General features: G+C 36.1%; 2 protein-coding genes and 1 long non-coding RNA gene across 11 annotated transcripts in view; 1 reads left to right on the top strand and 2 right to left on the bottom strand.

Moving 5' to 3' along the window:
- Window positions 1-7,841: 7,841 nt before the first annotated feature.
- Window positions 7,842-264,644, bottom strand: LOC145690656 (uncharacterized). 4 transcript variants are annotated; one of them, XR_014132253.1, is made up of 22 exons: window positions 264,600-264,644; window positions 157,540-157,727; window positions 128,528-128,676; window positions 82,364-82,545; window positions 79,324-79,447; window positions 76,644-76,828; window positions 74,502-74,655; window positions 72,262-72,410; window positions 71,178-71,342; window positions 58,695-58,930; window positions 50,852-53,589; window positions 46,979-47,030; window positions 44,565-44,695; window positions 36,787-36,900; window positions 34,423-34,596; window positions 29,909-30,073; window positions 27,740-27,913; window positions 26,592-26,747; window positions 23,638-23,760; window positions 20,650-20,742; window positions 16,205-16,371; window positions 11,652-11,787 (listed from the first exon to the last, which is right to left on the bottom strand). XR_014132253.1 is itself a non-coding variant. In XM_081765766.1 (21 exons), the coding sequence occupies exons 3-21, from the start codon at window positions 128,669-128,671 to the stop codon at window positions 11,650-11,652; spliced, it is 5,394 nt and encodes a 1,797-aa protein (XP_081621892.1). In that variant the 5' UTR covers window positions 128,672-128,676; window positions 157,540-157,727; window positions 264,600-264,643; the 3' UTR covers window positions 7,842-11,649. The 4 variants fall into 4 exon arrangements, 3 of the variants coding, with proteins under 3 accessions (XP_081621892.1, XP_081621890.1, XP_081621891.1); XM_081765766.1 differs by lacking the exon at window positions 16,205-16,371 and having other exon boundaries at window positions 7,842-11,787; window positions 34,423-34,593; window positions 264,600-264,643; XM_081765764.1 differs by lacking the exon at window positions 16,205-16,371 and having other exon boundaries at window positions 7,842-11,787; window positions 264,600-264,642.
- On the top strand, window positions 95,730-115,236 carry LOC145690657 (uncharacterized). The gene is made up of 3 exons (XR_014132254.1): window positions 95,730-95,924; window positions 107,977-108,177; window positions 114,938-115,236. It is a non-coding gene; the product is annotated as an uncharacterized LOC145690657 (long non-coding RNA).
- Window positions 264,645-392,156: 127,512 nt separating the features above from the next.
- Window positions 392,157-576,716, bottom strand: part of LOC145690658 (uncharacterized) — a 208,449-nt gene continuing 23,889 nt past the window's right edge. The window contains exons 1-16 of one of the 6 annotated variants that reach the window (XM_081765770.1): window positions 502,439-502,724; window positions 495,810-496,002; window positions 486,428-486,474; window positions 468,519-468,567; window positions 464,980-466,375; window positions 459,437-460,305; window positions 443,464-443,580; window positions 439,898-441,931; window positions 432,641-432,700; window positions 425,937-426,098; window positions 421,949-422,056; window positions 419,544-420,221; window positions 414,953-415,185; window positions 408,347-408,590; window positions 406,920-407,028; window positions 392,157-399,220 (exon numbers count right to left, since the gene is read on the bottom strand). In XM_081765770.1, the coding sequence (XP_081621896.1) occupies window positions 398,274-399,220; window positions 406,920-407,028; window positions 408,347-408,590; window positions 414,953-415,185; window positions 419,544-420,221; window positions 421,949-422,056; window positions 425,937-426,098; window positions 432,641-432,700; window positions 439,898-441,931; window positions 443,464-443,580; window positions 459,437-460,305; window positions 464,980-466,375; window positions 468,519-468,567; window positions 486,428-486,465 (7,044 nt within the window). In that variant the 5' untranslated portion in view covers window positions 486,466-486,474; window positions 495,810-496,002; window positions 502,439-502,724 and the 3' untranslated portion in view covers window positions 392,157-398,273. Of the gene's footprint in view, window positions 399,221-406,919; window positions 407,029-408,346; window positions 408,591-414,952; window positions 415,186-419,543; window positions 420,222-421,948; window positions 422,057-425,936; window positions 426,099-432,640; window positions 432,701-439,897; window positions 441,932-443,463; window positions 443,581-459,436; window positions 460,306-464,979; window positions 466,376-468,518; window positions 468,568-483,792; window positions 483,895-486,427; window positions 486,475-495,809; window positions 496,003-502,007; window positions 502,246-502,438; window positions 502,725-576,716 lie in introns of those variants that run through there. The other 5 variants (XM_081765768.1, XM_081765769.1, XM_081765773.1 and 2 more) reach the window with 5 other exon arrangements.

Consider the following 576,716-nt stretch of genomic DNA (forward strand, 5'->3'; position numbering starts at 1 on the left):
GAAATGAATGATAATGGTACAATGAAGAAAGTGGGAGGAAACGAAAGCACTCCCACACTTGTGCTGTTTGCTCACCACGAAGTCCAGGGACTCCACGCAGAACGCACATAAACTATTTTACATAAAGATTCTCAATTTTAAAGATGGTTCTCATTATAAATAAAATGAATCTTTCAGTTTTACGTCTCACGATTATACTGTGTACCTAAAGGAGATGGTAGTGATGAGAATGAATAAAACGATGGAATGATGAAAGTAGGAGGAAACGGGAGAACCCCAAGGAAACCCAAGCATGCGGTGTTTGTCCACCATAAAGTTCTCATCATGTTTTTGTATATTTATTTTTAATACTAATTCAAGTTACTTGCTGAAGGAGTTTCCAAAAAATAAAATTTCAAGTTGCTATCTGTTTTCGTGAAGAAAAAAAAATCGTTTGGGAGTCCAGATTTAAAACAAGTAAAAACCTCGCTCTATGTACAGCAAAATTAATTCAGGTTTTGGTTTATTTTCTGCTAGTTTCTAATACTGAAATTACAAGGAAATGTGACTTTTCTTTGTTTCTTGAAATTTCCAACCCTTTTAGACACAAAGATAAGTTGACATCTATAAAAAAGATAGGTCGGTTTTTGAATCGCAAGTTATACCTAAAAAACAGTAGAATGTTTTTAAGTCTTGTTGCTTTTTCCGTGCTAATTTCGATAGGTTTCATAAATTATTCGTTACTTTTCGCTCCAAGGAAGGTAACCGGACATATGTGTGTGTTTTGTGGACACTGGAATAGCAGCGAAGCAATTAACAAATCGCGTGAAGCAGATAGTTAAATCATTGTAGTCTATTTCTAGTTATATTTCCATCGTTTTTTAAATCGTTCTAGATTAAAAATATAAACAATGTATCAAATTTGCGACTTAAAATTACTGTAACTTCCTGTATTGTAGCTCCTTTGGTTATTTATAACGAAATTTTCATACGCATATTGCAACATTATCCTTCAATTTCCACTTCAGACTATGACAAAAATGTAGAGAAAATTATCCAGACCTGAAGGAAATTTATAACGATTTTTTTATTTATTTATTTAGTTTTTGTAACCAAAAGTGTACAATTTTTGTAGCAGCTTTGAGCACTGCCTTCTATGTGAGATATGTGATTGAAAGTTTCACAGAACATTCCTCTTACTAAATGGAATGAACATGGGGTGCCTTGGTCTCTATCTTGAACTTTAATTTTTGCGATTACAAAGTGAACTACCTTAATGACCCCCCCCCCCCCAAAAAAAAGGAAAACGACTATATTATTAACAGTAGTAGTTCCATGAAATAATTAACCTGCATATTCACCCACTTAATCATATGTTTAAAAGAAGTCTCATTTTAGAGAACAAATTAGAAAAACCCAATCACGTGGTAAAACATATTGATTACGCATATTTTTGGCAATTTTTTACCCACGAAAGGGGACAAAAAAAAAAAAAAAAAAACAACCAACCACATGTAAAGAAACGTATTCAGGTCCTAAAGAACATTTACCAATTTTTATTCTTTGACAATTCTCAAATTTAAGAGGCACCCTTCCCAAAATATAAGAGGGAGTATCAACGAGGTAATGTATTATAAAAGAGAATGTGCTCGTTGTATTCATCCATATAACCATATCATACAACCACATCATCGAACTTCCCAAATTTGAATTTTTTGGCTTTTTTTATTTTTTTAACCCATAGGAGGGAACGAATGGACCTCCCCAACTAGATAGGTTTTATTTACCTTTATTTTAAGTATTTTACTCATTTTGTCACCTTCCCTTCACTATACCACTATATTTATTTGTAGTTGACAGTAAGAGACTGTAGTATAAAAACATTCCCTGAAGGTTTCAATACAGCTGACAGAAGGGAACTGATATGTGAGTCATGCCAAAACAGCTTGTTTCTGCTGCCACGACGAAAGCAGTGCATTTATGCATTGTTTGAAGCTCTTTATCTCCGAAACGAAGAAAAAAAAATTCTGAAGGTATGCACTATACTAAAGCCTAGTTCTACATGATGTAGTCCATTAAGTTAAAACTTTTGGTGAGAGATTAAATATCCATTATCGCTCAATGGGAGCATGTTGCTATTCCAACGAGCAAAACTTGGATGTACGAAATCATTGTAAACACGGTTCAAAGTACACCCTCCATTCCAAAAGAAACCGAACGTTTTAAAAAAACAAAAAAGCAATGTACATTTTGGAACAAATCATTTTTATTAATCAATGTATTCCCCTTCTGCATCGATACACATATCTGCACGCTCCAACAAGTTGTCAAACGACTTCTCCATGTCCTTTATTGGAATGGTCTTTAGGACGGCGGTCGTCGCCTTCTCAATGGCATTAATCGATGCGTGCCACTTTCCTTTCATCGCCAAATGCAGTTTCGGGAACAGATAGAAATCGCACGGAGCGAGATCTGGTGAATAGGGCGGATGATGCAACCGAATAATGTGATTTTTGACCAAAAATTCAGTTACAAGTCGCGAACGATGTGATGGTGCATTATCGTCCAAAAGAGTCCAACTGCCGATTTCGCGATATTCGGGCCGAATACGACGAATTCTGGCCAGCAAACGCTTCATGACGCCCAAGTAAAACTCTCCAGTGACTGTCTGGCCGGGCTGAACAAATTCTTTGTGGATAATTCCTTTTGAATCGTAAAAACAAATCAGCATCACCTTAACTTTTGACTTCACCAAGCGACTTTTTTTTTTTTTTTTTTTTTTTTTTTTTTTTTTTGGGGTGTTCCTTCATCCGGCGCTCTCCATTCAGCACTTTGCCGCTTTGTTTCGGGCTCATATTCAAAACACCACGTCTCGTCACCAGTTACAATCGATTTCAAGAAGTTGCGATCCTACCGAGCACTTTTAACGATGTCTTTGCAATGCGCAATTCGATCAACTTTTTGGCCTTCGGTGAGTTTGTGTGGTACAAACCGCGAATTAACCTTCTTAAGGCCCAAAACTTCGGTCAAAATGCGGTATGCGGTTGTTAGAGGAATGCCTAATTCCATTTCAATAACTTTCACCGACGATTTTTTGTTATGTTTGATGAATTCACGCACTTTTTCGATGTTTTCTTCCGATAATCCGGTTCTGGGACGGCCTGATCTTTCGTCATCATCCAGCGTCTCTCTACCCGATTTGAATCGCCTGAACCACTCGTAAACTTGAGTACGGGATAGACACTCATCACCATATGCATTTTGTAGCATTTGGTGCGTTTCACTAAAAGTTTTACCCAGTTTAACACAAAACTCAATTGCAGCTCGTTGTTTGAAACTCATTTTCCGACCGATGTACACAACACACTGACAGTTGAAACGCAATAACTTTGTTGTCATGCATCCAAATGTCATGACATTTATACCAGTTGTCAATGAGGGACTACGCCATCTACCGGTAAAATATTACAACAGATGGCACTAGTGGTACTATTTGTTTTCAAAAGTTCGGTTTCTTTTGGAATGGAGGGTGTATGGTACATTTGGCTTGTAAAACGTTAACGTATCAACAAACTATCAAAAGACTACAAAACCTGAGAAACTTGTTTCCCTTTCAAACTTGTCACTGCATTGTCTGCGTAAGTCTGTATCTTTAAAACAAAACTAACATCCTAACCTCACCTTCCACATTTATTTTTTTTTTAAAGGCTATGCTATACGTCAGCGTTTCCCAACCTTTTTCAACTTGCGGCACACTACGGGTATAACTTGAATTCTCGCGGCACACTCATAGATATTATTATTATTATTATTATTTGCAAATATAAAATACCATGATATTCTTTTTCTGTGATTACTGATCTCCTCACAGAGATGAAAGCTCGATCATTGGTTTTCCCCTATGCTAATTCATTAAGCTTATTTTTTATTCTAATTTTAAAATAGAAAACAATTGCAATGAAATATAGGACTCAGATTTTTAAAAATACGCTTTCTTTTTCGAAAACTGTATCCAACCTTTCACTAAGAACGAAGATCACTAAATAACGAACGATCAAACAAATGTATTGTACTTTAACTTTGCTGTTTTAACCAAAACCGGTGTATATTATTGCAATCTCACAGTTTGCGATGCGTCGAAGTCAAAACACACCTGTTGAACAAAATGTTGTTCTATCATTCACGTGCGAATGAGTGTTGTACGAACGTTCACTTGACGCCTACCGTACAAGTGCTTCCAATTCTCGGTGTTAGTATGACTCTCAATTGAAGCATAACATAGCAGCTAACTGTGAAAATGTGTACGAGCCGAAATACTGTCTGCTACACAGTTATAGATGTAGAATAATATATTACAATTACAGTAATTTTTCCATAGTAGAAATTCATAGTTTTGTGAAATACAAAAACAAAAATTTTCCTGTGTCTTGCAATTTGGTTGCTACAGAATTAATAATTTTGTTTCGATTTCCTCGCGGCACACCAGCGGTCCATTCACGGCACACCGGTTGGGAAACGCTGCTATACGTGTTAGTCTTTTTCTCTATCCATCTTAAGAATTATAATTAGTAGTGGCATTAACTTTTATTTTCCACTTAAATTCGATTTTATTTTTATATCCGAATTCAGTGTTATTTTTCGTTTTATTATCTGTGGCTATACAAAAAATACTTTTAGCTAAGCATTAACACAGGTATTCGACCAACAGGTACGAACTTCATCACGATCTTTACATGTATTATGAGGGAAATGTGGATAATGCTTCCTACGAAATCACTTTAAACTTTTCACTTACACAGAATATACTCGTATTATTTTGTGACGTTCACTTACAAAGATGAAAGTATTATATTCCTTCCTCCATCTACAACTACATAAAAACACAATCATAGATTATATTTTCTCTCTCTCACACACAAACACACACACACAATTATATATATATATACAAAATACTAAATTATTTGTTATTAATAGATGACCAGGTTTTTGTGTGTTTCACCTCGTTAAACATACAGTTTCGCTCCTGTTCTTACTTCTCAGACATTTGTTAATGGTTCTACATATTGTACTGACTATTATGCTCCGAGAAAAATCAGTCTAAGTTCGCGGCAGGTAATACTACTGCTTGAATAGTATAAGCAGCGAACTCTTTTGAGTACAATTTCAAATGCACACAGATTTTGTACAAGGTGCACATGTTTTTGTTCTCAAACGACTCCTTTACAATGTCTTTTTAAAGAAAAATAGACTTTCATTAGCTCTTGAGGTGAGATTCTCTCTACCTCCCTTACATTTCTCAGTCGATAAAGCATTTCTGGTATTGTCATTTTACCGAATGGTCAGGGAATTGAATGTACGATAGTTGAAACGTTTCTTTACAAGGGTCTGTTTCCACAATAGTCAGTTCCTGTAGTAACAACGCAGCTGTATGTTTCAAGCTGTCCAGATCTTCTTGGGATACTAGATTTTAGGAGAATAATGATATTTCGCAATCTGATTCGTGTCTTGTGTAAAATTCGTTGTTATTCTGACAAATTCCCCATATTCCCGATTCAAACACAGAAAAGAGAGGAAAAAAACTCAATGTTTCTAGAGATATTCGTAAGATTTATTTTGCTCTCCGCAACTTTTCGTTGCTATCACTGAAACGAAAAGTTCAGGTCTCTAATAATTATATATATCATCTGTAATATTTCTCTGATTGCAGTCCACCTGTCGACAAATTTTATGCTTTAAACAAGAGTACTTCTGATACACGGCAACAAGTTCTCATGCCAAAATAATAGATTTACAATAGATACTCAAACTTCTGAGCGGTATAGTACACTAAACCAGTCCAAATGGCGACCCACGAATAAAAATGAAGAAGTGTATGATTTGTTCCTATTTTTAACTCCATGTGTAATAGGAAGAGCGTAGCTGGCCATCATAATATACATGACTCGATACTAGACTTTTAACTATAAATGTTTTCTTTAATCTTTTGGTTACGGAGCCCATTCTACAAAATAATGCCGTTGGCATTGAAGCAATTTTTAGAAACACGCAGATTTTGTAGTTACTTTCGTATGTTCGTAGCTCCTGTCCTAGTTAGCCTTGGCACATGGAACACGAAGCAGGATACCCAAAATAGAACAAAGATACAGAAAATTGATGACTGACACACATTCAGCGACCGTTGCCTTAGGGAAATGAGGAGTGGAAGGCCCCCAAAGCATTTCTTAAAAAACTGATTTACGTGCCATCTTTCTAAGCTGGGCTTCATAATAATAGAAATCCAAATCAATACATTGGACTACATATTTTGGCGTTAAATTATCTAGGCGTCAGACTTATAATTCCAGTTACTATAGCGACCTGGCGCCCAGGACCTTTAGAGCTCTGCCTTCAAGTAGGATTCTTATTTTGTCCTATCTCGCAAAGTTATACATTGACAATTACTTTCCTGATTTCCCATTGCCTGTAGTAAATAACCCCCTTCCCCCACCAAAATGACACTCCTAAGACTTATATTAAACTACTTTAAAGTCATATATACTGATGAAAGGAGGAAACAACCCTTTTTTTTTTTTTTTTTACACACACCAAATCCTCTATAGATGCGAATTCTAACGCAAAAAGTGAAACACTAGATCGAGACCTGAACACGGGACCTCCGGCATACCATGCCATTAACCATTTCCCCACCCAGTCCGCTTCCCAGATCAGCCACTCATTCCCTCACCGGAAGATCGGTGCTCTCATCTCAGACCACGCTGCTAGTACTACAGACTCGTGCTATGATTGGACAATCCTGTATCCTTATACCAAGCACCTTATGGCGGTTGTGATTTTATGAGAGGAGAAAACAACCGATTTTATTTTAAATCCTCTATATGTGCGAATTCCCAGGCTATTCTGGAAAGTGGACTGGGTGGCGTAGTGGTTAATGCATTGGCACGGTATGCCGGAGGTCTCGGGTTCGAGTCTCGGTTCAGTCACTCACTTTTTCACTCTTTGCGTTAGAATTCGCACCTATAGAGGACTTGGTGTAAAATAAAAAATAAAAAAAATCGGCTGTTTCCTCCTTTCATTAGTATATATGAAATCATAAGGTGTTCGGTATAAGGACACATGATTGTCCAATCACAGCAGAGGGCTATGGTACAACCCACGTGGTCCGAGATGAGAGCACCGACCTCGAAAGTGAGAGGCTGTTTTGGGAAGCGGACGACTGGGTGGCGTAGTGGTTAACACATCGACACGGTATGACGGAGGTCCCGGATTCGAGGCCCGGTCCAGTCAGTTACTTTTTCACTCTTTGCGTTACTTTAAACCCTTCCATTCAAAAGTAGGTAACTCGGAGCCGTTTGACACGTTCTAAAGTTGAATATTGTACAGGTGCGAAAGCTTGGAAGTGGGTTGTGGGTGGGAGATTGGAAGAAGAGAGTATCCCACTTCATAAGAACACCATAATAGTTACCATGGACACTGTTGGAGCGTTGAACAACGCGTTTTCTGTGTTCGTACTTATTGCAAAACAAAGTCAGTTAATAAAAGTGCAACGATTGTACAGACAAAATACTTCTTTCTTAGCTGACATTGCTCCCAAGGTCTATTGTATGTGTTACAGTGTTCATATGAAATGGCATTCTACGCACTTCACATACCCCACCCATAACCCACTCCAAGTTTTCGCGCCTGCGCAATATTCAATTTTCAAATGTGTCAGTTGGCTGAGCGCCATTTTGTAGCAGGGGAAGAAAGTAGAGATCTTTCTAGGCTTAAATATAAGCGTTTTCTACATTCTTGTGGTTACTTTCTATAAAGTAGCGTCTTTAGTAGTTACAAAAGTTATCACAAATAAAGGAACCAGTATATTGATATAACTGTAATGTATTATTTTGTTTATAATCAGATGAGTTGACAGACAGACAAGTCACAACAAAATGTAAAATAATTCTATATAGTTTTTCTTCTGTTTTCCCTTACTTCTTTCTTTAAAAAAGAAAATATACTGAAAATTTTCTGATAAAACCTATGCTCTACATATAAACATGACTAATGATATATCTTAAACCAATCTCTTTCTCTTTGTTACATTCCTTTATAATCCATACCATACAATAGTTAATAATTCTTATCAGTTTCCTATTCCTTAAATCAATCTTCAAAATATCTACAATTAACCGTACTATTACATCAAAGCAGATAACGACATATCATAAACCTAACATACACATACAAAGTATTCTGGTTTTAATTTGTAACAACTGCTGAGTGTCCCTATAACACAATGTTAGTAATAAACCAACAGAAGCAGCTGAACTTTTTTGTACGCCAAATATTTAATAAAATTACTGAATTTTATGATTTGAATTTACTGTATTTAAATGCATTCCATTTTTATGTTAATCAATTACATTATTTTGAATCAAAATCATAACCGAAAGTAACTTAATTCAGAAGTGAAATAGTAATACTGTCGCTCGTGTATCATTAACCATATGTGACGAAAACATAAGGATAAAATCGGTGGTATCTTCGAAACGATTGATGCAATGATATTTTAACAAATATGAACATCGTTAACGAACTTGTTCCCCAAACTGTCAACAATAATTAACCTATTTCATGATTATGTTTCACTTCCTTAATAATAATAATCCATATAAAGCTTGAAACAGGCCAAAATAGAGTCCACTCAAGTTAATTTTAGAGTCAATAAATAAATAAATAAACAAAACACTAATGCTTTATAATAGTTCTGTACATAAAGGACTTTTGTTTTATAACTATCCACTGCTTTTCGTAGACTTGTCTTAGAAGGTATCAGACTGAGAGAAGAAAAGAAGGTACCAGAAAATTGTCACATAGCCGCCGCTATACATACTTGTAATTATAATATTGATATGAAATTATAAATGCACGATGTATATTGTCTTCACCAGTTGTATACCAAGAAGCAAAATAAACAATGTTTCTTTAAAGTACTTGTTGACCCATACATTTTAAAATAATTTTACAGATCATAAAATTAATATTACAGTTAGAGTTGCTTTGAGTTACGGTTACAGTATAACTTAAAAACATTTCTTTTTGTCTTCCTTAGATGTCTTCCCTTAATTGATTTTTCTTTTCGTTAATCTTCACATTATTCCTTGACTCTGTTTACTTGTGATGGAAATTGAAGGCAAACATTACATACGGAGAATATTGTAACTTTATTACACAAATTGCTAGTATTTTTAACACTTGTCTGCAAAATATTCTTCAGTTTTTTAATCTTGGGCGCAGGAATGCTCAAAAATGAACATCCCAATGCATTGACTAGGGTATTAATAATCCGATCTCAATAGTAAACGATCAATAATCTCATCGTCGGAAAGTTAGAAAACAACCAATGGGAATTCAATTAATATGTAAGCGTGGAAGAATGTAAATAGTTAGTCTTCACTAACACCTATTTCGATGACTGTACTATTCCAGCGACTGAAGGAATATATAAATACCGAAGCTAACGAAACATTTAAAACAGAAGGTCCTGCAACGTATATCTATGTAGCTAGAAAATACGAAAAATCCCAAATATCAAACAACCTAGAAAACAGCCCGTAAATTTATTCATTTCCCATCTCTCATGCCCCTCCCCAACACCAGTGAGGATGTTACCCGAATAATGAATTCAGCTCCTCATATCTACAATGCACTCACTGCCTCGCTTAAATAAATGTGCCACTCATCTTTACCTCGTTAGTTCAGTACATATTTTCTACTGTACACTAATACAGCAGGGATGAATGAGTCAATTCTGTATCTCTGAATGTTTAATAGATGCTAATATATTAAATCAGTTTTTACACATTATTAAATCTGATGTTGATACTTATTCGGCAATAGAATAAATAAATAAATAAATTTACAAAACGTGAGATTATCAGAGTGATCGCATATGCCTGAAGTTTTTCCATGCTTGCATATAGTCAGCTTCAAAGAAAAGTAATTCTTAAAACAATTCCTGAATCCACATAAAAAAAAATGCTTTTTATATTTCCAACAATAATTTGAAGGCATATATTTGTATTTAAGTACTACAGAAGTATTATCCAACTGGGTTCTCGACACACGGAAAACACTGATTAGAAAACTGCACTAGTAGATTTACATGCTGCTTCTTTTGTGTTTACTACTGTCATTCGTGTATAAATAGACACTCAAGCAATCCATACAAAAAGTTTATCAATGCACATCCCCAATTTTTTCATTGAAATTCGGTTTGGAAGCTACTTTATCTTGAAAATTCAACATATGTTGAAATGAAAATTTAAAAACTTCGAAGAAATAATTTATGTATTTGTGACAAACATGTTTATGTTATGCATATGTGCAATGGGATGGGACAAATAGCTTCTCTATGGTTCAGTACAAATTCAATAGTTCGAAATTGTTCGACTTCGTTCAAACCTTTCCAGTTGCCACTTACTTAACCTCCATTTGAACTAAAACATTCATATATACATATACACGAAAGACTGGATATTCACTCTTAGAAACTTTATCCTCCATAAAGAATCGTTATTAAGGTTTTGAACTGAAACCTTTATAAATATTTATAAATCTGGGGAAAGAAACAACTCAGTCTAATTGCAAACATGCGCAACTCAATCGATAATAAATGTTCATGCACTCAATACAAAGAATTCATAGATGAACAAATCTGGATCTTAAACAATATACATATCCAATATTTAAAACAGAAATATAAAAGGTATACAAGACACACAATAAAAATAAAGATATCATAAACACATCCTTACGAAGATACACTTGTATTCTTTTATTAAAAAAATGGCCGTCCATTAATATATGCTGAACTCATGGTACATCTGGTCCGATTTAAGGCTACTGTTGTGCTAAAAATTCAGCATATATAGACGGTATGATTATTTTTTTAACAGAAGAATACATGCCAAAATGTCTCTTCTTATCCTTTACGCACTTCCCTTCCGAAGAAACAATTCGTAATACAGAAATTGTACTGTACATAAAAAAAATGACACTCGAATGATAAGTCGATTAAGAAAACTACTTATGGTTGTGTGAAATAATGAAATGCCATTTTGAACTACTTTTAAATGTTTACACACCGCAAGAAAAGCACAATGAAGAACAATATTGCAGCTTATTTTTCTTAAGCTATGTACAATTATCGGCACGATGAAGCACATGAATACATGACCCACAGTTCACAAAGGGAATGTTGACCAACATTTTCTAATTGTAATAATTATCTTGCGGCAATAATGAAAAATACATTTCACTAGAACACAATCGCGAAATGACTTCATTTAAGTGCTGTGATTTACAAATAAATTTGTACTATAATAAATGTACTTGTGACACGTTCATTATGTCACCAAGTTCTTAGTTCAATACGCTGTGTATTAACCACACTATAGAGGCAGTGTCAATATAATAAATGTACAATCACTTATTCATTATCTCACACACATACTCACACACACATCTAGATGCACCAATGTTACCACTCAGACAGCAGTATTTATATATGTATTTATTCTGTTTTGGAACAGATGCATTAAGAGGGAAAAGGTATAATCTAGATTTTATGAATACATAATTTCACTGCACTCAAACGCGCACACACAACGGACACAGAGAAGCTCTCTACAGACGAACTCGATCCCCTGATGGCATCACGAATTCTGAATTATTATATCGTGGGTTCGACTTATGCTGCCGCTTTGACGGAAGTTTCTCTGTGTCCAATAAGAAGTCCTTGTGGCGCATCGGCGTACAAGTGGACTAAAAAGAAAGGAAAAAAGAGTACTTTAATCAAGCTGTTACATTAGTAGAACAGTCCGTCTCATTTCACATTAAAATTTTACCTGCTTTTCTGAAAACTATGCCTTATAAAATATGAGACATTCCTTCAGTCTCAAGGGTAGTCACAAACTAAATTTTCATAGAATATTATACTCGTTAGAAAGGAATTTACCTACAAAATCAACCTTCGCTCTCGTACGAAAGAAACCCTTTGGATCTTAAATGAATTTAATTCTCACTTTCCTCTGCCGCCCCTCCGCCCTCCCCAAAAAAACTGCTAACCGTAAAGCTTCCTTTATGATAATACGATAATATCAAATTACTTTTTGTGGCTTGTGACTATCTCGTCAGACACACCATCTCATGTAAACAGAAGAAAGACGGTACGTACAACTTGTCATTACTGAAAGTTTTGTTACCATGTCATGACACATTAAATGCAAACAGCCTTCATGGCAACCTTAACATACCTTTAGCACTAAACAGATTACACCTATATCATAAACGAACACAGACATGTGCCACCATATCAGATATTCTCTACCGATGTTTCTTCAGTCAAATTAGATATTAGTCTTAATAGGATTTTTCAGTTACAGGAGTCTCAGTTTCAGTTGTCTTATGTCAGGAGTTTCAGTTGTCTTATGTCTTCAAATCTAGGAGGACTACAGTAAAATCGAGTAGAAGAGGCTACGATTTATCTCTGACGAATTAAGTACGGAAGTTATTTCCGATCTAGGATGATGACTTTGCACAACTGTGGCAAGCGGGAAAAGAACGAAGCTGCCATTCGTGTGGGTACAACGAACCGTTGACTGTGGGTGACAGATGTGGTAATTGTGTATTGTAAAGAATGCCAACAAAACTCTGTGTATATTGGGAAGTTATGGAACAGCTGTTTCTAATGTAAACTATAGTTATAGCACCATTAGAAAATTGTATAAGGAGCACGGATTTACTGTATCCAAAGGTGATATCTCACGGTTCATAAAATAGGGGATAAGATACGGCGAGGGATGATTCCTATTGGGTAGAAACAGGGTAATCCCTGTCGTCTCGTCTCGAACAGCCAGCTACAATTTGGAAAGTCAGAACTCTTGTCACCGGCGAGAATTCAGCCCCATACAGAGTTTTGAACCGGCTACAAACATCACTGAAAGCAGTGCACACCGTAATTCGCCACAATTTGAGTTTGGGAAAGCAACACAAGGAGCATGTTCAGAAACTCTTACGAAAACACACTCAGGACTGTCGCAAACTTTACGAGGGGCACCTGTTGGGTGAAAAACAGATGTTACAATGGATGAAGAATGTTTATCTTGACGTTTGTCACAAATTACGTGCAACTTGTTATCGTTCAAAAGTGTGACGGAATTTCAAAGATGGTTCGCTGAATGTAAGGAAAGTACAAAGGCCAAAAATACAAAAGTTAGTACAGAATATTATCAGGATAAAGTTCTGACACCCATTTATCACAACGACATTTCCCTTTTCTACGGGAGGGACCAGAATTGTGTGTGGGTGTATCAAGACAAAGCATAAGTCACATTTCTCGCTCAACCCGTCTCTTCCTCCACATATAGCAGGGAAAAAAAAAAAGTATTCGTACTATTCCGCTCACAGATATTCCAATGAAGTCATCTAATGCCTTACCGATGGATTCCTGCATCTTCTGCCTACTTAAATTAGCCTTCTCTCATAATATACCTTGCTATTGATGAAATCTGAATACCTGTTACGAGAAGAAGTTACGAATCGACATGCCAAAACTTCGTGTCAACATGGTAGTCTCCTACAATGGAAATTTCGCTCTCGGGCAACTGTCAAGACGCAGGGCGACCACTACCATATAACATTATCAATGGAGGCGATATGGCTTGAGGTAGGTGCTGTTTGAATTCGTAAGCTTTTGTCGGAAACAATCTTTGAAGTATGATTGGAGGTTCGATTGTTGCGAGAAGTTTCAATAATAGCGATTCCCGCTATATAATGTGTTACATACTTAATGAAATTTTAGAACAACATTTGGTCCCTTTATTACTATCGCCATTTATGTCATGTCATGTCTTTATATTTCTTTATATCGTGCGAAATTAGAAAGAATAACAGATCTTCCGGATATAGGCTAATGGATGAACTTGCTGCTATGCTACTGTTTCGTCTAACACGTACAGAGGGGTTCAACTTAACTAAAAACTAACTCTATGACCTATGGAACCCGGACGTTCAATGCCGCGTTCACAAAAACTCTCCACTGACTTCTATCCTTAGCCAATTGGATCCAGTTTCTACTTTGTAATCCTATCTCTGCGAGATCCATCTTAATATTGACCTCCCCATCTGCGCCTAGGTCTTCCTAATGGTCGTTTTCCGATTGGTCTTCCAGTCAAGACTTTGAAAGCGTTTCTACTTTCTTCCATTCTAGCTACATGACCTGCCCATCTAAGCCTCCTAGACTTGATGACCCTAACAATGTTGGGTAAACCGTATAAAATTATGTAGTTCCTCGTTATGAAGTTTCCGCCATTCCCCATTCTCGTTCCTCTTGGGTCCGAATATTCATCTCAGGATCTTGTTCTCAAATACTTTCAGTCTATGTTCTTCCCTCAGAGTAAGCGACCATGTTTTGCAACCATACAGAACAACAGGCATGATTACCGTTTTGTATATTTTAAGCTTCAAATTCCTCGACAGAATTCGCGACAACAAGAGATTTTGAACCGAATAGTAACACGAATTCCCTGCTTTTAGCCGACATTAAGGGGTTCGACTTAGCTTTATTTATTCCGACCACGCAAATGTTACAACGGTACATTTGGCGAAGGACTCACACTTCTTTATTTATTTATTTATTTATTTTTTTTTTTCTAATACTACAAAAACTCACCTACTTCTGTCTTAGGTGAGATCCAAAACACAATTAACATCAAATTTACTTTAATGAGTAAACTGAATGAAAGCCATATATGAAAATAAAGTTTGGAAGTCTCATGTAAAACGACCAGTCGAATTGGGATGCTATCAAAACATACATGTAAACACACTGTTTTTTGTGTTCTCAAAATAAAAGTAGGGGCAGTAGTGGATCAGTAGTAGAGCGCTCCCTTTTCGTGTATGGGATTCCTGGTTCGAACAAAGTTCTCGCCAAGTGAGCTTTGTGGTGCACAAACACCGTGTGCATGAGTTTTCTCCGGAGTTTTCAGCTTCCTTCCACTTTCTTCTTTATACTACTATCATCAAACTAACCATCACTATCTCCCTTAGCCACGGTACATAATCGTGGGACTTTAATCTGCAAGTATAATCTCCTCTTATGTATTCATTATGTCAATCTCTTGGGATACGCCATTCTAAAAATGATTTAGAATGCATTTCCAAAATCACATACATGCAGGGATGCTAATGCTGTTTATTTCTGACTAATTTTCAGGAATGTTCGTATATCTGTGTTACCTGCACCGATACATTATTCTAGTTGTCTATGAAAAGTGCTCTGAAAATTGTTAGTCCAAATTATCAGTATAAGATAAATAATAAATGAATATAGTCATCATTTCATTTAAGTTTTATACATTTATTCGCTGAGATTTTCGAAACGTCTTTGATTTTCGAACACAAGCTACTTGCAACTGAATAGTTAATAATTACATGCTTAAAATTGTAATAACTTCCAGTGCGAAGAGATCATGCAATATAAACAGAAAATAATATAAAAAAGTAGACATGCCTCAGATTCTAAATATTCTTAAAATTAACAACACAAGACATCTCAAAAGAGTGTAACTACAATGCTGCGACAGACACACACAAACTCTCCCCCAATCTTCCTCCCGAACTACTTACTACCTCTTGTTTATCTACGTTATATAAATTAGCAAGCGTTCTGTATGACAAATATTTTCGCCAATCAATTATGCTGCCGCAGTGACAGACTTATCGAATTTCAAAGTATCGTTAACAAACAGTTCCGACGAAAAATTATCAGTTAAGTGCATGTACTAAAACCCTTCCGCAGCTCACTATATTCAGGGCCTTTTCAATAAACCGTCAGCGTATTTTTCATTATGGACAACAAAATACTTAATAGAAAAACCAACAGCAAACCATGCAATAAATTGCTCATAATGAGCTAAAGAAACGCATGAACAAAACAAACCAACTGGATTAAAAGTACATATTTGGAAGGCGTTTCTGAAGAAGCATCAACGCATTCACTGACAAGGTACTATAACATTCACAGGATAGGACAATACTTGTAACTGAGGAGCATAGTCACCAATATACTGTAACAACTGAAAGGAAACAAAAGGAAGAAAATGACAGCCAAACGAGAGCCCATGAATGATAACTATATATTTAAAAGCACACTGAAGGAATAGAATTTAAGAGAACTAACCAGAAAGGCAAGACTCGAAAGTATTCCTGCTCACAAGTTGTAGTTGCTCAAACCTCCGAGTCGACTATTACAACATATATACACATGTACACGACAAGCAAGGATTCTTGTTAAGTCTGGCCTACTCTCACGCGGGAAAGATCACAGACATTCATACTACGACGAACCTGGAATCATAGATACAAATAACACGTAATTGACCACTAAGACCTCTGTAATTCCTTTAACCAGTTACAGGACTGAAATACCAAAGAAGAAAGAAAGAAAAAAAAGTCAGATCCATTATATACAATACTCCGAAAGCAAATTCCATATAAATTAACTGAAGCATTCACTGCTTATAAGCATACAACAATTCATGGACATTACAGCGACTATCCCTACATGTCTACCTACCTACACATTGATTCAAAAAATTTTCAAATACCATGTTTGAAGATACATACTCTCCTTTTGTTTCACTGAAATCCCACATACAGTTTTCACCTGATTTCGATTGCACGAAAGCTCCACATTATGATCTTATCCGCTGATATTCCATGTAGCTTTAACTTCAATCATTTACAAGCTATACCGAAAAGCCACCGCTATGCGAAGTCTTACTTATTATTTTTTCAGTGTTAAAACTTTCATTTGACTTTAACAATGTTATTCGTTTGTAATTTATATTTATTGTAGAAACAAGAACGATCTATGCTTGATGTATTGCTTTTCATTCTGATACGTTAATGGTATAAGAGTGTTATTAAAATTAAAAAAAATAAAATAAAATAAATCTTTCAGTTTAACGTCCCACGTTATGCCCTTTAGGCTAAGGGAGACGGATGATCAAAGCAAGTGAATTATGGAAAAGTTGGTGGAATCAACTTGTGGGAAGAAACGAGAGTACTCTGAAAAAACCCAAGGACAGTATGTTGTTCACCACAAACTTCTTGGACGGGAATCGAACCAGGGACCCCACGCACCAGAGGTAAATGCTCTACCACTGAGCCACCGCCTTATAGGGCATTATTAAAATATACTATAACATTAAATTAAAATGTTGAAGCAGTTACTAACTTAAAATCTAAAAGCTGGGTAGACTGAGACATCTACCATCAAAAAGTTTCATGTTTCATTTTTTTTTTCAATACCGGAACGTGATTTCTGGCGAGTTTATGTACTTCAAATTTCAAATTAACCTATAAATATATAAAAGAAATTAAGATTAGACTACAACGCATAGTCGTCAATCGCTAACTATATTTTTTTTTTTTTATTCCAGATATTATTCACGCTGACCTTTCAGAGCCCAGCAGACAGATATAAGAATGTGAGTAGTAGACCAGCAACTACGATGAGTGATAATCAAAAATGTAATTAATGTTTGATTTTTTTTTTTTTTTTTTTTTTTTTTTAATTCTCAGATTTTGTTTGGATGTAGAATTCCTAACTGAAGTCCGATTTTCATGTGGTTTGTGGCAAATGATCAAGGAAAGATGGGAGATTTATGAAACTATATTCACTGGTTTAAATTCATCCGGGATAATATCGGCCACGCCTCAAGAAAAACAACAAATATTCGCCACTGTACCTTACAACTGGAATGAGGTGCGATGCGGTGTGGGGATTTGAGTTTTCTTCATTACATAGCAACCTCGCCAAGGTCAATAAGAAACAGGAAACTGGGCCGTTGTATTGAGAATTGTGCTGTACAGTTCTGTGCTTCTGTGTGAATATAATCAGGGCACAATGAGAATAGTGTACTCTTTGGAGCTACATGAGTTAATCGTGAGAAGTTTTAGAACAGAATTTGTTGCTGCTACGAAAAGGGCATTCAGAAACAAATTTGTCTCACGTTCTGCCCTAGACAGGAACATAATATGGTGGCTAGTGAATAAATTGAAAGAAACAGAACAGCTTTTGAGTGAAACAGGGACATCGGACCTGCAAGCTGGTGTTGTGAAGATGTCAGTTATCGACTCCTTAGGTAGCCAGAGAAATCTCTCGGTCGTTTGTCGCAAGAAACCGGCAAGAAACCGGCTACAGATATTTGACATGTGATTTATGGGTGTTAACACTAACACTTAATTTGTATTCTGCAGTTTCGCTTCAAAAATCCAAAACTTCATTCCAATTGTAAGGTACACTGGCGAATATTTGTTGTTTTTCTTGAGGCGTGTTTGATAATACCCCGGATGAATTTAAAACAGTAAACATAGTCACATAAATCTCCCGTCCTTTCTTGATCATTTGCCACAAACCGCTTAAAAATCGGACTTCAGTTACAAATTCTATACTCAAATGAAATCTGTGAGTTTTAAAAATATCACCCTGTATATGTAAGTAGTGGATATATATCCATAACGTAACGTGCCATTTATTCTAGAAATTGAATACATAATCATTCCTTAAATATTGTCATTGTTACCCTCTGTTATTTATATATCAACGAAATAGCACCTCACTGTCTCCAGACTGGCGTATCTAATTTAAAAATGGTGTCCTTTCAGTTATATTTGCAGTTTCAACAGATCGAAATCGTAGGGGCTCATGTCGATGTTTGAATACCTCTCACTTACATTGTTCAAGTAATCTCCTTACAGGAGTTGACTGTGACAGCAGGCACTCATGAAGAACAGACGCGCGTGTGTTAAAAAAGCTTGGTACAGAATGAGCCATCGTCCGACATGGGAACGAAGCGTTTTAAGAGACCCACACAATATTATTCTTTCCTTTTGCCATGCACTCATTTACTTCTATGCATGTTTCTTACTCTTTGAAATTATCACCTTATGGCGGTCTAATTTCACACCACTATTTGACAGGTCCACATTCGTTCCTCTACATGCACTGCATTAGAAACACTAAGTGTATTGAACAGCTATGTTTTTCAATAAGCGTGTGAGTAAGAGCAACCCTGCCGTCTGTTCACAGCAGCATGGCGACAATGTTACTTGCATTTTCTTTCCATTCCTCGTGTTACGTATGCACTTCTAGCCAAAAGTGTACTTTTAATTACTGGGATCTAAAGTATGAATTGATGGAAAAATTACAGACATCTCTACGCCACAAGTTGCTTTTATTTTCACACGCGGCAGTGACGAAAAATGATTCTAAACCCAATATGGCAGTAGAAGAAAAAAATAATCTTTCTCAGCACGTCATTAATAAGGTGACCTTCGGTGAATATATATATAGGGTGTAACAAAAAAAAAAAAAAAAAAAAAAAAAAAAAAAAAAAGGCACGGCAAAATTTCAAGGGTAGATTCCTTATGGGTAGACAAGCAAAAAAGTACATATGGCCATATGCCGGGAAATGTATCGTTACACAGTTACGGCCATTGAGCAGCCTGATAATTTGAATTAGTCACATTTTGGTCGCCCATCAATGTGACAAAATTTAAATCTCAATACCTCAGCCCCTAATTAAGCTAGAAAGATAATTTCTGTATAAGTATGTCCCTGAAGGACGAAGCTTTCTGCCGATATGCACTTTGTGTATGTGCGGGATACCACAGCGGGGGACGGGGGAGAATAAAGTACGTGCTTTTTTTGTTATTTTATCAGGATTTTGATAATGGCATTCCTTCTTCTTTGGGTGTACACTCATAAAAATTGGAATATGAAGCAATTAAGTAGTCCACTATATGGTAATAGACTGTATGTGTACTTGTTGCTTATATGGGGGAGGAGGAGAGGGCAAAATTGGCCAATTTTTTGAGTCTCAATTTGAAAATTACATTTATTTTCAGTGCGGCTCCATTTAAGACTTCTACGCAACAAGTACACATACAGGATATTACCATATAGTGGACTACTTCATTACTTCACATACCAATTATACCAATTTTTATGAGTGTACTCCCAAGGAGCAATTTTCACACTGTCAGGTGGCTCAATGACCTTAACTCCGTAACGATGCATTTTCCGACATAAGGTCATGTGACTATGCTTTTTTGCTTGTCTACCCATAAGGAATCCATCCCTGAAATTTTGCCGTACCTTTTTGTTACACCCTTATATATATATATATATATATATATATATATATATATATATATATATATATATATAATACCTAATGATGGAGTAAGCCCCCCTTCATAATTTGACACGGAATACATGGAATGACCCTTCTACATACAATAGAAGCCATATTTCTATCAACAATGTGTATATGTACTCGAACAAACCGTGTCAATGTGAAGAGAACATTACATTAACACTAAATTTGTCCTTTCTTTTAAATTTATATAATAAAACATACGAACATTTTTTTAAATCATACTTAAAATAATAGTTTCAAAGATAAAAATTTATTTCATAGCACTGATTTACTTGATACACGAGAAGTGACTATCAATGAAACAAGAGCTACACCAGACTATTCTCGAAGCATATTAGCGAAGATACTCCTGAAACATATTATTGCAATTCTACTAGTAGCAAACATTTTGACATACCAGCTTCCGTTTAATTCTTTTCGGTAGGTCTTCGTCTATGCTGTATATTGCTTCCCGCTTCAAGCACAGTTCCGACGAGTCTTCAAAGTGTACCTGTTGAAAGAAATAAAAAAAAAGAAATAATAAAGATTTCCACGTCACACTTTTGTAATTAACTCTACTTATATTTTTAAAACCATTATAAGTGATCAATCTTTAATACATGAAAGTAATATACAGGATGTCAGACTTGGAACGAGCTTAGCGGAGCACGGCAGTGATAGAGCGCTTACCTCTAGTGTGGGGTCCCTGGTTCGATCCCCGGCCAAGTTTGTGGTGGACAACATCGTGTCCGTGAGTTTCCTCAAGGTATTCCCGTTTCTTCCCACTTTCTCATTCCACCAATTCTTCCATTATTATTAACTTTGCTTTAAATATTGTCTCCCTTAGGATAAATGGCATAATCGTAGGATGTTTAAACTGAAAGATTTTATTTCATTTGAAACGATTCAAATGAACTAAATGAAATGAAAGGAAATCTTTTAGTTTTAAGTCCCACAGTTGTGTCGCAGGCTAAAAGACACCAATGAGAATGAGGATGAATGAAACGGAAGAATCCCAAGAAAACCTTGCACACTGTTTTTATCCACCACAAAGCCCACTTGGCGCGAGCTGGTATCGAATCAGAGAACTTACGCAGCAAAAGTAAGCGTCCTACCACTGAGCCAACGCAAGCCCCCCAAAATACTCATATTAATATAATAAACACGCAAGCACTTTGTTAGGTGATAGATAGTAAATTAGATAGAACTTTATCTATTTTATCTATTATAAATTTGAAATAGGTGATGAACAATAAGGACTCATTTATTTCTTATAGTTCTAGGTGGTGAATAGTAAAATGAGAACTAATGTTGAAAAAGGTGATGGTATGCAGAACTGGGATCCATCATTGCAGTTCAACGACAGTTCCGTACAGATTATCACAGACTCTCGCAATGCCAAGTCAATCAAGATGTGGAAAACAGTTTCTAGAAATAGGATATGTAGCTAAGAAGCACAGTGGTGACCAATTACGCATATTAGAGGAAAACGTTCAACGGATTCCAGATGTATTTGCAAGAAGTCTTAAAAAAATTAGTTCGTGAGGCGTCATGTTAGCTTGCTCTCCCAAAATCCAGAGTTCACGATGTGCTTTACAAACATCAAGCTTTATACATAAAAACTGTTAAGTTTTACATGAGTTAAAATTCGACGACAAACCAAAATGAAACATCTGCAGTACATTCATGACTGCATCAAGATTCACAACAGCCTTTCAGCCAAACTTCTCTTTTCTAATAAGGCAACATTTCAGCTACGCAATACGGTCCATGGACACAACGTGCGAATTCGGGGTAATGAACAGCCTCGAGAGAGGTCGTTAAGTATCAACCGAAGGTCAAGGTTGTGGTGTGTGAAATCATTGGGCCATTTTCCTTTCCAACACTTTTATTATATATCTTGATACGTTACTTTGTTCCTTCATGACACTCAAATCTATTTTTGCAGCATGATGGAGTAACTTCACACTAGCATTTGGTAATTCGGAACGCACTGAATGAGGAACTCCTACAAAAATGCACTGAAAGACGTGGTCCATGGGCCAACATGGGCGCCCAAACAAAATTTTCTAGTGGGGGGCATCTCCCTGGTTGGTACGATTGATACTTTTTAATTTGTATTAAAATGTCTTAAGAAATTTTATACATTTTTGTGAGCCAGGAAGGAGGGGGTGCCCATGCTGGCTACTCCGGCTGTCTAACATTACTTTCCTGGATTTCTTCCTGTGATGGTATGTTAAAGACATGGTCTATGAAATAAAAGCGACAACTGTGGAACAGCATCGTGAGAGAATTGTGCTGTTGAGACAGTTACGTCACAAACACTGCAGGCCACTTAGAAACTGAGTTTCGCCTAGATATCCTCCATGCCACTCGTGGGGCGCACACAGAAAATTACTGACTGCACAGACAACAAGCCTGTATGTATTGTTGTATGAATCTATTTAATACATTAAATACCTGCGGTATTAGTGTCAGATAAAATTAGAATTTCAATACGGATACTGTGTATTATGCTATTACAACTGGAAAATGTAAGAAGTTCAGGAATCTTTTAGTCACATACGGAACAAGGACAAATCTACCCCACAAATTCCATCTTAAGAACAAACCTATCCATGACTTTCTACAGATTTTTCTTTTCTCCTTTCACGTTATAAAATCAATACAACTATTTCACTACTACTATGAATTTATAGATCAGAAATGAAGATCATATACATGAGGCAATGAGAAAAAATAGAAACCTACCACAAATTCGTCCTCCTCTATCTTTCTCACAATTTTTTTCTTTCTTCTTTTCTACTCTGAATAGCAACTCATTACTGAACGACAACCTTCATGCACTTTCTTATTATTTTAAAGTGTATGGCTCTTAATTAATAACTACTCAACTGCAGTTCTGACTTTATTTTCACACGGCCTCGCTGATATTCTTTCGTTCAACTACAATGACAGACCCCATCCATTTTTCTCAATTTTATTTCATTTCTTCTTTTCTATGCCTGATGACGAAACTTTAACGACTGAAAATCTCACTTTTTTAAAACAAAATATATATTCAGTAATTCTTTTGTTTCGTATGTACAACTATATGTACGAAAGAGAGAAATGAGCGGGCATTGAGAAAAATATTTATTACAAAACTATGTAACAGAAGAAGCAAGGCAGGGGAAGAGAAATGTTAAAAGAGCTGAGTAATGTTACGTCTGGCAATGACTACATGCATCACGTAATGGTGGTGTCAGTGGAGATACAGTACATAAAAATTCATGGGACGAGTTGATCTGAAACAGTACACAGAATAATTACTAGATAGAAGGTGAATGGATTGGGATTTAATAAAACTGAGTGAAAAATGAGATATGAAGAGCAAAAAATAGAAATATAAAGTAAGAGCACTTACCGTGTACATCATTCTGCAGTTGGTGCCTTTGAATATTCCCTGGTATTCTTTTCCATCCGTCCAAAGAACCTTCACGTCAGCTCCCTCAGGAGGAGGGCCACCATCTTTCTCAAAATTATAATTCTGAAAACAAGGAAAACGTAAACTAAGAAAATATGAAAGTCACTGCATTGGCATAGCATACAAAAATCATCTGAACACCAAGATTAATAGTCCACACTTACAAGAGACATTTAATCTCCTTTCTACAAATAATTTGTACAGAGCGACGTTCCCAACTGATTTTTAGGTAGTGTATTCGTAATATTAGGTGTGTGGGTCAACGTTAGAAGGAGACAAGTAACAATACATATACACAATCTGCTAGTTACCAGTGTATATTTTTTTACATACACAGTACATAAATATTTGTTTTAAATCCAGCATCAATTATTATTAGGAATGGACAATATATTTCTTAGCGCCATAAAACTTCGAACTTTGCTTTCCTCAATTTTCTTGGAAACTACACACAAAGATTTACACTCACGCATGTCATTTTGTTCAGTTTAATGAAATCTATCGATGTATGTCTCATCTTTCGCCTATTATTATTATTATACGCTAATAGTACTAAAGAATTAAATTAAGCTGTAAAGATGAACTTCCTGCATGTTGTCTCCTCGTAGCAACTGACTAACATCAGTGCTTCATATTCGCATGTTGCTAGGTCCAACTGCCTCTGAGGATGCTTGCCTCGAATATAAAACGAGTGCTGGCTCAGATCCTGCGTGAACCCTTTTAAATTTTTAGTGCCTATTTTTAGGTACTAGGGTAGTGTCTTCATTAGTCGATTTAAAAATATATATATAAATAAAGCTTCTTTTTTTTTTTTTTTTTTTTCTTTTCATTCAAGTATGGAGGCATTGTGGAACACGCTACGTATGGTTTCAAGCCTTTCTGCGTCGAGACATAGGGTGTAATGACGTCATAACTTGAAACAAAGCAATTTTTTAAAGCCTATTTTTTATTTTTTGGAGGGCTTACTTTTGCACCTAGAAGACTGAAATTTTGCACACATTCAGTGCACCCCTTAGTATTTTTAAGATTTTTTTAATCTCTGCGATAAAACGGAGGTCTACAAGGGAAAAACAAATTTAAAAAGGGATATTTTTAACAAAAAATCCCTTTTTCGCGACTTTTCCGCCTTAGATACATGATGGAGACAGGTGAATGGTACCGTTTGAAAGGCTGTTCTATTCTGAAGAGAATGATGTATGAACCATGATCCTAGGATAGATAGGAATGTCTTAGGAAATTCTTATATTACATCCGGGTCTTTTTGAGTAATCTGGGGCATTGTGGGGCTCACTGATAAATTTTTCCCGTCCGTACTATTTAAGGTAGAAGCTTGAAACTTTGTACACATATTTAATCAAAAGAAACACTGACCAAAGCTTAAAACACACTTTATTTTAAATTATAATAACGGTTTCGGATATCTAACATATCCTTCTTCAGACAATATCGAAAATAAATGAAAATACAGACATATATATAGTCATTGTTATGTTAAGATCATAAGATATAATCATAAGACATAAGATAACAATGACTATATATATGTCTGTATTTTGATTTATTTTTGATATTGTCTGAAGAAGGATATGTTAGATATCCGAAACAGTTATTATAATTTAACATAAAGTATGTTTTAAGCTTTGGTCAGTGTTTCTTTTGATAAAATAATCAATCCAAAGCCATGGATAGTCTTACATATATTTAGTACAACCCTTACTGTTATTTAGTTAATTTTGAGATCTGAGCGTTAACACAGAGTGGGGGTTAAGAGGAGCTTAAAACTTGGAAGAAAAAAAAAATCAGAAAAAATTCCGATTTCTCTCAAGATTGCCAGCCATAGGGACATGATAGAGAAAATGTAAATGGTACCGTTTGAAAGGCTGTTTTATTCTGAAGAGAATAAGGTAAGAACCATGATCCTAGGATAACTAAGGTTGATGCTGTAGCTGCTTGATTGGAAGTCTATAATTCACCTTTAAAAAAAGTAAAAATTTAAAAGGGTTAAGTAACGGATTCAGTCGTATATACCTTGGTGCTCAAAAGAGAAGTTAACCTTCAAGCAATTTAACATCTGTGTTTATGTACCAACAATCCTCCACTTAAGTGAATAAGATCGTTTCAGGGTTCTTTGTGTAAGTCGAGGCACAGCATACCCTACGGATTTACTTACGCTGAATTTACATAACCCGGAAACATTAGTGCTGAAAGCATCTGAAAAATGACTCAACCCATGGTGGTAATTCGACTGAAACAAAATTAGAGCTTTGAATTTATTATTATTTAATACATTTTCTGTAACTTCACCGACACTGCAGTTCCTAATTAAGTATACACTTAGGATATGACCACATACCTGTTCAGATATATTCGACAGACTTATATTATTGGACATGCAACATTTTCAACACCTCTCTGATGTAAGTAACATGACCGAATACTTATCAAATTGTCACTCATTTCGATATTCATCTGGTGCGATAAGAGAACGAACATATATTAAGCTTTAGTTTCCATATTACACTTGCGGAAGTATAATGCTTACTTTATTTTATTTCTTTATGATTTTTATGTTTGGTGTCTACGGTTCTACCCTATATGCTAAAGGAAACTATGAAACACTTGTACCACCAGATGGATTCGTACACGTGGGAAAGGTCTTGCGGTAGCCGACTATTTTCAATTTTAAGTTATAGTAACTGGCAAAAAAGAAAATTTATTATTCACCTTTCTCATGGACCTGACTCAAATTTCCACAATGATTAGTGATAAATGCTTTCGTTGAGATAATCTAAAACAAACATTATGGACAACTTGCACCCTAACAAACGAGTAAGTGTTTCAACGAAGCACATTTTTATACACTCGCTATAATAGAATCAAAAGGAAATACTAACCACAACATCTTCTGGATAAAGATCATCGCTGAAGGATCCATCATCAAATACAACCCAATAGAAGAGTTTCTTCTCCATTACAACAACAGTTCCCTTATAAAATCTTCCGTTCTTGTGCTTTGCCCACACTTGCTGGCCCATGAAAACAGGTGGCACCTGGAATGAAGACAATGTCATTTTAAGTAATTTTATACATCATCTTAAAATTTCTTTCAGTTTTAAATGCCAGATTTATCCGAGATACAGCAAATGAAAATTCCAAAAACGCGCCTAAAAATACAACTACTTAATTTATTGCACATGTATCAACTAATGCAGACTAACTGAACGGTATTCTGTCTTCGAATTTTCTTTTCACTATGTTTATTGACAACATCAACTTAAATTGGTGGCATAATTTTCTACAAATTTCTCCTTTTGTTCGGTATACTCCATAAATAAGACTGCTTTTTCTAAATTACAAGGCCTGGATAAAATGCAGTGGTAACATGGTTATAATTTGTACCTGGCTGTTACAGCCCTGTAATGTAATAGCCTCACTTTCTGCCGCAAGTATAGAAGGCGTCACACACCGTCAACATGTCAATCTCTGTCGATGTCCCTCAAGGACCCCCATGTGGCACGTCAATGGTTCCTTCATTTTGGCAAAAATGTCGTCATGAACTCCCTAAAAACATTCTTGTACACTGGGCCCACATTTGCCACATTCCTCTTGATCCACGCATGTTGTTCGTTTTTCGAAAACATTGTCATGGCGCTTCCACTTTCCTCCTCTATTTCACGGCACTGCTGTTTTTAATTGAATAACACACAGTCATTACCACTCGCCAAACTTCACTGCCTTACATTCCCTTCCCTTATTTGTTACGGAACTCTTGTCGTGCTGTGACAGACTTTTGACATGAGAAGTGTTGCCCCTATTTCTTATTCAGCTTATGTACAAATTCTGTGTAGAAACACAGAAAAGAGGGCATGTAACTGTATTTCAAATCATAATCGAGAAGTATTTACAGGAATGGCTGATTAAATAAATAACATAATACTCACCATTGCAAAGTATAAGAGTAATATATAATACAGGTGTATATCATGGAATGCTTAATTATAACTTTCACTTAATTGATACATCTTTCTACGTTAATACTTACCCTATCTTGCCTATCTGTATGCTCTGTACATGTCATATAGATAGTCTGCGAACACAAACTGGCCTCAAACACAATACCGGACAGAAGACCACAAGTTGGGTGGAATACACTTTCACACTTCTCAACACAACACTTCACGCATGTGCCTTCTAATCTCTGACAGAACCGGCATTCCTGCGAAAATAATATGAATTAAATCTATATATTGTTCATTGCATTTGCATAATATTGGCATGGACAATAACATTAAAAGCAATTATTACTCATATTATTATGTAACAATGCTACTGTACATAATCTGGATATCGTATATAAAATTCTGCAATATTAAAAAAAATATTTCTTGTCAGATAAACAGCGTTAAAATTAAAGAATCTCTCTCTCTCTCTCTCTCTCTCTCTCTCTCTATATATATATATATATATATATATATATATATATATATATATATATATATATATATATGATAGATAGATATAAAACTGGGATTATATAAACCACATCCTAACAAGTCTAGGATCATCAAGTCTAGGAGGTTCAGGCAGGTAAGTCATGTAGCCAGAATGGAAGAAAGCAGAAGCGCTTTCAAAATTTTATCTGGGAATCAAACCGCAAAAGGGCTATTAAGACGACAAGCGCAAATGGAAGGACAATATTAAGATGGACGACGCAAAAATAGGAATATAAAGTAGAAATCCGTCCAACTGGCTGAGGGCAAAAGTATATGGGGAGCTTTGGTGAATGTACCGTTGATCTTTCGTGATGCATAGACAACGGAAGGGTCCAATATAGTAATTTGATGAAATTTGCATCTACTCAATCAACTTTTAAAACAGACGGACCTCACGCAGTAGCTAAATGGTTATCCGTCTTGCATTTTGACATGGATGATCTCAATCGATACTTGATGTATTTCCCTTAAGATGTAAATTCTTCCATACATTCAGTGTTAGAAACAATGTTATGTTACAAAACAATCAACAAATAAAAGCAGTTCCTGCGTAACTAAATAATGTGCAAAATACAGGAAAACAAACAGAGCTGCGAAATATGATGGAAAGTTTGATTAAGTCTTTCTTGCAATAACATTTCGTAATTGATAGGCTCATACACTCCGTGGATGCAACAGTGAAATGGATGGATTGATTTACTGATTTCTCCTAATTGGTAACAACTTGTTAGTTCTCGCTGCAGACGGATGAAATATCAGTCCAATATAGAAGCTCTGAAACCTTGTCACGACATTAAGCTGAATTTGTTTTATTATCACTTGCTATCCTGCCAAATCGATGTTTTCCACTCTAGCTGTAATCGGCCACTACTCTGAACCTGTGCGTACAACCTTCCTTGCATTCTCATACTAAAATCATTTCCGCCTCTCTGCCTTTGAGAACGATAGTAAAACGCCCGGAGTTTGTAACAGTCCAAAAGATAGATCCAGTCTTACAAACGCCCGCACAAACTTTTAATGATCGTGCGTTACATGACGTTTGTGGAAACGTTTACACTTCCTTGTCTCCACCTAGCAATATATCTTTCCTATAAACGATGAAATATGGCTTTAGGGAAAACTTTTGCACCAATGATTTGGCACTAACACACTATTTACAGTTGATTTCTGTGTTGGTGGGTTTGGCTGGTTGGTTAGACTTACTTTCCTCACAACGGCAGATGAGTACTTCGTGCTCATCCTCTTGAAGACCCATTCTTTTAGGAGGATGTTCTTTCATTGCTATTGCTACATTCTTAATTCCTTTATCGCAAAGGCTGAAGTCTTATGTTGTATTGTTTCCTTGTTCGACTGTAGGAATAATGAATGTAAGGAAGAGTAAAATAGGGCCCTCCCAGAGGCCATAATTTTCTGCGACATTGCACGGACTTGATAGGCAAATTGATTAACTATGTTCCTAAGGTCTGTGTGATTTCGTGAAACAACAACCTCCGATGATTTCCTTTCAGCATTTGTGTCAAAGGCAATCACAAAATGATATCGTAACCATGAAGACACTTTCTGTAGTCGGTTAAGTTATATTACACAAAACAACAACATTCAACGTAATAACTTGGAAGATACTAATTTACGTAAATAGTTGATATCAGCTGGCTATTCCGAATGAACAAAATGTACTATTATTAACAAGAAACAAAATAACTCTCTCTCATGCTTACCATGTTATTTTGTTGAGCAAGATCTGGAGAAATGGCAATTGGCTGCTTGCTACTACTATCTTTAAACGAGGCTTCAGGAACCAGGAGAGCACACAGGAGATGGACCCAACGACCATCGGCCGTCTGTTTCATAGGTCCTCCACGTAATGGACACAAACAACAACCCTAAAGTAACAAACAATACAATTTAGATATTATGATTAAATTGGAGAGTCTCGGCACTAAACAATGTTCATAAGTACACAAAAGAAACATTCAGACAATACATTTTTGATTCAAACATCAACCAAGAGCAAATTACATTTTACTTATGGCATATTCAATGTGTGTCTTGTTGCAATTTAGTGATCAATTGTCGCTAGAAATTTAAGACCAAAATGTAAAAAGTAAATAAAAGAAACTAATTAGGTTTTTTGCTTTTCATATTATAGCATTTTACTTCTTACACTCCTTGATTTAATCATGTTCTCATCAATAAAATTTCCCTTTGAATTACGAACAACCATTCAAACTTCATGCATATATTAAAAATACATTGCTTTCCAATAAAATTCGACGAGTGAAAAATTTACAACTGGACTTCGAATACAGCCCAGACTCGCATTTGCCATATAGTGTATAATACTACTCAGGCCGCAGCCTGATCACACAAGTCTTTACTTAGAAAGACGGTGTTTCGCTACTCAGACACACATATGCATTGTACCGCAACCTCTGTTTGGACAACCCAGTGTCAACCGTCATAGGTATTCGATAATATAGACCAGTGATGATCAATTTATAACGCAACGCGAGCCAGGACAAAATAAGAACCATATCTGGGGGTCCTCCCCCCTACTGCTGCTGCACCAGTTCGCTGAATGTGAGAAAGTCATACATTTTCTAAATTTTTGTTTCCTTCTGGAAATCCTGCTCTTTGTTTCAAGTGTGTAGGTCAATTAAGGTTTAAGTTACAAGCACCTCAAAGTAGATATACAGAACCTACATTTTTGGATGAAAAGATCCAATATATATCAGTCAAAAATTTCCTTGTAGGCTTTACATCTGAGGAACTACATGTAGTGTAGCCAAACCTACACTTAACTCAGTATGATGTGCTTATTCCGTAAAAAAAATACGAAAACACGATTTAGGGGCCATTCAAGAATTTTGTGGACCCTGATCCAAAAACTAATTCTTGCCCATGATCGAAAACTAATAATAATAATAATAATAATAATAATAATAATAATAATAATAATAATAATAATAATAATAATAATAATAAAATAAATAAATAAATAAATAAATAAAACAAATAAAAATCTTGTTCTAAAAATTGGCTCGCTAACAACGGCCCTACCTTGCAGAATGTACTTGTTAACCGAAAGATTAAATATAAATAATGTTCACAATTATTCTCATGGAATTATATAAAAAAGGAAATCATGTACTTTTTTCATTTTTATTTGCAGGCTGCCATTTCGCTATTACTGACATAAATCAATTTGACTTAGCATGGCGTCAAAAATCAAAATATTTGGCTAGGTAGTGTAGTGGTTATCGTACACACACGATAAGCAGGAGACCTGTGTTCGATTTACGGTTCAGCGGGGGTTCTCTTCTTTCAAATTCATTAAATTTGTATCTATAGAGGATTATGGTGTGAAAAAAAGTCTCCTTTGACAATCATATAATACCTTTTAATAATTAAAGGCCTATATTAAAAATTGATTTGCTTTTTTCATAGTTTTCATTCAAAGTAGACACAAATTTCAAGCATGTAAATTCTTAATTTGAATACACAACCATCAAACTTTTCCTCTCAATAAAACTTTAATTTCTTCGCTTGAAACTTGTCTAAAGAATGAACCACCATACAGAGGTTGATCAGTCTACATTTGGCCAATTTCGACTTACCTAAAAATTTAGAAGAATCCATGGCGCCAGGTCCGTAAGTGCTCGATGTGTTTCCCTTGGTTCCTAACAATAGCCCGACAGCGTAATTTCTACTGTAATAGGCTTCTCTGAAGAACTGGGAGGGGAATCTTGTCCCATTCCCTTTGCACAGCTTTCCAAAGTCCTTCCACAGTTGTCACACGCCGTTTTCCCAAAGCCCGTTTCAGCAATCCAAATCCACAATAATCCATAGGAGTTGCATCTGGAGATTTAACAGGTACCTCATTGAAAGGTATCACCTGTATACCACCTGCCTCCTCCATTTCCCTGTAGAATGCGAGGAACGATCGTGAGGTACGTAATGAGGCCTTGTCCATGTGAATGCGCACCAGATTAGCGTAATTTCCGTACATTGTTGGAATCTCATGCTCGTAGATCGGCCGCATGATTTGCTCCTGAAAATACTGCGAATTTATTTTGCAGTCCTTCGCCACCCTACGAATCTTCAGTTTACCTCGGTAACAGTAGCCAGTAACGACCATGAACCCTTTTGGGAAGGATTCTTTACAGACACGGACCCACCTTCTGAAGTTCTTGGCGCCTTTCTCTCGGTACATGATGGCTCTCGGTTTGCTGCAGTCGGAAAGGTAAATCCATGCTTCATCGAGCGTTACGACGTACATTCACCTTTGTTTTGCCAGATGCCGTTCGTACAGCTTGCAGGCGTTACACTTTCGTTCCTTTTGGTGGGCATCCGTGAGATGGCCGCGAGCTTTCGTGACTTTTTCCAGCTTGAGTTGATGGTGTAACGTCCAGCTCAGTCCCCAAAGACACGTCAAGACGATTAGCCATATACCTTTGTGTTGGCAGATTTTCTTGCATTGCCATTTTGCGAGGTTTCCTCTGCATGGTGGAGGTGGCCTTGCTGCATTCCCGCTTCCTAGGCAACTTCGTTGGTGATCCAAATGGTGGAGCTTCGTTGCCCTTATATTTTTAATAACGTTTTTTATTCCACTTAAACTGATGTTGCAACCATTCTTCTTGCACTGTTTTCTAATAACAGAAACACTAAAGTGGGCGTCATAAAGAGCCGCAACATAGCCTTTCCAAAACCGTCTTAGTTTGGGCGGAATTTTGGTCACAGAGCGGAAACAAAATTTAACACAACATTCACAACAATGGTCCTGTTTTGTGCGTTATTGTCGTCCACGCGGAAAAACAACTCCGTTCCCAGGAAGGCAGTGCATAACACTGCAGGACGCCACGAGCCAGGTCGGGTGAGTCCATTCTGCCCGGGAGGGGGAAGGAACGAAATCGGCCAAACGTAGGCTGAACAATCTCTGTAAATACGATGTAAATGCATGACTATACTTTGCTCCACGACCACTTATTTCCGTGATTAGTTTACTCAATTACAATTTTCATCACATAACTGTTCACTGGATTTACTTCTTTAATTAAAGTTTGTTCCAAATACATTCAATATTCAAATCACTAAGATCTAGAATTATTTCAAATTGAATTACCATCTAGAGTTATTTTCATCATGGCTTTCTCCTGTTTTCTGTGTAGAAGCTTTTACTGGAAACTGTTTTAAGATCGTGTCATCTTTGACTTATGGCACTAATGAGACTAATGAGGCACTAATTTCATCTTCCAGAAAATAGTACATATTATATGCACTTCCCCTGAATACTTTATCAAATAGTAAGAAATAAGAAAAAGGAAGGAAGAAAAATAAAAGAACAGAAATGAAACTTCTAGTTTAACGTCTCACTGATATCCTTTAGGATAAAGGAGACGGATGATTAATGAAGGCGAGTGACGATGAAGAACTGATACAATGAAAATGCGGGAGGAAATGGGAGAACCCGGGAAAACCCAAAGACATCATTTGTTCACCACAAACTCATGTGGCTGGGAAGCGAACCACCATGTCTTTGCAGCAGAGGTAAGCGATCTATCACTGAACCTCAGTGTCATAGATCGCTAAAAACAAATGGAAACTATTAAAAAATATGCCATAGCTCGAGACCGCAGATTAGGTAAAAGAACGCGATGGTTATTTTGTGCCTACATTCCATTAATGGGCCAGTGGATACAGGATGTGTACCAGTTCCCAGTTATTGGTTTATGCGCTTCACGGCGAATTCTATCTCCGCCCTTGTTCCACATCCAGTGGTACAGTAACAGAATCTATGCTCCAACTAACTACCGACTTTGATCCGATATTTCGTTCTCGAGTTCAGACTTTTTGTTTTATCGTTACGACCAACTTTCGGCAAACTAAGCACCGAAATGATGCATTTGTGCACCTATGTTGGTCTATAACCTTAGCTCCATGTCTTCATGTAAGTGTTCGTTTCGTGAAATTCTTTGAAGTTGTTTCCGAACGCACTCTATATTTCGAAGTGAAGAAAAAAGAAAAAAGTATAAAATTAATTTCAACATTTTTACATAAAAAATATTTAAAAAATAAATAAATAAGAAGTTAAGTGAAATAAGAATAAGAAGTTAATAAGAAGGAAGATAAACAGTTTAACCAGGCAAGGATAACAGTAGTCGTACAGAAAAGAGGGGATGGTTCGCAGATATGATAGTTTTACCATTTCTTTCTGATATACTGAAAAGCTTACCTCGCTCTGAAGGTTAGTGCTGCAATTATCACATTTCCAGGGTGACTTCTCTGTATTCACTGTGACTCCGTAACATGTCGTGTGCACACAGAGACCACAGTCGGAACATGTGACTAGTGTTGACTCATTCAAATTGCCCTCCTCGTCCACGCCATTGCTTTTACTGTTACTCTGCTAAATACACAAATAATCAATAAATTAATATTTAAAAAATAAACTGAATAACAAAACATTCAAATGGTTGTATTACATTTTTTTATTATTTATATTCTAATCTTAGATGTTCATTAATTTATATAACCCCTTTTAGCTCGACTGTCACAGCAGTCCCGGTGAGACCTGCACAAACGTTTCTATTTACATGGGTCTTGTTTCGGGGCTACAACCGCGATATTTCTTACATTGTAAGCTTCTGCAATTTAATAGAAATTCGAGGAACTAATTACTATTAGTCTTCGTTCACGCAGTTTTTTGCTTTCTTTTCTTTTTTCTTCGTTCTCTCTATTCTTCCTTACCGGAGGTCTCTAGGTCATATAACAATGAAGATGGAGAACGTTAGAAACATTCTCTAAGACGTTTTACATAGAATGAAGAAGAATGGCTAAATAACCAACAAGACTTCATTTACGTCAATGAGAAGAGCAATACCAAAGACCGTGCTGTTCGCAGTAATAGGAAGGTGAAATGAGGAAGGAGGGAAACTATGCTTTATTGCAAGACATATACTAAGAAGTCAGGATTGCATCCACGAAAATGTTTCGAGAAATACCACTCTCTGAAGAGATACAAAAAAAACACTGAAATACAGATTCAGAACAACCATCTGTAAGATAAATCATTATAATAATGTGTTAATTTTGTATGTGTTGGTGTTAATTTCTTGTAAGACAGAATTAAAACACGTGTTCAGTTGCTATTTCTGACAGAAAGAAAACATATCTGAGTCCACAGAGCAGAAAACGTGGAAATAATGAAGTGAAAAGAGTGAAGGGAGACGTTTCTTTAAGTGTCTGAACTTGCTACTTCTATTCTGATATTAAAGTTTCAGTATATTTGTGTAGTTATTCTTTCTTTCTTAGAAAAGTAGAACATGAAAAGTACAGTGTGGTCCGGAAGTGGGCATACCCCTAATTGATGTTTTCTGACGGTTTTAGGTTTTATCCGCATTTGTTTGGTAACATTGCTATCCATATTCATTTGTTTTTTTGTTTGGTAGCAGTTATTTGCAGTGAAGTTGGAGTATCAGACGCTTCCTGGCCGCTGGACTGGAAGAGGTTGTGCATCTTCACCAACTCCCTTTGCCTGGCCTCCAGAAAGTCCCGATCTGACGACACCAGAGAATGCTCTCTGGGGATTCATAAAGCAACAACTAAGAAACACTCGATATCATACAACGAAGGAATTACGAGCTGCTGTGGAACACGCCTTCATCCTCATGATTCCGGAGTATTTCCGCAAAACATCTGTGAGAACTTGGAGCAGAATTCAGCTGTTATGACATGGATGGTGATCATGACTCTTAAGACTTCAAAGTAATTGTGTACCGACATTCTACCATAACTAACACTATACTATTGAAACTAAAGGGGGGGTACACCCACTTCCGGACCACTCTGTGCATACATTCGGATTCCTCATATTAAGTTTCGATACATTTTAGAGTTTATCAGCTTAAAGAATTTGCAATATAATTAACATATTCATTAGTATTGAAAATACAAATTAGAAACCAGAAGTATCTAATTCTCGAAACTCATTAAGAACCTTACATATTACCAACGAAATATCTGTATTGGCGTAAATATAGTATTACTTTGAAAATAATACTATTTCATTATTTTCTTCATGATGTTAATGTAGAAATATACCCAACGCATAAAACATTACAAAGCTTTGAAAATATTATGTAATGAAAAATTTAACAATTTAAAGCTCTTTTACAGTAGAAATAGATGTCGATCTTTGCTCCACTTTCTTCTTCTAGTGGTTATGGGAAGTATACTCACATTCATTTGAATAACCCATGGAACCATAGTAAAAACATATTTCAATTAAAAATTTCAAGCGTCAGTCAAATCAAACCATAACATGACGTACTATCATCGGCTAATTCCTATTTACATCTGACCTTGACGAGTCTCATAACGGCCAACTGATACAGATAGTATAGTATTGCATAGTATGAACTAAAACTTTCCTTTTAAAGTGTAAAGAGCTATACTATGATTATGATGTAAGTGTGGCGTTTACGAAACTGTTTCTATATTAAATATAATACTATACACGTAACTGAAATATTCTCTTTCCACAAGAACTCACGCGGAAATAAATATCTTTAAATATCTTACACACAAAATTACAAACCTTCGGCTCCTTCCTAAACCATTGATCGCTCAGTGTTGCTCTACTACTCCCTGGTTTTGAGACACTTCGTGACGACCTCCACAACAGATATTTCATCTCAGATCTTGTTAATCTCTATAAGTAAATAAAATAAGAATCATGTTACTTATTTGTGGATTAGTACAAATTGATGAAAGCCTTTTTACTTGCATGTTGCGTTGATTTTTGAATCGATTTTGGTTTTCGTCCATCCATTTTCCTGTGAACATTTATAGAGGTTCAGCTTTATTCTACACGTAAGCGTGACTTCTACATCTTCTGTTATATTTTGAACCTAAATGAAATGAAATGAAATCTTTCAGTCAGCCCCATGATTATACTTCTTAGGCTAAGGGAAATGGATTATTTAGGCAAGTGAGAAAAAACTTGGACACGATACTGTCCACCACAGACTTACTTGGCCGGGGATTGAACCAGAGACCCCACGCATCAGGGGTAAGCGCTCTACCACTGAGCCACCACGTCCCCCGACTTTGAACCTAACATTTATATTATAGATTTATTACGAAAATACGGAAAATCGTTACTAAATGAAATTACAAGAAAAATGTGCTTGTAATTTTATTTATTATATCCAATGTTGCCAGGTACCTTATTCTTATGACGTATAAGTCTAATAGATACAATCACTAAACTTGTTAATTGAGTTAGGCTCGTTTCGTTGCACATCAGCTATTGTGTAATAACAGTTGTGTGTGTGTGTTCGTACTAGCGATTAAACAGTGTAACGACACTATGACCGATGTGCAATCAAACAATGCCTAGCAGTTTTGTTAAGTTAAGCCCATAACTAACAAATTTAACTCATCAAACTTAGTGATCGTGTGCAGTCTCTCTATGTCAGGCTTTCCAATGCTAATGAATATATATATATATTATATATAGGAAATCACGCCGAAAAAATATAGGAGGTTTCGTGAAGCTGTGAAAAAGGAACATTTTAATTATTCAATAGATACAAATAAAAATCACATAGAAATTACACCAATTGTTATATGAACATACTGTTCCGACAATACATCCCGTAGCAGTACATTCTACTCTAAATGTAATTAAATGGGTAATTGTCTCGTAAAACAACTATCTGAAATGTAAAATAAAATCTAAAATGTTAAGAACCTGCAGCTGGCCCTTATAAGCTACGATTTGACTATGTGTACATATTCTACAATTATTTGCCTACAGTTAGTGCAAGGAATTTTCGTACACCTAAATGAATTATTTATAAGTCTTTCAAAATCACTACTCCACAGAACTTTTTAATGAATATGACGGAACTAGTTTATTTTTTGTTCCATTTTGTAGGTATGAATACTTTTTGCGCTAACTGTACATTGTTTGGTGTAATTATCTTTAGACAATAAGCAGGAAAGGACGAAATACAGAAGAGTCTCCATTCAACTACCCTATTATGGCCACAAAAGGCCCTCCAACCATTTACACCTTATTTCATTATGTTATTTTCACAAGTGGAAGTAGCAATGCCACAAAAATATAGGAGCATTAGAAAGCCTGCTATGTATAAAAGAAGTAGTCCTAATTGACTGAGCAACGCCCAGGCCAAACCCCTTGAAATTGGTACCACTAAGGGAGGATTTTTGAAAATTGAACAAGGCAAGGAAAGGAAGGAAATTATTATACAGGGTGTCCGAGAAGTCCTTCCCTGACTACAGAAATTGATAACTCAGGCTAGAAATAAGATAGAAATATGAAACTGGTGTTGAATTGTTTACAAACTATAACCGTTTTTGTCTGTGTTAGGTTTGTTCTGTTTTACCAAGTCTCAATTTTTTTTTAGGTTTCTAGTACGTAAGTAAGAAGCCCAAGAAGCCATGCCAACCAACCAGGAGAAGGCACAGTGTGTCCTGTGGTACCATGAGACACGATCACCAACCACGGTGCAGAGACAGTTCCAGACAACATTTGGGAGGACTCCACCTGATGTCAAGAGCATTAAAGCCTGGTATGAGAAGTTCAAGAACACAGGGTCGGTTGCTGACCTTCCGAGGTCTGGTCGACCAAGAACCTCAGCAGACACGGTGGAGGCTGTGCGGCAGTCTTTTCTGAGAAGTCCTAAGAAATCGGTGCGCAGGGCCTCACGTGAATTACAGATGCCTATCCATGACATTTTACACAAACGTTTATTATTTCGTGCTTACAAAGTGCAACTCGTTCAGGCCTTGTTGCCCGACGACGGTACACGTCGATATGACTTTGCGGTCGAAATGCTATCACGTATTGAGGACGATAATGGTTATCTCAGACGAATTGCCTTTTCCGATTCCGATTCCGATTAGACTTCTTTTTATGGGGTTATGTCAAGGATGAGGTCTACCGAACACGTGTACCAGATCTTGAAACCCTGCAGCAACGAATAACCACAGTCGTTGCATCGATCCCTCCAGTGATGTTGGCTAATGTGTGGATGGAAATTGAATATCGCCTAGATGTGCTACCAAGGGTGCTCATGTGGAAGTGTACTGATGTGACCAAAACTTTTATAGTTTGTAAACAATTCAACACCAGTTTCATATTTCTATCTTATTTCTAGCCTGAGTTATCAATTTCTGTAATCAGGGAAGGACTTCTCGGACACCCTGTAGTAAAATGTCCATATCTCCGAATCTCTGAAGGGTAGAGGAAAAGACATTTTGATAAATGAACTTCCCATGTAACTCCATCCATTACGACTCTGCAAATTATTACATAAATAACTATTCTTTCTGACCGGAGCTTAATACAGTTATTTATGAAAACTAAAACCTGACAGTGTCTGAGGAAGACAACGTTAAATTGTTGAAACTGTAACATTTGATTTTAGTATTAATAAATAACTGTATTAGCTCTGATCAAAATTCCTATTCTTGATCAAAAATAGCTATTTATGAACTTCCCACTTAAAATAATTAGACACATGTCTCACCGTTTTGACATTTACCTTAGAAATGAAGAAGAAAAAAAAAAGGGAAGAAAATAGATGGAGTTACAATTGTTATAACAGAATGACTATACCTCGAAATACTTACGGTTAGAGACATGAAATTTAGTATTTCGACTTTTCATTTAAAATAACTACAGACGTGTTTCAGCGTTTTTCAACAATTCCCCTACAAACAAACAAAAAGTGACTATTGCAATTAAGATCTCAAAACTCCTTAAGGTTAGACATATGAAATTCGGTATTTAAATCTTTCAAATGCTAAAATAAAAGGTACGAGGCTGCAGGCAGCACACATGCCAGGGTCTGGAAGCGAAGTCCCCAGCTAGCTGAAGGCTAGTACTCTTGGATCATGAAATAAGATACGTGGCAACATTGGATATACGAGAAATAAGATGACGAAGCACATTTTCCATGTAATCGTAGTGATCATTTATCAATAATTTTCAGCCTTTTCATAATAGATCTACAATAGAAATCCTACGTTCACATTAAAACAGATGATGATGTAAACGATACACTTGCCTGAGGAATTCAGCTGAATTTATGAAGATATCCAAAGGAAAATAGGTGGACGAAGTATCAGGATCAATTAAGAAACAACGCACCATAAAGATATAAATATTTCGTTATGTGTACAAGTTGCACGAGGAATAAGAGACAGGGAGTGGGTACGTTGTATGTATTTGCATCCGTCAATGTTTAAACTTCAGTAACAAGTTTACCATGAAAGAAAATATAAAATAGAAAACGTAAACACAATGATAAAAACACTAGCATAACAGTAACATAGTAGGATATCATTATTCTTTTGCTGGGGCTACAACGAAGGGGTAAAGAAAGGCCGAAGTTAGCATGAAAGATAAGTCAAGTACTTGTCGGGATTATCAATTGATCTGGAAACGAAAACATCATTTGGTGGCCATAGAGAGGACAAATATACATGAGGAAGCAAGAAACGAGTTATGTATAAACACGAGGACAATCACAATGCGGATAGAACACAGAGGCAATGAAGAAATATAAAAACTTGAGCGATCACTCGGTGGCCATATCAGAGCAGTGTTGGGATACGGTAAAGTCAGTTCGAAGCTGAGCATGATAAGCAGAAGCAAATACTGAATACTTTGTTTAACTGCACAGCCCGCACAAAAAGGTGGGTCCTCGCCACGAAGCAGAAATTCATGTGTTAAGTATGAATGTCTAATGCGAAATCGAATTAAAACTCGTTTCTCCTATCAAGGAAATCTTGGGCTAACGGTCCAGACATCAAGTACAAATTTCAGTACATGTAATTTATTGCTGACATTCTGGTCCATTCGAGCTACCTGCACTGATACAACTAAGCAGTGAATAGCGAACGTAGATCCACGCTGGGTAGGAGATGAAGCTCTCATCCTTTATAAAAATCAACTTTCGCTGCACGGTCTGTATTTTCATTATCAGACGTGCTAACATAGCTCGGAACCCAGCGGAGTTGTACCTCATATCCCTGTACTAATAATCTATGACATGATAGGAGGATTTGCTGGACGAAAGGATGTTCACTTTACACAACAAGGAGACTATTCAGTGCACTTTGAGTGTCACAACAGATTTTGTGTATATGACACCAGTGACATAGTAACGCAAGTTTGTAAAATTGCGTACGATGATGGAGTGTTCAGTTGGAGTAAACTGGCGATCCATAAAAATGCATCCATAGTCCAACTTTGAGTGGATTACGATATGATAGTCGTTGAAGGTCAATGCGATCAGCACTCCAAGAAAAATGGAACAACACTTCAAGAATATTGAATGTTCTTACTCTTAGACAGTGATATTTTATTTTAGAGAAAGTAAATCCTGTGATCGCTGACCAACATGAAAGCCTGTTCAGAGTGAGCTGTAACCGTCTAATAGCAACACGGAGATAACATGAACGGCAATACATTGCCAGGTCATCCACATACAACATTCCATGACCAGGAGCTGATACCTGTGTCATAGCACCATAACTTGCATAAACCAACTGGTTAAGGCAATTGGACTATAACTGGAGCTGGACTTAGCCGATTTCCCAGGTTTCAGCCTAGGAATATACACTTCACACCAGGCAGCAGGAAATGATCCTTCAATTTAGATTCAATTATAGAGGTCTACAAGATGATGATCGCCAGTGATAAGATTACTGCGAAGCATAGCACTCAGTATGGAGTATAGCTTAGTGCCATTTTTTTTTTTTTTTTCCCCTAGTGAAAGCAGTGTAAGCTCAGCAACAGTATAGACAGGTTCTAATCCTCATTATTTAGTGACGTACTATGTAAGGGTCTACGTTCTGCTCGTGCTTTAATTTGCAGGAAGTCAAGCGAATAATGAGCCTAACGAGAAACTGCAGCAAAATTCACTGACAATCCGCATCTGGACTGCGATTAATTTGTTTTGCAGAAGGACCGCAGAAAAGTCGACGAAAGTTCCTGCAGACAATGAACTTAGGACAAAGCAGCAGTCACTGAAATCTCTTTACTTAAACTGGAGACATAGTCGAGGCAACTAGGTTTCTCTTGTTTAATCACGTACGTGCTCTGACACGATCACTGCTTGCACAACAAGATCACATGTCTGAGTGCTTATATCAACAGGCTGCAAGCCGTGTGAACGAGTTGATTTCATAGCAGATGAAAAGGTACAGGCAAAAGTATGAGCCGGTTCGACGCCGCGGGAGAAGTACACTGTATTAGACGATGTGCTGCGTCAGAACAATTGCCACAGAGGGCAGCGGCATTGCACGATCTAGATGAGTGGCCGAAACGCTGGCATTTAAAACAGTGCAAAAGGAAGAGGAATGTACGCTCTTACCTTTAAGCAATAATATGCTACATTATTGCTTAGGCTACTTACAGCAATATCGTGCTACATATGGCACTAATATGTTACATAATATGCGTAAGATTGACAGGTAGTCTGGGATGCCAAATGTAATGATGAATGAATCTATCGATTGTAGCATGTCACCGTCGCGTGTGAGATTCACTTGATTTCCACAATATGCTGCTCAAATATATGATCTTGATTTCTGCTTCCTACAAGCTTCTAAGGTCTGAACAAGTAATCTCGCCTTTGCTGATATTCAGTTCCATGTGCTTCAACTTTTATTGGGACTGTGTCCAAGATGCTGCATTTGAGCAATAACTTTGATTATTTGCCATTTGTAGTCTGTGTAAGAAGAGTTCCATTTCTACGTTTGTGAACATGCCCTTATGAAAAATTTCCAGTGGCAATATGTTGCAATTGTCTAAGTAGAATAAAAGGTTAAAGTTTATTCAAACTGTCATCAGTTTCTTCTGTTGCATCTTTAACAACCAAATATTGTGGAGCACGTTTCACAACCTTTTCCTTGTTTGCTTTCACTAATTGTTTATTTGTATCTCATCCTTTTAAAGGGGCTGGTGCTGAGTCATATTGTTAAAGTGACAATCATTTTCTCCACTACTTCATCATTCTGGAGGACCAACGAGGCGGGCAGGTACTATCTATCACAACCTTTGTCAGGGAGCTACGTGATGACTCCAGATCCTATGTGCGACGAACAAGCACCACTTCTATCCCCGATTAATAGGTACTTCTACGGAGACCACCGTTCCATTGGCTCATGGTAGAAGCCAGGTTTCTTTGGAAGTCCAACATGACGTATTCCTAGCTTTCCCTTTGAGGGTATTACTATATCTAGTACGGCTAGGCGCCAACAAGCTTCATTCCGCTGTTATAAGATCCCAGGAGCACCAAAATCAGATCCAAAAACCACAGCCTGATCAAAATAATTTAAAAAATGGAAATCCGACCCATAAACCAAATTGTAGACTATAAACAGTTACCAGAAAAATAGAGGATTCATCCGGTGCTATCTAAATTGTAATCAATTGTCAGAGCAAGGTCTCAACAGAAAATCCGACCGGCTTCATCCAAGGCATCATACAGTACAGTAATATCATCCCCTTGCGGCAGATTAGCGATCGAGATCATCCGGAACACGGGGTTTACGATATTGGTGATAACATCCCCAACCTGGAGTATAAGGGCGTTTCCTACTGACCTGAAGAAATTTATTTCCCTGATCTTTGGCAGGAAATTTCCTGACTTAGGTGTCAGATGATGTTCATATATAAATAAGGAATAAATAACGGTGAATATTTATATATGAGAATATGTATTCATTAGAGACAAATAGTAATCAATTCCTCGTACGTACATTCCACTTACCTCCCATAAAAATCTGAGCAACGTCCCATACTGTGATCATTAACGGTTGGCTAAGCAGAAATTGGTGTATAATTAATGTTAGAAAAAATATATTTTATAAAATTTCCCTGACTTTCCCTGATTTCCAGTCTTTCCCTGAATTACCCTGAGCTGCACCATTTTTCCTGACCAGTAGGAACCCTGCAGGGATTACCGGTATTGCAGTTCCAAAGAACTGTGCGATAGGGTCGCCACATCCCTAACGCTGTGAAGTGTGTATTAAAGAAAGAAAAAAAAAGTAACATTTTACTATAAAATTAGTCTTATGTCACTTCAAGTGTGGCATCGCATAAATTAACTAGTACATTGTACATCTTAGCATACAGAATATCTATGACACCACCGAGGGCAAACCTTACGAAGTAATTCTGAACATTTTTCTTCTTTACAAAAAATTAAAACACTTAAAAATATTAATCAGAAATTTCTCCATTACTTTTACATTTATATACTGAAAATGGAGTTGGAAACCTTGAATCATTTACAACTGTTATATATAGATCTTAAAGTAAGTCCACCTCACCTTCCTTGTGGAGAACACCATGCAAAGCGAACAATATGGCTCCTCTTGGCTGCAGAAATTGTTGAACAATTTTTCCTGCTTCATATTCCTGTCTTCGTGAGCCCACAAGCCTTGGAATACAGGTTTATCACCTTAAAAATGAAAAGGGTCACACTTAGAAAAACTTAAATGATATAAATGACAAAATACAGAAACACATACAACTTTCACATGTGCGAATTATAAAATATTATATATAGAGTGTCCGAAAAAGATTGTACCACTTTTTTAAATTGTCTTTCTGGGTGTCCAGTGTATAGAGAGAGGTGTCAGTGACAAGGATTGCAATTAGATACTAAGTTTTGATTAATATACCCGTCGTTCCCAAGACCACATTTTTTTCAAGATGGTGACTACACAACAACGGAGGCATTTTATGCTGCAGAATACGCAAAGACAATGCCCGATATCACTGTTCAACGTAACTTTTGACGACAGTCTAGGATCGATACACTTAACAAGAACTCCATTAAGCGCTGGCATAAGCAACTCATAGAGATAGGTTTCCTATGAAAATTCAAAAATACCAGCAGTCCTTCGCATTCGAAGGAGACAATGGATAGAATTTGGTAATCCTTCCAACGCAGCCCTACAGAGTCAGTTCAGAAAGCGGGTCGAGAGTTAGCACTGCCCCACTCAAAAGTCCGGGATGTTCTTCGTAAGCGTTTGAAATTCAAAGCTCACAAGCTGCAATTTGTGCAGGTACTCACTGAAGACAGCGCGATTTTTTTTTTTTCCTGTCTTTAGTGTATGCATAAAATGAAAATGAAATCTTTCAGTTTAACGTCTTACGATTATACCCTTTAGGCTACGGGAGACCATGATTAAAGCAAATGAATGATGGAGAAAGTGGGAGGAACCGGGAGTACACCGAGAAAAACCACGGACAAGATGTACACCACAAACTTACTTGGCTGGGGCTCGAACCAGGGACCTTATGCATCAAAGGTAAGCGCTCTTGCACTGAGCCACCGTCTCTATTTCAGAGAAACAGGGAGCAAAAAAGCATTAACTAGAATTGTACTAAGAAATTACTAGTTGCAATATATTTATCACGTAGAATACCTCCTCTACATAAATGGAATTATAAAATCACGTAAAACACAATGGGCCTTATACAGAGTCGTTCTGATGCGTGATTAGTACCGTCCTAAAGAGTGCGACTAACATATACTAAAGGCCTGACTACTGCAGGAAACATGATTGTAATCATACGTCAAAACGACTCTGCATAAAGCCTAATGTATCTTCCTACTGATCAGCCTCTAGTGTACGAAGTTCCGGGTTCAATTCTCGGTGAGACAGCTTTGAAATCTGTATGCATTACGGTGGTTCAAATTCCACCTTGTTTCATATAATCTCGATGCTGAATAGTGATCCTAAACTACAACAAATAAACAAATACAGTTTGCTATTTAACAGACTCTAATCTTCCTTGTAATAGACCAAGTGTGGACAAACCTTGCCCGTGGCCCAGTAAGATATTCAGAATGGTCCCACAGAACCTAAAGCACTACCATTTTCATTTTAACATTTATTAACAGGAATACTGTTTCATACAGTGTTACAACTTTCCCAGTATCTTTCTTCTCTTCTCTTTAACTTACTTATTATTTGTATCATGTAAATAGTATTTGAGTGAGAGAAGTAATAATAGATTAATTGTAAAGTCACGTGACTACACGACGCATACCTTTCGAGAACTGGTCGTTTCAGGAAGAGGGTGGAAAGTGTAAGTGAGATAATGGTGAAACAGCAATAAGGCAGTATTTTAATGGTACACATTTGAAGCACTAAACTCGAGATTTAACATGCACGTCTATTATTTACTTTTTATTCTGTGCTGAGACTTGCGATTACATTACCAATTAACTATTTATACGTACAAGTATTGTGTCCATGTTGAAACTCATTCTCATTGCTTTTAATTGGCATAAAGTGTCCCCCCCCCCCCAAAAAAAAAAGTGATGTAGCATTAAGGCATTCAACAAAGAATAGAAGAACGATTTCTCTTTACAATGAGAAAGTCACACAAATTATTTTGTCTGATCTGTAATTCCTGGATGTTTTAGTATTATTTCCTATTTATTGATATTTTCATTTTACAGTTTTCCTGATATAAACGATAAAGTGGTGATTTTATTCAATTAAAACTGAAAATACCCAGTAAAAGTTCAATGTTACTTAAAAAAATAATAATAATAAAAAAAACTATTACCTACGATATTACCTTATTTTTAAACTAACAAAACTCGTAAATGTGGATTTTTTTTTTTTTTTTTTTTTTAAAGTGGCCCTTCGTGTAATTTCAAACAGTAAAAAATTGGCCCCACAACACAGAAATTAAGGAAGTTTTATCACTGATAAATACGTACCATTGAATTCCTCTCCAGTTTCATCAGAATTCTCATTCATGTCATAGTCTCCCTGAAATAAAGACCTCATGTATATATATCTGCATATAATGTGATTGGAATAAAACATCTTGTTAAAGTTTAAAAAACCTACTCTACTTATAAAAAGTGCGAAAGACTGCATTATTCATTTCATAGAAAGTGCATGTTTTCATTAATTTCCTTCTGATAAAAGAATGTAACTGGCAACAGCTCCTACCTTTGTACGTATTTTGACTAAGTAATACCTTTGACGTATTTAAGTAGTTAGCGTTACATGGATTACTATACTTCTCTACTGGAAAGAGAATAAAAACCTCTCTCATTGTATGTAAAAGCATATAACTTGAACGTTAAATAATCAAATCGTAGAAGAATCTCGCACTTGATTAACTGCTTACTGATTAGAATACAACTTTCTTATGTTTACTAGTATCATTATTATTCTGCGATAGTAATATTCACTTATCATATCGTATTTTATCAGCACTGAATCTTATGTTTAACGTAATATTTCTACTACAGATAGTGCTTTACACTACTGGCAGATAACACCTTTTATATATATATATATATAAATAATGTTTTTGAGTCAGATCATGTAGCACCCAAACGTCGAGCTTCTTTTCATAGCCAGCTTTCTTCAAATAATTTAAAACTGTTTGGTGATGGATTTTTACGTCATTGGCGATGTCATGAATGCTTACATGTCAGTCTTGCTCGAAGTTTGCCAGAATATCATCAGCTTTTGCTATGACTGGTCACTCACTGCGAGAAGCATTTTAAACATCGAAATTTCCAGAAGAAAAGTGATTGAATCATCTTTAGGCTGTTGCTTTTGATTATGTATCTTGCCCATAAACAGCTCAAATTTCCTCACGAGACTGGACAGCATTTGCGCCTTATCGAAATATAATTGTAAAATGTAGCGTTGTTTTGCGGATAGTTCACTCACATTCACGGTGCAATACTTTACGTTTGTTTACAAGAATTTCTTCATCTATTAGCTTCAACTATCAGCTGTCGAATAACATTAAGCCTGACCCACTGCGACTCCCATATCCTGAGATTTGGGACACCAAAGCCATCCTGTGCGCAAAAGGCTCACTACCTTTTAGATTACCTGATATTAAAACTTTTCAAATCTTTAAATTCTACCTACTAAAATATGTATTTTTTTAAAAAAAAAAAGTAATTTCACAATATTTTGAGCCTAATTTTTCATTTTTTTCCTGTAGAACTCCTTACTAGTTTTGATGCAATCACTTTTCAGAGCAAATTAAATTATTTCTAGTTTACTAAATTGCAATAGAAATAGATTTGGTCTCCCGATACTTAAATATTCAATCTTTTACTTCTTAGCTATTTACCGGTATTATTCGTTTCATCAGTTATTATCAGTTTTCGGTTCGTATATCTCTATTCTAATCATGAACAGTAGGAAGCAATTAATTATTGAATTTATTTGCAAAATTATGCTGTTTTGTTAGTAAATGGGTTGAAATCCTCACAATGTACACAACCATGCTACACATCTATCCACTCATCATGCGACAATTTTAAGAATTCTTGTTATTCTCATGCTGTCTGAGTAGAAAATAAATAAGATAATAAACATGACTTATTCACAGGTCTTTTCCATACGTTGAAACTTTGTACATATTTATAGAAGACTCGGAATGTGAGCGCTCAATACAACAATTACAAAAACTGATACGTTATAGGTGGTGCATAAGTATATTAATGTCAACCTTTGAAAGAAATTTTGGAGAAAATCTAACACTTTCTGTTACAGAAATAAAGAGACGTTATTATAATGTAAGTCAGTTACATGAAGTTGTTGAACCTGCTCTGAAACTTACACTGGAAATTTCTATAAATTATGCATGAAAATACTTATATTGGACTCTCCGTTTCATTCTTGCTTTCCCTGAGGAGGCAGACCGATCTGCATTAACGCACTAAAGCTGAAAATTTTCCACTTTACGAACTAGGGTATTATCAGGAACTTAGGAAAAACACGCTTTTTATTATTTACTCAAGTAATATGGCAAATAAAACTTTTTCACATACTGTCACATGATAACTAGGACATGAGTCACTTAAAGTAAGTGTATCAGCAGACAGTATGGCTAAATTCTTCCTTTGGATGAAACTCATGCAATTGTTTAGAATACGTTCCATATTAAATAAATTTGACAAAGTAATTGCCATCACAATTTGATCAAGAAAAGAGAACTATAAACCACTAGAAATAATTGGACCAATTAGCGTTGCTTTGGCTTGTCAATACTGGATTATTTCGAGTGACCTCGGTTTACAGATATTGGACTGAATTGTTTGCTTATTTAGTTGGATTTCGCGGTTATTGCAATCACACTATAATTGAGTCACTTGGCTTCGGCGCTGTTTGAAAGCTAAGAACATGCGATAAAAGATAGATGACATTCTCAACCTTTATTTCTTTACAATTACCCCCTGAAAACAAATTGTTTTACTTAAAAATTCCAGAACGGAATTGAAAATGACAATAAACCCTAACAACTTAATTGCAACTGACTGCAGAACGAGAAAATCAGTATTAATAAATAAGTGTTAATTTCAATGCATTCATGATATGCTCCACGCTGATGGGTCAAATAAAATGTACTTACGAATTCAATGGATTGATGTACGCTGTTGAATAGTTATACTATCAATGTGCTGGCCAATTCCATGCAATAATAAAAATTACTATTTCTGTATTTATCGAATGCAATGATGAATACGTTTATTATACAGGGTGTAACAAAAAGGTACGGCAAAATTTCAGAGGTGGATTCGTTATGGGTAGACAAGCCAAAAACATATGGCCATATGTCGGGAAATGCATCGTTACAGAGTTACGGCCACTGAGCCGCCTGATGGTGTGAAATAGTCACATTCTGGAGCGCTCCTTAATGTGACTCAATTTAAACCTCAATAACTCAGCCCCTAATTAAGCTAGGAAGATAATTTTGGTAGCAATGTGTTTCTGAAGGATGAAGCTTTCTGCCGATATGCAATTTATGAGTGTACCCCCAAGAAAGAAGGAATATCATCCCCAAAATCTTGATGCAAAAACAAAAAGCACGTTATTACCCTCCCCCGTCCGCCGTGGTACCCCCACATACATAACATACATATTGGCGGAAAGCGTCGTCTTTCAGGAATACATAAATACTAAGATTATCTTCCTCGCTTAATTAGGGGCTGAGTTATTGAGGTTTAAATTGAGTCACATTAAGGAGTGACAAGAAGGTGACTATTTTACACCCGCGTCAGGCGGCTCAATGGCCGTAACTCTGTAACGATGCATTTCCCGACATATGGTCATATGAACTTTTTTTCTTGTCTACCCATAAGGAATCCACCCCTGAAATTTAGCCTACCTTTTTGTTACACTATATTATATATATATATATATATATATATATATATATATATATATATATATATATATATATATATATATACCACCCCTTTCCAAAAACAGGGAGAGTAAACATGGACATCCACTTTCATTTTCTAACTCTTTTTTACTATGGAGCTCTTTCGTGGCTAAGCAGTTAGCGCACGCGCCTTTGGCGTGGAAGACCCGGGTTCGATTCCCGGAGGAGTTCATGTGGTTCGGATTCCACGTTTATCAGTAGGTCCCGTCCCATATAGCTTCGCTGCTGAAAAGGAAAGTTAAAATCAACTCAATTCTTTTTCACTATGATTGCATTGTCAACAATTCCTTTCTTCCCCATACTTATGATGAAATTTTGTCACAGAATCTTCGTGCTTCCAATACCTCCCTTTCCTAAGAAGAACTCTATATAACGAAAAACTTACCTCTTTTCCATTTTCCAGCGACGTTTTCTGTGATGACTTCGATATGATGCCATTGGTAGTTGCTTTCGTAGAGACCATTTCATGCTTCCCTTTCTGAGACAAAGATGTTAAACAGACTTGGGCTCCAAAATCACTCTTCGATGTTTTCGACATACAATAATCAATGATGTCCCGAAGTTCGTACTGAACACCTTTCTCTACCAATTGTCGCTTCTGTGGTTTAACTCCGTTTTCAACAGGCGATTTCGTTTGAGGTTCTGAGTTAGAATTATCACTATTTGCAGCTGATATTGCATCTCCTCCCACAGCTTTCTCATTTGTGCTATCGACAGCCATTGGCTCGGTTTCCTGTGACGATGAATCATTTGTATTGGCATCCATGCTATTCGCTGACTCTGGCCTACTATTACTCGTTTCCATGCATTCTACAGGTTCTGTTTTAATTTCGTTTTCTGTCAATAACTTCTCCGTATTACTGCCACTATTCTTGGAAGCCTCTTCATCCTTCTTACTACTACTACTACTGCTACTAGTAGTAGTATCATCATCATCATCATCATCTAAAACAATTGTCTCAATTTCTGATGGATCCTTCTTTTTAGGCATGATCCTCGGAGGTTTGGCCTCTATAGTCATTCTCAACATCTTCGGTCCTTTCCCGGGCTTGTCTCCTGAGCCAGACTTCTCTGCCAACTTACTATGCCACTGCAGGGATTCTTGCACAATATTTTGCAGAGCGGCAGTATCAATTCCCTTCGGGGCATCAGTGATAATTTTACTTTTTCCACTACTCACATCAGCAACAACTTGAATGCAATACCGTTTGCCATCCAGTGAAGGTAAAAGAGGCTGCTGTTTCTGCTGATCTGACAAGTTCTGTGGTACCGGTATTGTAAAAACAAAACTTGATCGTTTATTTCCTGTTACATTTTCTCCTTTGGTACGACTTGGATTCACAGTACTTTGGTTATTTGAATCTTTCGTAGGCTCCATAGGTTTATTTTCGTCTGATTGACCAACAGGAGATACTTTTCCTGTAGAATTATTTGAAACGCACGTGGACTTTTCTCCTTCACTAGCTTTATTTGAGGATGTTGCTGGAACAGAATCTGGACTATTATTAACGGTGGACTGGGTCTTGGTAATTGATTCTTCGTTTTTAACAGGTGATTCTGTGTTACTTATGGGTTTCTCTGCAGCTGTACTTTCAGGATTATTGCTTTTCAGTGAAACGTTTGTTACAGAGTTCTTCAATAACAACGATTTCTTCCTAATTGTGCTTAATGGTGATCTGTGAATTCTGTTCGCTTCTGGTTTTGGTAAAGGTACCACAAAATTCTCAGGCGACTTCGAGACTGGCGAAGTAGACGAAGTATCTGGAACTACGGGACTACTGGTTTGACCACTGTCAGTTGACTTATTAGGTGTTTGCTCTCCAGTTTCTTCCTCCTCTTTAGAAAGTTTTTTCGTCTCCTCCTTCGAAGAATCCTTTGGCGACTCCTCTATTTCTTTTTTCGAAGATTCCTCTGCTTCTTCCTTTGAAGACTTCTTTGTTTTCTTGTTCTTTGAAAACTCATCCTTCGAGGATCTCCTTGTCTTCTTTTTCTTCGAAGACTGCTTAGTTTCTTCCTTCGAGGACTCCTTTGTTTCTTCCTTCGCAGACTCTTCCACTTCTTTCTTCGAAGACTCTTCCACTTCCTTCTTCGAAGACTCTTCCACTTCCTTCTTCGAAGACTCTTCCACTTCCTTCTTCGAAGACTCTTCCACTTCCTTCTTCGAAGACTCTTCCACTTCCTTCTTCGAAGACTCTTCCACTTCCTTCTTCGAAGACTCTTCCACTTTCTTCTTCGAAGACTCTTCCACTTCTTCCTTCGAAGATTTCCTTTTCTTCTTCTTCGCAGGCTCCTTTGTCTCTTCGTTTGCGGATTTCTCTTTTACCTCTTGGGCAGCTTCTTTCGCTTTGTCTTCTGTTTCACTACTATTCATCTGTTGTGTACTCACCTGCTCCTCTGTATCATCTTTTCTATCTGGACATGCATCTTTTTCGGTTTTAATATCTTCAACTTGAACAGGTAACTCACACGTACCAACCTCTTTACCATCAGTCTCACTATTAACAGGAAGATCAGGCTCTGTTTTGATCTGTATGGGTTCTGTCTTCATTTGCACCTTGTCAGTTCCTTGCAGAACATTCGACAACCTATCCGAAGCAAATTTGCGAAAATCGGCCACCTTCTCTGGGGTGTCCAAATCAGCATTACTTTTCACAAACTCAAAATAAGCCTCTAGGTATTCTTTGGCTTCCTGGGTCCACGGGATGGTCTTCACTATTTTCTTCGTTGCAACGTCCATTATAAATCCAGTTTGAGATGCATCTGAATTACCATCCTCTTTCTTTGGACCAAGAACAAGCACAAGAGTCTGGTTACTCCCACTACTATAGTTTCGTATTCTCCTTCCACCTTTGCTTTTCCTCCCTTTGGACGAAGAACCATCTGGTATGTAGAGGTCATCGCTTGACTCTTCCAGTGGGTCCTTTACACCTCTCTCTGCTTTTACAGTCTCCTCTGTTTTCACTGCACTAACGTTGGGGTCTTCTGGTTCGGATTTCACTTTCTTCTTCCTGCCACCGCCTTCATCACCCGCGCTGCTATCAGTGTTCAATGTTCTCTTACGTCTTTGTTTCTTTCTCTTATTTAGACCGTAGCCATCGTCACAGATTGTCGCCTCTTCAACTTCTGTAAGAAAGAAAGCAAATAAAGAAAAATAAGATACAAATATTTATTGTTTCTCTTTCTTTAATTTCATAACATAACATAACATATACAAATGTATCCTTAACACTCAACCTCTTCCTAAATATTTGTAATTGTCATTGCACTTCAGTTTGTTTCTCATATAAACAATATTATCCCACACAAAACATTCTACAGGGATGGGCTCTGACCTGGCACGAATTTAATGGAATCCAATGAATGAAAAATGATTATCTGCATTGAGAACCGAATCCAGATCTCCGGCTTATAGTGCCGGTGCTCTAACGACTAAGCTGCAAGATCTATTTTCTGACCTGTCATATATTCATTCTTAAACACCGTGCCATGTACAGTCAAATTTATTATTTAGTCCGTTTATTACATAATAGTATAAGCTGAAGTGAGAGGGAAGCCCTGGATGAGTCGGAATTCAATATTCTTTATCTCATCTGTCCGTAAGTACATGTGTACCACGAGACGGTTGACACAATCAAGTACGAAGGCAAAACCTGCTTAGTTGTGGGTTCACGCCCCAATTTAAGAACAGATATTTACTATTAATTACAATTTGTTCATCATAAGGTACAAATCACAATCATGAAACGTTAGAATTTAGAAATAAATATGGACTACTCGCTAAATTAAACAATTAGGAATATATCTAACTTAATATTTAGCACTAAACTCTTTCGAACTCAAAAACACATAAGCATAACTTCCAAATTAAATTTACTACACATCTTAAAATAATTTTCTTAGCTGTTTATCATCATAGTTCAATCTGAGTAAGATTTTAAAAAAAAAAGTCCCACGAATATATCCTTTTAGACCAAAGGAGACGGGTCACTAATGAATGTGAACGATTATAAGAGAATTGTTTGACTGAGAAAATGGAAATCCGAAGAAAACTCACGAGACAGTTGTCTACCACAAACTCATATGGGCTTGGATTGAACCAGGAACACCTTGCAAAGCTCTACCACTGAGCCACCGTGTCCCCCCGGAATTTCTCCAAGGTATCGCTACTGAATTAAAAGAAACTGCAACACGTGAGAGGTGAGAGTCAGGTAGCCACAGATTATTTTGATACGAAAGTTTAAACGAACAAGTGTGACGAGCGGAAACGATTGTTTTATTCAAATACTGAAGTGTCGTGTAATAGACGGAGATTTCAAGATCCGTAACAAGATGTTTACGAAAGTGGAACGATATGCGTGGGTCAAAATTGAAGTAGCATAGTCTAAGGTTTTAAGGTCTGTGTAAAGCATGTGGTGACGAAGTGCTACCGTATCGAACAGTAGTACGATGGATAAAATGTTTCGGAAAGATAGGGATACAGTTCATGACGATCTCAAATTGACAAACTACAAAATTCAGCTCGTTTCTTTCTTGTGTGAGGTGGATCGGCGATGAATTGCACGAGTTATCAAGGAAGCGAAGCGTGGTAGAAACACCAAGGTGCGAAAAATGACAAAGCAATGCAATTGCAAAGTATTTCTTGCACTACTACTAGAAGTAAAAACTTCTTTGGACGAACTGTCACTATGGATGAAATCTGCGATCGCTCCTATGAAATATGCCTGAAGCATCAATTCAATGAGTGGAAGCATTCTGGACCTCCTCACTCAAAGACAGTATATCCTCCGAAGGGTGGCAATCTGAAAGTTATGTTCATTGTGGCATACGACATCTATAAGGTAATCCTGCACCACTTTGGATGTCACGGGAGAGACGGATAATATACTCTGCAATTTCTTGCATCATCATCTTCGTCCCGCACTCAGGAGAAAGCAACAGCACTTGCTGACGACGCCCTTCATCCTGCATGACAATACCTGGTGTCATACGACTTGAGCGGCGAAAGATCTCCTGTGTAGCTAGAGATGAGAAGTACTGGAACATTCATCGTAATTCCCGATATAAGTCGGTTCTATTACGATCTCTCTGCTAAGATGAAAGAAGGATTACGGTACACAGGAATACACCATCAATGCCATACAGTAGTCTCTGTGAAACACCAACAAAGATGACGTGTTGACTGTGTGACGCTTTCCATGTATGTACCAGAAAGTTCTAAGACATGGCGAGTGATTACATTGATTTTAGATGTACAGAGTGTTCGGAACGGGACTGACGGTTTTTAGAAGTGTATAGTTTTAATATGGTCAGAGATACAGAAGAAAAAAAAGAAAAAAAAAACATGCATTTAAAGAAGAACTCAAAGTTTATTTGGTCTTACAAGTCATTCTAACTCAGTGTAACTCCACGTCAGCTCCATTTGTAACTCTTACAATATCTAGCCTGAAATCTCTCTCCACGAATTCTGTAACATCTGAGGTGTTACTGAAGCAATCGCATTCCTAATACGGTTCTTCAGTTCATCAAGGTTACGCATCTGTTACACCCAGGGGTAACACCAGGACAGCGTCGAGGCCACTTAATTGGCCCATCACAGTCTAACCAATGGCCAGGAAATTCAGTATCAAAGTATTCCCTCACTTACAGGCTCCAATGTGGCGGGGCACCATCCAATTGTAATACCACTTGAGGTTGCAAATGTTGTAACCGGGGATAGCAGTGTTAAAGCATATCTAAGAACACATTTCCTGTTATGGTTTGCTCTATGAAAAAGGAGCCTATAACTGTGTTAAAGCATATCAAACATTCAATTTGGGACTGTCTCGAGAATGTTCTATGTACGCATGCGGATTCTGATCCCCATATCCTAACATTGTGTCTGTTAACACAGCCAGAGAAGTGAAAAGTTACCTCATCAGAGAAAACAATGTTCAATAGGAAATGATGGTCATAATGAATCCTATCCAGAATTTCAGTAGCAAATGCTGCTCTCTGTGGCTTATCGTTGGGCTTAATTTCTTGCAACAATTGAGCCTTATACGCGTGCAAACGTAATCGTTTGTGTACCACATTGTGCACTGTTGACTTTGGAATTGCCAATTGCCTGCTCGCTGCGCGAATTGAATTCCTCGGGTTACGTGAGAAACACACACTAATTGCATCCACATTTACTTCTGACACATGCGATTTACCATCGCTATGTTGTTTCATTACACTCCTCGTTGATAAAAATTGATCCACGCCTGGATACTGTTGCGTGATGGAGGATCCTTGTGGTAAACACGTCGGAAGTTTCGTTGAACTTGAACAACACTTTTTGTCTCTGCAAACCACCACACACATTGCGCCTTTCCGACTGCCAGCGCCATTTCTGTTTATCAGCGATACTAGCGCCGTCACCGGTAGTTGTTCAAGTATGACAGTTTGCTGAACAAAACTTTTTGAGTTTTCCTTCAATATGAATGTCTTTCTTTCTTCTGTATCTCTGACCATATTAAACCTATACACTTTTAAAACACCGTCAGTTCCATTCCGGACACCCTGTATTGTAAAAAATCAATGTAACTGATATTTGATCTGCCAATAAATCCAGGTACGAATTACAGCAATGTTGCAACTAGATTTTATGCAGCCCTTGTAGAAAATATAAAACGAAGTCTTTGGGAATTTACATCGTGTCTGTTTACTCTGTTCTTTATTTTAATAGAAAATAGGAAAAGGCTGAAATTTTTACCATTTCTAATTTGTTTTGGCGACGATTTCAGAAAGAAAGAAAAACAATCTTATCGCATCACATAAGATCTGATCACAAAATCTGCCCTTGTCTATCACTTTCTTCTTTCTTAAGAAATATGAACAATCCTACAATTACAATTCTTAAATTACATTAGGAAACCTACAGAAATAGAAAAATACATGCAGTTTATTTATATATCACTTATTTGTTGGAACTGAATATTTCATAAAATCTGTGTTTAACACTAAACATTGGTAGACATTCCTTCAGCAATACACCCTATTCTTTGAAGTCGATAAAAATTAGAAGACAAGACACACTGTAGTGTGTTCAATGCTATCCTACTGGGAATCGAACTAGGGGCCCAATGCAATAAAGGTACGCATTCTAGTCACTACAGCCCAATGCAATAATGGTACACATTCTAGTCGACTACACTACAGAAGAGGGTTAAGGTTCTCCAATTAACGAATTAACATATATGATGCTTACAAAGAGGAAAACATTTCAATACACGATTTTCCACAGAAAAGTGTTTAATATACTCTTCCAATACGCTTCGGACGATAAAATCGCTGCATGTAAGTATGACATTGATAGGACACTATTCAGTGAATCCTCTAAGCCTCAAACGAGTGCTAACCCATTTTGGCAGTTATTATGCACCCATTCCTGTTAGTCATCTCGTGTGTGGAAGTGAAAAAAAGAAAGAAAGCTATAGAATCTATGTGTAATCCTTATAAATTGAGATTGGAACAGAATGGATATAGAAAGATAACGCATAATATATTTTTTTTATTATTCTGGGAAACAAGCACGTTACATCAAGTATTCTTATGTCGTATGCGGATGACATTGAAACGACAGGGGATGTACGTATGGATAACTACAGCTTCATTTCAGCCTCGATAAATATATATATAAGGTGGTTAACTCTACTGAAACTCTAGTTGATGAAGCTTGCAGACATTAAAGCAGCAGCAGCAATAATAATAATAATAATAATAATAATAATAATAATAATAATAATAATACTGCTAGGTGGCATACATAAAATTCAAGGATGCGTATTTACTCTGATACCCATTATTTATACTATTCATGACTTCAGTTGACCCCACAGCTGTCAAAATGCTTAACTTCAATACTGCGAGGATTTACCGACAACTGTACCCAGTTGTCAGCTCAAAAGTACAGCAATAGTTGCTTATCTCGTCACGCTCAAAACACAGCAATAATCGCCTGTCTTTTTATTAAAATTGAAAACATAAAAATGAAATTTAAAACTAATAAAAAAGCTCTCGTAAGAGTAGTTCAATAAATTTTACTCCTTAATTTTAATAAATCCAAAACAGGGGGTGGATTACCATGTGTCTGAACGTGACTATCTTCAAAGCTGTTTCGTGCACAGAATATCCAGAACAATCGTTGATGCTATCGGTATTATTATTTTCGTTTTTTCTAAAGGTTATTCTTTCTCTGGTGATCTTACCCATTTCTCCAGCCTTCAACCAAATATCTTCGAGAACTTCCAATTGTTCCTCATCTGGCATCTCCTCCATCTCATCCATTTCCATTTCATCCAATACTCGTTTGACTTCAGGCGGAATCTCCTTTACAACCTTCTCTGATTTTATGTCATCTATCTCTCCTTTGTCTTTGTGGATTGGATGGCGCTTAGGCTTCTTCTTCGGAATTTCAAAATACATCTCAGGAATAGAATCGTTACTAAAATTAGAAAAAAAAAAAAAATACAACATTATTGAGAAAGAATAGTCAGAACATTTAATAAATAATTAAGTGTCATTATTCGTTACACTTTCTTAAAACTGCAAGGTGTGATGTTCGGATTGCTGATTTAGTACATCTTTGTTTTGTGACCACGTGTGGCGGATACTTTCGAACAACGTGGGCGATCGAGTTCGCACAAAACTTGATAAAACCGCTACAGAAACTCATAACTGGTTAAACAAGTCTACAGTAAGTCTGTTCTTTCGTATGTGCAGTTACGAGGTGGACGAAGAAGTTTAATGGGTTTAGGAAGCAGTGGACGATGACGCCCGCTCTGGACGGCCACCAACAAGCTGAAATAATGAAAATGTGACTCGTATGCGTGAGTTGCTGAATGCTACCGTCGAATGAGTGTTCAGCTGCTAACTGACACACTGGACGTTCCAAAAACCGTTGTGCATAACATCATTACGGAAGAACTGAACATGCGAAAGATGTGCAATAAGCTGGTTCCCAAATTGTTGACAGACGAGCAAAAGACCAATCGTAAAAGTGAGCTGAAGGATCGCGAGTAAACTGAAGAAACATATGGAAATTGAACCGGATTATTTGAACAACATTATTACCGGTGATGAAACGTTGAATTTCAATAGACCCAGAGATGAAGCACCGGACACCAAACAGCACACCCTGGTGTCCCAGAAATAAAAGGCAAGGTTGAGCAGATCCAAATTGAAGACAATGTTCATTGTCCTTCGATGCTAAGGGTGTGGTTCACAAGGAGTTTGTATTTCAAGGAAAGACCGTTACCGCTGTCTAGTACGTGGGTGTTTTGAAAAGACTGCGAAAAGGATCAGTATAATGAATATAATTATTACTCTTATTGCTAAAGCGTAATTGCAGAGCAGCTATATTGCACTGGCAACAATTAAAAATGGAAGACTAAATGTAAATCCCTGACGACTTCCAATGTTATCATAGCAGCACTTGCATGTAAGGACTTATATAATACTACCTTAAATAAAGAATATCAACAATTTACAAATTATTCAATGTGACGAGAACGCTACATGTCATCTAACTTCGTTTAGTAAGTGATTGCCACTCACTAATTTATGCACGAATGAGTGAAGTAGCTTAAACATAATTCCATTTTTACTTTCAACTGTTAATTCACTGTTAACGTTCCTCCCTACGTTTCCAACCACTTCTCTGAATTTCAGTGAATAACATAGAAACAAAACTATGAATATCAAAACTATGAAGTGAGCTAGATAGTATCTAGAAAATACTACTCAAAAAGCTAGTAACTGTTTTCAAGATCTTTCTTTCTATAGGCTACAAATTTGGGTGCCCAGCTATGTGGCCATAATTATCGGGTACTCATATTTTTGAAAAATATGGAAGTTTTCACCAAAGTTACTGTGTTGTTTGCTGCTGCTGTACGAATAATACGAAGAAGAAGAAATAAGAAATGATGAGCGTAGTGAAAACAAAACAAAAAAACTTCGTCAGGATGACCAGTCATGGGATTCGAACTGAAACGTCCTGGTTGCGGTGCAACAATGCTAATTTAATTCCCTCTAAATCAGTTTAAAACTCTTTTGTTGGAACGGCTACTTACAAAGAAATGAAACATAAAAATTAGATCTATACAAGCGTAGTTTTGCTTGTTGAATCAAGGAAGTTAGAAGCTAATTTGCAGAAAAAAGGTTGAGGGTTTTCAGAAATATGCTGATAAAAATACTTGATCCAACAGATGATAAAGAAGCAGAAATAGAAGGAAGTTCACTAATATCACAGGATATTTAACGATGGGTGTGATGCATTGCTCGCGTTAAGAAATACGCGCGAAGAAAATGAGGTTCTAGTTGGGAAACCAGTGGGAAAGAGATCTTTCAATAGATTCTGGAGCAGATAACATAAAATTGTATTAGCTTAAAATTATGTAGGAAGCTACGTAACTGTTAACCATTGTATCGTATCTTCGAAATGAAACTTCTAGTTTAACGTCCCACAGTCCGCCCTTTAGACTAAAGGAGATAAATGATTAATGAAAGTGAATGGTAATGAAATAACTGGTGGAGTGATAATGTGGAAGGAAACGGGAGAACCACGAGAAAGTCCATAGCCACGATGTGTCTCCTACAAACTCCCTTGGCCTAAGATCGAGCCAGGGACACCTAGCACTGTGGCTGAGCGTATGAATCTTCCGAGTTTAAGGCCCTCCACACACCAGTGACAAAACAATTGAGCAACTACTTTTGTTTCTACAGTCAGCTACTTCACGGAGACAAAGAACAATTTTGTTGCCATACTCTGGCACACTGGTGACAACAGAAAAGGTGCTGGGCATTTGAGATCATAATTTGGCAGGATATTGGACATAGTACAATGGATTTCCAAGAACGTGCTATTGTTTGTTAATATTAAATTTGAGAAAGAAAGAAACGGGTGCATTATATATACATAATGAGACATTGCTGAAGGGAAAATTTTACACAATATACAGTGTTTACGATCCGTCGAAGTTTTTTAACTGCTACAGAATGAATGTGATCACCTTTGAACTGTTGTCTCCAGTAGCACCAGTAACAACAACAAAAAGAAAATTTCAGATTAGCTGTACCACCTGAAGAAAGACTAACATTGATATTAAGGTAAGCATTTATTATCTATATGTATTAGATGAATTTACCTGTAAAATAAATCAGTAGTCAGATCACCTGATGACATTTAACAGGCACACATGGACATGAATATTCCCAGTTTCCATGTAAGTAGCTTAAACCATGTAACTGCAATTGGATTTCTAGTTTGGCACTTTTAGTACATTTTACATTTAAAACTATCCGTAATTCTATCTACTGCGATATTTACACGAATCTAATGCGCATCAATGATAGGGTAAATTTACACAATAGGTTTGCGAATAAACTATCAAAAACAATGCGCGACCTCTTCAGAAAATATGATTCTACACTTGCACGAACTGAATATAGCGTACGCAGTAAAAGAGAAGTCCTCTTTCAACCTGAACATGTGAACTTTTTCGATGTGTAGTAGACGAAAATTCATTAAGTAACAAAAACTCAGAAAATTAGATCAAACAGAGTGACGAAATTTTATCTACATTTCATGGTCCGTACGCACCGAAAAAGTTATTTCTCTCTGTTCTGATGTTTACTAGTCTTGACGCCACACCGTTCAACGTATCGAGATCACATCCTGAACTTAAAGTTTTCATACAATTCTCCAGGGGTTTGCGAATTTTCTTCTCTTCCCATCCTCCCCCCGCAGAAAATAAAAATAATAGTAAAACTCCCCGCAAAAAATAAAAATAATAGTAAAGGTTTGAGACAAGTCCAGAAAGGATAGTTAATTCTTGGAGGGAAGTGAGGTCACGGGCAATTTTCTCAAGAACGATTCAGGCAATTTTGTCTGTATTTCATAAACAAATGTATCATTAAGAAACTTACATTACAATCTGGTTACTTTTGAGGATGGGTTTTTCCTGGTCGATATTCTCAAAAACGACAAGTAATTTTGTTCGTATTTCATAAATAAATATTCCATCGAGAAACGTATAACCGTAAGTGCACGAGCTTCTGTATATGAGGCATTTTGATACTCGAAGTATGAATTCAATATGATGAGCGGAGGGTTGAAGGATCAGTGGTAGTGTTCACTTGTGGTGATAGAAGCCCTTAGTTCGATTCCGACATGAGTTTGTGGTGGACATCATAATAGTTTTTCTCGTTTTTCCTCACGTTCTCATTCCACCAAAACCACCATGATCAATCACGCTAATAAATCATCCATATCATTTGGTCTAAAAGGCACAGTTGTGGAACATAAAACTGAAAAAATACATTTAATTTTTTTTCAATATCAAGAGTGGGTATTTTAGATGGGAATTTTTTAGGAATTCCAGTGAATTACCACTCGTGACAACAAGTTTTCAGAGTGGAAGCTAACGAGTTGTAAATCTTTCAGATGTATCATGATAGTTTTAGCTTTTAACAGACAAAAAAAAAAAAAAAAAAAAAAAAAAAAAAAAAAAAAAAGGACTGTATTTATGAAATATATTAAAATATATTATTTTCTGTATAGAATTATGAAACTATTCTTGATCTCTCCCTTAAAGGAAGCGTGCTCAATATCTTTTAGAAGTTGAAAGATCTTATCAGTCTCCAGTATTCCAGCGTGCCCTTGATTTCACCGAATAAAATCTCCAATGTGTACAACAACAAAAATCGGTATTGACTATTTAGGAAATAACACATCAGTAATCATGTCTTTTTTTAAAGGTTAACTACGTTTCTACTACAGAACAAACATAAAATACCGTGGAAATCGCATATACTACAACAACAAAACACATTTTCCTATAATCCTGTTCTTTACTTACTGTGAAATTATGAAACCATGCATTTCTATTTCACGAACATACCTTAAATACTGTAATTTTTGTGTATTCATTTATGTACTTACGTTTCGTTTTACTGACAGCAAATATCAATATTGAGCTTAAAACGTACTTTTTTATAATGTCTACATACGAATAAGAAGTGATGCATCTCTTCTCACTGCACAAAAAATGAGCACTCATTGCAACCATACACACACACAGCAGAACTTCTTCCCCGTCCATTCAAGGTCATGACTACACTTCCCCTCTTGCACCAGTGAATTCTCTCTCTGTCGTCTGCTACGGACATCAATGCTTTATATTGATGTAATTACTTGTGCGCCGCCATAAAATGATGTTCATGCCAATTGTTAATTGTTTTACTATTATCTAACAATTGAAAGATGATATTACAGAAAAGTATGTAAATACGCGAAATGTCAACTGTTTGAATTAGCAACTGGACGAAGAAGAGGGGAGAAAGGAAATTGCAGATAATTCTTAACACATTAAGATTTTTTTCATCCAAAGTAATATTAATTGTGTATTTATGTTTTAACAAATGCATGCAATGTTCCTTTTAAAATGTCTTTTGTTCAAAATACATTAACCTAATAGAAAAGTTAAATTAAAAAAAAAAAAAAAAAAAAAAACGAGACGTTTCTGGCCCAATCAGACAATCAATCAATCAAGTATATTTTTTTTTCGAAAGCGTGTACTGAAAGAAGTTATTAAAAAAATAATTGGTTCGGCTTTCATCGACAATGTCATCCTTGTATTTGCCGATGAAGCATATTAATTGGTTCTAACAATGTTCTTACGAATCAGCCCGCTACTCGCTACGCAATACTTTGAATATTCAACTGACGCATATTTTTATAACGTTTCCAAAAGCATCTTTTACGGGTGTTATTAATAACTCAAACTTATGACTATTTCTATAGTGTGTTTGGGAAGCAAAACATGAGGACTAACAGCTCCGATCTCAGCTTCCTAGAAATAGGTAAATTATCAGTGAAGGTCTCCCAAAGAACGAGGGTACTCAAACTCTTCCTAAATGTTCCTTAAACTTTTAACTAAACATTCTTAACAACTAGAAGTTTAAATAGATGCTTCTATAAATCAAATTTCGACGATTTTACCCCATGTTGTGCAGAAATTAAGAAACAAGTATGAGCATTCACGTTGTCTTTCGACATGTATCAGAAATGTACTGCAAAATGTTACTTTTTTTTTTCTTCAAAGTTAATGACATTGAACAGTCATACACTGTGGGTGTCTTGCATTACTACTGTGTTGGGTGATGGTAGTACGTGTGACCAAACGTTAGTGGTGCAAAATAAGGTGTGTGTTTGGTTTTCGAAGACGACAAATTGTAGCTGAGCCACTGCGTGGAACAACTGTCTCCAAGACTGCCAGCGTGTTAGGTGGATCAAAAGTACCAGTGTTCAAGGTGATCAGTCACATACGGCTCATGGCAATAAATTAAAGAAAATGAATACTGGACGGAAACTAAGCCTAGGTGAGATGGATAATCGAACAATGAAGAGGTTTTTTATAAAGAATCATAAGAATTAATGCGGCACAAATCACCACAGAACTCAAGTAACACTTGAAATGATCAGTCCGATTAGGGCTGCACAATCTCAACATCCGAGGCCCGGTTGCGATTTCGACACTTTCGATCACTGCTTCTGACACTTCTGATCACGGTAGCGCGTAAATGGTGCTGTTGAAAACAAAACGACCCACCGATGATTCGAATATAGAAATATGGTTCGATGAGTCATCTTTCTCCTTGTCTGCAACGAGCTGCGTTTGATTATGGCAGACAGCGAAGGCAAATATGATCCAATTACCTACTTCCTACCGTTGAAGATGAGAGGCTTTGAGCTGGTGTAGGCAGCAATTCCATGGTATTCGTCTGTCCTATCTAGGGGTGGACAGTTTCTGAAAACGTAAACCGCGGTTTCGGTTTGCCACTTAAACCAGTTTGGAACGGTTAACCGAAATCGAACCGAACCGAACCATTCTCAAATCGAACCGAACCGTACCGAATCTTTCAGAACTGTCGGTGTCCAAATGGGGCTGAATTTAATCTTTAACTCACTCGTAACATACGACCAGTTAGCAGATTTGTGTATAATAAAAGAATAAAATAGCAAAGAGCCTGAAAGTAGATAAAAATATCACACAACTAGATACCACGTATGCACAAAAAAAAAAAAAAAAAAAAAAAAAAATCCTGGCAGTACAAGTATTTGGAGAAATGATTCCAATAAATTACTTCAAATTAGAAGCATTTCATATGTCAACGGAATATAAAAAAATCACTGGTAGTGATCAGTCTTTGAAAAAGATGAAATTCGTTGGGTTAAGTCCTGACCTGTTAAGCCCCTATTCTACAACTGCTTCAAATTCGAAAATGTTATTATTCCCCTTGTTTACCTTCACTTTTAATATTCCTGCTCAAATAGCAGCTTGCATGTGTGTCTTCATTTCTCTCATTTTTCATACTTTCATTCTCACCGTCGTGATTAACATTATAAGAAAAGCGTGATAACTAACCAGACTCATCATCATCAAAACGCCGAACACACATTTCAGACTTTGACGGTTTCTGATTTTGAAAACGCTCCTACGTACAATATAAGTCAATACTCGGCACCTTGTATATCACATCGTTATTAATAAATCATGTATATAATAACTTTCTGTAAGTAATAAGTAAAAACTGCTTGTGAGTCTTACGGAAACGTTTGGATTGCGACCGTAGCGAGCAAGAAAGTTTTTAACAAATCTATTTCTTTGCAAACCGACAACAATATTGATTTAATAGGGCGCCAATACTTTTACGGGGCACCACATCGTTTACTCATTTTCAACATTTCTTTTTTCTTATTGCTTGTTCGGAGTCTTCTGCTACCAGCCCCTCCCCCCCCCCCCCCGGAGCTACGGCTCTAGGTGTGGTATCTTCTCCGTCATGATGTAGGTTTTGTACATTTGCTAATCGGTACACACAAATATCATTCTCTGACAGAACATTTGCACTAAGTTGCAATCTCGCTATCTTTGATTCTGGACAGTAAACACAATGGTGAAGAAACATCTACCATTTCCGACTTCAATTTCACTTTACTTCATCACCATACGGCCAACGACTGTGATTATGGAGGAGTGCACACGTGAGGAATTGGCAGACATTGATCTGGCATACGGGAATGCGGACGGTAATGGCCGTGTGGCACAACGGCTATACAGACAACAGTTTCCTAATCTTAAAATTCCATACCACGCAACTTTCTCCAGTGTAGATCGAAGATTACAAAAAACAGGATTGCTGGAAGCACACAGGCCCAATGCTGGACGAAACAGAACCGTATGGACTGTGGCTTTTGAGGAGGGAATTATTGCTTGAGATCAGAGAAAACCGTCCACCAGCACACGGGTAGCAGCTGCTGAAATTAACACTCATCATCGGCAGGTTTGGAACATGCCTCACGAAAATCAGATGTACTCTTTCCAAGTTCAAAGGATGCATGCATTACACGCCATCCACGTAGGCGGGAGTTTGTCCAGTGGCTACGCGAACCATGCTAATATATCCCGCTTCATGACTTGTATTCTCTTCACAGATAAAGCTATGTTTTCCCATGATGGAGTGATGAACACACACTCAACATTTGTGGTCTTAAGCAAACCCATATGGAATGTCAACTCGTGCCCATCAGGAATGGTGTTCTGTGAATGTGTGAGCATGAATCGTTGATAATTCTCACATCAGATCGTACCTACTACCACAATGCCTGACCGGGTGGGAGTATCGGATATTTTTGAAAGAGATTCTGCCTGAACTACTAGAGACTGTGCCACTGGGTGTTCATCGAAACATGTAGTTTATGCACAAGGGTGCTCCAGCACATTTGCTGGAAATTGTCGCAACGCATCCTTTCCGAACAAATGGACGGCAGAGAAGGACCTGTATCTTGGCCACCTCGCTCATTCAACTTCACCACTTAATTTCTTTTTCTGGGGTCATATGAAACAACTCATCTACGCGACGCCTGTGCAATCAGAGGAGGATTTGGTTGCTCGAATTATTGCTGCAGCGTGGAGCATTCAGGAAACGCCAGGCATGTTTCAGCGCGTTCGCAGCGTCGGTCCCTTCGCCGCCGCTGTAACCTTTGCACTGAAGTGGAGGGTCTAAACTTTAAACAAATTTTGCAGTGTCTGTTTTGACAACCATCCTCTTTCCATGTAAACAAAGACTCCTCTCTGTACCTTGCTTCCTACAACTAATCTTCTGTATGCAATCCCGTTATACGATTTGGAACCAGAAATATCGGCCCCTGTTACAGTACGTACAAATATCGTGAATGGAAGTAATATTTTGTTTCACATCCGTCAGTTTAGAACATTGAGAAAAAACGTATTGTAGTCGCATTTGTGTGATGTACTGATCGAAATGAATGTGCTAAAAGTGATGTGTATTATTATTATTATTATTATTATTATTATTATTATTATTATTATTATTATTATTACGCGTTCTTTATTTGCCTGTAGTTCTTGTTCAATTACTGTAGTTTTAAAGGTAGATGCGTTCTCAAAAGCGTTGCGACATCATTAATATCAGCAATCGGAATTTCTTTATTTTCTGTTACCTATCGGCTTGTGCCGAACGTATTTTTACATTCTAGTGATGTAAAGTTTCCAGTGAAGTCCTGTACAACGACTTACAAAGAGTGAAAAAGTGGCTTGAGTGGACCGGGATTCGAACCCGGGATCTCTGGCATACCGTGCCGATGCGTTAACCACTACGCCACCCAGACCACTTCCCAGAACAGCCAAACACACTGAATACAGAGAGCACCGACTGCAGGAGTGAGAGAGTGAAAAAGTGGCTGTTCTGGGAAGCGGACTGAGTGGCGTAGTGGTTAACGCATCTGCAAAGTATGCCAGAGGTCCCGGGTTCGAATCCCGTCCAGTCAAGCCACTTTTTCACTCTTTGTAAGTTGTTTAATTCGCACCTACAGAGGATTGTGTTGTGTAAAATAAATCGGCTGTTTCCTCCTTTCATTAATATATCTTGTACAGCGGGGGACACTTCTAAATGGTACAGCCATATGGAGATTTACGGCTAAGATGTACCATTTAGAAGTGTCCCCCGCTGTACAACGACTTTACTAGTACTTTTTGAGGAGGTATGAAATCACACACAGTAATTTTTACTTCATCCGCCATCTTTTATCTGCGTGTATGAGTATTGACGTGCCACGTAGTATTATTTCCAGGCAGTGAATGTCCTTCACATGTTTTTTGTCTACTCAATTTACGTCATAAAATGTCAGGGAATCCCTAACGTCCTTTGGGGAATCCCCTGCGCCGCCATTGCACAAATCTGAAAACTGCAAAATTGGATAGAGCAGGTTAGAATCCTTTGTCGATATGCCGCATCACGTCTACGATCAGTAGTTTGTGCAATAATTAACTCTTAAAGTTTGTTTTCCCAAGCTTTCGGCAGCCTTTAACACGTAAACGACATGCTTTTCGCCCTATGTGTACTGGAACTTTTTTTGTTTGTTTTGCTCTCAGGAATCACCCCTCTGTTTTTGTATAACGAATTTAGCGCCATACTGTGTAACGTCATCAGAAACAATTTGACCACAATAACGCGACAAAAGTAACTGTTCTCAAAAACAGCACAAATTTTCTTGGCTACCTGATAATATTGCAGCACGATATATTCCACGTAAATCATGCCCCCCCCCCCCTAGTCATTTCAAGATGAGTTTAATGTTTCATTCTAAACGTAGCTTCTTCTGGAATAGCATCCACCCTTCAAATAACTGCCCCCCTTCCATGGTATCTCCTAAATCCGCCCATGCCGTAAAGTTGTCTTCCAACTGATAGTAAGAGTTTTATTCCAAAATCCAAAGCATCAGTAAAAGTACCCATACAAGTACTACCGCCCAATTGTTTCAGTAATATCGAAATAATTTTAATCTGAATAAAGTTATACCAAAAAAAATAACATTCAGCCTTATTATAATGTCTGGGTGGATGGTTGCTAATAATGCAAACTGCATTTCTGTCGATTTAAAATATTGAACTGAAACCGAACTAAACAGTCCTCAAAAACGGCCCAACAGTTCTTAAACCGAACCGAACCATTCTACAAACCGAACTGAACAGTTTACAAACCGAACCGGGCTGGTTTGAAGTCCAAAACGATTGATTCGGTTTAAAGTACAAACCGAACCGAAACCGGTTCTTGGAACACCCATAGTCCTATCATTACTTAAAGAAAAAGAAGAAAGAAAGAGAGAAACAAAGAGAAGAAATTACTGCCAGTGATCATGTGGGCATTTTAGGTGATCAGGTGCAACTTACGCTACATCATTCTTAACAGAATGACAATACATAGTCAAACTTATTCAGGCGTAAGTATGTGTGTATTTTTCACAATATAATACATATACATACATATTTCAAGTAGAAATTAAGCACTTAGGTAGGAAGCAAATAGTAAAAGCAACTATAGGACACCAAAAAATAAATAGATAAATAAATAAAATAAAATAAAAATTACGTTTTCTTCAAGATTACACTTTAATTACTCTTTATGGTATTTCTCTGTTCTTGCTTTTACTATTTACTTATTACTTACTTCCCTCTAGAAACTGTATTCACATTGATTGTAAATGTGTTTTGAGTAAATATTTTGTATTGACCGTTGAGAAGTCTGTTTTCTGACTTGACCAAAAAAAGCTCCTAAGATTCTATAACCTTAATGCTAAGTACATATATAAGTTATGTTCACAGCGGTAGGCAGTGCGAAACTAACTCATCATATCACTGAAACATTAAGCTACTTGACATCTTTCTATATGATCCTCATATTGACAATAACATGAAGTTACGTTAGGCGTACGGTTGTACCCTATACCGGCTAAAGAAGATGAGCGATTAATGAAACTGAATGATTATAAATGAACTGACGGAATAAGAACGTAAAAGGAAAGCGGATACGATGTTGTGTACAAGGAACTCCTACGCGTAACATTGACCACAAGACAGAACTGAACATACGATGAAATTACTTCAACTAATATAAAGTATTTAGAGCTATTGAAATATATCAAGAAAACAATTCGCTATTCTGCTATTCCATAACAACCGATGTATCACGAATTCAAGAGTGTACTCTTTTTTTAGGATCATATCACGCGCAAACGAACAAACCTTATGTATATTTTAACTTATTAATGGTAACTCTGTCATGTGCTTCTTAAAATGTACTTCCATATATTTTAAGTATTTCGTGCTATTTTAAAATTTCCTACTTACTTACCTACAATTTAACCTTAAAAGTTAGCTTTAGTAAAAAGACAAATTCTACGCATAAAATTAGTTTTTATGTCAGATATAGTGATCAAGTACAAGATTTAACAACGTTAGTGACATTTAGAGTAAAAACTGTTTCAGTTCTTAACAACGGTAAGAGCTTAGGTTACAAGTTATTAAGACATGACACATGCAAACGCAACAGAGGGATTAAAAGATACCTCTTAGGTAACACTGAAATAATAGCTTGAAGTCAATTTAAAATTGACGACAAATCAACGATTAGAAATATATACATGATTGTATGTATGACAAGAGAATAATAGAAAGCAGTTTCTCCTATAAACCCATCACCAGAAAATGGACACCAGCACAAATATTCATGCCTTATACTTCCTTCACAAATGAATCACAAGCATGCACAAAGGGGAAGGTTAAAGCACCATGAAGGTCTTGTTATATGACAAAAATATTTTCACAACTCACTTTTTGTTGACCAATATATCCCTTTCCGTGGGTGGTGGTGCGGCTGACTGTCTGCTCGGGTCTTCAGGATGTGGACCAATATCCTTTCCCTGCAGCCACAGTTCGTATCGCTCTGGTTGAAAACGTTTAACAAATGTATCCATACTTATCTTTACTGTGTCCTTCCTGCAAAATAACATGAAATGAATCAGTTAATGTAACTGCTAATTTATAAAATTAAGTTGGCTTGCTGTAACTGACACAAGGTCCACTTCAACCTGATTCGACACTAAAATAACATTTGTTTTATTTCTTTAATATCATGATAACAAGGATAGTAAAACAAATATACAAAGGAGAATAGCAATTGATGGACGATATAATCTTTCGTCAAGGGAAGATCTGGGGAACTAAATATAGAAAAACATTCTGAATTTGTAGCAACTGACCTCATGTGATGGCAGAACACTTATAATGATAATGATGACTGCAGTTTCTGTGTTCTTACTAAATAGGGTAATAATATCCACCAAGAAAGTGGAAGTTCCTGCAAGTCAAAACTTTTACAGCTTATTTTATGGTTTTCTATCTGATAGTAATCATATTGTACTCAGAGATTACTGTATTATAATCTTCGTTATTGTTACTCCATTTCTCACTTCCATGAGATACTGGACAGCAATCAATAAAACTATGTTTCTCTTAATCCACTTTAAAACAAACTCATCAGTTTTGCTCCAGTTTCTCTTGAAGAGATACCATCCTTCTCTAACAGCTTTAGAAAACTGTACCGATACTAATCTATTTGATCTAGAGTTACTGACAAAGTAACCATGTGCGGAGGAGCTACGCATTTTTGGTCCCGCATGCATATTAGATTGGCAAAGTTCAGTCATATTCAGATATTCCATAAGCAGATGCAGCTATATTTCACAAATTTTAACAAGAATCGATCTTTCTCTGACAATTATCGCTCTATCTGAATTTTTTCTCTTTATATAAAGATTAATTTTAAAATATTATTATTAATTTAAAAAATACCACTTTGTTATTAGAGTTATAAGCCATACACTGCAAAGCAGAGTAAAAGAGAACATGTACTTACCTGCAAGAACACTGGGTTGCTCTCTTTCCATATTCCACCCACCGTGGACATGCAAAATTGGTTGACTCTGCGCAGTTAAAACCATGATTGAAGCCCGCATGATAACCATATGGGAAGGTGATCATAATTTCTCCCTTCTCTTGAGTTATCTGCAATATTGAAAAGTATTTTAAAATGCATCGAACTGTTTCGACATTATTTAAAGAAGAAATGAAACTTTTTTTTCTATTATACATTAGCCAGATTTCTGGATGCTCTGATCCGATTATTATGCTTGTACTCTTTCCCTGTAACCACACATGCCACTACAAGAAGGTTTTTTTTTTTTTTTTCTTTCTTCAATATCGCATTTTTGAACATCAAATCTCTTGATTTGTTACATTTTAAAGTTGTAAAAATATATTATTGAAAATTTACGTCTTAGTATGACAATTGGTGGTTTTGAAATGTTGTTTGTGCTTTATTATTATTATTATTATTATTATTATTATTATTATTATGTTCTCTAATTCTAATAAACCGGTACCTTCAATTGAAGGATGCCGGATAGAAAGGATGAAATAAATAAAGGCTTGTTTTGGAACATTGCTTTATAACCTTTCTTCATAAAGTGAACTCCACAAAAATTTCCTCTATTAGTTATTACTGTTCTAGTTGTACTCTTTGAAGGGGAAATTCCACACAATTTACCTATATGCAAGTACCGGGTTGCTGCCACAAATCATCAATTTGAATAATAATAATAATAATAATAATAATAATAATAATAATAATAATAATAATAATAATAATAATAATAATAATAATAAATAGCGAGCGAGAGAGAGAGAGAGAAAGAAAGAGAGACTGACTCGATAAACACCCCCCGAAACGCCTCATTATTCCTCATATACTACCAAATAATCTGAGAATTCCTTTCAACAATGACATCGCTGTCTGCACTAATATTATTTAACCCTCGCACTAGCTAGGTATTTTTTGTGACGCAGACATTTTGTACCCAACTTGTTAAGATTAAAGTGTATCTCGCAGAAGAAACAAATTAAAAACCCTCACAAAAATCTACAGGGACTGAAGTGAACAGTACACGGGATAAGACTAAGAGTTATTTATTATAATTCTATCTAGGAGCAATACTTCTAAATGTCAGTCACATCTCCTACCAACTTAAAATAGCTTCGTAGGGGCTGCGGTAGCTCAGTGGTAGAGCGTTCACCTCTGGTGCTTGGGGTCCCGGGTTCGATCCCAGCCCCCGCCAAGTGAGCTTTGTGGAGGACAAACACCGTGTGCGTGGGTTTTCTCGGGGTTCTCCCGTTTCCTCCCACTTTCTTCATTTCACCATTTCATTCATTACTCATCATCACCGCCTCCTTTAGTCTAACCGGCATAACCGTGGGACGTAAAATTCAAAGATTTCATTTCATTTTCATTTTTACAATAACTTCGCATATTTTGGCCCACCAACTTAAAATAACAAATTTATGAGACACACTAACGTTCAATTTGCATCACCGTAAGGTATATGATTTAACTGAACATGTTGATCTTTTTTTTTTTTCTTTTTTTTTTTCAATTTTAAAGAAATGATTGGAAGAATAATTACAGAAAAAAATACTATGGTGGGTAGTAGTGCGACGGTTACTAGTTTAAGCATCAGGCTATTGTTTCTCACTAAATATTCCACCTGTTTCTTACATTTATCTTTAGAATGACCAAATAAACTAGGCAAGCAAGTACGCATACGAAACTGTACTCAAATTCACCCATTCATTGAAACGGGGTGAAAGTATTTTTTTGTGGCGACTTTTATGAATTCCCATTATCACTCAATGTTTTCATTCCTCATACCTGGAAGTGTCATTATACAAATACTAAAGGATGAAAAATGAACTTCATTAAAATTCGTCTGCACTCAAAAGGACAAATGTAAGTGCTTATTCACGTGATGTGCATTGCTCCCCCCGCCCCAAAACAAAGTCCTAAATACGCCATTGTGTTCAGCGTATGTCCTATAGAACTCAAGTAAGTAAATAAATAAATAAAATAGAAAAAGCTCTGAAGTAAGAGGTGATTGTAGTATGATGCTTCTGTCCTACATATAAAGCTGATCGCATTCTCTTCCCTTATACGCGAGAATACGCATTATGTTTCTGTCTTCCAAAATAAAACTTTTATGTCCATTTCTGCCAACCAAAATAAGAATGACAGCGTAATCACAAGAAACATCTTAAAACAATTACCTTATTATACGGAATGGAATACTGTTTCAAAATCTGAGGTGAGATCAGTGTCATTTTATGCCTCAAGAAAGCTTGACATGCTTGGTAGCTTCCTGGGAAAAAGCCATTAGCCAATCGTTCTAAGCGTCTTCCATGCTCTGGAGGTATGGCATACCTGAAGGAAGAAAATACGTTAATTGTTGTTGGATATTAACTACATGTTTTTTCTTAACTTCTTCCATCAATTCTTAGAAACTAGTACGTCTGAAGCCCTCCATCCTTTTGGAATGTGAGTAAAACATTATAACGTGTCAGTGAGTTAAAGGAAAAATCCTTAATTCCAATGAACTTACTATACATGCTTCTAACTGAATTCAATCATCAATGACAAGTGATTGTATATTAATTGTTTATATAAATACAAGCAAAAAATATTTATTAGTACTAGATTTTTTCATGGTTTCTTTGTTAGTTACGTAAGTGTTGAATTATTACAAATATTTTCTCGTGCGAATTTTGAAGATAAATCCACATTTAGTTGTTCATTTATATACATATTTATTTCCTTTCCTCTTTCTAACAAGTTACAAGTTGATTTTTGTGTTTCTCACATTCAGTCGTTCAAAAACTATGGCTTCGTCATCTATGATTCAAATGTCACCATCTCCAAATTATTACTACAAGTAAACTTAAACCTATTACGCAAAAATAGCTTTTTTCTACTAGATAAAAGGTTCAGCATGTTTTATGCCTGAGAGAAAGAAATATGCGAAGAAACATTCGGCCTGCACTAAAAGATGTCACCATAGAACTCTCCCGAAGTTTTAACTTTGAAATCGCTCCAGAAATATTATATACAGTATATCTATTTACTATAATAAATATAGACCTTTCTTAATATACAGCTGCAATGCAATAAAAATATTGGCATACAGCAGGCTTCAAATATACATCGAAAAGTAATAAGTCGTGAAGACATCCAATGGAAACACGGTCTTACGGATCAGAGTAGAGAAAAAGAGCGTAAATAGACTTATTATTTCAAATATTTGGGAAGTTCTTCCTATTAATCCACTAAAGAGATCACACAAAGAACTGCCGTAGTCAAAGCGAGATTTAACAAGAAAAGAGCACTTCTAACTGACAGACTTAATATTGGATGTCATGGATCGGAAGAAATTGGTCAAATGCCATTTATGGAATATTCGATTTATGGTTCAGAGACTTGAATATTACGAAAGTTAGGGGAGAAATACTTAGAGAGCTTCGAAATGTAGTGCTCGAGGAAGATAGAGCCGATAAAATGGACGGAGAAAGTAACGACCGAAAATGTTTAAAACAGGTAGGAGAAAAGAGGACGCTCTTAAGTAGCATCCTCGTAGGAAGGCAACTGGACTGAACATACCTCACGAAGAAATTATCTTCTTCATAATGCCATAAACGAAAAGAGGGAAAGAAACTCTGAAGAGTACCAAAAAAAAAAAAAAAAAAAAAACTAATCGATGATTTAAAAATCAGAAGAAAATACTGGTAGTTAAAAGAAGATCGAGAAATGTGGAAGAAACATTTTCTGACTCGAATCTAAGAGGTGAGGGGAAGAAAATTTGTGTGTTACATAATTCCATTGAAGATTTGCACTTTAATACACATTATTGCTATCGTTTGATTGTATAGTTTAAGAAAGGGCAGTACAAAGAAGATTTGCACTTTAATACACATTATTGCTATCGTTTGATAGTATAGTTTAAGAAAGGGCAGTACAAAGAACTTAATCAAAATTACTGTATCTAACATACAAACCTTATCCCACAACCTGAGCTACACTGTGCGTTCAAACTAGTAAAACATGTAACTACAGGGGGATGGTACAAAAAAATGCTCCAAGAAAAGATAAGGACAACAAACGCTTTTAATATTCTATAGTAAATCTGACTGTGATTATGTACTTCACAATAAACAGTGAACCAAAAGAAATGAGCATTAGCTTTGTATAAGCTAGAATTTACCTTTAACATACTGGCAAGTAACAATAATTTCGCTTGTTCAATGATTACAAAGGCATTTTTTGGTACTTTGTATTAATTCGAATTATTTAGGAATCTCAAAAACAAAATAACGTGATGCCGCTATCCATGAGATTCCTGCTTCGATAATCCTACTTACCAAGTCTTTGGTGCTCCAAAGTGCAAATAGTTTATACTATACAAATCCATGTCTTCCGTATGCCATGCAAACGTAGTCTTCCACATTCCGAAGTACAAGTAAGCAGTATTTACACCATCTATACTGATTCCGTAGTCTTCATTTACATAGTCCAATATTGTGCCTAAATGGTTAATATTCCATTCCTACAAGTAAACGACCAATTACTCGTTTATATTCATTATTCAGAATTAGTTTTATTTTCTAATAAATACATCCATCTATAACAACGGAAACAATTAATTCAATGAAACAAATCTTTTTTAAAGGCAAATATAGATGACCATGAAACCGAACAATATCAATTTTTCAAAGGTTCATTTCGTCAACTTATTTCGTATCTCACAATAACTTAAATTATTTAATTAACCCGTGAAATCTTATTACTTCATGCAGAAAAACCCAGTTAGCTTTCCTAAGCAATTCTAACTTTTGGTGGTACTTTAATGTGTTCTAAACTCGGTAGCTTTCTGCTGTATATACAGGGTGTTACAAAAGTCCAGTGGTTCTCAATCATTATGGACTGACGACATACTTCATTGAATGCCCACGACATCGTGACACACTTGTTTAATTTTTTATTAATAATAATATAAATTATACGAATGTAAGCCTTTAAGTTTCTATAAAGGAGTAATTATGTAGTTCTGGAGATTGTTGCTATCGCTGGCCTATCCTTTAACTCTATCTCAAACTGATTTCAACTAATTATTAAATAATTCATGATTTTTAAATTCTAAAATTTCGCTATACATCCAATGGGGCAGAGCGACTTTGGTATGTCGCGACACATCGGTTAGGAACCACTGTCATAGGGAGTAGTAATTGGTTGCAGATTTAGAATACAGATAACTAAATAAACAGATTATATAGCCACACTACAGCGTCTGTTTTAGGTAGAAGCACTGCCGTAAAAGAAAGAAAGAAAGAAAAAAAAAAAAAGCGAACTGTTTTTCCACGCTATCATACTAACCATGTTATGCTATGCACAAGTTTACATGCTCGTATCGACATCTGCAAGGTTCAAAAGGGACGTTCATTTAAATATTTGTTGCTGTAATGCTTTTTATGTCTAAAACGAAGATAGCTATATTCTACTTATTCAACTATATTTATATGTATTCTAAATCTGCAATTTTTCACTATTCCCTACGAGAACGGACTTCTGGGGAACTATTTTAGTAGCAATCCATACTAATAAAAACATTCTATATACGAATACATTCTGTCTTTTATCATATGATTTATTCTGAAAAGAATATATCCGTGGAATCGAGTACTGGTACATTCGACTTCGTTGTTAGAAGAGGAATGTTCTCTTGGTTTCATGCATGTGGCAATTCTTGATCATTGACAAAACTTGGGAACAATATTCAGAGTTAGTTAGCCAACCTTAGTAGACAACACTAGAAGCTTGCTCGTCTTTATGCCGATCGTATCTTGTTCACAGCAGTGCCATTTTGATTTAAGAGCTCGTTATAGTACAATATATAAGAAATGGCATTCTATTCGAGTTTTACTTGCAAATCAGTGAAATGAACTGCAATAAAAATCTCCTAATGGATAGATTAACCTGATTACAGTTTGTAATCGATATCTGATATTACAATGGCGCCATTGATACTTGTGCTCTCCAAAAAATACTCTACTAATAAATGTTGTAAATTTCATTCATGGCACAAACTGGTAACGCTCCTTCAAATTTTACGTATTTCAAAGGCTAAATAAAGTAAAGTAACATCCACGCATAGGAAACAGAATATTCCATCTTATGAAATACCACTCAGCTCAACGAATAATAATGACCGGAAGGCATTATTAGCAGAAACTGTCTCGGTATACGGCAATACATATATACACATCCTTGGTATTACCACTTCTAACGTTTTTGTTTTACGCCTACCAGATGATCCAGCGAACATTACAGTTCCTTTACTATTAAGCCAAGTAGCAGCTGGTGCTTCATTAAGGCGAAGAGTTGCCGTACTAACACGTCAAACAAGAAAAACCATGCCCGATATAAATGAAAATCTGAAAATTAGGTTTAAAAGAAGGCTTGTTTCTCTCTTGACACTAGTACATCCTTCACATTTAAATTAGCCAGTAACTTTAGAATGTATTTATTTTTTTATTTTTGTATAAACGAATAATATCACGTTTTATAACAAGCTTCGTAATTTTCGGACTAAATCTTACTTGCAGTGCAGTAACTTCGGGCCGAATTGTGTTTTCTCTGTGGCTTTCACCATTCACCTTAACACCTTTAATTAGTACTGATAAACGCGTTATTTTTCATAATGCGTTACTATTTTCCGTGTTCGCCCACTTAACTGAGATATGAAAGACGCTCGCAACATTAGAAAAATTTAGAAACTTTTCCTTAAGCGATTATAAATCTGTAACAAAATTCCTACAAATTCCATCTTATACAATAAATTTCATCACCAACTGCCATATATTTTATCTGTAATTACGAATACTTTACGTGAGAATAAAACATACTTAGCATTTTGTTTTCCCGATAACATTGCCAATTATTGGTTTCACGGACTGACTTCAGAAAACATTATGGTATGGATGTAGATTCAAAGTTCCAGCTATCAACACAAAACCGTTGGTGGACTGAACACACTATACCTACCGTCACATCCTCGTCTGTCAAAGAACCAGAAACATCTGCTCCATAGATTGGGGCGACATACGTAATATTCTTCCAATATTTTCTCTCAAGGTCTTCATAATCAAAATGGCGAGGAGTATTATACCTGAAAAATAAGAAGCGTACACTATATTCATACTACTGCACAGACACGTGATAGTATTTTTAAATACGACACACACGTTAAACATTTTACATGCTGATTCCCAAAGGGAGTAAATTTGATTATGTTCAAACATTAAGCTGCAGATCCATGTCTTACATTTGCCTTTGAGCTGAAAGCAGAAGATAAATTTTAGCCACACAATCAATTCTTGAGAAAGATTTCTGCACATCCGTTCTAGCGGCTGGCTATATTAATTAACATATTTAACAACTATACACAATTTTCAATATTAATCTTAATTTTATTTTTTCTCATTACGTAAAACTCGAATGTAGTCATTTTGTTCATTACAAACAGTATCATTGTTTCACCCCAAGTTCAAGATTCAAAAGTGAAGATTTTCAAGTGTTCCGACAGGTAAAACTTACATAAAGTAATTAATAACTAGTGAAATGAAATTTCTCTTTTATTTCCCACGATTATGCCCTGTATGCTAAACGAGACGGATTTATTAATGAAAGAGAATGATTACAAAAGAATTGGTAGAATGAGAATGTGGGAGAAAACAACCTAGTGTAAATACACAGTCACGATGTTGTCCACCACAAACTCTCTGACCAGGATCGAATATAGATCTCCCACACCACTGACATGAATTAATCATTATTGCTGCTATTGAAATCCTAATTGTACTTATTCAGTCCTACATCAACTGAAAGAGTAAACATTACAAGTAAAACAAGATATTATCTGTAACTTCGAAAATCGTGATTCCCATGCAGACCAATAATATTCCTTCCCTCCTGTACGGAAGCTACAGCTTCAAACTCTAGTACCATAAATCATACGAACTGAGATTTCAAAATTCTTTTTCAGATGTTTTTAGTGCACAGATTAACTCTTACGGATTCAATAATTGCTCATGTTATTCCTAAACGATAGGTTATATCGACTAATAGTACTGGTAACTGAAAGTTCCTTCAGTTGTGAATAAAACGATGCATTATTTGTTTTCCTGCAGCAGGCACTCAAGTAGAAATCGACATAAACATGAAACGACATTAAATAATTTATTAAACGAATTCTAATAAAAATCGGTCTATTTGAAGTTTACAATGTAAATGTGGCCTCCCATACGGAACATAGAATTTAACCAATTCTCCTGACAGAAATCTACTTTCTAACGTTTCACTACGTAAATCAATGTGTTTAATTTCAGATTATTTCATTAATTTAGTGTTTTTTTTTTAATCCCATATTCTTCCTTTCAGACAAAATAAGACAATGAGAAACGAATGACTATGAAATAAACGTAGTTAATACCAATATCTTGAGCGGGATTCAAACCCTTAACAGATGGGTATTGCAATCGCAAGCCTCATGCCTCACAGCGTTCCATCATTATCAGATGAAAGTTTTCAGGTTATATAGTTATCTATAACATGGAATATATTAACCCATTCTAGGCAACTGATATTATTTGTATTGGGAACAAATGCTCCACCACACAAACCTAAAGTTAGGTGTTTTAAAAGAGTTCCTCTTTCATACTACCTGTGTAAATTTAACCAAATATGAAATGAGTTGCAAATATGGAAAAATGTATATGTCGAAGTACATTAATCACTGACGTAGTCAGAAAAACATCACTGGAGGGAAGGGGGAGTAATAACTGCCATATCCAAGAAAAGCGCCCGCACATAAACACACGCATGCATACATCATATATCGACTCCCAGATGAAATTATTTCCGGCTTTCTGCACCGGAAATTCTAGTGCCCCCACTGACAACAGAACCACGGACCACGCATACGAAGTCGCATACGTTAATAATTTGGTTAAGCAGGAGCTCCGTAATGTTAACACTTCCTTTCTAATGCTTTCTATTCGAACTTACAAATGATAAATGCTTATACATATATGTATGTCACAGAAAGAATTCAAAAAGATGAATTATTCAATATGTAACTAATTTGATGAAATTTTACGTAAGTTTAAAAAGAGAGCGTCTGGGAAGACGCCTTTTTTTTTTTTATGATGGTTTGCTTTTAGTGATAGATTATAAAGCATGTTATAACATCGAAGATCACAAGTGGAACATACTGTATGTAAGTAGAATTCATTTCTTCGGTATCACTGTACTAAAGCGGCATGAATCGGGTCACTACCGCATGTCTATGCACTGACATTAATTGATACCATACTCATTATTCCCTTATGCTGAAAACTAATCTTTAATTGATATTACTGCACTTTACATATGTAAGCGGTAAGAGTTTCTTTTACTTCTCACTTATTTTAAAAAGGGGCCGCGGTGGCTCAGTGGTAGAGCGTTCACCTCTGGTGCTTGGGGTCCCGGGTTCGATCCCAGCCCCCGCCAAGTGAACTTTGTGGTGGACAAACACCGTGTGCGTGGGTTTTCTCGGGGTTCTCCCGTTTCCTCCCACTTTCTTCATTCCACCATTTCATTCATTACTCATCATCACCGTCTCCTTTAGCCTAACCGGCATAACCGTGGGACGTAAAACTTAAAGATTTCATTTTTTTTCACTTATTTTAAAAAATATGAACAAAAACAGTTTAAAGGTTCAAATATTTCTCACGTCAAAACTATAGAAAAACCAATAAAGAGTTAACAGGATGTTAACCACATTTTTTTAACTTCTCATTTTTTCAACTTCACTGTATTATCAGGTCAAATGTCCCACGAAGCATTTTACGTTGACCGTTATCTCTTAGAAAATACTAGAAAACATGTAAAACATCTTCACTTAACTCTACAAACAAAGATCGAACGTCAGGCAGATATTTTAAAGGTCTTTAAATTCTCTGACGACACCTGTCCCATTAACAGCTCCCAATAAATTGATATTGTTAAAATATTTCACATAAAAAATTAAAGATATGACTCTTACCTATCACTTTCTGCAAGTGTCTTATATTCTTGCACTGTCATTGCTTTCTTCTGAATGTTAATTTGTTGATACAATCCTTGTTTTCCAGTCACTACTTGGCAGATCGGAGCTGGAATCACTATGTCGATATTCTCTATATCATAACCAGATTTTCGAGGTTTCCACTCTGGAGGCGGAATTACCTACAACGAAAATTGAATTTTAAAAATATCTTCATTGTATAGAAAATTTGTAAATTAGTTCTCACGGAAAGCCTGAAAACCATTTTTTTTAATGTTGCAGATTTATTTATTTATTTATTTATTTATTGAACGTGTGACGAAAGTTCGCTCCAAAAACCATACCATTGGCTTCAACAACGGAAATAAAAAGCCACCACAAAACTATTATTATTATTATTATTATTATTATTATTATTATTATTATTATAATAATAATAATAATAATAATAATAATAATAATAATAATAATAATAATAATAATAATAATAATAATAATAATAATAATAATAATAATACACATTCAAAATAGTATGGTCTTTGAGCGAACTTTCCTTGCATTTTCAAAACGTAGGAAACGCAAATAAAATTTTCCTTTTAAACCTGCAACAATTGTACAGTCACCGGGAAAATATGTACTTTTTAGTCCCTACCTGAGAACTTATTTACGAATTTTAGTAGTTGAAGTGTCATCTTAATGAAAAAGAAAAATTAGTTTTAGAAATGATAAAACACAATTTAAAACGCTAGTACATACATTTACTGGCGACAACATATAATCTATCAAATACTTTGTTTCCTGGAAAACACATTTTTGGTTTATCTAATTTACCACAACTATAGTGCAATATGACTCATTATACACAATTTTTTTTTAATGCACAACAGTTTTCAGATTTTATTAGTAAGGTTTGTCGATAAAAATCTAATTTTCTGGTTCCTATAATACACAGCTGTTCATATCCTAGCAGGTGGTTTAAAAAACACTGAACTTCTAGAGGCCAAATTTGAGAATACATTTATTGTGATTTGAGAAGAACATTATGAAACCATATATGCAGCATTTTGTTTGATAACCTTCTATCAATTTTATTTTTTTTTTCTATCAATTTTATTTATTTTTTTTCAACTTCATAATCTTGTCGCTATAGAACTTCTGTAGTTTCTGGTATTTAAAAAAATAAATTTTAAAAAAAGGTTTTCACAGGGCGGTTTCAAAATTAACCTGACACCATTCAGGGAGTTCTGCAGAGATCGAAAAAAAAAAAAAATTGATGGTCTGCCGGTGCCAAGTCCGAGCTATACAGTGGGTGCATTGAAAACTCCCAGGCAAGTTGTCTCAATTCCTGATGTGTCATCAAAGATATATGAGGTGTTGTCAGCGTGGTATATCACAAACTTTCTGTTGACTAGTTCCATCTGTTTCTTTTCTATTATTAGCTGCACTTGCGCTAACTGTCGACACTCCGCAGTAGCAGCTTCTGATGCACGACTCTCTTCCTATCTCATAAAATGCACAGCATACCCTTTTAGGCATTAGTTTGAGCCTTTTCACAGACTGAGGAGCTGCTTCTCGCTTCAACCACATTTTTTTCACACTTGTGTCGTAAATTATCCAGTTTTCATCACTCATGATCAACATCTTTAAAACGGGTCGAATTCGTTACGTTTCAATAGAGATTCACAGGATATTCGATCATATAAACGATTATGTGGCATCTAAACCGTTTAATAGTCGATGTTTAGATCATTGGCGATGTCATGATCGCTTACATGTCCATTACTCATATCTGCCAAAATATCATCGACTTTTGCTGTGGTTGATCGTCCACTTCAAGGCGCATAGCGGACACTGAAATTTTCACAACAAAAGCGACTAAATCATCTTTTGGCTGCTGCCTTTCATAACGTATTCTTCCCATACAGCAGTAATTTCTTCGTGCGCCTGAGATGCAATTACGCCTTTAAAGGAATGAAGTTCTAAAATGTAGCGCAGTTTTGCAGGAAGTTCACTTACTTTCACGATGCAATACCTTACATCTCATTACAATAACTATTTTTGCACATCCAAGTTTTAACTGTCAACTATCAAATGATGTTAGGCACGATCCATTGCGACTCTCATACCCTGACACTTTGGGCACTAATGCCTTCTCGTGCACAGAAAACCTCAATACTTTTAAACTACATATTATAGTTACTTTAGGATATTCAAAAAAAATGACTAATAATTGTCAAAAATTTATTATCACGTCGGGGGCAAAGTGGCTCAGCGGCAGAGCGCTTACCTCTAGTGCGTGAGGTCCCTGGTTTGATCCCCAGCCAAGTTAGCTTGTGGTGGACAACACTGTGTCCGTGGGCTTCCTCGGGGTACTCCCGTCTCCTTCCACTTACCCATACCACTAATTCTTTCATCATCGTTCACTCGTTGTGATCGTCGTCTCCCTTAGAAAAAAGATCATAATCGTGGGACGTGAAACTGAAAGATATTATCGCGTCTATCAGAAGTGTCCCCTTGTGGCCAAGTAGCTTACGCGCGGATTTGTATGTGTTTATGTACTCCCACTTTGTACATGAAGAGGCTGAACACTGCAAAAGTTTAATGATATACTGAAGTTGGTTCAATGTTGCTACACTTTGATTTTTGGGTTTACTTATGTTCAACTCCTTTCCTCTAAAAGAAAAATTTTTAAAAAGTGAAGACACGAATTATTTGAGTGCACTTTGGCTCTGACCTATTTATACATAAGTAGATACCAAAGATACTTCCGATTTCAATAAATGCCTCTCGTGGGGTTTGTATGACTCCCCTCAAAAAAGTACGGCATTTCGATGTATTTTATCAATAGTAAACATTATCAAAACGAAACAATATTTAGGATTTTTCTTTGATTGCAACTGCATAACAATAACAACAACTACAAACAATTACAAAAGAAACATTCATAAACTTATATATATGCTTCCTTTCGGAATTATAGGCTGCCGAAAATATGAAAAAATGAACTTTATAGGTCCATAGCTCCAAAACTATGGGACGTACAGTAGTCGGGTCAAGACTTCACTTAGGAACTAATATGTGCCCTATCCAAAAATACATGTTTCAGAATCCTAAGGTACACACGAAGCAGTTTTTATAGAGGAAGTTTGGCTACGGGCATATAATTTGAAGTACTCTCCAACTACCTCTATAAAAATTGTTGCGGAAGTACCACAGGATTCTGAAACTTGGATATTTGGATAGGGCACATACTAGTTCCTAAGTGAAGTCTTGATCCGACTACGTTAGGTCCCATAGTTTTGGAGCTATGGACTTTTCAAGTTCATTTTTTCATGTTTTCGGCAGCCTGTAACTCCGAATGGAAGCATTTGTGCACCCAGGGTGGTCTATATTTTTTTGTCTTATTTTGGTGCAAGGAATCACCTCCCAAACGTTGTTGTTGTTGTTGTTGTTTTAAAACACCTTGTATATAAGTTGCTTTTGTAGTATAATCTCTTTGAGTAACGAATGGGGAATTTAGGTCTGACTATAATGCAACTAATATACGGGAGTGAAACGTGATAGCCCACAAATGTGTCTTCACCAACACTTTACGAACATTTTTCCTTTTTTAGTTTAAACCAGTTAGTTTATTTTTGAAGAAAAAAAAAACAGCTGGTTTAAACCAGCCAACCCTGGTTACCCGCATCGAGAAACGGCGACTCTCTACCGATGAATATTGTTTTCCCACAACTGACGCTCCGAATACGCACTAGGGGCAGCGGAAATGCAAGGTACGCCTTTTATATTTTACCAGGAATCGAAGTATCTCCACGTACCTTGTTATTGCCTAGGGATTTGCAATTATTTGGATAACTATAGGATAACAAAAAAGACGGGTTTTATTTCAGATATTCTGTGTACCATATTTACCATTTTACTTTGTTTTGATTTTTCTTTGGTGATGTAAGATGAATTTTGTTCCAGTTTAGTTTCTTCATTTATAGGCATATACACATTATTCCAAAAAGGTTAAGCGCATTGGTTATGGCTGTTTTGAGGCAAAAACTTTCTCCCAAAAGCTTTCTAAGTTCAACTTCGAGTATCTTCGGGAACAGTAAACCAAAGATGACACGTTCGAGCCCCTAAACCAACTTCCACAATAGGGAGAAATTGTGCAGATGAGTTTTTCTTCTTTTAAGTATAATAAGACATGCTGAAATGTTATTGAGTGTAAAAAATAAATAAATAAATAAATAAAAATAAACATTATTTGAAATACTTACTGATACAATACTTCAAAACTATGTATACACGTGAGTACATGCTGGCTTCGTCATTTGTTTCCATACGCAAGAACATTTCCAATGGAAGAAAAGAGTGAAAATTTTCAAATGAAAAGATATGTCAAATTGGATGGTATTCGAAAATTCGTACAAGAAACATGAATAATGACGTAGCTTTTCTGTATAAAGAAAATTCACGATTGCATTTGTTAACTAGTAAATTAAATAGAATTCATCCTAACAAAAATTTATCAAGGAACAAATACAATAAATACAACTGATAAACTTATGCCTTTACTGCACAATGTATACATCACATCCGCACACTCATCAATTAACAAAATATATGGGAAAACTATCTTCTACGTGTTATAAGGTTTTCTTCGTTGGAATCAGATTTAAGGCAAGTGATCAATTATTTATTGGGATCTGTAGTCTGAATGGATAGCCTATATCCATTTTACTAAACAATTAGGTTAAGAAAATTAACAAATTGAAGTCCTTGAAATATCTGTTGAACTACCTGTACTCCTCAGATTGACAACTGCAGTGGGAAGCTTTTTCTCATAGTACCAGTACGGTATATGTACAACATTAACCACAATCGCGTTCTCCCAGAAATCTTGGGCAAAATCATTACACAATTTCAGGGTCTTCACTATGCTCATATCCACTTTTCTGCATTCTAGACAGTAACTTAAGGCCACACAAAGTGCTACTAAATAAACTACAATTTCCAAATCCTTTCTTATAGACCACAAATTTGAGTGTGCAATTATGTCATAAATGTTGGACACTCAAATTTCTCCACTACACAAAAGGTCTTTAAGACAACTAACTAATAATGCACATAATAGCATTTTGCTGATATTTTCTGGCTCACTTTCTAAATTTTTCATCCTTTCCAACGTCCGTAAGTTATTCACTACAATACAAAACACACAATATCGTAGACTCAATAACTATATTTAGTGCCAAGAATGAAACCCAAACATTATGAAAATCTGATTATTCTTCTAAAACAACCAAAGTTTAACGTAGATAACGATTGCTTAAATAAGGAATGGGAGATTATGATTTTAGAAAACATATAGTACTGCCCCAATTATAATAAAGACTAACAGGAGTTGGGGCTTATTCTTCCAAACAGAATAAAACATAAATTGGTCATTTAGCGTCAATAGATAAGAGAATTTATCTTCGTTGCTCTCCCCCAATGAGTACATTCATTCGTACTAGTTTGGTTTTATTTCTCTTACTCCTATTAATATTCCATTAAGCAGCCTCCCAGGGAGAGTCGCAAAGTTAGAAATGTAAAAAATATTAGAGTCAGAACTTGAACTAGATTAGATTTTATTTTACAATGTTTGAGAGAGAAGCTGAGTAAGAAATAATTTGGTAAAGTTTTTGAAAAGTGGACATATAAATAACAGAAGCCAACAGTAAAATATTTATTTGCAAACTGCTATCTCGTTGATTCGTAGCAATAGAACAGTGACTGACGTTAGACACATAAACAGTGACTGACGTTAGACATACACGACCAGACTCGGTCCTTCTGAAGGTTCGTTATGCACCACTGACTTGAATCTTTTGAATACGTGTAAGGATTTATATAAGGAAACTTACTCTTACATTTTTTTTTTTTTTTTAATTTTATTTATTTTTATCTTCTCAGTACAGTTTGACATTAAAAAATCAGTCAACTTGCGACCTGATCCGAGTGTCGGATTTTGGATGATTATATGTACTGTAAATATTTATGACTCATCAATTAACAAAATATATGGGAAAACTATCTTCATATACAGTTCATTGAAGAAAATTCGGCAAATAATCTAGAAAATTACAAGAGATGGGCACGAAAGCCCATTAGCAGCTGCAAGCAAGACCAAACGACTGACTGTCGACTACAGTGCCATCGAAAACAGACCATTAAAAAAAGAAAATAAAGCGCGTCAACGCGGTAAATCCGAAAATGCACTCAGAAATCCATGCCGGAAATAGGAAGGAACCAGATTATAACCAGATTTTTGGATGTCAAATCTGTATGTAGAAATCCGTATCATATAACGAAATTAAAATTCTATTCTTAGTTAAATCTTTGCCTGAATTTTACTGAAAATCACTGTACATTTTAAGTGAGTTATATGGTACGGGATGGGATAGTTATCATGAAATGGGATGCTTATGCCCTTAAAGAGGCCAGAAACCTATTGGAATAACAGCAATTTATTTATATACCAGCAAAATTTGGTTCAGAATATTTTCAATGAAAAGAAACTTGAAAAGCAGACATAAAAAGATACAGAAATACACCTTGTTTCAAAAAAATATATACGTATTTCGAATGCATATTTTTATTAAACTTTAAGACATACGAATATGAAATTTTACACACATATTTACGAACCTCTTAAGTTCAAATTACAGATGTTCAATATGTCCTCCATCAGCGACACGAACAATATCACATCGATACTCAAATTCCTCCCATACTCGGGCAAGCATGTCCTGCGTCACTGATGTTATGGCAGTACGGATCCGGTTCTTCAACTTTTCCAGGTTCTGTGGGAGTGGTTTTACATAAACATTGTCTTTAACGAAATCCCACAGGAAGAAGTCACAGGGTGCCAAATCCGGTGACCGTGGAGGCCAGCTGAGACATACTAAGTCGCCAGCTTCTTGACGACCAATGCAACGGTTCGGTAAAGTTTCATTCAGATATTCACACACTTGGCGACTCCAGTGAGGGGGTGCCCCGTCTTGTTGAAAAATGAAGTTGTCTTCGTGCAGCCTCGGAAACAACCAGTTTTGTAACATAGCGAGATACTGCTGACTGTTAACCGTGTTTCCATTAAAGAAGAATGGGCCGTAAACAGATGATCGGGATATCGCACAAAACACATTGACTTTGGGCGAATCTCGTACATGTTCAATGACTGTATGTGCGTTCTGTAGGCCCCAAATTCGAACATTTTGTTTGTTTACCTGACCACTAACACGGAAAGTCGCTATCACTGAACACGATGCGTTGTGCAAAAGTGTTATTATCAATAGCATTGTTATCATTGTCAACAGCATCCAGAATCTCGTTACAAAATTCCACACTGCGTTTGTCATCAGGACGCAGAGCTTGTAACAGCTGTAACTTGTACGGCTTCATAACCAACCGACGTCTCAAAACACGCAAAATTGTTGTTGTTGGCACTTTTAACTCCCGACTGGCACAACGAGTTGATTTTTGAAGGACTACGTTGGAAAGCAGTTTGAATTAGTGCAATATTTTCTTCCGAAACACGAGGGTGGCCAGGACTCTTTCCTTTACATACACATCCTGTATCTACAAACTGTCGATACCATCTGCGAATGTTCCACCCATTCGGAGGATCAATTTGGTACCTCAACCTGAAACGTCTTTGCACTGTAATCACGGAATTGCACTTCGCAAACTCGAGAACACAAAATGATTTTTGCTGCGGAGTAGCCATTTTAAACATATGACGGTTACCAAGAAAAACAGAAGACAACTGACATCTAGCGGCTATTAATATAAACTAGACTATGTATTCGTTTCTCCAATAGCCGAGCCGAGGTGCAGCGATCGATAGTTTGGACAAAATAATTCTTCGTAATACGTATATTCTTTTTGAAACATGGTGTAGTAAGGCTATGATGATATGGTCTAGTAATCTGTAAAATATCACTCCGTTTAGTAAGGTCGATAATAAATGTTTGCACAGGAAATGAGAACGGATCTAACATTAAGAATAATATATGATAATCTTAAAAAAAAAAAAAAAAAAAATGGTTGCAATAGGCATGTTTCAGATTCTTTGGATTGGAATAAGTGAGTTTCGTTTCACAGTGTGAAACTACGATGGACTTCAAAACTATGCGAATTCAAACCACTGATTACAATAGAAGTTCAGATAGAACCTGTTCCTCGGACGCTAAATTCATATTTAAACAAACTACTGTTAGCTACCTCTTATGTTGCTCTATCGATATTAAGACCGAAAATACTAACCGGTTCACTTCTGGTTGCAACGGAGAAGAAACATTCTTGTGGTACTGAATCCATATTAAAAAAAAAAAAAAAAAAAAAAAAAAAAAAAAAAAAACTGAAAAAACTTTTTAAAAAAACTCTGTAGCTATTTCCGTTTTGAAATGAAACTAGGAATGCAATATATATACCCGATTGCAATGGTACATCGGATTTTTGATTTCGACCTATGTTGTCACTCAGCACGACATACTCTATCAGCGTGCTAAGTTTGGTTGAGATCGGCCAAACGGTCTAGGAGTAAGCGTTTTTCGGTGATTATTCCTCGATGCTACATCGGATTTTTGATTTCGACCTATGTTGTCACTCAGCACGAAATACTCTATCAGCGTGCTAAGTTTGGTTGAGATCGGCCAAACGGTCTAGGAAGAGTTCGCGGATAACCAAACGGCTAACCCGAGTATAAGACCTTCGCTTCGCTCAGCTCAATGAAGTATTTAAGTTTTACGTCCCACGCTTATGCCGGCTAGGCTAAAGAAGACTGTGATGATAAGAAATGAATGAAATGGTGAAATGAAGAAAGTGGGAGGAAACGGGAGAACCCCAAGGAAGCGCACGCACACGGTGTTTGTCCATCACGAAGTTCACTTGGTGCGAAATGGGATCCAACCAGTGACCCCATGTACCAGAGGTGAACGCTCTACCACTGAGCCACCGCGGTCCCCTGTAACTATTTCCGTATCCAATGTGTAATCAATTTGTAACCGGACATCGTCATTTTCAATACTTCAGGTTTGCACACAGATAAAAGTCAAGACAAAAATCATTCTTGGGACGCTGAATATATCAAGAAACGGCTTTTCGATATATCTCAACCGTTTTCGATCTTATGCAAATAAGAATTGAAACAGGAAGTAATTTTTAACTACTTCTAGTTTTGATAGAGCGTTGCAGGTGATAATGGTATTTTGTCTTGAGAGACTAATCGACTACAGAAAACTGTTTATCGCTATCTACTATAGTTTCGGTTCTATAGTGATTTCAACCGGAAACGGATTTTCATTATTGCCGGTTTGAATTCAAGGTTTACGGAGAAAATGGAACCTATTCTTTACACATTGAATCGATTGCAAAAAACAGCTTCTCGATATTTTTTACTATTTTTGTAGTATGAAAATCAGAAAGTACTAGTAAATTTCAACCACATCCGGTTTCGATAGTGTATTACGGGAGGTGCTGATATGTTCTCTTGAGACGCTGAATCGATTTCAAAAAACCGCTCCTATATATCTTATCCTTCTTGCTCTGACACCGTCAACAGACGGGGGACGCGATGCCTCAGTGGTAGAACGTTCACCTCTGGTGCTTGGAATCCCTGGTTCGATCCCAGCTCGCGCCGTGTGGACTTTGTGGTGGACAAACACCGTGCTCGTGGGTTTTTACCGGGGTTCTCTCGTTTCCTCCCACTTTCTTCATCCCACCATTTCATTCATCTCATTATCACCGTCTCCTTTAGCCTCCGGGGGACGTAAAACTTGATTTCATTTCACTGTCAACAGACGGTCTGACAGACATTCTACAAGATTTTCGATGCTTGTACATAGTTTCCAAGTCGAATAAATAAATAAACAAATACAAAATAATAAAACTTGCAACCATTTTGAATTGAGGGAACGTAACTATTTCATTTTGAACTTGTTTTCTACTATAAATTAGCTGAAAAACATTTGCAAAATACTTTCGCACAAGACAAACATGCCTGCTTTCGGTGCATGTTCCCAGGTCCATACCCAGTGAGGGCTAAAAAGATATGGGAGAAAACTGAGTAGTGGTTCGAATACCAATATCAGCAATATATCCCATCCATCATTCATAATCTAGATGCATAGCAAATATATAAAACACTTAAATCGAAGCGAGCTTCTATCCAGGGAGGTTTTTAGAATTGAAAGATGTCGGTTAATTTCCCCACCCCCAAGTTTGAGATATACATATTCTAATCAACAGTAGAGATTTAAGTTAATTTTAATGATAAAAATGTACGAAAACTAAGAATTTTTGCTCAAAAAGTAAGAGTAAAAATAATTACTGTTTTACTTCTTTCTATTTGTACATATGCTTAACACTTGGACTCTTGTTTTAATAAACATGAGATAATTGTATAATTTGCATAATGATTATTAATTGTTATGTTTTCCCAGAGGTTATCAACGCAGTTTTCATTGCGGGAAACGTTTCTTCACGAACTTCCTCAAAAAATCACACACACACACAAAACAACCTTCTGTAAATATTTTCGTAAGTAATTTACGAAACACTATAGGTTATTAATGAAACATTAATTTTTGAAATATGAAGAAAATCGACTGAGTCGTTTACGAGAAAAAAGTCTCGAAAGACACTCATCCTCACAAGTAAACTACTCCTTGTGGATTGTTTGATGAGAAATGACTTATTCCGTATTGTCAGGTTATTGGAATATTTAATTATAGAACATGAACAAAATCGACTGAGAAATTTTCTAAAAAAACTGCCTGATAAAATTCCCCCTCGAAAGTAAACTAACCCATGTAGCTTTTTTCAGGACAAATGAGTTCATATTGCCGAGTTATTAATAACACATTTACTGTACTGATGAAGTACGAAGGGAATCGAGTACCCAGGTTGAGAAAATCGATCGAAGAAAAACTCATCCCCAAAAATAAACTACCCCTTCTGAATTTCTTCATGCAAAATTAGTTACGCATATTATCAGGTTGATAATAAAATATTCTATTTATTAAATATGAACAAAAACGTTCAAGTCGTTTCTGAGAAAACAGTTCAAAAAGAATTCACTCAGGAGTCAACTCTCTCTTCTGGACTTTTCCCAAAGAAATGAAAGACCATAGTATATGATATTTAATGAAATATTGATGAATGAAAAATAAACAAAATCGTTAGAGTCGTTTTCGAGAAAATCGCAATTTTTTATTTCCAGCCTTCAGCTACCCTAATTTTTGAGGTCAGAAAGGAAATTTAAAAGAAAAGTAGAGACTCTTATTTAATTCGTAAGTTTAAAATTCGGTGTGGATATGTTGAACGGTATCGCCTCCAGGTAAGTAAACACGTTTACACTGGGACGAACGAACAGGACAGACATATTTAAAACTCAATTTTTCAGCAAGTAGAAGCCATGAAACGTGTAAATCCTCCGAGGTCTCGAATTTAATTTTATTTCACGATAACCATACTTTCTATTCTCCTATCGTCACTCAAAAATAAAACTGAAGAAGCCTGTGTATATTTCCGTTGAGATAACGAATCATTCATATTAACTGAGTTTCATATTTATCAAGTATACGGGAGTGAATTCACCCCAACTTGGAAGTTCAGCGGATATCAAGCATATCAAGCAACATGATTACTTCCGATTAACTTACCGTGGAACTTGCCGGATATCAAGCATATCAAGCAACATGATTACTTCCGATTAACTTACCGTGGAACTTGCATGTTAAACTAATGAACACTCACTAAAATACTCTGCGTTCGCTTCCAGTATGTAGGTATCACTAACCCGCAACTAATCGTGAAGGAAGTATGAGATACGTAACTTAAAGACGACAAAACTAGTAAACACTCGTATCAATAGTTGCAGTAGTGATCTGAACTTGTTTTCAAATTAAGATTGAAACGCAAAATTAATTCTAACTTCCAATATATAATTTTAATCCCCTCTTCTCTGGATTTCGGTTCTAGTTCTGTGTAAATTGAAATGAGTAACGCTTGACATTGGTACATGCGAATGTATTAAATTGTAGGGAATTCAAGTCAATAAATGACATGAAACGAAAGGAAGGATAACCCTATATTAGTGTACACTGTAAAAGTTTTCTTTCCTACGATAGAGCATTTCGTTCCAAAAATGAGATCCTAAATTGTTACCTCTTATTACCTGTATTACCAGTACAAAATAATCTTAATCAACTATCTAAAATTACATCATACACCAAACATCGAAAAAGAATGTATTCATACGCTAAAGTAAAGATATAAAAAAATAATTGAAAATATTAATAAAACAGGAAATACGTAAGAATTCTATTAAAAGTTTTGAAAAAACAAATAAAGAGTTCAACTTAATGTTTAATTGTAATTTATATTTACTAAATCTTTTCATTTCCTTATAGCGTACACTAAAATCGAAAGATTGAACTATTTGATCATTTACCAATGAGTACTAACTGAGTCAATTTCGTGAACAAGATGTTACAACAGTATGCTCACAGAAATAAAGAATATAGTTTATTTATCAAATATTCGAAGTTGTATATTTATTTACTTAGTTTAACACGATTATTGCCGATAGCATATGTTTAGTTCCTTTGTAAAGTTTTATTATGTTCTTTTTTTATATTTCGAAAAAGAATCGTAAGAAACCTATACCAAAATCACTAAAACCTTTCTCCAGTTATTCAGTTATTTTTCTTTTAAAAGAAAAAAATAAGCGAGACAGAACTTCTGGTACTAGTACCTGACGAAAATATTAAACAAGTAAAGAAATAAATAGTTAAAAGTTCTTTATAAATATTTTATTAATTGTTAAAATAATCAGTAAGGACCCTAACAGATACAGGCCTACATATTCATACCTAGAGAAGAACAAAAAAACTTTAACAGGAAAGATTAAAAGAAAAAAGAAAAATAATCTAGATTATTTTAAGTTTAGTGATTAAGACGTTAACTATGAACGAGGACTGATAAAGGATTTAAAAGTAACTTTTCTAAACCTTTGTAAGAAAGGAAAAAAAAAAAGTAATGTGTAAGATAAAATAAAAATATATACACAAAAAAGAAAGAAAAACGAATATTCTACGAAATGAATTCAAAGTAGGTATTCTTTCTTTCATTGTTGCTAAAACTTCCAGTTACAACGCGCCAACAATGTACAGATTGTCCTCCCAATACAACCCCACTAACAGCAAAGATTGTGAATGTAGCTCTATAGGATCAAGTTTATTGCGCTACGCTTCTGCCAACTGGCGGAGAACACGAGAAACAGGCTGCCTTCCGCGTCAGTAAATGTCCTTCTTCCCCGCGCGGGCCCCACTTTCCCGCGCTCACGTTATCACACACCGCGACCGAAGGAAACGCCTCAGCAAGCCAGCCCCAGTTGTGGCGTCAGTTGAGTTGAATGCCTTGTTCGCTGTGGAGTGGCTTTGCTACGAGTTCCTGCTTTCTTTCTCAACACGGCAGCATATTCACATCACAAGCATCTTCCCACTGCCATTTTCTCTACATACACGAGGTAAGTTCTTTTCTTATCATTTCTCGACCTTTTGTAATAACGTGGGGGTTACTTTAAAAAGTGTTATGGCGGATATAATACGCCTGCGCAAAATACTTGGAGCACAAAATGGCTTCTCTACACACTTTCTTCCGATGACCGTCGCCATTAATTCCATTCTTGCCGTACTTCTATTATTTTCGTTAAAAAGTAATGAAAGCTTTTCTCTAGTGTTCTTTTTTTTTAAAAAAAAAAAAAACTATATACGTATTTTATATTACATATTCAGTAATATATTTTTTTCTACGCTTTCGCTTGAAATGAGCAAATGATTTCTATCGTGCACTGTTTGCTAAGGTGAACTATTTAGGAAGACAGGCCTACCAACCATGGACCGTATATGATAAAACTGTGCCCTATGTAACTTGCTTCAATATAATTCCCCGAATTTCATTCTTCTGTCTGCTCTCATGTTTCCACTGAAATCACCTATTGCAGCAATGGCGCAATACAACACCCTAGCAGCAGTAACAAACGGTAATCATCATTTTCACAGTAAAAATCTAAATCATGCCTCACAAAAACCAATAACTCAATAACCTTGACAATTTTGCTTTATGAAATTGAATATGCTTTAAGATATTATTACCAATGGCTTGCAAGAAACACGAAACTGTTCTGCTTTTCTTTAAAAAAAAAAAAAAAAAAAAAAAAATGTGAAGTATTCCTAACGATCAAAATATGAGTTCATTTTCCGATCCAAATTTTCCACAGAGCACAACACTTACGGGATGTGCATTTTAAAATGCTATTTGTTGTGAAATATGTCGACGCCATATAAACAAATTTCTCAAGAGAATTTTAGGACAACTTTTAATAGTTTATAGTACGGAGAAATTCCATATCCAAACTGGAAATTTAAATTTTCCGTTTTAGAATTATTCAAAAAATAAAATTAAAAAAAAAAAAGAGTGAAAAAGCTGCAGCTAAAAACAAAGCTCTGTCTTGTTTGTCCGATGCCTATTTGGCTTCCATAGTGGAAAGTTCACTTTACTGCCAAACTGCTACTCTTCCCCTACGGGTAACAAATGGACGAAGCCACTTCGCGACTGCTGGTGATGGAGTAAAACCAAGTGGCAGCGACATTCCTTGTTGGACGGAACGTTACTGAGCTAGAACTATTAAAAATATATGCCGCAGCATGGAAATACATACTGAAACTTAAAAGCACATATTAAGAGTGAAAAGTATACTACAATACGCAAATTTTAGTAAGCTGAGGTAGGAAACAACAAATGTTAACCCTCAGAAACTGATTTTTTTTTATTATTCCTCGAAAAATTATTTCTAAAACTTGTAAACCAGCATTCAGCAAGTACACGGCACAAGTTGCTAAATATACAGAGATGGTAATACTACTCAAGAATCCTCGGAAAACATTTTAAAAAGTAATTTCAACTAGAATTTTATCCAACGTATTTTGCATGCAGGGCACAGTTTACAGTTAAGCAGAAAATACTGTGTATTCTACAGAAAGAAAAAATATTTTCGGTAATATTTCAACCTTCCATTCAGACTTGATCAGAAAAAGGCTCAAGAGAACAGTTACCTTATGGCCTCTTTTAAACTTTGAAAGCAAAATGTGGTTATTTATTGATATTGGGACCATAATTTTGAAGCAACCTCAATTATCAAATCTTTCGAAGCAAGAAATCTCACGAAGAAGTCGAAATGTCTTGGTCATTTTTGAACTCAGACGCACTCGTATATACTACGACGTAAAATACTACATTAAGGCGACAATCGATATTGAGAGTTAGTAAAGGATTAATATAATGAAATACCCACGTACTTGAGATAATCCATAAAAAATATTCTTGGTAAACTTGATACATCAACATGTTCATTGGCTACTCTATAAAATACTTTTTTTCCTTTTTAAAATAAATAGTAGCAAAGTATATGCTGGCAACCGATGATGAGAAAACAAAGAAAATGGAACAAAATTTCTATTTACACCGAACACTGCTTTACGAATAGTATAACTTGAGGATGAAATGACTAAGACATAAAGCTAGATGCAACATACTTCAGATAAAAAGGCAATGCACAGAAATAAATGAAATCATGTGCCATATAGTGTAATAGAAGTTTGATTCACTTTCCTTTATCGATCAATTGATGATTACCTCAAAACATCTATATCTAAAAGTAACTTTTGGATTATTTGGAGATATTTGCAGTATAACAAATGAATATTTTGGTGTTTATTCCCAAACTTCTTTTTAAGGATTATTGCCTATTCATAATCCTGATTACTTTAACCTCATAATTCTTTACTTTATAATAATAATAATAATAATAATAATAATAATAATAATAAAAGCAGCAGCAGCCTATGCACCAGAGAGAACTGAGCGGAAATTTTCGAATCACTTTCTTTATATAAAAAACTGACAATAATAACGTTTTTGTATAAAATGTTCAAACTGCCGCGATTGCTATTCAATATTGATTATGGTAAAATTATTTACTGCTAATTATTTTTATTTTCTCCCAAAATTTTTAGGTAATTTTACACTAAATCTCATTATATCCGGAATCGAGTTCCAAAATCTACAGCAACAATGCACATCATCATACAACATTAATTTCATCGTCATTCAACACACAGAAATAATTGTGGAGCTTAAATACTCCGAAAGAAGTGCTTTCATTCACTGCTGTCAATCAGAACATGCTACTTACACATCAACAATTCACCATTAGCTACGTCATCAGTTAGTATACAAATTTTCAAACACTAGATTTATTCCCCGTTAAATTAGCGCCAATTTTTAATAATTAAAAGAAAAGGAATATTTGTAATATGAACGTTAAAACTAAAACGAAGTGAATATTATAACACGGCAATTTCGTTTACGCTATTTTTCTGTGGTTATTATTCTATTTTTCTAACCACATTACCACAAAATCCTGTCGTATTTTACACTAGTTCCGAGTTCTACAACACTATATTCAGATTTTAATTGATTGCTCAATATAGCACATGAACTACTTTTCAACACAAAAATATCACATGACTATCTATTACCGTAATGTCATTCAAAGTAAAATCCTCTTCATTTTTGAAATTAGTTTTCGAAAGACTGTAAAAGGTAATATTAAAACAGTGTCCTAGAAAGTGAACAGTATTATGAAATACAGTGGCAGAAATTTTCAGCTGAGTATGATGTGAAAACAAAATGTCCGCAAAACGTTTTAATATGCAGCAGTTTTAATATGCAGTGTAACTCATTCAGCTCAGTTAGGTACGATGATTTTGTGTTTAGTCTCTGAAAAATTGTACTTGGAATATTACATTTGTTCCTTTCACGAAATTAGTAAATGGTTTCATAAAACTGGATCAAATTTGTATACTGTGCTTTTTCTGCTATAATAGCTCGTCCGTTAGGACCTTCAAAACTATAGTTCTTAACATGTATCAAGAAGCACGCGTCTCTGAAGTACTTTTAACGAGATTATCCTTCCAAGTCTGAACTGCTCATAGTTTTTCCGTAAGTTTACTGGCACCTTTCGAAATAGTCCTTCTAGATATTGTGGTTATCTACCCATCATTCTTCGGTACACTTAAGAAACAGCTTATAAACCAACATCTCTATTTGTGAGGGAATGCTTTTATTTCGAAATTTTGCAACTATCTCAGTTCTTGTTTCTTTTATCGTGTAGGAGGAAAAAATCTTTCATTTACTACATTATAAATGAGTAATATTCATGGCTCTTACGTTCTCGTGTGCGTCCTTACCATAGGATAGTGGCGTCATATTAGGGCAGCCAGACCAGGCAGCTCTGAATGACATAGATCAATCACGATAGTTTGAAAATTGCTAATAGCAAGTCGGAAATGAGTAAATAACTGTAATTTTTATTATTGTGCTCGCACCGAAGTTGTTGGAACATCATACGCAGTTCGTGCTCTGTTCCAGACACATCCACAATACACTTTCATCTCCCCCCCTTACACTACTTTAATCACACTATAATATCAAACGTATACTTTTTCGCTGTGTCATATTATTTTAATAACTAACTTATGAACATTTTCAAAATAGCATTTCTGACATTATATATACAGGGTGGAACATTTGTCCTGAAACGACTTTTTAACTTTTAAATTAATGCTTAAAAACGCTTACGTTTTGTGCCATGTAAATATCAACAGGGAAAACACTGTTTAAGTATACTTTTGTATCACCAGACTAGCAGCTGCCGATCCAACATAAAGTATTTTTTCAAATGGCACTGTGTTCCGATTTTGCATTTCAAATTTAATATTAAACGAAAACAAACAATACTAGATTATAGTTGTTCAGTGTTGCCGCCAAAGGACACTACACTGTCAAAACCATTGAAAACCAACCGAATTTGGTTAGCTTTACAACAGTAAAAGCACGAGTAAGACGAATAGGGCAATGTACATCCAAAATACCTTCATGTCGATACTATGGTCAGGATAAGCGGTAATTTGATTGAATAGGAACAAAGTTACAAGGGATTAAAAATTTTACTTTTTTCAAATTTTTTTAGGTAATATATATCTAACTCGTAGATGGTTTTCAATAAACATAAAGATCATACTGGCATTTACAGGAATGTAACATACCAAACCGTTTTTATGATATGACGAACACCAAACCGTTCTTGAGATATGACGAACATTGCAGAAGTTTGTACCACTGTTCAAAATTATGTAAATAAAACTACAAAATATTATTGCTGTCATGTTACAAAAGCAAAAGAAAACAATCACCATTTTTAAAAATTTCCACAAATGTATCATTTTAACCAGTATAACAATCTTTGTCCATGTTTTTCACATCTCTGGAACCGATTGAAAAATCAAGTTGCTGTAAACGGCATTATGATCTTTAAGTCTATTAAAAACTGTGTGATAGGAAGTAATACTTCTCTAAGCAACTGATGCATGGACCCGGTAGGAGAACAATAAAATTCCATTTCACAATCATTCATCTTCAGTGTTCATCCCTCTCCTTTAGCTTCAAGGATAACCGTATGACGTTTCACTGATTCATTTAAGTACTGTTTCGAAATGAAGCTCTTTGAATAAGTTCAAATTTTCAATTCCTCATAACTTTGTTCCGGTTTATTCGAACTACATATCACGATTATAGTATTAGACTACGGTACTTCGAATGTGCATTGCCCTATCTACCACACTTGCACTATTACTGTTCTGAAAACCTTCAAAATTAGGATATTTCTGATATTCTAGTGCTCTTAGTTTACAGAACTGAATAACTAGTGTGTTACAGTTTTTTTTTTTTATATACAAAGCATATAATAAATAATTTGGCAAAGTGTCATTTGAAAAAACAACTTATGATGGGTTGGCAACTCTATTAATCTGGTGGTTTTGCAGAGTATATTAAACTGTTCAGCTGGTATTTGTATTCTGCAAAGTGTCAGCGTTTTCGTTTGCAAAGGCATTCCAAGATAAATGGTCCACCCTCTATATTAGTGGGCCAATTATTATTATTTTAATTATGGGTAATGCGGTAAAGGAATCATTGGTGGCACTAAGTTCACACAAAAAGAATAATCTCTGAATAAGTATAATTAAGGTGACCTTCTAAATTAGTTTATATATATATCGCTTCATTCCGTATAATAGGCAAAAACAAAGTTTTGTTTCGATATGCTATCGGTTTCTTCCTTTAGTCTGTTTATGTCCTTGCCACCACTTACTTCTTTTATTCTGTTCGATGCGTAGATGTGACATTTTTAGTTGACTTCGCGCAGCACGCCTCATTTACAAGTGGTGGAGTATCTGGAACGGGGTGGAGCAGAGAGTTTGAATAAAACCAGTCAGGCGGGGTATTTTCCCTGCGCTCCGTCAGTAAGACTGCAACATTTGCTCTGTGTGGACGTGAACACTTATATCTCGTGTGATACGGCGCTTTTGTGTACTGTTAACCGATAAACGTTTTGTGCGTTGTAATTAAGACAATTTTACGACTGGCTAGTGCAAAGAGCCACTGCCGTGTAAAGAGCGCATTTTAACATTATTTTAGCGAGATGTGGCACATATTTCTAAGTCACATGCAACGGATGGCATTTAAGTTCCTACCTCCTTGCTAGCAACGCACCGTGGACAACCTGGGCGAGTACTTTGAGGGCTGTCAAACACTGTATACTTGTACTGTGTTCTTGCCACATCAATGTGATGATATCACACGTCACTCCTGTGTCTGTGCTTCGTATGTGTTGTTCATGTTATAATGAAACTCCGTTGTCCTGTGTTTCGCTCTTCCGTACGAGAGCTAATTATATCCATACTTCATGTGGTGTCAACATTCAAAAATTCGAACTACATACTTTCAAATGCATATATTCGGTCCTTCGTATTGTACTCAGCAGTGTTTCCATCCAGGTACATTTCCGGGAGTCCTCCCTCCTCCTCTGAGCTAAAGGGAATTGCGATTACGTATTATTCTTATGTAGGTCACGTTCTTTAGTAAGTGTCCCAGTGCAGCCCTCTCATATTTTGATTGTGCCTCTAGGCCAAACTTGTACTTAGTTCACTAGAAAAAGTACTTGGCGTAACTTTCGAACAAACTCTTGTGCACCTACTTATAAACATGCATATTACTCTAGCATGAATCTACAATGTACAAAAAATATAATTCAGAAGCACTATTGTGGACATTTAGGACGAAAAGAAAGAAAAAAAACTATGCATGTATATGATGTTATTCTTTCGAAGCTATTTACCCAAACTTTTAAACTAAGTGGGTCGTTCAAGGAAAAAGGTTTTCCTATTTTGTTTTGGAGAAACTACGAGCCCATTAATTGACATGAAAGTAGTAATGTGTTCTTTCGTCTTTCTTCTACATTTACAATGCAATGTTCGTGAGGGCTACCACGCGTGTGCGGCGCGTGATTAGCATGAATCACGCAGTGAGAAACGTGCCCTGGCCATAAAGACTAACAAATCATGAGGAAAAACATATGTTGACGGTGTGAAAAAAAGACATTCCTTCTATGATGCAATATAATTGGGCAAATGGCCTTGTTCCTACCGACATCCACAGGAAGCTGGTTGTGTTTATGGAGATTGTAATATCAGTGCAAATGATGCGGTGGTGGTGCTTTATATATATATATATATATATATATATATATATATATATATATATATATATAAACGATAAACAAACAAGTAAACTCACTGAACAATATTCAAAACACATATGGCCTGTTGCCTGGATTCTCTGACCCGGTACCACCATGAAGGGAACAACTTTCTCTGTGGTATTGTGACTCAGGATTAGAACTTCGTTTATCACTACACTCCAGAATTCACGCAAACATCGATGTATGGAAACATCCCACGTATCCTGTGAGGAAGAAGTTCAAGGTTTAAGCATCTGAAGGTACGGCTCTTATGACTGTGTTTTGGGATTCCACGGGAATAGTGCTCACAGAGTTTCTGAAGAAAAGGGGAACAGTCAATGGTGCAGGTTATTGTCAAACATTAGACAAAGTGATAAAACATAATTCGCCGGAAACGTCCTAAACTCCTTTCTACTAGTGTCATTCTTCTAGATGACGATGCTCGTCCCCATTCGGTTGTAATACGATAGGCTAAACTTCGAGGAAAGAAATGGGACAAGTTACCTCTATCTCCCCTACAGCTCGGACTTGGCCCCGAGTTACTTTTACTTGTTTCCTCAACTGAAGTCCGGCTGAATGGTCAACGTTTCCAGAATGATTTGCAGGTTCAGATAGGTATGAAAAGTATTCCAAGCTCTCTCGATCCCGACTTTTTGCAGCTGAGTTTCAAAAACTCGTGCAACGATGATTGGACAAACGCTTGTGCCCCTTGGACATTATGTTAAAAAGTCAGAAAAGACCACGCTACTTGGTACAACTCAACTTCTGTCTGTACCAAAAGTTGTATTTGTTTGTAAAAAATAAAGTTTTGGCTACATAAGGATTTTTTCCTTCAACTATCCAGTATTTTGAAAGAAAACCGTATAGTGGTGCTAATGACATTTAAAATAACAGAAGTTAAGATTCTCATCGGACTATCTACTTCCAAATGAAATTCAGCATACTTTTTTAAACGTCAATGTGTACTTGTGTGTTTGAGAACGGTCATTTTTTAATCGTTTGCTCAGAACACAATACAACACAGAAGAAACCAAAACTTGAATTATTTAAGCTGTGTAATACGGATGGTAGAAATATCTGTATGGATAGAAAAACGAAAGTTTATCAAGCACGTACCACAGAATTCTTATAACAATAAACTCGCGATTATTCGCGGAACTGGGTAGTACCGCAACCACGGATAATTCGCAAAATGGCTGAAAAAGGACACAAGACAGCACAAAGATACTTCTGATATTTTAAAAAATAGAATCTAAACATACAATTATGACTTAATAAACAAGTTTTCTGTACTTACAAGTTTCTTGGTTTATTTTCACAAACAATAACGGTCTACTGTTCTCTTTTTGTCTGTGTTAAAACATTTCTTCTTTATTCGTGATTTTTTTTTTTTTTAACAATATTTTGGCACAAACAATGCATCGTCTTGTTTCCTCCAGATATGAGAAAGAGGCGTATAAGGGAAGGAGGAGAGGTAGTGCCAATGTCCTTGGTTGATTCACTTCCATTCACCCTTCACTGGTTGTCGCTCTAAACTTCTACACCTGCCGATCATGACTCACATTCTTTCAACACGTGTGCTTCCATTTCCCTATATTCTTTGTCCTTATTTACAGTATTGTATATTTTGCTATAACGTTTAATTGTATGCCTAATTCTGTAACTTATTCTACGGTTGTTGATTTTTCTTTTAATGCCGTAATTTGTTGTCGCAAAAATAAATAAGATAAAAAGGAAAACCGTGGATAATCGAAATTCACTTTACATTAAAATATGAAACAAGCAACAAAACGTAGGTCTTTAGCGGTTTAGACTAACGCAACTACTTCAAGGTATAAATCAGGCATTAGCAAATTATGCTAGGCGAAGTCCCACAGAAATAGTATAGCCAATTTTCTTTCTCCTGTAATTTAAATGTATACGAATAAGTAGAACATGGGGTGATAAAGTGAAGGGGGAGATTGAGAATTCGGATTAAGATGGCAGGTAACCAAGAACTAAATACGAGCAACTTTACGTAATATTGATTTGCGTACATGGATTAATTTATCGACATAATGCTATGGTATCAACAAAACAGGATCAGAGCAGGTGTGTAAACATTTAGCGTATTTTGAAAATGATGGGGCTCTAATCGTGATGAATAACAATTTGCAAATGTAAGTTAGTAGTGCTTCTGCTTACGCTCTTTCTTTTGTGAGCCTTGTACAGTACCCTGCAAATATGCATACCTCTCCTTTCAATGTTGTTTCGTCAACAATCTCCGAACACACGTACAAATTTAAGAAGCATACGAAATGTGTCTTTAAATAGCTGGACTGATGCTACAAAATCTTCTATTGGTTATTTTGTATAACATTATACCCTTCAAAGTATCTCCTGCACGATCACCAGACCGTTTCATCAGAATGTTTCATTGCTGGAAGCAATGTTGCCCGTCGTTTTCGGAAACCATGTTCGTGACACCCGTCACTTCTCTTTTTACAACTTCTTCAGTCTCAAATTTATTTCCTTTCTTTGTCCTGACTTCATCTTAGGAAATAAAAAATGTACGGAGCAAAATCCGGCTAATAGGGCGGATAATCTAACAGGGATCCCATATTTGACAAAACTAGTCTTCACTGACAGTACCATGTGAGCAGGGGCATGATCTTGGTGCAGGATCCATGACTTTTTCGTCCACAAATCAGTTGTTTTCTTACTCGCTCAAGAAGGGCTGTCAGCACATTAACATACCTAATCCTAAGAACATCAAATTCTTTTTTTTTTTTTTTTTAATAAATAAAAAAGCGATCGTCATTGCTTTGAATTTCGATGTGCTCATCTGAACTTTCAAATGGAGTGGGGAGCTCGGGCTCTTCTAATACATTGACTGGCGTTTGGTTTTAGAAAATGAAATGAAATCTTCGAGTTTTACGTCCCATGGTTATGCCGAGTAGGCTAAAGAAGACGGTGATGACGAGAAATGAATGAAATGGTGGAATGAAGAAAGTGGGAGTAAACACACACACGGTATTTGTCCATCACAAAGTTCACTTGGCGCAAGCTGGGATCGCGTTTGGTTTTGGAACTGTACGTACGTGGAAAACTAAAATTCGTCACAGGTTATCACTCTAAGAAAATAAGGTCTCTTTCGATATTTGTCAAAATGTTAGCACATTTTGTATATATATATATATATATATATATATATATATATATATATATATATATATATATATATATATATATATCAGATTTTTTGGCACCATTTTGGTTTGAGTTACTTTCTTCATGTTGAATTTTGTACGGTCGTCTGTGATCACTTCTCGTTCCTCTTTAAACCATTTGAATTACTCAAAAACTTGGATACGTAATAAACAGTCATCTCCATACACTACCTTTAGCAAACTAAAAGGGATGTCGCGGATTTTCCCAGTTTAAAAAGGAACTTCACAATAATACATTTTAGCACTACGCATTTCCCCCTTCGTGCGAAGGCCACAGAGGAACTTAGCGGCTTGCATCCTGGGCAATCACTCATTCGATGGACAGGGCATCATGGTATACACTCATGAATCTATTGACTTTCACGCACTTGCTGTTCACCAATAGCAAAATCAGTTTGCTTCTTTTTCTAGCCACACTTTGCTTAATAGTTTTACGTTTCTCGCTACGTAAAGCTGATAAGATGTTACCGCCCTTTCCATCGTATGTTGTACAGATTTTCTCTTATATGGAAGTTTGAAATTTACAAGTTAGACGATATATCAGTAATTTTATCAAATATTTAGTTTTCACTGTTCCCTTATTAATGTTTCATTTCTTTCATCACATAGGTAAATCCATAGAGATCCTTGCCTATTTCACCAATGGGCCTAAACGAAACAAAATTTGGTACAGAACTTCCTCACAGCTATATAGTTACAGTAGGTTATATGGTGGGTGGAAGACCCAAGTCTGCGTTCCGGTAGGAGCTCATATGGTGCGGATTCCACTTATGTTCTAGTGCTGAATGGGACACTTACTCTAACTTCAATTAAAAAAAAAAAAATAAAATAAATTGTTGCACAGGGTTGGTTACTGAAATACGAAACCTTAATCTCTTGAAATTGATTTTAGGGTGTTAAAATGGTAAAAATTAGGTGCGTATCAGGTCGAAATAAACTTAAGAAATTGTGTAAGTTGCGTTTCTTCTTACTTCTGACATGGGAAGTTTTAGACGCAAGGTAACACCGGGAGATGGACGAACGGGGGAGTCGATTGTTGTCAACATTTGGGTGCTTTTGGGGTTGCAAGGAAGGGAAACTGAACCTTTCAGTTTCTATAACTATATATGAGGGAAAAAGTCTCTACTATAAATTTGCTAAGCAATCGAACATGTATGTAACTGTGGTAAGGTAGAAATAAGTAAAAAATGCAGACACATTATGTACATTTTCTCAAAATACTTTAAGTCAAAAACCTCATCGTCGAGCTTTAGACACCCTACTCCCGGTACTACTATGTCTTTTTATCATTAATACTCACTCATGTTCCCACATTCCCCCCTTAAGTTACGAAATAAATTCCCTAGCGTTAAGAATCTGCTTCGTTTTTAACATTTTAAAAATAATTAAAACAATAAAAAAAAATGGCTTAATAGGTTCACTTTTATGTCGTAGTATCAATTTGTGTTAAGCTTATCAATAATGAAGCAATATCTATATTCCAAAAATACATATTTAGTAGTGTGAACATTAAACAGAAGATCAAAGATTTATATTAATCAACTGTGTACAATTTATAATTTATATATTCAGTCAGTATTCACGTCGGAGCCTAATTTCCAGATATTGTAAAGCAAGGTATTACACATATTAATTAACATTAATGAAGTTTCGTACATGTTACATTGCAGAAGTACAGGATCTGACTGAATGCAGATGGAGTCACGAAGATACTCAAGAACAAACAGAAACTTGATGTACTGGACTTTTCGCCTCTTATACCTGCCAGTTCCTGTTCCCTGAACACATGCATTCTGGTGATTTACTTCCCTACATGGAAACTGAAGGTTCTGTGCTTTAGATGAGATGTGTTAGCGGTCGCCTTGCTCTAAGTAAGTAGTTTTCCATTATTTTACTATTGAACTGAAGGAGGGGGGCGTTTTACGACTCCGAATTTCCACAAATTACACAAGCCAAGAGAAAGAAAATATGGGAGCTTACATTTCCACTACGTGAAATAATGTATTGGTCATAGTTCATGCATCACAGAAAATAACTCGAATGTTTCACTCTTTCTCATACTTGTTACTAGAGATGCAAAAACTAAAAAAATAAGTTTGTTTTTTTTCGGCTTCTGGGAAATTTTAAGCTTTATTAAATATTTCAGTTTTAGTAGATATATAACAGTGCATTCCACCCTTCTTTACCCATTATATAACACACACAATTATTATGGAGAAAAAAAAATTAAGAATCAGAGAAAATCGGTCACTAGACAGGAAAGAAAAGCGTAAATCCGTGGACGCAGACAGTTTTCTGGTTCCCATAAATTGTTTGCAGCGCTCTTACCTTAACGTTCAATGACAAAATGTTTTAGTAAGAAGTTTAAGCGTGTTAACAATTACTGTTTTGAAAATGATTTCGATTACCAAAAACAAAATTATCATTTAAAATTTAGAGGAGAGGCGTCTAGTATCAAAAGCCGCCAAATCCATTTTTTATCGAAATTGAGTTCTATATCACTTGCTCGTTCTATATCACTTTCATCTAAAGGAATTCCATGGAAACAGAATTTTGTTTAAATGCTTAATATTTGACACTAAAAAATGCTTAATATGGGACTGTACGCTTGTATATGGCGCTTCACTGCACGTTTTGCGAGATTACTCGAAACTAACCGAAATGGATGTGATGGATTTTGATACTAGACGCCTCGCATACTTCCTGCTAGTACAGTGGCTAGCGCATGCACCTTGGCACACGTGATTCTAAGTTTGATTCCCGGTGGGAGGGCAAAAAGAAAAAAAAATGAAGGGACCTCTGCAGTAACAAGGTAAATGAAAAATGGAGGTTTTGAGTTAGAAAGCTTATAAACTTAAGTGCAACGTGTTAATTAAAAGTATATACAAATATGGAGGAAAGTGTTATTGGTCTGTGCCTTGAAGCATTAAATGGAGAAAACCGAAAATGGGGAATAATACATAATGAAGATGGAGAAGTAAGCATGTACTTTGTTATTGAATATCCTAAAGTAGTGATGAAAAAAAAAGGACAGTAAGAACACATAACGACTTGTGTGACAACATTTATAGTGCAACACACGAGGATACAAAATATACAATAATCCGAATGTTGTAGGCAACAAAATCCGGAAACGGCACTGTCGTGAGCCTTGTTTAAAATCCCAAATCGGATACGTCCATTTCAGTTACAAAAACATCAGCATGGTTCAGAATGTTCTTGTGAAACTGCTGCTTGGCACAGAGCTTTCACAGCCTTCTTCTTTGAATCCTTTATTCCCGGTTTGGCTGGCTTCTTGAGGGAGGTCAGAATGATGTCCAGTAATTGTCCCTGCGCCGAATAAGCTTTTTCTCCTACACCGCTATACATTCCCGAAACTGACACAGATTCATATGAGGGCTTTTTCACGTTCTTTACGGGAGTTTTCACCCTTCCTCCTCGCCCGATTTTCTGGTAAATCCGAAAACCGGGTTTGTCGGTAGCTCTTCCATCGAGAATTAAATGTACAACATATTGTGTCAAGTGCTCATTTAAGCCTAGCACACTACAAATACCTTTTAAAAAATGACGAAATTATCATTTTGAAATTTACAATTATAAAATAATAATAATAATAATAATAAGACTCGTGACTAATTGCTTTTTTCTAGATATAGGCTTTGTGGCATACTACTCCCTTAAACAGTTGGATGCCTGAATGTCTCATATTTTTTAATGGGTCTTCAACATTCAGATTCTTCGAAAATCAACGATGTTCACCCTGAAATATCTCAAAAAGGACACACACATATATAAAAAAAATCTCAAATTCTCGAATCTTCACTAAATAATCATTATTACCGTAGTAACATCTAGTTAAAATTCTATCACCGAGACTAGTTTCTGAGTTGCGTTATTTATTCGTGGCAATGCGTAAGTTATACAGTTCCCACTTCAAGCAAGAACACAAACAACTGTTAATCCTTCTCTTTTTATCTTCTTGAACATTTCATTGCTAAAAAAAGTTGACTGATTTCTGTATATTTTTCGCTGATACTGAAAATTCAACCTACAGCAGATGTGAATTCTATTGGTGATAGTTTCCTTAGCACTTTACTAATTAGCACTCAAACTTGTCATCTTTAGAGATTTGGATAAGTTTTGAACTCATGTCGATGAAAAAAAAGTGAGTAAAAAGATTGTTCTTTTCCTCAGTTGTTCCTTCACTTTTCCCGAGACACCAGTTCTTGTCGTAAATGCAAGCTACGATATCTTGTAGTTTCAGTGACAACACATTTAGTTCTGGAATTGCTGTAGTGCTGCAATCAATAGACTGTCTTGAGTATGAACATACATAACATCTGATTTTTGTTTGAGTTGAAGGTACCTATGAAATGACCTTGTCTGTGGAATTTGCTTGCAAAAATTAAATCTCCTCTATAATGGCATGCTATTTTATTGCATCTCTTCTAATGGTACATAAATAAACCGAATGGATTGCGAACTAGTTCCAATAGAAAGACAGCCGATTGGGCGCAGTTTGGCAGCGCCGACCTTTTCTTTTTTTATTCTTTTGTATTTTGTTTAAACAGTAAGCTAAATAGGACTTCCTATTAATAAAATGGTCTCGAGTACTTCATAAATTACATCTGATCAAAAACTATGTAAGACAAAACAGCGTTTATTTTGGATAATTATTTCCATCACACCATGATTTAACAATTAGTCTGTTCCAGTAACATATTATTACAATTGAACTGAACTATATGTTTCAATGCCTGATATACATAGTTTGGTTGCAGAATGAACTACCGATTTAGCTGTACCTTCGTTGCTAATAAGCCGAATCTCGCTACAAACTCAAAAGCTAGTTAGGTCTCAGTGATCAAAATTTAATTAACTACCTGTGACTACGGAAGTAACAATGGTTTTGCGAAATTTCAGACTTTTCAAGTGTGTTCCTGTTGATATATTTCAGATTGAACATAGGCGATTTTCGGAAAATTGCAATGTAAGAAAAGAGACTAAGGTATCCAATTTTTTTTAAAGGAAGTAATAATATACCACAAAACCTATAATTAAAAAAAAACTAACCGTGAGTCTTACTTCTTTATTTTTTTATATATATATTATAAAAATGATAATTTGCATTTTGCAAATTTTCAGGAAATTTTTGAAGATATTTGTAATCTAGTAAGCTTTAAATCTTCACTGTTGAACATTGAAATCTCTTTCAAGTGTTTTTGTTTGAAATAACTATCCTCAAAAGTAGCAGAGCTATAGTGTTTACCGCAAACCTTTGTAAAATACAAAATAAACTTACGCGCCTATGCACAGTGGTTGCTAAAGAAGAAACTGAACATTGAAAAATTAATGAATATTTATTTTCAATTATCTCAACAAAGTACAACTTTTTTGTACAAAAATTAAAAAATAATCACAACTGGGTAATTTGATATGAATTTATCCCATTAAAAAGAGAGTAACGATGGAAAGCGTAACGAAACGGAAACATGGCCACGATGTTGCTCATCGCCTCAGGTTTAATTGCGCTAGAGATGACAGTTCTACCATGAATGCCGTCCGCATCCGCTAAAAAATCTCGTAGCAAATCACGATTACCTGAATTCGCTTTAAAAATAAATGAATATATTCAGCTTGAACTCTAATACTGACTACAATTAGCAGCGGTCCAGGATTCATAATTTCTTCAAGGAGAAGATACACATGTCCATGTGTCATTCTATCCGTTTTCAGTACCATCAAGACTCTGATATCATCCAACAATTCAGCACCACAAATTTTTACTTACTTGCCTACACGTTGCTTAATTCTCTCGAGTTCATTGTTCGAATACTTAATTTTATTTCGAAGAAGATTGTATCAATCGACCTATTGTATGAATTCAAGGATAAGAACTGGCAAATAAAAATCTCGATGAACGAAAAAAAATGAAATGGAATTTTTGAGTTTTACGTCCCACAGTTATGCTGGATAGGCTAAAGGAGACGGTGATGATGAGAAATGAATGAAATGGTGCAATGAAGAAAGTGGGACGAAACGGGAGAACCCCGAGAAAACCCTCGCACACGGTGTTTGTCCACCACAAAGTTCACTTGGCGCGAACTGGGATCGAACCATGGACCCCATGCACAAGAGGTGAACGCTCTACCACTGAGCCACCGCGGCCCCTCGATGAACGAAAAAAAAATTCAGCACTGAAGCTATATGAGACGTGAACTTATAGCAGAAAATGGACAATGAAGTGTGGCTTGTTGCGTAATACATGCAGTCACGCGTTATTCTGATGGAAAATCAGCTCCATTGAGGAACTGCAATAAAGGGACTGCCACCAGGTTCAACAACTCATTGATGTACCATTACCTAAACAGAAACATATAAACGCCGATTAGTTGCAAGCAGGCGCGGAATCAACAGCAACCCATGGATAGCCAAGATAGTTTGAATAGCCTTCAGCACAAACACACATCTGTTATTATTTCCAACTTATCTTTATTCATTTAAGTTATTAACTTTGTAATACGTGTTTATTAACTTCCATGGTACCTTCGCTTCATATTGTATACTGTATGTGTATTAAAAACCTGAACTCGCTTGGGGCATTATCTAATATTATTCAATTGAGCTCATTTTTCTCATGAGTTACTTTGATCTGACATGGGACTATTTCAATCGATGAGACTGGAGAAAAAAAAACAAACTCAGAAGTCGAAAAGTAAGGAGCATCCAAATACGACGACAGGCAAATTAAAACAAGTGACGACGCATATATCCCGCGGAGTGTAAGTTGTTAACACTAACGTTTGTTACGGATATTGATGAGAATCCTCAAAGACAAGAACTTATACGTCAGATCAATCGTGTGTTGAGTATACTGAAGTAAGGTACGTGATACATGCATTCATTTAGCATTAGAATAAAGGCAGTGAATGAGAACATAGAGGTGGGTGCCTTTTTTGACTGCTGAGGAAATTGTAAGACGCGAGACCCACTGTGCTGCTGTGAACAATGAACACAACACGTCACGTTCACATGTGCTGGAATGCGGTAGATTTCCGAGAGGCATGTACAGTGCAAAACAATGCTTCCCCAGGAAAGGCCACCAATCTGTCATTACTTCTAATGTTCCTACTCGAGTGGAAGGTTATCCGGGAAAACAGATGGATCACTCTGAAAGAAATTGGCTGTGGTTTCATACACATACAAGTACAGGAAAGTTTGCGCAGTGAGTTTCATGTAATATGTAATTTAACGGAGGAACAAACTATCCACGAGAGATATGTTGTATTTTCACAGAAAACAAAACGTGGTGCCTAAAGCAAAAGGTAGAACCAACAGTGGGAACATCAGGATTCTCTCCCGACGAAAATTTAAAGTGATATACCATTTCCAATTTATAACCAAATACAAAGAAGAATAGGCTCATTGTAAATACTAATGCGTGTATATTGCTTCTGGTTAAATTTCTGACGGGGATATACACATTACGAGGTATCGAAGCATGTTCTCAAAAGCTACAAATAACGTCAATTGTGCTCTTAATACTTAGACTGGCCGCCTTGGGCTGTACCGGATGTACATGAACCATACACATTTGGCTCCGAATAAGGATAGAGGAAAATAAACTGATCAATTCAGTTCATAGCCGGCTATGCTCTTCCAGATTGGAAATTGCGTTACTTGTGTCTCCGACAAAAGGTAAATGTTTTACTTTTAGTCAAAAATTAAATTACAACTGAAACAGCAAAATTAATTCTGACCAGCATTATAACATGGTTTCTTATGTGTGAAACAACAACGTTCCTTCTTCAAAACAAATTGGATTTGTAGAAGTTTCCTGCAAATCCTATTACCTGGCTACCAAAAATCAAGTATATAAATGGTTCTACGAATAAACCATAATCGAAATCAGTTTTGACACAAAAAGATCTTAAAAAGCACGTAGTGATAATTTACTGAACAATGCACAAATAGGAGGACTAAGTTACCTGTCTCGACATACTATACATGGGCTGTTTCAACTTCAAGCTACCCTTGAAGCTATAATAAATGATCTGAACAAATGAAAAGAAATCTTTTAAGTTTTATGTCCCACGAATATACAAGCTAGGCTGAGGGAGACGGTGATAATGAGAAATGAATAAAATGTTGGAATGAAGAAAGTGGGAGAAAACGGGAAAACCCCGAGAAAACTCACACACATGGTGTTTGCCGACCAGAAAGCTCAGGCGCGAGCTGGAATCGAACCAAGGACCCCATGCACCAGAGGTGAGCGCTCTACCACGGCCCGTAGCCTGAACAAGTGGTATGCAAATAATAATAATAATAATATAAAATAAAGCAAGAGATTACTTAAAACATTCTACTTAGGTTTCTTCATTTAACATTTCCTTGTAACAGAGTAAAGTTTTGGTCTGTTTTCTTGCCTATAAACTGACATTATACAATCACCTCACGGCACTCACTCCTATCCAAGTTCACTTTATCGGAATCTTCAAGGAAACAATGAAACTCTTGGGTATTCGAATGTCGAATCGTATAAACATTTATAAAGTTCTTTGTTAAAATTATAATTGTTACTTTAAATTTTCTTTATATTTTATTTAATTATCTTTTTTTTTTTCTTCACAGTGTCGAAAGTTCATGTCCCATGAAGGGGTTTCTTCAGGAAACACAATATGAGAGCTGTTACGTGAAATCAGAATCAAAATCTGAGTTTGCAACTACTACCGCTGATTGAAGATGAAAGCTTAAGAACAGGACGTACTGGTGCAAAGTCGCCACAAATCCAAACCCAAAGGTGATTTATTGGATGTCGAAGAATCATATATGAAATGTGTCAGTATTCTTGAGTGTATTACAATATGCACAAATCAAATGTATTCTGTTTTTCTAATAGCTCAAAGAAATAAATATTCCATGATCATATACTTTTACTTTTTGATTTGAAATTGTCTTTATTTAGCATTAGTCTTTCCACTTACTTCTTAGTCTATTCACTACGTATCTTTTTATATGTCGTATTAATTTGCATGTATGTTGTGGGCAGGGGGCGTCATTTAGGGGTGCAGGAGGGGGCAAACCTTGCATTTGCCTCCCCCCCCCACAAGAGTTTGAGGAATACATATACTTTAATTGATTGTCTGCAAATATACTATTACAAAACGTGAAAGTCTTACGTCGGTGGTGCTCTTGTCCCCCTCAATCGAAGTCTGAAATGACGTCCCTGGTTATAAGTTTACCTGTGCATATATTACACGAAATCATGCAACTAAGACGAAATGGGAACTTACTGCTACAATAACTTATCTCACTCTTAACAGTAGATGTTCACATACATATATCAGCAGATCTTATGTCTGCAATCTGCATATAAGGGATCGAGACCAAAAAGGATAGTAAAATAAACTCCCTTCATAACATTGGTCTTCTGCTAGGACGACAAAACCTGAAGTTACGGTTTGCCTTTTTCGACTCGATTCACACAAGATTTGGTTTTGACAGCTCAAATTTACTGTTTTAAGTTGTCTCCCTGATAATACAATACAAAGTGAAACGAATTCGTTTTTATATAAACATGCTTAAGGATAACTATAAAAAATTATGAGCAACATCCTTATTTCAAAACTTGTTTTCACGAAAGATTTCACCTTTTTTTAAAGCAAGTTTAGATATACAATAAACCAAGGAGTGTAACGCAACATTTACTTAGAATAACTATTAAAAAAAAAAAAAAAAAAAAAATCCTACTAGCTTAGAATCAGTGAAAGGAACGCCATTCGTCAATAAACGACAGGGAATTTCCTATTATTATTATTATTATTATTATCCTACAAAGAAACTGGATCGGCTGATCTTGCTGATTTAGACATGAATCTAGTTGAATTCATAGTTGTTTCATTTGTAGTTTAATTGTTGGTCAATTTAGTGATTTAATCACTTTTACGCGCACAAATAGATTAACAGAAAACAATATTTACTTTAGTCGCAAGGCAACTGGCTACACTATGCTAAGTATATTATGCACTATATGTTGTTTGGTTTAACATTTAAAAAATATATCCATGACTGGGAGGGATTTTGTTCTTTTTTGTTCAGTATTTGGGTATGCTTATATTTTACCCAATTTACGTAATTTCAGTGACTGATCAAATATCACAGCTTCGTCGAATAGGCGAATAGCTAAGACGCTCATGCAAGTACGCCTAATTTCCGGATTCAGTTCTTCCATTATACTGTAACCCACGAACTAAATAAACATCATACTCTGTATAAGTTTCAAGATGTGACCCGACAAATTAATCATATCTACTCAACTCTTTTAAAAAAAATAGTTTAGCAAAAATTATAAACATGTGGTCTTCTCCGAAAACCCAAAGTTAAGAAAGCCGTTATTTCCTCCATATCAAAGTTTATATCTGGCAACTGGCACCATGCTATTATGTATAAAAATCACTACATATAACATAACAAGGAATTAAGAAGCTTTATTTCGCTGGTATAATGATTACAGTATTGACGACAAAAAAAAAAGTCATGGTTAAAACAACGGTATCTTACTGGAACTATCATTAGCTATCGAATCCTAGAACACATTAATGATGCGTATGGAAAATCACTTCCCAAGATAGATGAGTAAAGAGACCTTCACCCAGAAGCTGACTTACAAATGTTAATTTACTTCCGTTATCTATATTGTAGACATTTCTTGGTAACACGTCGAAGGCATAATTCATGACGACTTGGGCAAGAAAGCTCTTAGCAAAATGGGTTTCCAAAAATCTGTCAGCAGATCAAAAGCGTGAAGAGTGAAATCAAGGGAAATAGTCTCTCAGTTTGACCGCAATTCTGACCAATTTCTGTCATGAATAGTAATCGTGGACAAAACGTGGTTGTACCACTATGATCTTGAAACGAAACAATAGTCAATGGAGTGGCGGCACTCACGTTCCCCTCACTCCAAGAAGACGCAGAAGTCGACTGAACAAGTGTTTGCAATATTCTTCTGAAATAAGGATGGAGTCGTACTCAGATTACCTGCTCAAGGGTCACACGTTTAATGCAGATTCTGCATTACTCACGAAACTACTGAAAAGTACAACGCCGCGGCACAGCAAACACAACTGACTCTGCATGATCTAGGGTTTCAAAATGTAGATCCGTCAGATTATTACTTTATTTCCTAAACTCAAACAACATTTAAAAGGATGCCATTTTGGTTTTGATAAGGAGGAATTAGTGCTGCGGAACAGTGGTACGATGAACACACAGTCTTCAGAATTTTCTTTTTAAACTGGTTTGCAACAATTGGAGCACCGTGCAAGGAAGTGTACTGAACATCCGAGTTGGGCTACGAACTTTTCAGCAGCCCTCGTATATACGAAGTCAACCCATTAAAAAAGAAAAAAGGAAGAAAACAATAGCACTGCGCTGGACGGAGCTTCCGTAATACGCATTTTTCCCGCTTGTGACTGTCAGGAAACTCATTCTTAGTTCAGTGCACCCAGTGGCGTCGCCTGGAAAGGTTCTCCAAACACAGTGATTTTTTTTCGTAAAAGCATTCTCGCTCGCACCTTTCTTATGGCCGTCTTAAGAGAATATTGTGCGCTGTGAAATTCTATTTCCTGTTCACAAAAAAAACACAACACAGTTTACAAGGACAGTACTATGGAAAGAACTCGAACTGTATCAATTTTCTCGTTTCAAAAAAGTTCAAATGTCGATTGATGACAAACCTTGTTTTGGACGTACGTCAACCTCCCGAACGGACGAAAATGTCAAGAAATTCGTACATTTGTGCTCGGAAACTGACGATGGACCACTGAAGAGATGAGGAAGTTATCTGGACTACCTACTACCTTAGAGTTTGGTTCGCCAAATTTTAAACAGATTTGGGGGTAAGAAGTGTCGCTGCGTAATTTGTGCCCCGAGTTCTCACTGACAAGCACCAAACGACCCAGACTTTCTTCCTAGGTGATTACTGGTAATGAGACATGATGTTACTCTTGCGACCCCGAAACCAATCAATCAATCAAACCACTGGAATATGTTGTCTCGCCCCTAAAAAACCTCGTCAAGTAAAATCAAACATCAAGACGAAGCTATTATCATTATTATTGTTATCTGAGAAGGACAATATATTCAGAATTCGTTCCACCAGATCAGAATGTAAATCAAGCAGTTCTAGAAAGTCTGAGGAAGTGTACTAAAAAAAAAGAATGATCTGTGGCAGACGGGGGACTGGCTTTTCCACCATGACAATCCATGTGCTTACGAAGCTACCTTAGTGCGCTAGTTTTTTAAAAAAAAAAATCAGGATGACTCCTTTGCCTCACGCCTCTTACACACCTTATTCACTGCGTGAGAATTCTTGTCTCCGCGAATGAAGAACATGAAGAGGGGTTTGTCGACGTAGGAGTGTGAATAGTAAATAAATAAATAAATAAATAAATAAATAAATAAATAAAATAAAATAAAAAACTAAGGAAGAGCTGTTAGCCATCAAAACAGGTGAGGTTGAAAAGGTGTTTTTAAGAATGAATTTATAAATTAGGCAAATATATTAAGTGTAATGGAGAGTACTTTGAAGGTAATAACGTTGTTTAGTAAAAACAACAATAATAATAAATAAATAGCTTTTAAAACGTCCATTTTTTGGGGGGGCAACCTCTCGTACATTTGATATAAGGTATCTGTTAATACTCTAAATGAGAAGGTACTTTGCGCATTGCCAATGTCAAAATAGTATTGTCTTTGAGATTATTTTGAAAAACTACTATACGACTAATTTACCTTTAACTCATCAGATATGTTTATAAAACGAAATGAAGTACCTTCAACGTTCTAATAGTTTCTCAATAGAGACTTCTAAATTAAATTTCTAGCACTTATTCCCCACGTTTAATGGTTTAATTGTGATCGTAACTACTGTACCAAATATTGGGATACGAAAAGAACGAACTGTACATAGAAATTAAATTTAGTAGTCATTTCGACTTGTGAAAAATTGTGAAATAAAAAAAATTTCAAAATATTGAAAAAAAAACCGTGATCTTTCTATCAATTAAGGCGACATAATTTTTTTTAAAAAAAGAAAAAAAAAACTGCTAGAGCCTGTCTATTCCACCTGTGCCCTCGGAAACTATGTGAACTATACTTCGGCTCCACCCTTGCCATCCTCTGGCGGATGAAACCTTCCCTTTGCTTAGGGAAAAGAAGTGAATGACCTCAGCTGTGTTGCCAATTTGTCATTCAGTCGCTTGGTCTTCACGAGTGAAGATCGTAGGCTACTTAAAGTGGCTAGCAAGACAGAGAACAGTGAAGTCCGCGAAATAATTCGTTGTGGCAACGCTTTCGCATTCAACAATTGAAAGATCTCGACCGCAGCAACTTGTACCTCTTCTTTCGAGGGAGGTACGGGAAATCACGTATCGACAGTAGCGCCAGCAGGAGCATAATTGAAATAGAAAGGCTCTAGCAATGAACCATGTATTTTTTATTTGGACAACCAACTTAAGGTTATATACACATACTTGTTTATTGCTACAGTTTTTAAAAATATGAGAAATTGTGATTCACCTAATACTCCTTCTTAATGAATACACTATTCATTACGCAACATTTAACGTAAGTTATCTACTTGGAACTGTGACTTGACACTCTACTATCACAATTCATCACCAGCATAAAGGATCACAAATGTTATCAGTCTCGCGAAAAGGAATTATTTTTTCCACGTTCCAAATGTAATGCGATGTATATACGATAGCAATTATGAGAAACGTTCAAATATTGCACGACTTCAACACCACTGGCAAAACACCAAAAAAGGAAAACAACCGTTATCTTTAATGTATGTTTTATCTCTTGACATTATCTTCAGAAATATTTCATCTACTTTCGATTATTTTACCAGCTGCATTATTAGTTAATATCAGCCATATTAACTTACATTTTGTATTATAAGTTCACGTACTAGGTTACTAGATATGATTACTTCGCCACAAGAAAACTACTATACTACTACAATAATATTTATATCATACGTTATACCCCCAATTTGGTACCCTCATAAGTCCAACTTCCATTGCAGGTACATAGTGAATCGGTACAGAAAATGGTGTAAAGCATGTTGAAGCTCTCAGAAGAAAGGGTTACTAGGCAATGGAGACAGAAGTTTTCACGTAGTGTTGCCAGCTTGTAGACTCTCCCTACCCTTCTAATTCGCCCTTCAGCATTGCGATAACTGCACGTGCAGCACTATCCATTAACTTCAAATATGTTATTCCAATAATAATTTAGTTTTTACTGTGTATTCTAAAACTACAAAAGTAATCCTACATTAACTCAATAATTACATGTTGATTTATTCTACGAAAATGCTAAACGTCCGTTTTCTGTTTTATCCTACTATCACTATTTTCTATGTCAAATCGTACTGTCACGCCTCCTTTTATCATTTTTCTCTATGTAATACATAGGTTCACAAGTTTGTCTGATCGTAGTTGGTTTCCTCGTAAATTAGTTTTCAAAAGTTTTCTTGCCTCAGCATATGTATGTAACACACTAACGGAACGAATTCTACACGGTGCTATGAAGATTAATGTTTTCGCAATTCGACTTGTTGTTTCTTTATCTCTGATGAGTATTTACCTTTTCTTATCATTATAAACACAAACCATAAGGAAAGTATTTGTTCTTATTTTTCTTCAGAAAAAGTTTAATTATCATTTAATTTCCTTACAACACTTTTTTATACTTTACGAGAACATATTATTCACAAGAACCGCAAGCATAACGGAAAAAGCAAATAATTGATGATTATTACTTTGCTTAAAAAGTTATGATTTTCGTTGAAGTATATCAGCAATACGAACAGGTCTAGGCTTCAAAATGATCCCTGGTAGCTCCTACAGGACAGCTACTGGCCATCTAACTGCACGCAACATCTGCAGTCAGCTTTCTTTACTATTCTCTAACAGCATTATGTTATATTTTCTATTGAACAAAAGCTAGATTCAACATAACTCGAAGATATTTGTAAGACCGAACTTCGCTGAAGGTTTTTATAATTGTTTTATATGGTAATATTTAACTCAACTACCTGACAAAGAAACATGCGACTTGCAGTACGTCTTCCGAGTTATTTATTCTATTTGTCAACGAGAGCAATTAATACGTTAATACAATACCTATCGATAGAGCGACTAATACTGACAACATTCGCAATACGAACAACCAGTACTGACTGGCGCAAATTAACAACATTGCTCATGAACTCCGTTTGATGAAGCAGAAACATTGCTCAAGGACAAGTAGCTTATCTCCTGAAAAGCTATGTGGTGCTTATTTACTAATTGCAGGAATGTGTATTTGGCATGTGTCCAAATTTTTCATTCTTTTTTTTTTTTTCTTTTAAATATTCAAGTTCAGAATTATAAAATATTCATCTGAAAGTAATATTACTATATCAACCAAATTACTTATTGGAAATAATCAACATACACTTCAAATTTCGAAGTTCCGTGAACCTACCTTTAAAAAATAAATAAATAAATAAATAAACTTCGTTTGAAATGTCAATAGGATTGTTCTGAATTTTTGCATAAAACTTTTCCATATCTGTCCGATATGACTTTTAAATCTAGACCGTGATCACACCAAAGAAATGAGCGAAAGAACTGGCACTACCGCATTACAACTGACAACCGTGTACAGGGAAGCCACGCCGAGAGCCACCTTACAAGTCACGCGCGTACAACAACTCGCTTCAAGATTTGCCAAGCAACGCCAAGGTGCAGCACAGAATTAGCGGACCAAAAAAGAAACAGCAAGTGACTCCAGGAAAAAAAAAAAAAAAAATACATGTGTAATTTGAAAAAGACTGTTTCAGCAATGTTAGAATGAAAGATATCAACGTGTTGGCGATTTTGAAGAAACATATAGTGTCTGACTATTTCAAACAGACCAGAGAAAAAAAAAAAGTGTGTAGTGTTTTCGTGTGAAAAGGAGTAGTGAATGCTATAAAAGCAGGACGTGCTAGTGTTAATTGATACAGATACTGTTCAAATTATGCAACTGGGCAGTGTTGCACGTGAAGATATAGAGCATATATATAGTGGTCTACTAGATAAATATATCTTTTTCTATAGGTTTTAGTACAAAATCTGGACAACCTATTTGTATAAAATACTATGTTTTCTCTTTATTCACTGTGATACGACTATGTTGAAGTGACGACACAAAGTTTTAAATGTAAAATATTTAACTGTTTTGGCTAGATTTTAACTAAAATACCACAATTTATAATATAAAACAGTTACTTTCAACTAGGTTTCATATTCAATATAATTTCATCAAAAAAGACCATTCTTTTCCTGATTTGGTTGAAATTTGGTGCGATAGTTGGAATATGTATTCTGTTAATATAACTTAATATAGGATATGACGACTTGGTATGGTCGTTTCTAATCTAAAACAGGGACAAATCATATTATGTAATTTCACTTTCCTAATAGTTCAATTTCCCAAGTCAATTTCACTTTCCTCTCTATCATTACCCTAGGGTTCCCACTTATTTGGCCATCACGAATTCCTTGCCTTTTTCACGTCACGATTTACATATTCCCAGGCTTATATATAATGTGAAAAAACAACTACCTTGTTTACCGAACAGGGAATTCCTCTGTGTAGTATGTAAAGAGGAAAGCTTTCAAAACAAACTAATTTATTTTATAAAATATCCTCTATCAAACAGCTGTGCAAGGCAAAAAGAGAAATAGATTCTGAGAAGTAAAAATCTATACTTAAAATTCGCTGACTTTTCCTAGTTTTTTCAGCTTTTCATGAAATTCCCTGACTTCTCCACGTTTTCCAGGTCAATGGGAATCCTGATATATACCGAATTCTTTTTGAGAACCTTTCATTCCAACGCAATCTTCAACGCAGTTCATCCGGTCGAAGACTTTCCCTAAATACCTCATTCCCTTTCTCTGTAAACATTTCACAGATTACTCGCACTAAGTCAACAGCATCTTTAGGGTTCTGGAAATTTCAACACATATACAACTGCAGCTTACTGCGCAGCGAAAATTCTTCTTTGCTTCAGAATTCCTTACTCAATCCGAAAATTGTTTGGTGTGATATTGCTATGGTAGATGCGAAAAAGTGATTGGTTGTGTTTTCCGCGACAAACATCAACCATAAGCTGGTAGTGATTTCTGAAGTTATACACATGTGCATCTTCATGCCGGTGTGCTTTTCCTCTGACAACTTACTTCGTTCGAGACAGAGCGATGAAGCTCAACATGCTTCACGAACGCTTTTCGTCAGATGCTCTGGAACATGATTATCTCACATAAGGGAGATACCGGTAAGACAACGGATTTTCATGCATGGATCTTTTGCTTTTCGGGGTAGGAATGAGAAGTGAACTGTATGGAAACCGTTCGAGAATTGGTTGAACATGTTGAAAATACACGTAACACATCTAGAGGCACTTCTTGGGATATATAGAGCAATCATGCGATATTACCGAGAAGCGTATGTAATTCCGACTGAAATGAAGTCTTCGGAATATACTCGACAAATTGTTCTTTAAAAGAAATCATGAACTACAATAGATAACGCAATAATAAAAATAGTGATGATTTTCCCAGTATGAGGAAAGAAATATTCAATTAAAGTAACAAGTACAAAGGCACAAAGTAAAACCATTTTCAGACCAATAGTTATAGCGAAATCAGTGCTAAAAAGACAGAAATAACCGTGATGGGAGTAGCAATGACATAGAAGTACGAAAATAATAGTAATTTAATACTTGATGATGACATAACTTCAAGTATTAGTTAAACTACTAAAAACCGTTCGGAACTTTTTCCATAAACGCATCATCTGCTAAAGTCGCATAGAACTTGAAAAATCTCACATTTATACAATATGCGTACTATAAAATAGCATCTGTATGTACCAAATTAAAAGAATTGATCTTGTAACTGCAGTTTACTTTAGTGATAGTGTTGTTAATTTCAGTCTTGTAAAAGCACTTGCAAACTTCTAAATTTTATGAAATGGGCCATAATCAGGAAGAATAATTTTATTTTATTACTTCGCCAAATTCAATGCTCGTTTAATGAATACGATGAACATTACAGAAACAAAAAGATAAGAAATAACTTCGATGCTCGTAACAAAGTTACTATGATAATTATCCTAACGAGCGAAATGAAGTAGTGGAAGGAAACAGGGAGACCTTTTTTTTCTTCTTTTTTTAAAGTTTAACGCCCCACGTTATGTCCTTTAGACTAAGGGAGACGGATGATTAATGAAAGAGAAAATGAATTTTTGTACTCTCCCAATCAGGAATCGAACCTGAAACCATGTATACCAAAAGTACACGTGCTAGCCAACAGATCAGCGGGGAGGGTTAGGAGGAAACCTCGAGAAAACTAACACACATGGTGTTGGTCTACCACAAAGCCCACTTGGCGCGAGCTGAGATCGCACCAGGGACCCCAACCACAAGAGGGGAGAGCTCTATCATTGAGCCATTGTGGTCTCCTCGTGATCATGTATTACATTCACTGATTCAGTATGTATCCCAGTAGTCATTACACCCTAAAACGAGCATGACTGCAAATTTTAACTGTAGCATTGTCATACATATTTATAATTTTCCCTCAGAAATACAGTCAAACCTGTAATCTTGTTAGTCTATCTTCTTATATCCCCTCTTCCCAAACCTTGGCTGGTAAACTTGTCAAGTACATCATTATATGTATGTTCCTTCCACAACACATAAATGGAATGGACGAAGCTACTCTACAGAGCACTACATCATCAACTGCTCCTATCCAATTACTAACATGAATCATACTGGAAATTTTCTGAAATAATAGAGCAGTACATTATCTGTTTTTTCTATCAGCACGATTCCTTTCCATTGTATCTCGAAAACAAAACTTTCAGCCACAATTCTAGTGTTCTAACAAAACAAACAAACAAACAAACAAAAAAAAAAAAAAAAAAAAAAGGAAGTACTCATCTTGAAACGTGCTCTTATTAATATTTGAGGATATCCGTACGTACGAAACACACACCACAAACCTGAGAAACTTAGCTCTATTTGCCTCATCTTCTATTAGTTTTTGTTACTATTTTGACAGGCCAAAATTACAACTGAATATCACTCATGCTTGTACTGAAAATAAAGTACCCTGATGTGGGTATTTTCTTTATTGTGTTCCTTGGTTTCTGATTTCTCTCATGAGAGAACTTTCATATACAATCTTAGAAATGCCGCTGATGAGCTTCACTTCTTCTTCTTCAGTATCTCAAAAACACACACAAATATAATACCGTAGCTTCTTCATTTATTTCCGTCATGGAGTATCGTTTGATTGTTATGCCACTGATATGATAGTTGTATTCCAGTATACACTTTATTTTTCTAAATATTATGCTTTATTTCTGTCAAACAAGGTCTGGACTACGGATATAAGTGGCTAATTTGATCTTTCCGTGACAGAATATATAAATGAAATGTGGCAACAATTTTCGTTTTTTTAACACCTTAGTACGAAAATAAGATATACGCATTTTTTTACTTGCGATGTTCGAGTTTGCTAGGCCATATAAAACCAAGGAAGTTATGACAACAAACTGATTTTTTACATGACAACAAATTGATTTTACATTTAAAACAAATTAGTTTGGAATTATTAATCTAGCTTTTATGTACCAAACACGCCTAAATCATCTCTCAATTAATTTCCGCACTCAGAATATGGTAATTAGAGGACTCCAGAAGGTATCCACGGAGAAACCCACTCCTCGCGAACAAATAATAAACTTCAATGTTATTTCTTTCTACTTATTTTTGGATATTTTTTTTGGTTGACTAACGAAACATCTGGAGTTCTTAACCATACACACAGGTTGATTCTGTTGATTATTTAAAACACTTATAGATCGAATAGGAAATCAATTCGAGTTAAATTACCACTACCAGGCTTTACGATATTGTTCAAATTCGTTCTTGATAAAACACTTTCCAGAGTGAAGGTCTCGTTACTCAGAAAAAAGAAGCGAAGAATCCATCAGGAAAATTGAATAGTCATAGAACAATTTCTACAATACTAGCAGCAATTCTGTAGTAAAGTGATATTTTCAAACGCGAGGAATCCATTTCTATTTCTCACTTCTAGCTTTCCTGAATAATCAACTGGTTATCATACTAGTTTGATACGGTTATCATACTAGTTTGATACAATGTATCTGAAATGAAATTAAATTCTTAAGTTTTACGTCTCAAAGGAGACGGTGATGATGAGAAATGAAAGAAATGGTGGAATAAAGAAAGTGAAAGGAAACAGGAAAACCCCGAGAAAACCCATGTACACGGTGTCTGTCAATCAGAAAGTTCACTTGGTGCAAGCTGGGATCGAACCAAGGATCACATGCATCAGAGGTGAACGCTCTACCACTGAGCCACCGCGGCCTCCATGCAATGTATTTGGTCCGATACCTGATGATGATAGTAGTTAGAAAAAACTGTTTCACAATCCAAAAACAACTCATTTCCTATAATTTATATTTTTATAAACGACACACTGTTGACCGACAGCATTACAACTAGTGAAGAAATAAAACTTCGACAGCCCGTGAAGGGCTACGGTTAATCACGTAACACGCTGAACTGGTTGGTGAGGAATCAGCTCCAAACGCCATCATATCTCGATTTGTATGTAAGAGTTCACCACTTCTTAACTGACACCTTCCCAGTTACCTCACGATATTCATGTCAACCCACAAGAATGTATCCCAACGAAAAAATGAACCACACAAAGACATTGGTAGTAACCATTGGATTACACGAGAGCACATTTCAATCACATTTTGAACTCCTCTATAATGTGTCCTGGGACTCATAAAAGAATTTTCTTATATTTAATAGAGTACTCACCAAGCAATGTTCCTTCCAATTGTGTTTCTCTTCGATACCTCACGTACTTCTCTCGGGCGCTTTTTGTCAGTCTCAAGGCTTAAGTTTTTATTTCTTAACGTGAGGTCTTCAAATTTTTCCTTTTATCTCAACAGTGATATAATAATGAATATTGTGCAATATTTCTTGTTGCGATACTAGTAGTTACCTACTTATCCCGATAGATCTAATTGTTTTTAAATTAAGTAACATTTAAAGTTTGTAATGTAAGTTCAAAATGTAAAGTTTAAATGTTACATAGCTCAAAAACATTCATATCTACCGGGGCCTATAAAACCCGGAGGTTCAATGCCGCATTCACAAAAGCTCTCCACTGACTTTTATCTTTAGTCAGCTGGATCCAGTTTCTACTTTGTATTCCTATTTCTGCGAGAACTATTTTAATATTGACTTCCTAATGGTCGTTTTCCGATTGGTCTTCCAGTTAAGACTTTGAAAGCGTTTCTTCTTTTTTCCATCCTGGCTACATGACCTGCCCACTTGAGCCTCCTAGATTTGATGGCCCTAATAATGTTTGGCAAACCGTATAAATTATGTAGTTCTTCGTTATGAAATTTCCGCCATTCCCCATTTCCGTTTCTCTTGGGTCCGAATATTCGTCTCTCTACTAGTATCGTAAAAAATATATTGTACAATATTCATTATTATATCAATATTGAGATAACAGAAAAAATATGAAGAAAGACCTTACATTAAAAAAAAAAAAAAAAGGTCTTGAGATCTGAAGAAAAGTGCCCGAGAGAAGCACTTGAAATATTGGAAAGAAACACAACTGGAAAGACCATTATTTGGTGAGCAGTCTATTATCACAATACGTTCTATAAGTACTTATGTGAAAAATATTTGTAACGCGACGATCTTCACTATTGTCCAGCTCTTGAAGGCAACAAGGATTGGTTGCTGAAATCATACTAGGAATGATTCCCAGAACACATTAGAAGTTCGTTAATCTCAACGAAATGTACTACCGTGCCTGTGTTAAAGTATTTCTTGAATAAACTCTTAGTGAAACAGAAAATCACATGTTTAGTGCATACCTACCTCAATATCACAAGAAGCATTTCTCTTAAAAAGAAAACACGTATTTATATCAAAATCACTAAAAATTTTGCATTAATACTCTGTCTTTTTGGACAAAGAGACACAATATTTATGCATGAAAGGACGGGTGAGGGTAATGTAACCTTTATTTTCCAGCTGCTGCATTCCTTCTAACTTACCTTGGCAAGACCAGCTTTATGAGCGCCACGTGATTCCATATATTCAATATATTTCGAAAAATCTTTGAACTCATCGTAAGTTGGGCGGAACACCATGATTTTGGGCACGCCAGGCCCAGAATTTCCCGCCATTTCCATCGTCATCTGTACTGTAAGAAAGAGAAAATAATACTGAAATGACACTTGAAGAGTGATATACTATTCATATATTGAGATTATGCTCGAATATACACTCACAACACACAAAAACAAATATGAAGAACATGCACAATAGTGAATTTGTCAAACAAACAAGCTCTCTATTTATAGGAAAATTTGTATTGCTACAAATGTTATTTTTCAATCTATTTTATTTTCTTTAAAAATATTTCTATCCATCGAGTATTATTTGGCGAGAGCTGGAATCGAACCACAGACCACACGAACACGATTAGAAATATCTACTGGCAAAATAAACAAAGTGTGCGGCTTGTGTTGCATCTTTACAACACGATAGAACATCAAGTGTCTATATTTTAAAGTGAAATAACATTTTATTTCAGATCGCTTGTTGCAGCAATCTAACTTAAAATACTGAAATATTTGAGAAAATAATGAACTCCATTTGTTACCATTTGTATTCTGTAACATTCACTTTGATTCAAAAATATGTTCTAAATATTTTTCTCTAAAGATAAAAAAGACACGTGGTAATACGTCAGCTCAACTTAAAAAAAAAAGAAAAAGAAAGACGTTTGAAGTTACTGTGTGTAGGTGGATCGAAACAGTTTAAATTAAAGATGTTCTATCATTTGTCAACTGGATTATATAGCTACTGACGTGATTGTTACAATGTGTTCAAGTGTTCTAATGCCAACAAGTTACATACCTTCTGTCTAGCCGTACGCAACCTACACAATGCTGTTCCTGAATTCAAATCTATATAAAGCCATTATATACTTTAAAAAAAAAAAATGAAATTAGAAGTACTCGCGTAATGTCTTGATACAAGAATACTTCCAATAGCTACTCTCTCTTGGCATTCTAAATATTGATTTCAGGATTGTGGTTGTTGAATCCCTAATTTGTATTTACAACCTTGTATTTTCTACCTTCTGAACAGATAATATATTAAACAATGAATCATATCGGGTGAGGCGGAAAGTCTTTCATAAACAGACACTACCAAACAGAACCACGAAATATGTTCAATATACTGTCATTATCCATGGTGCGTATGTATAGAGATTTCACCACACACAGTTTGCGTAACTCCAGTATTATGGATGCATAAGCTTTGAAGATCCACTGCTTGAGATAATGCTGACAATTTTCATCTTTTATACCTTTGCCTTCACTGACTCCTATCGTTCAAGGGAAGACACAGGGGCTGGTCAACAGGATAGTGGTAGTGATGGTCATCATGATTTTCACTTTATGATCCAAACTACAGGTGAACTACATATCCGAACAAACCTTTCTGTGTGTGGAAACTTTTGGACTGCCCTGTATAGATATTACATTAAAATTGTGCATTGCTGCTAAATCATGATATTGTATAACAGAAATATTCAGTATACTCTGTACAGTTTCAACAGTAACACTTATACCTAAGTTTCACGTCGATTCAAGAAATATTATTATTTACAATGTATTATGTGTGAGTTAGGCGGTATTGTAAAGTATCCTTCATTAATAACCAGTTGCATCTTTGCAGGAAACGTTCATGAAATGAAGGATACGTCAAGCTAAAATTACTAAATGTGCTCGATTTGGCGTAGTCAATGAATGACATTCCTACTTAACAAAAGGACAACATGCCCACAAAAAATACTGCTTCTAACTAGTTTGGAAAAAAAAATGCTTCTGCTTCGGTTTCGTTCTTTTCAACAGCCAGTTCGGTTTTTGATAGAAAGCTGACCGGTTTTTGAAAGTTTTCAAAAACTGGTTTCGGTTTCCCTGTAACCTATTTTTGTGCCCATCACTACTACTAACATGTTTATGTAATGCTTATCTTGCTAATCTCTTTCATGCCATTTCGATCAATATAGAAAAAGAGGAAAAATTTGTAACATACATGATCAAACACAAAACACCTCTGCAACATTGTCAGTCAACTGTTTGACCCCCCAACTACTGCTGACTGGTATTTTCACACTAGTAGTTTTTGCCGCGAGTAGCACATGTTCGAATGTAGTGCACGCGCACACGAAGACTATACACAATTTTTAAAAACTACAGAATAACTAGGAAATATTCTCATAGTCAACGTATTTTTACACCATTCATGCGTTATTTACGTTTACGGTGTGAGTGAACGTAGTGACATGGTTTCACGCGTAGACAGCACACACGATTGTATCTTCATGTCACATCTGTTATCGGCAATATTTGCAATTTAAAACATTGTAGCATTCAAAAGTAATGATCGAAACAACATAACGTATACATGGTAACAACACTGGTTATGAGAGTTTATACACCTGAACAGCTTTATTTCTATAAGCATATAAGTTTATTGAAATGTACGGTACTTATGAATTATTTCAAACGAATATTTTGAACACTGACTAAATACCTGATCAAGCAAGACTGAGCTTACATGTTATAACTAAGTTGTGGAAACAGAACTCAAAAAATCCATATTCGTATTGAACAAAGAGAGCAAAACGCTGCAAACGTACATGTCAAAAATGTGTAAATACCATAGCAATACCACTCGTTCCTTCGAAAAACAATTCGATATGTATGAAACTAGCAGTTCGCAATTTCCAGAGCTCTGAATGATGGCTCAATCAATGCTCTAACGAAAAACAGCGTACAATACAAAATTAACATCAGATGACATAAAAATACCAAAAATTACCGTTCATGGTAATATGTAATGAAAAGTAACTAAGAAAAATTAATAAGGATAATTAGAGGTCAGAATGTATCCAGCGAAAAAAGTAAACTTTTAATTGGACACGTGTGCAGCTAAAAAGTGACAGTGGAAGCCACACAAGTGTTACTTTTTAAGGTAGGGGCGGAGCCTAATTAAAAGTTGATCTCCGGAGAGTATATAAGTGATAACCAACTCCCAACCAGGAGTGGAAGTCTGATGAAGACGCAGTTATTGTGTGGAAACTGTTACTTTTTTTTTTTTTTTTTTTTTTTTAATATCATATAGCCTTGCTCAGTGTGTTATTGTGTATTAATAAAATATATTGTATGAAATAGTCGCTTTACACTTTTATTTACTTTCTAATAACCTATGTACTAAATATGCATTATCCAACTTTTACTTGCTCTTATTACTTATCTACGCCTCGGTTATTTATTATTTATCTGCATAGTGGAATGGGAAAGAAGAATGTATAAGACTGACCAGCCAAACCCTAAAAGGAAAGCAGCTATTCCGCTACCATCGATTCACGATATGACGAAATGGCACATTACGGCAAGAAAGGAAGATGTACGTGCTTATTTGTAGCGGGTATCGTTGCTCGTAAGCAACATGCAATAGACCCTTTACTTCTGTCGATAAATTATTGTAAACATGATGTATGAGTTATAATAAACGTAATGTCAGCAAACTATTAATCCGGATGTGGGCCACTAGAGGCCACATTTTTCTTCTACTTTGAATTTCCTCAGAGCTACCTGTTTGCCTCTGCCATGCAAACTTCCTTGATATAAAGCTATACTACTACTTATTAGTGAGGATATTTAAGTCAACTGTCCTTACATTACTTACTGAAAACTAAAGTGTGGACATTGCCTTAGACGTGAGAGTTACATTTATAATTTCTATAAGTATTAAGCGATCGGAACTGTATGTGATACACAGTATATAAGGCATACCGGTTTTCGTTTTTTAAGATACTATTGCTGCTTATTGATCAATACATTGCGTTTTAATATGTCACAACTACACACAGTCGTACTTACGTTTGCAACAATATGTGTTTATGATTCATATTATTTAATGTTTTTCTATAGTACTTTTGCACAGAATATAACATTGTATTTTTGTTCACACAATAACGTCTTTGTTCCTTTGGCAATGTAATTAATACATTTTTATGTCACCTTTTCTCATTTTCTATGAACTAACGAGATGATATATTACTGTATTATGTAATATCATACAATTTTGTTCGTTTCAATGGCGTTATTCCTTAAGTTCCTCCTTTTTCTGGCCCCGGGTAAAAGCTACACCACTCACAACATTCAACACTACTTTTATTCCACCCTGGTACCAGCCTTCTCTTTATTCTTCTGTATCTCCGGAGCGGTTCAGATCGAGGGTTTTTTCCTCTAATGGGTTTAATTGTACACAAAAACACTTTGTTTGCGCATAAACTCGTTCACAATTTCGTGTCACACTTGAATCGGTTTCCTCGTTAAAAATACCATTCAATTCACAATCGAGAAGGATATAGGTCATCAAAATTGAATTTAGTACCTACTGTACACTAGCCACAAAAGATATGTTGTACAGTGAAAAAAAAGACACGTTTCATTGATAGGATCAGTTCAATGAAAGTTCAATTTTAGCACCCAGAGTATTAGAGAAAGAAGGGGGGAGTTTCGTGGAACTGCTGTGCAGAAATGTGGTGTGGTGTGCTGACACTTGGGTGGTAAATAACACACTGCTTCATTTAGCAACTGAAATAGGCCCGAATGGCATGCGAGAAGGTAGCGTCGCGGTGCAGTATCTTCCAAAACGAGTAGAAGCGCTAGCTGGAACATGTACAGAGAAGTGAGTGACGAGAGTGGAATGGTTACGGAATCGGCGTGCTGTTGACTTATCATCAGTGAATTAAGTAGTAACTCTGTGTGATATTACATGACGTTAGTGTACAGTAACTGTGTTCGTGAATAAGAACGACGAGAATCGTGCAGGAAAAATCAACGTGTGTTACAGCTGGAACTCAAACCACTAACACAGCAAATAACGTGGCGGCGGTACAGACAACTCGAGGACACAGGTAGTATGGCAAAACAACATTCTATAGGCAGACAGCGCACATCAGACGATATTGTTAAAAGAATAAGTAAATATATTCTGTGCGTACTCCACATGAGTCAATCACACGCCGCAGTACTCAGGTCTCATATTCACGACACTCTATGATGTGATTCATAAGAACTTATGGTTGCATGAGCACAAAAACTAGCTCTTGCAGTAAGTCAAACCAGAACAATCCGCGAAGACGTGGATTTGCTGTGAACATGCTTCACAGAACGGATGATTATGGTCAATTTTTATCTTGTGCCCTCTTCTCTGATTAAGCTATCTATCATATCAACAGGTATGTCAATACGCAGAATTATGCCATATAGGGTTCTGAATAACATGTCATACATGAATACATCATAATATGTCAGTCTATCTGCTACTCTGAGCATTTAATTTCTCTGAAAGTCAAAATTAATTCTTTACCCCGAAGAAAGAAACTGCAGGTGAGTAGGCTTAATTTCAATTTTTATCAGGGCTGTCAAGTTGTAAAGTCATCTAATTGCTCAACGATTTATATGTATTTTTTTGAGTTTCACGTTACAAAGCAAGGGTGCGAGTAACAAGAAATTATGATACAAACTTTATGTTCAAATTTAAGAACTATAGGGAAAAATGTTTGAAAGTTTACACCGCTAGGAACTAAAATTCTAATTCTATTAAATAATAATAATAAGAAGAAGAAACAATAATACCAACAGTGTCGTATTTAAGTCAGTACTATTGAGTAATTTTAAATGAAATATTACCTTTGCGGGGGAAGAGGGGGTCACGAATGATCATAGGAACGGTCACACTTTTATGTTTTATAGACTAAAGAAAAACTGAGAAATAATTGGGAAGGAATCCTGGTTTGATGCCAGGCCATGTGAGTTTGTAGTGAACAACAGTCTGTGGTTTTTCTCAGAGTTCTCTTGTTTCCTCCCACATTCCAATTCCACCAATTACTTCATTATGTAACTTTAATTAATCATTCATTAGTCTCCTATATGAAAAGCCGTGATATTTGAACGCTTTTCTTAATTAAAAATATAAACGTTATTGTTGTTAGTCTCTGCCATAATCCAGTCAGTCTACAACCACGCAAAGAACAGACTGTAGATCAGGCCATGCAACAAATTATGGTAAATAAATTATGCTTGAAAATGAAATGATGAAATATGTAATTCAATGCCACGACTGTTTTATGCTGTTTAATCTAAAGAAAACGGATAATAATTGCCCTGTGTGCTTTCTGTATGCATGGTCCAGAACTAGATTTCTGACATGTGAAGTTACTGCTTCGGATTCCAAGTTAAACTCCAATCAACCAAATAGTCATTCATTCAAAAGACGAATTATACAGTAAATGAATGATTATGAAGGAATGAGGGGGATAAAACTATAGGGAAATGGAAGAACAGAAAAATCGCGAGTAATATTGGCCATTGGAAATACATGTGAGCTCAGATCAAACAAAGGACTCTCTCCCCCCCAAAAAGGGGGGGGGGGAAGAAAGAAAGAAAACTACCATTCATCCATCATCCTTTCAAATTAAGTTCGTGCAAACATGCTGTGGTTGACTGAAACCCAATTACTTGGGTGCCCAAAATTGAACAATTCCTTAGGGTAATACTCGTACTTCCATGGGGAAAAAATGGGGTCCCTTTTACCAAACACTTTTATTCTCTAAATTTTTAGTCCAAAGCAGTTTAACACATAGTTCTATTTTCATATAACCTTACACCCTAGTTGTAGAATGTTGACGAAGCTTCTCCAGCGTCAGGAAAGAACGTTTGTTCAAAGATATACGCGGACTTTTTTAATTGCATATGTTGTTGTTGTTATTCTTGTCATTATCTAATTATGGTACTTGAGAAGCATGAAAGTTAACCTTATGCACTCTGGACTTTCTTTTTTTATTATTATTATATTTTGTGACCAGTTTACAGCTACCAGATTCTCTTGAATCGTTAATTTATTTTGCACAGTGCTATGCTTTTAAAAATTAAATTGTGTGCTAACTCAAAAGCAACAAAATTGAAGCTGTTTAAATGATTTTGCTCAATTTCAGCTGGGCAACTCTAGTGTGAAGATAATAAGGCAATGCATCACAAAAGCCCGGAGGGCTCGCTCCCGAACTCGTAGTTCGCAGCCATGCATAGAGACTCACCCAAGGTCAACGTCTGGTATGGTCTGACGAAGGAAGAAATCACTGAACCCTTGTTCTTTGCCAAACAAACCGCCACTTCCATCTGGACATGTTGGAACTGTTTTTTCTACAAATCGAGGCCATGGAAGACTTAACATTCAAATTATCGTCCAGCACAACGGAGCACCTCTTTACTTTGCTCGTATTGTTTTACACGCTTTGGAGACGGATGGACTAGACCTCAAGACCCATTCTTTGGCCCCCAAGAAGCCCCAGCTTCATACCACTGGACTTTTTTCTTGAGGATTTATCAAACATTATGTACCGTGTTAAAATCAACAATGAGAACCATCTGAAAGCAAGAATGAACGAGGAACTTTGCACTGTTACACGAGGCATCCTCGAAAGTGTCTGATGTGAAACTAACTATTCCCTGGACGTGTGTCGTATAGTAAATTATGCACACATAGACACATACTCGCCGCACTTCACCAGCAGATGACACTGTAAGACATGTTGCACAACCGGATGCCGAATGTTGGCACAGGTGCGTAAGTTGAACAGGCTTAAACTAACTGAAATAACTAGAAACACTCTTGACCAGTTTTCAGACTGATCAAGCGGAATTTATCAGTAAGTTGGTGATTCAAGATAAAACTGGGTTCAGCACTTCGACTTAACACCTAAGATTCACAACTGACAACGATATTCTCTCATCACTCCTCCTCCTTAACCCCTCTGCATCCTGACAATACCCATTCACACAGTGCAAGTGGCAGAGGCAGAAGCGGCCAAATGTGGGTTTGAACGACGCACCTTATTCACCTGACTTTTATGCTGCCGGTACTAAAATCTCACATGTATAGCAGCAATTTCCTCAGCACTCATTTGTAGTACTTGCACGCTCGAGATGTGATTTTCTATGAAGCAACAGCAAAGCCTTAACACAGATGGCATACACAGAGTGAAATCATAAGAAGACACCTCTACACTTACGTCCTAAAGCGAAGACCAAAAAGTCTTTGAATTACCCATATGAATTTAACAAAGAATATTAAAATTGTTGAAAACAAACAAAAAAATGTAAGGATAATCTTCACGTAATGTTTCGAAGACGAAAAAATTGTTCACAGCATGTACAGTCACCGATAAAATTTGTACCTGCCTATGTAATATATTTTCATTTTAAAAAAAGAAAAGAAAGCAAGAAAAATCGCGATACAGACCATTTCGAAAGATATTGATGGAAGAATTTATATGCTTCTGACAACTGGACATTGTTGGTTGCTCTACTTTCACTTTACTTTACAAAAGAAAATAAACAAACACTTATAAAATTCCCATTAAAACTATTGCATCCATCAATCAATGGGAAAAAATTTCTAATCATTTGATTTTGATTTCCATCCTTATTAAAACATCGCTATAATATCTACTTTACTGTTTTTTTTTTTTTTTCGGGCTCATCGTTATTCCTTTACCTTATATATATATTCTATATTGTATTTTAAAATACAATACAGGAAATAAACTAGCAAGGCATAAATATTCAAGCAAAGTCAGAGGTGAAATAAAATTACTATGTTTCTTATAATTGCTGCTAATATCAAAATGTCGCCAATGTACCAAATTCTTACAACACACGTAAAGCAGATCGATCGTTCTGGTATTTGGCTCGCCAGCAGAACCGGGACACAGATTATTGATCGATGTTCCCTAACGAATACGCGCAAGTCCTGGACCAGTGTTTGCAGAATATCATACTATTTAAGATGATATATTTGTATCAGTCAACATTTTTAATACTCACTAGATATTATAGTAATTAGTTACATATATAATAATTAGTTAGAATGCTCCTCACTTTATCAAAGTAATACTGTATCAAGTAATCTAATACAGAAAACAGATAATTACGAAATAAAACGATCCATAGATAGGATAATTGCATGCATGGCCGTGCATTCTACGTCTCTTTAAAGACTTCCCTGAAAACCTACGTAAACGAAACAAAGCCATCCCCGGTCCAAAGCTGGACAATGCTTTTTTTTTTTTTTTTTTTTTTTTTTTTTTTTTTTAACACGATTACTAGTCATGAATTTATTGTCAAGACTAAGGGATATCTTTTCAACATCGAGAGCATGTCACGTGAACTTACTGTATAAATTAATTAGGAACTCAAAGAAAGAAAAGAAAAAAAGTGCCACATATGAGAACTGAGCCTAGCATTATGAGCACAGAACTCTTTTATGCCCATCTTTTATATCTGAAAACACTGCAGAATGAGCAACAAAGAGACCAAAGTCTTGAATAATAGCAGCAGCACAGATAAACCAACAAGAAAATCTATTGAACAATATTCTCAACGTTCTGCATTGGATATTATTGGCTAATATTACTAGTACGGCATAATTCGGGACATGCTAGTAAAATGAGGCCCAGGAGCGGGATGAAAATAAGACACTACTTTGGCAACTACAGATGGTTATTTACTCAGCACCACCGTCCAAGTCCAGTTCCCCTCTCCCAGGTACACAAACAGTTTACAAAGGGGTGTGAATTCGTGATCTGCATTGGAACTCACCGGGAATCAAACCCGGGCCATATGACTAAACATATCGGTTCCATTACCTATTACTATCTATCTATTAAAATGCTACAATAGCAACAAAAGAGCCTGAACTCCAAGCTATAACTTTATAGATTTCAAACCTTTGATTTAAGGTTATTTGTGATTTCACGCTTAATAGAGACAAATATTTTAAAGTCTGTGTACTACAAATAAATTAAATAGACCTTTTTCTATATAAAATTTATTTTTTTTTAATTATTGTTCAAAGCCTTTGTATTTTAATAAGGCTTCTACAAATTCAATACAAATTAACTGTGCTTCCATCTTTGGAGTTCTTTTAAACTATATGTTGTGGACGTTTATATGTTTGTGGCCAATTCTTTCGACAATGAGATCTCGGAAACTACAGGCTCCAGAAAGATGGCGTTTTCACTGATCGATTGCAAATTTTATGTAAATTGTCCAGTTCTAATTGATTAAAAAAAAACATGGCCATTATTTCTTTATTACATTTTTACGGGTACACTGGAAGTGTTGAAATTAGAAAAAAAACTAAAGCATCATACCCTACGCATTATACATTCCAACACCACATAATTGTATATCGGGGTTGCATATCTCTCAGGCGTTTGTTTCATGTCCAATTTATAATGAAAAACAAAGGATAACCATTTCTCCACTCTAAGTTGAATCTTTATTGTTTAGTGTGTTTTGCCCAATGAACGCCATATATCACTGACATTATAATTAATTGTGTGTGTAACGTATTTGCTTATTACATACTGCATGCAAGAAGAAAGAAAACACTGATCATACATGAATTAAAAACTCCAACCGGAAGTAGGCTCAAATCTTACAAACGGTGAGAGATATTGAAAAAGTAATCGAAAAAAATCTACCCTTTATGGTATCTCTTGCCAATTTTTATCTACACGTCTTTCACTTGTGTCTACAAAGGAACATGTATAGATGTGAGGAATAATGAGGAGATTCATGCTCATATGTGTATGATGGCTGTGTAGAGGCCGCAGGTCCCGCTAGTCTATTTATATGTTTGTCTCCAATCCTTTCGACAATGAGATCTCGAAAACCATAAGTGCTAGAAACCTGCTGTTTTCACTGGTCGATTCCAAATGTTGTGTATATTGTCCAGTTTTCATTTGAAATTTCAAAAACCGTGTCGTTATTGCTCTATTGAACATTTTAGGGGCCGTTTTGAGCCCATAAGATTAACATTGATGCAGGCCGAAACTATAGTGTTAGGCAGCCAGTAGAGAAGTTACGTATGGCGGGTTGACGGACATTGCAGCGCTTCGCTTAAATGTGAATGGCAAAACCCATTGCATTCTGGCAATTTCAAAACCCTCAAGAGACGCAATGAGGCGTACTCGGACAGATATGGATTTATTAGAAAAAATATTTCCACTTGATATCTTGTTACTTCTACAAATTTGCTACAAACTCACTCCATCTGTACGTAGCAATTCACTTCCTTTGTGAGTATTCTATCCTTTACTTGTCTGAGCAAGGAGAGATCACAGTCAGAAAGAGATTCATGGTCATAACAGAACGATGCGCTGAGTAGACAACGCAGGTTCAGCTAGTCTATCTTTAAAATTTATAGATCGCTTTCTGTAGTTATTAATGTTTGCATTCTGCAATCTCAAATGGATTTTTCCGTTGCCTATGCAATTTGAGAAAAAGACAAAGCCGCTTTCAACTTGCTTCATGTAAATTATTGAAATTTTACTATTTTAACAAACTTGAAATAATAGACCTAGGCATGTCCAAAAGTGCATAGTGCACACTAAATAGTGTACACTTCGTCAAATTAGCTTTTGATCCACACTTGTTTACAGCGCCTCATAGTGATGGAATATGGAACATTGATAACAAAAGGAGGAAGAATTTAGCGTACTAGAAAAAAAACGCTTTAAAAAAAAAAAAAAGATGAATGACTTTCCAGTTATATTAAAGATAAATATATTGTACAGATTGATAATATGGGGTAACCATAAAATGACTTAAGAGTTTCTTTCATATATGCCAATAGCTTCAGCTTTGCCGTATTTGCAAATATTTATCAGCATAAAAAACACTAAACTATTGGCAATGTTCTATTTTATTAGGCATGCTTGCGCGAGGGAATATTTATTAATCCTCCGGAAGAAAAGAAGCACTGGTGGTTAGGGCGCTGATGACTCTTGCGAAGGAATTTTATTGCAGGTGAAAGTTGGCAATTTGCAAGAGCGTTAAGACACCGAAGGTACCGAGGGTAGCGCTATTTACAATAATGTAGCTCAAAACTACTTTGGGACAGAGTTCATATTGAGTATAATTCCTTTATGTGCGTTGGATACACAAGAATGACACTATAATTGTCGTCGTTCTACTGTATTGCTTCAGTTACAGGCATACTGATTAGACTATTTCTACCATATTTTGCTAATGTTGAAGTTCCTTATATATTACTCTTTCTTTGTGAATCTATAGATTTTACCCCTAAATCTTCAAAATAGTGCTACATATTCTTAATCTACACCAAAAGTTAACACTTACAACGATGACAAGGAAAGAAGTGGTGGGGTTGAACAACATGAGGACCAAAAAACAGGAAAAAGCTATTACGTAAATATGAAATACCAATTTATAAGGATCATGTGTACTCAAGATAATATGTTAAATATTACAGTAATAAAAGTAATACGTTAAAAGAAAAATATATAACATTACTATCTTATAAGCCCGCTTAATTTGAGTTCTGTACATTGTATACACTTCAACATTTGCGTGCACTTCACTATGCTTTCGGCGCCCTACATCTTTCTTGAAATATACCCGATGTCTCTCCTACATACTTCTCACTACGAAAATGGTTACTCAATAACGAAACAAATCCCCTCGTCCAAATATAACCATAAAAAGCTAAAATAAGAATTTTGTGAAAATTAAGAGACGGCTTTATGAAACAATACAGTACTCAATGTAAAGGCTCTCACTGTTCAACTATACGGAAGGAATTATTTGTTCATAATCAATTCATAATGGGTACCGTAATGGGAAGGCAAGACTTTACTTTGGCCATTTTATTCAATGAACCAATTCGTAACCAAGACTGAGAAGAATGTGCCCTGTGAGCCTCTAACCAGCCATCACTTGCTGACGCTTGCTCGGCAATACTATGTGAATTAAATATTAAACTTTGGCACAGAAAGGAACCAACATAGTTACTAACTTATACATATATGAGCTTACAGGCAAGTTTTCAAAACCGGAACCGAAAGATCAAATCGCTGGATCGAAAAAGAAATAAATTAAAAAAAAAAAAAAAAAAAAAAAACCGAAATGGCCAAAGTAAAGACTCACCAAGAGGAAATTTGTGAAATTTTTTATAAATGTGGAGAAAGAAATTTTTGATCTGTATTTTACTTTTGGGCAGCTGTCAAAAATGCAAAATGTATGGTAATTGGTATATTACAGTCTCTCAAGTGCAAGGAAATATGGTAGCTTTGAAAGGAATTTGTTTAGAATCAAAACTAGAAAATTAGGCCTATTTACCCACAAATTAACATTTGCAGCCGCAGATGTAGCTGTGGCTATACAGAAATGAATAATCTAGGTATTCATTATTCTATGCTAGAGCTTAACATTTTAATTCATACGCCATTAAAATTTGTCATTTACGTGCAAATAGCTCCATTACCGATAGTGTAATTAGTTCAATTAAGCTACATAAATCATGTAATATTTAAATACAAATGCCTTTGTAGCATTACCTGGTATTAAAGAAACTATTTGGTTGCTTTCCATATACTATTTTAAAATCCATTGCATACTCAAAGAACACAACGTAAATACGTTTATTATTTGCGTAACATTTTTATATTCCACTTGTAAAATCAGTAATTTGTATATTTATGAAGTAAATTATTATTAGATCAGCTCACAAATATATTCACCTCAACAAAAATATTAAAAATATGTCTTTTAAAATTTTATTACATCACTTTGACATTATTGTTGTTCCTACTACGAAGAACTCCCATCTTAAGTACGCATGTGTGCTAACGTAGTGTACATTCTCGCACACTACGTACTATGCACTCAAATGCACTCGCAGACTTGTGAACTTGGACCTTTTGACGCACACTAGGTGACGTCAGTTCTGGAAGTAAGCGTACTCCGAATGCACACTTGTATCTTTTGGACACGGTCCTACTTTTGTTTATTTGTAGAAGTTTAGCATCCTTTTTCAGCACCGAGGCTATATTAGACGTGAACTTAAGGTTCAAGGTGAAATCCGAACCGCCACGAACAATGCGCTGAAATTTCAAGACCCCTTCACCTGAAATCGCACCCGGGACTATGTGCACCAAAGGGCACGCAATAGACTTGACCAGGGGGGAGAGCTAAGTAGGCCTCGTATTTAAAACTTACTTTTACTTATTTTCGCTCTAGGCCAAAATCTCAGGAAAATGTCACTCTGTATGAAAGTTCGTAACCACCTGCACAGTATTTTCAGTAATCGTAGCAGCGGAGCTGAGAATGAGGTTAAGACTTGTGCGCTTAGCAGTGGTTAGCGCACCAGTTTATTAAACCGAAGACCTGCATCCGATTCCCAGTCCAGACCCAGTTTCCCACTCTGGATTTTGCAGATCACAACCGAACGATTACGGCACGGCACTGACCCGCAAATTATTGAACACATGGAAAGTAAGTCGAAAGATCCCACGAACAATGCACTGAATTATCACCAACCAAGATATATATATGGCCTAACAAACATCAAAATCGTAACTATATTTCAGATTTGAGTCTTGCTCTTTTTTTTTTTTTTTTTTTTTTTTTAAGTAATATAAAAAGATGGTCTGTAAAATGCTTTAAGGCACCATTACTGTTGCCGTTTTAAAGACTGTTACACTTATTCATTGCAGTTTATAATCTACATCACTGTAACTTCGGGGATTCCCTAACATGACAAACCTACATTAACCCTTTGGATTGACGTGGTATATAACTGATCCTTTCGTTCAAGACGGACGTGGTACATAAACCATGACGTAGTTTGGACGGAAATGAGCGGTGTGTTAGTTTGTCATGAGCCTATAGGTCATCACTTTCACGTCTTTTAATTTTTTTTTTTTTTTCGTCTGAAGAAAGACTAATAGCCGTCCCTAAAGGACCAAACAAACACACACACGTTTGTTCTATTAAGGGTAAGTGTGATCCTAAGCCTTACTTGCATTTAATTTGTGAAATATGTCATTCTATGTACTCAAACACAATAAAAACTTCATTTTGTGGCAGCCGAATGGACCTTTGGGGTAAATCAATGACATTGTGACGTGTGCTATTGCCAAGCTTCTTGCGGGAGAATACTGCAACATGATGGACCTCACTAAGAACGTCGAGCATGTCAGCCGAATCGGATTCCCACATTACAGAGTTTCCAACGTCGCTGTAAGCGGCGGATTGATTGATGTGAGATTAGCGCTCAAGGTCAAATTCTAACTCAACTCCCGTGGGTAATACTTGATTTTATGAAGGTAATCACCGTCCGAAGTAGTTTAAACTGTTTCGATAATTCTTTGGCCACTGAAAGGTATGTTCCTTTAAGTTTACAGGGTACCTATTACCACGCTTTAAGCCCATCGAACTGATAAAAAGCAAAGTGCATAAAAATATCACTGCATACATTCCATATTTTTTTTTTAACCGCTAACATGAAGACATGAAATTCAGTACATGAAATCTGCATACATCATCTACTTACGCAAACTCTTTTTGTTTGTTCGTTTGTTGGAGTTAATATCCTAAATTTAATAACTTCCCACAACAAAATTTGCCACACGCGCTAGCTACTAGACTAGCGAGGATGTTGGAATGAAGAAAATGAGAAAACCCCAAGAAAACCCACAAACAATGTGTTTCCCCACGACAATGCTCACTTGGCATGAACTGGGGTCGAACCAAGGACCTCAAACACCAGAGGTGAACGTTCTACGACTAAAGTTTTAGTGCCCTGTAAAACCTACGTAATTTTTATATACAGACTGCAATACTCTACTATCATTTTTAGGAATTTCCGAAATTCCATTTCGAAAAGGGAAAATTCGATTCTTTTAAATGATCCAATACACCAAGGTTTCACAAATTGTGGTCCTCTACTTCTGCCCTTATCGTCCTCTCAATAGAACAATAATCCAAAAAAGACAAGACACAAATACAATTCACATGGATTAAGTGTCACACACTATAGTTACGAAATCTAAAAAATCTTTTGTAAAATTTGTAATACATTTCACCGTATACATTATCAATATTTCTGATAATCTTCAATTATTAAAGGAACTAGTATGTGGTTCTATTAACATCAGGAATTTTAATTAATAGTACTTTAGAAATGCAAGTACCCTAGGGTGGTCCACTGAAAAATTCTGACTATAAAAAAGATTCCCGATTGAAAGAAGTTGAGAAACGCTGCACTAGACGAAGCCATTACATCTGTTGTATTATCTGGAATCTCTAATACACAGAATAACTCTGCATTATTTTCCAATTAATGAGAAAGCTATATTCCAATGAGATGAGGAAGGGAAAGTTTTAACTATTAATACAATATCATTAGAGGACGAGGAAGTGGAATATTTAATACATGTTTCTCTGATCCGTTTTGCACATTTCAATATTTTTTTGTTGAATAGCAAGGAAAAAGTGGGAACTTAATGAGCATTACCGGTATATGTTTCTTCTGAACTGTTTGACACAGAGACACTAACTTTCGGAATGTTGAACATTCTGCTTCAGAGTATACAAATCTATCATTTACTTCCAAAAAATTAATAAGCATGATGCAGATGAACGGGGACAAAAATACTGTCCGTGGCAAAACGTTAGAACATTTGCTAATAATAATAATAATAATAATAATAATAATAATAATAATAATAATAATATTATTATTATTATTATTATTATTATTATTATTATTATTATTATTATTATTATTATTGTGGTTGATTATAATTTCATCCTTTTGTAACTATGCCTCTTTGGCATGAACGAGGTATAAATAATAGGCGATTTAAATGTTAAGTATTGTTGCCTACGGCATTCCGCGAGAGAATAACAGTCACCAGAGCCATCTGCCACATGGAAACTTGCCTCACGCAGAAACAGCTGATCAGCTGACGAAAGCAGTGTTGCCAGGTCAAACCACTTCTTCACCTTCCTCCTATATGATCAAATAACCCTATAACAGGTAACCAACCACAGATAAAAACAGTGACAAAAGCTTTACTTTGTCATACAAAGTAAAAAAATTCCTTAACCAGCGCTTATTATTATTATTTTCAATTTCCCAGTGCTTATCGTACCTTGGAAGGGTTCTCTACAACTACCATCACTAAACTATTAAAAAATCTAGCACTCAGCCTTTGTATTTGATTATAAGCATCACATTCACACACACAAAATACGTATGTATTACAGCGTAGTGTAGAAGAAGAAAATTAAGACACATTAGAGAGTCACCTTGGATATATTATTACGAACATATCTGGGGTATATTGGGTATGCCCTTCGTGGCCAAGTGGGTAACGCGCGTGCTTTCTTTCTGTACGCGTGGTTCCGAGTTCGACCCTCGGCAAAAGAATAAAACTCCATGGAGCAATTCTCATTCCACATTAAACAATACTTTCAGTTTCACATAGCCTCGGTGCTGAAAAAAGATAAACCGCACTCTATCAATCAGTTATGTATACTTACAAAATCAGATTTGCTAACATTGTTTTTTTCTCTAAATGTGATCAATGTTTAGTCGTTGAATGATTGAGCATTGGGGGTATTCTTAACCGAAATTCACTACTTCTTTAATCCAAACGGCTCTCGACTTGTTCCGACAATGCTAAACGGACAGCACACAGTCGACATCATCTGGTTTCTCCCAGTGATTACTCACCCAAGTAATAGATAGACCTAGGCCAGTGCAGCTAGGAAAACCCAATAATAATAAACCGCCTCAATCACCGGAAGAAATTCTAGCTATGAGAACGTACTAAACAACTTGTAGAGTAAAATTATATGTATCAAAATTTTTGAAGTTAACTGAAAGATTAGTAAGTGCAGTGTCCCTGTCTTGTTTGTGTAACTTCAAAATACTATAACTGGTACAATTAATGTTTCTCTGTCAGGAAGAATGTAACAAATAATACATATTTCCCATGAACAATTTGCTAAATATATTTAAAAACTAAGATTGTGCCATTACACGTAAATTATACTTTATACGAATGAAGGAACGAACTAAACACTAGAAACACACGAACAAGGTACTGCTCATAAATCACAACTTCCCACAAAATTTACGTAATTACATCAATCAATGTTAAGAATAAAATATGTGCACCATTCTAACTTAAGTACAAGTAAAATTTAACCAAAACAAACACTTATTACAGTTTGGCAACGTATCATACATAAGAGCTGTAACAGAGATTAGTAAGAATAAGGATTAGGATTAGAAAATATATGGGCTCCTAGCACTCTGGCCATGCTTGTCCGTCATGTATGAGGAATGAAGTCCTTCGGTGATCACACCGCTCGGGGAATTGGGGAAGGAAGTTGCCTGGGACCATTGTGTTAGGTACCATTCCAGTATTTACGTGGTGTAAATGAAGCAAATTCAGGAAACCCTCACTCAGAATGGCTGGCCTGAAAAAGCCCACTGGGAATCGACCCGAGACCGCTCAAACCAAAGGCAAGAGCATTAGCGACTATACTGCGCGGGACCACATTAATAAGCGTTTGCTTTGGTCAATTACATTTTTATTTAAGTTATATGTAGTTCCAAGGTATTCATCTACCACTAGAGCAAGGATTTTGATGAACATACGAAAGGACAACTCGTACTTCTCACTCTTAATAAGATAACTTTTCAGTACAATACATTCTCAGTATAGACTGTACTTTTTTCTTAACTCCTAGGAAACAATGTATAGACTTTTAAAAACCTGTTTAATCCTCTTAAATTACACGCAAAAGTTATTATTTTATGTTTTAAAAATACCACATGGAGAACATGAATTTAACATTCGCCCCTTTACAACAATTAAAACTCGAAGAAATTATGTAATGCATATTAGGATCAGCCTTCTTACCTAAAGAATCCAGTAACGCGGTTTTTTTGCAATTTCGTTTTATTACCCAATGTTGTCAGTAGAACGTAATTACTGTCAGGAAGAATGTAACAAATAATACATATTTCCCATGAACAATTTGCTAAATATATTTAATTATTTATGCTAAATATATATATGCTAAATATATAAAGGTGCAGTTAAATTAAATACACACTCAATAATGGTTTTAGTAGCCAGAAATATATAGTAGACAGAAGAAATATATATATATATATATATATATATATATATATATATATATATATATATATATATATATATATATATATATATATATATATATATCCCGTACCACAAAATTTGAAGAACGAGAAAAACATAAAAGCACTTTCACGGTTTGTTTTCCAATTAATGATTGTCATGATTCGCCAAATGAGAGAGTTCTTTACCAGGTTATATTTATTAGGAACGAAGAATCACTACCGGTAACAATGAAGAAGCAGGACTTGTAAAATCTTGCTTGCAAGTACTCGCCAGCCAAAAAATCTATTAGTCAGACCATTTTGCAGTCACAATGTTTATACAAATAAACAAAAATCATATCAATACATATTTTGTTTATTTGCATGTCTCTTACAAAAAAAAAAAAAAAAAAAAGTCATCTGCTATTTATTATTGAGTTCATGTTTTTGATCGATCGGACTTTACTCGCCAAATGTAAAAAAGTACTTGCCAATGGCGAGCAGGCGAGTGGAATTTTCAAGCCCTATGAAGGAGTGAGTGATACTTCGAAACTACCTACGAAAATACGCATTATTACGTGCTTCATGGACGGACCTTTTCAACTAACAATAAGAAACTAGGAACTGATACATGTATATAAACTTTTGTTCAGATCTGACACCTGCAAGTCAATTTGTACAGTCGTCAGTAAAATTTCTCATACATTTTTTGTAAATATCTTTGGAAGGATTCCACTTTGAAAATCAACACTCTTTAAGCCAAATGAGAGATAGGAAGATGGAGCAAGTTCAGACGGTAAATAAGTCTAGACGAACCGGTATGAACTTATCTAGGAGCATCAACAACCCTACCTACATATTCAGAAATTAATTTAGAGAAACATCCGCTCCTTTTATGTTTCATAATAATTCTCAAATAATAATAAAAGATAATTCCTCTTGTATCTTTTCTTCCAGTTTTTCTCATGGATAGTACTCGGTTACTTCCAAGAACTGTCCGATGATTCCGAAATCAAATTACGAAATACATGCCGCAAAAACCAAATTCAAACTAACGTTTTAAAAAAATGCACTTACTCTATAATGCAATCTGCTTTATTTAGTTTTAATACAGTTTTATTCAATACCTTCACCTTTATCACTTGGCGAGAGGAAAGGAGAGAAAAAATAAGAGAAAATCCTAAAATTATAAACTTGAACATATCTTGACTGGGAAAAATCGCAATGTACTTACGTTTTGTTAAATCAAGTATTTAAGGATCCTTCAGATATTCAGCTATATCCCATTCCAAAAGCAGAGCATTCCAAACTATTCTACGTTTACTTTCATTAATAACAAATAAATGATAGGAAAGTATTCCCTATTTTAGAAGATACTTTTAATGTAGGCCTTCATAGTCACTGAAAACCGGAAATTCTTTTGCATTGTCAAAAAATTCCCATAATCAGAATCCGGATCATCCGTGCAAGATCAAAGCGGTGTAAGACTACGATGAAACCACCACAACTACTCTAGCGAAACAATGACCTTCACAAGGAAACAACAAACCAAATTTACAAATAAATTGCGGAAGTGATTTCCGCACGTATCACCCACCGATTTACTGTTAAATTCGCCTCTTTAAATTTGATTTTCATATGTGGACATTCTAATATATGTCTCTCTAAGTAACCATTTCCTTACAATTCAATCACATCAACGTTTACAGCAATCGAAGGTTCTAATCAACGGACATTATAGACTAGATACAGTAGTTCAGTTCAGTATCATTTAATGGAGTTAATAATTAATCACACCTCGTACTATGAATTAGATAGGATGTTAAGATTTGATTTTATTTTAGTTTACCGTCCCTTTCAGCAGCGAGGCTTATGAGACGTGGACCTACAACTTAAGAACAGGTGCAGAAATGGCCATATTAAACAAAAATGTCACTCTAATGTAAGGTAGCTAGAACAAGGTCCCGACGGGATTAAGCAGACCAGCCAACAATTTTAAATTGGGAACATCGTGAATATCCTTTGTCATATTGAGTTCCGTCACTTGGAGACTAGTTTTCCCCCATGGTCACAAAGCTAAGTACTGAGCAGTCTTCAATTATCTTATTCGAGTCGTAAGAGGAATAGGGCTACGGAAACTGCTGATGTTAAATGAGCTAAAAATGCATATCAAAGAAAGAAAAAAAAAAAACCTGGGCACGCGAGTTCGCGGTGCATTACATCGTGTCCCGTGGGTTTAATCAGTTCTGTTTATTATTTTTTTTTTTTTCATAATCATTCACTTTCATTCATTATCCATCTCTTTTTGCCTAAAGGGCATGAAACGTTAAACTAGAAATTTAATTTCTGTTTCATTTAAAAAAATGCCTACGATATCTGTATCTATTATTAAGCTACTGTTGTCCACTACAGTTTAATAAGTACTAGTCTAGGCATACATCACACAAAGCCAATACTTAAATATTATCCACATTTCTCTAATTAGTCCACACGCTCTCGGACAAACAAGGATACCCTTGAAATTAAGCTGCAACTACTAAAGCATTCAAATACAAACACAAAGAATTCTTAAAATAAGTAACAAGAATCATGAAGGATAAATCTACCATTTAGCGACAATTGAAATTTCTAATAAAATTAGAATTGTTTAATCTTATTCCACACAAGCCATTTTTAACTTTAACTGATATCACTTAAAACTAAAAGTAATACAATTAGGTTAATATTATCATCCACACATATTAGTTCAACACTAATGTACGTACTATTTACGTCTAAAATCGATCAGGAAGAGTGCAAAGTACAACAGTACATCTAAGAATCAGCGTTCGCAGTGACGAATTGCTACAATTTACCACTTAATTGCAACTGAAGAGACTATGTCCAGAACAATACCAAACACACTATATTCACTTACAATTATGGAATAGGTAATGTCTAGCAATTAAGCAGTCATGGTAGTCACTATCACAGAGAACAAGCTCACATAACTATTTGGCATTCTGAAGTACAGAACAAAAATTTTCCCCGTCCAATGATACCGTGGATTTAAAAAGTTTTCAAAAGATCAAACTTCCATTGTGATCCGAACCTATTACAATACACACGAAGGGGAAACCTGCGAATGATTTCATTGAATAAGCAGGTGGAATTTTCTAATAGAGCAACACCTACGACGAGTTATTCTGTCTATGGCCACTCAAACGATCGAAGTCCATCACGCTTCAGTAACGATTAAAAAGAGGATAAACTTATGTCACTACATACATTGTGATCTCCTAAAACAACCAGGAGAAAGTAATACTCAGGCACTTTTGCCAACCCATTGCAAGTTCTGCATAGTATTTGGTCTAGGAATTAATTCGTGCGGGTGGACAAGAGATGGCGCAACGAACGGAGCGTCCCACAGTTCCGTGTATCCACACATGTGTTGCAAACCCCTGTCATCGCGTATCGTTCGTAGTATAGGGCAGTGGATTAAAGCGTCAACAACACCAGTTTGTAGTTAAGTGAACATGGCGCAATTTGTGCCTGATAAAGTGTTTTTGCGGGGTGTCCTGCTGCATTACTTTAACATGCAGAAAAGTGCGACTGAAAGTCATCGTATTTTGGTGGAAGTGTATGGTGACCATGCTCTAGCTGAGCGAACGTGTCAGAAGTGGTTTGCACGGTTTAGAAGTGGTGATTTCGGCTTGGCAGACCAAGAGCGAACTGGACAGCCAAAAAAATTTCAAGACGAAGAATTGACAGCATTGCTCGAGCAGGATTCGTGTCAAACGCAGGAACAACTTGCAGCAGCATTAGGCATTGATCAAACAACAGACTCCAAACGCATGAAAGCCATGGGAATGATTCAAAAGATGTCACATTGGGTTCCACATGAATTGAAAGACAGAGACGTTGAAAGACGAAAAACCATTTGCGAATTGCTGCTTCAACGACAGAGCAGAAAGGGGTTTCTGCATCGAATTATTACGGATGATGAGAAGTGGATCCATTACGAGAACCCTAAACGAAAAAAGGCCTGGGTGAAACCAGGTCCATCACAACCAAAACGAGATATTCACTGTGCAAAGGTTATGCTGTGCATATGGTGGGATATGAAAGGTATGGTGTACTATGAGCTGCTGCAACCGGGTGAAACTATGAATGGAGAACGTTATCGATGACAATTAATGCGTTTGAAGCAAGCTCTGGCCAGAACACGACCAGAATGGGAGAACAGACATGATAAACTTATTGTTCAACATGATAACGCTCGCCCACATGTCGCAAAACCGGTCAAAACCTATTTAGAAAATGTCGGATGGGAAGTTTTACCCCACCCGCCGTATTCACCAGACGTTGCTCCTTCGGACTACTACTTGTTCGATTGCATGAACAACGATTTGATTGGACAGCGGTTTACTTCTTCAGAAGATATCGAAACATGGGTCTCTGACTGGATCGCTTCCAAGGATGAGGACTTCTTTCGCCACGGAATCCGTACATTGCCTGACAGATGGGCGAAAGTGGTGGCTAGCGATGGACAATATTTTTCTTAAGGTATTTATGTATTTTGTGTTTGTACTACAGCTTCAATGTGTGCGTACCAACCGCACGAATTAATTCCTAGACCAAATACTATGAAAAATAAAATGAAATCTGCAATTGGACGTACCACGGATATACTAATTAGGTCTAAGAGACTATGAGTAATGAAAGTTACTGATTACGAAATAACTAACGAAGAAAGAATATGGGACACACCATCACCACAAAAAAACTGTTCATCACAAACTCTAAATACATGAGACCGAACTATGGACCCCTTGCACCAGAGCTTAGTGCTCTACCACTGAGCCACCTTGTCCAAAGCGATTTTAAATATTTAGCTCATGTTAAGCTTTTTGGTCCTTATAAACCTACCGCAAGTGCAACTGTCTAACTGTCGTTTAACACATTACAATGAGTGTGGGTTTATCAGTATGTTTCAACAATATTCCTAAGGTAGTCTCATAACCGTCATGTCATATTTTGGCTTTCTTTTAACCATTATCCTTCAGAAGTATAATTAAGTACAAATCTTACATACCAATCCAGCATACAGTGTGTCTCGTCCCCTGACATAGTGTAATTGTTATTAGTACGTTCCGTTATTTATTTATTATTATTCTGTTACGTTTTTTCAGTGTTTTTTTTTTTATTTATTTAATCCCAATAATATGGAAGAATCTCGCTAACATACTTATCAATTATAAGTTTCTACTCCCATCATCATCATATATTTCTTAAAAATAAAAAAAATGAGGCCCGCGATCGCACAATCCTAGATTACATTATGTTCATGGAATCTTCTGTTTCGTTCTACATTCTCATTCCACCAATAATTTCATTATCATTCGCCTGGCTTAACTTACAGGCATTTGAGTGGGATATAAAACGATAAATACCATTTTAACTTCACTTCTTTAAAATAGGACCAGAAAACAATTTCTAATGTGGGGCCGCGATAACTCAGCCATAGAGCACTCATCTCTGGTCCGTGGTGTGTCTAACCTAGTTAGCGCCAAGTAGGATGTGTTGACTGAAACTGCTGAAATGTTACAAATATTTTGCATTTCTACTGTAATAATACGAAACAATGAGAACGTCAGGCTATGTGTTCCTGTCATGATTAAAAGTGCCATGTGGGGTTCTGTGATAAACAATCATCACCGTTTTTTTTTTTTTTTTTTTTTTTTTTTTTTCGGAGTTCTTCCCGTTTCTTCAAATCCTCTGCATTCTACTAGTTCGTTCATTTTCAGTGTCCCTTAGCATCAGAATAACATGAGATATTCAAGAAAGAAAAAGTTTTGTAAGTATTATAACAAAAGTGGGATTTTTCTTTTGTTATAATACTAATAAAATTCATGGATCAAGCTGTGTTTTTTAAAAGTTGACTATTTCACTACTGACATAATATGTGGATCTAACTTAAATATCACGTAACTCACACTTGCGCTCCCACTGGCAATCAAATGCAACATTTCTCGGTAGAGTAATAAACGACACTTATCTAGTTGGAAGTTTATTTATTTACTTTTTACTGAACACGCTTACTGCTCCCAGCTACAGTACAGTACGTAGGCCTATCATACAATTTACTTTGTGGAAGCGCTCTGCACAAGGTATGTTCTAGTCAATTACTGTAGAGTTCAGTGAGAACATTTCAAGACGTTCCAATCTGAAAAGTATATGGAAAACTCGAAACTCAACGTAACATACCTCCGATATAAGCTACTCTTGACTATCATTATCGTATTTGCAAGAAGTCAGGACCAAATAATAATATATTCCTATTGCACCTAACTTTAGGAAACTATTACTTGCAACACGTAAATTTGAGCAGGATTAGCTTTAGAGGTATATGTACTATCTTTGGAACAACTTAGATGAAACTGCTGAAATGTTACAAATATTTTGTATTTCTACTGTAATAATACGAAACAAACTTTACCTCAGCATACACTTTAATTTATATAACTGATTTCCAGTTTGTTTACTCTTTTGTATAAACTCACCATATCATAATATTGTTGTTTGTTGTAAAGGCCTCATGCATTTACTGAAAAAAATCAGCATAATAAAGCAAGATCCGAATGTATGCATTTTAGATTCATATTTACATTGCTGGAACGTTTCTCGAGGCAGTAATATTTGAAAATTTACGTCCTGTCCTTTTGTGCAGGCAATCAGTATTCAAAATATGATTACTGCAAAATATGCGAAGACATTATCAATACACCTATGTGAAGTTTTATGTTTAAATGCTACTTAATGCCTGTCTCTGAGTACAGATCCAGATTTTTACGATTCAGTGGAATCTTCGATGTTAATCCACAATCATGAATGAGGTAATTGGGGCGGTACTTAGGGCACGCGTGCAGTGAGACACTTTTGTTAGAGATAGGGAGGTTCAGTTAAAAGACTGGAGGGGGGTCCGGACCGGGTAGAGCTCTGTTAAGTGTGCCCTTGGTGCAAGCACAACCAAACTATATTACGAAAAATATTCATGAGTATTTGGGGGATCTGAACCCGGTAGACTCACGATGGTGCGCCTCTAGATCAACATGTACGAGAACAATGTTCTAAGACACACTTTCTACCAGAAAAATTTTGTCTTGAGGGAGAGCGGGAAGAAACAAATTATTTGCTCAAGGACGTCTCCTGCACAACAGTGACCTGTAATAGCAACTTAATTTTCCTTAGCTCCCAGAGGAAAAGCTGCCCAACTTGAGGCGTAGGAGAGAAGTGGAAGTATGCCTGGAAGAAACTGTTCTAAAATGCCAAAAATGATCGTAAATGAAGGTCTGTACTCACACCGAAAATTCTTTCCACGTCTCGTGCAATTACCCCAGTTATGCTGAATACAACGTAGTGAAAGTTCATAAAAGGATCGCAATAACAGAAAGAATCATGCGTAAACCAACGAATATGATACGGTGCACAGTCTACAATCGAAAAACCATGCGCACCAGAGATGAGCCCTCTACCACTACGCCAATGTCTGTGTGTTTGTTTGTTGTGGAATAGCATCCTTTACAGCACCGACACTAGTGAGATGGATAAAATGAAAATTTGAGTATAACGTCCCACAATTATGTCCTTTGAGGCTAAGAAAGACGATGATTAAGGCAAGTGAATGATGGAAGAAAAGGTAGAATGAGAAAGTGGGAGGAAACGAGAAAATTCATGGGTACGTTGTCGTCCACCACTAACTTGGCCGGGAATCGAACAAGGGACCACACGCACTAAGCCACCCTGCCCCCCGGTCTAAGATGGAATCCGAACTACAGTAACACGTTCAATGCTCTCCCACTGGAAATCGAACCGAGGACTAAGTGCATCAAATGCATGCTTCTAACCACTATGCCAGCGGGGAGGGTAACCAAGTCTAAGAAGAGGGATATGAATCTAAAAATATTCGTTTCTCAGAAGTACAGTTAGGGGTAAACTTTACAATAAACGATGCAGCTGAGAATCGATAAGCAAGATCGCTTTAAAAGGGTAGGGGTAGAAACGGGTTACCTTTAGGTTTGGGAAGTTCTGGCCCATTTTCATAAAATTAATAGTGTTATATCTAGTTTCTGGGTAAGTATACCAGCTGGAGCGGGCATTGTAAAATTAACCTCGGTTAGGTTACGTTTGGCTTCACTGAAATAAAAATATGTATTTTAAATTATGTTCTTCGTTTAAATTATTTTGAAAATAAAGAGAAACATTTAGTGACGGGAAGGTTCTAGAACACAGGTCCCTCCCCATATATGTTAGTATGTAAGTTGGTTCCTTCCTGTATCAAAGTTTAATATTTAATTCACATAGTATTGCCGAGCGAGCGTAAGCGAGTGAAGGCGGGTTAGAGCCCCCCCAGGGCACGTTGCTTTCTGTCTTTATTACAGCTCAATGAGAGCGGGGTCTGTGTTCTAGAACCTTGCCTTTAGGGACCCAAGTATTTGCTGTTTAGGCTTTTTCAGGAGACGAATCATCAAGAGAAGTGAATGGTTATAAAAACCAAGCAATGGAGTAACAATACGGAAGTAGCGTCCACAGATCCGATGTCCATCACAAACTCACATGGCCTAGGATCGAACCAGGGACCATTTGCACCACCGATAGGTGCTATACCATTCAGTCTAGATGCATCCCTTAAACTGTTCTAAAAATGAAATTTAACTTAATGTGCCATATTTATGTCAATTACGCTAAAGGAGATGGATGATTAATGAGAACGAATGACTGTGAAAGTAAATTTTTGTTCTCCCACGGGAATCGGACCCGGCACCATATATACCAATTGCGCACGCGCTGCACTAGTCTAGAGGAGAGGAGTTTTGCTTCGGGCCTGATTATCCGGATCTCTGACCACTGAAAATATATTATTGATAACAAATTAACGGAACCAGATATTTTATTTCTACGATAGATGGGAAAAACCGTAAGCAGCTGTACCGAAACTAACAAAAATGACAGTAACTCCATGCTCTATCTTTCTAAAATATCATTCCATCAATTTTTTTCTATTTCAGCTTTTCATTGTCTGACCACAATACGCCCCCCTATACATAAAAAAATACCACAGTTCACTAATAGTGGATCACTTTCCCAAATGTTTGTTTACGTCAGAAAAAGAAAAACACGATCCAAACTTAAGGCACATGTCAGTACACCATGAAAATAAGTGTATATCTTGGAAGCCTGCCCTAATTAGAAATAAATACATACATCACACAGTATATCATTCTTCACTGTCGCTAAGTACGCGAAATGCATATTAGTAACACTGTATCATAACAAAATACGTAATAGTCATTAACCTATTCACTATACCTCAACTTTGTTTTCGACCATTTTTTCCTACATCGATATTGCCCAAGACCCAAAAAAAAAAAAAAAAAAAAAAAAAAAATCCAGCTGTACGTAAACCTTATAACAATAAATTTCGTATTACAAATATCGCATACCGGTATCACTTACAATTGATACACAAGGAAATATATAAAAGCTTAATGTTGACTGTCTACATATTTCACAAACTTCTTTCGAATTTTTAAACAAAGTGGAAAGGCCATGCACCACCTCATGAAAGTTGGGATTGACACGCACGAATTATGTTGGTATTTTGCAGGTTCATCACAAGATGGCGTCATATGCAATAATAATATGAAAGATGCTACAATAATAAAGTAAACACAACGAAATACACTTAACGCCTTTCACTAAAATACAAATTTCAATTCCAAATACTTCAACATCAGAATATTTACATATTAAATGGTGCTCATATCAGACGCACACACGCATAGAAACGCCACCAAATACACTTTTGTATTAGTAATATATTTACTTCACACTGTTTTACGACTCACAACACAAAAGAGTAACATTTATCTCTTAAAATATGGATAGATAATATTAAGTCACTTACCCTTATTACTTTTTATTTATTATTCAAATAAATCTTTAAAATACTCTCCATATCACACTTCCTCCTCCTACAAACGTAACGTGAGGTTGGTGCGGTGTCTTGTATACCTCCGCCGTACGGATAGGATTTACACAGCATACAAATGATAGGGGGTGATCTTTGCGCGGCAAGAAATAGCGCGCTAAACCCTGGAAATAATAAACACAGAGTTATTAAAAGTGCATAAATAAATTATTTAGAATTGTAAATAAATCAAAGTATGTTATTTTTCACTGCTCATATGTTTCATTCACATATGAACAAGTACTGCAGCTTACCCTCATTACGTTCGTAATGAAAATGAGCTCCATATAAAACCGGAGGAAGTAAAATCGATATTGAAAACAAACATTACAGTCTAATAATTAACGAATGCAATAACTAAGTACAAAAATGTATGAATTCGAGTTAACTTACTTAGAAAAAGTTATCTCTACATTATTCAAACGAAGTATATTACGAAGGTGAAAGAGCGAAAATCAAAACAAAAATGTACGTGGAGGGGGAGATTTGACCTGCATCCTTTATTTTTCTCTATAGTGGTGGTGTGAGATGACGAGGAGGATGGGTATATGATGTTCGTAGGAAGTGATATATATATATATATATATATATATATATAGAGAGAGAGAGAGAGAGAGAGAGAGAGAGAGAGAGAGAGAGAGAGAGATAGAGAGAGAGAGAGAGAGTGAGAGAGAGAAAGGTGGTGAGATTTAAATTCGAGCATAAGACACCCTTTCCATCACCGAAACTATATCACTTAACAGTGGCGTACACAGAATTTCGTGAAGGAGGGATTCTATGTCCGAAGTTTATACTATTTCAGGTGTTCGTATACATATCCAAATATGGTAAATATTTATTTTTGCATATCTTACCATATCATGGATCTTAAAATCCAGAATCCCGCTTATGTATTCTGAGAGCAAAGATCGATTCCCAACAGGTGTATCGCATAATCTTATGGGTTGTGTTGCAAAATCTTGAAATTTTAAAGTAAATTTTATGCCATACGATACGAGAGACCTTTAAATCCGGACTGTGGACAACATATTTTATTTTTACTATGAGGGCTTTAATAATGCATAATATTTTTTTTTATGTTCGTGAATTTTATAATATATACGGTATACATGAACATTTATTTCGTAGCATTTTTCGCAGGAAGAGGCAAAGTTTGTTGTCTTTTTTATTTAAAAAGATACTTATACCTTTTGTCATTAAAAAAAAAAAGCTGAGAATAGGGAAAGGGAAAAGTTGTACATAGGGATCACATAGGCTAAAGGTTTCCTCATAGAGTACGATTGTATATTCACGACGGCTATCAGAAAAAAAAAATCTGTATTTTGTTGTCCACTTAGTATAGCAGGTGGAAACATATACGTATATACAGGATATTTCAAAAACAACATCGACAACGTTTTGGATACCACTCCTGACCTCGATATGACAAAAAGTATTGTGGTAAAAATCACATTCCACAAAAAAGTTATATATTTTAAATATTTTTTATACAGGTTAAAAAACCAAAAATTGATTTATTTCTTTATGTTTATTAAGTTAGAAGAGATCAGAAGTTTTCACCTATTTCAATAAATCATTGTAAATATACTAGCAACCCCCCCCCCCCTTTTTTTTACATCATTTAAATATTCACGTTTCCATAATTTAACTAAAGGTATATCTTATTTTGTAGTTGACAGGACTTTTGGTTAGCCAATGCTCTTGCCAAAATAATTTATTTACATTTGCTAATAACGTTATGGCTAACAAAATTTTAATATTACACCCCCCCCCCAAAAAAAAATAACACCACAGTATAGACCAACCTTTGTGCGGAAATGCTTCCTTTCGGCGCAGTGACGTACGGGGCTTGTGCCCCGGGCGCTGGATTGAAAGGGCGCAAAATTGGACAAGGGGAGCGTTTTGTCAGGGGAGCGCTGAGGTGAGTTCTTGCCCATGGCGACAACTAGCGTATTTGCATCGCTGTTTCGGCGCTATGACCAGTCGGAAATATGTACGAAAAATGCAAAAACAGCTATAACTCGAGAACAAAATGTCGGATCGAAGTCGGGAAAAGAATTGTTATTATTTTTAGTCGTTGATTTCATTAATGCACAGTTGGACTTTGCACAATGGTGACCCTCAAAGGAACTGAAGGATTCCTGGGGTATTTTATCAAAAGTTGAAAGAGGTAAATAGACGACAATCAGTACAACATTTCAAGGAATAAAAATAATTGTACATTGCTCAGGATAGAACACTGTTAGAATTCAAAAGAATCAGAGATACACGTTTATCTACTTTGTCTCAGTACAGAATAAATCCTTATATGAAGAAGTGGAATGAAATGAAATGTCTAACGTCTCACGGTTATGTGATTTAGGCTAATAGAAGCAGATGCAATGAAAAATGAAAGCTAATTATTGTGAAATAATCCATGGAATGAGAGTGTAGGAGAAAATTAGAAGTATCCGAGAAGACACAATGTTGTCCACAAAAAAAAAAAAAAAAATAAATAAATAAAAAAATTCATGATCTGAAATAGAACGAGAGAACCCTCACACCAAACATGAGCACTCTATCACTGAACTACCAAGTATTTCGCTTTAGAGGAAAAACTGGTTTCGATAGATGTATTAGTCCAGTAAATACTGTATTATAAATCAATATACAAAGAGTATTGACCCTCAAAGGGTGGAATTCACAGGGTTTTTCGTTCGGAAACAGTAAGTGCGGTCCTTAGTTCAGTTATTCTCAACTGGTGGGTCCAGTCCCTCCAAGGATCGCGGACAGATTGTCGGTGGGTCGCCCTTAACGTTGTGGGCCATATGGGACTAGCAAAAAGGGAAAATTTTTGTTGAAAATTAGTAAGAATCACTGTTGCAGTTTAATTCTAAGGAAATGCAAATTGAATGAATAACGTATAAAGACCTCTAAGGAACAGGGTTTACAAGTCTTAAGCATTATTAGTCGTATCATGGATAATGAAGTGATTCAGATCGTTTTCTAAGTGCGAATGGACGGTGAAATAAAATTCTACGATACCGAAATAAAGAAGTTCATATCCAGATGACAAACACGTAGTGGCGGAGGACTGTGTCGAGGAATGGTGCAGGTAATTTCTATTCATATCGAAAATCTGTATCCAGTTTCCAACTCTGTTTTCAGTTTTTGGCTTATAAGTCAGGAACTATTGAAGCACAAACGATGGGGTTTGATGCACAAACGATGCACTAACGAATGATACTAGTTTCGTCGTTTTAACTTTAGGTCGGAGGGCCAAGTTCACGCTGGCTCCCTACCAGTTTTTCGCTCAAATCTCCGGAACTAATTACGCACAAACGATGGGGTTTCGTGCACAAATGAGCACAAACGATGCACTACCAAATGGCACTAGTCCCATCGTTTGTGCTTCACATGCGGGAGAAATGCAAACATTTTATTTCGAAAGAAATATCGAAAATTTGTATCCAGTTTCCAACTCTGTTTTAAGTTTTTGGCTTATAATTCAGGAAATATTGAAGCACAGAAGTAGTTCTTGGTGGAGAATGTCCACATACTTTCGCCGCATGTGTCCTTTGTTATAACAATAGAAACCTATTGTATTCGTAATAGTGAAGCACCAGTGGGGCGCCGGGAGACAATGGGTAGAGAGTATAGTGCTATAGAAATACACGATTGTTTAAATGACATATGATGACAGGTAATGGTTGTTGTACTATTGTATGTATAAAAGTCACACAAAAGAGAATAATAAAAGATGTCAAAGTTGAAAAGATAAATGATTTTAAAAAACTTTGGAAAACTTGTTGAACAATGCTAGCTTGTTATAAAGAATAATAAAAGAGAAACCTTGCAGCTGTATTTTTTTAAAATAATAAAAGAGAAACCTTGGGAAAATCGTTGAACAAGGGTATAAAGAAATAATAGAACTATAGAATACTTTGCAGCTGTATGTAAAGAATAATAAAAGAGAAACCTTGGAAAACTTGTTGAACAATGCTAGCTTGTTATAAAGAAATAATAAAAGAGAAACCTTGTAGTTGTATGTAAAGAAAAACCTTGCAGGTGTATGCGTTAAAGAATAATAATTTAAGTGCTGAACAATAGTGGATTGTTATAAAAAGACTTTTTAACCCGGTGGCGGTGGAAACGCGGACGCGGGCGGGAAGGCGCGGGGGCGCGAACGGAAAATACACGCGTGCGCGGGCGCGAGCGCGTGACGTCATTTGAAATTTTTATTTAAATAATGGTTTTAAAAAATAGGCATGTATAGTTTTGTTAGCGATGGAGAACCGTCAGTTTGTAGAAGACGTTGATGTGAAGCATAAGTTAGACGGTGAGAATGAATATCCAGATTCTCCAGATTGTACATTTGATGAAAATGAATTAGAAAGATATGAAAACGATAATATAAAAGTTTATACAAATGATAGTGAGGTTGGAATAGATAATGAAGTGTATGAATTTTCGCAAGATAACTCAGATTTTGAGGCGGAATCAAATGACGAAGTGGTATCAAATGTGGATACGCCGCCATGTTCACCTGATTTATCAGAATTAAGTTGGAACTGTGAATGTGGTGTTAACTATGTGGATGTGAACTGTGTAAGAGATTGCATATTGAAATGGAAACCAAATGACTATTTAATATGCTATGCATGTTATTGGCATGATACATGCGAATGGTCTCATGAATGTTTTTATTGTAATGACGACGTTTTAGACATTCGTGTATGGTCTGTGTTAGTGAATCCTCGTGTACAAGAGGAATTATTTGACATTTATGCAGAAACACATACAGTTATTACACCATTAACAAGAGATTATTTTAATATTACATTTGGTGAACTATCAGTGGATGTGAATGTACGAAAAGAACTTTTAAGTATTTTTCTTAAAAAAGACAGATCGAACGACTATAGTGAGGTGTGTTAAGAAAACGTACTGTAGATAATGTATTTCGAAAATAATTTTTGTGTATCATGTAATGAAGAACATATTAGTGAAGTTTGTGTTTTAAAAACTATAAGTGCATACTTACGCTTTAATAATAATATTTCTTGTGAACAATGTTTGATGCATCTTGAACATGAATGTTTATTTCATCATGATATTGGAACTTTTGCTGTAGGATATTTATCCAACGATATAACTCTTATTGATTTATTTGAAGTGTTTGAAGAACACCATAGTGAAATTTCAAGTATAAACTTTACATGCAAAGTGCGTGATTGTTTAAAGAACACCGAATTTGTTGGACAAATTATACCATTTTTCTTAGAACGTAAACATAAAATTTCACCATGTGTTAATGAATACATTATTGACATACAAGGTTTTAAGATTTCAAATAATGAATTTATTATACGTGAATTTTGTTTAACTGCGTGTGATGATACAGTAAATTTGCATTGTTTAATAAAATCACCAGTAGAATACAATGTACTTCCATTAGGTTGTCAAAAACAAATTGAATGGTTAACATTAAACTTACATGGATTAACTTGGAATGATAAATGCGGTTATACTGTATCACACATACGTAACCTTATATATCAACTTTGTAAACAAGATGCAACCTTTTATTGTAAAGGTGCAGAAAAAACACTTTGGATTAAAAGTATTTTTGCACTAGCTAATGTTATTGATTTGGAAAGTAAACAGTGTCCACCATTAAACACAATGCAAGCAAACGTATTTAATGATTATTGTGCTTTTCATGAACAAAATATTAAACTTGATAAAAAATCCGGATGTGCATTTCGTAATGCACAACAATTATGTTATTGGTGGAAGTTTCAACGTACTATAACATTAACTAATGCATTTGGAAAGTTGTAAAAAGGATATATGATATGTTCTTGTAAATAAAAATACAAGATTTTAAATTGTAAATAAAAAAATTTTATTAAACTAATTTACTTGTTTTTCTTTTTCATTATATTGGATACATGATTGAATACAATTTTATCATTTTGTTTAAGATTATTTGTTTTGAACAAATTTAAACATTCGTTAAAGCTTTTCTTTCGTACAATATGATGCAGAAAGTACAACACAAATTGTCCACACAAGATTGAATTATCATCTTGATATGCGGAACTATTTGTAAAATATATTTTACAATTTTTATTTAAAAAAGTTTTTATTTCTTTTGGAAATGGTAATGCTAGGCTATCGAAATAGTATCCTCTTTGATTTTCATCAATGAATACACACACCCAATGTGTTCCACTTGAAGATGAATTGCTTAAATTTATAATAAGTCCAGCCGGTGGTTGCACAGTTTTTGGTATTCTATCAATAGGATAAATGCCATGTACATTTGCACCAGTAACTTTATCACGAAGTAACACTTTTATTAAATCATCCGTGTACATAACTTTTGTTTTTTAAATTCACATCACTTCACTTTACTTTATACGCGTATATGTTGGAAGACCTAGTGGAGTATATGGAATATTTTCATAAAACGAAATAACATGTTTAAAATATTCATGACAGATTTTTTTATAACTTTTCCAATAACGATGAATGGTGCTAACACATAAAAAATACTTTTGAGAAACTTCATAGTATGATACCTTGCAACTCTGAATAATCAAGCACAAATATTACAATATACAATGTTTAACGCACGTTGTACCAGTAGGACACATGTAATTCATATGCTTAGAAGTGAACAGTTATACTTCTTTTATTAAAATGATACTTTTAAAAAGTATTATCAGTATATATATTTCTATCTTTATCAATTTGAATTAAAGAATCAAACTGAGCGTAAACAATACATGTTATAGGCTCAGTTAAATTTTCAGAAAAGGAAACTTTAACATTTACAGGCGCATCACGCACAAGGTCCCAAGTGCAGTCATCTAATGTTGCTGTAGGTGATAGAATAAATGCATAAAGAGTATAGCCGTGTGGATATTCTTCAGGAGTAATAGTATGTGCATCATCTTTATAATATAAACCAGTACCGGAAAACAGAGAATGGTAACTTAGAAGGTACAAATTGTTTTTAAAATCGGGGGTGAGGGGACTGGGAGGAAAAGATTTTGATCCAACTTGTAGCTGCAGTTTGTTAACGTTAAAGTGTTGAAAATGAAATGGATTTAGTTCAGATTTTCCATTAAATGCCGAATTGGAAACAAACCCGATAACAACACCTTTAGGTACGTTACCCAGAAAAATATTATCAAGATTGTATGAATTAACGTTTGCAGGAATAGTATACGATCTTGTTTGTACTCTTGTAAGGGGATATTTTGCTGTTTCATGATTCATATTAGTATTGATTTCCATTGCCAAATGAGGTGCAACATCAATGCGACGTATATGTAGAGTAACATCTTCAAGTTTTACTTTATAAGAAGTATTTACAGGTGATAATAAACAAAAAGCATCTTTACTACGATGTAATTTTATACGAAGACCTACTTTATTTACAAGTGCTCTTGGTAATCCAGCAATATCTGTATACAGACGACCATACATTTCAAACGATTTACTATTTTTAATATAATTAGCACGTTGTTGAAAACCTACATTAGCATTACCTATGGTATCAAATTGTTTAGCGGTATCTTTATACCACATACCTAATTTCAAATGTGTATCAGAAGCATCACGGGAATAATTTAATAATGTTTCAAGGTACGCACCACGTGTTACGCTTGGAATATCTTCATTAACTGGTTTTACAAAAACAGCATCTGTAAACTCTGTTGTATTTTCATTTATAAATCCCAGTAAATGTTGCAATCCGCGTGTCATTCCAATAACACAAAAATCTTTTAATTTTAAAGAATGTCTAATTCCAACTTGATTTTTATTTTTATAATATTTTAACATGCGTAATTCTTCAGGAATCATTTCTAAAATGGATGTAATAGAAGTATAGTATCCTGGTGTAATATCAACATGTACAATTTCAAGTTCATCATTAACGATGGTTTCAATTACAATTTTTTCATTTTTACCTACATTATAAAAACTAAAAGGAACATTAAGTTGTGTTAATGCAACATACCATTCTCCTTCACTTAAGTGAATAGGTTGTGCTAACTTTACTATAAATGAAGAAGTTGTATTATCAGTAAAAATTTCATTACTAGCATTTGAAGGAAGAGTAACATAGAAATCATGTTCTATCATTGAACTCATTTTGAAGACTGAACAGAATTTGTTTTAATCCATGAATTCATACTTGATGGATATCCCAACCACTTTACATACATCATATCTTTTTTTCGTTTTAGTACTTTTTCAATTAAAAATGTTTTGTTTGAATTTACATTTACTTTTTGTAATTCTTCTGTGTAAAATATTCCTTTAATTTCCTCATCATTCCAATCTTTTAATTTATATGTAATAGGATTTGTCGGAATACATTTATCAACAATAAAAATTTCTTGTGACCATTTTGGTAAATATCCCTTTTCTAATTTATGTTTATATTTACTAACACGCACATAATCACCAGGGTGAAATTTACATGTTAATTTGTTTTTATTCGTTTTATCACCGTACAACGTATTCAAAACTTGATCAACATTAGAGTAATTTACATTGGCTGGTGCCATTTTAATACTACTATGATACGAATGATTATAATTTTTTACAAATTGATCTAAGACATCTATATAACGGTATGTATTTTTAGCCGTAAAATAACGATACAATTTTTCTTTTAATGTCCTTATAAAACGTTCAGCTAATGCACATTTAATTTCTGAATGTACACTGTAATGATTAATTTCGTATTCTTTAAATAAACGTTTTACATGCCGATTATAAAATTCTGTACCTAAATCCGTTTGTACATTAAACACAGGTAGTTTAAAATTTTTTAAAATTTTTTTGATTGCTTTTGCCATTTCAGGACCTGTTTTTGTTTTTAAGGGAACACAATACGCATACCGTGAAAAAATATCAATACAACATAATATATACTTATAATTTTTGTTATACTTTGCAATATTTTGCATATCTGCTAAATCCATTTGTAATGTTTCATTTGGTGCACTAACATAATATTGTTTACGTTCAAATACTTTACGTGCTGGTGCATGTAATGTATATGCATCTTGAGATGCTAACCAATTTTTAATTTTCTTTTTTGATAATTTTGTTTTTCCTTGTAATGTTTTAATACTTGATAAAGAAGCAGGATTTGTATAATCATAATATAATTTTGACAATTTTCCCATTTTTATTTACATTTTATATTCTTTCCAGTTTTTAAAAATATTTGTTACTAGTGTTGGACTTTGTGATTTTTTAACTTTGCTATGTGATTTCACTATAGGACTAGAAATAAATTCACGTGGTACATTAAGATCATCCAATAAATTTTTAAATTCGTGAATGCCTATAGGATTTCTTGAATATTTTCGTGTACGAACAACATCATTTATTAAATCAATAATATTAGAACCTGGTATTATTTTCCCTTGAATACGTACTGTTCCTGATTGATCCCAATGAATTTTATCAGAACTTGTTAACTGTTTTAATAATAGATCTGTTTTCCTTCGTTGTGTTTTTGGTACTGATTGTAAAATGTCTGATACAAAGGGTAAAATAGAATTATTTTTTTCTTCTTCTTGAGATAATAATGATGATGATGATGTTTGAGGAACATCTTTTTCAATAATAGGTAATGTAATTGGATTTTGTGAAACTGATGAAGTATAATTTAAATATTGTTGTAATGCTTGCTGATACAATTTCCATTTTTCTTCAATACTAAGATTACGACGTTGTAAAATACTATTCATTTCTTCATCTAAACGCGATTGATGTGAATCTATTGATTTTATATTTGCATGCATTTGTTGCATTGCATTTTCAGGCACTAATATCATTTTACGAAATTCCGACATACTTATCTTCCAAACAAACTACTTGCTACTGCACCAAGTAATGGTCCTAAAATTAATGGTAAAAATGCCCCACCTTTCTGTAATAAAATTTTCTTTTTCTTATTAAGTGCTGTACGTTGCGCAGATAAAGCACGCAAGATCTTTTTATGTCTACGTAAACGTTGCTTCTGACGCGAATTCAACGGAATGTTTCCTTTTATTGTGTTTTTAGCAACTTGTGAAATAGTACGTATTAAATCACCAGATGCATGTCGTATAATTTGTTTTCGCTTTGCGCTTTTGCATTTGCACAAAGCACGGAGAGTATCAAAGTGTTGTTTCACCTTCAACATCTTGAACTAAACTAAACGTAAACGACTGAATTACTGTCTTTTACATTTGCATATACATGCAGTGTTTCATTAGGAAAAATATTTGTACGTAATCGTAATGCATCATTTGTTTTTTGAGTCAAGTCAAATAACAAATAAGTGTGAGGTTCACGTGTTACATCTTCGAACACATTCACAACTTGTTTACTATATCGTGGCATAATTTGTCTTGCTAAATATTGTATTTGTAATTTATCACGAGGATTTTTAAATACTATAATATAATGTGCATTTAAACTTATATCACGAGCATGTTTTCCTTTTGGAAATAAATTTTGAACAATAAATATTACTGTTAATTTTTTATGATGTGCATATTTTGTAAATAAGTTTGCAACATCACCATTGGTTTCAGACATTAAGTCATCTAATATTAATAATGAATTTTCTTGTATTTCAAAATTATTCATATCTGGAATTCCTTCTATAAATCGAATTTCTGAACTTGCATCTAAATTTGGTATGACTGCACCATAACACCAAACAATTTCATTAAATTTCATAGTAAACATTTGATCACGTTCATTTAATAATCGATTTACAAAACATGTTTTACCGGCACGTGAAGGACCAGCAATTAAAATGGTTGATGGATGTTGAAACTTTAACATCTTGTATTAAACTGAATGCATACAATAGATACTTTACTTTATATACACTCACTCACATAATTAACAACATAAATTAAAAAAAAATTAAAAATAAGTTAAACAATAAATATTAAAGCTTGAAATGACTAGAATATGAATGAATGACTAGAATAAATGAATGACTAGAATGAAATGTATACTTTGGTTTACAATTTATAAGTTTGCACAGCAAACGATGGAATAAATAAATAAATAAAATAGTGATACTCTAATGTTAATAAATAAATAAATAAATAAATAAATAAAAACAATCACTTATAAGCCAAGCTAAAATTATTATTGTACATATCCATGAGGTAAACTTTTTGTCTTTGGTATTGGTTCGTCACTTTGTGTATCGTCAATACGTTTACGTTTTTTGTTTACCTCTTGGTGTGTTTTTGTCTCTTTACGTGAAAAGATAGTGAAGCCCTGTTTCCGCACAATACTATTTGGATTTTCTATAATTGTACAATTAATATTTCCTGTCACTAATCCATAGAAACTCTCAAAGTTTATTCTTTGAGAGGTCCTATCATTTAGTGTAATTCCCCGAATTTTGAAAATATTCCGAAATTCCCCTGCGGCATTTTTAAGCCGCATACTATAATTTTTTGGCCCTAATCCTATAAATGTTACAAACTCCCACCCTTCTTCAATTTCATCAGTAAGATCACCCAAATAGCTTCCAAGCTTCAACGGAGGTTCCCTATCTTTTTTACACGTAAACATAATACTGTCTGTGTCACAATAAATTATGTCTTCAGGTCCTACAGTCACAAGTAAATCATATAATTGTAGCCTGGCCCATGAAGTAATAAAACCGGCAAGGACAACATTGGAAAATTGCAGAGGTACATTTTCGGTTTCCAAGTCTTTATATGTTAGAATAAGATGTTCATCACCAACTGGAATAACACTATGAACCTCATATCTCGGTGTAGCAAGGTACCTATGGAACTCTGCCCCACTATCAATAATTACACACTGTGTCATATCTGTACGTTGTCCCCATTTTCCGTATAAGGAATTGAGGTACAACTTCGCGCATTGTCTAAGTCCAGGGTTCGACCTAATATTATCTTTATTTAATTTTATGCCTTCGTGAGCATAGTAATCGTCAATATACTTATCTTTGTCTTCTTCAGTTTTACACCAAGCAGGATAGCCTGAAGCTTCCTGCTTCATCTGAAGAAACGTATTCACATAGTCCCGGAATAAACTAGGTGAATTCCGATCTTCAGAACCCATGAGTTCAAATTCCCATATTTCATAAATTTTGACGATTTTATAACCGTTTCCAAGAGCACGGTGAAGCTCTGGTGTACAAAAAGTTCCAGTTAATGCACGTTCAGTATCACTATGTGTGCAATTATCAATAGTTTCTCCTTCCATACATAGCCTACAAAGTCCAAATATTAATCGGCTTTGCGCTACATACGGTAAGATGGGAAAAAAGAGTTGTTTAGGAGCCAATACAGTACATTTTACAATCCCATGAATTTTTCCCACATCTGGGAAAACCGGCCCCTTATGTACCTTAGGTGCCCCCACCGGAAGAGGTTTCCTTGCCATGACGTAGGGGTATAACGATGTAATATCATAATAAAGAATGGATTCATCGTCCGCACAATTCACATAAGAACGAAATACTTCAGTACGGCCTCCGTTGTAGCAACTCTTAGGAATAAGAAAGTCGGCAGTAGTATCACATTGTTCTTTAAGGAACTTTTGTAAATCTACATCTGTGCGTACTTTATTATCCCAAGAGCACTCCCATATTTCATACAAATTCATTTTTAGAATTTCTGTGAAATATTTTCGCCGGATTTCCGTATGTTCGTACCTTTTTTCAAATGTGTTGTACGGACCATGTGCATTATCTATTATGGCATTACGGTTATTTGGAAAACACGTTTTACAGGCATGCCAGTAACATCCCATAAATTCGAACACGGCATTAAGCTCTGCATTGTATCCGTCAACATTATACCTTCCAAAAGATTGTTCTCCGTTTCGTCCAGCATGCTGGATTTCTATACCCATTTGGTGTTCCATATACTTTAGCCATTTCATTGCTTTTTCACTGGTTTTTGTTTTATAATGGTACCCCAAAGGTGGTATAACAGAAATACTTTCTTCTGGAAGATATGATGTACGATAAGTTTGCATGGCTAAACTTGCAATCGTAGACGATACTAGAAAACATTGTAATCCACCCGTTTTCTCTTCTATGATATTACTAAATTTAATAACAGCTTCTGTGAGAATTCTCACATCATTTTCACAGTACTCCAGCATTTCCTTTTGCAAATTAAATTGCTCTCCCAATTGCACCCGTTCTTGGTGCCATCCCTCCAACCGCTTTCTTTCTTCACCAGTTCGCGATTCAGGATCATAGTACTCTATTCCCGGATATGGTCCTACATAATTTTGGTTTTCTACTGTATTAAACAAATATGGGAAATCTCCCTTCTTTAAATTTTCTGAAAGGCCTAACGTTTTAGGTAATTTTGATAATTTTACACCAACAAACAAATAACTATCTCTAAAAATGATTTTATTATGAATAGAAATACTAAAAATCTTTTGACCCTGGATTAAAGTTTTTGGAATGATATGCTGGGACTCAATGAGAGATCTCAAACAGAAAATGTTATCAAATCGGCTACCATTATGACTTATGACACATACTTTACTAAATAGGGGTCTATCTAATAAAATATGTGTAATAAATTCATCAATGGTTTTAAAAGAAAACGAGCGGTTACCGTTTTCATCACCACATGTACTGCAGGCCTCATCAATGCCTGTGTTCATACATTTATGACATACATGTCTAACGCATACCAAGCAAACAACGTGTTCCCGCTCCCCACGCTCATTTTCCGGTTTGAGCATGGTTTCTACGTCATAAACAATATAAAGAAACCTCTTGATATGAGTAGGTTTTACTTTCTTCACATAACATGAGTGACCTTCCTGTACATGTTCACGACATGTAGTGCAAAAGTATTCACCACATGTATGATCAGATTTACGTGTTCTTAAATCATAGAGTGCATTACAGTTGATGCAAACTTTCACATATTCACACATATTCTTGCCAATTTTATTACCTTATAAGTGATTGTCGAAACACTCACCCCTAGTAAAATATCTATTGCATGCATTGCATTTCATTTTATCCATCGTAACATCTACTTTGTGCATATGTTCGCAAAATGAACACATTAACTCACACTTATGATAACGATTCAAACCTTTAAATCCTTTTAAACAATGCAAGCAATACTTTTCTTTTCTTAAAAATGACGTTATAGTACGAATAGGACGGAAATGTCCAATACTTCCCCTTTCATTGTAATAAATATAAATGGGTTTTGCATCTTGTAACTCTGGTCTTTGTACTTCTGTTTCCGGATAACGTACTCTAAATTCACGTTTCCTTTCGGGTACTTTTTCATAAATAATAATTTGATAATTTGGAGTTAAATGTTTCTGAAACAATTCAACGTCATTGAAATCGCAACCATCTTTAACGCCAACACCTGCCTCAGTACAAAGCTTAATTGCTCTACCTTTTAATGTATCTCTAGTTGGATCTGTTAAATTACTCAAATTTTGACGTGTTTCGGTATGCTTTGCTATACCCCAAGCAATACTTTTAGGTAAACAAAGTTTGTCATTATCGGTTCCCGGAAGCTCAACCAAATGTTGTACTAAAAATTCATTTAAAGGTAAATATTTGTTTAGTGTGGAATTATTATCTCGTGTTCTTCCAGCACCAAACATCGAATTTACTATATGAAATCGAAAGAGGACATGATTACCTAAAAGGAAGTCTTCATTACTATTTAACACTCTAGTAATGGAAGCTAAAACGGACTTAGCAGAAATATCTTTGCGGCGTCTCCATGGAACATACATTGCTTTTTTATCCTTACTATTGGACGAATCAATGTACATTCCAACAAAATCGTTAGGTCTCGCATTGTTTAGTACATTATCCAATGCGAAGTTCATTAGGTTTTCAATATAGGCCACAAGATTTCTAATTTCTTCATTTCCCATTGGCCTTACCGCAATTTCATGTCCCACCAAGTTAAACTTAGTGAAACTTTTTCTGCTTTCATGTACTACTTCGAAATTACCTTCCCCTGTATTTTGAACATCTGTATGTCCGCTACGTTCACTTGGAGGAACGTAACCGGAGGTGCTTGGCTGTGGAGAACCCATTCCGTAACCACGAGTATCCCGTGAACATTGTACACTTGATACCTGTACTTCATTATTTACAACATCCACAGGATTTTGTCCATTTTCACATAACTCGTTTAATAAAGCCTCCACATAATCAGATGTTCCAAACTCATCGGAATTTACTAAAACTGCGGAATTTTGATTTGTTTGTGTACCATCTGCTGCTTCATTTTCTATTTGTTCATTAATAATTTCATCAATTAAATTAAAATCTTCTTCTTGAAGTATGTTTTCCAAGGGTTGACTTTCTTGGTGGACCGAGGTTACGGAATTTTCAACAGATGGCGACACATTATTATGAAGCAAAATAAAACGCGATCCATAATTACAAAATTCGGCTACCTCTGCTGCATTCATCCTATCACCTTGTGAGCAATTAAAATAATTAAAATGAATGAATTTATCATATGCCCACTGGTACATGATTTGCTCACGGAAAAATCCCTGTGCAAATAACTCAACAATGTCTGCACTAGACATTGCATATTGCAATATAAGTGCTTGATTATCATGATAAAAATTAAAAAGAGCTGATAACAAGGTATCATACCTTTCACTGCCACGAAATCCTTGACGTTGCTTATCCATAATACGCCACCAGGTCTCCAACACGCGCTCCTTCGTGTTCAGGCCTTCTATGACACCAGCCAGGTAAATTTCATCAATTTCGTTAAACTCGTTTACGTATGATGCACCGAGAAATTCCATCTGTAAAATATAAAAACAAAAATTAGTTTACATTAAAATAAATACAACAATATATAAAAATATAGTGTTATTCAGTTAACAATATTATTTAGTTTCCTTCTAAGAAGCTCTACTTATTTTTTTTCTGTTAATAGAACACTCATAGAGTGTGATCATTATTAAAATTCGGCAAGAACTTCGTTGTTAAAATAGAGTGTGATCATCATTAAAATTCTGCAAGAACTTTGCTGTTAAAATGCAGTGTAAACATTTTTAAAATTCTGCAAGAACTTTGTTCATAAAATAAAGTGTGAATCTATTAAGAAACATGTTTTGCACAATGGTAAAACAAATTTCGTTTGTTTTAAATAAAATATTATTGTAAATATTTATCACATTACAATTTTTAAAAATAATACTTTATATACAAATATTTAATCAAAGTATAAAAAACATAATCATTCAAATATGTATAGTATGTAAATATACTTACGATGATCTTCTATGTAAATCTGTTGTGTATTCTAAAGTTGAGATAAAATCAGGATTTCTTCCTTACTTCCTTTCTTCTTCTTTTGTTTTTTCTTCTTATCTTGTTTTGAATTTCAACAACTGCAACAATACAGTTAATATTACTACTCTTTTGTAAATATAATATTTTAATATTTCTTTTATTATATGTTTCTATGAATTTATTCACTAACTAAGTAAATATTGTGTTGAAGGTACGGTTACCAGCATACATATGATAATATTTCCTTTGCAGCGGGGGTATATATACACAATGCCTAACAAAAAAACAATAAAACCAGTTTAAACCTGTTTAAACACCTGCAGCAAAGCAAACAAAAGAAATTCCTAGCACTACTAACAAAGGAATTTTTTAAACCCAGTAACATAAGGTACAAATTACATCATATTGTGTAATATCACTGTTACTAAATTTAAAATATGTTAAAGCACCTGTGTACGAGATTACAAAACCAAATGCGTATGGGTACGAGATTACAAACCAAATGCTTTTGGGTACGAGACTACAAACTGTGTTGTAGCCTATACAGGTAATAGTGTTATACTCCATGTTAATATTATAATTATTATTTTTAACGGTAATTAAATTATAATTCATGCATAGTATACGTATACAAAACGTGTACGGTAAATCATAATACATTTTTATGTTTATGTTTGGAACCGTTTGTGTAATACATGTACACAAATTGTAAATAAACTCTTAGGATTATGTTCGGCAATGTTCGGGAAACTTCGGATAAGTTCGGAACTATTCGTATTGTACATTAACCAATATGTACAAAATTCTACATACATTTTTGTTTGTTCGGCAATGTTCGGAAAACTTCGGTTAAGTTCGTGTTAACTTGTTTAAATTTTTAATTATTACTGTTTTAAAAAATAATGTATACTAAATTAATGCACATTAAAATCCATCCGCCATGTTTGTTTCTTGAAAGAACGACACCTGTATCATAACATTCACATTAGTGTGTATAAGACTGTGCGTGTGTGTACATGTGCCATAGCAAGTTACCGAATGTTGTTTGTTTTTATAACCGGCAATACCCCGCGCAGTTTCCGGGCGGCAATATTTTACGCGTCCCGCGTCGCGAAAACCTTTTTTCGGCCGCATATACCGCGCGGCGCGTACCGGTCGCGGTAAAAAACGCGCGGCGCGTACCGGTCGCGGTAAAAAAACGCGCGGCGCGTACCGGTCGCGGTAAAAAACGCGCAAAAATGGTATTTATTTTAGTAATATTATTCATTTTACCTATTCATATAAAAATATATCTTTTAATAAACATATTTCCAAAGTTTGAAAAAAATCGACGCCATATTGTTTATGCAAATTCATTAAATTTTTATTTTCAAGTTACATTGTTCTAATCTGTATAGTCGTGTTCCTTAGGTCCTAACGATTAAGAAAATATCTTTCTTTTCTTTCTACGACCAATAGTTTGGCCAAAAAAGCGAAAAAATAAAAACTATACTTTTGAAACACACTGTATATAAATTTCAAAAAAAAATAAAAATTGTTCAAATGTATCATGTATGGTGTCTTTCTATATAGATTTTGACCTGATAAATCGATTTCTGTTGTCCATTTTCACCTACGATGAACCGTTTAGGATTTATGACCATTTAAAATTATTTTCAAGTTACAATGTTCTAAGCTATATAGTCATGTTCCTTAGGTCCTAACAATTAAGAAAATATCTTTCTTTTCTTTCTACGACCAATAGTTTGGCCAAAAAAGCGAAAAAATAAAAAACTGTACTTTTGAAACACACTGTATATAAATTTCAAAAAAATAAAAATTGTTCAAATGTATCATGTAGGGTGTCTTTCTATATAGATTTTGACCTGATAAATCGATTTCTGTTGTCCATTTTCACCTACGATGAACCGTTTAGGAGCCACGCACATTTAAAATTATTTTCAAGTTACAATGTTCTAATCTGTATAGTCGTGTTCCTTAGGTCCTAACGATTAAGAAAATATCTTTCTTTTCTTTCTACGACCAATAGTTTGGCCAAAAAAAGCGAAAAAATAAAAAACTATACTTTTGGAACACACTGTATATAAATTTCAAAAAAAATAAAAATTGTTCAAATGTATCATGTAGGGTGTCTTTCTATATAGATTTTGACCTGATAAATCGATTTCTGTTGTCCATTTTCACCTACGATGAACCGTTTAGGAGCCACGCACATTTAAAATTATTTTCAAGTTACAATGTTCTAATCTGTATAGTCGTGTTCCTTAGGTCCTAACGATTAAGAAAATATCTTTCTTTTCTTTCTACGACCAATAGTTTGGCCAAAAAAAGCGAAAAAATAAAAAACTATACTTTTGGAACACACTGTATATAAATTTCAAAAAAAATAAAAATTGTTCAAATGTATCATGTAGGGTGTCTTTCTATATAGATTTTGACCTGATAAATCGATTTCTGGTGTCCATTTTCACCTACGATGAACCGTTTAGGATTTATGACCATTTAAAATTATTTTCAAGTTACAATGTTCTAATCTGTATAGTCGTGTTCCTTGGGTCCTAACGATTAAGAAAATACTTTTCTTTTGTTTCTACAACCAATAGTTTGGCCAAAAAAAGCGAAAAAATAAAAAACTATACTTTTGGAACACACTGTATATAAATTTCAAAAAAAATAAAAATTGTTCAAATGTATCATGTAGGGTGTCTTTCTATATAGATTTTGACCTGATAAATCGATTTCTGGTGTCCATTTTCACCTACGATGAACCGTTTAGGAGCCACGCACATTTAAAATTATTTTCAAGTTACATTGTTTTAATCTGTATAGTCGTGTTCGTTAGGTCCTAACATTCAAGAAAATACCTTTCTTTTGTTTCTACAACCAATAGTTGGCCGTCAAAAGCAAAAAATGTAATGTTAGACATGTCCACCCACCACTGTTGGCCCCCCACAAAAAATTGTTTAATTTTATCATGTAAGGTGTCTTTCTATATAAATTTCGACCTGACAAATCGATTTCTGTAGTCCATTTTATCGTACAATCAATCGTTTAGGAGCTATGCCCATTTAAAGTTATTATACGGAAAAAAATCTTAGTCTTTATGCATCAACGCCACCTATATACAAACACGTGTCAGTACCATTCATGCTTTTGTGCGGTTAGCATCACATCGTATGGGTCTCGTCTTATTTAAACAACCGGGAATGCCTTATACGTTTACCGATAAAATCATTTTGTCGTTTCCCGTCTTTTTTTTCCCTCCATATATTAGTGCTTCGTATGTGCTTCAAACATCAAACAAAACAGTTTATCCTAGGTAAGTATCATCATTTTAACATTTCTATACTTTACATGTGTTTTTTAGTACACATCATAACATTATAATCTAACTTTACATATTTAAAAAGAAAAAAAATAGTCACTCAAACCCGTTTACATATTCAGTTAAAATTTCAATAAACGCGTGCATATACGCCACTGATATCAACAGATAAATTATTCGTTTTCGTTCATGTATTTGTTTTCTCTTGGCTTACACAAACTTGCAGTTTCTGTGTTCAACATCACGCTTTTTCCCCTCCTTTTAAAAGACCGTAAATTCCATTGCATTCAACTAGGAATAAAAAAAAAAAGCCTGAAGCAGGTTAACCCCGCGCCTTCCCCCTGTCTTCCGCTCAGCAGCACACGTATGCATGCTTCGCTCTACCTCTCTCTTTCTCCCTATCTTTTTGCTCGTGTCTATATTGCTCTTACTCTTCAAGTCAAACAACAAACAAAATTTCCCCCGCACGTCTCCTCTCCTCTTACGCACCCAACGCATTTATCCAAGCTTGCTCTCTCTCTCTCTCTCTCTCTCTCTCTCTCACGCACACTATTGCTCTTTTCGTCAAAGTACAAGCACCAAAATCCTCCCACCCTCTCCTCTCCTCTTACGCACCAAACTCAATTATCCAACCTTGCAAACATTCTCTTTCTCTCTCTCTCTCTCTTTATCGCATACACTCTTTCCGTAAAACACCCTTCGCGTCTCTATTCCTGTTTCCTTCAAACTAGAAACACCCCCTCCCGCCCTCGCTTCAAAGCATGCATTCAGCGTATATGCATGCTTCCCATATTATTTCTCTCTCTCTCGCTGTCTTATGGTAGGTAACCTATCCGTTCACTATTGGGCTTCTTGGTGTTTTAAATATCCACAAAATACACAACATTTCTGGTTTCCGTATTTCAATCTTCACAAATAAGTCTCATAACAACGGTTCTATTTCACATTTGTTCAATAAATAAAAGCCAACACAAGTCATTTTAATGCATGTAAATACATTTAAAATCAAAGTTCAATATTTATTTATATAAATGGTAAATTTTAACTTACTTTTTTTCCTTCCGGTAATTCCAAAATTATTCTCCAAACAACACACTCACAGAAAAAATACACAAGGCAAGTTTCCACAACGCCAAAAGCACACTATATAATCTGCTCTCATTTCAAACTTCGTTATATATATATATATTCGTTAACCTGGGTGGTTCCAGCGTTCACACACACACACACACACACACACACACACACACACACACACACACACTTCCGTTTTTTCACAAAAACAAGTACAAAGCTATTCTTTAAAGTTAACAAAAATCTTTTCCAGAAAAAGGACTTTTTTTCTTTCTTTCTTTTTTCATTCTAACAGGGCATGCTAAATGGAACATTTTTTCTGTCTAAGTCAGAAAAATCTTTTTTTTTTTCTTTTCTAAAAAGAGCTACGTTCAAGTCGAAATTACTGGGGGTCTCATCCGTCAACAATAAATGTCACATACATTTTCTCAAATAACTTTCTACATCCTAACAACTTAAAAGATCTTTTTTTTTCTTTCTTTTCTAAAAAGAGTTAGACATGCACGTGTGTCGCAACCAACATGACGTTTTCTCATCCACACACAAAAAAAGTTTCGCTTTCTATTGTAGTAATTTTAACTATTCCCACGTTAATTTAAACTGGTCCTTTGGTCAAAAGGACACTACACTTTCCCTATGCAATCTTGTGCCATGTATCTCAGTATGGGGCAATGTAACACGTAACTATCTCTTTCTTACATTCTCTCTCCTTCAGTATACTCATTGGTATTTCTCCAAAAGTACAGTACACCCCCTCCACCTCCAAAAAAAAACCTGGAACACACACATACAAGCAGGTGTCTCCTATTTCTTTCTTTTTCAGTTTCCATGCATTAGAAATCACAGTCCCCTCATTAAGCAATGTCCAAAAACTGGACCACCCAAAATTACAGTACACCTGTGTATATGTTTCTTTCTTTCTTTCTTTAGTACACATCAAAGAATTCTCTCCCTACCCATGCCATTCTTAGGTTACATGACTTTCTCACGTCCTGCTGTTACACTATTTTCAAACACCCATATCTCACTTTCAACTCGTACTTTCTTACTTCCTTAATTGACAGAATGATGGAATTACGTGACACTTACAAGAAGCTTTTCAATTTTAAATTCTATCCTTTTTTCTTTCATGTTTCTCATGTTTCTAAAATTTATTTGACGTGTCTCTCTGCCTTCCAACATTTAAAGTATTGTGCAACATCCATATGTCACATTAAATTGACACTTTGTTACTTCCTTAATTGACAGCTACATAAGACCATCTGGTATACATTTAATTCGTTGCTATTCACTAAACAAAGGCACCCTGCTGCGAAAGTATGTGGACATTCTCCACCAAGAACTACTCACAGACGATGGGGTTTGATGCACAAACGATGCACTAAGGAACGACACTAGTTCCGTCGTTTTACCTTGAGGTCGGGGGGGTCAGGTTCAAACTGGCTCCCTAGTAGTTTTCCGTTAAAATCTCTTAAACTAATTACGCACAAGTGATAAGGTTTCGTGTATAAACGAGCACAAACGATGCACTAACCAATGGCACTAATCGCATTGTTTGTGCTTGACATATGGGAGGAATGCAAACATTTTATTTCAAAAGAAAATGTGAAAAATTGTATGCAGGTTCCAACTCTGTTTTCAGTTTTTGGCTTATAACTCAGGAACTACTGAAGCATAAACGATGGTGTTTGAAGCAGAAACGAGCACAAACGATGCACTAACGAATGATACTAGTTTCGTCGTTTTTACTTGAAGTCGGGGAGGCAAGTTCACGCTGGCTCCCTACAGGTTTTTCGCTCAAATCTCCGGAACTAATAACGCACAAACGATGGGGTCTCGTGCACAAACGAGCACGAACGATGCACTAACCAACTGCACTTGTCTTCTCGTTTGTGCTTCACATGCGGGAAAAATGCAAGCATTTTATTTCGAAAGAAATATCGAAAATTTGTATACAGTTTCCAACTCTGTTTTCAGTTTTTGACATAAGTCGGGAACTATTGAAGCACAAAAGATGGGGTTTGATGCACAAAGGAGTATAAACGATGCACTAACGAATGACAATACATTCATCATTTGTGCTTGAAGTCGGGAGGGCCAGCGTGAACTTGGCCCCTACCAGGTTTTCTGTTATATCTCTGGAACTAATAAAGCACAAACGATGGGGTGTCATGCACGAACAAGCGCAAACGATGCACTAACGAATGACAAAATTTTCATCGTTTGTGGTTGAAGTCGGGGGCCAGCGTGAACTTGGCTCCCCTATCAGTTTTTCGCTTATATCTCCGGAACTAATAAAGCACAAACGATGGGGTTTCGTGCACAAACGAAGCACTAACCAAAGACACTAATCTCATCGTTTGTTCTCCAGGTCGGGGGGTTAAGTTCACGCACCTCAATTGGATGGTGACTGATATTAGCAACTATGCGCATCTTTCTTCTACTGCTTTGCACTAATGCCGAGTCAATTTTGCGCCGAACAGATATTTAGCGTTGTTTTCTGAACGTTGTTTTCCGTTGCTATATGGCATCACGGGGATAAAATTGGTTAACTCCCATCGTCATTTGGGAAAGGAGGGATCAAAAAATAACATCCAAAATCATCGATGCGAGTGTGAATCCGTATTTTCGGGATTGCAAACTTGATTAGTGACAGTCATGATTATATTTCAGCTCAAGTTTAGGCAAAAAGGAAAATTCAGCTGGCCCACGAATTGACACGGATAACGACGAAGTTCTTCGTTATTTATTTAAGTCATATTCAGAGGAGCAACGCTCTTCCTTATTTACGAGAAGTGATCAGAAAGTAAGGTTACAAAACCTGGAGTGAAACGTATTATTTCATACAACCAATACAGCTAATAGATAGTACAAGCATTAGGTTCAGTGCTGGGCAAAATAGGTAAGCAAACATATTTGAAATACAAAATACCAAATAGTATCACAAAATGTATTTAAAATACAAAATAGTTCTCAGAAATGTAGTTAAAATATAAAATACTAAATACGTATTTCATATACATTTGCAAAATAGAAAATAGGTATCACTAATTGTATACATAGTCTGCAAAATGTTTGTATTGACTATGGTTCATATAATAGTTTAGACATCAAACACATCCATTTCCTTTGCACTAACCAACATCAAACACTTCCATTAGGCCAACATCAAACACGATTCTTTCATTTAAGGAAATGCTTATTCGCTTTCAGCAACAATTGTTTATCATTTTGTCATTCATACTTATTCAGTGGGATCTCATAATGAGACCCCCAACTGACAAGTCGCTTGTGCTGTGCCGCAAATGAGAAAAGTCGCTCAAAGCTGCTGAACTTGACACACATGTATTGAACTTTTTAATTAATTTGAGAACAAGCGGGTGCTTCTCCAGTATACACAGTGAAGTATCTGAATCCTCAAGAAGCATTGGCGGAAGCACAGATATTCTTCTCGTGATCGCTCGTGTTCTGTTCGAAAAAATTAAATGAAATCTTTATGTTTAACGTCCCACGTTATGCCGGTTAGGCTAGAGGAGACGGTGATGAGTGAAATGGTGGAATGAAGAAAGTGGGAGGAAACGGGAGAACCCCTAGAAAACCCACGAGCACGGTGTTTGTCCACCACGAAGTCCACAAAGTACGAGTTGGGATCGAACCAGGGACCCCAAGCACCGGAAGTGAACGCTCTACCACTGAGCCACCGCGCCCCCTGTTCTGTTCGAACAAATATAATTGTTCATCATGTTCATCATTAAGATTATCTGTTTTCTCATTTGATGGTACAGTATTGTCAGTTGAGTGTTCAGGCGAATCTCTTCCATAAATGCATCTTTCACAGATGATCTGTTTTCCTTGGGAACCCATCTAAGTTTAAAATACGGATGAGTGAGAGAAGCAAGGATAGGATCATTTATTGATGACTTTAAGGTTAAATATTCATGGAATCTCTTGTCCATGTCCTTTAACAATGCCTTCGCTAGCAAGCTACAGTGCTTTAATGAACGGAGTTCTAGTTTTTCCAGAACTTTCTTCATGCAAGTAAGTTCTGGGATGAGCTCCCATAATAATAATAATAATAATAATAATAATAATAATAATAATAATAATAATAATAATAAAGTTATATGATTGGAGTCTGTGCGATACGCTCCATACAATTTAAGTATTCGTCGAAAAATTTCAACTCCTTATCTTTAAAAGTGAGAATTTGTAATGTACCATTACAGTTGAAAGTAATGGCAATTTTTTTTTACGCACCCTGTACCTAGTAATTTTTTTTTCTTCAATTTCGGTTTAGCTACACAATTTATTTACTCCCTTTACTTCGAATTAAATATAATGAATCGAAAGGTTTCATTAATAACCATATTTCCCACTGTATAATATATTTATTTATATTTTGATTAAGTGTAAATCCCATTTTCTGATATATAAGTTGAAAAGTTTCAAGGTTTACCATTCTGACGTCATACCGAAACATAGTTCTGTCATTGGATATAAATTTTCTTAATTTCAGACCAATGTAGAATTTAGTCAGGTACCTAACCTTTTCCCTCACCCCCTCTCAGTAGTCCATAGTCACTTTCAGATCCTTTTATATCTGGATTTACCAAATTTCCATTCGCTTTGTAATTTCCGCGGCTAAAGTTTTCGTTCTGATTGGAGGAATTCTCCTACCTCTGGCTTTTTCGGCGCAATGTTATGAGAATAATCAAGAACGACTCTACGAGCACAGCCGTGGAAATCAACTACGCTATACTGGCTGGTAAAGACGTGGATTTCGAGTGTAAAACAGGTAAAATTTAGACTAAATGTCATCGTAAACGTCGTGTGATCAATCAGGAGCCAGGAAACCCATATTTTTGTTGAAAGAACTGCAAAACCAGGGGAAAATATCTGATTCAGGATTTCGGTTTGCAGGAAGCCATGTTTGCTGCCCAGATAGGATAGACAATATAGGAAAGTGATTTTTTTTTATCTTTTCAAATTCAATTAGGGATTAGGGAAATTACGACCTGATTAGTGCATGTTGGTCGTGTATTAAGTAAATGTGATTTATTATTATTTATTTCGTAATTGCATGTATGTAGTAGGTTTGATAGTATTGTAAATAATCATAATGGCAGCTTAAGTTAGCTTAAAAGGGCTCCTATCCCCTTTTCTAAATTGAACCGGTTCTAGCGGGGGAATGGGTTAGTTATTGTTCGTTTTAGGGCCTTTTCCCCTTTCACGGGAAGGGTCCCTCCATAAACCTCGTTAAGGTGCCCCCCGGGCATCAACTTTGGGTAGTCATTATGTAAACAATTGGTCAGGTCAATTGGACCTAGTGTTTACCTTTCTCATTTTGTCCCCTCTAAATTAAATAGAGCCGACGGTATATATCAGAAGGGAGTATTTATTTTGTCAACATGCATGTAACTAAATGGTGCATGTTTGGTTTAGTTAGTTGTTTTATGTATAGTATTAGCAGTGGTGTATGTAGTTAGTAGTCTTGTGTGAGTGTGTGAAATTTTCGGTTAGGACAGTGTATAAATATGTGTTAATTTAGTACCATTTTTCTAACATAAATAAACCAGAGTAAATATTAAATTTCTGATTAATGAGTACAAGTATACATTTCAGTACACGGTAAATTATGCCTCCACTACAGCGCTATAGCGTCAGTTTTCGGTAGTCAATTGTTTGTTGACAGTACGACATCGCATGACTTAGTGATTTAGATTGTTTGATTTTGGACAGTTATTCTCAAATTACTTCCCGTGGACATGGTTTTCGGTTCGGATGAGTATACCTTCGTATAAAATAGCATGTGATCTTACTGTACTGAAAATTTCAGCTTGCTAGGTCCAGTAGTTAATGAATAATCCGCTGAAATAAAGAACACCTATTTTCTTAATAGAAGTAAAGCCCATATGCTGTTACTGTTTGTTTGAAAATGTAGTATTAAATTCTCTTTTCCCGTGGCTGTAGAAAATTCCATTGTTGCTTCAGTTTTATCAACAAATCAGAAATAGATTAATCGTTGACAATTTAACTTTCCGTAAATACATGTATGATTTTTTTTTAAACCTGCAAGGTAAATACAATTTGGGTGCTTCGAAATAAAGAGTACGTGGTTCGATGAATGTGATCGTGTGGTGGTTTGAGCGTGATAGATTGTGATAGTTATATATATATATATATTTATTACTGCGTAATGTAAATATGTGTATGGCCTGCGTGTAAAATGTACGAAATAGGGTGTTTATAAAATATTACTTCGTGCGAAAATTAGTAGATAATGAATGAATGTAATGATATGTTAATAATATGATATATAATATGAATGAAATGATGACCCCTATATTTAAATGGATAGGCCTAGTGAATTTTATATAGTGAAAATATGAATATGTTTACGAAGAAAAAAAAAATCTCTCGCGTTTTGACTTCTACACCAGTGCATTCATCCAACCGAGTTTGCTACTTGGATAGTAAATTATAGTTGGGAATTGTGTGTTACTTTGCATTTATGTACCTCATAATAACAGCCCCAGATCTTAAGCCTTTCAATAGATAGAGTAGCATCATGTGGGAATTACTTCTAAAAGATGACAGAAATGATAATTAAGAAAACCAACTGCTATATCCTGTGATCATCGAAAAGTACAGGTTTTGGTCATTTGTACCTTTAACATTCATAGCCTCTCCGAGATTTTTTTTTGTTGCTTACCTTATTTATTTATTGTTCAGTGTTCATATAACTCAGTTCGGACTATCCGATTAAATTAACTGCTACTAAATTTAGCGTACCCGGACGTCGACCCCTAGTCCCCTTAAGTATTTTCATGTCTTTTCTTAGTTTAATTAGATGAGGGAAATTAACGACGTCCCAGACGGTGGCATGTCTGCGCTGGGTAGCCATCGGTGATGTTTCGGTAATTGAAATCACCGATCCAAAATTCAGTTTATTTATTTAATTTTTTTTATTTTGGCAAATCACTAATTAGGGATATCTTAGCTATTACTCTAATTTCATCCCTATTCTGGAATCTTCTAGTTTCCAAGAGGTCGGATGATTTTTTTTTCTTGAAATTCTAAATTAGCGCCTTCTCTAACCTTCCGGACGATTTCCGGGAACCTGCTGGTTTGGGCCGGATACGGGGATCGGATTTCAATCTTACAACCAAATTCTTGTGGGATTGGGATCTGATGGACACAGAACTTGCATCCTTGGCAGCAGGGCGTTCCTTGAGTCTACGTATTTGAGTAGACCACCCTTTTGGCATGTTAAGAATATTTTGGCTATGGATTTGTTGAGATAGAAATTCGACTTTTGTCTTTGTAGCGTTAGTTATTTCCCACTTAAGTCTTTGGCGCCACTATTTCTTCGTCTTCCTTCTTCTCTATCTCTCTCTGTCTTCATTACTTCGAGATTTTTTTTTCAAATATTTCAACCTCCCCCCCCCGGTTTCTGAAACTCATGAAAACGTACAATATTTCATATCACCTATTTCGATCGTATGTACTAACTGAGACATCGAGGGATGCAATTCGTGGAGGTATTGCAGCACATCTCGGGACCATTTTCGCGATAATCAATCCACCACTGGAGAAATTGACGGGAAGGTACACTATGCTTTCGGATTCCTAGAAACATTCGTTATTCATGGATCATACAAATTATATCCATTGACAACTGATTTCTGGTTTTTATTTCTATTGATTGGTCATATAGTGTGTATGTATTAGTAGTCTGGGCCCACTAGTTTCCAATAACATTGATTTTTTTTATATACATCTATATATGTGCTTACATAGTTTTAAAAGTTACGTGCCTGCTCATTTTGTTGCATTTCCACCTCTTATGTCATTAAATAACACCAACTATTTTTTATATATCTACGCGGATCTTTAGTAAGTTGAAAATGATTATTGATTATCGGGTTTATACATATAAATTACAATGTTGCAACCTTATGAGGAAAAAAAGTGAATTTTTGATAGTCAGGGTTTTTGTTTTGTCTTTGAGCCAATAAAATATAAATATTTATAAAATATGAATACTTGTCGAATATGAACGGTTATGTAAAATTTAAACGTCGACAAAACACTACGATGGATATTAAAGTAAAATTTATTGTATTGAGTAATATGAATATATATATATACGAGTATGTATGTAATGGGCTCGGTATTTACCCTGGTTTTGTTTAGGTTGCCATAGGTTTTTGACACCCGACCTTTACCAACTATTTGTGACATATAGTGTTACCGCGTATATTGTAATAAATTACATTTTGTTGAGTGGTTACTGATGTCTGTAACTATTAAAGTTGAATATAATGTTAAATACCGCATGTAAGTAAAACGAGTAGCAGGTCGTAAGATAAGTAAAATAACCCTAATCCTCATCCAAATTTATTCGCAAGATCAAAGTGAAATTAATAACCTACGAAACAGTGTGCCCCACCAACGAATCTTCTATCAGTAGACTCTGAAACAAATCCTTCCCCTACGATCAGAAATTTAACTATTCAGTGACTAGAATCTTCTGACTACAAGATCTATACTAGGAAAAAAATTAGTGATCTTAAATTCAACGAACTGAAATCTGTTTAATAACTTAATGTGAATACCGGAATATGGAAATATGTTTTCAATGTCTGTGACTGGATTCAAAATTTTTTTTACCTTGATAAACTTTGAAATTTTATATTTAGTGCGTCGAGTGACGAAATGAGAAATATAAATATATATATATGATATGAAGCAACTATTTGTCTATAGTTAAAACAAAAATAATTAAATACTCTCATGGACACAAACCACAGTGCAAAAGAGAGTTGGAAAAATGAGCTATTATCGATGTGAGAACAAAGACTCATAAAATCGTCGAAATGTCTCCTCTTGGGACAGAGACCTAATAAAATGCTATTAAAGTATTTTTTTTTAAGAATGATTAACCAATTATATATATTTTTTTTTATTTTTTCTTTCTTTTCCGCAACGATATATATATATTCATTACATTGAATCCTAAATGTATTGATCTTTGAATTTTTTTATTTTTGTCTTTCATTTTTTTTTCTTTTGTCAAATTCTCTTTTATGTAATTCAACTTTTAATATATATATAGGAAGAGAAATGTGTTATTTGGTCTTGATAAAATTAGCGAATTTCTATGCATGTTAATGAAACATTCTTTCCATGTATTAAGTTTTTCCCTGTTATGTCCAACTAATTTTTCTTTTATTGAAATGTAATAAATGTATATAGTAATGTAGTTAGGTTAGTTTAATTTAACTAAATACGACCCAAAGTATACATTGTCCTATATGAATGTGTGTGTGAGTGAAATGTAGGTTCATTATTAAGTGCATCCATTATTTTGACATATATGTGTGACTTATTATAATTAATGGTAGTTATCAATTAAACTCATTGAATGTTAATACTAACTTAAGTTGGCTCTATGAAGGAAGTAAAAAGGACTGAAGTAGCCTGAACGAATGATCAGCATGGGAGAACTGTGAGAGTCAAAATCTTCTACGAATATGTAATACTCTGATTTTTTTTTCTTTGTGGTCGATTCTAACATGCCATCAACTTCGTCTTTTATTTTTCAAATATTGGATATTAGTCTAGAACTTCTGGAAATATTGAATAAACTGTAAACTTAAACTTTCTCGTCTATCTCAGATCTAGATCGGGATAATTTGGTAGTTGGGGTTAAATGGATCTAGATCGGGGATGTATGGGTTAACATGCGTCTACCCTTAATCACCTGAATACCAAATATTAACCCAATAGCTATTGGAATTCGATAATTATTCACTTTCTTTACCATATGTTTTCAAAATATTCAGTAACAGTTTCCTCTTTATTACCTTCTTACTTTACCTCTTTCCTCTTCTATTTTCCTTTTCCTTTCTTCATCTTCTTCTTCTATTTTTTTTTAATAAAACTGAAAAGGGGGTCGTGACTGGGAATCCTAGATGTAATAAACACGGTCATGTACTTAGTTATTTTATTTCATTCTCTTTAGAAGTCCGATAAAAAGTTTTCTCGTTTCAATCGAATCTAGTATGTTCAAAATTAAGAAACGGTGGTTTCTATGGCAACGACGACTCTCCCTTTTACAGTTTTAAAGTGGCGACACGTGACAAGACTGTTGCTATGGTAACCATGTTTACTGTGGTAACGGATCTGAAAATGCTTATTGAATAATACCAGTTATCATGCCAATCAGTTTGAGTTGGTGAACCGCGATAAGAATGGTTGTTATGGCAACGTTTGTTTCCATGGCAACGGATCTCAGTTTAAATGACAACCGATAGATTTGAAATTTTTTAAGAATGTCAAAGAGGGAGGTTGAAGGCATGTTGAATTGATTACAACATTGAAATTAATAAGAGAAATTTTATAGTCAAATGAAATAAGTAGAGTCGTTGGCTACTTTGTCATTTTTGTTTCCTTTTCTAAGGGGGAGAAAGAGAAGGAGTGTCCAAATTTTTCTAAAATTAGAATTAAACGCTAGAAGGGTTTCAAGGAAGGAAAGAGAATGGGAGTCCTTTAAGTCATGAATAATACTTGTCTGGATAGCAAATAAGTATTTTATAATATATGTGTATTTTTGCTATATATATCTTGTCTTTTGTAAAGTGTAAAGTGTCTCAAAGCTATGGCAACAAAAAAGGTTGTGGTGTCACAGGGCGAGTGTGAAATCACGTGCACTCAATGCACATTAAATGAAAAAGAGAAAAGATCTCGCGCCCCGCGAAGATTAATTAGATGCACCGGTTGTGGACAAAAATGGATCCACTTTGCTTGTTCCAATTTAGATGATACTGCGGAAAATGCAGAAAAGGTGCAAACCGGCGAAATAGAAAAATATTGTGAGGACTGTGAAAAGGACCGAGGCCAAATATCTCCAGCGGAGATATCTGACCTCGACGATGAGGAAAAAAATGAAAATCACAGTGATTCTCGGGATCAGACGGCAAACCCGAAGGAAGGAATGTCATCTGGAGGGTCTGACACGTCTGCATTAATTCGCCAGATGATGGAAATGATGCATGAAAAATTTTCTAACATGGAACAAAATAATACAGAAATGAGGCGTGAGAATGCAGAAATGAGACGTGAAATAAATGAAAAGTTTGATACCTCGAAACGAGAGACCGATGCTCGATTCGAGGTATTAAACAACAAATTTGACCAGATTTGTTTAGACTTTGCTTCTTCGATTAGTAAATTGAAAGAACAAACGTCTACTGAACTGGAGCAGGTTAGATACCAGGCCCAACAGTCTACCGAGCAGCTCAGAGACGAAACAAATGAGAAATTAAACGAAATAGATGTAAGGTTTGAGGGTACAAACAAAAGATTTGGTGACATCGAACGAAAGGTTGAACAGCAGCAGGCTGAAATAAGTAAATTGAATGTTGTAATATCCGACCTATCAATAGAAACTAAACTAGAGTCGGTTGATCAAAGAATTAGTCGAATTCAAACTGAGGTAGACAGTATTAAGGGGAAGATTACTAAACTGGAAATCGTCAAGTCTGACATCTCCTATCCTTTTCCTGATAGCGATTCTATAGGGAAAAATTTCCCAGAAACGAGTAACGTCCTCCCGGGAAAGAGTCAAGTGTTGCCTGATGCACGGGACACAACCATGTATTGTCCCCCGCATCAGCCAACCTCGAAATCATGGTTGAGTAATTTCGATGTACCGATGCAGTCGAGTGTTGTGACTACAACAGTCACTAGCGTAAATGCTCACTCTACCTTTGGAATGGTACAATCTTACAGCGTGCTGCCAGGAGGGGAAAGGAGATGTGCCGGACCGTCAGTTACTGCAGTGGTGGGTCCTAAATTCGAACCTTACATGGTCAATACTAACTATAAAACCTCTCTTGGTCATATGGGAGCGTTCAGTTCAGTGACCACTCCGTCGGTGGCAAATCCGGTGACAACCCCAACCGCTCAGGATAATGCGTTGATTCCACTAGATTCTTTTCCTGCCCCGTATAGTATGAGCTCTAAAGTTTCCCTCCGGGATATTGAACGTTTCCCCACTTTCGATGGGAACATTACTAACGGGTTACCTAGAGTTTTCCTGCGAAGATTGCAGCAATATCTAGACATGTACAAACTTACTGATGGAGAACGCCTACAAATAGTTGAAAAATGTTTGATCGCCGCTTCGGGCGCATGGTTTGCCTCGGTTAAATACCAAATCCGGACGTTCGGTGATTTTTTGATTCTTTTTAAAGAAGAATATTGTAATGAGCACATCGAACGACTCCAAAAAAGAAACTTACAATCACTCCGGTATGATCGCTCCAAGTATGGATCCCTCTTGGACTATGCTTGGAAAATTATCGAACTATATTATCAGATAGCTGAACATCCCTCTCAGGCCGAACTGGTAGATATTATAGTTAACGCTCTTCCACCCGATGAGTCCCGGGCCATAGCGTCCCACTTGTGCCAAACGGTGCGAGAAGTCACCTCACGTTTAGCTGCCTTGTGCGGTAAGGAAGTTGGTGGTCCACCAAAACGATACTTCGCCCGACAGGCAAAGATTCTAAAACCGACGAAGACGAAGGTAACGGCAAGTTGCCAGACGGATTTCCTGAGTTATACCCAAGCTGGATCTCGTTATCCTAGTGGGTATGGCTCAGAAAACAACAATAATGGCCGGCGACTATTTAGGAATCGGCCCATGTTCAACAATCGCCGGAGTTATCGTCCCTATGACCGTACCAACATGGCATCGAACCCGGATAGGGGCGATAACGCCAGGAGGAATTTTAACAGGACGTACGGAAGAAGGGAGAACGGTAATAGTCAGGGCAATAATAATAACAATAATAGTAACAATAATGTAAATCGACCCCAGAATTCAATCCATTCGCAAGTGCGTGGTAACGGTGAGCCTAGAACAATATTAAATGGCAGTGATAGACGGGAAACTGCGGCCTAATGTCATCAGATATACCAGTCGACGGGTAAAGCCTTACGAGTTGTCTCTGTCGATCTCTCAGTTAGAACTACTGTCCGTTCTGTTCCTATGTGAGCACTTTGAACAATATATTATGGGTCGTATCACGTATGTTCATACCGACAATGCAGCAGTTACTCATGCTTTCACTCAGAAGAACCTTGAACCAAGAACCACCAGGATCCTACTTAAATTACAAAAATTTGACTTAACGTTTCAGCACTGTCCAGGCCGCGAGAACCTTATCGCCGATACACTTAGTAGGTATCCGCCCGAGGTATTGCTTGAACCCGAAACCCATTATGTGCATTTCCTAACGAAAACACAATATGCTGACATCGATTTAAATCATATCAAGAAAAATCAGGAAACTGATGAATTATGTCAAACGTTCTTAAGGCGATATGAAAATAGTGGTAATCAGAGTAGAATCGCAATGCATTGTGGGTTAATGTACATAAAACCGTTGCGAGTTCAAAAATGGCTTCTAGTAATACCTCAGGCTTGTATTCACCAAATTATCAGTATTGTTCACTCCACAGGTCATTTTGGAGTTCAAAAATGTTATCGCTTTTGTCGCGCAATCTTTTATTGGAAAAATCAAAAATCTACCATAAAAAATTTCATCCGAAACTGTATCCAATGTGCGGAAACAAAGTTCACAAACCGAACCATAGCTCAGCAAGAATATCACATAAGAGCAAATGTACCCCATGAGACTCTGGGGGTGGACCTTATCGGGAAATTACCACCTAGCCAGGGATACTATTATATTTTATCATTAATAGATATTTACTCCCGTTTTGTTACTTTTCTTCCGCTCAGAAAAGCTCATACCAAAGAAATAATAACGGTACTAGAGAGAAGATACTTTCACCTTTTACCATACCCTCAAGAATTCTTAAGTGACAGGGGACCACAGTTCCAGTCCAAACTGTGGCAGGATTTCTGTGCTAAGTATAAAATTAAACACAAGAAAACAGCTAGCTATTCTCCTCAGGGTAACAGCATAACAGAACGCAGCCATAAAGAGCTCAATAGGTTAGTTCGGTTATGGTGTAATGAAGATCAAACCACCTGGAATAGATATCTTGTAAAAATACAGGACCTTCTTAATAATTCTTATTGCTCAAGTATTGGTTGCACGCCGGCGGAACGCTTTCTGAGTTACTCTGCTGTTGACAACTACCGGAAGGTGTTCCCATGGCCAAAACAATTAGATTCCGTTGAAAATAGGTTTAAATTTACTGAGATAGATATAAATTCGCGAAACTCTAGTAAACGATCAACACATTCTGTTACTCTGGAAGAAGGTCAACTAGTAATGCTGAAATTACACAACTTATCGTCAATAATAAAACAGGAATCCGCCAAATGGATGAAAATTTTCACTGGCCCGTTTGTCGTGAAAAAATTGTTAAAAAAAACTGCGCTGTTTTGCATAATCTCAAAGGCGAAAGTATCGGAACTCACAATTTTCGAAATTTAAAGATTTTCAATTGTACAGAAGATAAACGTAATGAATTACTCGCGCAATACTCCAAGTAGATATAATATACTGTCCTAGTGTGACTGGTAATGTTTGAATGAGATGAATGAGTGTGTTAATTTAACAAGCATCAGTAGTTAGTATTCCCAATTAGCAAAATTTTGTTATTCTAACAAAATTTTGTTAATGGGCCGGGGAAAACTGTAATGTACCATTACAGTTGAAAGTAATGGCAATTTTTTTTTACGCACCCTGTACCTAGTATTTTTTTTCTTCAATTTCGGTTTAGCTACACAATTTATTTACTCCCTTTACTTCGAATTAAATATAATGAATCGAAAGGTTTCATTAATAACCATATTTCCCACTGTATAATATATTTATTTATATTTTGATTAAGTGTAAATCCCATTTTCTGATATATAAGTTGAAAAGTTTCAAGGTTTACCATTCTGACGTCATACCGAAACATAGTTCTGTCATTGGATATAAATTTTCTTAATTTCAGACCAATGTAGAATTTAGTCAGGTACCTAACCTTTTCCCTCACCCTCTCTCAGTAGTCCATAGTCACTTTCAGATCCGGTTATATCTGGATTTACCAAATTTCCATTCGCTTTGTAATTTCCGCGGCTAAAGTTTTCGTTCTGATTGGAGGAATTCTCCTACCTCTGGCTTTTTCGGCGCAATGTTATGAGAATAATCAAGAACGACTCTACGAGCACAGCCGTGGAAATCAACTACGCTATACTGGCTGGTAAAGACGTGGATTTCGAGTGTAAAACAGGTAAAATTTAGACTAAATGTCATCGTAAACGTCGTGTGATCAATCAGGAGCCAGGAAACCCATATTTTTGTTGAAAGAACTGCAAAACCAGGGGAAAATATCTGATTCAGGATTTCGGTTTGCAGGAAGCCATGTTTGCTGCCCAGATAGGATAGACAATATAGGAAAGTGATTTTTTTTTATCTTTTCAAATTCAATTAGGGATTAGGGAAATTACGACCTGATTAGTGCATGTTGGTCGTGTATTAAGTAAATGTGATTTATTATTATTTATTTCGTAATTGCATGTATGTAGTAGGTTTGATAGTATTGTAAATAATCATAATGGCAGCTTAAGTTAGCTTAAAAGGGCTCCTATCCCCTTTTCTAAATTGAACCGGTTCTAGCGGGGGAATGGGTTAGTTATTGTTCGTTTTAGGGCCTTTTCCCCTTTCAGGGGAAGGGTCCCTCCATAAACCTCGTTAAGGTGCCCCCCGGGCATCAACTTTGGGTAGTCATTATGTAAACAATTGGTCAGGTCAATTGGACCTAGTGTTTACCTTTCTCATTTTGTCCCCTCTAAATTAAATAGAGCCGACGGTATATATCAGAAGGGAGTATTTATTTTGTCAACATGCATGTAACTAAATGGTGCATGTTTGGTTTAGTTAGTTGTTTTATGTATAGTATTAGCAGTGGTGTATGTAGTTAGTAGTCTTGTGTGAGTGTGTGAAATTTTCGGTTAGGACAGTGTATAAATATGTGTTAATTTAGTACCATTTTTCTAACATAAATAAACCAGAGTAAATATTAAATTTCTGATTAATGAGTACAAGTATACATTTCAGTACACGGTAAATTATGCCTCCACTACAGCGCTATAGCGTCAGTTTTCGGTAGTCAATTGTTTGTTGACAGTACGACATCGCATGACTTAGTGATTTAGATTGTTTGATTTTGGACAGTTATTCTCAAATTACTTCCCGTGGACATGGTTTTCGGTTCGGATGAGTATACCTTCGTATAAAATAGCATGAGATCTTACTGTACTGAAAATTTCAGCTTGCTAGGTCCAGTAGTTAATGAATAATCCGCTGAAATAAAGAACACCTATTTTCTTAATAGAAGTAAAGCCCATATGCTGTTACTGTTTGTTTGAAAATGTAGTATTAAATTCTCTTTTCCCGTGGCTGTAGAAAATTCCATTGTTGCTTCAGTTTTATCAACAAATCAGAAATAGATTAATCGTTGACAATTTAACTTTCCGTAAATACATGTATGATTTTTTTTTAAACCTGCAAGGTAAATACAATTTGGGTGCTTCGAAATAAAGAGTACGTGGTTCGATGAATGTGATCGTGTGGTGGTTTGAGCGTGATAGATTGTGATAGTTATATATATATATATATTTATTACTGCGTAATGTAAATATGTGTATGGCCTGCGTGTAAAATGTACGAAATAGGGTGTTTATAAAATATTACTTCGTGCGAAAATTAGTAGATAATGAATGAATGTAATGATATGTTAATAATATGATATATAATATGAATGAAATGATGACCCCTATATTTAAATGGATAGGCCTAGTGAATTTTATATAGTGAAAATATGAATATGTTTACGAAGAAAAAAAAATCTCTCGCGTTTTGACTTCTACACCAGTGCATTCATCCAACCGAGTTTGCTACTTGGATAGTAAATTATAGTTGGGAATTGTGTGTTACTTTGCATTTATGTACCTCATAATAACAGCCCCAGATCTTAAGCCTTTCAATAGATAGAGTAGCATCATGTGGGAATTACTTCTAAAAGATGACAGAAATGATAATTAAGAAAACCAACTGCTATATCCTGTGATCATCGAAAAGTACAGGTTTTGGTCATTTGTACCTTTAACATTCATAGCCTCTCCGAGATTTTTTTTTGTTGCTTACCTTATTTATTTATTGTGCAGTGTTCATATAACTCAGTTCGGACTATCCGATTAAATTAACTGCTACTAAATTTAGCGTACCCGGACGTCGACCCCTAGTCCCCTTAAGTATTTTCATGTCATTTCTTAGTTTAATTAGATGAGGGAAATTAACGACGTCCCAGACGGTGGCATGTCTGCGCTGGGTAGCCATCGGTGATGTTTCGGTAATTGAAATCACCGATCCAAAATTCAGTTTATTTATTTAATTTTTTTTATTTTGGCAAATCACTAATTAGGGATATCTTAGCTATTACTCTAATTTCATCCCTATTCTGGAATCTTCTAGTTTCCAAGAGGTCGGATGATTTTTTTTTCTTGAAATTCTAAATTAGCGCCTTCTCTAACCTTCCGGACGATTTCCGGGAACCTGCTGGTTTGGGCCGGATACGGGGATCGGATTTCAATCTTACAACCAAATTCTTGTGGGATTGGGATCTGATGGACACAGAACTTGCATCCTTGGCAGCAGGGCGTTCCTTGAGTCTACGTATTTGAGTAGACCACCCTTTTGGCATGTTAAGAATATTTTGGCTATGGATTTGTTGAGATAGAAATTCGACTTTTGTCTTTGTAGCGTTAGTTATTTCCCACTTAAGTCTTTGGCGCCACTATTTCTTCGTCTTCCTTCTTCTCTATCTCTCTCTGTCTTCATTACTTCGAGATTTTTTTTTTTTCAAATATTTCAACCTCCCCCCCCCCCCCGGTTTCTGAAACTCATGAAAACGTACAATATTTCATATCACCTATTTCGATCGTATGTACTAACTGAGACATCGAGGGATGCAATTCGTGGAGGTATTGCAGCACATCTCGGGACCATTTTCGCGATAATCAATCCACCACTGGAGAAATTGACGGGAAGGTACACTATGCTTTCGGATTCCTAGAAACATTCGTTATTCATGGATCATACAAATTATATCCATTGACAACTGATTTCTGGTTTTTATTTCTATTGATTGGTCATATAGTGTGTATGTATTAGTAGTCTGGGCCCACTAGTTTCCAATAACATTGATTTTTTTTTATATACATCTATATATGTGCTTACATAGTTTTAAAAGTTACGTGCCTGCTCATTTTGTTGCATTTCCACCTCTTATGTCATTAAATAACACCAACTATTTTTTATATATCTACGCGGATCTTTAGTAAGTTGAAAATGATTATTGATTATCGGGTTTATACATATAAATTACAATGTTGCAACCTTATGAGGAAAAAAAGTGAATTTTTGATAGTCAGGGTTTTTGTTTTGTCTTTGAGCCAATAAAATATAAATATTTATAAAATATGAATACTTGTCGAATATGAACGGTTATGTAAAATTTAAACGTCGACAAAACACTACGATGGATATTAAAGTAAAATTTATTGTATTGAGTAATATGAATATATATATATACGAGTATGTATGTAATGGGCTCGGTATTTACCCTGGTTTTGTTTAGGTTGCCATAGGTTTTTGACACCCGACCTTTACCAACTATTTGTGACATATAGTGTTACCGCGTATATTGTAATAAATTACATTTTGTTGAGTGGTTACTGATGTCTGTAACTATTAAAGTTGAATATAATGTTAAATACCGCATGTAAGTAAAACGAGTAGCAGGTCGTAAGATAAGTAAAATAACCCTAATCCTCATCCAAATTTATTCGCAAGATCAAAGTGAAATTAATAACCTACGAAACAGTGTGCCCCACCAACGAATCTTCTATCAGTAGACTCTGAAACAAATCCTTCCCCTACGATCAGAAATTTAACTATTCAGTGACTAGAATCTTCTGACTACAAGATCTATACTAGGAAAAAAATTAGTGATCTTAAATTCAACGAACTGAAATCTGTTTAATAACTTAATGTGAATACCGGAATATGGAAATATGTTTTCAATGTCTGTGACTGGATTCAAAATTTTTTTTACCTTGATAAACTTTGAAATTTTATATTTAGTGCGTCGAGTGACGAAATGAGAAATATAAATATATATATATGATATGAAGCAACTATTTGTCTATAGTTAAAACAAAAATAATTAAATACTCTCATGGACACAAACCACAGTGCAAAAGAGAGTTGGAAAAATGAGCTATTATCGATGTGAGAACAAAGACTCATAAAATCGTCGAAATGTCTCCTCTTGGGACAGAGACCTAATAAAATGCTATTAAAGTATTTTTTTTTAAGAATGATTAACCAATTATATATATATTTTTTTTATTTTTTCTTTCTTTTCCGCAACGATATATATATATTCATTACATTGAATCCTAAATGTATTGATCTTTGAATTTTTTTATTTTTGTCTTTCATTTTTTTTTCTTTTGTCAAATTCTCTTTTATGTAATTCAACTTTTAATATATATATAGGAAGAGAAATGTGTTATTTGGTCTTGATAAAATTAGCGAATTTCTATGCATGTTAATGAAACATTCTTTCCATGTATTAAGTTTTTCCCTGTTATGTCCAACTAATTTTTCTTTTATTGAAATGTAATAAATGTATATAGTAATGTAGTTAGGTTAGTTTAATTTAACTAAATACGACCCAAAGTATACATTGTCCTATATGAATGTGTGTGAGAGTGAAATGTAGGTTCATTATTAAGTGCATCCATTATTTTGACATATATGTGTGACTTATTATAATTAATGGTAGTTATCAATTAAACTCATTGAATGTTAATACTAACTTAAGTTGGCTCTATGAAGGAAGTAAAAAGGACTGAAGTAGCCTGAACGAATGATCAGCATGGGAGAACTGTGAGAGTCAAAATCTTCTACGAATATGTAATACTCTGATTTTTTTTTCTTTGTGGTCGATTCTAACATGCCATCAACTTCGTCTTTTATTTTTCAAATATTGGATATTAGTCTAGAACTTCTGGAAATATTGAATAAACTGTAAACTTAAACTTTCTCGTCTATCTCAGATCTAGATCGGGATAATTTGGTAGTTGGGGTTAAATGGATCTAGATCGGGGATGTATGGGTTAACATGCGTCTACCCTTAATCACCTGAATACCAAATATTAACCCAATAGCTATTGGAATTCGATAATTATTCACTTTCTTTACCATATGTTTTCAAAATATTCAGTAACAGTTTCCTCTTTATTACCTTCTTACTTTACCTCTTTCCTCTTCTATTTTCCTTTTCCTTTCTTCATCTTCTTCTTCTATTTTTTTTTAATAAAACTGAAAAGGGGGTCGTGACTGGGAATCCTAGATGTAATAAACACGGTCATGTACTTAGTTATTTTATTTCATTCTCTTTAGAAGTCCGATAAAAAGTTTTCTCGTTTCAATCGAATCTAGTATGTTCAAAATTAAGAAACGGTGGTTTCTATGGCAACGACGACTCTCCCTTTTACAAATTCCCATTGCAAGGTATCGATCATTTAACTTACTTTTTATGTATTTAAGCTTCATTAAACTATCAAAATAAGAACACCTTGTACAACAACGTACTGTGAAAGACATACCAACAATATCTTTGAAAACTTCCCATGATTATGGGTATTTCTACAGCAAGTTCCAGAGAGCATTACGCTTTGAGAAGACAGAGTGCTGATATCTGTTGTAGTTCCCTCCACCTACTTCCTAGGAAGCATCTTTGCTATCAACATAACAACAGACATAACACTATAAGCACAACAAAACGCTGATGAGCTGGCAATGTAAATGAAGTACTACGTTCTACAGTTTCTCCTACATCCACAATATCAAGAGTCCGAAGATTCCACCTCATCATCATCAGGTTCATCACTAACGTTTTCTTCCGCTTCAGATGCTCCATTTCTTGATCCATCGCTTATAAGATTATAAGCTTGTACATTGATTTTCAATGTGCTTTCAACGCGTCGTTCAACCCAAAGAATAGTCTCAATTCACAACAAAAATTACGGATTTACAGCCATAACAAAAACACCATTTACAGCACTCATTGACGCATTAACTCCACATAAATATATTATTTTCGTTCTTCGAAGCAATCTCGGATGCAACCACCTTGCGGTGGTGATGCACTCGATTGTATTAAAATCAGTACAATTGAGTGCACTGCAGCCGCAAGTCGACTGTATCCGAGCATGCCCGAAAACCGGTTACTAAACAGCAGGTAATCTATAACGGTGCCACCATGTAATGTTTATAACTTAGTTTCTAGTATACTATGTGCACTGTGCAGGTTCCTAAACTGCGTAATAATTTATTTCCAAGTTCAGACCTAAAATAGCAAAATAACAAAATACACAACAAAACTTATTTCAAATATAAAATACAAAATAGTTTTTGAAAATGTATTTAAAATATAAAATACAAAATGGTATTTTGTATTTTAAATAGGTATTTGAAATACATTCATTTTAAATAGGTCCCTGCATTGATCAGGTTATCTTTCGACATAGTCTGCATATCGGTTGAGTCACCTGTCGCATCGTGGGATGAGATTGAAGATTCCCTCCTGATTTAAAAAAAAAAAAAAAAATCTTGTCGTTGCGTGTTCAGACACATTGTCACGAAGTGTTTCACCTCCTCGTCTGAAACGAAGCGACGGCGTTATGACCGTCGCACGGCCATAACACCGCACTTATTGGACAAACTGTGTATTTTCTCCAATTTTTAATCAACATGCAAAATTATTATTTTATTCATGTGAACAGAAAATTTATTTATTTTTCTTTGCTTTCAAGTTGATGAGAAACTACGTTCTTTCTTTGGACGCAGGTGTTCTCTAGATCTACCGGCGTCGTCAATAATACAAAGAAATTATTCTACTGAACCAAATGCTTATCTCATTAGCAGTGTTTAGAAACGGCAAACTTTTTTTTTCTTTCTTTCTTGACTGAAGCTGCCAACTCATGATTTTGGCTGAGACTATTTTGCATATACTTTTCATCTAAATGTTTATCAACGCTTGGAAATCTTTTTAGATATGAAATTGTTACATTGCAAGCAGGTGCACATCGACCGTTGCAGTCCCACACACTGACGTTTTGTTATCTCAACTACCGTGGGAACGGTGCTCGCAGTCGGAACGAACTGCAGACAGAATTATCAATCTTCACAATGTTAATGTGCATTCTCTTTCACTAAACTGTTTTGTATCGAACTATGAGGTGAAGAATCCATTAGTTATGGACTGAATTCTTAAAGTTGGTCTGCAACACTCACTTAATTGCAATTTCGAGTTCTTTGTACTCACGAAATTAAAACACGCGTTGCCAGAACTACTGAATATACCACAACTACATTTTCATCAAGTATGAATATATAAACTTCTGTATTCATCACACTAAATCTGAAAAAGCACTGCCAATCAGAGACATGGCAACGGGATTTTTCCGGGTGTTGGCAGAAGCGAGGAGTTTGCGCTTGGTGTTAATAGAAGGCACGAAAAGCGTACGTTGAACGAACTTACTTATGCTCTAGTATGTAAATGGCTACGAACAAGTATTAAGTCTTTTTTTGTGTGTGGGGTTATGGCTACAGGCCCTCCCTCAATATCTCCACCTTGCCGCGTTGAGGGAAGGGGGGCTTGCGTACTCTAATGATCCCAAGAGCTATGCCGGAGATAGCTTCACTATCAGAGGGCTTCTTATGCCGGACTGGTCTTTAGGGGTAGGAGTCAGACGAAGAGAGATATTATGGTAGTGGGCAGCAGCTCTATCATTACCACACTGAGGCTGAAGAGGATTGACATCGGCAAGGCTCAGATATGGACAAAAACAGGCAGGAACAGGATGTCTTCTATGGCTGTTTCACTGCGAGATGGAAGGACTTGGGACACCACCACTTTGCTCAGTCCCTAGAAAACAACATGGAAAGAGAAATAAGAGAATGCAATATTAGGGAATATGACACTACTGTTTCACAGAGGGTCATCCCCGGCAGTGGAGGGAAACAAAGCAGTTCCTCCTCGGTCGTCATCAAACCAAACCTCTGCAGGATAGTACCATGGAATGTGCGATCGCTGTTAAAGTGTGGAAAACTGGAAAACCTGAAGAAAGGAATGGAACGCATGAAGATATACATATTTTGGAAATCAGCGAAGTTAGATGGCCTGATAGAGGAGACATGTGGAGCGGGGACTTCAGAATGATTTACTCAGGAGCTGCAAACGGTACGGCAGGAGTCGGTTTTGTCTTGAATAAGAAGATAGGACACAAAGTCATAGGCAGTTGGAATTACAATGAAAGGATAATAATGTTGAAGATAGCAACCGAACTGAGAAATATGACGATAATCCAAGTATATATGCCTACATCGAGGCATACAGATGAGGAAGTAGAAGAAATCTATGAGCAAATAGAAAAAGTATTGATGAAAGTTGAAGACCAGGACAATTTAATCATCATGGGTAACTGGAACGCAGTAGTCGGCGAAGACAAAGATAACGTAACTGGGAATTTCGGTCTAGGAGAAAGGATTGCGAGAGGTACACGATTAATTGAGTTCTGCAAAAGCCATAATCTGACTGTAACGAACACTCTCTTCGAAAAACCACTAAGAAGAAGATACACAAGTCCACTAGACAAAGAAAGATATCAAATAGACTGTATATTAGTCCAACAAGCATTTATAAATCAAGTGAAGAACAGTAAGAGTTGCCCAGGAGCAAACATTGACTCAGACCATAATTTAGTTTTGATGAAGAGCGAACTCCGACTAAAGAGAAAACGAGTGGTAGCACCAAAGAAAAGATGGAACACAATCAAACTAAGAAAAGATGAAAACATAAAAAGGGAATTTGCAAATGCGACAGACACAGAGACGTCTACGGTAGCTTTAGTATGTGATGACATCGACTTGAAATGGGAAGCCATGAAAGCAGGGATTACAAAAGTTGCCGACGAGCACATAGGAAGAGAAACGAGAATCCTATATAAACCCTGGATAACAGCAGAAATATTGGAAATGATGGAGCAAAGAAGACAGTTCAAGATAACAAACAAAGAAGAGGAATACAGAATGTGCAGAAATCACATCAACAGAGAAGTAAAGAAGGTCAGAGAAAACTGGATAAACAATTTATGCAAAGAAATTTAGGAAAATCTAGTCAAAGGCAATACAGAAATGGCATATAGAAAGGTTAGAAAAGTTCGGTGAGAAAAAAACGCAGACATTATCATAAACAAGGACGGAACAACGCTAATAGAAGAGGAGCAGATAACAAGAAGATGGAAGGAATACATTGAAGAACTCTACAAAGGAGCCAGAGTGAACAAAGAAGAGATAGAGAAGGAAGAAGACGTGGATAAAAATGAATTAGGACCATCAATTTTGCAGTGCGAATTTGACGATGCTTTGGAGAAAATACAACATGGTAAAGCCCCAGGAATAGATAAAATACCAACGGAAGTGATTAAGAATCTCGGAATAGCAACGAAGAAGAAACTAATCTTATTAATGAAATGTATATCTCGGGAAAAATACCAAGAGACTTCGAGAAAAGCATATTGGTACCTATCCCGAAGAGGAAAGGCGCACAGAAATGCGAAGGACACAGAACGTTAAGTTTGCTTTCCCACGCATCAAAAATACTGTGCAAAATTATCGCACAAAGAATAGAAGGAAAAGTCGAAAACGGCTATCCGAGGACCAGTCTGGATTCAGGAGATAAAGAGGAACAAGGGAAGCAATATTGAGTCTACGGTTGATCATAGAACAGCACATCAGAATAAACAAACCAACCTTGTGATAGCATTTGTAGATATAAAGCTTTTGACAACGTAGATTGAAATATCACGTTCAGAGCGTTGAAGAATCTGAAAGTAGATTACAGAGACAGAAGAATAATATACCAACTTTATAGGAACCAGATAGCTGTTATAGGAAGAGATCAGAAGGAAGCAAGAATAAGTAAAGGAGTGAAGCAAGGATGTGGACTTTCACCTCTCCTGTTCAACGTCTATATAGAAGAGGCTATAAAAGAATTCTTTGATAAAAACGAGAAAGGCGTAAAAGTAAATGGTCAGGTTTTCACCACAATAAGGTTTGCTGATGACATAGCACTGATAGCGGAGAACGATGAGGACATGCAGGAAGCACTTTCAAACTTGAACGATTAACTGGAGAAAACAACGAAAGTGATAAAGTGCACAAGAGCAGGACAGGAAGGGGCAAACGTATGGCTAGATGGAGAGAAAATCGAAGACGTTCCCCTATTTAGGAAGTCTAATATCCTCGGACGGAAGAAGTGAAAAAGACGTAAGTTCCAGAATAGCACAGGCTAAACAAGCATTCAATAGGAAAAGAGGATTACTAACATCAAGAAGTGTGTCACTGGACGTTCGTAAACGATTTATTACGACACTGGTATGGAGCGTGGCGCTTTACGGATCAGAGACGTGCATATTGAGAAAATCTGGAATATCTAAGCTGGAAGCATTGGCGCAGAATGCTGCGCATATCATGGACCGAAAGGAAAAGAAATGAAGACTTACTAAAGAAAGCAAATGAAGGACGACAGATCATGAAGATAATAGGGAAATGAAGAAACAATATGCTTGTCCATTTTATTCGACACTCCGATTGGATCACTGTGCTGATAGAGGGAAAGGCAGAAGGAAAACCAGGAAGAGGAAGACCAAGGATAGAATATCTAGATGCCGTTACTAAGAAGAAAACTTATCAAATTATAAAACAGCTTTCCCAACAAGCGAGAGAAAAGTTTTAAAATTTCCATGTTGCCCACCAACCTATGGTTGAGGTGAACATGAAGATAGCTACAGGCTCAAGAGGAAAAGTGAACAAAATGTTCCTTCTATAATTTTATAAGTGCATCATTCTTGGAGCTACAAAATTTCGTTGGAAACTAGTGCTCTACCCAATCCCTATACTCATTGCTCCTGTTTCGCAGTGAAAGCCCAACTTCGACGTAGACAGTGATTTCGCGAATGTGATACTAGGAATAACCAGAAGGGCTATCCTATATTCTCAGTGTTTTCATTTGTTATATATATATATATATATATATATATATATATATATATATATATATATATATATGTGTGTGTGTGTGTGTGTGTGTGTGTGTGTGTGTGTGTCGCACCCCCTCCGGAAGGTTTGGGTTCCCATTTGTCGGGATTGCTACCCCCCTTATTGTTAGTTCTGTTGATATACCTAAATTGTTGGCTACATAATCAACGCAATATCAATTTTGAAAATGCATTTGGAGAGTTTCTAGGCAATTGAGTGCTTGAACTCACCTTGAATAAATTTAACTGTGGCGTTAACAGCCGATACCGCAGTAATTCAATAACGTGCTTGGGACAGTTCGTATTGTATGTATTCTGTTTATAAATATAAAAGATTTGATTGTTATAATATGCTCATCTGGCAATTCTTAGCTTATGAGTGGATTTTGTATAAATCTTCACAATTGTGATATAAGATAAGCCAGAGAGAACAATACCGTGGCAAACAACACCAAAATCGAGTCGTGGCAAACAATACGTAATCGATTCATCTAACTAACTAACTAACTCTATGGCCTATGGATCCCGAAGGTTCAATGCCGCGTTCACAAAAGCTCTCTACTGACTTCTATCCTTAGCTAACTGCATCCAGTTTCTACTTTGTATTCCAATCTCTGCGAGATCCATCTTAATATTGTCCTCCCATCTGCGCCTAGGTCTTCCTAATGGTCGTTTTCCGATGGGTCTTCCAGTCAAGACTTTGAAAGCGTTTCTACTTTCTTCCATTCTAGCTACATGACCCGCCCACCTAGGCCTCCTAGACTTGACGACCCTAACAATGTTGGGTGAACCATATAAATTATGTAGTTCCTTGTTATGAAGTTTCCGCCATTCCCCATTCCCGTTCCTCTTGGGTCCGAATCAGGGGCGTCATTTAGGGAGGGCAGGAGGGGGCAATTGCCCTCCCCCCAAGAGTTTGAGGAATACATATACCTTAATAGATTCTCTACTAATGTAGTAGTACAAAACGTGACAATCTTATGTCAGTGGTGCTCTTGTCCCCTCAAGCGAAGTCTGAAATGAAGCCCCTGGTCCGAATATTCGTCTCAGGATCTTGTTCTCAAATACTTTCAGTCTATGTTCTTCCCTCAGAGTAAGTGACCATGTTTCGCAGCCATACAGAACAACAGGCGTGATTATCGTTTTGTATATTTTAAGCTTCAAATTCCTCGACAGAATTCGCGACGACAAGAGATTTTAAACCGAATAGTAACACGAATTCCCTGCTTTTAGTCAACATTTAATTTCTTCGTGGATATGATTTTCGTCTGTTAATATTGATCCTAGATATTTGAAACTATCCACTTTATCAAAAGTATTATTTAATAGTTTAACGCGTCCATAATTTGCTGTATTCCGGTTACGACGTACTTCCATGTATTTAGTTTTCTCTGCATTTACTTCTAAATCCATGTCCCTGCAAGCGTTTAATAACATCTCTGCATTTCTTTCTATTGTTCTTCTATCATCTCCTATTAAATTTACATCATCAGCATATGCCATAACCTGGTGAATACCGTTCAACTGTAGGCCCTGGTTGCTATCTTTGATTTTCCTTATAGCGTATTCCAGAACGAAGTTAAATAATAATGGCGACAACGCATCTCCTTGCTTCAGGCCATTTTCGACGTGAAAGCTCGTGGACAAAAATTTTCCTACCCGGACTTTACTTTGGGATTCATTTAAACATAATTTAATTAATCTAATTAGCTTTCTCGGTATTCCAAATTCTGTAAGAACGTTATATAATATTTCTCTCCTAACCGAGTCGTACGCCTTTCTAAAATAAATAGTTGATGTACCGGGGTATTGTATTCCCACTTTTTTTCCAATATTTGGCGAATGGTAAATATTTGGTCGATAGTTGAACGATTTCGTCTAAATCCGCACTGATAATCTCCGATAATTTCATCTGCGTATGGGGTCAGTCTTGCTAATAAAATATTTGAAAGGATTTTATAGGATGTTGACAAGAGAAATGCCTCGATAATTATTACATTCAGTTTTGTTACATTTCTTGTGAATTGGGACAATGATTGATTCTTTCCACTCTTGTGGCAATTCTTCCTTGTTCCAGATAAGGAGAATGAGTTTGTGTATCTTGTTCCACAATTTTTCGCCTCCAGCTAAAATTAACTCAGCCGGGATTTCATCTACACCCGGAGATTTGTGTTTCTTTAATTTCTTTATAGCGGTTTCTACTTCTATTCGGTTGGGTTCTGGAATATACGATTCTGCGGTGTGTATCTCCTTTTCTCCACGCACACTAGTTTTTGGTTGCGTGTTAAGCAAATCGTCAAAGAAATCTTTCCATCTATTTAAGATGCTATCCGTATCAGTGAGAACTGTTCCGTCAGATTTCTTTAATATATAAGCACGAGGTTGATAGCCTTTCTTAAACTCGTTGATTCCCTTATACATGCCCTGAATGTTTTTATTTTTACTATTACCTTCAAGTTCCTTAATTTTAGCTTTCAGAAAATCGCGTTTCTTTGTTCTAAAAGTTTTGGAAGTTTCCCGCCTGATATCTGCGAAATTTTGTGTAGTTATTTCATTCGGGTTTTGTAGCCAGCGTAATTTTGTCTCTCTTCTCTGCCAGTTTTATGCATTCCTGGTCGAACCATGGTTTGTTCCTACGTATTTCCGCGTGTCCCAATTTTTCTTTTGCTGAAATTTTAATGATATCTCTAATTTCAATCCACGTATCCTCAACACTAGTACCTTCCGAATCTTCTAAAGCCGAGAATCTATTCGAAACTTTAATCTGGTATTTCTCTCTTACCTGGCTCTCTTCTAATTTCTTTAAATTAAATCTCTCCGTTTTCGGACATTGAATATTACCTTTATTGAACGATAATCTTTCTCGTATTATCGCTACTACCAGGTAGTGATCAGTGTCACAATCAACCCCTCTAAACGACCGGATATCAATTATGTTAGATTGCCTTCTTCTATGTACTAAAACGTGATCAATTTGATTATGTGTTTTTCCGTCTGGTGATGTCCAAGTGTATTTATGAACGTCGCGATGTGAGAATTTTGTACTCTTCACGATTAGGTTTTTGGATGTTGCAAAGTTCACGAGTCTAACACCGTTGTCATTACTTTCCTTATGCAGAATGTCGTTCCCTATAATCGGTTTGAAAATATCCTCTCGTCCTACCTTCGCATTGAAATCCCCTAATAGAATTTTCATATGGTATCGCGGGAGTTGGTCAAATATCCTTTCCACTTCTTCGTAAAAACTGTCTTTTATATCGTCATCCTTATCTTCAGTTGGGGCATTTACCTTTAAAACAATAATATCACACCACCGTCCCTTAAGAGTAATAAAAGAAAGTCTATCAATAACAAATTCAACCCGTTTAATTGCTGGTAATATACGTTTATGAACGAAAAACCCTGTTCCTAACTGGTGACTTTTATTTCCTTCCCCGTAAAAGAATGTAAAATTTCCGGAATTCACAGATCCATTTCCTTCCCACCTAACTTCCTGAACTCCTACTACGTCCATCCTGTATTTCTCTTAACTCACTCGTTACGGATTTTAACGCGCCTGCCCTATAAAGACTCTTAATATTCCATGTTCCAAATCTCACCTCCATTTTCTTTTGCTGAGGTCGTGCCAAGTTATCAGTCCTTGTCCGAGGCTCACTTGTGAAAATTTGATGACTGATAGTACTTCTGTTGCATTTTCTGGTCACTTGGCAATAAACTCACTATTCGACCACTCTGATCCAACTGTGCAGCAAGATTAATGAGAGGTTCATACTTCGTTGTACGGAGAATTTCATTCTTGACACGAAGCATGCTAGTCTTACGAAATCACTGTTTCCCGGATTTTGTGAGCAACATCGAATATGCAGAAGTAATTTACATCTTCATTCTCTTTGCTTCACTTCATATTCACTAAAGAATTTATTTGTGAGATTCGTTTTTTTTTTTTTTTTTTTTTTTTAAATCGTGTGATCTTTTGGATTAGGGACGCCAACAGCTCTTTTTCAAGGAGGGTAGCAAAAGACATTCCAGAGGGCAAGACAAACAGAAGCACAAACGCGAATACACGAACTTTGATGCACAGCGCACATCATGTTAACATTATTGTATTATTCAATGTATTAGTGCTATCCGAGGTTGGCAAGGTGGCGTAAAATGCTTTACACAATAGAGCGTCATGCTCATTAATTATTTCAATTTAAATTTAAAACACAATTTCAATTTTAGATACAATTTAGTGTATTGCAATTTTTATAGTATTATACATATTTTTTTGTATGTTCTACGTTTCTGCCTTCCTTCTTATTTAACAAAGGGAACTTTTTAGTTACCATGCATGTCCAATCTTTGACCTTACGGGCCGAGTGTTATTTCTGCACCTGTTATATTTTCCCACGCGTCACTAAAATTGGTGTTGAGTGCACAGCTTTCGAACCCCTTATAAACTGATATTTTGGTCTTACTCGGCACCCTGCGTCCCTTGCTCTAGGCAGGGGCGTCATTTAGGAGGGAAGGAAGTGGCAATTGCCTCCCCCCCTCCTCAAGAGTTTGAGGGATACATATACTTTAATTGATTGTCTACTAATATACTACTACAAAACGCGAAAGTCTTATGTCGCTGGTGCTCTTGCCCCCCCTCCCCAAGCGAAGTTCGAAATGATGCCCCTGGCTCTAGGGTTTTTCAAGGTCGTGCTATCTAGATCGAGTCCGCAATATATTGTACGACCTAACCCCGAGCTCCGGGTTGGTTCCTGGTAAACCATTGCTGTCTCTTTCTCTCACTCTCTATCCGACTTCTTAGTGAAGTCAACTCACCTTATCCTCTTGGCTAACTTGGCACTCTGTTTTTGAAAACTTGGCGTCAGCCAAGGTCACACCATAAACTGCTGGCCTGCATAGGAAACTTCCGGTCAAAGTCTGCTTCCTTTCGAACTTGGCAATCTGCTTCTGCAAGCTTGGCTTCAGCCCGGGTTCGCCCCAAAAACTGATGGCCTGCTTAGGGAGCTGACGGTCAAAGCTCCGTTGTTCCCCTATTTGGTGTGAGTTCGAACAGCTCTAGATTTATTGCCTAGCTAGCTCGTAACTAATCGTTAAACCAAATAGATACAACTATCAATCTGAACCTGTACTAGGACGGACTCGTGCTCTCCCAGTTTAGTGAAAGTTTTCTTTTATTTGTGTTTGTTGATTGGAGCTCGTTATCACGTAAATAATTTTTCATAAACATTTTCTAAACCACCCAGCTCGTAGAATCTGTATTATTAGTGGGACTAATAAACACAGCCATTCTGCAAAGAATTTAGACTCTTTAGTTAGTTCAGATATCTATTAAGACTGTTGGCTATTAAGTCTTAATCAGGAAACGAACACCTACTTCTTGGAAGTTTAGTCTTGGCCGAGGCCAGGGCTACCCTGTAAAACTAATATCTTCAGATTGGTTGTTAGCTGAGTTCCTGTTCCAGATGGTAACTTCACCGCTCTAGTTAAAATTGGTAGTTTGCAGAAACTTTGCTGATCAATTCAGAAGTATTTTGGTTCGTTACTGAACTCTTTTGTGTGGATGCCGGTCTACGCAAAGGCATACCACCGGCCTGCCACACTTTATAAATGGTGCTACATGCTTAACAAGCATGCAATTGCTTATGATTGTCTCGTGCAGTAGGGTACCATAATTTCTTCAAAGCGAGGTTTAAGCTCGCAAGTTCATATCGTTTCTGGAATTTTGTATATAGGGGTCTGCATCTTAATATGGTAAGTGTTGATTTTCTTTCCTAATGTTTTATATGAGTATTTAAACCCTGGAAACCCCTCTATGTGTACAACACTGGTATAGTGACAAAAGTCACGTTTTCCTGCACTTTAAGTACAACATAACGTCAATGTTCTACTCGATTAAATATCGAATATTTCAAGAATTTCTAATGTAAAAATACAAATACTCCAAGCATTACACTTCAAAATTACAAACACATCAGGTCAATATTACTTATACCTTCTATCTCTTCGTTGTGCTTCTACACACTGCTTAATGTTCAGCGTTTTAAGTTTTTTTTTTTTTTTAACTAATTTTGGAAGGAATTTTACCAACCATTCTCTTAGCATTACAAGGAAAAATTGGAAATATAGAAATGATTTAATGAATGGAAAAAAGGTAAACTTTTGTGGAAAATGAAAAAAGACACAAAAAATGGAAAAAATATAAACTGTACGTGAAAATTTAATCTGATACAGAAAAACCTATATCTACACGCTACACTTTTATTTTGTATTTTTGAGGGAGAGGAACTTCCAACTTTTGGGGAGAATTTCCTCTCCTAACATGTCTGGATAAAATACTCCCCCATTACCCGATGTTATGCACGCACATCTGCAGCTAAGGTAAATTAAATTACGATTACATGTTACTCTTATGCAGGGCAACTAGTGTCTTTTAGGAACCCCTTCACATTTTGATTTTGACCCCCGAACACATCAGTGAATATCCATTCCTGGAAAAGATAATGTAACTTTTACTGGTACTTTTGGAATGAATGAATTTTATTTTAAGGTTATTTGTTTCCATTCAATAGTCTGTGGAAATTGGTACAAGACTGATCAAAATTAATCTTACTGATTAGCATAGCTTTCAAAATATCTATAAACGGTTGGGTTTTATCGCTTGTCCACGAAGTACTCGTGTGTGAGAATACACGTATACATAAACAGAGAAGGAACTCCACTACTTTTAAAAGACTGATCACGGTACGAAATGCTGTATAGTCACCGATACCGACGATTTTCGGGGTTATTTTTCTCCACTTGAGCATTCAAAAGTGTAGCTACGACCTAAAAGTTTCCAATGAGTGTTGGTACCAAAAGCAGCTCTCTACACAGTCATTTTAACGAAAGAGTGTAGAATTTGCTCTAATCATTTATTTTTTTTACTTTCAAGTGACAAAAAAAAAAAAAGAGAGAGAGAGAGAGAGAGAGAAGCAGGTTTGCTGAGTGTGAAAATAAAATCCAATTCCATATTTCAAGGGATTTACACGTTTCACGATCCACAGATACCGAAAAAGTGATTTTTCGACATTGTCCGTCTGTTTGTCCTGATTTACACTCACTTGCCAATATAGTGTAACTCATTCGTGCTTTAAAAAAAAAAGAAGAAGAAGAAGGATAGTCTATTCTTGTGGATGAATTTTTTCAGATGGTCTTCTCAAAAACTGACTCAGACAATTTGGTCCATACTTCATAAACAAATATTTCATTGATATCACGACAATATGGCGTAACTCATTTGTCCTAAAAGTTTACGAGGGATAGTTTATTCTTCGGGATGATTTTTAAACGATTTTCTCAAAAACGACTCTGGCAATTTTGTTCACCCTTACAATATGATATACGTAGATCATCTGCCCTGAACGTACGTACAAGTGTAGTTAATTTTTGGCGCTTTTTTTCGCCATGCCGACATGCCATTTCGTTTATATTTCGTAAATAAACATTTCATTAATATATCTATAATATTTTGTAAATTATTCCTTACAAAAGAAAATCACAAGGGTAGTTTACTCTTGGGGATAAGTTTCTTTTCAGACAACTTTCTCCAAAAAAAGAAAAAAACAGGTGATTTTGGTCCTATTTCATTAATATATATACATACCATTATTATTTTCATTATAGTGCATAAATTATTTCCATGAGAATCCACAACGGGTGGTTTATTCTTAGGATTTTTTTTTTTTTTAATTTTGTAAAATACCACTCATGTCATTATTATTATTTTATAAACAAATATTTACTTACAATAATAACACTAGCATACTGAATAAGTTATTTTTTTATGGAAATATCTACAAGGGGTAAGTTTTCTTTTTTATCGAAAACCCTTTATATATATATATATATATATATATATATATATATATATATATATATATATATATATATATATATATATATATATTCTTATTTAACAAGATGCTTCATTAATAATTGCAGCACAACACAGTTTTAGAAATTGGAGCTAGAAAAGTTAAATGTGGTGTCCCGTACCTTTTATTTCAATAACAATTACGGGACACTTTGTCCATTTATCATTTATTTATTTATTTATTACGGTACATTCTCGTTTGAGAATCACTTTTAAAAAATGGAACAACGGTTTTAAAAAAAAGATAGGACTGTTCCGGCTAGAACGGGACGTATGGTCACCTTATGCAAATGTTTCTTTTTCCATTTAAGTTGAACACCAGTAAAGCGAGAAATAAAATAAATACGGCTATAGAAATGAACGGTTCCTTTGTTTTTGCTCTATCCTGAGCAGCCTCTCGCTCGCTTGTTAATTTCAACTTTTTTTTTTTTTTTTCTCAATCGCCAGCAAAGAAGGAACAGGTAGAAAGCGCTTCCCTTATGGAAGGAATAGTGCTCCTGCTCGGTACTCGCCCTCTAGGCGACCTTACAGTGTTGTCGGTTTGTTGTATACAACAGCTTTCAAAGATACACCTCAATCAAAACCAAGCGCACTACTCGACTTTGTAAAGGAAATTCGGTGCGTGTATTCGGTATGCATAGGTGAAATACAAGTACTATCAGTAGCGTAGCCAGGATGTGTGTTTGGGGGGGGGCCCAAGTGCTGTTATATGTACATATAGAAAAATTACAAACAAAAAAATATATAAACATAAAAATATACAAAAAATTACAAACATCAAAGTACATTGTCGGACCTCTTTGGAGGGGGCCCGGCCCCTCCGGGCCCCCCCTTCCCTACGCCACTGAGTACTATGTATTCCGGCGTAAAAGTTTCAGTTTCCTTCCAGCTATTGTCAGACCGTTTGTTTTGTTTAGACTTATTATTATTATTATTATTATTATTATTATTATTATTATTATTATTATTATTATTATTATTATTATTATTATTATAGCCATACCTATGAGAGGATTATGATCAGAACCATCCTCTACATTCTCGAGTTCATAAGGAATAGCCTATGTCAAATCTCCATAATGCGAGTCCTTGCTTTTAAAATAACGATTTTTCTCTACTCCTTTTCTTTATTTTACTCTTCCTTAGTGTATCCTTTGTCGATTGATTTCAACTTCATTACTATTACGAATGTTTCCACCAGGGGCGGATCCAGGGGGGGGGCGATCGGGGCGATCCCCCCAGAAGAGGAACCTTTCTTATTTTATATATATAAATAAAACTCATCCCAAAGTTTGGAGCCCTTAAAAGTAGCAGTATGACAACCCACCGCCCCCTCCAGAAGGGGAGCGTCAGTTATGTTACTTTCAGCAGGATGGTGCAACATGCCACACATCAGCTGCATCATTGTCCCTTGTGCATGAGATGTTTACACCACAGAGGACAATCAGCAAAGGCCAGGAGAGGACAGTCAGCAATCCTTGGTCACCAGGCTTGTCTACGTGTGACTTTTACTTATGGGAACTGTTAAAGGGAAGAGTATACGAAACAAATCCACACACAATTGAAGAACTCAAGACCAGGATCCAGGATGTCACCAATAGCATTACAACACAAGAACTGACAAAGGTATATATGAATCTCCTCAATCGTGCTCACATGTGTGTTGAAGTGGGCGGAGGACACTTTCAGCACCTGCTGTGAAGGTGAGTAGTCATATACAATACATTACATTTCATTTATGTGTTGTAGTTAATCATATTCAATACATTACATTTCATTTTATGTGTTCACTTTACGGGCCGGTTTTACGTGCCGCACCCTGTATATATATATATATATATATATATATATATATATATATATATATATATATATATATATATATATATATATATATATATATATATATATATATATATATATGATTAAAATTATGGGATTGTTGTTACTTCATGAGAAGTTAATTCAGTTATATACATTAAACATTTTTTTAAAATATAAGTTTATTATCAATCGTACCAGGGTCCTATAAGAATCCAATTTCATCTTATAGTGCATGGTAATTGTCAGACCCTGCAACACTGATTTCTTTCCTCCTCAGCACGTATCCACTTACTCGCAAATATAACTTTTGTTCTACACAGTGGTAAACCTGACTGTCAGTTACTGGTGGCGGTTGACAGATTTGCGGGCGGCTGCGTGTGCATGTACTTATGCAACATGCATTGAAGCGAATTTTGAAATGTCGGTGGTGATGGTTACGTGGATGTCCCCTTAGTATTCTAACTACAAGTTTGACAAGAACGTGCCTGTAGGCAGAATACTGAAGAGAAGGAAGATTAGCAGCAAGATATGTCTTTCACATAAAAAATAGACGAGGAAAGAACAGGGATATCCATATGAGAGTTAGTTTTAGGGCACAGATTCGTCCTGAAATTTGAGGGAAAGAGGGCAATTTCTCATTGAAAATAACACAATTGAACTTTAATTATACCATAAAGATTCTTTTAAGAAGAGATAAGGTTTCGAAATAAGGCTTAGAATGTAAAGCTAAGGTGACAAAAGTTTTTTTAACTTTCAAAAACGGGGCGCATATGAGTCGAGAGAAGGAGATGTTAAATTCCTATATTGCATTTTGGACGCTAGAACACTTTTCAAAATAAAGGCGATACCACATTGCTAGTTCCAGGCACGGCCTAAAAATTCTCAATAAAGTTGATACCAAAATAGTTCCACACACAATCATTTTAACAAAAAAGTGTAGAATTTGTTCTCTCCATTTATATTTTGAACAATAACAGGACACACTGCTCAAAAAACGGGACATTTAGGCGCCCCGTTTGAGAATCTGATAAAAGGGGACAACGGTAAAAAAAAAAAAAAAGGAACTGTCCCGACTAAAATGGGACGTCTGGACCCTAATGGTTTGGCTATTTGAGAATGCGTTACTCTCCCCCCCCCCCCCGCAACAAACGTGACCTAGGAGGCTATTCGGTAATTTTACTTTCGCCAGTTATAAATGATACTGTAAGCCAGTCAGGGTTTCGGTTTTTTTTTTTTTTTTTTTGCCAGGTCCACGTCTATAATAACAAAGTTCCAATACTCTGCACAAAGCATCTTCCAAGTAGCTGTTTCTTGCTAAAATACCCTTGCCTGGCAGCACGTCTTTTCTTTCCTCCCCCCCCCCTTTCTTTAGACATCTTTTAAACGGGGCGCGGTAATTTTGGCACCGGAAATTTTGGCACCAGTAATTTTGGCACCAAGAAACGAAGCAAACGGAAATTTTGGCACCATTTATAATTGAAGTACAGAAAATGTGAGAAAATACTCTGAATGTAATAGATATTTAAATTCACATGTTATTAACTAGGACTGTTCCAGCGCGACGAATCAAACCAGTGACGAATGTACAGTCAGCGACAAAATTTCTTTCTCTTCTGCAAAATTTATTTGCCTATAACTTTGGAATTGATGGACTGATTTGAGAAGTTTTCTGTAATTTATGGAAAACTGTATCTTCTTTGACTTGCTGAAGACTGCACTATGTTCACTGCACTGGGTTTGTATTTTACTTTCAAGTGCAAACAGTAACAGCTGATTCGGACCATGGAAATTGAAGTACAGAGGGAAAAAAATAGAAAATACTCTGGATATAATAGATATTTATGTTCACATGTTAATGACTAGAATTGTATCAGCACGAATAATGAAACCAGGGACGAATGTACGAACACCAGTAAAAGATAATATTGGCAGCTTCATTAGATATTCAAAGCAAATCAAAATTATCCCCTAATGGGTTTGTATTTTACTTTCAAGTGCAAACAGTAACAGCTGATTCGAACCATGGACATTGAAGTACAGAGAAAAAATTCATTGCTGCTATTTCAAAATCCATGACAACGTTTTCAGGATCAGGGAAAAGAGACAGTTCGTTGCATCGTTGAATTATGGCTCGAAACAATTCCTCGTACGAAGCTTGAGTCTTTCGTTCCATTAGAGCATGCACTGTTCTGATGGACGTTTGTCCTGTCGGCACTCGGATTACATACACTTGGGTGAAGTGTTTAGGAGCCATATAAAAGTTACCGTCCATAAGCCATGTTTCACTGCTGGAGACAATTTTCTGTCCCAGAAATGATAAGTCTAGATTCAGCTTATAGTTTTATAGCAGATATAGTTTTTGGTAAATTTCAGAAAACTACTCAAATCAGTCCATCAATTACAAAGTTATAAGCAAAATAAATTTTACAGAAGAGAAAGAAATTTTGTCGCTGACTGTACATTCGTCACTGGTTTGATTCGTCGCGCTGGAGCAGTTCTAGTTAATAACATGTAAATTTAAATATCTATTACATTCAGAGTATTTTCTCACATTTCTGTACTTCTATTATAAATGGTGCCAAAATTTCCGTTTGCTTCGTTTCTTGGTGCCAAAATTACCGGTGCCAAAATTACCGTGTCAAAACTACTGGTGCCAAAATTTCCGGTGCCAAAATTTCCGCCTTTCCTTTTAAACGGCAGGCGGTCTGTTCTTCCGGAACACCAAATACGTTCGAGCCGACGTTTTCTGCGCGTTTTTATTGCTCTCGCCTTTGTAGCACATTGTGATTAGCCATCCACATTTAAATGCAGGTACATGGGCAGCGTGTTCCAAGCGTACGCATGAGCAAGAAAAGAGTGTTGCGAACGCTTCAATTGCCGTTCACTTTACGTTAGTTTTGTTACAAACAATAACTTTTTTTTTTTTTTTTGAGAGGGGAGAATGTCAAATTGGGAGGACAGCGTCTAAGCACTGGAAAAGACAGGCACCTTTAAAATAGGGCAGCTTATATAGAATTTTAGTTACACGGCCCTTGAAATGATCAATAATAGGTGGAAGAACATTTACACCAGGAACTTTAAAAAGAAGGCATATGGTTAGATTGAATTGGCATTGGCTAGCGGCACAATGCCCGCCTCCCCCCCCAAAAAAAAATCGGCTGTTATTACATAGGAACACCTCATGTTTCTACGATGATGACGTTTAACAACTTTATTCACCACATTCTTTTAAATTGTCATAGCCATTCCAGCCACAATTAATTCCTAATAGTTGCTTATATGAAATATGAAGCTTTGATCACTACATTCACAAATTATCAGTGTTACATGTAATAATACTTATACGCTTGATCTTTGAGCTAAAGAAACTTTGGACAATGAGAGAGAGGTAGACGACTCACACGCGTACTGTTCAAATGGCTCGAAGCCAAAGGAGAAGTTTGGCAGCGCTGCATTCTAAATACAGGTCACTTGATCCGCTGCACACACAGCAACAACGATGACGATTCTGCTTGTATTTAAAAAAAGATAAAGTAACAACAGCCAGTGAGATTTCCAAATCCAATGTTTGATTAGAATACCGTGCTATCAGTATGTACTGTACCAAGAAAATATATACGTGTTTCTATCATCATAGTAGGCTATCTTTTTATCTACCTTCTTGACATTTATTTTTGCTTTATTATTATTGTTAATAAAATTGTAACTATAGATACAGAAAAACCCTTTACAACAAAAATTATTGTAAAGAAGTATCCTTAAGCCTATGTACAGAGTCCATGAGCTATAGCCCGGGGCGGCAAGTTTTGGAGGATGGTAAATTTTCTCGGACCAGTTTTTTTCACATTTCACTTCTAGCGATTTCAGAAATTTATAAACAGGCACATTTGGATATGGTATGCGAATCTAGATAAAATGTTAATCAAAGAATGCATTTATCTACGCAATCACCAGGGCCGGCGAGAGCGGTCGCGGGCCCCGGGTCTGAGCAGTCCCGGGGCCCCTAACATATTCCCTTATGACTTTTTACGTACTTACCACTTTGGACGGAGGTAAACTAAAATGAACATTAAGACTTATTTTGAACTCTTTATTAGACCATTAATGCGTTTAATTTACATGTTAAACAGTATTGCTATATCTCCAAATAAGTGAATAATAAGAACTCTGAACCTAGCCTATGTTCACTGTTCGCTGAAAAAAAAAAAAAAAAACTTATCAATTCACTATTTATGATTTTGTTTAGACCTTATACTTGTTGGTTCTAAGATTTTTGAAGGCTTCAAAACTAAAATGAATAAAAAAAAAAATAATAATAATATATTTAATACAATGGTATCAAAATACAGAAAAAAGTAACTTATCTATTTGTAATAGCAAAAGTTCACCCCAATGCTCAATCAAATGCTCAAAACAAACTAATTTGTGAAGAAAATACAAAAAGAACGTATTAAATAGTTAATAAAAGTTGAAAAAGTAAAGGTTCTCAACCATCCAACCTACCCTGTACTATAAATATTTTTGCACAAATTGTTGCTATAAATAATTATATAGAAGTAAGCTTGCAGTTAGTCTTCCTTAACTAGAGACATGAGTCATTAGGCTTCATTTAGTTATTTCAATAAAATATTGCTCAAATTAACTATAGTGTGATTAATAATATGATATTAATAGTAATTATCTGTAGGAGAAATTTATTATATGTATCTCTACTAGACAACTGTTCCAGTTACAATGTATTTTTCTACGTATAGTTACAACAGAATTCCCTTTCTAGCCTTTTTCAGGGCGAATTCATCAATGATAGCATCCAAGTTGGTACACTTGACAAGTTCTGTCTCCACTGCCAACACGCCTAAGCTTGATAATCTGTCGTGACACATTGTAGAGCGTAACATTTTTTACTCTATTTAACACTAGCGCTCTGCACTAGCAGGGATTGTGGCGAATATACGAAGGGCCACTGTCAGATTTGGAAATAAAGTTTCTAGATTCAAAGTTTTGATGTTATTTAGGAGATTTCATGGCGAAAGCGTTTTCTCACCAAAATTGGCCGAATATATCAATTTCAGGCTATGCAGTTCATCAGAAAGATCATCTCCTAAATCTTTTGGGTATCGCTGAACTAGTGCAGCTGCTTGTTATTGTATCTGGTCACCTGTCATTTCTTTGCAAGACCACAGTACACAAAAATTGTTACACAAAGAGCGCACTGATTGGAAGCGAACTGAGTAAAAATATACAACATTTAGCAATTCTTTATCCTCGGCCGCCGGGCCCCCTTTGGGGCCCTGGGCCCCAGGGCTCTGGCCCCTCCTGCCCTCCCCTCTCGCCGGCCCTGGCAATCACCTACTAAGTTTGGATTCATCTATACAGCCACCTAAAATATATTCAAGACATTAGTTTCATGATTCGACAGAAGGATTTGAAAAACATTATAGGCAACTAGCCCTATATCCGTATGTAGATGTAAATTGCGTCTGCCTCTCTGAAGCATTGCATCCAACATTTCGGCAGGGCGTTCACTTTCATTTTATTAACAGAAAATTTAAATTTATAATATTATTTTACTTATTGTATTAATTTAATTTTCTTTCATTTCCACTCTAATATTTATTATTCCCTTCATTATTCTAAATTTTGTACACCGGTACCTACTAATATTACTGGGGGGGGGGCAAAATGTTAAATAGGGTATATACTCGTAAATACTGCCTATATATGAAACATATTATCAGAATATCAACTTACTAAAAGCCAGAAAACCATACAGCTATTTGTAGCTACTCGTATATAGGCCTAGTTAACGAACTCATTTCCTGTGCGGAAAACTCACGAACCGTCTTCTGAAGCTAAGTTAAACTGCGATTAAATTTCACTCTTACACTTCACTGCACGCCCTTTAGCAAATAGTGTCACAGTCAGTGCGGCTCCTTCACATTCCGATTTTGCGCACCCGTAGACAAGTTTCTGGAAGAAAACCTGCCTCTAGGTACCAACATCGGAATTAGTCCGGCTTCAATATTGACCTCCACAGAGCAAAAACGGTACAGTACAGCAAGAAATAGCTTTATGATATAGATTCAGCGTCCAATGTGGATATAGATTCATGCGATTCCACACATTCATATGGATTCAACAAGTTTTCCTGGTGCAAAAAGCTGCAGCATCTCATCAACCTGAATGTTCTACAGACTCCATCCGAAAGGAAATCTATCTTTTCCTAAATATTTTGAGTCCATTCAAAGTAATGTTAGTTAAAATTCTCTTAAATATACATTGCTATTAGTAGAGGAAATGCCATATTAGTTTCTTTTAATAATAAATCAAGGTTATTGAGAATATTTTGAATATCTTATAGAATAGAAAGAGTAATAAGTGTCAAAGTGTCAGTTTTGGGAAAGTGAAAGACTCTTGCTTACGTGTAATGTGATACGAAATTCACTTATATTTTTCTCTGTCCTGTTTGCTCTAATGTTTAATCTAACTAGTAAGAGGATAATAAGGAGTAGATCTCGAAGACAACTTGTAGCCCGCGGACCACAATTTGAGAAACGCTGAGTCACATATATTCCGTTTATCTTATTTTCCACTAGGTATTTCAGCTAAAAAGAAAATTTTCAGTAAGTCAGAAAGTAAATTCCAGGTTATATATTAAAATTTTTATGTGCTTTCCAATGACGACGCTCGAGGGGATGTAAGAGAAGCGGGTGTCCCCATTGGCATTGTCTGCTCCCCGACTTCCTCCCAGTCATGTTATATTGTCGGAACAATTATTTTTGATATACAAAAAAATAGCTGCCCCTCCCAAAAATGAATCTGACTCTCTGCTTCCCGCTCCCCCAAGAAATTAAAGCTGGCATCGCCACTGATGCTGGCTAAATATAATGAAAATAAACATTAATAGCCCGATTCCATACAGAAGTACCGTTATCACACTTGTTAATATATAAAGTACATTTATCAATATTGGATAAAAGAATACAAAGAATATGTTATGAAGTTATTAACAAAAGTAAGTTTCAACAAAAATGCTTTTTTAAAAATTAAAACACATATGAAACTTCAAGCAATCAGAAATGTACAGATACCCAGAATAGTTCCTTATCACAAACTGCTTAAACAGTTAGTAATCCAAACGCAATGGTTGATTTACATCAAAAAGAGCAAAGCAATGAAGTATTAAAACAATAGTTTCTTCATCGTCCAAACATAGTCGCATGTAAAACCCTGCTAAAATTTAAAATTCTTTATTTCTTTTCTGATAAATATTTTTGCAAATACGTATAGCCTATCTATAAAATAGCCAAGTTCCGCATTTTATTTTCCACGTGATATAAGATAACCTGCTAGACTTGGGATTGAAAACTAAACAAGAGTTACGTCATCTCACGCGTCAATTGTTTACGTACGTAAAAGCGACCTTGACCAACTTGTTTACTTTCTTTTTGCAGCCTAGCTAGTTCACCGACCCACACACCAGACGCTCCACTTGACAACACATGCAACGTTTATTCTTTATCAGTGCAGGATGACGTCATTTCCTTTTGTGGTGAGTGTATATAGGATGGAGGCAGACCAGTTGTGTACGATGGGAGTAGATGCGAGTTTTCTTTTTCACTCTGTTGCGCGCCTGCGCGGTCCTCGATCTTCGTCCTCATGTTTTCCACCAATCGCGACCAAATTACAACACGCGTTATTTTCAACATTGTATCTTCTCTGTTACCAGATTTATTTTGATTTTTTAACTTCTAAACCATATAATTTCAGGATGTCCATGATGATAATGTGGTAGTTTTAATGAGCTGGGTATCGTTTCAAAGTGATGAAATGGTTCGTTGTACGGATGGAAAAATAAAATTCTCGTTTAATCACGGGAATTCCGCATTAATGACGGCACAATAAATAAGAGAGTAATACTGATCAAGGCATTTTAGATGTTCATCCCATATCACAGCTGAATCTTAACTGCAATGCAGCCAGTGTATTTGTGTAAAGAAAGAAGAGTCCAAAGCTAATCTAAAAGTGGTTTTCTTTTCCATCCTCTTGAGTGTTAATGGTGTTTGCAATCGAACTTCTTCCTTCCTTTTAATTACGTAGGAGTTGTGTTTTGTATGCTCGAATGTGATCTGCATGGAATTTTCCCTTATACCTTGCAAATTGGAGATTTGTGTGAAAACAAAAGTGAAGAAATTGATCACAGCTAATCAATCTAATATTGCTTTTCATTTCAAAATTAGTGTGAGCTGTGACAATATGTGTCTGAAACAAATTGATGAACGAGAAAGCTCTTTACTAAATGAGAAACGAAAGAAAACGATAAACCGATTCTAGATATATTTCCTTGGTATATTGACAGACTGGATACAGAAAGACTAATTTTATTTTTAAAAAGGACTATTTAATTTCATATAAATTGATTTTAATGTTTCACATACAAGTAGATTTTAATATTCGGATCCTTCAAACATGCGTTTCATTAGATTTGTCGTTCTCTTACTTTTTTCTTTTTCTAATAACGGCTGAATTAAAGCATGCGATCAAGTTTGGAAAACTTATTGATTAATGGTTTTAAAATGTTATGAAACAATAATTTCAAATAGCAGAAAGAAGTTTCTAACCTCGGTCAAAATTGCATCAGATCGACGACAGGAAACCGTGTAGTTCAATATCTCAGTACCACAACAACTTTGCTACTTGGGACAACAGTAGTAGATCCATAGAATGCATGGGCTAAACACGGTTTATTTTATTTCCCGTATAATTTGTTTCCAAAAAATGTGACACATATGGAACTTACAAAGGTTTTGTTTCACGCTGAGCTATAAACATTAAAAAGTGAAAAAGATAAAACTATTTTTGCTTAAATTTCCGAAAGCAGAAAGAAACTTTAAGGAATACGACGGGGTATCAAAAAGTTCATGCAATCAACTAGAAGGTGATGAACTACGAACCCCTTCGGATATGCATTTTATAATTAGGTCCTTGTATGTTAAACATACAAATTCTAGACTCGTTATAACAACTCTTTCTCCCTTTTTGCAGGTAAATCACTGAAGGTGTGATGATTGATAAGCTTGAGGCACGGAACATCATTAAGTTCCTCTATCTTCAAGGGAAATCAGAAAAGCAGATCCACGAAGAGATGAAAGAAGTCTATGGGGATGAAAGCACATCCTATGAGATAGTACCCAAGTGGAAGTGGAAGTGGAAACTGGACATATGACCACCATAGATCCCTCCACGTTACAATTTTTCACTGATGATGCCGCCTTGACAGAGAAAACTGGTATCGTAATGAAATATAGGAGGATAAACATTGAAAGTGTCATGTAAGCAATAGATATGAGTTACGGGTTTTCCTAGAATATCATTCACACCCAGCTGCATCTTCACAAAGTGTCACTACGGTGGGTGCCACGACTGCTCACACCCTTCCAGAAGAGAAATCACGGGCACGATGAAAAAAAAAGTTGCATCGCTGTGAGGTGGATGAAGAGGATTTTTTCGGTAGACTAGTGACAATAGATGAAAGTTTAGTTTATCTTTACGACCCAGAAACAAAAGAAATGAGCAAACATTAGGAAACATTCTTCCTCCCTCAAACCGTCAAAAGGCATGAGTGCAGAAGTCTGCCGCCAAGGTGATGATTTCCGTTTTCTAGGACTGTACAGGGGTCATGATGACAGATTTTCTGCCACATGTGCAAATTATTACCAGTAAATATTATTTCCATCTCCTGAGTAAGTTACGAGAGGAACTGAAGAAGAAACGTCGTGGACTATCACAAAAGGGATGCTGCTGTTGGCAGATAATGCACCAGCTCATTCCGTCGATGTATATACAATGAAGCGGTGGAATTCGGCTATGAAAGATTGTCCCAATCCCACACTCACTGGACGTAGCACCAAGTGATATTAATATTGATATTAAGCATTACAGTAGATGCAGCGTAGTAATCTGATTTTTGCGTTTTGCAACTGATGAGTTTTACTATTAAACTAAACTAACTAACTCTATGGCCTATGGAACTTGCAGGTTCAATGCCGCGTTCACAAAAGCTCTCCACTGACTTCTTTCCTTAGCTAACTGCATCCAGTTTCTACTTTGTATTCCAATCTCTTCGAGATCTATCTTAATATTGTCCTCCGATCTGCGCCTAGGTCTTCCTAATGGTCGTTTTCCGATTGGTCTTCCAGTCAAGACTTTGAAAGCGTTTCTACTTTCTTCCATTCTAGCTACATGATCCGCCCACCTAAGCCTCCTAGACTTGACGACCCTAACAATGTTGGGTAAACCATATAACTTATGTAGTTCCTCGTTATGAAGTTTCCGCCATTCACCATTCCCGTTCCTCTTGGGTCCGAATATTCGTCTCAGGATCTTGTTCTCAAATACTTTCAGTCTATGTTCTTCCCTCAGAGTAAGTGACCATGTTTCGCTATTATTATTATTATTATTATTATTATTATTATTATTATTATTATTATTATTATTATTATTATTATTTTCAGTGAAAGCATAATAGCTTCCACGATCTACAGTACGACTGAATGTCTCACATCAAAGACAAGGTTGTGCAGTTGTTTAGCTATGGAGTGCACAAGCACTGAATGAAACAAATAAGTGTAAATTTCTGCTTTAATCCTGGATCACGTTGAATGTGTGAGTTTTCTAAGAGTTTTGTATTCTCTCCAGCCGCATTTTTTATTCCAATAATTATTTCTTTATCATCCCGTTTCATTTACCACGTCTTCTTTAGCCTACAAATGTTGAACAAACTAGTAATACTTTTTCTCCCAGTTGGCAATACTCGCAGAAATATCTACTTATTTTCTCGAACACGCTCACGAAAGGGAAGAGGTTTTCCCTCAATGATCAGTGTGCAAAGGGAGGTTTATAAGTTGTAGGTCAATAGTAGTCATGATGTTTGGAACCGAAAATGTAACTGGCGGACCTTACTCTTTCGTGGACAGTGGAAAAGAAATTAATAACTTAATTCATCCAGTACCACTACGGAGCAGACAAGAAACCTACAAACTGCGAGATAAAAGAAATGGAACATTGCCAATCAAACTTAGAACGATTACCTTCCTTCATGACATTGAACCACACAACTTTATGTTGCCAATTTTAACTATCTAAATAATAATAATTATAATATAATGAATACGTCGAAGAGGGTAGTTACTTCGTTTCATAAAATGGCTAAACTTCCGCAGATAGCAGGCCAAGGTTCGACCTACATGAACCTGTTTTCGACTTTGTACCGTATTACTATGTATTTATTGTCATTTTAATATATCTTACCTAGAATTCTGTCGTTCACTCTTAACTATTAATCAGAAATATTTCTTATTTTCACACTTTGCTCTTCACTAGATACGTACTCATTTGCATTGAACAAGTATTACTGCACAAAATTGATAACTTCCAACTGTTACGTGTTGCACGCGACTCTTCTATGATCAGTTCGCACATTGTTTTCATATAGCACTTCACTTCATTATGGAGTACTACGTAGTAAAGCGTAGACCTTCCATTTCCTTTTTCTACCTTATTATACATATAAGACATAAGATCCCGATATATTTTGATTATTTGATGTCAAGTAACATTTTTTTTTTCGTGGAAACTCCCCTCTTATTAGTTTCCGCTCTATATTTCTACATCCCCTTCTATTACTGCAGAATACACGTCCTAGGCTAGTAAATAAGATAGTGGGTTTGAAACACTGCCACATTATGCTCTATTGCCTGTTTATCTAATATCGCATGAATACGCGAACTCATAGTCCAGAATTTAACTTCGTTTTTCAGGGAACGGACAGAATGGCAGGAGGTCATAAAGGCAGAAAGTATTATTTGAATTCTCGGGTTTAAGGGGGGGGGACGATCCAACCATATTATAGTTCATTTGCAAGCCTACCGTGAAAATTTTAGGGGTCTGCAAAAATTTAGGGGGCCCCGCCCCCAGTAGACCTCCTCTAGATACGGGCCTGCCTGGTATGTAATTAGTCATTCTTACGACTGCAGTGCAAAGTCTATATTATGATATATTTTGCTATATAAAATTAAGGACTATGTTTTAGTCATTCTTACGAGCGCAGTACTAGTGCTAGTTTATTTTTACTTGTGCTGTCGAAATCGGTTTTTGAAAAAACCGAAAACCACATTTGCGGTTTCGGTTTTCAGAAAACCGGTTTTCTCAAAAACCGAAAACCGCAAATGTCACCAAAAAATCGACAGTACTTGTTTTTACAGTGTATTCTAGGATATGAGTTATAGGATGTTTAAGACACTGTAAGTAACTAGTCATTCTTGTGACTGCAAAGTGTGTTTATGGTCTATATTACGATATATTCTATCCTAATCCTAACCAGGCCCGTGCTGGCCCACCGGGACACCGGGACGTGTCCCGGTGCGCCCTCCGAAATATCACAGTATAAATAAAGGTACAAGTTTTTAGTAATAAATTCTTACAGTTTTATTGGTAAAGAACCCGTGAAAGGTGCAGTGCGCCCCGTACATTAGGCGCTCTTCCGAGACCACATCAAAGTTGAACGATCTTATTTACTCTTCTGTATAGCACAGTTCTGTACAATAAATACACACAGTTTTGTTGGCGAAGAACCTGTGAAAGGTACAGTGCGCCCTTTACATAAGGCGCCCTACGAAACATCACATTATAGATAAGTGGTTTTAGTTATCTCATATACGAGCTTTGTAAAATAAATTCAAATCCTGACTGGTAATACAGAACCTGTGAAGAATACAAGGCGCCCTTTACATAAGATGCCCTGCGAATTATCACATTATTATTTTTTATTTTCTTCTTCTGTATTTCAGTTTTGTATTATGAATTCATACAGTTGCTATTGGCAGAGAACAGGTAAAGAGTATAATCACTTACAAAAATATTATAAAGTTAGGGTGAGTTCACCACTAGTCGACCGCCATCCAATAGTCGACCATTTTTGCTTACTATTGTCTATATAAAATATATCTCATGGTCTTTTGGAGCAAAAAAATATTCAGGATAAAGGTTGCATCATATACTACCAATGACATTCATTGTTTAACTCTCCCTTGTTTAGCTGGTCGACTTCGACCAATAAATTTCGACGTATCTGTAGAATTACGACTGAAGTGGGCACTTTACGACAGCGTGTAATGAGAATCTTGTGTTCCTGTTGTTTTTCATTTTTCTGAGGATATAGATAGTACGTGAGGTAAGAAATGGTTTAGTTACATAACAAAGTTAGTCTAGAAGCTGTAGCAGCATAATTTGTTAATAACTGGAAAGTATTAAATGAAAAAATACGCGTTAAAATGTGGTCGAAATTTGGCATTTTTCCTTTCCCATACAAACCAATTGTCGACCAAGGGTGGTCGATTATTGGATTATTTGAGAGTGCGCCAAATTGCTTCAAATTATTTCTTGTATGGTATTAAGGCCTCTTTTTCAACATGCATGTATAAAATTTTCAATTTCGTGACATATTCTAAAAATCGACCGCCTGTTCCTCATGTTGGTCGACTATTGGAATATTTCTTGCCAGCTGTCGACCATACTGTTTCATACTGAGTTTTGCGTTTTGCTGACTAGAATTTGTTCAGTAACATTAGTTGAAAGTTTATTTTTGCGGCAATCTATTTCAATGTGGAACCTTTTTTTTTTTTCTTTACACAAGAACAAGAAGCCCTCTTAGCTGATTTAATGGCTAGCACGCGTGCCATGATCTTAAGACTTACCTCACCCGTACGAACAATCTTTTCATTCTAGAAGATGCACATAGAATTTTTAACTCGTATGAATCTTCTTTTCAATTGTGCCCATCATCCGGGAAAATTTTGGGATCAAAGGGCGGGAAGAATATTTATGAGGTTCAAGATAAAGAAAAGTTAACGCTTACTTTTCTAGGGACGTTTAGTGCTGCGGGAGAAACAGTTGCTTCAACTATTGTTTATCCATACAAGTCGCAAGTACTCAGAGATATTGGGCCTTATGCAGAGTCGTTATGACGCGTGATTAGTGCAATACTAAAGCGTTCGACTAACATGTGTTCCCTGCAGCCCTTTAGTATGACTCTAATCATACGTCAAAACGACTCTGCATAAGGCACATTGTGTCCAATATTCCCTCGTCGATTGTAGTAGAACGATCTGAATCTGGCTGGATGATTAGCGAGACATTCTTTGAGTGGGTCGCCAATGGTTTCACTAATTGGCTATTAGATTACGATGTACCTAAGCCTGTAATACTTTTCATCGACGGTCACAAAACTTACTTAACTTATAAAGTAAACACATTTTCTGACAACAACGAAATCATATTGTATGCCCTGTACCCTCATGCAACGCATGTCTTGCAACCATGCGATGTATCCGTCTTTAAGGCGTTAAAAGCAAATTGGAAATTCGTTGTCCGCAGCTATCTATCGGAACATAATTTATCTTCTGTTACAAGAGTTCAGTTTGCACCACTTATTGCAGAAGTCCTAGCAACAGCAGCTACACCGTCAACAATAATTTATTTCGCAAATGTGGACTGTATCATTTCAATCCTGAAGCCGTTGAGTACACAAAATGCATCAAGAGTGTATGCAAAAACAAAGAGTACTTCCACTCAGATAAACGTTAGTGAAGAAGATTTTCTTACTGCAAGAAAAGTTATTACTGTGTACAAGGATGAACTTCAAAAGGCTGAGATTAACTTCAGCACAGGCCTTGAAGTTTTGAAACTTCCAGCAGAAGAGCCGATGGACGAAACACTACAAACTGATGATAAAAATGCCAGCTTATCAGTAGATTATCAAGTTGTAGTTGGTGAAATCCCTGTATTTGATGATAACAATGAATACTTGCCTCAATCTACTATTACTGTTAGTCAGGATTTACTAAATGACCTTCTCTAGTCATTGACTGCTGAAGCCAATCAGTGTAACAACAGTGAATATAGCACCTATTCTACCAAGGAAACCTGAGGAATCAGACACGATTGCAGTACAGAAAAAAGAGGAAATCAGTATTGTGCCAAACGAAGAATCAGTTGTATGTCTGCTTCAACAACAGAATCAGAGCGGCCTTTAATTATTCTGAGAAAGGAAGCTTCTATTCCAGAATTTGTGCCATCAAATAAGAAGAAAGGTAACACATCAACTTCACTGAATGAACTGAACCTATGAAGGATAGCCAGCAATATACTTATTCTCCCATAGAACATTCTACTGAAGCTCTGGCTTATATACCAAAAGCATAGCAAGAAACAAAGGACATTGAAAGCGAGTTGTTCCTGGACCAAGTGAATCAAATCAGAAGAATATCGCAACACCTAAAATTATCAGACCAATATATATATATATAACGGCAACTTTTAAAAAGCATTTGTTCTGGCCCAAGAGTCCAGTCAAAAAACCTAAGAGGAAAGTAGAGAAGATACCGTTTGAAATTAGCTCAGAATGATATCGCCGAGTACCGACTGCAAAACAATAAAACAGAAGAAACTAGAGGAGGAAAAGAAACGCAACAGAGATTAAAGAATGGCAAAAAAAGAGCAACAAGACGGAAAATCCTCAGAAAAGATCGAAGAAGAACTGTAGAACAACTGCTGTTGTAGAACATTACAATAAAAATGATGCAATTTACTATGACGATAGAACCATATGCAGAGGATGTGGAGTAATAATTAACTATTTTGCTTTGCAAAGTGAGGATAAACTAGTGGGTCGCGATGAATGTGATAAATGGTTCCATTTTCGATGTACCGCTGGCTATGGATGGGAAGATCTCGCAGATAAGCTGTTCGTGTGCGCAGAGTATGCCATATAAATTATTTGAACAAACAATGATGAACTTACTGTTATTACATGAAAAGATAACTCAATGTGCTCAAGTAACTCAGAAGAGAAACCTTATCATATATGAGAAGATAACTTGGTGTGCTCAAGTAACACAGGAGAGAAGCCTAACACGGGAGAGAAATCTATTTCACACGGGGGAAACGTGATCACGTAGAATTCTTTTTTTTAAAATAGTGACTTCCCTAGTAGTAGAGATAACTTGCAAACCGCTTGCTGTAAGCTTGAATTACAAGTCGGTCAAGCTTGCATCCAGCTTGATTGGAAAACGTGCAAGCATGTCGCAAGCTGGGTTCCAGTAACGAAGTTTCATGGGGACAGTCTTGCATTCAGTGTTCCATTCAAGCCTGGCGCAAGCGTTTTACAAGCCATGTCAAGTCAATAGCCAATAAACGGACAGTGATACTATGACGCTCTGCGAAGGGTCTAAAGTATCGCTTGCAAGTACAACAAAAGGCAGGTTGTATGAAAGCATGCGTTTGAAGTGCAAGCGTAGAAAGCCAAAAGCCAAGCACGCGCTAACTGGCCGAAAACTTTCTTGCTACCAGGGCCGTACTTTGTTTAGAATTTGTAAAGCTATAATAAGTAATAAGATAACGTGTGTATATAACGCAGGAGAGAAATCTCGTTTCACGTGGAAGAACCATTTAATAATCAAATCCATTATTCCAAATAAAGTAGCTATGTATCAAACCCTAATAGCCTAATCCTTTAATTTATAACCTTAAAGGAGAAAAACTTTTAAGAAAATTAGATAAAATGTGTATCATCGTTTTGTCAAGTTCAAATCTCACGAATAATACAATTCTCAAGCATCATCTAACGCAGTCAATTACTTCTAAGCGACAGAAACCATAGAAATTGCGCGCGGTCGACTAATAGCATGAATGCGGTCGACTACTGAATGACGATGGTCGACAAGTGGAAATTTTGATAAGTTTTCGTAAAACGTATTTTTATGTCACTGAAAAATTTTAAAAGTGAGCAGTTAACCACGGTATGGTACAAAAGAACCCAGATGAAGCAAACAATTCACTTTTGTCAAATATTATGAAACCATCACGTTTTGTAAGTGTTCAGAAGTAAGATTTTTTTTCAGCGGTCGATTATTGGCGAACTCACCCTATATATCTATAAAACGAAACAATGTGATACATCAAGAATAGTTCGAATAGTCAAACGTACGATCCATTTATGGAATACTACACTGACACTAATCTCTAATTTACGATTTTTACGGCATCGAAGCTTTCACAATCTTAATATGCATCCATATATCCGAGCATATTGATTGTTCCTGTGTGTTTTAAAGCAGTGTTCGGATAATCAGTACCTGTTGTATTTCTGAAATATAGCTATATTAATTCCCGTAAAATGTGGTCTTCCTGTCACCACGGCACGGCGTGTCCTCAGGTTTCGGATCGAGGAGAAGGCCTCTGGGATATAGAGGTTAGTTGCGAATATACTGAGTAAGCAGTCGCGGACAGACAAGGGGTGATAATCCAGCTTGAGAATTTGGTGTAAGGCTAACAACCTCACCCTGTAAAAAAAGGATTGTTCAGATAAGTTCGCAGTATCCTCTGATCAGTACTGATAACTTGACACGAACTCAGCAAAGTAAAATCGACATGAGATCTGGAACATGAAATATAAGAAGTTCCTATAGGATAGGCGCGTTAAAATTTGTAAAAAATGAGTTTAGAAATAGAGGTTGGACTTAGTGGGATATCAGGAAGTTAGATGAGAAGGAAATGGGGGAGTCAAGTCGGGAAATTTTACGTGCGTTTACGGGGAACAAATTAAAAATTACCAACTAGAAACAGGGCTTTCCGTTCACAATAGGCAATTACGTAGGTTGAATTTGTTAATGATAAATTTTTCTTTTACTTCTCTTAAGGGTCTGAGGTGTAATATTATTGTTTTAAATGCACATGCCCCAACAGAAAATAAGGATGGCGATAAAAAAAATACAGTTTTTACGAAAGAATAGAACGGGTATTTGATCATCTTCTGCAATACCATATGAAAATTCTGTTAGGTGGTTTCAATGCGAAGGTAGGACGAGAGGGAATTTTCAAACCAATTATAGGGAATAAATGTGTGCATAAGGAAGGTTGTGACAACAGCGTTAGACTCGTGAACTGTGCAATATCCAGAAACCTTATCGTGAAGATTACAAAATTCCAACATCGCGAAATTCATAAATATACTTGGACTTCATCAGATGGAAAAACACATATTCAAACTGATCATGTTTTAATAGACAGAAAAGCACAGTCTAGCACAACTGATGTTCGGTCGTTCAGAGGAGTTGATTGTAATAGTAAGAGGGAGACTATCGTTGAATGAAGGAAATATTCAATATATGAAAAGGAGAGGTTTATTTTTTTCTAAATAGAGGAGAGTCAGGTGAGAGGGGAGCCAGATCGAAGTGTCGAATAGAATCTCGGTTTTAGAAGGTTCGGAGTGCAATAGTGTTCAAGATACTTGGTTGAAATGAGAGATAACATTAACATTTCAGCAAAAGAAATATTGGGTCATGCAGAAATACGTAGGAACAAACCATGGTTCAGCCAGGAATGTACTAAAGTAGCAGAGAAGAGAAAACAGAAGAAACAGCGTTGGTTGCAAAATCCGAACGAAATAACTACATAAAATTTCATTGCCATCTGGCAAAAAACTTCTAAAACTTTTAGAACAAAGAAACGCGACTTATGAAAGTTAAAATTAATTAACTTGAAGATAATAGTGAAAACAAAAACATTCGGGACATGTATAAATGCATCAACAAACTTAAGAAAGGCTATCAAATTCGTGCTTATATATTAAAGAAACCTAAAGGAGCAGTTCGCACTGATACAGATAGCATCTTAAATAGATGGAAAGATTTCTTTGATGATTTGCTTAACACATAGCCAAAAACTAATGCGTGTGGAGAAAGTAAAATGCATGCAGCATAATCGTATATTCCAGAACCTAACCAGACAGAAATAGAAATCGCTATTAAAAAAAAAAAAAAAACCAAAAAAAACCATCTCCGGGTGTAGACGAAATTCTGGTTGACTTAATTTTAGCTGGAGGGGAAAAATTGTAGAACAAGATACACAAACTAATTCTCCTTATCTGGAACAATGAGGAATTATCACAAGAGTGAAGAGAATCAATCATTGTTCCAGTTCAGAAGAAAAGCAACAAAACAGATTTAATAATTATCGAGGCATTTCTCTTCTGTCAACATCCAATAAATCCTCTTAAACATTGTATTAGCAAGATTGACTCCATACGAAGATGAAATTATTGGAGATTATCAGAACGAATTTAGATAAAATCGATCAACTATCGAACAGATATTTACCATTCGAGTAATACTTGAAAAGAAATGAGAGAATACAATATCCTGACACATCATTTATTGACTTTAGACTCTGGTAGGAGGAAAACATTGTACAACATGCTTACAGAATTTGCAATACCGAAAAAGGTAGATTAATTAAGATATGTTTAAATGAATCTCAAAGTAAGGTTCGAGTAGAGAAATTCTTGTTCACGAGCTTTCACGTTGAGAATGACCTTAAACAAGGAGATGCGTTGTCGTTATTATTATTTAACTTTGTTCTGGAGAACACTATAAGGAAAATCAAAGATAGCAATGAGGTCCTAGAGCTGAATTGTATTTGCTAGGTTATGGCGCATGCTGCTGATGTAAATTTAATAGGGAATGATAGAATAATAGAAAGGAATGCAGAAATCTTAATTAACGCTTGCAGGGATATAGGCTTAAAAATTAAAGCAGAGAAAACTAAATTAATGGAAGTTTATCGGGATCGTAATACTTCATTTTATGAACACGTTAAAATACCAACTTATATTTTCTTGCGACAAAGTGGATACTTTCAAATATCTAGGATCATTATTAACAGACCAAAACCATAATAACTAAAAAATTTGATGTCAACTGAAAGCGGGGATTTCGTGCTATTATTCAGTTAAAAATCTTTTGTTGTCTCTAATTCTGTTGAGGAGTTTGTATCTCAAAATATAAAACGATAATCATGCCTGTTGTGCTGTATGGATGCGAAACATGGTCACTGACTCTGAGGGAAAATCGCAGACTGAAAGTATTTGAAAACAAGATTCTTAAACCAATATTCGAACTCCAAAAGGAACGGGAATGGGGAAAAGCGGAAACTTCATAAGGAGTAACTGCATAATTTTATACTGTTTACCAATCATTGTTAGGGTAATCAAGTCTAGAAGGCTCAAATGGGCAGGTTATGTAGCCAGAATGGAAGAAATTAGAAACGCTTTCGAAGTTGTAACTGGAAATCCAAATAGGAAAATGACCGTTAGGAAGACCGAGGAGCAGATGGGAGGACAATATTAAAATGGTTCTAGCAGAGATTGAAATATAAAGTAGAAACTGGGTTCAGTTGGCTAAGGACAGAAATCAATGGAGAGCTTTTGTAAACGCGGCAATGAACCTCCTGCGTCTATTGGCGTGTTATATTAAGTTGTTGATACATTTAGCTTCTTTTTATTTGACAGAAATGTTATTACAGGAACTAAAAAGTTTTTCTGTAGTAAAGAAGATTTCGATTCGAGGTTAGCTATTTACGTTAATACTAAAACAAATTTGGTGGTGATTTTGATATAAAATGGCACCCATACAAAGTTTCTCTTTCTTTCTCTCTCTCTCTCTCTCTCTCTCTCTCTATCTATCTATATATATATATTCCTGTTTGTATGTGCGCCCTTTTAGTAGACTTGTCCACCGCCCTCATTAGTATCCCAGCACGGCCCTGATCCTAACTATATATAAAACTACAGGAGCTGAGTTAAATTATTGAACACTTCCTGTAGGGCCACAATGATCAAATTTGGCATGGTTGTAGGTTTCCGGAACTAACCCACAGGAAAATTACCAAAAGTGAATATTTTTAATTTTTAGGGGGTCTAAAGAGGGGATGAAGAATTTCCCCATGTTATTTAAATGGCCCTTTTTTTGGACGTTTAATCTAATGTTTTAGGCACTTAGAATTGGCATATAAACTTGAAATTCGGTATGCTTGTACGTTTTCGTTGCCACTACCTAAGTAAATCAGTAAAAATAAAAAAAAATCAACTTTAGAGTGGTTTTATGGGGAACTGAAAAATCTTTCCCATGTTATTTATATGGAACGCCTTTTACACCCCGAAATTATTGAGCACTTCCTGTAAGGCTACAATGATTAAATTTGGCATGATTGTAGCTTTCCGGGACAAACACACAGGAAAATTGCAAAAGTGAATATTTTTAATTTTTTATGGGTCTAAAGGGGGGATGAAGAGATTCCCATGTTATTTAAACGGACGTTTTCTTGGGTTACAAAATCTTATCTTTTAGATAGTTGAAATAAGAAAAGAAACGATAGAATTAAGGGGTTCAGGAAATACGAAGAGCAAGTTCACGAAATTCATTGTTGATGCAAAGGTCGATAGATAAGAAATGCGAAGCCGTAGGCCGAGCAGACCTGGGGGTTTAGGGGCAGAGCCCCCACCTAGCCAAAGGCTAGTTTTGTTATATAAAATTAATGACGATGTAAGTAATTGGTCATTCTGACGACTGCAGGGTGTTCCTTATAGTCTGTTCTACGATATCCGTCATTCTTACAACTGCAAGCTGTTTTTATAATTTAAAGGATATGTTATAGGAAATTAGAAAAAGAACTTTGTGATTTCTGTAACTGTAAAGGAATTTTATAGGTCTGTACTATATGATATGTATTTAGTATTGAAGAATAAATAGTAACCATTCTTTCAGTTTTGTACTTACCTTGTTTGCTTTCAATCTATATTTTCTTGTAGTTAGAATTGTTATAAGACCAATATATCAATTGGAAGATGGTTATAAAGAAATAAATTTAAGGAAAAAGTTAAGATTTGTTGTTAAGATTCAAGTTAAGTTTGGATAACTGATATTAACCCTCTTTTACGCTCTTGGTTCAATTTAGCCGTATTTACATGCTTTGGACATTCGAGGCACAAATGGCTAAATCGAGAACTGTTACCTACTAGCAGACACAATAGGTGAAACCTAAAAATACGAGCCCTAGGAGTTATAATTTTTGCCAAATTAACTTCCTGCCATTCTGTCCCTTTGCCATTTTGTCCTCCTGCCATTATGTCCCCTGCCATTTTGTTCTCCTGCCATTCTGTTCTAAATTCCGTTTTTTTCTCTAATTGATCCCCTATACTGACGATCTTCATTACCTTTCTTTTGTTACTCTTATGCTGACATTTCGTCTGATTTTGTTCATTTGTTCGTGAATTTTGTATTTTGCATTTGTAGTTAACTTCACAAAATTTTCTAATACGATGTATTTTTAAATTATTATACTTTTTACTTTTTTCGACATTGTTAATATTATACAATTGTATTGCAATGTTCTTCTAATATGACAAACAATTTTGGTGACCGCTGTGGCTCAATAGTAGAACGCTCACCTTTGGTGCGTGGGACCCCTGGCTGGATCCCAGCTTCCACCAAGCGGGCTTTGTAGTGGAGAAGCACCATGTGTATATATTTTCTCGGGACTCTCCTGTTTTCCTATAGCTTCTTCCTTCAACCAGTGTTATCCATCTCATTATCACTGTCTACCATAGACTCGATGCGTAATTGTGGGACGTTAAACTTTAAAAAAAAATACGCAATAATCTTAACTACAATTCTGCTTAGAACCGGAATTCGAGTGAAATCTGATATATAACTAGAAAGGAAGTTTGTGATTTGTTGGAAGATCAATTTCAATTATATACTCTATTCATACAAAGGGTCATTATACCGCGTCTCAAGCTATTGTTTGAATTGAACGTAGCACATTACGACATGACGAGAAATTTCAGTGTTGGCAATGCCACTAAAGCACCTGTCTTGCCTCAGGCAATTGTCAATCAACCACTGGGGAAATACGCTGCAACAGGAAGGGACTGCACTGCTTCCCATGAGATCGGCATAGTCAAGAACTACCAGATGCGTAAGAGGAAAAGTGGGTGGCTGTTCGTACTGAACAGATGGTGTTGGCATTGCGGTGTCTACCGAGCGTCGTGAGGACAAATTGGGAGCTACTTGAAAGAAGATAGCAATTTCCGGTCTACAAAGCCAGCATTAACGGTGAGGAGAACCGATGTGTTTATCACACATCAACGCAAAGGCATAAAGCCATCCCTTATCAGTAGACTTCGGATTTTTGCATATTTGCATGTTTTTTTCCTGATGTGATATTGATATGCTCTTTAAACAGAAATTCGTTTCAGCTTTTTTGGGGTAAAATAGTAGTGTTTTATAGTGCATATATTTGCATATTTCGGAGGTTAGTGCATGTTTATGTCGTTATTGCATATAAATGCATATTTAAAGAAACGACCAAATTGATAATTTTTAACGTGCAATAACTTTCGTCACAAATGGAATTCCAAGTTCCTAAAATAAATAGACTCAAGACCTTGAAATGGTTCTTTGTTATCGGCTTCGAATATCTTTCAAGGTCGTGTAAAAGGAGAATAAGAAAGAGGTGAGTGATTCATTCAAACGGCACGGTGTCAAATCACCTAGAACAAAATTTCCACATCACCCATCTCGGAAGTTGAAGTTGATACTGTTGTGCGTATGTGTAGATTTGCAATTGTGTGATCCTGTGGAAGTATAAAAATATCGAAAGAAAAATCTTCTAGAAGTTACCTCCTGAAACAGGGTCCATTTAGTTGTAGTGTGACATCTTCAAATTGAATTTTAACTAGCTCAGAATTTTGTCCAATTTTCGTCCATTTTTGTCCAACCTAGAACAAATTTTGTACCATTCAAATTAACAAAGGGGGAATATTTCAAAATTTGGGCCACTTTGATTACCTTGGATTCGAAGAAGTATGCAGACATGCTAACAAAAATAGCCTATCCAAATAAACATACAGTGGGTCAAAAAAGTTTCGGTACAGATGTTTTCCTGTTATGTTTTGTAATATACCTTACAAAGTACAGAAAGAAAACTACAATTTTTATGAGTTTTCTTTAAAGAATTGCATAATAAGCATACAGATAAGAAAATAAAACACTTGGAATATATAATTCAGCAGAAAATCAAATACACAAGAAATTCTGACCATATTACAAATCAAAAAAGTTTCCGTACACCTAAAGAAATACACGTAAATTAGGGCACCATATTGAATTTCGACCGCAGTTAGTGATCAGTTGGTCCTCCTTTGGCCTTAAATACTTCTCGCATTCATTTCTGCATTGCAGTGACCAATGTTGATGTAGTTGCACTGGGATGTTCCTACATTCTTCACGTAATGCATTTTTCAGCTGAACTCTGTTTCTAATATTGTGTTTCGTAATATGTCTCCCTAATTCATCCCACAGATGCTCAATGGGATTACAGTCAGGAGATTGTGGAGGAGTATGAAGTTGTTTTGTCACATTACACCACAACCACTTTCATTTTTCGTGCAGTATGTTTATTGTCGTTATCTTGATGGAATATAAAAGAGGCTCCCATATTCAGTTTCTTTGTACTGATGTGGAGATTCTCTCAGAATGTTCAGGTAAACATGTTGGTCCATTGTACCTTCAACAAAATGCAAATTTCCTACTCCAACTGCACTCATACACTCCCAAACGAGCACACCACTACCTCCATGCTTTACAGTAGGACACAGATGCTTTGGTTGAACGTGCATATTTGGTTTCCTCCAGACAATAACTCTTCCGGCGGATCCATGAATGTTGAACTTGCTCTCATCACTAAATGAAACATTCACATGAGATTGTGCGAACTCTACACATTTCTTGCAGTTTGCTTTACTAATACAGTATATGGTTTCTTTCTGGCTACGCGAGCGTTGTAGAACGCTCTTCTGAGGACAGTGCGAACTGTTTCAGGAACCACTTGTACACCATAGTCAGTTTCAATCATAATAGGGAGTTTTGGAGCACTTGTTTTGAGTTCATTTTTTAGAGTTCTTAAAATAACACGTTTATGCTTATCCTTTAGCTTTGTTGGACGGCCACTGCACGGTCGATCTTTGCAAACATTTGTCGCAATATACCTATTTAGAATATATTGCACTGTAAAATGTGATTTCTGTACTGTCTGCCATATTTCTAAGAGACTTACCTTCATGTCTTAATTTTACTATTAGTTCACGTATTGAAATTGGCATTTCCATTTTGGCATGTCGTTTTCCTGCATCTGTAGGTCTCTCCCTTGCTCCTGCAGTACTATCTTATCACTAGTAGAGCACGCTTCTGTCATCTGTAACCACTGCAAATGCTATTTAGTGTGTGTTTTGCTTCCTTCTACTGTATATTTGTGCCGTGTACAGAAACTTGTTTGACCTCAATTTTCAGCAACTTAAATCGTCAGTTATACTATTGGTATATTCAATACTATCACTATAATGTGTATATATATTACAAGTAGACACGAACAAATTCAGCCAATGTAACTGCGTTATTTTATTTACTTATTTTAAGATATTATACCATTTTGAAATTACTAATCTCTCGTGTACGGATACTTATTTGACCAAGCAAGCTAAGTATACAGATATATCATGAACCAAAGGAGACAATGAAGCAGAAGCAAAGTTGACACTACTGCTAATATGGTAGCTTTAAGTTCCACAATTTCTATACAAGAGTTGTAAATAAAGTACTGACAACATTGTTGGAAGACCATTATACACATCATCGTGCGAGAAAAAGCATTGGGAATCGATAGTTTGAACAATTGTCAAGGTGTGAACTACCAAAAGTAGACAGCAAAGCAGGAGTCAATATGATGAAGCAGCAGCCATGATGTACTCTACTGCGCATTTAACGAAAGCTGGCGTTTGGCAATCGCACAACACGTAAGATGGAGGAAAGGTGGGTGGCAGGTAAGATTCGTTATGGGTGCTGTTACCAAACATAATGATGTAGTGGCCTTAATGCGCACACCAATTTTTCGCTTAATTTTTGCCTTTTTCGTTTGTTGCAAACAAAGTTGAAAATTTTATTCTTATGGTCCTTTTCTTATTTATTTTGTTGTATCGAGCAACTCTTATTTCCAAAGCAAGAGCTCGTTAAAATTGAACGCTTGATCTGTTCACTTTGCTGACTCTCTTGACAATTAAGGTAGCAAAACTTCCTTCTTTCCCCATTGAACAGTCAAAAGATGAAAACATACATGAATATATGGCATATTATCTATCTATCTATCTATATTATATATATAAAATATAGATAGATATATATGAAATTCAATTCTAGTGGTGTGTGTAGACCGATCACAATTCTTTGATACATTACTATATTACTAAATTTTGATACATTACTAAACTTGTGTGTGGGTACCGATCCAAGTGAAAACCACACCGCCGGCCCAACAAAATAATATGGAAAGGCTTCGTAATGCATGACTCACAAACAACAAAAATAAGAGCTACAAAGTAACGAAAACAGTTCTTCCTGTTCTAGAGCAGTGATGAACAAAGAGCAATACAATGTACGGTACGTGCCTTTAGGTTTCGTAGTAATCTCCATCAGCGTCCAACGCCTTTTCCAAAAGTTCCTGTAGCTGCACAATACCCTGGTGATAAAACTCGTTGGTTGCGGATGCAAAGAAGTCCATGAATGCGTTCCACAGTGTTGCCGATGAATGAACCAGGTGGTAATCTGTTGGCGCAAGGTTCGGTGGATACGGTCCGTCTCCCACTCAAGAGTCTTCTGATTCCTCTTTGACATATATGGCTTAACATTGTCGTGCAAGAACAAAACATCCTTGCGATTCACCAATGCCGGCTCTTTTTACTGCAATGCACCACGCGCCCTTTGCAACTGCTGAGAGTAGAGGTCAGCAGCAGTGATGGTCTGACCAGGTGCAAGGAGCTCATAATGCAACACTTGCTGATAATTCTACCATAAAGAGAACATAACCTTTCGTAGGTGTAGAGGTGGTCTTGATGTGTGAGGAGCAGGGTCAACTGGCGACAACCAATGTCTAGTACGTTCAGGAGTGCCATAAAAGATCCCACCAGTGAGCATGCGATCACAAATGAGTGTGTTCAGCAGTAGCGTAGCGTTAAGTTTCGCAATGGGTAGACAGTATATATACAGAGAGAGACTGTGTTCAATGCTGCACAATTATGCTTCGAGAGTAAGGAAAAATTGTGATGAGTTGGATGATAGTGGTGGAGTGACTAGGAGGGAACAGAAGAGAACCTCGAGAAAATCAGTGTTTGTTCCGTATAAAACCAACTTGGTCGGATTTGGAATCTAACCAGGAAACCTGCGCGTCAGAGGTGACTGCTCTGCCACTGAGCTACCGGGACTTACCTTTACATATTTATTACAAAAATATCCATTTACATTATCCCATAATAGTAATACTTTTGGGTTTAACACGACCATTTTATTTATTTATTTATTTATTGTGGAACTATTTGCAATTTAAAATCTCTTATCAATATTGAGATCGTTTCACGTCTCTTGTAGCCTGAAATCCACATGTTTATACTGATACTCCATATATATATATATATATATATATATATATATATATATATATATATATATATATATATATATATATATATATCCAAATATATGAAAATTACAATTATATAGTCTACTATTCGGGGCCACGCTGGCTCTGTGGTAGAGCGTTTACCTCTGGTGCATGGGGTCTTTGGTTTGATCCCAGTGAACTTTGTGGTGGACAAACACCGTCTGCGTGGGTTGTCTCGGGGTTCTGCCGTTTCCTCCCACTTTCTTCATTCCACCATTTTATTTATTTCTCATCATCACCGTCTCCTTTAGGCTAATCGACATAACCATGGGACGTAAAACTCAAAGATTTCATTTTATTTTTTATCTATTATTAGAAAGAGCAGACACATGGTGCAAAAAATCGCATCGATATCCAGAACCCAATAAAATTTTGAGCTTGAGGCTTTAACTTACCGACGAAAACTTCTCAGTAAATAAAATTATAGTGTATTAATCATTTCCGGAAGGAACATTTTCAATGTAATTATATATATATATATATATATATATATATATATGTGTGTGTGTGTGTGTGAAACTCCTGACTAACAAAATTTCGTTAGAAACTTATTTTCGCGAGATTGCACTACTGTGTATAACATACATACTGAAAACTAATTTTCATAAACACATTCTTTAACTATTAAACATTATATCGATATAAATTTATTCTGACGAATCTCGGTATATACACTAAATACATTAAATTGAATTAATAATTTACTTTTATGTATAATGTTCCTATTAGCTTTGCATGATTCCTGCTTTAAAAAGTAAACTCATAATTGGCTATTTTTAAAGTTAATATTAATTTTTAAATGAGAGCTTAGATATGCCATTTAATAACAACTGGTGCAGTAAATCTGTTTCCAATCATTTGATTTTCACATAATAAATAACTAACTCAGACACATCCAAATACAAATTTACCTAACGATTTTAAAAGCAATAACAAAATAGCAGACTATAAAACCTCCCGCCCTCGCTTTTGCCTTTCCCAGTGTTGATACACTCTAGTGTTGCGATTAAACAGAAGCTGAACATAGATCGTGAAAGATTTACGTATATGAATCACTGTATCCACAAAACTTTCTTAAGGTAGTTATTAATTTAGTTTTCTCTTTCCTTCTATTTCTTAATAATTTTCCTTGAAATATGATTGAATATCTAAAAGGAAGAATGGAAAGTATACTGGATTTAAAATTGTATCATTGCTCTAAGTATGGTATCACTGCTGCTGAGACACTTTCCCGGATGTCTCTTTGCCAGGTTGTTTCAGCGAGTGAGAAGCCCACAGCCATATGCGCGCGTCACTTTCAAGTGGATTTGTTTCAGCCACGTTGAGACATATTTCTTGTCTGTGCAGCTTGTTTGACGGAGATAGAACTTTCCTTCCCCAGTTTTAAAAAATAAAATTATTTCGAAATTTGACTCTACTACTATTGCTATTAACCAAGCTATCGCTGACCCTAATATTTCTATATTTTTGTTCAACATGAAGTGTATATTAGTTCTTATTAATAAGGAAATTCTAAAGCTGTGTTCTTTCAATTTGAAAGGGTAGACAGTGTCTCAATGTCTCATACGCTACTGGTGTTTAGATCCCGAGTAAGTAAGGATAAACGGGCTATCACTCGTTCCTGGTTGACTGCCGACTATCTGTGAGGTACCCACTTGCTTAACTTGTATCACTTCCCTATCCCATGCACGTTCAGTTTAGGCCATTTCAGCGAAAACACGGAATCTTTCTGCAAGTTCATCATACATTAAACCACTGTCCTCGATGGCTGCTTGAGGGTCTCATCATTAAACATATGTGGTCGTCTACTACAAGATCCACCCGAAAGGCTCACATCTACCAAACGGAATTTCGGAAACCAGTGTCTGGCGGTGCATTCGTTCACGGCACTCGCCCCAAATGTCGGGGATATGTGGCGACTTAATGCAGCAGCTGACAGTACCACTTTAAAATCATACAATAAATACATGCAAACAAGCTGCTTCGATACCTCCATTTCTCTTCGCTATGACTGTATGTGCACAACGTGGCTGTATTACTGAAGATCGACGGTCAGACTAACTTCTGATCGCTTGGCAGGCACGTGCATCATTTCGTTTCCTCTCTGAGCGCATAATGAAACGTCAAAAACGGCAAGAACGTTTTTGGTTACCTTGTATAATATTTGACAGAAGATTCATCACTGAATTATCGATAACAGCACGGTAAGCGACCTTGGTTGTCCAGACCCAGCGTGAAAGAATATGTAAAGTAGCAGAATACTTACAGGGAAATATCCGTAGTAGTTAGCTTTAGTCATCATTCCTTCCCCTTCGTTTTGTTTATAGCACGTGCAGTTATCTCCCAGTAATGACGACGCCAGTTTTAATTTTTTGGAGACAAACGGATGGGCAGAGACACTTTTTGCGGAACATCTATTTTTATACCGAAAATAATAGTTTTATACTACTTAGCCTACATTACGATACATATCTGAGGAGCAGTAGGGGAGACCGATGTCAAATAAGCACCTATCCCTTGCCCCTCTTCTAGCGTCATCACTGTCTAGCGGACGCCAGCCTTCGTTAACTACTAAATAATGCATGTTTTAAAAACTTGAGCAGTGTTCCTGACAAAAATCCAAGCGACCATCGCTAAAATACACATCAGTGTTATGAGGGTTTGCACGAAACATCTGGCAATAATGTGCTGTTTGACCTGTAGCAATTGTCCGTCCCTTGTGGAAGAGTAGATGGAATTAATGTTGTCTCCTTGAAATTGATCGTCATTGGACTGTCAGGGAAGTATTCGTACTAGTTATAGTCATCATACTGTGTGGCACATCTTGAAGGAAACGCTCCAACTTTCGTTGTTACATGGGAAAACAGTGATCCAATTGTTGATTAAGTAGCACTGATTGGTCTTGGAACACTCACCACATTTTCCAGGCATAAGTCCATGTGATTTTTGGCCTGTTTCCACGGTTGAAAGAACCCCAATGGGTCATCAGGTTTCTACATATTTTTCTCTTGCTACGCATCATAGGGCAGTCCATCGCCGAAATCAATAAACATAGAACTAAGGAAACAGTGCAGGACAACACAGATCGTCTCAAAGATCTATAATATGGCTATTAATGTACACTGAACAACATGTATGGACTATGTTGTCAGTACTTCATTCGTATAAAAGATATCCAAAATACTTTTGCCCGAATATGTCTTTACACGGAAAAAGGCGATGACACGAAGCAAGACTACTTGAAAAATCTATATCCATCAGTAACATGCCTCCAATGCTCAGGAAGACTATTGATTGCACGGTGTTAGAACTCAGCTCCGTGAATAACTAAAGTTATTCAATGCGTGTTCACTTGCTAAAATGTTCGGAATCGTCGTCCAAGTAGATGGCCGTCTACCAAATAGAATAAATGGTAATCCGAGGGCAATGCCTGGAGAAGATAGGGTACGCATTAGCGTTTCCAAAGAAAGTTGGTTAATGATATCATATTTGGCCTCGGGAATGTATAGCTTTGCGTCGTCTTGAAGCAAAACACCTCTGCAATTGAGACTCTTCACGATTTTAAAAATTTAATGCAAACCTTCTACTTATGCGACTATACAGCTGCATTGATCATGTGACCAGGTGGCAGGAACATATCAAACACAGGGCACGACATGTTTATGTAGTGTTGATTCCAGATGAGCCACCCCGGAGACCCACTTCTCATCGCACATCAGCACTTTGTCAAAATTAAAATCCTAAAGCTGGCCCTGTTAAACAAGTTATGATTTCGGAAAGAACGGTACAATCAATAAAAATATATAAATTAACATATTTATAATAGCACATAAACAGGATAGACGTTTTACAAATTATTTCATAACTAAAAATAGATTACATAAAAAGGCAAAAGAATAATAAGATCAACGCAAACTGGAATGTATAGTCAAAGGGAATTAGTTTCTCAGCAGTTATATATATATATATATATTGCTATTTATAATGCATCTTCCACGTACTTCAATTAATTGTACTGTGAGATATGCAGAACACTGCGTACACTATAAGCACTAACACGCTATATGTACTTTCGAAACTAATTACTGTTATACATGTTTCAAAAACCACTAATTTCTTCACCCACCCATTCTGCTATGACACTGACTTCAACAAGCGCTTATCCCTACATTTTTTGGCACCTTCTAGCCTGTTACTCCTGTACCTCCGCTCGCTTAAGCACTGATACCAGTGGTGATTTCAGATTTCTCCCGGAGGAGACTTTTAGCACACATGGGCGGAAGTGAAGATGATACTGCGTGGTAACGCACATCAGTGCGATATGTCCTGGGGGAATTAAGTATTTAGATCTGGGGAGGACGGAATTCCCTTAGGTCATACCTGATATCATCACTGTCTTAAGGGGGCAGACTACTAAATATTTTTGAAAAGCTAACAAAGTTTTTTTTGCCTGTTTTTCGCAAGTGAAAAGAGATAATGAAATGTAACTTACCACAATAATAGATAATGTTATTCTACATCCGAAAATACGAATCGGAAGAATTATCAGTGTTGCCATCCATAGAAATTACAGTATGTCCAAAATTTGAATTACCCAAAAATCTAGGTTAAGGCAGCGACTAGAAAAATGAATCAACGGTAGTTGATTACTTATCATGTTGTCTTGGTTCCTGACTTTTTTAATAATGTTTGTATTTATTTTGTAATAACTTGCAGAGGTTATTACAAAATAAATAAGTTATTACAAAATAAATACAAACATTATTTAAAAAGCAGTAAACAAGGAACCAAGATAACATGATAAGTAATCAACTACCGTTGAGTTCATTTTTCTAGTCGCTTCCTTGATCTAGATTTTTGGGTAATTCAAATTTTGGACACACTGTAATTTCTATGGATGGCAACACTGATAATTCTTCCGATTCGTATTTTCGGATGTAGAATAACATTATCTATTATTGTGGTAAGTTACATTTCATTATCTCTTTTCACTTACGAAAAACAGGCAAAAGAATATTTCTTAGCTTTTCAAAAATATTTAGTAGTCTGTCCCCTTAATACCTGGTAGTAAAATCGGAAAATGCCAAAGGAATAAGACATTTTAAAGCATTAGAACCCTAATAAGTGATTATCTCGAAACTCCATATTTATAGTCATTTTATTGCTAAAATGTCTCTCTCTTGCTATTAACATTAGTACTTATAAACTAATAAATATAGTGGAAATATTTACTAAGCTACAGGTAACAAAAGTCGAAAAAAATAAGCTTTTCCTAAAATAAGATTTTAGTTAGCTTCACTAATGAGACTTGCATTCAAATGAACGTCTTTCAACACTGAGCAAATATGTTAAGATAATTGAATGTTGAGCACGTTTGCATTAATAAATTAACTCTTCCATGGTTCAGGACTTTACAGACACTCTATATATATAATATCCTGTCTTAACGACACTTTCGACATATACGATATAGAATCATTTGCCTTTTTTCAATTTCTAACAGTATCGAAACTTTTAATATATGCCTATCATGCTTTCCTGTTCTTCGACTATAAATACGTATAGAAAGAAAAAATATATAATTTACTCTTACGCGTTAAGGAATCTTCTCCGGAAGCGATTTATTCGTAGGAAAACCTCAACAGGTTAATCTTATTGTTAATCAACTTACTAAAAACAATCAAAGAAAATATATGCTACAGTATTCAATTTCAATAGTACAGTTATAATGAATGGACGACATACCTTTCTTTACTTGAGCTTCTAAATCAAGTGCCACATCAAGTGAAGAAAAGTAGAGGAAAATGTCCGCCATCATTTCACACAACAATATGTCTTCCATTTGCAAGCTACCGAACATTCACAACAAATGCGCACATTGGAAGAATTCCGTTTACATCTGCGCATAAAACTCATAATCTTCATAACAGTGACGAAAGAATATTCACTAAAACTGAACTGCGCTAACACTTTCCTCATAGCGATTACTACTTTCCTGTGAAAATACATTTTTCCTGTAGCTACACTCTCAGTAGCAACTGAATGCCATGAACACGATGATGTGAAAACTGAAGGCCACGCTGGCAGTCGAGCTGGCGAGCGAACCGTGGCTTTCAATGCGCCATCTGTTATCGATGCAAGACGCTCTAACGGGTATAAATGTTGTGCATCAAATCGAATAGATAAACTCGCATTAGACACAATGAAAACAAAGTGATACCAACGAAATTTTTCCCTTTATGGTGTACTTCAGTTTTGATCATCCTTGGAAGTGATTTTTTTTTCTCTTTTTTTCTTTTTTTATCCAGCTGTGCATTTTCTATAACAACTCAAACTTCCCAAGAAATATTTTAGTATTCTTTGTTTTTGTGATTTTGATTTTACCGTACATACACAAAGTAAATGTGGCGAAAGTAGCAGCGAACAAATTCCTGAAAACTGAGTGGAAACGTGCAGAGTTCTTTAAAATTTGGATGACAACATTTTAACTAGATCGAACGTCTACAACAAAGTAAAGTATCTGTTTTCTCATATTGACTTACAGTGATTACTAAGCAGATCATATGAAGTCGAGGTAAGATTTGAACATTTCTGAAAGGATATTAAGCAAATTACAAACAGTATTGAAGGATAAATAAGTGTATGGACAATATGCAATAGGCGTGGTAAGGCAGTTTAATTTCTTTATATAGTCAAATGATTAGTGTACATGTCCTTCCGGCATTGAGATGCACATACCTGGATTCAACAGCTGCTTGGCCAATCGCATGCTGTAACAGAAGTGAATGTGGATCACAGACAAATTCAATGTAGTTGGATTTCTGAGGTCGGTCCTTGGTCTTAGGATCAAACAATCAGTTAATGATGAAGACTAATCACTTAAGTGGAGATTTTTAACTTGCGAGAGTGCAACAAAAACATTCATGACGTAGCTGACAGGATGAAAATTGTGTAGGATGTGAGAAAACGAGCACGTGTATATAGGGAAAGTGTAACTGCAGGATTCCCATTTGCTTATGTATTTGCAGAAATTTACAAACATTCTCGGAAGTATTTAAATGTTAAGGAAAATTTTAATAGTATGTTTTGCTACTAATTATACAAGACGAAATAGGAATATATCATTTTTAGCTACGGACATGAGCATAATCCAAAAACTATGGACATCCACAAATGTAATATGTTCAGTAAAAATATTCCCATCTTGCATATAAATGGTCCTGTTCACATCTTCCATACTACCTAAATCGAAGTACCTTCCACTAGTTACGGAAATTTTTACCTGTTCTACTGACCTGGCATCATGTTACACCCCCTCTTCCTCTTCCTGAAATATATGTGAAAGACAATGTGAAAGACAATCATTTTCACAATGATGAAACATTAATTGCTGAAGTGGAGCTATAATTTCAATCTAACCAATAAGAGTTGTAGAAGAAAAAAGTTCTAGCTAAACGACAGAATAAGTGTGTGACTGGAAATAAGTACATAAAGATTGTTAAAGAACTGCCAACTTTTGTATATTTCTCTTCATGGTCCTTAGTACTGAAATCGACTCCAAGTATCTTTAATAACAGAGCAGTACTTATACAGTATTCTTCATTGTATTGTTGATCCTGGGTACCATACCAGTCAGTGAGCAGAGATACCGGTATATATAGATACATCGTTTGGAAGCAACTCCATTTTCGTTCTCTGGATAATTGGAAGTAATCAGTGAATTATAAAATGGGTGTTCACTCATACACAGTGATGTTATTCAGCTGCTTCCCCTGAACTGGTAGTTAAACGTTTTGAGGTTTGCGGCCATGTCTATATCCAGTACTTTACGAAAATAATAATAATTCTCTAGTACCTCTTATGAGAACAAGATGCTATTCTTCTTTCAGCTCTTAGAAGGACAATTAAGACATGGTGCAGTTGAGAATATGGCATTTTCATTTTCTACAGCATTTTATTTTAGACCTTACACTCTGTTAATCTGTACTATTCTTGAAAACTCTTTGAAATATATTTCCATTTTTGAGTCTGGTAGTCCTGTTTGAACAAATTGACCTTTCAATGTGTGGGAGAAGGAATGGTCTGACTGTGCTACTGACCAGGGAAGGGTCCGAATGGGGCATTCGAGTTGCCGAACATGTATCAGATATGAAAGAGGGTATGAAACTATGTTCATATGCAAATTTATAGCGGCTGAGGGCAACATGGAAAAGCAGGAGAGCAGAACGAAATATGGCCGATCGTAGGGCCCATCAACACAGAAAACTAAGGAATCACTCGTTCCGTGCGTGAATGGCCACAGAAATGTAGGTCAAATGTTTAGTAGATGCATGATAAAATCTGCTATACGCAATGAACATCATGGCCGCCATATTGAGTGAACATCACAAATTCGGATTCACAATGTGAAAGATAAAGTGAATCGTGTGGCATATGAAATAGCACTGAAATTTTACCAGAAATTCATTGGTGCTAACCTTTCTGCAGTAATTCTATTGTGAGTTGAGAAGCAACCTGCAAGAAAGTCGTGAGGGGATATTTGAACAAAAGTCGGAATAACTTACTGGAATTATGTTGGCACAGGATGCCCATCTAGAAAAAGATTACAAAGAACATTTGTACATGCAAAGAGCTGGTAATATTGCGGTGTTAGAGATGGATAATTGTTCACGTTAAAACACCCGACACAAAGGAAGACTGGGGATTGCAAGTACAATTACGAAGTGGTTCTTTTCAAACAAAATAGCATATATCATCACATAAGTAAGTATACTGATAAAGGTACATACTAATCTATGAAGAAGAGTTGATGTGAATAGTATCTACAAGAGTGTGATGAAAACACAAGAGCTGTTCACCGTGTCCACACCTTACGAAACAAGGATTATTACATTGATGCTGCTGACAATCCAATTATGTTTCATGATCAAAACAAAAAGGACAATTCAGTCTGGAATTTTCAGGGGTTCTCTACAAGATATCCAGTCATGTAGAAGGCATGTTTAATGTAATTGGTGAAACGGGGAGAACTAAACTGGAAGTGTAAAACGTTTGGACACGGATGAAGTTGTCACGATGTTGTATATGAAACCCATCAACATTTAATGCAGGATCCTTGATAAACCTCACATACTTTTTGAACGTGCGAAAGGATCCAACGTCGAGAGGTTGAATACGTCCAGAGTATTTAGGAGGTATCAGTTTCCTGTCCAACTCAATACTATTCAGAGCAGTGTTGTAAAAAAACGTTTTTTTTTTCAATAAAAAACATCGTTCTTTTTCATGTTTTTTTTTCAAATGTCTGTTTTTTTTTTCTGGCAACTATTATTTACTGATTTATGTTGCAGATTATTGAAATAATCAACAGAATTTGAGTCGAAGCCCTCGTAACTTACAAATCATTTGTTTCTTTGCACCTATACGAGCAAAATTGTGTGATTATTCCTTTCGGCCCCAGGTCATTTTTGGCGTTTTCCTACATTACCAGTTAGTGACTTATTGCTCAAAAACTATTCATTCGATTCATATGGTTAAGGCCTTGTTTTTTAGAAAATAGAAGTGGCTAGGTTTTGGTGTAAGTTGCATTGCATTGTTGCCAACGGGTGGGAAATTATTGAGGGAAATGTAGGGGTGAAAATTTACAAAAAATTCCCTAACCGAATTTCAATTTTTTTTTTGTCTCTAGCACCACTGCTGCTATATGGGTTCACGTCACCTAAATAAATCTTTGGTGTGTTGACAAGGTACAGTGAAATCCTGATGTCGCTGGCTTCCATTCAAAGAGGGGAAGAAAAAATTCTGTCATACACATGAAATTTTGACACTACGCCTCAGAAGGAAAAATCAAATATGCCGGAGCTACAGCTTCTCTAATTATCCTATTGAAACTTTTTATGGTGCGTTCTGTAGGGCACAGAGGAAGCTTTTAGGTAGTGATACGTTTGTTTCAATGATGCCAGTAAGAGGGTAATAATAGAGGGGAAAAGGGAAATTTTCCCAATTTTTCACCTAATAGCGGGAATTAATTGTTTTGGCTGGAAACGCTGCCATCAGACAGACGAAAGCTATCTGAAAATAAACCGTAGTACTCCAAGAATATATCCTACAAGTATCATGGCGATATATAACAAAGTAAGTATGAAATTTAAAAAAAAAAAATCTCATTCTACCTCAGAAATTCACAATTTTCTTACCATTTACAGAACATGGTAAACCTCAATTATACTTCCCCTAATTATTCTAGTGAAACTTTTTGTAGTGCGCTGTGTAGGATAAGGATGAGGCTGTTAGACACTGGTACGTTTGTTCGAATGTAGCCAACAAGAAGGAAATAATAGAAATAAAAATGGGATTTTTTTTTCCAAAATTTGCCCCTAAAATCTGGAATTAAAATTTTCTGTAGCTGGCAACACTAGTATCACACACACACACAAACTATCTTAAAATAAGCTTTGGTATCCCTCTAATATATCCTACAAGTATTATGGCGATATTTAAGGGACAAAGCTTCTAATTACCAAAAATACGAAAATATTACGGTAAACAGAAAAGCAGGGAAAAACAAGACGAATTTTACGTGCGCCCCCTAATTACCCCATTGTAACGATCTGTACTTGCATTTGTTAAGTAAGGGCAAATGTTCGATTGGCGTAAGTTGACTTGCACTCGGACGTATAGGTACGGATTTATAAACAAAAATTTCGAATTTTTTGCCCAAATATAGGAGAATTTTAATTTCCCTAATTGGCAACACTGCGCGGAGGCCCGTCCAATTGATGTAAACAGTTAGGTATCTAACCGAGGTATCTACCTGGCAAGTCTTAATGATATCTTTCTTCAACGAAGGAAGCTACAGGAAAATAAAAAGTAAAGGAAATTCGAAATTAGAAAATTCTCGAATTTTTGACTGGGGTGAAATTTGAGAAGGAAATTCGACACCAGAAGAAAAAGAAATTAATATGATAAACTATGGTCCAACCATATTTTGCAAGAATAATATCCCGATATTTTAATTAGTGTCCACAAAGGAGCGGATTAAACAAGTGACACACCCGTGTGTGCCACTTTGGCCACCTGGGCTACCGAGTATACGTTTGATTACATTTTTTTGACTACTAACTCGTGTTGTTGTTGTTGTTATAGTCTCGACTAATAATAATATCGTTGTAAACAATAACTTTATAAGGAAAATTTTCTCTCCTTTTTACATCTTAGTTCCAACACTGTTGGTGAGAAATGCAGGGTGTTTCAAAATATATTTTAGGGATTTATGTCTTCGTAGAAATTATTACATTTTACGTACAATTATAAGCAATGCATCAAGTAAAAGAGCACCTCAAACAGTCTTTGCTACAAGTGTTCAATGTGAGATTCATTCGTCACACGGCATACATCTAGTCGATAGGCGAGAAAGGCCCATAAACTTCCCGCCATATGGCACAAAACACATTTAATTTAGGGGAGTCTCGTTTCAACTGTACCATCTCCTGAGGATTTGCTGACGGTCAGATGCAAACATTATGAGTGTTCACATTAGCTCTTAGGTGAAAGGTCGATTTATCACTGAAGACGACACGATCCAGAAAATCTTCATTGTTATGCAGGAATATTTCACTTGCGAGATTGGCACGTAAACCGTAGTCTGTAGGCTTTAGACCTGTAGCAACTGCAAACGATAAAGACGTAGTTGCAAGCGTCTACTTAATATTCTTCACACAGACGGTTGCACTGTACAGATTCAGTCTTTATTAAAACACAAAAAGCTTTCTGCTCTCTAGTCTCCATCTTTGCTACTTGCTCTTTCTAACGGCAGACAGAAGAAACAATGCATGTACATGCGTGCGTACAAAACTGTTTGAGTTGCTTTTTCATTTGATATAATATTTATAATTGTAAGTTCATTGTAATAGATACTACAAAGTTTCAAAACCCTAAAATTAATTTTGAAACACCCTGCATTACTTCAAATTGAGTCATCCTATATTCATGTCTTTTATATACATATCATCAGGGCCGGTCCTAGTCAATTTGTCGCCTCGTGCAATGGCATAATTTGCCGCCTCTCCCTTCCTCCAGAAAGAACAAATCTTAAAAGTCATAATTTTAAGTATGCTACTCCAGCATGAACAACAAAGGTGAGGGTAAGTGCAGTCGCACTCAGAAAGGCTTAAATACTTACTAAAAATGCAATCCCATTGTGTCTGTTTTTTTCTTTAAATATTAATCTCTTATGTTAGTGAAAGATAAAGCAAACACAACTGCAGAGGAAAGATGGTAATCCTTTTTATAAAATTCACTATCGAGCTTCAATCTCAATGTATCAATTTGCAATTCCAGTGTAACTAGCTCTTTTATCTTTATTTCTTGATTTTTCTTCTACATCTTCTAACATTTTTTTTTTTTAAAAAACTTGTTTCTATCTTCAATGATAAGGAACTTGTTTCTGACAAAAACAAGACTAGTTTCATGTCAAAACTGTGATAACTAACTAAATGGAACAGATATCCACTACTATTCGAGAATTGAATTCTTGCATTTGACAACAATCAAGCAATTTGTGCTCGGATTTATTCGACCATTTGTTTTAGCATTGTCCATGTAGCCTTAAAATAATGCAACCTAAACATAATTTATGAATGTAGTATTCATATAGAAGGTCAGCTTAGTAAATGTAACTACCATCATCAAGAAGTCTGTTTCCAACAAGAAATATTTAATTTAAATAATATACGTATGACAGATTTTACCGGACCATCCAAGCTTGCCGCTCCACGCAAATGAACGTGTTGCATATATGGTAGAGCCGGCTCTGCATATAATATATGTCTAGTCGTCAAATTATTTATAGGCCTATATGACATTTAGAAAAATACTATTAGGCAAATTAGTATTAGTTTTTACCTTTAGACAAGTTATTGGATACTGTTCGTGACATTATTTTTGTACTTATTAAGGGCCTGCTTTTACGAAAAAACAAAATTTCATTTCTACCTTTTATTTCTTTGTTGGTATTGATCAGTAGCGTAGCCAGGATGTGTGTTTGGGGGGGTGCAAGTGCTGTTATAGGTACACATAGAAAAATTACAAACAAAAAATATATAAACATAAAAATATATAAAAAATACAAACATCAAAGTACATTGTCGGACCTCTTTGGGGGGGCCCGGCCCCCCTTCCCTACGCCACTGATATTGATGAAAACTGCTGAAACCCGAATTGTTAATAGGTATGGTATTCATGTAAATTGTAAAATGTTTGTAGCGTATCAGTATCTAGCGTATAGTTTATGTTGCATTTTACGGTAATTACACCTACATAAAAATATTTCATACTTAAATGGACGTAAGATGCATTACAAATTACTATTTGAAAAAAAAAACGAAATTTAGAAAAAAAATGAGAGGCAATGTTTTTTTTTCTAAAAAAAACGTAAATTTCTGAAAAAATACGAACCTTTTTTTTTTCTATTTACAACACTAATTCAGAGCATTGGAATGCATCGGTTTATCATCTTTGTTACAAGACCACGAATCAATCAACAGCAAGATGGGATTGTCGTGCACATGTAGCCAAAATACTTCCTGAAGAAAAAACTTCAAATCATCCTTGCACATATTTGCTGATTTTCTAGCAAATGCCTTGATATCGAAGGTATGTTAGGCATATTTGCAGGGAATTTACTCGTAGGTTCAGCGGATATAAGAAATAATGGCGAAAACAGTTTCCCATCCATTGATATTATGGGCATTATCATATTGCGTAATTGCTGTCGTTGATCCTATGCTACAATACACTTGTTTGACACTTTTTTGGCCAGTGTCCTGTCTGAATACATTTCTTTCTCATATCTACTTTGAACTGTTAAAAACTTGACTTAAATTGAGGTTTTCTTTTAAGATCATAGACTTTGTTTCAGCAAGAACTTTTCTGTAGTTTGATGTAACACTTGCTCATCTTCGGTTATTTTGAACACGGAATAAGTAATTTTGCGTGACACAATATTGTTAGTTTTTATTTTTTTAAATCCAAGACCAAGATGCTTGGAATTGCAGAGTACCCCTTGGATAAATGTCCTCTTTTATATTCATCAAACACATTTTAATTGTCCGATCATGAACTATTCCATTCTTGGCCCGCGTTCTTTTAAAACGTAGTAATATCTCGTTTATTTTCCTCACAAACACTTTATTTCGGTTTCGTTCAAAGTTACGAAGCCATAAACTTGCAGCATGAACACACAGATGACATTTTGCTTCATTTACCTAAAGTTTTTTTCTGTCTCCATCAAGTGGTAATACATACGTATTTTCAAACTGTTGGCTTCGTATATTTTGCAGGCTCCTTATTAGGTGGGAATGGAGCGTAGAACGAACTACTACTCTGGTCAGAATTACTATATCGTTGAGCATGCACTGAGGCGTCCGCTACACCAGTTTATTCCCGAAGGTCACTGTGATTACTCTTATCACGGTCACTGTCATTCTCATCCTCATATCACAACGCTATCATCTCCCTCTAACGTTTGATATTATTCGATCACTGTATCAATATTCACCAGTAACTGCATTTCTGATCTTCTGCACAGGGATTATTGTCGCACGTCCCGAACTCACTCACTAATAATGGCCCAACTGCCTGGGGATTCATATTCATGCCCACAAGAAGAAATAACTATTCCAAATAATGAATTATAATATACCTTGTCACTTTCTAGCGCTTCATCAACAGTGGCTCACCGATCAAGGGCGCATTAACCTTCCTATAAACCACTCTATCTAACTCAACTACTTCACTGATAACGCAGATATTATCTAATGCACTTCCTCGCGTATTTTCTGTCTGCAAACAGCACACACAGTAGGTGACACGGACTCATCTTTGGTCTCTTCTTTCTGTGTCATCAATGACCATCTTTCCCTTACTCTGTCAGATATTATGCATGTAAACACACTTATCTTTTGGTCTATATACAAACCAGAGTTATCCCAACTCTAGCTTTAGCGCCATACTAGTAAGATTTTGACAGGGTTTTTGTACGCCCTTCTTGCATGTTACTTTTCAACTCACAATAGTCACTACAGAATGGTTAACACCAATGTATTCCTGGTAAAATTTCAGTGCTATTTCTTCTCCCACATGACCCACTTTCTCTTTTACACTTTGAATCCGAATTCTAGATGGCCACTTTCAATATGGTGACCACCATGTTCATTGCATAAAGCAGATCTTATCATGCATGTACTATTAAACATTTAGCTTCACTTCTGTGACCATTCACGCACGGAACGAGAGATTTCTTAGCTTTCTGTGTTGCTGGGCCCTACGGTCAGCCATATTTCTTCTGGCTCTCCTGGTTTTCCATGTTGCCCTCAGCCACTATAAATTTGCATATGTACATAGTTTCACACCATCTTTCATATCCGATACATGTTGTTCGGCAACTCGAGTGCAACATTCGGACCCTTCCCTGGTGAGTATCCATTCTAATATTGCCAAAGCACCAGCTGTAAACTGCGAAATTAGCAGACATAAGGTCACTACTCAAGTACCTGGATCAATAGTCCATTGAGTGGATAGAAGTATTAGTAGAGAAAAGTGCACCACACTCCTAGAAGAATCTATTGTTCATAGGGATGCGAACGAGTCGAGACACACTTTGTAAAATTCGAGACGAGTCGAGACAAACGTATTTCTCGACTTGGATTTTGGAGTTGAGACACGAGTCGAGTCGAGACTGCTCGTAAAAATCTCGACTCGATTCGAATGTCTCGAAAATCATTCTACAATTTTTAATATTGTTTTGAAGAAAGTATTCACTCAGAAACAGCCTTGAAACCAATTCCAGCATTTATTACTTTAGAAAGGTACAGAACGCATAAACTTAATAGTTAATCTTTCGAGATCAAGATTTAATTTTCAGCTCAATTCAATTAATTAGTGAAATGCTGGCCGTGTATAGAATGGGGAAGGCGCGCGATCTATCTGAGTTTGACCGAGGGCAGGCTGTAATGGCCCGGAGACTCAGCACGAGAATTTCCGAAACTGTAGGACCTGTCGGGTGTTTGAGGAGTGTTGTAGTGAGTGTCTTCAAGAAGTGGTGAAACCAAGGAGAAACGACGTACAAACGTCGGAGTTGGGCGCCCCCCACCTCATTACAAATGTCGGACGTCATCAGCTGGCAAACTGGTAAAACAGGACAGGCAGCGAACTCTCACGGAACTAACATCAGACTTTAACATCAGACCAAATTACAAGTGTGTCTGAACACACAGTACACCGAGCACTCCTAACAATGGGCCTCCGTAGCCGACAACCCATCCATGTGTGAAAGTTAATACCACGACATTGGCAACTACGACTGAAATGAACACGTGACCATCGGCACTGGATCTTGGCGCAGTGGCAGAGCGTTGCATTGTCTGATGAATCCCGATACCTTCTTCATCATGACGATGGGAGGGTGGGAATCCGTCGTGTTCCAAGGGAACAGCTTCTTGACACCTGTACTGCGGGACGGAGACAAGCCGGCGGCGGCTTAATTATGCTCTGAGGAACATTTACGTGAGCATCCATATGTCTAGTGGAGCTCGAGCAAGGCACCATGACGGCCGAAGCGTATCGCACATTGCTTGCAGACTACGTATACCCCTTCATGGCGATCATGTTTCCCAAGAGTAGTGGAATTTTTGACAAGATAATGCACCATGGCACAAGGCCAGGAGTGTGATGGAGTGGTTCGAGGAACACAGGGGCGAGTTCCAAGTGATGTGCTGGCCCCACAACTTGCCGGATGTGAACTCAGTAGAACACATCTGGGATGTGATTGAACTTGACGTCAGAGCGCATTGCCCCCCAATCGGAATTTACGGGAATTAGGCGACCTGTAAGTGCACATGTGGTGCCAACTCTCTACAGCGACCTATTAAGGATCATTGCATTCATGCCAAGACGCGTCGCCGTAGTTATCCGTGCCAAAGGTGGACAAACTGACAATTAGGTAGGTAGTCATAATGTTCTGGCTGATGTGTGCGTATATTTTAACTCTTAAATTTTGTCTCGTCTCGAATTTCGAGACGTCTCGTCTCGAATTCGAGTCGAGTCGAGTCGAGACGTTTTATCGATACGAGTCGAGACAGGCTTAAATCTCGACTCGACTCGACTCGTGCACATCTCTAATTGTCCAGAAAACAAGTGGTTTGATATACAAGATTAGTGATGAAAATGTGAAGTGTTAAGATATTTCTTCATAACATATACTGTATATTGTAAGAAAAGTTTTCCTAACTTGTGTACCTTAAAAAAAATCTATACAAGCCGTAAACCATATTCTTGTCAAAGTCCTGGAAAAACTCACCTTGTTTGCCTAGCTTAAGAACACGTTTAAGAATCCATTTGTAACGAAAGCCATGCTCTTGCTGTCTTATGAAAGTTGTAAGACAAGCTTACTTTGTATGTCTAGCTTAAAATACACGACAGAATCCGTAAAGGTCAAAATTCGTTTTCTTGTAAAACGTTTCTCCGAAATAGATAACACACTAATTTATGAAAGAATCCATACGAGACTAAAACCACTCTTGTTCCAATTGTGAGGAAAGTTTGTTTCTCTTGTAGCTCTTTTGAATTATTACTTCTTAAAATGCTTTATTGTGTTTTCTGTTTCGCGTTGTTCTATATAAGAAGGGAATATTATACACTTGCAAAAAATGAGTAATGTCTGTAATGAAACACTAATTTATATTTATTAATCTCTAAAGCTGATTCCCCAAAATCATTTCCTGTATGTGTTATCTTTTGGATCTAACTCCTTAATTTTAGTTGGCGGGGAGTTTTGCATCTAGTCGGGAAAATGCATGGCTTCGGGTTGGCGTCAATATAACCACATTGCATGACTTAATCCTTGTCACTACTGCTAGAATCATCAGAACGAATAATGATAAACACACACATGAGAATAATGACCATACAGTAGTACTTTTAAGGCAACTTACGATACTAATCATAGAACTGTTGATAAGAGATTTGATTTATATCACTGTTCATTGAACAAACGTCCCAGTTAACGATATAGCCAATCAGTAGATGAAAGCGATTTAGATAGGGAGACCTGAGAGAACGTCTCTGCCCAAAATAGACTTTTGAGCTTAATCGTACAGTAATCAAAGAGAAGCATGTTAGAAATTCTTAGAAGGGGAATCCTTGTGTAATTATCCTCCTGTCGGTGATGGAACATTTTGACAACCTTGTTGGTAGAAATAACAAACTCTACAGTACAAAGAGCACACAAAAAAACTTTCAAAATTGATCTGTAAAATAATTTCAACCTTATATGGATTTGTAGACCCTTATTAAGCCACTCAATTCTTGTATGGAAAAGTATGCGGGCTCGTGGGGAACAGCTCTTGAAGCAACGACAAGTCAGTTTCATGGTCATCATGGATTTGCGTTTCTTTCAATGTTCTCTAGGATTTTAAAATGGATATGAAAGGCAGTTGTCGTTATGGAAGTTTGCAAAAAAGATGTGGTAACTCGAAATTTCGACAACAAGAGCTTCTAACTTGTCCCAAGAATCCCACAAAAAAGGTCTCACTGATGAATCTATAACAGGACAGCCTAAAACAGTATACCGACTCCTGAAAACATCATTGCAATGAAAAAAGAAAAAGAAAACGAAAGAAAGAAATAGTACATCCAAAACCAAACTATCATGAATAACAGGATGAATTACATACGGATCGGCAGCACTGAAAACGGGTAATATATATTTAATGTTTTTCGTTCCGTGCTAGAGATCCGAAAACAACAAAGGACAGATTGGTAAGTTTGGTAGTGGAAAATCAAAATTACTGCCTATGACGAAACATGGATATACCTCTTACACATCCTAAGAGCAAGGGTCAATCGACATCCTCGGTCTTAGAAGTCCGTTAAACTTGGTTTCCAAGTTAGCTCTTGTGGTAGTGGTTCTTGTTGTCACAAACTATAGTAACTGCAGTTTGGTACACCCAGTTTGCTTTCCCAAAGATTTTGAGTAACTGCGAAAACGGCAGCAAAAGTAAGGGCTTTATAGAATCCTGCTTCACCACAACGCCAACTCACACACGCCCTGTTAAAGAAGATACAGTTGGTAAGAGAGCGCTTATCTGTCGTAGGAGAGATACTGGATCAATCCCAACGCATACGATGTTGTAGTTGAGAACACTGAATCCGTGGATTTTCTCGGAGTTCTTCAGTTTTCTCTCATATTCTTATGCCACAAATTCTTCCATAATTATATACATGCAGGGTCGTAACTTGTTGGGGGGCAGGGAAGCTTACTGCCGTTCGAGGGGGGCTCATTTTAAGACAATATTTTCTTACTACATATACGATACGAATGTGAAATTATAAATGAAGCATCAAACAGATTCACTACATTACATCAACAAAACAGCACACGAAAGGTGAATAAAACAAAAATGAGTAGTATGTCCATTTCAGTAAAAAAAAAAAGAAAAAAAAGTAATATTAGGGGACCTAGAAATAATATTTATTCTATGGCTTTCAGATTTATCAATATTGTCCCCTTAATTAATTTGTTAGGTATGGAACGGGCCCAGGGACGGAACTAACGGCCCGGTTGACCTTGCCGCGCAGGAGGGGGCCCAAGAATTTGAAAAACAACTTTTCTAGGGGGCCCAATTAATGCTTGCCCCCTCCCCAGAAAAAATCCAAGTTACGGCGCTGTATACATGGGCTCCCATTCATTCTAAAGGACATAATCAATGGACATATAAATCAGATCTTATGGTCACTCGGAATGTTGATTTTTGGCTTAAACCAAAGAACACCTATTGACATGTTTTTATTTGGAAAACTGGGCATGCATTTTTTTAAAATACATAAAAGAAGCAAGTTTTATGATGATGGGAAAGCATTACAAGCTGTAAGCGAAGAAATCAAGACTCCAGGAGACTGGAAGGTTTGTTTCATAGAAATTAATGTTTAAGGACATGTATGGATTATTTTTGAACGCCGGTAAACTCGAAGATTGTAATTATCACTGTATATGGTAATAATACATAAATAAATAAATCTATTTTACAAAAGCGAATATGAGTTTCTGTCTGACCACTTCATGAAATAACTACTGAACCAAAGAATGATATTTGGCATGATTATCAACTTTGGGATTCTAAGAAAATTATATTAAATTGATTAAAATCCTTCCCTACGGGAACGGGATCATCATTTATGTAGTGTTGCTCATGAAACAAGATTTGGAGCTCTCTTGTCTGGAAAAGGTATTGTAAACCAGTCTCGTCTAGAAATGTATATTTATTTCTATTGGAAGAGCTATAACTCGTCTCATTTCTCAACAAGAAAATTCAGTCTCGTCAAGTCTCGTGGGCAATACTACATTTAATCAAAAAATCGAGATATTGCACAAAAATAATCGAAAACGACCCATATTAATGTCCAATTCACAGTTTTCGAGATCGCTGAGATGAATAGTGACACACTCGATGCTGCTTAAGTTCAAATTCATTTCCTTTAGATTTTACTTTAGCGTACCTTTCAGGAGTGAGGCTATATGATACGTGGATCTACAACTTAATGTGCATCCGAACCACATGAGCTCCCGGCGAAAAAAGAACTCGGGTCTCCACAGCTCATTTAATTTTTCATTGTAATGCATATTCTAAGGGGAAAGGGTTCAAGAAGGTTGAGAGGAGAGGAACGCTACGATATAAGCGTTCAATTCTTAGTTTTTGGGGTCGCAGTGTTGAAAAGTGACAACCCGATGTCGTTTAAGTCTATCCTTCATCTACATGGGGTATAAAGATGTCCCATAACGCGTATCCTAGGGAAGGAAAAGACTCCAAGTACCTTCCACAATCCTTTCTCCCCGTTCGAAGAAAGAATTTTTCAGCTCTTAAATAGATAAATAAAATGCGACCTTGTTAGGAATTGGTATGAACGCAATTTTTGTGTTTGTAAGAAATTACAAATACCTCTTGCAGAAAACAGGTTTTGCATTCGTAATCAGTATACAGTTAACTGGTTTTCCAATTCCATAGGACAGAGATACCAGCAGGAAATACTGTGTACGCCACTGCTACAGCTAATATTGCGTGCGCAACTGGTTGACTTATCCCTTCCCGTCTCAATAGACGGATAAGCGTACAACCGAAATCTACTCCTCGAACGCTGAATTTACTTTAGAAAACCACTTCTTGCTATCACTGATGCCTTTGTTCTAGACCAGTTGTCGCCAAACGTATGAAGCTTCTGAGCTACCGTATAGCTTCTAAATCCTACTGTGAGCTGCCAGCCAAAAGAACTGTAACTTAAAAAAAAAAAAGTTAAAGCGATCTACCGAAAATGCCCCCGTGAGCTACTAGTAACTTGCGATCGACGGTTTGGTGATCACTATTCTGGAGTATCTCTAATAAAAACTTTACCACTTCCGGTTTGAATATAATGATATGTGCTTTAGCGGTAACTTCAAAAAAGCACTTCCCTGAATCACTTAAAGTTTTTACTCCACTGGGATCCAAGGTGGATTCCTACTAATTTCGGATTTGATAGAAGCAAAACAGCAGAGACTGAACATCTCTACCGATTTTGTTTTGTAGCGATTTTCTAGTTGAGTGACAAGGCCAAGGTTGCAATCTGTCTTTGGAACGCAGAATCGATTTTTTTTCCTCTTTCTGTTCTTGCACTAGGCTTATAGCGATCAATTGAAACTAGAAATGCTAGACTTCTGCTACTTACGGTTACAAAAAACAGTTTCTTGCTATTTATTACCAGTTGTGCTTTACTAGATCAACACTCACACCGGAAGTTGCAGCGAATTTCAGTCACTTCCGATTTCAGTAGATTAATAAGGGGGGAGGCAGGGTGAGGTCTATTCTTGAATACTAAATCCAGATTTGTAAAAAATCTCGTTCATCTTGGTTTTTACTCTTGTCGGAATCCAATATTTAAATCAGAAATAATGGATTCTTACGTCCGGTTTCTTTTTTTCCGGATGCGTTTTTCGCTTTCTTTGACCGTTTTTGCCCTAACACCTGTCGATAGACGAACGGGTGCCTAGCCGTTTTATAATTCTTCCCTACTTTTGCATAGCATAGTTTGAAGTTTAGAAGATCTCTGTCATTGTGCATTATGATTATTGACGAAGAACGCTTAATACGGAGATATAATTTGACTAATCTCTATTCAGAAATGTAATTTGAATAGAATTATTTATCCTGAAAATAAGTTCGCTTGTCATTTTTGAAAGCAAATTACTCATTTTGTATGTCATCTGCATAATTAATGCACAGTTCAATAAATGTATATGAATAAGTTCATTATGGCTACATATTTTTAATCTTGTAGGATTATGAATAATCGCCATTACACAGCACGATCATAGACGTAATATTTTAAACTATGATTTTGTATATGCCACGCTGTGCTTGATTCTTTTCGTCAGCAATTACTTATCCCAAACCGAATCTAGCAACAAAAGATTATAACCACATTTCCTGTTGATACAAGTGTATTCGATACGATACAATGCATTCTTTTTCTTTGTTCATACGTACGTCATCACGTGATATCCGTACGAACGATTCCGTTCCGTTTTCGTTTCACTCAGACTCAACTATCACTGTCACGAAATGAGCCAGTGATTGCACCGAAGCATGAAATACACGAATCTTGGTATGAAGTACAACAACACCAGTCCCGCCATCTGTTATCGCTATAAAGAAATACGAAGAAAGATAGTATATATTTTCGTTTTTTGCAACGAAATTCATCCCTGTCACGTAAATAGAATAGAGAAGTTAATTGTAAGGTGTGGAAATTCATTAAACTCCTAGACAATAGGTTTGTACTGTAATTTACTTACCTTATACTGCATCCAACAAGGAGCAAGTTCATAGGCAAGCTAACCACAGATGATCTGAGATGGCGGACTAGTCACAAAGTCGAATGAAAATATTTCAAGTACAGTAGTTCAAGTTTACTCAAAATACTGTTAGTATTTGACTTATGGTATTTTCTATCTTTAAAAAAAGAGAAGTTTATACATATAATTGTATTTATATTTCTAAAGAATTACTTGGTGTTCTAATAGCGAAAAAAAAAAAAAAAACGCGTACTTAATAGCAGTGGCAGAAAAGGGTTGAAAGTGGCATCGCGCTAGGAATTCAGCTGTCATATGTATATGCCCAAGAAGGATTGTATAGGATCGCTAAAATTATTAATTTATAATATTGATCATACTAAATGTAATAATAATAATAATAATAATAATAATAATAATAATAATAATAATAATAATAATAATAATAATAATAATAATATGGCCAGATCATGACAGGCACTTTCCAAAATTCACCTCCTTCCCCCCACACAAAAAGACTGGGAGATCACTGTTAAGTCTGACTGGGATTAGGATTAGGAATTAAGATTTCTGGGCTGTCGGCATCTGTGGCCATTTAGCCCGTCACGTGTGAAGATGACGTCCCCCGGCGACCACACTGTCGAGAAAATGGATGGAGAGAAAGGAAAGGGAAAAGAAGGAAGCGCCTAGGGACCATTACGATAGGTATCATCCCGGCATTTGCCTGGTGTGAATGATAAAACTCTCATTCAGGATGGCTGGCCTGAAAAAGCTGTTACACTTTATTTCGACCGAGTGTCCCCACCGGGAACCGCTTGCACCAAAAGCGAGAGCGTTAGCGACCGCTACGCATGGCAACTAAAGCCTGACTGCTCTTAATGCACATCATCACGTTGCAACCTTTTGTTCTTCCTTTTTGTAGAAGCTCAGAAAAAAGTGTATGGTAAAATAAAACCATAATATTATTTTTTTAAAATTCTAACTTTCTCTTGGTTAATATTGAAACCGGAAGTGATACTAGAGTTCTACCACTTCGGATGCAATAAAAGAGTGAAGTCAGAGATCGGGTATATTCTGGCCGTACTACATCCATAGAAAAGACTCTTTCCATACCTACTAACGTTTTTGCTCTATAGAGATCAGTGTTGAAGCCGGAAATTGTAGTTTTTAATTGATGGATATGGTTGAGATGGTAGTCTACCGTAAGGATGGAGACGTAATATATTCTTGGGAATGTGAATCGAATTCCATAATGTTTCTCATTGGATATTCGTTTTTTTTTTTTTTCTATATGGTGATCAACACTGAAATGGGAAATGGTTGATATTAACACTTCCGGTTTATTTAAGGATGTTAAAGGAGGAGAGAAGTAGTATAGCACGTACTTCTCACGAACTTGTTCCGAAAATCTCACGAAAAACGCCCTAAAATCCGCCATTTTGTACCAAAATTTACCCATGTTCCCAAAATCTCACGAAAAACGCCCTAAAATCCGCCATTTTCTACCAAAATTTATCCATGTTCCCAAAATCTCACGAAAATGAGGTTAAAATCCGCCATTTTGTACCAAAAAATTTACCCATGTTCCCAAAATCTCACGAAAATGGATGCAAATTTCCTCTTGAGTGTTTTATTATATATTTTAATACAATTTTATATTAATTTATACAATTTATGCTGATTACTTACTGTTTTTCCCCAAGCCTTTAAGAAACGTGTTTTTCCTTCCTTATTTCTTGGTCAAGTGACGAGAAATAGCTAAAGGAACTTCAGAACATGTCCACACAAGTCTTTTTTGTTAATCTTGAACGCAGTTGGTCTTGGTATTCAAGAAACTAATTCTAAAGAAAGAAGGGGATGTCGTAAGGTGAGGTAACCACAGGGGAAAGGGCACAGGAGGAGGGAAAATGGAGTAGTTGTTATCGAAGTTTGTGCTCAAAAATGGGGGTGGTATTAGAACAATGGATTGCCGACAAACACCATTGTAATCGTACCAGATGTTTCTTTTCAAGCTGTCTCGTAATTTCATCATTGTGTCAATTAAGGAAGTAACAAAGTGTCAATTTAATGTGACATATGGATGTTGCACAATACTTGAACCGTAGGAGGTGAGAAAGACATGTTAAATAAGTTAGTTTCATGTATTTAGAAACATGGGAAACTCTGGATAAAGAACAAATGTTAAAATATATTGACTGTCTAAGATGTAAGGCGTAGGAGGGAGGGAGCCCTTTGACGGGTGAAGAGTAACGAACGTAACATAGACACCTGCTTGTATGTGTGTGTTCCAGGGTTTTTGGAGGTGGAGGGCGAACTGTACTTTTCTCTGGACATTGCTTAATGGGGGGCCTGTGACTTCTACTGCATGGAAACTCAAAAATATGTGAAAAAAGAAAGAAATAAGAATCATTATTCTAACGACAGAGAATTTAAGAATGAGATAGGTACGTGTCACTTTTTAAAAGTTAATGTATTACTTCATATTGAGGAAACCGCACATAAGATGGAGGGTTGAAGTGTGTTTTTTGTTTTGTGAGCAAAGGACCAGTTTAAATTAACGTTTGACTTGTTACGCATTTTGTTAAGACCTTGCCACAAACGTAGAGGGGGGAAGAGAAAGAGTGAGCGTGCCTACCTGAGTTTCAAAGAGGAAAAAAAAGAGTGAATGAATGTGTACGCAAGACAACTTTCCCTTTTGTGCTTTTGGAAGAAGTTTTGAAGGAAGATTTTTTGTAGGTATTTTTGCATAAATGATTTTATCCTTTTAAAAACTAGAGTAATGAATTAATTATTTATGAATATTAATGAGATGATAATGAATATTAATGAGATGCTAAAGAAAAGGATTACAAAGAATGGATTTTACTGTTTTTCGTATATTTAGAGGCATTTTGCGGATATATGTAATATACAGCACTGCGTATTGTACGTAAATGTATGAGATAATGTGGAAGGAAATGCGCGCAACTCTAAGAAACATATTTTATGTAATGATATTGTATTTTCAGTAGCTGATATGTGATTTTAACATAGAATATCATCTTTTGGATACTGCATGGGTCTAATGGAGTACGAAGCTTAGACGAATGACAAATTGCATGTATTTGTGATTAGTTTGTAAGTAGGGTACATCTGTGTGTAGGTGATATGTGATTTTAGCATAGAATATCATGTTTTGGATACTGTATGGGTCTAATGGGGTACGAAGCTTAGACGAATAAGAAATTGCATGTATTTGTGATTAGTTTGTAAGTAGGGTACATCTATGTGTAGGTGATATGTGATTTTAGCATAGAATATCATGTTTTGGATACTGTATGGGTCTAATGGGGTACGAAGCTTAGGCGAATAAGAAATTGCATGTATATATGATTAGTTTGTAAGTGGGTAGATGTATGTGTTGCTGATATAGGATTTTAGCATAGAATATCATGTTTTGGATACTGTATGGGTCTAATGGGGTACGAAGCTTAGACGAATAAGAAATTGCATGTATATATGATTAGTTTGTAAGTGGGTAGATGTATGTATGTATGTATGTATATTAGTTTTGATATCGGGACAGGAATATATGTATCATATTGTAGACATATTATTTTTCGTTTGCATGTAAGTGTTTTAAGCATGTGTTGTTGGTTGCGTGGCTTTAGGGGCTATACTATGGGGGATGCAAACACCTGAAGTGTTTCTATTGTATTAATATTGGATTGTAGCCTTATTTTATTGTATTGTAGAGTTGTATATCTTGTTTTGGTGATATGCTAGATGATTGCAAACACATGAACTGATTCCTTATGTATATAGATTACCTTGAATACCATGTTAGAATGTATATATTGTGATTTTTACATACATGGATGCTTGCCAAAGATGACCTAGTGCTATTTGAAGCACAAAGGATATTACTATTATAACCCATTTACTTATAGATATCTTTTCACTACAGTATTCTAATGTCTTATATTGCTACCTTTACTGACTTCTAAGATGCTTGTTCACCTTATAGTAGACATTATGACGTCAACATGGTTTCCAACTTGGAATAATTTATTGTAGGAACATAAAATACGTATAAATAACCTTATATGAAGCATACGTATTCTTCCTTTATCTTATATAGAATACAGATACTTCGTATGATATCAATATTTGTTTGGAGAAATAAAACATATTATTGTAAATTGTAACGCTTTATTGTATTTATATACTCTACAATATTCTATTTTGGCATATTGATATACATATTTAAATAAGATATTTACATGATATATACGTACAAGTACCAACAGATAGCAAAACTTATGGACATCATGATACCTTTAGACAGTTTACTATTTACATATATACAGAATACCATTCATTTTATGCACTTAATACTTTGATAACCATATGGCAATGTTCTATAGTCAGTAATACTATTATAATTTAATCGTCGTCTTTTATTTTGAACTTTTTGATGTGTTTTAGTTTCAGACTTGGATACGATGACAAACCCAGGCTTACGAACAATTCTTCCTGGATTGTGTAACTGTTTCTTGTCAGCTTTATCTCGAACTAGTTGATAAAAATGATCAAAGTTAATTTCTTGTCGTGTACGATGATTTAAAGTTATACCTCTAATTTTAAATACATAATCTACTTTCCCTGTTTGAACTTCTTTCATCCTATAGGCATAATTTTTTGGCCCTAAGCCTATAAATGCATCAATTTCCCACCCATCAGGAACTTCATTAGTTAACTCACCTAAATAGGAACCCAAAGAAAGTGGAGGCTTTTCATTATGTGGTTGTACAAACATAATACTATCAGTGTCGCAGTACAATATACGCTCAGGATCTATAGCTGTCAATAATTCATAAAGTTTTAGACGCGCCCACGATGTGATAAAGGCTGCAAGGACAACATTGGAAAATTTCCATGGCTTGTTTTTGTTCTCAATGTTCTTATATGATACAATGAGATGCCGCTCTCCAATAGGCAATACAGTTTGTACCTCATATTGTGGTGCCCATAGATAACTTAAAAATTTTTCTGGAGTATCTACAATTACAGATTGAGATAAATCTGTTCTTTGTCCCCATTTCCCATACAAGGAATTGAGAAATATTTTGGAAATATATCTTAGACCAGGATTTGATTGAATGTTATTTTCCGTTAACTGAATGCATTCATGTTCATAATAGTCTGTAATATATTTTTCTTGATCTTGTTTAGTTTTGCACCAGCTAGGAAATCCTGAAGACTCCTGTTTCATTTTTAAGAAGGAATTGACATAATCTTTAAACAGATTATTTTCTGAATCAGATAATTTGAATTCCCAAATTTCAATAATTTGTAGAATTTTGTATCCGAGATCTAAAGCCACATGAAGTTCAGGAGTACAATATGTACCAGTAAGGACACGCTCGGCATCATTATGCATACAGTTGTTGGCACTTTGTTCCATGCACGTACGGCATAACCCAAACAAAAGGCGATCATTACATGTATATGGTAAAATTGGAAAATATAAGTCTTTGGGAGGTAAGATACTACATTTCACTAATCCATGAATACTTTGCACTTGTGGAAAGTCAGGCCCCTTGTATATTATAGGTTTTCCTATAGGCAATGGCTTACGTGCCATTACCCAGGGGTAAAGACTGGTAATATCATAATATGCCACAAACTCTTCGCTGGTACATTCGTACAAGGCATTAAAACATTCTGTACGCCCACCATGAAAACTATCTTTAGGTACCAGATGATCAACAAGATCATGACACTGTGTTTGAATAAACTGTTGTAATTTTTTATCATTTTTTACCATGAGGTCCCATTCACATTCCCACATTTCAATGACATTAAGATTTAATTTTTTAAGAAATGCTATTTTTGTGGTGGTGTTTTCATACCGATCTTGTACTGATGTACCTTGTTTAGAGGATGAATCTAGGGACACGTGTCGTAGTGTAGGATAACAGTTTAAACATCCGTGATAGTAACATCCATGAAATTCGTAAACTGTATTTGTTTTAGTTTCAAATCCATCAACCTTATACCTTCCAAATCGTTTTTCCAAACCATTTCCAGAATGAAGAATTTTATTACCAGTAGTACGTTCTAAGTATCGCAACCAGTACATTGCCTTCAGACTTTGACGATCACGATGGTCAAACCCATAAGGTGGAATAATTGGAATAATTTCTTTGGGTAAATATAAGGTACGATATGTTAGTATTGCCAAACTAGCAATAGTTGGTGCAGCGATAAAACATTGGATACCATTTGTTTTGTCTTCAATTAAGTTTGAAAATTTAATGACAGCCTCTGCTAAAATTTTAACATCATTCCGACAATATTCAATCATTTCCTTTTGGAGATTATACTCCTCATTACTTATAACACGTTCTTTGTGCCATATGATAAGTTGCTCTCGATCTTCAGTGCTCCTTGAATCAGCATCAAAATATTTTAGATCAGGAATTTGGCCTATATAATTTTGGTTTTCTAATGTATTAAACAAGTACGGAAAATCTCCCTTTCGTAAATTTGCAGAAAGACCTAACGTCTTAGGTAATTTAGATAATTTAACTCCCATATACAAATATGTGTCACGAAAGTAAATCTTTTGTCCTAAACGCATTTCAATAATTTTTTGCCCTGACATTATTACTTCAGGTGTAAAATGATGGTTTATGATCAAAGTTTTAGCACAGAATTGCATATCATAATTACTGCCATTATGGGAAAGCACAATGATTTTTTTAAACATTGGTCGAGTTATTAATACCTGATTAACAAATTCTTCAATGTTGTGAAAATCAAACGAACGGAATCCATTTTTATCACCGCATACAAAGCATGTATCATCAAGCTTCATGTCCTTACACTTGTAACAAGCATGAATACAATTTACAAAATTTACATGATGTTCTTGTTCTCCTTGTTCATTTTTAGGAAGCAACATTGTTTCTACATCAAATATAATGTACAAAAAGGTATCTATATGTTGCATCATAGCCGTTTGAACAAAACAAATATGATCATCGCTTACATATGAGTAACATGTTTTACAATAACGTTCACCACATTCATGTTCAGACTTGCGTGAACGCATGTCAATCATAGTACCACAATGGACACAAATTTTCTTTGTTTCGCATAAACTCTTTCCGGAAACATTTATTGTTTTATGATTAGCAAAACATTCTTCTGAAGAAAACAGTCTATGACAATTAATGCATTCGCGTTTAATATTATTATCATTATTACAAACATTGTGATACTTTTCACACATTGGGCATTTGAAGTTACACTTATGATTTTCTGTACGATGATAACCTTCCAAACAATACTGACAATAATTTTTCTTGTTTAATAGTGTTGTAATACTAGTAATTAATTCATAGTGTCCCTCCGTATACAAAATTAAAATTTTCTTTGATGCATATATTCCAGGATAAATTACATTGTAGTTTCGAGTTAAACGATTTTTTTCGTAAACAACAATTTGATAATGAGGTGCTAACTTATTTTGAAACTTTTTTACATCATCAATAGTACATCCATCATGGATTTCAATGTCAACTTTAGCACTGACACACAAATCCTTTGCTTGTTTCATCAATCGTTCAGAATGATTTTTTAATTCATATACGTAATTATAACGATGATCAGCCCTACCCATTCCAAGAATAATACTCTTGGGAAGACAATACACATTCTTTTGTACAGGAATAGTACATTGATGCATATGTGTTACAAGATCAACATATTTTGATGAACCCATAGTTCGTCCCCTACCTTTACGTGAATCAACAATATGAATTTTGAAATTTACTTTATCACCTAATAAATAATTTTCATTACTATTTAAAACATTTTCAATTTTACGAAATAAAATGTCGGAGCTTAAATTTGACTTTTGACGCCACGAAATGTATATTGGTTTATTAATTGTGGAAGCAGAACTTTCTATTGTTATACCAACATACATATCATCATCAGCATCATTTAAAACATGATCCTTTACAAATTCAAATAACAACTGAATATATTTTTCAGGATCATCTATTCCACTAGTGTGCATACGTTCAATTGTAACTTCCTTTCCCGTAAGTCCAAAATAAGTATAATGTTTGGTTCTATTATTAACAATACGAAAATATTCATTTGTTTTACCACTCCCATACATGGTAGGTTGTGATACATTATTAGTATTAGGACTTGGAAAGTTTATAAAATTTTCCATGAACACGCTAAAGTCATCTGTAGATAAACTATTAGCTTTTCCTTCAGACACAAGTTCCATAAACTTCTCACGAGCTAAATTCTTTATATTATCTTGACGAAAGAAGCCTACATGATATAAATCAATAATATCTTTTGCAGACTTACATTTTTTCAAAACAACATGAGGATCACAACCAAAATGCATAAACAACGCCTGCAATAACTTGGAATAAGCTTCATTGCTTACCCTTGCACCCGTAGCATGACATTGTGTTATCACTTCCCATGTAAATAAAACTTCGTTTGGATTTTCATATCCACGTGCTTCTTGTGCCGACAACATGGTACAGATGACAGATTGTCCTTCCATTGTGTGATTGACACACTAAATATGTAATTGGAATATGAATTTTTGTCTTATACAGTAAATATTTTACACAATAATGTACACAGAACTTTGATATTTCTTTTCACAGTTTTTAAATGACAAGGTTTCGTAAGTAGACTTTTATGATATAATTCACAATGTGTTGACCAAAGATACACTTTTTAAGAATTTTTTTTTTTACACTTACCAGTAAATATAATAATAAAACTTTTCCGAACTTGTTTTAGTTCACAACAGATTTAGTTGTAAGTTTACCGACAGCACACTTGAAAGCTTGTCGGGAATTGCACTAACACTGGCCGTTAACTACAATGATAAAACTTCCCGTAACTTTTTTTTTCAGTTTAGTATCGATGCACTACCACTTGTCACTCACTAAGTATATTTTAGTTTACCGAAGATATACTTTTAAGTTTATCGGTTAATCCTTTAGCACTTTCCGATAATTGTAATTTACAAACTGCCGTAATAAAATTGATTTAGACTAATTACAGCACGCAAAGTACAAACAGGAAGTGTGTTTACTTTTTATTGATTGTTTATTATCAACACTAATAAATGGAAATTCCAAGAACTCCACACGAAGATTCCCGAAGATTGCCGAAGGTTCCCGAAGTTTCCCGAAGTTTTCCGAACAATGCCGAACCTAACCGAAGATGAACATGAGATTTTATTCACAATTCCTGTACATGTTGGTTAATGTACCATACGAATGGTTCCGAAAATTGCCGAACTTAACCGAAGATGGACATAAGAATGTATGAACAATTCCTGTACACGTTTAGTAAATGTAACTTCCAAAAGACTTGTAACTTTAAGATATATTTCAAAGTTTATTATTAGATGTAACTTTGTAACAAAATTGGTATTTTAAAATAAATGATTTAACAACAGAGAGTATACCAATAATTGGCTTTACTTTAACAGTAGTAATTCTATAGTGCGCGGCGCGGCTTGCTGCGCGGGATTTATAGTTTAAAATTTAATCTCGTACCCAAATGCATTTCGTTTTGTAATCTTGTACCCAAACGCAGTTAGCTTTGTAATCTCGTACGCAGGTGTTTTAACATATTTTAAATTAGTAACAGTAATATTACATAATGTAATATAATTTGTAAATGCAATATTAAAGTTTGCAACACTTCAAATAATTATAGCTACTTGTTTTGTATGCTTTTCCACTGTGTTATCGGTCTAAAAAAATTCCTTTGTTAGTAATGCTAGGAATTTCTTTTGTCTACATTGCTACAAATGTTTAAGCTGGTTTAAACCGGTTTAAACTAGTTTATTGTTTTTGTTATACAATTATTCAGTTCTGCAGGAACTTTGTTGTTAATTTTTTATTTGTTTGCTTCATTAGAAGCTCAGAGGAATTACATTTCGAAAATATTAAAATTATCAAAACATAAACTTGAACATAAGAAAGTTATTTTTAACACATCACAACACGATTAAACTTAAAATTTATTACATGAAACTTTTTGATTGTTAAATGGACAAGTAAAATTTAAGTCAGTGTTGCAATTGAATACACAAACTAAAAGTAAAAGAACAAGTTACCAAAAGTAAAGTGTAGAAACATAACTTAAAACACAATGTTACAATCTAAATTGCAAAAGAAAAATAAAAATACAACTTACAAACAAAATGTACAAACCGAAAATAAAAAGTGCAGAAAGAAAATTTAAAAAAACAATGTTGCAATCTAACATACAAAACGGAAAATAAAAAATATAAAAGCAAAACTTAAAACACAATGTTGCAATTAAAAAATGCAAAGCTAAAAAATACAAAACCAAAACTTAAAACAGTGTTGTCATCAAAAATACAAGAGCAAAAGTTTAAAATACAATGTTGCAATCCAAATTGCAAAAGAAAAATTAAAAATACAAGTTTAAAAATTGAAACATTCAAAACTAAAAATACAGAATCAAAATACAATGTTGCAATCCAAATTGCAAAAGAATATTAAAAGTACAACTTTAAAACACAATGTTACATTACAAATTCGAAACAAAATAAAAATTACAAGTTAAGAAATAAAAATGCAAGCTGAAAACTAAAAATGCAAAAGCATAAAATTTTAAAGAACACAATGTTGCAATCTAAAATACAAAAGCATATTAAAAGTACAACATTAAAACACAATGTTACATTACAAATTCGAAACAAAATAAAAATTACAAGTTAAGAAATAAAAATGCAAACTGAAAACTAAAAATGCAGAAGCATAAAATTTTAAAGAACACAATGTTGCAATCTAAAATACAACATTAAAACACAATGTTACATTATAAAATCCGAAACAACATCAAATTTACAAGTTAAGAAATAGAATTGGAAACTGAAAATAAAAAATACCGAAAGAAAATTCAAAACAATGTTGCAATCCAAATTGCAAAGAAAAAATAAAAAATACAAACATAAAACATATACGAAACATTATGTAGTAGTATAGCACGTAGATCTCACCAACTTTGTCCGCAAATCTCACCAAAGCTGGTGCAAACTCATGTTATTAAAATAATGACGTGCTATACTACTACATAATGTTTCGTATATGTTTTATGTTTGTATTTTTTATTTTTTCTTTGCAATTTGGATTGCAACATTGTTTTGAATTTTCTTTCGGTATTTTTTATTTTCAGTTTCCAATTCTATTTCTTAACTTGTAAATTTGATGTTGTTTCGGATTTTATAATGTAACATTGTGTTTTAATGTTGTATTTTAGATTGCAACATTGTGTTCTTTAAAATTTTATGCTTCTGCATTTTTAGTTTTCAGTTTGCATTTTTATTTCTTAACTTGTAATTTTTATTTTGTTTCGAATTTGTAATGTAACATTGTGTTTTAATGTTGTACTTTTAATATGCTTTTGTATTTTAGATTGCAACATTGTGTTCTTTAAAATTTTATGCTTTTGCATTTTTAGTTTTCAGCTTGCATTTTTATTTCTTAACTTGTAATTTTTATTTTGTTTCGAATTTGTAATGTAACATTGTGTTTTAAAGTTGTACTTTTAATATTCTTTTGCAATTTGGATTGCAACATTGTATTTTGATTCTGTATTTTTAGTTTTGAATGTTTCAATTTTTAAACTTGTATTTTTAATTTTTCTTTTGCAATTTGGATTGCAACATTGTATTTTAAACTTTTGCTCTTGTATTTTTGATGACAACACTGTTTTAAGTTTTGGTTTTGTATTTTTTAGCTTTGCATTTTTTAATTGCAACATTGTGTTTTAAGTTTTGCTTTTATATTTTTTATTTTCCGTTTTGTATGTTAGATTGCAACATTGTTTTTTTAAATTTTCTTTCTGCACTTTTTATTTTCGGTTTGTACATTTTGTTTGTAAGTTGTATTTTTATTTTTCTTTTGCAATTTAGATTGTAACATTGTGTTTTAAGTTATGTTTCTACACTTTACTTTTGGTAACTTGTTCTTTTACTTTTAGTTTGTGTATTCAATTGCAACACTGACTTAAATTTTACTTGTCCATTTAACAATCAAAAAGTTTCATGTAATAAATTTTAAGTTTAATCGTGTTGTGATGTGTTAAAAATAACTTTCTTATGTTCAAGTTTATGTTTTGATAATTTTAATATTTTCGAAATGTAATTCCTCTGAGCTTCTAATGAAGCAAACAAATAAAAAATTAACAACAAAGTTCCTGCAGAACTGAATAATTGTATAACAAAAACAATAAACTAGTTTAAACCGGTTTAAACCAGCTTAAACATTTGTAGCAATGTAGACAAAAGAAATTCCTAGCATTACTAACAAAGGAATTTTTTTAGACCGATAACACAGTGGAAAAGCATACAAAACAAGTAGCTATAATTATTTGAAGTGTTGCAAACTTTAATATTGCATTTACAAATTATATTACATTATGTAATATTACTGTTACTAATTTAAAATATGTTAAAACACCTGCGTACGAGATTACAAAGCTAACTGCGTTTGGGTACAAGATTACAAAACGAAATGCATTTGGGTACGAGATTAAATTTTAAACTATAAATCCCGCGCAGCAAGCCGCGCCGCGCACTATAGAATTACTACTGTTAAAGTAAAGCCAATTATTGGTATACTCTCTGTTGTTAAATCATTTATTTTAAAATACCAATTTTGTTACAAAGTTACATCTAATAATAAACTTTGAAATATATCTTAAAGTTACAAGTCTTTTGGAAGTTACATTTACTAAACGTGTACAGGAATTGTTCATACATTCTTATGTCCATCTTCGGTTAAGTTCGGCAATTTTCGGAACCATTCGTATGGTACATTAACCAACATGTACAGGAATTGTGAATAAAATCTCATGTTCATCTTCGGTTAGGTTCGGCATTGTTCGGAAAACTTCGGGAAACTTCGGGAACCTTCGGCAATCTTCGGGAATCTTCGTGTGGAGTTCTTGGAATTTCCATTTATTAGTGTTGATAATAAACAATCAATAAAAAGTAAACACACTTCCTGTTTGTACTTTGCGTGCTGTAATTAGTCTAAATCAATTTTATTACGGCAGTTTGTAAATTACAATTATCGGAAAGTGCTAAAGGATTAACCGATAAACTTAAAAGTATATCTTCGGTAAACTAAAATATACTTAGTGAGTGACAAGTGGTAGTGCATCGATACTAAACTGAAAAAAAAAGTTACGGGAAGTTTTATCATTGTAGTTAACGGCCAGTGTTAGTGCAATTCCCGACAAGCTTTCAAGTGTGCTGTCGGTAAACTTACAACTAAATCTGTTGTGAACTAAAACAAGTTCGGAAAAGTTTTATTATTATATTTACTGGTAAGTGTAAAAAAAAAAATTCTTAAAAAGTGTATCTTTGGTCAACACATTGTGAATTATATCATAAAAGTCTACTTACGAAACCTTGTCATTTAAAAACTGTGAAAAGAAATATCAAAGTTCTGTGTACATTATTGTGTAAAATATTTACTGTATAAGACAAAAATTCATATTCCAATTACATATTTAGTGTGTCAATCACACAATGGAAGGACAATCTGTCATCTGTACCATGTTGTCGGCACAAGAAGCACGTGGATATGAAAATCCAAACGAAGTTTTATTTACATGGGAAGTGATAACACAATGTCATGCTACGGGTGCAAGGGTAAGCAATGAAGCTTATTCCAAGTTATTGCAGGCGTTGTTTATGCATTTTGGTTGTGATCCTCATGTTGTTTTGAAAAAATGTAAGTCTGCAAAAGATATTATTGATTTATATCATGTAGGCTTCTTTCGTCAAGATAATATAAAGAATTTAGCTCGTGAGAAGTTTATGGAACTTGTGTCTGAAGGAAAAGCTAATAGTTTATCTACAGATGACTTTAGCGTGTTCATGGAAAATTTTATAAACTTTCCAAGTCCTAATACTAATAATGTATCACAACCTACCATGTATGGGAGTGGTAAAACAAATGAATATTTTCGTATTGTTAATAATAGAACCAAACATTATACTTATTTTGGACTTACGGGAAAGGAAGTTACAATTGAACGTATGCACACTAGTGGAATAGATGATCCTGAAAAATATATTCAGTTGTTATTTGAATTTGTAAAGGATCATGTTTTAAATGATGCTGATGATGATATGTATGTTGGTATAACAATAGAAAGTTCTGCTTCCACAATTAATAAACCAATATACATTTCGTGGCGTCAAAAGTCAAATTTAAGCTCCGACATTTTATTTCGTAAAATTGAAAATGTTTTAAATAGTAATGAAAATTATTTATTAGGTGATAAAGTAAATTTCAAAATTCATATTGTTGATTCACGTAAAGGTAGGGGACGAACTATGGGTTCATCAAAATATGTTGATCTTGTAACACATATGCATCAATGTACTATTCCTGTACAAAAGAATGTGTATTGTCTTCCCAAGAGTATTATTCTTGGAATGGGTAGGGCTGATCATCGTTATAATTACGTATATGAATTAAAAAATCATTCTGAACGATTGATGAAACAAGCAAAGGATTTGTGTGTCAGTGCTAAAGTTGACATTGAAATCCATGATGGATGTACTATTGATGATGTAAAAAAGTTTCAAAATAAGTTAGCACCTCATTATCAAATTGTTGTTTACGAAAAAAATCGTTTAACTCGAAACTACAATGTAATTTATCCTGGAATATATGCATCAAAGAAAATTTTAATTTTGTATACGGAGGGACACTATGAATTAATTACTAGTATTACAACACTATTAAACAAGAAAAATTATTGTCAGTATTGTTTGGAAGGTTATCATCGTACAGAAAATCATAAGTGTAACTTCAAATGCCCAATGTGTGAAAAGTATCACAATGTTTGTAATAATGATAATAATATTAAACGCGAATGCATTAATTGTCATAGACTGTTTTCTTCAGAAGAATGTTTTGCTAATCATAAAACAATAAATGTTTCCGGAAAGAGTTTATGCGAAACAAAGAAAATTTGTGTCCATTGTGGTACTATGATTGACATGCGTTCACGCAAGTCTGAACATGAATGTGGTGAACGTTATTGTAAAACATGTTACTCATATGTAAGCGATGATCATATTTGTTTTGTTCAAACGGCTATGATGCAACATATAGATACCTTTTTGTACATTATATTTGATGTAGAAACAATGTTGCTTCCTAAAAATGAACAAGGAGAACAAGAACATCATGTAAATTTTGTAAATTGTATTCATGCTTGTTACAAGTGTAAGGACATGAAGCTTGATGATACATGCTTTGTATGCGGTGATAAAAATGGATTCCGTTCGTTTGATTTTCACAACATTGAAGAATTTGTTAATCAGGTATTAATAACTCGACCAATGTTTAAAAAAATCATTGTGCTTTCCCATAATGGCAGTAATTATGATATGCAATTCTGTGCTAAAACTTTGATCATAAACCATCATTTTACACCTGAAGTAATAATGTCAGGGCAAAAAATTATTGAAATGCGTTTAGGACAAAAGATTTACTTTCGTGACACATATTTGTATATGGGAGTTAAATTATCTAAATTACCTAAGACGTTAGGTCTTTCTGCAAATTTACGAAAGGGAGATTTTCCGTACTTGTTTAATACATTAGAAAACCAAAATTATATAGGCCAAATTCCTGATCTAAAATATTTTGATGCTGATTCAAGGAGCACTGAAGATCGAGAGCAACTTATCATATGGCACAAAGAACGTGTTATAAGTAATGAGGAGTATAATCTCCAAAAGGAAATGATTGAATATTGTCGGAATGATGTTAAAATTTTAGCAGAGGCTGTCATTAAATTTTCAAACTTAATTGAAGACAAAACAAATGGTATCCAATGTTTTATCGCTGCACCAACTATTGCTAGTTTGGCAATACTAACATATCGTACCTTATATTTACCCAAAGAAATTATTCCAATTATTCCACCTTATGGGTTTGACCATCGTGATCGTCAAAGTCTGAAGGCAATGTACTGGTTGCGATACTTAGAACGTACTACTGGTAATAAAATTCTTCATTCTGGAAATGGTTTGGAAAAACGATTTGGAAGGTATAAGGTTGATGGATTTGAAACTAAAACAAATACAGTTTACGAATTTCATGGATGTTACTATCACGGATGTTTAAACTGTTATCCTACACTACGACACGTGTCCCTAGATTCATCCTCTAAACAAGGTACATCAGTACAAGATCGGTATGAAAACACCACCACAAAAATAGCATTTCTTAAAAAATTAAATCTTAATGTCATTGAAATGTGGGAATGTGAATGGGACCTCATGGTAAAAAATGATAAAAAATTACAACAGTTTATTCAAACACAGTGTCATGATCTTGTTGATCATCTGGTACCTAAAGATAGTTTTCATGGTGGGCGTACAGAATGTTTTAATGCCTTGTACGAATGTACCAGCGAAGAGTTTGTGGCATATTATGATATTACCAGTCTTTACCCCTGGGTAATGGCACGTAAGCCATTGCCTATAGGAAAACCTATAATATACAAGGGGCCTGACTTTCCACAAGTGCAAAGTATTCATGGATTAGTGAAATGTAGTATCTTACCTCCCAAAGACTTATATTTTCCAATTTTACCATATACATGTAATGATCGCCTTTTGTTTGGGTTATGCCGTACGTGCATGGAACAAAGTGCCAACAACTGTATGCATAATGATGCCGAGCGTGTCCTTACTGGTACATATTGTACTCCTGAACTTCATGTGGCTTTAGATCTCGGATACAAAATTCTACAAATTATTGAAATTTGGGAATTCAAATTATCTGATTCAGAAAATAATCTGTTTAAAGATTATGTCAATTCCTTCTTAAAAATGAAACAGGAGTCTTCAGGATTTCCTAGCTGGTGCAAAACTAAACAAGATCAAGAAAAATATATTACAGACTATTATGAACATGAATGCATTCAGTTAACGGAAAATAACATTCAATCAAATCCTGGTCTAAGATATATTTCCAAAATATTTCTCAATTCCTTGTATGGGAAATGGGGACAAAGAACAGATTTATCTCAATCTGTAATTGTAGATACTCCAGAAAAATTTTTAAGTTATCTATGGGCACCACAATATGAGGTACAAACTGTATTGCCTATTGGAGAGCGGCATCTCATTGTATCATATAAGAACATTGAGAACAAAAACAAGCCATGGAAATTTTCCAATGTTGTCCTTGCAGCCTTTATCACATCGTGGGCGCGTCTAAAACTTTATGAATTATTGACAGCTATAGATCCTGAGCGTATATTGTACTGCGACACTGATAGTATTATGTTTGTACAACCACATAATGAAAAGCCTCCACTTTCTTTGGGTTCCTATTTAGGTGAGTTAACTAATGAAGTTCCTGATGGGTGGGAAATTGATGCATTTATAGGCTTAGGGCCAAAAAATTATGCCTATAGGATGAAAGAAGTTCAAACAGGGAAAGTAGATTATGTATTTAAAATTAGAGGTATAACTTTAAATCATCGTACACGACAAGAAATTAACTTTGATCATTTTTATCAACTAGTTCGAGATAAAGCTGACAAGAAACAGTTACACAATCCAGGAAGAATTGTTCGTAAGCCTGGGTTTGTCATCGTATCCAAGTCTGAAACTAAAACACATCAAAAAGTTCAAAATAAAAGACGACGATTAAATTATAATAGTATTACTGACTATAGAACATTGCCATATGGTTATCAAAGTATTAAGTGCATAAAATGAATGGTATTCTGTATATATGTAAATAGTAAACTGTCTAAAGGTATCATGATGTCCATAAGTTTTGCTATCTGTTGGTACTTGTACGTATATATCATGTAAATATCTTATTTAAATATGTATATCAATATGCCAAAATAGAATATTGTAGAGTATATAAATACAATAAAGCGTTACAATTTACAATAATATGTTTTATTTCTCCAAACAAATATTGATATCATACGAAGTATCTGTATTCTATATAAGATAAAGGAAGAATACGTATGCTTCATATAAGGTTATTTATACGTATTTTATGTTCCTACAATAAATTATTCCAAGTTGGAAACCATGTTGACGTCATAATGTCTACTATAAGGTGAACAAGCATCTTAGAAGTCAGTAAAGGTAGCAATATAAGACATTAGAATACTGTAGTGAAAAGATATCTATAAGTAAATGGGTTATAATAGTAATATCCTTTGTGCTTCAAATAGCACTAGGTCATCTTTGGCAAGCATCCATGTATGTAAAAATCACAATATATACATTCTAACATGGTATTCAAGGTAATCTATATACATAAGGAATCAGTTCATGTGTTTGCAATCATCTAGCATATCACCAAAACAAGATATACAACTCTACAATACAATAAAATAAGGCTACAATCCAATATTAATACAATAGAAACACTTCAGGTGTTTGCATCCCCCATAGTATAGCCCCTAAAGCCACGCAACCAACAACACATGCTTAAAACACTTACATGCAAACGAAAAATAATATGTCTACAATATGATACATATATTCCTGTCCCGATATCAAAACTAATATACATACATACATACATACATCTACCCACTTACAAACTAATCATATATACATGCAATTTCTTATTCGTCTAAGCTTCGTACCCCATTAGACCCATACAGTATCCAAAACATGATATTCTATGCTAAAATCCTATATCAGCAACACATACATCTACCCACTTACAAACTAATCATATATACATGCAATTTCTTATTCGCCTAAGCTTCGTACCCCATTAGACCCATACAGTATCCAAAACATGATATTCTATGCTAAAATCACATATCACCTACACATAGATGTACCCTACTTACAAACTAATCACAAATACATGCAATTTCTTATTCGTCTAAGCTTCGTACCCCATTAGACCCATACAGTATCCAAAACATGATATTCTATGCTAAAATCACATATCACCTACACACAGATGTACCCTACTTACAAACTAATCACAAATACATGCAATTTGTCATTCGTCTAAGCTTCGTACTCCATTAGACCCATGCAGTATCCAAAAGATGATATTCTATGTTAAAATCACATATCAGCTACTGAAAATACAATATCATTACATAAAATATGTTTCTTAGAGTTGCGCGCATTTCCTTCCACATTATCTCATACATTTACGTACAATACGCAGTGCTGTATATTACATATATCCGCAAAATGCCTCTAAATATACGAAAAACAGTAAAATCCATTCTTTGTAATCCTTTTCTTTAGCATCTCATTAATATTCATTATCATCTCATTAATATTCATAAATAATTAATTCATTACTCTAGTTTTTAAAAGGATAAAATCATTTATGCAAAAATACCTACAAAAAATCTTCCTTCAAAACTTCTTCCAAAAGCACAAAAGGGAAAGTTGTCTTGCGTACACATTCATTCACTCTTTTTTTTCCTCTTTGAAACTCAGGTAGGCACGCTCACTCTTTCTCTTCCCCCCTCTACGTTTGTGGCAAGGTCTTAACAAAATGCGTAACAAGTCAAACGTTAATTTAAACTGGTCCTTTGCTCACAAAACAAAAAACACACTTCAACCCTCCATCTTATGTGCGGTTTCCTCAATATGAAGTAATACATTAACTTTTAAAAAGTGACACGTACCTATCTCATTCTTAAATTCTCTGTCGTTAGAATAATGATTCTTATTTCTTTCTTTTTTCACATATTTTTGAGTTTCCATGCAGTAGAAGTCACAGGCCCCCCATTAAGCAATGTCCAGAGAAAAGTACAGTTCGCCCTCCACCTCCAAAAACCCTGGAACACACACATACAAGCAGGTGTCTATGTTACGTTCGTTACTCTTCACCCGTCAAAGGGCTCCCTCCCTCCTACGCCTTACATCTTAGACAGTCAATATATTTTAACATTTGTTCTTTATCCAGAGTTTCCCATGTTTCTAAATACATGAAACTAACTTATTTAACATGTCTTTCTCACCTCCTACGGTTCAAGTATTGTGCAACATCCATATGTCACATTAAATTGACACTTTGTTACTTCCTTAATTGACACAATGATGAAATTACGAGACAGCTTGAAAAGAAACATCTGGTACGATTACAATGGTGTTTGTCGGCAATCCATTGTTCTAATACCACCCCCATTTTTGAGCACAAACTTCGATAACAACTACTCCATTTTCCCTCCTCCTGTGCCCTTTCCCCTGTGGTTACCTCACCTTACGACATCCCCTTCTTTCTTTAGAATTAGTTTCTTGAATACCAAGACCAACTGCGTTCAAGATTAACAAAAAAGACTTGTGTGGACATGTTCTGAAGTTCCTTTAGCTATTTCTCGTCACTTGACCAAGAAATAAGGAAGGAAAAACACGTTTCTTAAAGGCTTGGGGAAAAACAGTAAGTAATCAGCATAAATTGTATAAATTAATATAAAATTGTATTAAAATATATAATAAAACACTCAAGAGGAAATTTGCATCCATTTTCGTGAGATTTTGGGAACATGGGTAAATTTTTTGGTACAAAATGGCGGATTTTAACCTCATTTTCGTGAGATTTTGGGAACATGGATAAATTTTGGTAGAAAATGGCGGATTTTAGGGCGTTTTTCGTGAGATTTTGGGAACATGGGTAAATTTTGGTACAAAATGGCGGATTTTAGGGCGTTTTTCGTGAGATTTTCGGAACAAGTTCGTGAGAAGTACGTGCTATACTACTGAGAGACAACTCATTCTTGGAACGCTGAATTGGTTGCAAAAAACTGCATCTTCCAATTTTAGTTTTTTGGTCTGATACCTGTCGAACAGACTCCGATGTCTAATGGACAGACGAGTGTAGCTGATAGTCCTAAAATTCAAAAGGTTCTCATATCTTTTACGTTTTCTTCCTCTTCTTCTTCAAGAGTGCAAGGGACAAATGCTCCCTAAAGTTTTGTCTCAACTAGGACAACAGTACTGTAATACAATGTGCACGCGAGCAATGTTAATCATTCGTAACTCTCGTCATGCTCCTCTCTCCTGAAATCCGCTGCCAATCAACGGTCAGCACCTAATAGATGAGAACAATAAACCTAGAACCCAGACGGCCGACTTCTCTTTGCATTGGCGTAGTGTACATTTCATTTGATTTAATTTGATTTAGAGGAGGGAGGAGTTTACTGCTGAAAGGGAGGGAGGGAGTTTACTGCTGAAAGGGAGGGAGGGAGTTTACTGCTGAAAGGGAGTTTAGCATCCCTTTCAGCAGTAAGCTATATGAGACGTGAACGTACTGCTTAACGTGGTATTCGAACCAGATGAGTTCCACCGGGACTCAAACCCGAGTTTACCAAGCCGAAGGCGCGTACGCTAGCCGCTTAGTTACGAGGGAGCTCTCATAGTGTTCATGCAACTACTCATACACGTAGTACTGTATAGGACAGACGAAACTAGGCGAATAAGTAAAAAGGAAGAACAACAACAACACAGCGACTGAGTGAGGAGGAGAATAACTTACGTCTCTGAAGCTGGCCCCAACCTCTCCCAAATTACACCAAACGTTGCACATCATTAGTGCATCGTTAGTGCAATAAGAACTAACGTTAGTGCTATCAGAGATTACGAGATATTCAAGATTTTTGGTGGGGGCTAACTTCATATCAAGTTAACCCCCTACCCATTTTTATGCAGACAGATTTTCACTAACCTTATCACATCGTTACTGCACTTAAATGCACTAAGCACTAACGTTAGTGCTACCATATTTTCGGATTTATTCAAGATTTTTGGTGGGGTCAACTTCAGAAATTTCAAATTTCATACAAGTTGACGTAGAAACATAGGGTTAACGGCAATCGTTAGTGCACTTAAACACACTAAGCACTAACGCTAGTGCTACTATATTTTAGGATTTTTCAAGATATTTGGTGGGGAGACCAACTTCAGAAATGCCAAATTCCATACGATAAATTGAGGTCGAAACATGGGGTTAACGGCAATCGTAGTGCATCGATAGTGCACTTTAACACACTAAGCGCTAATATTAGTGCTATCATATTTTGGGATTTGTTCAAGATTTTTGATGGGGGGCCAACTTCCATACAAATTGAGGTAGAAACATGGCGGTAACGGTAATCGCAAATATCAAATTCCATACAAATTGACGTAGAAACATACATGGAATTAATAACAATCGTTAGTGCATGGTTAGTGCACTTAAATACATTAAGGATTAACGTTAGTTATACCAAATTTTTGGATTTATTCAAGATTTCTGGAGGGGGGGGGCAACTTCAGAAATATCAAATTCTATACAAATTGAGGTAGAAACATGAGTTAACAGCAGTAGTTAGTGCATCCTTAATGCACGTAAACGCTCTAAACACTAACGTTAGTACTACCATAATTTGGAATTTATTTAAGATTTTTGGTAGGGGCCAACTTCAGAAATATCAAATTCCATACAAATTAAGGTAGAAATATGGGGTTAACGGTATCGTTAGTGCACTTTAAACGCACTAAGCACTAACGTTAGTGCAATCAGAGTTTATGAGTTATTGAAGATTTTTGTTGGGGGCCACTTTTAGAAATATCAAATTCCAAAATGAGGGAGAAACATGGGGTTAACGGCAATCGTTAGTGCATCGTTAGTGAACTTAAATGCACTAAGCACTAACGTTAGTGCTACCATGTTTTGGGATTTATTCAAGATTTTTGGTGGGGGCCAAGTTCAGAAATATCAAAATATATACAAAATGACGTACAAACATGGAGTTAAAGCAATCGTTAGTACATCATTAGTGCACTTAAAGGCATTAAGCACTAGCGTTAGTTTTACCACATTTTGTCATTTATTGAAGATTTTTGGTGCTGGCCAACTTCAGAAATATCAAATTCCATAAAGTGTTAGTGTTTTCTAGAGGCACTAACGATGCAGACAAATGCACTAATCATTGCTTGTTACTTTGTTAGTGCTTGAAGTGGGGACAAATTCACGCTAATCACCAAAGATATTTTACTTGTACCACCTATACTAATGAAGCACTAACGTTATGGGTTGGTGCACTAAGAAGCACTAATGATTGCACTAGAAGAGATCATTAGTGGTTTTTAAATTAACGGAAATTTGACAATGGAAAACTTCCCTTAAATTTCTTATGTAAGTTTCGTGACATGTAATTGGCCATAACTGCACTAATAGTAAAGCGTTAACGAAACTGATAGTGTTTTCTAGAAGCACTAGGCCTAATGAACGGCACTAATTTTTTCGAGGCGCGAAGTTCACGCTGGCCCCCAAAGGTTTTAGCACCTACATTAATGAAGCACTAACGTTAGGTGTTGGTGCACTAGGAAGCACTAACGATGCAATAACGACTGCCCTAGTAGAGATCATTATCGTTTTTGATTTTGGCGGAAATTTGAAGCAATGAAAAATTCTTACGCGCCCCCACTTCAAGCACTAACGAAAATTTATTGTCGTTCGTTAGTGCTTCTAGAAAACATTAACAGTTTCGTTAGTGATTCACTATTAGTGTAGTTATTATCAATTACTTGTCACAAAATTCTCATAAGAAATTTATCGGGAATTTTTCATTGCATCAAATTTCCGCCAAATTCAAAGCACTAATGATCTTGTCTAGCGCAATCGTTAGTGTATTGTGTTGCTAGAAAACACTAACAGTTTCATTAGTGCTTCAGTCTTAGTGTAGCTATGGACAATTACATGTCACGAAACTCATACAAGAAATTTATGGGGATTTTTTAAATAGCGTCAAGTTTCCGCCAAATTCGAAAGCACTAAAGATCTCTTCTAGTGTAATCGTTAGTGCATCGTTATTGCTTCTAGATAACACTAACAACGTCGTTAGTGCCTCACTATTAGTGTAGTTATTACCAATTTCTTGTCACAAAACTCTCATAAGAAATTTATGGGGAATTTTTCATTGCATCAAATTTCCGCCAAATTCGAAAGCACTAATGATCTGTACTAGTGCAATCCATAGTACATCGTTAGTGCTTCTAGAAAACACTAACAGTTTTGTTAGTGCTTCACATCTTAGTGTAGTTATGGACAATCACATATCAGGAAACACATAAGAAATTCATGGGGAATTTTTCATTCCGTCAAATTTCCACAAAATTCAGAAGCACTAATGATCTCTTCTAAACAGTGGTCGAAGTGAAACGGTATGAAGTGGTATGCCATACCGCCTCTGGTTTTTCAGTGATGAAGGCAGTGGGGGCTAATGTTAGTGTTGCAGCGTTGCGCAACGACCAAAGTATTTCAAGAAAAAAAATGTTATTATCAATAGTAGTAAAGAACAGATAAAATGCTTTTTAATACTTGCATATATACACTTTAGATAACATTTTTTTACTTCTGTAACTGTCCGTTCCGTTAATCCGTTTTAAAAAGCGAAAAATAATCAGTCACAGAGTTTCTAATTTATATTGTGTTGCAGCGAGCATACAACGACCAGATTCCTTCAGCGCGGAAATTGGAGCAAATGTTAAGTCTCCTTTCCCCTATCTCAGAAGTTAAAGGGACTGGTCGTAGCAGTGCTTCTGCAACACAGCACGGTTTCCAGAGAACGAGAAAGTTTTTCACGCTAAATAAGATTTCTGAATTTTCTTTCACTAGCAATTAACAAATGGAATTTGTTTTTATGCATTCATATTTTTAAATTACGGTACTTATACTGAAGCAAATCAATATAATGACAATAAAAAAGTGATTGCAGAATTACAAAATAAGAAAGAAAATATGTAGTAGAGCAGAAATCAATTGAAAGTAGACCCGCATTTACAAGTTAATTCTTAGCTTATATTGATAATGAAGGCTTCTTCTACAGTAATTTGTTAATCAAATATTAATAAGTCAGTATGTAGAATCGCTCCCCCCCCCCCCCCTCTGTGGATAGTATTTTAGTATAAACATATTTCTTTTATAAAATAAGTATTTTTTATACTCTTGATAATTTCCACATAAAACTGTATGATGGGGAACGCCACATTGAATTTGGGACTAGTTAGCAATGCTCAGGGGCGTAGCCACAAGGGGGTCTACCGAGTCCGGACATCCCAAAAATTTCGAAACTTGACTAACATTTGTAGACTTTCTTAACGAACTATACTTGTTTAACAGAGAAACGATTGATGTAGGCTAAATATTTTATTTTACTCCTCATCATGTACTCTTCTTTTACAAAAATAATCGTTCTATCATTTTTTCTAAAAAATATAGCTAACAGTAAGTAAGAATTACTTATCGTCTTTTCGGGTGTAGTATAAGCCAGGTTCCATATTATGTAGACGTATTGGACTTCCCTCAAATACTTTGGACCCCTCCCAGTTAACATTTCTGGGTGTAGATGTGGCAGTGCTGTTTGTTTTGATGTTCTTTAATTTTTGGCTTCTGTTACATGCTGATCCTTCATCTGAAGGGTTTCGAGGTTTCCTTTCCAGAACATATCACATTGGTAAGCATTGTTTCGCCTCATATGGAAGTATATTGTGTTCATCGTGCATTGCGTAACAACCAAGACGGATGATTTGGAATGTCGTTTTTTCTTTTACGCACATGTGTGTGTGTGTGTGTTGATGTATGAATATGTGACATTCGGAATTCATATACTAGTACCTATTTTGTATCAGCTGTTTTGGTTTTTAATTATTAGGTTTAATTTTATTGTGTGTGCTTTAATTCTGTAAATAACCTACAAATTCTGAATGAATTGTATACCATGACTTCTGTAAATAACTTACAAAAAAGATTGACCAGCTTTCAACTGAGGAAAAATTTGCAATTAAGGCTCAGAAAAAACAAGCAAAGGGCAATTCAGGAGAGTGTTCGAAAAAAAAATCCAGTTTAAATTTACAGGATATCTTATGATAGTAGTGTTGTTTGCACTAGATACATTTCCTCAATTTATTTTAAATTTTCCTGAATAAACTGTGAATAAAGTGTGTTCAATGTCCATTTTTATAACACTAATCTCTGCTACGAACTCTCTTCAGTCAACGCTGAAGAGGAATTCGGATCACTGTCAGGGACTGAGTTTACTAGAATGATCATTCGCAATAATCTAGAAAAAATATTTAGTGAATCTACAAAGCTTCTGAAATTAATATTAACTGTACCTATGGCGTCAGCAAAAGACGGAAAGTTTTTTTCCACATGAGAAAGAATTGACACTTTCAAGGAATTGAATATCCCAAGAAAGGTTATCACCATTGGTTATGCTTTCCATCGAAAAAGACCTGACAATAAGAATACCAGAGTTCAATCAGCATGTATTAGACAGATTTCCTCCAATCAAAGAGAGGAGAATGAACTTACTAATTAATTAATGTGATTAATCGGATAAAATGTTCTGCATTTTTTATTTTTTAAAAACAGAATATTATTTAATTTAACATGTCGCATAGCATTTGCATCTAAAGTTATGCTGATTAGACAATGAGTCAAGTTTATATCTTCTGTCTCATCTTTCGTACTGCAACACCCGAAACCACAATCCACCTGCCGCCACTAGATGAAGGCATACCGCCTCTAGTTTTTCAATGACCAAGACATACCGTCACGGGAGAGTCGATGCTAAATACCTTTATTAAATCAATTTTTATACACAGTAATTGACGAATAGCTTTGCACCTAAAACGATTTCATTTCTTATGAAGAAATAATTTCTAAGTTGACAACATCGACATTTTTGTGTCTTTTTCCTACTTTTTTAACCTAAAGTGAGATGTCTTCAAAGAAGTTCATCTAGTTTATATTTTGATGTGCCAAATTGAATTGTTTCTTTCTTATGTATGTGCGTGTCTTCTTGTCTTAATTCATATAGGTGAATGACGTGTTTTGAGTATGGGCGGATTTAGAGCTTGTCTGTTCTGGGGTGGATCTTCTGGAGGTTTAAAATACCCCTCAATCGAGTGGGGGATCCGAGAGTTTTCCCGCAGAAAATTGCCAATATAAAAAGTCGTTTTTTTTTTTGAATATTTTCGTGTATAATTCTCTATAATACAACATAAGGGGATATTTCTATTATTTTTTTCAGAAAGTTGTTGGCAAGGGATCAAAGTCTCTCCACACCCCCCTTCCCGTAATTAAAGAGAAGTTCTCCGTATGTAAATAGAAATCCAATCTTTTAGGCAACATACCCTCACTGTATTTCAACATTTAGATAGCTGGTATGTCGAGTCAAAATTGTAATAAAACATACCGCCTCTGCTTTTTTCCACTTCGAACACTGCTTCTAAAGCAATCGTTAGTGCATTGTTAGTGCTTGTTAGTGCATCTACATCTAACGTTAATGCTTCATTAGTATAGGTGCTACGATTAAAATACCTAGTAGAGATCATTATCGTCATCTTCATTAGAGCCAGAGTGAACTTCGCGCCCCCACTTCAAACACTAACGAAAAAGTTAGTGACATCCGTTAATGCTTCTAGAAAACATTAACAATTTGTATTGGAATTTTATATTTCTGAAGTTGGCCCCTCCAAAAATCTTGAATAAATCCCAAAATATGGTAGCACTAACGTTAGTGCTTAGTGCGTTTAAGTGCACTAACGATGTGATAAGTTTGGTGAAAATCTGTCTGCAGAAAGATGGGTGGGGACTAACTTCATTAGACCCCACCAAAAATATCCAATACCTCGTATACTCTGATACCACTAATGTTACTTCTTAGTGCACTAACGTACACTAACGATGTGCAATGTTTGGTGTAATTTGGGAGGGGGCAGCTTCAGGCACGTGAATAACTTGTATTCTCTCGCGCGCTTACTCTTTTCTGTCACGTCTATTTATCTTTCTCTCTGATGTATTATCTGGAGCAAACTTGCCTTGCTCCTGGACAATGAACAATCTTTGGTATTATAGTACTGTTGGACGTGATATTGGTTTACATACAGTGAAGCTAAACTTGCCATTTGACAGGTAGCGTGCCTGGTAGCAAATCTTATCAAACAGGTGGTAAAATATGGTTCGGTAAGTTCATCGAACGCATGTGCCATATGACACAGCTTCCAGTGATGCATCACACGTAAGCTTTAGGCATTCCATTTAGACAATTTAGTACAGTTGTTCAATGTCTGAGTATGACTTTACCAGGTATACCGATATGGTTTGTATGCGCCAATTACGTACTAAGCAATGAATTCAGATTCGCCATGAATTATGTACCTACGTGGTTTCTGCAACATTGCATGGAACACATGGCTTTCCATGATTGATTCTCTTTACAGATGAACAGTCCTTCATGCTAGAAAACATGTTTTCGATTAGAACTCCAACCAAGGTGACCAGAATTTTCACTTCCGAAAACGGGACGCATACGAATCGGCTACGGGGGGAGGGGATATCTGATTTCCAGATTGCATTTTGGAACTCAGCAGTGTTCTCAATTTACAAAATACATAAGTAAGAGTGATAACATACCGTTTCTAACTTTACGTGTACCACACAGCAAATAATGATTCCCGATTGCAAGTTCTACCCAACAATTCTTTTAACTAGTTGAACACTCAGGATTCGCACTCAATTCCCACTTAAACCATGAACACTCAATTCTCATTTGAAAATTCAGAAGTTCTAGACACGGCTGAACCTTGGCAACGAGTGTTGGTACGGAAGAGATTAGAATTTGCATTGACAATTTATATTTTGAATAATAATTACGGAACACCTAGGTGATTTTTACTTAAAACGGGACATTTAGGCGTCCCGTTCGAGAATCAGAAAAAACGGGACAGCGGTTGGAAAAAAGGGACTGTCCCGGTTAAAACGGGACGTCTGTTCACCTTGATTCCAACGCACTTGTACCCTACTAGCACAGGTTTGTAGTCAACATCAGACCTGGCATCATTTACGGTAGAGTGAAAAGCTCGCATGTAGTTCCACTTCATCTCACAGCTTCTTCGTATTTACACTTCAGGCAATCAGTGCAGTATTTTATGGGTAACCGAGGCTACAGGCGGTAGCCCCTGCAACATTAATAAAGGAAGTTAATATAACACATATAAATTAATTTTAAATAATACGTTTGCAGTTTATTATCTTCTTTTCATGATAATAGTTTCTCTATATTTTCGCAAACGTGAATACGTACTACGGCAGCCGTTAACGATTAGAAAGCAATCCCCCTCGCTTTCGTAGACACTGATGACTTGGCAATGCCTGAGTTACCACTGTCTATTGCATGCAGAGAGAAACATATTCTGTAACTGTTTTCGCACTCACGTAGGTTCCTCCGTAACAGTGTGCTAGCGAGATGCGGGCTGGCAACCAGGCAGATTTACTCTCTGTGGATCGGTTTCCGTAGGTGGAGCGAGTAAATCGAAGTTACGAACAATGACATAGCAGCCATTTTGAGGTTATCTAAGAATATCGGGGCATCATTTCGTAGCGTTTTGCGTCAAATTTGTGTTTTACTTTGCGATTCTTGTTATTGTAGTTACAATTACTTATTGCGTTATTTGCATTGAGTTGAATCCGCTGATTTTGCGCCAACCGTTACGAAATGGGGCTCACAGACAATACTGCAGATTGGAGAATGTGTTAACTTCTATTGCTCTAGTGAGCATTGTGAGTTATATCTAGCGGGAAAATGAAATGCTACGAAGAAAATTATCAATTTTCAACGAACATAAAAACTTCGTTACTGAATTCTCTATGTCTGTGAGTCCGTCTGTCCGTTATTTGCGATTTTTTTTTCAATTTTGAACCATGCAGTCGACAGAGCATCAAAAACTATAAGAGAAAGTGATTAAATTTTTCGCGTCACTCTTACCGTTTACGAGATATTGACCAAAAAATGGCCGACTTCCAGAGATTTAAGGAGCCATATCTCGGGAACCGTAAGTCATAGAGAGATCATATTGGTGTTGATTAATATCTAAAAGGATGGTAAATGTTTTAGTATGAAATAGTAGCTGGTGGCCACTGTCTAACTGGCCACTAGTTTGGCCAATGGTCAGTTGGTCAGTGGCCACCATATCGATACTATAATGTTTACCATATTCTTAGGTATTGATTAACACCAATATCATATTTCTATGACTTACTGTTCTCGTGATATTGGTAAAAAAAAAAAAGATCAATTTCTAGATATTTAAGGAGCCATAACTCAGGAACCATAAGTTGTAGAGAGATGATATTGATGTTGATCAATACCTAAGAGGATGGTAAATATGTCGGTACCAAATAGTAATCGATGGCCACTTGGTTTGGCCAGTGGACAGTTGGATAGTGGCCATCTATTAATATTGGTAGGAAAATGTTTAACATTTCATTTGGGATGGATTAACACCAATAGCATCTCCCTATGCCTTACCGTTTCCGTGATAGTTCCGATTTTGGGAGATTTCAGGAGCCAAATCTCGGGAACTGTAGGCCACACAGAGATCATATTGGCGTTGATCAATACCTAAGAGAATGGTGAACATTTTGGTATCAAATAATAACCAGTGGCCACTGATTAACTGTCTACTGGCCAACTGGCCACCGTTCGTCAGATATTAGTCAAAAAAGTTCGAATTTCTAGACATTTAAGCAGCCATATCTCGAGAGCTGTAAGTCATAGAGGCGATATTATGCTAATTTTTGCAAGAAAGAGAAGGTCCGGATAAAAAGATTTACTTTTACATATAAGAACAACGACAGTTATCCCTCCCTCTCCATCTCTTCATTCTTTTTAAGTTCGTTCTGGCAATGCCCTTGGAGCATTCTCAACTGGTTATTTTTGTTACAAAGGAAATTGATTATAGAATGATTTTTTGTAAAGCTAAAATCAATACAATAATAAATTTAAGACCAAATAGCAAAATCACTATACATATTTCGTGTTGCAAATTGATGAACGAAAAATATTGTATGGAATAACCCAGCACATTCCGTAACCGTTTGCGTTTTAAACCACGCAAAATTTGCGATTTAGGTAGCGATAATCGTCATAACAATTATAATGACTGTCTGCATTTTTGCGTTACGTTGCTATAATAAGAATTTTTGCGAAGACTAGTACGGAATGACAACCAACGTTAATAACAGAAGCGACTCTTGCAGAAAGTGACATTGGTAAGAATTAACATTTTACGAATGCAATCCACAAGAAGTTAACTGCGCAAATGTATGATGGAATTTCATTTACTGCGCAAATGTATGATGGAACTTGTGGTAACACAATCAAGGTCTCAAAGAAAAAGTTCAAACAAAACATAACGACCACTTTTTGTTCATTGTTATGTATATTTTGTATAGCTCATGCCGTCAAACCACTATACGCCACTGCAAGCAATATATATTATTAGAATCATCATTTAACATAGCGGTGAGTGCACAGTCGTATGTTTCCAGCACAACGTAGCTCCAGGATATTTTTCATATGATGTACGCGTCCACTTGAATTGCGTGCCATAGCATGACTAACTTGTATTTCCTCGGGGTTCTTCAGTTTCCTCCCACAAGTCACCAATTCTTCTCCGTCCTCTTCATCCTAAGAACATAGTTATGAGGGTTAAACGAGATTTTATGGTTACTCGGACAGTTCATTTTTGGCTAAAAACAAAGGGTACCGCGTACCGGAACTCAAGGGCGCCGATCCTGCGGGGCCCGCCCCCCCAAATCATGTGGGCCCCTTATTGTATTTATGAATATACAATATTTGGCATAATTTGAATGCAATTTATCTTAAAATCCTCATATACATACCTTCTGCATCTGAATGGGGCCCCCAAATTTACAGAGAAATAGGCGCCCTTGCCGGAACTGTCACTAATCAACTTGGGGATCTAGAAAATATTGGATTCAATATCAATGTCCAAGGGGGCCGATTTCTCTATAAATTTGGGGGGCATATTCAGATGCAGAAGGCATATATATGAAGATTTTAAGAGAAATTGCACTCAAATTATGCCAAATATTGTACGTTCACAAATACAGTAGGGGGTCCGGGCCCCCTCGGCACCCAGGATCGGCGCCCTTGCCAATGTCGGACGTTTTGAAATATTTTAGATGTTACCTTTTTAGCCCCCGAGTGCTAATGGGTCTGAACATGGACTTATACGGCATCGGGGTATCACTATTTAACTCAGTGACACCAAAACTATGGATTCCACACTAATATCGTTCCTTTTCGATTATTTTTATGTCTCCTCCTTCCTACTCTCCCAAATTTGATAGGGGGTCTTCGCTCCATTTTTTTTTTTTAAGATTGTAAGTAGTATGTGCACCGAGTTTGGCTAAAACTCCTCCAGGTTTCCAGAGTTATGTTGGAAAGATAATAATAATAATAATAATAATAATAATAATAATAATAATAATAATAATAATAATAATTATTATTATTATTATTATTATTATTATTATTATTATTATTATTATTATTATTATTATTATTATTTGTGGTGGTGGTGCTACTAGTATTAATAATAATATGCCAGATATGCGTAACAATGAGCAAATACTAGTGGTTACGATATTTTTGCTAAACTTTTGTTTCCCACAGTAAATGAATCGCCATTATAACTCTACGCAGTTAGTTTGCTGTGTTTGTAGCTATAAAATGTTAATTTCTAACGATGACATGTCGCTGAAGATTCGGCTTTGTACCTGACATCGTATATATTGTGATTTTGTTATTTGACCTTAAATCAACAATTATTGTAGTGATGTTTAGGCTTATAAACAAACCTTCTATAGTCACTTTACCCTGTAGCCTAATAACGATGCTCGCAAAAATAAAAATTGATATTTGTCGTTCGTTAGATATCACTCCAACATACCACTCACCAGAATGAACGGAAATTGTGCGAGTAATGTCCAATTGAGAATGAAATGGACAATGAAGATCGCTGAAACTGACAAACAACCAAGCAACCAAGATGTCGGAAACATATCCTCAAGATGACTACACGGTCATTACTTAAATTTGATTTTATTTTAATTATGCGTCCCTTTCAGCAGCGAGACTAAATGAGACGTGGACCTACAGCTTAACATGGAATCCGAACCACATGAGCTCCCGTCGGGAATCGAACCCAGGTCTCCCACGCTAAAGGCGCGTGCGCTAACTGCTTAGTCACGAACGAGCTCTATTATGTTATTACTCATATAATTTTCATTTACTCTGTCGCTCACATGTGCGGAAACCAATAAATTCAGTGGCAGTTGGACTGCTGCCAGCCCGTTAGGATGGAGCAAATGCGAGTATCTAAGGAAATAAGAGGGACTGCTTATAGAGCTGATAATGGCTGTGCCTTAGTACGTATTCAGATTTATGAAAAAACAATTGGAGAAACCGTATCCTTAAAAATAAACTGAAAACTTGTTACTCTAAATTAGTTTATATGTGGTATATTAACTTTTTTATATAATGTTATAGGGCTACCGCCACTAGGCCACAAAATACGCTACTAGACTTAAAGATGTAATAGGTACACTGATGGTCGCGCTGCTGGTGGTGTAATCGCTGTACTCGATTTCATTCTCGGCATTAGCACAGAGTTCTATTTGCAACTAGTTGCGGTGCGAGCTTTCTTCCCTCAACCGATCACTATCCGTTTATTATACATTCCTTTGCGGTAGCTGATCTCATACAGCTTTACAGAGCCACCAGTTTTGACTGTCAGAGATCTGATGCATATCATCGTATGTAGAGTTCTACTGGAACTGACGATCGTTGCCATTAGCTGACGAAATTACTCGATGAGAAAGGGATGATCGTGTTTAATGACGGTAGTGCTACTACTTTACAGAATTCATCTCCTAATCACGCGTTCCTGTGTAGTGTTCACATGGAGAGTAAATCATGATCTCTATAGCAGTAATTAGTTTTCAGTGATCACAGAGGCGTTTCAACTCGAAGAGTGCAGATTGCTCAACCTTTCAGAAGGCCAATGAGTTTTATCCTTTTGACGATATCCCTGTTTGTGCTGCTGTAGACCTATTTGAACAGACTGTGATTACGCTCCCCATGGTTCCATATCAGATTGCGGAGGTGATAGTCTAGGACGCACAGTGCTTTGAGTTAATGAGGAAGTAGCACAAAAACTGAAAAGCAAATTAAAATAGAGTTTAATGGATAGAACACTTTGTGTCGTTTGGTACAAGTGAAACAATGTTATGTAAAAGAAAAAAAGGTTTCAGGTGGAGTACTGTACATTGTCAGAAGACAGTCAGAAGTTAAATTCGGAAATGTGCATACGCTTGGTAACTAAAAACACTTTTGCTGGAAGTGAAGGCTATATGTATCCACATGGCTGTACATTACGTAAAAACATTTGCTGCCAGATTGAAAACTCCATTAACAGATCTGGTCTTCACCAGCTTCGTTATTCTTTTGTGCTACGGGCGGCTGGTACTATATGTTGCATGAGTGTGCAACCGGATATTTTTTAATACTAAAAATATTTTTAAGTATTAAAGTAGTGTATCAGTAAAAAATAAACCTTTGAACTTGAGCGCAAAACAGTATTGATACATTTCTTAAAAAACAATTAAAAAACTGAAAGAAAGAGATTTACATTTCCAGCGTTGCTACTGGAAGCAGTAACATTGAGCATATGGCAGCGAGCTCCTATCTCTTAACATGAGGAAGTGGATTTATTCTTGCATCGCTCCTATCTTCCCGTCTTGCCCGCTTGCAGTTGCACCTTCTTCCGCAACTGGTCAGCTTCTGTAATACTTACGAATTCCTCCGCTTAGCAGCGCTTGACTCAATTGATAGGATGAGAGAGATACAGACACTTGGAAGAAAGAAGTTATTCACAAAACACAAACTCGCAAAGAACAAATATAATTCTGGTGGTAGCAGGGATGGATATAGGCTCAAAGTTTGCGGGCGGTCGTTCGAAGTCAATAGATTTTATTTAACATTTATAATACAAAGGTGAAAATTCTTGGGATGTTTTATTTTTAATAAAATCCTATTCTGGGGGAGGGTCGATCGAGTGTCGAAGAAGAAAATGTCTTACCACTGGTCTAATTCCAGCTCTGTGTCTTTCGTGCATATGATCCCGTGTTCGATTTCCGGCGGAGAGCATAAAAAATTAATATAAAATCATTCACTTCGAATACTCATCTGTCTTCTTTAGCCTAATTTCCTAGAATCTTAAACTATTTTTGTTTTTAATTTTCGAAGGAAAACATCTTAGATTTCATGCTTCATTATACTAGGACAGCAGACAAAAACACATGGTTTCTAAAAATGGACTTTTTGTACCGTATATCTATACAAAGAAATGCTAACAAAATGCATATTGTCGGAGGAGAGAGGTGTTCCTGGACACTAAAGAAAATAAAGCGGAAAATATTTGTGGTAGCGATGCTTTCTATTCAGAAAAAATTGGTATCATTTCAGACTTCAATGAAGTCATAGAAAAATGTGAAGCCCAAAAGAACGAAGAAAGACCTTCCATTCTAAAATAATGCATAGTTTATATAATTAAATAATTTTGTTTAACTACGTGCATGCAAATTTCTTGTTTTTTTTTTTTCTTTTCGGATTAACGCCATCATTCATGACTTACAGCGCATACTATATATTCGATTTATCTTTTGTTCAATAGCATTAGTGTAGAGGTTTTGTATATAAATAGTGTATAAACGTACATTGATAGTGGTTGTTTGAAAAAAGGAAATAGTTTATATATTAAATCAATATTATAGAAATAATTTAATCAATAATATACAAATAGAGCTTAAAAGACTTTCCTCTTCACATTTCCTGAATATTTTTTGGATAAGACTCAAGAATGCTGGGGGAGGGGAACACTTGCGCGTACCTACTACATACCTCTGATATTGGAACATTGCAACCGGTGCTTGTACAGACCACAAATCCGCTACTGCTTTGAATTCTCGTGCAAAACAGGAACGAAAACAGTGCTGTTTTGAGTATGCTGCTACCATTACGATAATTACTCAACTAAGCTGATGTTATGTACCACGTGCTCATTGGCAGGTAGCTTTCTTTGTGCACGCGCATAATTTTCTTCTGTGTGGCCTATTTCTCATTCCCTACATGCTCTTGAACCATTTTTGGAACACTTGATTTTTCGACTTTTGGTACACTAAGGGCGCACTATGCGGTGGCGAGTCCCTGGTGGTTCGCAAAATCCATGAAGCTATCCTGGCTGTCGGTGTGATCTTTCCCCTTTTAATCGGTATTCAATTGCTGAATATATTTAACATTTAGCATTCTTTGTGCCCATACTAGATACCTGATAAAATCTTTGAAGCGAAAAAATTGGGAAATAGGGGTAACGTCTCTATGGCTACTATTTGGCGTTGGGTTCGCTCCATAAATAGCCACTGTTTGACTACTCGTGTTCTCGCTCTATCAGCAAACGGGCTCTGGAGATTATCCCCACAGACATCCCCATGTGCAAGACGTATTGGACCGACCGCGATCCGCGCTGGCCTGCCGTCGAAAATTTGGCGTGCCAATGGCGGCGGTACCGTTACGAAATTACACGAATGCTGCAATTTTACCGCCACGGCGGTAATAAGGTGGCATCCACCGTTTCTCGTCTGAACCGTTAGTCCCGGCTTGAAACCACTAGTACCGCCATTAAACCACCACACACTGGGCGAAATGCACAATCTAGAAGTGCAAAAGTCCAAAATCAAGTTGCTTGGAATTGCACCTATTGTGCCCGTAATGAGTCACAAAGAAATCACAGATGACGGGAACAGTAGAAAAATATTACTTTCTGCAGGAAAATGGGTTTGCACGTATAAAAGAGAGGTTGTGATACAGCAGCAGGTATTACTAATGTTGGTCAGATTTAGAAGGTCAATGTTAACCCATCGTGCTCAATGTTTGCTGGACTATTAGGAATTGAGAACTGCTGCATTTGATGCTGCAGGGATGTACTATGGTTGAAGTACAAATTGACTGAAAAATTAAATGCGTTTACCACAAGTAGCACGTGTACAACATCGGAAGTAGTTGTTCGTATAAAAAGGTATGTAATATTACATTTTAAGGAAAAACAATAAAGATATCCACCTATATCAGCCTCGAAATTTGTTTATGTGCAATAAATGAATGTTATCGTATGCAAAAATAGTGACATTAGCTGCCGAGAACTGCAACCTGATGATGTGTTTAATAATTTCAGATACGATATCTGTATCCCGGAGAGAGCTGTTTGATACTTAGTGTGAGAAAAGAACCCTAACTGACAAACTGCAGTTCCAACATATGTCTGGAGCAGATTGGAACTGGAGAAGACAAACACAGATGAAAACGAGTACATTCAGCAGGAAGTAAACAATTTTAATAGCAAAGTGTATCAAAAATGTCAGAAATCGAATCGTGTACTGGAGGCATTTTTACCCTAAAGCACCTCTGAGAGAGAAATCACATGGACGGCAAGTGATAGTCACAGTCTATGTCCGCCTCCTAGGCACATGCCTGACATGTACCTGGGGAACGTGCCTAGTATGTTCTAGGTGTGTTCCTCATGCTGTAAACGTTAATGAACTCCCCCCATACTCCCCCAAAATAAACTAAATCGTCTATATGCGTAATGTTTACATTATTGTGAGTCTAAACAACACTTCAAACAAGTAAAAAAAAATTCACCCCAGGGTGTGTGCGAATTACTTTGAATTACTAGCCGTGTGCTCTTCCGACATGGCCACGGAGTCGACGAAGAGGACGTCGCTTGCAGGGGGGATAAATTGTTGAGGTCTGTTGAATTTGGCTAATCAGAGTGCTCCTTTAACCGTGTATGTTCGTCGATAACCGTTTGGGATCAGATAAAATCTGCTCACCATACATAATCGCTTAGAAAAAGAAGTAACAAATATATCAAAGGTGGGAGATGAATTTAGAATACCTAATTGACGTATGCCTAGCACATCTTATGCTGTTAGGGTATCTGAAACAGTATGTACCTAAAGGACATACCCAGAACATGACAGATGTATGTCCCAAGTGACGACATAAAAACAAATGACTGTTAGAGTGCGAAACTGAACAAAGTATATAAATGTTATATTTGTTTTACATAGTTTCAAATGCCAATTAGGTGTAACAAATATCTAAAACTGTAGGTAGTTGAAGTACATACTTAGCACATGAAAATCATATATGCCAGGTGTCTGATACCTAACAGTAGCTGGGACACATAAATGCCACATGCCTAGCACATCTTGTGCTGTTAGGGTAGCAGTGCTGCCACCTATTGTTCTTATATTATAGCAGCGGAAGTTACAGAGTTCTCACCATTATTCAGCAGTCATTCGTCGAAAAGTCTTTATAACACCGCCTGGTGGAAAAACGACAAATGCCAGCTAACTTTCTGATGACGGCAGCCGCTTTGCTTCCGCTTCGGTGGCTTTCCACTAGGAACCGAAAGGGGACCGATATTGGCACTCATTTTTCCTTCACTTAGGCGGCTATCCGCCAAAAGGCAACGGCGAACCGATGATAGTTGGCGGCAATTTGCACATGAGTACCCTATATATTGGGCCGACACTTTTCTTCTACCTTTCACCCAAAACATTATTAGGTAAACTTTAATCGCGTTCGCACTGTCACCAAGAAGAATCCTTTACACTTTCCTAGCAACACTTCCGATGATTACCATGTTCGTTTCGCAGCTCTCGAATTCAACTTCGCCTTATGTGAGTCGTCCAGCAGCACTAGGAAATGATCATATGCTTTGTATGTTGCGCATTGTCTCGAGCGATTCGCAACTTGCATTATTGTAGCTGTTTAATCACATCTGGGCGGAAACGTTTCCACCTCAATGGAGTAAGGCTTTGGTTTTTGCAATCTTGAAACCAAAGAATGCAACATCAGCTACGAGCTTTAGACTCGTTGCTCTTACGAGCTGCTTTTGTAAACTTTTTGAGCGTAAGGCGAACAACCGTCTTATACAATCCATACTGGACAATCTTGCTAACCTCGAAAGTCAGAATCAACAAGCTTTCTTCAATTGTCAGCACTTTGTTGCTATATCTTTTGACTTGGAAAATGCCTGTTGCAAAAATTGGTGTTACAGAATTGTAAAATAATTATAAAATGCTGGCTACGTGGCGAAATACATGAAAAACTTCCACGATGAACATTTTTTAAGGTGCGTGTGGGCATTAGTCTCTCATAGCGATGTCTACCGAAAAACACTGTCCCACAAGGAAGTTTCTAAGTGCCACATTGTTTACTGTCGCCAACAACAGCGTTCTGATACATATCCTGTTCTGGTTTGTTTTATGTTGACGATCTTGTTACTTACTGCCGCACCAGATACCTTTGTGGTATTGTTTAAATCGTCTTGTTCGCTGGTCGAATGAAACAGGATTTCAGTTGTCTGGGCGAAAAATTCAGGGTGTGTACTTCTGCTGCCAATGAACCTGAATTGTTGATCCTTAGTTGCTCCTTGGTCGCTCAATTCTCTCGTTTGTTGGCACAGTTGATTTTTGGGTTAGAATTTTAATTGCTAACATTTAAGTCGTACACTACTATGTACTCGTAATCTCAACTATTCTGTCTCCGAGCTCTGAATTTGTTTTGTGTACTTTCTCACTGTATCTGGGGCGCTGATCGTATTCTTCTGTTACGTTTATATCGTCTAATTCGGTTCAGTTGGATTACGGCTGTACTGCTTATTCAGCTGCTCGTTCCTCCCTACTGATTGGACATGTGTTTATCACCTGGGCATTTGGTTAGCTACTGGTGCTTTCCGAATTTATCATGTTATTCGTCTTTGTCCAGAAGCAAACAAACGTCATTACCCAATCATCGTGACGGACTACTCAGATATTATAAGCCTATATGTGTTGTATATGACTACACCTGTAGCTTTTCGTTGCACGACGACCACATTTACAACCGATATTCAGCAAATCCTTGGGCTACACGGGTACACTAGTACTTATGAACCTGCCTGCAGACGAAATGATAATGTCATCTCTTCGTTTACTACATTTTTTGTTGTCTTACCTTGGCTGATGATTACACAAATGCTCAACCTTCGATTGCCATCACACACCAAACAGCAACAATTAACTTTGCCAGAAATTCCAACAAAAGGTGGAAGCGTTGCTAGAACAGTATCCTAATTGCAATGTTTTACACGAATGGTTCGAAAAGAGAGAATTCTGTTGGCTGTGCTTTGGTCACAGACGAGGATAATACGAAATTTAGTCTACATGGCCCGTGTTATATATTCGCTGCAGAACTTAATAGTAGTTAAGCTTCCTCTCGATCACGTGCTTCAGCTTTTCCTGCATCATGCGCTTATTTGCACTGACTCACAAAGTGTTTTTATAAGCCTGCAGAATGTATACCAAACACCTCAAACTGCAATGCATTTTTGAGAGATGTCATCTGCTATAGCAACAAAACATGCCGTCATTGTCTGTTGGTGCCGGGACAAGTCGGCATTCGTGGAAACGAGCGTGCTGATGAAACAGCCAAAACCGTCACATCGGCAGACGTTGCTGCAGACTCTCTCTCTTTTGCCCGGACATCTGTAGTTATTTCCTCCATCAGATACACTATAATGGCAACGGATAGGAACCAGGACAATGAAAATAAACTCCATTTTGTGAAATATATTTTGGACAATTGGCAGACGTCTAACATACTAGCCGCAGAGATAAGGTAATTCTGACTCGATTACGTCTCAGACACTCTCTTCGCACACATTCTCATTTAGTATGTGGTGCTAACCGTTATTGTGAAGACTGTACTGTCCCACTCATATATTCGGCAAATTGTGATAGAATTTTCAGAATACTCAAACCTCAGAGGAGCTCACATATATATAGGGTGTTACAAAAAAGTCACAATATTTTGGGAACAGATTCCTCACATCAAAGTAAGAAAAGTTCATATGGACCTGTGCTCAAAGTGGATAGTTTCGCAGTTTAGCGTGCCGAAAATCAGAAATAATTGGTTCATAGCTCCACTACTATGGGACCTATCTTATTCGAGTCAACACAACCCTGAGGAATTGGTATGTAAACTATCCATATTTAAGAATGCTCTAGTACTTGCAAACCAATTTTTAGAGAGTGATCAAGTACTCCCAAACCGCCTCTCTAAAAATGATTGTGCAAGTACCAGATGTTCTCAAAGATGACATTTGGATAGTGGATACTAGTTCATATACTAGTTCCTCAGTGGTCTTGACCTGACTATGATAGTGGAACTATGGACCTTTAAAGTTTATTTTTTCACGTTTTCGGCACAATATAATTGCGAAACTATGCACTTCCGACCACAGGTCCTTATGAAGTTTTTTTCGTATTTTGACATAAGGAATCTATTTCCAAAATATTGATAATATTGACAAATTTTTGTAACACTATATATATATATATAGGGGTGAACAAGTTATCTGGAACATCCGTGATAACGAAGAAACCAGAAGAGGGAGAGAAGCGAAACTTTGCATGAAGCAACTATAAGCAGGGGGCATCGTTTTACGTATTAAACAACACTACTCAGTGAAGTGTTGCCATCTCAGAAGTTATATTTTCTCAAATGGCACTACGTGAGATTATTACATATTTCAAATCAACATGCTAAACGAAAACTTAAACTAGCACATTTGTTTTTCAGTGTTGCAAACTAAGGATGTTATAATAGCACAAACATACAAAGTTTGGAAGTCTATATCACACACAGAGCACAATGAAAATGGACAAGACAATGCACATCGGAAGTAACTTACCGTTGGATACTGTGGCCATCGAATGAAAAGCAACTAAGTTACAAGGGCTTGAAAATTTGAATTTTTCAAAAGGCTTTATTTCGAAAAAAAGTTTAGATAAGTATCACATCTAGTTGCTTGTGTTTTGCAATAGACGTCTAAATTATTTTGCCGTTTACAGCACTTCGATATCTCAAACTGTTCCAGATATATGATAAACATTGCTGAAGTTTGCAACACTGCTTAAGTCATGTAATTGTGAGTACTTGTTGTAATTACACCTACTAAAAATTATTCCTGCAATGCTACAAAAGAGAAGGAAAGCAATAATCAGTTTAAATATTCTCCAGAAATACGTCATTTTCAGCAATGTTGTTAACTTCATCAATATTTATGATATCTCCGGAACAGTTTAAAATATCAAAGTGCTGTAAATGGCAAAATGATTGGTTTGCCAATTGCAAACCACACAAGTAAATAGATATGATACTTATCTAAGGATGTTTTCGAAATAAAGCCTTTTGGAAAAATTCAAATTTTCAAGCCCTTGTAACTTCATTGCTATTCATTCAAAACAAGTCATACCATGACCATAGTATTCAACGGTAAGTTACTTCCGATGTGCATTGTCTTGTCTATCTCCGTTGTGCTGTATGTGTGATATAGGCTTCCAAACTTTGGATGTTTGATATTATAACATCCTTAATTTGCAACACTGAATAACAAATGTTCTAATTTATGTTTTCGTTTAATATGTTGATTTGAAATATGTAATAATCTCACGTAGTGCCATTTGAGAAAATATGACTATTCTGAGATGGCAACACTGTTCACTGGGTGGTGGTGTTTAATATGTAAAACAATGTCCCCCTCCTTATAGTTTCCTCATGTAAAGTTTCGCTTTTCTCCCTCTTCTGGTTTCTCCGTTAACACGGATGTTCCAGATAACTTGTTCACCCTATATATATATATATATATATATATATATATATATATATATATAGTGTTACAAAAATTTGTCAATATTATCAATATTTTGGAAATAGATTCCTTATGTCAAAATACGAAAAAAATTTCATAAGGACCTGTGGTCGGAAGTGCATAGTTTCGCAATTATATTGTGCCGAAAACGTGAAAAAATAAACTTTAAAGGTCCATAGTCCCACTATCATAGTCAGGTCAAGACCACTGAGGAACTAGTATATGAACTAGTATCCACTATCCAAACGTCATCTTTGAGAACATCTGGTACTTGCACAATCATTTTTAGAGAGGCGGTTTGGGAGTACTTGATCACTCTCTAAAAATTGGTTTGCAAGTACTAGAGCATTCTTAAATATGGATAGTTTACATACCAATTCCTCAGGGTTGTGCTGACTCAACTACGATGGGTCCCATAGTAGTGGAGCTATGAACCACTTATTTCTGATTTTCGGCACCCTAAACTCCGAAACTTCTTTTTTGAGCACATGTCCATTGAACTTTTCTTACTTTGATGTGAGGAATGTTCCCAAAATATTGTGATTTTTTGTAACACCCTATATATATATATGTGAACTACTCAATATAGGCCCACTTATAAATGAAGGATGTCATTTCGGGGAGTACAGGATTGAAAAAAAAAACCTGAAATGACACTAGGATACTTCTCTGACTGGAACTCAACAGTATCACTTTTTCCTTAAGAAGCTTAATCACTGCGAAATTAAAATACCGTTAATTTTACAGTAATTATGTGATATCTTCAAGTAGATAAAAGATAATCGAAATGTTGAACAAGAGCGCGCTAGATAATATTATTTTGCATGAGGTACTGTTATTATGAGTCACCTAGTAGCTTTTCGTTTGCAGCTATTTAGAAACGCAAAAATAAATGCCGATTATCTAAATGGCTGAAAACCAAAAACAGATAAGTGAGTCGTGATAATGGTATCTCACGTAAAATAATATTGTCTAAGGCGCTCTTGTTCCATAATTTTATTATATTTTATCTATTTGAAGATATCACATAATTACTGTAAAATTAGCGGTATTTTAATTTCGACGTGATGGGGCCTCTTAATGCCCGTTCTAGATAAGATGAACGAACAAATGACAAGTCACGTGTGGTGAGGAAAACTCTCTTAGCCTTTAGGATTATTTTCAACTTTATTTCAATAAGGGTCATTTTAATGTCACTTTTCTATCGAATGAACAATATACGTATATCTATCCTCACTATATCTCTTCCGAAGTATAACAATTAAAATAGTGATTTACTATAAGTAAACATATAAAATAGTCACATTCTCACCTTTAAAAATCAACGATGTTGATGAAAAGTTAAATCTAGCGTTAACTTAGTTTGAATTTCACGATCCGCCACTACATACTGCATCATCCATCCTTAGTTGCCACGAAAATAATTACAGAATAATTTGCTTAACACAATATACAGTACTACTAATAAGTGCGCTACGGAAGTATGGGCCAAGTTTGTAAATAACAAACATGAGACAAGTTTCTACCAACTAACGCACATGTAATTTTAGGAGAAAGTAAATAATAACTTACCAGTTCCCCTATGTAGGCCAATTTTTTTCTTCCTGAACTTTGTGTATCCCATTCTTTTTTGCTCCATCTTCGTATATGCTGGTCTATTGAGCTTACTCTTATTGCTCAAATGCGTTTTAAGTAGGCACCAGGCACTAAATCTGCGCAGATATACAAAATACATGTAACGATGGCGCATGACGTACTTCATTTTTCGAGTCAGAGTTAGATTGTCAATATAACACTTTATTCTCCTTCTTGCTAAACAGAAAAGAATTGAACTATACTTCAAAACTGTGTTTTTGCAGGAAGATATTTCACAGAACTGGCCTGTGTCGTTGCCGATAACGAAACCACTGCGCAAAATCCTGACGTGGCATGAGCCGGCAAGGAGAATCCAAGGTCACAGACATCGAAACAACGGAAAGTATGCAATAGCAGCTTCCATCTCTACACAACTCGATCTCACAAGTAGGCACTCAGCAACAACTGTCTGGTAAAAAGATAAAACTGTTTTAATACTTTTGTTTTCTAAAATCAACTGTTTGTTTCTCAGTGTCGATCAGCATGAAAAGAAAAAGGTGAGGAAATTAATGTAAAGCATTCGGTTATACATTGAGCAGACTTTTCTTTTTAAAAATAATTTTGCACATTAGATATAATGTACGTTAGTTTCACCAATACTACTGATACTTCATTTTTGTTCGTCTCTGATAAGTTCCAAGCAAATTATGAAATCTGGAAATGTTTTGCATTTACTTTTAAAGTATCGTAGAGGCCTAAGAGAAAGTTGTAAATTTTGTTGAAATTTTCGATAAGCTCTGTTGAAGAACCAATGCAAAACTGAAAGATTGAATTAATCAGATTAGTTGGTTTGGATTAGAAGTTTAGCATCCCGTTCAGCGCTGAGTGTACTGTATATGTGATGTGGATCTACAGCTTAATGTGGGATCCGAACCACATGAGTTCCTGCCAGAAAAATGAATCAGGTAGGAAAATGTATCTAGATATAGGCCTACAGGGTGTGTCATAAGTCACTTGACTAAAATGCATAAGAAATGAATTAACTACGAAACTATGAAACAAATTGAATCAACATTAAGGTAGATTAGAATGTTAGCTAAATCAAGTGTTCAAATTAGCCTCCATCATTTCAATCCACAAATTGCATATTTTAAGAACAGAAGGAAAGTTACATCACTAATAATGTCGGATTATTATTAATTAAATTCAAAAGTAATATCTTCTTTTAAATGGTCCGCGTGTAAAGATTAAGACACAGTATGCAGAAAACGCTGCATAAATAACTCAATCACATCTTGATAATTGTGGTCATGTAATCAATGCATTCGAAGTACGAACATTGGCCATCCTTTGATAAGTTTCTTCCATTGTAAATATACTTAATTACAAATGTAACAGGGTTTAAATCCTGTATAAAATCACTCCTTATAACGTATTATTCACGAACCACATTATAACATTATGTTGTCAATCTCAATAAGCTATTACTACTCTACTCAATTGAGAACTGAATAATTGTAGTGTCAAGCGGCTTATATTCACCTATTTGTAAATTAAAATAAATGTATAAAGTATATTGATAAATGCTTGTAACAGCCATACAGTTCTAATTGACACCTAAAGTAATAAACTGCACATTGATCCGTCAACACCTGCTCGCATTTACGCCGATCCCAAGAGTTTCAGTATTCGCGCGCCACCCTAGCCAGCCGTTTGAAGTTGGTCATGTAAAATGCACAGAAGTTTGGGCAAGAGAACAGAACCTAACCAACCCCTGCGGGGCTTTTAACCCATTCCTATTATTATTATTATTATTATTATTATTATTATTATTATTATTATTATTATTATTATTATTATTATTATTATTATTATTATTATTATTACTATTTATCCGTATCGTAAAACTGTAAGCTTATTTTAATGAAAAATGTTATAAAAATTTTTAAAAAATCGGTAAATCACATTTTAGAGTATTATTTTCAATACTATTTTAATAAAAAAAAAGTTATGAAAATTTTAAAAAATAAAAAAGATCTATGGCAGGGTTTGAACCCACGCCAAAAACGATTTTCATTACCAGTATATTGCACTAGCACGCTTAGCTACGAGGGCCGACAACAGTTGGCCTTTACTTTCTGCTATATGTAGGTCATGACTCTTGATGTTCTATTTATATCCGCCAATAAAATCAGAAGTTATCTGAAACTCTTGGGATCCGCGAATATGGGACCTGCTCTTCTGGTTTCCTATGCAGAGTACACCTATGCTTAATTATTAGGAGTTAATCTGCTTCCTACTCTTTATCCGTTTTTTTTTTTTTAACTTCCATCTCAGAATGATGGAAAGATTAATTGTTTTTCAAATAACGGTCTGCCCTGTATGTGTGTTGAATGAATGCAAACTCTCCTTTCGAGTCATCGCTCACATCTTGACTTTTCTGAAAATATTGCAAAATTACTTTTAGTGTCGAATAGTGTAACTTCCAGTAGTCACATTCTCCTATTATTTCTAATTTCAAATGTGAATTCTGATTTTAACTTTAAACGAAATGAAATATCGTGAGTTTTATGCACATTTGTCTAATTTACAATCGAAAGATGTATTTTATTTTTAAAATTTTAATACTGTTATATACAGATGATGAAAAATAATAGTAATCAGCCATCCATTACATTCTTGTAGTTTATCATTTATCATTATGAATATTATCATTCTGTAATATTAGAAACTATAAAATCATTATTCAAGATTATGTTTATTAGCTAATTTATTAGAAACAAAAGTCATAATACATTATAAATATTTAATATACATACATACATATACATACATATTATATATATATATATATATATATATATATATATATATATATATATATAGCTTTGTAATAAAAAAAAGACATTAGATTGTCTTTCCATACGAAAAACTATAAAATGAGAAACATTTCAAAGGAAATCATCACATACATGCGCCATACTCACGTTGTTAGCTTCTTCCTCATCTATTTCACTAAAGAATTATTCCTCGCATGCAACAAGGAATTTCTCACAGACAAACTAATTTCGTAAGTTCCGGTACCAACCGAAATGCAAGGTTCCAAAACTTACATTTTCGGTTTCAAACAAACTGGCTGCAAAATAAAACATAGGCCAGTGTATATTTCTCACTCATTTAAACAATACAAACCGTTTTTTCACTACACGGTGAAAAGCACTTTGCTATTATCCATTTTAGGTGGGTTAACTTGGTGTATCCCATGGTTGAGCAAGGAAGAATCTTAAAATCGCAAATTGTTAAGCCCTCAGGACTGAATTTTCAATAAAGAATAACTTCTTTCCTACGCCAAGGTTAGACATTGACTGCACACACTCTATTATGTGTTTCAGCTTAACTCTAAACGGAGATTAATAAAATTATTCTTATCCTTCGACTGTTACAAACTATGCTTAGCTAGAAATGCATCGCTTCTACTCTCTGCATGGGGAGAAGAAGGCTCATCAGTAAGCAGAGATTATTAAACGCATTTAGCACAAGCTGCTTTCCACTGCTATGTAAAGGCTTCGCTTGTATTTCTCTCATGTTACCACAACATTCGCGGAACCAAGATTAATGTCAAACATTTCCGGCGCGAAAGCAGAACTCATACACACAGCTGTAGTAGTGCCGTAGTCAATGGACATGTTTAAATGTAATACTTCTAATATTTCATTAAATATACTTAAATACAGTATTACTGGATAACTGGATTATATTTTTGTCACTTATAATAATATAGTTTTATATGCTTGTTTCACAGTAAAAGTAATAATTAAAAATGGTAAACTATTTTAGAAGGAGCACAAGCGTCGATACTCCAACAGCTAGTTGTGGCGTGCTTTAGTTACACGGTGGCCAGCCAGTGCTAGTAGTTTGATGGAAATTTCCCCAATCTAGGGAAATTTCGTAGATAAAGTTAGCAAAAAGGGATTTTTTCACTGTAACATGAAAATCCAGGGTAATCCTTGCGCTGACTGATTGACCAATATAAATGCTTAAATATTTCTTTGTTGAGAAATACAATAGACTCTCGCCAATCCGGCCATTCTTGGCACATATGGGTACCGGATTAGCGGAAGTACCGGATTATTGAGTGTCTGACATTTATTTGATTTATTTATTTATCTTGTTTTTTTTATTTATTTTGAAAACAGGGGATATAGTGTACTGTACTTTATTAAATCGAAGGATATAATTTTAAAACATAGAGGATATACTTTATTAAATCCAAATACACATTAATTTTCAAAGAAAACTTAGTCGTTGAGTAGTATCACTCACTATGAAACATGTCTCTAACGTTTAACTGTCGCAATGATGATAAGCATTGTTTAACTATGCACTATTGCGCATGCGCACGATAAATCATTGTGCATGTGTTTTTGGTTGGATGTGCGCCTGATTACTGAGAGGCCGGATTAGCGAGAGTCTAGTGCATACAAATACAATAACAATAGTTTATGTGTGTGTGTGTGTTCAAAGAAGCATAATTTGCAGCCATTGCTGGATGGATATATTTGTGTGTATTATTTTTGTAAAAATGTATAGTAAAAAGTAAAAACAAATAAATAAATAGAATCAAACACAAATGTGATTGACATTTCCTTAAATATAGCTGAATTAATCTTATCACATAACTTTTGTCATAGGAATTGGATTCTCAACAAACTAGGGAAAATTTTATGAGAAAAGAAAACATTTTGTGTCAGTAGTGGGACATTTTCTTAAGGAAACCTACGAATACTGACGGTGGTTTTGTTTATTGTTGTTTAGAGGTAAGGCACGACAGACAATATACAGAGCATTTTCATCTATATAAATCCATTGTGGTTTTGTTACTGTTGTAGATACAGTGTGTTACACTTTCATTATACAAATGAGTATTATGACATCCAGTAGCAATATTAGCAGTTTTCCCGCCAAGTAGGTGGAAGGAGGAGGAGATTTCATACACAGAGAGTAACAAATAATATTGCGAAAATTCTAAATGGGAATTCACATTAAGAATGAACGGAATCATGGTGCTAGGGGGGAATTTCGTAGGTCCATATGGAGAGGGAGAATTTGTTCATCTCTGAAATCATCACTGATACCATCATGTAGTGTATGGCTGTTGTATTAACAGCAGAAACCCTAGTGGAGACACTTGACCGAAAAGGTGTAACAGTTTTTTCAGACCAGGCATCCTGAGCGAGGTTTTTCATAGATGTTCGTCATTCACAGGAGGCAAATGCCGGGATGGTACCTAACATGTTTTCCTTTTTTCGCTTGCGTTAGTCAGGTCTTTTCTTCCACCGAAGCAGACTCTTCTAACAAATTTTCCGGCTATGGCGTTACTTTCTTGAACAGCTGCGCTGAATTTACTCTTTTCCCTCCTAATCATATTTTTATCAATAACAAGGTTTTGCGCTACGTTTAAATGTCTCTTGCATCTTGAATTGCTGCACTAGCGATTAGTGAAACTGCCCAGAGAAGAAATAACTGCGTTTCCATACCATACCCAAGCAGTAGAGCAAATGGTGAGTTTGATGGCGCAAAGTTCTCAATCCGTGTGTGGGCCGGCAAGTCGCGACGGATTCATACGCTGTGTCGTGATTTCTAGCAAGGAAATGCCAATACTCGTATCGAGATAAAGACTATACCATCCAGAAAAGTAAAGCAAGTAAGGCCATGACAGAAAATTAGACAAGGCGGAACTAAAAGTGGGTGGAACTCGAAGTGCAGTCACCTCCTCGTGGTGAGTTCTGGGTTATTTTGGACCAAGAAAATGATCGAGAATGTTGATAATGAATTGCAAAAGATAAATAAATAAGTAAATAAACTCTACTCTTAGGCTAACAAAATAAATCAACTTTTTGTACCAGGAGCGTCATTTCAGATTTTGCTTGGGGGGGGGGGGGGGGCAAGACCCGTTGATATAAGTAAAATTTCGCGTTTTTCACTGATTTACTACTATTCTATTGATAAAATCTATATACATCTCAAACTCAGGGGGGGCAAATGCCCCTCCCTGTCCCCCCTAAATGACGCCCCTGTTTTGTACATACAAATAAAAAACTCAATCTTCTTGCCTTAAGCGTTGAAATTTGGCCAATTTAAGCGAAGAACTGCACATAAGTGGGCTTTGGGAAGATGCATTAGGTATAGTTCAAGCTGCTCTAAAGCTAAATCTAAAAAAGACGGGAATATACAGGGTGTATGTGTTTTACATAGCCAAAAACGTGAAATATTGTAGCGAGTAGTTCGGGTTGCATACATTTTCCATAAAACCACGATGCGGCATATGAAGGCGTTGACTAAAAATTCTGAAAAAAAATCTGGCACACTTTGCCCACTAAAAGACATCCTATAACTGCTTCGCCGAACCGTTTTTCAAAAAAAGTTGAAATTCGGCCCACCCTATTGTTTAATAAACAGCATTATTGTTTATAATAGGATTTTTTATTTATCCCTCAAGACGTTGACATAATTAGAGGAAAGTTCTGCAGTACCGAAGGTCTTACAGTTCTCATTTCCGCTGATAGATAGAAGAGTATTACAGTGACAAGTGGCAGGATCCTGTAATCATATCTCACATAATTTGGACACGACGTTCTTTGTTTAATAGTGAGGAACTGAGAGACATTGAGGAAGTTTGACACTATATTGAGTTTAAAAAAAAACTTATCTTTAGGACACAACCGGTTCTTTCTAAGGTAAGTCAATTATGTGTTTGCGATGCCTGTAGAAGGTGTATGTGTTAATGTTTATGATAAAATTTATGTAATATATGTACTACATAGTGTGCCTTCACATGCAAGATAACAACCTGTGTGTCGTCGAGCATCGACCACACTATTGTCCAATACCAATATATGTTAATAGTAGAAGAAAATATGGTCTAATTTTAAGATAGTTGTGGGATTTTTTTCATCATTACAGAGGAAAATGCCAACACCGAAGGAGAGGAAGAAAGGAAAATGGGCCGGGTCCTTCCACGGGAGAAAAGAGGATCCTTCCACAGTCTAGGGCACAGGCAATCATTCCGAACAGCCGAGTTGTTCAACAAAACTCACCCCAATCTATATTTCTGAACAATAGGGTCCTTCCAAAGCTGAACATACAGGTTATCTTTCCAAACAGACGAGTAGTTTAACAATACTCACCCCCATCCTTTCCGAACAGCAAGATCCTTCCACAGTCCAAGGTGCAGGTTATCTTTCGAAACAGCCACCTTCTTTAGTAGGATTATGGACTGATTTCAATAAAATTGTTAAGAAAATCTCCCCAACCTATGAGAATGTGGAAGTTAGGACAAAGAAACGGAAACGACAAATCCAATACTCTGATATCCTATCTACACCGTGCAAATTCGGATTTTGGAGAAAAGAAACTGGAGAACAAGGAGGAAAAGATCAAGAACAGAAAGAACATGAAATGCTCCGATGAGATTATAAGCGACGTACCAAAATGTTGGAGGAAACTGAATTATTACGAAATTACCATGTTTGTCATTTGTCATGAGTCATTTGGCGAAGACTGGGTGCGATGCATTAAATGTAAAGATTGGGTGCATGTTGAATGCATAGAAAACCTTTCCTATTTTACTTGTGAACTTGTGAACTTTTGTATCAAACATGTGAACTTGGGTCTTGTTCTGGAGCAATGTAGGCCTAACGAAAGTTCCGGTTGCTTACTCAGAGAAAATATTTTTCTATCACAGTATTACAAATATATATTTATTACATATTATAGTATTACAAAATATGATTAGTAGAATTGGGGAGACATAATAATGTAAAAGTTTTTTTTAAAAAAATATTTCAATAATTGTTTAGTACTTGACTGTAGTCTATATATTTGATGGTCAGTACTGAACGACATTTTTTAGTTTGTCGAGAATAATACATTTTAATTTTTTTGAATATGTAGCTATTTACAAGTAAATAAAACACATGTAATATCTTTTCCGTCCTTTATTTGATTTTTACCTGAATGTCAAGGACACCATATTCATACAAGTTCAGCCAAACTTATCCGATCGGGATTGAAGATGGTGCTCGTGCTAGACCTCGAACTTCTATGTAAACTTGTGTAATACTATGTTGTGCAGACTGTGAGTTCCCAAGTTATGAGCTGTCAAATTTTGCGTCATATTTTCGAAAACGAAAAACCCATACAGCATATGAAAATGAAATGAAATCTTTCAGTTTTACGTCCCATGGTTAAGGTGATTATGAGAAATGAATGAAATGAAGAAAGTGGGAGGAAACGGGAAAACTCACGAGCACGGTGTTTGTTTACCACAAAGTGCACACAGCGCGAGCTGGGATCGAACCAGGGACCCCAAGCACCGGAGGTGAACGCTCTACCGCTGACTGTGCTGAGCCACCGCACCCCCTAACTCATACACCTAATTCATCCGATCGGGATCAAAACATGGCATGTTAGTAAAATTTGACCTCCTAAATAGTATACGCATATAAAATATCATGTGGATGCCTTTTGTCCCTGAGTTATGGCCAATCAAATTTTGAGTTATATTTTCGAAAACAAAAAACTCATACGGGGGCCACGGTGGCTCAGTAGTAGAGCGCTCATCTCTGGCGTGTGGAGTTCCTGGTTTGATCCCAGCTCTTTAAGTGAGTTTTCTGGTGGAGAAATATGTGTAGGAGTTTTCTCGGGGTTTTGTCATTTCCTCCAACTTGCATCATTTCATACTTTATCATTCATCATCACTGTCTCCATTAATCTCAGTGAATAATCTTGGGACTTTAATATCTATCTCTCTTTCTCTCTCTCTCTCTCTCTCTCTCTCTCTATCTATCTCTATCTATCTATCTATCTATCTATCTATCTATCTATCTATCTATCTATATATATATATATATATATATATATATATATATATATATATATATATATATATATATGTGTGTGTGTGTGTGTGTGTGTGTGTGTGTGTTTGTTTGTTAATCGTCTGATCGGGATTATTAAATGTGACATGGGGGTACTCTTTGCCCTAGTATGTAATGGAATGAAATATTATTTGTGGATGTTCACGGTTCCCGTTTTCAATATGCATATCCGAAATCAAATTCACAAATGGATTGTCAAGAAAGCCACAAGGATTAGATTAAGGTGACTTTGACCATTAGTCGAGCAGAGTAACAGGTAAGAAATTACCTGATACTGGCTCAGGGTTGAAGCTGCCGTTCAATAGCGACTACGGGAGTAATCCTAAGAGCAACGAAATAACCTGAAACACTAGTTTATAAAGGCCTCAAAGTCAACACTTACAGATTAATGAGGGAACGATGCTGGCACTGATAATATACGATACTAGATGCAAATGGGGGAATAAGAAAATATAAGGATTATTCAACTGGAATAATATTTTAAAATACACTATTATTCATTTACAATAGACGAAAATGTGAAAAAAAATAAAGCAAAAATGGCGTGCAATTTGGATCCGCTACATAACGTTATAATTTTCGAGCACTTAAATTTGTCATGTATAATAAAGTCTTGCTGAAACAATTGCAGACTATCTGTGCTTCATTTTCTACATTTTTGTTTTTCGTTGCCTTTAATGGCAGCTCCTGAGGGAAGTCACGTCGGTAAGAATTACAATTTAATCGCTACACTCGAAGGAAAGAAAACTTATCTAATGTCCTAATTGATTTATTTTTTAACCAACACATGCTCTAGGCCCAGTTACAGTGTTACTTCTTTAGATTATCCATTTATATATTTCCGTTATCGCTTATATTTTTAAGTGTATTCCTATATATTCTCTCTAACATTTCAGAAAACATCTATATCGGATATCCTCTCAGTTGCATTGTAGGAAGCACTGAAATTGTCTCATACCACCAAAGCACCATATAGGAGACTCAGCGAGGATATTTGTTCCTGCTTTTTTGCAGTAAAATGCACTGTTATTTCCTACCCGAGTTTCGCGAGACTGGACATGGAATTGGACTAACGAAGTAACATCGGGTTTGTCAATTTTGTCATGTAGCAATTTGTATATATATATATATATATATATATATATATATATATATATATATATATATATATATATATATATATAATCCGTATGTTCTCTCCGTTGCTTCAAAGTGTGCATATTGAAGTTTTCTACTACTTTTGACTATGATTCATATTTTGGATACAGACTAGTTTTTCAATAAGTAATTTCAAGAATTTTGATTGTATCCTTTCAATGATATGAATATAGCGTAAATTAGCCAGTCCTCGAGCACCTAACTCATTTTTGTATGGTCCTTAATCGTTGATCATTGAGTGGAACAACTTTGAAATATGCAATTAGCTCACATGTATTCCTAAAGCTGTATTTTATCTGTCTCTATATTTTATCCAAAACTGAGACAACTTATACCATTTATGTAATATTAGTCGGAGAAACACGAATGACTGTTTCTTTTTAGTGTTCGACCACTTTGCGTTAAAGTTCGACCACGTACTGTTTAGTCATCGACCACTACTTGGTTAATGTGATTTTAATTATAGTATGAAAGCTAAAGTATAACTTTACTAAACTAATAACATGTGTAGATGTTACATCATTAGTTTTTCAGGTATCACTTGCAGTTTCGCACAATAGTCGCTGAGAATAAGTAATTTTGTGAAGTTTGCCAAGAAAGGAACCACTAAATTTATTTAAGGTTCAGTGGAATGCAGCACTAAACAGGTTTCGTCTTATCTGGGTTGAAGGGGTATAAACCCATCTTTTAAATCCGGTTTTAATTACTAATAATGTTGCTACCTTGTATATCACTTTTAATTAGTGATGAAAAAGTAACACGTGTAACATTTTGCTCAGTGTCCATGTAGAACTCTTGAACTGTCTTCTTTCATTCAGTTTTTAACGATTTGAACACTGATACGTTGTAGGGTTGAAGAATATGTGTGCTGTTTGGTGGCAGGCAGTAGAGTACTATACCATGGCTGGAACAAAATTCGCTGACTTATATAGTCAAGTGAGTCCTGTGGCCGTCATTTAGCAGAAGGACTGGTTTCTTAACAGAAGGATCATTCATCCATTTTAGGAAGGCGTTTGCTACCCACTCGTAGAATGTTTCACTTTGCATCCAGCCGCTATTGTCCTGCCTATAAAAATCTATGAAGAAACTACACTGATGATGTACTTTGGAAGATGTCTTACATACGGATATACGACCATCAGAGACACAATTTCTCTTGCTGCAGAATAAGTGCAAAGCACTGTTAATGTTCCTTTTTCGTTGCCCATCATCTCGTACATATTTTTCCGCCCTTTGGGCCCCAATACTTTTCCTGATTTTTAACACAATTGAAAACTGGATTCGTCAGCATTAAATATTCACTCAGAATCATTCAGAATATCAGATGGTCACGTTTCTTTCAAGTATTTCTTAAGGTCTTGAAACCGCAAGCGAATGTTTCCCTCGGTTATAGCGTATCGCGCCTTGTTCAACGTTTCGGGACACTATTTGTGGGTATCTTCTCATGTGAGTGTAGTATCAGGTTTCACCAGGTTGATTATCTTTGAACGGCGTTTTACGTTTTACTGAATCGACTATTTTTTAACACTGTTCAGAAGATCGTGTTTCTTCTGTGGAAAGCACTTTTGCTAATATTAAGGAGCCAGTTTGCTAATCCCTCTTCTTCTTTCTGTGTTAGGTATGGTTCTGGAGCCATTCTCCGCTCTTCGGTACTACGATCAAGAAGTTTATCCATCAGCGTTACTCGAGGAAGTCCATAGATTGCTGATGTCTTTCGTATGGAGTTCTTTTTTTGCGACAAACTTCTAGAGCTCTTTGTAGATCCTTGTTTGAATAAGCTGGCAGTTTAAGATTAGGCCTACTTAGACTCATTGGGCCTTATGCAGAGTCGTTCTGAAGCATGATTAGTACGATACTAAAGAGTTCGACTTACATATGGTTCTTGTAGTTGAAAGATCTTTAGTATGACGCTAATCATACGTTACAGCAACTCTGCATAAGGGCCATTATCTCTGAAAGAAACAGGAAAATTCTTAAGGACATGCAAGTAAAAGAGACGTATTCCAGACGTAAGCTGGTAATGACAATTCCACTAACAGCATTTGAATGCAGCTCCACGACGAAGCGAGAATAGTGTAGTTCAGTACTAAACGAATTAGACCAAATATAATAAATTTATTATTCAAATGAAATGTCATACCCTAACAGTGCCGTTAATTTTCCAAGAAAATTTTGGGAAAATGCATGAACATTCGGTTACTTGAATTTGAATTTATTTGTGGCCTTTAGGCATTTAAGGTTCCGGCCGGGATAGGGTGGGGAAGAGGATGTTGGAAGTTAGATGGCCAGGGCATATTTTGTAGGCACTATCTATCCCAGCATTTGCCTGGTGTGACTGAGGAAAAACCCGAAGGAACTCAGTCAGGGTGGTTGGCCGTTGGGATCGATCCGAGAACCTCCCGAATGCTAAGCCAACGCTCTACCATTTGTTTTAAAGTTCGTCTTAACCGAAACATTCAACCTGAAGGTTTCTCACGCCAATTTTGCGTAATTCAATCACGACAGGGACACGAACACAGAAATATTGAGGACAATTAAAAATCCCGTTGCTCTTCAGAGGGATTTGAACCCCCAGTGGATTGTCTCCTCTGATCCGAAGTCTAACGCCCAAGACCACTACCACTGAGCAACGGCCATTCGGTAAATTTTCACTTACCAACGGTAAGATTCAGCAGATGATGATACAAATGTAAGTTGATCACTGAATTAATGCTTGAATCAAGGAATTCTGCGAGAAAATACACACGCAAAGCATGGTCGGACACTGAAAAAAGAAAGTTAATCCTCGATCAGTACAAATGTATTACGAAAAGTAGTGGTCGAACACTAGTAAATATTTTTGTACACCATTATAACTTCAGAATTGGCAACTAGGAACTCATTTCATGCAGATGAATCGAAAATTAATTTTTATTGACATTTCTACACTTCTTCAGTGCTCAACCACTCTGTGGTCGAATACTAGTTAACAAAGAATATTTCATAAGTCATTGTCCGACTACTACATTTTATCGATTTATTCTTCAAACCTTACTGTTATCACTAAAATTTGCTCTACAGTTCCATGCAACAGAATAGTATGGGCATTTCTTACCTGGTGCGATAAAATTACGGAAAAGCACGAAAAACAGGGCCCTATCGTTCCCACTTGCAACAGATGAAAGCTGTCGAAAACTCAGTGCGTCTTCCGTAGGCATACATTTGATTGGCTATTACCGAATGCACGTGCAATATATTTTGACAGTATTTTTGTGATTGGTTCATAATAAGCTGCAATTCAATTATAACTCATGCTTTTTTAAACGGAAAATAAGCCTAATAGATGGTTTTAAAGTGAAAAGTGGTCGGCAACTAGAGGGTTGTCGAAGACTGGCACAACCACTCTACGTCAGTGCTTTTGGTGTCCACAACAAGGTTGTGTATTCTAATTGAGATCTTACAAAGAAATAAAGTTTCATTAATGTCACATCATTTTGATATTATTTGTATCGTCTCACAATAAAACCAAGGTTCCTATATAAATTATTAACAATTGTATCGAAATGATAACTCAAAGTTAATTTACGAGTAGTATCAAACAGGACTCCTAGATTTTTAATTAAGTTAGGCAACTCTAAAGTAGTTCATTAAAAAAAATAGTCATATATAATACCGTTTCCTTTACGGGTAAAGGAAAGAGTTTTGCATTTATCCACAGTACGTAATACTACACATATCTATTTGCAGTTTTACACGGTTCTAAAGGTAATTAATTTTGGAGAATATTTTCAGATTGTCCGAGAACAGAAGAGTATTACAATAATGAACGTAGTAAGATGGTAGATCATTTATGACTAAAAGATATAAGAGGAAGTGATTTTTTTAAAAAAGAAATAGATACAGTATATACTTTGTATACCCGACTCCAAAAGTGCATTACCAAATGCAATTCTCCTTTTCCTGCAATAGCAGGCAACCCAAAAAGCTTGGCGCTTCGGTTGGTTGCGAATTCGAAAGGCGTTGTTCCAAACCTCAATTTTGTAACAAATACATCAGTGTGGCAAACTGCAAATAACAGAATAAAACGAATTATTGAAAATGACAATTTTATTATCGTGGCGGAGTTGGATGACATCAAAAGTTACAACATGATCTTACTTAAGCAGTTCAAACAAGATGAATGGCAACAAACATATTACAGGAAAGCATTTCTCTCCTCCCCCGCAACGAAAAATAATCTCATAAAAAGAAAAAAAGTTACATAATGTGAAGGTTTAATATAAAAGCCTCACCAAATATTTTGAAAGTTGACAACGGAAAGGCAAGAACAACTGAACCGAAGTGCATGCGAATGAATTGTGCACAGATATTGCAGACGTAAAATGAGGATACGGGTTTCGTATTTTCCTAAAAAAAGGTTGGGTGGGGCACGAGCCCCTCCAAATCTTTGATCATGAAATATGAAACGTGCTAGTAACACTATGTCAAATGAGTGTAAGGACATGAAGAATTGGAACGAAACTTTGTGTATGGACAATACGCCAAAAATATGGGTTTTTATGTTCTGTGGAAAAACGATTTTAGGGGGCAAAAGTCCCCATGCAAAATGTTTAAAGCTGACGCCCGAAAGGCAAGGAGAAGTGAACGAAAGTGAATGAAATTGTGAACAGAGATTGCAGACGTAAAATGAGGATACGGGTATCGAATTTTCTTGAAAAAAAAATGTTGGGTGGGGCACGGACCCCTCCAAACCTTTGATCACGGAATATGAAAAGTGCTAGTAATACTATGTGAAATGTGTGTAAAGGACATGAAGAATTGCCAGGAAACTTTACGTATAGACAACACGCAAAAAACAAAGGAATACGGTTTTTGATTTTCTGCGGAAAAACGGTTTCAAGGGGCAAAAGAACCCACCCCAAATTTTTGAAAATTAACGCCCGAAAGATTAAAGAAGTGAACCGAAGGGAATGAAATTTTGCACACATATTGTAGACATAAAATGTTGGTATACGAGTTTTGTATTTACCTGAAAAAGACGGTTAGGTGGGGCACGGACCCCTCCAATCATTTGATCACGAAATATCAAAAGTTCTGGTAAAAGTATGTGAGATGTGTGTAACGACATGAAGAATTGCAACATAGCTTTCTGTATGGACAATACGCAAAAAAATAAACGAATACGGGTTTTTATGTTCTGTGGAAGAACGATTTTAGGGGGCAAAAGTACCTACACTAAATTTTTAAAGCTGACGCACGGAAGGCAAGAAGAAGTGAACCGAAGTGAAAGAAATTGCGAACACAGATTCAGACGTAAAATGAAGATACGGGTTTCGTATTTTCCTGATAAAAATGTTGGGTGAAGCACGGACCCTTCCAAACCTTTGATCACGAAATTTGAGAAGTGCTAGTAACACTATGTCAAATGTGTGTAAAGAACATGAAAAATCGCAACGAAACTTTACGTATAGACAATACGCGAACAAAAGGATTCCGTCTTTTTTTATTTTCTGCGGAAAAACGGTTTCAGGGGGCAAAAGAACCCACCCCAAACTTTTGGAAATTTACGCCCGAAAGATAAGAAGTGAACCAAAGTGATAGAAATTTTGCACACATATTGTAGACAAAATGTGCGTATACGGGTTCCGTATTTACCTGGAAAAGACTGTTAGGTGGTGCACAGACCCCTCCAAACCTTGATCAATTCTGTTTTTATATTCTGTGGAAAAACGATTTTCGGGAGCAAAAGCTCCCACCCAAAATGTTGAAATTTTATGCCTGAAAGGCAAGTTGAAGTGGACCGAAGTGAATGAAATTGCGAAAAGATATTGCAGACATCTAATTAAGGAATACGGGTTTCGTATTTTCCTGGAACAAACGGTTGGGTGGGGCACGGAACCATCCAAACATTTGATCAAGAAATATCAAAAGTGCTAGTATCAGTATGTCAGATGTGCGTAAAGGACATGACGAATTGCAACGAAAGTTTGTGTATGGACAATACGCGAAAAATAGACAAATATGAGTTTTTTTTATTTACTGCGGAAATACGGTTTTAGGAGGCAAAAGCCACAACCGAAAATTTTGAAAGTTGACGCCCGAAAAGCAAATAGAAGTTAACCGAACTGAATAGAATTGTGAACAGATATTGCAGACGTAAAATGAGGGTACGGGTTTCGTATTTTCATGGAAAAAACGGTTGGGTGGTGCACGGACCTCTCCAAACCTTTGACCACGAAATATGAAAAGTGTTAGTAACACTAGGTCGAATGTGTAAAAGACATGAAGAATTGAAGGGAAACTTTACGTGTTGACAATACGCAAGAAATAAATGAATACGGGTTTTTATTTTCTGCGGAAAAACGGTTTTAGAGGGCAAAACTATCACCCAAAATTTTGAAAGTTGACGCCCGAAAGGCAAGAAGAAGGGAACCGAAGTGAATGAAATTATGCACAGATATTTTACACACAAAATAAGGGAATACGAATTTCGTATTTTCCTGGAAAAAAGATGGTTGGGTGGGGCACGGAGCCCTCCAAACATTTGATCACGAAAACATTGTAAGCGTTAAAGGTGCCTCCCGAAATATTATAAAATACTATATATACTGTTTGTGCTTACTGTTGATCTTCCAAATTTGAAAAATCGGATGGATACACTTGTGAAACACGAAAGGTCTTATTTTACATATCCAATATCTACACACAATTTCTTTCACTTCCGTCCACTCCTTTCGCCACCAGACGCCTCGGTCCACCCAAAAGTTTTTTTCTTTGCAGGAAAATACGAAACACGTATTCCTTCTTCTTACCTCTACAATATTTGAGCACAATTTCACTCACTTCGGTCCACTTGTTTTTGCCTTTTGGGTGTCAATTTTCTAAATTTTGTGTGGGGGCCTTTTCCCCTTTACCGTTTTTCCACAGAAAATAAAAAAAACGCATTAGTTTTTTTCGCATATTGTCACTACACAAAATTTCGTTGCAATTCTTCATGTTCTGTAAGCACTTCTGGCATACTGTTATTAGCACTTTTGATATTTCGTGATCAAAGATTTGGAGGGGTCTGTGGCCCACCTAACCGTTTTTTCCAGGAAAATACGAATCCCGTATTCCCTCATTTTATGTCTACAATATCTGTGCACAATTTCATTCACTTCGGTCCACTTGTTATTACCTTTCGGGCGTCAACTCTCAAAATTTTGGATCTGGTTTTTTGGCCCTGAAACAGATTTACCGCAGAAAATAAAAATACACGTATTAGTTTATTTTATGTGTAGTATCTACCTACCAAATTTTATCAAAATCGGAGTGTTACACTTGGGAAGTGTTACTTGTCAGTCATTGTAGAACTATTTTCCTTGTTTCTCCATCAATAAGAAATTGCCTGACAAGTAAAGAGTCCAAATGGATGAATCGAGTTGCGGAATGAGACTTAGTGCGACTGATAGAGGATATGGAAATATGTATATGTGCAAAGTTATAAGGGCTGAACACCATAAGAAACGGAGGGGGTCAAAATTGTTGGGAGGAGGGCTATGCTATGTTATTGAAATACATCAAATAAACTATTGAATCATGAAAATAGTGAAAGATAGACAATGCAAACAGTGATAGTTTCTCATATTGACAGAAGAAGAATGGGCAGAGTAGATCACGAACCTTTGGCGGCACCTTCAAATCTGTCATTTTGAAATCTGTGATAATTTTGGAAATGGAAAGGTAGAGATGTGATATATCAGTTAGGGCCAGCATGTTCTCAAAAGTCAATTATAAACTTTAGTGATCGGTATCTGTACTTAGTTGTTAGATTTAGGATAATCTTCATAGTTATTTACGAAAATCTAGGAGACCGATACTCGTATGTTGAAAGTTTGGGCTATCACGAAAACACATGTAAGTTGAACATGTCCAAACCCAAGAAAACTAACCTCGAAATTTGATATCCAAGCTGTATATTATTATATTTCACTGTCGAATACCAAATTTCACTGTTAGTTTTCTTGGTTTGTAGATATGAGTTATTTTTTGTCCATAATACGACTAGTAATGCTAAAAGACTTACAAATCAAATTTAGTTCGTACCTTTATCATTTCTTACAATCAACGTTCAATTGTAGTTCTTAGCCTTTCGAAAATTATGAGCCTCATAGACTCCTTCTTTCTTACAATTATTAGTATCAATAATATAACCTATTGAAAAATTATCTTAACGGTAACCCACCGAAAAACTGTAAGCAACCCCTGTAAAATGAAATGAAGTATTTCATTTTAACGAACCACGAGGCTAAGGGAGACAATGATTAAGGCAAGTGAAGGTTGATGGAAGATATGATGGAATGAGAATGTGGAAGGAAACTGAAGTATCCCGAGAAAACCCACACACGATACGATGGTGTCCACCACAAAGCTTCTTGGCTGAGGATCGAACCAGAGGCCCCACGTACCAGAAACAAGTGTTTACCACTGAGTCACCGTGTCTTCCCCCAATCCCTAAGTGACGCGGGCATCCAGTTAAGAATAACTGACATAGAAAAACGTACTTACCATTTTCTCACAAAGGAAACTCCACGAATCCCACATTATGACCTTTGCACTTCTTGTATGTTTTTATTTATTTATTTATTTTGACTTATTTTACATGTCGAGGTTAAGGCTCTGTCAGAATAATAGTGTTTCCTCCAAAGTAGGGGCAGGTGACTTAGTGATAGAGCGCTTACTTCTGGTGCGGGTTGGACCTCGTTCGTTCCCAGACTTAAAGTTTGTAGTGGATACCATCGTACCCGTGAGATTTCTCGGAATTATCCTGTTTTCTCCTACATTCTCATTTCACGAATTATTTCCACGATGGTGTTAGCTTCCATCTACTACCTCTCTTTATTATTGGATCGGATTTCAGTTTAGCATCCCTTCGGTAGCAATATTACATGAGATATGGATCTACGGATTAACGTGAGATCCGAAATGCTTGCGCTACCGCCGCGAATCGGAGCCGGGTCTCCTATGCGAAAGTCGTAGACGCTACCCAATATCCATGCGTGATATCTCTGTCTTCATTAGCCTAGAAGGCATAACATTTAAACTTTATGGACTTCATATAATTTCAGTTCTTCCCCGATAGCCAATTCTATACTGAGACAAAGTAGATCAATCAAATGTGTCCATCTTCCCTTTTTTATAATTTTAATGATGTTCTTGTAACCTTGACCGTGTTCTAAGATTCCTGTTAGTTAAAATATCGTATTTAATCGTAGTTAACTTGCCTCGGTCAACGTTTCATAAAATATCCCCATAATTCTTCAATTTCTTTGAGGTGACCTTTGTGCTGCTCCTGTACCATATCGAGTTGTGCATTAATGGAAGCCATGGCTAAAAATTATATACATTTCCTTTCCCCCGACTTCGATCCGACATTTTGTTCTCGAGTTATTGCTGTTTTGGGCATTTTTCCGACTGGTTTTTGGCTGGTTATAGCGCCAAAAGGAAGCATTTGTGCACCCAGGTTGTCTTATCATGGTGTCAGGAATGAGCTCCTAAACGTCAGTGTTGTTTTGAAACACGCTCTATATTTCTATCCTGTTTCTGATTAGCTTCTCTTTGCCAATCAATTTCCAGTATTCCCAAAACAAACCAAAAGTGAACTAAATTCACTAAATCGCCTACCCCTTATGCTTTCTTCTTGTATAGTACTTATTATATATTTATATTGTAGTTGACAAAAAATGCCAATATTGATTGAAATATCTGGTTAAAATGCTAGTAGAGGAATTCCCTCTTCAGTACAGAAATTCCCTCCTTGCATCCTACCGCAATTTTAGGCGAAATGGGATTAAGTAAGATGGGAATTCCCATCTCGCCTAAAATGATAGGCATTCTTATCTTAGAGATATAAGTGGCTGATAAATCGTTAGGCTAAGTGGGATTAGGCTAGATGGGATGGAATCATCTGAGAAGGTAGGGGGACGGTAGGTAGCGGCATGACGTCACGCCCTACCCCATGCCTATCTTTGTCCATTGTAAATGCTTAGGAAGTGGGGGACACCATACCCAGTTTTTTGGAGGTGGGGATAGGGTCCCCCGCGTTCCCACGCACTTTTACCCCTGCTGCTAAGTATTAGTCGCTGTGAGGACTAACGAAAAATATTATGTAATAATAATAATAATAATAATAATAATAATAATAATAATAATAATAATAATAATAATAATAATAAAGGATCTGAATGATAAATATATTTTTTCAACTTTTATTACAATTGCTGTCTGTTTCCGTGAATCTGGTTATATTGTTTTTGTAAGGAATAAAGATGCTTCAAACAACAATATGATTTGTATAAAAGAAAAAAAACCCTTATCAGTTGTATTACAAACTGACAACTGACCTTGTGTCTGTTTTTTTTAAAAAAAAACAATCTTACGAGGCACAGAAGCCACCACGCCTGCGGTGTGCTTGCTTTTTTGCTTCAGGCAGCTTCAGTACTAAAATTAAGACTTTCATTCTGTCAATTTATGTGTAGCTATCAGTCAGTCACACAGGTTCTTTGCAACGCTGAATTTTACGAGAAAGGTTTTGTTCATCGGATAGGAAGCGAAGCCCATCGTACGTTGTAATCCCTTCCCCTCTTTTGCACAGTGTGTGAAATTTAACTTGTATACTGTAGTAAGTTACAGAAAAGAGAATGCTATTTAAAAAAATGACATTATCGAATAAGATTGACCATTATTACAATATATTCAAGATGAAAAATATTCATTTAACAGTCGTCGTACTTAGTTGTCAGCACTGAAATTCCCATAATGTGCTTTCTTCTTTTCTAATATGAGCTCCGAGCTTCTTCGTGGCTAAGTGGTTAGCGTACGCGCCTTTGGCGTGAGAGACCCGGGTTCGATTCCGGTGAGAACTCATGTAGTTCGGATTTCATGATTAATCAGTAGGTCCCGTCTCATATAGCCTCGCTGCTGAAAGGGACGACAAAATCAACTCAACTCATATTCAGCACCATAGGAGATATAACTCCGAGGGGAATTTTGTCCCTGAAAAACCTCCCAAAATCATCAACGGTACGAAATATGTCTGCAATGTAAAATGTCAGTCATTTCCAACTCTATGCTCTGTGACCTAGTTTGCTTTTCATGTTTTCAGTAAACTAGACAGACAGAAAGAAGAATAGAGGCTTTCTTCCAGAAAATTGTGTTCGAAGGTGGGGGTCACACAGGCCCGTATCCATGGGGAGTCTAGGGGGAAGGGCTAACCCTAAATTTTTACATGAGAATGATTTATGAGCATTAAAGTAGTCAGCCATTAGGATTTATTTTTGTTTTAGGATGATACTAGATTCGACTCCTGGCGTAAGCTCAACTTTCAGTCCTGTGTCATTTGCAGGTCTCGTTTCATACAGATTCGTTGAAAAACCTCTAAACATGTGCTATGACTAGTACGCGAACTAAAGTTTTTTTTAGCAAAAAAGAGAAATTTCTTGCTTTTCTGCCCTGTAATCCAGTTTTTCTGGAGGCGAGATAGTATGGTTGGGAACGGCCAATCAGATTCAAGTTCCGAACCCACATTAAAAAGACCTTCCTTTATAACCTTGGTGTTGTATAAGAAAAAAAAAACAAAAATATACTGATAGCTCCAGTAATAGATATTATGAAAAAGAGATTTAATAAATATGTGGTTTTGAAATAGAGAAAGGACAATACCTGAGTTTTATTAGTATTACTAGCATATATTAAACGCTTTGCTAAGTTGAAATGAAAATTTAAAAGCACAATTCCGTATTTCATGTGTTTAGTACCCGTGAAATATGCTGTTTTCGTTTTTAATGACATCGATTTAAACAGCATCGGAAAGATCATTGATCATCTCGGCGACCCCAAAAGTCATGGATTCGACACCAATAATGGTCATTTTCGGTCATTTATATGTATATTTCCTCCTCCCCCATGTTGCGGGCCATGGCATCGAAAGTATCACTGTTCATCTCAGCGACCCCCCACAAATGTGGATTCAGCACTAATTATCGGTCATTTTCCATTATTTTTAAATATCTCTTCCTCCCTCTCCCCCAAGTTGTGGGGTTGAATTTTAATTTAAACGGGATCGAAAGTACCACTGTTCATCTAAGCGACCCAGAAAACTATAAATTTTACACTGATAGTGGCCATTATCGATCATTTTATATATCACTTTCTCCCCTTCCCACAAGTGGCGGAGCTGATTTTGCATTTAAACCGGATCGAAAATGTCACAGTTCATCAGAATGATCCCGAAAACTATGGATTAGGCACTAATATTGGTCATTTTTGATTATTATTATATACAGCTTCGCCTCCCCCGTGCTGCGGCACACGGAATCAGAATTGTCACTGTCACTGTTAATCTCAGCTACTCCTAAAATTATTGACTCGACACTAATATTACTCAGTTTCGATCATTTTTAAATGTTTATACCCCTCTCCTCCATTGTACCCCCCTTCCCAACTATTAGGGCTGAACTTGGATTGAAACAGCATCAGAGGTATCACTGTTTGTCTCATCGGGCCCGAAAACTATGGATTAAACACTAATATCGGTCATTTTTGATCATTTTTAAATTTCTCTCCCTCTCGCCCAACCCTACGTTGCTTTATCAAAGTGAATAGCCTAAAGTAATCCCTGCCCCTAAACTCATGTATGTTGAAAATTTGATTTAGATCGGTCGGGTGGTTCAAGACTGATGAAGTCTCAAAGGCAGTCATATTTATTTTATTTTTTTACATATATCTCCCCCTCCCCCTCCCCTACATTGGCTCGTCAAAGTGAAACGATAAAAAAAACCCAAGGCCCGACCCTGATATTTGTTGAAAATTAGATTGAGATTGGTTGGGTGGTTCAAAAGTTATTAGGTTTTATTAATTTCTATTTATATGTCCCCCTCCCCTTTAGGATGTACCGTTAAATTAAAATTACAAAAACGATCTCAGGCCTGAGCCTCATGTATGTTGAAAATTTGATCAAGATCAGTCGAGTGGTTCAGGAGTTATTAAGTTTTATTTATTTTTACACCCCCTCCCCCTAAGTTCTACCATCAAAGTGAATAGCCTAGAACCAGCCCAGCCGTAAAACTCATCCATGTTACAAGAGCTCATCCGTGGCTAAGCGGTTAGCGTACGCGCCTTTGGCGCGGGAGACCCGGGTTCGATTCCCGGCTGGACCTCATGTGGTTCGGATTCCACGTTAATCAGTAGGTCCACGTCTCATAGCCTCGCTGCTGAACGGGACGTTAAACTAAAAAATCAACTCATCATCCATGTTACAAATTTGATCAAGATCAGTGGGGCGGTTCGGGAGATTTAGAGTCACAAACATAGTGTTTCTCAATTATATATATATTAGTAGTGTCGAATCTAGATATTTTCCTATGGGAGCAACGTAAAATTTTACGGCACATTCCACCAGCCCCCCCCTTCCAACAGAACGGCGAACGCATCGTTTTTACCAATAGCAATCCTCTACATTGAGACTTTCCCCAAATAGGCAGTATTGGCTTCGATAGAAGGAAAAAAAAAGAGGTAGAAAGGCCGGATCGGGGCAGTGAAGAGAAGAGTCACAATGTTGGGCAAATTTCAATTGAATTAACAATTAACAATTAATCTGTAAATTTAATTGCTAATTGCAATTAACAACTGAAGTAAGTAATTGTTAATTGTTAATTGCAGTTGGCCATTAATAAAGGAGAATCAATTGCAATTAATTAATCGTTTGAAAGTAATTGTAGTGGAAAGTAATTGCAATTGAATTCAGTCATTGAATTGCAATTGAAATTAATTAGCAATTAATTCAATTGCAATTTTTGATTTCCACAGCAATTACTTTCAATTGATTTTCACTGATTAATTTTCAACCCTGTAGTTCAGAGAGGGTGTGGTTCAATGAAAACTGTAGCCACGACCAACTGCCCCACCACCCATCGTGACCCACGACCCACCGTGACCCACTCTGTCCCACCACCCACCATGAACCACTGTCACCCACTGTGTCCCAAAGACCCACCGAAACCCATTGTCATCAACTCTGACCCATGATTCATGCCCTCTTCTCTACTGACTAAATACAATAAAACAAGGCTATGAAATTATCACTCATTGGAGTTTGAATTTCTACGATCAATCACTCAAGCACCGCTCTATTACAATAACGGTGGATCTGACCTTTCTAATATAAATAAAATACACTTTGCTTGAGTGTCTGTCTGTCTATCTGTGTGTGGCCTGTGGAAAAGACGAGTGGACGAAAGTTTTCAAAATTTGGTCACGAGTAGCTTGGTCTAGGCCACAGATCAAGACGAAGAGTTTTTCTTTTCAACCGGGACCGGCCTGGGGACCAGGCAAGTTGGCCGAGAGTTACCAAATTTTGCCCACGGATACCATGGTTCAGATCCCAGACCAAGACGAAGCGTTTTTGACTAAATTCGAACCATGGGGGTCTCAGGGGGCGTTTACCAGGACATGTAAAAGTAGTAGAAAATGACCGATATTAGTGTAGATTTCATAGTTTTCGCGGTCGCTGAGATCAATGGTGAAACTCCCACAGGCGTTGACTTCCAAATACAGCCCCCATCGGCAGCTGGCCAGATGCGTTTTTTTTTTTAAATTGGAACCAGAGGATCATAGGGGCTTTTATCGGAATATGTAAAAGTAGTAAAAAATGGCAGATGTTAGTGTCACATTCATAGTTTTTGCGGTATCTGCTGGAGGCCAGAGGCGATTTTTTCACAATTCGAACCAAGGGGGTCTCAAGGGGCTTTTACCGGGACATGTAAAAGTAGTAGAAAATGACCAATATTTGTGTCGAATCCATATTTAGATGTATAGTGACACCCCCGACAGTGTTTAGGTCCAAATTCAGCCCCCATCGGCCTTCCTAATGAAAACACATGTACGTTGTTGAATATATATTCACACAAAATATATCCAATTTTAAAAATGTTTCTTAATTGTTCTTCCATTGTTCAGTTTGTTTGTGATATTTTATCTGATCAGTGCGAAGAACGGGCATAACAGCTAGTACGAAATGGTAAAGTGTTTCTCATGGACCAAATTACAATGAATTCAATTATATAGATAATTATTATAATTATCATTGATAATTATTTCCTTGTTGAATTATAGATACTTTTCAGTGGAGAAAGGAATAAAATTTGAAAGTCCCAAATCAAGGTAAAGGAGTCCAATGTAAATGAAAAAAGTATAAAATTGTCCATATAATTAAACGTACTAAACGTACTTAAGCGTATTTTACAAACTTAAAATTTCCATGTAATTAAGCTTACTGTACAAATTTTATGTCTCTTTTTCCCACAACTTAATTTCCTTGTGCTCTGAACGCTAAACACAAGCTTCAGCAATTATTATAATAGAAAGCAGTGGATATATAAAGTGAAGCACTGTATTTTGTTTCTCAATTTGTTTCTCAACTAATATCGATCGTTTTCGATTATTTTTTACAAATCAAACCCACTACCACTTTCCCATATGTAGAAGTCCTCCCTTCCATGAAAGAGATATTTTTAAAAAAAATGCAAGGACACGTTCTGTTTATTTTTAGCTCCATAAATTGATGTCGAGTTTCGTGTCGAGCCGAGTTTGACAAATAGCTCCCTCGTTCAGCTCGTTTAAATTCGTTTTGAAATCATGATCTAATTATACTGGAAAGAGAAACCATGAGAAATGTAAGCAGTAATGTGGAATACTTTTAGTGGTGCTCACGACAGGGTTCCATTTTGTCTCGTACTTTTAGTGCATCTCGTCTCGTATCGATAGCGAAACGACTATAGATTTTTATAACGTGACAGCGTCAAATGCCGTGAGCACCGGCGTCATTAACTTGTTCTGCCACCAACGAATTTCGGGATAGTTTCCTTAGCATAGTTTTGTGCCATTTTGTACGCCTATTCTTTTTTGTGCGTCACCGCAAGTGGGTCAAAATGTGCCTACAAATATGGCGGAAAAAGTTAATGCTGTTCCGACACCAACGAATTTCGAAATCGTTTCCTTCACATCGTTTTGTGCCGTTCTGTGCGCCTACTTCCACGTTGTGTGCGTCTTGGGAAGTGGATCAAAATGGGCCACCATGGTGGAACAATAATGACTCACTGTTCCGCCATCAACTAATTTCGAGCTGCATTCTTTCGCATCGTTTTTGCTTGCTTTTTGCGCCGTTTTGTACGCCTATTCCCACGTTTTGTGCGTCACTGAAAATCACCAACTAAAATTTGCTGGGGTGAATAAATAGAAATAATACCAGAATTTTGCAAAATAATTACAATAATTCGTATGTAATCAATTCACATGTAATTACTGTGTAAAACAGTGGAGGTTAACTCCTAATACAGTGAAACCTCTCTTAACGGGCATCTCTCAATATTGGACATCTTCGTAAGAGGACAAACTTTCTTATTCTTCCATGCCATAAATATGTGTGGTGTGGTGTTATGAGAGAGAACCCTTCCTTTTAGGGACACCTCTCATTTACGGACAAAGAATCGGTTCCACCGATGTCCGTTTTGAGAGGTTTCACATTATTACTTAGTTTAATAATAATGATAAATGCTCAAATGTGTGAACTTACTTTATTGAACCTACCGCTGCGAAGAGCTGATATTATTATTATTATTATTATTATTATTATTATTATTATTATTATTATTATTATTATTATTATTAGTAGTAGTAGTAGTAGTAGTAGTAGTAGTAGTAGTAGTAGTAGTAGTAGTACAATTGTTGCGTAAAAATATACTGTTTTCTTTGAGTTTGTTTAAAAATTATATCACTATTCTGAGAGCACCCCCCTTTTATTTTGAACACCCCCCAAGTAAAAATTTCTGGCGTACTTACTGACATATTCAGATATTATTAAACAAACTACTATAAAATGTCCTCTAAAGTTATTTTATCCCTCCAAGTTAATACAGTTAGTATTTAATAGTAAACACACAACGATTTATAACTTTTTTTAAGCATTTCGGCATTGTTATTACAATTTTACTGGTATAGTGTGGGGAAATATTGTTCCACGTTGTAGATAATACTTTTCTCAAACCTTCTTTCACCATAACCTTACGTTGCAATTCGTTCCAAAGATTCTCAATGGGGTTAACGCCGGTACTGTGGGGTGAAGCTTAACGCACTTTTGGGCAGTTTAAAAACAATCATTTCTTTACAACATATACTTTGTTTGGGATCAATATCTTGATAAAATTAGGAGTCCTCTTAAGGACGTTAACATATATTTCTTTTATCAGAATCTCATCAACACACACTAACTCTCCAACGTCTGGTGAACATATATAACCCAAACCATTACACTTCCTCCTACGTACTTTACAGTAGGTTGAAGTTCTTGACATTTATCTCTGTATTTGCTTGTCGAAAAACTATTATTCTACCATCATATTCATGCAGGTTTAACTTAAATTCGTCGATAAACAACACATTCCGACCAGTTTTTGGATTTATCTTCGAAAGCTCTAGAAAATTTAAGTATCTTATATTTCTTAATTTGGATGGTTTCTTTCTAGCAATTCTACCATTATATCCTTACCGTATTAACTCTACATGGTACAACACACTGACCAGACAAAACATCGTTACCACTCACTAATATTTGAACGAAGTTGTTGAGCTCTATTGCATATTCGAAACTGTACATTAAGAGCATTCTATTGCTTTATAGTCGTAAAGTAGCACTTAATCACAAATATACTTACTATTAAAATATGTTATACTTACTATTAACATATATTATACTTACTATTAATATATGTGGTAACTTCACAATATTTTATAAACGCAAACAAACGAACAAAAACGTTAAGAACAATTAAACACTCTTTATTAGTTGCGTGTCCAAATACTTTCTTCTACACACTAACACACACACACTATCTCGTAAATGAATAACGGTCGGTCAAAAGTCGGTTCAGATGATCGTTTGTAGGAGGATTCTAGCCTAAATTTATGTGACACAAATACCCCTTTCTATTTGAAACTATTGTATGGTATATAATATGCGTAATTCGAGTTGGTTGTCATGATCATATAACGCAGTTTTAGCACCAATACCAACCTGTATCATTTACTTTTCCTTTGTGCACTTATCTCTTTGTTACTGCCCTGTCATGATACTTTTTTTCTAATAGATACATATGTCAAACACCCAGTCTCATAAACAAATGGCTATCTGTCAAAAATGAGTTCACATTCTCATTTGTGGGAATATAAAACCCAAATTGAAGTGCAAAATAGCCTTTTCTATTTTAAAAAATCGTATATAGCGGAATTTAAAATGGCTTCCACGGTGATCACACTCCAAATCAATGCAGTTTTTGCTATAATACAAATTGCAACACTTGATTTTCCTCCGTCCACGTGTGTCGTTATTGTTCTGTCCCAATACTTTTGACTAACCCTTTATGGAGATCCACATGTATGTTTTTACAGAAAAATTAAAGAAACGTTTTCAATAGAATATTCTTAATATCATATGTGTTTTTATACTTTGATTCAGGAGCAGGAATGGAATTTTAGAACTAAGGGAACAGTCATTAATAGATAAAGTCTGATTGGACTATGTCTCGAGAATACAAACTCAGAGAGACGCGATTGAAAGCAAACTTTCATGGAGAACCGATTTAAGTAATAGCAATTGTTGTAGAACAAACAGCAACTAAACAAAATTAAGATCAGCATTCAAGTTTCCTTTTTGTTTCTAATAACCACTGATATTTTTCCGTCTGTTGGACAAAGACTTCTACTTACTAAGGAGACACTATCCCATCGTGCATCTTTGATTTCCACTCCCGTTTTGATTTCAGGCTTTCCGGGCATGGGACCATTTCGACCCGGGTCCTTTTCACTCCAGCCCTTTTGACTCGGGGCGCTTTTGACCCGGGTCCTTTTGTCGCAGGGCCCTTTTGACGCAGGGGCGTTTTGACTGGAGCCCTTTTGACTCGGGCCTTTCTGTCCTCGCCATTCTGACATGGAGTCCTTTTAAATATTACAGTAAATAATAGAAATTCTTTAAAAAATTGTAGCATATGAGTAAGTGAGCATATTATATACATTTATGAATTAACTCACACTGTGGCCTTGGTCTGGTGCACATATCTAGTGAAGATCAAACTTTAACATTTGACAAGTAGTGGTGTGAATGTTTTAGGAGTATCGATAACATTGAAATATTCAGAGCCATATTCATAGATGCATGTTAATGATTTTTTTTTCTCAGGACCAGTCTTGAGAAATGAATAGCTGTTTCATAATCCCACTCAGGAAAATGTTGATAGCTCTACATAAGTTTTCAGTAAGAAATTCTTGATGAAAATAACATAAACGTTTCTCAAGACAAGCTTTCGATCTCGTTAGAGCATTTCTATTTCAACTGTGCCCCTTCTGGCGCTGCGGTCGATGTATGTTTTCCGTACCTTCCTCAAGAGAGGAGGGCCAAGTTGCTGCGGCCGAGATCTTTCAATTGTTGGATGCGGAAGCGTTGCAACAAGGAACTATTTCACGAACTTCGTTGTGCTCTGTCTTTTAGCCATTCTAAGTAGCCTACGGTCTTCACTCGTCAAAACCAAACGATTGAATGACAAATTGGCAACAGAGTTGAGGTCATTCTTTTCTTTTCCTTTAGCAAAGGGAGGGTTTCATCCGTCAGAGTGTGGTGGGGGTGAGGTCGAAGTATATTTCGCATATTTTCCTTGGGCACACCTGAAATAGACAAGCTTTTTTCCTAACTAATAGTCAAAGATGATTGCAGCTATGGTCCCACATTCTCTACAAGATAGAAATAACGGTCTTGATGAAGATGCGTTTTCGATAAGAAATTCTCAAAACATGTTTATGAATGAGAGTTTTCTCAAGACGGAAATTTTATCAAATATTACGTTTACTCAAGACAAACTCAATCTATGCCCTCAGTGAACTTCATAAAATTTTCAATTTTATTGTGCAATTCGAAGCAGTAATTCATGGTCTGAAGAAGTTTTCTTAAATAAAATCCTAGTGAACAAAGAAAAAAAAATACCGTTTAATACAGATCACTGTAATGCAATTCTTCTATCAAAAATGGTTGCCGCGAACAAGTGTTATTCATAATTGTCAACACAATTACGGTAAGCTATTTTCAAAATAATATTTACATCTAATTTCTCTCTCTCTCTCTCTCTCTCTCTCTCTCTCTCTATATATATATATATATATATATATATATATATATAGTAAAGTGGGGGAATGCCAATCGATGGAGTAATTACGATCATTGAATTACTCAAAAGTGACATGACCTGATGACTCAGACTATGCTTACTCCTCTAGCAGGAGTTACAAAGTACTCATGAAGAGAAAGAAGGGCCTTTGTTCAGTTGTTCTGTGCAAGTGATTTCGACATTTGTGTTTTCTTGCTTTTCCTTGAAAATTTGGTCTGGCTATTTTGCGTAGTAAACACTTGTTATTTTTCTAAAAGTCTCATAAGCCTTACAATATTCTATAGCATTTTCTTTAAAGCAAATTAACGCTGTATGTTTCACTATGTGTATTGAATCTTTAGCCCGCATTGCTTTGTTTACTATAAAATGGCAAGTCGGGGTAACTTCGATCAGAGGTGATCGGAATTGTCCCGATGTGTAATAATGTAACTACGATACGTAGAATCTTCTTAATTAGGGTACGGAGTGATATTAGTGCGTAGTTTCTACTACATATGTAAGTCCTATTCCTAACAAATTGGAGGAAAGTTTGTGGGGAGAAAAATTTAAATAATAGAAAAATCAAGTTTACAGACTACCACATTCTAACCCGAAACAGAGAAATGCCTAATTAGGGACTCTGGAATATGTAAATAGACATATAATTTGATCTTTCTATGCAATAAGGCATTGATTAAATATGATGCCATGAGATGTTTTTATTCGGAGTTTCTATAGCAACGGTGTCAATGTGAAGAACCTCAGGTCCAATAGGGCCCACCCCTTCTATTTGCCTGCTACTATTAACATGAACGTTTATTTTTAAGGTCAATAAGTTTATATAGTATTCTGTTCTATAGTATGGTTTATGCACTTTTTTATCCGTAATTGAAACATATATTGGTAGATACAATGACTGAGCAAAACTCATGCGATGTCCAAAACTCATGCGACTTTTTTATTCTGTATACTTACTAAATGGCGATCGGAATTCTCCCAAATCGGGGTAAGTCCGATCAAACGCATGTAGCAAAAGGTTCGATAAGTACAGATGGTGATCAGAAAAATGGAAACACCTGTAGTTGGCAAAACGTCAGATGTATGGGTTGACAGTGATGTATCGCCCGCAGCGCCGGACCGCTGGTGGTGGTGTGTTAGGTCGGTCTCCATACTACGTCAGACGCAGTGGAACAGCAGTGTCCAGTGGCTGCAGCACACGGAGGTAGTGTAAAATGGGAGACATCTCAGATTTTCAAAGAGGGCAAATTGTTGGTGCGCGGTTATGTGGAGTGAGTGTGACGGCAGTGGCTACTGTGTTAGGTGTGTCACGTGGGACACTGTCGAAGGTGATGATGGCCTACACAACACACGGGAAAACCACATCGGGGAAGCGGAACAGTGGGCGGAAGAAAATCATGAGTGACAGGTCACTCCGGGTATTAAAGCGCATTGTCACGCAAAACCGTCGTGCCACTGCGGAGCAAGTGACGGAGGAACTCAATCAGCACCTCCCCCACCCTGTTTCGACAATCACAGTCCGCCGCGAATTACATGACATGAACTTACGGGGTCGTGTTGTACGGGCCAAACCGCTCATCAGGGACCATAACGCTTTCGCACGCCGCAAATGGTGCCACGACCATGCAACTTGGACCGTTGAGGACTGGAAACGTGTGATATGGTCGGATGAGTCATCTTTCACCCTATTCCCAACCACGGGCCGTGTTTATGTGTGGAGAACGCCCAAAGAAGCTTATGATCTGCAGTGTCTCCGCCCAACTGTGAAACATGGCGGCGGCTCGGTGATGCTGTGGGCCGCCATATCATGGTTTTCATTGGGTCCTGTGGTCACACTTAGCGGACGAATCCCTGCCAACGATTATGTCGCAATTTTAGGAGACCATTTGCTTCCTATGGTCCGGATGTTGTTCCCGGACAATGACGCCATCTTCCAGGATGATAATACACCCATTCACACAGCTGGCGTTGTTTCAGCGTTGTTTGAGGAACATCGGGATGAAGTTCAACACCTCCCCTGGCCCACTCAATCCCCAGATCTCAACATAATTGAATATTTGTGGTCCGTCTTGGAAACACGACTCCGGCGACGATTTCCACCTCCATCCTTTCTCACAGAACTGGCCGACGCCCTGCACGAGAAATGGTGTAAAATTCCACTTGCTACCATTCACGACCTCTATGCCTCCATCCCACGTCGCATCAAGGCTGTTCTGAAGGCGAAAGGTGGCCCGACAGCATATTAATCTGGTAAGTTGCAATTTCGTTCAGGTGTTACCATTTTTCTGATCACCATCTGTATATTTTTGCATTAATTACTACCCTACAACTAGTAGTTTTCCCTCCTCACGCATTTTCCCTTAAGTGATCGGCATTCTCCCACTTTACACACACTCTCTCTCTAGAGCGTTCACCTCTGGTGCTAGGGGTTCCGGGTTCGATTCCAGCCCCCGCCAAGTGAACTTTGTGGTGGACAAACACCGTATGCGTGGATTTTCTCGGGATTCTCCCGTTTCCTCCCACTTTCTTCATTCCACCATTTCATTCATCTCCCATCATCACCATCTTTAGCCTAGCCAGTATAAGCGTGGGACGTAAAACTCAATAATTTCATTTCATTTTCTCTCTCTCTCTCTCTTTATATATATATATATATATATATATATATATATATATATATATATATATATATAGCTGAGAGACATAGTACACGAATAGATATAATTCTCTTGTAACATGTAGCGACCTACACAGCATACAAATGGTGTGACGATATTATGTTGCACTTCGAATATCTTGGAAACGATTTATCCAAGGATGGGTGGTTGTCACAAAGACCTTCATCCATCAATGGATCGACAATTGTTAATAATGGTACTGTATGTATGAGTTTCAAATATAAATAACACTACTTCACTCATATGATCCCAGTTCTCATTCTTGATATCTGGCATTTGAGATTAAGGAATAAACGTCTACCTTCTTCTGAGAGATCCTACGCTTTAACCCTGTAGCTGTAAGAATTTCTAAGAACAAAGACAGTTAAAATAAAATTTACCGTCCCCCCTCACCCTCCATTAATCTTCTCGTATGTACAGAGCAAAGTAATGTTCTTCAAATAGGTCAATCTTTTTTGGTATGATTAATTTGTATTCTACAAGCTCTCCCTTCTAGCTGAATTTTGCAAGGCACACACTTGCTATGCTAATAGAAATACAAAAGATAGAAATTCATCTGCATGGTTTATTTCGATTGCCAAAAATGGATTCTTCTACGTGAAGTTGCCACCGCCCATTTTGTTTTTGGTATAAATTGTTTATAAATCCTGAACAAACGAAAATTTTATAGAACAATCGTGAACAAACGATCTGCATGGTTTAAATTTCAAATTCTGAAAATGGGTTCTGTCAGGTTTAAACACATATTTTGTTTAGCTTCTTTCTCTCACCCTTGGCTTGGTGATTATATATTCCTATGTGTGTGTGTGTGTGTGTGTAGGTAGGTAAGTAGGTTTATCTCGGTATAACAAACGGTTCTGCGAACTCGAAATTTTTTAACTGGTTCACCCAAACCGGTGCGAACCGGCTGAATAGCACCAAGGTATACGAGTATATATATACAGTGGCGTATTCACGATTTTGTTTTTTTCCCTAACTTTCGGGGGGGGGGGACGCTTTGCCTGAAAATATGAAAATTCTGCAAGATATTTCATATACTTTACTATAGTAGGTAAGATTTCGGGGGGGGCTTAAGCCCGGAAGCCCCCTAAATACGCCAATATATATGCGTCCAGGGTGTGCACAGAAACAGTTCCTGATTTTAAAGTGCCATATAATTAACATTTAATTGAATATTTACATGAAGTTTTGTACAGAGCTCAGTAAACTCAAAGTTTTTTCCCATCTATCTTTTCAGATTCCTAGTTCTGACCAGGGCAGATAGAGGGCAGTAATATCGAAAATGGCGTTCACCCCACAGCAACGAAGCTGGTGCGTTTTACAATTTGCAAAAACAAGCAGTTTTGTAAATGTACAGCGTGATTTCAAACGACAATTTAATGCTGATCCACCCACACACAAATCCATTGTGAAGTGGCATAGAACGTTTATTGAGACGGGGTGCATTTGTGATCAAAGAAAAGGACATTCAGGGCGATGTCCAGTCTCCGAGGAAACTGTGGAGCGCGTAAGAGCAGCCTTCGTACACAGCTCACAGATGTCTACACGTAAAGCTAGCAGAGAGTTGCAGATGCCATAAACAACAGTGAGCAAGATCTTACGCAAGCGTTTGCGGTGTTACCCGTACCGACTGCAGTTGGTTTAGAAGTTATACCCATAAGAAAAGGTAAAGCGCCGTGAGTTCTGTGAGACTATGCAAAATTTCATGGAGGACGACGAAAACTTTCTGACGATCATTTTCAGCGATGAGGCGACATTTCACTTAAGTGGAAAGGTGAATAGACACAATGTAAGGATATGGGGAACCCAGAATTCGACTGTAAATGTGGAACGTGACTCACCGAAAATCAACTTTTTTTGTGCAGTATCAGAGCGTCGGGTGTACGGTCCGTTCTTCTTTCAGGAACAAACAATTACAGGTGAAAGTTACTTAGCATTGCTACGTAACTTGGTCGATTCCGCAACTTAGTAATACAGAGATAGACGATTTCGTTCTACAACAAGATGGAGCGCCGCCACACTGGCATCGTGCTGTACGCAGGTTTCTAAACGAGAACCCCCCAAACCAATGGATAGGGCGCTCTGGAGTCAATGATCAAGTTCTTTGCAAGTGGCCTCCAAGATCATCTGACCTCACTGTTTGGGACTTCTTTCTGTGGGGATTTGTGAAGGACAAAGTGTATGCACCTCCACTACCCGCAACTCTGAACGATCTCCAAGAACGCATCAGTGATACTGTCAACTCCATCACACCGGATATGCTTCACAACGTGTGGTTGGAGCTAGATTACCGCCTCGATATTTCCCGCGTTACAGGTGGCGCGCACATCGAGTGTTTGTGATTTCAATTATTGCTACAAAAACTTTTTGAGTTTATGTATCACTGTTCAAAATTTCAGCAAAATATTCCTTCGCATATTAAATTTTAAATTTACATTAATTTGAAGAAACCTGGGACTGTTTCTGTGCTCACCCTATATATATATATATATATATATATATATATATATATATATATATATATATATATATATATATATATATATATATATCAGTGGCGGCTAATGTTAGTGTTGCAGCGTTGCGCAACGACCAAAGTATTTCAAGAAAAAAATATTATTAGCAATAGTAGTAAAGAACAGAAAAAATACTTTTTAATACTCACATATATACTTTAAATAACGTTTTTTTTTTACTTCTGTAACTGTCTATTTCGTTAATCCGTTTTAAAAAAGCGAAAAATAATCCGTCACAGAGTCTCTAATTTATATTGTGTTGCAGCGAGCATGCAACGACCAGATTCCTTCAGCGCCGGAATTGGAGCAAATGTTAAGTCTCCTTTCCCCTATCTCAGAAGTTAAAGGGTCTGGTCGTTGCAGCGCTTCTGCAACACAGCACGGTTTACAATGAATGAGAAGGTTTTTCGCGCTAAATAAGCTTTCTGAATTTATTTCACTAGCAAGTAACAAATGGAATTTGTTTTTATGCATTCATATTTTTAATTACGGTACTTATACTGAAGCAAATTGATATAATGACAATTAAAAAAGTGGTGGCAGAATTACAAAATAAGAAAAAAATATGTAGTAGAGCAGAAATCAAATGAAAGCAAATCCGCATTTACAAGTTAATTCTTAGCTTATATAGATAATGAAGGTTTCTTCTACAGTAATTTGTGAACCAAATATTAATAAGTCAATATGCAGAATCCCGCCCCTGTGGATAGTATTTTAGTATATACATGTTTTTTTTTTATAAAAGAAGTATATTTTATACTCTTGATAAAACTGAATGGTGAGGAACGCCACATTGAATTTGGGACTAGTTAGCAATGCTCAGAGGCGTAGCCACGAGGGGGTCCCCAAAATTTCGAAACTCGACTAGCATTTGTAGACTTTCTTAACGAACTATACTTGTTTAACAGAGAAATGATTGATGTAAGCTAAATATTTTATTTTACGTCTCATCATGTACTCTTTCTTTTCTTATAGAATTAATCGTTCTACCATTTTTTCTAAAAATATAAGTGACAGTAATTAAGAATTACTTATCTTTTCGGGTACAGTATAAGACAGGTTCGTTATTACGTAGGCCTAGACGTATTGGACCTTCCTCAAACACTTTGGACCCCTCCCAGCTAACATGTTGTTCCTACATTTGGCGGGTTTCAAGGTTGCTTTCCAGAACGTATGACGTTGATAAACATTGTTTCCCCTCATGTGGAAGTATATTGTGTTCATCGTGCATTGCGTAACAACCAAGACGGATGATTTGGAATGTAGTTTTTTTTCTTTTACGCACACGTGTGTGTGTGTGTTGATATATGAATAGGGTTGCCAACTCTGTAAAATAACCTCAAAATTCTCTATTATATAGGTCTCAGCGTGAAGTATCTATGTTCGGATCTATCCATGGAAAGGAATGTACTATCATGAACAAAAGTGCATTAACACGTATATTCTGTATGTCTTTAGAACATTCACTAATAAGCTTAATAGATACATTGTGCTATAAATGAGAAACTAAAATTGATCAATCGGCATTGATCAATTTATTGTATTTACCAGTAACTGCCATTTCTTTAAAATTATCGAAACAGATGAACAAAAGTATAATAATCTTTACGTGACAATTTTGGATTTGGAAAATGAAATTCACTCTTTAAACATATAGTCTCTACTTCAACTATAGGAAATTGCTTTAAGAAGTCCTTTTCCACTCTTAATAAATGTATAAAATTCCTTGAAAGTAAATTTCAAATTTTCCCTGATACAGTCCTTGTCATCTCTCTAAAATTTTCTAAACAGGTGAACAAAATATATTAATCGTTGATAGATGGTGAAAGATAACAGTTTTGAGTTCACAGAATGACAGCTACTTTTCAATATCTACACTTCGAACTAGATACAATTTTTTAAAAAAACGGTTATAAAGGGGCTGGTGAGAAGTTTATACCAGTCACCGGCTTTAATCAAAATAACAGCAATTCTTCCGGCCAGGCCAATGAAAAGCCGGCCAGTTGACAGCCCTATGTATGAATATGTAACATTCGCAATTCATATACCAGTATCTCTTTTGTATCAGCTGTTTTGGTTATTAGTTATTAGATTTAATTTTATTGTGTGTGCTTTAATTCTGTACATAACGTACAAATTCTGAATGAATTGCATACCATTTCTGTAAATAACTTACAAAAAATGCCCAGCTTTCAACTGAGGAAAAACTTACAATTAAGGCTTAGACAATACAAACGAAGTGCAGTTCAGGAGTGTGTTCGAAAAAAAAAAAAACGGTTTAAATTTACAATATATCTTATGGCAGTAATGTTGTATGCACTAGATACATTTCCACAATTTATTTTAAATTTTCCTAGATAAACTGTGAATAAAGCGTGCTCGATGTACATTTTTTTATTACACTAATCTCTGGTACGAACTCTCTTCAGTCTACACTGAAGAGGAATTCGGATCACTGTCAGGAACTGAGTTTGCTAGAATGAATTGTTCATAATAATCTAGAAAATATATTTAGTGAATCTACAAAGCTTCTGCAACTAATATTAACTGTGCCTATAGCGTCAGTAAAAGAAGAAAAGTTTTTTTTTCACATCAAAAAGAATTGATACTTTCAAGAAATTAAATGTACCAAGAAAGGTTATCACCATTGGTTATGCTTTCCATCGAAAAAGACCTGGCAATAAGAATACTAGAGCCCAACCAGCATGTATTAGGTAGATTTGTTCCAATCAAAGAGAGAAGAATGAACTTACTAATTAAATAAGGTGATTAATCGGATTAAATGTTTTGCATTTTTTATTTTTTAAAAACAGAATTTTATTTAATTTCACATGTCATATAGCATTTGCATCTAAAGTTATGCTGATTAGTCAATGAGTCCACTGTATATCTTCTGTCTCCGATCGTTCGTACTGCAACACCCGAAGCCACGATCCACCGGCCGCCACTGATATATATATATATATATATATATATATATATATATATATATATATATATATATATATATATATATATATATATATATATATGTGTGTGTGTGTGTGTGTGTGTGTGTGTGTGTGTGTGTGTGTGTCTTAAAATTAAATTGAATCATTGAATTCCCCTTGACAAAATTCTGAGCACGCCACTCAACCATGCAATTGCATTGGCTATCTAAAGGAAGTGCAAGAGTTTCCCATAGTAAATATGCCTGTGGTGAGCAATCGGTGCAGTGTAACGATCTTGCGACTCGGAACTGGAACAGAAATAGTCACGATTCCACCCATCCATTGATTATGTGGCAATTGCTTACATTCTCCAAAGGGCAAATGAAGGTTACTTAAAAAAAAAGAAGAGAAGAGCTGTGCAGAGAGAGAGAGAGAAAGGAAGTAAGTTGATTTTTAGAGTCGCACACACATAGCCACTAGAGACATCTAATATCGAAATTGTACAACTCTTGCATAGAATTGCTGAGAGAATTCCTCACACAATTGCCGCTCGGCCTAATTCCATATCGGTCTTTGCAAAATTTTAGGTACGCAACGCAAATAATAATAATAATAATAATTATAATAAATACTATGCGGATTATCGCAAACTAAAACGTAAATTTTGTGTTCCGTTGACGCAAAACGAAATGAAGTCCGTGTTTTCAGTTTAGAATAATAAAATCAAGATCCCTTTGTCCTATATTTTGAAATTAACAAACAGGGGCGGATTGGCCAGGCCCGCTAGGCCAGGCCCTATTCTCATAAAAAAAGAATAATGAAAACAATAAAGAGAAAAAGAGAAAAGCTAAAACAGAAGAAAGCTAAATAATTCGGTAGATCACTGGTTATTATGATGCAAACACCCCCTTCTTGCATCCTTCCATCAGTAAATTAACTTTCTCAATAGGGCCCTTTTCTTACTGGATTTGTGGTAGGCTCATCTTTCACAATGGTATTTTATTATTGGAAACTGTAATTTAGTTTGTGCCTGGGGCCTTGGGCCCTTCTTTCATCACATTGAGCAGTTCAGGCCTTGGGCCCCTTTTTTCAATTATGCTGGGCAGTTGGGGCCCTAGGCTCTTTTTCATTGTGTTAGGCAATTGTGCGGTCTTTCATTATATTGGGTAGTTGGGGCCCTGGGCCCTTTTTCATTATGTTAGGCAGTTGGGGCCCTTGGCCCTTTTTCATTATGTTGGGCAGTTGGGCCCTTTCATCGTTGAAGACTGGGGCCTGGTTTTGAGCTGAGCCCATATTTAACCAGAACCACATGCTGATTGGTCTGTTATGAATGTTAACACATCTTGTAGGTCTATATTTGATAACTAAAAATGGAAAACAGCACATTTTAAAAAAAATATATTTACTTTTGTCTAGTCCAAATATCAAGTTCATTTAGAACAGAAAACATGCTTCGTTTCAGGAATTATCCGCTGGAACTTATGATACATGTTGACATGGAATTTTTTCGCCAGCATAAATACTATAATTCTATCTAGCTCTGGGATGAAAGTGTTCTATTACAATCACGTGTAGTAGGCGATAATGCTAATAAAGTACGAAACTGAAAATAATTGTGTAGATAATTACTACAGTAGACCCAAAGTAACGTGATTGCTAATCAGAAGACAATGCACGATGTTTTAGAGTAGGGCCTGCTCACCAGGAAAGGGTCCGAAAGTGGCACTCGAGTTGCCGAACGACATGTATCAGACATGAAAGAGGGCGTGAAACGATGTACAGTACATATGCAAATTTATAGCAGCTGAGGGCAACATGGAAAAGCAGGAGAGCCGGAAAAAATATCGCTGACCGTAGGGCCCAGCAACAGACAAAGCTAAGGAATCACTCGTTCTACGCGTGAATGGCCACAGAAATCAAGATCAAATGTTTAGATGCATGATAAGATCTGCAACATCTGTAATTAACATCATGGCCACCATATTAAGTGGCCATCTTGTATTTAGATTCACAATGTAAAAAAGAAAGTGGATCATGTGGCATATGAAATATCAGCGAAAAATGGTTAATACGAGGAATTCATTGGTATTAACCATTTTGTAGTAACTTTATTGTGAGTTGAGAAGTAACATGCAAAAAAGTCGTGAGGGGATATTTGAACAAATTGCGGAATAACCTGTCGGAATAATGTTGGCACAGGATACACATCTAGAAAAAGATTATAAAGAGCATTTGCACATGCAAAGAGCTGGTAATATTGTAGTGTTAAAGATACAGATGGTGATCAGAAAACACCTGAACGAAATTGCAAATTACCAGATTAATATGGTGTCGGGCCACCTTTCGCCTTCACAACAGCCTTGATGCGACATCGGATGGAGGCATAGAGGTCATGAATGGTAGCAAGTGGAATTTTACACCATTCCTCGTGCAGCGCATCGGCCAGTTCTGTGAGAGAGGATGGAGGTGGAAATCGTCGCCGGAGTCGTGTTTCCAAGACGGACCACAGATGTTCAATTATGTTGAGATCTGGGGATTGGGCGGGCCAGGGGAAGTGTTGAACTTCATCCCGATGTTCCTCAAACCACACTGCAACAACGCCAGCTGTGTGAATGGGTGCATTATTATCCTGGAAGATGGCGTCATTGTCCGGGAACAACATCCGGACCATAGGATGCAAGTGGTCTCCTAAAATTGCGACATAATCGTTGGCAGTGATTCGTCCGCTAAGTGTGACCACAGGACCCAATGAAAACCATGATATGGCGGCCCACAGCATCACCGAGCCGCCGCCATGTTTCACAGTTGGGCGGAGACACTGCAGATCATAAGCTTCTTTGGGCGTTCTCCACACATAAACACGGCCCGTGGTTGGGAATAGGATGAAGGATGACTCATCCGACCATATCACACGTTTCCAGTCCTCAACGCTCCAAGTGGCATGGTCGCGGCACCATTTGCGGCGTGCGAAAGCGTTATGGTCCCTGATGAGCGGTTTGGCCCGTGCAACACGACCCCGCAAGTTCATGTCATGTAATTCGCGGCGGACTGTGATTGTCGAAACAGGGTGGGGAGGTGCTGATTGAGTTCCTCCGTCACTTGCTCCGCAGTGGCACGACGGTTCTGCGTGACAATGCGCTTTAATACCCGGCGTGACCTATCACTCATGATTTTCTTCCGCCCACTGTTCCGCTTCCCCGATGTGGTTTTCCCGTGTGATGTGTAGGCCGTCATCACCTTCGACACTGTCCCACGCGACACACCTAAGACGGTAGCCACTGCCGTCACACTCACTCCACATAACCGCGCACCAACAATTTGCCCTCTTTGAAAATCTGAGAGGTCTCCCATTTTACATTACCTCCGTCTGCTACAGCCACTGGACACTGCTGGTCCACTGCGCCTGACGTAGTATGGAGACCGAGCTAACCACCACCACCAGCGGTCCGGCGCTGCGGGCGCCAGGATACCACTGCCAAATCATACATCTGACGTTTTGCCAACTACAGGTGTTTCCATTTTTCTGATCACCATCTGTATATAGTTGTTGTCACGTTAAAACACCCGACACAGAGGAGTGCTGGGAATTACAGGTGCAATTACGACGTGGTCCTTCTAAAAGAAAATAACATATATCATCACATAAGCAAGCAAGTAGGGTAGACCGGGGTACGTTGATACAGGGTATAAGTTGATTCACTGCTTCTTACGTCATAGTGAGCGCCCTCAGCTTCGTTGTTTTTCAGAAGAAGGAACACTGTACAGGCACCATCATTTTGAGTCTGACATTCGTTCACGTTGCGTTTAAGTGTTGGTGTTATTAAGCAAAAATTATTTTTGATAACTCGGAGTATTTTTTTTTCTTACATCCTGTGACTTCAGCTTCTGGAGCCTAGGCATTGGCGACCAATTGGCTTGGGAACTTATTGGACCAATCAAAGGTAAGATGTTTTTATTCTTGTGGATTGTTTTTATGAGCATGTTTCTTGCGTATTACGTTACAAGTAAGATGGCATCATTTGGGGCACGTTGATACACTTAAAATGAGGCAAGTTGATACGGTGTATGAACTTAACCCAACCAGTCTTTAATTTTTTCTTTCTTTCTTTCTTTCTTTTTTTTTCAGCAGAAGATGGTTCGGAATTATGTGAAGAAAACGAGAAATTCCACTTGAGACATTTGAAAGAGCATACGCTGATATGAAAGAAGGGTAATTATCATTGATTAGGGCTGCTAAGACCTACGGTATCGACAAAAATGACTTTACTAAGGTACAAAACGAAAAGGGAAAATAAACCTGTTGATCGAATCGGTTATTCTAAACATCGACAAGTCCTTACAGATGATATGGAACTTCAGCTGAAAGAGTATGTACTTCACTGCTCAAAGTTATTTTATCGGTTAAGTCCTAAAGATGTTCGTCGTTTGGCCTATGAATTAGCAGTCGCAAATAACCTTAACATTCCAGACACTTGGAAAACTACGAAGTTACCAACATGTGAATGGTTTACAGCTTATATGAAAAGGCACCCCACGCTTTCCCTCAGATCTCCTGAAGTAACAAGTCTTAGCCGCGCCACTAGTTTTAACAAGCACGATGTTGGGGATTTTTTTTTTTTTTTTTGCAAATTTAAAAAAGGTTTTAGATCAGCATAAGTTTTCACCGGAAGATATTTATATTTGGAATGTTGATGAGATGGCTGTACAAACAGTCCAAAAGCTAGCCAAAATAGTGGCTGGAAAAGGTTCTGGTCAAGTGGGTAGGCTGACGTCGGCAGAGCGGGGATCAACAGTGACAATGGCCATTGCTGTAAACGCTATTGGAAATTCAGTTCCGCCAATGTTTATTTCCCCCCGAGTTTTCTACAAGGGCTATTTCGTTAGCAGTGGACCTCCTGGATGCATTGGGACAGCATATCCATCCGAGTGGATGACTGGAGAGACATTTTTGTTATTTGTGCAACACTTTCATAAGCACGTGAAGTGTACAAAAGAACGCCCTTGTTTGCTTTTTTGGATAACCACGAATTTCACCTATCCGTAAGTGTGGTGAACTTCTGTAAGGACAATGGTATTATATTATTGTCATTCCCACCACACACATCACATCACTTACAAACAACCATTAGATAAATCAGTCTTCGGGCCTTTCAAGAGATACTATTTCGCTGCAGTGGAAAATTGGATGACAAACAATCCTAGAAAGACAGTGACAATCTATGACATTCCCGGCATTGTGAGTGCTGCTCTTCCTTGCGCTCTAACAGAAAAATATTTTATCTGGCTTCAAGGCTTCCGGTATAACACCATTCAATCCCGAAGTGTTCAGTGATGAAGATTTTCTGTCATCTTCAGTAACTAATCGCGAAGCTAATGCTGGCACAAATACTATTAAAAATGTTCCTGAGAGGTCTCATCAATCAACATCCACAAACATGAATCTAATGGAAAACATGGCTTCAGGAAAAAAAATTGAAGCTGTCCCTTCCACCAGCAGTGCAAAAGACAACGTTGAGGTATCGAATAGGCCAACTTAAGTAGGCCTAAGTCCTCAAGATATTCGACCATATCCAAAGGCCACTGAACGCTCAGTGAAAGGAAGAAACAGACAACGTATGACATCATCCATCCTTACATCAACTCCAGAGATGGCTAGATTGGAAAATAAAGCGAAAAAAAGTTAAAAAGCAAAGCAAGGAAAAATATCAAAGTTGTTAGAGAGCCCTAAGAAGAAAGGTAAAGGAAGTGGTTTCACACAAAATAGAAGTAAGAGAAAACGTTTAAATCAACATGACGATTCAACAGACTCAGATGAAGACGAATATTGCTTGTGTTTGAGGTGTCTTGAACCTTTCTCTGTTTCAAAGCCAGGGGAGAAATGGATTCAGTGCATTTCGTGTAAACAGTGGGCTCATCTCAAATATGGAGAAGACAGTCCAACATACATGTGCTTCACTGTAACTCAGATTTGGAAGTTTCATCCACAGACAGTGAGGAGAAATAATCTGTTGTTTTATAAAGACTGAGTGAGGAAGTAGCTAGGTCCATTTCACGACTGTTAAAACTGTCGTCAAATAACTTTCAAATATTTCTACTTTTATTTAGTTTTAGTATCTTTATATAAAAATAATTTGTTATGAAAAGTAGTAAACAGAATATAGCCTACAGATGTTTCATAAAGACTGACTGAGAAAGTAGCTAGGTCCGTTTAACGACTGCTAAAACTGTTGTCAAATAACTTTCAAATATTTCTACTTTTATTTAGTTTTAGTATCTTTATATAAAAAATACTTTGTTATGAAAAGTAGTAAACAGAATATAGCCTACAGCTGTTTTATAAGGACTGAGTGATAAAGTAGCTAGGTCCATTTCACGGCTGTCGTTAAAACTATAATAAAAAATTAAATTTCGAATAGGCATACTCTTATTTAGTTTTAATATTATATTTAGCTATATATTGTTATGAAAAGTAGAAAACATAATATACAGTTCAGATAATATAATAGCCTTTGACATGAAATGCCGTTGGTTTCATTTTTCTTGTCGCTATCTGAACTTATATTTTTCTAAATGATATTCTGGAACACTGAAATTTCTACGGATGGCAACACTGGAAATTATTTTTTTCTTAACTTTTCTGGTTTAGAACATCATTAGGCCTATCCATGTTTGAGATAAGTTACATTTCATTACCTTCTTTCGTCTGTAAGAAACAGGATAAAGGAAAATGGCAAATTTGTATATTCCTTTTCACCTGCCCCGCTTAAATTCAGCAATCCACCATAGATTTGATTAGACAATTCATCTTTCTTTTTTTGATATTCAGTCACAAACATTTTAAATTCTGAAAAGCTCATAATTATATTTGAATTATGATTAGTATATGCAAATATCGTTGTCAATGTATCAACGAGCCCCATGAACTGTACCAACTTGCCCCGCTATTGAGGTAGATTGAGACGTTGCGACTTATCAAACAAAATTGTTTCTATGTTTCAAGGAATTTGGTGTAAGGTTAGGTGTCAAGTATGAAGCTGTAATTTGTGTGTACTTTAAGGTCTGCAATATGATTAGTATAAATTACAAAAAATCCAAAAGTGTAAACTGTATCAATTTACCCCGATCTCCCCTATATTGATAAAAGTACCTACATACCAATCTATGAAGGACAGTTGATGTGAAAATTATCTATAAGATTGTGATGATAACACAAGAGCTGTTCTCACCTGACACGCTATCATCTATCTCTAACGTTTGATATTCTTCGACCACTGTATCAATATTCACTAATAACTACATTTCTGTTCTACTGTACATTAACCTTCCTACCAACCACTCTATCTTACTTGACTACTTCACTGATAACGCAGGTACTACAGAGCGTTCAAAAAGTCTCTATACACCTGAATTGTCACATATTCAAAGCAACGAGAAAATTATTTTACTCAAAATTTATTATATTTTATGGCATAAAAGCACTATGTACAGGGAGTAGCATATACACACACATTTTCACAGCAAATGTTGGAAATGTCCCCCATGAGCCTCCAAACATGCTTGCACACGTTTCTTCTTGTTCTCAAATACTCTCACAAGTGGGTTTTCTGCACACCACAAACTTGAGTTCTGGGCATTGACGTAACCTGATAAATGGAACCAGGCCTCATCAGTAAAAAGAAAAGAAAACATTATTTAAAACATCGTCAGACTTGTCCATAACAAACCGTGTAAACCATTCCAAATACTGCAGTCGTTATACACTGTCGGGAGAAAGTAACTGCTGCACCGCTCTCACCTTATACGGAATAAGACGCAGTTTCTTACGAACAGCCTTTTGTGCCGTACCAACACTTATTGCTTCTTCCTGTGCAAGTTTTCGAAGTGGTTTATGGGGGCTACGTTGCATTGCATCCGATATGTGTAGCATTTTTTCTTCATCGAGCACTGACGGTCTACCACTTCGATCCATTACCGTTCCAATCTCTAAATTTATCGATCAGTGACCTTACAGTGTGACAATTCGGAATAGGTATATCCGGAAACCTAGCTGCAAACTTATCTTTGACTGTCTGTTTGTACTCACCTTGTTCACGGAACACATGTTCAACCAGGAATATTCGTTGTTCCAAAGCTAACACCATTGTTTCAGAGACCGCTAACTAGATGCAACAATCACTTCAACGTCACTTTGCCGACTGGAATCTAAGAAAGGAACTTCACGCAAGGCGATAATATAGCAGTGTTGCATAAAATTTTATTTCATGTGACTTTGAATGCGACTTTGACTTGCCACGATTCAGGTGTATAGAGACTTTTTGAACGCTCTTTAGCTAATGAACTTTCTCGCGTATTTTCTGCCTGCAAACTGGACACACAGTAGGTGGCACGGAATCACCTTTGGTCTCTTCTTTCTCTGTCGTCAATGACTATCTTTCCCTTACTCGCAACTATTCTTCATGTAAACACACTTTTCCTTTGGTCTGTATACAAACTAGGGTTCTCCAAGCGCTAGCTTTTGCTTCATACTAGTGAGTCTATATCACAGTTTATATGCATCGTTCTTCCATGTTACTTCTGAACTCACAATATTTACTACACAATGGTTAAGACCAATGTATTTCTGGTAAAATTTCAGTGATATTTCATATGCCACATGACCCACTTTGTCGTTTATACTGTGAATCCAAATTCAAGATGGCCACTTTCAATATGGCGGCCATTATGTTCATTACATATAACAGATCTTATGCATCTACTACTAAATGTTTAGTTTCATTTCTGTGACCATTCACGCGCGGAACAAGTGATTGTTCAATTTTCTCTGTTGCTGGGCCCTACGGTCGGCGATATTTCTTCCGGCTCCTTTGTTTTCCATGTTGCTCTCAGCCGCTATAAATTTGCATATATGTACACTCATGTCCAAAATGATTGTCGCATATCTATAACTTTCTTCTTGTAAGAATATAATTTGATAATGATTTTGCTGGGTACTTTTAATACTGATACTGTGTGTATAATCCGGAAATGTATATTTGTGGTAAATTTCATAGGGAAAGAATTATCAATACCAAAATTAGAATGAGTAAAACAAAATGTTGCTACATGGACAAGAAAGTTTTATTTTCGTTTTATTTTTCTTATTTACTGCTCTTTTGACATGAAATTTGCCAGACACATATCTTTGTCGATTATACACTTACTAACATTATAAGAAATGCAGGGCGAATTCGTTATCAAATTATATTTCTACAACAACACATTTATAGACATATGACAATAATTTTGGACATAAGTGTACATAGTTTCACACCCTCTTTCATATCTGATACATGTCGTTCGGCAACTCGAGTGCCCCATTCGGACCCTTCCCTGGTCAGGTCAGAATAGATGTAGCCCTGCAGTGAGCAATGCCTCTTCCTTGGCCGCCAAGTTATTATTTTTATACGTCTACTGTATGAGGTTGATTCACGTTACATCATAGAGGTGTTTTGATCACATGGTATCAGTAAAAACATCCAAGGTACAGCAGCAGCATTTTTTGAACTGGAGACGGAAATATCAATCACGGGAACTTTCTGGAGTTGGTCTTATTAGGAATGCATGGCTGAATGTGATGCTGTACTGAAAGAGCATAGTCCAGGCTAGCTAGGAGCTGAACCCGGACATAATTGTTGAATTCCTGAAACTTCGCCCACAGAGTCCTTGATGTGAATGTAATAACATATTAAAAGTCACCGCCCCTCCCATGCCTGCTTCATCCAATATGGCGGCTAATCCAATATGGCCGCCAAGGAGTATGTTAGGTACATAGGGTTTGAAATAAAGACACCCTGCTCCTAAACTACATAACATATTAACATCCGGTAAACACCACATTAAACAGCATACATGTAGCTATTATAAACTACATTTTCATATTCATATGATAATTATTTTCTATGTAAAAAAAACTTTAAAGCTAAATTTACCTGATATATTTTGCTATTCAACACAGTTTGTGCTTTCATACAGACACAACTAAAGTGATTTATGACTTTTCTTTAATATTGTTGAGTAGAGCACCTAGTTTGCAAAGATTATAATTTTGTTTCATGCTGATAGGACCATTAGTAGCTGAATTAGAACGTTTTTCATAACATGTTACAAATAAGCAATTCACATTCAAAAAAACGTTAGCTGTCGTCGACATGCCCAGTCTAGCTAACAGTTTACTTTGCACATAACTGTTGAAGTCACGAAATCTTGCACACCGAGTCTTTACTATAAATTTAATAACGTAATAAAAAGTCCTCATCTCTGCGATGTTTACTTTATATAATATGGCAGCCAGTAAAACTGTTATTCGATATTTTTTTATCATTTTCCCAAGCTGCAATATTGTAACTGGGTTCATTTCTATCTAAACTGAAGAAATTGTGTAGTTTTGTGTGTGTGTATTTTTTTTTTTTTTTGCACATTTTGCATTTTATATTATGTACTGCATATTTTTATTGTATATTTCATATAATATATTTTTTATTATTGTACATATATATTTAGTAGCAGGCTACATTTATTTTAATTTTATCTTTTGCAGGTATTAATGGACATCAGGTTTACATGAAAAGTCAAATCTGACTTGAGAAATAGTGATTGTGATAATCCAGACACTGTTTTTCCTGGACTGTCCACTCGTTCCACATCCTCTCAGTTTGACTTCAAAATTCATAGTCTCTTCTGTGGTGAAGAAGCAGATATAGAGAAAGAAAGCAAGAAAGCTAAGCAAGAGAGAAAGTGCATCAGTAAAGTAACCCTCTTGAAAGTGAAAGACAATATTAATAAGTATGGTACGGCTCGTGCAGACAAATGGGGAGTTGCTGTGCAGACACGTGTCAATAGTGCTATTGATCTCATTGCAGCAGAAGGAAGATACCACCAGCTATGCTATAAGTCATTTTGCAATCCTAGATCAGTGCCTCCACCACCGTTTCGAGAAACAAGTGATTCCTTGCATAATCCTGGGAGACCATTACCGGTATTCACAGAAAAGCATCAAAATTTTGTAAAATTGTGCCGATTTATGGAAAGTGAAGATGAATGTCAGTATTCTATGGAGGAATTGGTAGAAAAATTAAATCAATTTGGACAAGAAGGTGTGACTTACAGTGACAAACAGTTGAAACGAAAATTGAAGGATTACTTTCAGGATCGTGTAATAATCACAGATATTCCATGTAGAAGAAGTATTGTTACTCTAAAAGATGTAGAATCAAATATCTTAAATGAGGCTTGGTACTGTGAACGCAACAAAGATCCCGAAAAGGAGAAGGAGCGCATTATTAGAACTGCAGCAAATCTAATTCGACAGGACATACAAGAGTGCACATACACAATGGATACATATCCAACTATTGAAGACATGAAAAAAGGAGGAGTTTCTTACATTCCAGACTCTCTCTAAATATTCCTTCAAGAAATAATAATGAAGATGAAGAAAGAAAAAGATAAATGGGAAAGAAAATGCGTATCTATAGCGAACTGCATAGTAAAAGCAACCAGGCCTCGTTCATTTATATCACCATTACTTCTGGCTGTAGGAATTCATGTTCATCGTCGGTACGAATCCCGACAGCTGGTAGATCTTCTTCATAGCATTGGTTTCAGTGAAGATTACAGTGAAATTCAACGTTATGAAACATCGTGGAACCAAAAGCATTTATGCAGTTTGTGTTCGATAATGCGGATTTCATCGTGAGAACCATGGATGGTCATGGAACATTTCACAGCCTTGGTGGTGTGGAATATGTGACGCCAGCTGGTACTGTCAAGTTTTCTAGTATTGTTGAGCGCCCAAGAAAGGTAACACCTGGAACCAGCATTGGTCAATTTGGTGCTATTCCCAGGGTCCATTTAGTTGTAGTGCGACATCTTCAAATTCGAATTTTAACTAGCTCAGAATTTTGTCCAATTTTTGTCCATTTTTGTCCACCCAAGAAAAAATTTTGTACCATTAAAATAAACGAGGGAGGGCCATTTCAAAATTTGGACGAACCATTTAGCTGTAGTGCGACATCTTCAAATTCGAATTTTAACTAGCTCAGAATTTTGTCCAATTTTTGTCCATTTTTGTCCACCCAAGAAAAAATTTTGTACCATTAAAATAAACGAGAGAGGGCCATTTCAAAATTTGGCCGAACCATTTAGCTGTAGTGCGACATCTTCAAATTTGAATTTTAACTAGCTCAGAATTTTGTCCAATTTTTGTCCATTTTTGTCCACCCAAGAAAAAATTTTGTACCATTAAAATAAACGAGAGAGGGCCATTTCAAAATTTGGTCGAACCATTTAGCTGTAGTGCGACATCTCGAAATTCGAATTTTAAGTAGCTCAGAATTTTGTCCAATTTTTGTCCATTTTTGTCCACCCAAGAATAAAATTTGTACCATTAAAATAAACGAGAGAGGGCCATTTCAAAATTTGGCCGAACCATTTAGCTGTAGTGCGACATCTTCAAATTTGAATTTTAACTAGCTCAGAATTTTGTCCAATTTTTGTCCATTTTTGTCCACCCAAGAAAAAATTTTGTACCATTAAAATAAACGAGGGAGGGCCATTTCAAAACTTGGGACATTTCGATCACCCGTAGTGCGACATCTTCGAATTCGAATTTTAACTAACTTAGAATTTTGTCTAATTTTTGTCTCTAGTGCCGTTTCAAAATTTTTCCACTTACATCACTTGTAGTGATAGAGTTCAAATTCTAATTTTAATTATTCAAAATTTAGTCTAGCTTTTGTTCATTTTTGTAAAACCATGAAAAAATTTTGTACCATTCAATTTAACAATTGAGGGCAATTACAAATAGTGGCCAGTTCGATCACCTGGAGTGCGATAGCTTTTTATTCGAATTTTGACTAACTGACAAGTGAGAACTAAGTACATTTCTCTTACCACAAAGAACTTTGTACCATTCAAGTAAACGATGGAGGGTCATTTCAAGATTTGGCCAATTCGATGTCTTGTAGTGCGACAATATTAAAATTCTAATTTTAATTAACTCATAATTTTGTCCGATGCGTGTACGTTGTTGTAGAACCAAAAATAATTTTGTAATATTTAAAAGAACGAATTAAGGACATTTTTAAATTTTAACCACATGGATTATTTGTAGTGCAACATCTTTAAATTAAAGCTTTTAACACGCTTACAATTTTGTCTAAATTTTGTACTTTCTTCTATCACCAGTAAAAGATTTTCTACAATTTAGGAAAACATCAAGGGGTCGTTTCAAAGTTTGGCCTATTCGAACACCTGTAATGTGACATCTTCATAGTGATGTCAACCTGTTCGGCTCGGCAGGAGCCATCTCGGTTGCGAGAAGCCATCGGCTCAGCTCAGGCGACCCATCGGCTCGACTCAGGTTAGCCACGGCTTGGGTCGGTTCGGCTCACGTGAGACATGGGCTCGGTTTGATTCGGCGGAATTGAGTCACCAGCTCGAACCGGCTCAGTTGCGACGAGCCACCGGCTCAGTTCGGCTCGGCTCAGGTGAGCCATCATCTCTCTTTTTCTCGGCTCGGCTCAGCTCATGTGAGACATGGGCTCGGACCGGCTCGGTTTTGAGATCTGTTGGCTCGGCTCAATTCTCGGTTCGGCTCGGTAGTGACTTAACCGTGAGCCGAGCCGCTCGAGCCGTTGACAACACTGTTCGAATGTTATGTAGCTCAGAACTTAGTGAATTTTTACTATCAACAAAACTTTTGTAAAATTCAAATAAACGTGGAAGAGTCATTTCAAATTTGGCCAATTAGATCACCTGTAGTGTGACCATCTTCAAATTCTGAATTCAAAATGCCGAATTACCATTAACTTGGAATGCCACCAATTCGTATTAAAGAATTAAGAACAACAGCGTCCTCTACGAGTTTGCACCTTCAGAAAATGTAGATATTTTATTTTGTACCCTCGCCGTTAATGAGAAATTCCTAATTAAAAATGGGGAATTACCATTAACTTGGAACACCACCAGCGTCTTCTACGAGTTTTGCACCCTCCGAAAATGTCGATATTTCATTTTGTACCCTCGCCGTTAATGAGAAATTCCGAATTACCATTAACTTGGAACGCCACTATTTTATACTGAAGAATTAAGAACACCAGCGTCTTCTACGAGTTTTGCACCCTCCGAAAATGTCGATATTTCATTATGTACCCTCGCTGTTAATGAGAAATTCCTAATTCAAAATGCCGAATTTCCATTAGCTTGGAACGCCACCAATTCGTATTGAAGAACCAAGAATACCAGCGTTTTCTAGAAGTTTTTTACGCACAGAAAATGTCGATATTTCATTTTGTAACCTCACAGTTAATGAGAAATTCCAAACTCAGAATGCCGAAATAACATTAACCTGGAAAGCCAACAACACATTTTGAAGAAATAACATTAGAGTCTTCTGCCGTTTTAGCATTTTCAGAAAATGTGGATAATGAGAAATTTAAAGTTCAAAATGCCGAATAATCATTAATTTGGAATGCCACCAATTCGTATTGCAGAACTAAGAACACTTCTACGTCTTCTACGAGTTCTATATTCTCTGAAACTGTCGATATTTCATTTTGTACTCTTACAGTTAATGAGAAATTTTCAATTTAAAGTGCCTAATTATCATTAACTTGAAACAGCACGAACTCATTTTGAAGAAATAAGATAAGCGTTTCCTATGAGTCCTGCTCCGTCAGAAAATGCCGATAATTCGTTTTGTGTCTTGTCAGTTAACGAGGAATTCAAATTCAACATGTCACAAATCACATTTTGTCTACAGTAAAACAACATATTTTAGCAAAAGGATAGTTTAGTAATGAATAATTAATTAAACTGTACTAATACGTAGATATTATGTTACAAGATAGTTCAATTAATTACGTTAAAATATGACAAAGTATACTGATAAAGTACATTATTTTATTATTAGCATAGGTGAAAGTGGATCTGAAAAGGAAGAGGACACATGAGGTCTCGCTGTTCTCTGTACCTATCTTTGTCAATTTTTTTTTTTTTTTTTTTTTTTTTTTTTTAAGGAAGTAGAGAATGCCATAGATATTGTCATTAACTTTTAACGCTATACATAGTTTTTGGAAGCGGGGTAACGGCGTCCACTTGCATTCCCCTTCACTTTTACATCCAATTGTTTGCTCGAAGTTATTTCGATGTGCAAAACTCGTAGAATAAGCTGGTGTTCTCAATTCTTCAAAATGAGTTGGTGGCGTTCCAAGTTAATGGTAATTCGGCATTTTGAATTTTGAATTTCTCATTAACTGTGAGAGTACAAAATAAATTATCGACATTTTCTAAGGGTGCAAAACTTGTAGAAGACGCTGGTGTTTTTAATTCTTCAGTACAAATTAATGGCGTTCCAAAATAATGGTAATTCGGCATTTTGAATACGGAGTTTCTCATTAACTATCGGGGTACAAAACGAAATATCAACATTTTCTGAGGGTGAAAAACTCGTAGAGGACGCTGTTGTTCTTAATTCTTTAACACGAATTGGTGGCATTCCAAATTAATTGTAATTCGGCATTTTGAATTCGGAATTTCTCATTAACTGTCAGATACAAAACTGCATATCGACATTTTCTGCGTGTGCAAAATCGTAGAAGACATTGGTGTTCTTTATTCTTCAATACAAATTGGTGGTTTTCCAAGTTAATGGTAATTCGGCATTTTGAATTTTAGTTATCTCATTTACTGGGAGGGTTCAAAATGAAATATAGACATCTTCGGAGGGTGCAAAACTCGTGGAAGACGCTGGTGTTCTTAATTCTTCAGTACGAAATAATGGCGTTCCAAGTTAATGGTAATTCGGCATTTTGAATTCGGAATTTCTCATTAACTGTGAGGGTACAAAATGAAATATCGACATTTTCTGCAGGTGCAAAACTCGTAGAAGACGCTGGTGTTCTTAATTTTTTGAAACGAGCTGGTGGTGTTCCAAGTTAATGGTAATTCGGAATTTTGAATTCGGAATTTCTCATTAACTGTGAGGGTATAAAATGAAATATCGACATTTTGTAAGGGTGCAAAACTCGTAGATGACACTGATATTGTTAATTCTTCGAAATGAGTTGGTCAAGTGCCCCAAATTTTGAAATGGCCCTCCCTCGTTTATTTTAATGGTACAAAATTTTTTCTTTGGTGGACAAAAATGGACAAAAATTGGACAAAATTCTGAGCTAGTTAAAATTCAAATTTGAAGATGTCGCACTACAGGTGATCGAAGTACCCCAAATTTTGAAATGGCCCTCCCTCGTTTATTTTAATGGTACAAAATTTTTTCTTGGGTGGACAAAAATGGACAAAAATTGGACAAAATTCTGAGCTACTTAAAATTCGAATTTGAAGATGTCGCACTACAGCTAAATGGTTCGTCCAAATTTTGAAATGGCCCTCCCTCGTTTATTTTAATGGTACAAATTTTTTTCTTGGGTGGACAAAAATGGACAAAAATTGGACAAAATTCTGAGCTACTTAAAATTCGAACTTGAAGATGTCGCACTACAGCTAAATGGTTCGTCCAAATTTTGAAATGGCCCTCCCTCGTTTATTTTAATGGTACAAAATTTTTTCTTGGGTGGACAAAAATGGACAAAAATTGGACAAAATTCTGAGCTACTTAAAATTCGAATTTGAAGATGTCGCACTACAGCTAAATGGTTCGGCCAAATTTTGAAATGGCCCTCCCTCGTTTATTTTAATGGTACAAATTTTTTTCTTGGGTGGACAAAAATTGGACAAAATTCTGGGCTAGTTAAAATTCGAATTTGAAGATGTCGCACTACAGCTAAATGGTTCGTCCAAATTTTGAAATGGCCTCTCTCGTTTATGTTAATGGTACAAAATTTTTTCTTGGGTGGACAAAAATGGACAAAAATTGGACAAAATTCTGAGCTACTTAAAATTCGAATTTGAAGATGTCGCACTACAGCTAAATGGTTCGGCCAAATTTTGAAATGGCCCTCCCTCGTTTATTTTAATGGTACAAAATTTTTTCTTGGGTGGACAAAAATGGACAAAAATTGGACAAAATTCTGAGCTAGTTAAAATTCGAATGTGAAGATGTCGCACTACAGCTAAATGGTTCGGCCAAATTTTGAAATGTCCCTCTCTCGTTTATTTTAATGGTACAAAATTTTTTCTTGGGTGGACAAAAATGGACAAATATTGGACAAAATTCTGAGCTACTTAAAATTCAAATTTGAAGATGTCGCACTACAGCTAAATGGTTCGGCCAAATTTTGAAATGTCCCTCCCTCGTTTATTTTAATGGTACAAAATTTTTTCTTGGGTGGACAAAAATGGACAAAAATTGGACAAAATTCTGAGCTACTTAAAATTCGAATTTGAAGATGTCGCACTACAGCTAAATGGTTCGGCCAAATTTTGAAATGGCCCTCCCTCGTTTATTTTAATGGTACAAAATTTGTTCTTGGGTGGACAAAAATGGACAAAAATTGGACAAAATTCTGAGCTACTTAAAATTCGAATTTGAAGATGTCGCACTACAGCTAAATGGTTCGGCCAAATTTTGAAATGGCCCTCTCTCGTTTATTTTAATGGTACAAAATTTTTTCTTGGGTGGACAAAAATGGACAAAAATTGGACAAAATTCTGAGTTAGTTAAAATTCGAATGTGAAGATGTCGCACTACAGCTAAATGGTTCGGCCAAATTTTGAAATGGCCCTCTCTCGTTTATTTTAATGGTACAAAATTTTTTCTTGGGTGGACAAAAATGGACAAAAATTGGACAAAATTCTGAGCTAGTTAAAATTCGAATTTGAAGATGTCGCACTACAGCTAAATGGTTCGTCCAAATTTTGAAATGGCCCTCCCTCGTTTATTTTAATGGTACAAAATTTTTTCTTGGGTGGACAAAAATGGACAAAATTTGGACAAAATTCTGAGCTAGTTAAAATTCAAATTTGAAGATGTCGCACTACAGGTGATCGAAGTACCCCAAATTTTGAAATGGCCCTCCGTCCTTTTTTTTTAATGGTACAAAATTTTTTCTTGGGTGGACAAAAATGGACAAAAATTGGACAAAATTCTGAGCTAGTTAAAATTCGAATTTGAAGATGTCGCACTACAACTAAATGGACCCCTATTCCCAAGTTGAAATACAAAAGTGTCCCGCAGAAACCAGTCATCAAAATTGAAGATATATCTATTTTGGAGATACTTGAACCACCTACTGTATCTATTGGAATGGCTCTTGAAATCTTGCGGATTTGGAGTTTTTCAACAGGACCACAAAAGCTTCTTGGATGAAGTGGACACATGCAGTGTATAGAACAAAGCAACAGGGAATATTCCCCTTCCAGCATTTTCAGTTTGCCATTTATTAACCTGTCTCCCTCCAATCCCAGTTCATTGTATAGTGCATTGAGCTTTGCATCTCATATATGTGAAAAGCAAAGACGCATGTGTTTTGTAACATTCGACCAACCGTTATATATTAAATCTCGGGAAATTATTGAAGTTTCTAAGAAAAATGATAGATTACATAATATTGTAATTCGCTTAGGAGGATTTCATCTTTTCATGTCATATTTGGGAGCAGTAGGATACATAATGTGTGGCAGTGGAATTGAGGAATTGGGGAGCGTAGTGTATGCACAATCATCTATTATCAAAATGTTGTCAGGTCGGTCGTATGCCAGAGCTCTTCGTGCACATATGTTAACTCAAACAGCAATTGTGAGAGTAGCAGCTCACCATTTCGAGATTCATGAAGGTTTGACATCTGCACTACAAAATCTTGGTGTGGAAGTATTCCAAGGAAAACAACTACCATCTTCAGCCGTATCATCAGACATATTGAAGCAGGTAATGTCAAAATTAGAGGACAAGTTGCACTTTCTGGCTGCCAATAGTCGTACTAGCAAGCTGTGGCTTCAGTACATACATCAGGTGGATCTCATGCGCTTGTATGTCAGGGCAGAACGAACTGGAGACTGGGATTTGCATTTGTATTGTGTACAGAAAATGTTACCACATTTCCATGCTGCAGGTCACATACATTATGCCAAATGTGCCCAGCTATATTTGCAAGAAATGCTTCAACTCAGAGAAAATCTACCTCCAGAGGAATTCTCAGGCTACTCACTTTACAGTGCGCCGATCACAGAAGCCATAGGCAGGTGTGTGGACTGACATGATTATAGAGCAAATTCTGATGAAATCCATGAAGACTTCTGGAGGTCTGATGCACGGCCGTGGTTTTAAAGATAGCACACTTGCTAAATGAACTTTGTCAGCACCAACGTGTTCTCAAGTTTCTGCTTCCCTTGAAGATTTCAGTAGTGTGCCCAACATCACATCAGATCAACATGTAGAATTAAGAGATTCTCGCATAGGACATGACGAAAAGGCTCTTAACATGGTTCAGAATTGGCTATTGGAACATTATCCTTTTCAGACCACAGGAAATAAACTTTTTATCTATTTCTACTGGAGTTGTAGGAGGGGTTGAAATTAACTGTGATTCTGCTATTGAATGTGGTACAAAGGCTATGTTAGCTATGACAGGGAAAAATATTTTTACCGTCCAGCTGCAAAGACGAGATAAAGTGAGACCATTATCATCAGTTAAAAACCAGGTTGTCAATATCCGAGGAGAAGAATCTCCAATTAATCACTTGCAGCTCTTCCACCGAATGTTGTGTGTTGTAAGGAGTGAAGAGGAATTACGTCAATGTTTTTCACATGAGCTTTCACAAACTCCTTCATCTCTGTTTGTTAATGGCTGAATGAGGAAAGCCAACAAGGCTAGCATCATACCAGTTCTTGAAAACAAGGTGCCTTGTGAGACTTCAGTGCCTTGCTCTGCTTATGTCTGTGATGGTGGTTATTTACTTCATAAAGTTGTCTGGCCATCAGGATGTTGTTACATTGATTTGTACAATCTTTATGTTCAGTATTTGCAAAATAAATATGGAGACAATATAATAGTAATTTTTGATGGTTATTTAGACAGCCTGACAACAAAAGGGGAAGAGCGAAGAAGACGACAGTTGGGTAAGAAGTCTGCTGATATCGTGTTTCATAGCAATATGATGGCAACCACAAACCAATCGCAGTTCCTTTCCAAAGAACACAATAAAACAAGATTCATTTCCGGTCTCACAGATATCCTAGTATCAAGTGGCATTCATATAAAACAAGCAGATTCAGATGCTGATCGTCTATTTATGGACACTGCTATAGGTCTGTCTACAACAAATGACTGTGTAGGAGTAGTTGGAGAAGATACAGACTTGTTAACGTTGTTACTTTCCAAGGCACCAGCAAACTCAAATATAATGTTTGTAAAACCAGGCAGTACTGTGCGGTCTGAGAAAGTATACAACATAAACAAAATTCAGAATCAATTGTGTGATGTGCAGAACAGTCTCTTATTCCTGCATGCTGCTTCAGGCTGTGACACCACATCAGCACCATTCGGAAAAGGAAAAAAGTCCTTCCTTTTGTTGTTAGAGAGAAGTGAATCTCTTCGCCAACTTGTTTCAGTATTCACACAGCCAGATAAAACACAAAGGGAGTAGCAGCTGCAGGGGAGAAATTTTTATTGCATCTATATGGTTGTTCTTCTGTCGGAACATTGAACTCTCTTCGTTATTTGATGTACTTGAAATGTGTAGCAAATCAACGTTTGACATCACAATTTAACCTTTCCACACTTCCTCCAACATCAGATGCAAGTAGATTACACTTCATGCGTGTGTATCACCAGGTGCAGTCCTGGTTAGGATACAATCTGAATCCAAATGAATGGGGATGGAAGACTTTGAATGGACAGCTTCTTCCTATTCCGTGTCTTCAACCTCCAGCACCAGACTTCCTCCTGAAATTAATTTCATGTGTATGCAAAACTGCTGAATGTATGCGCTGCAAATGTAGGAGTGTTGGTCTTCGATGCACAAGTATTTGTACCTATTGCCATGGCCTGCAATGTGGAAATTCATATATTACTGATTCTGATACAGACAATTCAGATGATGAGCTTAATGATGAAACAAATGTGCGTTCTCAGAAAGAACCAAACGTTAAACGATTTAAGCTGACTAATCATTAGTGTTCAGAAATTAGTATTGTTATTGTTAATAGCATAGTGATCATCGCAGAGATGAGGACTTTTTATTACGTTATTAAATTTATAGTAAAGACTCGGTGTGCAAGATTTCGTGACTTCAACAGTTATGTGCAAAGTAAACTGTTAGCTAGACTGGGCATGTCGACGACAGCTAACGTTTTTTTGAATGTGAATTGCTTATTTGTAACATGTTATGAAAAACGTTCTAATTCAGCTACTAATGGTCCTATCAGCATGAAACAAAATTATAATCTTTGCAAACTAGGTGCTCTACTCAACAATATTAAAGAAAAGTCATACATCACTTTAGTTGTGTCTGTATGAAAGCATAAACTGTGTTGAATAGCAAAATATATCAGGTAATTTTAGCTTTAAAGTTTTCTTACATAGAAAATAATTATCATATGAATATGAAAATGTAGTTTATAATAGCTACATGTATGCTGTTTAATGTGGTGTTTACCGGATGTTAATATGTTATGTAGTTTAGGAGCAGGGTGTCTTTATTTCAAACCCTATGTACCTAACATACTCCTTGGCGGCCATATTGGATTAGCCGCCATATTGGATGAAGCAGGCATGGGAGGGGCGGTGACTTTTAATATGTTATTACATTCACATCAAGGACTCTGTGGGCGAAGTTTCAGGAATTCAACAATTATGTCCGGGTTTGACCTAAAATTATGCCAGCTAGACTGGACTAGCATGTTAAGGAAGCTATATCGCTTAGTAAACAGCACAAGGAATTGCAGCAACGTCGTGGAAATCTGAAACGGCAGTGAAAAGGATCGCTAATGACTTTTCTATCAAAATGCTTATAAATAGCTAATCCATATTATCGGATAGTTATTGCAGAAGAAACTAGTGGAAGACGCCAAGAAAGCGGGCATTTTCAGCATAATGGTTGATTCTATCCAAGATCTTTCAGTGCTGAATCAGCTGGCTATAGTAATTCTCTACGTTATAAACGGTCAAGTATTTGAAAGGCTGTTAGCAGTTGTCGTAAACAGTGACACCACAAGACAAGGAACTTATAATGAAATCAAAAGAGTACTTTCTGCCAACAGTGTTTTGATGTCTGATATTGTAGGCTGCTCTTTTGATGGAGCTGTATTGGATTATCTTACGGCCTGAAGACTTGTAGATAATTTGCAGCAGCAGCTTCAGAAGAAAATAGAGGCAAAAGAAGATGTCTGTTTTATGCTTTACGAAAATACAAAAAATATTTTGTGAGAAGATAAATCAACAGCTTGCGCAATCTGATGTGTGGAGATAGAAATGGAAGATGATTTTCCGCCCAGAATAATCACAAAGAAGAAGAAAATGCCAGGAGAGCTTGCCGCAGATAAACTGAAAAAAAAAAAAAAAGTAAGTGAATATGATTTATTCAGAATAAAAAACTTCAACGAAATTCTGAATACAACTGTTACGCGTGTCAGTGATAGATTTCAGCAGTCAAAAGACTTAATGTCTGAAGTTCAAATGCTGGATCCCAAGCACTTTTCGGAAATCAAGAAGAATGATGTGCCTGCAGGAGCTTTCAGAGTTCTTGCCAAAAAAAAAAAAAAAAAAAAAAACTAAATATAAAAAGGAGGAAATATGCAAAGAGCTCCGGCAGTTCTCTGTCGTGTATGACAGTGTCACAAAACGTTCTGCTTTTTGATGTTCCTGAAAAGAATGATTTCAATGAATCCGTAGATGATGATGATTATTATTATTGTTATGCATCTGAGCCTGCTATGCGAGATGGAACATCTTTGGATGGGATTCACGGCAAGAGAGATAATGATGATGATGTAAAAATTGTTTGTCATGTGCAGGGAAAATTTTGTACCGATTTCCATGCCAGTCTAGTTGCTTTAATAATTTATATATTGTATACAAATATGCATTGACTTTACCATACACACAAGTGACATGTGTAAAAGTTGCTTCTCAAAGTTACAGTTGGTGAAAACAAGTCTCACAAGAGAAGAGAGGGAGATCATATATCGAAATGGAAGATGGCTTATACACCAATCGAAAGAACTAATGACGCCTATTACGAAACTGTAATAAACATTTTCCGAATGCATATACTGTGCGAGTTATATAAATATACAGGGTGTCCAGAAAATCCGTTTCCACCCCCTAGAATAGCAAACAGTGAGACAGATACCAAAACAGGAAAACAGGTATTTGATCATTTTAAAAGTACAACGTATCAAAGCAAAAAGTGTTGTCCCAGATCCACAACTCCACTATGGCCAGTCCGCCCCTGGCCCATCTCCATATGCTGCTTGACGTTTTCTTGGTCCGCCGGAATCACTTTTCAGTAGTGTATTAGTGATTACTCTTACAAGTTCCAGCAAGTCTAGCTTTTCTCCTGAGCAAATCCCCTTATCTTATGCGCACACTACGCGTTAACCACAGCTATGTTGATTGCGTTTGTGAACAATGGTTACCACCAATTTTTGCTTCTTATTGCAATCGGCAATCCTATACTTGTTTACGTACTGATCATGACGATCAACCCAGGCTGGTAGCCAGCCCAAAAATGTAGGGGATCCGGTAGAAGTTAGGGGGGGCGATCCAACAATATTATAGTATATCACCATATCATAGTTCTTTTGCAAGCCTACCGTAAAAATTTTAGAGAAGCCCGTCCCCCTAGAGCCCCCTGGGAATACGGGCCTGGATCAACCCCATATCTACCGGAGTTGTACAGGTTGAACATGTTTTGCTGAAAAACTGTTATCTTTACCTTTCTCGCACCAGACCATCTAACCAGGCCCGTATCCAGGGGGTCTAGGGCCCCCTAAATTTTTGCTGACCCCCCTAAAATTTTCACGGTAGGCTTGCAAATGAACTATAATATGGTCATGTACTATGATATTTTTGGATCGGGCCCCGCCTAACTTTAGCCGGTCCCCCCTACATTTTTGGGCTGGCTACCGGCCTGCATCTAACTACTCACTTTGCGTAATGGCTCAACATGTTTGCAATTACTTCCTATTCAGAAAAAGCTACTGTCGTACCACTTTACATGATTGTAAATATAACTTTTTTTTTTATTGAGATTGAGAAAAATATGAATTCGCATACAATCAGATACTAGTTTTACATGAAAATCCACATCCAGAGACCAATATTGCCTTTTTGTCTTCAATGTATGATATCCCGATAATACTCAAATAATAGGTCTACTAAAAGTCTTCAAAATTCAGAAAGATTGCTGGATGCTTATCCCAACAATATTCGTGAACTGACAAATCGCAACTCTTAAAAAATGTAATAAATTTAGAAAACATGAGCCATGGCAACAATTGCAAAGTGCCAGTTGGAATCTTAAAACATGCGGGGAAAATCAGGAGTGTTGCCAATTTGAAAGATCGAATAATGAACGTTTGGTGCACATTAGAAGTAGTCTTAAATTCATACTGGTTAACTATAGAACAAAAACAATCATACCATTGGCTTTTGGGGAAAATTTGCTATTAAGATGAGGTGTCACATGATATGGTTTTCATTTTTCAAAACTTCACTTTAATTCAAAATGGCGGCTTTCAAGATGGCTGCGGTTAAGATTAGGCCCTACCCTTACCGTACCACTTACCTCTGGGCCTGTGGCCTATTTAGGGGGGCAACCGGGCTTAAGCCCCTCTCCGAAATCTGACTTACTATAGTATAGTATATGTAATATCTTGCAGAATTTTCATATTTTCAGGCAAAGCCCTCCGCGAAAGTTAGCAACCCCCCCGAAACAAAATCGTAAATACGCCACTGTTCTGGGCATAATATGTATTACAGAAGCTTTTATCCACTTATTTTCATTAATACGCGTGTTAGAAGCGGAGGTAAGGGACTTACGCACATAGTAAGTAGTTGTAAATAAGCTTTTTTTGTTTTTTTTTTTTTAATAAAAACAGTTTTTTTTCATGTTTTTTTCAAATGTTTGTTTTTTTCTGGCAACTATAGTTTATTGATTTATGTTGCATATTATTGAAATAATCACCAGAACTTGAGTCGAAGCCCTCGTAACTTACAAATCGTTTGTTTCTTTGTTCCTATACGAGCAAAACCGTCTCCTTTGGACCGAGGACATTTTTGTTGTTTTTCTACATTTTCAGTTAGCGACTTATTGCTCAAAAATCATTTATTGAATTGATATAGTTAAGGCCTTGTTTTTAAGAAAATGTATGTGGCTATTTTTGGTGTAAGTTACATTGCAGTGTTGCCAACGGTGGGAAATTATTGAGAGAAATGTAGGGGTGAAAATTTACAAAAATCCCTAGTCGAATTCCAAAATTTTTGTATCTGGCACCACTGCTGCCATATGGGTTCAAGTCACCTAAAAATTCTTTGGTGTATTGACAAGGTACAGTGAAATCCTGAAGTCTCTGGCTTCCATTCAAAGAGGGAAAGAAAAATACACATTAAATTTTGACACTTTTTACGCCTCAGAAGCAAAAATCAACAGATATGCCGGGGCTACAGCTTCTCTAATTATTCTATTGAAACTTTTTATGGTGTGTTCTGTAGGCCAAAGAGGAAGCTTTCAGGTAGTGGTACGTTTGTTTCAATGTAGCCAGCAAGAGGGAAATAATAGAGGGGGAAAAGGGAAATTTTCCGAATTTTTCACCTAGGAAATTGTTTTGGCTGGAAACACTGCCATCACACAGACGAAAACTATCTGAAAATAAACCTTTGTACCCTAAGAATATATCCTATAAGTATAATGACGATAGCTAACAAAGTAAGCATGAAATTTTAAAAAAAATATATATCTCATTCTACCTCAGAAACTCACTATTTTCTTACCATTTACAGAACATGGTTTATTATAAACCTCAACTGTACTTCCCCTAATTATTCTAGTGAAACTTCTTATAGTGCACTGTGTATGCTAAAGAAGAGACTTTTAGACACTGGTACGTTTGTTGAATGTAGCCAACAAGAGGGAAATAATAGAAACAAAAAAGGGGAATTTTTACAAAATGTCCACCTAAAATCTGAAATTAAAATTTTCTGTAGCTGGCAACGCTGCTGTCAGACACACACACACACACACACACACAAATTATCTTAAAATAAGCTTTGGTATCCCTCTAATATATCCGACAGGTATTGTGAGGATATCTAATAAAGTAAACATGTCAATAAAAATATTTCATTCTACCTAAAAAAAATCGCAGTTACCTTTCCAATTAAAGAACAAGGTCTACTGTAACCTCAACGTACTTCCCCTAATTATCCTATTGAAATTTTCTATAGTGCCTTGTGTAGACCAAAGACGAGACTTTCAGATACTGGTACGTTTGTTCCGATGTAGCCAACAAGAGGGAACTAATAGAGACAAAACAGATAATTTTCAAAAAAAAAAAAAAAAATCCCCCTAAAATCTGGAATTAAAATTTTCTGTGGCTGGCAACACTGCTACTAGACAGACACAAACTATCTTAAATTAAACATTTGTACACCACTAATATATCCTACAAGTACCATGGCGATATTTAAGGAACAAAGCTTCTAATTATCAAAAATATATTACGGTAAACAGAAAAGTATGGAAAAACTAGAAGAATCAAGGGTTAGAACTTAAATACGAATTTTGCGTGCGCCCCCTAATTACCCCATTGTAACGACCTATACCCGCGTTTGTTCAGTAAGGACAAATGTTCGACTGGCGTAAGTTGACTTACACTCGGACATATAGGTACGGATTTATAAACAAAAATTTCGATTTTTTGCAACACTGCACGCAGGCCCGTCCAATTGATGTCAACAATTAGGTATCCATCCGAGGTATCTGCCTTGCAAGTCTTAGGCCCGTTACACAGTCAAGCGGAGCTCCGCGCTCCGTCTTCCGCCCTCCGCGTGTGTGCTTACACAGTCATCCGTAGGTACGCGCTCCGCGTCACATGATTACATACACAATTCTCCTTAGTCAGTGTTGCGAGTCAACACGAGTAAGATCGAAACGATAATAGTGACTTATTATTTCTGTAACGAAAGAAAACGAAGAACACAGAAAAATAGGCGATTCCAAAGTCACCCCTTAGTTACTCAAATAAGTTTGAAGGGAGCTTTTGTGACTCTTTATGTAGGTTTGCGAGAAGATTTGAAAAAGTTCTTCAATTATTTTCGCATGTCAGTCCGGTCGTTCGAGGAATTAATTGGAAAAATTGCGAATATCACGATTTTTGTATTCTACGCAAGCGGGGTCCCATAAACATAGTCTTAATTCAACCTCTGAAATAAGTCTTTCTGGATCAATCTTCATTTTGGTTTTGCTACTATGCACCTTGCTCTTTACATTTTAAAGGGAAGTTGCCGCTCCGTGCGCAGACTTCCGCTTGACTATGTAAGCACACTTCCTCAATGGCCCTACCCGCCTCGCGGAGGACGGAGCGCGGATAGGGCCACGCGGAGGCTGCTCCGCGCGCGGAGGCTTCCGCGTGACTATGTATGCACCCAGAAGAAACAATAGAACAATCTTGCCACGCGGGACTCCGCGCGCGGAGCTCCGCGTGACTGTGTAACGGACCTTAAGGAGGTCTCTACAACGAAGGAAGCTACAGGGAAAAAAGAAGTAAAGGAAATTCGAAATTTCTCGAATTTTTGACTGGGGTGAAATTTGAAAAGGAAATTCAACACCCAGAAGAAAAAGAAATTAATATAATAAACTATGGTCCAATCATATTTGGCAAAAATAATATCCCGATATTTTAATTAGTGTCCACACAGGAGCGGATTAAAAAAGTGACACACCCGTGTATGCCACGTTGGCCAGCTAGGTGCGAAAGGGTTACGAGTGTACATTTGATAACAGTTTTTGACTACTAACCCGTGTTGTTGTAGTAGTTATAGTCTCGACTAATAATAATATCGTTGTTGTAACCAATAACTTTATAAGGAAAATTTTACCTCATTTTTACATCTTAGTTCCAACACTGTTGGTGAGAAATGCAGGGTCTTTCAAAATGAATATCGGGGTTTTAAGTCTTCGTAGTATCTATTACATTTTACGCACAATTATAAACAATACATCAAGTAAAAGAGCACCTCAAATAGTCTTTGCTACAAGTGTTCGATCTGAGATTCATTCGTCACACGGCACACATCTAGTCGACAGGCGAGAAAGGCCCATAAACTTTCCGCCAAATGGCACAAAACTCATTCAATTTAGGGGAGTCTCGTTTCAACTGTACCATCTTCTGAGGATTTCCTGACCGCCAGATGCGAACATTATGAGCATTCACATTAACTCTTAGGTGAAATGTCGATTGCAGTCCCCTCTTAGGGAGCTGCTAGGAATATTTGTAATTGCTAATTTGTTTATTATTCTTGTATATCTTATGTATTCTTATTTATATAGATTTAGAAAGAAATTCCGGCCGGGTAAATTATTATTACAGTACATATAATCTATATTTATTCTTGTCTTTAGTATAATTTTGTTTTATGTAGCTTAATTGTTAACTAACAGCAGTTCTCCTTCTTTCCGAAACAGGACTCTTTTTTTAACAGCTCACTTAGGGGAGAGCCAGAAACGAACGTAATCTTGCTTTTTTATTTTTTTTTTTTGTTAATTTTAAAATATTTTAAACCAAGCGTCTGGTTGGTGACCGTTGGCTGTGACTAATATATAAGAGCAGGAGAATCATAGGTGGGAGAGGATTCCAGCTTGACCGTTTAAAGGTGTAGATGTTTAGGGTTCTGTCCAAGAAGGAACGAAATCTTTTTTTTTTTTTTCTGGAATTATTATTTTCTCGGTCGAAGAGGCAGGTGGAGAGTGACACGGTGCAACAAGAGGGCTGTATCGCCGGGATGCATCAAATATAGTTGTAACATATCTTCAGACCACGACTCTCTTAAGAGGAAGAGGGTCTGGGAGGCTACGGAGATTGTTGGTCTGTAAACTGTACGGATTGTGTAAAGGGGGATGCGAATCAAGTCACTGAACCGTTTTTTAACTGGTTTTGGGCCACGCCACTCCTTTAGAGGGAGGAGAGACTAGGGGTTCAAGTTCCGATCAACGCCTCACTAAGGAGGCGAAATTAGACTAATCTGACGCTTTAGTTAAAATCGCGATTCTTTAGTATTCTTCCGACAATTTTGGAGGATATGCGCGATAAATGGTTCTCTCCTATAAAGGGCTAGATTGATTACTTCCAGATAAATGATCCGAGACTTTTTTTTCTTAGTATGAATGAAGATTTACTATAGTTTAATCCTTGGGCATTTGCCTTTTTTATCTTCCCATAAAGGTTATTAGAGCTTCTCTTGTTGTTTTGGCGTGTTTTGAAGTTTTGTTTAAATCCGATGCATCTAGACAAATCTCAGTACATTGCTTAGAGGCATATACTTTGGGGGCTCGTTTTATTTGTTTTCTGTTTATTCAACTATGCTATTTCTCCTGTGTACACACAGATGTTAAATGAGCCGCTCTTACTCTGTGGGTACAAGTTCGGTTTTCGGGACGTTTCCTTTAAACGACGAATGGTGATTAGTGATTGGGGGACGAACTTGGAGGTGGCATGATTTATCACTGAAGACACGATCCAGAAAATCTTCATTGTTATGCAGCAATATTTCACTTGCGAAATTGACACGTAAACCGTAGTCTGTAGGCTTTAGACCTGTAGCAACTGCAAACGATAAGGACGTAGTTGCAAGCGTCTCCTTAATATTCTTCACACAGACGGTTGCACTGTAACTATAGATTCAGTCTTTATTAAAACACAAAAAGCTTTCTGCTCTCTAGTCTCCATCTTTGCTACTTGCTCTTTCTAAGGGGGCCGCGGTGGCTCAGTGGTAAAGCGTTCACTTCTGGTGCTTGGGGTCCCGGGTTCGACCCCAGCCTCCGCCAAGTAGTGTTGCCACGAGACGAGACGAGACTTCAGGTTGTCTCGTCTCGAAAAAATGTGCTCCTCTCGTCTCGTGTCTCGTCTCGAGAGGTTCTGTCCCGTCTCGTCTCGTTTTGTTTCGTAAAAAATATAGCAGCATACCATGGGAACGAAAGTAAAATATAGCAGGCTGCACCATGCTAACCAAGATACAACTAAGTTATTACCCAGAACACACAAGACAAGAAATGTCACGGTAGCTACACCGTGAAGCATTTACCTCTGGTGTGTGTGGTAGTCGGTTCGATCTCGGTTAGTGCCATGTGAGGTTTGTGGTGGACAAACATCGAATGTGTGTGTTTTCTCGAAGTTGTCTTGTATCCTACCACTTTCTTCATTCCACTAATTTTCCCATCATCATCCATTCGGGGTGGGACAAAGTTGCCTAAAGGTCTTAAAAATAAATTCAAATAAGCTCACAAGGCAAGGACAAATAGTTTACAAGATAATGTATCTCTGCTGTTAGTTGTCTGAGGCTTCTCGACCCTGGCTTCTTTTTTTTACATTCTGAAAAATTGAAATTTGTTTCACCAGTTTCAATACACGAATATACAGTAAATTGCTCATAGGTACGTCGAAGATGAAGACACTAATGTCAAATAATGTTTACACGACAAGCAAAGTTCGATGTAAAGGTGTCACCATCCCCGACACTATCGTATACTATCAGCCCACTCTCTTTATAGTATATATATATATATAGAGAGAGAGAGAGAGAGATTGAAAGATATATAGATAAATAAAGAGATAGATATGTGTGTACACTTTGATTTCATATATTCCAGCCTTTAGGTTTCACAGTGTTAACCCATACCAATCCAAAAACTACTTTCCATTTTAGCATGTTTAGATTTGTTGCAATTATTTTTTTTTTTTTAAAAAAGCTTGGAACCAAATAATTTTATTGAGTAATGGAAAGTATTTGATTGAAATTTTATACGTTACTGCACAGTAAGCTCTACTTAAAGGGCCATAGTAATGGGAGCTGAACGACACATTGGAGGAAAGAATGCTTGGGGCCAGTCTTCACCTCCATGGTACAAATATGTTCCCATAACCGCGGGGTGTGTGCCCCTATATAGTGGTTGCCCTGTTTGTGCAACAAACTCATGACAGTACGCCCAGATTAGCTAGTAGTCTTAAAAAAAGTTGTTTTTTGGGTGGCCATTTTGGATTAAAGTTTCTTATATTGTCGTGATCTATTCGCAATCATACAACGTACATCTTCATACCAAGCCGAGCGGTCTGCGGCGATAGACCAGCGGCTTGAAGGCCCCGGGTTGAGTCCCGGAAGGGTCATGGGTATGGATTTTAACAGCATTTGTTTTTTCATATTTTGTCAAGGGGCGAAATCGTACGGGATAAAATGATTTCAGTCTGAAAAAATTGGATAGAATATCCTCCCCAGGTTACCTTCATGGGAGTAAGGAATTAGTAAAAATATAGGATATACATTTTATAGCAGGTTTAAAAATATGGTTTGTGTATCCTATTTCTTTTCTGTTAATTATGTTCTTCCATATTCGAATTTTGATCATTCTTATGATATCTGCTTTCAACGGAGTTCCATGAATATTATACCAAATGTTCTTTACACTCTGTAAAAAACCATTTCTGAAGATAATTCAGATCCTAATGAATATTATTCACTAGGAAAGGGAAGTATCCCCCTCCTCTCAACATGGAAGCAGAGGGCAATTTCGCACTCTGGTCAGATTAAACATTTCCGCGTAACAAAACGAAGGTCCCCCTGTAAAACCTCTTCACCTCCAGTGTTATTGTTAGTATCATAAATTTGCTGAAAGCAAACAATTTGATGTGTGTGTGTGAGAGAGAGAGAGAGAGAAAAAGAGAGAGAGAGAGAGAGAGAGAAAAAACAAAATTTTAGTTGCAAGATGACGTACAATTGCCGTTTTCGGTTCATTTCGATTCATATAGCAAAAATACCGCCACCAGAGAATAAAGACAAGTGTAGTCTGTACTGTTCTCTTCCGCCACCTCAGCCAGAACTTTCAGCTACAGCCTGTAATGAGTGTAGACCTTACCCGGTTTTCAAATTGAATAAATAGTGGTGCTAGTTCGGTTTCTTGACCTTCTAAAAATCTTCCCTGTCTTTGATTTTGTTTGTAATCATTCCAGCCAGAAATGAAAAAACAAATGAGAATTCTTCAGTTTACAGCAAGGGGAATTAAGGACAAGACATTAATGATATTCCTGGAAGCTCATGTATCACGATTGTTTCATTCAATAGACAGAGGACACTTTTCTATGGAGGCTTCTCAACGTGTTTTCTCACAAAGGGGATTTTCCTTTTGCAACCTATATGACCACTGGCAATTTCAATCTTGGCCATTCCCACCAACGTTTTCATTTTCGAGACACAAGACGAGACAAATAGTCTGTCTCGTCTCGTGTCTCGTCTAAAAGGGTTCTGTCTCGTCTAGTTTACTAGACGAGACAAGAGAAATGTCTCGTCTCGTGGCAACACTACCGCCAAGTGAACTTTGTGATGGACAAACACCGTGTGCGTGGTTTTCCTCAGGGTTCTCCCGTTTTCTCCCACTTTCTTCATTCCACCATTTCATTCATTACTCATCATCACCGTCTCCTTTAGCCTAAACGGCATAACCATGCTACGTAGAACTCAAAGATTTCATTTCATTTCATTTTGCTCTTTCTAACGGCAAACAGAAGAAACAATGCATGTGCATGCGTGCGTACAAAACTGTTTGAGTTGCTCTTTCATTTGATATAATATTTATTATTGTAAGTTAATTGTAATAGATACTACAAAGTTTCAAAACCATAATATTAATTTTGAAACATCCTGTACTACTTTAAATTGTGTCATCATATATTCATATCTTGTATACACATTTCACCAGGACCGGCCCTATTCAATTTGTCGCCTCGTGCAATGGCATAATTTTCCGCCTCCCTCTTTCTCCAGAAAGAAATCTTAAAAGTCATGATTTTAAGTATGCTACTCCAGCATGAACAACGAAGGGAAGGGTAAGTGCGATTGCACTCAGAAAGGCTTAAATACTTACTAAAAATACAATCTCGTTGTGTCTGTTTTTTCGAGCTTCAATCTCAATGTATCAGTTTGTAATTCCAGTGCAACTAGCTCTTTTATCTTTATTTCTTGAATTTTCTTCTACATCTATTAATATTTCTTAAAAAACTTATGTGACCTTAAACTAATGCGACCTAAACATAATTTATGAACGTAGTATTCCAATAGGTCAGCTTAGTAAATGTAACTACCATCATCATGAAGTATGTTTCCAACAAGAAATATTTAATTTAAATAATATACTTATGACAAATTTTGCCGGACCCTTCAAACTGAATACGCGACAAAACGTACTAGCGACAAAACGTACCACCGACAAAACGTACCACTTACCCTGAGGGATGCTTGTGAAAGGTTTTCTAAAAACACTTTAAATAATGACAAGCGACAAAACGTACCACTGCCTGGAGGGCTACTTGTGAAGAGTCTTCTAATCAGTCATCAAATAATGACAGGCGACAAAACGTACCACTTGATAGGACGGTATATAAGTATATACATACCGGCCAAAATAAGGTTAAAAGTTGAACAGATTGCTGGTGAGAAAAGTAGCGATGCAAGACCAAGACTAAGGCTAAGACTAAGACCATGCCTGCAAGATTCTCGCAACACCAAGACAATACCTGCAAGATTCTCGCCAGACCAAGACCAGCAAGAATCTTCCATATGCAATATTTGAATATTTGCTGATTTCCACCACACTTTATCCAGGCTTTGGACCAGAGAGGGATAGGCATTATTAGAGGGACGCGGGCGCTTTCTCCCACAAGGGCCACCAGCATCTCAATGTCACAAATCAATTGCAGTTTTCTTTCTACAGTAAGTCAATAGTATTAACAATTGACAATTAAAACCTGATATTCTTTCATCAGTATATTATTCTAAATTGTTCAAAATATTATATGAAGTTCAAGGAGAACGTATACTATATTACAAAATTAGCAGATGTTTTAGTGTCCTAGTTTTTGATGCTACTGTATCTATCACTTTTGTATTCGAAATATTTATTAATAAATCTTTTTCAATAGACATCAACATAAATGTTTTCAAATGTTCCTGAGACATGGTACTCGTTATCCTATTTTTAATGTATTTCAGTTTATTTAAGTTTTGAAAAATTTCTTTTACATGTTACCTGAGTTACGGGCAAAGTCAATAACAATTTGTATGCTGGAAACCTGGATAAGTATTACTGCTAAATTTACAATTCTGCAAAATTAAAAAGCAGCACATTGTACAATTTTGCAACACGTTTTGCATTCGCTTTCCTTGTAAACAAATGTATTTTATCCTAATTCTGAATCACTTGCACCATCAGGACAGTCATTTTTCTCGGTTGTGCTTGTCATCAAGACCGACTTTCAAGAATATCCACGTCCTTTAAAAGTCCAAGAGAATACATTTATAGTATCCTTGGAAACTTCTTTACTGAAGTTTTTCAGAAAATATGTAAGTTTATCGAAAGTTCTGTTACTTGGTTGAAGTGGCTAGGGTCCAAATAATCCATAAAGTACATTGCTTCTTGAATCTTGAAGAAATACTCGAAACTACCATGTCCAATATTGTATTGAATGCTTCGATGCAATTCCTGGTCATTGGATAGAAGCAGCTTCATCTTCATATTTACAAGAAAATCTTTGTCCATCTCTGAAGGCGAATTGTCGACAGGTCAATAGAAAAAAAAAAAAAGAAAAGAAAAGAAAAGAAAGAAAGAAAGAAATCACGTTCTAAGTCTTCAAATTTGTTATTGGTCCATTCTGCAAAGCTTAATGCTGCATTCTTAACAGATTCAAAATCATCTCTCTACTCTTTCACTTGGAACAGAGTAGTCTGCACCATCCGATAGGACTACACTAGCAGCACCCTCTATTTGGAGATAGTTTGACAGAGAGGTCGTCACTTGAAATATCTTAAGGAACATTTGTGCTGTCCGAGTTGTTTTGAACTTGAGAAGATCTTTTATATATCCTTCCGCTTTACACCTAGCCTTTGGTTTGATATTTTCTGTAGAAGCAATTTTCTTAATTATTATGGTCAACTCTATATACAAAGCACTTTCTGAGTTCGAAAAATGACCAAACTTTTTCTGAAAAACAGTGTGTTTTCTACCATCTTGTTTCCGCAATAACTGTAAGACGCCTTTGTTAACATTTGATCTTCCAAATGTCCATTCGCTGATAAGACTCACGCATAAATATCGCACAGTCATTCAGCAGAACAATGACACAGAATCAATGCAATTTTTTGTCAGATCACATATGACATGATTGAGTATATGAGCGTAACACCACACGTGTAACTGAGTTTCTTAGTGGTTAAGCAGTTGGCGTATGCGCCTTTGTCGTGGGAGACCTGGGTTCGATTCCTGGCAGGAATTCATGTGCTTCGGATTTCCCGTAAATCAGTATGTCCCGTCTCATATAGCCTCGCTGCTAAAAGGGCCGTTAAACTCAAAATCAACTGAATCACAGTGTAACTGATCATAGGTGAATTGAAAAAATCCGAATATTGTCCTTCCATGTTACTTGAGCCATCGGTTGAATTTCCAATACACTTCTTAATATCAAGGTTCAACTTCTGCAGAATTTCCTGCAGTAAACCGCAAGGACACTGGCCTGTGGTAGATATGCATTTTACAATGACAACAATACTTTGTTTAACAACCATTTTAACAACATACCGTAAAACAACAGAGCACTGGCCTGAAACTACTATATCTTGAGTAGTGTCTAATAGAACAGAAAATATTGAAGCTTGAGAGACTTCTTTCGAAATATCTTCTCTGATAAGTGTGTTGATAGCATTCAAAACAAAATTCACCGTGTTTAGTAAAAGTTATGCGACAACTATCCTGCTTACTTCCTCGTATATGACTCTTCTCGGTGACCTTATCTAAATTACTTTTAAGCGGAAAATCAAATTTGCTTAAGAAAGGAATAATACCCAAAAAGTTTCCATGATCTATAGCTGTGTCTTTCAGTTTATAGGCTGCTACATTTCCTCTGTAAATGAGCCCTCTTTTACCAATGAGTTTCTACACTTTGACAACTCGATACATTACCTGTCTGTTCTTGTCAACCTTATACTGCCGTTGTTTTACCTGTTCATGAGGAAGTAGTTTCTTAACATTATGTTCTCTTTTGTTAGATATGTAAGCACCCACATTGGTCTAATGTATTTTGGAAGACTCGTGTTCTCTTACTCGCTGATAAACGTGTTTAATGTTACGTTTGTCACGTACAGAACCTTTAAGAGAAGTTTGTTTGATCTGGAGAATGATCTGTGAACACGCTGAAAAAAAAAAAAAAAAAGCTTGAAGTGGTACGTTTTGTCGTGGATTAAATATCCGAAATGTTTTAATTAGTCCAAGACAGGTTGTAATTTATATAAGTGGTACGTTTTGTCGTGGAATAAATATCAGAAATGCTTTAATTAATCCATGACAGGTTGTCATTTATGACAGGTCGTCAAAAGTGGTACGTTTTGTCGCGAAAATTCAAGTGGTACGTTTTGTCGCTGGTACGTTTTGTCGGGACACCCTTCAAACTTGCCATTCCATGCAAATGCACGTGTTGCGCTTTGCACATATGGTAGAGCCGGCTCTGCATATCATATATATCTAGTCGACAAATTATTTATATATATTTACAAAAATACTAGTAGGCAAATTAATATTAGTTTTTACCTTTAAACAAGTTATTTGAATTTTATACTGTTCGTGACATTATTTTCGTACTTATTAAAGGCCTGCTTTCACGAAAAAAAAAAAAAAATTTCATTTCTACTTTTATTTTTTTAGTTGATATTGATGAATACTGCTGAAACCCGAATTGTTTGTAAGTATGCTATTCATATAAATTGTAAAATATGTGTAGCGTATCAGTATCTAGCATTTATGTTGCATTTTACGGTGATTACACGTACATAAAAATATTTCATGCTTAAATAGACATAAGATGCATTACAAATGACTATTTGAAAAAAAAAAAAAAACGAAATTTAGAAAAAAAACGAGAGACAATGTCTTTTTCTAAGAAAACGTACATTTCTGAAAAAATACATTTTTTTTTATTTACAACACTAATAGCAAGTATAAAAAACTAATATGCCTGTAACTTTTCCCCAAATGGGCGTATCTTAAAACTAACTTCACCTTTGTTTTCCTGATTAAATTCTAGCCCGAAATTATGTATCATATTACCCTATTCCCATTTAAAAAAAATGACCTTAATTCAAAATAGTGGATTTCAAGATGGCTGCCGTCAAGGTCATACCTACCATACGACTTCCCCTAGGCCTTATATGTATCTACATGGTTGTTCTTTCATTAACACCCGTTTACAAAGGACAATAAGGGACTTCTGCAGTAATCTCTAATGACCACATCACAACTCTTAAATTATTAAAAAAAAAAAAAAAAAAGACGTGCACCATAGCCAAAATTTCTATCATGACAAATAATGCACACATGTCCTCTATCAGAATAATAATAATTAAAAAAAATCATTGAAATCGGAGCCGGACATTTGGGTGATGTCCCTTGTTAGTAAGGATCAAAAATGTCTGGTGGATATTGCTCTTCCCATTTCCTCAGGAATCTGTCCAGCAGAGTTAGTCAAACGCGATCCAGGGCGACTCAACGTGTCTCGCTGGTTGACAACAGCGAACAGGATCTTACGACTGTATGTTTTCCATAACGAAACCTTCGCACAGCTAAACACCATAGTGGAGTTCATTATGAGAGTGCATGTTCCATTCTGGTTCCATATCAAAAAGTCCAACATTGAATTTAGGATGGAGCTCGACACGTTCACCAATTCATTATGCCCACTAGATAGTAGGACAAAACACCTTGACGTGATCAACAATGTGATTTCGCGAAATGCTTTTTTCGCATCTCTAGAAAACATTCTGGTAGCGATGCTAACCGACGGAAGAACACACATTTGAACACTTGCAGTCCGAAGAGTTATAAAAGCCAGAGCCAGAGAAGTTGAAGCAACAGGTGACGCTGATGATGTTCCAAATTGAACATTCCTAAAATAAATTTTGAAGTTAAGGACTACATTGACATGATCGAGCAGCAGACAATCCAACTGACCCCACCACCACTCTTGAATCACATAACATCCTTGGATCTGCAAACCATGTTGCAAGAAGAGGTTCCAACTGAATGATCATTCGCTAACTTCCCATGCCACACCCAAGCTGTGAAAAGAACTGTACCACTAATTACAGAGATCTTCAGGAAAGTTGGTGATCATGAAAACCGTGACGACTTCATTCGGACTACCTTGAAATCCAGAAAAAGTATGCCATGGTTCAGATTCAAAGGTCAGTATAAAATATGAATGGTGAAACCCTCGCGTTTTTTTTTTTTTTTTTTTGTTACAAACTCGAAATTGAAAGTCCGTAAGTTTTATAAGGCGTTATGTAGAATCGTTCTGACTCGGGATTAGTGCCATACTAGAGTTCGACTAACATGTTTCCTGCAGTAGTCAGGCCTTTAGTATGACAGTAATCACATGTCAAAACGACTCTGCGTAAGGTGGATAATGTATACGTTCATTTTTCTGTTTGTTAAAACATAACATTCTAATCAGTTAGGTATTTGTATGAATGAAACATTTGAAGCCTAATAACTGTGTAGTTATAAAATGTTGCTACTTTACTTGAAACAAATGAGTTATTGTGATTGAAACAATATGGTTCATGTACTAGTAAGAAAAAAAAAAAAATACAAGTTCAGGCCAACTGCCAGAAGAGAAAACATTATCCCAGGGTTCTGAAACTTTTTATAGTATTAAATACATGTAAACGCAACTTTTCGTTACTACTATGAAAGATGCTGTGATAAAGGCATAGTATTAAAAAATAATAATAAAAAAAAATAAGTGTTGTGAATTTTTCAATGAATTTTCGAAATTTTGCACCATCTGCCAGAACGTACGATATCATTCTATTTTGAAATTTCGTACAGGTAATACCTACATGTAGATACAACTTTTCCGCACTACTGCGAAAGGACCTACGATTCTATTGAAATTTTACAAAATTTTAAATTTTCCTATTTTTTACCAAATTTTCGAAACTTCAGAGACCTTTCCAGAACAGAAGATATTATTCTAAGGTTCTGAAATTTCGCAGGGGTAATACTTACATGCAGGCACAACTTTTCTGCACTACCGCAAAGGAGTCCTCAAACTTTTGATTTTTTCGACCCCCCCCCCCCCCTATGGAACGCCTACTCAAATGTGAGCTCTCAGAATGGTATCATTTACACTGCTATGTCGTGAAAGCCTGCTAGCGCTGTTTTTACGTGATAATATGGTAAAGAATGAATCTAATTTAAACATCTTTTCTGATATTTTGCTCAGTGAATCCGACCGAAACGGCAGCGCGTAACAATTAAGCATTAGATGATGATAGAATCTGAATTCCTTGTGCTGACTCATTAAAACTCTGATAGAGATTCTCAACTTGTAGCGCCCAGAAAACTCACATCGCATTTGGAGTAAATAAGAAATAAACCAATGATTGACACATTAGTTCGAATATTGTTTAATGTGTGCAATACTACATCCGTATTTCCTGCAATGTTCCCATCGTCCAAATACCAAAGGCCTTATGCAGAGGCGTTCTGACGCATGATTGGTGCCATACTAAAGAGTTCGACTAGTTTCCTGTAGTAGTTAACCTTTTAGTATGACGTTAATCATACGTCAAAACGACTCTGCGTAAGGCCCCAAGTGTTTAGCTCTGTCATTTATAAAGGTAACCAAGAAAGTTTTGTAGTTTTTTGTGGAGGCCCGAGTTCAATTGTTGGTGTGGGTATATCCAACATATCTGGTTGTAGCAGATCAGTTACATCGTGAACATGGGACCTCCACAGAGCATCATAAGGGCGTGTATGCTGTACGAGTTCAAAATGTGGTCAAACGCTGCTGTAGCGGGGTGGAAGATATGCCAGGCCTTTGGTGAGGGTGTCGTAACTACACGGACAGTGCAATGGTGCTTTAAAAAGTTTAAGGACGGTGACGAAACACTCGAAAACGCACCACGTACCGGAAGACCAACACATGTAGAAAATGATCTTCATGCAGCATTTGAGGCGAATAGTGGCCACACATGTGAAGAACTGGAACTGCAATTCAGCGTGAGTGGAGAAACCATTCATCCTCCATCAACTTGGGAAGCACTACAAGTTGGGTCGATGGATCCTACATGATTTGACTCCGGGCCAGAAGGCAACGCGAGCAGACACGTGTTTCTTTACTGCGTCGTCTGAGGAAGGAGCCATTTCTAGACAGGATGTTGACGTGATGAGAAATGGGTCCCGTACGAGGCTCCACGGCGCCGACATCATTGGTTAGTATCCCACGAACCGGTTTGAAAACAGTCGAGACTAGCACTGCACCAAAAGAAGTTCCTCCTGTGTGATCGGTGGACTACTCGCGGCATCGTGCATCAGGAAATGCTACCAGCTAGTCAGAGCATCAACGCAACTGTATACTGTTAGCAGTGTGAGCTGTGTTCAAGAAAAACTCAAAACTAGAGCCAGAATCGCAAAAGGGTCGTCCTGTTACAGGACAACGCTCAACTCCACATGGATAGGATGACCCGGGACACCATTCTACACCTTGGATAGGAAACAGTATTACATCCGCCATACTCCCCGGACATTGCACCGTCCGATCTTCACCTGTTTCATTCCTTGGGCAATCACCTTATAGGACACCAGTTCAAGTCGCTAGTAGAGGTGCAATATGCACTTGATACCCTCTTCGCTTCACGGTCCACCAAGTTCTACCGCGAGGAATCCAGGTCCCTGGAACGTTAGCAGAAGGTCGTCGATGCTGATGGGGACTATTTTTGATGTTCCAGGTACGTCTTAGGTGACATATCGATGTTCGAAGGTGATGGGTGAAAAAGCGACAGAACTTTCTTGGTTACCTTTATACAATGGGTTGGAGAGTCAAAACAGAGCCGGACCTAGTGGATCGCCCTGTTGTACTCTTACGTATTTTATCCATTGGTCGACTATAACGGTGGTTTAGTGCTCCTCATATTTTCTTTGACCACCTCAGCAATTAAAAATAATGAAATAAGTATTTCAGTTTCTAAAAATTCCGATCTTAAGAATAGAAAGAGGATTATTTTATAATATCCAAATTGCCGTCTGTTTATTTAGAAAATGTCCAATCAGAAGATTCGCTCAAGGGGAGGTGTGAAACTCAGTGTATAAACTTTTTAATTAAAAACAAAGGAATTAATGTTTCAGCGTTTTCGAAGACTCTGCTCCTCAAAAATTCAAAGGGGAAACTTCTAAATTGTCTTTCTTTGATCAGAGAGTCAATATTAAAATTTGTTCAAGTTGGGCTCATACTCTTCGATACATAATACAGATGGTGATCAGAAATATGGAAACACCTGAACGAAACTGCAACTTACCAGATTAATATGGTGTCGGGCCACCTTTCGCCTTCAGAACAACCTTGATGCGACGTGGGGTGGAGGCATTGAGATCGTGAATGGTAGCAAGTGGAATTTTACACTACTCCTCGTGCAGGGCATCGGCCAGTTCTGTGAGAGAGGATGGAGGTGGAAATCGTCGCCCGAGTCGTGTTTCCAAGACGGACCATAGATGTTCAATTATGTTGAGATCTGGGGATTGGGTGGGCCAGGGGAGGTGTTGAACTTCATCCCGATGTTCCTCAAACCACGTTACAACAACGCCAGCTGTGTGAATGGGTGCATTATCATCCTGGAAGATGGCGTCATTGTCCGGGAACAACATCCGGACCATAGGATGCAAGTGGTCTCCTAAAATTGCGACATAATCGTTGGCAGTGATTCGTCCGCTAAGTGTGACCACAGGACCCAATGAAAACCATGATATGGCGGCCCACAGCATCACCGAGCCGCCGCCATGTTTCACAGTTGGGCAGAGACACTGCAGATCATAAGCTGCTTTGGGCGTTCTCCACACATAAACACGGCCTGGGATTGGGAATAGAATGAAGGATGACTCATCCGACCATATCACACGTTTCCAGTCCTCAACGGTCCAAGTTGCATGGTCGCGGCACCATTTGCGGCGTGCGAACACGTTATGGTCCCTGATGAGCGCAACACGACCCCGTTAGTTCATGTCATGTAATTCGCGGCGGACTGTGATTGTCGAAACAGGGTGGGGGAGGTGCTGATTGAGTTCCTCCGTCAGTTGCTTCGTAGTGGCACGACGGTTCTGCGTGACAATGCGCTTTAATACCCGGCGTGACCTGTCACTCATGATTTTCTTCCGCCCACTGTTCCGCTTCCCCGATGCGGTTTTCTTGTGTGTTGTGTAGACCGTCATCACCTTCGACACTGTCCCACGCGACACACCTAACACAGTAGCCACTGCCGTCACACTCACACCACATAACCGCGCACCAACAATTTGCCCTCTTTGAAATTCTGAGAGGTCTCCCATTTTACACTACCTCCGTGTGCTGCAGCCACAGGACACTGCTGTTCCACTGCGCCTGACGTAGTATGGAGACCGACCTAACACACCACCACCAGCGGTCCGGCGCTGCGAGCGCCACACCACTGCCAACCCATACATCTGACGTGTTGCCAGCTACAGGTGTTTCCATTTTTCTGATCACCATCTGTATGTTCATTACGTTTTCTACAGTCACCTGTACATTTGCAGCTATGTCCAGATGGTCTATATCTATTAAAAAATACACATGTTGTTTCGCAACAGAATCATGAAAAAACAGGTTCCCTCGTAGGCAGACCCATGGGACGTAAGGATCTAGTTTCAAAGCTTTGGACTTACTCTTTAAACGGCAGACTTAAGTTTGTGAACAGAAGTGTATACTCACACTGGAAATGGCAACACTGATGCAGTGACTTGAATATCTCGCACATCATTTGGGAAGCTTATTTCAGTAATAATAATCAACTTTCTACTAATCATAGAACTTGATTGTTCAATGGTTCGAATTATACTACTGGGTATTATGTCTGTCAAGGGCGCACAGAATGACAGAGCTGTGTACTGATCAGGGTTGGCTGGTATAAACCAGCTGTTTTTTTCAAAGAAAGAAAAAAAAAACAACTGGTTTAAACCAAAAAAACGAAAAACGTCAAAGTATAAGTAATCGTAATGCACACACATTTGTGGGTTACAAGTTTCCCTCCCGTATATTATTCGTATTATATTCAGACCTAAATTCCCCATTCATTACTCAAAAAGATTATACTACAAAAGCAACTTTTTTTATTTAAGTTTATGAATGTTTCTTCTGTGAGTTTTTTATAGTTTGTTAATGCTGTTATGCAACTGCAATCAAAGGAAAATTCTAAATATTGTTTCGTTTTAGTAATGTTTATTGTTGATAAAATACATCGAAATGCCGTTCTTTTTTTTTGGGGGGGGGGAATGTCATACAAACCCCACAAGAGGCATTTATTGAAATCAGAAGTATCTTTGGTATCTATTTATGTGTAAATGGGTCAGTGCAGAGACTCAATTAGTTCTTCTGCACTTGAAATGTTTTGAAATTGTCCATATATAATTCTGTATAATGGCTTCACTTGTGCAACTGTTTATCTTTTTTTTTTTTCCCTTCAGAAACGACTCTTGATAATTATATGAACAAGTATTTTAAGATCAGTACAACGTATTTTTATCAGGAGTGCTTCCTGAGTGCGTCGGCAGACGTATCGTATTTGTGGCCAATTAGTCCCGGTTTCGAGTTCAAGTGGAAGACAATTTCTCTCGGATGTAAGCCGAGAAGCGGTTTTGATTCCACTTTAAGCTTATGGGACCCCTTCCAGCATAACCTGGTTGTTGTATAGTAACACCAAGGCGAAACAAACGTATTTCTGTCCATATGTGATACAAATACATAGAGCAAATTATTTAAACAAACAAACAAAAAAAAAAAAAAAAAGTTTTTTGTTTCAATAAAAAACATGGTTTTTGCCAACCCTGGTACTGATGAATGCACAATAATAATTTACAAGTTTCTGTAGAAGTTCTCCGTTTGCCCTTGATCTGTGAGGAAACAGTGCTCTCTGGAAGTAATCACTCTTCATTGACAAATACTACTGTATACAGCAAAACGATGCTATGATTTGAAAGACTGATCTACAACGCTTAAATGATGAGACGAAGTACAAACGTAATAAATTGTGTGCGCACGTTCTAAAAATAATCAAACCTATCTAATGGGTAAATTTCTTGATTTTTTTTTTTTTTAACTACATAAATGTCAATGAAAAGTTTTATATGCACATTTTATGCGATGTAATATAAATTGATAATAAAGATATTCATAATGGAAACAATATACGTACTTTCCATTTTAGAAGCTGATTTGTCACAAAATGTTCAGCAATTAAGTTTTGAAACTTCAACGCGTTTAGTTTTGCATCCAAGACACATTACAAAACTAATAATTAACTACTAGGTGCAAGGAACAAGGGAATTTATAAGAAAAGTCCACATTTTTTTCAAAGACATTTACTATAAAACTTCTTTTCTCACTTTGAACCTTGTTTTCTTTTTACATTCACAATTGAAATTTGAAGAAAAAAACATGGAACCCTGAGACAAAACAACAAAGATTTTTTCATTTTCTTTTTATTTTAAAATTTCTATTTTCCCCCTTTGCCTTCTGTATTTCGTGTTGCGTCGCAGCAGAGCCAGCTACTTAATATATTTATACTGTAATTATGTAAAACAAAACAAACAGTTCTCAGGAATAAGAGAGAGAAATGAAAACTTGAAATACTTTTTTCCTTCTCAGTTTTTGAAGTTTATTATGTCAGTAAGAGTTTTGCGCGATGTTTAAACTCTCATGTTATGAAACGAAAGTATATTCCGAATTTCCTCTTGAGTTTTTAATAATAATAATAAAAAGTGCCTTAGTTCCACTTAAGTATTGAAATATTATGCGATGTTGATTTTGCACTCAGTGCAATGATTCAAACGAAAAACACACTTTTTTTTAAAAAAATAAATAATGTTTAGTTTAAATTACTTTGTCAGCTTCCACCAAATTCTATGAAAATCCGCTGTTCCCCTTCACAAACTTTATTTAATGTTAGGTAAGCTGCGTCATCAGTGGAATCAAAATTGTACGAAACCTTTCTATAATACTAGTATCAACTCAGATATTCATTTTATAATTTCTTTAAATCCATTTCATCCTAGTACAAACAATTGCATGGTGTCTCGTCTAATATGATGGAAATTTACACGTAAAATTTACGTTGCAACATAAGTGCTAAGATCAATCAGGAACACTATTAAAAATCAAACTACGTTAATTTGGCATTATAAATCGACATCCCACATCAATAGCCTCACATGACACATATATAGAAAACGCTGGATGGCATGAAATTAACATCTTTCGATGCATTTACATTGTTAAAGTGTTCGGATATATTCTAATTTTATTTGTGATGGGGATACAGAAGAAATTATGCAAACATAATTTAAAGAATAAATTAACAGTAAGCATTCGAAAAACGCATCGCTCACAGTTTCACGTTAAATGTGAAATGTTTATACAAGGATTAGCTCTGAGCTGCTGTGAAATATAGAAAATTACTACCCAGAGTCAACTTCTACAAATCACTGGAACTACTAACACTGGCTATTGGTTATTTTTTAATTATTAGAAACAGAAATCTGATTATACTAAAATACAAACAATACATTATTTTTAAAATACCCAATTAACATATCTAGAAAGAAAACTTGGTTGGCACCCATGGTTTAACAGAATGTAACTAGTTTGATTTTTAAACTTACGCAGGTAATCCCTTGCCCTCTCAAACATGGACACAGGCAATAATATACAACCAAACTCAGCTTAAGTACTGGAATGCTCTGCTTCGATCAACTTCATATGCTCAGGGGTGTATTTTTACTTTATTTTCGTATTGTTTTTATTAAGATCATCTGGTTTTCAAGTTCATTCCATACAAAACATTACATCTACAATCTAAGAGATAGAGATGCGTTTCTTGTGCAAATTAAAAAATAATAAACACGAAACAGCATTTAAATTATGCGTAGTTACACGAGATCTTGGTCAGGCCATCATAATTTCATTCTATATTCTCTTCTGCAAATCATTTAAAATATATCGAAAAAATACTTGCAAATATAGTCAAAAATCGTAGTAATAACTTATTGCGTTATTTTTTCTATTAAAGTAACAATTTAACAGTAAAGTAACTCATACAAGAAAAATAATCTGCGTCAGACATACGAGATTATGTTCGAAATATGTATATAAATATATTAGTTTCCTTCTTTTCTTCCATATAGACTTAAAGTAATGGTGTTTAAACCATTTATTTCATCCTTAATAACAGTGAGTCCTCTGAACCAGACTTTTTATCTGCACAGGAGTTCACGGAACGGAACAAACTGACGATACTTTACGTAGTATTCTGCACCACATTCTCTGAGCATGTTTCACACCTTACGGTCTGTGTATTGCATAACTTACACCGTTTGGAAGAGTGTTTATTAAAAAGTATAACAACAAACGTATATCATATGTTTACACAATTTATACTCTAAAATTACAAACGCCTTTGTCCTGAAGATCCCTTCCATACATTTACTCTTAAAGCCTCCGCCATCAGAATAGCAGTCTGAGAGATCCAATACTTCCTGCTAAGGACAACCGGAATGAGTACAAACCTAAAAATGCACCGAAGCATAGTTACAAACAGGATTATGACATTTCTGCTCCACGTAATTAGAATAAACAAAGACATATTATCCTTCACATCGTTTACATATATAGTGATGCATAGTTGAGAGTTTTCATGTGTATTTCTAAATCTACGTTTGCATAAAACACAGAAAAACTTCTGATTTAACTTGAATAGAATAATTTTAAACAATTAATTAATTAGTTCTGAAAATACTATCAACGCGGAAACAATACTAGTTTTCTCGTTGTGACTTCACCACTAATTTTTAAAAATGCAGAAATCATGTTAGTTTTATCACTGTTCGTTTTTGTGAAGCCTACAGAAACTAATTTTGTCTTTATATATGCATATGCTTGACAAGTATGTAGTTTATATGGAAAAAACGAAGGAAACATACAACGCATGATACTCTAAATTAAAGTCAATATGAAATTAATGTAATTCCAGTATTCTTAAAGTATTTTAAAACATCATATCGTATGTAAAACCAACAGAATAATTTACAAGTATAATAGTACTACATATGGACAGTGTCTGTTCTTACGTCTGAATTTCATTTATAATTGTTATTGCACCTCTCTTCAATTTCATATAATTGACATTTGTACAGGGCCTTTGATTTTATAAAATTGAATTTTCTTTGACGATAATATTAACCATACTTCGTTATACGTGGTAATTGCAGGTTTTCAACATTTTGTAAACTATTTGTGGATTCTTTTCAAAGTAGTATACAACAAAATTCATTATCATCTAATAGTTGTCCTTTTATCCTACGGTGAGAACTGTTGTAAATTACTAGGAAGTTTCCAGAGAGAAATTTCAAGCAAAGTGAACTTTCAAATTACTTCCACTCACTGTGGACCTTGGATTCATAAAGATGTAAGTTCTGTAGTCTTCTTTACTCCTTCGCCTTAAAGTTGAATGAATTTATCAGCTAATAATTTTTCATCTAAGAGAAAGTACTGTTACATCGAGACTGAAGATAAGCATACCAAGCGTATTATGTTCCAAAACATTGTTAATACATATTTTATGCATTTTCTAGCCTCAGAGGATTTATTCTTCAAAATGGATTATCAAAATAGCCGAATTATTTTCTCGTATTTATTTTTTTTAAAGCAATGTCTCTTACAAGATTATTTCAAACTAGGCTTGTGCAGCAAGCCTTTCTACTTATATTTAATTCATTTTCTTTTCGCATTTTGTCTCCAAGATTAAATAAATTTGTTGCATTACTGAAAAAACAATTTCTTACAGGACTTAGCATGCTTACTTTTCTAAACAGAAATTTCTAATTAAAGGAGACAGGTCCATATTTATTTGTGACTGTTTCTACACAAGCACGGCAAGGAATAAAAAGGAAGCTAAGGCGTTCTTAATCCGCAGTATGATCTAACATTTGCGTGAAACCCACGCCCCAAAGTTCGTCTTATTTTAAGTAACATGGAAATATATTCCAGCCTAACAATACACACTATTTAAAAATAAATCATACAATTAATTGCCACTGCGATAATATATGAATTAAATTGGCAATATAAAACAAATTATCTCACGAGAAATATAAAGTTTAGGATTAAAGACAATATAAACTTCTACCTAATAGAAAACATACAACAAGCAATTTTTAAAACTTACTTCTTATGAGGAGATGTAAGGAAGATCTTATTTTCACCATGAAAGAGATATACTAGTTATGTAAAAATCTGCACGATAACAGGTTGCCATCTTACTTATATAAGTGCTAATTTGAGTTTTTGAAGGTATTGTTGAATTAATGTTACAGCCAGAAAACTAGGAGGCGGCTCATGTTTGACAAAATCGATTCCTCTATCTTCAAGGAAAATACATGAAGAGATGACAGCTGTGTATGGTGAGGAACGCCCATCTTATGACACAATATGACAATTAATTGTTCAGGAAGGGGGTCCGTTCACATCATATTATATGACATTCTGTGTATGAGCGAAGGTGGGTTCCCCATTGTTGGCACATTTACGTCTGCAATGTGCACAAATTGTTTTAAACGTACACCAAAAGAAGAATGTCTCTGTGAATAGATTAGTTGCTATGAATAGCTAATGGTGTTCCTATTTGCCCCTGAAAAGAGAAAGAAAGAAAGAAAAAAAAAAAGCATATTTTGTTCCCCATCCCCCAAAAAGGCTTAAGTGCAGAATTCATCCAGCAAGGTTATGTTATCTGTGTTTTGGGACCATAATGGTGTGATCTTGACTGGTTACTTATAAAAAGAGCGTTACAATTACAGAAACCTGCTGCGAAACTTACAGAATGTTATTAAAGCAAAGAGATGGTATTTGCTCTCGAAATGTGTTGCTGCTAGCGGATAATGCTCCAGCATACCAAGCAGCAGAAACACTTTTCTGTGCCTATGTAACTTTGAATGTTTGCTGTACTCACGACATTCACTTCGCCTGATCTCCCCTTCCGGAATATTAAGCAACATTTGCAGGGAAGATTTCTTGATATCATTATCGTAGTAAAAAACTGTTTTTTCCTTAAGTTCTCTGTCTTTTATGGAGATAGTATTAACGGACTAATCTAGAAAAGTAAAGGAATACAACATGAATATACAGAAAAGAACATGTCTGTAGATTAAATTGCTGACCCTTATCTCATCTCTATCAGGTTGAGGATAAGAACTTTCTTGCCTCCTGTCAATAATACTTTCCTATATTTTGTGACGCCAACATCACAAAATTTATTTGATGTATTTTGTATTTTCGTCTCACACAAATCTATTATGAGAGCATAAATGGTGACAAAAATTAAACATTTCTGATCAAAAATTTAACAGAAAAATACATAAATGTATAAATGGGTAGAAATATGAACCTGATGTTTCCATTTTTTCTCTCCTGTTTGGTAACTATTATTATTTTCGCGTTCTTGTCTAAAACATACCGGAATTATTTATGCTTAGCTCCAGTAAATGACACATGTGATGTAAGTAAATAACCTGATATAAATATATAAAGAGAGCTCCTTAGACATTTGAAAAATAAGTTTTCACAAAGGGATTAACATGATAAACGCCATTAATATTCTCCATTGTAAAAATCTGCAAAATAGCGCTTATCAGATTATTCCTTCATTTAATCTCATTACTCTTCATTTAATTTCATTACCTTTTTGTTTTCGATTTTAGCAGGATCTAAATAAAATCACACCAATCCTGAATCACTATAAATGCAAGAAAATCAAAGGCCCTGCCAGGATGTAACGAAATAAGTTAAATTTAATTAAAAACCGACTCACTGCCGCGAAATATATATATATATATATAATATATATTATTTAATTTATCCAGTAGTGATTTTTTAATTTTTTCAAGTTTTTTCTTAAATTTACGTTTGAAAAATAGTTTCGCTCTATACTTTTCTCTTTTAATAATAAATTTCTGAATTATTTTAATAGCTTACTTTTAAATTTCTACCAGAAACTAGTGACGTCAGAAATAGTATTTAATATTCAGGCCTTTTTAATGTTTTCTACGTTTTCCATTTAAAACACTTGTAGGAACCAAATGTTATGATGATTGCTTCAGTCTTGGCAGGCAATTCATGCTTTGTCTTATCGATTTTTCTTTGTTCATTGGCCTGCCTACGAAAAAAGCCCTGATTTCAGGGTATAAGAAAAACCAATATATATATATATGTATGTACAACATATATACATATATATTTTCCAAATCAACTATTTTTTCTTATTATCTCTATATATACAAATTTTACGCTACTTCATGTAGCTATTAGTCAATGCTGCCAGAGGCCTCTTTAAAAAAAAATATATAGTTTATGTATCACCTGCATAATCATTTTGGCCATATTTGCATGGTAATAAATGTCCCATGATTTGCAAAGTTGGATTATACCCTTCACAACTAGAAGGGAACAAAGTAGCGCTGGTGATATACAACATGAAGGCAAAATTATTACATATATATATATATTATATATATAGACGAGAAAATCTTTTTGGATCACAGGTCGTTGTGAAGATCAAGAAAACTTTGTACTGGAAGATTTGAAGCAACGCGACGCCGACGAGGAAGACTGCTCATGTCATGACAAGATGCTCCGTACTGCTTCATCTAGGGCGGTATCATTATCATCATCGTCGTCGTCGTCGTCATCATCATCATAATGACTGACTTCCCCGTTTAACTCAGTCACTGGCGGGAGAGCGACGGGGCTCTCATCGCTGCTTAGGGGTTCTCCCTCCAGAGTAGGGAAAGTACTAGCACTAGAGTTTGTGGTATTGTTGGCAATACTTGGAGCACTGCCCCCACCACCATCATCACTGCGCTGAAGGTTCAGGATACTATCAATGGCACTTTGAACTTGCGACTGGATGTCATCTTCTCCACAAGTGGCATTGGGACTTGAGTCGTCCAAGTCTTTCTGCTCACTAGTGGACTGGGAAACCACGGAACTCGGGTTGAGAATCGGCGGCGACGGCGACGAAGACTCTAACCCGATTTCAAGGCTGCCGTTGATCCCTACATCCGGAGGCATCGCAGCACCCGAACTACTTTCACTCACAAAATCATCCTTAGCCCACACCGGCGATTTGTTCGGTAACAACTCTGCTGACATTGAACCACTAGTCCGAATGCCTGATACTACTGCTGTTGAATCACACGTTCCATCTACACTATGATGACTATTGAATTTTTCGCTGCCGAACTCCACATCTTGCATGGGGCTAGGTAGTACATTGGTCTTTGTGTCCTTCTCCTCCGAGTAATCACTCAGCTCCTTCTGTATGGCTTCCCATTCATCATATTTTTCATCCTCCTCACTTTTTACCCTCTTCTCCTCTGGTTCGCTTTTTACGATGGTGTACCTGTCTTCCTCTAGTTCTCGTTTAATGGTGTCGTTCTTCATCACGTCTTGCACCATCACGCGCACCTCTCGCAGCTCTCCAGAAAACGAAGAGCCCTCTTCTTTTACTAGTGGCTCAGTCTTTACACCACCTTCACATTCAGAGGTACTCATACTTTCCAGATCTGAAAAAGATTGAAAAACCAAGTACAATAAATAAAAACGGGTTTCTACAATTTGTTTACAATATCAGTCACAAATAAAGTACTATCACTTCATTGAAATTACTTAGTTCTTAAGTAGTAACAGTGCTACAGACCAAAATTATAAAGATTGACTAAGGAATAATGTTAAAAAAAATGTATTAATACACATAGAGATCCTACAGGTTCTTACAAAAACTCACCAATTTGACAATAATTTCTCTTCAGCATATATATATAAATTTATTACTGTATTTTCGGGTCATTCCATGTGAAATCACCTAATTTTAAAGCATAACCATGCTTCAATGTCTCAGATTTTCTTCAAAATTTTTTCATACATAAATACCAATGAATTTATGCTAAATTATTATTTCCGATTTTTTTGATGAGAAATGGGCCGGGGAGAAATTTTTGAAAAATGTGAATTGGCGCCAATTTCACTTTCCGGCAGACAGCATCATGGAACTAAAATTACCATAACTTGCGTATTTTTCAAGTTATTAGGCTCATAATAATAATTAAAAAAATCATGTATGTGCTAAGATGATTCTAAAAAAGTTTCATAGTTGTAACTTACGAGCAATGACAGAATTTGTAAAACTGTATATTTCCGTACAGGTAAAATACAAAAAACATCCTTTTTATTTTTTAACCATACCATGTGCGTGTTAGGATGAATGTACAAAAAGTTTCATACTTGCAACTTTTGAGCAATGGAACAATTTGTAAAATAACCTTAAAATTTGCTTTATATGCCCATTAATGTTTGACAATGTAACCTTTTGCAAGGTTTCTTAGAGTCTACTGAAAGAGCGAAACTTAAGCTTTCATTTGACACCTGGATGAGTCCAATAACTTCAAAAATAAGGAAGTTATGGATGGTAATTTTAGTTCCATGATGCTGCGTGCCGGAAAGTGAAATTGGCGCCAAATTCACGTTTTACAAAAATTTCACCTCGGCCCATTTCTCATCCAAAAAATTAATTTAGCATAATTTCATTGCTATTTATGTATGAAAAAAGTTTGACGAGAATCGGAGACATTGAAGCATATTGCTCTAGGTGAGTTGACCCTTTCACGTTTTTAAATAGACTCAACAATACAAACACGATTACATATCTCTACTTAAAATACGCATAAATATGACCGGAACTTTCCAACAAAAAAGGAAAACAACTATAATTAAAAACAAGATTAACGCAAAATCAAAATTATGATCAAACGCCGATCTTCGCGCCAATGAGTTACTGATATTTACGTCAAGGAAGACCTTTTCTTGATCTCGTTCAGATCGGTGACTAGCTTCTTTTCATCACTTTCTGGTTTCAGACATATCCTCTGTTGGTCTACGTCTCTCAGTTGTGCAACGTTCTCTTATCAGTTTCCCTTTTGTTGTGCTCACTTATCTCTTCCTTCTGCTGCTGCAAGTACTGTTCATAGCGTCTCTGGAGCCTTTCACGTAAAATCACTCTAGTGATTCGTACGCAATCAATACTTTCTGCTTCTTCAGGGTTCCCACAGATCTACATTGCTTTCCCTGACAAAAGTTTCTTCCATTTTTTTCGTAACCCAGTTAATTTACTGAAAGACTGTCATTACATCCTGATAAAATTTACATGGAATCTGTGAGAAAGTATACTCTTTGAAACTAAAAAAAAAAGTCAAAATCAGTACATTTATATTGAAGTTATGCGTGAACATGCACACAATGAAGTCGGTTAATTAAGATATTAACACTATCAACCGTTGAGGAGTTTCAAAGTCTAGCTCCGATTAATATCATCAAATCCTAATGAATTAATTGATTGATTGATTTTTGAGTTTTACGTCCCGTTCAGCAGCGAGGCTATGTGAGACGTGGACCTACTGATTAACGTGGAATCCGAACCACATGAGCTCCCGCCGGGAATCGAACCCGGGTCTCCCGCGCCAAAGGCGCGCATGCTAACCGCTTAGCCACGAAGGAGGTCTCAAATCCTAATGAAATGTATATGAAACTACCGCGAGATCATGCTTTTTCAAACAAGAAGTAAATCAACTAAATTAGTGCATCTATATCAAAATTACGTGCGATCATACACAAAATGATGATGTGAATCCTGTCAGCCGTTGAAAAATGTCATGGTCTAACTCGGGAGAGTATGGTTAGATCCTCATGAAATTTATGTGGAACAACCGGACAAGAATATTCTTTCAAACGAATCAATAAATAAAATCGGTGCCCTATGTTCAAGACTTGTGCTTCGCACAATACATATGTACAGTGCCGTAGCTAGGGGAGGGGGTGGTGAGCGGGGTCGTCGCCCCGGGTGCTAATAGCAAGGGAGCGCCGAACGAGCAAGAAAGAAAGAAAAGATGTCGGAAAAGAGTAAACGACGCGGCGCCCCCTAATATAATTGGCGCCCTATTAAATCAATACTGTTGACGGTTTGCAAAGAAATACATTTGTTAAAAATTTTCTTGCTCGCTCCGCTCTCAACCCAAAATTTTCAATAAGAGTCACAAGTTTTTACTTACTACTTAAAGAAAATTATTATATACGATTTGTTAATAACGATGTGATATACAAGGTGTCGAGTAATGATTTATAGTGTACGGAGGAGCGTTTTCAAAATCAGAAATGGACAAAGTCTGAAATACGTGTTCAGCGTTGTGATGGTAATGAGTTTGCTTAGTTGATCACGCTTTTTCACCCAATCGGACGGTGATCACGATGGTGAGAATGAAGCTATGAAAATGAGAGGAGTTAAGAGACACTCGCAAGCTGCTATTTGCGCGCGAATATTAAAATGAAAATAAACAAGGTGAATAATAAAATATTCGAAATCGTAGATAGGGGTTAAAAGGATCAGAACTTAACCCAACGAATTTAGTCTTTTTCAAAGACTAATCACTACCAGTGATTTTCTTTTTATTCCATTGACATACCAAATGCTTCTCTATTGAAAGAATTTATTGGGATCATTTCTCCAACTACTTGTATCGCCAGGATATGTTTTCTGTGCGTACGTATCAGTTGTGTTCTGTTTTATCTATCTAAATACAACAAAACATAAACCTTCTGAATTTCCGTTATATTTCACAAAATATTTTTTTACCGTAAAAGAAATAACTTGCTGTATGACCTATAGAACTCAGGGGTTCAATGCCGCGTTCATAAAACCTCTCGAATGACTTCTGTCGTTACCCAACTGAATCCAGTTTCTACTTTGTATTCCTATTTCTGCGAGATTCATCTTAATATTGTCCTTCCATCTGCGTCTAGGTTTTCCTAATGCAAGTTTTCCGATTGGATTTCCAGTCAAAGCTTTGAGAGTGTTCCTGCTTTCTTTCATTCTCTCTACATGACCTACCTACCTGTGCCTCCTAGACTTGATGACCCTAACAATGTTTGGTAAAGGGTGTAAATTATGCAGTTCCTCGTTATGAAGTTTCCGTTATTCCCGACTGCCGTTCCCCTTCAGTCCAAATATTCGTCTCAAGATTTTATTCTCAAATATTTTCAGTTTGCGTTCTTCTTGCTATCTCTCACAGTTTTTGCTATATGATGAGTAATATACAAACTGGAACTGATAGATTTCCGGCTGCTCTAGAAGAATAAGCTGGAAATGGAATATTCTCCGGACGCTTAATTGATTGCAGAAAACTGCTAGTGCTCTTTAAACCGGAAGTTGCAATACTTTTTACCTCTTCCGGCTTGAGAAGAGGATTATGTACGAGATGGAATCTTTTCTTGGGTTGCTGAATCGATTTCAAAAGACTGCTTATCGCTCTCTCTTACCGTTTCTGTTCTATGGCGATCAACGTTGAAATAGGAAATGGTTAATTTATACCGCTTCCGGTTTCACAAGATGGCTAACAAGAATAGATTGAAGCGATTCCAAAAAAGTTTCTCAATCTCTCTTAGCGTTTTAATTCTGACACCTGTTGACAGACGAACGGACAGACATATCCGTTCTATACGATTTCCAATATTCATACACAGCATAGTTTGGAAGTCTAATAATGTAGATTCGTATGTTCTGCTTTCTCGTTTTCCAAATGACTGTGCAACTTTTTTCTAAAGAACAAGATGTTAATTTAAATTACTTTTCCTGTTCCTTCTTCCTCGGAAAAAGATGAAAATCAATAACTAAATTTTAAAAAATTAAAACATTCAAAAGTAGATACTTGTCAAATTTACATTACTAATTATCAATTTACATTACACAGAAAAATAGTGGTTCACATAATGACATTAACAATTATATATATGCAAAGAAAACCCAAAGACAAACTAGTTTAGAAAAATAAAGAACTAATTAATAACAGGCGTTGTACTGTTAAGATAGTGTACATTTTTTTTAAGCTGTTCTCTCTCCTTCAGACGGATGATTTCGGCTTTAAGCTGTGATTGATCGAATTTTCCCGGCTACAATGCATACCATTATTACCTTCACAATTTTTCTCTACATCGGTAAAATCTTGAGAAATAAAGTTCATGGGTACACGACTAATGAGTACTAAGATGGCTACCGGTTATAAGTGAAAACTGCAACGTCAGAAAGAAATCACAAAGAAATGACATGAAACTCTCAAGATTACTACACGGCAAAGCTTGATAATGAGACGGGATGGCACATACACGGGTTCAGCAATGTCCTCGTTTCAGTGATTCGAGTGGTACCACAACAGAGCTGTAGTGGAATGTCAACAAGGAAACTGGATCCATGTGGACAAGAATCACTATGCTTTGTGGACCTACTGGAAGGCGTCCTTACATACCAAGATTATTGGTGCACACACGGGCATCCTCAACAATAGTGATAAACGAGAGGAAGCAATGGAAAGAGAATCGTATGAAGCGACCGCGATCGGGCAATGGACTGTGCAATCTGAGCACACAACAGGATGACATCTTGTACACACAGCCTGACGGATCGTAGTGACGTTCACTGCATTAACTCCATCTTCAAGCAATTTTTATCTTAGGTTAACGTCCCATGATTATGCTCCGAAGCCAAGGGGGAAGGTGATGATAATGAACGAAAAAGTTGAAGAAAACGAGAAAACCCTGGCAAAATCCATGCACACGGCACGCATTTCCACCACAAACTCCATTCGGTGCGGGCTGCGATCGAACCAGAGGCCAGACCTAAGCGCTCTACCACTAAGCCACGAAGTCTCCTAAACACCGTAACAACAATAAACTTAACCCTGTCCAAGACATCTAGTGAATATTGGACTAGCAGCACGCATGCTTTGCGTCGGCTCCCATTGACCCAGAACTGCAAACGCTTTAGGCTACAATGGGCGCATGAGCAACGTTGCTACCGTGCTAAGTGGCAGACAGTCCTGTCTTCGGACGAATCCCGCTTCAAACTGTCCTGCAGTAACTGTGCCTACGCGTTAAACACAATCGTAATAAGCGCAATCTGCCTGCATTATAACAGGTGAAGGCTGGTGTCACGATATTGGGCTACAAGCTATCTTAGCACCTGCAAATTGAGGGTCACCAATAACCATTACATCAGCGAAGTTCTTAGAGGTCGAGATAATATCTTGCATTCAGACAACTCCGGACACCATATTTCAACAGGAAAGGAAAATGACTCGCCACATATATCCTGGGACGTACAACCCTTCTTCCAGGAACGACGGGTACCACTATTTTCCTGGTCTGCGTGGTCCCTCATCCATCATGTGAGATGGTTGATCAGCACCTTATTCGTCATGTTACCGCTGGATAGGGTCGTATCTGTGAACTCGTACACACGAAGCGTGGCAATCGAATCCTCAGGAAAACATGTGAGGGTTCGATACTCTGCACGTTAAGCTTCAAATCATGCTAATTCATAACGATCAGACGTTTTCTGAAATTGTAATCATTTCCGTATGATCATGCAGCAAATCTGAGATACACATTCAGTTCATCACATTTTTCTTGGTGCTGCAATTTTCACAAATAGCAGTGCAAATAATTTTTCATTTTGAATCCTCTTCTTTCAAAGATTTAAAAAAAAAAAAAAATCTGAGGATGTTTGGTAAAAATCTTTTTAAAATGGAAAAAAGTTTTAAGACATTAAATTCTCACTACGTTAAAGCGAGAAAAACGTCACTAAAATCCCCTCATAACGATATCAAGAGTTTACCAGTACGAACATCGGTACGAATCATGTTCTGACTACAGTGACTGGATTGGCAAGATGAAACTGCGACAACTGTGTGAAGTAGCCAGTGGTAAACTAGCATATATATAGATACCAATTCAACAACTAAGGTTCCCAGGATGTTGCCGAGAAACGGTGATGTGAATTGGATATCCAAATCATGTGGTCTATCCCCCATTAGATTATTTTCTATTGGTGTTATTTCAAGTCTCAGGTCTATGAGAATAAGACACGAACAATTCGTGAATTAAAGGGAACACTGAATGCACCAATGTGTTATTTACCCTGCAATATGTATACAAAAGTGGTGCAAAATTGAACCTTCAAAAACCATTCCACCCACCGGAGCAGAGGACATTTGAATATTATGTTCAAAACACAATGACATTGGCTATTTCCAAATCCCGCTTACATAAGCTATGAAATTTTCAGTCATATATATAATTACTAAAATAATGAAAACACCTTAGAAATAAATAAATCCCCGACTAATACGCCGTTGCATCACAATTACCCTGCGTGTATTTGTACAGGAATTAAGGCATTTAACACGTGAATAATTACCAGAGAAATAGTGGGCCACTCTTCATGCAATGCAGCACTTAGTTGCATCAGCTATGATAAAGGAAGAAATTTGTTCTGAAACAAGAAGCATGGCATCGACGTTCAAGACTGAGATCGAGTGAGCCACAAGTAATACTGAAGTTCTTGCGTTTTACCAATCACAAACGAACAAGTCTGTGTATTAGCGCACTACAACCTTGGAAGACTTGTTTGTTATTAGTGAATATCTGTACCATAAGATACACCTGGTCAAATGTGTCTGCATAATTATTGGCAGTAATTCGTCCTTTCAGGGTAATAACAGGACCAATGGAATACCACAAAATTGCGGACCATACTACCACAGAATAGCAGCAATGTTTAATGATAGGAAGTAGACAGTTCGCACATACGTAGCGCATATTCATTATTAATACTCTGCAAGATTTATAGAAAAATTATCTCATGTTCGTGAAGAAATAAACTATTAACGTTTTAACAGCTTTCACCTGCTTTATGAAAATAGTAACTTACGAAACTACTGAATTAGCCAATTTTTTTTTCGAACACTTCATGTTAAGAAGATTTCAGTTTACGCGCATGTTCAGTTACTTACATTCTGTACATAGTTGAGAAGAAAATCTAAAAGAAACTAAAGCTGAACTTCAAGAAACTCAATAAAAGCTGAATCTTTTTGATAATGCTCATATTTATTAATACCGAGCTACCTAGATCATGCCTGACCGATGCCCTAATTATTGTTTATTTCTGTGACAGAGAGCGTTTTTTCAGGGTTAGTTGGTTCGTTCGTTGAAGTTTAGCGTCCCTATCCCTTCAAATTTTAGGGCTCTTCCATCGGGAATAGAACCCGGGACTACGTGCACAAAGGCCCGCATTCTTTGGTTTCCTTGACTTTTCATACATGTGTAAAGTCTTTTCAAAATTTAGTAACTTGATACCAAAAAAGTTAATCTTAGATACACTACCTTTTACAGCCTTTTCAGCCTCCTCTTGTTTATCTCTTTCTAAAGCAGCTTGTTCTTCAGCAACGAACATTCGGTCGATCATCATCAGCTCCGATGTGCTCACCTCCAACTAAAACAACAAAGTAAGGAACAAATTGCACTTTTGTATTGTAGGAAAACTACACAACATTTATATAATATAATGCAGCAGTTAAGCAATTCCAATCGATTCCCAGACAAAACTTTCTCAGTCTTTAACATAACACTGCCCTTTACGTTCAGAAAACATCTTACGAGAAAACACCAGAAACGTCATTTTTTTTTTTTTTTTTTTTTTCCAAAACTTGGAATAATTATTATCTTTATAGTGATTCAGCACATACAGAACCTATGAAAAGATATTGGAGTATTTTTTTCTTCTTTAGAAACTGGTGTTCTCGATTTATGAGTGACTAAAACGTCCTGACAATTTCTAATCTGCAATAGCTCAAAACACAGATCAGTTCGTTGTTGAATACTCTGTTAACGTTGCAGCGGGAAAGTGTGTCTTAAATCTATTTTGGAAGGTACAAGTCAATTACAAAAACACGAACAGCAAACATGTTCTTATTTCTGTGAACAGCTTCAATTAAGTTTTAGATATTTTACCAAAGGGTTGCACCTACTGTTTAACTGCAGTCAGTCTCTGGTTTCGGCAATACAAAATATAGACAGATTAAGTTACCCGATATCCTGGTCAATTATCTTGACGAGTTGTCCCGCAAATTGAGTTATATTAGATACATACATTTCTGGAACTGTGACATAATGCCAAGAGCCAGACATACTTGAAAAATTCTCATATGGATTTTAATTAAAGTTTAGCGTCCCTTTGCAGCACCGAGGCCATTGAGAATCGAACGCGGGATCCTGTACATTAAAGGAGCGCACGCTAGTCACTGGAATAACAGACAAGGCATTTCTAAATAAGTTTTATTATACGAACGCATATTACGAAACATGAGAAACAATGTCAGTATCTACGTTTCTGTGTGTGGATAAAGAAACCCAACAATGAGTTTTCAGGAGGAACATAGATCTCCCTCCAGTGCACGCGCAGTCTCAGGTTTAATTATATAACTTACTGCTTCGAGCAACTATTATTTTACAAAATAAGTTACAAAAATGTTGTTTTGGCCAAGCCTTTTACTAATGCTTAAAGAGTAAAAAGGTTCGGAAGGTAATTACGCCATTCCTTAAGAGAACTTTATTGTGTTATGCTGACAATACATTTTAAGTTATATAAAAAAACAGAGAGCCATTAAATGTTAACAAAATAAACCTGACTAAAACAGATATAACAAGAAAACATATTTACCATTTTAAAGACAACAAAATCCTGAATACAGATACTCTAGTATTTAGAAATGTTCAGAACATGAGAGGGGAACAATGAACTGTCTACTCACCATACTCTCCTTGAGTAGAAGAAAGCGGTATTTATTCATCATTTGGTAGCACTTGTCCAGCAAGTACTTGGCCGTTGCTTCGAATATTTCGTCCGCTTTCTCCAGGTCGCTCTGTGTTAGCATCTTTTCGTTAAAGACATGGTAACGTATCAGCCGCTTGCACGCATCACTCTTGTTCTTAAAAGGAGTTTTGCAGTCTGGATTCAAGGCTCCAGCCTGGTCAGTACGTAGCTGTTGTTCGATGCTAAAAGAACAACAGTAACACACTTATAAGATCCGCAACTGGTTAAACAAAAATCAGAAAAGATACAGGCAGCCACATTAAAATTACTTGCTCCCATTTGTTAGATTGAATTATGTCATACTGCAGTTATTATGGTAACACTTATTTACGAAATATAAACAAAATTATAACAAATTTTCTTCGCAAAACATTGTCTGAAGAAATCTTACCTCCAAAGTAAACTACCCCTTGTGAAGTTTTTAAAATTAGTTAATAATGCCATATTATATGGTTACTAATTCATACACTAGTACAGATACAAACAAAATCGCCTGAGTCGTTTAAAAAGAACTCACTCTAAGAGGAAACTATCCCTTGAGGATTTCTGCATGAATAATGAATTAGGTCATACTATAAGACAGTTAATGAAACATTTATTTATGAAATGTGAAACAAATCCCGTCGGTCACGTTTGAAAAAATAACTCATTTTCAAAAGTAATTTACTCCTTTTGGATTTTACAATCATGAATGACTTGAACCATATTATAGGGTTATTAATGAAATATTTATGATATACTACAAAATCATCTGCGTCGGTCTTGGGAGAATCGTTCGAAAACCCATTCCCAAAAGTAAAACCACCCTTTATTTTTCGGATTTGAAAAGATCGACCCCTGGAGAATGTTACTAAAATCTGGTCTAAATACGTTGAGCGATATTGCCTGTAGAACGGGACGAACAAACATCCGAAAATCATTCTTTTGATATGTAGAGGCCATGAAAAGTGTATCTGTTGAAATCTCGACTTCGATTTTTAAAAATACCGTATTTTCTTCTTTCCTACTACGGCTCAAAAATAGGTACTTGTGCATTAGCTAATATAATCATTGCCTTAGCTGAAATAAGAAAGAAAGAAACCCCACTTTGCTTCATCACTTGTTTGGATTGTTCCAATTTACAACGTGAACGAAGAAGAAAAGCTAAGAGAAATGGATTTAACGGATTGAACAGCACTAAGGGTTAATAATATATAATGTTCAACAATAAACAGAGAACAAAATTTGACTCGAAAGGCTGCAACAATCTGATATTATTTATTTATTTTTCTGTTAGTTTTCTGGTGTACAAAATATAGGCCCTCATGTATCTGATATCATATTTTTAGACCGCATATAGGAATTTTTCGTGCTGACAACGCATAATCAAGCAACTGCAGAGTTACTTCAATTATTAAGTAGCACACTCCAATTTACGAAGTCAGAAATAATGAGTTCGGAGGCAATATGTTAAAACGCATCAACCAGTTGAACATGTCCGATCTGGCAAACCACAGTCTATGGATATAATATCAGGAACTTAAGTTTATTTTTCATGTATGTGTAGGCTATTTTTCTATGTAAACAGTTCACTTACATTCAAAGTGTTGTCCTCTTATTGCTAATAATTTCAACGACTCAGTCTGATGTCTTTGTCAGAGCAATGAAGAAGAATGGGTTTGTACTTTCCGTGGACAGGCCATTCTCCCTACTTGTTCCGATGAGTTTGTGAGCCGTTTCAAATATCTACACTAGCGTTTCCAAACCTGTTTCAACTTGCGGCACACTACGGGTAGAACTTGATTTGTCGCGGCACACTCATTGATGATATTAATATTATCATTAGTTCTAAATATAAAATACCGTGGTGTATATTATATATATATATATATATATATATATATATATATATATATATATATATATATATATATATATATATATATATATATATATATATATTTGTAATTACTGATCATCATCTCACAAAAAGAAAGCTCGATCACTGTTTTGTTCCCTATGGTAAATTATTATGCTTTTTTTCATTCTAATTTAGGGCCTAAAGATAGAAAGCAGTTGAATGAAATATAAAACTCAGGTTTTTAAAAACACACTTTTTTTTTTTTTTTTTTTTTCGAAAACAATATCCAACCTTTCACTAAAAAGGAAGATCACTAAATAACGAACGAACAAACAAATCTCTTGTACTTTGAAGATACACATGTAGGTAAATTGTATGCATGTTTGCTTTGTCGAAAGAATTGAATGATATTTCAACATTTAGTTACCAAATAGTCTGCAATAATAAAGAAGCAATAATGATCATAATAATAACAAATACTTTTTTACAACATTAAAAATGTACAGTAAAGTAACATAGCATGAAACTTATAATTCAAATATGCTTCAAATATAATTAAAAAATTTATTAACATGGTTGATATACGTTACAATTTTTAAATAATATATGAAGGTTAGAATTGTTGAATAATATTAGTAATGTAACAATTTTTCCATAATATCTATTGAAAGTTACAATTGTTCATCAATATATGAAAATTACAAATTTTCAAAACTAAGTAAGACAAGTTGGTGCACGAAGCAAAATTAATGTGCAATCCGTCAATTGTGGACGGATAGTTGATAAACAAACCCTCATATATCGGTCCCTGAGTTAACAGTTGTGACCTGTTCTTACACTTGATTGTGTTCATTGCAGAAAATCCTGCTTCAGTTAAGCAGGATGTTGAAAAGGGAATGAGAACTTTCACAACCTTTGTAGAAATAGCTCGAGATTCTCTCTGGAGAGAAATCCAGAATGATGCCATGTCTTGCTCTGAGTGCTGGAGCTTCAAACCTCGGTCATTCCTCACACAAAACAATTGACTTTTTTCCTGGACATTTAATTCTTCTGACTGTAGGACAGAATGCGCAAAGGGTCCTACACACGGTAATGTATGTACAATAATATATTACAATTACAGTATTTTTTCCAATGTAGCGGTTCATAATAATGTGAAATACAAATATACATTTTTTTCATGTCTTCCAATTTGGTTGCCACAGAATTAATAATTTTGTTTCGATTTCCTCGTGGCACACCAACGGCCCATTCGCGGCACACCGATTGGGAAACGCTGATCTACACTAATAAAAACGAACGTAATCTTATTTGTGATTGCATCACGACTGAACGGCTGAACCGATGGACATGAATTTTTAAACATAATTAGTACGTATCTCAAAGTTCTTTTCCTTCTTTCTTCACGCCACTTCGATTTCAATGTGTATACTAAGGGGAGTGCTGGAGGTACTAAATTTGTCAAAACAGGATATCTGACACTACAACAATGGATTTATTATTACATATTAACAGTTTTTTATTGTTACACATCATAAAATATTTTCAGGTTCCTAATGTAGATTATTAATATAAACCGCACAATACCAGCAAGGAAACAAACGAACGTAAGGAAGAAACCCTGGCATGCTATTTCCAACGACCGAGAGTCTTAGAACATCACAGAAAGAGTAAATCATATAGAAAAGGTTACAGAACGAGAAAAACTGTAAGAAAAGAAACTACAGAGGAGCAATGACAAAACTAATGCCGTGTTATAATGTATGTAACTTGATTGAAGTTCGTATCCTATAATGGATTGGGTAAATTTTCCGTAAAGAAAGAAAAAAAAAAAAGTGCACATTTTAATTTTTTTTAACACTTGGATCGAGATGGGTTTTTACCATTTCATTTTGACTGAAGTACTCATCCTCCGGCGGGATTGGGGTTCATATACATCTTTCAAATATTTTTCATAAACTTATTTCCCCCATGCGAAGAACGGGCGTTCAGCTAGTAAATAATAAGATTACGAAGAAAAGAAATTTGATTATTAATATGTTCTTTACATATTTAAGTAATGTGTTCATTGTGTTTCTACGAGGATAATCCCAAAAGTTACGGCTGGCGACGCAACGAAACTTCATGCGGCTCTTGGTGACTGCTGTGTTTTTTGTTTCCCTCCACTCCCAAACAAGCTTGCGTGCACCTTGCTGGGACTCGCAGTCTTGGCAGCCGTTTGGTTTAATATATTCGGTTTTCGAACACAAAATATGTTAAACCTATTGAAATTCACCGCTAATTGACGAAAGTGTATTGAGTCGTGGAAGGATATCAAAAACGTCCGCATGTAGGAAGTTTGCAACTGGTCATACTGAAATTCATGGGAAAAGGAGTGGGAGACTGTCAATTTCCAAAAGGACAGTCGCAAAAGTTAAACAAACCAATGACTAGCACCTGTTCCGTAAGTTGAAAGAACATTTGATCGGAATGTGTTTCAAAAACGATGACGAGTTTTAAGATGACGTTCAACGCTTCCTTAAACACAAATACATCGACCGAAATGGCGATTATGCACAAAAATAGATAAAAGTACAAGTTTTAAACTGATGTAAATGTTACTGAAAATAAACGGTTCTTGTACTTCTAAAAAACAGGAGACTACTTTCGGGATTAACTTCGTACATGATTATCATCATAGGAATTTGCTGCCATTGGTATACCACTCACTGTAAATCAGAAGCTCTCACATAGTACAGCAGTCAGCTAACCTCTTCATTTTGATGTAGCAAATTACCAGTTGCGATACCGCTCGTCAATTATGACCTCTTTCTCCCCTCCATCACGCCTCTCAGAATACATTTTTTTCTCTCAGACAATGATGTCCCAACAAGTTTCCCTTTCTTCCTTTAATTTTCCCTCTTCTACTGTGTATTTCCATTACTTTTTCATTGATTTATCCTTCACATCCACATTTCGTAAGCTTGTACTCGTTTTTCGTTCTGGGTAGTGTGCATAATTCTTCACACCCAACACTTGAATCTTTTATTCGAAGACCTACAAAATATCCTTCTCTTCTTTCTCATTTTCGCTCTGCTAGCAGTTTCCTATAGGGTGTACTAAGAAGAACGACATAACTTTGTAATAATGTCCTGGAATGGACAAACTAAGACTTTGACAGTCGTACACAGCAGTCTATTGCAAATTAGCATGGAAATTTCATAGCATAACAATTCAACAATCAAATTTATCACTCTGGCTGGATTTATTGCAAGAAAAATTTCCAGAATGTGGTCTGTCGAGAAATAGTGATATGAACTGGCCGCCCAGATCATGTAATCTGTCAACACTGGATTATTTTATCTCAGGTTACTTCAAGTCTCAGATCTATGAGAATAAGCGACACACAATTCGTGAATTGAGAGGGAACATTGAACACACCACTGAAAATTTACTGCTCAATGTGTGTGTGCAAAAGTGGCGTTAAATCGTATCCTGAGATTACATTCCATCCACCGATGCAGAGGACATTTGGACGATATTATGTTCGAAACATAATCCCATCGATTGCTTTTCACAATAATATAATTAAAACAATCATTATTACTTGTAAATTTCATTCTATCTTATTTTAAAGTTCTGGCGTTCTTATTGATAAATCCTATAGAAACCTATCAGAACGTTATGACAGTACAGCATCGATTCTGAACCTCCAGAAGATTTATGTTTGGTTAGCCCATGGTTTACATAATTGTGATTTTTTAACTTTTGCGATGTTGGCAACTTCTTCTGATTGTGTACCAATACTAAAATTCTGAACTTCCCCTGGGACAATTCGCAAAGTTAAGTCTAAAGTACTAGCTACTACACAAGCAACAATTTGACAGTCTCATATTATTGCACTGACAAGTCTGTGCAAATTGTCTTTCCCGATCATAATTAAAACGAAAATTTTACAAATAAAAAGAACTGATCCTGACAATGACTTAAAAACTTTTTTTTTTTTTTTTTAACGTGGACCTATACATCCATTTAATAGATTAAAGTTCCATTCTTCCAGCATGGGAGAAAAAGAACAAATTACTTTCTCTTCCGTCCCTGAGTATTTTCGATCCAAGCTTATTACAACTTTCTTGATGCATTTGATTTCAGCAATCTATACATTAAAATGCTAAGTTTATATATTTGTAGCGAATTTCTTTCTCGACAGTAAGATCTCGAAAATCAAGAGCTCTTAAATGTTCACTGATAAATTCTAAATTTTGCGTAGACTGTCATTTTACATCTATCACTTCTCCAGGTTTACCACAAACTCATTCCAACATCTATATATTAAAATGCTACGTTTTATATTTTAGCAATTCATCCCATTTGTGAGTCCTCTCGACCTTCATCTGTGTCTGTATTCCGACATCTAAAGACATAGTGAGAAAGTAGAATGGAAAATTATGCTCATATTAGGATGATGTGCTGTGTAGACAGCGTAGGGTCAGCTAGTAGCGTATTAAAATGTTACTTACACAAAAAACATTACGTATATACTACTGTGTACAATGAAATAACGTACTTTTACTGGGGATTATACCTTGGTTGATCAAATTCTATATTATTAATACAGGGATTAGAGAAAATTTCATCATCAAATGATTTTTCTATGAGGTTTTCTGTAAATTACTAAATGACTTTTTCTTATTGATTGAAATAATACGAATTCACTATACTTACAGAGCACTTTTGCTGATGGTTGGCCTGAGTGGCGATCCAGCTGGTCTCTTGATGCCACGGTTAATCGTGGGTGCCTGCGTGACAGGCTGTGGAGGCATCGGAGAGATTCCCTTGCCTACTTGATGGATGTGGAGAACGCTTGTGAAGTTAGGAACAGTCGTCGGAACTGGTGCTGATGGCATGCTCGGAGACGTTGACGCCTCCGATGTAGGAACTGGAGTTTGAGTTGATGCCTAAAACAATATATGAATATACGTAACTAAAAGGAACACATTCCATTTATAAATAAATAAATAATAATAAAAAAAAATTAAAAAAAACCTGTATGACAAATTTCTTCATCCTTATTTCCGGATATATAACATACATGAGATATAACAGTATGGCTTTTCATCCTTGTTTCTGGAGTTTCCTCTTACATTTGAACCATATGAATGTAAAATCAATTCTCTTAATTTACTTCACTTTGTTTGAAATCTCCCTGAGCAGAGTTGAGTTGAAGTTCGAATGAAAGCGGTTAGTTGGCTTTAAAACAAGAGGAATAATGTTTCTCCAAACACACGTCACTATATTTTTTCACGTAAATATTGCAGATAATGATACATTTGTGTCATCATTAGTTAGTTGTAAGCAATAATACAGCAAAACAAGTGAGTGTCGTTTCACAGTTTCATACTAATACTTCCAAACTATGCAAATTCAATACTCAAGCTTGAAGAAACGCTAGTATAATTACTTGTCGCAATAGAGTAATAAGATCAACATTACTCGCTATCCCTTGCCATTACTGTTCTATGACAATAAGGACTGAAACCAAAAATCGTTTATTTTAACGTTCCGGTTTGACAGAGGGTTAATAAAGCAGATAGAACATATTCTTAAGACAGCAAATCGATTGCAAAGACACCGCATCTTCATAGCAGTTACCGTTTTTGCTTTACGGAAATTAGTATTGAAACAGGAAGTACTACTTCGAACCACTTCGGTTTCAGTAGTGTTGTGGATAGTCATGATACGTTGTCTTGAGACGCTGAATAGTTTGCAGAAAATAGCTTCTTGCTGTCTGTTATCGCTTTTGTTCTACAAGCGATAAACGTTGAAACCAAAAATAGCTAATTTTAACCACTTCCGGTTTGAATAGAGGTTTAACGGAACAGCTGGAACCTATTCATGGGACACTGAATTGATTGCAAAATACTGCACCCGGATAGCATTACCGTTTCTGCTCTACGGAAATCAGTGCTGAAACTAGAATAGTAAATTTGAACCACTTTCGATTTCGGTAGTGTATTGTGAAAAGCCATGATACGTTGTCTTGATATGCTCAATCGTTTGTATAGAAACGCTTCCTGCTATCTGTTGCCGTTTTTGTCCTATGACGATAAAAGCTGAAACCGAAAATGGTTAATTTGAACAACTTCCGCTTTGAATACAGAGTTAACAGCAGAATGGAACCTATTCTTGGGACGCTAGATCGATTGCAAAAAAACACATCTTAATAGCATTTACCGTTTTTGCTCTACGAAAATAAGTATTGAAAGAGGAATTAAAACCACTTCCGGTTTCGATTGCGTTGTGGTTAGTCATGATATATTGCAAAAATAAACTGAATCGTTTGAAAAAACAACTTCCCTGCAAACTGTTACTTTTTTCGTTCTATCGCGATAAACGTTGAAACCAGTATTGAAACCGGAAGTAGTAAATTTCGACCACTTTCGGTTTTGGTCAAGTATTGTGGATAGTCAAGATACGTTATTTTGAGTCGCTGAATCGTTTGCAAGAAAAAGCTTATTGCTATTGGTTACCGTTTTCGTCCTATGGTGATACACGCTGAAACTGAAATGACCAGTTTGAACCACTTCCAGTTTAGACAGAAAGTTTAACGGAGGAGACGGAACCTATCCTTGGGATGCTGAATCGATTGTAACAAACCGCATTTCAATATCTCTTAGCGGTTTTGTTCTGATATCTGTCGACAGACAGACGGACAAAGCCGTTCTATAAGACTTCCGACACTTATACACACCTTAGTTTCAAAGTATATTATTAATAATAATTTCATGAAATCTATAAAGAATACTGTAACAGCACAACAGGAACACTGGGTCAGTCAGTTAATCCTTTTGGTTTGAAAATAACACGAACAGAAGTTTATTATAATTATAAATTCTATTTGTTTTCTTAAGTTCACAATAAGTGAAAACTCGCTGTAGAAAACAACGTAAGTGCCAAAAACAATAGTTACTGTAACAGTAGTGACAAAAGATAGTAAATTGTGCCCCAGCGTCAGAAAATAGAATATACTATAGCTTAGAAATACAAACTAGCATATAACGAACTGAGGCTATGTATGAAAATCTAAGGCATAAACGTATTTAAAAAAATAAAATAAAATGTGGCACTTACATTTGTTTTTTACAGTGAGTCTTCAATTATAATTTCTATCAGTTACCTAAGTTACTAAATAATTATAAATTCTATCAGTTAGCTAAGTTTTTATATAATGTATTTAAAATCTTCAACAAAAATATTCTTTGAACCAAAATGTTGGTTTTTCAAAGACGTGCCAAACGATACATTACTTGACTCCCTTTTCCAGTTAAAATTTTCAAGTCACCAGCCTACTTTGTGTGCCCTAGTTGAACTTACTTTGTTTATAATGTCAGTTTCTCAAATTAATGGAGTATACATAGATTCCAATGTTTTTAACAAATATCAATTGTTTCTGGGGCAAAGGTTGCATCCACGCTTTTAGCATACCCTATGCTTGGGTAATAAATAAAGTGCTGATCGAATTTAAATTTCATTGCGATTTACATGTTTTGAATGGCATTTTCAGCAAAGGATTATTATTTATTTCAGTGCTTTACGTGAACAAAATTATTTCTGTATATCACACACAAGGATGATAACGAAAAGCATAGTAGAAAAATATATGTGTGCTAAAGTAGTCTTTCTGCAGATGTCTAAGCTGGTAGCTGGTCTAGAATCTGTCTATACGGAGCCGTTTATTAAGTGTTAAGTCCCTAATGATATGCAGAAAAGAGAATTGGAATTACGCAGTCCATCGGATGAACCTTCATTTTTATAATAAAAACATAGCAACTTAATTTCACACAAATACTTAACTCACATTATAGGATATTGCTACGCAAATCCCTTTTTTTTTTTTTTTTTTTTTAACGTTCTAAGCCAAACGCTTCTATTTTTCACTATTTCAATGAAAAACAAGATTTAAGAATGATTTTGGATCTATGCTATAAAATAAATACCGGTTGCCTTGTTATTTATGAGCCCCTTTCCAGGGCCTGAAACATCTATAAAAAAGATACAAGACCAAAAAGAGGATATTACTAAAGATACACACACACACAAACATATATTGCATACTAGTGATCTACTTTCCAAACATTATTTGGGGTCTTGCACCTGGAAAACCCACTGAGGTAATTCTAGATGCAATGAAAGATTCAAATGTCGAAGTATGCATGGTCTCTTCGTCGTGATTCTATGTACAGTTTCCAGTAATATGATGCGTTGGAAGTAGTGGATTGATTTGTGTTATTTAGAGCCCGAAAGAAAGTATATATATTATTATATATTGTTGTCTGAAAGAGAAGCTTAATGACATGAAGGAAAGATTATGATTCTTTGTACAAAATAGATTACTTCGGTAATAAAAATGATGACGACGAAAGAAGCATCGATTTTTTTTTTCTTGTATTGCTGTTCTATGATAGTGTGTAGCAAACTATGATCCCATATCACAATTCAAAAAACCTTAAGATATAATGAACTACCAGAGAACAATGAAAATATATTCACACACATACTTAAAGGTACATTATAAGACTTCATTTAAAAAAAAAAATCACAATCTATCAATCAAAAACAAATTAAAAGTGATCAGTCTGAGTTATTTATAATCTCATGGTTTTGCATTATGCTGCACCCTTCATATATACCGGATTGGACCGAAAATAAGCCACACACTAAACTTTGAATAATCGGAAAAGAAAAAAATGATACTCTAACACAAACCGAGGGAAGAAAAGCAAAATACCAGTCATCGTTTTATCAGTAAATTCAGGGAAATATTACTGAATCGAGATATGTGCCATTTGAAAGACAATGCACATATCCCCTCTTTAAAAATGGCTGATTCAATTAGCTAGGTTCATTCTTTATGTTATAAATACAGTGCACACCAAATAGAGTATCATTATTGAAAAATTAAGGTTACGATTGTGCGCTACATCTATGTAGCTTTCTGTTTCCTAACGAAAGTTAGTTTCGACAATGCTACTATTGAATAACATTTACGACATCTGCAGTACGCTAATGTCTCCATTACTATCGTGGTATTATTATTATTATTTCATAATGAAAATTAGAAATTTTTTAAGAGCATACGAAATGAAAAACTGTCATGTTTGTAAGGTCACAAATATAAAATGCATCCTAATTTTTCCGAACTGAAATTTGGGTAAAATGTGCGGCTTATATTCGAGCCAATATAATATTACTCTTGATTAAGTACATTCATTGGTGAAGCTGATCAACTTTGGCCTACTCTTCTCTAATGACTTACCTGTACGGTAGATGGAGTGTAAGTACTCTGCATTTTGTCCGCTTTGCCTACTGGGCTGAACGTCGGTGGTTGTGACGTTTGCTGTGAATGATGTTGGGGTGATGTTTGCTGCTGTTGATGGCAAGATGTTCGTTGCTGCTGCTGTTGTTGTTGTTGTTGTTGTTGCTGTTGTTGTGAAGGTGGCGCAACAACCACTGGGATCTGTGATTGTGTTTGTTGAGCTTGATGCACATGTTCCGTTTGCTGTTGCTGATGATGCACATGATGATGATGAATATGATGATGGTGATGATGCACCGGAGGCTGAGGAAGAGGCAAATGAATGTGTTCTTTCACATGCGCTTGCTGCTGCGGTTGAGGTTGTGGAGCTACAACTTGTGTTGCTTGTTGAGGCTGTTGTGGCGACTGCTGGGCTGCCGACTGCTGAGGAGGTGCTGGCGGTGGCGAGGGAGCAGACACTTGAATAGGCGTGGAGACCTGTTGACTGGCAGCAGGTGATGTTTGGGTTGATTGCTGGGTTTGTGTTTGTACTTGTTGCTGCTGCGTAGGCGGTGGCTGGGGTTCCGGGGTTAAATCCCGAACCTGTTGGCACTGAGTCTTCTGTCGCGGCGTAAATGTAATGATCTGATTGCCAATTGGGTGGTAATAACGGATTGCTGGAGGTTGATTTCCCGTAACCTAAAAATTTGATAAAGAAGAAACAAAAGATACAAAAGTGACAACGCAATCTCTTATTTAAAAACTTCACGTATTATGGTCGATACAATTATGGAGTCTAATTTTACATAAAGTGTTCTATGTATACTTTTATGATAATCAGTAAAGTTTAGTACCTCGTATCAAGAAATTGTATTTCCTAACGACTTCTACTTAGACAGAAAACACGTTTACTGAAAGTTCCTTCAATCCTTCAAACTGATGAAAAAATTATTCCGTTTGAGGGGGGCAAAAGTTGCATTGAACGACTTACAATGATACTGAAGCAGCTACAATGCCTGTAATTCTAAGGAGTTTGTTTTCTACTTACAGACAATATCACTTAAAGATTTGAATGATATTAACGAGGAAAAAATACTGGATTTAGATAATATAAATGCGAATGTTGTTTGAATAGTTCTAAGCCTAACTAAGAAGTATTATGACTAGACATGCAAACCTGAACGTATTTATTGAACCTTCATAGGATCCCATATCAAATTTGGTTGTTAGTATCTACTTTTTATGAAACGAAATGAAATCTTAAAAGAGTTTTACGTCCCACGGTTATATCGGTTAGGCTAAAGGAGACGGTGATGAGAAATGAATGAAATGGTGGAATAAAGAAAGTGGGAGGAAAACGGGAGAACCCTGAAAAACCCACGAGCACGACAAGTCTCCACAGTCCACACGGCGCGAGCTGGGATCGAACCAGGGACCCCAAACACCGAAGGTGAACGCTGTACCACTGAGCCACCGCGCCCCCTCTACTTTTTATCTTCTGCAGGTAATAGAGAAACTGAAGACACGAGCTGTTATTGGATATCTCCATACGAAGGATTTAACGCTGCAGGATATCTACACAAACATGGTTACCGCTTTTGGCAATAGTGTCCGTTCTTAAGCCACATTGAAGAAAAGTGGTAGCTAAATTTGAGGGGGAAAACCAGAATTAAAGATGTTCCCATTAGGCAGACTACCAGGACAGTGGGCTTGTTAATTACAAAGTTCACCACGTATTGAAGTTTTTTAATACTACAGAATTATTTCCCAGCATCTGCGAAATGAAAAGTTTCAGTAAGATGGGTACCCAAACTTTTAGCCTCTGAGCAAAGGATAACCAAATGCATCATTACAAGGGATAATCTTCAACTTTTCTAATTTCATTATCATTACTAATTACATCAACAGAAGTTAAATTAATTACTATTATAAACATAAGAACTTCATTACTTCGAATTTAACAAAGTATATGACAAACTTACTGCAAATATGATTTCAGTCTGTGTTTGTCCCTGATAATGATTACTTGCTTCATGTAGCCGAAATACCAAACTTTAAAATAAGATTGGTCTACATAGGGGTGTTAAAACAGTATTTTTTCTTTTATTATGCTATAACGTGTTCCTTAGGTTGTATAAATAATTTTGAAACATCTTTATTTCAATGAAAAAGAAAAATATAAATCAAGTTACCTGTGAATATAGTTTCTCTTAATCAACAACTTTAAGACAGAATGCGGTATACGTACTACCCAAGAATCAAATGAGTTACCAGTGAAAACCAGTGATATTTGTTTCTGTGGTATCAATGTTTTAAATTATATCAAAATAATGTATTTATGCAAATAATATAATCAATGCTCTTGACAAAGAAGTGCAAAAAGCTTTGGAAACAAAGGCATTACATGGAAACACACTGATACTTACGGGCTGCCTGAGCAAGGTTTCCAAATGAGTATTTTGTTGGATATTTGAAGGCACTGGCTTCAGGGTACTTCGTTTGGATGCTGAATTGCACGACTCGTTCACTGGGTTCTGTGAAATTGACATGCAATGAATACACAACACATAATTAAGCATGCTTCATGCCACACACAGTTTCTGCTTTATTAAAGCAAGTGAATTTTGATTCATCAGCACTAACGAAAATAAGAAGCGTGCTTTCGAATGAACTTAGCAACACATAAATATAAGAATTGCGTATAGCAAACAGTAAAGCTGTTAAATCTGAATTTCAATGCAGAACAGTTTAATCTCAAAAGAGCATAAGCATATTTGTAATGGAAAATAAATCACAATCACATAGTTGGAAACCTTTGTACAAAAATGAATGCGCCTTTTTTCTTTCTCCCTTTTTTAAATACTCATAAGATTTCTTCATAGTACAACTGCGTACGACTGGCACAGTAGTTACGAAGTATTAAACTCAATTCATGCTCGCTGCTTTTCAAAGTATAATGATTCGTACCTTGGTATTTCCGAAAGAGAAAGCAACATTTATTTAAAATGAATTGAATTTTTAAGCTTTCATCACAATTTTAAATTGTCCTGAGGGCAGGCATAGAACTGTTTCTAACTGAGAAACGCAAAAGATATGACACAACATCGGAAATTTAACATGAACTTCATAATGTGAAACACGAAGGATGAATATTTGCAGTTACAGAAACCCACCCAATTGTTGCCACGTATTGAAAAGATTCCTGAAACTTTGCATCAGTGAGTCATCAGGATGGCCACTCTTTTGGAATTTTGAAATTCCCTGACTTTTACCGGTTTTCCAGACCTTTTCAGAAAATTTCCAGAAAAGATCCAAAATGGATATTTTAAAGCGAAATTCATCACAAAGATATAAATGAAATACAATGTATGATCACTAAAACTGAAAAGAACATTACAGACGGTACCTGTAGTCTAATAACTTACCTGCCAATATTTCTCCACAACTGATCCATACCACTTTGGTAAATTTCAGTCTGATGATTAACACTATTTACACAAGACGACATTTTGACCGTAATACAATACTTCCTTGTTACAGTGTAACATGGAAATAATAATAATCACTCACAGAAATGTAATAAAATAAAGACACCAACGTTGTAAAGAGTTCGTTTATACCTACAGTGTTTTTCCAGTTAGAAACTGTTTTGATTCATCAACATCAAAAAAAGTAAGCGTAATTGATATTACTCTGCAATGTCTATTCGCGAAGTGCCTAAAGGGATTTAAGGTGCAGTACCTTCCAAACGGTACAAGCTACGGTAAAACTAACTACACAAATGAATTTCCGAGAAAATCCTAAATAAATTTGATGTATCACTTGCACCTATTCCCATTTGAAAAATCGAAAGTTGAATCCAAGATGGCGGCCGGGGTGGGTAACATGTATCAGAGAAGCAGAACTTGATCCAATTTGTTTTGCATATGCCAACATTCATGTCCAGTTACATCTAAAGAAACTAAAAGCAATTTTGTGTCCGAGCGTTATAGTAATGTATGATTGAATTCCGGTTATATGAAGGACCACAAATATGCAAATTACCCGTATGGACCACTAAAATTAGTACGATACACATTGGGCCGAGGAGTACTTTGCACTTGAATCAATTTTAGAGGAATACCGAAGGGACTTTGCAAATGTACCTTGTTAAACATGAGCGCGACGTAGCATGCAATTTCAGTAAACTGAAAAAATAAAAAAAGGAAAGAAAACTCGACAACATTTCGACATAACAAGGTTAGGTTAGGGTAGATAACAAACAATCGTACATACACGAGTGATAATTTCGTACTGGCTACCAACCTGAATACCAACCAAAGTCCACTTATACTTCAAGAACTAGGCATGACCTGCAAGCGGTAGGTTGGTTTCGATGTAGGTACTGCATATTTTAAGCTATATTGCATTTTCAATTACCATATGATATTCAAACAGTATTCTGGGGAGGGCCAACAGTGGTCGGGGTTGGGCCTGCCTCCAGGCCCTATCTAGTTACGCCTATGGGGATATCACCTACAGTAATATGAAAATCTCACATTTGACACAAAATAATTTATTAACGCTGAATATAGATTTCTCCCTTCTACAATTTTCCTTCGTTCCGGCAATGGCGGTTTTTGATGGAAATCGTATCCATAAAAATTAAAATTTTATCGGTATAAATTAAAGGAAGAAAGCTTACCTGATGTGCTAATATCTTTACACAGTTTTATAATGTATCAAGCTTCCTACCCTTAGCTCGTAACGATAAAATTTTACCATTTTTACCGACTTGGCTTTCCTCAAAAGCCGCCACTACGCCCAATGCCCCGCAAATTGACGATATGGTAATATATCACACATATTTGTCTGTGACTGTGTGTATGCATTTACAGTGAAATTTTAGACACAAATTAATTATAATTCAATATAATTATATAATACGCAGGATAGAACACAACCAGGGCTGTTCCTTTAATCACGTGACAATCGACTTGCTTTGACACAGCAGAAGACAGGTCATGTTTGCAACCATGGTATTGGCTAGCTGAAGGTCACGCCTCCAGAGACCTAGAGGATTCGGAATGAAAATACAGAGGCTAAATGACAAGGAAGATAGCAAATACTTCTATTTTCATCGAAGTAGAAATTCCCGGTTTGTGTTCAAAATTCCATGACTTTTCCCTGTGTTTGCAAATTCCCTGACTTTTCCATGTTTTCCAGATTTTCCAGGTGGGTGGCCACCCTGGTCATCAATAGTAAACCGTTCGAAAGCTGATTTTACCTGAAGGGCTATCAGGTTGCTTCTCCAATGCGAAGAATCTGGAATGCCCTCAACTGATTTAAGAAATCCAAACTACCTGATCTCTACAGTATTAAGATCTGCACTATATCCCAGGTTTCGGTATACGTAAGTGAATCACCCAAGATTATTCTTTACGGTGCTGTGACAAACTATATAAGGTAATCCCCTCCAATGTAAGGATGAAGAATTGAAAGTCGTATCATTCAACCCTTACGTTAACAGAAATTGAACACCAATGTCAAAACGACCTCAGGAGAAATTTAGTACCATTATCTATTTTCGATCGACTAATTCGATGGATAGATTTGAAGTTTAGCGTCCTATTCAGCACTGAGGTCATGTAAGACGTGAGCCTAAAGCTTACCGTGGGACCTATAGCCAACCACATGAGCTACCATTAAGAATCGAACCGGATTTCCTGCCCCAAAGACGCGTACGCTAATCATATTGTCACGAGGAAGTTCTATCGATTAAACCATTTCACGTTTTCCAGCATCGAGGCCATATGAAGCCTACTGCTTGAAGTAAGATCTGAACTACTACCCACGTGATAATCCGAGCGCAATGGCACAGGAGTTACACAAGATCACGAGAACGAACTTGCGCGATTGCCACTTAGCCGCGAAAAAAATTCGATATTTAATTCGAAACATTATTTAGCATCATTTATATTGGGGTGATAAATAATAATAATAATAATAATAATCTAGCACTGCTTTAAAGAAATTTTTTTATCTTAATTTGAACACCGAAATCAATACTGAATGTAATTATTACTTTCACCCTCCACAACTGTAATTTCTGCGTAGCCAATCACTAAGAGTTCTTTCAGTTCCTTCCTACGCTTTTAAATCTGCTCTTTGCTTTACAATGCATTTCAACGTGCATTTTGATGTAGTTAGGAATTAAATTAGAAGTTAAAACATCAATTAACTTTCCACAAGAATAACATCCTGCTTTGCTAATCCATATGCGAGCTGATTTAACATGTAAACAACAGTGATTGATTCAGACTCAATATCGAATTGACGTATTATTTCTAGGCAGCCAGCTTACTTCATACATTGTCAGGAAAACGTCAGTAAGGAAAGAAGCTCAAACGTACAGCACAAAACACAAGTACTTACAAATGGCACAGCATGCTGACCAGGTATTGTAGGGACTAGCTTTCCTGTGGCCAGGATTTTCTGCTGCTCGTGTAATAGCCTTTGCAACGCGGACTGCTCTTGAGGAGTTCTTTGCTTCTTTGTCATTATTGCTTGAATCTGCATTTGCACGTTCTTCAGATGCTTTAAAACAAAATACATTTATCTTGGCAAACATAACAAACTACATTCCAAAAATGCACGTAAATCGTATGATTAAAAAAATGCAATTTGATACTAACTAGAGTATGAAATTTTAATTTTTTATGAGGGAATCTTTGATTACATTTCTTGCAGTACGTAACTCATACCGCAAGTAAACCAACTATTTCCTTTTTTTACTTCACCTAGAACCTCTTACACAATGTTCACTGCTTCAGGCGCTACTAAAACTTGTAACCATTTACCACCGGAAGTTTAGTCATTCATAAAAATACAGCAATAAAACGTAATTAGTGTCATTTTTGCATTAATAATTCCTTTCGAACTATCTATTGGTATATCTTTGTTATTTTTACCACATAAAATTATTATAATGTATACCTAAGACGGGTTCAGGAATAATCATACCTTTTACGAATCACCGAATTATGACTTGAACCTGCTGAAGACTACTTTTTCCGCGTAACAGTAAATGTAGAAGAATATGAATTTTTTACAGTTTCCCTCTCCTTCAAAAAGAATTTCAGATAGTTTTATTTATTTACAATACAGGGGCACACATTAAAAAAACTCATAGTAACTGAATCCGCTAGAACGCGCACTCCCACATTATCAGTTAAAACAGTAGAACATACACGCACTTCATATAGCAATCAAAGGAGTATTTGAAAACTAGAAAATGAATATTGGTTATTATTTTGTTATTTGTAAGTAATTTCATCAGAGTGAAATTACGTGCTTTAGTAGTAAGGTTACGTTGTTTTGAAAGCATCAGCTTTCGAATGTCATAATTTTTGCTTCATGTGCACAACTGAAAAAGATTTCTCACAAAATGCATTTATCAATGGCGCTAGATCTAGCACCATTAAGCGTGTGTTGGTTTGCAATAAATAGTTAATCTCCTCCGGATCTCGACTCTATAGCGTAGTACTTTGTGATTATATTCTAAACATTCAGGAAAAAATATAAAAAATTTAACGGTTTTCGCACAAAATTAAATGTAAGTACAAAATGTCTTGGTTTCACATTAATAGTGGAACCGCGTATAAATTACTGCCATCAAATTAAGTAACCTTTTTATTGTATTTATGTCCACTTCTCACGAATTATTGAAAATTATATTACTTGGCATAATGGGTTATGTTAGATTCAATACAGTAATGTTTGAACACGTGAAACTTCCTCGGACATATTTTAATTAAAACTAATAATAACGATGCTTATTTTAATCAAATCATTGTAGAATGAAATATTTTAGAACTGATAATCAATTTAGGAGTTAGGAATTTAGATTTCTGGACTTTCGGCATCTATGGCCATTTAGCCCGCCACGTTTGAGAGATGACGTCCTCGGTGATCACACTACTCGGGAAAAGGGAAGGAACGAAGCGGCCTAGGACCTATATGTTAGGGACCGCCCCAGCATTTGCCTGGTGTGAATGAGGTAAACCTAGGAAAATCTCATTCAGGCTGGCTGGCCTGAAAAAGTTTTTTATACTTTTTCGACCGAGTGCCCCCACCGGGAATCGAAGCCTGGATTGCTCGCACCGAAGGCGCGAGCGTTAGCGACTGCGCTACGCGGGGCTACATTATTAATTTTGGGTTATCAATTTAATGTTAGAGCAGGAAACTCAGTTAAGACAGTTAAGATGTCTGATAAACAATTATTCTCCTCATTGTCTGCTACTGTTTACGCGGAAATCACATTGCACAGGTTATATATATATATGTATATATATAACCTATATATGTTATATATATGTAGGGAATAATAAAAACAACGGATCCTGTTCTCTACGGATCTTATTTTAGTTTCTGCCCGCATGAACATACATAACCTATTTTTATTATTCGCTTACGCACATGTTGAATTTTATATACAGGGTGTAAACTTAATTTCTGACCTCCTGTTTTTTAAGTTACTTGATTTTTCGCGTTACACAGTTCTCACAGATCAAACATCTCTATAAAGTTTCATATCTTAATTACCATTCTTTCATAGGTTAGTTCCGACCAAATAATTTTCATATCTACGTCACTTCCGTTTTTTATGTTTATCTATGTATATTATTATCACGAACCTGTCTTGTTTACATATACTGCGCATGACGAGGTCTATTTGGTAAGCAATACTGTTCATTATCGGACAAATGATCGCATTGTTGCCTTTGGCATTATTTAGTGAGTGAACTGTAAAACTTCCAGCGAAACTTTTGCTTCAACCAGTGTAAAATTTTAAGCATTTTTTGGGCGCCACCTGTGCCGGAAAATTACTCAAATGGGTCAGAAATTAAGTTTACACAAAAAAGAAATCAGATTAATCCCCTTTTAATGTGAATTTATTGGGTAAATTTACACGGATTTTGAAACCACACACGTTATGTACTTAAAATGTACTTTTTAAAGAAATTTTTTTTATGTGCAGCCCAGAAAACCACTGCTTTCGCAGAAAAACATATCCGACCGCTACAGCTTTTGTAAGAGACTGTAAGATGAAGGCTTTGCTGATGACTGTCATGAGGGACGGATGAAACGTGCTACTTACCGTGAGAGTCTGGTGGAGCTCTTTCCTGTACCGAACCGGCAAAATCATCGGGTTCGAACATCGTCTCCTGAAACGATCCCTCCTATACGGAGGACCAAGTTCGGCCTAAAGGTTACGGTCGCAGAAGGAATTTTAAGCTATGGGAAAACGGAACCTATTGTTGTTGACAAAGAAACGACGATTGACTCCAATACTACCGAGATAAAATACTTCCAGTTTGCCGAGCGTCTCTTAGTAATCTCATCATGTTTATTGTTTAACAGTACACGATTTTGATGCAGTATGGAGCCAAATGTCATACTGCAAAGGCAACGATGAATGTGGTCACCAAGGTTCCCCGGAGTGTGGAATGATTGGCCAGGTAATAATTCGTACCTTAATGTTACTGAGCACTTATGGTCTCGACTGCAGGACAGCGTGTTTCAGAAACCAAGTCCTCGCAACAGAGAAACTTTGATTCAACGCCTCAAGGAAGAGTGGTTCCTCATTACACAAGAGGACTGTCACAACCTAGTGGAGAGTTTCCGAACTAGGATCTTACAATGCTTGGAATGTCAGGGAAACAGTACTGATTACTGATAACTGGACATCTTTCTTTTCAAATAAATCAGATGTGGAACGTTTCTTCGTGATATTCTTACTTATTCATGCATTTCATAAAATTTCTAGGTGGGTCAGAAATTAAGTTTACACCCTTTATCGTCTGGTTCCGATAATAGTTAATCACCACATGTATGAAGATCAGAAAAACCATAACGTAAAACGAAGTGAACACTGATCTGCTGTCAATAATAATAAATGGTCACCTGGAAATACTAGTACCAAGGTGAAGATTTTTTTTTTTTTTTCTGCCACGGAAATTATTTCTACAATACGAACCACCACGAAACGTTGAGTTTTTCCTTTTCTCCTCAATTAATTCAAACACTATTCAGAATTTTACATAAATCAGCAAACTTTTGTAAGATCTGCATCCTTCATGAAATAAGCGATATACTTTCCGCGAGAACTCCACCGGTGTGTCAACGCGAAGAATAGACATAGCGCTCATCATTTTTAAGACATCATGAGATCGGTATACTTCATATTGTATTTACTGCGTATGTATGATTTAATTTTACACCCAGTACATACATTGTTATAAGTTCGGTAACATTTATCTATAAATCAATTTCTAGGGGGCAATAAGCACTTCAAACTGAAAATAATAATAATAAAAATCAACAGTAAAATAAAGTAACTACATACTATTCAAAATATAGAATTAAATGTATAATTTCTTTTAAGAAAAAGGAAATTTAATGATACATTAAGTAGAAACGTTTAATAAAATTAATATTTCTTTTTTCTTAAAACTGCCGTGGTATGTAACACCTGTAAAGAGCTCTATAATAAATCGAATACTGCATACAGGCTAATCAAATTAAATCCTCAGCATCACTGACGGAATACAAAAATATCCCATCAGCAAAAGCTAAAGCTTAGATCAGCTGCACTATTACAAATACCAGTACATATAAACTGGGTTCCAGCACATTCGCACTTCTATCTCTAGAAGCACCTTGAAAGGTAATCTTAACAAGCAAGTAAGTGCTCCTGCACTCTTCAGGTGAACGTCATTAGGTTTTCAATTTTTCTTCAACTACGAAAACTAGAAAACGAACACGATACATTCCTGGAAATATCTACGATTTCTTGATGTTTACTTCCAGGATTTAAAAATGAAAATCCTAGTTTAATAAGATGTGACAATGCCATACAATCAGCAAATTTTGACCCTTTTATGTTGTTCCCATTTGATTTCCAGGAATGTTCTTTTCGTTTAGCAGTATATACCTTATTGATTTTCTCTCCTCCCCCTTTTTTTTTAAACGACAAATGAATATTCCATTTTGAAAAACATTGTCATTTTTTCCCTTGCAAGGAAAAAATATAAGTAATTAAGTTAGAAAATGATACAATATTAGGTTTACGATACGTTTCAAACCCTAACAAGAAAGTCTTGAAATTTCACATTCAAAGGTGGAGAATTATATTCTTATTTCTAAATTGCTAAAATAGTATTATTATTATTTACTAAGTAATTACAGTAACTACAGACTGAACTTTTGACATTTAAAAGAAAAAAAAAATCACTTGTAACAGTTATCCAAAGAACAGCTGAAATCTAAATATAACTATTACTTGTGTGGAGCAATTTTAAAATATTACATGATTTAGCTTGGGTCCCATTAGTCTACTGTACGACTCAACAATTCTACAACACCTTAGAAATTTTCCTGTACTCAGATTGGCACACATTGTATTACTTGCTGAGTCACAACAACTACATGTACTGCAAGAGGAATTAAACTGAGTTGTACTATGTTCCAATGAAAAAGTACACAAGGCTTTAAGACGAGGGGCTATTTTCTACAGTTTTCTTCGTGTCAGTAAGTGTTGAATGCAGCCTCTCTTAGTTCTAATATATCTCTAAGGTGTTCACTCTGTGACCTTATTGGTATATTCCAGGGCATTCAGTCGGTTTTGAAAAATTATTCGTTTAGATAATTACAAAAACTTGCTGCTAAACTCTTGTAGTTCCATTTCAATTAAAATTTCAATTAACTGAATCAAATCAAATTAATTTCTCTTTTGTATTTTATTTATTCTGGAATTCTAAAGCTTCTCTTAAAATGCTACGAAAGCAGTAAAAACGCCAGAGGTCCAACCTCTAACTTTTGATTTCAAACCTTTGATTTACGGCTATTTGTGATTTCACGTTTAACAAAGACAAATATTTTAAAGTATGTGTACTTTAGAAATAAATAATTTAAATAGATCTTTCTCATAAAGTTTACCTTTTTAAAATTATTGTTCAAAACCTTTGTATTTTAATAAGGCTTCTCCAAAATTAATGCAAATGAATTTTGCTGCCATCTTTGGAGTTCTTTTAAACTATACGTTTGTGGACGTTTATATGTTTGTGGCCAATCCTTTCGACAACGAGATCTCGGAAACTACAGACTCTAGAAGGATGACGGTTTTACTGATCGATTGCAAATTTTACGTAGATTGTCCAGTTCTAATTGAATATTTAAAAACATGGCTATTATTTCTTTATTACATTTTTATGGGTACACTGGAAGTGTTGAAATTTAAAAAAAAAAAGAAACTAAAACATTATGTCCTACGCATTATACATTCCAACACCACATGATTCTATACAGGGGTTGCATATCTCTCAGGCGTTTGTTTCATGCCCAAATTATAATGAAAAACGATGGATAACTATTTCTCCTGTCTAAGTTGAATCTTTATTGTCTGAAGTGTTTTGCTCAATAAACACCATATATAACTGGCATTATAATTAATTGTGTGTGTTACGTATTTCCTTATTACATACTGCATGCAAGAAGAAAGAAAATACTGATCATATATTAGTTAAAAACTCCCACAGGAAGTAGGCTCAAATCTTGCAAACGGTGCGAGATACTGAAAAAGTAATCGAAAAAAAAAATCTCCCCTTTATGGTGTATCTTGCCGATTTTTATCAAGATGTCTTTTTTCACTTGTGTTTGTAAAGGTACATGTACAGATGTGAGGAATTACATAGATTTATGCTCATATGTGAATGATGCCCTGTGTAGAGAGCGCAGGCTCAGCTAGTACTAAATGAAAACAGCTAGTACTAACCTGCAACTCACAAATAGCTATGTCCAACAAACTAAAACAATCAACCTACAATTCGTAATATGAGCATCCATTCCCAGCGCTCATAGTTTTGGTTCCCTAGACCGAAGTTCCGGAAGTTTCCAATTGTTTCACTGTTCAACACAGAAAGTGTCCCTCAACTGGAAATAGATTCGACGAAAGCAGACTTATTTCCAGGCAAATTCTATACATGTAAATGCGAAACCTAAATTTAACGTCTTTACGAGGTGTTATATACCTTGAGCAGCATACAGCACCACACAATAGTAAAGTCAGTATAACTTACGTGGCGGATACCTTCGTGAGGCCCATTCACAATCTTCACATGATCTGTTGCAGAGAAATACTGAAAAGAGGAGAAATAGGAGAGTTCCAGAAATGATTGTCACAACAAGATCAAGTGAGAATGTGGGATGAGCGACTTTTCGTTTGGTCGTAGCGTTAGGGATCCCAAGATATGATTGTCGATGGAGGCTCACTAAAAAGCATGTGTTCGTAAGCTGCATTTTGCTGAATTAAACGAGGTTATTTTATTGTTTCAATAATGACAAATGGAACTGTATATTTTGGAACACTACGCAATCGTGTTCTATAAATTCAATAGTTGAGAGTACGGTGGCTCAGTGGAAGAGCCCTTATCTTTGGTGTGTGAGGGCCCTGGTTCGAACACCGGCCAAGTTAATTTGTGGAGGACAACATCGTGTCCGTGGGTTCTCCCGTTCCCTCCCATATTCTCATTCCGCTAATTCTTCCATCATCATTCACTTGACTTAATTATCTGTCTCCCTCAGCCTCAAGGGCATAATCGTAGAACGTACAACTGAAGTATTTCCCTTCAAATTCAATAGTTCGTTGCTGTAAATTCAGAAACGATTATTCTTCCTTTAATTCAGGTCTTCTTAATAAACGGAAGTTATATTTACTATACAATACGTAGCATTAAAAAGCAACGACTGGACTCGCCATATAAACTTTAAGCACCTCTCAAAGACTACCGTACACGAATTTTATTTTCTTCTACTACATTTTTTGAAAATCTCTCTTCGAATCTTTTTAGATGTACATGTTCGAATATATAGAGGCAATCTAACTCATTATCGCATACGGAATAAAAGTAACTGCAAGAACAACTCGTGTGAAGTACAGATAACATGGAAGTAATTTATTTGCCTTTCGGAATGAACATCTTTCATTTGTATTTGTGTCCCTTTCACACAGTAACGACGCTACTACGTAATTTCAAATAAGAAGTACGCGAGTGGGATCCCTACGTTACAGCGAGGAGATATTGCAAGTTGTTAAAAGTTTCTAGTTCCTATACAAAATATAAAACAATAGGGATTCATTCAGAAATATCCCAACATCTTTGCGACTTCTAACATTTTTAGTCGCTGAAATGTCATTGAATTTCTAGAATCTATTATTTCCATTTGGAAATTAAATAATTAAAAATAATATAGTCAAGAAATTAACATCCATCGACTAATATAATACAAGTAACGCGCAAGCAACTTTAGATTTCAGTTTCTCGCCTCCTTGCAGAGCAAGTTCAACTTATCGACTACAATTGACATTCTCGAGTGTCTTCAATGGTTGATTGAAAAAGCTTACCAGAGCAAGTACCATTTGAGCATGACACTTTCTTAACGACCTTTACTGAAGCAAAGACATATCTGTTCTTGTTTCTAAATTTATGATCAACGTTACCTCTGCATTTTATACGCTGTGGTTATGTTTGCCTTTAAAAATCACCACTACATAATTATAACTATGTTCTAATAAGGATATATGCTTATTTAACTTTACAAAGGGACAATAAACGAGCTTACTTAGAACTAGTGTTCAGTGTAGAACAGCAGGCTATATTTTCGACTGGAACATATTTAAATCTTCGTCAGTCAACATCATGCTAACTGGAAGAACATTCAAAATACCTACGATGAGTTTTGGGCCAAAAAAGAAAAATTAGGCCACAAAGAGCTTAGATTCCTCAGATCAATAACCAAAATATCACAACCACAAAAAGTGTGTGGAGGGGAGGAGGGTAAATAAAACTCAGGAAAGAAAACCAAAAACGATCTGTCATCCACCAAACATGACTGTGCCATTACAATGGGAGCCGTTGCCAGTGAATATGTTAAACAGATAATCCATACAAGCTTTTATCTATGGGAAGTGTCAAAAGCATACATTGCATATTCAACCGGTTTTAGAACTACACGTGAACTTTATTAGATTTTTTTCTGCTTCCAATTATTAACAAAAGAACGATAACACCAATGCTTTAATAATAAGGATGGGTTTCCACCTTATGATTCTACTCATCTACAAGCACGAAAGAACTTTACAATATCTCCTCGTGTGTTTGATGATGATGATGATGATGATGTTATCTACACTATACATCTATGACACTTGGCCTCTTGTGTGATGCTCTTAACATGTACGTTTCAATAAAGAATATAAGAATCTCTGAAGAAAGAACTACACTGTACCAAAACTTACAATCTACTTCTGTGAACAACAGAACAGTAAAATAAAAGTTGCGTAATAAATCTCAAACTAAATAAAAAAAAAGTGCTTATTTGCCCCAATAAATCTACAAAACAGCTATAAATAATTCAATTTTACTAATTACACTCTTGTAACTTCGAAAACAATTTTGAACGACGGTATCTGTAAATAAGTACCATCAAATGCAATCGAATCTGCATAAATTCATTACAAATAAAGAAGTAAACATTGGCATTATATACTAGTTATGTTAATTATAAAACGTCGCTTGGAATAGCAATCTGAACCTAAGATTGATATGATCCATTCCTTTTTCCACATATTTACAAACAAAATATAAATAAAATTCGGGTTTTAAAGTTGCATCTACAACGAGAAAGAAACAGTTTGGCAGTAATGGTGCTTTCCTCCTTGTCGGTTAGACTCCGATCCAATCGCATATCTTTCTTCCTGAAAGGCTGAAAGATTCATGTCAATGTTCGCCAAATTCACATTACTACACGAGTATTGTATCTTTCATATCAGCGCGAATACCAGTATTAACAGGATGATCATGCACCACAATCTCACTCGCTCTTTGCGTTTTATTCACTATATAAAAGTAATCTTTCCGTGCTTTTCGTCGTACTTTAACAGTGCAGACTAGATAGCTGCTGCCATTTCTGCCAACCGTTTCTTCTAAATAAAGTAAAGAATGTTTTATATATAATAAATACATACCTCATCGTCAATTTCGAAAATGCTCCCGAATATTTTGAGTTCGCTTACTTCTTTGTTTGGAACTTAATGTAGAATCCAAACCCATCCCAGATTATACGCACATAAAAACATGTGTGCTATATACCACTCGCTTACTTGCAATACTCACACACAATACACCAAACACTGACAATGATGTGAAAGTGATATTAGCCATAAATAATTTTTATTTCAAAGCTTGCGTATCATATTACATCATGTTCGTGTTCGTTCAGTACCTTTCAGTCAAGAACGCAATCTTAATAAAGGACTTTTAAGCAACCAATTACTTGTTTTTTACCAGTGTTGGGCAAATTTCACTGAATTAACAATTACAATTAATCTGTAAATTTAATTGTTAATTGCAATAAGTAATGGTTAATTATTAATTGCAGTTGGCCATTAATAATGGATAATCAATTGCAATTAATCGATTGAAAGTAACTGCAATTGAATTCAGTCATTCAATTGCAATTGAATGCAATTGGCAATTAATTCAACTGCAATTGATTTCCAAAACAATTACTTTCAATTGATTGATTAATTGCAACTGATTTTCACTAATTGCTTTTCAACACTGTAGTTCAGAGAGGGCGTGGGGCAATGAAAACTTTAGCCACGACCAATTGACTCACCACCCATCGTTACCCACTCTGACATTAACTTCCAAATTCACCCTATTCGGCTGCGGGCCGAGGTCAACGGGGGGGGGGGGGGGGGGAGGAGGAGGAGGAGGAGGATACCGAAACGTAAAAGTAATAAAAAATGACCAATATTAGTGTCAAATCCATAGTTTTCGCGGTCACTGAGATTAATGCTGTTCCGTCAGGATTGTTTTCGAAGTCGTTTCCTTCACATCGTCTTGTGCGTGTATTCTACCGTTTTGTAAGCCTATTTCCACGTTTTGTGAATCAATGGTAGTGAGTGAAAATGGGCATTCAATGTGGGAAGAAAAAATGACCCACTGTCCCATAAGTATCGAATTTCGAGGTCGCTTCTTTCGCATTGTTTAGTGCATGTTTTGTACCGTTCCTGCGCATGTTTTCACGTCTTGTGCGCCACCGGAAGTGGGTCAAAGAGGACCTCCAAATATGTCAGAAAAAGACATATTCATTCCACTTTCAAGGCCATTTTGACCCACTTCCACTGATGCACAAAGCGACACAAATCACGCACAAAAATGTGAAGGAAACGACCTCGACATTCGATGGTGACGGAACAGCATTAAGTTATTCCGCTATACTTGTAGGTCGTTTTGACCCATTTTCGTTGTCGCACTGTGGAAATAGCCGCACAAAACGGTACAAAATAGGCACTATATGATGCCAAAGAAACAACTTCCAAATTTGATAGGGCGGAACAATGGCTCTTTTTCCTCACACCTTGATGGACCATTTTGATGCATTTCTGGTGATGCTCAAAAATTGGAAGTAGGCGAGCAGAACGGTACAAAATACACATTAAACGATGTGAAGGAAACGTCCTCCAAATTCGATAGTGGCGGAACAGTGAGCCATTCAACTTCCACTTCAAAGGCCCGTTTAACTCACCTCGGGTGATGCACAAGACATGAAATAGGTGCAGAAAACTTTTTTTTAAGACACTAAACGATGCGAAAATAACGATCTAGAAATTCGATAGTGTCGGAACAGTGGGTCATTTTCGTCACAGGTTGGAGGCCCATTTTGACACTTCCGATGACGCACAAAACGGCGCAAAACAGGCACTAGTTAATGCGAAAGGAAGGACCTCGAAATTCGGTAGTGGTGGAGCAGTGAGTCATTTAACTCGCACTTTGAAGGACTGTTTAACTAACTTCCGGTGACGCACAAGACGAGGAAGTAGGCGCAGAAAATTTTTTCGTCCCACATTCGAGGCCCATTTTGACCCTCTTCCAGTGACGCACAAAACGTAGAAATATGCACACAAAAGGGTACGTGATGTAAAATTAACGACCTAGAAATTGGATAGTGGCGGAATTCTTGGTCATTTTCGTCCCATCTTGGAAGCCCATTTCGACCCACATCCGGAGATGCACAAAACGTGAAAATACGCGCTCAAAACGGCAAGAAACTGGCACTAAATGATGCGAAAGAAGCGACCTCGAAATTCGTTGGTGGCGAAACAGTGGGTCATTTTCGTCCCACCTTGGGGACTCATTTTAACCCATTTCCTATGATACACTAAACGATGTGAAGAAAACGACCTCAAAATTCATTGGTGGCGGAATAGGAATAACTTGTTCCGCCATATTTGTAGGCCCATTTTGACCCACTTCCAGTGACGCACAAAAGATGCAAAACAAAGTACCTTGAAATTCGTTGGTGGCAGAATAAGTTAATGACGCCGTGAGCACCAATGTAAGTATATACTGTAGTTCTTACCATCAAGGCTGAGAACTGCACAGTCCATTTTTTTTAGCTAAAGCAGAAGCCCAACCGGGATAGTGATGTCAAGCGGCTCAGGTCGGTTGAACTGAGCGAACAGCTTGAGCTGGCTTGGTTGGGATGACCCATCGACTGGGCTCAATTGAGCCGATGGGTTGAGGCGGCTCGGTAGGGACGAGTCATCGACTCGGCTCGATTGGAGCCAATGGCTCGAACCAGCTCCATTGAAACGAGTCCATAGGCTGGGTTCGAGTCAGCTCAACTGAGCCGATGGCTCGAACCGGCTCGGTTCGAGTAAGCAATCAGCTCGGTTCGGTTCGTGTGAGTCATCGGCTCGAGCTGGCTCGGCTGGGTGAACTGTTGGCTCGACTCACTTCTCGGTTCGGCTCGATAAGGGAATGAGCTGTGAGCGAGCCACTTGAGTCGTTGACAACCCTAAACCCGGGTCGAGCAGTTTTGAACATGTATGGCTGAAATCCTATAACTTTTAACAATTTTCGGCTCGAGCCCGAATACTTGCTCCTCCTGAACTCAAACCTAGAACCTCGTGACCGATGTCCTTGTCTCCTGAAGATTTCTTGACTACCGAGATCGACAGTCAACTTTTTTTAGTATTCAGATACAAACCGCCTATATTCCATGTTTATACACGGTGTTATAATAATAGTTAGTTATAGTAGTATCATTGATAATTATATTGTCTATGTAGGATACTTGAAGAGAGTAGTACTTAGAACTACACAAAGGATTTAGCTCGAATTGGCTCGTTTTGGCTTGAAACTCGATCCGAATTTGCGTCGAGTTGGGGGGAATTTTTCGAGCCGCGTTCTCGAGTCGAGATCAAAGATGTCTGCTTCGAGTCGAGTCGAGTTTTAAAGAAAACTCGCTCGTGCCCATTCCTATTGTATGCATGACGGGCATATAGAGTTCTTTCGACGGGGATAGAACCATAAACATAATATATTTAAAAAAAAATACTTAGTTTCACAACTTCCTTCCCAGGGGGCGAAGGGATGGTAGGTATCCAGCATTTCTTATAAGTACCTTATTTGAAATATGTAAATAGTAAAAAGTGGACAACACAATATACACACATCTTACTATCTTCAGTTTTAATTGCTGATTTCAATTCCAATTAACAATTACAAGTTTCAATTGTGAATTGCAATTAACAATTAAATGTTTCAATTGCCTGGCGACCAATTAACAATTGACGAAAATTTAATTGCATATTTTATGATTGAATTCAATTGCAATTGAAATTAATTGTCAATTACAAATTGAAATCAATTGCTATTAATTTTCAGAGCAATTACTTTAAACTGATTGATCAATTGCAATTGATATTGCCCAACACTGTTTTCTAGTGTGCATAAGAGCACCATGAAAGGACACGGAAATATACTAGTCTTTCAGACACACACTTAACTAAGATGCATTGTGCAAAATATTTTCAATGCTGTCGGCTACATCAAAAGTATCTTGAAGTGCCTTTTCCTTAAGTAACTTTGAGATTTTCTATTTTTTCCTTTATGTGACACAGGGCAATTGTTGCTTTCGGTGGCATCCTCTATCTATTATTCGGATTAAATATAAAGTTTAATTATAGGAAATGAGAAACGGCTATATTATGAGCAGAGATTGTATCCTATCGTTCACTAACTTGTCAATGAAAAAAAATGAAATAGGATAGGCAAAATGATATAGCTGCTTAAACATGAAATATCAGCTAAGGACAGTTGAATTTTCTTTATAGTGTTCTGGAAATGTGTCGAAGTAGCTTTTTTTTTTTTAACGATACCCTGTATTATGAGCTTCGTGTCCTAATCAAAAATACGCTTAACTACTGTACAAAATTCACTAATCGTATGCGGAATTTCAACATCAATTCATACTGAACTCACCTGTTGCTTCTGTGGTGTAAGCTGAATAGTTTGCACCCTTTGTACAAGTCCTGTTGGCCCTTGAGTTCCAAGCACCATATTGCTATGAGTTCGATTATGCGTAAAAGTCTGTTGTCCCACCGACGCTGTATCACTACTACTACTACACACAACACTAGACGGTGACAATACTTGAGTCATTGTAGTGGCTGTCACAACCCCAGTACTCATCACAGACGAAGTCACAACGGGACATGCAGCAGTTGTCACTATGGGCACGAGATGCGGAGGTGTGTCTTGAGTTGCTTGAACAGAAGCAGTTTGGGTGCTTCCATGACTAGTTAACATATTCTCTATGCTTAAAGCTACTTGATGAGTTTGAGTTGCGCTATGGATATTATTATGCTGCAATAATGGAGAGGTGCACGATGACGGAAGAGTCACAGGAACTGTATTCGTACTACTATTATTATGGAATGTTTGTGTTGTTACTGACGACATGTTTTCGCTTGGACTAGCTTGATTCCCTATAGAAATGCCCTTAAGATGTTCTTGTAAGGAAGATTTGATAGTTGTGTCAGTTCTTTGTAACGCTGGCGGAATTCCGGCTAACTGAGGTGGAATTATCACTGGCAGTTTCGGCCTCTCCTTATCCGGCTTTTTCTTCTTTTTCTTAGTCGCCGCACTTGGTGGTACCTTGTACTTTGACTTATTTAAATCTGGCATTTGGCTCTGAACAATACTTTCAAGAAAAGCATTCTGAAACCCTGGAGCTACCGCTGTGGGACGGACAGACGTCGGTGGTGAGTCTTCAGTTATTGTTCGCGGAGCAAGGTTCGAGATGTTGGTTTGCGTCGTTTGGCTGACACAACTCAAACTCTGCACTGGTTGCGGAATCAACGGCACTGTAGATGAAACTGGGGTTGTCACGGGGGTTGAACTGGCCTCGAGAGAATTTCGTCGTGGTATCGCTGCATTTAGCTGTTGCAAAAGTACAGGCTGCTGCATAGTCTGAGATTGCGAGTTCGCCGTTATCACACTCGGTTTAGTTTGTTGCACACTTTCACTATCACCACTCGTACTAGTACTTGTACTGGCAGCTGCTGTTAGCGCCGGAATTACTTTCGTTATGCCTCCGGCAGCAGCTCCCAGTGACGGAACAGGATAGATTCCTTGAGGAACACCGTGTTGTAAGCAATGTAAAAGTGAAGAAGTGGCGACCACTGCACTAGGTGGGGACGACACTGCTTGCGACACTTGAGCACAAGGAGTTATGAGCACCGAATTCGTAGTATATGTCACAGCACCCGAGGCAGCAGGAATCACTCCCCCTGTGGACAACGCAGAAGCGGCAGCGGATACAGGTATACCCACACTAGACACAGAATTCGAATGTAACGTATGTATTAAAGACGCACTAGAAACATCGGTCCGTGCCATACTAGTTGGAATGTGTGACAAAGTTAAATGAGGCGTTGGTGGTGTGGTGGAGCTGCTGTTGTCTACCATAGTAGCCTGTACAGGGTGATGATGAATCTGTGCTGTTGGCTGTGTCTGCTGTTGTTGAGGTTGCATAACAGTTGAGTTCCCCACTTTTAGACTGTGAATCCCTGTTGTTTGTTGACCTTGATTCACAACTGTTGGAAATGACGTTTGCGATTGGCTAGTACTGTTCAATATGACACTCCCTTGCGGCTGACCAACCTGCGTGAGTGCAGGTGGACCTGTGTGAAAATGAGATCCAATACTCAAGTGAGTAGGGATGATAGGGTGGGTTTGTGCAGATGCTTCTCCAGTGGATGGTGTTGATGTTCCAGGGACAAGATGAGTTCCAGATCGCAGTAACTGTGATAACACAATATGGGAAGCAGCTGGCGGTGGAGAGTTGCGCACTGCGGCGGGAGAAATGATGTGGGATAACTGTGGAGATTGCCCCGTAGACACTGCCTGTGATGTATGGGTGGCCTGTGTAGCTGACGCTAATGAATGGATCAACGGTCCCTGCTGAAGCGTCTGCAGTAACACAGATGTAGTGGATGGCTGAGGAGATGGTGACTAAAAAAACAAACATGGAATATTTAAGTCTACAATAAAACATAAAACGAAGTACATAATCAATCAGCCTTACATACCATCATGGATAAGTGCTTTCAAGTTGAACAGCTAATATTAATCGTAAATATACTACTAATAACAGTTCACTAATGCATTTCAAGAGCTTCACTAGATCTCAAAAAATCTCTACTTAAATTTATTTTTAAATTTTGTCAGTGCACTTTTCTTAGTAAATTTCTTTGATTTTCTCAGTAATTCAAAACATTTTATTCTGATTACTAGGCATTCTAATAGCATATGAAAAACTCGTAAAGGAAGAACACAGTTAAAAAAAAATGTTTTAATATCGAACTGTTAATAGTAATAACAGTGCAACAAAAACACAAGTGATACTGGCTGGAAAGAAGCATTGCACAGAAGTTAAACTGTTTTCTTGATAGTAATCGAAGGTAGCTTGTTTCTGGTCATTTAACAAAAAAACAAAAAACAAAACAAAAACAAAAAAAAAAAAAAAGACTTACATGACTAAAATTATCCCATCTGTACGCATATTTAAGGGAAAAAAAATCTTTCAAAGGAACTCCAAACCGGAATGTCGAGTTAGCTTTAAATGGATGGCAAAAGTCAGATGAAAACATAAACTTAGGGTTAGAACGTTCAGGTGCAGACAAATTACGAACAGAGAACTCACAAAAGAGAGGTGAATGTTGCTAGTAGTGTATTTAAGGGGCAATCCACTCGAATGTAAAAGACTGGGAACATTTAAATACATTTGCACAAAATAAAGTACTATTCCCCGAACAACTAGATCTAGGTGACTAAAACCTGAAGCAAATGAAGGAATGCTGAAATTATAGACTTTGGTGGTGGGATAACAGTTTCCCAAACACTGGACTAAGAAAGGTGGGGACAAAATAATTTGCACAATGGATTTGCAGCAGAATCTCCCTTCAACCCAGCAGACTTTGATTTTTTTTTTTTTTTTTTAATATGAGGATTTTTTCAAAGCAGCCGTTGCTGTAAAAATTTGGGAGCTGGAACATTTCCGGAAGACAATGACTACAATAACGACTACTCTGTGTCATCACTTGTTCAAGAGAATTCAAAGACGTGGTACAAAATTTGAGGGATAGGGTTGGGTATGCAGTGGACATTTTGCATACAAGTTAGGTCTCTTCCTCATTTTTATTAGTTCAAGACGTCTAGCCAGCTGCAGACGAATAAAACATAGATGTCACTTTAAGTGAAATTAAATAATAATAATAATAATAATAATAATAATAATAATAATAATAATAATAATAATAATAATAATAATAATAATAATAATAATAATAATAATAATAAAGAGTAAAGCATGTGGAGAAAGATAATATAAATGTAGAACTGGAATAGGCTGTTGGAATGATGACTGAAATGAAATAAAACACAAATAAATAGTGTTGAACATATAAATAACTCAGCAAGCAGTAACTTTGTACGAAAACGAACGACACAAAAATTCGAAAAGCTTTGTCTAAAGTTCCAATTACCTGAGTAGCTAGAGAGATGAAATTACCACCGGGCGCAATTTGAGCTTCCCGTTGTAGTAGAAGCCGTACATCGTCTCCCAATGATAACCGCATATGAGTCTGTGACTGTGGTGAAGGCTGTAATATAATAAACAATGGATAAGAAATCTTATTACCATATAATCACTACATGAAGTGGTAATTTTTATTTTATACCTGAAACTACTGGATGACAATTAAACGATGAGAGAAACTAATGTATATAAGTTAAATCTTTTTCGAAAACTGTACTCCTATTTAGTTCTAGTATTGTTTTGACAAATTACAATTATATTTAATAAGAAAAGTAAAACTAGTAATATAAATATTATTTGTTTGTCTCTCTAAAATCTACTTAGGAACTTACAAAAGAGAAAAGGGCAAAGATCCATGTATAATTGGTGTCAAAATTCTAATCTTTATTCGAAAAAAAAGAAATGAAATTATGTTCCAAATATTAACAACAAAACAGAAAATTCAAATCGTTGGACTAGCGGGGACTCGAACCCCGAATGATTGCCGCATTTTCTATCAACTGAGTTGAAAAAAAAAAAAACTCCGAATAGTTCAATTAACGAAGTACTCGTCCTGAAAGCAGAATATAAAATTGTCCGACGCCTATTGATATTAAGTACAAATGTAATATTTAATATATACGTACAGATTTCACTGGACTGAACTCCTTTACTTATATAATAATTGATGTATCTTTTTCCTTTTTTTTCAAACCTTGCACATTTGTTTTCTACAGTATACAAACGACTACTTTCCAAATTTAGGAAATTTAAGTAAACTACCAATTATATTTCTGGACTTTCGGTATCTATGGTCACTTTAGCTCGTTTTCACGGCGATCATATACCCCGGGAAAGTAGGAAAGAATGAAAACGACCCAGAACTTTTATGTTAGGTACTATCTTGGTATTTGCCTGGTAGGTGAGGAAAACACAAGAAAACTCCGGATAGTTGTCCTGAAAAAGCTTTCATATTTTGAAGACCGAGTATACCAACGCGAATCGAACCACGAGCCGTTCGCACCAAAGGCAAGAGCATTAGTGACTACGCTACGTGGGGTCACACACACCGTTATTTACTTCCGTCCCTTTTCCATGCATGGGAGAGATGCGAGGGTCTCACGGCTCTTCGACATTTAATTAGATCTGCTTAGCCTAGGTATTCATCTCAATGTGAATTTTGTGTATAGAGTCATTTTGGTACTTTAAACTTGACAACAGACAGCCAGCTTAAGAAGATGGGCACGATAGACCTTTTTTCATTTTAACTGTCCTACTCAAATAAATGCGTTGATAGTGAGATTCTTGCGTCCCATGTTATGAAATGAAAACAAAAGTAGGTAAAGTTAACTTGATGCTTATTTCATAAGGTGGAGTATGTTGGATAAATATAATTACTTATTTCCTCCGATATTTTAAGACAGGGAGTGCAATATTAAGTGTATGAGAAGTACGAAACGTTGTTTTGTGACCAACGCAGTGTGATTAAAACCGTTATTCGAAGTTTTAGTTTTAGAGCATTTTGAGTTCTTTAACGTGTATATTATATATATAGAAACTTGACAATCTTACCCCTTCAGAAATAATGCGATACGACAAGCAGTTGTGATCGATATGCAAGTTCTCTCTATTAGTTACCAATCTGAACCTGTTTTCATTAAAGGAGACTGCGCTGAATCGGAGTTGATAAAAATACTATCGAATGTACTGGCTGTGCACGGCCCATCACGGATGGAAAATTTCCAGTGATTCACGTACCCAGTCAGAACGACGTCTAGAATCACGGAGACGATACATATTTCTCCTCTTATCACATTCCCACACAACACCCAAACCTCGTCCAGAGTACAACTTTTGATTGTCTTCCCCTGATACGTGAGGGGCAAAGCTAGGTCCGTAGCCAGCCTGATTTATTAGGGGGGAGAAATGAAGACTGAGGGGAGATAGAAGAAGAAGAAATGTCCGAGTGACGGTTGTGTTGTGCTCCGTATTTTGGGTAATTTTTACAGTTTGTTTTGCAATTTGTGCTACAAGTTACTTTGTTTATATAATGGTGAGTACTGTACACTAATTTGAACTTATTCCTTTTGCGTTATTGTGTGCATACGTGCTCAAAACATAAATGTTAGTGGCATCAAATATATCGTACTGAAAGGTAAACAGTGTTGCTAGTTACAATCTCAAACCTGTAGGAGCGAACTACCGATCATTCGAGATATTGAAGTATTAAAATGAGTCTGTTCGATAAACCTGTATCGCGGCAGGAAATTAAGGCACAATACTGTGACTGCAAAATTATGTCATTTAAAATGTGCTCAGTTAGTTGAAACTGATCTTGAAGATCTAAAATCCATCGGAGTCTTGGCGTTGTAATAAGTGTAAAAAATCTCGTAGAAGCAGCATGCAACTGGAGTCAACTGTTCAGTTTGAATTGCCAACTTTTGCAGACGTATTAAATCTGACTAAGAAACTAAAAAAAGAAATTGCAAAATTAAGTAAATCCCAAACTGAGACTGAACGTGAGCTGGGAAAATCTCTTGACCTGGTTCACGCAAAACTGAATGAAAGTTTGTAACATAAAAAAATAAATAAATAAATAAATAAATAAATAAATAAATAAAACAGGACGAAAAAATCAGTTAATGCCTAGCTGAAATTGAGCGTTTAAATCAGGAGAATATAAACCTAATATATATATATATATATATATATATATATATATATATATATATATATATATATATATATATGTATGTATATATATATAAAGAGGTTAAAATGGATCTAGATGCTCTAGATCAATACGGAAAGCGCAAATACATTTGAAATATTTGGTGTGCGGGAGAGTACAAATGAAAATACCCTTAATGTAGTAAAAAAATGTAGGGCCTTCTTTAGATGTTAATGTTAGTGAAGATATATGGTAGATGCATGTCACAGAATGAAAAAATTACTTCATCAAAAATTTAATGGAATCGTAAAGTTTGTGCGACGTTCGGATAAGGAAAAGTTTTTACAGAGGAGAAAAGTGAAAAGAAATCTGAACACAACACATTTGGATTATACTATGAGTGACACTACATATGTAAATCAATCTATTAACTCCTAAGAAGGCGTACTTTTGGTCAGACAAAGAAAAAGAAAAATGAGAAACATTACGCATATTGGTACGATATGGGTTGATCAGACGGGAAATATCAAATTTAAGAAAGTCAAGATGATAGAAACGTTTTAATTCTTAGAACATTGGATGATGTACAAGCTGTGTAATATATTACTATTTTCAACATAATGGCTTTAAATGAGATAAATATTTATTACCAAATGTGAGGGGTATTAATACTAAATTGTATGATCTCTTGCTTAGTATATCTGCAGAAAATTATGATGTAATAATATTAACAGAAACGTGGTTAGATAATATTTTTAATAATAAATTTATTGACGATCGATATAACGTGTTTCGTTATGATAAGGTAACTAGAGGAGAAGAGGGTGTCCTTGTCGCTGTCTTGAATAAATACCAAACTGAAAATATAGAAATTAGTGTTAATGGTGTCGAAACAGTGTGTATTAAGATACAGTTTGGGATACATACTTTTGTTATTAGGTAAGTATATTGAATATTACCGATTAATGGAAAATATTTCTAACCAGTATTAGGTAGCGATTGCTGGTGACTTTACTATCCCTGAAGTTAAAGATAATAATACAGACCTACTACACAATGGTAACATTTGTATTGCTCTTGCGAATTTTTTTTCTCTTTGTGATCTAAAATTGGTAAATAATATTAAAAATAAAAATAGAAGGACATTGAATCTGGATTTTGTTAATCAAAGTACACATTGTAGTATTGCTATAAATGCGTGTGCACTATTAAAAGAGGATGATCATCATCCATCTTTGTTAATACAAATATTAGTAACAGGAAAAATAACTTATGCAAAACAGAGTCAGGTGACAATGTTTAATTATAGCAAAGCTGACTGTTTATATTTATACTTCCTTAAGAGATGAAAATTGGGATGTAGTAATAATGAGTTATAATCCTGAGAGTGCATTAAACTTATTTTACGGCATTGTTAACAATAGTATTAATAAGAACGTGCCTAAGAAGGTGGTAAATGCAAGACATCATTACCCTCCCTGGTTTTCTTCCTCAATTATTAAATGTATAAAGGAAAAATAATTTTGTAGAAAACGGCAGGAATACTCGGTTTATTATCATAATAAATTTGTTGAATTGAGAAGGAAATTACAAAGTATGATTGATTCATCTTATAAATTATATATCTCTCAGATAGAGTCTACTCTTGTTAAAGATACAAAACCATTTTGGGCATTTGTAAAAAATAAAAAAGTCAAATTGCTGTATGACTATAAAAAATGAAGTATTGATGTCAAATGAATCGATATCTACTGCCTTTGCAGATTACTTTAATCGATATCTACTGCCTTTGCAGATTACTTTAAAAGTGTGTGTTCTTCTTCCCCTTCCACATATAGTAAATTTGATTCAGTTGACACGATAGTTTCTCAATGTCTTTCTCTATATCCAAATACTGATTCGGAATATAATGAAGCTGTAAAAAAACATCAAAATCTAGTGGACCTGACTTGATACCAGCGTACATTTTTAAAGGTTGCTGTTCAGTATTGAAAATTCCGTTATGTCATATTTATAATTTAATTTTAAAAACCAAATATATCCTGAGCTCTGGAAAATTTCAAGAGTCTGTCCAATCCATAAATCAGGTAATCCTCTAGAGGTAGGAAATTACAGACCCATTTCTGTTATTTCAGCCCCATCAAAAGTACTTGAAAATATATTATACAGAAGAATATATAATCATGTTAAACCATATATATCTATTAATCAACATGGTTTTTGTCAAGGCAAACCCACTGTAACAAATTTGGTTAACTTTGTTCAATATATATTTAACTCCTTTAATAATGGAAACATGGTTGACACAGTTTATTTGGATTTTTCAAAAGCTTTTGATACTCTGGGTCATGGTATTCTAAATAAATTGCCTAAATTTGGTTTTTGTGATAACTTTTTAAAACTGATTTTTTCTTATCTGAGTGATCAACAACAATTCGTAACATATAGACATACAAATTATTACATATATAAGATAAATTCTGGGGTACCACACGTTCCAATTTGGAACCTTTATTTTTTTGTTATTCATTAATGACTTACCAGATATCTTCAAATACTTCAGGTGTTTGTTATTTGCTGATGATGTCAAATTATTTAAAGAGATAAAAACACTCACTGATTGCAATGAATTAAATTCTGATTTATCAAGGGCATACAAATGGAGTTTAGACAATAAACTATACTTTAACTCAAATAAATGCTGTGCTATATCTTTTGCTAGAAAGAAAAAAACTTTATGTTACGATTATCAATTGTCTGGAAAGAGTTTAAAAAGACGTAATGTTGTGAAAGATCTTGGAGTCACATTGGATGATAAATTAACCTTTGAATTTCATATTAACAAAATATGTAATGAGGCTTTCAAATTACTTGGATTTATGTTCAGAAATACTCAGGTGATGAAAAATGCATTTACTTTGGCTAATTTATTTAACAGTCTTATAAGAAGTAAGTTAGAATATGCTAGCCTGATATGATTTCCTTATAACATTGTGCTGCCAAAATGTCTTGAGCCATGGCAAAAATGCGAACTAAAGCTCACACCCTCACACACCCACGCGTTGAGCCAATAAGGGTTCAGCTGTTGCTACGCGAGAGAAAGCGAGTGGCATTCCTTCAGCCGATAGCAGCGCTTGCAACGGAAGACTAGGGATCAAGTCAATGTGGTATATCTTTAGAAATAATATAGAGAAAATTGAACGTGTACAAAATAAGTTTCTACGATTTCTTTATTATAAAAAATACAATAAATCCTCGTATTTTGAAAGGATTTCTTATAAATCTTTACTCGAAGAATTTGGTGTAACTTCGTTATATACCAGAAGAGAAGTAAGTCAACATATCTTTCTGTATAAAATTGTTAATGGTGTTATTAATAATCCCAAATTTCTGGGTTCACTTTGTTTTAATGTGAAGAAAGATGTATTGCGTATTAGGTTACCCTTTTATTATGGTATCTCACGCTCTAATTTTCACCAATTTTCACCTGTCATAAGGCTTAGTAAAAAACATAATGAACTGATACAACGTAACTCAAATATTGATTTTTCTTTACCATTTAAAGTATATGTATCAAAAATTAAAGAAGTAGTTTAGATTTTACGTGCTGTTAATACTGCATATAAAGATTTTATTTTTATTTTTGATACTTATCTAGGTATATATATTTAAAATTTGCTGGAGTGCAAGTAAGAAGTTTCCGTTAATGAAGCAAGGTGAAAATGAAATTGATAGTAACTTATTTGTAATTATAAATTGTAAAAGCATTATGTATTGTAGAAAAAATGTTTGTATAACTGTGTATTCTTTTTGATTATTGTAGTTAATACTGTAATACGCACTTATATATTACGTCTTTTTCTTTTGTAGTAGTATTTTGAAACATATGCTTGTATACCTATTGTAATTGGGGGAAAAGCCCTATTATAGGTAATAAATAATAATAATGACAGACATCAAAGAACATCACAAAATTATACATTTATTTATTATTTACAGTCTGTATTTTATTTTTGGATTATCGAAACCAAAATTTTTGTTTCATTTTTGTGTGTTTAATACAATCTCTTTGGGAGGTACCGTATTTATCCGTGTATGCCGCGCACCTTTTCTGTAACGAAGTCTACAGGGTGTCCGAGAAGTCCTTCCCTGATTACAGAAATTGATAACTCAGACTAGAAATAAGATAGAAATATGAAACTGGTGTTGAATTGTTTACAAACTATAAAAGTTTTTGTCTGTGTTAGGTTTGTTCTGTTTTACCAAGTCTCAATTTTGTTTGTTTTAGGTTTGTAGTACGTAAGTAAGAAGCCCAAGAAGCCATGCCAACCAACCAGGAGAAGGCACAGTGTGTCATGTGGTACCATGAGACACGATCACCAACCACAGTGCAGAGACAGTTCCAGACAACATTTGGGAGGACTCCACCTGATGTCAAGAGCATTAAAGCCTGGTATGAGAAGTTCAAGAACACAGGGTCGGTTGCTGACCTTCCGAGGTCTGGTCGACCAAGAACTTCAGCAGACACGGTGGAGGCTGTGCGGCAGTCTTTTCTGAGAAGTCCTAAGAAATCGGTGCGCAGGGCCTCACGTGAATTACAGATGCCAAAAAGCTCTATCCATGACATTTTACACAAACGTTTATTGTTTCGTGCTTACAAAGTGCAACTCGTTCAGGCCTTGTTGCCCGACGACGGTACACGTCGATATGACTTTGCGGTCGAAATGCTATCACGTATTGAGGACGATAATGGTTATCTCAGACGAATTGCCTTTTCCGACGAAGCGACATTCTTTGTCAGTGGAGTAGTGAATCGCCATAATGTACGCATTTGGGGTTCAGAACCTCCCAGGGAGGTCAGGAAGTTCACCAGAGGCAGTCCAAAGGTGAATGTTTGGTGCGCGTTATTGCACGATCGAATTATCGGGCCATTCTTCTTCGCTGAGGATACCATCACATCTGCAGTGTACCTGGATATGTTGCAGCTGTATGCTGTTCCTCAGCTGCTTCAGTATCGCCCCGATGTCGTTTTTCAGCAAGACGGTGCACCACCTCATTGGGGTTTGGACGTCCGTGCCTATCTCGATAGGACATTTCCTGGGCGATGGATTGGTCGTGATGGACCAACAGCTTGGCCTCCACGCTCTCCTAACATAACCCCATTAGACTTCTTTTTATGGGGTTATGTCAAGGATGAGGTCTACCGAACACGTGTACCAGATCTTGAAACCCTGCAGCAACGAATAACCACAGTCGTTGCATCGATCCCTCCAGTGATGTTGGCTAATGTGTGGATGGAAATTGAATATCGCCTAGATGTGCTACGTGCTACCAAGGGTGCTCATGTGGAAGTGTACTGATGTGACCAAAACTTTTATAGTTTGTAAACAATTCAACAGCAGTTTCATATTTCTATCTTATTTCTAGCCTGAGTTATCAATTTCTGTAATCAGGGAAGGACTTCTCGGACACCCTGTATAAACGAAGTCAAAAAACAGGGTGCGCGGCATACACGACGAAATGTAGAATTGACTGAGCCACGAAGCATTTAAAATCACGGGGAGTTTTTATTAACCTAATACTGAAATATTGTGAGTAATTTTACAAGAGTAGAAAAGCTCATTTTTCCTCTTACATCTACATGATCGGCCGATCACAAAAATACCGTACATGTACTACCATCTATTGAAAACATGCACTAGTTTTCAATAAGGATCAATGTATGGCTATTGCAGCTGATGACAATTGACTAGCTTGCAGCGTACTTGGAAATTCTTACTATGGCCACTTTTGGCGCTCGGGCATCCTTTTGTAAATTCATAGTACTAGTGGTATTTGAAGCCCAGTAGGATTTATTATTCTGTAAAGCAGGTACTATTAACATTCAAGTACCCCGTGTTACGTTGGTGAGTACCGATATACGCTACCATACATGAAAGTCTGTGATTTTTGTTGTTTTACGTGCTGTTGTTAAATTGATGTGCGCTGCTTACACGCGTAAATACGGTATTTCGTTTTATAAATTAAAATTGAAGTATTTATTTTTTTAAACATAAGAACAAAATTATACTACAGCAATTTTAGATTATATCATTACAAAATAGAAGTATATGTTTTATTCAACGTTTGCACTCAATTTTCTACCTTCCAAAATAAGCGAGACACTAGTTTATTAATATTCACAACTAACGTTGTAGACTATGATACTGTTGTTTGGAAGTGCACCTGGTATCCTTGGATGTTTCTCATGGTTGGAGTAATAGGGTACGGTTTGAAATTCTTGAAATGAGTAAACGCAATAAAAGATGTTTAGTGCATCTAGCAAGAAACACTCAATTTTACACAGAAATGAGTATAATTCGCAAAGTTGAATTTAATTTGGTAAATGTAATTGCAAGTATTTCATTGATTTTTAGTCAGTTTGAAAATGCTCTTTAGCGTTATTTTGTAGAGGGGGCAAAAAATAATTTAGGGGGACAGTGCCTCCTCTAGCCCCTCCCTGGTTATGGGCCTGGGCGAAGCATATGAACTCGAGCCTTATGCTTCTTTACCAGATGTATGCTCATCGTACAATTATGCGATTTATGGTCGCCACGGCACGTTGTACTGACCTTCCTATTGTTCTTTGACAAGGTGCGATCTTACGTTTTATCACAAAGGAACGCCACCAGAAGTACTTTAAACCTGAGATACCTACGATGTCCAATATTGGAGGGCTCAGCAATACCCTTTTTGTCAGTCAGTTTTTTTTTCTATAACTATAACGGAAACTTATGTCGGAAAGGGCATAAGTATAACTCTCCCAAAAGACGGTAATTTTCAGAGCTATATAACTACACACATACAACACCTGTAATCCCAACCAGTCAACACACAAAACTTTCGAATTATCCGCAATATTTTTTCAGATGTGTTCACGCGTGCTTTTGTGTGTACATTTATACCTAGCAATCGAATTCGTTACTATAAATCTGAAACAACCTTCCCAAAATATATCTTTTACCAAGTTCGCAATAATTTTGAGTTACATGGCGAAGAATAGCTGATAGTGGTGAATAGTAGGATGGATGCCACGTCAACTCAACGTAAGTCACTTGTGATTTGTAATAATAAAAAAGAAGTATGACAAAGCAAACTTTACTGAGATAATGAGTAACGAGAGGCGCAGAGAAAGAGAAATGTCCTGCACGTAAGTGAAGCGTATTTAATTAATTTTACGCCATTTCTTCTATTCAGCTGAACTGACTTCTAATATACTGACTGGCCTGTCAACTCACGGGTAATGGAAAGTGAGTAACATACAAGAATATGCGGAAAAGATCGTGGTCAAACAGTCTGTAGCAGAGACCACACTGACACCCAGGAGGATTAAACTGTGAGTTTGGTGCAATTCGAAGGCCATCGTGCATCACGAGCTACTGCCGCGACATACAACGATAGACTTGGATATGCACTATTGACAATTAGTGCACGTGCATCTAGCAATTCAAAAGAAACAGCCAACACTGGTCAACAGAAAGGGTGTTATATATCACACAACACCAGACCGCATACATCTTTAAGAAGTGAGAAATTGAGCGAACTTGGCTTAGAGGTTTTAACGCATCCACCGTATAGCATGGAACAGGCACAGTCCGACTATTTTTTGATTCTGTTTGCAGAACTTCCTGAATAGTGTTAAGTTCTGTTTCAAAAGAGCCTGTAAAAACTACGTGTTACATTTTTTTTTTTTTTTAACCAGAAACCACAGGTCTACAGAGACGAGATTATGTTGTCAGAAAAATGGTAGAAGGTGATCAAACAATATGATACATCTGTCGTGTTCTAATGATTCTCAAAAGAGAATGATGTTTTTTTCTTTCTTTCTTCGGAAAAGTCGATAATTAATCATTATGCGAAAATACATTCACTGCTATAGTTGAAAACCAGTTTATGAACGTATTCATTACTGGGGTTTCTAATACTGAATTTATAATAATAATAATAATAATAATAATAATAATAATAATAATAATAATAATAATAATAATAATACCGTTTCTAAAGATGCTTTTTTTTTAAAAAATTTAAATGACATGTAATTTGACGACATAGTAACATTTAAAACAAGTTTTACAAGACAGTCAACGTTTCTTACATTACTAATATTTTTCCACTTCTCATCGAACATTTATTTCTGTACAATATTGTAAAATTCTTATTTCTCACGTGGATATTAATCATGCCATGGTATTTTACAATAGTTATCCATGGTATTTTGTTGCCAATTCTACTATAGTTGATCACTTTATCATCAAAAGACATTTTATTTTTAAAATCAAGATATTTTTGGAGTTTCATTTCTTAACTTCACTCACGTACAATACAAGATAAGAAAAAGTAATCATAGGCCCTATTTCTCTAAATGGTATTTTCAAAAACGTACATAAAACGAAGAATATATTTTGTAGCCGACTTACAAACTAATGCTGACCGAAACAATAGCATGTATACTGAATATTAATCAGTAAACACTTAAAGAATTCGTGTGAACTAATGATATCCGGTTTCAACGACATGTAAAAATAGAACTTAAACATTTTTACGTTAATGATCTGTGCACTAGTAAACAATATGTCGATGCTTATTTACTTTTAATATCGGATCTAAGAAAAAAGAGAAATCACTTTAGTCGTCAAGCAAAAAAACTTAATTTTCTCCTCATTAATGCACAATCATCTTTTCTAATAAAACTATATATGTAGTTCTTCAAGCAGAGTAGTTTTCTTAAATCGCGCAGATGATGGCCACAAACATCTCTAAAACCGTTACGAATATCTCGTCATGTGGATGTTTTACGTGACTAACTAACTCTATGGCCTATGGAACCCGGAGGTTCAATGCCGCGTTCACAAAAGCTCTCCACTGACTTCTATCCTTAGCTAACTGGATCCAGTTTCTACTTTGTATTCCTATTTCTGCGAGATCCATCTTAATACTGTACTCCAATCTGCGCCTAGGTCTTCCAGTCAAGACTTTGAAAGCGTTCCTACTTTCTTCCATCCTGGCTACATGATCTGCCCTCCTAAGCCTCCTAGGCTTGATGACTAGACATCGGATCTTTAGGTATAAACCTATTTTTTTTTTTCCTTAACTCAGAATGAAAAATAAAATCGTACATGAAGGTTTTATGACAAATTAAAGCACTAGCACCAAGTTTTATTTTGCCTAAAAATGCTTAATTGGATGTTAGATCCTATTTTTGCCTATTTTGAGCAAAGTAAACATGTGAAAATTTTCGAAAGGTTAAACACGAGAAAACCGTTGTTTCCACATGTTGCGTCACCACAGCAGGCAGGGTGGCAAAGATGGGGAGATATTTTTAGACCAAGTCAGGGATAGAGAGGAAAATGGTTAGGTTTCTGCCTTGTAAAAACAATCAGCTTATTCGAGAAGTGACCAGAGGACAAACGCCAGGCGTAAAATAAACTGTGAAGAACTTTACAATGCCGAAGGTAGCATGTTCCAAAGCGTCGCTAATTCGTCAATGGATACAGAAATTCTTATGTTTTACAACTGATGGAAAAATTATTTACTGCCAAGCATGTAACAAGGAGGTAAGTAAAATTCACTTAAATTGTCTTTTATTTCTACAAGGAGTGGGAATAGAGTTAACTAATTTTATTCACTTGGTTGACAGTAATTGTTTAAAATGGAAAGTATATTGCAACGCAGAGCAACATGGAGTGCTCACAAGCGTGTTTCAGGGCGCAGGCTGAGCCTATGAGTTTTTTTTTTTTTGGGGGGGGGGGTAAAAATATGTTTTAAATCCTAATTGGCACAATCGTACTTAAATTATAATTATACTTTTAAGAACGTAGCTATGAGGAACACCATTTTCAAATAATTAACTGTAATACTGTATTTATTGTCTTTTGATCGAAGAACAAAATTGTGGCTAAAGGCGTAAGCGGATACAGCTAATTCTTTTTAAATAGAGGGGTGCATGTTACCAGATGAAGTAGGCTAGCTTCGTATGTATGTATTTGACATTGAAATCAGTGTAGGAACTCATTATCACTTTGGGTAGCCGAAGAAACCTGGGCCAACATTTTCATACATACATACATACATATATATATATTTAAGGGAGAATGAACATTTGGAGAGATTGCGCCCAAGCAGTGGGGAAAAGGGTTGGGGACCCCTGCAGCGCAGAATGAATAGTTAAAAAACATCAAAAAATATGACTAGATCGGAAAATAAAAGTCCGAGTCTTTGTGCTTCCATATGTATTTTCAGTTTGTAAAGCACTTGCACGGGAAGCGGAGACCAGAATCCACAGTCGTCACAATTTTTTGAGGCTCTTCAACTTTAGCTTTTCTGCCCACTGCTCATGCTGCAAAACGTTAAGTGTTTATATATAAAATAAGCTCAGATTGTGCATGTTAAAGTAGTTCTTGTTTTAAAAAGGACATATTCCTTACCCTCTGTTGGTCTAGTAGCCAACAAGCTTGCCTTTGCTGCGCGTGGTTTCAGGTTCGATTCCCTGTGGGAGTACAGTGAACCAAAAAATGGTTCGGATTCCACTATTAATCACTAGGTCCACGTCTTCTTAAGCCGCCAAGCCATAATCGTCGGACGTTACACTGAAAACAAACCAAATCAAACAGTATATATTCCTGACCACGAATCAAACTTGCCCCTAGTATTCTGTTTATTTTTTACTTTCAGTAAAAAACAGCGCTTCTGTTTGAACATTGAAAACAAATTTGCTGCTAGAGCAGGGTGAAAAATCTTGGGGGTTGGGAAAATGTCTCCCACTAAAACTTGCTGGGAGTGACTGAAGTGATACTAATGGCAGAAGTATGCAAAATAATTACAGTAATTCGTTTCTGTCGTGCATTTTATATTTAACAGGTGTACAAACAGTTAGCAGTATTTTTAATACTACATAGTTTAATAATTATGGATGCCCAAATATGTGATCTCTCTATATCGACACAAAACATTCCAGTGCTGACAGTTTTTTTTTTTTTTCCTACTCCCTTGTCTGCCTTCACTTCGACTCTCATGATTTCGCGTCCTGTTCTAAAGGAACTGACAATTCGATTGCCTTTGATTTCTGTCAGCAACATTTTATAATGGAGTTAGTGTGTACCATCTCTTAAAATATGCCTTTTTTTACATCTGCAGTTGTAACATGCACTGTAAAATATTATGTTATTCCAATATTAATTCTTTGTTCTATGTTTTAGTTTACAGATTTCAAGTGAAAAGAAATCTCATGTGACTTAGCATGCCGAAGGAATGCAACACAGGGAAAATGTTGAACGCAAATCGAAGATGAAAGAAACTTTTTACCCAAAGTTCCGCGGAATGCAGCAAGAACAACCAGATTTATGCTGACCTGTGTCACGCAATTGTAGCAGCCAACATTCCATTTCATACTATTGAAAATCCAACTTTCAAGAGATTCCTGGAACAGTACTGCCATCATTCGGTCCCCTCTGAGTCGACGTTACGCAAGAACTATGTGCAACCCACATATGACGAAGCAATATCCAGAATACGAAATGACATAGGAGAGTCTTAAATTTGGTTATCGGTTGATGAAACCACTGACGACTTAGGACGATCCATTTGTAACTTAGTTGTCGGGAATCTAAACTCTGAGGCAATATCCAGGACACCTTATTTGCGCCAAACCACTTTCAACAACCAATCAGGAGACAATAGCACACTTTATGAACAATGGACTAAAAGTATTGTACCCCAACAATCTTGATGAGAAGAAAGTGCTTCTTGCCTATACAGATGCTGCAAAATACAAGGTTTTTGCGATGAAGTTACTGAAGGTGTTCTAGCCCTCCCTTGTGCATGTGACATGTCTCGCCCATGATTTAAATCGTGTTGCGGAGCAGATAAGAGTAGAATTTCCAAAGATCAACAAAACGATCTCTACTGTAGATGCTATCCGTATCAGTGAGAAATGTTCCGTTAGCTTTCTTTAATATATAGGCACGAGGTTGATAGCCTTCCTTAAATTCGTTGATCCCCATATACACGTCCCGAATGTTCTTATTTTTACTATTATCTTCAAGTTTCTTAATTTTAGCTTTTAAAAAATCGCGTTTCTTTGTTCTATAAGTTTAGGAAGTTTCCCACCTGATGCCTACAAAATTTTGTGTAGTTATTTCATTTGGATTTCGTAGCCAACGTAATTTTTCCTGTTTTCTCTTGTCCGCTAGCTGAATGCATTCCTGGTCGAACCATGGTTTGTTCCTACGTATTTCCGCATGTCCTAATTTTTCTTTTGCTGAAATTTTAATGATATCTCTAATTTCAATCCAAGTATCCTCCAACACTAATGCACTCCGATTTTCTAAAATCGAGAATCTATTTGAAACTTCAATTTGGTATTCCTCTCTTACCTAGCTCTCTTCTAATTTCTTTAAATTAAATCTCTCCGTTTTCAGATATTGAATATTTCCTTTATTCAACGATGATTTCTCACTCTATTATCGCTGCTACCACGTAGTGATTAGTGCCACAATTAGCTACTTCAAACGACCGAACATCAATTGTGCTAGATTGTCTTCTTCTATTTACTAAAACATGATCGATTTGATTATGTGTTCTTCCATCTGGCAAGATCGAAGTATATTTATGAACGTCGCGATGCGGAAATTTTACTCTTCACGATAAGGTTTCTGGATGTTGGAAAGTTCACGAGTCACCGTTGTCATTACTTTCCTTATGCAAACTTTCGTTCCCTATAATCGGTTTGAAAAGATCCTCTCGTTCTACCTTCTCATTGAAATCCCCTAATAGAATTTTCATATGGTATTGCGGGAATTGGTCAAATATCCGTTCTACTTCTTCGTAAAAACTGTCTTTTATATCATCATCCTTATCTTCTGTTGGGGCATGTACATTTAAAATAATATCACATCACCGACTCTTAAGAGTAATAAAAGAAAGTCTATCATTAACAAATTCAACCCGTTTATTCGTTTGCGGACGAAAAACCCTGTTCCTAATTGGTGATTTTTATTTCCTTCCCCGTAAACGAATGTAAAATTTTCGGATTCACAGAACCATTTCCTTCCCACCTAACTTCCTGAACTCCTACTAGGTCCATCCTGTATTTCTCTAACTCATTCGTTGCTGGTGAGTGTTGGTTTTTATTATAGTTACAAAATAGCTTCCAATTATCAGCAGCTTATACTGAAGTATTTTGTAATAATAAAAAATTGGCAATTGTCAGTACTGACTTGCCGGAACTCACCTGAGTAGATATTGGAGACTGTAATTGTGTTAGTAACTGCGACTGGGTAACCACTGCACTGTGGGTGTGTTGTATGGCATGCTGCTGCTGTTGATGATGCTGATGTTGATGTTGGTGTTGAGGCGTTCCTGTTGAGCTGTTGGATGCAGAATCAGCTCCCCCGCTTCCTCCTTGGGACATCGGCTGACTCTCCTCCAAGGATTCAGAAAACACACCGTCCTCATCGTCAACAATACCCGTCTCCTTGAGAAGGGCAGCAAGATTGAGTGAAGGTTTGGCTATTGTTGCAGTGCCGGTTTCCTCCCGCTTCTCTTCATCTTTTTTCTTCTTTTTCTTTTTCTTTGGCTTCTTCTTCGGTGGCGAGAGCAAAGGATTTGTATTGGCACCACTGACAACCGAAGACAGTGTCGAATTCATGTCACTCACCACCGCATTCGGTGGAGCCAAGGCAGTTGGTTCCTGGCTCGACTGTATCACAGACGGAAGTCCAGTTTGTTGTAATACTGTTTGCGTACTTGAGCCGAGAGCGGTATGAGAAATTGCACCCGTGGCAATCACGGGAGTTGAAGGGAGAACACCTGGTGTATTTGTTCCAGCTACACTGACTGGTGGTAGGGTAATATGATTGGTTGACGTAGTAGCAACACCAACCCCTCCGTTGCCTACAGTAGGTGTGGGACCTGGCCGTATCTGTGCAAGTTGTGGGAAGTTAAGAGTTGGTCCTGCCGGTACTGCTATGAATGTTGGACCTGATGGAGTTTGAATTTGCTGCAATTGCATTGTGCCAGCTGTTATAAGTCTCACAACCTGCTGCTGCTGCTGTTGTAAACTAGGCCGTGTCGTTGGATTCATTGTTGCGCTTGGCGTACCTTAAAAGAAACAGAAATTAAAAAAATATATATAGTTACTTTTTCACATGTATACAACACAAATACGCCTGTATTTTATTTAATATTTTTTTTAAAAAATAAATACCAAATATTCTTACAGATCTGTAAATATCTGGAAAACGAAATTTAAACTTAAATCCTAAGCTGTGCTTCGGGACAAACCTCCACCATATATGATTTTATTTATTTACTAGCAGCGTTCACCCCGGAACGCAATAAACGTTGTTACTTAGATAATTTTTACTTTTTCGCTTTCAAGTGATATGATAAAAACCATAGAAGATTCCAGTAAATGTTAACATTATATCGCCTGTCATTTATGTTAACCCGCCCCGCTTCGCTGCGGTCACCCCGGAACGCAATAAACTTTGTTACTTAGATAATTTTTACTTTTTCGCTTTCAAATTGCAGTAAATGTTAACATTATAGCGCCTGTCATTTATGTTAACCCGCCGAGTGACACGGTCATGCGGGTTGCATATAAATACGTTTATTTTTATACCTATGATGAACTAACAAAGGATTTGTACGTATGGACACTTGAATGGTCAATTATCTCAAGACACTGGTAATTAAAAATTAAAGTGATATGATAAAAACCATCTAGGGTCCAAATCCTAATAACCCCCCAAAAATAAAAGAAATTGGTTCAGCCGTATTAGCGTGATGAGGGAACAAAGGATTTGTACGTTCTCTTTTATAATATAGATTTATTTATCTTTTTAAAAAAAAGCTTTATTATTTAATGCTTATAGTCGATCCTATTACAATAGGAGGATCGGTAGTAAAACCAAAGGTGTACCTAGGGTGAGGCAAGCAGGGCACGTGCCTGGGCGCACGTGATGGAAAAGAGCAATATATGATGTTCCGGAAAAATTTTTAGCTTTAATCTTATCATTGTGGTGAGTGTCATAACTTACGAAACTATCTGGTTCTCCTGTAGAAACCTTTACCTGATGACACTCGATTGTATTTATCTCCTCGAGTGACGCGTTTAAATTTGGGGATACTGATTGTTGTTAATTGAAAGCTTGCTACTTGTCGTCTATAACAGCGCCCGAACAGTACATACAAAGTATATGTGCAGCGGTGACTTAATATTTGTCTAATCTTGTATTCACTGGAATTGATGTCAAATGTTCAAAAGCACCTTATTTTGTTAATGACTACTTATTTTTTAAAATTTATTTCCTTCCTTTTCTATATACTTTATCTAAAATATAGCAAACACGTTATTCCTACTCATGAAGCGGTGTCGGTGTAAGAGAAAATAAAAGGGAGACATTTTCTTTCCATCTCAATTGTCGCCTATTAAACCATCTCGATATAGGCATTGGACTCCTGGACTCAACAGGAACAGAGCAAGAAAGTGCTTCCTGACCCGTTCAAGGGAGAAATAAAGACACCAGGTGCAAAGTATTTTTTTTAAAAAATAGACATTGAGTCGCACAATGAACAAAGGTTGGTTTAAAAGTAAACTAAACAGAGACTGCTTTATGTTCCCATATGAAAATGTGACAAATTCCAGGCAATGTTCTGTGCATGTACAGGTACATGTGACTTTAACAGGTACTATACAGGCGCCTGTAGCTGTAAAAAGCATGTTAGTTTCCCACTGACAAGTGAATCTACCTGTGGCTATAAACACTTTTACTTCAAGAATGACTAATAAGAAATCAATTCCGGTAAGGCCTGCAAGAGGTAGACTGATTTCGAAGTAGGTATTGCATATTTTACGCCATATTGCGTTTTTACATTAGTTCTCTCTGGCAGTACTTTTTTGCAACGCAACGCAAGAAATGCAAAATCCCATTATAATTGCTATGCGATGTACCGAAAATTAATACGTAAAGTTTGCGTTGTGTTGTCGCAAACCGGATGGAATGTGCTCCACGAAACACATATTGACTTGCGTGATAGCAACGCAAAATTTGCAACTTCTTTGTCCTCCAAGTCCCATCTAGTTACGCCTATGCGATATTACCACCAGTAATACGAAAGTCTCGAATTTGACATAATAATTTATTAACGCCGAAGATGATGGAATTCTCCCTTCTACACTTTTCCTTCGTTCCAGCAGTGGCGGGTCTTGAATGAAATCATATCGATAAAAATTAAAATTTTATCGATACAAGTTAAAGGAAGAAAGCTTACCTGATGTGCTAATTCCTTTATACAGCTTTATGATGCTGTATGAAGCTTCCTACCCTTCGCTCGTAATGATAAAATTTAAACTTTTACCGACAAAATTTAAACTTTTAAAAAGCCGCCACTGCGTTCAAGGCCCCGCAAATTGACGATATGAAATGGTAATATATAATTACTCACATATTTGTCTGTGACTCCATGCATGCATTTACAGTGTCATTTCAGACTCAAACACTTTAAAATGTAACTATAATTTAATATAACTATATAATACGCACGAAAGAACATTACCAGCGCTCTTGCTTTAATCACGTGACAGTCGACTTGCTTTGGCACAGCATAAGACAGACAATGTTTGCAACCTTGGTGTTGACTAGCTGAAGGTCACGGGAACAGCATTGGTTCCGCTCTCTCCGCTAGCACCGAAATACTAATTGATTCATTATTGTTACAAATGGGGGTCTGGGGATTTTGAATGAAAACAGAGAGGATAAATGGCTCGAAAGATAGTAAATATATTTTCATCGAAGAAGAAATTCCCGGTATTTTTCAAAATTACCCGACTTTTCCCGGTGTTTGTAAATTCCCTGACTTTTCCATGTTCTCCCGTTTTTCCAGGTGGGTGGGCACCCTGGATTATCGCAACTAACATTAACATTTTGCGTTGCGGTAACACAAACCAGTACGGAATAAGGTACTATTCATAATAACATGTTTTTATTATTTTATTTATTTACTAGCAGCGTTCACCCCGCTTCGCTGCGGTCACCCCGGAACGCAATAAACGTTGTTACTTAGATAATTTTTACTTTTTCGCTTTCAAGTGATATGATAAAAACCATAGAAGATTGCAGTAAATGTTAACATTATATCGCCTGTCATTTATGTTAACCCGCCCCGCTTCGCTGCGGTCACCCCGGAACGCAATAAACTTTGTTACTTAGATAATTTTTACTTTTTCGCTTTCAAATTGCAGTAAATGTTAACATTATAGCGCCTGTCATTTATGTTAACCCGCCGAGTGACACGGTCATGCGGGTTGCATATAAATACGTTTATTTTTACCTATGATGAACTAATAACAAAGGATTTGTACGTATGGACACTTGAATGGTCAATTATCTCAAGACACTGGTAATTAAAAATTAAAGTGATATGATAAAAACCATCTAGGGTCCAAATCCTAATAACCCCCCAAAAATAAAAGAAATTGGTTCAGCCGTATTAGCTTGATGAGGGAACAAAGGATTTGTACGTTCTCTTTTATAATATAGATTTTATATTATCGTCGGAAGTTCTTACTGAATGCGTGCTCCTAAATTGTTCAGTCTTTCAGTTTTCTACTTCCTGACAAGACCGCGTCTGTCCTTTTGTCTTCCCGAACAGCCTTTGCTAGCTTCATCAGTATTCGTTCACTTTCGCTGCATCGTGTTAAATTTGTATATTGCTTAAATAGTTTTTATCTGCTGAAAGCGATAGGTAAGTGCATTATAAAATAAATCAATTTTAATAAAACTCATTGTATCAATGTCTAAAAACATTATTTGAGACTGATGTACGAATATTTGGATAAGCCGAATCTTTTAGCCTTAATGGGCTCTACGTTCGTGTTGTTTTGTTATAATGACTTTGACACACTCTAGCACAACACACTTATCTGGCATTCTGTCCTCTAAGTACCATAAACACGACACTTCATACAAGCAGGATATCAAAGCGTTTTACTGACAGCGTGCGATTTTCACGATTTACTGAAAGGCAAATATTACATCCGATAGGACACTCGCGCAGCGCTGTCAAGTTCCTACGGGTGGCTATGGAAAAAGGTACAAAAATTCTACAAAATTTCGACCTTACGTGCTGAAGTTATCCTTTACACCAAGAGGAACACAAGAGGAAATACACATGAATTAAAAAGCAGTTCACAAAGTAATCCAAGGATTAAGACTACGTGAATAAGCAAACAATGAAGTTTGAGAAATACTGTAGAAAAATAATACACCAAGACACACCACACAGGGAACAATATTTGCTTTCTTTGATATAAATTAGTGTGCTAACAATGATGTATTGCTGTAATATAATTGTTCGAAAATGAACGAGTTTATACCTCGAACCATGTGAATACGCAATTCAAGTTATTCCAATACTTGGGAGAAATGTTGATACATTCAAAACAATGTCGTTCGTGTTTCATCTATACTGTAATATCGTTTTAATATAACCTCTTAAATCGACTCTTCATTACAGAAGAATGAATGTAATCACTCCACACACTGTAACAGGTAAAGTATTTATATTTCTATAGCAGCGACTTCATTAATGAAGATTAGACCAGCTAGAATTCAAAATAAATAATCTCGAATGAGAAATATCAAACAGTTTCTTCAACGGCTGCTCTGTATTTTATGGTTTATAAACATTATCAGTTTTTATATAGAATTAAAACTGTGCGGTTTAAATGATAAAAGAGTAAAACACAAGTATATAATTATATAGACCTACCGATTGGTTGTTGGATAAGCACAGTTGGTGTCTGCCCTTGTCCTGGTGTAGCTGTTGCACCGGAGATCACGAGTGGCTGGGAGTTCTTCTGAGTACCAACGAGCTGCTGCTGCCCTGTCAGCGGTGTTTGTGGCCTTAAGATGAGATGTACACCTCCTCCAGGTTGCTGAAGTATCACAGGATTTTGTGCTAGACTTGGAATCACCTGGTTTAACAACAATGCCCCCTGACCAGGCTGACCAGTTATAACAGCAGGATTCTGCCCAATTACCAGTTGTGCACCAGCTTGTGTTGGTACATTACCAACAGTCACTGGCCTGGCCGCACCACTTACTATGGGTTTCCCAAGAGTTGTCTGTATTTGGTTCTGCAGTGTTTGTGCTGGCTTCGGTAACAATTGAGGCTGTTTGGGGCGAGGCGTTGGTCCAACCGAGACTTGTGCACGAATAGGCGATGTAACGGTTTGAGGGGTTGGAGCTGACTGAATAATTTGTACCAGCTGGTTCCCTTGGATCATTTGTTGAACAGGAGTGCCAGATACTACAGAGTTTCCAGCTGCGACCATGGGAAATTGCTGCATACTTGCTTGCACAACCTGTGGCATGGCAGATGTTGTTGTGATGGGGGCTAAGCTCAGTCCAGCGGAAAGTGCCTGGTGTATCACAGGAATTGGCGCGGATGAAGGGGTTGTCTGGGGCTGCGGTGTTGACGGACGCAGCTGAGTCTGTAAGGCACTGTGGGAGGGTGACGCTGCAGCTCTTTGTGGTGATGGTGATGGAACCGGAGTAAGGGACGGCGGGGCTGGTGAACGGGTATGAATTAGGGTTTGTTGCTGCTGCAAAGGAGACTGTAGCTGCTGGTGGTATGGTGATGGATTAGGTGAGACATGTGATTGCACAGATGGAGGATGTGTGGCAGGGGACCGTAACAAACCTCCGGGACTAGGTGATGGAGTTGGCGGGACATGTGGTGGAGCTGGGGAACGGGTCGGCATGGAGAATGGCGACGTAGCTGGCGAAGGGGAGGGTGCATGCTGCAAGGATGATGCAGGGGACGTTTGAGTTTGAGTCAGCGCCATGGTGGGGTACGTAGTAGTGAAGCTCTGACCACTGGCAACCAGACTGGCAGGAATGTGCGGCGACTGAAACGATGTTGGTGTGATCACAAAGTGGGTCTGTGATGAGCCTGTCCCCGTAATGGAGTCGGGATTCTGCTGCTGGTGAACGGTGAATGTTGTGACGGACGGGCCTGACTGAGATGAGGCTGTAGTTCCGAGGATTTGAGATGTCACCACCAAGGAACTTCCAGACTCATTCCCATGGCCGTCAATAAGGTTTTGTGCTATGGAGTCCACGATGCTATCCACGGACGAGCCAACATGGTCAGAATCTTGTGCCTGCAAACGTAAGAAAAACATCGAATTTCTGAAAGAAATTACTGAATACTTTTAAAACTTCATACCTTAAAACTAAACAGTCTCTTCTCATCATGTGAGAGACTATGTGATATTTCGTAAGAGAATTGTAACTTAAAATAACGGATTCTTCCTGTATTTTTAATGTAACTGAGATTTTTTTCATAATGATCTTTTGCGTCTTCAAATTTTACGTCAAATACTCATGGATACCTTTTGTCTTGATTTATTTTATTATGAATTTGGCCTACTGCAAATCTACCATATATATTTTCATGCAGTAAAAAAATAAACAGCAAACACAAACTAATGTAGCACTCAATCATTACAAGACAGTGTGTTTCTCAACTGTGGACATATACAAGGTGGATCATTTATCTTGAAACGTCCTTGTAACTTTTAAACAAATACAATGAAAATGTAGGAATCTTGCAGGATGCAAATATTACAAGGGTGCAATGTTTGACATACTCTGCAATACTTCCACGTTAACACTGTTACTAACCCAACATAAAGTTGCATTTTTCAAATGGCACTACGTCAGATAAATACGTCTGTCAAGCCTACAAGTAAAACAAAAAGTTACAATAACGATTAGTGTTACAAATTAAGCACGCAATGCTATCACGAATGTCCAAATTTTAAAGACCTCTACAATAATAACAGTGCACGTCTGATAAGACGTGGCGATGCACATCGAAAGTACCTTATTGTTGAATACTATGACCAATGACGAATTTATAATATAAACAAAGTTACGGGATTGAAAAATTCAATTCAAAAGGTTTTATTTAAAAAAATTGCTTAGTTAACTATCACGTAATCGTTTTCAAGAAATGTAAAGATCACAATCGCGTTTATAAGAATTTCATACCTCAAGTTGTTCCTGTGATCTGATGAAAATGGTAAAAGTTTGCAACAATGCTTAAAATTAGTGGTAACTTGTAATTACACCTACAAAAAGCTACTGCTATAATGTTATAGAAGCAAAGGAAAACAACACTCGTTTTAAAAAAGTTCTCAAAATATGCCATTATAAGCAGTATAGCAACCTTTGCCCATGTTTTCCGGAACAGTTTGAGACATCAAATTGCTGTAAACGGTGTTATGATCTGTATGCCTATTGATAACCATCTGTGTGATTGGATGTGATATTTATCAAAATACTTTTTCAAATTAAAGTCTTTTAAAAAATAATATTTTCAATTGCCCCTAACTTCCTTCCATTTATTTGAAATACATCCTGTCATGAACATAGTATTCGACACCAAGGTACTTCATATGTACACTGCCCAGTCCATCTAACTTGCGCTATCACAGTTTTAGAAGACTGAAGTTTACATGATCGTGATACTGTAGCATTTTAGTTTGTAATACTTAACATATGGAATTATGGAAGTTTTCGTCTAATGTAGATTTGAAATACCAACGTGCTGCCATTTGAAAAAATAGAACTTCACGTTGAACTACAAACACTCTTAATTCTTAACACTGCAGATTATGTCAAACGATGTTCCAGTGCGATATGTGCATTGTGCAAAATGTCATTGCTTTCTATTAGTTTAAATGTTACAAGGGCGTTTCAATATAAATACTCCACCCTGTCTATTAAATATACAAAGATAACAAATTACAATATGAGACATATACTGATATCTAATAAGAAATTTTATTGAATTTAAGAACAAGCAATTGCTATCATAAATTCAATATATTACTCCGCAGTTCGGAGCATTGTACTACCTACAAAAGCTAGAAGAAATGAATTAAGTTTATGACGTGATGGTCTATAAGGAGATGAAATTCTAAAAGTGATTTAAAGTATCAGACATGAATTAAGAAAAGATGAGTACATGGTATAACACCAATTAACTTCAACTATCCCCAAATACAACTGTAAATATATTATGAACGAAAAGATTACTGGTTGTGCCGAATTATTACTATCATTCGCAGTACAATGACTGACTCGAATATACTAAAAATAATTTTCATGGAAGAAAACCTTTGCAACTAAACAAATGTTCCTTCGGAAGGTAAAGAAATTTAATGGAAAAGAAAATTTTAAGAATTAATCAATACAAGAAAGGTAAGTAATGCTATAGAAATGCATATATATACTTACAGATTCTGTACTCAGACCACCCAGGAAAGACGCAAGTGCATGAGGATCACTGTAAAGAAAAATGTATTAAGTAAATTTTAAGTTTGGAATACGAATAATGTAAGACCAGTAAATCTTTCTCCACCACATTATATCTATTCACTGTTAATATTATTTTCTTTCTACCCTATAACCAAAGTACACAACTTTATCCATTATCTGAAGAAGGAAAGAAAGAAAGAGGAAAAAAAACTCATCCATTTTTTGCAATTAACAGTATAAAAAGAAATAATCCCAACACTGTCCCAAATAATAATAATAATAATAATAATAATAATAATAATAATAATAATAATAATAATAATAATAATAATAATAATAATAATAATAATAATAATAATAATAATTATTATTATTATTATTATTATTATTATTATTATTATTATTATTATTATTATTATTATTATTATTATTATTTTAGCTTAGGACTAAAGCAAGTAACTTTTTGAATCATGACATTCTTAACACTTATTCCGTGGGCCCAGCGTTCGGTTCTCAAAAAAGACAAGAACACCGCAGCGCACACAAACCACCATAAGCATGCAGGTGAAACTTTGCAGAATGGCCATGCAAGACAAATCCTCCGACTGAAAGACAGATTTCAAATTGCCTAAATGTTTCTATAGAAAATATCAATCATATCTTACGCTAACGACTGAATCTTGAAAAGGCATTCAAGACTAGCAGTCACCACCTTACTACTGCCCACCAACAGGATTGTTAGTGTAACGCTGCGAGGCTGCACGAGAGGAACCTTGCAAACAAAAGGTGGCGTTAAGTTGCTATATTGGATGAGGCGTGGGTGTACCTTTCCGACTGCGACGAACCAAAAACCATCATATGTGCTGACAAAAGCAAGAAACGCTACAGAAAGTGGATCCGAGCATGCAAAGAGCTTTTCCGAAAGGGGTCATGGTGGTTGCCGGCCACTGTCAACGAGGCAAACTGAAGATTCGCAGGGTGAAGAACTGTAAAATGATGTCGTAATACTATCCTGAGGAGATTTTGAAGTAGATTCAGGAGTGAGAACTACCAGAAATGTCTGGAAAGAGAGATCTAAATGCTCCGCAGCTTCATCACACAACTCAAGATCATCTCTCGCATTCCACGAGGATATAAAGGAGGCTACTGGAATGCAGGACATACCTTTCAATAGAGATGCAAAAAAGCCGGCTTTTTTGAAAAAAAAAAACGAGAATTTTGGAAATTTTGGCTTTTTTCAACTTCATGATTTTTCTATCTAAATAGCTTTCAAATAGTATATTCTATAGTTAGATAAGAATTTCATGACCTGAATGTGATATTTCGCTCTGAAATTCACCATCAAGATGGATGGAGCACATGTTTTACGAATTAAAGCTAACATGAAGAATGTAGTATTTGAGGGTAATTTTAGAGGCTATTTAACTTTATTTTAACTTTTGAGTTATCGACATGTGTTTTCTTCTTTAGTTTGTCATCCGTGTTTCATTTCTAAGAGCTTTTAGTACTCTAGCTTCTAGCGCAAAAGTTAAACTTGCCCGTTTTCCTATTTATCCGTCAAAGCGTACGTTTTTCAATATATCCGTCAAACCGTACTTCCACATTTCTGTTATACTGTAGCTGTGAAGTGATTTAGCAATAATTTTCCGGACACAACCTTGAATACCAATTTATACAAATAATCAGTAGCGGATTTAGAAAAGTACTTTAGGAGGGGTTTTTCTGATTGTTTCGTTTCCTAAAAAGTCCTAATTTTATTTGGGAAGTGCTTGAAGTTTATGAGTACAGGCATAACTAATATTTCGTTTCGTTTATATGTTTAGCAATAATCTTCCGGATACAACTTTAAAAATCATTTTATACTGAGAATCAGTGGCGGAATTAGGAAAGTATTTTGGGAAGGGTTTCTTACTAATGTTTAGTTTTTTTAAACATTCGTAATTTTTATTTGACGGGAGCTTAAAGTTTATGAGTAAAGGCATAAATAATAGATATTTCGTTTGTTGCAGACATTCCGTAACTTTGGGGAACGGGCTTCAGTCCGAAAGACCGCCCCCCTAACCTTCGCAAAACCGTCACTGCTGGTAATTAGTAATAATAACTATTTAAAAACAATAAGAAAGGAAGTCGGCCAACTCACAGTATACGCACTATTTCTACATTCACAGATGGAACAAAGAAAAGCTTTGTCAGAATGGTCGAATGCTGGTTGAATCCCGGACTTCCCGATAGAAGCGCAAAAGCTAATCACTCAGTCATGTTTGTTGTGCAATTGTATTTAGCTTAACTTAAATATATTCCGTAGTCTTTTTTTTTTGGGGGGGGGGGGGGAGTTCCGTAATGATATGTTGAATCCCTCTTGTTAAAAATTCAGAAAACTTGAGGATTGGGTAAACTGTGATGGTGGTTCTATAAAACTTAACTGTAGAATTTCAAGAATATACAGAACCAAAAGCTCTAGATGTGCAGCCTTTAAGTGTATCATATAAATCTAAGTATTTCTCTTATGTTTTATTTTAATTTTATTTTGTTTCAAAAAGAGGGTATGGAATATTTTGAAGTAAAAATACTACATACTATTTTGCTAGTTATTTGTGTATTCTTTAAAAAGAAGTGTTTACTTTTAGGGTTGGCTGGTTTACACCAACTTTTTTTTTTTTTTTTTTTTTTAAACTGGTTTAAACCACAAAAATAAAAAGAATGAAAAATGCGAATCGTGTGAATTTCATGGTGACGTTTCCAGATATCAAACCACCTGCAATAGTTTTATTTCTCTTTCACCTTTTAATCAAGGTGTCCCATGTTCAATTCTCGGTCGACCCACAAACCTTCTTTCATGCGTAACCCAAGTAGCGGTTCGGATGTCAGTTTAAGCGAAAGTCTTCTCCTTGATAACCTCGGTATTTCGTAAGGATGTTAAGCCTAAATATACGAAACAAACCAAATTGTATATTTCTGCATGCCTAAATGCGTGTTGTTTTATAAAGAAGCCAATATTGCTTAAATATATTGATAGAAATTGGCAAAATTTATCGATTGCCTACGTAGCTTCCAACATTAGCTTGGATTGGACTTTCAATGATATCTACGTACCGGTACTAAATTTATAATTTAATACCTCAGTTTTAGCGTACTGATTATGGTACGTTGACCTTTAAATTTTACATGTAAAGCAATAACAGGATTTTCCCGTTATTGTCTTACATTTCAAGTAATGACGGGATTTTCCCAATGGCTAGGGCGGGAGATTCTCAACTTAAGAAATTTACTGACCGCACGTCTTTAAGCTTATGGGAGTTCTTCCGGCATAACCCCGCTGTTGCATAATAACATCAAGGCGAAACAAACTTATTTCTGTGAATATGTAATATAAATACATAAAGCAAAAAATCTAAGTCAAAAAAGCCTGGTTTAAACCAAAAAAGCCTAGTTTAAACATCCCCCAAAAAACGGGTTTTTGGCATTTTCAAAAACAACCACGGTTCTTGCCAACTCTGCTTACTTTTGTATATAGGAGGTTAAAAAATTCTTATTATATACATTGGTTAATCCTGTGGAATTCATAATGCAAAGAATGTTGAAGAAAAATTGTTTGAAATATTTTTTCGAAATTCATAGTTTATTTTCGATGTTTTATATTATTATCAGCATCAACCACTAATTAAATGATTTTTTGTGTTATAGAGAAGCGATACAAAGTCTGTTTGATCAATTTAAAGCAGTATTTTGAAAAAAGCCCAAAATTTCCCAAGCAAAAAAGCAAAGCAGAAAAAACCGAGTTTTTTTTTTTCAAAAAAGCCGGTTTTTTTCCGAGCCCTTGCATCTCTACCTTTCAACGGCCCACCTGTGAAGTCTTCACACGCAAATCCAATGGACTTTTATGGAAGGAATTTGGGCTCTGGAAAGCTATTGAAGAGGAATGAGACAAGACCTCCTTTGTAGTTTACCAACGGAACTTTCTACAATGGAAACTAACGTTGCCCGGCCATTGTTCGGAATCAGAAGAAACAAATCTAGCACTGCTGTACCCAGCCCCATGAATTTTCATAACTATTTGGTCACATATACGAGGAACAGTCTCTGTATTTACAATGTAATATTAGGCTTTTATACTATTGCCATTCTAAAGTCCTTTTCTCGAGAGACAAGAATACCACAGGAATGTACCCTTCATTTAAAGAAATGAGCATACTGATCTTTGATCCGAATATAGGTACCAATGGTTTGTTTGCCCTAAACTTTCTGATGATGATTGGCTTTGCTGTGCCTATCCCATGCTCTTATAAGTAGTATATGTGTAACTGTGTGATTCTTGGAAGAATACGTATCACCGTTAGAAGACAAATCAATAGATACAATCTGTTCCAGAAAAATAAAAATATCATTATTGGCAACACACGACATAAAAAATCAATTTGCTCGATATTTTCGAAGACTATACATGAGAATTTATCCTCAAGCATGGTATTCTGTTCAATTCGATTAGATTTCCTGGTTGATCTTTGAACGTCATCATCTTTGAAAAAAAAAAAAAAGTTTAGAATTATTCGAATTTTGGGCTATGTCTCATTAACCTGTCGTGATTTTGATAATTTTCATCTTAATAGGTGGCTTGAAATGGCGGAACAAATTGCAACCCATTATTGCAAGCACGAAAGAAAACATAAATAGACCATGTCTTGTTTGCTACAAAACGCACATACTTTATTACACAAACGGAACAGGATTGCATTGCCAACGTACCTCTAACATCAATTTCTTGCAGCTTCTTACGAACGCCGGCCTTCATGCGCTAGAAAAGGTTTATGTTAATTTTGTTGGCACAATATAGAATCTGCCGTTGTAACTGTTCGGATGACGTGCTTTTCAATCACTGTAACCAATGGTGACAATACTGACCATACCATCTCAACAAGACGATCTTGAGTAACACTGGGTGAACTGGCATACTTTGACATAACGCGTATGTAAGCCTCTAAGCAATCCAACATTTTTGTTTTTAGGCATAATGGCAAAATGTAAGATCCGGTCAAAAATGATTTTATCGTGCTGATGATGTTTGCTAACAAACGCATGTACTGTTGGCAGACATTTTGAGACTGCTCTTTTTCGCGTTTGAACGAAGAAGCTGGAAACATCTTTTGCGGGTATCCAGCACCATGCTACGACCTTAAGCTCAAATTTCCATTTCCGTATTCATTTTCGCTCACGGGTAAGCCAGACTGATCTGCAATCTATAATTCATGGTGCGTAATATCATTACAGTTTGCAAATGAAAAGTACTTTCCGTCATTCATAATGGTATAATATTTTCCTTCATTGTTATTTGTTGCAATGCACAATTTTGCGGATTGCAAATTAAGTCATCTCTTCACGCCAAGTTTTTTCAAAGTTCGGCAGACAGTGTTCTTCGACACCCACATTTGGATCATACTTTCAAGCACTAAATCCAATCCGATTTTCAGATCGTTCCTCTAATTCTTGAAGGGTTTCTTTCTAATTTCGGGGACAATGTTCGTTTCATTTCTCGCAAACAAATTGTACATTGTTCTCCGACTTACTCTTTCATCGAGAAAATGAAGCAACCCTTGCATTTTACTATGATTGCCTAACATCGTGTAAATATGTTGTCACAAACTTGTTTTGATCAGCAACTTTCATCTTCACGCACCACGCAGTACTGCACACAACATATAACTATAGACACCTCTACAACACTTCTATAGCGTTGTTCAGCTACGGTGACTTGTAGTTCTGGCCGTTTGCGGTTTGTACCACTATTTGTGATGCCAACCTTACTTCAACTTTTAGGATTACAAAGTTTTTTTTCTCAATTTTCATTGAAAATTACTCATGAAGTTTAATCCTCATCCAGATCATTTTGTTTGTTTCTGTCAAAGGCAATAATATTTTAGATTTTTTTCTTCTTAAATACGCATCGTTATTACTAGGGCTTGGATTTCTATGATCTAAAAACTTCAAAAACGTTTATGCATTTAAAATGTCAAATTACAACCTAAAAAACAAAGGAGCCTGTGGGCTCCCCTTGAGTTTATATATATATGTAAATAATTACTATAATAATATGGTAACGAAAATGAGTTATATTGGAAAAAATGAAATGAAATGAAATGAAATCTGTAAGTTTTACGTCCCACGGATATCTCGGCTAGGCTAAAGGAGACGGTGATGATGAGAAATGAATGAAATGGTGGAATGAAAAAAGTGGGAGGAAATGGGACAACCCCGAAAAAACCCACGCACCTCATGCACCAGAGGTGAACGCTCTACCACTGAATCACCGCGGCTCTTAGTTACATTGGAGTTTTTCCCTCCCTTCTCCAAACAAATGCTCAAACGACGCTACTGCTAAAAACCATGTAATTTCACACTCTTAGGGGACTTGACTTCAGGTATCGTGAAACATACTACTGAAAAAATCCCCCTAACGTTTGTCAAATATCCTTCATATTTGAAAAATATCCGTACATTCAGTGTAAAGGAGAAAAGAATGGGTTTTAACGTAAGTACTAGTGATCATTTCAAAAAGGTTGACCGGAGAAGACATTCTCGGGGAGTCGTATCTCTGATCGTGCTCAATGTAGATTTCAAATATTTTTTCACAGCACTACTTTTTCTTCCGTGTATTTAGTCTCCCCTGGATGTGGATGGAAATATTTTCCAGTAGTATATAGCAAGGATACGGACCTCAGATGTCTTTGCACGGGAGGAGAAAGAGAGACAGAAAATAAGGTGGTGGTTTCTCTTTTCAAAGGGAATGCTGCTACACCACATTAATCACATTGCACAAGGCCAAATATTTCTAAGGAAAAAATTCCAAATAACCTCGTTGTCAATACTGGCAAATATAATTCTGAGCAGTAAGTGAACTTCGCCTCGAATATGATCAACAATATGATTTATATCACTTCGCCCGAATATGACTTAAACCTAAAAATATGGTTCAAGTATGCATTCATATGACCAATAAAAAATGCAGTATCGTGCTCACAAGAGTCAGAAATGTCTTAACTAAATACTCGTATGTAAAAACATGCCAGGATAAAAATATGACCTATTCGAGCCCTAGCTATTAGATAAGATGCTTACGAGCAGACAGCGTCACTCTGAACTGCCGGACGCACATTAAACTTATGTTACGGGTCAGGGGTCCTATTTAATTGCCAAGCACAATTTCCTTGCCTCTCCAGGTTACGATTTACACATTTCCACATATCATGTAATATATATATATATATATATATATATATATATATATATATATATATATATATATATATATATATATATATATCGGGTGTTGCAAAATAAGTGTTACAACTCTTGGGAGGTGACTCCTGTCACTGAGACAAGAAAAAAAGTTCTCTTCAATTTTCTGCTATCGGACATAGTTTCAGATCTACAAGGTGCCGAAAGCGTGGGAAAATGACTTTCGGACGCCAATAGTTCGGAAACTATCCAACATAAAGAGGGCGGATAAAAAATTCACTGAAGAAGTCATACCTGCTCTATTAAATTTTGCATGTTTCACAATCCTACCGTGCACGCGCAGGAGATTCCCCAAAGGAACGTAGGGAGTCCCGGATAATCTGCCAAATGAAACTTGGTTAAATGGATATGAATTGATAGGCTTTCTACCAGGTAACAATAATTCGTTTGTCTTAAGTCGTTATCTGGAACGAATACAAAATGGCGGACACCTTTATGCCCGTTGTGTGTGGTTGCATAATCGCCAGGAACGGATGCTGGCCAACAGTGACGTTCTGAGTATTAATTGTAGCGAATTTGTACTCAAATGCTCTAGAAAGACATCTGGAGTGTCAGTAGAGCATAAGAGATGAAGCAGGGTGATTCACATGTGTGGAAACACTTAACGAAAAATGCCAAGAAATGCACTCATACTCAATAAACGTGAGTTCAAAGCGTCGGAAATGTAAGGATTAGCGTCAAGAACATGAAAACCATTGCCAATTCACCAATAATATTCCCTCAAACCGATGCAATATGATGTGCATGGCTGCATACCAATAAGGATGAGGCCAAGTTCAAATTGTGCAATGGACTCACAAAGAAACTGGGTAAACTAAAGGAATGTCACTAGTGGGATCGCATGATCGATATTGAAATGTGGCCAATGTGTGTGTTGATATCAACATGTAGCTAATGGACAAATGCCAACATGTCGCACTACTGCCGGGACATCGTCCCTCGTGCGAAAAATAGGAAAATAACTACTCGGGTCTTGAATCTGAGGCCGTGGGCTCCCAGTAGGATTGGAAACTGCGACCACGCGAGCAAAAGCGAGCGTTCTAGCCCTGAGGTTCGAAGGAGCCTCACTTTCTCTGTATTCATTTCTTTGAAGAGTACCCACTTTGGCAAGCCCTCTTGTACAGCCTCCCGACATACTTGTGTGTTTCATTTTGTTACTTCTACTGCACAGTTGTAAACAATCAGAGCTTTAAGACGTTTCTTTTTATTTCTCATGTCGTTTTATTTTCCATATCTATGGTGTTCCAGCTGTAGTGTTAAATGTGCCAAATCGGTTCATTTTCGTCTTTGTCTTGGGATGTGCACTGTGTGTAAGACGAATTTCTGGAGGTGTTTTCCTATATTTCGAGTACGTCATATGTCTCAGAAGACGTGGGACATGATACAAGTTTGTTATTTTCACGCTCTATCAGAATTTGAACCATGCATTATGAGATTTCTTTCCATATGTGTCGACTGTGGGACAATGTCCCAAACAAAGAGGGACATTGATACAATCGTGTTCTAGTTACGTTCTACCAAAAGGTGCACCAGATGTAATAGCAGAATGTACAACGTTATTTTCCTAGTTTTCGCACGTGAGATGGTGTCCCAGCAGTAGTGCGACATTTTGACATTTGTCCATTAGCTACATGTTGATATCAACACACACATTGGCCACATTTCAATATCGATCATGCGATCCCACTAGTGACATTCCTTTAGTTTACCTAGTTTCTTTGTGAGTCCATTGCACAATTTGAACTTGGCCTTAGTTGTTGTATCCTTATTGGTATGCAACCGTGCAGATCATATTGCATTGGTTTGAGGGGATATTATTGGTGAATTGGCAATGGTTTTCATGTTCTTGACGCTAATCCTTACATTTCCGACGCTTTGAACTCACGTTTATTGAGTATGAGTGCATTTCTTGGCATTTTTCGTTAAGTGTTTCCACACATGTGAATCACCCTGCTTCATCTCTTATGCTCTACTGACACTCCAGATGTCTTTCTAGAGCATTTGAGTACAAATTCGCTACAATTAATACTCAGAACGTCACTGTTGGCCAGCATCCGTTCCTGGCGATTATGCAACCACACACAACGGGCATAAAGGTGTCCGCCATTTTGTATTCGTTCCAGATAACGACTTAAGACAAACGAATTATTGTTACCTGGTAGAAAGCCTATCAATTCATATCCATTTAACTAAGTTTCATTTGGCAGATTATCCGGGACTCCAAAGTTCCTTTGGGGAATCTCTTGCGCGTGCACGGTAGGATTGTGAAACATGCAAAATTTAATAGAGCAGGTATGACTTCTTCAGTGAATTTTTTACCCGCCCTCTTTATGTTGGATAGTTTCCGAACTATTGGCGTCCGAAAGTCATTTTCCCACGCTTTCGGCACCTTGTAGATCTGAAACTATGTCCGATAGCAGAAAATTGAAGAGAACTTTTTTTCTTGTCTCAGTGACAGGAGTCACCTCCCAAGAGTTGTAACACTTATTTTGCAACACCCGATATATATATATATATATATATATATATATATATATATATATATATATATATTTTCCCCGACCAAGAGGTTCTTTATCTACTATGCATGTAGATGTACACTAGTGTCCAAAAAGATAGAATAATCCTAGTGCACAGCCAAAAAGACAGTAGAATCCTAGTCAGCATGGACCAAACATACCTGACTGATCCTAGGCATCTAAAACGTGGACACCTGCGTGAAAAAGGTGTGCAAGGGAAGAAGAAAACACACAACACACAGTCCCAACACCTTTATTTGACAAACTTCACCATAGTTGAAAATGACCCAATGTGTGTGGCTAAAAGACAAATGAGTTTGTGGTGGATCAAGAGCATCAGTAAGGCGTGTGGTCAACCCGCGCGGCTACACAAGCTGCACAACGTCGTTCCATGCTTCCGATCACTTCGTTGATGAGGTCCATCGGTATCCTTGGCCACTCCGCCCGAAGGGCAGTACACAGGTCCGGAATCGTTCGTGGTAGAGCTGTCGGGCTGCAATTCGCCTTCCCAATGCATCTCAGACATGATATATTGGATTCATGTCTGGGGACCATGCAGGCCACGGCATGCGCCAAATATCTTCCTATTCCAAAAAATCATCACCACACCTGCCCGATGACAATGTGCTTGTCATCCTTAAATATGAATGATGGTCCAACTGCACCCCGAAACAGTCTTACATACGGTTCCAGCACCTCATCACGGTATCTCTGGCCAGTCAAAGTATCGCCCTGAAAGACGTGTAGGTCAGTACGACGATTCAGCATGATGCCCGCCCAAACCATCACACTCCCACCACCACATTGGTCCCTTTCAATGATGTTCTGCAGGTTGTAGCGCGTTCGCTGTTCTCTCCATATAAGTGTCTGTCGAGAATCTGACTGCAAGCTGAATCGCGACCCCACTGTTCCATTGTCCACTGTCTGTGTTTTTGACCCCACTTCAAGCGGGCTCTGCGCTGCACATACATGACGTGGCGTCTTGCGTAAAGACCAACCTCATACAGTCGCCGGTACACCGTTTGTCTTGAAACACATGCTCCTGTAGCAGCTGCAAGCTCTGATGACAGTAGCTGTGCTGACATCGGCTGAGTCCGACGTGCACCTACCGACAGATACCTGTCCTGTCGAGGGGTTGTGACTCTTGAACGACCCAAAATTGGTGCATGTGGATGTTGCCGGTGGTTTGAAACCTGTGCCACAGGAGTGAGATCACACTTTGTGGTGCATGCAGTGTTCTGGACACCTACGTTTGTGTTTGCCCAGCTTCCAGCCGTCCGATTATCCTGACCCGCACGACAGGGTCTAATGTGGGTCCTCGTGGCATATTGAAGCCTTCACGACGCACTAACACTATTGCCAACACGACTCAGCAATCGACTGCGGTGTGGTGTGCTGTTACCAGCTCTTCTTCGGGCATTTCTCTTCCCTCCCTCCAGCAGCCCTTCTTTGACCTTCAGCACTCTTTCTTCTGTGTGGCAAGGTCAATTCTGATCGCACTCTCTATGACGGCTGTATACCGCTGTTCCCATTGTGTGTGCCCACGTTTTCCCATTTTTCTTAATTATGCTATCTTTTTCGATATCAGTGCATATAGCGTGCACACATGTACAGAAGTTTGCAAAACAAACTAATGTAGCTACTTCATAAAATATCCCCTACCAAACAGCTAGATAAACCAAAAAGATAGATTGTTCTCCAAGAAGTATAAGCCCGTGCTTAAAATTCCTGGACTTCTTCAGAGTCTTTTTGAGTAAGCTTACTTTGCCAAGTCAGTGGGAACCCTGGTAGTATTTCTTGCCCAAACCATTATTAAAACTTACGCAAGGTTTCATAAAAACCGCTGTAAATCGGTTATAATAGTACAAAGGCGACCAGACAAAAAGTTATACTACAAAGAGGATTTTGTCATATAAAGTAAATTTAGGATGGAATCAACGGTTCTTGACGAACTGCTTACTCCTTCAAAGAAGTCTCCTAATCTCATCTTGCATAGATACCAGTATGTCTGCATTATAATTTATATTGTAAATTATATGCAAAATAGAGGAAACAACCGATTTTATATCACATAAAAATTTCTATAGGTGCGAATTCAATTATACATGTATACAACAGTGAAAAACGAGGACTAAACTACGATTCGAACAGATTCAGAGGGGTTCTGTAATATAGACACTGGCCTGTCCATGCACAACAGTACCTGCTGTATAGTCCATGTGGTGTAGTAGTTGAACATCAGTGATAGAATGTGTGACTGTTCTGGAAGCGGCGTAGGGGTTAATGAATCTGCACGGTAAGACTGAGACCTATGTTCGAATTTCCATCCAGTCATGCATTTTCTACTTCTTGTATACATTGTATTTCATAAATAGTTTGCACGCAAATAAAACCGTTTTCCTCAAAGATCTGAACCTAACGGTGACAATATTCAACGGTGAGTAGGTCAAGTCTTCCTTGTGCCTCCTGTCTACCTTGGCGGCTAATCCTTTGTACAGCTAGTAACATTGGACTCATTGACAGTCCATGAGTGATATCTAATGCTAACAGTTTTGTCGTTGATACGAAAAAATTATTTAGTTTGTACCTACATTTCACATGTCTTAATTTTTTCAACACTTCTATAGTCTCTACATTACGTTGGGTGTCTCTCCGTAGTTCAGAAACATCTGAAATCGGATTATCATGTTATTTGACATTCTTTCGTGTTCTGAGATTCTGAAAAATAAGTTTTTTTTTTTTTTGTTTTTTTTTTTTTTTTTTTTTTTTAAGTCACCCTTATGTAGATTTTTGTGAGCTGCAAGTGGCCAGGTAGACACTGTAGGACTGACTGACGAAGTTACTGTAACCCGTGAAACATTCTTTCGTATTTTCTGGTAGGGTTCCTTACATGTTATGATCCCTGTATATTTCAAGTAAATCATTGGATATGAGCAGGTATATATAGAGAGATTCATTTAACTTTTATTATTAGCGATGTTCCTCATGCATCTTCAACCGATTTTAAATACGAGGGTTATTTAACTCGAACTGGTAACACTGCTACGATTGGAGTGTCGTGTGGGCAGGAGACAAATAACGAACGTAGTGTGTTCCGTGGATGTGTACAAATCAGTTCAACGCTGCTGCGGTCCCATACGGTACGTGTAGCGAGTATACATTCTTAAAGTGATTGTTATGTTAAATACGGCTCTAATGCAATGTTCACGTGCAGAACAGGGTGTGTTTATCAAATTCCAGGTGGCACGAGGGTGAAATGCTAGGATAATTCACAGAGTATTAGAAGAGGCCTGTGGTGAAGCTGCTCTACCGTATCGGAGAGTGGCGAGATGGGTTGCAGCATATCAGGCGGGACGACAGTTAACAGAGGAGGGCATATGCAAACGGCTACGGACGAAATTGATCTTGCAGGACTACAGACATTACTTGACAGTGATCGGCGCTGGACTTGTAATGAATTGGTGCAGGAGCTGAACATTTCGTCCGGATCAGTGTTCCGGATGCTAACACAAGATCTTGGCATGCAGAAAATTGCAGCCAGATGGGTACCCCATGCTCTGACCGAGGTTCAATAGTGGCATAGGTGGGAATGTGCGCGCCTACACCTTCAACGTTACAATGAGGAAGGTGAAGATTCTTGCGCCGCATTATTGCAAGTAACGAAACGTGGATAAGATCCTACGAAGACTGAATTGAAACGTCAGTCGAGTGAATGGCGCCACCCTGAATCTCCACGACCGAAAAAACTTAGGCAAGAGCCAGCAAACGTGAACCACGAAGGCATTATCCTGTCACGTCAAGTTTCACTGAGCGTTACCGTCAATGCTTCATACCTCAGTCACCATTTGCGACCAGCATTGCGGCGCAAACGTCCACACCTCCTGGAGTCTGCACAAGGCTAGACACGACAATGCCAGATGCCATTGCCAATTCAGTACAGACTCTGTTTCGACGATGAGGCTGGAACGTACTGGAGCACCCGCCATACTCCCCAGATATAAGCCCCTGCGATTTTGATCTTTTCCCAAAAATGAAAGAATCTCTTAGGGGCAAACGTTGTGAGAGACATTCCCAGCATTGTTCGTGCCTTAGGGCGCACTGTCAACACCCTCTCACAAAGTGGGGCTTTGACAGGTATTCAACGGTTACCAGACATCTGGCGAAGGGTTCAACAGACTGGCGAAGACTACATCGAAGGACTGTAAGCTTCTTGAGGTGAGTGATTCACTACATTCCGTTTCACAATTATGTTGCCACTCCGAGTTAAATGACCCTCGTAAAAAGACCGATTTCTGCCTTTTTATCTTATAATCCTTCCTAAGGAAGTTTCTCTATTTAAAATCGTTAAAAAATTCTTTGAAATACTAGAGAACTTAGAGGGCGGAAAGTTTCTGCTGATATGATTCGCTTCAGTGGAACGTTCTTTTTGTGAAGTTTAGTTCAAACGATATGATTGGAACATAAGAAATATAACGTAAGTTTTTTATAATACAAAAAGAGTTATCTATGGCATTATCGGTCGTTTTATTGATTACATTCATTCCCAGTTTACTTTTTAAAGCGTATATTTTGCATACTTGAACTATATATCATTTACTTAACAAACTGAAAATTTAATTCCCTAAGGTTGTGGTACTGAGCCCCTGTACCCTTTTCTTTTACCAATGTAGTGTGTGTATATATAGAGTTTCTGATTCGGTTTTTTGATAATGACTGAAGCTTCTGCGACAGAGATCTCAATTTCATTAACATTATGAAAAGTATGAAATAAATGCCAAACTTGACGCCCTCACGAAAAGTGTGTAACCTTTTCCGCTGCGACGATGTTTGAAAGGTTTGTCGTTTTATTGCTACGAGTTTCTCTCAAAAGAATCCTCATAAATGTTTTACAATTTTCTCGATTCCCATGCTTTATTTAACCCTTTGTAGTCCTTTATTAGTTTTTATTCTTCATTTCTTTCTTGAGTTTATGTGATCAGGTCTGAATTAATTTGCTAAATTACAGTGTTTAACATTCAGTTTCTTACAGGTCCCACTTCCAAATTATAGATTCTTGCCTGCTGTCACAAAAAGCATGTCAAATGAACTATTTTGAACAAAATAACCACACACAAGGAATATACAGATGCATTTCTTGATATCTCTTTGAAATTCAATTTCTATAGGTTGTACAAGTAATAAATAAGATTCGAACACTGTCGAGAAAGAGCTGCGTTGTTGTCGCTGTTTTCCTTACCATCAGAAGAAAAGAAGAGAGAAAGTCAGTTGCTTATCTGGGTTAGCAATTTTATTAGTTAGAGGGGGGGGGGATGAAAGAGAGCAGGAGAATGAAGTAAGTATATTAAGTAATGACTAAACTACCATTTTATATCGAAAACGTATAACTCGTTTCTCTAATGGAATTCAAACGCACATCTGAACACTTTTCCTTTTGCATCTCATACCTTGTATGGCTGTGAACTCTGCGAAACATTATTCTTCTTTTGCGTTGAGAACCACCCAGTAGTCCCGCCCAGTGATTTCAAGTTTTCGTCTGTTTATGGTGTGTATATTCCTTGTCTGTGAAAATAATGTGGAAAAGATTGGTACATACTATAACAACGGTGATGCAGAGAAGGGCCCCGTCATGATTATAAAAGCTACTTTAGTACATTTATTGAAAAATTTGTCTCTCTTACCAAAGTTTTTCATAAATGTGATTTGTGCTAAACAGACAAGGTATCTGGTACATTGAATTGGTAGAGACCTTTTCCTTCAAACGGAGCATACAATGTCTATGCAAAGCACGAGTACACGAAAGAAAACAAATGTAATCTTTCAGAGTCGCTGTAACTTGCTAAACAATGCTCTTTATAAAATTTACAAGAAAAACAGCATTAAAAAGGCTGTAAAATATTTTAATCTTAGATTTTGGAAAGTCTACCAGAGTGCTTGTAGCTGTTCAGTATCCTACATAGGGATGGGTAAAAAAATAACATCCATGTCAGGTTTGAATAGCAATACAATCATTCTCCTGTTTCATGCTTATCTAAACACTTCAGAGACAACAAATTAACATAGAATTAACCATAATTAGAGAAAGTACTTCTAATTTCCAACAGAAAGGGAACTACAAAGCAAGCACCAAATCCTAATACCAGAAATTATAAGATGAATTTACGGAAATGATGCATTCATCAAATTTCCTCCCCAAAGTTAACTGATTTCCCCCGTCTAAATAAGAATAAAACCAAGAACGTCACAACGCTACGCACGAGAATTCATTAATTGTTTATATTGTCCTGCATATTTATTTTGTCTAACAATGCCAAATATGTGAGTATACCAATTGTCGTACTCCGTCTGTCAAGAAAACGAAAGACTGCTTTAAAGTTAAATACAAAATACTTATGTTGACTCAATATTGGGGCAATGAACCAGAAACGTAAGGTTGAATTTGCATAGACACCAGAACTAGAAACTACACGGAACTGTCAATGAGAATCAGTCCACGAGAGTAACTGGCATTAACTGATCTTGTGAGAGTATTTTAAAGATAGTGTTTTTAAAATTTAAATTTCCAAAACTAACAGAGGATAATAATAAACAATCTTTCACAGAGAAGCTCTTTTATGTTTTTTCAGCAGTTGAGTGTGGATAGATGGGAAAATACTTTTTGTAAACAAAACTCATTTTGCGTCGTCGTAGTTTAGGAATAACATACTTGTTCAAACGTTATAAATAGTTTTTTATCGTTATTAGTGGCATACTTCTGTAAATAGTTTCTCAACCATTGAAAGGGCTAAAATTCAATTTTCAAGAATATACGCCCATAAGTGAAGATTTCGAAAGCTACATAAAAATTTATTGGGTTTTCTCAATTCTGAATTCTGATGTTTTAAAAATGTCCTCCGAGTGGATGAATAATTAATAAAAGTAGAACTACGAGAGAAAAAATGAAATGAAATCTTTAAGTTTTACGTCCCACGGTTATGCCGGGTAGGTTAAGGAGACGGTGATAGTGAGAAATGAATGAAATGGTGGAATGAAGAAAGTGGGAGGAAACAGGAGAACCCCGAGAAAACCCACGAGCATGGTGTTTGTCCACACAATAACTATGAGAGAAGTTGCTTAGGAACGCCCCAAAGGGGATCGAAATCATAAGAAGAAATGAACTTTCTAGATATAAAGTTAGCGCTAATTTTTAATTTATAAACATATATTCTACAGCACCCATTAACAAATATACAGTGTGTTTGAAAAAGAATTCCCTAGTTTTAATGTGTCCTAGAATCTGTACAAAGTGACATACACTATTCTAGTTTGTGGTGTTTGATTCATCAACTCTCCAAGATTGGCTCCCCTGCAGTTGGCAGGTCTGCTTGACCTTGAGACGGCACCAAGTGCTGTTTTTTAACAATTTCCTCAGTTCAGTCCAGGCAGGCGTGCAGTGCAGAGCAACTCAGCAACAATGTGTATTCCGCAACAGAAAGCACAGTGTGTTATTTGGCTTGAAAAAACTGAGTCAGTTATAACAGTGCAACGTAATTTTAGACTTCAGTATGGTTGGCGGTTTAGACGCGGCGGTTGGGACTGTTACATATGAAATGTTGGTGAATACATGGCGAGAAGTGAAATATCGTCTCAACGTGTGCAGGGCCACAAATGATCCTACGTTGAAGTCTACCAACATTAAACAAAACTTGAAGGAATTCTCTTTCATGATATGTACTCATTGTTGTAAGTTTTCATTCATTTCCCAATTAAATTTATACTTAAAACTAGGGAGCTCTTATCAAACACCCTGCACACTGCAGTTAAAATAAAATTTAAATTTACTGGGATTAGCAGAATGCATGCGCTGCACAGAAATGGATATACTATTATAGAAACTCAATTAAAAATAGGATTTTTTAAAAACACAATTTAATCTGTTGCCAATTTATTCGCTCACACTCTAACTCCAAATGACTATATGATATATATCTATGGGATACTAAAGCAGACACTGTCATTTTATTTTCACTTTTCAAGATGTATAGCTATTGAATTTTGAAATCTCTTAAGAAATTAAATACATAAATCGGAAAAAAAACTTACTTAATGACATCCAATAACCTTTGTCCACCATCATCCATTGCAGAGCCCTGGAAATTAAAAGAACATTCAATCACTAGCTGCATTAAAAAATAACTTATTACATATACAGGGTGGGCCATTTTAATTAATCCACAGAAATATCTGAAAAATGATAAAACATAGAAGAAATTTTTGAAGTACACGTTATATATTGCTAAGGGGGAAAACCAATTCCGCCAAAAGTACCCCTCTCCGCCCCCCCTAAATGGGGGTAACGGGGGGTAACTTTGAAATGTCAAATGGGAACATGAGTCGAGTAATACCTCGTTCGAAAGGTCTTGGAAAACTAAGTAACGCTGTACCAAAAGATGTTTCATATTGTGCACCAGTTTCAAAATGGCCGCCATGATATGGTTCGGAAACTCCAGTACCCGTAGTATAAAAACCATGGAAGGTAAATGAATGGAACAAAATTGAAATACGTAAATATCATAGGGCATATCGAATGATGTAATCCTTGTGATCCCAGTGGCCTCCCTAAAGGGGTCTTGTGGGCTAACTTCAAACTTTCAATGTCCAACCGGACAACGGTTTGGGCGTACGCTTGACCTACCCAATGCTGTTTGGAAGGCAGACTTTATGCATAGAGAATTGGTGCACTAAGTTAACGCGGATGGCCACAGTTACATTTTGATTAACTATTAGTATTCATGTCATATTGTGAGCTTGAGGGACGAAACGGTGTGTACGTATATCCCCGAAATGCTTTCTGAATAACCAGCACGCATTGTATAAAAGTGTCTCTTCTTTTAGTCACTACAGCGTCATCCTTACAAACAAATGTTTCAACCACACCATACCTATTTGTAAGGTTAGCCTTAATTTACGAATTAAAGTAGAGTTCTCGTTTGAACTTTCACTTTACTTTCCATCCCACTCACATACAGAGCGCAGGGAGAGATTATTTTGCAGGACTTGGATTTCTCTTTATACATTATGGCAATTTTACTCTAATATTTTTATCTCTGTTGTATTATTCTCGAGCCTTGGAACGCCTCCGTGGTTTTCCTATTTAATTTTCGTTATTTTCATTTATGTCTAACCGTATTCATACTATGGGCACTAGACGTTTTCTTAGACACAGTCACCATGTCTTTGCGATCATTTTGAAAACGGTGTCTCATGTCGAAAATTTTCTTACAGAAGCTGTTTGATATTAATTTGTCTATGTAACGTGATGTTACTCGCTTCAAGCTGCTATTTGAAATTTTCAAGTTGGCCCCGGATACCTTTCAGTTGGCCCTTGGAGTCACCCCGACAACACTTCTCGATGTGCCTTACGTCAGTTAGCTACTCCAGTTTTTCTTTTGTTGATTTATCTCCAATCGCTTTCATACTACGGGTACTAAACCTTTTCTCTGACACGGATACTATGTTTCGGCGGCCTTTTGAGAACACTGCCATTTCACATCAATCGTTTTCTCCTGTAATATGATGGATTTTGCAAGATTTATCGAACGAGGTACCACTCGACTCATGTTGCTATTTGAAATTTTGAAGTTAGCCCCCAAGACCCCTTTAGGGAGGCCACTGGGATCACAGGGACCACACCGTTCGATATGCCCTATGATATTTACGTATTTCAATTTTGTTCCATTCATTTACCTTCCATGATTTTCACACTACGGGTACTGGAGTTTCCGAACCATATTATGGCGGCCATTTTGAAACTGGTGCACAATATGGAACATCTTTTGATACAGCGTTACTTAGTTTTCCAAGACCTTTCGAACGAGGTATTACTCGACCCATGGTCCCATTTGACATTTCAAAGTTAACCCCCGTTGCCCCAATTTAGGGGGGGCGGGAGGGGTACTTTTGGCGGAATTGGGTTTCCCCCTTAGCAATATATAACGTGTACTTGAAACATTTCTTCTATGTTTTATCATTTTTCAGATATTTTCGTGGATTAATTAAAATGGCCCACCCTGTATATTAGAATATGAACACATTTTACTTGCTTGTGCTAGTTTAAACAAAAGCCAAACATGCCTATACAATTTTAGGTACAGTGTCTAATTTATTATTCTCTTTTAATTTCCTCCAGTTAAAAAATGAGACGCTTAGCAAACATAATGCAATACAAATTGACAAGAAATTTGAATAGTCGGCACCAGATTTTGTTTGTTTGGGTTGGATATGTGGAACGAAATGTTTGCTATGGCAAAGTATACAAATATCGCTGACTCTGTTCTTCCCCAATGTGTGTCTACTATATTCAGATCTACGGTTTTCGATTGTTCCGTATGTTTCCCATAGTAGATGTTACTGGTCAGATGATGCAGATCTTCATTATTAAAATTAATCCGATATGTAATTACTGACAATATTCTTCGGTTGTATCTTTTCGGGTTCTTTTCTTATTCATTGACTGTAGCCTTCAGCTGGTATGTCACTATAAAAGTACTTTAGCGAAGCTCTATTTAAAGGACACTTTCAATTAATCTTTATAGTAAAAAACGTGCTTTCTCGAGGCTAACATTTATTACAAATCTCAGTGCATTTTCCTTACATCGTCATGCTTTTCTACTCCTCCCGTCTTGTAAATCTACTCCTCCCGTCTTGTAAATCTACTCCTCCCATTCCATTTTTGTAGCTGGTTACAGTGGCGGCGTAAGGGTGGGGCAAACGGTGCCCTCGCTCCGGGCCCCATTTTGTGGGGCCCCCCGGAACGGTACATAAAAAATAATTACTAAAGAACCTTGTTAGCATAAGCTGTACAAGGACCGTCAAGGTTTATAATCCACACCTTCCCTAAAAACAAACGAAATTAATTGTAAATACATATTACACAAAATAAGGAATGAAATAACAGAAATATCCGTCTAAACAATAAAATAAAATAATCAGTGCCGGATTTCCGTATAAGTTAAACAAGCTATAGCTTAAAGCCTCACTCTCTTGAGAACCCGCAAAGAAATTTAAAGAAAAAAACTGAATATAGATTCAAAATAAATAAAATGAAAGTTCCATTATCATGGGGAGCCCCCAAAGAAATTTAAAGGAAAAATGTATGTGGATTAAAATATGAATAAGATAAAAGTTTCACTTTGTTCAATAATCTCAGAGAAATGTAAAAGAGAAATCTGAGTGTAGATTAAAATATAATAAAAGGAAAATCGAAGTATATAGTGTTGTTGTTTACATTTTAAAGTCTTATGATGCACGTAATGGGGCCTCGTCTGCTAACCTGGTTACTAAAATATCACTGTTTATTTATTTATTTATTTATCAGTTCAAGGGAAGGGCACAAAGAAGGGATCAATGTACATAAATGCTTCATCAGGGTACTAGAATTCTAGTGCTAAGTAGAAGCTCTTTGGTGCAGATGCTATAGTTCGCCGATTTCTTGTTTCCCTTCTCTTTTTTCTTTTGTCTTTTACAAGTAGAATTTTCGGAGAGCAAAACCCTTTTCTTTAGCTGGTTTCCCCTTTTTTGATCTTGCTTTTCGGCGTATAAATTGACACTTCAGCCCACTAATTTAGAGTGAGAAAAATATTCAATAAGAAAACAAGTATTCAAATATTCAAAGAAAGAAAAAAAAACAATTTACGTGAATTATATGTTATATTGATTCCTCTTATATTTAGATGGAAATAAAACGGAACTATTTTTTACGGAGCGTAATTTGTGTGGTGTGTACCATAGTCTCTCGATAAGCTGGGTGAACAATTGGGCAAATCCATCATATGGATAGCTGATCACAATCGTGTTGCATGCCCATTCTTGATTGTATATATGCAATATAGTAAACTCAATAATAATAATAATAATAATAATAATAAATTGAATATCAGTGCTTTGTAATAATCTGAGTAGTAAACAGAGCCTAAACGGTATTTTGTAAGGAGTCCATGTCAATGTCTTGACTTCGACCTTACAGACAGCACTGGTACTTAAGTATAGTGAAACATTTTTGTTTATTGTTTCAATTGTGATTATCATTCTAAACAAGCTTGGGAGCGTGTAAGGACTGGTCCTGCAGTTTTATTAAAGTGAGCTCCGAACCACTGCATTCCATCGGATCCCATGGATTTGAACTCACAACTGCACGTTCCAAACACGAGCTCTCTGACCAGTAGACCAGTCAGGGGTCTAGTAAAGTATGTGGGGTTACAAGCAACAGCCGAGAAGAAGCAAAAGATGAACCTCTGACTGCACAGGCCAAAGTGAAGCGCTCTATCTATGAAATTCTAGATGAGATGAGACAACACATGCATGACTGTTTGTTTTACTCAGATGCATGATCTGAACGACAGACTTGGAATCCTGTGTTCTATTGAAAACTTTGTGTAGCAACCAGGTGATGAGAGTGAGGAAAGGCTAAAAGCATGTCGCTTTGATTTAGCTTTGTTCTACCCGAATGACCTGGTGGCGTAGAATTATTTTAGGATTGTAAGGATATAATCCGTTCACTAAGGTATGCTCAGAAAGCTAAAGAGCAACTTGACATTTCCTCACAAGGCATATTGAAATATTTATCTTCAATGGGGATTGAAGCTTACTAAAGTCTGGCAACTGCTTTTCAGATTTTGGTAACAATGCCCGTATCTGTCGCATCATGTGAAAGGTCTTTCAGCAAAATGAAGCTGATAAAATCATACTTGCGCAACACAATGAGTCAAGACTCACGAATCTGGACATTCTTCCTATCAAAAACGAAATAGCATCTACTTTGGATATAGTTGAGACTTTCGCACCTACCTAAGCAAGGAAGGTAGCATTTCTGAATGTTGCTGGTACAGGCTAATAAGGTAGCGGAACTATAGTCGAAAGTAGATTCATGTTTCAACTTAAGACAATAAATATACAAAAGTACCAAAAGAATAATAAAAAACCGTCAAGATCTGTAAATTGACTGGTGATGGATGGTAATGAAAAGTAGGATGGTAAAACCCGTAGTAAAACTCTTGCTCATATATTTAATCTACGATACTTCCCCAATTATTCAATATATTCAGGATTTTTATTGTTATAATATATTCTAATACTAAGTGTTAGTAAGTGGTAATGTAAACAATCATACATGACAGAATATGAACATAACTGAATTATTAAATACAAATATATATATATATATAAAATCATAAAACAAATGTGAAATCTGGAAACAATAGTTTAAAAAAAGCAGGAAAAAAACATTCTAGTACTTAACTATTCATTGTTATTTCGGCAAAAACAGTGGGACTAAATAGATCGTATATTATCACTGGAAAGAATCCTAGTAAAATAAAAAAATAAATAAAGAAGACACGCAGGAGAGGAATCTATTCTAGCCATTATTTACTAATAGTTTGGCAAAAAAAAAGTTTAAGTATCGTGTATGATCACTGGAGAGAAACCGAATGTTAAAGTGAATGGGACTAATTGTAGGAAAAAAATCTTGTCAAATAAATGTAGCGTAAACTCAGAAAGGTGAGAAACAATGAATAAACCTAACCATATGAGGAATTGCACAGGAGAAACACTCAAGGCGAGAACCGAACAAGAAAATTCTACAGAACATAGAGCTTACATTTAGAAATCGCATCGGTTGTATTATTATTTACAGTCTTTTTTCAACATCAGCTCATTGTTACATTTTGTACGTTAATGTATCTCTAAATGTACTATTTATTAGAAGCATTATTTCCACTATTCCATCTAATTACAGGTCGCGTTTAAACTAGGATAGAATAGGTGTAGGATAAATTCTGGATTCATTATTACGTTTTGTTTGTTCTTAAGATTATGTTACTTCTGTCGTGGGTTATAGTTTCCCTAATCCCTAATTCGTTTTTCATCGTGTTCTTTGTTTAAAAATGAATAAAAAAAGAAACAAATATGCAATTATAGCCTTGGTGCGGTTTTATTTTTAGATACTAACCTGAAGGCGGTTCTGAGCATTAAAAATATAGACAGGGATGCTGAATGCCACCTCCATTTATTTAATATATTCCAGATTAAGATGGTTAATTACACACACCAACGGAAAAGGGGGAGGAGTAAACAGGAACAATAATTATCTAATGAATGTCAAAAATAGCCGCGTATAAATCATTATTGTTCGAGAAGGGGCCCCGATCTACTTCACTGACCCCGGGCCCCAGTTTCCTTTCGCCGCCACTGGCTGGTTATAATGTTAGGGTGCTCCACACCTATCCTTGACTTCTTTTCGTGAGACGACCGACTTGTTGAACCCAACGAAAATTTTTCGTAGCTCGTTGCCACCGTAACTACATAGCTGTCGTTCAACCTAACAAGGTTGACCTTTTTGTTGCTACGATAGTCATGTGCACCTCCTGGTTCTTTCTTCATTTCTTTGATGCCCGTTAGTGGGCAGTTGTGCATTCGTCCTTGCTAAATTGTACCTGATGCACAACCTAGCATTACGTGGAATACTTGCTGAAGTTAGCAAAAATAATACGACATTCCCATCCAGTCCATACCGATACGTCTCTTTCTTTTTCTTTTCCTGTATTCAATTGGAATCATATAACCTGAACTGGTACAAATGACACACTTTTGGTACCCTAAGCGAGTGGGATTTCCTCTTATAAATTGTTTTACACATGGCTCATATTGCCCGTTCACTGTAACTAGGATGGAAAATTGTTTACAAACAATTGTAGTGCGAGCGTCAAAACCTTGCTTCTCACTCCTACATGGTTGCCAGGCATATGAATCGCCGAACCGAATGTACTTACTTCTGCACAGTCATGCATCAATTAATATTACTACATAAATTACTTCTTCTGAGATGACTGAGACATTAACGTTATAACAAATCAATTTAGTTATTATGTAAAACAATCTTACATAAATGTCCACTCAATTTTGTACAAGTGTTATTGTTCGAAAGTGTGCGAAAGTATTGTATGCCTGGCAACATTGGGAAGTTGCAGTTTTGTGTTGTAAAAAATAAACAGAGAGAGCAAAGGTTCGCTGAACAGCATTTTTTTCATGATAAAGCGACAGAAACGTATTGTACTTATTGTAAACAGAGGCTGGGAATTTCGATGCGAGTATAAGTGGAAATATTCTCGCCACATATTGCCTGTTGGTGACGGTTTGCAATGTTGCAAACTGCCAAGTCTAGAATTTCATACTAACTGAACGAGCTTTGAGAAGGATTAGTATGATGCAATGATTATAATTACTAACAACCATTGACTTAAAGTATTAGGAAATAAAGCATGCTGCTGAAAGAATATAATACATTGAATTACGTGTTCAAAGTACAGTATAAAGCGAATTTTAACATGTAAACATTTTAAAGCAGTACACGTTTGCCCTGTTTGGGTGCCCTTACCAGATACTGTCCAACACAAAAAGAGGCATTAAAATAGGTAGACCGAGCGTGGGCATAAACCCGGTTTCGGTCAGTTTTCCTTATTAAGATTTCCTCAGTCCCACGAGGTGAATGCCTAGGTGGTAGCTTCTGTAAGGCCAGAATTGGGCCAAACACTGAGGCTCAGGAATTGGCGGGAGATATATTCCGCCAGAATATTATGTTGCCAATACTTTCGCAAATATTGTGGTGGTGGGTTCCGATATCCTTTTTTCGTTTTATGGCTCCTTAAATTCGTTATGAAGTAAATGTAGAAGTACTTCTTTCATTCTCTTTCTTTCTTTCTTCTCATCTTGCTCATCCTCGCTGTCTTGTCCCCACCTTCTTAAAATCTGAATACGATCCTCCTGTAAAATTATGTTTCTCTCCAGGCCCAAGGTTTAAAGAGACCAACCTGATATAGTTAGCTATTAGCAGAACTGTACCAATGAATTCACATGAGACAGTGCCGTAACTTAAGATTTTTTCTTGGGGGCAAGCATTAATACGTGTATTTAGGACCCCTAGGAAACATTGTTTTTCTAATCCTTGCCCCTCCCCCCTCTTTGTACCCTTCTCTTACTCTTTATGGGCCTCCCGGAGCCCATACCGCTACCGGTACCTCCCGCACGGCAAGGTCTGCAGGGCCGTCACTTACGCCCCTGGGCCCGTTCCATACATGACAAATTAATTAAGGGGACAATATTGACAAATGTCAAAGCCATACGAATAAAATGTTATTTCTAGGGGCCTTAATAGTACACAGTTTTTACTGAAATGGGCCCACGACTCATTTTTGTTTTATTTACCTTTTGTGTGCTGCTTTGTTTATACAATGTAGTGAACCTGTTTGATGCTTCATTTATAATTTCATGTTCGTATCGTATATGGATTAAGACAATTTTGTCTCAAAATGGGTCCCCTTCGAACGGCAGGGAACCTCCATGGGGGAAGTTGCCCCCTGCCCCCACAAGTTAGGGTCCTGATTAGAGAAGAAGTAGAGACTGTTTCGAAATTTACGCAACTTGCAAATACCAAACCCTACTAGTGCTAAAGTTTATGTGTTAGTGCCACTGTTACCACTGCGATAATGGGAAAGAAGGGGAAGGACTTAAGATTCGCTAGCCAGGTTTCTGTCAAAACACAGCGCCAAGCTATAGTAAACGGACAATACTTCCATCAATTGAAATTGTTTCCTAAAAGCCACAATGTTTTTGGAACTAAGACGAAAGCTTGTCTACATATGCTTTCAGCTTGTATAAAGGATCCGGATCAGCGACTCATTGGGTGTTGTTGTTCAAATGAAGTTACACTGTATACTACGTTATATAAACATATAATAATTAGAAATAATTGCGTTATTCCTACGTAATAGTAGATACTCATTTTTAAAAATAACTACAACGCATTTAATGTAAAGTGGTTTTGAAATTACCCAAAGACTAAATACAAGCAAAATTTAAAACAAACAATATGCATTACCTAGCCAAAAATTAAGCTTGTAGTGAATGCAAAATGACCCTTATGCACAGCGTCCGATAAATCGGACGCCTAAAATTTAATCTCACCTATCACGTGCTAACGGAAATCATAACTAAATATGTAGTTAGTAATAAATGTTGATATGTATACTTTAATTTTTATACAAAATTTAAAGCTTTAAGAACACCTTTACGTGAAACAGTATACTGCCTCGCTGCCATGTTTTATTCTTCGACAAATGAAGTACAGGCAATCAATGCTATCGAGTCAACCACAAAAAATGTAGAAAGAACAGATAGTAGACTCACGAACTACAAAGAATTAAAGGATTGAAAACATACTGTTTCTTCGAAAAATGAATAAAAGCACGCGTCCGATTTATCGGACGCTGTGCACTAATGGGTTAATTCATTAAAACTGAAAATACATGTAGCCATACTCTTAAAGCGACGTTTCCACCAATCACACTTCTTCAACATCTGTTCTCATGTCCAATCTCCAAGACAATAAGAAGTACTGTAAAAGAAATAAACAAATAAAATAAGGACTTACCAACAATTATTGTTGAGAATTCTGAGTCCTTAAACTATATGTATGGAAAGTAACGTATAGTAAGCCATTGCACTCTGATTGGAATGCGTCCCTGTCTGTCACTTGGGGGTCGTGCCCAACTGGACAGAGAAGACGGGGAGAAACTAACCCATTGGGAAAAATGGGATGAACGGCATGTGTTCTTCTTTTTCACCTGAAATTAAAAAAAATATAACAAAGAGCATTACTCATTTATATCTGGAAAAAGCAATTAAAATACGAATGTTTTCAGAATGTGTAGGCTCATTGTGTATAATAATTATAACCATAATACACTTTCAGCACTGGTATAGCCTCTCACGATTTTTAAGTGGTAGCCTACTAATGCTCACTCCCTTACGGTTAAATAGCTGTTCTACCCTTTGTATGGGAACTCTGGGTCAATTCCCGGTGGAAATAACCTTCACATGTTTCGATTAATATATTAAACTGTGGGTTTACGTCTGATATTGGCTTGTCGCCAAACCGAGCATACCAAACATACAAATTACAGCTGTTAAATCCACTTTCAAGTACTGAACAGGCAAAGACAGAAAAAGTACCACCACGAAAGATTACCCAAAGTTTAATATCATTTACTATTTTAATTGCGTTAATGAGTTCTACTACAGATTTCCATGAAATATTACTCCGTTTATACATTTGCTTGCCTTTATGTCCCACGTTTATATCGTTCCCAGAGGGTTACAGTACACGGTCTTCTCATGTTCATATAGTAAATAGGTGCAAGGAAAAATTCATGTTAATTAACGTACAAAAAGTAAAGTAAATATTGGCAAATATCTTCAGACGTAATTTTACCCCGCAACTACTCGCAAAACATTGCAGAACTGATTATATCTACAATATTTGTATATAAACAAATCCTGGACACAGCTTTATAACAATTCGCAATGGTACGCGGAGAAACAGTCACACCCAAATGAAACAAGAACTAAAATTGTTAATGGGATGGGATGGAGTGGTTAAGTCCAGAAATTGTTTTGAAATGTGGAATTCTTATTACTGATTGTAGAGGGCCATACATACGCATCGTAGAAGTATTAACTTATACACCAATAACAGGTATAGCAAGGTATTGTGTCACTTGATAAAATTCTTCAATCTGGAGATTATTGCGAAATGCTACTTTGCGGGAAAAGTTAGAGAAGGAATAACTGATTCTAAATGTGATTAAAGGATTGAGAGTTGTTACAGATTCAATAGAGCCACTCCATGTGAAATAAACCAAATTTTCAGGGAAAAAAAGAAAAAATTCGTCGTTTCAGAATTTGATGATTCTTGGTATACATATAGGCCCCTCTAAGAGATGATCACGCACCAAATTGTAGCCTTGTACCACCTGTAGTTTCAAAGTACAGGATGGTGGACAAATTTGATGTTTTTTTGTAGAATTCTGTTAACTTCAGTTGGCCATATCTCTCGTAAATATTGAGCTAGAGAGAAAAATAATATACTATTTTGAAGAGGAAAGAATATGCTACAAGACATGTTAGGAACATTTATTTGAAAATCAAATGTCATTTTCCGGGAAAATTTTGGATGAGTGATATCTTAGAAAATGCCCATTTGATTACCTTAAAGCCCCATATATCCGGGGTCAAGAATTGGCCTGGAATCTACAACGATTTTCGTTGTGTCCTAAAAGCCTTATGCTGTACAGCTTAAATATATTGGCTCTCACCTCTGAGTTTGGACTCAGTAAAAAGGAGAAAATTCGAGTTGAAACTGGAATGAAACTTCTACTTTAACGTCCTATGATTAAGCACCGAGGCTAAGGGACACGGTGATTATGAAAATGAAAGAAAAGGTGGAATGAAGCAAGTGGGAGGAAACTGGAGAACCTCGAGGACACCCACGCATATGGTGCTTGTGAACCACAAAGTTCACTGGCGCGAGCTGGAATCAAATCTGGGACCTTACGATCTAGAGGTTAAGTGTTTATCACTGAGTCATCGCGGCCCTCCCAACACAAGTGGACAACGTTAAGTAACTACTAGGATCATTCTATCATTAATTCCTTAAAGAAGCCTTGCTTAAAAACGCGACAAATCGGTCACTAAACGCCTATGGTACATATTAACAAAACGGGTGTTTAAATGAGAACACACATTAGTAATATTGCTAAAGTACTGTGATTTTAAAAAGAACAAACTAACTTTGTTGTAAGCTTCCCTCACCTTCAAATTCATCGAATAGATGTATCATGTCGAATAACAGAAATATTTTGGAAGGATAGAGAGAATCCCTGGCTATTTTTAAATTTTTCAACAGTCATTCTTAGTGGTGCAGGTATACTTAACCTGGACGCAATGTTTACTTAAGTGTAAAACTGAAAAAATTGCGGACGCAGCATTATTGACATTAATATTGTAATGTATGGCAAACGCGGGTCTCCTCGTCTATTTCACATTTCTTTATGAGCTGTAATAATCCTTGTTCCAGTTATCTTCCTGTATAATTCGTTAATCGGCTATTTTGTTTCGAATTTGCACATAATTGGTCCCTATTGTGTTATAGATTCGATTGATCCATTTTTGTTCCTCGTCCCTATAAGCACTACACAATAATTGGTCTACATGGCAACATAGTACTATTTTTGCTTGTCATTTAATCAGTGTGCAATGTCAAAGTGAAAATTACCATCAAGAAAAAAAATTGATGCAAAAACTGTTACACGAAATAGAGGTCCTTTATTTAACTGAAAACGAACCCAGGAACTTGGGATTCATTTCCTTTACAGGATTTAAATAAGCAGTCACTGATGGAGTTCCAGCCTCCAAGACGTTCCGAGCGAGTCAAGATATTAACTGAAACTAAAATGAAGAGGACCACGGGTGCAAAGATAATCTTCATTATTTTACTAAGAGTATTATTGTTTTCAATGTCTTTCTGGCAACTAGATGCAAAGGCATGTATGTATGATAAATTGTGTATGCATAGTAGTCACCTGAACATAGTAGTCAACTGCAGATTTTGTACAAATTAACAATACGAGACAAATTTCTATGGTGAAACATTCATTAGTGGGAATAGTACTCGCATGCTGACTAACTTTCTTTCTTCTTTATGATGTTCGTTAAACATTACATTTTCTTTCTTAATTAACAAGTTATACCTGTTCATTATAATATTAAAAAATCCCCGTGAACCAATTTTACACAAACGCTCCAGTTGCGCATCGATAAGTAGGACTGATTTAAAAGGATATAGTAGACTAGGATAAAGTTACCGAAGTCTGCACCCATCTTGTTATATACAGATATATAAAACTCTTGCCTGTGTAGTGATACTAAATGAAGCGGGAACCAGAATATTCACATGTACCTGTATTATTAATCTGCACCGCAAGTTATATACATATTATATATATTAAAAACCAGGGTTGGTAAAAACCATGGTTTTTATTGAAAAAAAAAAAGATTTTTTTTGTTTAAACCAGGTTTTTTGGTTTGAATAATTTGCTCTATGTAATTATATCACATATGGACAGAAATAAATTTGTTACGCCTTGGTGTTATTATACAACAACCAGGTTATGCTGGAAGGGGCCACATAAGCTTAAATCGGAATCTAAACCACTTCTCGGCTTATATCCGAGAGAAATTGTCCTCCAATTAACTCGAAACCGGGACTAATTGGCCACAAAGACGATACGTCTGTCGACGCACTCAGGAAAGACTCCTAATAAAAAATACATTATACTGATCTTTACATAGGCCTACTTGCTAATATAATTGTCAAGAATCATTTAAGAAGGACAAAAAGATACACAGTTGCAGAAGTGAAACCATTATACAGAATTACATATGGACAATTTCAAAATACTTCAAGTGCAGAAGAACTAATTTAATCCAAGTTAAAGAAATACAACGACTTAATTTGCATGTCAGTAAGAAAAGTGAATAAAGGTACGAATTAATTGAGTCTACTTTGACTCTGACACATTTATACATGAATAGATACCAAAATACTTCTGATTTCAATAAATGTCTCTCGTGGAGTTTGTATGACACCCCCACCCCCTCCCAAAAAAAACGGCATTTCGATGTATTTTATCAACAATAAACATTACTAAAACGAAATAATATTTAGAATTTTCCTTTGATTGCAATTGCATAACAACAATAACAAACTCACGAAAGAAACATTCATAAACTTATATTAAAAAAGTTGCTTTTGTAGTATAATCTTTTTGAGTAATGAATGAGGAATTTAGGTCTCAATATAATACGAATAATATACGAGAGTGAAACGTGATAACTCACAAATGTGTGTTCATTATGATTTTACGAACACTTACACTTTGGCGAACATTTTTCGTTTTTTGGTTTAAAAAGTACTAAGTTTGGCATTTATTCCGAAGTTGGGCGTCCGCTTTCGCCACGTTTTTTCGCTGTTATATCGTTTCCATACTTTCTGCAATTTGTTATTAGGTTCATTAATCCGTGCTCTTCACAAACTTTTAAAAGATTTTGCTCGTTATCAACATATTATTTCACAAATGTTAAAACTGTAATTCATTCCCCTTGTACATGCGCCATGTTGATAACATATACGCTCGTTTCTTTCCCACAATGCAACTGTTCGGTTACCTTGCGCCAAGTTGTTTCCTCCGCTCACCGTATAGTCCCATGTTTATAACCGCTTACCGGTATATATAAGAAATAAACAGATTTTTCGAGACTCTTATATATTATCAAGCACACAAACGATCAAAGTATCCAGATCTTTCCTGTAAATTTTAAAAATTTTGCTGGAAACGGACGCCCAACTTTGGAAGTTAACCCCTAAGTTTTTCCAGGCACTCATTTAATACTGTCTACTTCAGTACATGGTATCCAAAGTTATACAAGAACAAAATGAAGACTGATCACATGATGCTATATTGTAGTGCTAATTACTTATCATCACTATGTTTCGATTACTGAGATTTCGGACAGTTCACGTATTCAGATCACGTTGCAGAAGTGAGAATTAAATGCTGCATAGTACGTTTAGGAATATCGAATCTAATTAAAACTAAAATAACTTAACCTAACCTCAACCGTAAAATACTGGACTCAATGTGTTGCACAAAGGAAAAAAGTGGGCACTACTCGAAGAGACGGTTCTACTAAATTTTGATACACACTTTACATTTTCAGGTTAGGTTAGAGTTTGGTAATTCTTTTAGCAGAGCATGCACTAAATGAACTCCATTACTACTTGCAGACTGACTATAGGAAGACTCAGTATAAATACAGTGTGAACGCATGGCATAAAAAAAAAAAAAACTGCATACAACACGAGCCAACTTGTATTAAGTGGCCACAAAAGCAGGAATGCTATCTATCCGAGTCAGAGTAGGATTGCAGCAGTGAGACCCGAGGGGGTGCGTACGTAGGTAAGAGGCGCGTTAGCGACGAGGAGTATATATAAACGAGGATAGTGGAAGAGCACACTTAACGCATAGAATACCTTCACTATCACTAAAAATTCATTTTAGTATGCTGTACGCTGACAGTAATTTCTTATATTCACACCCTCATTCCTGCACGAAAAATGTTTTACATCGTAGTTTACCTATAAATTTTCTATTTGGTGGAAGAGTCTGCTCGAGGGAACCTCAAAAGTGAATCACAACCGACTGTAGTGTTTCCGCATTATTTACACTAACATATTCATCGCTTATTCCTTGTACAATTATAGTGTCGTTAATACACTTATTCGATTAATAACTGCAAGTTCAACATAAACCAAATACAAATTAACGAAAATACTCCTCCTTACATTTCAATACGCTACAAGGTTTACGTGAAAGATAATGTGCTTGATAATTCTTTTCTATTCAGACCTTTGGCAATAAAATACTTGTCTGGTCCTCATAAACAATTCGTTTTCCGTTTCACTGTCAACTGAAATTTCATACACCTTTGTACGTTTAATTCAGGATAAAATCAATTATTGATATAACCTGTATAGAGTGCTTAGGAGTGTTAACCTTTGCCCATGCATCCACGAAAAGTACCAAATAATGAAAGTAAACATCGTATATTAACGTACATCATAAATAATAACACACTTTTAGACTCGCATTTTATCCCTATCCTTAGTAACTCACATACGAACTCTTCAAGAACAGCAGACACATTTTTATTTTTCTCGCGAAAAGCTTACCTTCTGTTGATGCAATTTTTCTGAACATTTATTATTCGGAATTAACAAATCATCACTCAACTGAACTATAAAATTTCTTCTAACTTGACTTATGATTTGCATTGCTATATTTCCATGGGAAAAAGCCCCATATTTTGCATTTACAAGATTATTTTTATTCAATTCACTAACAAAACAAATTATCCAGCATAAAGCTGCAATGTTTGGATCGAAGAATAAGTGAAAAGTCGAACTCGTGGTGTTCGAGAATAGATATCGATTAATTCAATATGGCTCCATGCGCACCGTATTCATAGTTAATACAAAAATTAGTTTCATGTTTCATATTAAAGGATTTGGTTGTGTTCTTGTATCCTGTGTTCGCATACTTATTTTATTACTCAAGGGAAGTAATAAGTTATTTTTCATATATAAGTTTATCTTGTACGTACTTGAATTTAACACCTCTGTCGCAATGCCTCCTCGCCAAACGATATCGATGATTTTTAGGCTTGTATCCTGTCTCTACACAACTTGCATATTTATAGGAATTTAAAAGCCAGCAATTCATTACATCCATTCTTAATTTTATAACTTAATCTAATAAGTTATATTAACAGACGGCGGCAATAAACCTTCCGTAAATCGCCATTACTTTGCTGACAGAAAGTTTACTAACGACTAAAATATGGTAAAAGGCAGCACAGTGAAAATTGTCTCTCATTCGCCTTCGTACCACTGGCATGAAAATGTCATGTTATCTGAAGTAAAGTGTAATTTTCTTTTAGATTAAAAAAAGCTGGGAGAAAAGTAATTGTGCACAATGTCGCACATTGTACAACAAGATTCTGATTGGTGGAAAAGTAACGGAAACCTTACATGTTATCCCAATTGGCCAGCGCTTGGTCACGTGATGCAGGAGAGGCTCTAGATTGACGCATAACTTCCAATAGTTCCCACCCCGCAGCCGCGACTTGAGTCAGTCTCTATTTCCCGACGGTGGGTTCCGCTAAAACTACTCAAGAACATGAGACGTCAGACAACTTGTGCCTTATTTATACGATAGCTGATGAGTGGAAACGAAGGCAGAAATATACAAGCTTAGCAGGGAAAGTCTTGGCTCTTCCAATAGGACATTTTAAGTTACATAGACGAATATAAAAGCAACTGGGGAATCAATGCATTCAAATAAATAAATAAATAAATAAAATTGTTGAAATAGCAAAAGTGAAATATAATGGCAAAACAGATGAAACTCTCTAGTATAAATGAACAAAGAACGTTTCTTTAAATAATAATAAAGAAAAATCGGTTGTTTCTGTTACAAGAACACATTTTCGCTTCAAAGGGCGCTTAAATAAGATCTCGGACCACATTCCGTAAAAATTAGCGCCAACGCAACACAAAATTCAATTTTTGTTTGCAACAATCCACGTATTATTATAGTTGCATTGTGTATTTTATTAGCGTTGCGGTCCGCAAAAACCGAGACGGAAAAGAACCCCCTCAACTACGGCTCCTGGGAAGGGCTTCTCACAAATATAGCTAATGCCAGACGAGCTCTTTTGTCGTTAGCTAACAAAGATAAATTAAAATCTAGATTTAGCCAAGTTCAGTTTCTTGTAAGTTTTTGATTCTTATCATTGTACCCCATTTGATACCTCTTCTGGAAGAGTAAGCTTTTTTCGATTTTTTTTCTTTCAACAGTAGGCCTATTATGCCAATCTCTCTAACCCATTTGTACTCGACTCGGTCCATGAAAGGCTGACAGCTAGTTTTAAACTATAAGTTCCATTCCTAGAAATTAAGTTAGGGCATAAAGAATTACAGTTTCATTTGACGAATAAGAAATGAGAATAGTGAAATATCCTAGATTAAAAAGCCTGGAACATGTACTTAAGTGCATGAGCTCAATCGGCTTCAAAAGCGTAATACGAGAATGTTCTTACAAGAGGTTAGGTAGCCACAGTCCCAACAAGGCTGCGAATGAATGAGACTCATTGAAAAATGAAATGAAATCTTTAACGTCCTACGGTTATGCCGATTAGGTTAAAAGAGACGGTGATAATGAGAAATGAGTGAAATGGTGGAATGAAGAAAGTGGTAGGAAACGAGAGAACCCCGAGAAAACCCACGAGCACGGTGTTTGTCCACAGAGACTCATTGAAGACAACGAGCAGGAACCCAACAATAATAAGCACGAGATGAATCTCATTGAGTGCGTGCGAGTTTAAGCGTGAGCCTAACTGAGGTTCATAGCTGCACCCAAAAACGAGTACAAACGGCTGTGCCCGCAATCTTCTCAAAATCAGAACCTGCACAGTTTAAACGATTCTAAACCAGATTTAAAAGTCTTGCGATTTTGCTTAGGTCTACTAAACTACATTCGATTCAGCACATTTTACTCATTTCTGCATTTTTTCCCCTCTAAATATTTTATGTTAATGATGAGCCTTCGAAGTCTTGGATTTATACCGGTATATATCGTAATATTTGTCAACGCTTTGAAAAATAAGCTACAGCTTCGTGACTTTTTGATGTCATTATTTTGTCCTTCAGCATCCCCCGTTCTTCCTCAGAAATTGGGCTTGGTACGAGAATGTTCATATCTCCCCTTCCCGCTGATCTAGTCGCTAGCGCAATGTCCTTTGATGCAAGTGGTTCTGGATTCAATTTCCACTAGAACAAAAAATCATTTCATAACTATTCACTTTCATTCGTTTCCTTCTAAAGGTTATAAACAAAATTTCGTTCCACGAGCATGTTGAGATTAGTGTTCGCAAATCCCATTGAGGATAGAACAGGGTTACCAGAGTTCTCAAGGAGAAAAACGGAAGTTATATATAAAAATAAAAAAATAGTATGTGATATTCCATTACTGACATTCCATATAAAATGTGCCACAAAAACTTAAAATTTACGTCTGCTCTGGTAACCCTAATACAGAGCCTGGAGCTATACGAGACGTGAACTTAACGTAGGATCCGAACATGAACTCCACTTCCATTTTAGAATGGAATTCACCTCTTATCCATAACTGATTTGATAACAAGCTAGGGATGATTGATCTCCCTCAGAGAAAGAAAAATTTATAATTCCTAAAATGTCATCGTTCCTACGCATCAAATGCTGATAACTAGCTTTAATAGTTTTATTAATGTGAACTTTACCATAAATCATGTTTTTAACATTTATACATTCATTTTTAATAAATGGCTAAGAAGTATTCATCAAGCTGACAAAAATCGCGCAAGAATGGCATATAAGCAGTCATGACATCGCCAATGGATTAAAAATCCACCACCAAAATTTGTTAAACCATTTAGAGAAAGCACGCTACAAAAAGAAGCTTGACGTTAGGGCGCCACATGATCTGACTGAAAAAAAAATTAGTCAATCGAATTTGTATCTGCGAATCTCTACAGAAACGTAACGAACTCGTGCCATTTTTGAAGCGGTTGATCGTCAGTAATCGAAATTGAATAACCTACGACAATATGTGAAACATCGCAATCGAAACAAGGAGGTAAAGCTCATACTGACACTCAGGAAGGTTATGGGTCAATAGCAAGAGTACAACGTACTACGCTGACATCATCAGACCAGCACACATGTTTAACGATCCGTCAAAATTTGAGAGAGCTTGACTGGAAGGTTTTAATCGTACAGCCGGACCTGGCACCATCAGATTATCATTTGTTTCGGTCTCTGGAGAACTCCCTGAATAGAGTTAAGTCGTTTTCAAAACAAGAATGTGAAAACTACATGTTACGTTTTTCATTGACTTAATACTGTTCTATTGATAAAATCTATATAAATCTCAAACTCAGGGGGGAATGCCCCTCCCTGTCCCCCTAAATGACGCTCCTGTATGATCATAGTTACATTCTATTCTAAATATAACTAAATTGGTAATTATCTCGTTGCAAAGTTTTATACGAGTTTCTTAGTGTTTTTGTACGTAGCTCACCAGTAAGAAGCAACGACCAGAAGGGAAGTGTAAAAAGGATCTGCATCAGAAAATCAGTGTCTCTCAGAAATTGTTTAATCCTTCTGTAACGATTATTTGCATGGCATGCTTTATCTTGTGCTGGCAGATTCTCCAGAAAGTACTTAAGTAGCCCTAAAGTTGTTCCGCGATGCGTTTGCACACAGGAGACAAAATTAACCATCGGCTCGGAACATGACGTAGAAAGAAAAGGCTTTCTAAATCCCATACTGACTGGACAAGAGCATAGTCCTCTTGTCGAGCCGCAGACATTCTAAGCCACTGAAATACATCCGCACAAAATCTTCAATATCCCACAACAATGATTTTACTTTATTATGAAACAGAACCAATATCCAGAAGCTTTGGTAACCCTTGATCTTGGCATCAATTCGCCAAAGAGACACGTTCACATTAGGTCCATTACTTTCCAGGATGAGGAACCTGTCATGAGGCAGTTTAGATGTGGCAATAGTTTGAAAAAGATCTGAAGATGCAGCGTGCCCCAAAAATGGACTGTTCAAATACTGAGTAACAACACAATTGGTCGAAGAAAAATATCGAATGTGAATATCAAACTGTTTATCAGCTGCTGCGTTTGCTGTTTCAACTACAGTAAGACTTAAGAAGTTACCGGGAGTTTTAACATCGTACAACAATTTTTCATAAACAGAGGCCAAGTCCATGAGATATTGAGTATGACAACTTAGTTTTATGAAGTTGGAAATCCTTATTTTCACAAGTGCAAGTAGCAATGCCACAAAAATATAGGAGGTTTCGTTAAAATACAGGAAATATAGGAGTTTATAGGAAGAGACGCAAATATATAGGAAAAATAGGAGCATTGGAAAGCCTGATATGTGGTATCATAATGTTATTCTAAAATTACACCAAAGTACAGTCTCAATTTTGACCTCCAAAGTTTTAATATTATTTTAGACAACCTGATATATATTAAATCCATTGAACACCTTTACAGAAGTATCGAAAGTTTACTGCTTCTTGCATAGTAGGAAAGGTATTTTATTTGTACTTGGCCTAGAAATATAAGTCCTTATGAGACTCCGTTATATGAGTCAACATCCGTCTATATGAAATTATTGGTTTTAACCTGATTTTGAATTACTTCTTCTTCCATTGGCATTTAAAGATAATTTTTAACATGAATTTGTATTCAAGTCGGTCACTAGTAAGCAACTGCACTTCTTCAACATACGTGGCAGCAACCGTTAAGAATTTTATGACGAGACTTTAAGTTAAGCGACAAGGTTACCATTATGAAACGCAATGCACTCTCGCCCTCGGAACTTTTTCTCTTTTTGCCTTCTTCTTACCTTGTAAAGCAGTTTCCACCCTTGTTTACCGGCACCCCCATCATAAATCTTGCATACTTCATGCTCCCCTACATTTTGCTCGTTGGTCATACGCAGCTTTTGGCCAGGGGCGGATCTGAGACTTCAGGTAGTTTTGAATTCTCCAATTTAATAATAATAATAATAATAATTATAATATATTTTCATGAGTTTATATTTGTTTCTAGCAAGACTTCTGCATACCACTCTAGTGCAGTATCAGGGTGCGAAATCCCGGGGGGGACGGGAGGGATTTCCCCCCCACCAAAAATTTTATACTTGCGTTTCCCCCCCACCAAAATATGTAAGGGGGGACACCTTAATATGAAAATATAAGTAGGTCTATAAAGAAAATTTTCAAACAAACAATAAATTTGAATGCATGCCTATTTTTCAAAAACGTAGTTGTAAAGGTATCAGGTGTTTAACTTTGTCGGCTGTTTCGTTGTGACGAGATGGAGACCTTTATTCTCTAGCGTACCAGTTGCGTGCAAAATTGGTAAAATTTCTTAAACAGTTGACGAATCTACAAACAGGTTTGCGGATAAGCACTTGCTGTTATTTGTAACATATGTGGACGAAGAAAATAACAATTGTTGTTGTTTTTATAAATTAGTGCCTGTAGAAAATGCTGATGCAAAATTCCTTGAAGAGAAAATTATTCAAGCGTTTTCCGAAGATGGCATATTTTTAATCTTAAAGATAAGCTTGTTGCATTTGGTTCGGACAGGGATGTAGTGTTTACTGGGAGAAACAAGGTGTTGTTGCCCAAATTAGAAGAAATGTCGACCAGTGCCTAATTAGCGTACACTACATGGCACATCGAATGGATCTTGTATCTGAAAGTTTTTTGATGTTGTGAATGCTGTTCACAACTTTGTATATTTGTTAGGCGAACTTCATACAGCTGCAAAACTTAAAAGTATCGCGACAGTTACAGATGCCACAGGACTGCTAAAAATCAAAAGATTGTTTCACATACGTTGGATTTCAAATGAGGAGCATATATTATTTGCAGTCTTTACATATTTTTCTTGTATAATGCAATTCGTACTTTTGGAGTATGAATATGCTGACCATTTCAACAGAGTTTTAAACTGAATGGTATTTAAAAAAAAAAAAAAACTGTTGGAGAAAAAGAAGATTCTATTGCTCGTTTTTTTTTTTTTTCTGGATATTGCGTCCATTCTGTTTAATATTAGTAAAACGACGCATAATGAACCAGTTTCGTACAATGAAATAGAGCAAGAATTGAATCTTTAATCCAAGCTCTGAGAGAAATGCGTATGAAAGATGATGTCTACCAAAGTCTTTGTATTAGAGCACTGTAGACAAGCGTCTGATACAGGGAGTGATGATAGTGAGTTTGATCAAATAAGGGTTTAGTAGAAGTGGAAAGAAGGTTTCCTTCTAATGATGTCCTAAAGTGCTTTTCAATGTTTGAAAATAAAGATCGTAATAACATTAGTGGTTTATACGGTAACGTAGACGTATATAAACAAGCTCAATTGTTTGGATTAAATCCTGATACTGCAGTGTTAGAATGGCTTGGTTTGATTTAGTTTAACGTCCTACGATTATGCCTACTAGGCTAAAGGAGACGTGGACCTACTGATTATAATGGAATCCGACCACTTTGGTCGTTCAACTGTACACCACCGGGAATCAAACCAGGGACCACGTTAACCGAAGTCAAGCGTGCTAGCCACTAGATCAAACGGGGGTTCTACAGTGTCAGAATGGAGAGAGTACAAGTCAAGTTCTTAAAGACTTAACGCGGGCCATTATCAACTGCTGCCTGTGAACGTGGATTCATATTAAAAGTTTCGAAACAGGGGCGTCATTTAGGGGGGGCAGGGAGGGGCATTTGCCCCCCCCCCCCCGAGTTTGAGATGTATATAGATTTTATCAATAGAATAGTAGTAAATCAGTGAAAAACGCGAAATTTTACTTATATCAAGGGGTCTTGCCCCCCCCCCAAGCAAAATCTGAAATGACGCTCCTGTTTCGAAAGAAACCGTATGTTGGCGAGTACCTTTCAATCTTTATTAACAATTAAACTCAGTGGATCTCCTTTAAAATTATGGAATGCTGTTACTGCTGCTCATAACGTGGGTTTCTTCTGGCCGTCACATGTTCAACTCTCGTTACACACGGAAAGAAAGTGAAGTTTAATCTTAATTTTTTTCTCTAAGGTAAGATACGTTATTGCAAACTATATTTTAGGTCTATAAATACAGTAACACAATCATTCAATACTCGTATTATTGTGGCTCTCTCCGCTGGTCTACTGGCTAGCATTCATGCACCATCTTCGGTGCACGGGGTCCCGGGTTCGATTCCCGGTGGAAGCGCCTTACAAAAATTTGAACGATTACCGTGGTTCGGATTCCACCTTAAACTGTAAGTCCACATCTCATAGCTTCGCTGCTGAAAAGGGACGCTAAATTTAAATAAGCAAATCAATCGTATTGTTGTATTTGTGCTTTCATTTTCTAAGGTTTAACGTCCTACGAATATTCAGTAAAACTAAGGAAGACGGTCATGATGAGATATATAATAATGGTGGATTAAGATAGTGGAAGGAGCCGGGAGGACCCCGAGAAAACCCACACACAATTGTTTGTATACCACAAGCAGAATTTGGAGCGAGCTAGGATCCAGTCAGGGATTCCACGCACCTGAGGTGAGCGCTCAACCACTGAGGCAGCATGGCTTTTTGTTGTCTATCAAGTATTTGTATTGAAATTATATGTTATTTATAATAATATATTCTTGCTAATAATACAATATAAATACATAGTATTATTTAGACTTACATAAGTGACCGGATATCTGAGCGACCAAACTGAAATACTAAATACTTAGCGAAGAAACGAGAATTTCATAAAAAATAATAAAAACTATACTCTGACTCTACAGCTCATGAGGATCTATGGCTGGCCAGGTGAAGCGCTTCAAGTTAGTAGTTCTAATGCTTGGTTAGGACATCGGTTCTCAGGGACTATTATTTCTGACTTATAGATCTCTACCGCATTTTCGTGAATGCAGTCTTCAATATGATGGTAAACACAAGGGTACTGTGCTCCCACGGAACTCTAATCCTGGACCATACGCACCGAAGTGTATATTAAATGCAGTAGATAAGTTACCAATTTTGGTTAAATGAATAAATAACATTAAAGTATTTTTAAATAACAATGACGACTAGTTTGAACATTTATTATTATTATTATTATTATTATTATTATTATTATTATTAGTAGTAGTAGTAGTAGTAGTAGTAGTAGTAGTAGTAGTAGTAATAGTAGTAGTAGTAGTAGTAGTAGTAGTAGTAGTAGTAGTAGTAATAATAATAATAATAATAATAATAATAATAATAATAATAATAATAATAATCCATTAAAATTTCAACTTTTTGGAGGCTCTACGAAGCATTAGTGTGGATCGCTGAACTTCTTCCCCCCCCCCCACCATTTTCAAATGATTTCGCACCCTGTGCAGTATTATCATCATCATCATCAATTTGGTCTTTATCAAACCACAGTTCTCACTCAATAGTTATTTTGCATTTGTACGATATTTAACCTTCTTACTGCGTAAGTCGAAAAATCAAGGTTATCGAAAACAATAGAAGGCAAAAAATCGAAACGAACAGCTTTGGTGACTACTCTCAACAAGCCCAAGATATAGACAGAAACTTTTTTAAAAAGTGACTATAGTCGACATTTGCAGGATAGGGAAATTTTCTTTGAGTCGACAAAAGTCGACTTACGCAATGAAAGGATTAATTTAACGCCCCTTTGTTGTAACAGTTATAATATGTTAAGTTAAATAACCATTTTTTTTTAAAAAAAAAAATCATAATTTGATACACATCTTGGCTGTTTGTAAATCAGTTACGAATTGTTTAAATGTCGGTTCTAATTTTTTTTAGTACTTTCAAACACATCGACAACCCTTTCGACAATTAAAAGAAATAAGGCAATTGTTAACAAACAGATTTAAAAACGAAGAGTTGCAGGTAAGTCGAAACAGAGCAGAGCTGTATTTATATTCGGCACTGCTGGTAGTAATTAATATACGGAAAGCCTACATTACTTAGTTTGAAGGTCATTAGGGATCGGTTGATAACGGGTTCTTTTTCTCTTTCAACACTGTCACTATTGTGCTTCTGAATAATAAACGTAACGCAAACTGTCTACATCTATAGTATTGGAACCATTCACAAGCTGTTGTTCGTTTCATTAATTTTCAGTCCAGTGTTCTGATCTGAGAAGTTTATTTGTGGTGTTATGAATGTTGTATTAACTTTGTAATTTTTCGTTCTCATCAATGTGTTTGTGTGAGAAGCAAAATGGCAGCCTCTAGTTCAAAGAGAAGATGGTATACTGTAGATTACATCAGGTATGGTTTCATGTTCATTTTTAAGATGGCATTCAACTCCACAGTGTGTTGCTGCTATAGCAATGATGCTCTCCGCCCTATCCAATGGAACGACATTTTGTCAGCAGTACATCCAGCCCTCAAAGATGTAAAGACTCACTGAAACTTATGAAGCTGGACTTCACAAGTTTGGAGACATCATCCAAACGTTCTGATTTTTTTCTATTTTTTTTTTTCTTGGAACAGTAGGAATACAGTATGTACTGGTGGAGCTCCAGCAATATTAGATTCGCGATCTGGATTTATAAAGTTGGCAAAGGATAGAAATCCAGAATTATTGGTTTGCGCTGCTTAATTCACAGGAAAGCTTTAGCTGGAAAAGCTCTAACAGAAACTAGCATTAACATTGACTATTGAAGTTGTTAATTTTGTAAAGTCAAGTGATCTGAATACTCGTCTTTCTGAGGCTTTATGCGACAACCTCAGTGCTGAACATAAAATTTTACATTTGTATACCGAAATTCGTTGGTTGTCGAAAGGCAATATGTTAAGTAGGCTGTACGAGGTTAAGTCAGATGTGGAAATATTTCTCTTAAGTGTAGGAAAAGATCAACTTTATACTTCTTTTACAGATGACATATTTGTATTTTTTCTTTCGTATCTTTTTTTTATATTAAATAATCTTAATTTGAAACTCCATGGTAGAAACACGAACATACTAACTTCTTGTGAATGTGAAAAAAGATCCTGTTCTGGAAAGCGCCACCTGAATGCTTCTACGCGCACCTTTTTATCTTTTCCTCTATTAAATGAACTTTCTGACAATAAAGAGTGTGGTTTGGCCATGTAGAGAGACCTAGATTCAGCCTATAATGAATTTAAGCGATATTTTCGCGACTTGTGTCAAAACTGGCAGTACAAATTGGCAAAATCAGCTTCCTCCATTGACATAGATTAATTTGCACCTGAAAAAAAAAAAGCAATTGAACTGAAGTGCGATTCAGGTGCCAAAGAACTGATTCAGGCAACGTCTTTGGAAGAATTCTGGGCTTGTTTCCTGCCTGTTTACAGAAGAGTAGCAAAAAAAGTCTTAGAAGTTCTTGTTCAGTTCTCGAAAACTTATCTCTGTGAATAAAAATTTTCGACATTGACCACAATAAAATGAAAGTATCACAACCATTTGGAAGTAGAAAATGACTTCAGGTGTGCTTTGTTGAACTCACCACCGAATATCGAGAAACTTATGATGGAAAAGCAACTTCAACCATCACACTAAGTTTTTCCTTTGCCCTTACTTCTTATGTTTCTGAACTCTCTTACACACTGAAATTGCATTTTGTACTCATTTTTGGTAATTTTGTAGAAAATTTTAATTTGCATAATTATTTAGTTTTTAATAAAGTAGAAATCGTGAATAGAAATGGGAGACAAAATGTAAAACACGCAGCGTTTTGAAGTTTCCTAAAGCTAAAGTGTAAATGCTTATTACAAGCTATGTTTTATTCATAATTTCACATCTTATTTGTCATAGCTTGCGCCGCCCAGGTTGGGAACCATTATTCTAAAGATAGAGTTCGACAGCCCTTTCAAATTCGACAAGAAAGTTTTTCAATTGTTATTCTCAGGTGCAATATACCCTGGCTGGGTGATGCAAAAATATATCGGTTTTTTAAAAACATTGAAAATATTTTGGTTTCCAACACGTGAGTTGAAGTATGCAATGAACTAAGGAAACAACCCCACGTGTCGCTATGGACAGTATTTCCCTCTTCAGCGACTTTCACATAGAATTTCTCTGAATTCAAAACCTCGGGTGATATTCGAACATTGAACCATCCTAAACCCTCTCCCTTCCCACCCACCCCCACACACGTTTTATATATTAGTTTCACGTCCAACGATTATGCACCCAGCCGGAGACGGTGATAATAATGACAATGAAGTGGGAAAACGATGTTTCTTCAGAAAGTCCACTTGGGGCGACATGGATCGAACAAAAGATCCCGCGCACTACAGTTGACGTAAGTGACAACTTGTGTAATGAAGCCGTAAGTTCACAACTGTTATGCATCGTATTTTTACTCTTAAATTTCAATTTTTAACCATTTTTTTAGTTTTATGCATCATGTAATAGTATACACAAAGCTCAACTGTGAAGATTTCGAATTAAATAAAGATGTACATATTTAAGATATGCATAGAGGAAATTATTTTTACACTGATCAATATAGAAGTAACATGTATTATAAATGTTACCTGCTATAATAACAAGGACAAATGTAGATAAATTCAAGAAATTACTTAATCAGTATCTCCTGAACAAGTGTTTCTATACTCCTGATAAAAAAAAAAATAAATAAATATCTTTAAATTTTACGTCTCACGTCGGCTACGCTAAAGGAGACGGTGATGATTAGAAATGAATGAAATGATGGTATGAAAAAGGAACCCCGAGAAAACCACGCATATAGTGTTTGTCTGCCACAAAGTTTACTTGCTGCGAACTGGGATCGAACCAAGGACCTCATGCACCAGAGGTGAACGCTTTATCACTGAGCCACCGAGTCCCCATACTCTTGATAAGTTTTGTAATTTTGACTATGGGAACATGGAAATTATGGCTGCTGACTGCCAAGTCCAATAGAATGTATACGATCCCTAGACCCAATAAATTGAATTGAATTTCTGAATCATAGAGGAAGCAACTGACCACCCTGCCCCTAATCCACTGGTTCAGCAGCCTCGGCTACCTACATTCTGGAGAGCTAAAACCTGCCTTCAGGGAAAATACTCGAGAGTATTTTTTACACATTAAAAAATATGATTTCTCACAAAGAATGGTTTTCTTTCTTTAGCTATTGGTGAGGTTAAAATATAAGCAAGAATGGTTACCAAGAACTACGCTCAATTCAGGAGAGCCTTTAATGTGACTGAATGGAAGATGAAACGTGGAAAACATTTCATGCGCTATAAAACCTCCTTTATAATCACAAAGTGGAACCAAAATAAAAGGTTTGCTGTCAAGGCGTGAAAGTATGTTCGGACTATTAACGAACCATGCATGCGTCGTGGATGGCATGAAGCGACCTAGCTAGTGATAATGTCAAGATTTTTTTTTTTTTTTTCGTCTAGCATGTTATATACAAGGACAACGTTTATAAAGCATTTGTTAAAGAAATAGTTAAATAAATAAAACCTTGACTTTTGGCTTCTAACATATAGATACGAGCTTGCCGCACAAAACATCAGTCTGTAAAAAGAATTAATCTTGTATGCTAATAATGACGTCTTTATGGATAGGACACACAAGAAATCAAGCCTGATTTATCGAGATGTACTCCACCAAACTGAAGGATATAATTCCGTCAAACTCAAATATGTAACTTTTTAAAAAAGAAAAACAAATCAAATGATACACCATACTTTTAAAATAGGGAGGACTCTTCGCTCTTGGCGTATGGGTTGGGTGCTTAACACATTTAGTTGCTTCCTCTTGAAAACAAAACTGTTATATATTTTTCTTTTAACTTGAATGCTCTGTTATTGTGAAAGAGGCGACTATTCCCTGTATCAAGGAAGCCGGGATGGTTTTAGTCATTCTTGTTTTCAGAAATTCAAGTGTTCTTGTCACAGTAGTATTTTAATTAATGTGCACCTAACTTTAAGTACATGTGAGATCGAAACAGAACCGCTGTCATAAAAGAAGACATTCTTTCTTCGAATAAAACAACTCATTTCAATGATTTCGTATAGTAAACTGCGATGTGACGAGATTAAAAAATAAACAAGCTTCCTCATGTTTATTTCATAGATACCAGAAAATTTTCTAATACGAAAGACTAAACTTCAATTCATGTAAGAGCTTCTTTGGACCTCACGCTGTCAACCATGTTTTCATATGGCATATAGCCTCCGTTCTGTACGTGACGTTACATACACAACGAAGCAAACGACCGATAATACTCTATCCTTTATTTGACTATTAAGTTTATGTGATTACTATTATAGTACTAATTAATCTTTGCGGTTAGCATACGCGCCTTTGGCGTGGGAGTCCCGGGTTCGATTCCCGGCGGGAGCTCATGTGGTTCGGATTCCACGTTAATCAGTAGGTCCACGTCTCATATAGCCTCGCTGCTGAAAGGGACGCTAAACTAAAATCAACTAAACTAATTAATCTTTCTACGTATTGAGTAAGCACTATTTTTGTATTAATCGGTAGTCTGAAGGAAGACCTGGGTTCTATTCCAAGTGGGAACTGTTACTTCTGAACCCATGTTATGCTGTCTGTTTGTGCCTCATACAGCCTTGGTAATCAAAGTGACGCTTAACTCTCAATTCAAGCAACCAATCGGGAGTTTAAAGAGTAGCAATAGTTTTGGATGTCTTAGCTAGACAAACTATTTGACATAAGCCTGCTTCCCAATTGATCTAGTTGTTAACGCGTGCGTCTTTGTTTTACTGGGTCCTAGGTTCAACTTCCGGTGGAAGATGCTAAAAATGTGAACACACTACGGTGGTATGGATTCTACCTTAAACTGTAGATCTACGTTTCATATAGCCTCAGTGCTGAAATGGGACGCTAAACCAACCAAATCACATAACTCCTTCCAAGCTCCAAATTGCGTTGTTTTGGGATCAACTGTTGTCAGTGACTGCAAATAAAAGCCTTTTAATTAATTTCTATACACTCATATATTAATATATTAACATTTAGCGACAAGCTTATTCAAAAAGCTCACAGAACTGAAAAAAGAAGAAAAGAACTGTAGGCTTACTTTACTGACTTCAGTGATATCTTTACTATGTGTTACCTACACATTAAATATTTAGTAGGTTACCAAGGCATACTTTGCTCATTTCTAACTTTATCAGACTATGTATTGTATTTGTAAAAAATTACGGGATTATATGTTTTTCAAAGGTCCTAAAGCTATTTTCCGTATCTAACAACACGAATTAACAAGATGGCTGCTGCGTATTGATCCATTCTTTCATGCAATACAAGCTGTGCGTCAGCTCACAGCACACCACTTCTCTCAAACCTTCAAATCAGCAATTATGAACCAATCACCGGAGCCACAACGTTTAATTTCCTGTAGTAATTCCCCTCGCAGATTCAAAAACGATATTGATTTAAAAAAAAAAAAAAAAACTAAATCTCATTTTCAAAATATCAATGCGAAAACTGACTTAGAAACTACACGCTGTAACTAACATTTTAGGGGGAAATATTGGAACTGTCAGCGTTGGTGGTCACCTTGGGGGTATTTATTCTTTTGAAGATTGAACCATATATGCAGAAGTTGTTTTAAAAATAATGGAAACATCCAGTTTGCAGTACGTAAGATGTACGGTGTGCAGTACCTGGCAGTTCTTACTGATATTCTAGATGAATGAATGGATTATCGGTAGTACGTCAGGATTGGTAGAACGGACGGAAGAGGGCAGACGGTATTGATTCAAAATATGAGATCTCAATTAGTTTCAAAAAGGTCAATTATGGATACGCAGTTTGCGCCATGTATCTAAAAGGTGATTAGTGTTTCAGAATATCACAAAGAAGAGTATCCACGATGATGATGACCTAGACATAGCAAATCATATCTAGCATTGAAGAGTATTGTCAGTAACGATCTAGAGCGAATGCGTCAAAAGTAACTGCGGAACTCAATCAGCACCGGAACTGTCTGCTACGACAATCGCAGTCCGACGTAAATTGAATAATCTGAACATTTGTGGTCGGATTGCAATATCCAAACCACTCATAACTACCACCAATGCCTTAGCGCGAAAAAAAAAAAAAAAAAATGTGCAGAACACATACGAAGATATGCGCGGATGATTCGAAACTCAACAGACAATAGTCCACTGAGTCACCTATTTCCAACAACTGATCTTCTTTATTGCGTGTGTGTGCGGGGGGGATACAAGAAAATTAAGCTCGAAATTTTATCCTCTTTATAGTGAAACATGAGACGGCTTTGTGATTATGAGCACTGCAATTTTTTTTATAAACCAAGAATCCTGTAATTATTCTCATTAGTTCACTTTTTTGTATTTGTGTGGACATTTTAGATGAGCCTAGATGTTGTATTCCAAGGCCCAGATGTTGCTTCTGGCCAATGACAATTACATTTTTTTTCCAGATGAAATGTCCTAATTCACATTGTTAGAGCTGTTGGCTCGTGGTTTCATAAACATCGGGACTCTAAATTTCCCTGACCCGCCGAATCGCAAACTCAATATTACTGAACACATATGGTCAGTTATGGAACTCTAAATGCCGAGCGGTGGGCGGCGGTGGTTCAGTGGTAGGGCGTTCGCCTCTGGTGCATTGGGTCCTTGGTTCGATCCCACCTCGCGCCAAGTGAACTTTGTGGACAAACACCATGTGTGTGGGTTTTCTCGGAGTTCTCCCGTTTCCTCACTTTCTTCATTCCACCATTTCATTCATTTTTCATCATCACCGTCTCCTTTAGCCTAGCCGGTATAACTATGCGACGTAAAACGACGTTTTTTTTCTTTTCTGAATGTCGAGCAAATATACTTCTCCATTCTTACTGACGAATTGAGTCTTGGACTGCGTGAGGAATGATACAATATTCCTCTGGAAACCATTTATAGCTTGCATGTCTCAAGTCCACGACGAATCAGAGCTATTCTGCACCCTAACATGGCTTTATTAATTAGGTAAGTTATATTTTCTTCACGTGTACAGTATTCATTATTTTGATAACCATTTGTATATCGTAAGTCATGTACTCATTACACAGTTGCCAGCTCTTAAGAAAAGTTGAAATGAAACTATATTCCGGAATTTTCTTTCTTTCTCCCTCATTCCATTTTGCTATCGGTCTTCTGCAAGTTATTTATCAATAACCTGAAAATAAATGGTTCAATTTCCAGTGCAGCTTCCTTTTCGTAAATAGGTCTTAATCAGTTGTGTGACTTAGCCAGTTCGCCCGAGCCGGTTGTTTAAATTTCTCAAATTCCCGAAACCGGTTCTTAAAAGTGTCTCCTGACCTAGTTACTTATGAAAAAGAACTAATTCTCTGGTGCTACCTTTGAAAATCAATATACAAAATATCAGTATAACGATGCAATATGAATTAATTCTAGTCACTATTACTAGTGTCACTGGAACAAATAATACTACAATTATGAAGTAATAATAATACCAAGTCAGGTTATTATGTTGAGTATAGAACCGGTTGTAAAATGATTTGAATGGCACCGCTGACCATAATGTTCAATTTATTCAATTTGAAAGGAAATTGTAAAACCTGACACTTTCGGTAGCAACTCTGTGTTACGTACTATGTTGCCCGAAAGCAGGTGCTAGCTCTAGCTTGCTTACTTAATACGCGGGTCCAGTCAGTCAGATAAGCAGGAGTACAGTGGCCATTTTTTTTTTTTTCAATTTAAATGAACTGAGAATTAGGCTTAGGGCTAACAGTTATACAAGAACTAAGTACATAATCGTGTCGTCATTCCACAGATATTCACAAGTCAATGTCAATGGCTTGATTATGCCAAGAAAACGTGCTTACTAAAGTCATGGAACTCGTAACGAGTTAGAAACGTCAATTTCGTTCTGCTGTTGCACAAAAGCAATAAAACATTTGTTCTAAATTAAATGTAGTTCAGATTTTATTCAAAATTTAACATTACTTTTCAGGTTTGTATCTAACCGATAGGCTACATTTATTATCAAAAGAAATTGAAACCATGTTTCCTGAATCAAAAGTATGTACACGAGTCACTTCGCCAGATTTGAGGACAGCCTGTTACGTAATAAGTTAATGAACTGTGTAAGAGATAAAAAGATTATACAAACAACGGTTATTTGAACAGGCTTCAAACATTCGATAGAGTCACGGTACAAATTGGCTTAGTACGAAATGAACTATATTTCTCACATAGAACTATTCTCAAAAATGGTTGTAATATTAGATTTTACAAACATACTAACATAGTATTGAAACAATCGAATTTTTGCTGATATTTTTTTTTTTTTTTTTCAAGTTCATAGCACCACTTAGTAGTTACAGTTTACATTAATACCACTATGTGTGAATCCTGTATTTGGGTACACTGGAGTCTCTGGCATGTAAAATTTGAGGCGGACATCAAAGAAATTGATTTAAATAGCACTTCCTAGTCCAACAGGTTTATTATCTTCGATTCCATTTTTGCCCTTCTGCTTACCTTCACGGATCCCCTGAGGTATATCAAGAACTCTGTCATAATCGTTTCACAGCCTTAATATTCCAAATAAAAAATATTTATATGTTATTCTATCGTTAGTAAATAATTAAATTAGAATAAAATATTGAATACTTTGTACTTCAGAATATTGGGGGGACGTGTCCCCCTCGTCCCCTCCGCCAGAGACGCCCGTGTTTGGGTAACTTAACAGCCGTTGTCCATCTGTGATAACTACAACTTTCATAAAACGTATGTCACAGGGTTTGTGTTTTTATTATGCTCCACTTATAAGGACAATAATGTAGCAACGACAATAGAATCTATTATTAACGTAAAATTCCAATTACACCTGAGTATGACATTGGATGAGGAATAGTTTCGATAATATCCGGACTTTGGCAGAATCCGATGCGAAGAGTCTGACTCGTTAGTTAGTGACGAACAACGAAATATTTGCGCGTTTCCTTCCACGTTCTGCTTCTTTCCCATTTGTTAATCCCAATTCTTTTTTTTTTTTTTTTTTATTCTTCACTTCATACCGCCCCTTTAATAGGAAAGTGGCATATCTAACAAATAACCCTTATTCAGATAAAATTTCAAAAATTGTCCTAACAGCTAGAAGAGTTCTGTGTAAAAATATCGCAGATGAAGGGACCAACTATGTAATTTGTCCGTTCTTGTTAACTGCGGCAGTAGAAATATTAAAATCGTGCTCCTGAAAGTAGGAAGATTTAAGTTGCCACTTTCCTTTTAAAGAAGCTCTCTCTCTCTCTCTCCTTTTTGGTTTAATAAGACAATATACAGGGTATTTCAAACCAACACCGATAACGTTTGGGAGGTGATTCTTGACACCAAGATAAGACAATAAAGTATAGACCAACCTGGGTGCACAAATGCTTCCTTACGGAGTTATAGGCAGCCGAAAACGTGAAAAAATGAACTTTAAAGTTCCATAGTTTCAAAACTATGGGACCTACCGTAGGCAGGTCTCACTTAGGAACCATTATGTGCCCTATCCAAAAATCCATGTTTCAGAATCGTAAGGTACTCACGCAACAATTTTTAGAGGGAGTTTGGCTACGAGCATATAATTTGAAGTACTCACAAACTACCTCGATAAAAAATGTTGCGGAAGTAACACAGGATTCTGAAACATGGATATTTGGATAGGGCACATACTAGTTCCTAAGTGAAGTCTTGATCCGACTACGGTAGGTCCCAAAGTATAAGAGCTATGGACTTTAAAAATTCATTTTTTATGTTTTCGGCAGCCCGTAACTCCGAAAGGAAGCATTTGTGCACCCAGGTTGGTCTACACTTTTTGTCTTATCTTGGTGTCGAACGTTGTCGGTGTTGTTTTGAAACACCCTGTATATTGCAGAACAAAAATTCCGTTTTCTCAAAAACTATTCATGAGAATTTACCCCGAAGAATCTCAATTTCACGTAGATGTAGAGAAAAATACGGATTGATAATCAAATGAAATCTTTTAAGTTTTACGTCCCACGGTTATGCAGGCTAGGCTAAAGGAGACAGTGTAGATGAGAAATGAATGAAATGGTACGAGGAAACGGAAGAGCCCCGAGAAAGCTCACGCACACGGCGTTTGTCCACTACAAAGCTCACTTGGCGCGAGCTGGGATCGAACCAAGGACCCCATGCATCAGAGGTGAACGCTTTACCACCAGTCACTTCGACGCTAAAATAAAGATTGAGTTAATGATGATCTTGGGCTTATACTGTCATCTTATCTTAATAGGTGGCATGGGTACCATACAGCATCAATTTTTATGTTTAGAGAGAAAAAGTTTTTCTCGATTTTCTTGAAAGTTATGTATGAGGATTATACTTACCGATACCATTTTGTTCAGCTTAATGAGACCTATAGATTGGTATATGTCTGTCTCATTATTGGACCTTTTTCTCGTAAAGTGCTAATAATATTGTGGAATTTACAACCTTCGACTGTGGACATTGCATAAATTTGGTGTGTATTGTAGAGAAATGGTTAGTTAGCTTCATACACTGATGGGGTTTACCAATCTAAATAAACGGAATCTAAGTGTTTTGCACAAAATATTTCGAATTTAATGATAATTAGTTACATACTGACTTTTTCTCCTTCCAAACTTACAGTATATTTCCAAGTACATTTTTGAAGTTACATTCGTTCCAAATTTTACTTTGCTCACCAGATTTTTAGTAATATTATCTTCATCTGTTCAACATACAAAATGAATTTACCCTTACTTTAAGCAGTTCAAGGAAATATTTATTCTGTATTACTATACATAAAAATATCATTCAAGATTGTATGTTAAATACTGTCCTTCCTTTAACTGTCTATTTTCTTTGTGTTAGAGGAAAATATGTTACTTTCAGAATTGACGAAACTACAGTGGAGTTAAGAACATAATCCGTCCCGTAACGCTATTCGTAAATCGAAATTAACGTAAATATAATTAATCTGTTTTAGTCACAGAAACATGACATTGTATCTAGTTATTATATTTTGAAGGGTTTTTGTGTAATGAATATAAATAATTTATCGTTTTTAAAGACAAACACGTAACACTGAGTCCATCAAAAAGTAGGAGAGTTAAACAATACAAAGAATCAAAAATGAACAAGACTGTTTTTGAACACAGAGCTCTAGCAAATAATATTATGCGAAACATGCAAAAGCACTCCAAGGCGGAGGGAATTATCGGTACAGACGTGTATGCGCGTTTGTGCCCTGGAACATTGTTCGTATGCATAGGAAAAAACTGTTTTCAAAATATGTTTGGAAACCGAATTGTCCGCAAAATGAGGGATTCGTAACTCGAAGGTTCACTGTACTTGATACTACACATCACTTCCGTCAATCGTTAAATGTATGCTTTTCTGCACCGCAGTTCGCTACCTTTTAATTCAATCTTTTCAAGGTAGTAATCATCACTATACATACAGTGTCCCACAGGCCGAAATAAGCCATAATGAGCTTTGCACTCTGCTTTAATCTTAAGGGTATACAGATGTACCAACTAGTTTAGATTTGAAAAGTCATATTCAAACCGATTTACTTATTTACAAGTCATTGAAGGTCTACCTGGTAATTGATATTTAGTGATAATTGCATTTCAAAATCTTAGCATTGGATGGAATAATTGTTCTAATAATATCATATATTTTTCAGTATTCACTGATTTCAATCTTGAGATAGGTTACCGTAACAATTTTATCGATATAAGATTAAGATAATCGTACATCTGCATATTAAAAAACTGGAAAAGCATCTTTTTCCAAGTTTGTTGTACTTCTCAGTATGCCTTTCCTTTTGTTTGAAATTGAGGAGTTTCTTTCCGAACCCTATTAATTTTTTTGAGGAGTTTCTTTCCGAACCACATTTTTTTTTATTTATTTTTTTTAAACAGGTGAAACGAAAAGCTAATATTCTTATAGTTTCTCCGCTAATGGAACATATTTCAGCAAAATATATGTTATGTTATGTATGGTTATATACATAAGCATGCCAAATTATGAAAAGTATCTGATTTGGGGTTTACGCTTGGAGAAGGTGACGAAAGTTTATTTTCTTGTAGAAAACAACCAAGTTATAATATTTTACAAAATCAATGTACTACACAATATTTAAAATAAATTTTATACATTTTTTTTTGCATCGAGAAAAAATTATAATGCATTATTATTTAATAACATATAATAATATTTGGTCTAGGAATTAATTCGTGCGGTTTTTAATAAAAATTGAAGCTTTATTTCAAAAACAAAGTAAATGAATACGTTAACAAAAATATTGTCCATCGCTAGCCACTACTTTCTCCCATCTTTCAGGCAATTTACGGATTCCGTGTCGAAAGAATTCCTCATCTTTTGACGCAATCTAATCAAAGATCCATTTTTCGATATTTTCTGAAGAAGTGAACCGCTGTCCAATCAAATCGTTATTCATGCAATCGATCAAGTAGTAGTCAGACGGAGCAGTGTCTGGTGAATATGGCGGGTGGAGTAACACTTTCCATCCGACATTTTCCAAATAGGTTTTGACCGGTTTTGCGACATGTGGTCGAGCGTTATCATCTTGATAAATAAGTTTATTATGCCTGTTATTCCATTCTGGTCGTTTTCAGGCCAGAGCTTGCTTCAAACGCATTAATTGCAGTCGATAGCGGTGTCCATTAATAGTTTCACCAAGTTTCAGAAGTTCATAGTACACCACACGTTTCAAATCCCACCATATATACAGCATAACCTTTGCACAATGAATATCTCGTTTCGGTTGTGAAGGGCCTGGTTCACCTTGCTTCACCCAGGCCTTTTTTCGTTTAGGATTCTCGTAATGAATCCACTTCTCATCACCAGTTACAATTCGATGCAAAAATCCCTTCCTTTTCTGTCTTTGAAGCAGCAATTCGCAAACGGTTTTTCTTCTTTCAACGTCTTTCTTTTCAATTCATGTGAAACCCAATAAGACATCTTTTGAATCATTCCTATGGCTTTGAGACGTTTGGAAACTGTTGTTTGCTCAACTCCAAATGCTTCTGCAAGTTCGTCCTGCGTTTGACACGAATCCTGATCAAGCAATGCTCTCAATTCTTCATCTTCAAATTCTTTTGGCTGTCCAAATTGCTTTTGGTCTTCCAAGCTGAAATCACCACCTTTAAACCGTGCAAACCACTTCTGACACGTTCGCTCAGCTAGAGCATGGTCACCAAACACTTCCACTAAAATATGATGACTTGCGGTAGCACTTTTCTTCATGTTAAAGCAATGAAGAATAACTCCCCGCAAAAACACTTTATCAGGCACAAAATGCGCCATTTTCAGTTGAAGAAAAAATGTTGTTGTTTCCGCTTCAAGCAACTGACATATACTAAACAAGATGCTCAATGACAGTAGTTTTCAACGCATGTTTGGATCAACGAAACTATGGGACAATAAGCTAGTTACGCCATCTTTTGTAAAACCGCACGAATTAATTCCTAGACCAAATATATATTAGTAGAGAAAATCTTTAAAATAATAGCCTACTGAAAACAATTACAAAGATTTTTAAATATCTTACAAATTTTCTCTTTTAAAAATTGCAATTGACAAATTTTTGTCAATAATGTCCACACTCAATGTACTGATAAATGATGAACAAATAGTGTATTTATGACCTATAAACAAAAAGCCGTTTTACAAATGCACATACAGTAATAATTATATAAAAGCTCTTGAAATTGTTCATCAATTTCTGTGTTTTCTCTACTTATTGCTTCTTTAGAGTTACATGGTCATTACTGACAACTAAAAATTATAACAGCCTCTTTACGTCTACTCCCTTCTTATGACCTCACACTGGGAACAGTCGAAGGATTTCGAAGGCTAGTGACGTTTCATGGTTTCTTTTCAAATTAAGGATTTTGCCCCGTGTACGTGTTTTTAAGGCCAATGGATTTATAGTTTTTGCAAAATCTAAGTACACGCACTTGTGAGAGCTTTATCTGCATCACTGATTTCAACTCATCCTTTGTAACTTTTTTTTTCAGTCTTTCTGGAGCCAATACTCTATATTGTTTTGGTCTCTTGGATCTTTCTAGATCATCGTTGATTTTTCTTCTTTTCTCTCATAAACCTGGACAAAAAGTTGTTCTAGTCAATCGTTGTTCTATTAGCATATATTTGAAGTGCATGATGTTACCATAGTTATTTCATGATGATGCCGGGAAATCAGTCTTGATGGGCGACCAACTTCTTTACTATTTCTATGTTTTTTACTCTTTACCCACTTCCATTTATTTCTAGATTGCTTTCTCTCCTTTTTTTTTTCTTTTCTATTCTAGGATCGTAAATCAGTTTCCATTTTGCACTACAGATCTGTTGCCTGTCAACACGTTGTCCTCTTCCTTCTAGCATCTTACAGAGTGCTTACAGTTACACCAGCAAGTTGTTTTAGGGACTTTCTGATCAGTAAACTAGCTTTGCCACCAAAACCAAACAATAAATAACAACCAGAGATTAATAATAATCAAATCTTATACTTTAAATGTAATATTTAAAAAATGTCGGTCTGACTTAAGGGGATGTGATTTTTCCTTTTTGACTTCAACATGACTTAAGCCAGTTTTAAACATTATTATAGTGAGGTATATGCACCTCACCCTAGCAACGAAAAATAGCACAAACATCGAAAACTTTTTTTTAATGACTTAAGTACTTAGTAGTGTTTAGAAATGAAATCTTTGAGTTTTACGTCCCACGGTTATGCCGGTTAGGCTAAAGGAGACGGTGATGATGAGTAATGAATGAAATGGTGGAATGAAGAAAGTGGGAGGAAACGGGAAAACCCCGAGAAAACCCACGCACACGGTGTTTGTCCACCACAAAGTTCACTTGGCGGGGGCTGGGATCGAACCCGGGACCCCAAGCACCAGAATTAGTAGTGTTTAGAAAGAAGTTCTTGAATTTCTTTAGTTCCCTCCGAAACTCAAGACCAAATCAAATTTGGTAGGAAATCAGAGCCTCTGTACTTGTTGGAACTGAGCGTAGTCTTGCAGTAACATTCATTTGTTATGAGCTGAATTTAACTCATGCCGATTTTAATTTACACGTAAGCTAATTTATAGTACACTTCACTAAAATTAAGGAAACTAATATGAGCAAGATCATTTACAAAGAGTAAAATTAGCTTATGTTTCAGGGGAAAAAAGGACCGAATTTAAAATAAACTGTGAATTTCATAAATTTCATTGTGTTTCGAAAAAGCTAACATGGGTATGCAAACTTATAGGTGAGGACTTTTTTTTTATTTATTTTTACTAGAGACCGGATGTTTAGGCACTAAAAACCTAGAAAATAGGCAGGCAAATAGGCACTAAAAATTTTAAAAATAGGCAGTAAAATAGGCACTAAAATGTAACTCGAAATAATGAAGATAAATACTTAGTATAATTAAAAAATAGATTCAAGTTATAGATAATGTTCAAAGAATATAGAAACATACTTCTTTGTTAATATCTTCTTTTATTGTATATATAAAAACGAAGCTTGTTATGCATTCCATATATACTGAGAAAGCCTGAAAGATGTGCACATACGTCAGGAGGTAATTCATGACATCGAAAGAAGACAAACAGTCCTTTTGCATGTTATCGAATTCCACGTCGTGTAGGAGTGACAGGGGGGCGAACTTGGAATCCAAAATCAGATCCTGACAATTGGAACGAGACATAAAGGCGTGCACATACTTCGGGAGATGATTCGTGACATTCAAGAGGACTTCTTGGCCGTGTCCAAAAGATACAAGTGCACATTTGAAGTACGCTTATTTCCGGAAGTGACGTCACCTAGTGTGCGTCAAAAGGTCCAAGTTCACAAGTGTGCGAGTGCATAGTGCGTAGTGTGCGAGGATGTACACTACGTTAGTATACTTGTGTGCTTAATATGGCGATTTCTCGTAGAATAACCTAATAAAATTTTAATAGGCATATTCTTAATATTTTTGTTTAAGTAAATATATTTGTGGACTGATTTTATAATAATTTACTTGATAAACATACAAGTTAGTGATTTTACAAGTCGAATATAAAAATATTACGCAAATAACAAATGTATTTACGTTATTTTCTTTGAGTATGCAATAGGATTTAAAATAGTATAGGGAAAACAAACAAATAGTTTCTTTGATAATGCTATAAAGACATTTGTGCTTAAATATTACATGGTTTATGTAGCTTAATTGAAATAGTTGCACTATCGGTAATGCGGCTATTTGCACGTAAATGACAAATTTTAATGGTGTATGAATTAAAATATTAAGTTCTAGCATAGTATACATAGATTATTCATTTCTGTATAGCTACAGCTACAGCCGCAGCCGCAAATGTTAATTCATAGACACATAAGCCTAATTTTATAGTTTTGACTCTAAACGAATTTCTTTCAACGCTATCATATTTCCTTGCACTTGAGAGAGACTGTAATATACCAATTACCGTACATTGCGTATTTTTGACAGGTACCGAAAAGTGAAATACAGATCAAAAATTCCTTTCTCTACATTTATCAAAGATTTCACAAATTACTCCTGGTAAGTCTTTACTATGGCCATTTCATTTTTTTTATTCTTCGATTTAGTGATTTTTAATCTCTCGGTTCCGGTTTTAAGAACTTGCCTCTTCACCCATATACTGTATATAAGGTAGTAGCTAGGTTGGTTCCTTTTTGTACCAAAGTATAATATTTAATTCACATAATATTGACGAGCGAGTGTTGGCGAGTGAAGGCTGGTTGGAACCCCGCAGAGCACTTTCTTTTCCGTCTTAGTTACGAATCGGTTCATTGAACGATTCATTGAAAGAAATGTCCAAAGTAAAGACTTGCCTTCCTCTTAATTCATATAATCCCATTACTGTACCCAGTATTAAAAGATTATGAACAAATAATTTCTTCCGTATAGTTGAACAATGAGAGCCATTACATTACATACTGTATTTTTTCATAAAACCGTCTCTTAATTTTCATAAAATTCTTATTATATTTTTAGTAGTTTATTTTACGTTTATATTTGGACGAGGGGATTTGTTTCGTTACTGAATAACCATTTTCGCAGTGGGAAGCATGTAGGAGAGTATATTTCAAGAGAGATGTAGGGCGCCGAAAGCGTAGTAAAATGCACGTAAATGTTGAAGTGTATACAATATACAGAACTCCATTCAAGCAGGCTTATAAGATAGTAATCTCACTTTTTTTATTGTTATTTTTACCATACTACTTTAATTAGGGTTATCCGCCTTGAGTATGCATTATCCTTATAAATTGGTATTTCATAGCGGCATAATAGCTTTTTCCTGTAATTTTGGTTCTCATGTTGTTCAACTTTACCATTTCTTTCCTTGTCATCCTTCTATGTGTTAACTTTTGCTGTAGATTAAGAATACGGAGACACTATTTAGATGATTTCCAGGTAAAATCAATAAATTCACAGTGAAAGAATAACATCTAAGGAACTTCAATATTAGCGCAATATGGTAGAAACAGTTCAATCAGTATGCCTGAACTGAAAGAATACAGTAGAACTACAACAATTATACTGTCATTGTTGTGTAATCTACCGTACAGGAAGCAATTATACTCAGTATCAACCCTCTCCCAAAGTAGTTTTGTGCCACATTATTGTAAATACCGCTCCCCTCGGTGTCCTAACGCTCTTGTACGTTGCCTACTTTCAGTTGCAATAAAATTCCTAAACTAATTCGCAAAAGTGTCTTCAGCGCCCTAATCACCAGTGCTACTCTTCTTTCTGGAGATTATTAAATATTCTCTCCGCAAGCATGCCTAATAAAGTAGAATATCGCCAATAGTTTAGTGTTTTTTATGCTGTTACGAGTTTATTGTGCTCATAAGACAACGCACACATATATTATATATGTATTGCATTTATGCTCCGCTCTTGTTAATCTGCGCGTGAAATACCCAAAATGACAAATATTTGCAGGCACGGCAAAGCTGAAGCTGTTGGCATACATGAAAAAACTCTTAAATCATTTTATGGTTACCCCATATAGTCAATCTGTACGGTTTATTTATCTTTAATATAACTGGAAAGTCATTCATCTAAAGAAAAAAAAAGCATGCTAATTTTTTCTAGTACGCGAAATTCTCCCTTCTTTTGTTATCAATGTTCCATATTCCACCACAACGAGGCGCTGTAACCAAGTGCTGATCAAAAGCTAATTTTACGAAGTGTACACTATTTAGTGTGCACTCCATTTGTAGACTTCGAGTGTGCATCCTCGAAGTGTGCACTATGCACTTTTGGACACGGCCCTTGTCTCCTTTTCATGTCACGAATCACCTCTCGAAGTATGCGTACATCTTTCGGTTTCGTTTCAATTGTCAGGATTCGATTTTCGATTCCAAGTTGGCACTCTGTCAAACGTACACGACACGGAATTAGACAAAATACACGAGAACTTTTTGTCTTCTTTTGATATCATTAATCACTTCCCGAAGTATGTGCACATCTTTGAAGTTCACTCTGTATATATATTGCAACGTACCACGTGCTTGTGTTTACAAACACGTAATATACACATATAGGCCTATGTGTGTGTATTATTTATGTTATATAAATTACCAATGAAGGCGTAATTTGAAGAAAATGCATACAATAGGCAATATTAGGCACTAAAGCAATTATTTGGGCAGTAAAGGTCGAAATAGGAAAAATAAAATTAGCTTAAATCGAAACTATAACTCCCCATATAAACTTTAAAACGTTATTTTTGATCATATCTTTAATATTAAAGAATAGGCATTTTGCCTAACATCCGGTCTCTAATTTTTACTAACTTTATAAGGAACTGGATCGGTCCGTTGCAATGTGGCAGTAGACGTATTCGTAACAGCCCCCGTTACTCTTTCGATGGAGGGGAAAATTAACAATAAAATTCTCGGCAGAAAGAGTTCACGGGCATGTACTTCTCCCACGGATACTTCGCATCCTCAATAAAGCTCTCATTGTCAATATGAGAACAAAGCTATTGCAGTTGATTCATTCTAATTCGTTGACCACAGTAATCCTCTGTTCCAGCACCATTTCCACTTTTTTGTTCGTAAAATTTTGCAATTTGTGTAAGAAGAGGTAGAAGAGGAAGGTAGGTCTTACCGTTATTTGCACCGCAATTTTTATTCCAGTCAATGCAACTATCCAATCTTTTGTGAAATGTCTTTCATTCAAGGTCACTGAACGTGAAGCCACACCTTGAAAAGAATGTGCATGCTGCCAACCAAGGTGGACCGTCGAAAGCTCTTTATATAAAACTAATGGTTGGGATATTCATTCGCTATATAAAGTTAGCAACAAAATGGTCTGCGATTTATAAATAGCTAAGACATAATTTAGATTAGTGATGGCCAAATGTTTCATCCAGCCTGCAAATGATAATTAAGAAAGGTATCATTTTTACTTTCAAAATCTTGTAAAGAAATTTGACGACCCTCATTGCTCCTATTAGAAGCAACGCTTGTTCTTCTATTGTGCATTTAATATTCTTGTTTTAATGTTATAGTAATAATAAAAGTTTCAAAATTACCATCGCTGTATCTTTAATTTTATTTATCTACTTATTTTTAGTTTACCTGGTCACTATACAATGGTCATCGCTGATGTAGATCATCAATGCTACTTTCAGACAAGAGCAAATTAATTTCAAAATGGCATTTATGATTAAGTTTTAGTATGAAATATAAACATCTTTTCAAATAAACTGAGTTCACTTAATTTTCAAAGTGATATAACTTTGCAAATACAGTAAACTCGCGACTGTCCGTGATTGTTATTATTATTATTATTTCAACGATATGTTAAGGTACTAAAGCAAAACGTTTTAAAAAATTGTGACAAAGTGTTTCAAAAATAACTTAAATCAAAATAAAGAAGAGGTTTTACCAGAACAAAACCGTCCTATTTTGAGTGAAAGAATAAACCAACACACTTGTAGGCAAAGAAAACTACTTACTCTTTATTATGTCATTATTGTATGTGTAAGTACCCTATTGTAAATGGACACTGTTCAAAAGCATTCTTTTGTTGATTTGTGTCTTTCTTTTTGGTCATTTTGCGGATTCTTCGCGGCTACCACGCCACCCAATTTACACGGATAATAGAGCTTACTGTATCATGAAATTCCTACATTAATACTTGTTTGTTAGTCCCTATTTATATAGATCTTTAAAAATATATTCCTTTGACTTTTTTTTTTTTTTAATGAAAACCATAAATGTAATTTCTCAATACAAGTAGTTAACTTAAATTTTACCTAACACCATTTTGAAGTTCCTAATCAGTTTAAAATCATATTAACATTAAAGTTTTTATTATCGGATAACAGAAGAAAATATGTTTTGTAATTAGCAACACTTGACGAAAATGTTGTCAGAATGTATTCTTCAGGCTCCTTTTGGTTAGCAACTATTTCTTGCCAACGGAAAAGTAAGACCTCCCATTCAACTAGCTTTATGATTTCCGCTTTCTTACGCAGTTCTTTCGATCAACTGCCTTCGAAACGATGTACAAAACGAATTAGTTCTTTTATTATCATATTATTATTATAGATTCTTCTGAAAACGGTGTATTAAGAAATTGACCGTTTTATTTTTATTTAACCTTGGAAATTTGAATATTTTAACCTCCTGACAAGGATCTTAATTTTACAGTATTTTCTACTCTACTGTAAATGACTGTATATTGATATTTTATGAATACAAAGTGTTGAGTTTTTGCCTAATAACAATTATCGCTTATAAAATACTTTATCACTCAAAGGTGAACACTCCTTATTTATATTTCAGATAACTGTTCTTCATTTCCTGCTATTGATCACTAACATGTATTAAGTTTTTCGCTAATCTCACACCCACTTTTTTTTTTCTTAAAATTTAGTAAATAACTTAGAAACAATGAAAAAATATTAAAAATTTAGAAAGTGAGCCAGGTAACATCTGCAAAATGCTATTAAGTAAACTAATAACTATTTCCAAATATTTTCTTATGGACCAGAAATTTGGGTGTGCAGTTTATGACGTCACAATTGTTGGGCACCCAAATTTATACACTACACGGAGGGCCTTGAAAATAATTATTAGTTCGTATATGTTTTGTAGGTACTACCTGGGTCATTTTCTACATTTTTTAAATATTCTTCATTGCCTTTAAGTTATTCACTAAAATTTACAAAAAAAAAAAAAAAAAAAAAAGCACTCGTGTTTATTCTATACAGTATTCTCTATTGCACCAGCTTTGTCTATTATATATAATTAAATAATAAGCTAATCGCTGAGCAAAGCAAACCAATTTTATTATAAAACTATTAAATTGTGACAGTTTTACCATATAAACATTTGGTTTTAGTCATAGTCATAAATCATGGTATTTAATGAAGCCAAGTGTTTAATTAGTGGAAACTGTCAAAAGTTATTGGTTTTATAATAAAATTGGTTTGCTTTGCTCAGCTATTAGTTTTTTTTTTTTTTTAATATGTATTTAAAGAAATGAAGCAATTAAGTTATCTCGTACCCTTAAAAAGCTGAAGATTACATCTTGGCTCTAGAATCATTCATATACTGCGGAAGATTTATTGGTTTTACTACAGTATATCTTAAATTCATTCTTCCGTTATTTGACTTTAATACAAAACTTCATAACTTGAGATCAGTCGGAACTTGAATAAATCAGTATTTATTTTACGGTATTTCTTTAGCATTAAATCCGTTTATATCCTGTGGGTAAATGGAGACTGAACATCTACCCTGACAACTCTGCTAGCATCCTGGCTATACGCCGCATATAAAGAACAGTTTCTCTGGCATTCTACCAAATTGAAGTCAGATTCCTACACTCTCTAGTTGTGTATCAAACCTATTGTTTAACACTATTCCATACTTCCTGCCCCTCGCCCTTTATACACATAATTATAATCCTGTACATTCTAGATTTACTATCCAATGGAATTATCACCAGAGGCGTATCCAAGGTGGGGCAAGTTGGGCATCCTTAGGGCGCCAGTCCCGGAGAGGCGTAAAGTGCAATATTATGCCGGAAGAAACAAATTATGAAAGGCGAGATCATGAAAGCAACTAGCTGGTTTCCATGGGAATTTGATTTTAGTTAAATTGGAGGAACTTTCTGCTGAACTACGAATGATCTTGGACAAAAAGCCTTCCGACTACCCATGGTTTACAGTGTGCTTTCACTGAACATTGTACTGGGTTGAATACATGGAAAATTACAATTCTATTTCTCATAAAGCCTCCTCCTCGGTACTTGAAAGAAACATTCAACTTTAATAAATCAATAAAGCAGTATCTTCAGAGAAATTGGTTCCAACTGTTAACTTTTGATATTAAATTCACGCAACGGTACGTAGTAATAGCATATCCTTTTCTGGAAGACTTTTAAAACAGGATTCCTTTTTATTATTTTATTTTATTTATGAAATCAATATTTCAACTTATATCGATCTGAAGATTGGAACACGATTTTATTACAGCAGACTCCTGACTATCAAGCCTAGTATGGCAGAAGAACATGCTGGCTGGATAACAAACAAACAAACAAGCAAGCAAGCAAGCAAAAAAAGCCAGATAGGTCGGAATTCTATATTCATTTCTTGCCGTACTCATAACATTAAAAACACGTACTTTGTATACCCAAACCCACTCTTATTCATATTTTCGGATCTCTTAGTACGCGTCAGTATATTGTAAGTGTTCGTTATGTGTTTTAAAAATGTATTACAAAAAATGGAAGTCCCAGAATATATATATATATATAGTTAAATTTTATAATGTCTAAATTAATTGCAGGAAACAAAACGATGTACACTGTACATAGGGTCTACATACAATTTTAAACTAAAATATTAACGTTAAACGTAGGCCTAGTTTTGAAATAAATTACTTACATTTATTTTACTGTTTATTGATAAGTAATTACACAAATGTGAAAAAGTATTTAAAAGAATTAAAGTTTGCCAGTATTTAATTTATGGAAAACTTCTTGATAAATGACTGCTTTTCATGGGAAAACTACTATTTTTTTGTGAAAAGCGTTACAAGTTGAGAAGATCATTCAAAAAATTACTCCTCATTTTATTACGGAATTTTTTTTTTCTTTCTTGGAACTAAGCTGGATAGTCGATAGTCTACTGTATATGCCATTAATAGGCAATATCAACAAACGGCAGCGTATGCAATTACTTATTTGACGTTTACTTATTTGACCCTTTCCTTCACAATGGGTAAAATAACGTACTCATGGTAATTGCCGGCTTTTTTTTTTAAAAAAAACAAAAGCAGAAAAATAAGGAGTGTTTATCACCGCAAGAACATAATTTGCCATTCTATCAAATTCTGTGCCAAACCAATCCACTCACGACTGTTGCTACACAAAGGGTTCCAATATCAGAACTCATGTGAACAGATCCAAATAAAGGAGTGTTGAGAAACAATTTGTATCCTGGAAAAATGATTGAAGGAGAGAATACGTCTCATGTCGTAGAACGACATTGTCTTCTATTAAGATTTTTGAAGAAATCTCATATGACTACATCTTAGTTTATTGACATCCTAGCATTTTATTTTCATTCTAACAGGGTTTGAAAAAAAAAAAAAAAAAAACCTTGCATCTCTTGACATTCTCTGCAAATTAGACATGCGACATCACCGAGAAAATCAGGAAGTCCAGAAACCTTTTCATTTATTTATTTATATATTCTATTCTTGAACTATTCCTTTCGATGGATATAGTGCTGTTTGGAGATTCTTCAGATTTCCGCTTTGTTTCTAGTACAAGGTTATGAAAAATCCAGTAAAAAAACAGCCCAGAGGGCTTTCTTGGGCAAAATTGGATTCTATTAAATTCTGCATATTCCTATTAAATTCCGTATATTCCTACGTAAAATACCATTTAAGCATTCATGTTTTACTGTACACATGAAAGCATGGAATTCTATTATGGGGCTGCGGTGACTCATCACTGGCGCGCATGTACTGATTTGACCCCAGCTTCCACTAAATGGACTTTGTGGTGGACAAACACCGTGTGCATAGGTTCTCTCGGGATTTCCCGCTTCTTTCCCACTTTCGCCAGGTCATTATCATTCATCTCATCATCAATGTCTCCGAATTTCATTTCTTTAACCTTAAAGAGGTTTCGAGATATGGACATCTTATAATCATTTTAATTTTCATCTTTTTCCTTCTTATCCTTTTTTTCTTTCCAAGTCAAATATTTTAAAGAACGCTGAAACACGTGTCCAATTATTTTAAATAAGTCCATATACCAAATTTCAAGTCTTTAACCTTCAAATATTCTGGAAAAAAAAAATAGTTGGGGCCGCGGTGGCTCAGTGGTAGAGCGTTCACCTCTGGTGCTTGGGGTCCTGGGTTCGATCCCAGCCCCCACCAAGTGAGCTTTGTGGTGGACAAACACCGTGTGCGTGGGTTTTCTCGGGTTCTCCCGTTTCCTCCCACTTTCTTCATTCCACCATTTCATTCATTACTCATCATCACCGTCTCCTTTAGCCTAACCGGCATAATCGTGGGACGTAAAACTTAATGAAGATTTCATTTCATTTTTCCAAAAAATAGTCATTTTAAGATAATTGCCACTTCCTCTTCCCCCTTCCCCGTCGAATTTACAAAATTCCTTCCTTAGTGAGGTCTTAAATCACAAATTCTGTGCCCTGTGTAAATTTCAACTTTCTAACTTAAGCAATTTTGTCTGGGCGTTGATCAATCAGTGGGTCAGTCAGCACTTCTTTATACATAAGAAATTACAGTTGAGTACACTTACAGCGAATTTGATCGAGCGCAAAAATACATGATTCCAAAACTTTTTGATAGTATTCTGTTCTGGTGATGACCTCTTAATAAATACATATTTTAGCTAATTCTGAAACTAGGTGTGTACTAAGGAATGCGACTGAAGAAAATAATTATAATTATGTTAAGATTATTATTTCAATCCAAATTTTGAAGTATATTTTTGAATGTTTTTTTTCTGGAGGGAGTTATTGTGAATCCCCCCCCAAAAAAAGACTGGGGATTTTTGAGCTCGAGAAAGTTCAAACAATCCTATTCTAGTCACATTAGTTTTGTTAATCCAAAAATTGGACGTAATATTTGTTATATTTAAACAAAGGATGTTATATGGGAAACTTTCGAAATCAACAAATAACAGCACCACCACAATTCAAAGAGAAATAACTACTTTGGCTGTAACACTACTTCAAACAAGACACTGGAAATATCAAAACCCACGTAAACAGATTCAGATAAAGCGTACTGGGAAGCAATTTGTGGCCTAGGGAAATGACTGCAGGAGAGAATACGTCCTCTGTTGTAGAACAAAATTGCCTTCTATTTAAAATTTTTTGAAGAAATTTCATATGACTAATGCTTATTTTATTCAATAACTGTACTGTCATGTCACTTGCTTGCTTTTGAAATTGACTTTATATTGACTCCTTGATAAATTACTCATTGATCTAAAGCTTTACTTGGTCATATATTAGGCTCATAAAATTATCGTATTATGATAGCCTGTGTAATTTCCATCAATGTGGAAGCGAAAACACTTCTACGAATGGTGGGTGGGTAACTCACATCTTTCTTTCTCCTAAATTAATCTCAATTTCGAACAGGGTGGATTGATTTAAATCAGTCTGATTTAAATCACGATTTTAATCAAGATTTAAATCACTTGATTTTTTTAAATAAAAATCGTTGATTTAAATCAAATTCCGAAATGAATTAATTTAAACTGAAAGTAAGTAAAATCCCGTTTCTCTTCTGTTACTTCGATTATGGAAGATAATAATCATAATACAATGAGACTCAAATGTATGTAAGCACAGTATGAAAACGCGTATCATGTAGGGAACGATCAGGGAAAATCCCCTTTGAACGGGTAACGGGTGAACCCTGCTCTTCTCTTTGTAACAGGGTTTTAAAATTTCTATTCCAACGGGGAAATCACCATGGACATTTAAGATGAAAACTCTTTTGTGTCCACGTCTATTTGTTTGTTTCCAGATAATAGGGGCGTATTTAGAGGGGTCTGATCCCCTCTCCGAAACAAAAAAAAAAAAATAGATTTTAAAATTTTGGGCGAAATTTATGTACTAAATACATAGAAGTTCCTCGGGATCGTAATACGACAAATTTTGGATGCGTTAAAATATCGAATAATACTTTTGATAAAGTGGATACTTGACCCCATTTAAGAACATGCCGCGATCTGCGATGTGATCGCAGAAAATTTGCCTCGCCTGTGCAATAAAAATTGTCAGAGGAAATAAAATAGCCAACAGAAAAGTATAAAAATGTGCCTGCTATGTATAGATGTCTTAAATGCACGGACAACTCGCATTTGAACTGTTTTTCACGTCACATAAAGCATATTTTTAACAATCACAAGTGTTTCTTCTTCTCGAACTGATCATCTTGATTTTTTTTATTTTGGAATGCGTGCAGGGATTCGTAATATTATTCAGTTCAAAATCTCTTATCGTCGCGAATTGTGTCGAGGAATTTGAAGCTTTAAAATATATAAAACGATAATTATGCCTGTTGTGCTGTATGGTTGTGAAACATGGTCGCTTACGCTGAGGGAAGAACGCAGACTGAAAGTAATTGAGAATAAAATCCTGAAACGAATATTCGGAACCAAAAGGAACGGAAATGAGGAATGGCGAAAACTTCATGATGAGAAACTGCATAATTTACACCATTCACCAAATATTGTTAGGGTCATCAAATCTTGGAGGCTCAGGTGGGCAGGACATGTAGCGAGAATGGAAGAAAGTAGGAACGCTTTCAAAGTTTTAACTGAAAGTCCAATCGGAAAAAGATCATTAGGAAAGCCTAGGCGCAGATGTGAGGACAATATTAAGTTGCGTCTCGCAGAAATAGGAATACAAAGTAAAAACTGGATCCAGTTGACTAAGCATAGAAGTTAGTGGAGAGCTTTTGTGAACATGGCATTGAACCTCCGGGTTCCATAGATCATAGAGTGAGTTAGTTAATTTTAGGCGAAATTTACGTACTTTATATGTATTTCGTAGCGCTAACTAGTTCCAATTGTTTAAAAATATGCCCCTCCCAAATATCAGTAACTTTCGTGAAAAGAAAAGTGTCATGTTGATATACATTGCTGTACTTTTTCCTTAATGCTTAAGAAACATTGTTTGGGATTAAAATAGGTTAACGATTGGGAATTAATTCAAAATTAAAACCCAATACTTTCACTTAAATGACATAATTAACATTTAATACTAATTCCTAACGTTTTTCTTCAGTTCGCGACTTGTATTATACGAAGAAAAAGATTTGATTTAAATCAAAAAAATCGATTTAAATCAAAAAAATCAACAAAAATGATTTTTTTGAAAAAAATCATGATTTTTTTCCACCCTGATTTCGAATGTAGGCTACTTAAAGCAAACGTCAGATTAGAATAACAAAATAATAGATTCCACACATACAAATACAATTCTCTTCCTGCTGGTCTAGCAGCAAAATGCATATGAGTCTGGATTCGATTTCCAGTGGAAGAGAATTGATCGCATTCATGGTGGCTCGAATTGTAAGTCATCTTATTTAGTATCGGTACTGAACAGGAACGACAAACTTTAACCTCGTAGTAAAATGTATGTAAGTATATCTGTTACAACATAAGGAAAAACTTTTGCATTACACTAAAATTCCGAATAACTTCAGTAAACTGATAAAAATGAAGGTAAGCTGGATTCTTTATAATATACCTCCTCATATGCAAAGAAAACTCCAAGGTTAAAAAAAAAAAAAGCAAATCATCCTTGCTATACTATGTAAATCTACACCACATAAGTCGATTAGGGAAAAAAAATCATAGGTAATTTTGTGACCGTGACTTTGGTTTCATATTCTATTACATTGTTCCCGCTTTTAGCTGAATACGAAAATTCATTTGAGGCTGGTTGATGGTCGGTTCGTTGCTACGCCCTCTTTCGCGACAACATAATTGAAGTTGCTTGGCAACATTCGAGAAATAGCGCTCTGGCCCTCGAATCGCACGCACCACTATCGATCCTGTCTGGAGTGTTGTTCCAATGCACCTGCCGAAGTCTGCAGGGAAAAAATATATATACACAATACTTCCCTTTGCTATATTATATACATGTAACTTTGATTTTTGTCTAATAAAACAAAGTGCAGACCAGAAATAAATAATCAACACAGAAAGGGAAATCTATTAAGCTATATTCCTTTTTCTTACTGCTTAAGACAATAAAATAAAACAGTACCATGCATTTTCAGGGTAGTTTAGTATTTACTTCACAGACACTTCATTCATTAAATTTATTATAATATTGTATTGCTCAAATTTCCTGGGAAACAAGTAGTACTAGGTATTGGAAAAAATGTTTTGCTATAATAATAATAATAATAATAATAATAATAATAATAATAATCCACTGAAAGATTTCAACTTTACATCCTGTAACATATCTTATTCGTTACATCATAATTTTCAAAACCTATGTCTATACGGTACTTTGTAGTAACATTTTACAAATTTGAAAAAATTTACTTTTTAATTATAGACGTGCTATAGAAACACACCTAAATATATATATATATTTTTTTCCTGTAACGCACCGTGTGGTCTATGGAATCCGGACGTTGAATGCATTAATCACGAAAGCTCTCGATTGATTTTTGTCCTTGGCCAACTGGATTTTGTTTCTACTTTGTATTCCTATTTCTGCGAGATCCATCTTAATATTGTTCTCCAATCTACAACTAAGTCTTCCTAATGAACATTTTCAGTTTAGGTCTCTAGTCAAAATTTTGAAAGCGTTCTTATTTTCTTACATTCTGGCTACATGACCTGCCCACCTGGACCTCCTACAATTGATGACCCTAACAATCTTTAACAGCGGTAAACGGTCTAAATTATGCAATTCCTTGTTATGAAGTTTCCACCATTCCCCATTCCCGTCCGTCTTTGAGTTCCAATCTTCATCTCACGATTCCATTCTCGAATACGTTCCATTTGCGTTCTTTCCTCAAAGTAGGAAACTATATTTCTCAAAAAATGAAAGGAAATGAAATTTTTGAGTTGTACGTCCCATGGTTACGCCGGCTAGGCTAAAGGAGACGGTGATGATGAGAAATGAATGACATGGTGGAATGAAGAAAGTGGAAGGAAACGGGAGAACCCGAGGAACGGGAGAACGGGTGCAGACTGTGTTTGTCCACCACAAGTTCATTTGTTGGGAGCAGGGTTTGAACCCGAGACCTCATGCACCAGAGGTGAACGCTCTACCACTCGGCCATTGCGGTATGTTTCCCAACCATAGAACAGAACAGACATAATTATCGATTTATATATTTTAAGCTCCAAATTCTTCGACAGAATTCACGAAGATAAAAAATCTTGGACTGAATAGTAACACGGACTCTCTGGTTTCAGTCAACATTTAATTTTTTCGTGGGTGAGATTTTGGTCTGTTAATACTGAAACTAGATATTTAAAAGTATCAATTTTGTCTAAAGTATTAACTGATTCATTTTAGCGAATCCATACTTTGCAGTACTATGATCACGGCGAAATTGCGTGTATTTAGCTTTCTCTGCGTTTAGTTCTACACTTATGTCCCTGCAAGGGTTTAACAGAACTTCTGTACTTCTTTCTATTGTTCTCGTATCATCCCCTATCAGATTTACTTCATCAACATACGCCATAACCTGGTGAGTACCATTCAGCTCTAGGCTCCAGTTGTTATTTTGATTTTCCTTTATAGCGTACTCCAAAACGAAGCTGAAAAATAATACCGGCGACGTCATTTCCTTGTTTCAGTCCATTCTCGACTCGGTATCCCGTAACTACAATATAAAATAATCTGCTGTAACTCCGTTAATACACAATGTAATGGAAAACGTTAAAAATGTATCGAAAATGTTTTAGCACTTTATAATTAATTTAATACCAGTCTTCGAAGTGAATAGAACAAGCTCTCTAATTCCTGAAATGCTGTAATATGCGTTTCAATTAGTTTATAAAGGAGAAACATTAATTGCCATAACGCCGTTCCCACAAAGACAAGCAACGTTCCCCTCACTCTGAACTATGTCCAACACTTACTTTTAAATTTATACAATGAAATAAAACGATAGGAAACTGATCAAGTATGTATTTGAAAAATATGTTATAAACCTCCAGCGATTTTTATACTATAAAGGATCATATATTATTATTATATAATAAATTGGTACATAGTAATGCATAAAGCTTTATATATAAAATTAAAATAATTAAAATAATATTTTTAATGTATATTTTTGTACACGAAAGATAAAAAAATAGTTAATAAAAAGCAATAACAGCATATAGTTAGTTGTGTAAATAAAAAAAAAACAATTTTTTATTAAAAGCAATAACAGCCAGTTAACTTTTACGTAAGCTTTTTGGCTTGTTGCTTTTATTAAATATAAACACATTTAGTGATGTGATACAGAAAACAAATGCATCATTTTTAAAAATAAAAAATAGCAACAGCTTTTTTTTTTTTTGCATTATACGTTAGGAGGTTGAATTATACAAAAAGCACGGGCAAGGGGCATGGATCACAATTTACTATTCGCTTTTTCGTCAAACTATACGTTTTTAGTCAAATCTTTAGTAACTATTATAAAGTTTAAAACGCTTGCTTTGTAAATACCTTCATTTTTTCATAATATCCCTTCTCCACTTTGGGGAGGAGTTTCAGTAGAACTGCCATTTGGCATGAGGTTGAAAAAAGTACGGGAAAGAGACATGGGTCACAATTCACTACTCCGTCAAATTATACGTTCTAAGTCAGATCTTCAGTAACTGCCATCAAGTTTAAAACGCTTGCTTTGTAAGTACCTTTTCTTTTTCCCATAATATTCCTTCTCCACTCTGGGGAGGAGTTTCAGTAAAACTCTGCCATCTAGCATGTGTAAGTAAAAAATATCATTCATCATTGTGGGTACAAGTCTCCTGGTGACACGCAACCCACTGTACAATTCAGTTTCTTTTCTTTCTTTTTTTTTTTTTGTACAATTCAGTCATAATAAATTATATTTTAAATAAAACCTCTAATTCTCATTTCAAGCCCTAATATTTAACCACACTCAAAAATGTAAAAAAGGTTTAAATTGCACTGCATAGCCTAACTTTAAAAAATTCGGTTTACTTATCTACTTATTTACAATGCATTACTCCTGCATTTTTTAATGTTTTATTATAAACAGCCTTGCAAAGACAATGGATTTGTTTAGGGAGAATTACCTTTCAAAAGTTACTTCGATGAATAGATGATTGTTTACCATCACACGTTGATATTAACCGTCGCTAGTAAATTTCTAATATGGTAGAGTGAAAGACTAAGAGGTAGCTTCATTTGACAGATCGCTCGCACAACTGTCAAATAGGTTCTTTTTCCTGATGGTTTTTATTATTTCAGTTTGACGACAAAAGCAATTTGCAGCGACAATGTAACAACTATGCAATACAATATACAAACTGGATTCGACTTGGTTTCTTAGTCAACCTACCTTGGGTTTACCTAGTCAAATTGCCAGTGTTTAAGGCGTTCCAGGTCCCTACTGTAACGCATCGCCGCATTCAGCACTCGAAAGAACAATTAGCAAGTATCGGTTTACCTGATATAACGATTTGTTATTCTATCTCTTGATAGCAAATTGTATTTGTGAAGAAATGAAATGAAATATTTTGAGTTTTACGTCCCACGTTATGCCGGTTAGGCTAAAGGAGACGGTGATTATGAGAAATGAGTGAAATGGTGGAATGAAGAAAGTGGGAGGAAACGAGAGAACCCCGAGAAAACCCACGAGCACGGTGTTTGTCCACCATAAATTCCACACGGCCTGAGCTGGGATCGAACCAGGGACCCCAAGCACCGGAGGTGAGTATTTATGAAGAGTATACATAACAGTAGACAGTGATTAGATAATAAATTAATTGCTGAGCAAAGCAAACCGATTTTTATCATGAAACTAATATCATATAACAGTTTCGCCAATTAAACACTTTGGCTTCATCAGAAACTATCAACATCACTAACAGTGTCTGATGAAGCCACAGTTTTTAGTTGGCGAAACTGCTCCACGATATTAGTTTTATGATAAAATCCGGTTTGCTCTGCTCAGCAATTAGTTTATCTACTTATAGTATATAATAGGCAAAGCTGAAATAATAGAGAGTAAGTGATATATAAAATACTGACAATTACTGCAAAATATAGCTTCAATAAAATCATGTACTTTTGTTGTTCGTTTGGAGTTTAACGTGGAATTCGGAACACATGCTACTTGCACGGGAATCGAACCCAATCTTCGACGCACCAAAGACGTGTATGCTAACTACTAAAGAATTATTTTCAACCTTTCCTCATATGCCACAAGAATCTGGGTTCGTTGTTTATAACGTCATGATTGTCGGGCACCCAAATTGCTACACTATACGAAACATTTCTGAAAACAACAACTAGTTCATTCAACATTTCTAAATACTATCTGCCTCACTTCTCACATTTTTTGTTTCTCACTGTCGTCCAATTAAAAAAAGAAAGAAAGAAAGAAAAAATAGGGAGCAAGCGCAGCGAATTTTCTTGAAATCTTGAGGAGAGGGGCAGAATATTTCTTTCTTTCCTTCTATGGGCCTCTTTTCACGAGACAAGCAGTACTGGACTGTGACTATGAGTCTTGGCATCTCTCCTTTCGTACAACACTTAACGTGAGCGATATACAGTATACAATAAAAGTACTTGTGAAATGCACGGAAACTTCAAGGAATGCACTAAATTCAGTCATATATCTATTCTATTTGTTCTTTGTAAATAGCTGACTCCAACGATTTCTATCGTTGCAAACTCTCATATAAATATTATTTTAAACAATGTTACACAATAATAGCATTACAGTTGTGTAAGCATATTCCTGCTGTTCCTTACATTTCTGAAACTTAGTCGGTATTTCAGTTCATGCAACGTGCTCACACAACAGTTCAAACGTAATCAAGATACAGATTCCCCACCAGAACTCATTTCAAATTTAGCTACCTAATTCAGAATAGCAGTATTAATTTAAAACCTTTAGTAAACTATCTTTCTTAAATCTAAGAAAAATTAATAATGACACAATGTAAAGTTATTAATAAAATATGACCAAATTATTAAAGCTTCTTTTCTTTTCTTTTTTTCTTTTTTTAAGTAGCAGGAAAGAAAATCCTTCTGGGAAATGCCCAACAACCTTTTAAAATCTGGTCTCGATCCATTGAACCCTGTCACTTTAGACCTCTACAAACAGATGGAAATTGCCCAAATACTCTTTCGACAACACGGAGAAATCGGTTGCCTTCACGAATTTGATTTCTCCCCCCCCCCCCCCAAGATATGTTTTTACTTCTATCATCAAAACTAAACAGTAATCACTTGGACACTAAAAAATAGTTACACATTCGTATTTTTCTGCCGCATCTTTAATCGACATCATTATCATACATATATACTTTTTTTTCGACAACTGTCAATGAATTAATATACAATTGTTTACATGCAATTTACCTTCCTTTCGATATATATATATATATTTCATAACGGACCATTAATTGAAAAAGTGACGAATAAGGAGTACAGATATGCGTATAGCCTTTCATCACAAGGATAATAAAACGGATAAGAAAACATAGCGGAGGAATGCTTTCAATCTGTGACAATTGCTTTGCCAATGATTCAAGAATACTTATGATAATGATTCTACTATGGAGAAGGCTGTTATTTATTTATTTATTTATTTAGACTTGATGTTAATAGTAATTTCATATACTGCGTTGACAGTTAAAATAACATTGACACAGAGGAGTCTGTGAGAACTATATCCAGAAGAAAAGACTGAAATACAAAAATCAAGTGAAATCTTTTAATTCATCATCTACCATAAATTCTCTGCGCTAGTTGTCTCTACCTATAATTATTATTATTTGCCCAACTAGACGTCGTATTCAATATTTTACTTAATCCACTACGATGGAAACAAGAAATACAGAAACTTCACGGACAGTTAAAAATGACCATGCTCTTTAGTGGGACTCGAACCCACCATGAATGTGCCACTTAATTCGTCCACTGTGCTCCCTACTGATGCTGTTAAAATTCAAATAATTATTCGAATATTGAAAATGGATAAACAGAAAAAATCGAATAATTTTAACTAGAATAATAGCACTCTCCCTACTAAATACAAATATAATACTGAAAACAGCAAATTAAATAGTATATTACAATAGCAAATAAATATATAAAACAGTAGCACGGTAAAAGCTGTTTAAAATGATGAGATGGGATAAGAGTTTATGCCTCCTTCTAACAACTTACATCTAAAACTGACCATGTTTATTTTAGGCTTAAGATAGCATATCGTGATAAAACTACAGAAAGATGGATTTGCAATGTGTAAAGCGCTTAGGTAAACCAAATCCAGCTATGGAAAGTTATCAGCGTCAAAGACAATCATATTTAGGCATTAAGTTAAGATTCTTATTTAGATTTGTGATGGATGAAGAAACAAAATACCTTATCGTTCTAATCGTGCTTAAGATAGCCAATTTGAAACACGTCTTACGTAACCTGAAACGTCTACGTTAATCATATAGCTTATTTTACTTCTGATCAGCACTCAAAAACAACCTTCTTCATTTCAACTGCGTCTATGGTGAAAGGATATATAACAAAGCTTTCAAATTCTTATATATAAATGAAATAACAATTCATTCCCGTACGAACTTACGACTCAAAACAATATCTTGAGTTTTAATGGTTTACCTTGTAGAGTATGAAGGATGATAAATGTAAGAGATTTATAGTGGAAGTATCAGTGGAATGTGGGAATAGCAAAAAGCGAGACAATCTCCAGAAAAAAACATAATCATGATGATGATGTCATTATGCGCTCGTATGCACTGGGATTGCGGCAAGAGACTCTTCGCAATGAGCTGTGGCTCAACAAGTAATAAACGTTTCACCTCACAATGATAAGAATTGTACTATCAATTATGGTTTGAAATTGACATATTAATATTCCAAAACTTAAACGTTGCCAATAATTTTTAGGTATATTATTTCTGCATAGATTACTTCCATGCATAAGTATAAGGAAAAGAAGAAACAATATATGATTAGTTATGAAGACTGTGAATTGAGCCTTGGAAAGCTAACTAATCTGCGAGTGCTTCCAAAAATTGAATTATCTACATCTCCCATATTCCACGCATCGCACTATGTAACTTACCAGAATGAAATATCATTTTTCTGAATTTGACTAAGAAATCTCGAATTAGGTTAATAGGTAAAGTTCTTTATTCTTTATAAAGCCACAAAGAGCAATACAACGCAAATACGTCTTTAATAACCAACAAAAATACTAAGAAAAATTATTAACGTTGCATGTTAACACAGAAGATATTTATAAATTACATTCTTCGCAAGAGATATTCTCACTCGATCGTATTACGAGAAACATGACATGGGTCAACAAACTAGGGAATTTCCTTTTTACTGTTAATTTTGAATTCCTGGAATCTTGCAATAGGGAAGCTCGAAGTCCTCAAAACCTGTTAGTGATTTAACGTAAGCAACGGATGTAATAAATACTTTTGCAAGCGAAATATTAATTGGAAGAAAAAAAAAATCTACGAAATGCAAATAACACGAATATTTAGATTATAGTTTCTACTTTGATTAATCTGTAACACAATAGTTAACTCTTGTTGTTCTAAAGGCTTTTTTTTTCTTTTCTTACTTTTTTTTTATTAAGATACAACATATCTGCAATGTATATTCATGAGAGAAAACACTTGTATGCCTCTATGTCTACATTCCGACTCGCTTAATGCACACAGAATATCATATACATACGAACCTCTATACACACATATATATATATATATATTTGACTTAAAATGTGACACTAAATGAAATAGAATTAATACCACTAGATATTGCTCTGGGACTTTCACATACATAGTTCGAATTTATTTATTTTATTTATTGTTAACATTACTACTTTAGTTTCCCAACCAACCAACATGAGGTTGCACAAATATTAATGCTGAAACCTCAATATGGGTACGGCCTTTGTCCGTTCATTTCTAGTATCATCACTATCCATTTTGATATACAGTGGATTCACTTTTAACCACTCGACGGTTTAACAGCCCATCTTCCAAGATATGTCATTTTCGTTATCAGCCGCGCTCGGTGCTCCAGAACAATATGCGTTTTTCTTCGTTTAATAAATCAGTAAATGCATTTATAAAATACAGTACTGTACTTCATTCAGTATTGTAGACTCAGTATCGTATTTTTTTCAGTTTTGTGGTTTTCTTCAATCACTATAATAAGTGTGGGTTTGTGTGACAGTCTAGCGTGCTTTATTCAATATACAGTATTTTGTTCAACTGAGTGTCAATGGAACAACTTGTTATCGAAACTTTTGATTTTGGTAAGTTAAATTTATTAAATTATAATACTGTAGGTGTTCTTTCTTTAAAAAAAAAAAAAATCATTACAGAGACGTTACACAATTTCGGGGCAATAAAATTATGATTTTCGCTTTAACCAACTTTTTTGTAATGCGACCAGGACCTGATCCCGTGGTGGTCGATTAACAGAGAATCTACTCTAATTATATTGAAGCAATACAGCTTAAGTTTCAATTATTACTGCTCAAATATACAACTACTGTATTAAAGCTCAAATTTAAATACGGTTACGGCCCTTACCCTATCTGGAAATAATTAAATTGATATAATACACTTTCTAAGTTGTGACACTTATTAACAGTGACTGTTTACTATTACTAGGAATTCGCGTGACGCACTAATATTTTTGCCTTTTATAAACAGGATTAGAACTACCATCGATGAACTGTCTATCTTCATTTACTGAAGAACATCCAAATACAGCTACCAGAAAATAAATAATAAAACAGATCAACAATAAAGCATGACTAACCAACCGAAATAACTAGTCAATAGTAACATGAAAGCGTCTATGTAAGAAAATATAGGATAAAACATGAGGAAGTGATACATGACCACTCTCACAGCTATTATTAATGACTAAGAAATTTAACAACATATTGATGAAGAAAGTATTTTTAAGAAGATTGTGAACCAACGAAATGTCATATTCACGCTGCATACATTTCAGTAACTTTCGAAATGTCTTCAGCCATTTTTTTAATTTAAAACAAAAGATTTATAGCAATAAAGTGATCATTTTCTGAAGCCGAAAAATTTCGACGGGCTTCACACTAAACTTCCTGAAACGAAAGTGATTTTTTTAGTATTGTCCCAAAGTTATACCCTTAGAAGACAGATGATTAATGATAATGAATTATTATGAAAAAGCTTATAGAAGGGAGAAAATCCCAATAATACCCACGGAGTCAGACAGAATGTTGACCATCCCGAACTCATCTGGCCTGGGATCAGCTCAGGGACCCGTAGCACCAGCTGTGAGCGCTTTACCACTGAGCTACAGTTAACGTGACTAGTATGAGAGAAATGCAGTAGAGAGAATGGGAATATGGTGGGGCGCTTTTGGTTAAGCAATTATACGTAGATTACAACATTCAGCCAGAAATAACGAGGAGAACGATCGTTACTTTTTTCGATAGAAGCGCGGTCCATGGCAAAGGAAGATACTCGTAACTACGTTTCAAATAGTTCATAGATAGGTCAAATAAATTTTTGTAGATAATAGTAAAAAATAAAAATATTCGGGACATGTATAAGGGGATCAGCGAATTTAAGAAAGGCTATCAACCTCGTGCTTATATATTAAAGAAATCTGACGGAACAGTTCTCACTGATACGGATAGCCTCTTAAATAGATGGAAAGATTTCTTTGACGATTTGCTGAACACGCAGCCAAAAACTAATGTGCGTGGAGAAAAGGAGATACACACCGCAGAACCGTATATTCCAGAACCCAATCGAATAGAAGTGGAAGCCGCTATAAAGAAATTAAAGAAACACAAATCTCCGGGTGTAGATGAAATTCCGGCTGAGTTAATTTTAGCTGGAGGCGAAAAATTGTGGAACAAGATACACAAACTCATTCTCCTTATCTGGAACAAGGAAGAATTGCCACAAGAGTGGAAAGAGTCAATCATTGTTCCAATTCACAAGAAAGGCGACAAAACTGACTGTAATAATTATCGAGGCATTTCTCTTCTGTCAACATCCTATAAAATCCTTTCAAATATTCTGTTAACAAGATTGACCCCATACGCAGATGAAATTATTGGAGATTATCAGTGCGGATTTAGACGAAATCGATCAACTATCGACCAAATATTTACCATTCGCCAAATACTCGAAAAGAAGTGGGAATACAATACCCCGGTACATCAACTATTTATTGATTTTAGAAAGGCTTAAGACTCGGTTAGGAGAGAAACATTATACAACGTTCTTACAGAGCTTGGAATACCGAGAAAGCTAATTAGATTAATTAAGATATGTTTAAGTGAATCCCAAAGTAAAGTCCGGGTAGGAAAATTTTTGTCCACGAGCTTCCACGTCGAAAATGGCCTGAAACAAGGAGATGCGTTGTCGCCATTATTATTTAACTTTGTGCTGGAATACGCCATAAGGAAAATCAAAGATAGCAACCAGGGCCTAGAGTTGAACGGCATTCACGAGGTTATGGCATATGCTGATGATGTAAATTTAATAGGGGATGATAGGAGAACAGTAGAAATAAATGCAGAGATATTATTAAACGCTTGCAGGGACATGGGTTTAGAAGTAAATGCAGAGAAAACTAAATACATGGAAGTGCGTCGGGACCGTAATACGGCAAATTGTGGAGGCGTTAAAATATTAAATAATACTTTTGATAAAGAGGATACTTTTAAATATTTAGGATCAATATTAACAGACGAAAATCATATTCACGAAGAAATTAAATGTCGACTCAAAGCAGGGAATTCGTGTTACTATTCGGTTCAAAATCTCTTGTCGTCGCGAATTCTGTCGAGGAATTTGAAGCTTAAAATATATAAAACGATAATCATGCCTGTTGTTCTGTATGGTTGCGAAACATGGTCGCTTACTCTGAGGGAAGAACATAGACTGAAAGTATTTGAGAACAGGATCCTGAGAAGAATATTCGGACCCAAGAGGAACGAGAATGGGGAATGGCGGAAGCTTCATAACGAGGAACTACATAGTTTATACGGTTTACCCAACATTGTTAGGGTCGTCAAGTCTAGGAGGCTTAGGTGGGCAGGTCATGTAGCTAGAATGGAAGAAAGTAGAAACGCTTTCAAAGTCTTGACTGGTAGACCCATAGGAAAACGACCATTAGGAAGGCCTAGGCGCAGATGGGAGGATAATATTAAGATGGATCTCGCAGAGATAGGAATACAAAGTAGAAACTGGATCCAATTAGCTAAGGATAGAAGTCAGTGGAGAGCTTTTGTGAACGCGGCACTGAACCTCCGGGTTCCATAGGCCATAGAGTTAGTTAGTTAGTTAGTTATTTTACAAAGCACAGACGCATATTTTGAATGAGTATGCATACATAACATAGCAACTCTGCTGGTCGCCAACAGTGACCAACAATCACATATTTTATTGCGTAGCAGAAAATAATATGTTTTCGAGTGAGCGAGTACATGTGAAAAAGGAAGAAATTCAATGTTGCCGGATTTGACAATTTCCATACATAGTAAGTTCGATTTCTATAGATATCCGACCCTGGTATGATTGAAAATCGACATTTACTGAAAGAAAATACTATTTTCTTTACTTTAACCGAACTTATCATGAAATTAACAACTGTTCCGTAATTTTACTCAACAAAACATATATTATCTACATATGTAACAAATATTTCTATTAAATAGAATGTTAGATAGTAAATAAATCATTCCAGAAAGATTATTTGATGTAATAAAAATTCAGTTTTCCACGTTTGGCAGCGATGAAGTACTATATACTGTTTGTTAATTACTTTATATATATATATATATAAAAATGTACTAATGCTTTATTCATTGAATTTATATATATCTTTAAAAAAAATATTAATTTACTTTGCCATACCTAATATGCGTACCTTCGGAGGCACGAGGTTTTTAGTAATGTCATTGGGGGCACATTTATGGTTTCTATTCAGCATTGTGAGACAGCTGAAAAGTACCTGAATTAAAGGGTTTCTACTTTAGTATTACAACTATATATACACACACACCTCGAACTCCAGATAACAACTGCGGCCTAAAATGACGCCCCTGCCATAGAACTACTTTTAAAGGCAAGTAAGAAATTAATTATTTATGTAATTATAAAAAATTATGACTGTTAAACATTTCATTTTTAGCAATACTTTTGTCCTGCTTGATTGGAAACCATATGTGGCACGGAACAAAAGACGAAATATTCTCTGTTTTGTCGCTGCACATAACGTAGCGGGACAAAAAACTGGGCCACACACCTGTGTCCATACTGATGAAGTTTGTTCGAACTTTGGTGCTGTTTCATGCATAAGCGTGACTAGTAATGTGAGTACGAGAGAATAGTAGTCACCTTCAGTTCGTAGCTTTCCCATCCAAATGAATCAAAAGAAGTTGAAAGACTTAGTACACATTAAAGAATGTATAATATATTGCACAGAGATTACTGTAATAAGCCACCAAAAGATAAAATCTGGCAACAGATAGGACAAGAATTAGGACTACCAGGTAACATTATCATAAATAAGATTTTTTAAAAGAATACTTGTATATCAAAGCACAACATACATATTGTATGCATGAGGTTCATACGACACAGATTTTTAGTCTATAAGCAAAATGAGCTTTCCAGTTCGAGGACGTGGTTGCTCTGTAGTAAAGTCCTCATCTCTAGAGCGTTGAGTCCCTTGTTTAATTCCAATTTGCGCCAAGTGTGCTATGTGGTGGACAAATACCATGTGCGTGTATTTTCTCTTAGTTTTCCCGTTTCTTTCCACTTTCTTCACCCCACCGTTTCGTTCAAATCAACATTGCCGTCTCCCTTAGCCTTGGAGCATAATCGTCGAATGCTAAACTAAAAAACGAAAGTAAAACGCTTTCAGGTTCATGGAATAGTTTCCAAATAGTAACAGTTTATTATTAAACTCACACACTATATTACCGTACTATATTACAACATATAATAATTTTTACACATGTCGCCTAAACTAGGCTATCTTCCACAATATTTTTCCGCAGAGGGGTGCGGGGACTGCAATGGAACACACACAGTGATTTTGATATTGCGGAATGTTATTTATCTACAATTCTGGAAGGCAAGCAATTCTGAGCGTATACCTGAAAGAGCCACTGCTCACAGTATTTTATATTATATATATATATATATAAAGCGCGGATCCAAGGAGGACTATAGCTCCCCCCTTGACGCTCAGATAAACACTGGATAAAATGGGCTTAAATCCTGCTTTACACTGGATAAAGCGGCAAACTATGGTTTAGTCCCTCCCTTGATCATATCCTGCACACCCGTCCTTGAAATGCATTTGGAAGCACGAAATCAGCCTAATCATTCCTTTTTTTTTTTTTAATTCTTCAATTTGAACACAAAATTTGAAAAGAAATAATAAAATAGGTAAACAACAGTTATATTCCTGATATTTAATATACAGTTGCTTCTACGTTGGTTGTCCGTATCTGCATGACCATCATTAAAGGAAGCAAAGGGGAAGATTCATTAACCTATCACGTTGACGTTTGTTTCTAAATTTTTTTCTTCACTCGAAATTAGCAAATGTATCATTTTCCTACTTCTATGTTAGAGCTATATTTTATATATCACCATGATTATACCTACAAAGTTTCCGCTCGCATTCATGAAATGAACAGTTTCGCGTCCCATGTTTACCCTGTAGGCTAAAGGAGATGGTGATGATGAAAATGAATGGAATGGTAAAATGAATCTCCCATTGAGGATTTTTTTTTTTTTTTTTTTTTTTTTTAAGTTTTTGAATTACATTTAGGAAATTTATTTCCACCTTACAAGTAGTTCGTACAGCTTTAGACGGTCGTACCTCAAAATTTTAATCGCAAACGATAATTTTAAGCCTTATTACGAATACTACTTAAAATATTCTTTTTTTCTGTAATTTTCATTCTTCAGAAAATTACGAGAAACTGTTTTAGAGCTTATATATTTCTACTAATCGTCAATAGTAAATTGCTGCAAATACATACGAATTTTCTTTCTCTGCACAGTTTCAGATTTTCTTAGTAATTATTCAGTAGTTATCTGCAATAACACTGATTACGAAAGCTTTAAAAATAAAAGGAAGTAAAGTAAAAATGTTTTCCTAAATTTTCACCGTTCTATAATATCAGGGGCATTTTTCATTTTAAGAACTTAAACTTTACTGTTACAAACTAAGGGGAAAAGAAGTTACCTAATATCCTAATTCTTGTCTAGAGCTTTCTGAAGCTTTCGTCCTTCGTTTGTAGTGATCAATGAAAATCATAAAAACACTCGAAGTTTGATTTATTAGACTACACTTGGTCGAAACTACTAATAATTCTTTCAAATAAGGGAAGTTCAAAATAGAAATTAACACTGGACCTCTGTAAGTTTTCAGAATCAAGTAACATGCTCTCTTTCTCGATTTGTTTTGTGGACTGGCGCGCTTCTGCATACAAGGATCCATTTATACTGTAACATAAAAAACAATTTTGTTTCTCTAAAAGAAACACTACTGACGGAAACAGGTCAACCATACAGTTAGTTTCTTTCAGTTGCCACAAACAAAAGCGTGTAGTCTACAGATTGATAACATGCTACTGGTTGTCAACGGCCTTTATGTACACGCGTTCGTCCTGTAATTAAAGGAAACCGGAAAAGCAGGGGAAACGACTTTCAAACAAGCCTTAAAAGGTAAGTATCCAATTGCTTTCAATGAAAATTAGTTCATTCCACGAAATATTTAACTTTTCAATCTTATATATATATACCAAGTAATTTATATCCAAACTTGGCATTTTAAAAGCATTCCCATCAAGAAAGACGCATCTACATAATAAAAAAAATAAAAAAAACTCCTCCACAGGAAAACCACACTATCTATTTTAGATGTAAAGGAGGGGATAAAAAAAATCTAACATGAAATCTAACAACGAAGGGGAAATTTAAGTACATATGTACGTGACGTCACGAATAGACGTTCAAGACCAGCGGAAACTGCCGAACGACTGATCGTACATTTCCGGATACCGGGGGCGCCATTTCAGAATACTTTCCCTTACGATAACGTGGCGCTCTATTTCCATTGGCTGCTTCGAAGATAGAACTCCACCTACGCACATTTTGATTACAAAATAGACCCTTGGCCTGGAAGCAGCGCACGGTAACGCTCATGCGTCTTTGCGCGCCGTGGTTCTCTGGTTGAATCTGAAGAGAATAAGAGTTCCCTCTTGATTTCGTCATACCCGCCGCGCTTCCGTGATTCTCCTAGAAATAAAAATATTAAAAAAGAAAGAAAAAAACTTCAGAATACTTGCCCTCACTGCATTCCTACTCCTGTTTCTAAGTGATCCTAAAACAATTTAATCCAGTCTTACTCTCTCTGGTTGGCATTATCGATACATTTCGATTCCCAATTTGTAGTTTGAATCTACTATGAATTATATTATTCTTCTATTTCTCATTACTTCTATTTTCATTACAAGATCACAATTTTTAGTGGTCACTAAATGTACAATTGATTTGTAGATGTAGTAACCACCGGACTGTTAAAATTGTATGTAACTTTTGCAATGTTGTGAAAAGAACGAAAACAAGACATTATGAAACATCCTTACAGCTCTTCTTTAACCTCACGTGTACTTATTTTTAATCTTAGTAGGTTAAACAATGAAGAATATTAAAAATGTAGAAAGAGTTAAATAAGTGTTTCCAAATCTTCCTTGAAAAAAAAGAATCGAAGTTAATGCTGTGATATTAATTGTTGGGAATCGAAATGTATATGAAATGTCTTGCAAACAATAGAGGTCGTTCGTGGCTAATCGGCTAGAAAATACATCTTTGGCGTAGGAAACGGTTCAATTCCCAGCATGTGGTTTGAATTCCACGGCAAGCTGTAGGTTTACGTCTCATAAAGCCTCGCTGCTGACAGGGACGCTAAATTCAAAATAAAATCAAAACAATTACTAGCTTTATGTAACAGCATTTTGTAGACATTAGATTACCTTCTAAATTTTTAATGTTCTTCGTTGTCTTTAAGAAGTTATTCACTTAAGTACATAAAAGAGGGAGAAAAGCTTTACGAAGAGCCGTAATAGACTTTCTTCATTTTACTAAATTATTTTCTGTTATACTTTATGTATCCATAACATACTCAATACTTTCACTGAAGAAAGGAAGTTCATTTGATGGAAGCACCACCCACAGTAATTTCTATTCCAATTTCTTCTTTTGGCATTTACTCAGTAGATTCTTCTCCGTCCTACTATAGTTTGAACAAAATTGCTTCTTCTACAGCTATGTTCAATTGTCAAAATTGAGAATTTAAATATATATCTACCTGTGTTACTATCTCTTAATACGTATTTGTATATGACTTTTAAAATAATACAGAAGGGAATAAAGTTCTCACTATACTTATCATTCCGGTAATTATGATAAGTATTTGGGTAGTGCAAAACCTACTTACCAACTTAAATTTACGCAGTGGCGGCCGGTGGATTGTGGTTTCGGGTGCTGCAGTATGAACGCTTGGAGACAGAAGATATAAAGTGGACTCATTGACTAATCAGCATAACTTTAGATGTGACATATTAAATTAAATTAAATTCTGTTTTTAAAAAATAAAAAATGCAGAACATTTTACCCGATTAATCACCTTATTTAATTAGTAAGTTCATTCTTCTCTCTTTGATTGGAGCAAATCTGCCTAATACATGCTGGTTGATGTTTCAATGTTCTCTGGCATTTTCTTCGGTGGCATCTAAAAATTGATGACTTGGACACATTATTAACAAGTTGACTGCCAAGGCCAGATTGTGTATATCACTATGTGGGGCCAAGTAATGAAAATTTGCGAAAATGAATCAACATGGTAAGTCCATTTTGACGCTATGTTATAATCGCCGGTTGCTTTCTAGGGCCAAGCTACGAGTAACGTGTAACATTCTGGAGCCAAGAGATTATTTTTTACCATGTTAACAAGTGATAAGTAAAACCCATATATGGGTATAGCAGCCTCACGAATGACAGTACTTGAGACCCAAATTTGGCTCTCATGACAGTCAACCTGTTAAAATTCCTCCTTTCCTGTGTTCTTCTCTAAAGAAAGTAGGTAACCTTACTCCTCAAAAAGTATATAAATATTTTGCATTTTTAGAGAACCTTGTGCTGTACAGTTAATAATGTTTATCACTAGCCTTGGATCTTTGTCCTTTCTGTGAGTAAAATAGTAACGAAATACCACTAATGATCACTGATAAGTGATCACTACTGATAACTGTTGGATCACTTTCTGCTCCTTAAACGAAACATGCTTCTTAGAAAAAGTATGATGCAATCATTAAATGCTAAGCACTGAAATTAACATCTTTATCCATCTTATGTGCTGATACTGGAATGTATGTAACTGTAAATTCGCTTTCAGGCTGATTGTATCGATTTTTAGACGTCAGCGACGAAAGTGTCAGAGAACACTAAAACCTTACTAGTAGAACACAAAATTTCGACGTACAACGAAAGACTTCTTACAGAGACGTTAACTGTATGATTTCACTTATTTCTTGTTCAAATCCATTTAGATGTATATAATTTTGATCTAAATTTAATTTAAGCAATAATATATTTATACATTAGATAAATTCATCTTTAAAATGCAAGAAATAAATCGACTCGAACAACAAATCTATAAAATGAACGCATTTAAATTCCCATTCATTTCAAAGAAAGTACTTTCTCACGCACCAGTAAATCAATGGGCTGGGAAATTAAGGCGGTGTAGGTATTGATAACTTTAATTCGTTCAAAGTCAAAATTAATTCACGCTATCGCTTTTAAAATCTTCCAGGTATTTCTTCATATTTTATGTCTCAAACTTATCGATCGATCAAGAAAAAAGTACCGAGGACATAAAACATAGCCGATGGTTGCAAAACAATAATAGCATTATTTAAAAAATAAAATTGGCCAAAGCAAATTACTCTTAGTAAATAATAGTGTTACAGTTTTGGTAATGTATCATAGGCTATATAAGTTTCGTGTAACATGTATCACTGTTGAAACGGTGACATTATTATTTATTAAAGGTTATTTGTTTTGGTAAAAATTAATTTTTAATTAAGGCAAAGCAGTTTCAAAGCTAGAATGAATGGCATTCGACTAATCATCCTTTTCCCTTTTACAGTAGCCAGAGTTCTATGGCGGACGCCGAAAACAAACATGTAACTCTGGACTGTGTACTTGCTATCGTCAAACATGGTGGTGGCTCTATGCTAACAGGGGTCCAAATTTAATATTATTCTGTTGGTAACATTATTACTCTGAAGGGATACTCAGAGAGATTGTGTGGATAGTTTTGGTAACTGCCTGCATCCCACAGTACAAATGTTGTCCTCTGACAAAGACACAAGTCTTTTTCAAGATCACAATAAGCTAAAAGCATAGCAAGATCTGTTCAGATGTAGTTTGAGGAACATTAAGATGAGTTCCCAACACCTCTCTTGGCTGCTCTATTCTCAACATTTCTGAGTATCTATTGTCAGTTTCAGATGCGACTCTTCAGGGAAGAAACATCGGTCAAAATTAAATGCATATCGCTACAAGAGAGCCAAGCTTTATAAAATTAGAACATTAAGTAATCTTCCTTTCCTTATCTCGTACCGATAAAATTTTTATTTTACCGATCTGAGTTTCCTCAAAGCCGCCATTGTTCAGTTTTACAGCAGCGAGTCAGATCCAGATAACATTTTCCATCACCACTGATACAACTGAATGAAGAGTACTTTACTATTCCTCTAACACCATATTAATCAGGTACGTTACATTTTGATATGTCTCAATTACTTTGAACACTACCTGTGTACATATATATATATATATATATATATATATATATATATATACGGTAATCAGCGTAAATATTATGTATAATCGCTGTTTGTTTTAATCAATCAATAAATAAATATGTAAGATTTACGCAAACATTTTATACCTGAAACTTATTACTATTGTACTGCATTACAGACAACAGTAGTTACAAACTGTGGCTTAATTTGCGACATCTACGCAAGATTGTTCTTAACTAGAAATTAAGCTAAAGATTCAAAATCATTGGAACCATGTTCCCCTGAAAATGACACATATTAAGGTCTTCATAGGTTTTTTCTCTTTATACAGACACAAATATCTATACATATATCATGTCTAAATGATGGCGACTTAACTAGTTTTGATGGCAATAACGTGAAATAAGATTGAATGTACAATTCCACTGATATAGTAACCAATTGTCAGTTCAATTTCTTTCACTGCTTCGGAATTTTGACAAAATCGAGAACATATATTTGCTATCAATCGACATGCTGAATTTACATATGTATTTTTTAATATTTAAAAGACCAGGATCCGATTCCTAGTAGGCCTGGTTGGAATTCCATTAACTAGACTTGTTTCATATACCAGTTTCTCTTTTTTTTTTTTTTTTTTTTTTTAATAACCCCTATTAAAGTACTATTTACCATGAACAGGTTGTATTACATTCATATAATCGTAAACATGAACTACATAAATACAATATATAGTGAACGATACAATTCTTTAGCAATATCATCAAACGCACTGCCTCAAAGATTAACTGTATATATCTTATTCACGATTATTACGATTTAAAATGTGAAAATATATTCTGGATCTAGATGATCGACAAAACTGATTCAATGATCATATTTCTCACGCATTTTGCATTTTGAACCAGTTTGAATTAAATATACTCATCATCTTTTTACTAATTCATGTTCAATCCAATATCCAATAAACTAAGGAAACTAAACTTCGCACTCAATATTAAAACTAAATAACACGCTTTGCTTGAGATTACATTTCGTGCAAACAGAAATATGATGACGTGAATGCTTTTATATGCAAACAACTTTGTTGTAATATGTTGTGCATAAACTGCAACTACCAATACCAGCTGTCGTGATGGAAGTATCCAAGACTCCACACGACCTTGAACAGGTATTTCCAGTATCTTCTTGAATGACTATTACCCATCCAATACTACATTACATGGAAAGGTCACTCTGCAGACATTGTAAATAAAATTACATAACTGATTTTCGAAGTAGTGCCTTTTATACTTGAGAGACATATTCGTTGGTATGGAACAAAAATCGATTGACTTACTAACACCAACACTATTGTTCTGTACTGACGTCCAGTTATGCAGTTAAGTGCAAGTGATCTAGCATTCTTTAGATACAAGACTATGACTTGAATAAAGCTATGCAACTACCAATAAAGTAATGTAGTAGATACTTAATCGATATAAATTGCTAGAACGTTGTAGCTGAACTATACAAACTTTACTTCATCATTTCAAAATTGGAAACGCAAAATAAGGTTGTTATACCTTAAAACACTATACGAAAAATAAACAACCTCCAGGACATGATTTTAGCCTCTACGCTTATACCACAAAGAAGTCTACTCTACATCAATAGGTTCTTGAAATAGCAGTCAATTACACAAAGCTACTTTATATGCTCAGTGACGTACACAAAATTTCGTCAAGGATCGGGCTCAAGGATCCTAACTTATATTGTTTCAGGAGGCTTTATATACGCCGCTGTATATATCTCCTCAAATATGTAAATATGCTCTCAAATAAATTTTGTTACAGACATAGATAAGGAAGTAAGGAACAACAAAGACCACCCTAAAGATGTTTACTACTTTTATCTATCTATCTATCTATCTATATATATATATATATATATATATATATATATATGAGAGAGGGAGAGAGAGAGAGAGAGAGAGGATATCTGATGATTGTCTTTACTATCTAAACTTCTCTATGTTTTTAAGTGAACAGATACTACTCATTAAAGTCTTTATGGTGTTTGTTGTTGCTCAGTTCGTCATGTTAGCCCAAAATGTAATTGATTTGAAGGGAGCAGATATTAGCAGCACACACTGTTCATTACTAAATATTTCTAAATATACGCCTACTTAATATTATGTAGACATTTTACTCACTTCTTTGATTTCCGCAATATTTTTAAAAAAAGAGGAAAATAAGGGGAGTGATGAGCAACTTCAAAGAAAGAAAAAAAAACTCACATTTCCAAAATGGCCAAACTACTCTTCCATCATATCAGGAATAAACGATATACTGCCCCCCCCCCCCCCCCGTTATTTAAATAATAATAATAATAATAATAATAAAATATAAATTAATCTAATACATTATGTGTTACATACTAACTGCAACCCTGTCTAGTAAGTTAATATATAAAAAAAAAAAAAGGTTTACAAAGCAAGTGCATTACACGTAAGTTATATTTATGCAAATACTACATCGTTTCTTAGGAAGTCATTCTGTACAGCCTTTCAACTTTTAGTAAAATAGAAAAGACCACGCTCTTCAACATAACATACACTGGCAACACTTTCAGTACTACAATCATTTGATACTAAGAAATTTGACTATTTTCTACGTAATTTCACACCAGCAATTCCATACACCCAAGTAATATGTCAAGTGATTTGGTGTGTGTTAAAACCAGGGTTGGCAAAAACCATGGTTTTTATTGAAAAAAAAAAAAGTTTTTTTTTTTTTGTTTAAATTAATTTGCTCTATGTATTTATATCACATATGGACAAAAATAAGTTTGTTTCGCCTTGGTGTTATTATGTAACAACCGGGTTATGCTGGAAGGGATCACATAAGCTAAAAGCAGAATCTAAACCGCTTCTCGGCTTACATCCGAGAGAAATTGTCCTCCACTTGAACTGATAGTCTAGCAGCTAGGAGAGTCCTGTTGGGAGTTTGAGAGCCAGAAGGTTTGTTTGTTTTACCGAGCTCTACTATCTTTAGTGTTTTAAAAAAAATTGGTCACATGTTCTGAATCATGGTCATTATTGCGTAATGGCCGCCATCTTGAATACTCCTTTCGTATTCACTACATTTTTCTTAAATACATCTAGCTCAAGCTGTAATTGTCGCAAAGTTATCAGTTATACCTCGTTCGATTTCCAATAGTATAGGCTTTTAGGTGACGTTATTCACTTGTCAGTAATACACACAAGAGGCAAGTAAAGGAGGGAAATTTTGAAAATTTCCCTCAAAATTTTCCCTTTTACCGATTTTTTGTTATTGTTATATGGCAACGCTGGGTTCTAGGCGAGAAAGAAAAATTACATACATTTCCTGTAATGTGATAAATATATACTGAAAGTTTTGTCTTGATTGGTTCACTAGCAGAGGAGTAATAAAATGTTTTGTATTTTATGATTTTGGTCGCTCTAACAATCTTTGGATTTAATGAAAGTACTTTTGTCACATAGAAAGACCTCCAACTCAGACTGTAATTGCCGCATAGGTACAAATAATATTTCGTTTTATAATTTGTTTGATTAGAGTAATAAATGGTGTGTATTAATCTAACATATGTGCCATTATAACTTATGACAAGGAAGTATAAGGGAAATAAATATAAAATTCACACGAAATATTTTCCTTTAATGATTTGGAAACACTAAAAGATAGAAGTGGAACTACTAGAAATTCACTAAACATACATACCCAATATTTAATTCACAAGTGAAGATATAGATTTTTATAAAAATCGTAACATTTCATTTTTCGTAATTAAGAAATATGTTCCAAATTTGATATCAAGTGATATTTTCGAACAGCAATTTATTATCCTTCTTACATAAGAGTTCACAAATGGGTGATAAACTGACACTTCCATCCCACATTTACACATATTCTTCACTTTACATTTACAGAATGGACAACACGGTATTTGTTTCACTCTGCAAGGACAAACATTAACTTTTGCACATGTCTTGCACATACAAGGAGAGACAAATTCAGGAGGTCTGAAATATCCAGTCGTTATTATTGGCTTAAGATATCCTGCTTCTTCTATGTAACCATACTCTAGTGGATTCAGTGGTTGGGCTTCATCCAGCACAGTCATCCATATGTAGCACTGAAGATATGCACGCTGTATATGAAAGACTATCGTTGATGATGGTGGACATAGTTGAGAAAAGTTGATAGCTTTTGATTTGTGGTATTGTTCAAATCGTACCATATCACAGTTTGTTTTTGATGAACCAAGTACTTTTACGATAAAAAGCTCGGCATTTTGTATCATTCCTTCATCCAAGGGAGCAACCCCAAAATTGTTCAACAGGGTTCCTGATGTCATTGCTGTTTTAAGTGCCATAAGTTTTGTCCCAACCTTACTTGTGGTATCGCAACCAGTTAAACTGTGAACAGCAGGAAGAACATATAAAAGTGTGTCGTCCAGTACCTCATAGATGGTCGTGTGTCTTTGACAACCCACAGTTCTTTCAGACCACATTTTTTATAACTCTTTTTGAAATGATATAGTGCGGAAATCATAACATCTGTATCTACTAAGGCAATCATAACTCTTTCAATGGAATCAGTTTCGACCATGTGTTGGATGTGTTTCATGATTCTATTATCAGCTTCCTCAGATTTGGTACCAAACTAACAGATCCTTCGGTTAATTTCAGGCATAGCTTTGGGCTATGTTTGTGACCTCCTCCCAAATACAAAGTTTTATAGAATTTCCTTGATCGACAATCCACTCAATGAAGAGTTCTTGCAAACGTGCTCTGTTCTGGCTTGAAGCCCAAAAAGTATCCATGTTGACAGGAAGCGGTGCATTTGGGTTACTAGGATTCACATCAATAGGATCAACATTTTTGTCGCCTCAGTCGCTCCCAGTTTTTGATACTTTTATCTTGATACAAGTCAAACACTAGTCAGTGCGTAAACAACCTTCGGAGAGTTTTAAAAATATTTTCCACAAATAGTCAAAGTAGTCTCCAAACGTCTTACACGCAAGTCGTTTGACATAGACTTTTCGCGCGTACACCATAAAGTCAATCACCATTGCTGCTCTCGTTTCCTGCGTTGGTAGATGACTAACTACATCATTATTATTTAAAAAATGTTTTTCAAGTTCTTTGCTGAGTTGTGCTTTATCTGCTTTATTTAAAAACCCATTATCTGTTAGATAATACGATGTAGATGTAAGCTCGTATTTTAGTACTGTCTCAATATCGAAATTTCTTGAACATGCTATTTCTATGAAACGAATAGCATTATTTGTTTCTTGGAGTGCCGTCTCGGTTGCAGATATGTGTTTTTTTGTCTTTGGAAATTGTTTATGTATGGGATCTAGAATACCTTTGGATTTGTCAATAAGCCTTTCTTGAACGAAGTTTTTGTAGCTAGTATCTCCTTTTCCTTGTATAGAGAGTAAGTACTCAGCTATTACTTGATCAATTTTTGTTCCACTTATAATGTTAGAAATTCCACAACTATCAATTTTCGAAAAGGGATTTCCTCTCTCAAGCACAAGAGGTGTATATGCATCTCAGACACGATGAATATGCATCTCTGAAATATTTTGCTCCTCTTGAATTGTTAAAAACTTCGAAAACTCATGATGAAGAGCATATTCATCGTCTTCATTAAGGCCACAAAACCGTCTCAAAAAGTATGTTATATTTTCTTTCTCATGTTTGATAAGATCGTGTTTTGTCAGGCTTCTTTTCGTCTGGTTACTCCGATTATGCCTCCAGATCCCTTGGCTGGCTTATTGTAGTGTATGTGTTTGATGTGTTGGATGTGTTGGATGTGCAGCTCTAGTGCTTGATCCAATGCAATGCTGCTAAATCTATTGTTACTATGTTGAACTGTGAAACGACCGTTCTTAAACTCATTATAGATCAGAGGCTGTTCTTGTTCTAGTTTTAAGCAATCGTGGCAATATAGAGTACACCACCGTGCATAATTTGTTCTGTCAAATGAGAAGAAAAGTGGCAAACACTCTCTTAGGTTGCACACATGCAAGTCCCAGCTATTTTCTCTGTCCGCTCGAATTAAGTCTCGGAGAAGAGGAGCAAGTGTGGAGACAAACTGATCCCAATAAACAAACATTTCACTTTTTTGTGCTCCACTTTCTCTAAATTTCTCAAAGTCCATTCTGATGGCACTTAGGTTTTCGATAGCACATTTAGTTTCTTTAGATAAACTTTATTCTTCATACACTGATAACTGTATGCGTTTTACTATTGAGAACATTTCGGAGTATTTAGTTATGTTAATCTGTTCCATGAACGCCTTCCACTCCAGTGTTTCCATCACTTCACAAAGCATTCCTATTGCTCTAAGTCCCCTGCTATAGTGGTTTCTTTTTAAAGCGCTTTCAGCAGTGTGTGAACCCCTGGTTTCAGTCTGAACAAGAACTTGCCTTGTTCCTCCTATACCTCCACTGCTCTTGAGGTATAGACCAATACATGCAAGCGCGACTTTCTGAAGATGAAATTCTCCAAGGCCAAGAAATATGTTGGAAAATTTTTCGGGTTGAAGAAGCTGAATTTCTTTAGCTATGTGATATACGCCTTCGTCACACCACAGTGAACTCTCTTCGACATTTAACTGGTGCAAGCTATCTTGGAAATTACACATTGTTGTATAAATAGAGTCATACTGAGTTGCAGGATAGGGTAGTATTGGAGTATATCCCGTAATGGTCCTGTGAGATGGCTGTTCAGACAGTGCACTCATAAAAGCGTTTCTAAAGGGAATCTCAACTTCCTGAGGGAAATCTAATTGAGGTACGTTGGATTTTTTAAGAAATCTTGAAAGAAACCATATGAGATCTAAATTTCTGCCTGGCTGTTTTATTTCATTTGCTGTAATTAGGTCATTGCTAGGAACGAAAGTACTGAGGATACTGCACCTTGTTTTTGGCTTTGTGTAGTATAATAGTTTTTGGGCATCTATATCTTTAGTGAGAGGTCGTAAAGTGAAATCAATGCTAAACGTTCCCAGGTATCTCTCTGGACTATCAGGTTCTTCTAACGAGACGTTAAGTTTATCACTCAGATGATGGTCTTGAAACAAGACAAGTACTGTGTTGTGTGTTCCATGCATTCCTGAAAAAGTAGCTTCTATTCTGTCGAAATTGTCCATAGCACCTTGAACAGGAATGTTGGGTTTTATTGATGGAGGTGTGGGAACACGGTGTACTTTAGCCCTAATAATAGTCCTGTTTGCTAGCATTTGATCTTGACGTAGTACATCATCATCGTAACTGCAGCATAGCCCTTGACGGTTCAACATGGTGCTGAGAGTTTTGGATCTACTTAAATGGTGTATTGCTTGAGCATTAGGAACATGTAACGGTGTTTTTTTTAAGCCATTGTGTATTAAGAAATAGGATATCTGAAATAAGGTATCACGTCTACGTTGAGTACTTGATGATTTACAGAATGAGAGTACTAATTCGTGAAGGAACTTTTCCCATTGCTTTGGCCGTGACTGTTCATAATCTAATTCAGATTTTTGCACGTCAACTATATCACCACACCATTTATCACTCTAATCAAACAAATTATAAAACGAAATATTATTTGTACCTCTGCGGCAATTGCAGTCTGAGCTGCGGGAGGTCTTTCTATGTGACAAAAGTACTTTCATTAAATCCAAAGATTGTTAGAGCGACCAAAATCATAAAATACAAAACATTTTATTACTCCTCTGCTAGTGAACCAATCAAGACAAAACTTTCAGCATATATTTATCACATTACAGGAAATGTATGTAATTTTTCTTTCTCGCCTAGAACCCAGCGTTGCCATATAACAATAACAAAAAATCGGTAAAAGGGGAAATTTTGAGGGAAATTTTCAAAATTTCCCTCCTTTACTTGCCTCTTGTGTGTATTACTGACAAGTGAATAATGTCACCTAAAAGCCTATACTATTGCAAATCGAACGAGGTATAACTGATAACTTTGCGACAATTACAGCTTGAGCTAGATGTATTTAAGAAAAATGTAGTGAATACGAAAGGAATATTCAAGATGGCGGCCATTGCACAATGATGACCATGATTCAGAACATGTGACCAATTTTTTTTAAAACACTAAAGATAGTAGAACTCGGTAAAACAAACAAACCTTCTGGCTCTCAAACTCCCAACAGGACTTTCCTAGCTGCTGGATTATGAAACCGGGACTAATTGGCCACAATATCGATACGTCTGCCAACTCACTCACGAAGGACTCATAAAAATATGTTGTGCTGATCTTTACAAACTTGTTAATATAATTGTCAAGAGTCATTTCAGAAGGACAAAAGGATAAACAGTTGCACAAGTGAAACCATTATACAGAATTACATGTGGACAATTTCAAAATACGAGTACAGAAGAACTAATTTAGTCCAAGTTAGTTCACTACGACTTTTATTAGTTCAAGTTAAGGAAATACAACGACTTAATTTGCATATCAGTAAGAAAAGTGAATAAAGATACCAACTATCTGAATCCATTTTGGCTCTGACCCATTTATACATAAACAGATACCAAAGATACTTCTAATTTCAAGAAGTGTCTCTTGTGGGGTTTGTATGACCCCTTCCCCTCAAAAAGTACGTCATTTCGATGTATTTTATCAATGGTAAACATTATTAAAACGAAACAATATTTCGAATTTTTCTTTAAGTCTGAACATAATATAAATAATATACGAGAGTGAAACGTGATAACCCACAAATATGTGTTCATCAAGATTTTACGAACATTTTTCATTTTTTGGTTCACTTTTTTTTCTCTTTTTTTTTTGAAAAAAAAAAAAAACAGGTGGTTTAAACCAGCCAACCCTGGTTAAAACGTATACAGGGCGAGTCATAATTCTACAACTCAAATGTTATTAAGAAGTCTGAAATGAGAACCACACTTGACTTGTAGGCAATCGTAGTTGTTACTACAACGGAAGTCGATCAGAAAACTGTTTAAAAGCTTTGGGAATGTATTTTCAGTCTTCTTAATTGACGGAGGATATATGAAGAATTATCTAAAACCCAAGCACGAAGAAAATATACCTAATATAGATATAGTATGACCTCGCTGATTTGATGATTGGCAGTTGTGAGAACTCAAATCAAAAACATAAGAACCAGTTACGTAATTAGGCAGTGAAAAACTGCACACAGGGATAAAATGTCAAAGGTAAACTATTATAATAAACACAATACTATGTAAGTTTGTAATGGAAGGGTTTAACTCTTTGCGATTGCCGAGCCCCAATGATCGATCTCATTCTGGCAGGGTTATGCAATCCTTTAAAAAAAAAAAAAAAAAAAAAGAATGGGAAAATTTTTGAGTATTCTATAATTTCAAAAGGACAGGAACCGCAAAATGTAACCAGGTAACAGACTACCGGTGAAGTTCCTAAAGTACTTTTGATACAAGTAGCTAAAGAAAATTTATTGAATTGAAGCAATAAGACTGTATACTTTTAACAGGCAAGTTCTACCTTTGACCAACTATCTACCTGTTCCTAATATATGTTTTTTTCCAAATTTTATACTGTTTTATGTTCAGTTCTAAATTTTAAATTTATTTCTTCTTACCACTACAGAGCTACAACTAAGCTTGAGATACATTTGTATTTTTGATAGGAATGATAACTGCACGTTTCGAAAATATTTATTGAATGAAATAATTTTCTCCTTTAAATCAACACTAAGGTACTAAATTTGTTTATATTTCACGTATCTTTTTTTCAAGTGTCAGTTCTTTCCAGTGCTTATATAGGCCTAAGCCCGTTCTTAGCACTGGGATAATAAGGTTTATGGAAAATATTTGGAAGTGAAGAAATAATTGAAATGAATAACCAAAGAGCCCTGGGCATGCTCTGGAAGAATAAGGCCTATGCAATTTAAAAATAAATAAGTGAAATAAATAACAGAAGACTGTCGATTCCCGGACAAGTTGATATGACCGTTCTTCTCTGAACTTGGAATTAAACGGTATCGAGTGTCACTGTTCATCTCAGCGACGGACCCTCAAAATTATGGACTCAACACATGTCGATCATTTTCTATTACATTTACATGTCGTCCCTCTTCCACCATGGCCCTGTCTTCCAGACTGTAAGGCATACATACGTATACCAAGTTTGGTTGAAATTGCTCACGGAGTTCCAGAGTTATGCTGGAACATATATAGGCCTACATCCATTTTTAAGGGTTTGGTTTTACCAGAACTAACTTATATTTTTACCATGTCCGTCGGGAGAAAAAAAAAAAAAAAAACACTGAAGAACTACTTCATCAATCATCATCACAGTTGGTCAGAATGTAATGTGTCAAAAGTTAGGAACAGAGTTCGGTTTTGACACGAAATTAAATTCCGGTTTTAACGTTTATCGCTGTAGAACAACTGTTATAGAAAGAGAGGCTGTTTTCTGCAATCGATTAAGCATCCTAAAAATACAGAAAAGAATAGAGAGCGTGAATGTTAGAAGTGTGTGTGTGTCACTGTCACAAGAAAACACATAGTAGCTGATGAATCTGCTACTCAACATTTTATATACATCTTCAGATTTCACTTTAAAAAATTGAGTTATATCTTATCAACCATACTGTGTGCTCTCACCTTGCTAATATAAAAGTGAAAGGCATGAGGAGGATATACTTCAGTACCACTTTCATCTTGACTTAGAATTACTATCCAAACTTCAGTTTTTAAAAAGAAACTGTTCCTCAAAAACTACACATGATGATTTAAAGCAATCATGCTATTTTGTTCAACTGAGATCTATCGCTTAGTCACAGTTTCGGGCATTTTTGGATCTTTTTGTTAAACGTTAATAATACTGTCAAGTTATGTTTTTCTTATATCCTCTGAAACGTTCAAGAACAAAACTATTGAACATTAAGGTTATTAATTTTGTTCAGTTTATTCCATTAACAAGTAACATATAAGCTTCTACAGTTAATTATCCTGGATTGTAAGTACACTGTTAGATATAAGCTAGTATTTCAAAAATAATGGTGGTTGACGTTGGGCAGATGGAATAAGTAACTTCACGTAATTTGTCAGCACCGTATGTTACGTCCTGTGCAAACTGAAGATTACTGATATTTTGTAGACTGCACTACGGAAATACTCTCATACGCCAGAGTATTTGATTAAAGAATTTCGCTGATGAATTTGATATTTTTTATGACTTGAGTTATACATCAGAGAAAAATTCATGGTCTTATTTCGTCTGTTTGTTATATCGAAACGGCGATGAGGGCAATGGGAACACAAATTGCGTACGAACCCAGTGCATTTTAAGTACTGTACAATAGCAATAAAAGGCCAAAAGACGCATAGATTATCAACAAGTACTGAGTCTTATTCATAGTTATCAATGGGACAGATGTATGTAGTAACGGTTAAGTCGTAATAAGTAATAACAGACTTTATATTCTTTTTCCAGAGAATACACTGCTGGAGAAAGGAACTGGGTCAAAAATAATTGGAAGCAAAGAATTCAGAAAGTGCACATACCCATCCAAAAAGACATCAATTAGTATAACTGTTACCTCATTGTGGGTCAGATAGAAATTAAGATTTCGACATTTAAAATAATAATGTATATCGTAGAGAAAATAAGTTTTTTGAACACTTTTCGTTTTTGTTTACTTATTTTATTTCTCTTTACATTTCCCCAATGCTGCAGAAGTCTTCTGAGGAAGAAATCCGTTCAAGAAAACTGGCTTATTGAATAATAAACATAAGTTATTTATTCTTTTTTAAAAAAGAAAAATAACTGTCTATGTATTATGTATTTTTTTAAAAAAAAGAAAAATAACTTTCTATATGATAGAGTTGCGTAAAATCAAAATGAAAACCTTAATAATGTACAGTTTTAGAACAGTAATTGTGACTGACGCACAATACGAAAATGTACCAATTAGTGGCTGAAAATTCGAAAACCAACCAACACCTATGCCTAAAATGGCAATACGTAATGAATCAGAGATAGTGAGTCCACGAAATGTCATTGAAAGCAATGTGATAAGTAAGCTAATAAGGAGTATACGAGTCCTTAAATGTTGACCATATTTACATTTTCTGTTTGTGTCCAAATAAAGCTATAAACTTCCGTGTTTGCGAAAACATCTCTTCGCCAGTTTGGTTGAGATTTTGAATATTTTGGGGATGTATCAAACACTTGGTACTTAAGTAGTAGTTGGTAGTTGTATTATTTTATACTTATGACTGTTTGAAATACATCTTTAACTAAATAACGCTCAAAAATTTGTTTTTATTTATTATAAATAATGTGTGTAAACATTTGGTAACTGATGTAGGGAGATGGCGTCTTCATTTTTATTTTGTTTTGATTTACATACTATAAAGAGTTAATAGTGAAAAAACTAGCTGCCAAGATCTGCCTATTAATTTTATATTATTTTTTGCAGCAAATATGGCAATGAAAAGTCAGGAGCTATTTCTAGTGTGGCGTAATGCAGACATAGTTTCGGATCGAACTACCGCAAAATGTCTTGCAAACAAATTTTAAGGGACCCACTGCATACAGTTGTATTCTTCAGATCCCGTAATTTCTTCAATTTCACGAACTACTATTATCTACCCTAGTCATACTGAGCCTCTTTCACCAGATATAAGAAAATTATTGTTGGATTCCTTGCTACCTGAGCCTGATGCAGTAACTCAGGATTCAAGCTCCGAGAGCGAATAGCTACGAGTGGTAATAAGTACTATCTATACGTATGACATAGCTGTAAAATATTGGATAGAAATCTTGTGAATATAAAGGTGTAGTTCTTGTTGAACGTCAATCTATCATTGTTTCGTTGTAGAACTGTAGGTGTAATGCAGAATGCAAATGACACCAACAAACGTAAAATTAGTAATTAACATTGTCGAGTGTACTCACAGGTTTATGTTATAAGAGACAAGCACAGCGTGACTGGCGGTGGTCAATCAAGACGCGAGAGTTGTAGATGAAAACAATGGCACGGTTTGCCATCTACGCCTACCAACATTAAACTTCTATACTATTCGACCCTGTTGCTTTGTACGAAAATCAGAGATAGAACATGCACTAAATTCATTCCAACAGAACATAAAAGTCTTATCTCGCTTCTAGTGTATACTGCGCCACTAGTTAGTTATCCGAACTCTTGTACGTTAAATGTATCTCAGACACTTGATTTCATTAATGAAGAGCCTATAATTTAAGAAGTTGCTAAATATTAATGTATGTATTACGCCGATGCATAAATTTATCAGTATGATTTCGATACAAATACCGATTTAGTGTAGTATGAAGCCAAGGTTATGTACTATATTCTGCATTTCGAGATACGTGATCTAATATATTTCACAAAAACAACTAATCCTTGAATTTGTTGTATCGTAACTGTTTGTCAAAGTTTTTATTTATTTATTTCAAGTTCATTAATTGTGATCAGGAATATCATAAATCCGAAATATTCCCCGAGAGTAGCAAGAGATGTACCGAAATAGTACAATAAACTGAATTTTATCATAATTATCTACAAGTACTGCAACGAAATCTGGGAAACTTAGAGCATTTCTCAATATTTTATGGAAGAAGGGGGGGGGTCTGTTTCTCCAATATTACAAGTTGCCATTGTATATAAAATAGACGAGAATTGAAAATTAAATGAAATAAAATTTTTCAGCTTAAGCTGAGAGGTGATTAAGGCAAATGAATGATGGTGGAATCGGTGGAATGAGAATGTGAGAGGATATAGAAGTTCTCCGAGAAAACCCACGGATACGATGTTCTCCGGATTAAACACGTACCAGAGAATTGAACCAAGTATCCCACGCACCAGAAGCAAGCGCTCGACCAGTGTAACACACCGTGCCCCTAAAGAAGAGAATTCAGCTGGACTAAGCTGAATTCATTGTCGTAGCTTGAATGCAATGTAATATTTTAAGCCTTGAAGAGTGAATATGCACCACCGTGGTTTTTTAACTCTCTGACTTACATGAGGACGTATTTTTTATATGGTTTAATTTTTCTGCTGAATGTCCTTTGCTTATAAAACTGCATACACAAATGAATTTCATTTACCTCAAGCAAGGTACATTTTTTTAACAGTAAAATCAAATAAGTAATTCTTTCGTGCTTATAATAAAAAGCAGGAAGTATTTTAAAAACAGAAAAATCTTAACTAGATTACGAAGAATATTTTCGATGTTTAAGCCATACATGTTATTAACTATGCCACATGCTTGAACAAATACTGTGCGCAGTGACAGCGATTGGAAGCATGGGAGGAAATAACTTTTTTTTTTCTGAACTGTAGTTTCTTAATGCTGAGTTTTATCTACTGGGAAAATATAAACTGTTCTTAAAAATCCATAAAAAAAACTAACTTCCTAACACAAATCCTCATGAGTTTGACTACGAATTCGCAGCCACGGTTGCGGTTCCACATGGATTCACTCTCTCCCACGGATAGAAAATGTTTGAAATCTCCTATAATTAGAACTGCATATACACGCACGGACCCGCAAAGAACAAGATATCCAAGGCATTAGCGATGGAAGGGCTACCGGAAAATCAGTTTTAACGTTTTCGGCTTTTTTGCTTGGGAAATTTAGGCTACTCTGAACATTTCGAACTTAATAAGAAACTAGCAATACGTTCTACATTTCTTATCCCATTATAATATGAATAAACAATCAATTACTGCATTCTGAAGAAAGAAACGAAACACAATTAGGAAAAGATAAAAAGCAAACCAGATGACGTAGTAAAATGTGTAACATATGGCATGATGAGTAACTTTTAGGTACTTGAACAGGTGGTTAGGCAACCAAATTGACACCTGTGATACATTAGGTTCCATAAGGCAGACCTGCTGCCAACCAAAGAAATGCGAGATTGAAAACCTATCAAGACAGCCAGCCTCGGACTGAATATAGAGCTCATAATTAGTGACCTCTAATTGTAGAATTCACTATAGCAAAACAAACTTAAAGAAAATCACAAAGCTTTTGTTTCAAAGCCGACTTTTTTAAATAAAAAAAAATATCCCAAAGCTCTTTCATCTCTACAAGGCACTGTGCGACATCAATGAGTACTGGATACCTTGCAATTTAAAGTTCAACCTTTGTGTGCTGCCAATGGGGGCTTTACCAAGAACTAACTTGAGTAATATAAACAATTCCTTCTGTGATCTAGTAAATAGCAATGGTCACAGGCTCATTTTCGGGTGTCTATTATGTCATGGTAGTGCATACATGTATCTTTTTTTTTTTTTTTTTTTTTTTTAAATACGCACCTATGCATCTCGAGTTCAGTGGTAAATCATTTCAAATAACGTGCAACATTTCATCAAAGCAACAAAATACATACATAAACGCTGCACTACATGTGTATGAATTAATTTATTCTTTAACGAGTACAAAAGTATCTTCTATTCACATGCGTGCATAAATGAACATGTAATATTTATCCTGATTAATATTAATGCCCTCATAAGAAAGAATTGAGCACTGAACGTACACATGAGAGAAAAAAATTAAAAAGAGGGTGAGACTCAAATTTTGGTAATTTCGTGTAAAGCCTATACGGCTTACATGATAACTAAACATTGTTAATATGGCTTCCAACGCCAATCTGCGCATTATCGTGGCCTAATTAAAAAGAAATGCTACTTAAGAGCTTTTCAGTTTGTCCTTCACGCTAGACTTTGCCAGCATCGAAGATAAACAGTACCACCATTTTCCTTCCGTATTTACACATGGGTTACTAGCCGGAGACGCTGCTCTCTTCATCTGAGTATAGCCTACTACTATGTTCTTAACCAAAAAAAAAAAAAAGTACTAACAACTGGCAGGGAGGAGAGAGGGGCAGAAAGTGGCCTTGTGGAAAGGAAAATATGTATGATATGCAACTGCTGACGTATCTACAGTGTACATACGTGGTTAACAGGTTGGAGCCAAGATAACAGCAGCTGGTTACAGCTACCCAATTCTCGTCTGCAGTATTTTACCATACCAGATATACATGAAGGAACAGAAGAATATAAACCTATAGCTTTACGTATTGTTTCTATATACTCATATTAACATGTTATTTTTGTGCAAATTATTGCTCATAATGTAATCAAATGAACGGACATGCACTTTATTAATCCTTTCCATTAATTTTAACAGTTTTAATGTACTGTGCCTGATGAGTTATTGCACTTATTTTGTAAACACTATTCCTGTTTATATGATATTATTGGTTAAAGGAGCTGTTGACAAGGGAGTGAATTTCTACATTATTTACAGGCTGGCAGAATGTGTGTTTAAGTCAGTCAATGGTCCATTTTTCGATTTATTCTGCAGGGATTTAAAAAGGGAAATGGATATGCCTCAAAAATATTCTCTCACATTAATTTGGTTCGATACTAGAAAAAGCAGTAGGCCTATATAGTGAAAACTTTCTTAATGGACACCTATAATACAAATATTTTTCGGTCCCGGCGAAATTGTATGTATTGTTACGAGACAGAAACCTCTCCCTTTTACGCACACTTTTAGATATAAACACAGACAGTCTTCTTTTTCCCAAAACGTTTCGTAAAATCCTCATAACAGACACAAATTTTTCTCAGTTTATACGTATTTAAACGAGAAAATACTTTCTGTAACTTGAAAATGAATCTGCGATATAGTACTGTAAGCAGAAAACCCTTTTCCTACAAAATGTCTTCGTCGTAAGTCAAATTTTTTGTGAACCACTAACCACTACACAAAATATTTGCAGCTGAACTTTACATTGTTATTTCTTCTGTTGACAATAAGTTGCTTTCCGGTGGAAATCCTAGCAAGCCTTCAAAGCAAAGCAATTGTTGCGAGCTAGTCATATGGCGGAACTCCTTGCATTTCCTGACAAATTCACTTTTCTTTGCCTTATCTTTCCATAACTTCAAAAATAAAGGAAGAAACAACGTTTGCTTTAAGATAAAATTTGAAAGTGGATATTCCTCCTGATTCGGACATTCCCCGTAATTCGAAAACTGAGTATTGTATTTTGATATCAGTTTATACACACTATATTCAGATTTATAGCTAATGTATTTACTACACACTGCATAAAATTACGCATTGGCTACGAGTGTCTAAATTTGCGTAACTTTTCTGTTACGGACACTTCTCATTTACGGAGAAATAATTATGTCCCATCGTTATCCGTTATTCACCGCACAAAAAACAGGAACTCTGTAAAGAAGAAAAACCCTTCAATCTACACCTATTAATGGTTTTGTAAGTACTCTTTAAACGCATTAATGTTAATGTTTTTGTAAATACTTTTTAATGTTTTTCTTTTTTTCAAATAGGGTAATTATGTCAGCTAATGTTAGATCTTACTCTACGTGTTTTTACATATTCAAAGGAAAATAACTTACAAAGCATGTATACGATTGCTTTCACACACATTTTATTTGGGCCATCTATCCTTTTAGACTTCCAAACATGTCCGTCCGTCTACCTGTCGACAGGTATCGACCGGTTCTGAAAACCAGATCTCCAAGAACCGGTAGGAACCGGTTCCGCTGGAACCGAAATTTTGTGACCATCCCTACGATAAACCCGAGCTGCTGGCAGGCTGTGAACAGTGTGCTAGATGAAATGGTGGAAGCGACAGGCAGGCGCCCAGGCGGCGGCCGCTTGTCTCATTTGGCTAAATAAACTGGGATACTGGCAAACTCATTGGCTAAACAGGAAAACTGGCCCTCATTTGGCTATACACTAGGGATGGCCATTTCCGGAAAAAGTTTTCCGGTTTCCGGAAATCACATTTTCCGTTTCCGTTTTTCCGTAAAATTTTCCGTTTTCCGGAAAATTTTCCGTTTTCAATTTTCCGGAAAAAATATTTTCCGTTTCCCGTTTTCCGGAAAATGTGGCCATCCCTACTATACACCCGCTGGTGGGCCAATTTTTTTTCTTGGGGCACAAGCGGGTCTAGGCGGGAGGGCACAAGCGTATGGTCCTTTTTGCAGTGTTTTGAAGGTGAACTTTGTGCCTTCTTTATGGCTCTGGGGCTCTCGAATCCAGGTCT

The sequence above is a fragment of the Thermobia domestica genome, chromosome 7 (assembly GCF_964235325.1).
Source record: "Thermobia domestica chromosome 7, izTheDome1.hap1.1, whole genome shotgun sequence".
Lineage (NCBI taxonomy): Eukaryota > Metazoa > Arthropoda > Insecta > Zygentoma > Lepismatidae > Thermobia > Thermobia domestica.

Excerpts from the sequence above, each read along its gene's own strand:
- LOC145690656 (XM_081765764.1), bottom strand. The coding sequence starts at position 128,671 with ATGACGATGGAAATGGCGGGAAATTCTGGGCCTGGCGTGCCCAAAATC. Across the intron at positions 79,448-82,363 it reads ACACTTGCAGAAAGTGATAG|GTATAATACTCCTCGCCATT; the intron begins GTAAGAGTCATA and ends CTTATTTTTCAG. Across the intron at positions 27,914-29,908 it reads TTGCTCAACAAAATAACATG|GAATGCCGGTTCTGTCAGAG; the intron begins GTAAGCATGAGA and ends TTATTTTCGCAG.